This window comes from Phalacrocorax carbo, chromosome 4 (genome assembly GCF_963921805.1).
Source record: "Phalacrocorax carbo chromosome 4, bPhaCar2.1, whole genome shotgun sequence".
NCBI classification, from domain to species: Eukaryota; Metazoa; Chordata; class Aves; order Suliformes; family Phalacrocoracidae; genus Phalacrocorax; species Phalacrocorax carbo.
Genome location: NC_087516.1, coordinates 50,586,412 through 51,157,911, shown reverse-complemented (window position 1 = coordinate 51,157,911; position 571,500 = coordinate 50,586,412). Strand labels below are relative to the sequence as shown.

Below are 571,500 nucleotides of genomic sequence, written 5' to 3'. Positions count from 1 at the left end.
AGTTCCCCATGTTAATTGCACTTCAATTTGAGCACATCAATTACACTAATTAGAAAGTCAGCATGATGAGTCTTATTAACAAATAGAGCCATGTTTTTAAAATACAGCTTAGTAAATCATAATTAAAATAAAATATTGATCTGAGCCCCAGAAAACTTCACATATGGTAAAGTTAAATATGACTAGTAATGTTTAGCTGGAAGGATTTCCTGAGAGTGTAACAGTAGCAAATCATCTCTCTTTTGACCTGTCTAAAGATCCTGTAAACACCTGTCAGTAAAATCCTCAATGTACCCACTGCTGACCAAGCTTAAAATAATGGTCAGTGTTTCCTACACCCTTTGGGAAATTGGAACAAAAGAAACCCCACATTTGGACTAACTGTATAAGCGCAAGGCTGAAACAGAAGACGGCTGTATTGTGAGGAAACAATACAGAAAAAAAAAACACCTCGCTTTCGGAAGAGATTTGTTCTAGACTTGAATGAACCAAGAATAAAGCATGATCTATGAACAATATTATTTTTTTTGTTTTAATGAGAGACGCTTCTGTTCACTGCCTAGGGACACAAACAAGTCATATTGGAGAACTAAAGTCTCATCATGTAAATAAAAATAATCATAGATGAAGCTGTGAGGGCAGAGCCATGACTGTTCAGGAAATCTACATAGTAGTATAATTCCTATATGTACTGCTTAATTTTGCAAGTCCTGCATTATTTTAATGGCAGGTAGTGAACTCGATAGTCTATATAAAAGTAACAGAAAGCAAAATTATATTTAATTTCATAACTTGCAAGTCTTAAAGGCTCTACTGAAAAGCATTGAAAATAACCAGACACAAACGCACATGGTTTGACTGATCAGTAATCGGAGTATTGCATTTCAAAGAAGTATGACTGCAAAACAACCTCTGCTGAAAAACAGAGCTTTTTTTTGCAGATACACTGTCCTGTATTTCTGTTTACAATCTTGGTTTTTATAACTAATCGGAAACTATATTTTTTCCCACTATTGAAGAAGTCGAGAAAAATGGTTTATGTAAGATACCTTGATGATTAAAGGTGAGTGGGATGAACACTGTCCATGGTGAAGAGTGAATGTGCTAAGTGAATGGATGATCACAGGCTCAGGGAGACTCCAGGGAGCCAGGTGAAGGTCACCAGCACATGATAGCTTGTCTTGCGCTGTGGCATTTCTCTCAAGGTCTGCCTCCAAACGTTATAGAGCTTTAGTAGTTGAGGCCAATCATAAAGGAAAAAACAAAAACGAAACTCCTGCATGTAGTTCGTTCAGCAAGTTAATTCATTTAAACAGTTGATCATTAGACTCAGCAAAACAATATTGCCTCGCCTTCAAGGGTCAATGGGCACAAATTGAAACACAGGAAGTTCCACCTCAATATGAGAAAAAACTTCTTTCCTGTGAGGGTGATGGAGCAGTGGAACAGGCTGCCCAGGGAGGGTGTGGAGTCTCCTTCCCTGCAGACATTCAAAACCCACCTGGACGCATTGCTGTGCCCCCTGCTCTAGGCGTGCCTGCTCAAGCAGGGGGGTTGGATGAGATGATCTCCAGAGGTCCCTTCCAACCCCTGCCATTCTGTGACTCTGTGATTCTGTGCTCCCCTTATTTCAGCACAAGTTTGTAGGGTTACAACTAGCTGCAGTTATATTCATTAGTCATTTTGTACTATCCAGTACAAATATCTTGTATTTGTATTAAGACAGCACACAGGTCAGGTCCCTAAAACATGTAGGAGTTGGTCGTCCAATCTGACCACCTGCTGGGGTCCCCCTCTAATCAATGCCCTTCCCAGTTCTTGGTTTTCCTGATACTCAAGCTATGACTGAAATATCTGTGCACATCTACATCCCACCTCCTCCGGGAGAAGATACAGTGATTTCAGGCAGAAGCTGCAGCCTGTGATTTTCAGGTGGTTTGGCTGCTCGGTTGCCTGGTCTTGAGGCTGTTCATCATGAGCCTGACAGTTAAATGCCAGGTAACTCATTTTGCTCAGGCAGAGCTGAAAGCTCTCTCCTAGATAACTTGCTGTGTTCTTCATTGCGTTCTCGGGTTTTTTCATTTCACAGCTTTAGGAGTAATTGGGGTTTGCTCTCTTACTGCTGGAATACCAAGCAATGGAAAAGACATCTCAAAGCCAGAACAAAATACCTATTCAAGAGTGAGACTAGAAAGTCCCTTTTCTCTCTCTTTTCAGCTGTCTCCTAACAACAGCTCCTACTAGACAAAGTTTCAAGTGCAAAAGCACCAGGCCTGCACAAAAAGCAGTTATTCTGGAAAACACATGCATTTAAAAAGACTCTAATCTTAATGGAAGGAGAAACTGTCATTCATGCTATTTATACACCAATGACTTTCACTATTTTGCTGTTGCCAGGTCATTTACTCACAGCAGTTTTCTTTTGCAAACACTGAACGTACATTATTGCACGACTGTGCCATGGTGCGGCACGGGGCTTGGAGCTGGGACTGCAACCCTCCACTCGAGAAATAATGTTGCTGACAGAGGACAACTGATAGATTATCTGGCCTTAAAAAGTCTGCACAGACTACCAGAGGTAGGAAGACTCTATTGTCTGTGGCCTCAAACCTGCCTCACCTTTGGGCTAGCGCAAGTATTTGTGCAGTCAGGTGACAGGCAAGACTTGAGGAGCTGAAAAATAGCCTGGCCAAAACCAATAAAGAGGTTTATTTTTCAGCCTGCTCAATATCCCAGTATATTCACAGAAAAGCTTGTGGTACTACAAGGAAGGAGTGTGAAAACAAACAACTGGGGAGGAGGGCAGGACTGCCTCTTTCAGCAGGTGTGCTTGTTTAGGTAGGCTGAAAGTGTCCTTTGAAGTACAGCCAAAGGATAGTCATCCGAAAATGTTTGAGTCACTGCACAATCCAGCTTCATTCCCGCTCCTTTGGAAAATGCACCTTGGAGTGTTAATGCTGCCAGGGAATTTAAAATTTGGGGTTTCCCTGAACTAGATACTTACTTTGGGAGGAAACCTTGAGTAAAGTTTGTGGGAAAACAATCAAACTGGATGACACACCATCACTGAACACTTTTGGGTGTTTGAAAGGCTTTGGCAGCTTAACGCAAAGAGAAATGGGATGCTTGCAAGGCTCAGCTTTGCGAGCCAGTGCACCTGAAATGGGAGCAGGGTGAGACACACCATCTTTGCTTTTGCCAACTGACTCTTAAGTCCATGAAATGTTGACTCACTTCTCTTACCGGAGTATGTTAGGACAGGATTATAAGGAAGTTTCCTCGTTGCATGAGAAGGAACCGAGCCATAGCCACTGGGCTGCTCTGATGTCAAGCATTTTGTGAAGTATTTGCAAGACAGCTGTGACATTAACTGTGTTGTTAATATGGAGGTAATGTAAATATGAATGCATTGATGTCTATCTGCTAGAAATACTTTTATCTCAAATGTTCTGGTGGGATAAAAGGTTATAGCTGCCTTTAAATCAGCAGGTAATTTATCTTGCTTAGACCATAGAAGTGCATGCTTGCAGACAGCCCTTTAGAGAGTGTCACATTTAATGGGTGTCTGTTACCTCATCTGTCTGACCTGGGCGATTATCAACATGAAAGGAAAACCACACTGCTAGCAAGGTTTTACTTTATGACTTTGTGTCCAGAACCAAAGGTTTCTGCTGAAATTAATCTGTCTTATTTTGTAATAATTCCAGTATCAGCAATGAACCAAGCAAAAAATGACCAACATTAACTGGGGATTGCCTAATCTGGTGGTCAGCAAGATGCAGCAGACCACTGAAGAAAGATTGCCAGGGGTGTGGAGGATGTGAAAGAGCTGCCTGAAATACATCCAACTGCCACGGCAGCAGAAGCAGCACCAACAGCAGCAGCAGCTGAGCAAGCCACTGTAGTACAAGCACAGGCAAGGCCAGAGACAGGCTGTAGACATTCATAATGAATTAGTCTGGGATGAAGAGATAAAGAAGACCTTGTAAAAATCACTTAAGAAGTCAGAACAAACTGTTCAAAGGAAAGCATTATCTGCAAGGAGTGTAATCTTAGCAGGAAAAAAATCAAGATCATTCTAACTTTGCAGCAAAGGTGTACTTGTTTCAAGAAAGGCAGGAAAATCCTTTGTTTGTGAAGCATGTCAGGAAGGTTTTGACAAACTGTGAAAGTAAAAGGCTGTTTAATTTGAGCCAGTGAATAGGGACAGGACTTACGAGATCAATACTCATTAGCTACCACTATCAAAGGTAAAATATGATCAGAAGTGAGGGAGTTTCACAACTTATCACCCACCAGCTGAACTGTGGTAACTTATGTGGAGGCTGGTGGTCATCATGACTGATGGAAAACAGAGCCCGCATGAAGAAGATGAGCAAATAGGCAGAAGTATACATACACTGTTAAGACTAACCTTGAGCTGTATTCTTAGGAACCAACTAACCAAGGCTGATGTCTAATATTCTAGTCCAACAGTGATGACTTCTCCCTTACCTGGAGAATTTACATTTTGTTTGTCTGAATATAAAAAAGCATGCAAATCTGAAGATAAGGCAGGATTTAGCCTCAGGGCTTCTCCCCAAACATATGTTCTCTGTAAAACGCAGATGTTCAAACTAAATGTATGTTTCAGAGCCTGCTTTGACACCTAGCGTACAGATTCTTCCAGCATGTTCCAGTCATCAATCAAAATATGTGGCCTTCAGTCATCTTCAAAATGACATTTTTAGGAGCTCTACACAATTCCAAAGATAACATAAGTTTAAAAAAAAAAAATATATATGTTCAACTGCTGCTGGATGAAATGGTTGGTAGTGAAGAGAGAAAAGGGCTTCTTTTTCTTCCTTCTGGCCATCTGTGGGGAGGGTGTATTTTCATACACGGGGACTTTTCAAGGGCTTTCTACTTCACATACATGCATGACATCAAAGAAGCCAGAGAATTGCTGGGCTTGTGGATGTAGAACAAAAAAGAAACATCCCTCAGATGTGATATGTGCATAGCTCTGAACTCATACCTCATCTTTTTTTCCTGCTGGGTCAGTCACCATTAAGTACACCAGTTGCCTCACATATGTTCCGGCAAGCCCCTACCATGTCCTCACAGCTCTTTACAGTTTTGGGCTGCTCTTGCCTTAATCTGGAGTTCATTGAAAATATATTAGAAAAGGTGGTTTTTATCTGTCTGTGTACATAGAGAAATATATCCCTAGCAAGAGTGAGCCTGGTATCCAGAACAGGGCAACAGGATGTGCCTGAGGCACAGGCTGCAGAAGAGCAGCAGCATCCAACATCGCCCCTCACAGAAACTTCCCTTGATAGCGGCAAAGAGTTAGCCAAAGTTGCTAACTCACTACAGAAAGGATCAGAGCAGGCCAAGCTGGGAAAACTATAAAATGTGAAATCATACAAAATTGAATGTGATAGGTGTAAGTGTTAATTAAGAGCTCATCATCTTCTGTTAGCAACTGACTCACAGGTGTTCTGAGACTCACAAAAAGAGACAGGAATTCACAAGGTAGTGACAACAGCATTTTGACTTTATTGCAAAACCTACGTGGTACTTACTGCCTGTTGCGTTTAGTCTAGTGGTTTGATTCATGCACTTTTTTATTTTTTTGGAAAGGAGACCTAGGGAAAACAAAGTGTTGCTGCATTGAAGGGACACCACCAGTTCCACTTTGCATGCCATGAGTTCTGTGGCAGGTGGATGTGATCAGTCTAAGGTTACATAGAGAAATGCAAGTGTTTCCTGTTTGAATGCATGTATTTTCATGTAGACCAGAGGAGATTCCAGCACAGAAAGAGCGGTTGGGAAATTGGTAATGGGACCTTATTGATCTGGAGAGGACCCCCCCGTCACTTGATGTTACAGTTGTCCACGCCAAACCACTTTTTTTCCTATAGTGGTAGTAAGCTCCGGTTGAAGACAGTTCTGGTGGGTTATCTTCATGCTCCTGTTGGAAGACCATTCTGGAAGGTCAGTCCCATCACTGAACCCTCAAAATACCCGTGTGAGATGCATTTTTAACTGTATGGGACCTGTTTGTTTTGCTGCCAGTACAGTCCAGTATTTTAAACTGCGTTCTCCATTTGCAGTAGTTATCATTCCACAAGGTTCCTGAGGAAAATTCCTATCCTCTCCTAGCTTTCAATTTGTTAGGTAAGCAAGCTATGCTCTTTCAGTTTTTTCCTCATAGGTTGCCTGCAGACATGTAAAACATTAAGCAAAAATATGGGGAAAATACTGAAAAGAAAATCTCTGTGCAGACATAGAGGAGTGGAAGGGGTTATTTCAAAGGAAGTAAGAGCGGAGAAGAAAAGGAAACAAAAAATGTCTGTAGCCTGGGACAGAGTAGTATGAGGCAATGTGCAGCTGACAAATTCAGGTGAACCTTCTAAGCTCGATTTCTTTGCAATCTATAAAAAACCGAAAGGAATTCATTGATGTATAAACCATTCTTCATGCCATTGGTAGATGCAGAATTGTGAAGAATTGTTTCTTTTCCCCTTTGAAGGAGTGATCTCCTATTTCTGGGCCATTTCTGAGAAAAAAGAATTTCCAAATACTTGCTCAGAATACTGAACTGAGACAAAAAGGCATGGGTATAGCAAGAAATGCTTTCTGTTTCTGTGTAGAATACCACTGTCCTATGCTTCTCCAGCATTACCATACTCTCCGGCCGGCCACAAGTGCTAGAGGCAAACCTGTGGTAGCAGACCCTGCTGGAGCTGATAGTGTCTATTCTGATATGATACCTGATTCATTTTTCATCCATAGAGAACCAGAAGTGCTTTTCTGATTGCTTTCCATTATTTGGAACCAAGAAACAAAATAGCAAGCTCATTTAGTACCAGTGCTTGTTGCCCTCTTCATATTTGTACTACGACAGATCACTCCACAGTGAGATCCCTTGAGCTTTCTGCAGATGTAATTTTGTCTAAGTACATGAACTCGTGCATTTGGGCTACCAGGTCTGATAGTGATAAATGGCAGAACTCTCTATGACCCAAAATAAAAACAGACAGACTGGGGTACGGACTCGGATCTTCCTTAGTTTTCTCCATATCATGCTTCCGCAGTTCCTGGTAGGGTCTGGTGCTCAAGCTGTGCCCTATCATCACTGTGTTGTAGCTGGATCAACAGGAGGGAGTTACCTGGGGTGTTCAGTGTTGCTTGAAAAACAGGAGAGAATGCAGGAAATCTTAGGCATTTTCCCTATTTAGTGTACTTTGGTTAAGCAATAAAGGTTACAAAGGCTCTTCTAACCCTAAAACAAATGGCTGGGAAAAAAGCTTGTAAGCTTTTTTTTATTGAAAAAGCTTATTTTATTTAAAAAGCTTATTTTTTTATTAAAGCTTTTTTATGTATAAAAAAAACAAGAGGAGACTTTAATCTTTAGACAGAGACTAAAACTACCTAAAATGCTTGAGCCAGAGAAGAATAAGTAAATTAGCCCACCTTTGGATGTAAATGTATCATGTAGATAGATCAGTTCAACTAAGAGACTTAAATTTCTGTTTTTAACACAGAAGTTAACTACCTCTTAAATAAATTATGTGCCCAGGCAAAAGGTATGTCATAAATGTAAAACTAAAAAAGTGCAATTTACATTTTGAACTGATAAAAGGAAAGAAAAATTGCATTTCAATGGCTTACCCACCCTTTGTCAGATCTTTTGTAGCTCTTCAGACAGCATCAACTTAACACTGTTATTTCCTGTAAATGTGCTATTTTCCTCTGCAGCTATTACGCAGAGTTTACCAGAGAACTGCTAAATGATCTGAATATGCCTCTCGCAGCCGATGTTTTATTCTACCATGAAGCTGCTCGCTGGGTGTAGATGGAAAAGTGTGTATTTTGCACACCGTATATACTGAGTTTCTGTCATTTTCCAGGAAACTCAGCAACTCACTTTGTTTAACATACATTTAAATGCATGTCAAGCAGAGCAAAGAAAGCCATACCAACCATTTTGTTTTGAGGAACAATTACAAAAGCTTTGACCATCTGTAGACAGGGAGAGGATTCCTAACCTGAACTCTTGGTCGGAAGGAGATTGGCAATTTGGAGAAAACCAGGCAGATGTCAGCATGAATTTCACATTGATCTGCATTTACATTTTATTTCAGTTGTATTTGTCTGCTTATTCTCTTCATATACTAAAATTCAGTAATAATATTCTAATTGGTATTTATTTTAATAAAAAGGATAATAAAGCTTGCAGTAGGGGGATATTAGAAAGGATATTAGGAGATTATAGAATAACAATAAAGTAAAAATTGCTGCTGCTCAGGCAGATATTGATCATGCAAAGGAAATTAGAACAAAGTCTAGAGACTTTGAGACAGAAAAAAAAAGAAAAGAAGAAATGGTACAGGTATATAGAGAGAATGGGATTAAGTTCAGCGCAGTTTGCATCCGTTTTCAACGAAGATTGCAGAAGAGTCTACTCTGGCCTGTAGAAATAAAAAGTTAAGCATTGAAACTAGATAAAGAAGATGGTTCTAAAGATTAAAAAAAAAAACACAACACAGGGAAACAGGTCCTAAAGGCTAAAAAAGATGAGGGAAACAGGACATTCTCCATCCCAGAGCTCTGGCTCAAGGTTTTATTTTTATTTTTTATTTTAAATAAATACCAATTTGAGGTGCCATAAATACCATGACCATTGAATAACAAATTAATAATGTTTTTCTGAGAAAGATTTAAAAATGAGTTGTGCAAACACTGCATCCTGTCGTCTGACCTAGAATGCACAGAATTCTGAAACCTGACAGAGATAAATAGAAACATTGTGCGGTGGTAGATGGCAGAGGGAAGCAAACTAACCCCTCAATCCATGAGACAGATGATTATTTTTTTAAGACAAGGAAGTAGAATAGTTTTCATCTACTTACACTTAAGCACAGCATTTGACTTTGTACCACCAGAAAAAAAATTACTATTTAAACTGAGGGAGGCAAGATTTAATAGAAAAAATACAAAGCAAGTAAAAAGTTGCTCAAAGGGGATATAGCAGCGGGCAGCCAAGAGGCAGCTGGCTGGGGGAGGTAACAAGGAGCAGGTTTGGGGAGGATCACTGTGGGCCCTTGTGGTTGTGCAGATAAGCTTTCATCTCATGACCTAACAGTTATTACTAAGTATTTTATACTGCACCATACGGACTGTACATGCCTATTCCAGGTGCTCAGCATACACAGGGGCTCCTCTAGGAGATGGTGTGCATGACTGGCAAAGTTCTGCATCTACAGAAGCAGTGCCATGACTGGCCACATGCATGCTCTTCAGGGAACCCACACAGCTCAGTAGCACTTGCTGACCGAGTCCAGAGCAAATGTCATGGTAAATTGTAAATCACTTAAGAAACTCAGAGCTATTTTTTGAGCTCCATGGAGAAGCTGAGGAAGGTGAGCAGCCTCTGTCTCGAGGCAGGTGGGACAGAGGCGAGACTGAAAGAGCAGGCAAGCACTGTCATCAGAACATCAAGTTGGAGGTACTGAAGGGTCCAAAACTCAGCATTTAAAGAAGGCTCTGAGAGAGCTGCTCAGTTATTAGCATCTTAGTATCACTCCTGCCCTTAGCAAAATGAGGCACAGGTCTCTCCAGGCATCATCACTTTTTGACAGATTATGACAAAGCATGAGATTTCTACTAATCCCTCCGCTCGGCTGAACAAAGCTCTCCTAGTGAATGGCAAATAAACAGATAGAACATAACAAAGAAAAGACTTTGTAAAGCTATTACCACTAAGCTTGAATTTTAAGAAATGTAAAAATGAGAAAAGGCAGACTATTAATTCCATCTAAATGACTGGTCTTCTTTTTACTCTAATAATCTATTTTAACTCCATGTAATCACAATATTGCATTGATTAGCTCACTGAAATGTAATCTTATTAGTGGTTCACAAGGTTGCATTTAATCTATCTGATTATGCTACTGCATCTCTGAGTAGTTGGTTCTGTATTGTTGCAGTTCCTGATGAACAGTCTGTGCATTAAAATTCACCAAATAAAAGTTATTACCTAGTTTATTCTGCTTTTTTCTAGTGTTCTGCGCACATTAGTAATTTTTCCTTTATTTGAAGTCTTATGTAAACTTTCTGTTGCTAACAAGCCACCAAAATTTATAGCATAGATTTTCTGTATGCCAGCATCTACTTGTGGTCTTCATAATTAAAAAAACCAACCAACCAACCAACCAAATAGGTTTTCTTCCCATGAATACTAGTATAGCTTGTTTCTGCACTCTCACTCTGTTGATAACCTCCTTGGTGAAAAATGCCTGACTTGGTTAGTAGCTCCACAGCTCTATTTGCAGAAGGAAATTACACCTGCAAGACATGATTTGCAGTGCTTTCACTTTCTTTCAATACTGGATTAGTTCTTATATTAATCCCTATTAAGACAAGTAATTGTTTACAGAGAGCAGCTTTAATAGCAATGCTAAGGTTTTCACTCTGCTTTTGCCTGTGTATTGAAAGTCACTCAGCTGTGAAAGATTACACTTCCATCTGGGGACTTGTGCCAAGGGAAAAAGAAGGTCACCCCTTGCAAATGGACATCAAAAGCACTTTATGCAGCAATTGCTGGTTTGGTGCAGGAGTTAAAAGCCAGGACAACAGAGCACCGGCTGGTCAGGAAAAAGGAAACATGGAACAAAGGAACGATTTTAGCCTGGTTGTAAGGAGGTTGCAGCCTCTCTGAAGCCACTGTAATTACACCAGGGCTGAAGACATGCCGTCTTCAGAGAAACAAGCTTTTTCTAGGAAGAATAAAAAGTGTAAGTATTTGATATAGTCTTTTGAAAGTGCATTAGCTGAACAGTGACATCTTTAGCTGTCCCACTCTCCAGCACCTAATACCGCAGAAAGCTGGGAGAGTGCAATGTGTTCATCTTTCTGCTGTCCTCCTCACCGCTTGTCTATTTTACTTTCCCCTATCAAGGGAAAAAACCCTTGCCTCTACCCTGTCCAAAGAGGCTCAGCCTTGCAGGTCTCTGTAAGGGGGGATTAGTGTTGTAAATCTAAAGCTGTGCAGCAGAAATTAGGGGTGCTGGTATACATTTTCCAGATGTCCATTGCCTGGGTCTTTTAGGCTGCATTTGCTGTGGCAGTTCCTGGAGCTGTTCTACATATATCTGATGGGATGAAGAGTTTAAAAAGTTAAATGGCAGTTTGCAGTCAGTGGAAAGGGGGAAAGGGAAAGGACCTGGGGGAATGTACTTGTGTTCTGCCTCAGGGTTCACCTCCAGCTACCAGTATGAGATAGCCTAAACTGCTCCGCGTTTCCTCATGTCACAGGGGAATCTTGCTACTGAAACGCTGCTGGAGCACACTCTGGTCCCTTGCATTTCTTAGCAGCACTTAAACTGCCGAACTCTTGTGTGTCAACATATACCTACATTTGGCACCTCTTCGACTTGTGCTCCTGTACATAGTGGTTGTGTGGCATTAAAGTGCATTTCAAGTACTCAGACTTTTTTCCATCTACCAAGTTGAGCTTGACCATGAAGCCAAAGAGCCTCACAACTGTTGCTAAAATGATATAAACCTAGAAGTGGAACTAAAGGACATAAAACTACTTGAGTGCTCATAATTATCTTGTAGTTAAAACAGATGCCTTATACTAAAGTGTGAATAACAATTTCATAGGATCTGTGTGAGCCACCTTAGGCTATTTTTACTTCTAGCTTATAGCCACTATGGTGATGGAAATGAACAGCCAAACCTGGCTGCCATCTGTGGGCCACCTTTTTTGTCTCACCTGGAGCTGCAGGACAAGGTCACACCATGCACTTAAAGCATTTTTGAAATGGCAAGCATACAAAAATGTAACGAGGGTTTGTGTTGCAATGGTGATAAAGGTGTTTATATTACACATGGGAGAGAGATTCAGTTATGGGTATTTAATCCGCAATAGTAGAAAAGAATGCATGCTAAGAACATAATACCTATTTTTCCTCACTTGCTTTAAATGAAACATATTTGAGATGCTGTAATCAGGCTTCTTTAGCAGTTCTACTTAGTATAAATCTTTGCTTTTGGCTTTGTACAGATGCACAGTGAAAATACAGTGAAAATACTTTTCCTGTGAGTGAGGAGACTGTTAGATCAAATGCAGTGGTATGATATTAGCTATAAGATGCCTCTGAAGTCATGGTTTCATGGTAACTTTACTGACCCAGAGATTCTCCCTGCCTTAGGGGCAGCTTTGGATTTGAGTGGACAGCAGAGGTTAGAAGAAGGAGCTTCTTTCTGCTGTGCTGTTTACTGAGAAACAGCAAGTGGACGCAGTAATAGCAGTAATAATCTGGCTGAACAACAAATCGCAGAGTGACTGAGGCTGCAAGGGACATCTGGAGGTTATCTGGTCCAATCCCCCTCGCTCAGGCAGGGCCACCTAGAGCAGGCTGCCTAGGACCACAACCAGACAGCTTTTGAGTCTCTCCAACAATGGAGACGCCACAGCCTTTCTGGGCAACCTGTACCAGTGCTCAGTCACTGTCACAATAAAAAAGCTATCAAACTTAGCTTCTACATATTGGGTCAGATATTTAACTGGGGCCATCCTTGCAGTCGATATAGTCTGCAGTCCACACTTCCATTCTGGGCTGAAAAATAACCTTACTCTCCCATGTAATTCGGAGTCCTTTCAAGATCCTGAATCTGCCATTCCCCTTGGTCTTATGGGCTGCCTGTAGCTGACAAGATAAGTGGATGTTTTCAGAGTGGAAGAAAACTTCAGTGGTTTTTCCCCTTTTCCTACATGTTTTTGAAAAAAAGCCCTGAAAATCATGACCCAAACTCTGTGTGGCACACTGTGGTGCCACCGGGGGAAATCAGCTTACCTGACATTCAGCTTCATGCTGACTCCTAAGGGTGCCACCAGTAAGTCAAAAGGACAACAGTTCATGACCCTACTGCAGCTCCCACGCTCTCTTTCCAAGCACACTCTATAGGAAAGGGGAGCATAGGCAAGAATATAACTCTGTTTTGATTTATTGCCATATTACAGCCCCACCACTGAAGTGCTGTGCATTTGCACGGCAACTGGGGGAACGGAGGTGTGCCCGCACGTGTCTCCCTTCACCACGGCTTTCCACCACACTGCACAGTGCATCTCCAGACAAACAACTTCATAAAAGAACTAGAGAAAATCTGCTTGCAACAAGCGTACGGCTATGAACACATCTCTCCACTCTGATTAAACGCCTGCTTTTTATTCATAGCTCCTTCCATTCTGATAAACATCAGAAACAGTCTAATTACCTTTTTTTCACTACTCAACTTGTGTTCATTAATCTTATCTACACATATCTCCACATTACACCATAGAGACTCGGAGTCAGATTTTTCAAAGGCTTTTAAGCACCTTATGCACAATGATTTCTATCAACTATGACAAGGACGCTTTCTATAAATTCTTGTTTTCACCACTCAAGGTAAGGAAAGCTGGTAGCTTAGAAAAACATTACACAACTCACCTGAGTAGAAGTGAGGCAGAGAATGGAAAGTCTGGTTGGCTTTGGGTTTTCAGGTTTCCAAATTAAGTTTCATACTAAACAGAAAAATAACCCTGGAACAGAGTTGATTTAAACAGTCTGTATTCTGCTATACAATTGGAAATTGCTAAATAAAACACCTATAACTAAATTCTTATGAAATGTGGGCTATTATGGCAAATGGCATGTTACAGTATTGTCAGAATTCTTTTCCCTGTGTTGTCCTCTGAGACAATGTTTTGCCAAATCTGTACAATTTCACTAAGTTCAGTTTCAAGGAAGACACATTTTTTGAGGGAAATTAAGTTCTTTAATTACATCCCAGCCAGCCCTGCCTGAATTGATGTTCTGTATGAGCTGAGCGTGTCCATGGATTTTTCTGGGGTCCTAAAGAAAACATGACCTAAGTTATCCCTCTGTGATTATTTGAAAGTTTCAGCTCCAGCCCTGTAAATACATGTTTTTTGGAATACTCACTGTGTAGTAGGAACACATGTGCCCCTCCTTTCTTTCTGCAAAAACCTCATGTCTAGAAACACCCTGAATAAAGCAGGGAGAAATGACATGAGAGTTTCTTCAGTGGAGCAGCCATCAGGTTAAAGGTGCCCTTCAGTTCCATGCGGCTGTAATATCCTAGGGAATTCATGGTGCTTAAGGACTACATTGTCACTGTGTAGAGCAACACAGATGTGAGAGAGACACATCTAATGTCTTGCAGCTCATAGAGCCTATCTGGGCCTTTGAGGACAGCTGCAAGGTTTGGAACTGATGGGCTCAGAAGAGTCTGGATATGTTCAAGGGTAGAAAACCCCAAATTTTCCACTGAAGTCATGAAAGCCCTGCTTGGTCAGGTGTTTTCCGGGCCTTTACTAAAACATGGCAATTCTGACAAGCCTCAGTAGCAGAACTATTTCTGTTTGGCTGAAAGTTGCCTGGGCAGTTCAAGTATAATGCAAAAGTTGTTTACAGCTGTCACGATCCACTGTTGGGTTCCACAGTTTGGCGTAAGTTGAGCCCCCTTGCTTTCTAACCAGCCTCAGATAATCCTGGGTGGCTAGGGGCGGCTGGGCTTAACTTCTGAGTGATGTTCAATTCAATGTGTTATCGTGACCAGGTTCGCTGTATTCTCGGGAACAGAATTAAGGCTCAGAACGGAGTCACGTGCCAAGTCACTTTATTTGGCCGCCAACAAGTACGCAAGAGAAAAGGAGAGAAAGAATAAAAAAGGAAAAAAGAGAGAGTTACAATAGCTACCACCACGGATCTGCGGCGTCCCACCAGCCCAATGTATCTCCAGTCCGGTGGGGGAACGTCCCCACTGGTCTCCGCTGGTTCCGCCTTTTATACCGTTGTCCCGCTGCAGAGTCAATGAGCCCCACTCGGCAGTGGGGCGCATGCGCAGTATCGTCACTAGAGGGCGCTCCATGCTTCCAGAGGGTTCCAGGGGGCCCAAGCCCCCCCTCCCATATGTTGTAAGGTGACCCTGGGGCCAGGCGCATGTGCAGAGGGCTGGGCCTGTGTGCTCCGAGGCAAGAAGGTACAGCCTGTTGGGTAGAACTTCCTCCGTTGCCGTCGTGGTGAAGCCTTGGTAGTCAAGCCATCCTGCCGACAATGCTGAGACAAGTTTCTAGTCCCTTACAACAGCATGGGCAGAGAACAGCATGAATGTGCCCCTTGATAACAGGGTGACCAACAGAAACTGCATTTAGGTAAAAGAAAAAAATCCAGGCAGTATCTGGCCTTTTCTGGACTGTGAAAAGCACACATATAGAAGGAAGAGGGGAGGTGAAGATTCTGCAATATGCATCCTTTAAATATTGAGCAAATTAAATAGTTTACTATGTGAAATCAATTTCTAAAAACATTTTCAGTAAAACCTGAGTTACTTGATTAACCTACTATTCATCCATAAACAGCATATATACTTAAGAGTGCACCACCACCCTGAATGGTACAGAAGACTTGCACCTGCTGTATAACAGTATAACCCAGATGTCTTCGCTAAATGTGCGAAGGTATGAGAACACAGCTGGAGCCAGTGCTTGCAGAGAGGTGTCATGCAGGTTTCTGCATGGATTTTGTGTGCTGAACAGGTGGCTATTAGAAAATCCACAAGACAGTTTGCTCTGAAAAAGTACTGAAGTCAGAGGAATTACACTCCTAGGTCAGACCATCCATACTGTCTGGAAGTTCTGGGAATTTAAAAAAAAAAAAAAAGCCACTAGAAACACTAGAAATCATAGCAGCAAACAAGTATGGTGTTATTTTTCTCAACCTGTTCTCTAGTAGTCAGAAACATGTTGCAGGCAGAAACCAAAGGCTCTTATCCCTTGCCCAGTATGAACATGGGTATTGTTGAAATTTATGTGTGTTCTCAGCCTTTTCTGGAAGGTCTCAGTGAGGGGTAGAGATTTGCTCTGCCACCATGTGTAGCACGGAAAAGTACTTAATTTTATCAGTTTTTACGCAGCCCCTCTTATCACCTTTATTGGCTGTTATCTTGTTTTGGGGTTGTGGAATGAGGTAATGGAAGTTTTGTGTCAATTGTATTTTTGTATGTAATCATTAGGTCTCCTCTTCCTTGTCCCCTGCCTTCCACAACAAATTCCCAGGCTGTTTTTTTAATGTTTTCACACAAGGGCCTTTCTAGATCAGTGATGACTTGAGGATCTAGACACAGACAAGCTTGACCTTTCAAGCTTGATTCAATATCAGTGTCAGATGGTGCCATTCCAGCTGGAAGGACTTTGCATTGAGTTACATCAATGTCATCACACTACCCTCCATAATATTCTCTGTCGTCTTGTTTGCCAGGCTGCTTGTCTGCGTTGTTTTGTTTGTAGCTGTACATTGAACAACGGCCTTCCTCCAGCAGATTACAATCCCCCTTGTACTTTCTAAGCATCTGTAAGTGATTCTGTTTGACGAGCATATTCAGCGGGTAATCAAACGTTACCATATTTTAACTTCAGGAAATACAGGGCTTCTAGTGTAAAAAAAATGGTAGGCTTGTGAGTGGACTGAATAGCGAGGGTGGAATAATTACTTGGTAGGACATTTCTGAGGACTGTGAAGACAGTCTTCAGATTAATAAGATATTGTATAATTTCTAGAGCTAGAGAAAAGCAGCCATATAAAGTGTTTCACTTTGTCACATATTAGTGAAGGAGATACATCAGATGCTAGTGAAAACACTTTGCTTTAGAAGAAACCACTGCAGAGCAGCCACACCACTTCCTCCACAATAAAAATCAGCACAAGGGACCAGGGTGTGGTGCAGTTGCATGGCAGTTGGCACAGGAAGGGCGTCATCACCCTACCAGCTCAAAAGTTCCCTTCAATCGGTGGTCATCACCCTTGCACAACGTGCTTAGCTGTGATAACCACCAGCAGAAAGCCGTGTCCTCTGCACTCACCAGAATGGCCATGGCAACCCAGACAGAGCTCCCATGAAAACATGCAGCCATCCAGGTCTCATGCTGCAGGGCATGCCAGAGCCTTTCACCAGTAACTGATGGCTGTAGTGAGAACACTTGTGTGAGGTGTGACCAAGCAGATGATTTGCTCAACTTGGTGGTAGAGCTTTGAGAGGAAGTGGACAGGTTAGGGAGCACCAGGGGGTTTGAGAAAGAGAGAGACTGGTGGAACCATGCTCTGCCCTCCCTGAGACAGAAAAAGGAACATCCACGAGAAAAAACCACAAGATCGAGGGGATCTTGTACACTCCCTGTACCAGGCAGAAGGCAGTAACTTAAAGGAAAGGAGTGAATGGAGGTACGCCTTGCTCAGGGTGGCAAGCAAACCCCCTCCTTGCCTATCTCACCTTCCCAGATGCCTCTGTGTAAAAGGCTCTGGGTGTAGAAGGCCAGTCAATGGATGATGTGGATGACAGTCCTTCTACACCAGAGGTGTTGCCAAGGTCCGAAAGGCCTACACCCCATATCATGACCACTTCCATAAGGGAAAAAGGATGCATTGTAGTTGTAGGTGACTCCCTTCTGCAGGGAACAGAGGGTCCAGTACGCCGGACAGACCCTCCTCTGAGGGAAGTCTGCTGCCTCCCTGGGTCCTGGGTTAAGGACATGCCTAGGACACTTTCTAGCATAGTACGGCCCTCAGCCTATTACCCATTACTGCTCTTCCGTGTGGGTGGCAATGAATCTGCAACAGGTAGTCCAAGGGCAGTCAAAAGAGACTTCAGGGTCTTGGGATGGTTGGTAGGGGATCTGGGGCACAGGTAATTTTTTCCTCTATCCTTCTAGTTGCAGGAAGCAATATTGAAAGAAACAGACTCAATCTGTTAATACATGGCTCCGTGGCTGATGCCACCACCAGAATTTTGGGGTTTTCAGTAACTGGATGGTCTACATTGCACCAGGCAGCCTAGTGTCGGATGGGATTCATCTTTCTCAAAGGTGCAAGAGGGTCTTTGCTCATGATCTAGTGGGACTGACTGACAGAGCTTTAAGCTAGGCTTGAAGGGGGAAGGGGATAACATCAGGCTTACCCATGACAAGCTGTGGGATGACATGCCAGCGTTAGAGGGACAGGGTGCTAGTGAGGACCCTCAGCCTGTTACGCTGCAACATGCTGGGTACACTGCAGTACACTTGAAGTCTTACAGTGAGGACCCAGAGACTCCTGAAATAATAGGAGCCAACAGGGAAGCACCAGTGAAATACCTGAAGGGAATTAAGGTGTGTTCCTCTAAGAAGGTGACATGTCTGACAGCCCAGCTGAAGTGCCTCTACACCAATGCATGCAGCATGGGTAACAAACAGGATGAGTTGGAAGCCACTCTGCTGATAGAAAGCTATAACCTAGTTGCCATTACTGAAACTTGGTGGAACAAATCCCATGACTGGAGTGTGGCTATTTATGGCTACAGCCTGTCCAGAAGGGACAGGCGAAGAAGGAGGGGTGGAGGGGTTGCCCTCTGTGTCAAGAAATGGATAGACTGTGAAGAGCTGTCTCTGAAGAAGAGCCATGAATGATTTGAAAGCTTATGGGCAAGAATCAGATACTGAGGCAACAAAGTGAACCTTGCGGCTGGTGGCAACTACAGGCTGCCCGATCAAAGGGTGCCTATTGATGAAGCCGCCTTACTCCAGCTGCAGGAGGCATCACGCTCTCAGGCTTTCATCCTGGTCGGGGATTTCAACCACCCTGACACCTGCTGGAAAAGTAGCACAACGAGCTGTAGGCAATCCAGGAGACTCCTGGTGCATTAAAGATAACTTCTTAGACCAGATAATAACTCTACTAGAGGTGATGCAATACAGGACCTGTTGGTCACCAACACAAGTGGGGTAATCAGTGATGTTAAGATTGGAGGCAGCCTGGGTTGCAGTAATCATGCACTGGTGGAGTTCACAGTCCTGATGGATATGGGACAGGTGAAGAGTAAAGTCAGGACCCTGAATTTTAGGAAAGCAAAATTCCAGCTGTTCAAGGAATTAGTCAATGGGACGCACCGGGGGAACTGCCCTTAGGGACAAGGGGACAGAACAGAGCTGGCATATCTTTAAGGACACTTTACATACAGCGGAAGAGCTCTCAATCCCCAGTTGTAAGAAATCAGGAAAGGAAGGCAAGAGACCAGCATGGCTGAGTCAAGACCTGCTGCTCAAACTAAAGGCAAGAAGGAAATGCACTGGCAGCAGAAGCAGGGATCCAGTTACGTTGGGATAGGGTCAGGAAGGCCAAGGTGTGGCTGGAGCTGAACATGGCAAGGAATAATAATAAGGGCTTTTATAGGTATGTCAGCCAAAAACGTAAGGTCAAAGAAAGTGTACCCCCTGATGAACAGAACTGACAAACTGGTAACAAAAGATGATGAGAAGCCTGAGGTACTCAACAAGTTTTTTGCCTCAGCCTTCACTGAAAGTCCCTCTTCCCACACTTCTTGAGTGAATGGGCCTCAAGGCAGGGACTGGGGTGTTGCTGTACGCTTCTATGGGAGAACTTATCTTGGGCCGCATACCTCCGGGACACAGGGCTCTACCCACCCTGGGGACAGTGATGCACAGACATCAATATGATGGATACAAAATGTCCGTTTATTTAACTGCGTCACACGCTTATATAGCTCTTGCGCTTCCTGTTCCTGCCACTCCTATGGGGAGGAGTCTATCTTTCCGTCACATCCCGTGATCTTCCGGTCACCGATCCCTGTCTGTTCCCCTACACTGGGGGAACAAAGACCCTCCACTGTAAGAGATCAGGTTCAAGACCACCTAAGGAACCGGTATATACACAAGTTTATGGGACCTGACAAGATGAATCCCAGAGTCCTGAGAGAACTGGCTAATATAGTTGCCAAGTCACTCTCCAAGATATTTGAAAAGTCATGGCAGCCAGGTGAAGTCCCTGTGACTGCAAAAAGGGAAACACTGCACCTATTTTTAAAAAGGGTAGAAAGGAGGACCCTGGGAACTACCAACCTATCAGTCTCACCTCTGTGCCTTGGAAGATCATGGAACAGATCCTCCTAGAAGCTATGCTAAGGCATGTGGAGGATAGGGAGGTAATTTGAGACAGCCAGCATAACTTCAAGGGCAGATCTTGCCTGACCAACCTAGTAGTCTTCTATGATGGAGTGAATACATCAATTGACAGGGGAAGAACTACAGATGTCATCTGTCTGGACATCTGTAACACCTTTGACACAGTTCCCCACAACATCCTGCTCTCGGAGAGATGGGGATTTGATGGGTGTCATCCACATCATCCACATCATCCACATCATCCATTGGTTGTTCAGTGGATGAGGAATTGGCTAGTTGGTCACATCCAGAGGTCAACGGCTCAATGTCTAGATGGAGATCAGTGACGAGTGGTGTTCTTTAGTGGTCCATATGGGAACAGTGTTGTTTAATATCTTCATTAACGACATAGGCAGTGGTGTTGAGTGAACTCTCAGCAAGTTTGCAGGTGACACCAAGCTGAGTGGTGCAGCTGACATGCCTGAGGGATGGGATGCCATTCAGAAGGACCTGGACAAGCTCAAGAAATGGGGCCATGTGAACCTCGTGAGGTTCAACAAGGCCAAATGCAAGGTCCTGTACCTGGGTCAAGGAAACTCTCAGTATCAATACAAGCTGGGGGATGAAGGGATTGAGAGCAGCCCTGCAGAGAAGGTCTTGGAGGTACTGGTGGATGAAAAACTGGACATGAGCCAGCAATGTGTGCTCACAGCCCAGAAAGCCAACAGTATCCTGGGCTGCATCGAAAGAAGTGTGACAGCAGGCCAAAGGAGGTGATTCTGCCCCTCTGCTCTGGTGAGACCCCACCTGGAGTAGTGTCCAGCTCTGGAATCCTCAGTACAAGAAAGTCAAGGACCTGTTGGAATGGGTCCAGAGGAGGGCCACAAATATGATCAGAGGGATGGAACACCTCTGCTATGAGGACAGACTGAGAGAGTTGGGGTTGTTCAGCCTGGAGAAGAGAAGGCTTCCGGAAGACCTTATGGCGGCCTTTCAATATTTAAAGGGAGCCTATAAGAAAGATGGGGTAAGACTTTTTAGTAGTGCCTGTTGCGATAGGACCAGGGGTAATGGTTTTAAACTAACAGAGGGTAGATTTAGACCATATATAGGGAAGAAATTGTTTACGATGAGGGTGGTGAAACACTGGCTCAGGTTGCCCAGAGAGGTGGCAGATGCCCCATCCCTGGAAACATTCAAGGTCCAGTTGGACGGGGCTCTGAGCAACCTGATCTAGTTGAAGATGGCCCTGCTCACTGCAGGAATGTTGGACTAGATGACCTTTAAAGGTCCCTTCCAACCTAAACCATTCTATGATTCTACATGCTCTACAGACATGTGACTGAAAGAGAAACTATAGATCTCTCGAGTGTGCCTGTCAAGATGATTAATTTCCCCAGTTACAGAAATAAGGAAGATCATGAGGACAAGCTGCTGCAGTGTTCTTTTTCCAGCCAGGAGAGTTTTTTCCCGTGCTGTTATTAGGCAGTCTCATATTTGATGTTATGCTGGAAATCTGTACCATGGAGAGAAATTAGTGTCACCAAAAGATAATATTTACTAGTGTGGGGTACTGAAAATCCTGCTACCAGGTGGGAAAATAAATTAATATGTATTGTTTTTGAAGTAAAGTGAGACCTTCATGAACAGGGAACAGCCAATAGCATCTAATACCTCTAAAACACTGAATATGGCAGGAATTCTGAGAGTTGCCATTAACATTGTATCCCATGACCTGATAATAAATGTGATTGCTTTCACCTACTTGTAACAATTTTAGATTATTTTCTAACTTTTGAGACAGCTGCATGACTGACAACAGAGCTCCGTATTCAAAGTGACTTAATTTCTTTAGAACAACCATTGCTAACACTTAGGATGGGAATCCATACAGAAATTTAATTCCTGTGTAAAGATCACCATTTGATCTGTCTACAAGTATAACCACATGATGGAGCTGTTTAAAAATAGGACTGAGGAAAGTCTCATCCATGGTTGTGAGACATGCCTTGCTTTTGCCTGGTCAGTAATTCTGAGGTTTCGGGTACAGCATGAGGTTGTGAACTGACAGAAATGCTCTGGGCGGTGTTTATAGACCCGTTCAACGTAATAGGAATTTTCTGACTTAAGTAAAAGCAAGGATGGGTTTGCATTAGCATAGAAGCTTCTCCCAGTAGTGTGGATAAAGCATGGCCCAGGAATAGCTGCTATGAGAAAACCTACCATAGCATCATTCTCTCAAAGAATTTCAGAAATGCTATGGTCTATTGGAGGTGGACAGGAAAGAGGGAGATTGTCTCTTCTGAGATGCCCTTAACAACAAGAAACATATCCTGAAAGGAGTGATCCTGACAGAGTTTGATGGCTCTTATGTCACTTCTGCTGCAGAGATTTGAGTAGAGAAATCTCTGCCATTTCTATGATCTTGGATGCTAATGGGAGCATTCATTCAAATGGCAGCAGCATGTCAGAGCTTTGAAATGGCTGAGTGATGCTCAGCAGCTGAGGCAGAGAAGCAAGTTGTGCGTCTTACCTGGATTCCCTGGATTACTTTTTATAACTGCTGTGAGAAAGAAAAGAGGGAGATTTTAATGACTTTTCCGTCACCTTTAGCAATGTTGTTTATAAGCATATATGTTGCTTAAAACATATTCTCTGATTTCAATGATGTTCAGTTTTCCTGACCTGATTCACAGGGTTACAAGCTTGCTAGAAGACCAGTGGTACCCAACAGGAGTGAACCAGATGTAATGGATGCCTGTGTTAAAATGGCAGTAGCTGGACTGAGGCCCCTGAGAAACTCAAAGCCAAAATGGCTGAAATGCTACAAATTACCCATTACTACAGCTGAGGCTGTTTTGAAATAAGTGGTGGGTTTTTTTTATCAGGGCAGTGGATGTTTTTCTTTGGGATTTTATTTATTAATTTTTAAAAAGTTCTTAGGTCATGGTATCCAGCAAAAAAAACAGCTACCCCGTTTATAGCTATGCATATGCTTCAGTGGGGAGGCAAAATGTGTGCCTAATACTGAGTCACATTTTGATGATAATTACATAAAATTACATATACTGTAAGAGCAATTTCCTGAAAATTTGACACAGTGATAGATGTAAGTCTAAGACTTTCTCCCGTCTTTCCTCTGAAAACTTACATTTGAAAAACATGCATCTATAATCCTGCACATGGTGCTCTTATTAACTATGTGCAATGTTTATCAATTTCTGTTAACTGACAGTGTGGCATGTCACATCCACCACAGAGAACTGCCAGTGAAGAAGCACTGGGTTGGTAGTAGCCCAAATAAGCAGATACTTTACATAGAAATAGCTTTCTACAGCCCTTTAAGGTTACTTTCTCGAGACAGTGTCTTGACGACGCACTCCTGAGACAGAGATGTCTCCTAATGAAGTCCTAGCTTATTGGTTTTCTCTCTCCTAGGTCCCTACGTAGTATATTTCTTCATGTTTGAGCAATCCAGAGAGAAAACTGGCCTTTGTCAGAAAGCCAATAGACAACTTAATTTAAATGCACCCCAAGCAATATTGCAACCCTAACTTCTGTTTCATCTCAGAGCCATCTGCCCAAGCCTCTGTGTTTGGCAAGCTGTCGCGAGTGTCCAGATTCTCCAGGTAATTCTAGGCTGTGGTTGATGTGGTGCGACTGGGGAGAGGAACCCCACTACTGATTTTGTTCACTGACGGAAGCTGTGACCTCATACCCCACGCCTCAGTGCTGTAGGCTTTAAAAGATAAATTACATGTTCAAGTAATATCAGTGTTATTTATAATTAAATTGCCTTGTGCTGTGGCTTAGTCAGAAAGCAAGAAACACATGCACACAAAATTCAGAAGATCCTTACCATGCACAAAATATTGATACTATTGATGCCAGTAAGTTGGCAAGAGTGTGCATGCTGTTTAAGTTTAGCATTAAAACCAGATTCAGTACTAGATGTGGCAAAGCTGATGGACTTTGAAACATTTTTTTATCTCCAGGTTTAACACCCAAGACCCAGATTAAGAGAAGACATTGTGAGGATGCCAACAAGATACAGCTGAAGTCCCATGGAAGTTTGCTCCTGAGGTAGAGAATGGCGTGATGGGAAAATGAAGTACTGCAAGTCCTAGTTTCTTACCTTACAGAGCAACCTCAGTGACTGGACCGTGGTAAGTTCACAATTGTGTCTCCCATTGTACGCCCTTTACAGAGGTTCCCAGTAATGAAATTGTGGCAGAGATGTAAATTCAGCAGTGGAAAAGATGCTCTAACATTTGAGGAAGGCCCAATATAACCTTGAAAGTTGCTGGGTTAGTCAGGCAATTAATGATTAAAATGCCATGTATTTGGGCCAGTACAGTGTCCTGTGTCAGTGAAAAAGCTTGCACATTGTTAAATTGCTCTTCAGCTGAGCCTCCTGTCTTCAAAGAGGCCTCCTGGCGTGTCCACAACACTCACAGTGCCAAATTAGCACTGGAAAAAAGAAAAAAGGCAATGGAGTCACGTGGGATTTTGACCTGCAGGGAAAGAAGTCCATGAAAACCTCTAGAGTCTAATGAGGACTTGGTACTCGTTACTTGTTCATTTAGGGGTTTGCAGTGTTTTTCATAACCAACCTTGGATAAGCAGTTGGGGGTAGATTGCCACAACCGCGTACGAATTTTAAATTGTCTCTCCAGTGGGCAACAGCAGAGTTACAGAACTAGGACTGAGAGCAGGATTTAGTTCACGTAGCTTAGCAGGGAGCAAAGAGAAAGGAGGTGGAAATTAGATGAATGATGGTAAATAAAGCCTCTGGAGGAGGCTGATGAATGTGGATTGCACTGCCGTTGGCTCAGGACTAAGGCTATGAAATGGAATAATAGAAAACAAAATCCAGAGAGAAGTCAACCAGCCACGCCTAATTTTGCTTTATAAAATGAAATACCGTTTGGTCTATAGACATATCTTGATGAGAAGGAGGAAAGAAAATCTGTCTTAAAATGGCTTGTGAGAACGGACAGAACAGTTTGTTATTTTATACCAAGCTGTCTTTCTTCCTGATGTCTGTAAATACTAGTGCTTAGTTCTTTGAATTTCTATTTGTTTTGTTCTGGCATTATTATCTCTCCATCATTATCAACAAATGTGGAGCTAACCATCTGGAAAAAAATAAGTATATTCTAAATTATGTTCCTTTCTCTACTGCCATGATTATTAACTCGGATAAATGAATTTAAGCTATTCTTGGGTCCATTAGCAATCTTCTAGAGAATGACAGTAAATTACTCTCTACCTTTATTAAAAATGTTTTGAGATGTATGGAGTGAGAGCATCAAATAGTAATTCACCCTTCTGAGTGGTAATACCTGTTCTCACACATTTATCCATGAGTCACAACTACACCTTGCCATGGCTTTTCTCAATGATCTACAGGGAGAGGTGATTCAGGAAAAAATGCTTTTTAGTGATTATGAAATGGGTCATATTTTGTCTGTCAGCTCTTCAGAACTGGTATGAATTCCTTTCACGACCTGCCAAATTTATTTTACTGCTGACCACACATAGATATTAACTACAGCTGGCCCTCAGGTTGTTGCTCAGATGAAGCATAGCCTTCAATGAACTTCCAGAGATACAACTTTGAAAAGTAATTTTCTATGATTTAGCTGATAATTCTGGTAGACAAAATGAAAAGGATTGCATCTCACTCAGTTTTAGAAACAGGAACTCTGCACAGCTTGTAAACGTAGGGAAGTAATACTGTAGTCATCAGATATAAATATGTAACGTACATGCTAACTGAGAAAAACCTGTTTTGAGGCACTCGGGTCTTAGTTTAGATGAGTATTTGGGATGCCTTGTATTGTAGTGCAGAATTTTTGTTCATTTTTCTGATACTTCAGAGAGGTTATTGTTTAGTAACATCAGTATGTGTCTAGATTCCCTTATGAGCAATCGGCCAACAGTGCCTACACTGAATAGATTTCTTTCCCTGTTTATTTTCCTTCTGTTCCTTCTTTTGGAATGTATCTTTTCCATACATATTCTCAGTTTAGATGTACATGTATAGATGGTATATATAGAGAGACTATATATATTTTTTTTAAAAAAATAATATATATACATATATCTTGTGTATACACACATTTCCAGTGTAACGCTACAGTGACTTGGGAATTATACAAAATGGCCTATGGTTATATTCTTAGCAAAACTGTAAGATCTGAAAAGAAAGTACAAATTGTAAACCTAAGACATCACATTCCCATACCCATACCATGTCCTGACTTTTTCTGTATCTTAAAGGGCCCCCAGGGCACTGCACAATAAATTTTACATGGGTTCTGACAGGAATTTTTCTTCCAGGAGTCGCCAGCCTTGTAGCAATTTGTTCATTAGAGATCAAAGGAAGGGAAAATGCTCTGAGAGTTTTTCTATGGGCCCTACCTGCCTTCTCTCCATATATCTTGCCAAAAGCGCATCCATCGTTTAAGTTAATGCAGAAATAGATAATTTGGTATAAACTGCTAATTTTCAACACTATCAAAAATGACCATCATCTTTTGCAAAATTTGATCCATAGCCCCTGACTTTTTTTCTTTGTGGGGAGGAGAGGAGAGGGATGTTTTTTTCCTTAAAAGCTTATGTCTAACAACTTAAATGCTAACCAGCTGCTGGCCTAATAAAGCTATGTTCTTTGTTAGTGTAGAAAACCAGTTATGCTATTCCTTTACACCATACTCAGTCTTTAGGTGGATGTGTCCACAGGGCAAACTAGTTTCTGATCTTAATTTTGCAGCAATATCATGACAGCAACATTTAGTCTCCTCCTCCTGTCACAAAAAGCAAAGGTAAATAAAGAAATCAAAACCCCTCCCTAGGTAAAAGTGAAATTCCTAGTAAACTAGTAGAGAATGCTTAGGGAATACAAACCCACACATTTTTTAGTTGTGGCCGTGTCTACCATAGAAGTGCAGAGGGAAAAACAAACCAGGAATGAAATTGTTCCCTATAACTAAGTTATCAGGTCCTGGGTCCTCTGATGTCTAAATCAAGGACTAATCTAACAGGGCCTCTGCAGCCCAAGAGTGTCCTTCAGGCTGTCCTTTCTATTGAAAGAAGATGCAGCAGTATGCCTGCTTGCACAGGTGCCATTCCTACCTGCAGTTTGCATCTGTGTCTGGTGTGTGTCTCCAGCTTCCACGGTTCAGATTTCCTCCAGGTGCCCTGGAGGGGTTGGACCATCCAGCTGACAGCTCACATCCTAATTCTTTCACCTGCTTACAGGAACAGGCCCCAGATATGAGACTCCAAATCCCAAAAGCCGGATATTATTTTACTAGTGTAATTAAAGCCAGCTCCAAACTTTACTAAAGTTAGTGAAAGAGTCCTGTGGCTGTAGAGGCTTTGGATAAGCTTAGCATTTAAAGGCAGAAGTTGGCAACAGTCTTCAAATGAATGGGCTTGCTAGTGAGCATGTTTTATAGGACATTTCTTTTCTGTCCTAAATATAAACAGTGGACTGGACATACCGATTTCTTTTAGCTGCTGGCAAAAGGTCAATAGCTATTGTCTTTCATTTAATGGAAAGAAAGCATGAAGAAGCACTATGATTTAGCCCTTCTATCTCTGCACTAGATTAATTATAGCCAAAATGATCAAATCCTCAAGTTCACAGGCAGCATTCACTTCAAGGACAAATAATTCTCATTGCTTTTTGTATGCAGTTGTGCTAACCGATATTTTTAACAAAGCTTTTTTGACAACAGCAACATTTAATGGTGAGAAAACCAAGTGAAGCTGTGCCAATTCTCTACAAGATGAAAACCCAAGACTTTCACAGAGGAAATATTGAAAATGCAAATAGTTGTATCTAATGTAGTCCATCAGGTGCTGAACCTTCAAGATTTTCGGCAACTCCTGAAGATGCTGAATAGCACAGTTTTTTGTTTTTTGTTTTTTGGCTGGGGAGAGCAGGAATGACTTTGTAGTCCACTGGCCGCCGCATTCCTGTTGAGGTGGGATGAGAAGGACGTGTTCTGCAATTGGATTCCTTGTCGATGCAGAATTACTAAGAAACATGATTAATTCCTGGCACTGTAACTTGCTGTCACCATGTAATTCCTATGTCCTGCCTAATGCCTGAATATGGCAAATCTTTCTGTCCAATGACTGTGTAATTACCATATACAAAATGCAACACCAAAAGAAATTAAGACAATTCTGCTATAGGGTGCGATAGGGAAATATGCAGAGTGAAACTGCCTCAAGAAGGGGAAGGAGAGGGATTTGAGCTTCTGGCAGCCCAGACTATTAAGTCAGTAGCTGAAAGAGCAAGGTGTTGCAGGAGGATCATTGTATTGCCTTAATATAAAACTTACCTTGTCAGAATACGTGCCAGTTTGTACACTAAAGACTAGGGAGATGGGAATGAAATGCCTAGTTGTGGATTCAGGGCACTTCACTGCTCTGGACTTTGGAGTCTTTATTGCACTGTGATTTCGCTGGTGAAAACCCTGATCTGCAGAAATGTTACATACCTCCAGAAGGCATGTGGCAAACAAGCAGGAGAATGAAGAGTTAACTTTTCAACTTTACACTGGGCCTTTAGGCAGTACTAAAGTTTCTATACGTTTTTGTAGATATAGTCCTTCACTGAATGTTATTAGAGTATTATAAATGGTTTCTTATTCTTATTTGAATAATAGATACATTATTAGAATTGATTTAGGGAAGCTGCAGCCCTTAATCAAAATGCTGTCTTCCACTCTGTATGTAATGCCAAGGTCTTCAAATTGGTCCCTCACCTCTCCCTATCTTAGGAGGGTGTGAAAAATATTTCTTTAATTAGGTGTTTTTAAAAAAAGGTTCCAAAACAAGGAAAGTAAAGACATGTACTTCTGTAAAGAAATGAGTAAGGCAACCTCTATTTAATTAAAAAAAAAGTTCAAAGGAAAAGCTCACAAACAATAATTCTACCCTGGGAGAAAAGAGAGTCAGAGGTTAATTTGGCATTCTGTTGGTACATGCCTGTGTACATGAATCGAAGAGCAGTCATGTCCCATAATGAAAGTGGACAAAATTATGTATTTCTACATAGAGTAGACAGAAAGAAAATGTCCTTCTAATTCAACTAAATTTTCTATGGCAGTAAACTAGTACATTCCTAAATAATGTGCTAGTACTATTTTTTCATAAGCTATTTCATCTTCTTTTTTCTGTAATATTCATCCTTGCATATTTGCCTGTATATCAGGTGAATCTGTATATCAGGTTTGTCTGTATATTTTCTTATACAGATTTTGAGGAAAGAATCACATTTCTGAGCACTTCTGAAATAACTATCCAATCCTGTTGTAAATGGTATCACTTTCTTGGCCAAGATAAGATGGAAAAAATAAATTGTGTGTGTGAATTCTCCTTTTCTACGATTCTTACAGTTTTCTACTTTTCAAATAGCTATGAGCTGAATCTGAATATAGAGAGAAGGAGAAGATCATAGTGCAGGATATTTTATTACCCAAATGTGGGTCCTAAGTTTGCTGTGCCAGTAAGGAATAGGAGTTTTGTTCTGCACCAGGTCTTGCAGGACTCCTATGTCCCCTAGAGACACAGAGAATCTAGCCAGGTTGATATAAATTAATTGATTTTTTTAAACTGCACTGCACTGTTGTTTCAGAGTAAAAAAAAAAACAACAAGAATACATCTTTATTTCCATGGAACATGTCCACAGATCTCAAGACCAGGCAGTCACCTTCCTCTTCCAGCACCAGTTGCCTGCTAGGAATAGCAGTGTTTCTTTACCTGCTGAGCACAAAGTCAGGCTGTACAGAAACCAAGGTATGGATCTGACGCTTGTCCCTTAGAGTAAATACCATCCCTGTCAGGTAACATACTTCTTCAGTTCACATTTAACACTTGTTGTCATTCTTGTTGGTCTTTTCCAGCCCAGCATGAATTCAGTGTTGTGTTAATGAAATGTGAGGAAAACAGCTGAGTTAAATCTGCTCCAATTCTTTGCACCCGCTGCTCTTCTTTAAGCGGGCCATTCATAGTCACTGCTAACACAGAAAACAGGCTGACAGCCATGACGTATATTTTGAGTCAAGCATGCTTAGATTTTTACTATCTTTCCACTCCGTTTCCTTCCTGCCCAAGAAAACAAAAGAAAATATTTTCCTCTGTGTTGGTCTGCTTGAAGGAATTTTGTTTTCTGCAGTTCTCACGGAGTATTTCAAAACCTTTTCCCTCCAGACGATGGACCTGTAGGCTGCTGAGCGCTGGCTGCTCTGCAGCAAAACACAGGTCCAGATAAGTTTACGCACGCATTTAAGTGTTTTGCAGGCTCAGGGGTAGAGTTAGCAGCATTTTGCTGTACAAAGGATAACAAAGTCCCCAGTCCAGTGAAACAACATTGAAAATTAAGGTTTAGGACAGTCACTCAAGAGCAGTCAGAGGAATCAGATTTTAGTCAGATCACCGTACAACACACTAAGATGCAGAAGGTTGATCTGTGTTTAAGAAGCAGCCCTAGGTGTTTTTCCAGATAACAGGAGGGTTTTTTTTTCTGAGAGCTAATGGCAAAGAAAACCTTCCTTGAGTTTTGTACCTCTTTCTACAGCATTGCAGGTGTTCACGGCAGAGTGCAGTACTGAAGTCTTGGCTGCCTCAGATGAAACAGGAGCAGCTACTTACTGACATTTTTAATAGGCACAGGTTCTCCAAATGGGTGAGGACCCATTGAGACTACCAGAAAGAGAAGCATGAGCTTTCCATTCTCTTTCATGAAAGGATTTAAAACCTCTCAGAGCTCTTAAAAAACTCCACCCTATTCTCTTTCACCTTTTCTCCTTCTCTTGCTTTCAAACCCACCTGATGCTATCAATAAATAATTCTAATATGGGCACTTAAGGATGGCTGTCATCCACAATTTCTGGATTTCACATATTCCTTTAATGGATATTTCACTAACTCTTGTTAGAACAGGGGCTGAGATGGAAATAGATAATAAACTTTCTCTGACTACAGAAATTTCCTGGCACCCCATTGGCGAGTCTATAAATTCTTGTTGAACTGTAGGGATCAAAAGTAATTCGGGAATACAAAAGAGCTACTTATCTTATACCCCTGGAGTTTATTTGCTTGCTCCAAAGCCATGGTTAGGAACCAAGGCTGTCATTTCATGACACTGGAAGAACGAAATATATGGTGAAAATAATTAATTTTGAAATTTGTGACCTGAAGGGAATTGCATGGTGTATATACTCATATTTAGCATTCAGTTTTACATTCATCTTTCCAAGATGCTAATGCATGAAAATGATGGCTGACTTCTAATGCAGTAAGTCAAAAAAACCCAATCTAATAAATGATTTTAACATATACCCATCTGGGCTTCTAGGTGCCAACCTAAGTAATAATAATAATATTAATATTAATAATAACAAAAACAAAAAGAATAATATTACAGTAATAATAGCACTGAACTAAAAGGCAATCACCAAAAACCGTTGCCATTTCACAGGCTTATAAGAATACACTACTTAAGATAAGTTAAATGTAAATTGAATTAATCAAGAATTTTCTACTGTAGTATCTAGGAATGGCACATCATCAAAACTAAAACAAAATAAAATAATCTATCCATTTGTCCAGTAGTGCAGGAGTAAATGGAACAGAAGATTATATTAGATATCTACAGTATTTGGAGTGGCACGCTTTATGCACACTAACAGTGGAAGGGATCCCTGCACAGGAATTACAATAAAATCAGTATACATCTTTTTCATTCTCTCAGAAGCTGTCTGTTAACCTAAAATACTAGCCAGAACAAGTCAAAGGTAAAAATCTGTCTAGAGCAACCATTTTTTTGAAGTGTAGAAAACCAGCAACAATAATTTTCCATGTTCCTGTTATAGCAGTAGAATCGGGTGAAATACCAGGAGAGGTGAGAACTTTTGTTCCACTTATAAATATTATTTAAATATTGGGACAACACACTTTGGCTGCACATCGTCTCTTTTCCTGCAGGTTCGCATGTTCTTTCCAGGTCATGCGCACACCCTGTTGTTACCATCACACACAGCTGACAAGTGAGTGAAATTACTCCCCTAACCTATCGTCTTGGCATCCTTGTCATACTGAGTGCTGAGCAGTCCAGTGGCGGAACTCCAGTAGTCCAGATTTTACTGGAGCACGGTCAGAGGTCAGGTTGCAGAAGCTAATATTGGGCTAAATACCTGTGAATAATCACTGCCCAACCTGAGAAATGGTAAGCATGGAGATATTGATATTCTGGTCAATATCCTCTCGGGTTTTCCTAAATAAAGGCATTTAACGGGTGCTGGTATCACTTTCATAGACAGCTAGGATCTTGCTCATTCCATGATACATTATCTGATGGCCTAATATATGAATACTAATATACAAATACTAAAATACTAATGCTAATATATGTCTCTAATATACTTCCACAATTAAAACAGCGTTTGATGTCACTTGAAAAGATCACATATTCTGGAGATTCCTGCATCATTCTTAAAAGAGCTTCAAAAGCTTTTTAAAATGTCTTCCATCAAACATATATTTACTCAGCTCTACGTTTATCCAGTGTGGTCCAGCTGTCTTATGACTAAGAAACTTTCAAAATGCCTCACAGGAACAGTTTTGTAATCCTAAACTTAAAGCTTAACTACACCCATTTGAAAAATATGTTACATGAGTGCCTTCGAGCCAGGTCAGAGGCATACTCTATGATTAATTTTTGCAAAGGTGCTAGCAGCAGGTCTATGGGCTGAGCACTCAGAGGCACTATCGTAAAAATGTGTAAGCACCAGAGAGCAAAGCCTGGTGCCTTCCAGCCTAGTCTTTCCCACTGCTATTCTAGTTTTTTAATTCGCCATCACAAGGTCATCATCACCTCTTCTCTTTCCTATGAGAGTGATTACCAAGACGGTGCTCCTTACTAGGAATGGGAAACGAAGTATCTCTCATGTAAGAGTGTTTACTTTAGAGATAAAATAAGGAAGAACAGTAAAAAAATTGCAGTTTGAAATGCTGTGAATACCCTTAGACAGCCGGAAAGCAGCTGATATTAATGATGCTCCTTTTACAGCACCATTTCTCAGAGGCTCCAATCCCTAATTGACTTCAGAAAAGCGTGCATTTACACATATCAAGGAGAAGAGTACTGTGGTACAGCTTTATTTTCTTTTCCTGCATTGATCAGCCAGTTTGTCCTGACTTGCACGCCAAGCTGATTGAGAGTGAAAAAACCAAGGTTATGATTTAAAAAAAAAAACAACCTTTTTTTTTGTTTTTTGACTGCTTACAAAATTCTGTAAATAGGCAAAATAAAATCCCACCCAGTTCTTCAAAATCTGGGCTTAAATGTTTAAACACTAGTGTTCTGACTGTATAACATTACTGGTGGGAAACTACTATACAACATGCCAAAGCTCGTTATCTGAAAGGAGAAAAAAATAAAGAGTTAGGAAGAGCAAGAGGGAATTCTCTTAGGCCCTAATTGCTCAGTCAGCAGCGTTAGCTCAGCTTGGTCTGAGAATGGCTAAGTTAGGTAAGGAGACCTTCCTATAGTTACAGTAAAAGAAATGTAGAAAAATAAAAGAAACCTGTCCTATCATATGTCCATTATAGCTCATCCATTCCCATATCAAAACACTTACCACTCTAGGTCAGCCTTTTGGAAGGCTACACAGAGTTCTCCATATTCACTTAGGCCTCATTGACCAACTTTCCATGAAGGTCAACCACAAAATTAATAAAACTATTATTGGTGGTCAGAAGTATTAATAAAGCCTTCTCTGAGGGACAGAACAGAGCTGCTGTTCCACTCAGTCTCAACTACTCATCAGTGGGAAGAGGCATGTCATAACTGTGAAGAGAAACTATGATGGCTCAGCCACAGGTCTGGTAGACCCCCAACCACTGCAGTGCACGGTGAGCCGCATTCATCTTCTTACCAGAGCACCAGGTGAAGAAGATGCCTTTGGAGGTATCTCTGTGTGTGCTGTCAGTTAATCACCATCTACTGGTATGTGAAAATACTTGCCACATCTCAGGTACCAATATCCTGTACCATGCCTTCCACGTTATGTCTGTCTTTTGACCCATTAGGTCCATCTGACCTGGCAACCAACAAAAGCTGGGCTCCTGTGCTGGGTCTCAGGACCTGGCAGAGATCCCTAGTATCATCTTCTGCTTGCTAGAAGGTCAGACTTGACTCAGCAGCTCATAATTCAAAGTGTATGTAGAGGAGAAATCGTTAATGGTTTTGGGGTTTCCCTCCTGTTTAAAGACTTGGCTGTCAGACAAGAACTGCTGTATACAGAAGTGACAGGCACGCACTCAGAACAAAAGAGACAGCTTGGAAATGATCTGATAAAGTTTTAAATGTCTGAGAGAGAAGCAGTGATTTTCAGGAGCCCACAGGTGCCTGAAACCTGACTGCAGCCCATCCTTTGTTTTCAGAGATTACTCTGCAGCTAAGACGGCAGCATTTAGATTTCTTTCCAGATATCTGGATGCAGTGAAGCAGAGTCATTTAATCACAGGGAAAAGCTCTCTGCGCAGTGTTCTGTGCTAGCTATTCTCCCTGCTGCAAGCACAGAAGTCCATTCATGGGCCAACACTTTTCATTTCATGTAGTTAGATGCCTATAGCCAAAGAATATTCTTCACAGGAACACAGTGACACTCAGTGCCTTTGAAAATTAGGCCACAGTCCTCAAGTGCTTAATCAGAATTGTTTGAATGGACTCCCAGAACTTCCCTGAGGTTAGATAAAGATGGAAAACTAAAAACGGGGAGGAAATTCTCAGTATTTAAAGGTGCTGCAAGTGTCGCCATCTAACCCCTTGCAATTTTAGTGGGTTACCTCACTAGAGAATTGCTAGGATGGAAGGTCCACCAGTCCTCTTCCTTACAACAGCGCACAGGAGAAATGTGCACTGAATCCAGCATTTGCCTACCGTGGCTGCATTATTTTGGACATAGAGGAGATATGAAATTTTCACGAGATGCATAGAGGTTGGAGCCAAATGTCTATGGCTCATGCATAACTTTTACTTCATCTGCTGCTGTAATTGAATTCCCATGGAGAGATATCAGAGAGAGGAAGGCTTTCAATTCTGCCTTATGTGGCATTATCAGTAGCTGTCTAGGGAAAGTACCACAGAACACAAAAACTCTTTGGGAAACCTGGCATGGGGAAATATTTACCAGTGGATTCATCACTGAGGTGAAAGGCTGCACAGAGCAGAATTCTGCCAGGCTCTGTCTTACGTCTGGTTCTTGCTTGCATTTTCTGTAACAGGGACAATATGTATCATCTTTTCAAACAACACCAGTCTGGAAAGATTTGCAAATAGGGTTTAGAGGACCTCATTAGCTGGTCAAAATTATCTTGACAATTGGAGTAATCGCCTGGAAAAACAGGATGCTATTCAACAAAAAGAAGTGATTATTCCTACCTAAGCAGGAGTTACCACTAGTGTATAGCAGGAGAGCATTGGGTATAACTGGAGCACGGGGCCAGTTTTCATGGCAAGACAAACGCAAGGCAGAGTGACACAGGTATAGCTGTTCCTGACTTGAGGCTGGAGGTGGACTGGCTCTTTCAGCCCAGATTTTCTTTGCTTCCATGCCAACTATGAGCAGCCGGAGAAAGGGTATTGTAGCACATAGCTAGGAGAGGTCTGCCTGCATTTTCTCCCAAGGCAGCGAAGTGGGACTATAGCTGACACAGATACATGACTTTATCTCTGGGCTGAATTCCAGCTCATTAGCTCTCCTGAAGACTAAATTTCTGCCTAGGATACAGGCACAGTATTCCCATAGACATTAGTGAGAGCAGCACGAGCACACCCAAAGGCAAAAGATAGACCCACTGCTGTAATACCTCATGTAGTTTTTGTTACCCATAAGATTGCAAAGAACATGTTCATGTTAGAAGAAAAATAACAAATGGAATAAAGGTGATTTAATGGCTAAAACGTAAATGCTTGTAATCTTATCTCTTCATGGCACCTGCTGCCAACAGCAGTTACAGGAGCTGGAGCTAGGATTTAAAGTTATATGAGTCATTTAAGCCAGTTATGTACCAAAATTCCTATTACTAAAATATAACCCTAGGGATGTTTTAAAGGCAATGAATGCAAAAAAAAAAAAAAATCAGGTGTTTGGGGTTTGTTTTTTCTTTATAAACACCCCTGTTGACTGTAAGAAGCTAGGCTTTGAAGGGCGGACTACAAGATCCCGAACTGGATTGTTGGAGGGTATTTAGCCTCCAGAATGTGCATATCAGTAAGACAATAATATTTTCCAAAATGGCTAAGCAAGAGCAAGCTAGGAACCAGTCTGCTACTGCTTTTTACTAGCAACTGTGCTTGCGCATTGCTTTGTGAGCAGAAACAAAAAGCAAGAGCCATGTAGAAAAGAGAAGGCAGATATAAGAGAGGTGGTTATACAAAATGAGAAGGGAAATGCTTGAGTTCAGATCTGTGGCTGCTATCAACCCACACTTGCAATAGTCAGTTTTTGTGGACTGTGGCTTATAGTTCAGTCTTGCACGGCAGATCTGGGGCTACGAGTGGCAGCAGTACTATGGGACACATAATGTTGATTGTGGATAAATCAGATAATTTTGCTTGCAATGAGGGAATGAGGGAAGCTGATTTTTTTTTTTTCCTTCACACAGTGGCTTCCCATTGTACAGTGAGAATATAGTGAGGTAACAAGTGAAAAGTGATATTCCTGAGTGAGAGGTGTCTCAATTAGTGTCTAAGCTGACCCTCACAGCTAAAATATCTGTGATTGACATTCTTTAATACATTTATCCTCACAATGAACCTTTGAGACAGGAGACAATCTCCCTGTCTTATGGATATGTACTACAGCTAAGTTAAAGATACCTCTCACATTTACTAGACAGGAGCCTGCTGTGGATTTACAGTATTGTATTGTCATAATAGCTTGGTGGACTGGGTATACCCACCCTAATTAAAGCATTTGAACCTCCTTCTGCACAGAATTACTTAGGCAACCCCGAAAGATACAACTCCATGAACAATTATATCCCCATGGAGGCAGAAACAAATTGCTTTTTTACACCACTGAACTGTCACCACTCCACTACGCTTGGACAAAGTGACGCTTTGGTTTTGCAGACCAGGTATGTTATGCATTTCTCTCACAAATGGCAACATCATAGGAGGGGCAAAAATCGGTCTTATAACACCAACAGGTTGCTCTTCCTATGAGAACCGTGATCTCCAAATGCAATCCAAGCAGCAGTATTAAAATAGAGGATAGCTTCTAATCTAACATCCAAGGACAAATATTTTCACCTAAACCCTAGTTGTGTGCCTCGCCCTGCAAAGTCACTGGAACAGAATATGTTATGCTCAGATTTTCTATTTTACAGTGACACCTGCAGTGTTAGGAGGAAAGTGCCACTAGCAAGAGCAGTGCTGCTCAGCTGTTTCATGTTAGGACACATGCTGATTAGCTGTGAAGCAGCACAACACACTGTCAGCCTTGGAAGACACCTTCCAAAGAATGCAGGTCCACTGCAAGCACATCTTTAGGCTTCATGAAGATCAAGCACTAATTGCTTGGTGTTACTAAGCCAGCCAGGATTTCTTTTCTTCACTCCTCTGGTAGGGTGAAATTACACCTCCTTTTGAAGTAGTGGTAGCTTCCAAGCCTTCCTTGGATTTCAGCCTTCAGATCTTTAATTATAGTGACTATATATGATTCCTGTGTCTTTAAATAAGATGGTGTTTGAAAGCTAGTTGAGGAAAATAAGCAGCTGTTGAAAATCTACAGTGCAGTCAGTCTTGCGTGTTTGGGCATTTGAAGTCAGGGACTGACTTTGCTGCCTACATCCCAGGCATGAATTATCAGGAATTACATACACACTATTACTTTTATATCTCTGGTGATCTTTCTAAGAGTGTTAAAATTCTAAAAAATGGCAATTCAGTCTTCTTTCTGTTTTGGTTTGGGATTTTTCCTAAACAAATTTGGACCTGATGTCTAACATGCAGGTGGTGGCAGCTTTTATCATAAAGCAAAACCAGCATTAAGTTTGTTTCTGAGGATTATTGCTAAGTTTCTGACAAAATGTCCCTCTCCACAGACAGGTATCATTCAGAATATGTTTATATATTGTCCCCCAGATGTAACTCTGCCGTTCATGTTGAAACTGCTGAGCTGCTGTGTGTAATCTCATAAATACAACTACTGCCAAAAAAAGATGGTGCATGCTACACTCTCATTAATACTATATTTGGTTACATTCACCAGTTCTTTCTACAGGTTCAGCCATCAGTGTGACCACTAACAGACATACAACTCTTAAAAAGATTCAGGTGTATCCAATAGTAGCCAGACTTCAGTAAACCATAGATGTCTGAACATCCAGGCTGCCAATAGTAATGACCAGGTCCTCCAAGGAAAGGGAATGTTTCTTAGAAGAAGGTATGTGAACAAAACTTCTTGCATGTTCAAAGGAATGGGGCATTGAATGTAGCTTCCCGGAGGAGCTGATGGCTATAGTTCATGCTTGTTAAAATGCTTGCCTAAAGACATCTAATTTCACTGCTTACATATATGTCATAATGAGCTTTTTGTGCGTAGAAGTATATACTAGAACAGGAATGAGAGGTTTTGTTTTTGGTTTTTTTTTTTTACTTATACTGCTGATTTTTCTCCTGGAAGTAGAAGAATGAGGCAATGGTTAAAAGAAAAGGACTTGGAATTGAGGAAACCTAAGGTCAAACCTTACATAGCGACAATACACTAAAGAATTAAGCATAGGTTTGCAGACCTTCACTTGTTACTGCTTCCACATTCCTCTTTCTGATGGGAGGGCAGTCCATGGAACATGGATGTGTCTCAGGTGAAGCACTCTGCAGTTTGTGGACAGCAGAAGTTCTGCCCTCATCTCTGTGACTGCACTGAGGCCTTGGGAAAGTCGCAGATCTGTGTGTGGGCATAGATATTTCCAGGCATGCCAGCAGATTCTGAAACTACTATTTTATTTAAATTGCTTTAAGATTTCTTGCTTTCTGCCTTTTTTTCCTCTGATCACCTCTGACAGAAGGGATGTTTTCTTTTTACATTGCCTGTGCTGCTACTTCAAGCTTCTAATCTACCTCTTTAGAAAGTTCTGTTTGGCATAGTGATCCAGCCCTCTGTGTGCAGAGATGTTCAGGACAGGGGGGCCTTGCTGGTCCCAGCCGTCTGCAAAGGACCCACATGTCATACTACTTTTTCATCTGCCAGACAGATTACGTGAATACAAAGGTAACACAAGTAAAGAGAACAGCTACAAGGTGAGCATGTTAAAAGATATATACTCTTTACTGTAAAAGTTGGATTGCTTCAAACAAAAACTGGTGTTAGGGAAACTAAGCCTGCTCTTGTCTGTGGGAGTAAGTTCCAGCCCGTTTGTCTTTTGTCATTCCCCTACATGTTGTTAGTGTTCAGCTACAGTCCATAGAGGGAAGGGGATTTGGAGCAGCGACTGAGCAATAATTGGGGGTGAGTACATATGAATTATATTCTTCCACGTTATTTGATTTTATCAGCAGACCTACGTAAGAGGGAACATGGGTATGCTTCTACTAGAAGGCCACAGTCCAGTGCCTGAAGATAACTGAAATAGAGATATAAAAATCTGAAGGTCCTCTGGAGAGATCAAGACATGAAAACAGATGTTCCAGGCTAGAACTTGATTTACGTTATGCAGTTTCCCAAATGTCTCTCGGGGGACAGTCTTGTTCTGTAATCTTCACGTTGTTGCTGTGATCATTCCTTCCTACGATTTTCTTCCATGAGGCAAGTCACAAAGCAGGAAAGACTCTTTCATATAAGCCAAAGGAAGTTTGACTAAGGGGATAGGGTCATGGATGGGGAGTTGGGAAGCTCGGTCGCTGTTCCTGGCTTTACTGGTGTGCTGCTTTTGGCTGGGATAGAGGTAATTTTCTTCATAGGAGTTAGTATGGGGCTATGTTTTTTATTTCTGCTGGAAATAGCGTTGATAACACAGGGATGTTTTAGTTACTGCTGAGCAGGGCTCACACAGAGTCAAGGCCTTTTCTGCCTCTCACCCCACCCCACCAGTGAGGTTGGAGACGCACAAGAAACTGGGAGGGGTGATACAGCTGGGACAGCAGACCCCAACTGACCAAAGGGATATCCCACACCATATGATGTCATGCTCAGCTTATAAAGCTGGGGGAAAGAAGAAGGTGGGGAGGGACATTCAGAGTTATGGTGTTTTGTCTTCCCAAGTACCTGTTACATGTGATAGAGCCCTGCTTTCCTGGAGGTGGCTGAACACCTGCCTGCCCATGGGAAGTAGTGAGTGAATTCCTTGGTTTGCTTTGTTTGTGTGTCCATCTTTTGCTTTACATGTTAAACTCACTTTATCTCCAGCCACGAGTTTTCTCTCTTTTATTCTTTTGATTCTCTCTCCCATCCCACCAGCGGGGAATTGAATGAGCGCTGTGTGGCGCTTCGCTGCCAGCTGGGGCTAAACCATGACCACTGGCAATCCTTTTCATTGTACTGAGTAACGCTTTTTTCACTGCTGCTTGCCCCACCTTTTATCTTTACTGCCTGTTCAGCCTGAAAGCCCTGAAAGTCAACGATGTCTTGCATGTTTGTACAGGACTTAGCGTGTTGGAGCCTTTGTCTGAATCTGGGCTTCTAGATGCCAGCCTAAGTAATAATAATAATAATATAAAGGAAGTAATAATAATCTAAAAAAGAATAGGCAAATACAGCATATGTGACAACAGTCCTTGCATGGTATAGCATATGGAAGTTGTTGCAGTGGGAACACAAGGTTGGAAGGATTTCTGGGCTTGACTGGTGAATGTAAAAAGGTTAAGGAATGTGAAAGAGTTCATTCTTTGAGTCACACAGAAAACCGTAAAGTGCGAATCATCAGACAGCCCTAACTGCAGGACATAGAGACGCCACCCTACTTAGAGTACAGCTTTGAAAGACCTAACACTGATCAAAGTCTGGACAAGAATTACTACACTTTATTGGAGGAAAATCACAGGAATTCTTACAAACTGTTATTAAACCAGGCCCTTTAACACCTTGTAGAAGTATACATTTGCCCAAACTACTCTCAAAAAATATTTGCAGGTAAGCAATGAATACTATGGTAAGTACAGAATCACAGAACACAGTCTCACAAATGAAGCAATGGGTCATTTAGCACAGTATCTTGAGCCTAATCTTGCCTCAGGTATTAATTTGTCTGCCAAGTCCTCAGCTGAAGGAAGAAATTCCATAGGTAATTGCTTTTATGAAACTTTCTGGAAAACCACCAGCTGAAAAGAGGAACAATTTCCTCAGAGTCTTCTCCAGCCCAGGAAAGTGGCAGCTGCCACTGGAAACAGTGTGCTGCTGTACGCAGAGCTGGGGTGGAGCGCGGTCAGTCGGTCCCTGCTCCCCTGCATCGTGGCAGGAAGGGGCATGCCAAGCGAAGCTCTGAGCTTCATGGCAGGGTGGAGAGGAGAAAAAAGAAAGGTTATACCACTGCCTGCTGACACCCAGCTGTGTTAAGTGGTATCACCACCTGCTTCCTACCTCTATATCTGTAAATCCTCCCTCTTCCCCTCATTCCTCCCCCAACACACTGCAGTATCTGTTAAGCTCACCAGCCTAAAGGACACGTGTTACCCATACAGGCATCCTGGCCTGGACCTTAGCACTTGGATAAGTGCTGTACTGCCTTTTCTTAGCATACATTCCTGTGAGGTAAGAAAATATGTGGGACTCCAACACAGGAGGAAGCAAACACAATGTGATTTTTCTCAAAGGCTGTATCAGATGTGCTAGAGCTGGGCTTCTGCAAGCAAACTCCAGACCTGAGGCATAAGCTCTCTTCCCTCTACAAGCCCTACTCCTGTTATTTGTGTATGGTTCTGCTTACATGCTTTGAGACACCTAGCAAGTTAGCAACTGGCCAACTAAAATAGCATGGGTTTGATCTGACATGTGATCCTGATTACCAGTCTGCTAACTGCCATGTCTTTGGTCACAAAGTTTGTATTCCAGGGCTTGAGACTGGACTTTTTGCCCATTCTGTTCCCTTCTCTAGAAGGGAACCTGCTACTTCACCACATTTTAACTCTTGTTTTCCTACATACAGTCCCTCCATTCTATGTATTCCTCTTTCGTAGAACACAGGCTAACTTTTGATAAATAAATCATATACCAAAATGTGTATGTACATTATCCTTGTCTACTAATTTGTCTTTCAAGTCAGCAGTGCTGTTTCTTACCAGAAAGGATGTGGTATTTATGTGGACTGAACCTGCTTTACTAGTCTACTCTAGCAAACAAACACAACTGCATTTGGCTTGGGGAAGGAAGAAATAGCTACATCCAGATGAGCTCTATCATCTTTTTCAGGGTTTAATTCAGCTGAACACGTATAGACTATCTGTCCGTTGGCTCTGAAATGATAGTTTATACCTTAAAATATGCTCTGCTATGTTCTGCAGGTCTCAGGTATTACAGGATTAGAATAAAATGTGAGAGATTTGGTGCTTAAGCAGTGTTTCTAAGGTCATCACTTACTCCCTGAAATAATTATTTCCCTTCTCCTGTGGAGGCTGAGATGAGGAACTGGGCAGGTTGAGAGGACAAGGGTTTGTGCTGTTCATTGCAAAAAAAAAAAGTCATTCATTCTGAGTATATTGTGGAAGTCCCAGAAGGAAAGAAAATGCAGTGAAAGTTCATTTCCACCCTGCTTGCTGTATGCCCCTACACTCTCAGGACATGGATAAAAAGACAGACGGGAAGTCACTTCTGTAAGAGTTACTCAGCAAGTTAATGACAGTAAGAAACAGGTCTCAGCCCAGTGCCTAGAGCACATGGGCACAGTGGGGCTATCTGCCCCCTCGAGTACAAGCCTGTGAAACCCTGACCTCAGCTGCTGAATAACCAGGAGAAAATTAATTCATTCTGGATCTGAAAGATCGTCATTCTCTTTGAAACTGGCATGGAAGAGCCCTTTAGATTTGCTGTGAACTTGCTAACCAAACAGAGTGCAGCTGCCTCTCTTTGGTGCAATGACATGTAGCCTTAAAAAGTCCAGATAACCAACGATGGAGAAAAGGTAAAGCTGTTTCCTTCTTCCACAAATATCAAACAAGATAAGCTCTGAAGGATTTTGCCAACATCTTTCATTCCAGATTTTTTTTTAATAAGTGGAGGTGAGTGTTGACAAAATCCACCTGAACTATTCAGTTCAGGTTCAGCCATGTATTTGTTTCTATAACAGGAATGCTTGCCATTTGTTAAATAAAAATGCTATGGGTGATCCTTGGAGCAGATCAGCACAACTAGACTGAAGTTTCAGGAGTTCATGTCAGGAAAGAAAGGACTCTGTTTACTTGGGCCCCTCCCATAGCTATGATAGAGCTGTGGTTTCTAAATTATTGCACCACAGGAGACCAGACAACTCCTTTAAGCTGCTATTGTTAGCTTTTCTTGTGAAATCATAACCTACTTAATAATATTTCCCTTGATATTTCACTTCTGGAGACACCATGTCTGAAGGTCACCAACTAAACCAGCTGAAAAGCTAAACGTGAGGACAATTTTTCTATATTACCTTGGTGCTTTCATTTTCAGCATTTCAGCCTATAAGAGCAAATATTTTCAACACCAGGAGTCGAGAAGGTCTAAAAGTTCTGGTAATGCCCACATAAACTTACAGTAAGGACTATTTCAAGTGACAGATGATGCTTTAAACTCTTCCCTATTTTATCTGCACCAACTGTCCTCAGCCCACCATCAGCTAGAACTTGCAGCTGGTATCCTTTGATGACTTCTCAGAAAGCAGAGTAAAGCATACCAAGTGGCCTCTGAAACACATGCTAATTTAAAAGCACGGAAGTAAATTATGCTAATGGATTACATCTGTAGCAATAAGGCTTCATTTGGACTCTCTTTTCTTTTTTTTTTTTTTTTTTGGTACCTTAACTCCAAACCGTGCAAGGTGATGGCTCCAATAACAAATATTGCACTCTGATAGTCACTTGGTAACAGCCATCCTTTGCCAGAAGACTCTTTTTCTGGGAGCCACTCAGCAGTGCCCTGCAGGCTGATGTGGAGAAAATCAGGAGCAGAGGGCATCAAAGCTGGAGACAAGTCAAAAAGGAAGTAGGCTGTAGAAGTGTCATCTGATGATTTCAAACTTGTGAGAACCTGGGGAATTCCTGCATTTTCCCTATGAAAAATAGGACAGACTTCATTTTGTCTATTCATTTATGGTTCATCTCTCTGCTAGTCAGAATTGCATAGGCATTAGGATTCTTGAAGGAGCTGTAGAGGGCTGAGAGCACAGGGTTACTCTGGCAATGCAGAGGAAAGCCATGGGCAGGCCACCAACTTTGGATGGCTGTCAGTCAGAGGAGACGGACATGGGCCAGGACAGGCAGACCAGGCAGGACTTTGCTGAGGATGTCCAGCTGAGCTGACCAGTTCATGGGGTAGATGAAACCTGAGGTGCCGTTGAGCAGGAAAGGAATGAGGAAAAATTCTGCAGCAACAACATTTTTAAAGATTAAATAACCATTTTCAGGCAATAGCAGAATTCACCCACCATATATCCAGAGCCTCTGCTTGTAGGCTACAGCTCCCATTTCATGTTAATTAGCGTTAGTGTGGTCTGTAATTACCTCACACTAAAAACCATGAAGCCCCTCTCTGCCTGTAGTCACTGGTAGATGGAAATTACAGTGATGCTGTATATTACAAAGCAAAAAAGAGATTAAGCCCTTGCTTCATCTAGTAACAGATATCTCTGTCAGCAGCTGGCTGATATTTTGTTAGAGATGTGCCTTTGTTTCTGCAAATCAGACCTGGATGTAAACTGAAGCAGTAAAGAAAACCATGACTGGCACATTCAAACTGTGAAGGCAGCGCATGTTAAAGGCATTTGGTATAACTCATGCAAATGCACTTGGTGCTGCGCCTTGTTGCTGTGCTGGAGCAGGGCCACCAGACACAGGGGCTGCCAGAAGTGCTTTTGGCCCAGGAGCAGGGCTTGCTGCTCGGGTGCTTCAACAACACTGTGCAGCTTTGCCAGCCAGCTCTTTGGAGAGGCATAGGAAAATGCATATCAAATTCCTCTAGATGGCACAGCACCTCGACAAATCTGGGAATGAACACGGTCGGCAGACAGTGAGAGCCAGACAGCCTCCGTTTGTCTCCTGAGAATGCTTTTCCTGCTTAATTGTGGTTATTTGTTCTAATTCCACTGTTTTGCTGGAGCTCCTTCTTAAGGCAAGGTGGGCTTTCGTGTCCAAAGCCTTGCCTCACCCGTCAGCCTCCCAGGGCACGTGGACTTTGTGCTGTCTGCTCTGGGCAGTCACACAGGGATGGGGCACGTCCCGCTGGAGCTTGTGCATTGTGTAAGAGCGAAGAAGGAAAATGTGAGTGGTGCCTGATTCTTCTTATTCTGCAGTGTGCTGCGATTTTTGTTTTACTTTTTAAACAAGTAACAGTACGCTCAGCATTCAGCAGTGAGCTGCTATTCATTCAAGTCCTTACTCTCTAACACAGGCTATTTTTTTCATGAGAAAACAGCTTTCATGAAGCCACTAAGCGGCATTGCTGTCCTGTAACTGTAGCCCTGAGAGAGAGCCACAGGATGCTTCCTACAAAGCTACAAGCCAGGCTGCTCCTTCAGTTGTCACAGGAAAGCAGTCAGACCAATTGCATCCAGCTTTCAGTAATATGACCTCTCCAGCACCAGATTCACTTGCAGTGGTTTGCTCATCTGGTGAGTCCCACCTCTTTCTTCTGAAGCTTCTGTCTCATTTTTAAGAGTGGATCACAACTTGCTTCACATCTTACCTTCCTCATGAGGACAGAAGAGCTGTGGGGTTTTCAACCCCAGCTGAGAACAGATTCTGACACCAGGACTTCTCAGATTTATTTCTAACCCCTGATTGGCACCTCTGCCGCTCTACCCCGGTGAGCAAGTAACTCCTTTTATCTCCTAGAAAAGTCCTAGAGACTGGTCCTAATTAAACTGTTAGCAATTATATATTTGCCCCCAGCAAAATCGCCACCAGGCTCTCTGCCTCTGCAAATATTTTGTTTACAGTTAAAAACACAGTAATCTGGAGGGAAGGACCTAATCCATACAGTAAATGGACTACATTATACCCACACTGATACAGGGCACAGGAGATTTACAGAAGGCTGAGCAAATTGAGATATACACCAAAGGGGAAACTACATTTCCCTTGACCACGCAGTGCTCATCAAAAGATAATGAATATGCAAACGACTTTTGACATGCACGGAAAGTTGTGGGCCCAGATTGCACCAGCTGTACTCGAGCAAAATTTTCACCCAAAGTCACCTTGGCCACTTCACTAGGCTGGGAACGTGTATAAATACAAATGAGCGAACTGTTCTTCACCAAGGCCACTGCTGTTCTTTAATATATGAAATGCTATAGATCGTTTCTAGAACACCTTGTTTGAAGCACATGGGGGATCTTAACACAGTGTATTTTTAGATGTAATATTTCTCAAGGCACGATAGATCTGGGATCAAAAGCAAGCAGAGGTCATTAATTTGTGATAGTGCTGGCTTCCTTGTGAGTGGCAGCTTGTTAAGGTAGAGAGACTGTTTATGTGCAAGCTGAAGTGTGAACTAAAATCATCATGCTGATTGTTTCTAGTTTACACTGTTCACTTAATTTGCACGAGATGTGCTGCTATAAGAGCACAAAGAAAATAAAGAAATGCATGCTAGGCGGGAGGAGAGTGAATAACTGAAGAGTCTGTCTACTTTGAGCAGTTGCAGTGTTTGAAGACTCCCAAGTTTTACTGCACATAGTCCTCCCTTTGGATCAAAAGCATATTTCCATTTGTGCTTACAGCCTGTAACTTAAAGGAGAGTCATGCATTTTCCTGTGTGGTCCACTGCTGACTGTTTGTATGGAGCTGCATCTGCTGTAGCCTTTTTCCTTACACCACAGATAATGATGGTGTGAGTACTGTAATCAGAAAGCAGATATGGGCTGTGGTTCCAGGCACCACCTGTTTTAAATCTTGTATAGGGAGATTTTGTACAAAATGAGTCATTTAACTGCTCATCTTCTTTGTGCTCTGCGGCCATTTAAGTCTTTGATCATCTTTCCCAAGGTGGCTAAAAAGCCTGGAAGATCTCTGTACCAGGACTTCCAGCAAAACTGCATCAGCCTTAGCAACAGCAGAGAGGTTTTCAGGGAAAAGCATGTGTGTTTGCAAAGTTTAACAATGTCATCCTACTGTTGTGTATGCCCCTGCTTTCTGTGCACTACCCCAAGTAATTCTGAGAACCGAGGAACAGCGCGACTTCTCTTGCACGTTTTGTTTTGCATCCGTAATTTTCCAGGTTGCATGTACAAAGTCAGCCTATAGCTTTGGAGATCTCAGCCTGCTGCCTCTCTGGGTTATTAAAGGGACTCAGGGATTTAAAAACAACACTTCTGTCAGGAAGCTGTGCACCTGTTACTGCCATAAGTAACAGCTCACATCACCTGGGCAGGCCAGCATACGCTGGAGCAGCCATGTCATGGACTGAATCAGCCCATGTCAGGCTCTGGTGAGCAAACAGATGGTTTTCAAGCCTCATTTGCCCCCACTTGCTAGTCTTCCACCATGCACCGCTCAAACAGATCAGGCCGCCGGGGCTCGGTGGTTTTATTCAGAAAGGAGCTAAGCACAGTGACACAGCACTGTGTCCCCCCTCTGCCCCCGCAGTGAAGGCAGTGGGTGACAAGAGAGCTCTGTACCTGGCAGGGTTCAGTCATTAATGCTCTGTACCTGGCAGGGTTAAGTCATCAGAGTATGTAAATGCAGCAGCGGAAAGGAAAACAAGATGCACAGATGCTTGCTGCTCTGGCATAACTTTGACTAGAAAGGAAAGAAAGTGATGCTAAACTCTGCTGGAAAGGTGGCTCACTAGCAAAGTGGTTAGGGCAGGGAGTGTCTGTTTTGTATATTGCTTCATTCTTGCCTGGTCTTTAGCAGTACCGTAATAAAGCAGATGAATAATCATAACTCTGTCCCAATGCACATTTATAGTTTAAATCCTATGCTAATCCTAGCAGTACAGTCTATTGTATCTGAGAGGAAAGGGGGGGAAAAGCCCAACCCTGGCTCCAAGCTAAACAAGTCTTTCTCTGGAAAGGTAATTAACAGCTGGTCTCCATGGAGCCTTTATCACAAAATCAACAGCAGTCAGTTCTGATTTGCCTTGTTCTTCTTTACTTTGTGCTACTTTCACTGTCTATAAAAATGTTTGTGGGTCTGGCTGTTGGACTCTCATTGGAAAAATGAGGCTAAGAGGGTTGTGTCAACTGAGGTGCATGAAATCAGGTAAGTCTGCTTTGTATAGAGATTTTGGCAAACCTTCATTTCAGGATTTTACCCTACCTTCATTTTCTTGAGCTTCCTGTTGCAGGCTGACCATTTTATCTTGTGCCATCACAGAAGTCATATAAAAATTAGGACCTCCCATTGATTTTAACTTCTATAATACAACTTAAGACTTCTCTTTTTTCTTTTTTTTTTTTTTTTTTGAGACTACTGTGACAGCAGCTGCCCTAACCACAGGAAGATTTAGGGGTAAAACCAGTGGCAAAGTAGCAGATCGAAAAGTTCCTATAGCTGTCCGCACAGACCAGGGTCTCTCTAGAATCATCTGGAAAGACTTTGGAAACCTGGAGTGGATTCAGAGAATCACACATAATGAGACCTAGTAATCATGTAGCTAAATGTACACATTTTATCAAAAAGGGAAGGAGCAGATGGACATTTATTGAAATGAGGATATTCTTGCAAGAGACAAATTGCACAATAAAGTTGACAGATCAAATGGGTGTTTAAACCAGATCAGATGATCTTCTGGAAGCCTTATCATGGTTAATACAAAAGCTGTTGGGCCTGATACGGAGATCACTGAGTAAGTTTCTCTGGCCAGTGTTATGAAGGAGGTTAGACTGATGCACACAGTATTTTCTCCTGACCTTAATCACATGAGCATTTTAATCTTCTACCTGCCTGGTAGGGTCCGCATGGCTTGTAGCTCTCTTTTCATACAACTTCCAAGAAAATAGGACTCTTTCTCAGATAGCTTTCACTAAGTTCACAGAGGACTCAGAAATTAAGTCTGACTTCCAATGCCTTTCCAGATCAGGTAACCTCGTTACCTTTCTCTCTACCCTTTGCCTGGCTTTTCCAGTTCTTATTTTCCCTGACCTTCAGGGCTGTAATAAGAAGGGACTTGAAAGTGGAGTGTGTTCCTTTATCTGTTGGCTGCATTCCAAGAGAGCAGAGCTGCCAGGGAATGGAGATTTTATGGGGTACCAGTGTGTTAAATATTTATTATATAATGTGCAACCTACACACCATAAAGACCTTCTTTCCTTCCTGTCCTCCTTTCCATCTTTCTTTTCACCCCTAGTAAACTCAATAGGCTGCAAACAGGAAAACAAAGAACTCAAAGCAAACCCTGCTGCTCTTACCAACATTATTGACAGGGAACAAACTGTTACCAATAACGAAGCAGAAGGATATGAGGAGGACCTTTTTTCTCATATGCAGTTAACAGTGCTCTGGATCTTTTTCCTATGGATTCTGTATTGGTTTTTCCCCTTACTGTTTGTAACAAAATGGGGAAATGAGATTAAAAATTCAATACTGAATGCAAACAAACCATTTAGGTTATACTTTGTTCAGTAGTGCTTTGTGTTTACCTTACCGATATAACCTTTCCAGACATTGGCCACTTTTGGTGTGATAAATAAATATTATCTTTAAAATAGAAGCCTTACATCACTGCTTACGTAATAGATCTGAAAACACGGACACTCAATAATCACCATAAATAACAAATAGTCATTTGTAGGTACTAAGCTACCTGTCAAGCTGTGAGGTTTTATATGCACAGGAAGATGAAGAGTGAGAATGTGTTGACCCAAAACCACATCTGTAAGAGCACCATCTCCGTGGATGGTTAGGAAATGGAAGTTCTTTAAAGGAAATGTCAGGTTTTTCTCTGAAGTTCAGATACTTCTTGATCTTCTTTCTGCTCTCAAAATAAACAAAACATACTTCCAGAAACAATAGAGAAAGCAAACACACCTATATCTAGACATATTTTTAGTTTTCAGAGGAAAACATAGTAGCTAATCCAAACGGTATAAACAAGTATTTCTGAGTCAGGGTCTGACCTGCCACCGCACTGGAGAGCACTTGGGAATGGAAGCTGGGACTGAGCCTCGCTGGGACAAAGGAGCCATGTCATTTTACCACCTACCCTGGATTACAAGGGTTTTCATCCTGGCACTGTCAACCTGGGGTTTTACTTTTAAGAAATACAAAATATCAACAAATGAGACCCTGTCCCTTCTAAAGACAATAAAAAGATATTTAGGGAATTCAGTGCAGCGAAGTTATCACAACGCAAAAATGAGTTGAAAAAAACAGATTTCTCTTTCATCTCTGTAAACCATGGAGGTTTTTTACAAGTTCATCTCCAAGCACACAATTATGCAAGATCTGAAAGCTTTTCTATAATCCTGAATGATTCTTTAGCTGATAACAATGTGCAAGCACTTGTTAGAGCGTTACAGGCATAATGCTAGAACAGTCACAACCCTCTGTTTTGTGGTGCAAATATCTTGGCTAAGCAGGTGACTTCTAAAGGTCCTGAGCGTAGAGTGGATTTTTTAAATTTGCTGGCCAAACTGGCAAATTACTATTGAGATGGAAGAATATTAGCAAGAAATGTAACCTAACAGAAAGATTGAGGATAGCCATCTGCAGATCTCACAGACAGAGTAATATTTCTCTATATTTACTCTTACTTGGTATGATAAGGTAGCTACTCCCTATACATTAACTGTAGGAAGTAAAAAAATGACTTTTCATGTCACAGAAAGGGCATCTTATTTTCCTCTCTACTGAAATGATTCTCCCTACTCTTTTTCTAGTGCAAAACTTGTTTGCGTTCCATTTCACACCAAGCTCTATGAAGTAGATGCTCTTTTTGAAGAGACAGGTTCTTTATTCTTCCAACTGGGGATGACATGCAGAATGGGATTTCAGATTTTCATTGCGTAACTACTGGCTGATCAGTAATTCAGCACTCTTTGCTGTGTAGACCAGAATTTGTTCAGATATGAAATTTGTGCTTTGATCAATTCCATGCCTGGTTTTGGATCCTCTGGCCTTAACAACCAGGCATGAGATGAGGTTGAAGGTGGTAAAGGACAACATGCTATTGTAGTTACTATTTTCCTAGCAACAGCTAACTGAATTGTAAAAGGAATGTGAACAGCAGCAAAGAAAGGCAAGAGACACATTTCTGTTGACTCCCTCTCAAGATTTTCCAAGGACACCTTTAAAAGCAACCTTTTGTTTCTTCTTGTTTGAAGGGGCTGGTGTGGGGAGAGATTTGGGTTACTCAAGGTGTAAACCTAATTCATGCCTGAGGAGACTTTGTACTGCCTCTTACAGCTTTGTCACATCATGCAGCCCTAATTTCTCTGTGCTGTTAATATTTCTGTGTACTCCTCTCAGAGCTGCTGTAACTGCAGCTTTAATGGGGCAGATATTATTTGTTCCTTATTCAGGAAGTGAATTCATGTTGAAGTCCATGCGATGTTGCCCTGAAGAGGACCAAGGTAGTAGATTTGTTAGAGGCTGACTGAAGTGGCATTCAAATTAATGGGCACTCTTCAGTCGACTTCCAAGGGAGGAGTTGGGTGGTGCTTTAGATGGTGCTTAGCAAAGATGCAGGTAGTGTGGGACACATCTGCAGCTACTGCAACCTATGTCTCTGAAGATAACTAAAGGCAATGGAGCTGTGCCAGCTTGTGCCAATAAGCTCTTCTCTCTGTTTGGAGATACAGGAATAAAATGCCTTACACATGGAGAGAGCCTGTGAGGACACACAGGAAAATAATTGGAACTGTGGGAAGTCAGTAAATAATTTCATCAACATTTCACTGGGAAATAGAAAATAATACCCCAAGCTGATTATTTTTGAGCAATTGCATGATGGCCTGTGGAAAGATGGGATATTTCTCTTTGGAGTCCTGTGGTAGTGCTAACTATTACATCCACATACACTGCAAATATTACAGGAAATATCAGAAATAGTTGTTTAAAACTGGCTAACAAAGTATTTCTATAATCTCTAAGACATTTCTCCCTCTACCTGGAGCTAACATCTTTCCAAATTCAGATATTGATAACTAAATAAATAACTGTTTGACATCCTATCATTCCCACTAGGGAAAAGTCAAGTAACTTTGCATGAAAACTATCTGCTAAGTAATAATGTTCAGAAGAAAGCCCAGTCCATGTCTCACTCAAGGTAATATTTATTTGGAATATTCATGTTGGCTAATGATAGCCTAACACACCCACCCCAACCCAACCAGGGGCTGCGTGCTCATGGGACCCTTACCCAGGTAAGACACTTACTGAAGTCATGGCACTTCTTTATTTTTTTGAATAATACCAGTGAAAAAAACCAAACCAACCAAAACTGTATGGCTTTCTAGAAATCTGCAGGGCTTTCTAAGACCAGCTAAGAACTTGTCCCAGCAGCTACAAGAGGGCACATGCACAGACTTGCACAGTGGTGAGCAGGCAGTTTAGGATCACAAAGCCTGATCTAGGATGGCGGTGGCTGTCACTTTTCTGTCAGGGAAAGGGATGTTCTGTGCTTTTGCTAGCACTGCTAGTACTGAGTCTGTGGGAAGAATTACATCTTCTAACACGGCCGAATTAATAAACTGTTTAGTGGGATGGGTTCCTGAATGCCAGCAGGATGAAAAAAAGTGCATAAATGAAGTAGTCTAACACCTGCCTTGCAGCTCCTTGCATTAGCAAACCAGTGTAACTTGGGGTCAGAGGAGATTGCAGCAGGGAGACCCACAACAGCAGCAATGATTTCCACTCTTGCTCATGCAAACTACACAGGCACAGCTTGGTTCTGATCCTGGTTGCTGGCACGCTAGTCTAAATAGACCACATAAGGATTTCTTTAGCTTCCCAACTGTCACACATGAGTACCATCCAACAGTGAGGAGCTGGCAGAGGAAACTGAGGCAGATGGCTTCTCAGACCCTTCCTCATCCAAAGGGTTTCAAGTCCTTGTCGTTTCTCTGGAAATCTGTCTGCATTTCCATTCTCCAGCAGGGAATAAAGAGGAACCATGACATCTACCAGCTTATCCTCCCAGGCTGCATCCCATGACAGCTGAAGTCTAAGGGCAAAGCCCTTTCTTTCATCCCCTGCAAAAGGGAAATATGTGCTGAGGCCTCCTGCATCACCAGCGTGTCTTGTTTCCACCTTGCACCTTCCCACTCATTTTCCTCCAGCCTTTCCACTGCTTTTCCAGCTTTGTACAAACACTTCAAAACCTGTCTCATCTTCATACACCAAGTGCACAGCAATGCCAGGATTGGCCAGGGTTATCAGCAGGAAGTCTCGAATCCTGCACCAGATGGCTGAGAGAGTCTAGCAGCTCCTAACAGTGGGGGAGGCAGAGGAGTGACAGCCTGACATGGCTATAAGGAAATATTTTTTTGCTCCACAGCACACTTGTCTCACCATTTGCAGAGCTGCTAAGCCATATGGTACTCTGTCAGAAAAAACAAGCTCCAGGGAGGGAAGTGGGAAGCACCACTTCACATGATGGGCTGACTTCCTGCAGGAAATTTTTACTTCTCTTCCCATTGCCTTCCTTGCTTTAATGCTGACTGTTGCGGAATCCAGGGCTTAATGAAGGAACATTGCAGGTTCTTTCTATATGTTTCTGAGATAAAAAGAGTGCCAGAATTAGGTGACTGAAAAGGAACTCTGGGTTTTTGGTTTGGGGTGGGGGGTGTGTGTGTTTGTTTGCTTGTATTTACTTCTTATGGGCTACTTTGGGGTTGAGGCATTGTTCTGAGTGCTGGGAAAGGGACTTCCTGAGGACAGACATTTTTCACCTGCCATTATGACTGCTGCCAAAGGGGGTAACGACTTAAATGTTCTTTTCTTCAGCCTTCAAAGCCTTTAAACTGCTCCTTCTCTTGCTTGTGTTGATAAGACAAACTGTAGCCTGCCCACATTGCTTGAACCTGACCTCAAATAAACTAAAACAGACCATGACATTCTGGAGTAACTTGCTACCCACACCACAAAGTCACTGTATAACATAGGCCCTTTGTGATTCTGGGCTGCAGAAACATATGAAAGGTGTGTGCACTGCATAATGTATAGAAAAATGAGTTAGATTAGAACCTATCTGGCAACTAGTTGGCTGTAGGAACTAGCTGTTCTTCTGGCTGCACAGTGCCAAGCAGGGTGTGTGACTTGGCACTGTCTCAGTTGAGCTGCTTGACATTGCTTGTTCAGGACAACCCAGCTATTTCCCTCCGTGCTTTACTGCAACAATGCAGCATGGTGGTTCCTCTGGAGGTTGCTTCTAACTCCAAACGTTTAAAGTCACATCAGACAAAGAAGAGGGGAAGGGAAGTAGAATTTGCCCACTTCTGCAGGTGACCTGGCCGAGGTTGGCTGAAGATGTGTCTAGCTCTGCCTGCTGACGAGCTAGAAACAGAAACTCAGTCTCCCAAGTCCTGCCCAGTCTCTGCACTTGACCAGAAAGATGAAGAACATTGGGAATGTCAAAGTTTCACTTCACACAGCTGCTGGAAGAGACTGTGCTATAAAGAAACAGTCTCCCAGTAGATTCATAAGCAAATACTGCCATAAAATGAAAGTTATTCTTTCCTGCAGCAAAGCCTATCAATCTGACAATGCATGTATCCAGATTTAGTTTACACTTCCAAGTAAACTGGCATTTAGAGCAATTTGCATCTATTTCTTTTATTGGTTGTGCAACCCTAATATGGACCGAGCATAGATTCAGCAGCATTTCAAATAAACAGGCTCTCTGCCACAAGACAAATTCTCCAAAGTGACTGAGATCTCCGTAATTCAAACTGATATGCTAGGAGAACTGGAGATGTGTTTAGCTCAAGATGTACAGTGCTGTGGCAATAACATTAGCAGCACCAAGCTGAAAAGGTAAACAAAACGATGAAACACTGTGCGATGAGCATTAATCAAAACTGCAGGGAACCTGGGGCAGGTTCAGAGCAAGATCCATGCTCTGCATGTTAGACCTCTTCTGCCAACCTTGGCACTGCTCCCACATAGCCGTATCATGGTATTACAGGTCATCTGACAAGAGACCAATGTCAAACAAGCACAGCCAGGAAGAAAACTGTTCCCTCCCCAAAAGACCACACAATTCATGTTTTTCCTTTAAAGCTTGCCACTACATTCCCATGTTAGTGCCTTATTTAACATTGAGCCTCACCAGTTCAGGATTGATTTTGCAGCGTTTCAGGCCCCTCTTCTACCAGGACTTCTCAGTCTGCAAAATGTAGCTGTACTAAGATACCTATTCTGGCAGGGGAATGCCTTCAGTCCCTGACTGTATACTGCAAGCAGCCCGGGAGGCTCAGCATGGTGGATGAGCAAGCTTACTCTTGGCAAGAAAAAGACATGTACTCCTCCCTGGTAGAGCAGACAGGAAAAACCAAAGTCCTGGAGCTCCCCAGGAAATGTAGAAGCAGGCCCCCAAACCTCCCTGTCAGCTCTCCCATAGGTGAAAGAAGTCTCATTGGGATCACGACCCCTGCTCTGTTTTCTTTCTGTTCTCTAAATGTGTGGTTCAAAAACCTCTTTAAACCTTTTGGACACGCAGCGGTTTGCTTACATTATCTAACCAGGAGAAAGGATACTTGGCTACCTTGAAATCACTTTGTTTTGCTTTACCTTTCAGTGGCTTTGCCAGACAACCAGAAAACCTAAACAGCGTCATTTGATAGAGGGGATTGAATCACACCTTGCAAACACAGAACAGGTGGGGCAAATAGTACACATTCAAACTGTAAGCTGGCATAGGTTTACATCTGCATTTACAGCTGAAAACTCAGCAGTTGTCCCTAGACCATTCATGCACAGAAGAAAAAAAAATGCTATCAAATACAGTATTTTCTAGGAACCACTTATCCACATTTACTTTGAAAACAGTCTATAAGAATGGAAACACCTTAAGAATGTGAAATACAGGATATGGGGAGCTAATACTTATTTGATATTGAATGTGTAATTACTGTTATTTTTCTCTAAGTATTTATTACAGCTTTGAAAGAACTTGTTCGTTTCCTCTTACATCGTTGCAAAAACAAACAAGCAAAATTGTTACTACTCTTGCAGTTACAAATACAAACAAATAAAAATATCTCATCCCATATTAGTTAGCCAAATTAAGTTTGTGGCTAATTGCTTTTCTAATTACTTTGGACCTAAGGATGATCGTGTTGGTGGAAGGAAAGAAATTATACAATAGATGACTGCTGATTAAATTATTATAATGCTTGTGGGAGGGAAAAGAGCTTATCCTGTAATAAGTATACACAAAATATGCTGAGAAGGAAAAACACAACTCTGAATGAGCTTGTTCCTACTTCTGTTAGGGCTTGTGGTTGTGCCACACCAAGGTGAACTCAGGCCCTTTGCAAATGGTCCAGCTGTGTCCTGTTTTGAAAGCACAGGTGGAGGCATAGGGTCCTCCAGACCTGCCTGGGCATCATGGTGAGCTGATCTGTGAGCAAAGGTATTTCTCTGGGCATGCTGTAAAACCATCAGGAGCATGTCAATGACAGGGCATCTTCCAGTTCTCATCAAGCCCTGAGAGTAAACACAACAGAATCTGGGAGACTCGGGTCAGTTTTGCAGAGGAGGAACTATAGCCATATTATGCCACTGTCATTTTTTATTCCCTTTTCCAGGCCACCACCCTTTCCTAATGGTCTACTTTCCCGGACTATCTTGTATCAGGGTTCTTCTCTCTGACTGGGGTCATATCGAGCTATGGACTTAGGCCTTACTCTTTCTGAAGTGTGACTAACTGATTACTTGTGTCAGTTTGTATCATAGCACATGCAGCCCCCAACAGGAACCAAACCCCTTTTCTGCTGAGAGCTAAAGAAATGAAAATGTGCTCACTTTACCTGCATATTCTCTTTAAAATGACGATCTTTTTTTTGAGTGGAGTTGTATATTTTCTGTAACATGCAAAGAGCAAGAACAAACATTTTCAAACAAAAAAAATAAGCATACCGAGTCTTCACTGCTTTTTCTTGACTGGAGACTGGGGTTGGTGCATCTTAAGTGCTAAGGGGAAGGGAGATAGCAGAACTGCAGTGTGGGCAAACTGCAGTGTTTACAAACTGCTACATTTGCGTAGGTAGTCCCAAGCACTATGGGTATCTACACCCTTGTTTCGTACCGCACTTTGTGATGCACAGGGGTATTGTCTAACACATTTCCAAGATGATGAGAGGAGGACTGAGCTAGACCCAGGGATTGTCACTGCCAGAAGCAATAAGAACAAGACGGCCCTAAATTCTGCTGCTTGGCCCTAGTGCTCATGGTGGAAACAGTTATTTTGCTTTTTGGCCCCCTGCCCATCAAAACTAAACATGGAATTAATGTTAAAAGGAAAATGGGATCAAACCAAGACCTTCTCCTCTGTGAACCTTTAGACTGAAAGGTTTTTCCCCTTCTGTTCTAACAGACCCTGGTGCAAAGCCAGAATAATAACGGGCAGCTGGTGTGGAGCCAAAGTTTAAGCCTTATACCTGACAAGGCCGTTATATAAATAATATGCCCTTCTTTGTATCCTTTATCATGCCTACAGATGGGAGGGAGGGTGGCAACCGGGTGTTAGTTCATGGCATGTAAAGGCTGGAGCCCCTCTTGCAGAGATTGCATGTATGAAGTGTATATTTAACATCTGTTGCCTTATATTGATCTTCAGCATCATGTTTTAATGTATTGTTTGTCAGTGCCAGGGTTACGGAGCTACTGCAGGTGAATGCCACCAAGTGTTATGTATTTCAGCAGTGGTCTATTTTCACGTCAAAGTATGAAAAAGGCACACTGCCTGCTAGCTTTTGGGGGAAAAAAAACCGCCAATGAGATTAAATCTAATATGATTGGAAACATTCCACTGTTTCCTTTTAAAATTGCAATCAGACACATCATTGTTGTTTTGATTTCATTTGCCCACAGAGATGGACATCACAAAACTTTTTCACGCTCCTTGGGCTAAAGGAGGTGAAATACAATAGAAACAACACACATCACCCATTTCATTGCTTTATCCCATGTCCCTGAAAAACTATGTGTTGAAATTACATCTGGCCAAAGTCTGAATGTCTGGCTCTTCCTCAGCTGCACCAAAGGCAAGTGAATGGCTGGTGGGGGCTGCAGCCAACTTGTGCAGGTGTGCAGAGGGATGGGCATCCACACCTCTCCACCTGTCTGGTAATGTAGGCTCTGCTTGCTGCAGAGGGTGCACTCTGACTGTGCCTGTGCCTGTGCCTGCGCCTGCCTTGTGTTGATCTGCAACACAGCAAAGCTGGCCTAAAGAGTGCCTCTGTCCTGGAGCTGCCCCACAGTTCAATCTCCCTTGCTTATATCAGGTCAATTTTTTGTGCACCCCACCTATAAACCGGGTAGCAGCCAGCACAGGGTTGGTTGGGAGTGGGCAAGGGGATGGATGAGCTAAGAAAGACTATAGAGGGTCAAAATGAAGACCCAGATGCCCCATGATTTGCATAACCAGCTTTTCTGAGGTCCGCTTTACGCATGTTTGCTACATAGAAAAACCTATCATCGACCAACAGCCTGGTTAGGGCATAATTTTACTCATTTGGTTAAACTGTTGTGTCTGGCTATGGGACTATTTTGTTTTCAACTAGTTTGGCTGGAATGAATTAAGCCTAATTTTGAAGGAACTATCAATTTTAAATCAGATTTTAAAATGCCACAACCACATATAAAGTCTTCATCCAGCTTAAGTTCATTCAGCTGGTTTCTATTTGTACAGCTATGGCATCAAGGATCATACAACCACAGCCTAGGAATCAGTTCGAGTAAAAATGAAAAAAAAAAATTCACTTCAGGCCTTTTCCTCAAGGTTCTTTTGTAGGGTAACTGTGTCAAAGGCAAATTGCCAAACAAAACTCCAGTTCTGAAAACACGTAGGCAAACCTCAGCAGTGATATGGCACTAACTGCATAGCTAAAGCATGTAGATACATTTTGTTCTCCGAATCAATGCTCATGTGTTCTTTGCTAAAGATTTCCTACAGCAAATAGTAGAGGTAGTCAAAGAAGGCATATTATTTTCTTTTCATCTTTGTTTAAGCATTAAAATACTAACCATCTTTGTAGCCAGCTGAAGTGTTTTTAGCAAAAAAAAACTTTTGAAAACAATTTTGACAACAAATAGTATTGACATGCAATATTTTTACATTTTGACTAATCCTAGGAAGCCTCAAAAGGTTCTCAGTTTCATGAATGAATAAAGCCCTGCTCAAAAGCATGGAAATTTTGTGGTTTCCATTAAAAATTGTTATAAAGATTTAAGGAGTCAGAAATCCCATAAACATAGGGAAAGGGGAAATTGCAGCATATTGCATGCAGTTACAACTCTGAAGGCCATAAGGCTTACATTGGAAACAAAAATATTCTCAGGTTAGAAACCCATTCAAATTTTCTCTTCTAATGTTGTTCTTGACAGTGTAAGTGCATGAAATCATGACAGATTAGGCACCTAAAGCAAGCTTTTTACATGTCTAGGAGACAGGGATGCCTGGTTCCATCCACTTTAATAGACACTGGGAATCCCTGAGGCAGCTTTTATAGTTTTGCATTAGGCTTTTCTCCAGCTCTCCAAACAAAGACAGTGTGTGGCTGCCATTGCACGGGAAGATGAAGTAAATGACAAACACAGAGTGTCAGCATTGGTCAAAAGTTAAGATGACCTTGAAGCCCATTAATGCCTTGATAGGAGTAACCAAGCAAAGGGGGAATACTTGATGAAGTGGGACACTTGACGGAGGCAGTGAAGACTTGGAATGACTGCAGGTACACAGCACAGACTGGAGTGAAGAGCTTTGGCAGGTGGAAACACCCTGAGATAATCAGCCCAGAAAGGATAGCAAAGGACCTGGTGCTGGAGGGGAACACCATGGACAAGAAGCAGATGGGTCGTGCCTGGTGCCTGTATATCTAAAGGTTAAAAAAAGTTTACTGAGTCTTCAGACAGCAGCTGGGACTAAAGAAAAGCTGCGTTCCTTTAACAGAGGAAGGCAAAGAGTGGCAGCCTTGATCTTAGATAAAACAGTGGTGGTATTTACATCGCTCTTGAAGCAGCCAGACTCTGTCCAAATGTCCAGGCTGTCCCTCTGCTGCCTGCTGTGGCTTCTCTGCCACATCTCTGTGTGACAGAACCATTTGCCTTCTATGTCAGTGGGAGAATCTGGCTGTTAAAAATGATGCTCCTCAAAGCATACCCAAAGGCATTTATCCATGGGTATTAAAAAGTCGCTGCATTGCAAAATGTTCTGTGCTTCTACCACAAATTATATTTCTTAAGTAATTATAGGTCAGTATATTGTGGGGTTTTTTTGCTGATGATTTATACAGAGCTGTACAATCCAGAACTGGTAAAGTACCATATTTTTGCACTTTATGCTGTTAACTTGTAAGCCAAAGGGCGAATTATGAGGATCACATATATTTTGCCTTCTTAGGAATAAAACCAGTTAATGCTAATGGTTGTAAAATGGAAGCTAGTGCCCCTTTTACAAAATGACAGTTCAGTTTATACAAATGAAATATGAAGAAGGCAACAAACTTCGAGTAACATTTAAGAACTAAGCAAGAAAAAGAAATGTGTTGCTTGCACAGAAAGATTAATGAAATTGCCATTTCCATCCTCTGCATGGCACACAGACCTAGCACTAAGCAATTAACTTGATATCTTTGGATTAATCCCAAACTATATTTGACTTCATTGCACACCCACAGAGGAAAGACTGCTTCTGCTTTCACTGATACCAGGAGTGTGCCGTCAGATCCTACGCTGATCATGTAGATCACAGGCAGGGCTTCCTAGGATCTTTAATTGTTAGCATTTCCTAAAGTTATAAACTTCTCCTCACAAGTTACCTGCTTCATGGCTTAACCCACCTACAGTTCTCTCTTGGTTGGAAAGGAGGAGGTCAGCTTTGCTAGGAAACAAACCCTTCAGAAGAGCCGGTCCCATAGACTTCCCCGGCTATGGCCTATATATAGGGATTATATGACATATCAACACTGGAATATGTGTAGGAGTCTGGGAGACAAAAATTAAAGTTCTTCTGGAGCAATAACTTACTATACGAAAGGAAGAACTCCATCAGCAGTTACAGAGACAATACCCGCTGTCCCAAGATTAAAAAAACCCAGGTGGTTCAGTCGTCGCTGCTACCTGATGTGAATCAGGCAAGATAAGAGCGAGAAGTTCAGATGGCCTACATACCAGCAAGTGAGACAACCACAGGACACAGAGTCCATCTTGCTCATGATCAATGTGGTCAGTGAAGAGTTAGCTGACAGAGCATGACAGAGCTCCAGCTGAGGAGCAGTACAGGCCAACTACCAAGTAGCAAAGGAGATGAACAAACCTCAAGTCCTATTTTAATCTGATAGAGGAAAGGCTGGGCCTCTTGCACTATAGAGCACTCTCAGATTTGGGGCTCATTTGATTAAAGGGAAAGCTGTCTGTGCTTCTGCCCACTATTTCTACTGGCTTTGTTTTGTTCCAAAAAGTACTGTGTCTTTAAAAGTCCATAGTTTTGTTGCATGTGCAACAGCTAGGATTCCTGAAATCTTGATGTTTCATGAGACAAGAAAAATAGTTCATGCTGGAGGAACTTCTCACTGAAATAGGAAACAAAATTCTAAAAGCAGGAGAAAAATAAAGCTTGCTTAGACATAATTGCCGTGGGAAAAGCAGCCGACACTGGTACCCTGTGAGGAAAGCTGAGAATCTGATTTGAACGATTATCAGCAACCACAGTCCCACAGTATGGCTTAAAGTGCTTGCTTTGCTGAGAAGTTCTTTTCCATCTTCATGGAGAGGAATACTCAATTAAAGATGTGAGTCTGTTTCCCACTACGTTTAAATCAGAGGAAAACCTAATTATATTTGGACTCTCTCCTGAGCAAGATACACCCTGAATTAAATAAAGATGCCAGACCCCTGCCCAAGATGAGCCACAAAGTATGTGTCAGTGTACCGGCATATACTTCCAGGTCATTTAGTGTTGCTGTGTTTGCAGTCAGATCTCTGCTTCCTCTGTAAGTGAAAGAGTGAAGAGAGGGGTGCTAGGAACTGTGAGACTACCTACCAGGATACACAGTTGCCAGATATAACTATCTGGAACATTTCACATTTGTTTAAAAGCTTAAAGCACAATATTAATGAACAAAAGGGCTGAAATTTTGACCTCTCAGAAAATACAGGAATTGAGATTATCTGTGCAATCTTTATTTAGGTCCCCGTGTATGTCTCTTGTATTAAACCCCCAGCATTAAATAGGAAGTCTGCAACTGACTCATTTTCTAATGCTTTAAGCCCAGAAAAAAAAAAACAAAAAACAAACCACCAAACACCAAACTGTCTTTTCCTGCAGTTCTCTTCCTCATGCACTACCCACTCTGTGCACTCCATAAGCCAGCAACCTTCCAGGGCCACTAGTAAGAAAATAAAGATTGTGTTAATGTATTATTGGAAAGAAGGCATTTAGATATGTCACACAGAATGCTAACATTTACACCAGGGAAATAACTGGTAGAAAAGAAAAAAACAAAGCAATAGTCTTTGGCTTATGTAGACTACCTGCTAGGGGTTGATGTATATGTGATCCTGCCATTTTACAGACTCATGTCTAACCCCAGTGCACAATCTCCAGTCATCTGCAACAGGGTGCTGAGGCAGAGGTTGGAGGTGGTATGTTAAAGAACTAGGAGCATGGTTTCCTAACTATGCTTGGGGAGGTCATTTCAGGGCTGAAGAAAAAGAAAAAAAAAAAAAAAAAAAGCTTTAGATAGCAGTTTTACTTCAGTGGAGTAGTTCAGCAGTTATCTGGCTTCCTTATCCAGATCAGTTTGTCCAGCATTTGTGTTTATGGTTTAGCTCTGTAAGTTATCAGAGAAATTCTCATAAAAGAAGGCAGATGCTCACTGATGGCTGATACAAAATTCTTGAGAGAAGAGACCTTAGCTCTGAACAGTGTGTCTCTTAATGCAAGGAAGGACAGTGCCAACCAGGGCAACGGGTGCTGTGTGACAGGTTACACTGTGAATGAGAGATTTAGTGTCTCTTAGTCAGTTGCCTTATTGAAGAGGCCAAGTGAGTGTTTTATATATACCTTGGTGTATTGTTAGGACTGACTGTAAGGACATTGAAGCTATATTTATCTGTAAGCATTCTGGCAGATGGAAAAGGCAGCAGGAGGAATTTGAAGAAGGCCACTAAAGCAGGAAGGGTGGTATTACAGAGAAATGGTTGGGCACACCCCACCGACATTTCTGAACAACCTAGGAGGTAATGGATGGGGGAGTCAGTTGGGTCGGCAGTTCGGACATCACAAACACCACAGACTGAATCAGAGGAGCTAACCTGGGACACTCTGGTTTCACACAGAGGTAACAGGAAGAGCTTGGTCCCTGCCACATGGCTCAGAGAATGGTTCATGAGATGCCACCTCCCCTGCTCAGTGGGCAACCCATGTGGCATGTGTAAAGGGTAGCGCAGTGTCCTGCATGCAAGAGCTATCTGACAGGCAGTGTTAGAGACTGGCTTGCCCTACATTTGTGTATGAAATGTAGATATGTATGCACATATTTCAGTTAGGACTGCACATTAACATACCCCAAAATTACTTCCTCCTCCACACCATGTCCCTCATTTCTTTTAACCTATGAGCCCTTCAGGTCAGGAGTTGTCTCATACATTTGCCAGCTGGGGGTTATTGTAACACAGATTAGAATAACTACTCAGGTTTGTGCTGATGGATGCTGCTGATTCTTGAAATCTTGCCATGATGCCCGAAACAAGTTTTTATTTCCTTTCATCAAAAATACCACCGTTCTGAGAGCAAAGCAAGGCTAATCATTATTATCATCCTGTAATGGAGTGATAAAACCCAGTGACACACGCAAAGCAGCTGTCACAGCTTCTCTCAGCCAGCTCATCAGCCCTGTCTATTTCTTTACAACAGTTTTAATGACAGTGCTGTGCTGATGTCAGGGACGGGAAGGGCTGTAGGAGGGGCAGAGCGTCACGTAGTTTGTCCCGTTGCCCAAGGCGACTGAGTATGCACAGACCTTTGCAAGCTGCATGAGAAGACATTATTTTCATGGCCCTTGTCTTTCTTAATTATCACTTCAGCAAGATAATTTCATTTCTTTTTTTCCCCCATCCCTGCCTATTCTTAATAAAGATCTCTCTTGGAGTAGAAAAGGTCAACTATGGAAAAAGTCATAGAAGAAACCAATGCTGAATAAAGGTTAGGTGATTTGATTTGACTCCTCTGTAAACAGCAATTGTGTTTTCTTCTTTGTGATTTATTAATGAGGGAACTGACAGAAATGTCTGTACTTCGATTCCGTGAAAGATTTCGTTACAACAGGTTCTTGAAACTTCCTTGCTTGAATAAGCCTCATGCTTGACAGAAGGGCTGCCCCATGGCTGTAGAACACCTCTGCTTTACTTATGGACACCGATACAGCTTTCATCCACTTGAACAATACATCTGCCTAGCAAGGTACATGGTGCAGAGTCAAACAGGCCACCTCTTGAAGTCAGTAACCAAAATGTTAAGCCAGCCAAAGTGGTCAGCAACTTTTAAAGAGATGTAAGCTCTGCACTTGCTGGAAGAGGACATTAAAAATTGCTTTATCTCTGTTCTCTGTTATCTGACAAATGCAAATTTTTACAATGGACCATATGCTCCATTTGATTCCTAGGAAGTGACTGCAGCTACTCCAGACCTCAACTGACATGGCTTAGAAGGAATATACACGTAAGGAGCTAGACAGTAAAAATAAGAAGGAAAATTACTTGATGTACTGAAAGCACAGAGAGACACCCTGGAAAAAATAAGGCTGAAGTCTAGGTGCTGAGCCCTTTAGGCTTTCTGTTACTTGTTTTTTACCTAAAACACCTCCGTCTTCCAGCCACTCAGCATGTGAACTTGTAAGACTTAAGAGTCCTGTGCATCTCACTACATGTGTTTAATATGATACTTACACCGGCTGTCGTATCACCTTCCTTTTGGTCTGTTGAACTGAACAGTATGGAGCTCAGATGGTCTGTCTCTGCTCCAAAATGTCTGCAAGATAAAGCCTCTTGGATAAAGGTACTATACAATAATAACACAAACAAGAAGCACAGGGGTTTGGAGGGGAAAGACTTGTAGAAACAGTGTAGGGTTAAAGGGAGATTTACAGTATAAGACTGGAGGAGTAAGGCAGTATCATTTCAGTTGCAACAGGCTGAATATTGTTGATGAGTACCAGAAAGACAGACAGTTTTCACAACAGGCTTTTGCCTTTTCCTGTCCATTTGTATGCAACACATCACACATTCAAGCTTGTGGAGAAAGTGACCTTACACAAGGGAAAGGAAGAGTGAGCCCAACCACTGTGCTGCTCCAGGGCAGCCAATCCACAGCCGATGCCTTGTTGCTAAATTAAGCAACAGACCAGGGTCTGAAGCAGACATGGACTCAAGGCTTCATAAATCAAATTTCTCTGCAGCAATAGAAGCTTATAGGGAAAAAGCAAACTGTTCTTGCAAACCCATTCATACATTTCCAGACTGGGTCTTTTTTTTTTTTTTCCTCCATTTCTGAACAGTTCAGAGCTATTAGTAAATAAATGTTGCAACAGATTTTTAGTACATGATAATAGAGCACTTTTACTATTACTGAAATATTTACTGAAACTAAACAGTATTATGTGTGTAAAACCCAAATCTCATCTGCAGGAAAACTGAAACAGAAGCAGTATAAATGTTGGATTGTAATTATGCCTAATTGCAAAAGCTTTGAACTAAAAAAGAATTTAATCCTTCCACTTGCTGGGCTTGATTTAGCACTTCATTAGTCAGATTTTGCACCATTACAGAGCTGCTTTGGTATTCAGCTGGAGTAGCACAGCAGTGAATAATGGGCATGCTTTACAGACGTACTGCCTGTGGAACTGGAGATTTTAGGGCTTCTAAGGTTAAATTCTAGAGGGCTGCCAACCAGGCATCACCTGAAGTTCCTCTCAAGGGAAGAATCTGAAAGCTTTTACTTTTGTGAGTAAAATTTGAATGCTATGTTCAAGCTATCAAGTTGTCCTGCAGGGATGCTAGACCCACTTGAAGTTCTCAGCTGGAAAAGCTTTAGCAAATCCTGTAAAGACACTCCTTTCAGTGACAGTCCGAAGAAAAGTAGGCAGGGCCCTAGAGCCACCTGCCTGGTTTCTCCAGCAAACCTTCCTTCTTTGCCTGTTCAGCTGCTCTGTGACACATTGTGGAATTACCTACATGGCAACAGAGAATGAGGTTTCATTGGTAAAGCCTTGTGCAAATATAGAATAAGGAACATTGTATGCCAAATGAGTTTACAGTACCCATCACAAGTTATTCTCTTGTATGGGACCACTTGTCCTCTCTAGGACAATTTTTTTTTTCTAGGGTCACTGGTTTTCCTAAGTTCCCTGCTTCAACAGTAACAGCCATGTGGTGAAATCCACAAAGATATTTCTTTAATCTTTTGAACCTTGAAATATCCAGCTTTCCTTTTGAATTAAACATTGGAGTATGATGTCTCATTGTAAGAAGGGCATGTTTTTATTTATAGAAACTGAAAGGCTCACTTCTTGTTTCTGAAGCAGAACTGAGAAACAATTGGTTTTCTTATCAGCATTGAAAAGAGAAGTGGTAGAGAAGCACTGGGACCTTATCCATGACTTAGGTACAGTTCCACAACAGTTCAGGCCAAGTCTATGATCTGCGGGTTTTACTCCTCTTCCCAGCCTTCATCTGAGGTAGTGGGGGGTCCCTACACACTTGTGGTGAGATGGAGGGCTGGTATAGCTAAAATTAACAATTTGGGGAGTGATCGTTTATAGTTTTTGCCTGGATTAGCCCTCTGGTCCAGCTCACAGTGGAGGCAGGGGAGGGTTTATGCGGGTCTGAGGGGAGGCAGGAGAGTGCAGCTGCAGGGGAGGAGGCAGGCAGGACTGTGGCCAGTGCAAACTGCCCTGAAACTACACTCCCGCATGTCCTTCTGGCAGCCCCAAGCAAAGACTGTGTCTGTGACCCCTCTGCTGAAGGATGAGGCCCAGTATCATGGAGCAAACTCTGCCAAATTTTGTAAATCCTTGTATCCTCCACAACAGGATGACTGCATACAAAGTGTTGTTGGGCATGGACCTGGAGCATCCTACCTGCCAGCCAGACATGCACAGGAATTGCTTGGGAGGGCGCTAGCCAGCACTGATAAAAGTATGAAATACATGAAGGCACAATGTTCTAAAGGAGGTTCTGTCTAGCAGGTTAAATCAGCATGCCGCCTCAACACCCAAAGAGTTTGAACTTTGCTAGATCAACATTAGTTCTCCAGAAAAACCATAGTCCAGCTGAATGCCCTGTATTGTATGAGTCCTCTGGGTTGCAAAAGGATCAGAAAATCCATATAAAGGGGAAAAAAACATTTTAGGTAGCTGCCTTTTTTTTTCCTGTTGAATCCCCCCTGCACCTTTATTTTATGTGTCCAAAATGTCTGTCCTTGCTGCTGCATCATACATGCAGGGAGAAGTCCTGGAGGAGACTGGGCTAAGCCTGAGCTCAGTGGCCATGGAAAGCAAGCATATTGCTGTCCCCTGTGGAAACACGATTAAAACAAGTCAGTAAACAGCACGTGCAGCACAAGAAAAAAATCCACAGGCTGCTGACTTATACAGAAAAGCAACATGTTGATTACTCGACAGACACACTACATCTCTTTTGTGTGAGAGACTTGAAATTAACTCATGTGTCTCCGTCCACTTCACAACTTACTTTAACTTCTGAGGAGTCATCAAGGCTCAGCACGTGAGAGGCTATGTAACAGAACTGCCCGTGTAAATGTTTCCAACTTACTTTCACACATACAGATACAGCACTTTCTCAAAAGAAATAATTGGCTGTGTAGAGGACATCTCACTGGGAACATGTTGGAATGGTCAGTATTGTCCAGAAGATTAAACACGAAAACAGTATGTACTCTAATGTTGTTGTGAGACATTTCTAATGGATGGGGTTTTTTCAGAGAGTGGTGTACTGAGTTTTTTTACTAGGGACTCAGTTCTGTTCCTTCTGGAATATTTCAAAACTCCCAGTGAGTTTCAGAGAAGGAGCTGACTTTATCTTATGTCTCCCTAGCAAGGAATGCATATTCCTGCATCTTCTTTTCCCTTGAATATTCTTCCCTTACACAAGGCTAGCCTGTGCCAAGCACTTAAAAAAAACTTTAAAAAATTTTGAACTTCAACTTTGACCGATGTTTCAAAGGGTAGTATATCTAGCCTAATTCTATAAAAACTTGTTTATCTTGTAGGAGCATCCCTAATGTCAGAGACGTCTCAGTCTGTAGTGTTAAAGGTGCCAAACCCTTCACAGTCACTTTGACTGAGTTAGGTCATCTGTGCCATTTTCTCTGAAAAACAAGGTACAGTGTGACTCAAGGCACTGTGTGAAATGTCTAGCCCCTGGACCTGCTCCTGACCCTGCCTTCACCCAGTAAAAAAACAGGTCCAAATGTTATAAACCAGAAATGAGCAGAAGCATGTCCTCAGATCTGATATCTAGGAGTTAGAACGGCTGCAAAATGTGCTGGCCAGGTCACTGGGGTGCAGAGCTGTGGCACGCCCACCCCGATACTCTGCAGCAGGGGGAGCATTTTCACACCTGTACACAAGGTGCAGAGGTGCACCCAAGCCTGGAGGGACAGAAATAGCAGGACCACCCCAAACACACCTGCAGCCTGTGAGAGGCATGACCAAGCAGGGAGGAGGTGCCCAGGTTCTCAGTTTTGGAGAGCAGGATGCTGTTTCTGGGGTCTGTGTGCATCCTGAGGGAGAAGCCTCCCAAACTGAGTGAGAAACCAAGACTTTCTGAGAGACACTGGCTTTGCTGAGGAAGCCCAGATGGGGAAAACTGACTTGACCCAGTTGTACGTACCCAAGGGTAAAGAGTATGAATGTCGAAATCTTTGTCATCTAACAGAAGACCTGCTCAACACTGTGGTGCCCCTTGATGGAGGTCATACAGCAGCACGGGGCAAACAGGCAAGCACGTAGCGTGCAAACTCCTCTGTGCCCTGCCACTACAATGGCTCATATCATCATGTGGAGGGGACTGCCTCTGGACACAGCATGGTTAATCTGTGCAGTTGTGTAATAACAGTGAACACAGGACAGAATATTGCTTTCATTTCTCTAGCCTCTTCTCATCAATCTTGGTAAATAAATAGGTTTTTCTCTTCAGTCCACTTTTCTCTTAACTTAAGTAAATGAGACTAAAAAGAATCTGCCTCTGACTGTGCTCAGCTGAACCTGAGTCGCTTCTTAGCAATGCTACTGAGATCAGAGAAGCATTGCCAACTATTAAGCTAGAGTGAGAGCACAATGGGATCCAGCTTTGATTACAGTTTTTAATGAAAAGCCTCAAACTCTTTGATGGATTCTTCAATGCTACTGAGGTATTTTTTCTTCTATTTCTCACCCCTATTTCAAGAGAGCCATTCTGTGCATTGGTGATATCCAATTTATTCTTCTAGTTGTGAGTGATATCCTCTGTTAGCAGTATAAATTGCACCCGTTGCCCTTGGCAGAATTCTCAACAACTCTCCTGCTGCCTATTAAAGCAGTTTCATAAATAGACACACTTCATTAATATACACTTTTTAGAAGACTAATTGAATTTTTCCAATATATCCCTCAGCAGCTTTTGAATTATTTAGCTAGTGGTGGATGTGTGCAAGCTCACGGGCAATGATGCTAAAGAGTCACCAGTGGCTATGGGGAAGTACAGGACGTGCTCTGCTTATGTGTTGTTTGAGATGCTTCAGAAGGCCATGCTCCTGAGAAAGCAGGCAAAGTAGGAAGCTCTTGTCAGCATCATCCTGCTGTGACAATGATTCCTGCTTGTGAGTCAAAACACTTGTCAGAAACATCTGATGAGAATACATTGGCATAGAGAAAGATAAACGTAGGCTCAGAAAAGAAGGAACAGCAACGGACTCTATGTTCAAAACCTTGCATAGCATCCCGGGGAGAAGAAGGTTTTCTGCAAAAGGCATAGATTACACATGGACCTTTGATAGAAATCTTAACAACCTAAGACTTCCTTGGAAGTATTCTGCAATGATGATAAATTCACTATCCACTTCACAAACAGGTAATTAGCATAACTAGAAGTAAATACAGAGAATCAATGCAGGAGGAGAAAAGGGAACCAGGAAAGAGTGAGGAAAAACCCCAGTGCTCATGACAGGGACTGAATTCAAAGATAAGTAATGTGGTCACTCTTGCTACATTAAAACTAGCGTAGACAAATATGTGCCTAAGTCCGGGAAGAATGAATTAAGAAGTTCATGCTACAGACTTGTTATTGCTAACAGAGAAGAGCCACATTAACAATTGCACAAGGACTCTTAGCATGATCCAATGTGGAGTCCTGACAAATGTTATCAAGGAACTCATAAATGGTCTCTTGACATTTCCTGGTGCAGGTAAAGCAGGAATTAACCTCCCTAATTTCTTCTACCTCCCCATCTGTCTATTTCGTTCCTGTGCTTCAGGTTACTGTGTGCAGAATGAAGTCAACACAAAGAAATGTCTCCTTGAATCCCTGAGGCTGCAGAGATTTTTATTAAAATCACTATAAAGATGGCTTTAAGCGTTACATATCTTGCTCCCTCAGACCTAAGGATGGCAATTCCTGTCAGGAAGAACAGGGTCACAGGAAGAAGTAACTTTCAGTCTCTCAGTGAGGATCTCCAGGGCTGATTTAGAAAATCTCCCAGCAGTCTGCCATTTATGCTAGGGCAAAGGATTCAGCTCACTCAAAAAAAAAAAAAAAAAAAAAAGGGGGGGGATTAAGTCAGATGAACAGATTCAGAAGTAAGTTTTCTCTATGTGTGACTAGTTCATACTGCTCTTCAGCTAAGATCAACAGATTTTTAACATTTTTTTCTGACAGTATGAATTCTTTATATGTATATGTATAACAGGCAATTGTTAATGTGTGCAGGGAGAGAATCCTACTGCCATTAGTATCAACAGAAAACTCATTCATCTTTGTGGAAATTAATCCTGATAAAACTCACTTAAAACGAAGATTTGCCAATACTAACTGTCTTCAATAATTACTGAAGTTACTGTTTATCTTTGTCCGTGCTAAAGGTTGGTGCTGTGCTGAGCTCAAAAGAAGTTACACAGGGGCAGAGTTTCTTCCAGAGGCCCTGCAAAGGATGAGGCTTTATTACCGACTGTATTGTCAAAATTACTGTAGATCACCTGTTACAGGCTGCTGCCTTTGTGTCCATTAGCACAATCTACCTAAAGACTGATCACAACCAAATTTCCTACACCAAAGAGAGTTCACAGGCTGCTTTTCCAATGAGCAATATGAGCCTTTCTGAAGAAGAGCAGGAATAATGTGAAGTAACTGCATACTCTTACAAAACTGGGGACATCCCAGTGGAAAAAAAGGTCTGTGGTGACTCCTGAAACAGCGTATTGGCGTCCCCTGGGAACAGGGTACTTCTGCATATACATGCAGGTTAAAAGGAATTAGAACAAATCTGCAATGACTACAGCTGCAAATAACATTTTGCAAAACAAATCAATTTTTCAGCTATGCTGAAGATATTATCTCAGCAAAGAGTTCACTGCCTTAAAAGATTCTGTTTTGAATAGTAAGCCATTCTCTAGCAAATTTAAATGGCCACAAGCCTCTCAAACATCGTGATGTCCTGTGGAGAATATGGTTTGTATGGTAGTCATGTCAAAGTCAAGTGAACAATAGCAGAGCCTTATCCATCTTTTGCAATCTGGCAGTTAATATACTATAGATTTATGGAGATGACTATAGTTTGACTTACATCTCTCACATACATAATGCTACCTCACAGCTGAGTTTTTCTATATTAGTCCCTTAACTACAACAATGTTTCCCTGAGAGCAATGCAGTAAATCTTTTGGTTGGGAACTGAGTAGGTGATAAGAATGTCAAGTCATATTTATGCTTTTTTTCCCCTGTAACAGGTAAAAGTGATCTATACTTAGGTGAAGAGCTGATATAAAAAGACCCCTATAAATTTAAAATATTTGTTATCCCAGTGACGTGAAAGCACATGGTTTTGCAGGAAGTAAGAGACATGTTTCCTCTGTGAATTCAAAAGAGGCAACACCAAGACAGGGTTAAAATTTATCGTTGTGTCTGAAGGCTCAGAAATCTTTTCTTCTGGCTGGACTTCCATGTGTCTTCCTAAGATCCAGCCTGGTTCATGTCACTACCTCCCTCTCCTGCTCCTCACAGCTCTCAATACCCAGCAAAAGCAGGGGCAGATTCATGACTACTTGAAGTTGCAACCACCTCCTTCATCTCTCAGGGCTTTTTTTGCAGCAACCAGGGAGCTGCTGTATCTGGCAGTGCTGCCCTGTGAGTCCCCAGGACGCCCACTTAACCTGCAGCTTTCAGCTTCAGCCTGCTATGACAGCTTTATGACTGCTGAGGATTGCTGTGTCTTACCAGACCATTTAGATCAGCTTTAAGGCTTTCTCTGTTGCTAAAGGCAGATTCTTATCCACTATAAATTGCCAGAGATTCATTGATTTCAGTTTACTAATAATGAGTCCTTCTTACAGTATTATCAGTTGGCCTCACTTTAATCAAGATGCTGGCTCAGAGCAATCTGGCAGGAAAAATGGGTACAATTCTCTCATTTAAACCCAACATGGTTATATCTGGGGGGCTGAGCATTAAAAAAAAATGGTGAGATTCAGCTCCTTTGAAGCAAACAGAAACACAGCATTAGGCATGCAAAACCTTAGCCTAGAAGGTTATATACCTCTCTCTGCGTTTGTCTATATAACCACAGAAAACATTGGCCATAATGTTTGAGAGCGTTGCAGTTTTTCATCTATGATATGGAAGCAGTAGAGGAAAGAGGATTTTTATTTGCCTTATTCTCTCACTACTTTGGCATCCTGTTCAGTGACTGCATCCAGGATCTCATGCCAGCTGAATCTGATGATGAGCAGGAAGGCAGGACTAGTCCCAGGCCTCTGATTTTGGAGTCAACCCATCAGGATGCCATCACAGCAGAGAAAAAAGTGGCAGCTGACTCATGAACATTTAGCACAAATAGGGAAAAGATAAGAGGGTGAAAGGTGCCATCACGTGAGGGTTGAGGTCATTCCCAATGGGAGCATGGGGAAATGTGACCTGGTGGAGACTCATAAGGGTGAGATCTCTCTGTGTGTTTAATAGTGGGGTCAGAGTAAAGAGAGGATTTTGTGGTCATTCTAGAGGTAGGAGACTGGGAGGAATTGGCAACTGGTTTGGGGGAAAGCCACTGGGCTGCCCAGAGAGTTTTGCCAGCTGGGAAACGGTTTCCGTGCTATTTGCCAAGGGAACACAGTGTCAATATGTATCCCTCAGCAGCTGCTTCTTCAGAGCACAGCAGGAAAGATTTTGCCATGCTTGTTCTGCTGCCTGGGCAAACGGGTGATTTCCCTTTGCAAATCCCCAAGGCACAAGGCTGCCAACAGGGCTGCTGTTACGGGAATCTGAAAAAGATTTTCCCAATATAAAACCCAAAGCACGTCACTCTTGGAGTACTTTGCTTTTAACATTTCTACCTCCTGGGAGACATCAGAAATTAGCACCTTAGGACCATGTTCAGGGAAAGCTGGGTGAAAAAGCATCACAGGTAGGGAGATCGGTCAACCTTTCACAGGGAGGACAGGGTAAAGCAAGCTGCTCTGATGGGACAGAGATGCCCGAGGTCTATTTCCTGAGCTGGCTGCTTCTCCCACACGTACCTGGTGGGCAGCAATGTTAAAGCCTAAGAGCATCTGTCAAACCTTCCTGTTGATTGAAAAAGGTACCATTTTGTATATGAAGCAGGTTTCAGGTAGTTTCTATTCCCAAATATCGAACCTGCAAGTTTTGTAAACAGTTGACAGATGATATGGCTACCACTGATTTTTCTGCCTCTTGTTGTTTCACGCAATACTAGATCTGAAAAAGAAATCTTAGACTGAGTCCTCTCTGTCAGCTCTGATGATGACAGTACTTAGGTACATCTCACTCCACTGCAAGCTTGGCAAAGAAGGAAAAAATCTCTGAAACTTCAGCAGCCCTGTTTTATAGAAGCTATCTCCTTTGCTCCCAATAGCTCCCAATTCTGTCATTCTTGAGCACCTGCCCTGTGCTCAAGAATTCTTTTTGCAACTGTCCTGTAAAGTAAAGAGAACAAAGGCCCTGAGGGTTTGAGTAGCATCCTGAAGGAGGACAGATATAAAATACTGTCAGAATCCAGTGTCCCAACCACTGAACCATTTCTGTCTTTCTCATATTTGTTAAAAAAAAAAAAAAAATTCTTTCCCAAAGCACTTGAGCCAGCCTTAGTCATTTGTTAGCCTAAAAAATGTTCATACCCAAATGCACAATGAGACATTCAGAGTCCTCCAGCTCCAAAACACTCACATTTCTATGCCAATTGGGAATGTTCTAGTGACTAATTTGTAGGCTGTAGTGAGGCCCATGAGTGCATCTTTAACACGCTTTTTCTAAAATATTCGTCCTCTCAGATAGCCATCTAGGTAATTTGTTTCTATTTTACAGTTTTGATTTTTTGGAAGGCTTGGGAGGGCGGTTGGTTTTGATTTGGTTTTGCTTTTAATATGCTGGTGGTTCAGTGTTTTTGATGTTATTGGCAAGTGCTGTTTGATGCCTTTGGCTACACACGCAGCATTGATCTTAACACCCTTTAGCTACACATAGTAGTACTAAATACTCAACTAAGAAGAATGGCAAATGACTATAGTAAGGGAGTAAATGAAAGGCAGATCCAGGCTTGTGTATTCTAGACAGTGTATTCTTTAAAATACCATCTCTTTCTGGAATTTTGGGGTTTTTCACCACTATTAGTACCTAAGCACAATTTCAAGAATCATTTTTGACTAATCTCTGCAATGCTTCCTGAGATCAATATAATAAAATTCACACATGGTGGGGGTTTTTTGTCAGGGGTATCATAAGAATTAATATTTGTGCCTTACTGGTACAACATGGGCAAAAAAACTCAAGTCATTTGGTCAGATATAGTGCCCGACTTTGTTTCATGGAGCAAAGACTGAAATGCTTTTTCTTCTTGTGCCTGAAATATGCCTGAAATGCTCAACTGACCTTCAGCAAGAAAATTGTCTTACCTCTGCTATCTGAAGGAGAGAAATTTTATGATTCTTACAACAACTTTATCCGGTAAGGTACACTGTAACGTGCATTTGCATTCACTACCAGGTGAGAAGTTTAACATATGTTGAGAAAAACTTCAATACTGTCTTCAAAAGAAGAGGTTAGAACATCTTCCATAGCAGAAGATGCCTCATAGTCTACCAATTCTAGAGGAAAAGGACAGAGGAGGTGACTGGACCCAGGCAGGCAAATGGTGGGTTGGGACAGAATTGGAAGAGAAGAGGTTACCTGTGGTTGGCCTATGGAAGTGGGATGTTTTGTAATTTAGCCCTGACATGGGATAAAAAGGGGATGTTACTCTGAGCATCTCTTTTTGACTTGTCTTGAATGTTTTGACGTCTTGAATATTAGAGAGAAGTGCCTTGCTTTCTCTTCTTATGTTGTTCCTCCAATGTTGTCACAGCAGTATTTAAACTGAACTTTCACAAAAAGGAAAAATTCCACAGCACACATCAAATGTCACAGCTAACTTTTCACCTAGTATACGGGTAGTCCCAGTCCTAGGAAGTATAGGAAGGCACACTGCTGGATTGCAATCTAGCTTTTCAAATCGGCCCAAATGCACATTCATTCATTCATTCATTCATTCATTCATTCATTCATTCACTCATACCTGATGCTGCTTATCCAATAAATTCTTAGATAACAAAGATTGAAAGTCCCAAAGTGACACTGAGCATGAGGGCTCCTTGGCTCTGTGTAGAAATGTGAAGTCTAGCACATGCAGTCAAAGCCAAGGATGTGTGGTTGTGACTACTGGTGTTGTATACCTGTTGAGTATATTTTCTTGACAGTGAATTCTGGAGGAATATACTGACAAGAAGAAATAACAAGTCTTAGTGGTTTTTAAATTAACAGCCTTCTAGAGCTGAGCTAAAGTCACAGACCATCAGTTTCTGAGTTCAGAATGCTACTAATTAATCAAAGCTTCTGTCATAAAGCAATGTGACATTAAATTCCCATTAGATGTAGATGCAAAAATAACTTCTTTTTCATGCTGAACACCATTCAAATATGTTATCAGTAGGCAAGATAATATAAAATTATTAGAATTAGTTTCAGCTATTTCTCCCTGTGCCTTTTCCCTGGTTACCAGGAGTTTGAAGATTTTTTTAGCTTAAAGACAAGATCAAGCTCTTCAAAAGGACAGTAAAACATTTGTTCATCTGCCATCTGTGGCTTATTCTTTCGGTTTTTTTCCCTTGTCCACTGAAATCAGTAAGAAATCACCTAGAAACCTCAGTCTCAGTTATGTCAGTACAATTTTTGGTACTCATACATGTCATACATTTCCTTACACATGTCAGGAAATGACTTTTTGCTCTGCAACTGTGAGACAGGTATCTTCCAAATCTACCACTCCTAATGCTGTTCACCAACAGCCAAAATGGACATGGTTTTTGGTAGAATCCGCATGGGAAGCAGTGATACTGCAGAAAGCCCATCTCAAAATACTTTCCATAGGTTCACAGGTCATAAAAATGCTGAAATCATATAGAATGGTCCCTGTACATATCCCAGGCAGATCAGTTCAGTCCTGGCTTGAATGAGTCATGTCCTTGGCGTTAGTGACAGAGATTGGATGGTCCCTGTAGCAAGGAAGGGGCAGTAGCCAAGAAACAGTGAAAAATCAGCCTAGCAGAAAGAGTTACAAGGACAAAGAGGGAGGGAGAATCTCCTGGGCAAATCTTGTCCAACCAAAGGAAACTAAGCCACTGTGAGCTCTGTGGTGAACCCTGTTCTGGAGGAGCCCACAGGGAAGGTGCAGGACACCCATTTGGCCAGCCTGTAGATGAGGGTGCCCAGCGTGAATGGACTGAGCTGTTTACAGCATGTGTGAAAGCTTAAACGGAAAATAATCCTGAGAAACAGAAGACAGGGCCTGACCTACTTTAAATTGAGGAACTGTAAATTCAGGTGATTTGATCAAGTGGAGATAGTTACTTCTGCAGTACGAAAAGGAGCAAAAAAGGCAAAACAAGCTTTTTTAAAAGATCAAGCTCAGCTTCTGGAAACAGCTACACTGAGCACAACGGAGCTACAACTCATCGTTTTTAGCCAAAGATTTAATTTCTGTTTATTCAGGTAGAGCAGTTATTACCTGTTTCTGGTACCAGTAATATTATTAGACCCATGGCTGGGCAAGAGATGTAATAAATGCTTGAAAAGGCAAAAAAAAACTGGAAAGATTTTACTTCCTTATTTTAGATAAAACAACATAATAGATAGATGCCTGATAGTTAGATGATGATGAGAGCTACAACAACATGGAGAATGGCCAAGAGAAAGTAAATCAGATTTTTAATATCGAATTCAGGAATAATGGGTGCACAGGCAAATTTAAAGATGATAACCAGGAATGTTGCTTCACAATGTACAGTTGCATCACAGATGCTTGAGACCGTAATGTCAGTAGGATTCTGGTAAAAATTAGCGAATACATGCAGGAAACAGAAACACCTGGTTTTTTTATTTTATCAGCTGCCTGGAATGAACCTAAGGCTTTCTGTTCCAATGCAGTACTGATTTAGAGACCATATTGACACATTATTTCATTCCAGATTTTTTAAATCTTTTGGGGCATCTGGTTCTAGACTGACCTATAGTATATGTAGTTATTCTTGGTTTTATTATATTATTTATAGTTACTCAAGACCCTCTGCTCCTCCTCCTCAGTTCTTTTTTCTTCCCCACTCTCTACTGTCCGTGCTACTTGTTCTCCATGCTTACACCTATCCATCATTTATCTACTCACCTTGCAGCGCCTATTACATCTGCTTTGCATCTCTCCTGTTGTATGGATCAGCATAAAAATCGCTGTCATGGGGAAGGCAACTGTGAGCCATAAACAGCCTTGGTAGTGGTCCAGGGAATGATTCTTTTGGTAGTACGAGCAGAAGTTTCCATCCTGTGTGACAAAATGTGAAAGTATGAAAGTAGCTGTGGTAGCCCTGCCAGAGGATGTTGCCCTCTGGAATAACATTTTACACAGCCAAGGAAGTAGTCAGAACTAGCCTCACAATTGGAAGTTCTGAAACTCAGTGCAAATGTACATATCACAGAACTGTATCGGGAGAGTATTTTATTTACATTTACCTTCAGCACTCACAACCACTTCCTAAGAGAAACCCTGGCTTATTTTCTTTTTTCCTGAAATTCTAAAATATTTAAGACTTTTGATATATACAGTCAATATCATTTAAGTAAAGACAGGGCTCTGAATCCAGAGACCCCATGTGTCTGATACCGCATTAGCTTAATTTATTGTTCACAGTAGGCAGTGGTTTTCTGAGCAGATAGGTTTTCCAGTTGTACTATTTGACATCATTACAGTTGAATATGTACCAGAATACCATGTGGTGACTACGTAATAAATCAGCTCATTATGTCTATAATCATTATGATTATGTGTTGTTCCAGATCTCAGTTTTGTTGACATAAAAGGAGGTAAACAGTATAAATTACTGACTCATCAAATGGTTTGTTTTAATTTGTTGAGAAGGCAGAAGGTTATTTTTTTGTGTGGCTTGTTTCACATTTAGAATCACAGTAATGAATATAAAGAATATGTGTGACAAGGAAATAGCAGAATCTGAAATTAATCATACCCAAAGGTACTACATAGACACTAAGGGTGAAAATATGAGTGTCACAGCGCATTGACCAAAAGCTTCCCATCATACCAAAAGAATCACAGAATCACAGACTACTCAATGTTGGAAGGGATGTCTGGAGGTCGTCTGGTCCCACCCCCCTGCTCAAGCATGGCCACCTAAAGCAGGCTGCCTGGGACCACGTCCAGATGGCTTTTGAATACCTCCAAGGATGGGGACTCCACTGCCTCTCTGGGTAACTGTGCCACTACTTGGTCACCCTCACAGCAAAGCTGCCTTCCAGTTGGTCAGTCCCCAGCACGTACCAGCGCCTGGGGTTATTCCTCCCCAGGCACAGGGCATTGCACTTCCCCCTGCTGAAATTCTTGAGGTTCCTGTCATCCTACTTCTCCAGCCTGCCAATGTCGCTCTGAATGGCAGCACAACCCTCAGGTGTATCAGCCACTCCTCCCGGATTTGTGTCATCAGCAAAGCTGCTGAAGGTGCTCTCTGCCCCGTCATCCAGATCATGAATGAGGATGTTTAACAGTATTGACCCAGTCTTCACCCCTGGGGTATACCACTAGTGACTGGCCTACAACTAGACTTCGTGCCACTGATCACCACCCTCTGGACATGGCTGTTCAGCCACTTTTCAATCCACCTTGCTGTCTGCTCATCCAGCCCATATTTCATCAGCTTCTCTGTGAGGATCTTAAGGGAGTCAGTGTCAAAAGCCTCCCTGAAGTCTAGGTAGGAAATAACCACTTCTGTCTCGTCTACCAAGTCAGTCACTTTGCCATAGAAGTTTATCAAGTTGGTCAAGAATCACCTCCCCTTGGTGAAGCCATGTTGACCACTCCTGATGACTTTCTGATCCTTCATGTGCCTGGAAATGGCTTCCAGGTTTAGCTATTCCATCACTTTCCAAGGACTGAGGTGAGGCTGACTGGCCTGGGTCATTCTTCCTGCCCTTCTGGAAGATAGGAGTGACATATGTTTTCCTCCAGTCTTCAGGTACTTCTCCCAGTCGCCATGATCACTTGAAGATAATTGAGAGTGGCCTTGCAATGACATCAGCCAACTCCCCTAGCAGTTGTGGGTGCGTCTCGTCAGTGCCCATGGACTTGTGTATGCCTGGCTTGCTTAAGTATTCTCTAACCTGGTCCTCATCCACCAACATTATGTCTTCCTTGCTCCAGGCTTCCCCTGGTCTCTGGGACCTGGGGTTTCTGAAGGACAGGCTTGCTAGTAAAGGCTGAGGCGAAGGCAGCATTCTTACAGTCTTTTCTGCATCCTGTGTAACCAGGCCTCCCATCTTATTCAGCAATGGGACCACATTTTCCTTAGCCTTCCTTTCGTTACCTACGTACCCATAGAAGCCCTTCTTGTTGTCTTTGACATTCCTAGCCAGATTCAATTCCAGTTGGGCTCTAACTTCCTTTAACTTCACCCCCGGATGCTCTGACAATATATCTGTATCACTCTCAGGTTACCCATCCTTGCTTCCCCCCTCTGTATGCTTCCTTTTTGAGTCTGAGTTTGGCCAGGAGTTCCTTGTTCATCCATGCAGGCCTCCTGGCTTTTTGCCTGACTTCTTCCTCATTGGGATTGACTGCTCTTGAGTTTGGAGGAGGTGATCCTTGAATATTAACCAGCTTTCTTGGGCCCCTCTTCCCTCTAGGGCTTTATCCCATGAGAGTCTACCAACCAGATCATTGGTAGATGATACCAAGCACTGCTCTCCTGAAGTCCAGGGCTGTGAGCTTGCTTTTCACCCTCCTCCTTCCTTTCAGGATCCCAAACTCCACCGTCTCATGGTCACTGCAGCCAAGGCTGCCTTTCAACTTCACATCCACATCACCTTGTTGGTGAGTATGAGGTCCAGTGAGCACTCCTCCTCTTTGGCTCCTCTGTCACTTGGGTGAAGAAGTTGATGCACTCCGAGAACCTCCAGGATTGCCTATGCCCTCCTGTGTTGTCCTCCTGTATGTATTGGGGTGGTTGAAGTTCCCCATGAGGTGCCCCACAGCACAGTCAGAAGCAAGAAATGTCAAAAGGTGCATGGTGAGGGGCAATGGTGTTTTCACAATTGTCTGTAGAAATTCACATCCCTACACATTCTCAACTGAAATTTGACATAGCTTCTTGAGGTACAGAAGCCAACACATGGATTCATAGCATTTTAGAACCACTGTGAAACAGGAAAACACCCCAAATACTGAGTTCACTCACAAAGGCATATTATACATTCCATGCAGTTTTTCTTTATATTATTTCTTTTTTGTTGTTTATAAAGACCACAATGTTTAAAGGAAATGTTCTTAGAGGAAATATGACCAACAGAACCTATTTTTTCTAGCCATAAACTGTGTTATCAGTCCCGGTCTAATGATCCAGGAGTGTTATTACTGTGGCTGAACAATGCATCCATTTGTGAGATGCTCAGTACAGCCCATTAGGTATGTGAGAGGTAAAGGGAGAGTGAGATGCTGTGTAACATGTGGAATGAATATTTGCTCTGCTCTGTTGGTTATACAGAAAGTGCACGATCACAAAACACACGCATCACGTCACCTCGTGTATGGTTTTCTTCCTCGATACATTTGTCTCTAATGGTACAGCTGCTGACTGCAGCTATCATACCAGAGGACTCATACCTTTTTTGGCTCAGCTCCCAGTCCAAAATGAACATGTTCAGCCAGTCATTCACTTATTTTTCACATTAATTGGAAGCAAAGGTGTAAGTGCCTTCACAAAACTATAAATGTTAAGTGATTGCAGTCATGAGTTCGCTCTTCTTTGCTCTTGTCAGCTCCATCTTCAGCTGGAGTTCTGCCTGGTAAAAGTTTTGCTTTTATTTACTTTTGGAAGTATTAACTCCATTTCCTAAAGAAGACATGAAAGATGCTGCAGGAAAAAAGGCTTCTATGGAATTTAAATTTTGTATCAATGTAATCAAAACTGAAAATATATTGAGAAGTATGGTCAAAGCAGTGCAATAAACAACAGGCCTAATCCACACCAACATAAATTTATGTATCGCTACTGGAGTAAATAAAACTATACTGGTTTAGGCCAACTACACATCTTCTCAACATGTTATACCACTTCTTATTTTAAAAAGTCATCAGCCCTATTTTTTTCAGCTACAGTAAGAACTCTCTTTTAGCCAGATGGTGATAACAATTTAAAGACGAGATTTTAAAATACTCTCAAAGGCACTATAGAAGAGCAGTTTTCATTTCTGATGATTAATTGTATTCTGGCAGCTCCTAGAAAATCCAGGTTCCTGTTGCCCTGACTCTGGCCTAATACATATCAAAAGATAATCCCTCTACTGTTAAAGTTATGCTTTCACCCTGGTCAATACTAGCAAGCTTAAAAGGTTTAATTCTTTATTAGTCTCAATATTATTGAGACCTATGCACACATTTAATTTTAAGCATGTTCAGTTGACTTTAGTAAGTGCTAAGCATGGTGCTTAAAGCTAAGCATTTACTAGCTTATATTTACTAGCATAACATTAAGGCTATGTGCTGGCCTCAGTATGAATGCTTTCCTGCATTAAGACCTACAAAAAGTTGACATAAAACAAATGTATATATCTGGAGATTAAAGCAGACAAAAGGATGGGGAAAAATAGTAGTAAAATGGCTGTGACTCACGGGCAATTAAGCAAATGAGTTAAAAACTCAAATAAATAAACCAAAATAATCTAAATATCTGGTTTGCATTGATATGTTGACACACTGATATGTTGAGATATGATGACTTCTTTAGCCTATCAAGACAGCAGCTAGTGGAGGTCAGAGCTCATAACAGGGTTTAGAAAATGGTTTAGAGGTCTTTAATACCAATATTGGATGAGATACCAAATTAAACCATTCTATGGTAGCCTGTGGTTCAGGGGAAGGAAAAGGAGGTAGAGGAAAAAACATGTACATGAGAAGAGTTGATAAATAAAGTGACCATGTCCTGAGTGCAGGTATGCACTTCATCACCTTAACCAATTTCTACAATGATCTGAGTCTCTGATGCCTCTTCTCAGATTTCCTAGGTTATCATTGCATTTGGAAACAAAAGCATCCATGCACTACTGAGCGTGGGGAAGAGATTATTAGTTGAGCTGTATTTCAGTCATATTACTGTGTTCATTCCTCTTAGGTAGGTCTCCTTGTCCATCAGGCGATAATAAGTAGACTCAGTGCCCAGCCATGACTGCTGAGAGCAGCGTGCGGATTCTCAGTAATGTGGTACAGGCAGAAGGAAACATTTATCTGAACTTGGCAGGAAAATATTTGGGCACTAGTTTTGAAGGGCATGAGCATGGAGCAAGCAAAGCTCCCAACTCCCCTCTTTTTTGCCTCAGAATGACAGTTGCTTCTTTCTGGCAGGTGCTGGGACGGATCCTCCACATGCTCTGAAGGTGCTTCACAACCCTAGAATAGGAAGGGCACACAAGAGCCCATAGAAAACCTTCTCAGCCTTTTCAGCTGAATGTATGTGACTCTTATTGCTGTGATTTTCAAGGCAGGATCAACCGCCTCCCTTACATGTCTTTGAAAACCCTACCATTCCTCCACTTCAATTAATCTCAGAGTTGGTTTCCAAAGAAGAGGAAAGTACTAGCTATAATACCAAAACACCTGAAATTCCTAGCTTTGAAAATGGTTTCAGAGTCAAATAAGGGCTGCCTGGAGACAAGCCTGATTCCCTCCTTTCTGTGGCAGCTTATTTCTTCCTAGGAAGGGAAGGTTGCTGTCGAAGGGAATAGCATTAATATTTTTTGGTGACTTGGAAATGGGGAGAAAGACGCGGACAGGCAAAGATGCAGTGGGGTGTTAAAGCTACATTGAAGGACACAAGAAGCTTGGCTGGCTTGCTGAATTAATTGAGTTAATTTGTAAACTGAATGCCAAGACTGTAATTTTAATATTTCAGACTAAGAGGAGGGGAAGGTATTAGTAACAGAAAGGGTTTTTCTTAAGAATCCAGATAAGGAATCTTATGTTTTGGAAAGTTTAGGAAAACTACACTAATTGTAACTGTGTCTTGCTGAGCGACCCCTGAGTCCCATGAAGTCCTTGTAGCGGCAAGGTCTCAAATGCATACTGCCTATGGCTACCTCTTCATAAAAGTACAATTGCTGACAAAAGGAAATTGTGTCATCCAGCCTTTCTTCTTCTTTAACAAAAAAAGGGGAAGTTTCACTGTAGTAATATGTTAATGGAAGCAGGATTAATTGAAGGAAGTTTGGCAATGTTTCTTTAAAAATAGGTTGTTTAGCAGAATAATGAAGAGGAGTTGAGCACTGACTCTGTTTGCCAACCTGATCCTTGTATTCCTGAGTCAGACATGACTGGATGAGGACTGTGCTCTGTACAGCCCTCCAGAGCACCAAAAAAAGTAGCAAGATTGTAAAGACAATGAAGTAAAGAAGAGCTACCAGCAACCCCTGGCTGTACTAGTGCTGTAAATCTCTTCCTTTTCCCGATAAGGTTTGATGCTCTCTCTGCCCCCCCCCTCCAGTGAGGTTCCCTCATGTCTGGGAGTACTTAAGAGTACTGCTGATTCGATTTTGGCACATGTGAAAAAGTGGTTATTGTGGGTGAATATTGAAAATATCTCTTAAATTTTCCATGGTTAAATAACTGTCAGAAAGCCACATCCAGGAATGGCTATTACATAAATATGTGCTGATCTTAGTGGCCACTGTTGGGGAAGAAATTACATATGCCACGGTAGGAAATGTAAGACGTTTTTCATGATCACTTAACCCATGAGTCAAAGAGATTTAGGATCAATAACTGAGCCTGAGGGTGTTTTGCAAAGCAGTGAATAAAATGTGGGTCCATTCATATGGATCAAGGGAATATGATTCATTGATATTTATGATGGTTAGAGATAAAAAATATTTTTATTGGTCCTCTAGTCAACTGCACTTTTTTCCCCCCGAATCTTTTCCATATTGCAACAGAGTTCTCCTCACAGCTTATCCTATACTTTTGGAAATCCTGCTCCTATATATCCAAAAGGAAGGTAGAAGAGTTAAAATCTTCCCGGCTGAAAAATCTCAGGGCACTGCAGAGCCATTTCCTGCTATTGCAGCAGAGAGAGATAAAATTCCACACTGGTGGGAATAAACCGTATTTACATCAAAGATTTCCAGACAATTACGAGTTCTAACCCAAAATGTCTTTTGCTGCTAATATTTTTGCTTGGATTTTTTTTTTTTTTTCAGGCAAACAGGGCAGCGCTTCGTACAGGAAGCCAAATTTGCTTATCAACAAGAACTATCCAAACTGAAAGCGTGACAAGAGGTGATCCGCATTTGCATACACTGCAATTCCACATGCAAATTTGTACGACTCCGCAGGCAAACGGCTCATTAGGTGCCTCGATAGCTATCTGCAGGCACGCTTCCTCGGCTGACACATGCAGGACTAGCAAAGGTGGACGGAATTAGTGGATTCGGGACGTGCAGTTCTAGCTCTTCTGCCGTGAAGCAGCTTAGCGTGCAGTTTTTAGGAGCGGGAAGGAACCGGCTGGTAGAGGGGGGCAATGCAGCGCAAGCCCCGGCGCGCCGTCGGGGCCCTGGCACGGCTGCCGAGCTCTCCCGGGGGGCTGCGGAGAGGCCCGAGGCCCCCCTGCTCAGCCCCCTGTGCCTGACGAAGGACAGGAGCCTCCAGCTCCCGGGCTATAAAAGCCAGGGGAGGCCCCAGGCAGGCTTGGCTTGAGCTGGAAATGCCTCCCTGGAAGCAGGTACCTGCCGGCGCCCTCCGGACTCGGGGGGGGGGGGGCGGGAAGACTTGCGGCGGTGCAGGGGCTAAGCGTCCATGGGGGGATGGCACCGTGCCCTCCCCGCGGGCCGGGGTCCCCTGGGAGCCCCCCACGGGCGCTGCCCCACTGCCGGCGGCCGCGGCGGGGGCCTGGCCCCGCAGCCCGGGCGGCGGCGGAGACTGGCCGGGGCCGGTCTGCCCGAGCCTCCCGCTGCCGCTGCCTCCTCGCAGTCGGCGCGAATCGCCTCCTCGCCGCCCCCCGCGGCGGGGAGGGCCACCCCGGCGGAGCCCTCCTCCCTCCCTCCCACCCTCCGCCCGCCCTCCTCCCGCCGCTGCACACCCCGAGGAAGGGCTTGTTTTCCTGCCCGGATGATGAATTTCTCCGCAAGGTCATCCCTGCCCGCGGCTCCCCGGGCGCCGCCGCGGAGGTAAGGGGAGGGGGGAGCGGAGGGAGGGGGGGGACGGTGAGCACCTCCACACCCCCCCCCCACACCCCCCACCCCACCCCACCCAGCAAGTTCTGTCGACGCCGGAGAGGAGCGGGGTCGGTGGGAGGACAGGTGCCCGGGCGCGGCGAGGCGGGGGGCTGCCGCTCCCCGCCGGCCTTGCCCCGGCACGGGGGTGCTGGGAGGGCCGAGCCGTGCCCGGGGAGCGGGCCCCGGGGAGCCGTGCTCTCCTCCGCGGGGTGTGGGCTGTGGGGCGGCTGCGGCTCGCCGCCACGCCGAGCGGACACCCGCGGGGGGCGGGCGGGCGGCCGGCCGGGGGGATGCGCGGCGCGGTGGCCACGGCAGCGGCGCGGTCGCCACGGCAACCCGCCGGCGGCCCGCGGTGTCGCAGCGCGGAAGGTGTCCCGGCCCGCCGCCTCCCGCCGCGGGGCTCGCGGCCAAGGGGCGTCCCCGGGCCCGCCCCGCGCGCCCGCCCGCCGCCTCCCCAGGGGGCCCAGCCGCACCCGAAGAGGCTTGCGGGTGTACCCCGGGACGGGGGGCTCCGAAAGCCGGGGCTCCGCAAAGCCTGCTCTCGGGGGTCCGCCCGGGCTGCCAGCCGTGATGCTGCAGCCACACAACGCTGATCGCCCCGTTAGAGCCGCCCCGCCGGCTCGCGAAGGCGCGGTGAGCAGCCGGGCTTGGGGCGGTGGGGTGGGTCACAAGTCCCTGGCGGGCCTCTTCTTTCTCCTGCTGAAGTCGGTGACAGAACTGGATGATCTTGTCAGCTCCCGGTGCATGACTTGTCTTGTCTGCAGATCAACCTGCTTCTTGTGCCCCATGCAGGCCTTGGCTTCGTTAATACTTTTCTCCTTCATCCTTTTTCTCTCAGGAGAAGATAACAGTGCTGGTGGATTTATCAGAGTCATGAGGAGTTATTATGATCCCGTAGCCTAACCTCTTCCACAATATAAAGTACAGACTATTGCCCAGCGAGTCTGGGGTCTGGCCCACCGGGCCTTTCAAACAGTCTTGGCTTAATGACTTCAACAGTGGGGAGTTTACTACATCCCTGGATAATTGGCTCCAATTGTTAATCTCATTGTTAAACGTTTGCATCTTTTTTCCACTTTGAACTCTTCTGACTTCATCTTCTAGCTACTGGATCTGGTAATGTCTTTGTCAGATTAAACAGCTATCTAGTTTCAGATCATCTCTCTCTGCTCAAGTATTCAAGGGCAGTAATTAAATAGCCACTTAACATTGTCTCTGATGAGATAAATAGATCGAGCTCTTTTGGTGTCTCCCTGGAATGCAGATGCTCCTGAGGAGAAATGGCTCGGCCGCTCTTCTCCGAGCCCCCACTGTTGTCCTCACCGGCCACCGGCACTCCACACTGGATTCCAGGAAGGCTCTCGTTAGTGTCACATGCGGAGATAATAACCTCGTGCTCAGTATTCCCCTGTCTATTCACCCAATGGCACGAACTTTTCTTTCCCACGACTACACGGTGGGAACTTATGTTCCGTTAGTTAGGCGCAGCAATCCCCGCGCCTCTTTGTGAGCCAGGGTTTTCTCAGAAGCTGATTGCCTGTCCCGTAAGGGGCATTTAAATTAAATCTTCCTACATGCATAACTCTGAATATGCCTATATTAAATCGGTTTTTCCTTCCTCCTATCACTTCACTTCCAGTGAGTCTGCAGCTCGGGAATGACAATAGAGCTTTGGTGTTTCTCCCTCTGGAAGTCAGCTGAGTTTTTTCCTGGGACCTCTGTGCTAAAACAGTCTTTTTTTCCTGGTAGCATTTGTTCCAGATGACCTTAAAGTTATTTGAAGTTTACTGGGGGATAAGTTACACTAAGTAATACGCAAACTGAAAGTGCCCATTTCAGTGAACTGGTTTTGTAACTGCTTTTGTTCAGCTGTGCCTCCAAGTGTTGGTGAGAGAAAGATTTGCTTTCCTGTTTTAACAGAACTGTAAATCCCACTGCTGGGTGTGGTGTCTAGGCTGATACATATATTGTCATTATGTTGTGAATGTTTAACTTGAATGTTGTGGGTTTTACTTAATCTGAAGTGTGCTTAAGCCTGGATTTACAGCTCTCTTTAGAAAGCACAGTATCTGAGAGTATGGGTCACAGGTGTGTGTCTGTGACAGGATACTGTTTTCCAGTAGCATGTAGGAGCTCGAAATGGACTGACAGGATGAGATTGAGTAGTCTGAAGGCACCTGCTATGGGAGGTGGTACCAAACAATAAGGTTCTTTGAAGTGGGCTTTTTTGTTGGGTTTTTTGAGGGAGGAGTGAGGTGGGGGTGGTTTTTTGTAATCACCTTGACGTACCCTAAGAGCTTAATGTGCACTGAGGGAGGGTGATGTAAGAAAGGTCCAAAAATTGAAGACCTTACCTGTACATGCAGACCATCCCATGAAGTAAAGCGAGGCGATGATCTTCATGAGTAAGGTTTGTTTGCATGAATAAAGATAGCAGGTTGCAGCCTTTAGAATGACCTGTCTTCAAAGTGTTAAAACTAAGAAGTACGTGCTGATCATGTAATGACTTCAGTGTCAGGACAATGAGCTTTCTTGAAATTTCACACAGAATTTGTTGTTTTTTCTCTTCAGGTCCCTGAAAATGTCTATACAAAAGATTGTACTAAGTATAATATTTATACTTGTAAATGGATGAATGAGGTCTGAAAATTATTACTGAGCCCAGATATCACATCTGATTGAATAAAGTGGCCCAATGAGCTCTAGAATCATGGTGAATTTTTTACAGGCTGGTGTCAGCATCTTAGGAATTGTTTATTACACATATAATTGTATATTCCCCCATATAAAATTTTGAAATTTTATTACGTAGGAGGTAGCTTACCCCATCCATTCAAACTTAACTTCTCTCCCCCAAGCTAGGCTAATTTCTCTCTCTCTCTTTTTCCTTTTTTTTTTTTCCTCCCCCTCCTCCCCCAACATATGCTTTACCTTCTCAAGGTTGTGTCTTCTCTTCAACTCTTTCTGCAGTCAGAAGAGCAGAAGAGTGTGCATATCTCTCCATAGGGTGACTGGTCCCAAAACTTATCTATTCTTGAGTCATTATGCCCATCCTGAATCAGCCCAGCATTAAGAACAGTGGCTGGTGATTGATCCTACAAGACCAGGACAGACAGACAATAGCATTTTTACAAGTCTCAAACTTACAGTGTCAGCTGAAGCCTGTCCAACAAGTGCTAGGTTAGAGTTAGGCAGATTTCATAAGCAAAATATGTTGGCAGTAGTAAAATTTGTCAGATTTGGGTCCTACAACTGTTACTGCCACCTTTATTTTTAACAAGATAAACCCCCTCCATCAGATGCAGTTGAGGCTAAGGAGAACCTGATTATATTAAGAACAACATCCTGCCTCTGATTTGTTTGTGAAATCGTTGCTGATGTAGGAGTAAAAGCAAGCTGCTCGTAGTCTTACAGCTACAGACAGAGCAAAATTTTGTAACATGTAGGACTGTGCTTATAGCAGCACATCCTTTCTTAATTTAAAACCCCCACATTAAAGGGCAGAGGTGGGATATAGGCTGAATCTGTTGCCTTTGTGGATGTAAGAGCAATCCTGGATTAAGAGCTGATATTATCTAATGGCATGTAACACCTTCATAGCTGACCAAACTTTCATACCTGCCCTACAGGGTTATGAATTGGTTCCATTTGTGCAAAATTCTTTAAAATTAGTTGCATTATTACTGGCAGTACTTTGATATTATTATGGAAGACTAGAAACTTAGCAAAAGTAACTCAGGATTGTTTCTGTATTAACCTTGGATACAAATTGGGTGGCCCAGCTGTAAGACTAGGTGCGGTGTGACAAGATATCGAAACTGCTCCCATATTTGGTCTTACACATTGGATCATTTAGGTAAGCATAACATTTTTGAGAGTCAAAACAAAGATTGATAATATTTTCTGGGGGAAAACAAATTCTGGATATGTTCTGAATGAAATTAAATTACCTTGCAGTAGGAAAAGCTTTTGAAACAGTATCTGAGCACAGTTTACTTTTGCAAATAGTAAAAACAGAAGAGGGCTACATGTATCTGTTTTATTATATGCATGGACTTTGAACTCAGTAACAGTTCTATAGAAACAAAGAGTTGTATTGATTAAAAATTTAATTACAGATGATCAGTTACTTAATGTTGAGCGATTCATTTCTTGGAGTCCATGGCTAAGGGTTCGTGCTTGCAAATTGGCAGCAGACCCAAAAGGGCAGAGGTATCACCACGCTGCTGAGTAAGTCAGGGAAAAATGCAGCGCCAAGACTTGCAACTCTGTGTGTGCTGTTGGGGGAGAGAGGCAAAGGGAAAGGTGGAGACCAAAGGAGTAACAGCTAGGTACCAGCATAATATCACATTGCCCCAATTTGTCCCCCGTTAGCAGTGGATACATGTACTTGGGAAAAACAATTAAGTGGAGGGAAGAATGCCAACGTTCACAAATATGACAACGAATTGCTGTAAAAGCTTCTAGGGCGTTACAGTTGTGTCCACAGAGGACAGATTGAATTCTTCTTCCCCCCCTCACACGCCCCACCCCGCCCCGCTTCTCTAACTCCATGATCCTGTGTTACAAAAGTTAGTGACAGGTATGGGAGCTATTACCGCAGCTGATATCAACCAGACATCCAGGGAGATCCTGTTACTTTTTTGAATGATCCAGGAGCAAGAGTCTGTATCTCTTATGCAGTTGTTAGTGTTAGCAACACCCATTACTATTATGGTTCATTTTATTATATTTATTATACATTAGTAAAACGTGGTAACAACAATTGAGTTTGCTCTTCCTTGCCTGCTTTCCTCCCTCTGAAAGTAGTTCTCTTAGAAGGACAAGAAGGGGTTAGTTGAGGGAGACACAGACTGTCATTCATATTGTCTATGGATTGGTTGTAGTTACAAAGTAATAATGTACGTACTCTCATTTGTGTGCCTATACATTGGTGCGCGCGCACAGACACACAAATGCGGGGGGAAGAGCAGGGTTTCCTGAAGGGTTGGTACTCTAGCAAAGTCTGGCAAGAGCTAACAAAGCTGCCTCAGTGGTTCAGTTAGCTGCAACTATGCATCTGTTCAATTGAAGCATAGATTAGGACTGAAGTAACTAGTGTGGGAAAGGTTACTTGAAAAGAGCCTGCAATCAGAAGTAATGTATTCTTATTGTCTGAAAAAAACAATATACTGATCATAAGCTGAAAGGTCACACCTTTCTGCTTTGGAAAGGCAGATCTTGTTATTTACCCTTTTTTCTGACCTTTTTTTCTGCGAAGTGGACCAGGAAAAGTAATCAATATTTGCTTGAATTCTCTGTGACACCTGTATCTTGAGATTCTGCTGTAGCTCAGTGATGGTAATTAATATTGTCACCTCTTCACAATCATCATACAACTATCACCAGCTGGTGTTTTGTACCAAAGAGCAGGATGGCTTTCTATATGCATATGTGGTTTTCTTTTTCTTTGGAGAAAGCTGAATATTGGTTACTGTGATCAGGATCCCAGATTGCATTGTAGCAGTGAAAATCTCTTCCCCAGTGACGCTAATGTGCAAACAAAAAAAAAAAGCTCAGTTTTTAAAGGGAAGACAAAAAAAAAAAAGAAAGGACAAAATGAAACAAGGTGCTGTGCAATTATTTTTACTGCTCTTTATGCAAAAAACCCCAACAAATTCAAATGGGGGACATGAATGCTATGCTACATTATGACTAATCTTAAAAGGATACTATAAAAAGCAATGGCTTATCTCAAATGATGACAGTGAAGTCAGTGAAGTTTTAATTCAGAAATTTTCCAGTGGCTCCAGGCTCCCTTTTTACATGCAAGACTAGACCCGCTGCTCCATGGATAAATCACTAGAAATCTGAGAAAAATCAGTCAAGGTGTTATGGAAACAGAGGGAGTTTCCAATACAGGATAACAAAGGATCTGATGTTACCTTAACTTTGCATAAACAGGAGTCAACTCATTAACATTTGTGTGCAAAACAAATAAAAATAGCTATGCGGTTGGGCATAAGTTTCAGATGGATAGATTTTTCCTTTCCTGGGTGGAACAGAAAAGGAAAAGAACTGTAGACTGTTTACTAATCTGATTTTACACGGTTCGGGGAAGAGATGAGTATTCCTGTTGGTAGAGGGTAGAGCTGGAGCATGGTTTCTCTGGTACCAGGGAAACGTGGTGTCTGTCAGCTCAGGGGTGAGCAGAGTCCTTTAACCTAAAGCCAGACTGAGTGAAGGTGATTTTTCTACTCTTGAGCAGTCATTTAGCTGCAGTAAAGAAATTTTAACACACATTGAAGTCCCAGGACTGGTGCTTTACCTCTGGTGTGTTGCCAGTGGGATCTTAGTCCAAAAAGTAGTGTGGCTGCTGAGTGCTCAGGGGATGGTCCCTCCCCTTCCATAGGGCCCCAGGACTCTGACCATGGAGTATTTCCAAAAGCATTGTCAAACAGCAGAATAAATCTGGAAACTCAGTGTAATGGACTAGATAGGAAATCTAGCAAAGAAGGTGGTGTGGACAGGGCACTGTTACATTTTTGTAAGTCCCCCTTTTATTAGACTACAGGAGCAACAATTCAGAGCAGCTTTTAGGATGTCCTTTGGGCACTGAGGAATGAACTAGATATCACCAGGTCCCAACTTCAGAAAGCAGAGAGGTATAAAAGTCCTATAAATCTTCCTAGTTCAGCTCTCCTAGAAGCAGTCTGGCTGTTGGGGAGTTAGCTAGCCCTTAGGTTAGAAAATGCTGGAGGATAATCAGCCCTTAGTATTTAGTGAACTAAAGGGTCACTATCATTAATGTCACTGTTTCCTCTGAAGCATCAATCTCATGAAAAACTTCACACAATTGAAAGACTTAGCTTTAGAGATGAGTCATTAAGAAAATTATAAAATATAATAAGCATGATTGAGGGTTGTAGGGAGGGGTAGAAGTAATGTGATAAAATATTTGTCAGAAAGATGATACTCTGAGAAGAGCTGTATGGAAACAAGATGACAGATTTGTTCCACCCTGAAAGGCTGGTATTTCACAAGTGCTGAAAGTTTTGTAACACTTCAGCGCACCACAGCATCTCCATACTTATTAAAAGAAAAATGTCAATCCTCTCCTTGAGGTTAATAACTAGGGAGTATCTGTTAAAAGCCAGTAAACACACTATGAAGGCCTGCATAAGTTTATCAGAACCCAAATTTCTGCTCAAGCTAACCAGTAGCCTTACAGGATCTCCTATTTGAGCACTGTGAAAAAATAATGTAACTGTTTCCATCCAGTCTGTAGGGACAGGTATCCCAATTACAAATGCAGCTGTGATAACATTTGACAATTCTTAGTTGCAGCACCAGAGGTATTTTCACATAACGGGTAAGTGATATTTCTAAGGGTCACCCCAGTCCAGGGCACAGCATGATGAAGTGACCAGGCTTTTGGGCCCCTGCCTGCTGCCCAGTACTTCAAATAAACCTGTTCATGGCATAAGCATGAGCACTACTAATTGCAAATGTGCTTTCACCTACCCCAGCCAAGGGCTTAACAGACTTGGAAGACCCATACCTGCACATGGTGACTTCAGGTCAGGACTGTGCAGAATTTGTGCTGTTTGTTTCATGCATGAGAACATAGGGTTCATGGGGCTAAATTCAGCCCATAGTTTGGGCCACATGCAAATGATGCTAGAAATGCATGAGGATGCATTGCGAACAGTGACTGAGGAATAAAAGCTGTTCATTCATTTCTTGAAGTCAAGCAAGCTCCATCAGGCAATACAGAGGAAGGCTTTAACAAATGGGTGTTACAGAAGGATTACCTTCATTAATTTAGCTGCTTGTGCTTTTGGCACTTAGGAATTAATCCAGCCTTTATTGATTGTTTAAGTCTCGATTAGCTTGATGTCTAAGAAATGGAAGGGACAAGCAGTTTCCTCCTGCATATAGCAGGCATAGAAACGAACAGAGAGATGCTCCTCCCTTAGTTGAGGAAAGGGGTTCAACACATACCTCAACTTAAAGGGAACAATTCAAACCTCAAGTCATGGGCCCACTTTACACCATCCACAGTGCAATAAAAGCTGGTAACATCCTATCATAAGGCTGAGCCTTCCCTCGGAAATACTCCTGTATTGAATGGTCTACTTTGAGAGTTGCTTCCAGCTGGACTATGCTTGGCCATTGTCATAGAAACATGTGCAGTTGATATTGGGAAATAGCAGAACAGTATTTATCCAGTTCAAAAGATACTGTAATATGAATGGCCTGGGGGGAATATTGCTTGGAAAATGTATTTTTGTAATAAAATTACCTATTTTAGAATTAGTTTTCCATGCTGGAGGAGGCAGGAAGGTGGCAGGAGGCTTGCCAGAGAGATGGGCAAATAAGCACACTCACACATGTTCCCTAACAAGATGATGACTGGACTGAATGTATTAATACAAGATAGCATACAGGGTTTTTTCCAGCTAGGTTCCTGCATGCAGGCTATTTGTACTTGTCTGTTATATCTGAATGAACATTCCTGCAGGAATGTGAGTGGACGTTTCTATCGGCAGCCAACCCAAACATGCAAATGACAGGGAGAGCGCCCACACAATGTCTCTTTGAGCTGCTCCTCCAAAAGCCTTAGGAGAAAAAAATAAAGTAAAAGGAGGACAAAGCTAATAATAGCTTTGTTAAGTAGCTACCAAGAAAGCAAGCTTCAATTACATTACACTTCTAATACTATGAGCCCAAACAGTGTGCTGCATAACAAGTGGTATTTGCTGTTACTCATCAGTTCCATCTGCATGGATGCTGCAAGGCAACCCTTGTGTTATTGCTTCTCCAGTAGCAGAGCCTGCCTTCTAGTGACTAATGAATCCCACCTGCTCAGCCTCGGTTTGTCTCATCTTTTGCCTGTTGAAACCTCTCTTCTTTTTCAATGTGATTTATAACTTAACTTCAGCAATCAAATTGGTCTTTAACCACCACATAAGTTCAACTAGTTGGCAATCAAAGCCACACCTGTTAATGTAAAATCACATCGGAGTCAGTAACAGACATGCTGCTTAGAAAAAAACTTAGATGGGTAAAATTTGACCCTGCAATTAAAGGCTCTGATTCCTTTGATGCAAACTCCATCAAATGGAGCTGCCAGAGATAACCAACCAGAGATATTAAATTGATATGAAATTATTCCAAGCACCATAGTTGCCATTCTGACATAAATCCAAACAACGTCATCCTTTCAGTCATCCAGTCTTAGGCAGGTGAATCAGAATGAATTTGGGGCAGAGGGGATGGAGATGAATGGACAGAATATTTAGCAGTGGTACTTCAGCCAGCCAGTAGCATGCCCTTTGAAATCCTTGTCCTCTACGGTCTGTAGTGATGGTCCTGAAATACTCTGGGCTTGTACAGAACAATGTTGCCCCCTAAACAGCAGATAATGATGATGAACTCCCAAGAGTTGAAAGTTGGATTGTACCATGTGGCTTCTGCAAATCCGGAACACGTCTCCAATGTATTTTGCACGGGTGCAGTGTGCTGGGCTGAAGGTTTCAAGCCCAAAGTTTTCTATGCAATAGTTTGTTGCAAGAGCTTCCCATCATTGAATTTAGTCTTGGTTTGAAATTCTTCACTGATAACAGATGTAATGGTTAGTCAGTCATACACTTATGACTAATTCGGCCTCTCTTGAGAGAGGATTTCCTGTTTGTGACTGAAAAGAGGGCAGTCTTTGGGACAATGGGCTTTCCCCTTCTGCAGGTATGCATTTTTAGTGAAGTCTATTTGCTTTCCTTTTTGCTTCTTACATCCCTATACACAGAAAAATAGTAACTATATAGTGAGAGAACAGCTTTTTGAGTAGAGTAGTGTTTGCTGTTAGTCATCCATCCATTGAAAGAAAGAGACCTAACAGATTACCAAAAAAAAAATCAGGAAATGGAAAAAATACCCTTCAGATGCTTAGAAAGACACATCAATGCTTACAATGTTCAATCTGAGCATGCAACGTGAGGTAGCAAGAGGTATGAACATGGTCACCATCACAAATACTTAAGCAGTAGTAAAACTGTCTTTCAAAAGGATGCTATACCATGCTGCAAAACATGATTTTAAAATGTCCATTTCTTGTGAACGGTTTCCTGGCCTTGAGCTATATGAAGCTGTGAAATGGTCTGGCAAAGAGCACAGAGTAAGAGACAGATGGGGAATCAGTGCTGGAAGAGCATTCAAGCCTAGGTCCAGGAGGCAGAGGGCCAATGAATTTCTGTATCACATGGACCAGCCAACTTACTTGCTCCTGCATGTCCTCTTTTTTTCTGACAGAGCATCTCTCCCCTTTATCTCTTAACCCCTCCTGCCTTCTTGCTCAGCCAGAATTCACTCAGCAGGTGTAGAGATAGGTCAGCCTTATAAATGGAATAAAGTCACTGAGTCCACATGGGAGAAGGCTGGTGTTCCCAGGATCAGCATTTAGTCTCATTCTGCAGTTTTGTAGGAGAAACTTAGGACTGAGACACACTAACCTTGAAATTCAACAGCTGAGCAACTCGATTGAGTTGCTGCCCAGAGAAATCAGGGAGTTAATGAATTTCCAGGGGTTGCAGCTTTTCCCTTAAAATAAAGGGCACAGCACCCACACGCTAGGGGAAGAGAACATATTTTCTGTCCTCCTTAGAAAGGAAAAGGGTGAGAGTTTAGAAGTGGTGATGGGGGATTTTCCAGCCCATCTGCAGTGCTAATCAGACATCTGTCTCTCTCGAACTACCTCCTGTGACAGTCTGCGTTTGCAAAAAATGTTTTTCTCCTGTTGACTTGGAGTAGAACAAACCCAACTGTTTTCCTGTGGCTGCCCACACCTGTGGTTTAGAGTTGTTAATAAATAGATTAGGGAGCAGAGTGAACAGAGCTGAGGTAGTGGGGATCAAGCTATAGCAGTTACCTGGGCTGTGCTGAGCAGCAGCTGAGCAAAGATGGAGGGAAAGGTGCAAGCTTAGTCACCCTAGTGAGAGCCAAGTTTCTTAAGAGTGGGGCCTGAGTCTTTGGTAATATGGTTATGCAAGGAGTACCTGATAAATTGCTCTTAGGTTCCTAGCCTGGACTTGCTTGATCTTCTGACCCAATCTGCCTCTCTGTCCACATACTTCTTCCACTTGTTCTTGGTCTACTCTGTTCCCCCTTGCTCAAGCACACAGGCTACAGCTTTATAGGACGGGTTGTTCAGAACAAATTGCCAGCCTTGCGCTGTGCAAAAGCAGCAGCTCACCTGTAAGAAGAAAAGATAATCAAGTGGAGTTGCTTGCCCAGTATCTCATTTCCTGCTGCCCTGTTCACTCTGGATGTCTTCCTCTCTGTTGTCAAACATTTCATACCCCATCCAATCCCATGCCTTGCCTCAGCTTTCTGAAGAGCAAGAGCATTAACAGAGCCTTTTCAAAAAGCACTTACCTCCTTGTATGAACACTAACAGATCTGCAGTGGTTGCAAGTACTTTTCATGGGTGGTTGGCCTTCCTAGGTCAGTAACATCCCTTGCTTGTTCAGCAAAGAGTGGTGCTTTTTGGGTTTTGTGGGGTTTGGGTTTTTTCTTCACAAATGCTGGCAGCAGCATATTCTCTACACTTGTTTGGTTTTCAGGCTTGTGCTTCAACAGAGGTCCCAGCGTGCTTTGCCTCTTTATAGGTTCAGGACTTGCTGTATGGCAGTAATCCAGTGATGGAACACCCCTTTTTGGTGTTTTTTGGTAATGTGTCAAAGGTAGATCTTTAAAGCCAGATTCCTACGCTCATAATTGCAAAGAACTTTTAGTAGATGATGAGATGTAGGAGAAGGGTGTTCTGTAGTTAAATCACTGGTGTTAGATATCAACTGTTGCATAGTTTTCTTTGTGATCTTTGTGTTAGCCTCTAAAGAAGAGGCAGAAAAAGTACTGGTTCCTACCTCTGGTCTCTACCTTGCCTGCTTAAGCTATGAATGTCTAGTATCTCTGCTCACATATAGCATACAGGGAAACAACAGGATATGTTAGGGTCTTCTGGCATTTCTTGGATAAGAACAGGAACAAAAAGAATTGTATTTTCAAAAATATTGAGCAACTTTTGCCTCCCACTGGCTTTACTAGTATTTCTGATTATTCAGCACTTCTGAGAATGACTTTGACTTCAGCGCCTAGCTTTAATCACCCAGATTAGGCTGGATGACTATCTTTATGTTAGCATATGTCAAATTTTATGTGTATATGTATGTCTGCAATCACATATGTATACATAGTTTGTGGTAATAAAAATTGTATCCATAAATAGGATGTAAAAAAAAATGTGGCAGGAAGCCTACTGTGCATCCACAGGTGTCAGATGACTGGTTGAAGTATCTAGTGCTTATCTTCAAGAGGGTCCTGTGTGGAAATAAACAATCTTGTCTGGATATTCATACTGGCTCTAAGGTTGTCATGTGTTTTCTCGCTCCTTCAAGTATGCCTCCGTGCTTGAGGCATCCACGTTCAGTGCAAGTCCAGTAATTAAGCCCTCAGCTGTGAATGATCCTTTTTCACGCCATGCCAGCTTCCAGTCCAGCTGTCTTAGAAACAAGGACAAAGCTATCACACAGACCCGCTCGCTCACAGCTGTGCTCTAGCAAGGTACAGCCTGACCTCATCTCACTTCTAAGATTTGCAGGTTAAATATTCTGGCAACTTGAGCCAGGGCATCTAAACCTGCTCCAAAGAGGAGTAAAAAGGAACACAGCCTGATATAAGGAGCTGGGCATTAGGTGATAAACTCTGTAATTGCTTAGGGCTGCCACATCTCTCTCTCTCCCCCTCCTCCCCTCCCCCTATTTTTTTAATGCTTTGGGCATGTTTTCCTTTTGTACTGTGAAGCAGCTGCAGGTAGCTTGAGAAGCTTGTACCTTCACCATATGTGAAGGTGAGCTGGAGGAATCGCTGCCATGTTGAGTGCCGGTCACCCTGCCCATGGGGCTGTCTGGTTTGGGCTTGGCCAGGTGACCAAGTTAGCCAGCTTCAGTAAACCCAAGACTTTGTTAAGCCCAGATGTGATATATCTTGTTTCAGCCATTATTTTATTAAATGCTAATTATACTTATTAACCAATTTGGCAATCATCCTGAGGGATGGTAATTCAAGTCAAAGTTAATGTCTTTTACCAGTGCCTCCTCCATGGAGTGTGTTGCTTCAGTCACTTGATAAATGGAAATGTAAATATGCCTGGCTTAAATGCAGAAGATAGGAGGAGGAGAGGTAATGCCTAGTGTTAGGCTCAGTGTAAACCCTGAACTCTAGCTCTGGAAGATCCTAGCCCTTGACAGGAGTGGGGATGTCGCATTAGCAGCTGTAAGCAGTCATGGCCTTGTAGAGGCTCACGGTATGGGCCGTATATCTGGTATGGATAAGGCAGAGGTCCAGGGCATGGATATGGTTGTGCCATATCGCAACCAGCAAAGCTTTGGCTTATGATGAGTCCAGTAATTGACTCCCAATATTATTATTAGCTTTGAAAGGGTTTACAAAATAAGACACGCTGGGTCTCTGTTTCCAGCATGTTTTATGGAATTAGTTTCCATATTTTGCATTACTATCTCTAATATTTGCTGTCTTGAGGAAGTATTTCTGGTTTTAGTTTGGTTCTGACACAGATGGGGTTTCCCAAGTCTCAGAGACTAAATAAGGATTTGTCTTATGATCATTGTGATTTTCAAGAATTCAGAAGCAGAGAATGTAATTATTCTTAAGCCTGTGAAAATCCACATTTAAAACAGTATAAAAAATGTGCAGGCAACTGGATACCTTAGTCCCCCTTATTGGGGCTGGAAGGATAGAAGCATGTTGAATCTAAGAAAAAAAAATACATGTTTTGAATAAGCCATTGTTAGGAGACAGTTCTAATGGAAGGGAGGATGGTTCCTGTGATTATTAGTGCGAGAGATTTTTACACCCCTGGGCTGCCTGCAAGGGCAGTTCTGAAAAGCTATTACCATCAGACACCTGTGGGATAGACTGCAAATAATGAGTTGTTCCTAAAATAAGCAATCGTACAGTGCAGCTGTTGGTGTTTTTCTTTGCTGCAGGAAGGCGGAGGTGTTGAGAGAGTGACTTGGTGACCGAGTTGGCTTCTTCACCCAGGGAAAGCACTGCAGTCTCTTTGTTCAAGCACATCCACGTGGTGGGTGGAGAAGACTTGAGAGCCTCTTTTTGTCCTGAAGAGCTCTCTGGGTATATAGTTAAATTCAGGACTCAGAGTTAGTGAGGTAAGGTTTGTGGGTTGATTCTTACCAATGCTGAGTTGGTATCGGTGCCAGTACCTTCTTTTTCTCAAGCCAAAAGCCAGGACAATAAGTTTCTCTCAATTTTACCTGATCAGATCTGCCACAGTGGCAGTCACTGTCATCTGTGAGGTTTCTCAGATGTGTCTTTTCAATACCTTCTGTTAGCTCTGGGTGGAGACTGAAGAAGACATGGTGTATAGGTGTAATATTTTACCAACATGTTCCTATCTAGCATTTGCCTTCATTAGGGTCAAGTGGCTGGAAGCCTCACGTGGCAGCAGTGCTATGTATACAGTTAGGCTGTTCCGTCATTTCTGGATATAAAGAGCGATGGTGCCACTGATTATCTGCAGTATGTGACAAGTGTCATTTTTCCTGGCTCTGCAAGGTACCATTTAGGATGTGTCATCCTGTCCCTGCTTGGTTAGCACATCCTGCTTTCCCCATGTCCCACATGCAGTACCTTACCAGTTAAAAAAAAAAAAAAAACAAACCAAAAACAAATGAGATGCTGATCTCCAGTTTGGTCCAATTCTACCAGAATCAATGTTCAACAAAATTAATTGTACCTCAAGGTAAAAAAAAAGAAGAGTCTGAGGCTGAGAGGGCAGCTTTTCATGTAACGGTCCCACTGAAGTCATATCGTAAGCTCATGTGACTGATGTAAGCAGGTTAGAGTCCTTAGCTGGATGTACAGGTTTGAGTCATTGCCCTCAAAAGAGCATTTACTGGCATTGTTAAGATACCACTGAATTGCTCCGATTTTATCTCTGAACAGCGAAGGCTTCCAACCTGCAGCCATTTGGTTTCCTGCAGAGCCTCAATACATCAGACAAAAAGTGGCTCAGTACATGGCGCTTCGTCTCGTGTTTTTTTGAGAAGGTGTTTAGCAGGAGGCAGTTTACTAAGGAGATTATTTTGTTCTTTTTACTGCTCTTATTGTCAATGACAGGTAGCAGTGGAGCAAAGTGAGAATGTGAAGAAACAGGAAGCAACTGCTGAGGTGGCGGCAGGAAGAAGGCAAGATATTTTTAACTGTTCGGGTTTTTTTGGTTTTTTTTTTTTTTTTAAAAAAAGCCATGGTGATAGCTGTTTCAGCTGCCAGCCTCTTTGTTCACATTAGTTGTGTTTCTGATAGCCAGGGGGCAAGAGCAGACATGGTGAGATCATCATCGTGCCTTTCTTAGGTTAATCACACGCTACGGCAAATTTCTGTTACAGTAATGACTGGTTAGGCTCTGCATCCTTCTTCTCTAATTACATGCCATTTGGAGTAGTTGTTTTCCGTTAGGATAACGGTTGTAAATGACAATGGATATGTCCTTTGCCAGGTGCCTGTTTATATATTCCCTTCTCTAATACTGAGCCCAGCATCTTCATTCAAATAGTATGATATATGAGGAGAACTTACTTTTTCAGATGGTGTGTGAGAGTTAAATATTATTGTTGGGTTTTACCTTATGCAAAGGACACGCCTTGTGCTATCGGCTCTTCCAAGGCAAAATTTCTGTACTTCCAAGTTTGGTTAAAAAAAGCCCTGCTGCTACAATACGCTTCTCTGGGCACCAATAATATGGTTACTCAGCAGCTAATCAGGCCTAATTATCTAGGGTGCTACCACCACTACTGGGGCTGCTTCAGCCATGTGATGAGTGTTTGTATTTAGTATACTGGGGGAACGTTCTTAAAGAGAAGGTCCTCATGAAATTCAGGAAATTTGCTTTCAAGGATCTGTAAGCATGTTAGAAGTAGATAACATCCTTTGTCCCATAGAGCCACGCTTTCCAAGACACACCTACTCAGCAGCAGTTATGTTTTCCTGACCACACAAATCATTATTTTGGTCTTGGTCCAGATCCCAATAGATGGATATCCACGTAAACCTCACCATCCTGATTGCTGCTAGTTGACTGGGCGTCTTAGCAGAGAAAGCAAGAATTGCATGGGCACTAAGCCAACATTATGCTTTAACCCCTGAGGACTATCACTCTGCTTTATAATGAAGTCACGTTGGCATTGCTGTGTAGGAAAAAGGTATGTATTGTTCGCTATTGTTAAACTGCTCTCTTGAAAAACAGGGCTTTTCTTTTGTCAGCTGTCAACATTCAAATGCATTCAGCTGCATGAAATGCATTAATGAAGGGTTAGATTTCACCGTGCTTTTATTAGAGGAAGATAGTGGGATAGACAGGGAATGAAATTCCCACTTGGTTGTTGGAAAATTCTGTGTCTTTCAACATCGAACGTGAAAGTGGTGTTTGAGAGGTCCATACAACCCTCTTGTTCACACCCCTCAACCACCACTTCTCCACTTCTTGTTTTTACTCAATAATAAGCTGAAGAAAAACAATGTGTCAGTGAGTTATGTGAAATGGAGTCACCTGCCTGATGTGGACAGCAGGTTGCTAGTTTCCTCTCACATACACGTGTCAGGAGCACGCGTGCAAACATTCCTCCTGAAATGCAGCTTACTCTTGAAGTCAGGCTGCATTTCCTTGAAAGTCACTTCCAGTTTCAGATACTGAAATTAAAAAAAGTGCTGATAAATAATGAGGCTAAACATAACATGCAATTTAATAAAAATATATATATATATTCCTGGGGGGTTTATCCACACGTCACATCCCCTCTAGGGTGGCCAAGGATACGAGGTAGGAGTGCCACTGTAGCTATGCAACTGTTAGAGCGGCTGCCAGCCGGTGTAGTTGTTGTTTGATTTGGCTGTTTTCATAAAGCCATTTATCCTCCTCTTTCACCTTGGAGGAAGAAGACTGACAGGCTTTTGGCGGTATTCTGGCACAAGCCCGGTGTTCAGCAGCGACTTTCACATACTTACATGCCTCACCACAGAAAGCCTTTTTACCAGGTGGTGTAACCGTGGAAGGAGGTGTGCAAAGAGAGAGCCTGTCTTTGCAGCCCTGTGCTGTGGCCCAAGACCCCTCTCTGCCAGCAGGGAGGACGCTCAGGAGCATAGCAGAGCATGAGCTGAGTGGGAGAGTAGAAGGGCAGGATGGGTTGTGGGGCAGAGGAGGGGACAGTGTGGGGAGATGGGTGTGGAGGTGGTACATGTTTAGGCTGCCACTCAAGCCTCCCCCACTTCCTTCCCACACCACTCCCCTCTGACCACGCGTGGGGCTCTTTTGAGATGTTCTAGAGGCTGCGATTACTCGAGAATCTCAGCCTCCCCCAGAAAAGGCTTTTAAACTGTGAGAAGAGGTGAAGACCCAAGGGCAACAGATGATGTCACAGTTCTTAATTTAAATCAGGATTTTCAGCCTCCTTTCCAAATGTTGATTTCTAGCAATCTTCTTGAGACTATTTTCTACCACTTTTAAATATTGTTTTAAAGTGATGGAGCACAAAGCAACCCCATTTCCCTTCTGGAAACTGAAAGAGTTCTGCAAAACCTTCCTCCCACAAAAACAAGCTGCTTTTGCAGTACTTCCACAGCACATGCCAGCCTGCTGCCTTTGGCCATGGCCAGAGGACAGTGATCTCTTCAGCAGAGCCAGCCCAGCTTTGGTGCTGGGGAACCTCTGAGTGAAAGTCATTGGTGTGACTGCGGTAGCTGTATGCATCAGGGTACAGAAAAGGATAACCTGACCTCTTCTGATACAATGACTTGCTGACAGAGATTAAAAGCAAAATGCAACCAGGAGCGAAGTTTACATGCGTGCAGAAAATTTACATCATGGCACTGCTAACAGTGCATGGGCTCCCATCAGGGCTCTGTGAACAGGTGCCGGAGATGGACGTGGTGGTTGCTGCTTGTCTCCTGGCCAGGGCGAGATAGGAGCTGCCCACGGGGAACAGATGGGACACGGGCTAGAACATTTAATCTTAGAGCAGAGCTGCAGTTGTACTTCCTTTTAGATGGACATCTTTCTAATTGAAGGGTAACCAATTATTCTGCTGCAGCAGGACAGTAGAGATTAATTGGGCTTGGTCATCACACAGTTTTTATTCATCCATGGTTATTGGCCTGCCTATTTAAAGCTGGCTGCAGATATTCCCACACATCTGTCCCTGGGCGACTGCTGAGGTGCACACATGTCTCTGGACCATTTTGAAGTGTTGGGGCAAGGTTCTGTTCAAGCTCATGAGCCCAGACTCTTGAATGAGCTTGTCAGCACTGTCCTACACTCAGGAAGCCATGGGACTGTTCATACCCTTTGGCTTAAGTTGGAGCAGAGGTGTACCCCAAATCTGGTTCAGCCCTGCCTGGGTGTGCACTCTTTTTATACCAGTCTAAAGCTGCTGATGCTGGTACTGATTTTTCCAGCAATCCTGAGGTCATGCTAGGGATGGAGTGACCGATACTTGCTTCTAAACTGGGACAAACACTGCAGTACCAAAATTATAGATAGATGGTCCATTCTGCTCACTGCTAAGTACCCGAGAATACTTAAGAGAGATCCCATCTCTGTGAGCCTCTTCTGCAGTCTGCTGGACTCCCAGGAATTCAGCAAGAGTCTAGGGAGCACAGAGAGCAAGATTAAAGAGAAAACGTGCAAGAGCTACCTGCAGAAACAAAATCCAGCAATGCTGTCTGCATGCTGCAGTGAGAAAATATTGTAAATATTAGATTTTAACATGTATTTAAAATTAATCAGAGTTGCTTTGCATCTAGTTGAGTACACTATATCATTCGCAGTAAGGTTACTGTGGCCTCTTGGAAGGGTGTCCTTAAGGTTTGGTCAAAAGCTCAGTGAAATTGAGGGAGATGCAAAGCAGTTTGCTTTGCTTTGGATTAGGCCTAGAAGCCGCTGTGCCGTTTGGTAGGACTGACTTTGCCCGTTTTCTTGTCTGCAGGTTGTGGGCGTCAGGTTAAGCTGAGCTTTGTCCTTCGAAAGTGGAGCTCCCGTGCTCTGCACTTTGCAAAGTATAAGCCTGTACTTGGCAGAGGGATGCAAGATGAGAGGAGACAGCAACCAGAAAAATATATTTCTTCAGCTTGTACAAAATACTGCTTGACAAATTTTCAGTAGCTGTCGGGCTGTTTGGCAGCTATCCCTTTTTGGCAAAAAATGGCAGCGCATCTTGCCCTTGATTTTTCACCCAATTTTACTTGGTTTATTACCATTGCAAAGCAAGTGTGAGCAAAGCCTAACATTTTCTTAAGTACTTACCCTCTGTTTTTCCTATTGGACTCATTTCCCATTTTTTCCCCCACCTTTTCCATTTTTCAGCATCGTGTCTTGACATCTGTGCAAGCAGACCTGCTAGGTACTGCAGGCTGTGTCTCAGCATCCAGGAGGAAGAGCTGTGAGGCCTGGTGAGGAGCCAGGCTGCACCCCAAGAGCCCCGGCAGGAGCTGGGTTTCCCTGGGGGTTTTCTGTGCGGTTCAGTTGATAGTTTCAGCTGGTTTAGTATTGCAGTGTGTGTCGGAGGTGGTTTAAAAGTGCTTCTAGTACAAGTGCTGGGAAGGGTTTTAAGAGAGGCTGTGGGGTTTTGTTTGGTGGTATTTACTTTAATACTAAAATGAGTGGTCTAGACTTCCAGTGAGCAGGCTTGTACAAATAAAGGCCCTTTTCTCATGGGGCGTGCATGTGTCCATTGCTACAGCGTTTCATATAGGCCAAAGATACACAAGGGTTTCATAGAGTGGCATTCATTTCCAAAGGTGATTAAAGTATGTCCTTCAATTCAGAAAATCCTTAAACTCCTGATGGCTAACAGCAGGAAGGGTGTACAGAGGATCCATGTCCGTGTGTGCTAGGACTTCAGGCTGGCCAGAGCCTTCAAGTGGATCTGATGTTTTTCTAAAGCAAATGTCCCAACCCCAAAAAATAACAAGAATAACTGAAAAGATTTTCAAATAAACCCACCCGCACCTAGAGCTAAATGCTTACAAATGAGAAATATAATTTTTACTACAGTGAAAAATAAAAATAAACAAGTAAGCTAACAAGTCCTTGTAGGCAGGCCCTTGCTCCTAGGCAGGGTTGCAGCCAGCACAGGGGCTCCTGAGCTGCATGAGACTGCCTCGTCCTCGGGAAATTCCTCCTGTCGCCCTTGGTACCTGGCTGGATGCTCCCTACAGGGGCTGCCACATCCTGGCTCCTTCTCAGCTTCCTCTCCAGCATTTGTTCTGTGGCCCATCTTGCTGAGCTGTCTTCCCTTCCTTCTAGAGGGGTATGACTGACCCAACCAGCCGTTCAAGGGAATTTAGTGGATGCACAAACAAGACACATGCCATCTATCACATCGTGCCCTGTTTCTGTCCTCAGGGCAGTTGTGACAGAGCCAAACATCCAAGGCTGTGGATGGGAACTAGTATGACCTTCGTATGGTCATGCTATTGAGTGGGCCCATAACGGCTAGCCCTGAGCCTAGGTGCTGCAACAAAAGTGCTGATGTACCATGATGAGCGGAGTCGAGGTGAGTTGTAGTTTAAGGCAGCAGAAAAGCATCGAGAAGCAATAAGAAAAGGTGAGTAGCAAAAAAGGGCAGAAAAAGCCCTTACTGAACTGAAAGCAGTCTAGCAATAGGCTGCTGCCCATCTGGGCTGGGTAAAGTCATATCAGTTCACTGCATAGTGAGCGAGTAAATAGGTGTTTTGCAGTATCTGCTAAAGTGTTACAGCAGTTCTGCTAATTGAATCAGCAGAGGCCAGTCAAAAGCAAACCACTGCATACAGTCACCCACTTTGCATAATGTCTGCACAGAGGGTGCCGCAGCCCTGTAGCGTTGAACTTGTTGCTTCTGCCATCCGTCTCCCTGTCTGCCTCTGGCACGGGTTTCTGTGGTGTTTGCAGGTGTGGCCCGCAATATCATGCGCTGTCCCCCAGCGTAGGAGGGGAAGTGGGGCTTTGTGTACCTTCTTGAAATGCCAACACCATCTCTTGCAGGAACCGCATGTATGCAAGGTATCTGTGGGCATCCCCATCGCCTCTTGCTTCCCCGTGATTGTAGCATAAGAGTCTGTCTCGTATCAGCATCCCAAAGCACATTGGATGATGGAAGCTGTGGGCATCTTGTCTCTTACCTCTCTGGGCAACCTGGTTTGTATTTTAATGAATACGTCCTTGGTTTGCGCTGTCCTTCATTTGTGGTGCCAGTCTTCAGTCCCACAGATAATTAGGAGAAAATAACCCATGAAGCAAGTTTTTCACAAACAGAAAAACAAACACCCTTTGACACCGAAAAGAGAAAGTCACAGCATTTACAGAGGAAAACGAGGTGGGGAAAAAAACACTGGGTGCAGAATTAGAAGGATGCAAATGCATGGGTATGTTTAAAATTCAAAGAAATGTGCTTTGTGCTCTATATATTCAATCATCTAATATGAGTTAGAGCGTGCCATTTTCTTTTCCTCAGATCAGGAGACAAGAAAGGAGGCTGAACTGCTTCAGCAGATGTTTATCTGTGTCCTTAACCCATGCAGTTGTATGATGATTTTTGTGATGTTCTGAGAGATCACATTATGAGATTAGAACTCTCAAGAACAAATATTCAGTCTTCCGTTTGTAGAGACACGGCTGAAGAGAGTGCTCCAAGAGTGGGGGGCTCAAGGAATTGAAAGCTGATGAGAATCCAGAATTGGCGAGGGGGTCCTTGATTAGTTTGGGAGCTGCTTTTTGAATGTTTTTCATTAATTATTTTTAAATTCTTTTTAAAATTGAGGGTAGGTGGAGATGCTGGCAGTCTTATTTGTGCTTTTCCAGATTTTCATATTTTTCTAGAGGGAAGGGGGGCAGAATCTAATGCTGGAATTTCCTGGAAATTTCTTGGTTTGTTTTATTGGACATACAGACTTTCTGGTTTTGTTGACATTCTCATAAGCAGCAAGAGGGAAATTTGTAGTATTGTTTTATTGGGGGATGGGTGTTACTGAAATAAATAGGAGTTTCTTTACATTGTCAACACTGGGTTGCCTGGAAACTTTGTAAGGTTTGGGGTTTTTTGGTTTTTTTAAAGCATATAAAGACGACCTATTCAGTCACAAAAGTCCGTGAAGCCGTGGTCTGCTGGCCATGCAGGGACCCTCCCAGACCATATAAGCCAAACGTAAACTTTGTCAAAGTTAGAAACTTCTTGTTGCAAAAGGTCCAGAAAAATTCTGTCTTGCGATGAGATTGACACAATCAGGCAGACGAATTTGATCTGAAAGACTAAGGTGACAGATAATTGTGTTGGTGTAGAAAATCTCTTCTTGTTACTAAGAACTGATTTTCACCTTTGTGGACATACCAATTTCACCTCCTGATAAAAGAAAATTTTGGATGATTACTCCAGGTCAGGTATACAACACTTGAAAATTTCATCGGCGATCTTGATTTGTCTTGATGTGTGTTTTGACCTGCCACTGAGTTTTGTATTTCTATTTCTTCTAGGTATTTGCTTGCAGTCAGTGTTGCTTGTTGGTTTGCATCCTTACTGCCTTGGCAGTTGAATAGTGTTGCCCACGGGTCCCAGTGTTGTCCTTTACTCCTATATTATAGGACTTCAATAATAAAAATGAGACAATAATCATAAATAAGACTGCAATGATAAAAATGCCTTTCCAGTTTTTTAATTAGTTGGGCTTGCTTGTTTTTCTCTTGCATAAGACATATTTCATTCTAATTTTTATTACTTCTTAAGAAAGAGCATTTGCAAAAATTACAGCATGTATTTAGACAACTAGAGTGCCTTTGGCTCCTGTCATTAGGATGGCGTAGTGAAAAGTCTAACAAGAAAATAGCTCCCATGATTTTGACTGCAGAGTCTTTATAAAAACTGTATTCTCATAAACTAACTCCTTTCCAAGGTCATCCTAGGCAGTAGAATGATCCAGCCCCCCAACCCGTGTTTGAGGGCCAAGTGAAATGTCTGCATTATGCTCTGTTGTCCCAGACCAGAGAATAGATCTGCATGGGTTTTTGGAGGCTGAATTTCCTCTGTTGGCATAATAGGTTGAGGGCTCAGTAGCAGAATCGCATTTAATTGGCACATGTGGCAGTTGTTCAAATGTGTGTTTCTAGTGACGCTGGTGAAGGGCCACTAAACAGATGGGGGGAATTCATGTGGGGGTTCAGATCAGAACTCACTCACTTAACTGAAAAATTAGGAATAGTTCCCCCGTTGAGTGGGTATGAGTTAAAGACAGTGCTCTGGCATGCAGATTGCTTTTCCTGGTTTTTGTACAGTGAAAAGCCAAACAGATTTGCTCTGCCATCTTTATTTCTTCTAAAACTGTTCGCCAAGTAGTACGTCTCATCCTAAAAATGGGTTGGTTTTTTTTTCCCATTATTTGTTTAGTTGTTCTTAAATAGAATCTGGATCTAAAAAAAAAGGCATGTGACCTGCCCAATTGTATATACAGGTTTGGTTTGCATTGGTATTTGGAAAAGGAAAAAAGAGAGTAACAGAAGTTAGATAAACAGATGCCCAAAGCCATCTGCTCCTCTCCTCACGGTCATTAGATGTTCGGCTTGGAATAGCTCCCCTTTACTTCAGGACTACGCTGGCTGGCTTTAAAGTGAGCACAAAATGAAGCGGAGGCATCTTGTAGCCAGTCAAAACTTTCAGAGACTTGCAGTCTAGTTTACATAAACTCAGTTCTTCTCAAAAAGCTTCGCAATTGTTAGCCTTGCTGGAAAGCCATTTTGAAGTGATGCAGGGCTGCTATCGCAGATTGCAGCTAAGAAACTCAGGATCGTACAGGGGCAGGATCAGTTTCTCAGGGCTGGCTTAACCCAGCAGACCGTGTTTATCTGTGGTAGTACAGAGCCCAAAGAGGGAGTATAAAAATAATAAGTTATTAATATCTGGAAGTTATAAAGCTTAATGAATAAGTAATAAGTTGCAGCATTTTCCTTTTCTTAGGAGAGTAGGCTGGCTGTATTTGTTTTCATTTTCCTTTCATTGAGCTTTTTTCTCCTATTGCTTTAAGTACCCCAAGATGCTGAAATTTAGGATTAATTTTACAGAAACCAGGGAAGTTATACCACTGCTCTTCAGGCTGAGAGAGAGATGTTTTCTGGAAAGAGCTTTTTGCTGATTTTGCTAGCGGGTAGGGAGGGTCTGGAACAGCTGCGCGTTTGCACAGCTCCTTCCAGCAGCACCTCCCAAGTAATGCAGTGAAGGAGACCCCACTGTGTGCCTGCAGAGACATAGGCACACAGAGGTAAAGTAATTTTCCCAGCGTCATCCCTCTGGTTAACAAAAAACTAAATGTTCTGGGTGTCTCCCAGCTCTCATACCTGTGCTTTGCTGGCAGCGTAGGCTGGGGAAAGCCTTTTAAACAAGCATAGGTAGTCTGCAATTTAAAAGAATACTGGGGTGGGATTTCACCATTGGCCACCACCACTCTGCTGACACTGACAGGGATCCAGCCCTTGACCTCTAGCAGGTTCCGAGTTGGGCAGTGCTAAGTCCTTTTGAAAGCCTAGCCAACAGGCACATTTGGAGATGGCCTCCTCTTTGTAGTCACGGTTTCTCTGCAGTCCTGGCCCAATTTCAACCTGGATAACTCTGTTCCACCTGCTTAAAATCCCTCCCCAAAATTTCACTGGGTATGGCACGGGCCCCTCCTGTTCTGCAGTGCTGCAGTGTCCACCTTCCAGTTTCATACCACCTGCTCGTAGATTGATTTCTAGATCATCTGTGCCTCTGTTTATTAACTGAGCTGGCTTCCTTGTAATTATTTCATAGGATCTAAATGTGAAAGCAGTAAGTATATGCACAGCCCTGGTGCTGTATGGTGCAGTAGCTTCCCTTGGTGTTTATCTGCACCACCCAGCAGGTTGTCATCCCTCCATATTCCTGTTACCTGTGAAGTTTGGGTTCACCCATGTTAGTCTGAATTGACCCATTGTCCCCTGTGAGCACGTCCTTGTTGGTAGTGGAGTTAGAGAAGGGATCTCCATGAAAAGAAGGGGGAACTGGTGCTCAGCAAAGGTGTAGGATCCACTCAGGTCACAGGGTGGATCCAGGAGGAATCGGATCTGTTCGTCACATAGGCACAACAGGCAAGGTAGCACCTTTCCTTCCATGAGTGGCTTGCTAAAGGATTTTATCACAGTGAGTTTATTTTTTTACTTCAAACTTCCACACAAAGTCTGCCCTCCTTCCTATTCATCCCTGCTTTCACTTCATGTTTCTTATTTTTCTCCTCCTTCTTGGCATGTCATTATGTTTTCATTAATGTATCAATAACAGAGCAGCTGTTGTTGCTTTGTCCCTAGTATTGTCTTCTCCATCTGGCCCTTGGAAACGGGAGATCCCCCAATCTGGGGCTGGGGGGGGGAATATCAGTCCTTGAAATCTGTGGTTTTTATGTGACTTTTAGGCAGAATCAGGTGCTTCACTTTCCCCCTTGCCTGCAAGTATTTCTCTCCAAGCTGTAAAATCAATCTGTTCTGGATACTTGTTCTTAAATCTGGCTGCTGCTAACACTGTGTTTCTTTCATTAACAGAGTAGTTTTACTTGTCACCAACAACCTGCCCTGTTGTGTCCACCGCCTGGCTAGAAAACTCCGAGGAGAAGCTGAGGGCAAGCCACATCTCAGAGACAGTCCATGGGGACTGTACCAAATCCTCTGAGATCTGCCAAGAATTCCCTGGTCACAGCTTCTGCAGAGGAGGGCCACCTGGGAGACCTGCAGTCTGCTAAGCACCATCCACAACTACCCAGTGGAGAGAGGGCCAGCAATGGCTTCCCATGCACACCGTCCGGCTCTGCTGGAGTTTGCTTGTTCAACCTGAAATGCACAGCAGCTGCCAGCACACAGAGGTGTGAGCAGCGCTGTGAGGACGATGTTAGTCAGCAGGAAGCCTTCTCTCCCGGGCTTGCCAGCAAAGCTGCGGAGGGACATCCTGCAACCATAGAGCCTGCTGGTTGCTCCCAGGCAGCAGGCAGCCAGGGACCAGCAGCGCCAGCCCCTGCTCCAGCAGGAGCCCCCTTGGTGGGGCAGGGGCCAGAGATGATGCCAGCTCCCCAGAGCTCCCGGCAGTTTGTGCAAGGCAGCCAGGCAAAAACAAGCTCCCTGACACAAATGGATGAGACTGCCTTGAAACCTCAGGGGACTGGTGATCAGCCAGCACTTGAGGTGTTAAATTATTCTTCCCCAGGTGACCCTGTTAGGGCTAATGAGTCCTGCTGTACTTCTCAGGCAAACCTTCTGCAAAGAGGGGAAAACGACAGGGGAGTGGAAAAAACTGGTTCTGCTGCGTGTCAGACAGGCTCGCCAGTGAGGCAAACTGAAGCTGACCTGGGGAGAGACCCACAGACTGGTTTGGAGGCAAAGAGCAGGGCTGCAGACACTGCTCAGTTGCACCCCACAGATAAAACTGAAGCAGTGCAGAGTAGTGAGGAACTAGCCCAGTCTAGCCATGAGAATCTGCATCCCGTACACAACACAGATGCTGAGCTGGGAAGTCCAGGCCCCACCGAGCTCTCCAAATTCAGAGAAACGGGTACAATGACAGTTCAGTCGGAGAGCAGCTCTTCAACTCAGGAAGCAGTAAGCAGGACATGGCGAGATGCTGAAGTTCAGGCTGTGGCTACTGTGGAGAGCAAGTCGGCCTCCACCAGTCCCAGCATCCTTGCTGCCTTCTTAAAAGGGAACCTTCCTCCAGAGGAGAAGGAAGAACTGCACATCGTTTACCAAGGAGGTAAGGGGCTGAGCCAGTCTGCGCTTACTGACAGATTATCCTCACAACAAAAGTCCCCATGTTCTCCTGATATAACATCAAAATCGACTGTTGTTACAGCTGTGACTGCTTCAGCCCAGGCCCAGCCTGTCAAACTGCCTGGAGTCCCATCTGACATGGCGTCTCCCGCCTCAACAGATAATGCAAAACCTCCTCTCCCCTCCTCCCCTGCAGCCGTTACTTCCCAAGGGACATCTGTGGGTAATGCTGAAATGATCGTTGCAGCTCATGACGGCAAGGATGCTGCTCGGCTGCCAGTGGATGCTCCATTCCCACCAAAGCCCATCCTTGTTGAGCAGCTTGCAGTTGACTCCAGTAATCAAACTCCAGCATGGGCTGGGTCTGGCACTGGTGAACCAAGCACCACGTCTGCTGCCACTGCCCCAGGATCCAAGAACCATGTGCAAGATCTTGTCTGTGATGCAGGAAGCAGACAGTTACCTTTACCTGGTAACGCAGATGGTGAAGTCAAGCAGAAGGAGGTCCTGGGCAGCTCTGAGCAAAAGCCAGTACAATGTAAGGGTGTGAGTCAAGGGGGGGCCATTCCTAATCAATCTGTGGTAAAACCGAAGGAAGAAAACTCAGTGGTGCTTGATCCGAAAGGAGGGATGAATGTTAGCAGCCAACCTGCTGCTGTCCGCATAAAGGCATGCGTGGAGGATGCAGGTGAAAAGGAGGAGAGCAGAGGCCAGGGAGACCCTGGCCAGGCCCAGACAGACAGCAGCCAGAACCAGCAGGCAGGACTAACGCCTGAGTTGAGTGCAAGCTCTGCACATCTCACCCTTCCCTTGGAGGCATCAGCAGCTCCCCAGCAGCAAGGCCTCCAGGCCAAGGAGCCCAGTGAGCTTCACACAGCAGCTCTTCCTGCTTCAGCTCAGGCCTTGCCAAACTTGGGGGAAAACAAAAAGCAGCCCACCCCAGCCATGGAGGCAAAAGTGCAAGTGAAGCAGTCCAAGCATGTCAGGGATGTTGTTTGGGATGAGCAAGGCATGACGTGGGAGGTTTACGGTGCTTCCCTTGATCCAGAATCCCTGGGAATTGCCATCCAGAACCACTTACAGAGACAGATACGGGAACATGAGAAACTGATCCGGGCCCAGAACAGTCAGACCCGGAAATCCATTTCCTCGGATACATCCTCAAATAAAAAACTGAAAGGGAGGCAGCACAATGTGTTCCAGTCCATGCTGCAGAATTTTAGGCGTCCTAATTGCTGTGTCCGACCTGCTCCTTCTTCTGTGTTAGACTGATGTGGTTTGCAGGGGCGCATAGATGTCTGCAGTGGTAGAGAGAGTCCCCCCTGTCAAGTCTCAAGTCCTGCTGTTCAGTTGTGTTATTGGGGTTGTGACGCAGCAACAGTGGAAAGTTATTCCCCTTTGTTTTCTGAGTAGCCACGCGCTCCATCATGCTGTTATTACTGCCACAGCTGGTGTATTTCCACATTACACCCCCGTCCCAACTACTGTCAGATGAAAAGCTAGGCACTTAGCAAAAGCACAAATTTAAATTGCCACCTTGCTGCGGGGAGAGCAGCACCTTCTGATAAAGCAAGATGCAGAGAGATTGTCAGAATTATTATGGGAAGCTATTTGTGTGCATCATGAGGACTTATACAAAGGGGTGAGCTGAGGGAAGCTGAGTGAGGTGAAACTAAGGTCCAACAGCTGTAAAGACCTAATGCAAGACAGCTTTCCTGGTGCGTAAGTTAGTCACGCTGAGGCAAGTCCGTGAAAAGGCTAGACATTAATCACTGAGCAGTCTCTCTTCCGTTGATGCTGTGGGGCACCATTATCATGTGAGCCCCAGAGAACCAGGTCTTCCCCTCCCATTGAAACAGAGAACCAGACAGAGTGAGGATTAAGGCTGAAAGATTATCTCTTTGGGGGAAGTTAAATCAATGGGATTTTGATGGCTAGAAGGGAAGGTGAGAGAGGGATACATTCTATAGGCTTTTTCTGCCCTGCATCAGCCACGCTTAAGGTATAAGCAGGTGAGGCATGAGAGAGCATGTCAGTAGATGTACCCGCATCCGACAGGACAGTGCCCTCACTCGTGCTGTGGCGCTCCAGCCAAGTCTTTCAAAAGCAGGGAGCTGTTCTGGCTCCTCAGCGGGAGTGGGCAATGCCTGCTCCCAGCCTCCTGCAGCGCTGAGCACCTCCCCTCTGAATCGCTCTTTAAAGTGATGTGGATCTTTTTTCTCTCTCCAGAGATGCACAGTAACGTTTTCCCCTAGGAGCAGCCTATCCTGTGCATCTGGGTCCATAACCCTACACGTCTAGTGTGTTACACTGATTTTTTTTCTTTTAAGTCCTTAGCCAAATCTACTTCCCCCCCCCCCCCCCCCCCCCCAGTATTTTGGTGCTTTTCTTGCTGCCTCTCATAAACTGAATACCATTTATTTAGCCTGTGCGTATTTTGTTTTACCTAATGTTCTCTATATTATAAACCATTATATTGTTAACTTGACACATTTACTTTATAGAATTACTGAAATCTTGAGACAATCTTTGCTGTATTTCTAATGTTAGAAAAGTTGTAGAAACTGCTAATAAAAGGTAGCTTAGTGACTGTTTCTCCACAAGTGTGATATACGATAATGTCTCAACTGTATGTTGGTCACATTTCTCACCTTAATAATATTTTTCAACCTGGGAAATGTGTTTCCCACCAACTTTTTTATTCTGTCCACTAGAGTTCATGATGGGAGGCTGGGGAGCTTCTGCAGTTTGTAGAAAATTTAGTGTTCTTTCCTGCAAAGGATGGAATATTTGGATATTGTAATCCTGCAGAGTAGTAGCATTAAACAGGGGTTGTTTTTATTCCATTAAAGATTTTTCATGAATCATGATGATAAGTTATTTCTGTCTCTAGTACCACACACCAGACTTACTCTGTAGATCTTACTCTTACAACTTACTCTGTAAATCTTACAGGTTTACACAGTGTAAATGAATGCTAATATAATTTTTTATTTTCTTCTGTGAAACAGATGTGAGGTGGTCCCCTTTTATTTAGAAGGCCAGACTTTTTGGGTATATCAACTGCCAAGCCTTCAAAGCAGCTGTTTTGGGCATTTTTTCCCCAGCAGAGAGGTAAAATACTATAAGATACAATTTTTTAACCCAGTTCAATGAAAGTACTATGCCCCTAGGCATAGTACTAAATTGACTCCTAGTTTTCCTCTGGTATATATTTGACACATCCTTGTTCCATTTTTATATGTTATTTCAAGTCCTCCCACTTGATGCTGAATTGCTGATTGTGAAATACCACATTAGAGAGTGTCTTCCCACCTCTGTCTATCAGGAGGAAAGCCTCCTTCCTTTTTTCTGTTAGTGCTACTGTTTCCAGCCCCTTCTTAGCAGTGTCCAAGATGTGAGTAACGTGAAATTTTGTGTGGGATTAAAATTGGCAGTATCATTAGGTCAGGTTAGTTGACAAGTTCCATGTCTCTTCCTGCGTTTTGTCCGTGTCAGCCCTGAAGAGGTCCCCCGAGTTGCCTGCAGTGTTTGCTGTGTCCTGTCCAGGTCCAAGGCTTTGCACTGCTCCTTCTGCCTCCCTTCTGCCCCATCCCTCGCTAGCTGCTGCCCAGCCTGTCTTCCTGCAAAGCAGTGTCTCTTGGCTCAACTTGCACCCCTCTCTCCACTGTCCTGCTCGCTGTAGCATTGTGAGCCAGCTTACTCTGAACTGTCCCTTTAAGAATATGCTCAGTCTGAATATATAAATGGATTGTCATATTTTTTTCCAGAGGAGAATAAATGGCTATCACGCATTCACTGATTTCCATGAACTTTATCCTTTAGCTTAAGCTCTCCAAAATATTTCTAGCATGTGGGTATGAGTTGCTGTATTGAGACCAAGCTGGGCTTAGCAATGAATGAGCAGGGTGCTGGACCAGCACTGAAATTAACTCTTCTTCATGAGGAATGGGAGATCTCTCCTGGTTCCCTGCAGCTGCTTCCAGCTGTGAGTCTTCACCAGCCGGTTCACCCCCACCTCCCACCCTGACCAAACTTTCTTCCAGGAAAATATCACCAATACATACGTACCGCAAAACGCTGACGGGCAGGTTGCTAAGTGGATGCATCTGAACGACTGCATGGAAAAAATGTAGTGGTCAGCAGAGCACTGTGCTTTTGTATTCTGGGAAAATACGAGTGTAAAGATAAACTGCAAAATGTCGGTGAGGCTGCCTGGTGAGCACAGAAGCCCTGCAGGCGTTTGAAGCCAAGCAATAACGTGCCAAAAACCAACACACAAAAATGAGTCGATAATCACCAGCGCATCTCATGGAAAATATTTTTGGTTTTCACTTTGCCTTGGTAGGGCAGACTGTAGGCAACCTGATAGTTTTACACTGGTAATTTATGCTTTCTCCTCTGCACAATGTCTAGATGATGATGTGAATTCTTGTAGGATGCATCTTTCACCAGCAGCAAAACAGAACCATGTTTTGGGTAGCAATTAGCAAATATTATCCGTGTGAGTGGTCTTGTAGCGGCCAAGAAAGACTGTTCTTGGTGTCATGTCAGCATCAATAAATGAAAGCGTGCTTGGAGTAGCGGTATGGCAGAGGGTAGGGGGAGACGATCTGTGTGCCAGCACCCCTCTCTTTTTCTCTGCCCAGTGACTCAGAGTCACGTTGCTTTGGCTGAATAGTTAACAACCAAGGAAATCAGTTTAGGCTAATAAAAAGAGGGTTCAAAACAGAAAGCACTTTGTCATTTGCAAGAGTAAATGTGTACTGGGGGGGGAACGTGTTGCCGCCTAGCCAGTTGAAGTAACTCTTACATTCAGTTTGTTGCAAGATGAGAAGTTTTGGGAAACAAGCTAATTGTCAGGAAACCCTTCCCTGTTGGTGGCATCTTCTGTGAAGGTTGACATGGCCAGAACTATAAAAGCAGTGAATGAGAATGGGAGAGTTACTTCTAGTTTCACTTCAGGAGCTTTTCACTAGGAATAATGAGAATAAGCGTGTTTTAATGTTGCCAATACAAAGCATGAGTTAAAGAAGAACGTTGTGACATGCAATCTGCAATATAATCCTGGCTTTCGTGTAAGGCTGTGACATCCACCACTGCCCATGTGCGCTTGGTTGGTGTCTGCCAGCTTTGTGTTGCCTTGGGCACAAGTGCTGAAGTCCTGCCTCATTTCTGCTGTCTTGGTTTGGAAAAAACTGGGGAAAGAACTGGAGGGACAAGGAGGAGAATGTCTGTCTTCTCCATTTCAGAGGAAGAAAACCTCCTTTTGAACATACACGGATGAATTGCTGAGAAATATGGGGAGGGAGCAAAAGAAAAGTAAAACAAAGGTGATGTAGGTGCTTCAGGAGGAATTCCCATTCCTGTCTGTAAAGCCAATGTTTTGCTTAAGTTTTGCCCGTTTGTTCATTCTGAGCTCACATATTTTTCATATTGTTGGTGTCCTGTGGCTTTTAGGAAAATGAACGTTTCCAAAGGCTGTATATTTTGCTAGTATGTATAGATATATCCAAATACAATTCAACAAAACCACTAGGCAAACAACCTCAGTTTATTACCACTACTATCACGTAAAGGCCCGTAAAATGCAGTGTTTGGAGAAGTATTCAGAATTCAAAGGATTCAGAAAAAGTTAATATGTGTTCTAAAGATAACACTAGCTTTTATCTTAAATTTCATGACTGTTCTGAAGTTTTAAACTTAGAAGTGGAAATCCAAATGAAAATCAGTGTTGATGGAAAACTCAAGTTGCCTGCCACTGGTTTTCATTTTGGAAAGTTGATGGAATCTACCATACCAGTGTTTCATTACTTAGCTTGGTATATGCAAGGTTTGTATGAAAGTACACATTTTATTAGCTTATTAGCTCCATTGTCTTGTTGTTTCTATCCCTCTGCACCCCTTAAAAATGAATGCAGAAAGTTACTGAGGCAGAGTAAGCCTTTCACACCCAGCTTATGGAAATGGCTGCTCTGAATAACAAAAAACTGATCATCAGGCTCCATGGTCTTAGAAAGTTAAGGGCTATGGTCTGAAGGAAAGTCTCCCCTCTGGGATTTTTTTCCCCCCTGTTTTTGTAATGTCTCAACCTCTGCCGGTTTATTTTGTGGTGACTCTGTGATGCCTGTATGAGTGGTCAGTGTTCTCAGTCATCCCAAAGGTATGCTCATAGGTCCTTATCCAAATGCTGCACGCTACCAAATCTCTCTGGAGTCGCTGGATGCTGCGCTGGTCCATGGGCCTGAAGGTCAGGTCCTGTACACTGAAATGGCTGCAATGTTTTCCTAGGGGTGTAAGTTATCCCACTTGAGTCAGTGTAGATGTTTAAAAGAAAGAATGAGGTATTACAGCTGAGTAGCAGTACAGCTGAGTAAAGCTGAGCTGAACTGAAATTAATATCCTTTTTTAAAAAACTCTGAGATTTATTGGTTTTTCTCTGCTTTGTGCTTTTCTGAGCAGCTCTTCCTTCCCAGAGTTTATAATGTGGATTTTGCATCAAATCCTGGCAAGGAAGATTTTGCAAAGTGAAATGTATCTTTCATCATTTGAGCTTCTTTAAAGAAGAAAATGATGTTATTACTGAGCCCAATCACACAGAGGAAATATTTTTTCCTCTAGGAAAAGGTTTGCTGTGGGTAAGCTTATGGGTGCATGTGCGTGTTTAAAAGGGGTGTACATGTGTGCAAGTCTCATGCATTACTCATACTCTAAGATACTTTTTCCCTTTGTCCTTCTGATTGAATGCTGGAGGCTTAGCATTTTCCACAACTTTGAGGCAAGTTTAGATCACTCTGCAATACAGAAACAAGGATTTTCTCCTTATCTGGTCTCTAAAAACATTCCCACATCTAAAAAAACCACCACTTGGCCAACCTATGTGTCCAGACTGTCAACAGAAAGTGCAGTAGCTGGGGTGTACAGAGATGCACACTGGCTCCTGAGCTTTGTGGAAATCCACACTTGTATGTACAAACTGGTTTCCACAGAAAGACTATGGGTGATAGCAAGCATCTGAGCTCATTAGAAACAGAATCACGTCAACCGAGTCCCATTTGAAATAGTAGACCTCAAGTTTTTGTTAGCTTTCTGCTTAGGCTGACACTCTCTGGAGTAGAAATAAATGACAGTTCTGCCAGCAAAGTCTCCAGCAGTTGTCTGCTGCAGAATACGAGTCTCTCAGATGCTTCTCAGCGGCTCTGCTACCCTTCTGCTGGAGGGTTCTCCTGACAACACTTCCCGTAGCCCAGTTCATAATCAATAGTTTCAAGTACATCAAAAACAAGTTGAGACACTGCCCTGAGGAATTTCAGTAAAATGAAAGAGAAAGATCCATGTGTTCATGATACAGGAAAATCACATCTGAAGTCTGAAGTTAAGGTCTTCGTTGCACACTGAAAAGCATCAGGAGTTTCTACCCAGAGTTAAAGGGAGAGAGGGCGGGTGATCTTTGAGTTCCTGGCTGTTGCAAGCACCACAAAAATTATGGCCATGAATCAGACAGCAGCAGAAGAAAACCAACTTGGGGGCTTCTAACAACAACTAATATTATTGTGGCTTTATTATTTTTTATAGTTACACTGACTGAATGTGATGTACTGTATGAAGTAAAGCTAGTATTAGGCTTCCAGGTGTACTGTGCCATTCATTCCAGACATACCAACAGAAGTTTGCATGTGAAGAAGTCTTATAGTGATACTAAAGCAATGTTACCCACCTAGTCAAGTCCCTTAGGAATTTAATGTTTTGCTGTTTTACATCTCCTGGTTTCCATGCTGAGTACAATAAAATGAACGCTGTCTTAATTATTTTGGGTCTCTGTTTGTAGGCTGACATGGGAAAAGAAAGGATTTTTAAGTGTGGCCATTCTGACTAAATCTGTGAATGTCTGTAAGACAGAGCAGCTACAAAGGGCTTTCTGAATTCAGGCCTGAGATCTGGCACCTTGCAAAGCTCGGTGTGGTGGAAGCCACCACACGCTGTCTCTGCCAGAGAAGAGACCCATCTGCTTCCTTCTGTGTAAGTGCCACTGACTTTTCACAGCTGTTCATGAGCACAGGCTTTTCTGCTACTCTGCCGTTTCGCATGAATTCACTCAGCCTTTCAGGAGCCCGTTGCCACACAGCAACACATTAGTCATCCAGCTCAGCAACCCAGGAGCCAAGGTGGAAAGGGCGGCATTTTAACCCTGCGGTGTCACTGCTGTAGCAAGTTGTCACCACCATCGACTAGCACACCTGCACACCACACACACGGCCGGCAGCGTCAGCATCAGAGTAGCCTGAACCACTTTTCTCCCCAAAAAGAAATAAAGTTTTATCTACAAAAGAGCGTAAGGTAACAGATTATGGCAGTGAAGTATTTTGATCCGGAGGCATTACAGGTATGGTATTGCCATGTGCCTTTCTACTCCTAGAGGGCAAGAGGACCCTACCTCAGCGTACTCCTTCCTATGGCGAGGGGAGAGGAGCAGAACAGATCCTGAGACAATGTGGTTGCACAGCGCCTGTGCTACCAGGGACGTTCTGGCTACTCACCCCGAGCTGGAGCCCTCTTCCCCAAAACAGTTGTTTCCTTCACTGTGTTTCTGTAATTCTTGTGTCTTGTGGTTGGCTGCTAGGGTTCAGGCTACTTGAACTAACTGCCCAGTGCTTTGGGCAATTGGCCAGGGAGTTTTATTAACGAGCTTTGGTGGAGGTTCCTGCATGCCAGCAGCTCCCGAAGATTAGTCCCGAACCCAGACTGCCAGGGGTGGGGTGTTTCCTACAGTAGCTGGGTTTATTCAGCTGCAGTTGGCAAGCTCTTTTTGTAGGCAGGAAAACTGAGGTTTCCCTTTCCTACTTCATCCATGTAGTCTCGCTGCAGTAGGGAAAAAGCCTAGATATCCCCCGCCCCCAGGGAACTGACCCAGCAGAAAAGGGACCAGTGCAGAAAATAAGCCAGCAACCTATCAAACAAACACACACCAGTGTATGTTTTCCATCTGACACAGATTTTATGCCCTCTAACACAGCAGTTTCAGTGAGATAGTGCCTGCATATATAAAGAATGTCTGGCTTCTTCATGCATCAGTTGATTTCCTGAGGACGTGAGCTTTCCAACCAGCAGCACCACATCCCAGGGTATCTGCTTCACTGCTTTAACCAGCTAAAGAAACCGTCATGCCTTCAGGGATTCAAATGCAGTCAAAAACAGTCTGTGGCAGGTGGTGGTATTGTGAGTAGAAAACTTAAAATTTCCTCTTCAAATTTCACATTACTCCTTGGAGAACTATAAATTGCTAGTTTCGCTAGCCAGTGTTAAAAAGTAGGCATTTAAATCTGCAGCTGAGTATTTAGATGAATATGGCCTCAGTTGTGAGAAGTTGAGAGTGCTCTTACCTCCTCTGGAGGTCAGTTCATGGAGACATATGGATGCTTGATATCTCCACAAAGAAAGCCACCACTAATGAGACACCTATACCCAGTACAGTAGTAGGCAACTCTGAGTAGTACTGACAGTCTGCACGTTTGGACCAGCAGAAAGTTGTCAGTTAGGAAATGGTAATGTATGCCCCACTGCTACTCGTATTTCAGCAGTGTTTGTAGGCGTGAGGGTACCGCTGCTTGCATCACAGAGCACCCTGCTTCCTAAAGCGTTGTCCTTCACACTTCCAAGAGTCAAATTAAGTAGGATCAACAGCTCGGGAGTGCCGGTGCCAGCCTGCAGAGGAATTTGCCTTTGCTGTGCCATCTTTGTAATGAATTAACTTCTTAAAAAAAATGTTTTCTAATAGCCTGCTGTGGACTGCGGCACAAGGAAGGGATTTGGGTCATTCATGCTGAGGTTCTGCCTTAATTCCATAATTCTATTTATTTCTTTTCCTAATTAGAAACCTGCTCATGGCAGTGCTGTTTCTCTAAATCCACTTATATAACACCAGAAAGACATAAGCAAGCTGAGCGGTTAAGGACGTGTTTCTCACGGGCTGGTGAAAAATACCCCAGCAGCTGGAGCACAACCGCTTGGCACCCACCTTTTCCTCGGCGCCTGTTAGAAAATGGCTGGTGCATAGGAATGGCTGCTGGGTTCTGCAAAGCCTCCGCATCCACGCTGAGCCGGGGACCGCTGGGCTGCATCACCTTGGGCTGGGGAAGGAGGAGAGATGAGGTCCGCCCGGGAAACAGCAGAGGTGAGGCCAGCCATGAAGCCGCTCCTCCTGTGATTTGGGAGCACCTCACATTTCTTACCTCATATTTGTGTCTTCTTTTTTTAAGGACAGTTACTGAGCTATTAATTAATGAGACAAATTGCTTAGGTTTACTAAGTCTTAAGCTAAGGGAGAAGCCTCTGGGGAGATACTGGCGCCATGCATTGGGTTACTCAGTCTTCTGAAACGCATGGGCTCCCATTAGGTTTTGGATGCTTTGAGCTCCTGCTCTGTAGGCAGAGGCTGGTGGACAGGCTTCCCTGGAGTTTCCTGGCTCCAAAAGAGAAGGAATGGGGAATAAATAGGGCTGACACTTGCTCAGGTCATATCCCAGTGTTTCCCCCCACCCAATGGGACCATCATATTTTTACATGTACCAGTTATTTAAAGGATAAATGTTGGCTAAGAACACTGAGAGTTATACAGTAGTTTTAAACAAGACATGGTAATCAGATGAGTCCTACAAACTATCTGAGGCAACTGCAAATGCAGTATATGTTCCGATTTTGATTAATGATATGAAATATTCTTTATTACGGGTTTATCTCCTTGCCTTTATTGACATGGCTCTGCATGCTTATATTCTTCTCCGCTGAACAAGTTTTCCTGGTATTGACCCTAATTTCCCTGCTGCACAGCTTATGCTACAGCAGGCTATACCGCCTTCATCCACCCATCTTAAGCAGTGCTCTCTTTCCTCCCAAACTCACCCACCTTTCCAGCTTGGCTCAATTGATGCTCAAGGACTGTGTGGAAGAGTGAAGCGGTTGGTTGCTCACACTCATCTGCTCTTCACTTTTTGGGTGTTGCCATGAGTAATTCTAGCAACTGTCTTGCATTTCTTAACTGTTCCCGTGCTTTTGGGACATATCCTGAGATCATCAAACTGAATGCAAACAACATGGCTTCTGCTCCCTGGAGTGGGTGTGGGTGAGTAGCCTCTTCCCTGTCTGCCACTCATCTCTCACATCTCCCTCTGCCCTTGCAAAGGCAAAGCCAGGTTCTCTGGCCACTCCCCCGTGGCAGCGCAGGTGGAGCAGAAAGCAGTCATATTTTCTCCACTGGATATTTCCCTGAGATGGCACACTTCCCACAGGCACAGAGCTGCAGTAACCATCTCATAATGTCCACTCGTTTGCTTGCAGGGAGGAAATCTGTCCCATTTCTTTTGCGCATTTTCTTTCATGCATTTTCTTTCTAGCCTGGCTCACATACAGGCTGGAATTGCTACTGCAACTAATTGACGGCACTGCAGAGAGCGCCTACAAAATTGAGGGTAGTCCCTACACAGTCCTAATTTCTGCTGAAACAGAAGCTGGGGCTTTTGTAGAACCTGCCCCTGACAAAAAGAGAGCTATATAGTATAGCTTACAGCTTTTTTCATAGCTACATGTGTGGAGGTTGTGTCTAGCTCCAGCACAGCTTGTTCCTTCTGCCTCCAGTGCAGGTTTAAAAGGAAAAAGGAAAAACTACATTGAAAATTCCCTCTACTGGGGCACCCCTCTCTTATTCATCCAAGCACGTGTAGTGGCACAATGCACACATTGCTCTTTCCTGGCAGTCTGCTCTGGTCACACACTTTTCTACCATTGCAAGGCATCCAATACCAGCTCCGGAAGAGCTTTGATACTTCTTTAACTTGTGTGGCAAGTTTTGCTTGAATAAATTATTTGGCTCTTCCAGTGCTGTGGCTTATTTCCTTAAAAGGTCATATGCCTAATCAAAACCAAAAAAAGGAACTACATTTCCAGATGCTAGGAGGAAAAAGATGTTCTTGTTCAAGAATGCAGCATGTGCAACAAACAAGTGCGATTAGGAAGAACACCACAGCACAGAGCTTCGCTTTGATAGTAAAGAGAAAGATCTGTAGGGGAAGGGACAGGCTGGTTTAAATGCTCTTTTTCCTGGGATGCTCCACATCTTTCCAGGTGAATGAATTATATTTTGCAAAGGCATTTCAGCACTATTAAAACAGTTCAGTTTGGCTTAAAAAAATCAAGTGATTGACATGTTTTCCAAAGTGCTGCAATGTGGACGAAAATGAGCAATAGCTCATTAAAAGAAAAATACCCATTTGGATGAAAAATATCTGAGCAGCTTTCCTGTAGGACAGGTTTCTAACCAGTGGTTTTGGCAGGTTGGACCTTGCCCGGGAGGACAGTGAGAAAGGAGGCTCCCATCTCTCCCCACCTTTGCAAACACCAGGTGTATGGGTGGGGTGCCTTAAGCTCAGGAGACAGCAAAGGCCTTACAGTATGAGGTGAGAGCAGAAACACAAGTGCTCTTCATTACTTAAGCTCAGTGAGCAAGGGGAGGGGGGAGGCGGGAGGTAAGAGCCTAAAGACAGTTGATAAAGATGCAGTGAGTTGCAGCAGAGATCCAGGTATAAAAGTGGGAAAGGGTCCTTTTCAGGAGAGATGGGAAAGCCTTGGGTGATGGCTTGAGAAGGCTATTCATCCTGCAGGACAGTTGAGAGGACCAGGAGATCTGCAGGTAAGGTGCAATATTGAATTCTTGCCTAGGTGATGACCTAACTCAAGGCTGGTTCAAAGGGCTGTGAAACTTGACTCTGGTAAATGGAGAGGATGGAGGGCCTGGTTTGAGAGGAAGGACCCTGAGGTGGGGCATTGCACTATGTGGAACGCATACTGTTATTAATGCATAGCAAGGAAAAGGTGCAGCTTCTGGGAGGCTTTGATTCTCTGTGCAGAAATGGTCTGAGATGCTGGGCTGGAGTTATGGTTCTTGCTTTGTAAACTAAGAGTTAGCATGGGTAGAGTTAGATCCAGAGAAAAGAAAGACAAAAGATCTAAGGCTGCAGCGGGTGTTTCTGTGCTCCCACAGGCCAGCCCAGGGAGTGCAAAACGGTATGACTACCTGGTCTTATCAGAGGGGCACACAAAGCCCTGTAAGGCCAGGATTTCCCCCAGTGGTTTTCTTGTTTTCCTCTCTTTTTCTTGCTAAGAGACACATAACCACAAAAAAGAAATATGAAGTTCCTGGTAGATTGTCTACCTCAAGTTTGCACTGGTTTTAGTGGAAGAAAAATTATACATAAAAAAGGTAGATGTAGGTTGATTGGGCAACCTACCAGAGTACTAGAGAAATGTGACATGAAAGCCTTATATATATAAAAAGGTATTGTCAGCAGACTTTTAGCATTGCGACTCCAATAGAGGAAGGAAGATGTGCTAATGTGGATGTTCTTGACAAGTTAGATGGGATTACCACCTATCTTATTTAAGATCTCTTTTAAATAGAACTAAATTATTGGAGTCTTTTGTCTTGTAGCTCTCATCCTAGCTCTGCCTGCTTTGTTTACCAGGGACCACACGCTGCCTGCAGGTATACACAGCGCACATTGATGTTAACGTCACACCAACACACTGCATGCAAGCACCATAACAGTTCTTGTGAGCAGGACCAGCCATCGTGTCACATGGTTATTTAATTCTTTCTCACCCTGTGCCTTTGGCATGCAGGGCCTGAAGTGGATCTGGCCTTGCCGAGTTTCCTTTTCTATTTGGGCAGGGGGGGAGAACAAGAACAACAACAAAAAAAAAACCCACCCAACCCAAAACTGAGATTTAGCTCTCCAAGCTGCAAAGGTTACCTTGAAATTGTCCCTTCGGCATAATCAATGTAGCTGTATTCCTCAAACCTGCAGGTAGCTCTAAATCATTTCTTGCAGTGCAGATTAATATCTGACTGAAGAATCAATTTTAAAACCCAACAAGACTGTTGGCAATAACTGTGTGCAGAATTTGGTCCTCCCCTGCTGTTAGCTCTGGCATAGCTTAGAAAAGCTGGGAAGAGTGAAGGTCACTTTTTGTCCTTCTTTGTTTGAGCAGAAGGGTAAGACTCTTTGCTTTGCTTCTAAGTGAAGCAAATAAAATCTTTTCTCCTTAACTTTTAATGAGCTGTCAAGCCTTGATAGAAACCAAGAGGAAACGGCTGTTTTTGCAGGACTCTTACGGTGCACAGCTACTAGTCTCCTCTGGAAAGTGTGACCTTCCTTGTGTCTATACAGCTATGAGACACATGATGACCAAGTTTACGTCCTCCTTGATAAGCTGTTCAGCAAACTGCAGACTAAACTGTATTTCAAGTCCAGGAGAATTGAAAGTGTCACATAACGTGCTGCTTGTGACATGCAAGCACCCTGGTAAACATACTTGTTAGCAAAGGCAATGCCTTCACCCTTCTGAGTACCTGCTGGCATGGCTCAAGGCTTGCATGCTCGATATCTGAGCTCCCCTTCCTCCCGAGGTCACCTTTCTGAAGAATTTTGCAAATGGATCACTCTAACTTAAGGGAGCATCAACCAAGCATGAATTCTTATAGTGCTTGCATACAGCCTCTTGTTCACAAAAGCAATAACTTTGCAGTAAAGAGGGCAAATGTGTTGGCCCAGGGTTTAGTTCTCACACGGCTCACTAGTGAGTGACACCCTCCCAGGAGTGCTCTCTCTGCCTACTGAACCAGCAAGGGAATGATGAGTCGCAGGACCATAGTCTTTCCTCACTGTGTTACTTTATATAAATTGCCGTCAAAATGGCCAAGCTGGCAATTGTGATTCTTATGTACTTAGACACCACTTTTATTGTAGGCCATCCTAAAGCCATCAGGCAACAGGGAGTCTTGGGCACTGCTGCATTGGTAGGTTTCAACTGGTGATCTAGGCACCCTAGCACTGGGCTTCTAAGTTTTGGCCTTAATGTCTGACAGAGGCTCCTTAATCTTCTAATTATCTGCCATATCTAGAGAAAGTCTTTTTTTCCACGTCACTTGAAAAAATGCCTGCACCCTCTGTTACCTCCAGCCTGAGAGAACATTTTTCTCTAGGATGCGCTGCTAGCAGGGGAACCAGAAAATGCTACAGTCACACCACAGGAAATTTTGCAGCTTCTGTAGTAAGCCCAAGCATTTTAACCCAGTTGCGTTCAACATAGAAAGTGCGCAAGTATGGTTTTGTGGTCTGGGGTTTTTTGTGTTTTGTTTTTTTTTTTTCCTTAAAGCCACTCAGCTGTTGATCAGCTCATGGCCTGGATAGGGTGTGATGTATGGAGGCCACCGTGAGGCAATGCTGGCTGCAAGTATCGAATAGTGTCAGCGCCAGGGTCTAGGTATGTTGTCCAACTAAATCACTTGAGTGTTTCAGGCAAGACCAATAAGATCCAGCTCAGTCAGCTGGGTGCAGAAATTAGAAAACATCTGTCTCTGGCATATATTAGGCAGACAGTCTGTTCAGGTGACTAGTAGGGTGCCTTCTGGTGATAAAACCTGCAGAAGACCTGCTTTTCACTGGTGTTTTCTGTGTCTCAAAGGACATAACCTTGCAGAAAACAGTTCCTTCCAGAAGCTGAGCTCACTCACCTCCCACAGGCTCCAACAGGGAGCAAAGGCCTCTGGGCTGGGTACCCAGTAAGTGGAGGCAGACAGCCCTTGCATCCTTTTGCTCAGCAGCCAAAATAAGCAGGGAACCTCTGCTAATTTAATGCCTTAAATAATGCTGCTTCCTGGAAGAAGTTGTAAATCAATGCTTGCCTGTCAATCTACCCAAACATTGGCACCTTCCAGCCAAATCTGCAATAGCATCACTAACAGACCTGACACATCTCAGTGCTGCCTATGGCACCTTGCCATCTCTGATGTTGCTATGTAGGGACACTTTACAGCGTGCCCTCTGCAGAAGGGTGAATAAGTCACAGCGTCTGCACCACTTGCTCCATACTGCCAGGCTGCCCTCAAGCAGTACATGCTTTGGTTATTCTTCAATGCCATCTCCACAGTCCTGCGATTAGTACTGACAGCCTTACCTGGATCGCTAGGAAAGGAGGTGGCCACGGCTGTTCTCGAGGGAAGGCAAGATTGCAAGAAGCCTGCTGGAGCCAATCTCCTGTCACCTTCATGTTGAGCTTTGGGCCAAGCTGTCCTTGTGCAAGATGGAAGCAGCCTGGCTGCTGGTCACCAGCCAGCTTTGCCCGGGACTGTCACCTCACCCAAGAAGCCCCAGCTCCCTCCTGCCCAGGCCAGGTGGGATGTTACATTAGTGCTGTCCTTTTCCTAGGATCATAAGCAGGGGTTGTAGGGAATTGAGTTCCTTTCTACTTAATCCCACCTCTACTTTACCTCTTCAGTAAGACTCTCCTCTGGAAGTCTTATCACTCCTTCTGCTCCTTGACCCTAAGAGTTGGTCAGATTAAAGAAATTCCTGAGCTGTGGGAACTCTGGGAGGATCTCTGGCACCAGAGCACAGCAGCATTGCTCAGTGGGGAGATTCTTCCCAGGAAACAAAATGAAAAACTTTAATTTCCTTCTGAAAGCCAGAGGGAATCTGCATTCACCTATTCCCCAGCATCCTATTTGGCTTGTAGTTCAACCAGCCCCTGGACTGCAATCACCAGCACTCTGGGCATTGTAATCAACTCGGATGACTGCCCTGGAATGTAATGAGACTGCAGTGTATCAAGAATAATAATATACATCATACTCCTCAGCTGCACTGCATTGTTATATATAAGGGCAGGGACTCTGGTTTATGTAGCTTGCTCTAAAGACACATGTTTAGTCTGACTGTTAGATTTGAAAACAAACAAAAAAAAACCCCATAGCTGTTAAACATACATGGAAAAAGAATCTCTCTCTTCCTGGTCTAATCGACGGGCTGTCCACAAATGCATCTGCAACTCCTCATGTTGGTGTTTAGTTGATTAAAGATTTGTGTCTGAATCAAACCCCAAGGGCCAGATTATCAGATGGAGTTAATGAACATAGCGCTATCGACTGCAACAAAGCCATCAGTCACTTTATAGTGGCTGATGAATTGACTTTGATTCTGAATAACTCCATACACTACTGAACGTGACTTGCACAGCTGCTGTCCTGTAGATACTGAGGCTGAGCTTTGCATGTTTTGGGGGAGGTTAGACATACTATGCTGTTACATTTTGAGGCTTACCTTAACTAAGCCCTTGCCAAATATTCAGTGTTCAGGGTCAATGGAGCCCAGTTTATTGACTATATCTTCACCTCCTAGCCCTGAGTTCTTTTGTTTTGCTGTTCTGTTTCATTCCAGTCCTCAAAGTCTGGGATTGCAGACCCAGATGGGTAGGGAAACCACTCCCCCCCACCCCTGCCCCAGCTGTACAGTGCCTGGTGTAAAGTGGCTCTGCCTCCTGAATGACCTTCTTGCTGTTGCCTGAATGTGAAGACACTGAGTATTTGTGAGAAGCTGACAGGGCTGTTAGTGCTACCTGTAGGGGCATTCGGTCACTCCACTGAAGTGCCCTTCACTTAATTAGTTATACACTTGTCATAATGTTTCTATTCAGGAGCGGCTGTGGGAGTTTCTTGTTTGCTGTAGTTGTTTCCACATCTGGATGTGATCTTCACAACTGCAGCTGACAGAGCCAGAGCCTGGCCCCTGAGCTCCCTCTGATCCCTGAAGCCTCCTGGGGGTTCCTTTGCTGCCACATGCAAGATCCAGAATTGTTGCTGTGGCCACATGGCTGTGTCACACAGCCGTATTGCTTCCCCTCTGCTTTGGGAAAGGCTGCAGTTGTACCTGCTGGCCTGAATGCAGGTTTGTGCCTGGTTTACATGTGCACTTCTCTGTGTAAGCCCAGTCCAGTGCTGTGGTTTCTGCAGGGAAGCCACAGGAAAAATGTCATACCTACCATATGCTGGGTTGCTAACAACACTAAACAGAAGGTTTGGAGTGTTAATGATCACTGTCAAATGACCTTTTAATCCCATTCCCATGGATGTGTATTAGGTTAATTTTTCAACTGGCAGTGAGCACATTGCATCTCCAGCAGTGCTGTGAGGGCAGCTCCTTCTCTTCACCAGGTGTCATCAGGGGGTTTATGCATGCTGCTGTAGTGAAAGCCAAGGGTAACAGACATTTGACATCAGATCTTACAGGTTGGTTCAGGCAGGGATGGTTTGGGAGGCAGGGAATATCTGCAAATTCAAGCTTTTCTCTGAAGATGTGCTTGAGAGATAACAATGATCAGTAGCATAATAGCTAATAACAGCTTGAGGCAGCTGGGCTGATAAGAAACAGCCCAGTTGTGGAGGTGGAGCTGGTATAGCCTGTACAGTCATTTGAAACAGATGGGGAGTGGGAGAAATATTCAGTTTATGCCAGTGTGGCTTCTGTCTCTGTGAATGCAGCACAATCAGGAGATGCTGAAGCTCTGATCTCATCTCCTGGGTACTTTTTACACACAACTGGAGTGATAGGGAATAGCAGGCTCTAATGGCAGTCCTAAGCCCTGAGGGGACAAGAGCTCAAGGTCTCCATGTTTAAGTAGTCAGAGGACTTGTGCATGTGGAAGCCAGAGATAGTAAAGGACTCAATACCAGATGAAGTCACCCTTGTTGCAAGGGCAAGTGGAAGTTTGGCAGTTCTTTCAGTATCTTACTTTCTGTTTATAATTCACTGATTTCTAAAGCTTTCTGTCTTTTACTGTGGGTCTTCAGCTTGTTGCAGGGGTAGTGGTCATGTTCCATGATGGTCTGTGGAAGGGAGTGTTTTGTGACTCAATTATATTGCCACTCTGCAGATGTTACTTGATCATCACCGTCCATTTTTTGCAGCTTGCCTCTATGAGAAGGAAAAAGTACACAGCTGCCTTAGCTCTAAGCAATATCTTCAATACTCCTTAAATCTACTGGCTAACTGCTCCTCATACTACTCAGGGAAACACGTAGAAATAATTAGATGAGTGAACATATGTTGGTTTAAGACACTAATACCATACCTTTAACCCCTCAGATATATCCAAATTCAGGGAAAAATGATGGGAACAGCAGGAAATTCAGTGAGCCTTGAGAGGTCATTGTGATTTTTTTTTTTTTTTTTTTTAAATGGACGAGCAGAGACTGTCTGTTTAGTGTTATAACTGTTGGGTTTAAAGCATAAGCTATAAAGGTCTCCTCTGCACTATTCCCTATAGTGAATTAATGAAGTTATCCCAGTGCTTTAATACCTAGTCAGATTCTCATTTGCTGAATCTTTAGTACAGTTTCACTGCAAGACACTTATTTATAAAGTAGTGCATACTAACTGTAATTAGTTACTAAATACTAACTGTATTAAAGTAGTAAATTTAGGGAGGACTAAATGAACAGCAAGCCCGTAATTTTCACCAGGCAGTATTTCACTATGCTGAAACTGAGGGCTTGGACAACTGCATTTAGATTAATCTGTAATTCTGTTACTTCTGGTAGATGTCCCCATTTCTGGTCTTTCCAGGCCCCAAGGGAGATGACCCAAAGTTTTTTGTTAGTATTTTTATTTATACCCTCATATCACTGCAAAACCCTGGCCTTTTTGAAGTCACTGGCAAGACTTCCACTGATATCCAAGTTGTTTGTTTTGTTTTGGTGGGTTTCTCTTTTTTCCCCTTGGGGAGCATGTTGTCCTTCCCTCTAAATTTTCAGCAGAGACAAAGTCAGAAACAAGCTTGTGCCAACTTAATGCCTAGTTGAAAACCAGGATATCTTCTAAGTGGCTTCCTACAGGGACAGTCTTCAGGTGTCTGTCCGCTGTGACTGCACAATCAGCCTGTGGGCAGCAACAGATCATCTGCGTAACGCATTTCTCCAGCAGCAGGCTAGCCTGCAGGAAGCCTTGGGTACAAGTTCAGAACAACATTTGGGGTTCAGAGCAGAAAGCCATCACTGGGGTCCTTGAGGACCCCTCAGGCAGCTCCACATCCAGCACAGAGCTCAGAGTGGGGCAGCACGCCTGACTGATAACTAAGAGGTTATTCTGGTGGCTGAGCATGTTGCGAAGCACTCATCTTTAGATGTCATGCACGCATCCCCTCTTGCTTCTGGGACACCGGGGACATTGTTGACTCAGGAAGGCTCTCTGCTGTTCACTCTATCCTTCTTCACTGCAGTGCCCAGGAGAGCATGTGGCAAGTCCCTGGTGAATTTTCCCTCTTAGCGTTAATTTCTTAAAACATGTTTATAAACTGTTAGGTATATAGGTGCTACTTTTCATGTATTGCTTCTGACAAAACAAATGTGTGTCCCTGGCTAAAAACTGCATAGCTAAGCTAACTGGGACCAATATTTATGGCCCAGTCCTAACTTCAGTTTTGCCCCCCATGCCTTCCCAGGCAGACATGCCTGTATACATAATTTCAATGGGGAGAGCATCCTTCAGATTACACAGCCCTCCTTCCTGTTTGGATAAATCTTCTACAGAACAGTGAAAGAAGCTGTGCATAGGGGATATAAATAGACAACCTTTCTGAATGAAAACATGTCTGTCATCTTTAAAACAACAGCAGTGAGAAACAGCCCAGGGATGTGTGCGACAGATGCCCTGTAATAGATACCACAGGAGCCATCTAGCAGCACTGCCTGTCCACTGTTGTATCTGAACTGCCTTTGAAACTAGGCAAAATATTTTATTCTGATAAAGGAACCCAGAGCAAAATTAAAACTCTCTTATGATTCAAACCAGATACATTTTCTTTACAAATAGAGCTCAGACCTCAACACACGGTCACTAAATCTGACTCTTTTCTCCTTCCTGACAGCTTAGGCTGTTTTTTTATTGACACTCTTTTCTTAAACCTTCCCATCAGTTTCCAAGTCTGGGTCCAAGAAGGATTTTAAGACAGTATTTGGGTCTAATGCCAAGGTATGCAGGACTTAGAAGTCTGTTACTTCTATTTGAACTAGACCATATATGTCAGTAATAGCATCTCTTACATAAACCAGGTAGACAGAAGTCCCTTGGTCTCTTACTGGAAGAAGCACGATTTTACTACAGAATGCGAATGCCACAAAACCAGTGAGCCCAGGAAAATGATGAACAGCTAGTAAGTGTTTAAAAACTCTTCTTTCTAGCCGCTGGCAAATAAGTTACAGAAACAAGATATCAAGAAGTGCTAAAATTTTCTACAAGTGTACTTTTGTGGTGCTTCAATTTTGCTTCCACCCCTGGAAACAAGAGCTGTGCTATTCCAGCAGCATTTTGAGGCAACGTTTTCATTTCACTACAGCTACTTTTTGCATGCATATTCTAAGTGCTTTTATACTGAGCCTTTGCCTACTTACCCTGCCACAGGGGCACTGGCTGCAGTGGGCTGGGAGTGTAAACACCTTCATTTCTGGTTTTCAAACATTTGGCGTTTAAAATGTTGAAGTGATTGATGCAAAAGCTTTCCAAGGTTATTGAGGCTTTGCTCGCTTCCCATGCGTTGCCTGTTTTTTCAAATGACACCAATATCTGAGGGCAGCTGGGCCAGGTCAGTGTCATCCAAACCTGGTATTTTGGTTTGGCTGTGGAAGAGGCACAAACTACTGTGATTCATTGTTTGATGCACTTACAGGCAAAAATTGTAATAAAGCAGCACTGATAAGAAGAGATACAATAGCTGTGTAGAGATTAACTGCATGATTAAGTGGAAACTGTGTCCAATGGGTATATAAAGTAATAAGCTATTCCTATATTGTTTTCCATTTAATTACTTTGTGTCAGTACTGTCTACCCCAAACCTCTAAAATATCATCAGAAAATTATTACATCTTCATGACAATACATATAAACTATTTTATCTCTCTTAGAAATTTTACGTCTCTAGGATGTCTGCCCATAGCTAAGTCATCCAGAAACTTGTAATTGGGAAGTGGTAAAGTATTGTAGGTAACAGAAAAGTCACTTCAAACACTTCAAATACCATCAAATAATGGTACACATTCTGTGAAGGAGCAACATGCATACTCTGTTACACTTCTGTAAATCCTCCTTCATTCAGTGTTGCAAACTTTGGTCCTACTCTTATTTCTATAGAAATAACCAGCTGAAAAAGAAGTAAAAACTTTCTAAAACAAATTAACAAGGGGAAAAAACACTGACGTTCTTTGTACTGAGCAGAAATTTTGCTGGTTTCCTATTCTGAGCCTTGGTGCATTTGTGTAGTACTGGGCAGGTTACTCTGGTCAGACTGCTAACTCATGGCATTGCAGAGTTAGGAAACAGGTTTTATCTTTCTGTACTGACTCCACAGATGCCTACTACATTGAATCCAGGCTCTGTCTCGCCCTGCTCAGCTAAGATTCAGCCGCTGCTCCATGTTATTGGCAGAGTCAGACTACAATGCTTTTGGTTAATAAGCATGTTTGTGTGCTAACTGCAAGCATCATCCTAGCCCTTCCTTTTGCTCTGGTGTCTTTATATTGCTCTGAATGCAGAAGGGGGAAAAAAATTGTAGAAATTGTCCCTAATTTTCACTTATCTTTTGAACTAAGTGGAAAATGAGGGCGGTGCTCAGCAGTGTTCACAACGATAAATATCTTCTAAAATGAAGAGTGGCTTAAAACTATACCTCAGGTTTTGGCCTGTAAATTCCAGGGCCTGAGACAACCAAGTTTACTGACTTGCTTCCCAACAGTGCTTGAAGTTCCAAACAAGAAACCAGTGGTGCTGGTGCCAGCAGAGGGAGCATCCACACTGGCCAAATAAAATCTCCTTTGCTTTTTGTAGGATGGTTATCTACATGGTCTATAAGTGAGAGCTGCTGTTGCCAGCATATAGTTTCTGTGCTTGTACTATAGCAAAATCATGAGTAACTCTGCAATAAGTAGAGGTGGACCATCCCTGTGTCAGGTCCCAATGGGAAAACAAAGCTCAGTCTGAAGGCTGCTCATATGGTTACCTTGTGACTGGCCTTTCTGTACACCCATTAGCAACATTTCTTATTTTCCCTTTGCCTGCAAAAGATCCTAGTTTTGATTCTTACAGAGGTAAACGTGGGTTCAAGTCATTTATGGCTAACACAGGGTTTACCTCAACATTAGTTTGATGCCTTTGCTGTTGGGAAGGTTTGTGACAAACTTCAGTGCTCATGATAATAGCATATATGTGTACTTTATATACCATAGATGTTAGAATTAGGGACTGAACTGAGTAGGTATGACTGGCATATGGCTGAGATGAGTTTGAGGGTAGTCATTAAAATCTGTCAAATACTAATACGCAGTTCTTTTCCATAGCAACTTTCCTTGCTTTCTCTCCTGAGATTCTGGGAAGCTTCATCAGTTCAACACTTCCCCTGGATGGTGAGGGAGGCCAGCAAATCTCCTAGGCCTGCAGAAAGCTGGCAATTAGTAAGCCCTGGAGAACTTGGTCTTCGATTTACTAACAGAAACAATATTTCTAAGAGCATTTTGGGCTTCCCAGCATCTTGGTGCTAACATGACTCAGCCTACGCTAGAGAAACCATAAGTATTCCAGGAGTTTCACTGGCATTTCCTGCACATTTAAAGCGCATTTGCTGCTTTTTGTGGCAAGAGGAAACTATGGAGCAACCCTTAGTGCAGCTGGCAACAGAAAGGACTTTTGCACGAGAGCAGCTGTGCTTCTAAAGTGTTACTATAACCTTGCAGGCAGAAGGTAAAAAGAAACGAAACTGGATGCAACTGTTGTGCTAGGCTGTAACTTTCCCTTAGACATTTTAAACCTGAATTTTGTGTCCGAATCCAAAATAAAAATAGATACTGTCTGTTTAGATTGTAATGTAAATACTGCAGCACTGGCAGCTGTGGAGCAGACATAGTGAAGAAGACATAGCTTTGGAAAAAAACACCACTTGTGGGATAATTGGCTATTAGTGGCTTCAGTCTGAGTATATTGCAATGACCATTATTTCATGGCTGAAGCTGAATAAGTCAGTTATACTGCTATACTTTAAAAGCTATACTTTACCCACCAGGAAAGTAATATGAAAAAGCTTAATGTAAATCCGAATTTAGCATGGGATCTGTGGCAGCTTTTGTTGAGAACAGATGGTCTTAAGCATTCCTGGTCAAAACAATGATTTATCACAAAGTAAATATTCAAAGTCAATTTGCAATCCAAAGATTTATTTTAGGGTAAAAGACAGATCCCAACCAAAGCCAGCAAACAATACAAAACAGGGATGACAGAGTTTTCTGTCTTTTTTTTATGTGATTAGGAATTAACTTTAGAAATATTGGAAGCTGATGAAACTAGGCAGATATTTCCTTCACTTGAGTAAAGCTGCCCTTCACTTTTACAAATTGCTCAGTCAATCACAATCAAATACTTTCCCCAATTTTGTTGAAGAGCTTCCTGTTCATACTCAGTGAGAATATTTTTTCCCCTCTAGATGCAGTTCACACAATCATACACTGGTTGGGGCTGGATGGTGACTCTGGAGACTGTCTTAGTAAAACCCCTAAGCTCAAAGCAGAGCCAGCTAGAGCAGCTAGGCCATGTCCAGTCAGGTTTTGAGTATTTACAATGATGGCAACATCACAATCTCTCTGGGAAACCTGTGCCAGTGTTTGACCACCCCCACAGTTAGAATTAAACTTTTATTATTTTTAAATGGGATTTCTTATACTTCAATTTGTGCCTAGTGCTATCCAGTGACAGGACAAAAGGCAATAAGAGTTGGACTCCACCTTCTCTATCCTTTCCCCCTCATATCAGATATTTTTACATATTGATGAGATCCTCCCTCACCTGTTTCTTTTTAAGGCTGTACAGTCCCAGCTCTCCTGGTGTCTCATTGTATGATAGATGGTTCAGGCCCTTAGTCATGTTGTGACCCATTCTTTGGACTCACAAGTAAATCCATACCTTCCTTGTTTGGGGAGCCCAGGACTGGACGCAGCGCTCCATCTGTGTCTCACGAGTGCTGGAGGAAAGATCGCTTCCTTTGATCTGCTGGCAATGCTCCTCTTAATGTCCCACAAGAGGCTGGCGGTCTTCCTTGTCACAAGGGCGTGTTGTTGGCTTATGGTCAACTGGGTGTCCACCGGGACCCCTAGGTCCTTTTCTATAAAGCTGCTTCACAACAAGTCGGCCCCCAGCAGGTACTGGCGCATGGGGTTTTTCATCCTCAGGTACAGGCCTTTGCACTTCCCCTTGTTGAACTGCATGAGACTCCTGTCAGCCCATTTCTCCAGCCTGTCAAGGTCCCTCTGGATGGCAGTATGACCCTCTGGTGTACCAGTAACTTCTCCCAGTTTTGTGTCATCTACAGTCCTGCTGATGGTAGACTCTGCCCCATCATCCAGGTCATTAATGAAGATGTTTAACAGTATTGAGCCCAGTGTCCTCTCCTGGGGTACACTGCCTGTGACTGGCCGCCAGCTGGGCTTCATGCCACAGCTGGACTTCATGATCACAACTCTGAATCTGGCAGTTCAGTCAGTTTTCAATCAACTGTCCATTTATCTTATCTGTACTTCATCAGCTTGTCTATGAGGATGTTATGGGAAACAGAATTGCAAGCCGACTAAAGTCTACTTAACAAATAAACAACATCTGCTGCTCTCCCCTCATCCATGAAGCCAGTCATCTCATCATTAGCAGGTTGGTCAGGCATGCTTCATGCTTGTCCCTTCATAAATCCATGCTGACTACTCCCTCATCTTGTCCTTCATGTGTTTAGGAATGGTTTCCAGGTTTATTTCCTCCATCACTTTCCCAGGGAACCAAAGTGGTGAAGACCAGCTTATACTTCCCCAGATCCTCTTTCTTGCCCTTATCAAAGACAGAAGAGACATTTCCTTTCCTCCTGTCCTCAGGAACCTCCTCTGAGGACCACAACCTTCCAAAGATTAGCAAGAGTGGCCCCACAATACCACCTGCTAGCTCCCTCAGCACTTGTGGGTGCATCCCATCAGGGCACATGGACTTAATGTATGTCCAATTTGTTTAATTATTCCCGAACCTGATCCTCTTCTATTAAGGCTATATCTTCCTTGCCCCAGAGCTTCCCACTGGTCTCAGGGGCCTCAGATTGCTTTAGGCCAGTCTTATCAGTAAAGATTGAGACAAAGAAGACTTTGCATACCTTGGCCTTTTTTGTGGCCTTTCTCACCAGGTGCCCTACCCCTTGCTAAAAGATATTGCCAACTGATAACCCTCATGTAGGCTTATTTTTAAGAAAATGTGTAGAGTAACCCCATGAATATTACTCAAGCAATTTGTATTGTTTGTACAGCTGTTGGGCAGCAGTACAGCAAAGCACATGAATTATCCCTTTGCTGTCAATAGCATTACTCGTGGCTAAAGTTAAGCACATATTTAAAAGCTTTGGGAAATGGGCCTTTAATTTCCATCAATGTGAAATGCTTGAAACACAATCTGCTGCTATTTAAATCTTGCCTGAGACATCTACAGAGTACAAAACCATACACAGTCAAAGATCAATTTAAAGAATTGCTGCTAGCAAAGGAAAATGGTAGAAAATAAGAGAACACCTAAGAGTGGTGACTTTAAGGAGGACTAGGAGCTGAACCAGACTGACCTTCTCAAGCTTTGAATGCATTTTGCAAACCTGGATGCGTGTGTTTGGATGAATTTGGGAAAGGGATCTATAAATGAAACACTGATCTTAAAACACAGAAGACTTAAGAGACACAGAAAAACTCTTCTCAGCTCTGAGCACCTCTTTTTCCTTGGGTGATGAGCTGCCTTTCCTGTGTGCACTGACTCTCAGCTACAGAAATTCGAGTGTTGGTCATATGGGGCCTCGGATGTTTTCCTCTAAGCCCAGTAACACAAAGCACATTGTAGACTGTGACAGACCAGCACCCTTGGGGACACTTCTCTGTGTGTGTATCTTGACCTGTTCCTTCATTAGCCTCTCTGCTAGAATGCATGGTTCTTGATTATAATGACAGCTTTGTACAGGGTAGCAAAGGAATTTAGCTGGTTCCTGTAAATACGACCAGTCTGGGAGTCAGAAATTAGTATTTTCAACTTTGTGATATTGCTGATATAATTTCATTTCTCAAGGTGGAGGGTTGCCTTTGTAAACTGTTTCCCACAAGAGCTGTCTACTTGCACAGTCTCTGCCCCACTGGGAACCACAGGTTTTGCCTAATCTGCTACTTTGAGAGTAATAATAGGCAATTATTGTAGTGGGACCAAGATCACAAGTCCCTCTCCTGAAAAGCAGCAGAGTGGCTACCATGTGCCAACAGGGTAGTCAGTGCTGGCTTTTGAGAACAGCTCTTCCCAAGAGATTATAGAGACAACAGCCTGAGCTCAAGATTTTAAGGGCTGTCTTGTAAAACTGAGAGATTAGTGTCACTTAAATCAGCCCTGCCAGACTCCAACCTGGCTGTTTGCATCCCTCTTTCTAAAATTATCTTTGAAGTCTCATCAAGATTTGGTGTAACAAGGCTGCTTGCTACTTAGCATCAGTCTGCTATCTTCTTCTGTTTTCTTTCTGGCGTGCGTCTGGGGGGGCACACAGAAGAGCAGCTGTGCTGAGGCCGAACATGAGCTGACACAAAAATGCAGGTTTTTTCTTTTTCTAAGTACCTTGAGGTTCCTTGAGATGATAAATATGAGGAAAACATAAGCATTTAATACAGATAATCTAGGTATACCTTTACTTAATTAACATATATATTAATAGTGCTATCAATAGCACCATCTACTGTCTCCAGGACAGCAAGACACAAGCTCTGCATCATAGTAGCAGAGATGGCTAGTGAAAAGAGAAGAGGGTATCTAAAGATGTTGCTCTCCTCACCTCCTGGCACCAGTGGTGCTGGAGAGCCACTGCATCCACCTATGTTCACAATGCAGGAAATCTGCTGGGAGCTGGTATGGCAAATCTGTCAGTGGGTCACAGCCCTGTCTTCAAGCTATTGGGGCCCTCTTTTCAGATGCCTGTCACCAAAGCATCTCTTCAGTTGGTAGCAAATACCAGGAATATTATTTCTTCCAGAACTTTGCCTAGTCTTCTCCACTTGCCCTTGTGAGTCTTTAAGCCCATTTGGGGGCCAGCATCACCATCTCCTCACCGCCAACCTGCAGCATCTGCCTTTCTACAAGGCCATCACAATGTGACTTCCTTTCTCCCCTACCCAAGATACAAGCTGTGGATTCCCCTGAACCTTTGTTCAGGAGGCTAATTAAGCCAGGCAAGGGAATACAGATGAAGAGACATAGATATGGCTGACCCAAATGAAAATCATGAGCTGATATAAGCTATTGTGGGTTTTATTAACAATACAAAGTACACCTTTAAAAAGAAGAACATAACACAGCACAGTCTCAACATCTGCCTGAGCATCAGGGGATGACAAGGTCCCGGTCCTTTGCACAGGTCAAATTCATAGTGATCTGCATATGATGCAATCTTTTCCCCTCCCAGGATATCATAAGACTTTAGACCTCTTTGCTCTGCAGAGCTATAATCCCTTCTCTAGCCTGTCAAGAGGGAGCTTTATCCCAAAGTGAATGTTATACAGGTTCCTGGATGCTCCCGCCCCATCCCTGGAATTTGATTTTGGGAAGCGACCACCTTATTATTCACTCCAGATTTATTCTCGTCAAAAGGAATAAACTTTCTTGTTCTTTTGGCCTTTTTTTGTGTTGTTCCAGGACAGGATGTCTCACTTACAAATCTAATTTTTTAAGAGGAATTCAATTTCTCACACTGCTGCCAGTTGCTCTCCAGCATTCACAGAGCCACTGCTCTGCCCTGGGGAACTGGGCAGGGGGGGAGAGAATCAAAGGCAAGGGAACAGGATAATCAGAAGTGGCCAGCCTCAACATGGGAATGAGGAGTACTAGGAAAAAAGCAGCCATTTCTAGTACTGCAGAGCCAAGGACACCTGGAATATGGACATGGATTTTCAGGGGCAATCTCTGGCATCTGTAAAGGGGTGAGCCCACAGGCCTCCCATCCTGGCAGGCAGGCATGAAAAACACCTCTTTCCCCTTCCTCAGCTAACTGTAAGATCCTAGTGCCTCTGGGGCTCTTAATCATCTCCAGACTCTGGCAGAAATGAACTGGGTTCAGCAGTGACAGCTGTTAGTGGCAAGGGCTGGCATGGGATGCAGAGAGCTTGTCCCCTCACGCTCCTCTGGCTGAATCTTCTGCAGCAAATAAGCCAGCCTGATAGCCTGGCATAAGGCTTGGGGTCAGACACTCAGCAACAAAAATGAAAACACCCCTCATGTGGTAAATTACCATGGGTTTCTCAGGAGAAAAATAGTGTGTGATCATGTCATTAAGGCTGTATAATGATGCATCTGCCTTTGGGGTCAAGTTAAAGCTGTACAGACAGCCTCATTATAGCTCCTCCTCACTTCTGAGTGTTTGGCTATGCAGATTAAATAGTGTTCTTTTGCTGCAGGGTTTGGGAGTGTTGTATAAATTTATGCCATGAGGAAGACAATAAGTGACAGCAGCTTAAAGATCTGCTCAACAGAAAAGTAGAAAAGAAAAAACAAATCCAAGCCAAAAAAATAAAACTAATTGAAGAACACACAAGCCCTGTCTGGATTTGAAGATTAGATAACTTCATAGCTAACATCAAACAGGAGAAAGAAGAAAAAAAAAAGTAAGTGCTTACAAGACACTCAGGACCATGTCTGAATATTAATTATGAAGCTGACTTAAACTAAGCTGTTTCTATGGGCATGCTTCCATTGGCTTAATTGTAGCATAGCCTGACAGGGCAGCAGTGATGCTGTGAACAAGCACCTTAGTCCTTGGGAAGGTTAGGGATCCTACTTGCACTAGTCAATTAATTGGCTAATCTATGACTCAACGTTACTAAAACATTGACTGGTGCTTGTGGAGTATTTCAGCACTGCTAATCGCTGCCAAAGCACTTGGGCATTCACTGTGAGCAACAGGAGGCAATCTTACCATTGAGTAGTTCCTAGGCTTGGTGAGACCTCACCTGCCCTGCTTCCCCACGCTGCACCTCCCTTTCCTCCCCATCAGCATACACAGGGTATTTTTCGGTTCAGTGCCTTTCTCCAGCCCCCCTGCTGCTGTCTTGCCAGACCATTAATCACAAATGCATCTAATTGGAATTCTTCTGGGACCTGTTAGCCTTCATGCCATTAATGTGGCTGCTTATGAATCAGGGTGGCTTGAAAAAGGTGATTACCCCACTGTGGCACTGAGCTGGCAGGCAGAGCCCTGGTGCTCCTCTCCTCAGAAGAGTGTTTTCTGTCAGTGCCCTGATGGGTGCACATTTCTATCCATTGCCAACCTCTGTAAAAAAAGTAATTGACAGCAAAGATCCGCCTGGCTGCCAGAAGACAATCTCCAGGCCCCTTCTTTGTATTCCTGGACAGGTGAAAATGTGTTTAGCCCATCGACAACGACCTGTAAATTTTCTCTGAGACTTTCTCTGCTGATAGTGAGGAAGGATCTTTATTCTGCCTTGCTCTGACTAGTGGAAAAGGAAGAAGTTGCTTGGGTAGGGAGAGAATAGAGAGTGACCTCATGACCATGAGGTTGGATAGATGAGGACATGTACCATCATGTGCTGTGTTCTGAAATCCAGTGTGAAAATAATTATTAGCAAGTACACGTAGCAGGCAATGAGCCACGGAGACCCATGAAAATGACCTTGTTTCTGCTTTTTCCTCTTCTGAATCCTGACCTTGCTCTAAGGAGACTCATCAAGACAGGTCCCAAGAAGCTGAGTGCACAGTGTGGTCCTTCATTGAGTAATGCACATCGGTGCTCCATCCCTGTGCTGGTTATTGTATACCTCTCTGTGCTGTGTTGGGCTTTTTAGTGTTGGTTTAGCATTCACAGTGCTGGAGCTGTTATATTATATGCATCCATATATATATGCGTGCATAGGGTAATTGAATTCATACTTCTGGGAGCAGAATTCTTTGGAGAGTGTAAATATCCCTGCCATTCCACCACTGTCTGAAAATTGGTCTAATACCACCAGCAATGGTGTCTGAGCTGAGTCAAAATGTCAGAAGGACATCTGTGTTCCTGCCTCTGACTGCCCATGGTCTTGTGGTGTGCTGGGTGGGTGATAGGCAGCAGTAATTGCCCTCTGAGTAGCCAGAGCCGTGGGTGGCCATTGCTTTGGGAGTTCACAGGGCATGCTCTTTCCACCCTATTTTCTGTCTGAGTTCAAATGAAGTATATGGAGGCCTTGCTAGAAGGACACTGCAGGACCCATCTATACCTTCACTGTGAAATGGGGATTGTGTTCCTTTCCTGTCATGGTGAATACAACTAGTCAATGAAAGGGAAAGTGGACTTTATAATTGGGGTGCCCTAAGGTGAAAATTGTTTCATCTACATCTGAGCTAGACTGTTTTCATTGACCTTGTCTGATGCCTGTATGACCCTCAATACCCCTATGGGCTGTGAAACATAAACAGGATTATCTGTGCATGGAGACTTTCCTGTCTCCACTGGGGACAGGCACAGCAAGTGGCAGCAACCCCCACTGCTTTATGTTCCCTTTTATAGGCAAGGGTGCTGTGACTCCAAATCATTAGGCACTGTGTGGGAGAGATACTGTAAAAATGACCTTACAGCCTCTCTAAGCCAGCACAGGCACTAAATCAGTCAGCAGCTACAGCAGGAAAAGAAGACTGTGGGAAAAAAAAAACAAGGGTAAATCAGAGCAATCAATAACATCTGAGTCAGATCTGTGCACATCCTTTTTTGTTCAGCCAGGCTCTGACAAGCGGGAATACACTGGAGGAGAGCTGCTGCCTCCACTGCTTCTCACAAACTCCCCAGCATGGACAACCCTCTTCCTGCAGCAGGAAGCACACCGTGTGTGTATATATGCATACGGGCATGCCTTTTTTTGACTAGCTGACATTGCAAAGAAGCTGGGTTGCAACCCAAAATTATGGATCGTACTTGGAACAGCTCCTGAGCTGTGGGCAGTATGAGATTGTGAAAAGAATCTGAATTCTGTGGCTAAGCAACCCCTGCACATCTTGCTGATAACTAAGCTTTTAAAAAGCTGTGTGAAAGAGCTGAATGATATGCTAACTCAAGCTTGTTGAACTACATTTCCCAAGACACTTGTAGGTGGCAGAAATGTGGAAGACCTGTCAGAGGATGCATCTTCTCCAGGAAGAAAATTTGAATTCCAGATGCATAAGATATACAAAGCTTGGTGTGACTCACAGGATGAGTGAGCAGGCAAGTAGGAGAGAAGGGTTATGTTGCAGCTGATTAGAACTTCATTTCTTCTTAAACAGAACAATTTTGTAATGGAATCATTGAAGCACAGGCTCTTCAATCTTACTTTTCTCCTCTTGGAATAGGATTGCTTTTCAAATAATTACATGCTTTTTACTTAGCCTAGGTTTCTGAAATGCCTCCTGTTTGGTCTGACACAACCCTTGGCTGATTTATTGAAAACAATAATTTATTGTTATTTATTATTTTACCCTTTTATTCAGCTTTATTCCATTAAGATCTTGTGCCTTGCTGTTTCAGTTTTCTATGGTCAGGTTCATCATGTGGTTTTTACATCATTGCAGAACTCCTGCCTCTAGCCTGGCTGCTGTCCAAGTGTGTCAGGGTCCCTTGCGGCCCTCTCATCTCACAGACAGCCCATGGAAAGGAGAACTGGCAGAAGCTGGACAGACTCTCTGCTTCCCTCACCCGGCCATCCTTTGTCTGTCTCGCCAAGGGTCTTTGGCACTGGAGAAACAAGGAGACGAGGCTATTGCCCAAGGGGTTTACAGTCCACGCAGATGCTTGGGCTTCTTGAAAATTTCCAGATGAGCTACTTTTCAGTGGAAAACAGCCTCTTGACTAAACGAGCACATTTGTGGAACGTGTCTGCTTCCCATGGATACATCCCCATTTGCTGAAAAAGGGAAAGTCCCAAACTCAAAAAAATTTCAATTTGGAAACTTAGTTCCTGTAAAGCACTGTGACCTGGGGTTGCCTGTCATGTTTTTCCCTATCAAGCCTCCCCTTGGGCCATGGACAGGAAAAAATCTGCTGGGTCCCCAGCGCTGCTCCCTGCTGCAACAGCACCCCCATCTCATAATCTACCTTCAGACGGTTAGGTTTCTTGCCTTTATTCCTCCATCCAAAAAGCTACTCCAGAACTTCACTAGGTTTAAAATATTTTTATTATTTCCACCCTAAAATTATTTACTAGCCACATATGCCAGTTTGACTTTTTGCTAGTGTTGTTCCATACATTATAGCTGTCTCTTCTCTCTGGGGTTTACACCTACTACATTGTGGCAGTAAGCAATCATATTTGTTTTCAGTCCTCATTTTGCAACATCAAACTGAATTTTCTCCTCTCTGTTTCATCCTACTAGTTCTTTTCTGCACTTGTCTTCACTTAAATTAATCTTTCACGAAGCAGCACTGAACACAGTACTGCAGATGAGCTTATGCCTGTGCCTTAAGCAGCAGAACTGATATTTCTTTAGTTCAGCTAGAAACATATCACATCACAGATCCTAGGATTTTCACCAGGATTCGTTATCATCCTGCAGCCACAGCAGGTCTTGGACTTCCAGCTAAAGCCAAAGGATAGGAGCAGAAGTCATCTGGCCAGAATGTCAATGAGATGTGGTGGGGGAATTTCAGAGTTTAAGTAATTTATTTTCAGCCAAAATGGTGTGTGCTAACATTTTACAAAAAAAATTCAACATTTTCTTCTGAAGAAAACTCTTTTTCCCTGACCGACTCTGTTTTGCTCCAGATCTCTCCTTGGTAGTAGCTTTCAGGGCAGTGAACCAACCCAGTAAAGAAGTCTGTAAAACCTGAAAAAAATTAGATTTGCAAAACTTGCCTCTGGTGTGACTCTGACTTTTGCTTGGCTCCAGGATGCACATTTGCCAACCAGAACAGGTAATCAATGGTTTTGTTACGGTTGCTGTTTGAAGGCCATTTGAGTGGGCTTCAGCTGGGATGCTGACTTTTACAGTAAATCAACTTGTCAAACGCCATTCATTCTCAAAGTGCTCGCTTTACACACTTGGTAAATGCCTGATAAATTTAAAATGTAACTAAAAATAACTCATAGGGCAATGTCAGCCAACATAAGATCTTCCTTCTTATCCTCTGCAGAGCAGCTGGGTAGCCACAATAAGGCCTCAGAGCTTTACCGTGAAGGCTGACTTTTGCTCTCTTTATGGGCAATGACAAACTCCTGACAGACCAGAGATTTAGGCCCAGCCCATGCATTTCTCTCTTCTTGATCATGCTTCACTTCACCCTATAGTAAGGGATGTGTGATTTCTCTTATCTCTTTGGCTTGGCTCTATGATACACAGCCTGTCCTAAGGCAACAGCTGCTCATAACACACCTTCTGCAATGTTCAAAGCCAGTAAGAACGAAGTTTTCTGACAGGCTAATAGAAGCTTATAGCCGTGGTCCATGCTGGGTAAGACTTCACAATATTTTGAGTTGGGAGACATGTGCAAGTACTTTTTTCCCCAGTTACACTTGAAAGGGGGTGAATATCTCTGACTGTAATTTGCCAGATGGTGCCTCCTCTTTGAGGCCAAGTTCACTTGCAACAGTCAGGGCAAAGGCCTCTGTTTTGTGGCTATGTTTCCCTCATTGCAAAATCCTCAGCAAACAAACTGAAGAGTTTTGTTAGATTTTGAGGGGGTTTTGAGCACTAGTTTTGTCAGCAAAATCAGAGCAGTCTCCAGGGACTCTGGGGAGTAGCTTCTTTGAAGGGAGAGCCTGGGCTTTTACATCTGTAGTACAGAGAGGCAATGAAAAATGTAAGGTTACTGAAGAGCAGAAAATCCTGACTGCTGTGAGTAGCCAGCCCTGCTGCCTTGTGTTGCTTTCGCTGCCAGCCATCGCCTGGGCAGGTAGCAGTGGGGACACAGCTGCCAGCTTTGCCTGAGAAAGGGCTGTAAGATTAAGCTCATGCACATAACAAATCAAATTTCCAGGCAAAAAAATTATCCTGGTCTGCTGGTAGCTGGTCGCTGAAACCCATTTATTGCCCTCCCATTTTTCCTTCCTTTCCACCATTCATCTCCCTGGGGAATCCTGGAAACTCTTCCCTGCTTTCTGAAAGTTGCCTGGAGTGACTGTCACTCTCGAAACAGCAGCAGCCCAAACACATTGGGCTGTGTTGCAACTTTTTCAAAGTCCAGCCCAGGTTCAAAAGTTCAGATTGTCTTTTCAGTTGACTTAAGTCTAAACCTTCACTTCTGGCTAAGGCTGCCTCATTACCATGGGTTAGCTGAGCTGACACAACACTGCCCAGTTGTACTGGGCACAGAGGTGTAGCCAGACACAGAGGCTGGATTATGTTGGTTTTCTAGGTCAGGAAATAAAGGCTGAAATTTTTTGAGGGCTTTGGACTAGGGTAGACAACCTGTTAATATCCCCAGAAGTGCGTCTCAACAGCAGCACATTTTCCTACATTCATCTTGTCCCACGGGGATCCTACATATCTTTCAGCATGCTGTGGTCCTGCCAGCTGCTGCCTCGATCAGCCTGGTTTTAAAAGTGAGTGCAGGTTTCACCAAGCATTATTTTTTAGGACCGTGTAGCTCACTGTGGGATAGGGTAGCAATGCCATTCTTTCTCCTTGTAGAGCTGTTGATCTTTAGCAGTTTAATTGCTAAGGTCGACTCACAGCCTGAGGTGGGGGCTGAGATGGGGAGAGAAAGAGGGGGCAAACATTGCTTATCTCACTATTCTCACAGGGTTTTCAATGAAGTATTATTCTGCTGTAGGCTTGTTACATTTTTTTGGCACTCTGACCTTTCCATGCCTCCATATTTAAATTGTTTCCTTAGCTTCTGAGTTTATAAAATGTCCCAGCAGCAGATGTTGGGTAAAACACACAACTCTAATGTTTGGGACACAACACACTCTGCTTCCCTGCTCTGGGTCAGTGTGGCCACATACATCCCCCAGCATAAGCGCTAACCACTCTGAAATATGGCTGTCTCTTGGAGGCGAAACAATCCGTGCAGTGGGGATATTAAAATGTGTATGCTCAAAGTGAGACACCCACAACCAATGAGTGTATTGAGACTGCCACGGCAGCGGTGTGCCAATGGTTCTGCTGGCGATGCTCAGCTGGTTTCTTGGTCAGAGTTTTGTAGCCCCTCTAAGATTTTCCCTCCCAAACTGATAGGTATGTTTAAAGATCTGTCTGACAAATAAGACCTGCAAAAAACTAAAGGGAAAAAACTTTGGTAAAAGTACAAGTACCAAGGACAGAAAATACTTTCCTAAGGGCTAAGGACAAAAAAAAAGAAAAAAAAAAATGGGAATGGCCAAGTAGTCTACCTCCAAAATAATGCTGGATGCTTTTGATGTACTCTGCACTGTGAAAATGTAACATCATGTAATCATCAGTGTCAGTTCTCACTATAACCACTAGTAACTAGAAACTGGTTTAAGAGAGAGACAATTTGCACAGAAATTCCACAACACAGCTGTCTGTCCAGCCTGAGCATGCAAGCCCCAGTCAAGAAGGCTTTGCTATGCAAACATGGGGCTAGACTCTCAAGAAAGTGCCTTCTGGAAAAGCAGACCTATTCCCTGTTCTGATCTTCACAGCAGTCCACACCTCTTACCTCCTGGTTTACTTATAGCCCTGATTTAAAACTTACTACCAGTCTATGAAATTAATGGATTTAAGCTCAGGTCTCCCCTGCTGAGATGGGATTGAGAAGAGGATGTTGTTCCTAAAGTACATCAGGCAGATTTCCTAAACTACTCAGGCCAGTGCTGGAATGGAGACCCTTTCTACGTGAACCAAAAGAAAGTCTTTGGAATGCAATTTTAATGAGATTTTAGAAACAAGTACGTTACATTTTTTTTCTTTTGACCAAGACAGGATTTTTCTTTGGGCCCCTCTTATTGATGTGGCAGCAGAACTGGAGGCAGAGGACTCGCTGTGAGATTAGAAACTGCATGACAGCAGTTACCGAGGCAAGAGAACATGCCTTATGCGTCCCTGCTGGCTGGTTGGTTGCAGAAGTGTGGTTATGCTAAACCACAATCTATCTTCCTTTTACTGCCTTGCAACCATCCTCTTTTACCACAAGATGGGGATGTAAGCACGAGTTTAGGCCAGGTATGAAAAGGCTTCTTCCCCTGCAGGAATGAATTTCCATGATCCTTTCCACTCAGGGACCTTGTTCTGTTGCTATTGTTTGAAGCATGCATACCGGCAAGATACGTTAATTCATAAATAATAGCTGGTGGTCTGCTTTGCTGTTATTGAGGGATACTTGGGTCTGAAACAATTCTTTTTCTTATCTTTGTCGAAATTAAAACCTCTCTGTGATGTAGTTGGCCATAAACCATTTGAGCTCTTCGCAACTCCATGTCAAATTTTAAATCATTGTAGCAATAGCAAGGGGCAAACCTCTCTCTAAAAATACCTATGTGAATTGATGTCACTAAGTAAAGATTAGTGAGCTAATGATTAGTCAGCTAAAAGCTGACTATTGATCTAGTCAGCTAGATCAATTCTAAACTTATATAAGCTGCTCTGTTTTCTGTTTTCAGCTTCAGGAGTTGTCATATAATCTCAAGTATTGCTCCAAGTGGCCAAGGGAAGAAATCCAGGTTAAAATGTGGCTGGGGCAGGCCCTTGCCCTGCTGATCTGATGTTTAGCTAGCAGTGGTTGGCAGCTGGGCTGCAATGAGTAACAAGCTACATTTCATAACAGCAATGGGCAGCCCCTGGAAGGTTTTGGTACAAAACATTATGACATATATGTATTTAGTTTCTTTATATTGCTGTAATGAAGCCTCCCGTTCCTTCTGAGCTAAGGGCAAGTGTTTAGCATGCTCAGCCATTCACTTAGCCAGTATTTTCTTAGGCCTTGCACTTTGATGAAATTTGTGTTTACCATATGTGGGAGGGAAGGCAAGCAAAGGAAGAAAATGAAACTTCAGGTAGCATAAATGTTAAAAAATGCCCCCCCCTACTATATTAAAATATAGGTACTGGACTTTCTTCATTGTTTACCTACAATAAAAACTTATTTATAGATAATTTTCCTGTTTATCAGCAGTGATTATTTCTGTGCTGGCTTTTACAGTACTGTTTATATGACAAAGTACTTATTTTTCAAAGTATTCTACATTCAGAGAAATCACTTGTAGTAATGAGTGCCTCCAACAGATATTGATTTTTTTCCTGAAGGAAATTTTGTATAAATAAAGTGGGATGTCACAGGTAACAAGATAATGATGAGCGGCAGAATAACATTATTCAGGCTTGATTAAACTGTAAATTGTATCTCAAGAACAAGAATTCGTTTATTTTATGATCATAACTTTCGTATCAGATTTCTCCTTCTCCCTATATCCTCCCCTGCCTTGAAGGGCAAAGGTGCTGTGAAGGCATTCAAAATTCATCCTGCCATGTCTGTAGGATTTACATTGGAAAAGAGCCCCACAACAAAGCCCTGCCCCACCTTTCAGTGAAAGAGCTCTCAAAAATGCTGATTTTAATTTTCTGTCCTCCATGTTCCGCCCAGTGGCTTTCGGTGTTTCTCCATGCGGTCAATGCAACGAAGTGGAAATGAACTAGTTTCTAGTACCCTTCACTTTCTGGTTTTCATGCAGAAGTACAAGGTAGCCATGTATTTGTTCATAAAAGCAAACAAACAAACAAAAAAATCCTTTTATATTCGTTTTAGATATTTAAGACGCTTAATCTGTTTACAGGAACAACATCCTGGGTAAAGTGATCCTTCTTTTGACTCCAAAACCCAGTGTATTTTGGTTTAGTGTTACTGAAGGGCAGGCATTATCATTAAGAAGCAAAGGTATGCGGAAAGATGAACACATTGGAGCCATCTGGGGAGTAGGCAGCATTTTATCCAGCTGCTTGGAGAAGTTAGTTTATTTATTTATATTTCTTTTGTGTCCTTCAGTGCTGGCTCCCAGGCAAGCCAGATGGAGTACCCTGTCGCTAACCCTGACCACTGGCAGGCTGAGCCCAAGTGCTGGCACCATCGCCAGCCTCTATGCATCTTTCTTTGTGAAGCAGGCAGTAGGCTGTGTTACTGAGGAGTTAAATCCTCAGGAGCAGTTTGGCTGCAGGGCAGCTTCCACTACATTTGGGCATTTAGGCAGAAATTGCATAACACACTTCATGCTTTTAGTCTCCCTTTAACAAGTCTCCCTTCAACAACCACGGTGATTTTTAGTATGATTTCATGCAGGCATAGCGATTTGCCTGGACAAAAGTTAATTGCTGTCATATAGTTTTGGTTTGGGGAGGAGGGTGACACTCCTGCATTATGCTACAAGCCAGGAGCTGGGGTGGCAGCAGCAGCGCTACTACTCCTGGTACTCTGTTGCTATTCTAAAAAGCCAGCTTTCCCTGGATCATAACCTAAATTATCACACACTCCTGCAATGGTACTGTTTCCCTGCACAGCAAAATTACTCAGATCAGCAAACCTTCAAATGTCAGTCTTGCACGTATGTGTTTAACTTTGTAATTAGGTAAGCCTGAAGAAGCCTGGTATTATTTTAAATAACTTTGTAATTAGTATGACTGTCTCCTTCTCATTGATTCAGTAGGCTGATAACTCTGCTGCTTAAGTATACATTAATGTTGTACTCAGCTATTTGATAGCTATTTGGTTTTCTTTGATTCGTTATCCTTATAGTTGTATTTTACTATGCTGAACCAGTTCAATAATACTTCAATACTTCACATACATGTCTTGATTGAAGTGAATCACGTGCTTTTCATTGTTTTGTTTTGTTGTTTGGGTTTTTTTTTAGGAAAAGGTGTCTTGTTACTGCTTTTTGGGGGAGAAGTTCCAGTTAGTCACACATGGTAGAAGAACCTGTCAGCCAGATGCATTGTTCTGGCAATTTCCAGCTGCTCTTGCATGCTTCTTGATTTCTTGATTTGTCTCCTTCTCTCACCTGCAGCTGCCATGTCTTACACCATGCTGGTCACTGGACTATGCCCCATGTTTAGTTGGACTGGCCTTCTCAGGAGTGTCCTGGAACGTCACGGCAAACGTCCTGCAGCTGGCTACTTGGGCTAGCCAGGAGAAAACAGAGTAATGTCCAAGGATGGCAGAGCTGGCAATAGACACTTATTTCACAGCAGCCTGCTTTTATGCGGGCTGTTGTGAAATGAATGCTGAATTCTGATGTCAGAGTGGAAATGATGAATAATAGTCAGGTTAAAGCAACATATTGCATAGCAGAGATAAAATGATTATTCACAGAAGTGGCATGAGGATGTTCCTTTGAACTTCTAACACTACCCCAGTTTCTCCCCTGTGGGAATGTTGTTTCAACATCTGAGGTTAAATGCCTTATTTGTCCTTTGCAGTGTTTTTACATTAGCTTTTAGCTGCCACATGGAATTATAGATTAAACGATGGAGGTGTGTATCTCAGCCAAAGAATATATTCTGTTGCCCCCCTTAAAAGACAGGCATGTTAAAAAGTCATCGAGTAATTGCACACCGATGATAACAGTCCAGCTGAGAACTATAGGAAACAACTGTGTGACCAGAGGTAGGTAGGCATGGTATGTCATAAAAGCAAAGTGATACTCAACTTGAGGGTCTCATAGACTTTTTGTCAGTCTTTCACAAGGCGTTTGCTCTGATTTGAGCTCTCATGGCTGTAGACACATTTATGACAAGTTACATAAATATTCATCCCGCAGTTGTACTGCCCCTGTGGTATAAAATTCCTCAGGAGTAGAAAAGGTAAGAGCCAGTGCTTGACACAACACCTTAGCCAGAGACCATGAAATAGCATAAAGGGGAACTTATACAGAAGTGCGCTTTGTTGTTGTTGGGTTTGGGGAGTTTTTTGTTTCTCTGTGATAGGCATGACTGCTTCTGATTATTTGGTTTTTAGGGGTTTTTCTGAATTGCTTACAGGAAAACAATGAAGGTTTCCTGAGTAGGGTGCAACCTAGAGTCAAATAACCACAGCACATCTTGGCTGATTTCTGTGGTGCCAGAAGTACACACTGGTGTTCCCCATCAGTCACACTCTTCTTTTGAAGAGTCATCCTGAAGGGCGGTGGTTCAGTGAAGGGAGAGGAGGAAGATCAGGGTATATAGAAACACGTCTCTCTGGGAAGGGTGGAAGGTGCAGGAAGGAACCCACTTATTTCTTAGGCTGTGGTTAAGGAAAGTTCAAGTAAACCTTACTCTGCCCTGCACAGGAGAAGCTGGACCTGTGGGGTGCTGATGAGGAAAACTTAGGAAGAAGCAAAGGGATTGAGAAAGTTTCAGTCCGGTTTCCATTCTTCTGCCACACAGGAGACAAGCATGCTGGCCTTCAGCTCTATCAAGACTTTAAGCAAGTACAGAAGTGTCTTTATTAACCCAGAGAAAAGCTACCAGCATGTCACAGCCCCAAGCGCTCCAATGACTTAACAGAAGTGTGACTTCCCCAGCTCTGATAAATGGCTGTGGTAGAAAAATACTGTACTGCAGCCAGGGTACTGGCTCTGGGGCTGCTGCCGCTAGCGCTTGTCTTCTGATCTTGCTTTCTATAGAACGAGAATGTACCTGCTGCTTGTCACCATACGTTTATAAAAGCCTTAATGCCATAGCTGCTGCTCTCTATGGGTTCATGTCTGAACTCTTCACCCCCAAAGTCTCCAGGGAGTTGCAATTTCCCGTTGTTCACTCTCCAGATTACAGTTTGAAGCATACCATTGGGTTTTACTGTGAAGCTGCAGTTAGGACTAAGAAGAAGAAAGCTGTGCATGATTTATGTGAAAAGCACGTTAGAGGCTTACAGTAAAGAGGGGGATAGAGGAGGAGGAGGAAGATGTTACATCAGCTCACTTTGAGAGTCCCATAGTGGACTTAAAAGGAAGTGCTAATGCCACAGTCTAACTCTGGGAAGGTAGTTGGAGTTAGACTGGATCAGAGAGGAAAACAGAAACTGAGTATGAAGGATATTCTCATTGCACTACTTAATACAAAATAAATTGTGAATGAAAACTCAAATCTGCAGGTAGCATTTTCCCTCTGAGGGAGAGCTTGATAAAATGCTCTTCTTCCTCCCTTTTTCTCTACTTGGACAGACTTTCTTTTGTCCCTGTACCAGAGGCAGGTATTTCTGAGAGGCACTTTCCAAAGACCTTTGCTTCTACCCCGATGCCAAAGTCCTGCTGAGCAATCCTTGCATCTGAGCAGACACCAAAATAAACATGCGTGTACATGCTTTTCTTCCACAAGAAAGGGTGAAACATTTGAAACACCACAACTCCACAGTTCTGTTTTGCAATGTGCTTTAAATTTCTATGATAAGCTCTGCTTCCAGCCTGCGGTGACTGGGAGCAGGGAGCTGGGGGAATGAATTCCTCTTCCAGCCGCTGCCATGACGTGACTGCTAGCAGGCGCTACCTCCGAGGGGTGTACCCCCCGCCATCTCCTTTTCACTTTAACCTTTCTCTTGTTTCACCAACTTATCTCTCGATGGAAAATCACTGGGGGATTATGTCTATACTGCTTCATGCTTTCTAAATTCAGGCTAAATATTGCACTGCGTCCCACACTGCTAGGCCCTGGCACGTCAGGCCGTGCCGTCGGAGGCTTCCTTGGCACAGGGGATTGTTTTGCCTCGCTGACTTCACTCCAGGCCATGCTGGCCGGCTCTGTTAACCTTTGAGGGTGCGAGAGCAACACTCGCTTGCAATTTTCCCCGCAGCCCCGCTAATGTTACTTGGCTAAACGTGGGTTTCGTGGCGGCCGGGTTCTAACCGAGCCCAGACGCTCACACAGCCGCTCGGCAGCGAGCAGCAGCTGCCTAGCCGGGGGTCGCAGAGGTGCCGGGGCGGGGGGCGGGGGGGAGGGCTGCCCCTAGGCCGCCACGACCCGGGAAGCCTTGGTGAGGGAGAGCCCTCCCGGCAGAGCCCGCCGCGGGCGGAGCAGGCCCCGCTCCCCTCGCAGGCCGCGGGGGCGGGCCGGTGGGGCGGGCGGCACCGTGGGGCCCGGCCTCCCGCCTTGAGGGGGCCGCCGAGCCCGGGCGGAGGCGGGTGCCCAGGGCGGGCTGCGGGAGCCGGCCCAGCCGCCGGCCGGCATGGGGGCCGGGGCGCTGGCCATAGGCGTGAGTAGGGGCTGGGCGGCCGGGCCGGGGAGCGGGGCGGCGCTGGCGGGCCAGCGGCTGCGGAGCGCGGTGGGGAGCGGGGGGCGGCTAGTTGCGGGTTGCCGCCGCCGGGGTCCCTCGCCGGGCGGCGGGAAGAGGCCGGCCCGGGCCCGCCGCCGCCTCCTCGTCCCGCGCGCTCTCCTGCTCCCTCTTGGCAGCGGCCGCTCCCTCGGGAGAGGGGAATGCTGACTGATAAAGGCGATTCCATGCTTTTTGGTTTTTTTTGTTTTCTTCCCATTTTTAAAAAAATGCCAGCGAGCAACTGCGCTGCATCGTTCCCAGTGTTTAGGTTGTTGGATGAGCTGAAAAAGTGTGTCCTTGTGGCATATAAATAGCCTTTTCCCAACTCCAGTCGCGTTGTCTGGGCGGCACGTTGCGGCGGTATCCTGCAGAGATGAAGTAGTTGCTTTTTCCAGTCTTGGCGATCAGTAATAGTTGCATTAATATTTGGAGAAATATTCCCTGTGTAAAATCAGGCCTTCCATGTGTAAGATGATATAACATTGAACTCTTTGTTTCGATGATTTCATTTTGATTTTGGTTAGATGTGTATTTTGGAGAACTACATGTAATGTTTTGTTCCGTGTTAGCGCATCCTCTCCAAATCCTGAAACAAGCTCAAAAATTTTCTCTGCTGTTCCTGTGGACATGGGAAATGTATCTTGGTTTTCTTGCAAATTTAAATTATTAATTTCCCCAAGTAAATCCAGCTCCATGACTCAGGTTTTCAAATGCTGAAATGGAAACAGGCTGGAAACCTTGTAACTGAGCAAGACTGTGAGGCTGATTTGAGGCCTTAATTGGAAAAGCTCTCTGAATATCCCAGCTGCTCAGAAACTGCTCAAAGGATTTTTGCGGTCTTCTGAATGTAACCCAGGCTACATGATTTTTGCCTTGGCATGTGTCTGCCTGGAGTGAAAAAAATCATATATTATTCATTTAACCCTGAATGGGAACATCTCTCTTTAAGTCAGTCAAATTTCAGTTCAAACACTGACGCATGTAAAAGATGTATGTCTTGCTAAAGTCTGTCTTAATGCACCAAGACCTAGGCTAGAGTCTGAGCACTTCTTTATGTTACTGTACAATGTTCTCTATGTGTAAGTTTTTTCCTACCTGTTTGTTAATAAAACACAGTAGGAATAAGTTCAGTTTTAAGCATCACACTAGCAGTGGACTTCTTACACAGATTGAACTCCATGGTAGCAGTGACCCCTGGTTCCTGCAGCGTGATGTCTGAAACATGAGGACATTCATCAACAGAAAAACTTAGGGGTTTTTTTGAGTGAGGTTTGCTGAGTTGTACCGTGTTGTCTGTATTAATCAAATAATGCTTAGGTGTGCATGGAGATCACAACTGTGGTAGGTGATGCTGCTGCTCTGCCTTGAGCTGTCTTTCCAAATGTGCAATACTGTGTGCTGATTTATATTTCTGCCTATTACTGATTCTATACATTAATCCTATATTACGTTATTCCCTTGGGTTTTATTGGCTATGCTCTTATGTTTTCTCTGTCACTGCAACTCAAAACTTGTGAGAATATTGTGCCTCCAGAAGAATCTATGAGATATACGCAATTAAGAGTTTATTGTGGAGTGGTTTATCCACCCCCCTTATTATGTCTGATGAATTACACAGTCCCTTTCTAACCTTAAAAGCTCAGTAATTAAATTTCGGACTTAGCATATACTAAACATAGCATAAAATCTTTCATAAGGATCCATCTCCCCTAACAGTGGCCAAAATTAATCCCTAGGGAACAGCATCTGGAAGAAGGGTGCAGTGAACCTTCCCCAAGGTACTCTCCCAGACTCTGACAGACATCCTGTTAGATGATGGTGTATTGGAAGTTTTTGTGTTCATGTATGTCCAGTGGCTTTTGTAACCTGTGTGAACTGCATGAGTTACAACAGCGGTCTCCTGCGATTCCGAATTACTGGTTACTCTAGTAACAAGCTTGCATACAAAAGTGTGTCTTTCTCCCTTATCTTAACTACAGACTACTTAAACTCTTCTCCTGTTTGTTACTCTTCTAGTTTTTTCTCTGTTCATTTTTATTTTCCTATTTCACAGAGATTTTCCTGTGGATTAAAAGGAAGTAAGACCAAAACCTTATTCTGGAGCCAGTTTTGATGGATGTGTTTATGTTGTGCCTATGTAACCTGCAGCAAATGGGACTAATGCACCCTGTTTCCTCTGTTCTTTTAAGCAAGGCAAATCGGCTGTGAAATTGAAGGAGGACATGAAAAAGATAGCCGCTCTTCCACTGAACAAGCAGAGGGACACGACCTGTCCAAAGGTGTTTGGTGTGAGTCTGCTGGAGCTCCAGCAGCAGGGACTGAGCAAAAATGGCATCCCAATAGTTGTGTGGAATATAGTCGAGTACCTCACCCAGCATGGTAAGCTTAATGGAGTCACTTCTGCTTTGTAGCACTCTCTGTGTAAGACTCTTCAAAGGGAGGGATCCATCTATTTTTGCATTACAGGGGCTAAATAAGGTTGTGGGACTAACCGCAGGCAAAGAATATTACTATGTGTAGTTTGCTGCTTATTTTTTTTTCTGCCTTGATGCTGAACTTTCTTTTTCATAGGATGCTTATAAAGGTAAACTATGGTGTTATGAGGCAGCAAACTCTTATAAACAAGCTGCTCAGTTTATAAATTAAATGTATTTCATTTGTGAAGGTTTATATCATTTTCTAGTTGCAAAACATTTGTCTTTATCACTTTCTGAGAGTAAGAAGATATAAGAATCCATATAGAGATAATCAAGTGTACACACACGCCCCCATCAGAAAACATTACTGAATAGGAATACATGTTCTTACAGCTTTTCAGATAAACTCCAGTTATTATTAATCCCCTCAAGGAAGTAGGTGTCCAATTCTTAGCTTCTCTTTGCATTCATTTTAATATGACTTTAGTTCCTGTTGTTGAAATCTAGAGCATCATTGGTGCACAGATGTATTCTGTGGCAGTTATTCAGCAATGGAAAACATTTTATGGAGGTAATTTCATCTTCTAAGAAGCTCCATCTGATTTTACCCTGAGGTTATTCTTTTAGCTAATCAGTAATGATAATCCAATTGCAGAGCCTTAGATTCTATGTCTGTATCTTGATAGACCCTTAGAAGCTGATAGATTCTTCTTGTAGGGGACTTCAACTTACCACATGTCTGCTGGAAATACTACACAGCAGAGAGGGAACAGTCTAGGAAGGCTCCTGGAGTGTGTGGAAGATGATAACTTCCTGACACGGCTGGTGAAGGAGCCGACTAGGGCAAGCGCCCCGCTGGACCCGTTGTTCGCAAACAGAGAAGGACTTGTGGGGAGCGTGATGGCTGGAGGCCGTCTTGGGCACAGCAATCATGAAATGATGCAGTTGTTGATTCTTGGAGAAGTAAGGAAGGGGGGGCCAGCAGAACCGCCACCTTGGGCTTCCGGAGGGCAGACTTGGGCCTGCTTAGGGGCCTGGTTGACAGAGTCCCTCGGGAGGCAGGCCTGAAGGGCAAAGGGGGCCAGGAAGGCTGGACATTCTTCAAGGAGGAGCTCCAAAAGACACAGGAGCAGGCCGTCCCCGTGTGCTGAAAGACAAGCCGGCGAGGGAGAAGACCGGTCTGGTGGAACAGAGAGCTTTGGCTGGAACTCAGGAAAAAAACCCAGAGAGTTTATGTCCTTTGGCAGAAGGGGCAGGCCACTCAGGAGGACTACAAGGATGTTGTGAGGTTATGCAGGAGGAAAAGTAGAAGGGCCAAAGCCCAGCTACAACTTAATCTGGCTACTGCTGTAAAAGACAATAAAAATGAATTCTATAAATACATGAGCAACAAAAGGAGGGCCAAGGAGAACCTCCATCCTTTATTGGGTGCAGGAGGAAACAGAGTGACAAAGGATGAGGAAAAGGCTGAGGTACTTAATGCCTTCTTTGCCTCAGCCTTTAAGAGTAAGACAGGTGTTCTCTGGGTACCCAGCCCCCTGAGCTGGAAGGCAGGGATGGGGAGCAGAAGGAAGCCCCCATAATCCAAGGGGAAACGGTTAGCAGCCTGCTAGAGCACTTGGACACCAACAAATCTATGGGGCTGGATGGGACCCTCCTTAGGGGACCGAGGGAGCTGGTGAACGTGCTCACCAAGACACTCAAGACACTTTCCATCATTTATCAGCAGTCCTGGCTAACTGGGGAGGTCCCAGTTGACTGGAGGTTAGCAAACATGTCACCCAGCTACAAGAAGGGCCGGAAGGAGGATTTGGGGAACTACAGGCCTGTCAGCCCGACCTCGGTGCCAAGGGAGGTTATGGAGCAGATCATAGTGAGTGCTATCACGCAGCACGTACAGGACAACCAGGCGATGAGGCCCAGTCAGCAAGGGGCCATGAACGGCAGGTCCTGCTTGACTAATGTGGCCTCCTTCTATGACAAGGTGACCCACTTAGGAGATGAGGGAAAGGCCATGGATGTTGTCTACCTAGACTTTAGTAAAGCCTTTGGCACCATTTCCCACAGCATTCCTCTGCAGCGACTGGCTGCTCGTGGCATGGACAGGCATACTCTTCACTGGGTAAAAAAATGGCTGGATGGCTGGGCCCAAAGAGCTGTGGTGGATGGAGTTAAATCCAGTTGGCGGCCTATCATAAGTGCTGCTCCCCAGGCTCAGTAGCGGGGCCAGTTCTGTTTAGTATCTTTATCAATGATCTGGGCGGTAGGATCGAGTGCACCCTCAGGAAGTTTGCAGGTGACACCAAGTTGGGTGGGAGAGTTGACGTGCTCGAGGGTAGGAAGGCTGTGCAGAGGGACCTGGACAGGCTGGATCGATGGGCTGAGCCCAGTTGTATGAGGTTCAACAAGGCTCAGTGTCGGGTCCCGCGCTTGGGTTGCAACAATGCCATGCAACGCTCCAGGCTTGGGGAAGGGTGGCTGGAAAGCTGCCCGGCGGAAAAGGGCCTGGGGGTGCCGGTTGACAGCCAGCTGAATATGAGCCAGCAGTGTGCCCAGGTGGCCAAGAAGGCCAACATTGCCCTGGCTTGTAGCAGAATGAGCATGGCCAGCAGGAGTAGTGGTCGAGCCCCTGTACTCGGCACTGGTGAGGCCGCACCTGGAATACCGCATTGAGTTTCGGGCCCCTCACTGTAAGAAGGACATTGAGGTGCTGGAGCATGTCCAGAGAAGGGCAATGAAGCCGGTGAAGGGTCTAGAGCACAAGTCTTCTGTGGGGCGGCTGAGGGAACTGTGGCTGTTTAACCTGGAGAAGAGGAGTCTGAGGGGAGACCTTCTCGCTCTCTACAACTACCTGAAAGGAGGTTGTAGCGAGGTGGGTGTCGGTCTCTTCTCCCAAGTAACAAGCGATAGGGCAAGAGGAGATGGCCTCAAGTTGCACCAGTGGAGGTTTAGGTTGGATATTAGGAAAAATTTCTTTACTGAAAGAGGGGTCAGACATTGGAACAGGCTGTCCAGGGATGTGGTTGAGTCACCGTCCCTGGAGGTATTTAAAACCTATGTAGATATGGTGCTTAGGGATGTGGTTTAGTGGTGGACTTGGCAGTGTTTGGTTAACAGTTGGACTTGATTTTAAGTGTCTTTTCCAACCTAAGCAATTCTGTTGTTCTATTCTATGCAAACATGGCTTGAAAGTCAGCTTGGATTAAGGTACAGTGCAAATTTACAACATGATCCTACCTTTACACAGCAGCATCTTGCTTGATCTACTTCAACTTGTCTTGGAGTAGTCTGCCAGAACACTGAAAGAGCAAGGATGGAAGTTTTTGCATTATTTAGGGTTTAATCAAAACCAGAACCTTACAAACACTCTTGACTGCAAGATGTGGGTTTTGCTCTGTGTTCCATAAAAAGATCTGAATCCCACATGACTGTGTCCCAGATATGAACTAAACAAGCCAAGTCCTCTACTTTACAGCAAGATTAGCTGCGCTTCTGAATGCCAAGGTGATTTTTCAGCCCTGATAAAGATACAATCCATTCTCTTTCTCAAAAGTGCAAGCAAGATCTCAAAGATGCCCTCTTACGTGGAAAGGTCTTGAAATGGATGTCCTGTGCTTGCCTAAGATTTTTGTGAATTAATGGTGAAGTTAACTGTGAAGACATTTTTAACAGAGGCCAGGTATGAATTCAAACTGTTTGGAGGCAGAGTGTTCTGTGAATCATCATTACTGTTTGCTCAGTATTGTCTTACAGTTCCTGTTCTGCAAAGGTGTTCTAGTAGACATTGTAGGGCTTTTTAAAGCCAGACCATTTCAGAGTCTCTCTTCTAGCTTGTGAGGAGCTGACTACCCATTTGAAAAAGCTGAGCTGACTGTTGGGCAGCTACGTCCTTGAACTAAGTTTGCATTAAGCTGCCTATTTTAAAGTTTATAGGTGAAGCCACATTTTCCTATGCTGAATTTAGTAGTATCTGATTACTGTTACCAGAATGTTCTAGCCTCTCTTTATTTCCATAATGACTGAGGAAGAGGAAAGGGAGTTTTATTTGTGTGAAGACTGTGTCCTTTGCTCGCTTAGTGCTGTAGAAATTAAAATTATTGAGATGTGGTGCTTTGTGCTGCCCCCAAGATGGCAGTATAGCATGCCACATAAGAATGTGTTTTGTTGTGAATACAGGAGTAGATCTCTAAGCAGTATCTTAAATTAGTCAAGTGAAATGCTTAAGTGCTTGTCCATATTTTTTCCCTTACTAGATCAGTCTGTCTTCTGGTCCAATAAAAGAGATTATTTCTCTACAGACTCTGCTGCATCAATATTGATTTCTTGGACTGGAAGCATTCTGTCAGACTGCTATTTCATGATGTCTACTCTGAACTGATGAAAACCATATATATTTTGATCCTTTCAGTGTTATGCTTCTGAAGAAGAATAAGTAGGCCTATAGACACAGTATTAGAGAAGGCAGAATTTTTGTGGGAAAAATGTTCAAGAGAAAAATTTATTTGAGTTCAGTTTTAGGCACTTTACTGAAAGTTTTGAATCTCAGCATATGCCTAGAAAGTGGTGTCTGATACAGTATGATTCATCTGGCTTCCTCCGTGGAAACCTCTTTCTTTCTGCATCTCCTTCACTGGGTGTGGGGTCTCAGGCCTGAAGTGATTAATATCTCTTCTTTTTCATTGTGAAATACTTTGGGCTTCATGCTGTCCAAAATACACATTGCTCACTGAGATTTTCTGCTATTGTAAAGTTGCGGCGCTCATTATGGAGTTACTGCTGCAATCAGCACATATTCAGATGTTTTTGCTTCGTGATGGTCACTGTAAGAATCTGTTACCCTAAAACGTGAAGCTGGAAGTGGTCACATACGTGAATTTGGCAGAATCCCGCTCAAGGTAATGGGCTACTTGTGAAAGTGAAGCAACAGAACTGGTTTGTAGAATCTGGATTCTTTTCTGTTGAAGTATACCAATACAAAAAGCGGCTGTCTTGATTGATTTCTGCATGGTTTGAGGTTACAGCAATGTCACTCAATTTTGTGGGTTCTCAGAGAGTATCCGAGGCCTCAAGATCTGGTTGTTAGTATTTGTTAATCATCCTAATCCAATTACCTGACTAGAGGGGGCTTCTGGTGGGAAACCAGTATTTTTTTTTTAACTGTGCTGTATTAATTGCCCTCCTTTGTATTACTACAAGTGTATTCACACTAGAATATCTATTTCATCATATCACTGGGATGTCTTAGTTCAGATCAATCTCATATGCAATATGTAATTACAGGTATGACACAGGAAGGCCTCTTCAGGGTAAACGGCAGCATGAAAATGGTAGAACAGCTGCGTCTGCAGTACGAGCGTGGAGAAGAGGTGGAACTTGTTAAAGATGGTGATGTGTACTCAGCAGCCAGCCTGTTGAAATTATTTTTGAGAGAGTTGCCAGATGGGATTATCACCTCTGCCTTACATCCCAGGTTCATTCAGCTTTACCAGGGTAAGTAAGAGGTAAAACCTCCATCCTTCAGTGTGCGTTCTTTCTAGATAATTGGCTGTGCAGTGACCATAACCGATACTCTCTGTTTCTTAGTTTACCTACCTTGTTCTGCATTTCCTTTGACTTTAGCTCTCACCTGCTCCCAGTATGCTCACAGATGTGCAATTCTGTTACAAGAGCCAGAAAATTGCTTCTTATGTGTTTGGTGAAGTCTGGACTATTTATGATTTTCTAGTCCAGTTATATCTGCTGAATATAAACTGAAATGGTCAGCTGGTTTCTTTGAGCAAGCTTGTTAGACAATAGCTGCAGTCTTTTTAGGACACAGATTTGCTTCTGTTTTGCTAGGGTGGTTTCTGGCAACTTCTTTCTAATGGACTGAAAAGTTATAACAACTTCATCTGCTAATCAAATTGAATATCTATTGGGCCCAAAGCATATGTTGTGTAAATTTCTACTTCTCACTAAATAGTATGACTGCCCATCAAAAAATGAGCCAGTTTGCAAGTAACAGCAGACTTTACCTTTTATTCACCGTCATAGCACACAACATAGACAACCTCTGTTTTTTCTTTCTTTCCTCCCACCACTGCCGCCTTCAAGTGGTGGATCAACCATAAGAAAGCACATCAATTCTGCTTTAGAAAGTTGAAGCTTGCACAACTGTCTGTCGAATGATTTCTCAATCTAATTCAACTGTATCAGACAGTCCGTGTTGTTCTGTGGAACGGGTGGTAGTTGGCCCTGTTCCTTGACCATGTGGATCAGTGGCAGTTCTTTTCTCTTGGTGCAGGAGATCGATGCCTCTTCTTGCTGTCTTCCTAAGAAGCTGCAAAGTGAGTGTGTAAATGTTACTAGGGAACTTCTCTTACAGTAAAGGAGGCAAATGCGATGCATGATGCAAAGGAGGAACATGCACCCTGACATGCATCTCTAGTGAAAGACAGTGCAAAGTTCTCACACTCTTGTCCTGAGGTCTCCCTTCTGCTTTTCTTGCGGTGGAGACAAGGTTTAGTCATTGCCTGGAGGAAGGTGAACATGACCCTGTCTTTTCTTTTTTTCCTGTTTGGGACTGTACAAACTGTTGAGGGCGCACTGGAGAAGAGCTCTGTACCTTCCTTTGAGTGCAGCCATTTTAGCTGTAATCAGATTGTGTGGGGGCTGTGTGAAATACTTTCTTCGCTTAGTAAAGCTGTCTGGGGCCCAAGGACAGGGTCCTGGAAGTGTTGTGTAGGAAGGTCATTTGTTTTAGAAAGTCCCTTTTTTCTGGTCATACCTGTGCTTTCTTTTGGGTCTTTTAGATTTCACCAGGTCTGACTCATGAGCTGTATTTAATTATGTTCTTTCTCATAAATCACCACTTAAGTGGAAATTTTGTTTAAGTCACACCTTCACTGTTCTACATCCATGTCCCTACAAAGATCATATCGGTGTATTGCACCAGGAACTACTGATGTACTTTATGAACAGTGCTCTTCGTGGAAAGTTTCATTCATTCCTGCTTCTGACAGGAAATGCAAAATCCCCCCCGTACTTTTCTATGGAAATGAGAGAGATATCCTTACTTTGCAGATTTACCCACCAAGCTTTCTTCTTTCAAAAGTTACTGGTGTAACTTATGAACCCAGTTCTGCTAAAGTCAGTCCAACTGTGACGTGTCTTCATAGCTAAGTGTTCCTGTATTGCACAATAAGCTCTAGTTATAGTCCCGTTATAATTTTGATAAGGAAAAAAAAGTCTTATTTGAAAAATACCAGATTGGCTGTTGTGGCAAGGGGAAGGCTTTTGTAAAGCTTTGAAGAAAGCTGAGGGTTTTTTCATGCCCTAGAAAATACAGCATAAATGAGTTTCTGTGAAAGGCACCGATGACTTTCATCGGGTTCAGATTAGCTTAAGTGCTAGATGGGCCTTTGTTTACAGTTAAATCATCAACCAGCTATGCAGGATTGGAGACGTTATCTACTCACTTATCAAAGTATGTACAAGGGTATTAATTGCAAAATGGTACCAAGAGGGTGCGTGCATGGGTGTTCTTTTTGTAAACTATGAACAAAGTAGGTCAAGCTGTTTCTGAGCCAACAGGTTATTAAAAAATAACTGAATCTGGAGACACTTCACTGCTTGTCTAGAGTGAAGGCAATTACAAGCTCTGTTACAACCTCTGTATTCTTTCCTGTTGAAGCTTTGCATGGGAAATGGAGTTTTTGTGATTATGTTAGAGTTCCTTTGGAATATTTTCAGGGATTGGTATCAGTGTTTTTCTAAGACAGCTGGGATCTTGGCCGGAGAATACCACACAATTGCTTTACTTCCTATAAAAATGGTTAGGGAGTGATTCCTCTAGTTAAAAATAGCTGGACTGAAAATTACAAATTTTACCTGTAGCTGTAACACTTTTTAATTCCAGGTACAATCTTTGTTACCAAACCAAAGAGTAAATTATCTGCCCTTTTATGAAGAAGAGAGAACTTGATCAATTGGTTGTTCAGGAAGTCTGCACAGCTGGTTTGGCATGCTGTCTGCAGCCTGTGCAATGTCATGTGAAACAGAGCTCTGCACGCTGCCCCCAAATCCTGACACATTGCTGTTTATATAAATATTCAGCATAACACCAAGACTGTTCAGTTCCAGAAAACATCACATAGCGTATCCTAAAGGCTGTTTGGTGTGTCCTGATGTTCTCTCTCTGCCCTTGGAAGAGGCAGTGGCAGTGGGAGGTGAGAAAGGCTCCCTCTGTAAGTTGGATTTTGATTGGAGATATACGTAGCAAGCGCAGGCCAGGGACACAATGATAGTTATACTTGTGCTGGCCGGTCTCCTCAGAGTGCCTGACAAATAAGAAGGCGGCTGCTCCTTGCAGGGAGTCCTGGGGTAAAAAATGTCCATCACAATCTCTTTTATGGCTGAGGCTTCACTGCGGAGCAGAGCTGTGCCAGTCCGTGCAAAACAGGCTGTGCTTACAGAGCGGTAAAAGTTTCTTTCAGAAACCTCAGCTGTAAGAACTCAGCAGCTCCCATACAGCAATCCCTGCCTGAGCTTGTTTATTCCTTCTGGCTCTTCATTCTTTATCTTTTATACCATGATATAAACGGACTTTTAAGATACTTGTATGTACTAGGAACTGTATGCACAGCTCTTTCTCCCTTTCACAGGTTGTTTGCTTTCAGCAAGGCAGGTTGCTGTTGTGCTTTTACTTTTTAGCATACAGAAAACTTCTCCCTGACATGAATTTCTTTGTTGTTCTTGCATTCCCTCCTCCAGCGGGGGTACAGTGAAATGTGGGCTTCTGTCTTCCTTTGGTACTTCCAATGAAGTTGAATGCTATTTGATCACTCTGGCTTCTTGACATTGCTCCATCCTATAGAATTTATATTTTTCAGTGGGCAGCAGCTAGATATGAATTCTGTCTTACATACCTCCCCCTGCTCATAGCCTGTGACGGCTGGCAAGGTTTTGCCTGGTGCCCATGAACAGCCCTGCTAGTTTCAGGGAGAGGGGTGGCAGGTGGTAGAAGGGAAGGATCAGCTCCCTTCTGGATCAACAGGTCAAGTTAGGGAACACTTAGTAGCCAGCAGCTATTTGAGTTACATGAACAAGCAGAACCAAAAATATAGGTTGTGTTTGGGGATTTTAGAGGTCAAATTTCAACCTTAACAGTGACTGTGAAAATTAATAAATGAGTGTGAAAATGAGTAGATGAGAGCTGACCCCTTAACCGCAGTAACTGCAGCAGTGCAGCAGATCAGCTTCACTAGTTGTCTGTGGTTCTCCAGGATCTTGTGGCATGGTTTTAACCTTTTCTTTTGGCTTTTATATCATTGTGGTGTTATCAGGACTAGTTCCAAACTACAGAAATAACTCCTGTTTTCCACATGCTATGATGTTTGTTATGCTCTTGGAACTCTTGGAACTGGATTTCTTACACAGACGATGACACCCAGCAGAGCTGCAAAAGAAGAGCTCTGCTCCCAATATGTTGGAATGAAGCATAAATACAGCTCTGCAAAGTGCCTTAATGATGCAAAGTGAGGGGTCTCAAGCTGGATTGGGATGACAACCTTCTTATGATGAGGACTTCCAGCATTTCTGCTACTGATGGCAACAAGGCATGATTTTTTCTTTTTCCTCTGAGGCAGGATCGTGTTTGAAGCAGATTGCTTCTTGGCAGAGAGAGACTGGAGTCCTACTTTCCATAGATTGTGGAGGTGGAAAGAAATGCTTTGATTCCTCCAACAGCCTGGTGGGTGCAGTGGTACTGCAATGTACAACCTGCTGCCTATGTGCTGAAGATTAACTTCTTAGGGCACACTGACAGCTATAGACAGATGCAAGCTTTTCTGTCTGCTCTCCAAGCTGGTAGTATGCAAGGCAGCTGAAAGCTATGCAGACGTGGTAGTATGACACTGAGCCCTGGACTCTCTTCCTTGTCTCACGGCAGAGATAATTAACTAGGGCATGGCACCATGCTGATATGGTTTCAGTGCTTTCAGGATGGAGTTGTTTGGGGTCAGACCATTTGAGACATGAGCAAAGCAGTTACTCACACCTGTCTGCAAGCATCCATACCTTTAGTGATGTTTAGGCAGCATGCTCTGCAGGAGGAAGGAGTAGTGTGAAGAGGGATGAAATGGGATATTAGATCATGTCTGTTGCATGTCAGAGAAACTCAATAGGTTCAGAAATAGGATGATCCGTTGGAAAATATGTCCCTCTTGTTGTGATCCGTGGGTGTATACTGAAATTAAATGAGACTGAAAACACCCTTGCAAATGTGTCTGTGCCTCCTCCACTGTTGAGGCTCCTGTTTCTAGTTAATTAACATTTTTACAGAGTTGTCTCCTTGACTTGTCCCTCAGTAATTAGCAACTCCCTGGCTCAGTTCTGAGGTGCCACACTGCTCATGCTGGCTTCCTTGGCCCTCTGCCTGTCACGCTGTGTTCTGTGCCCTCTGCCTGCTAAGCCTAGTCATGGACTGAGGCTGCCGGTTTTGTTCCCTGCCTCAGCCCAGAAACCACCATCTCATCCCTGGTTTCAAGCTCTTCCTGGCTGCTCGTCTAGCTAGGCTTTTCTCGCAGACCTCTGCTGGGGTGCCATCTGCTTCACATGGCTTCTGGGAGGCTCCCAAAATAAAAGAGCAAATGCCTTTGATTCTGCCTTGAAAGTACCTTCCCCCAGCCTTCATTCTTCCTTTACTCCTTTCTCCTTCCCTCTGCTGTATTGGGCAAAATTTTCAAAAGACTTTCATGTACTGTGCTTGAAAATCATGAGTGTGTTGGTAGCTGGGCATATCTGGAAATATGGTTTAAATGTAGGTTCTGGAATTGCCTTTGAAAATCTGGGACTCTGCTTTGCCCATTATTGACGAGCTCGTTCATCTCATCTCAGGATGCTGCGGAGACTGGAGCGTATGCTTAGCTTCATGCCACCCTCTTTAATCTGACTGTACTTCGTAGTCTTGACTTCCACGGCACAGCTTGTACCTCACAAAATGAGGCATGTGCATAAGCTTAGGGCTTTGGTACGCTTGATGCTTGTCTGCATGGTAGCATAAACAGCTCAGGTGCTCTAATATTTCTCTGATGGTCAGTACCAGCTGAGTAAACCTTAGTGATTGACTTTGAAGCAAATAGAAAAATTGGCTAGCAGGTGGACAAAAGGAGGAGGAATGCTCCAAGCAAGTGGTTGTCATGACTAAAGACAGCAGCAGGAGAATTATGAAATTAGTTTTGATTTTTGGATTGTATTAGGAGAAAGGCTTTAGTTCCTTCCCTTGCTTTTTCACTGGAAAAGGAGGAGAGAGAGGAAAGCCATATTTTCTTTCTCCCATTTCACAAGGACAAGGAATTTCGTGGCCCAGTAAATGGGTTTTGCTGCTTCATGTTGTTCAGTGTCTCCGTGTCCTTCAATTAGGGTAATTTCTCAAGATCTTGTGATCTGATATCTGTCTCTGTTCTTGAAAGTACAGAAATGAACAAAGGTTTGGCTGTGCCCAGCGATAAGCATCTCTGATGTTGATTCTTACCACATAATAAATCGTGGTTAATGAACAGGGACATCCTACCCACCAAATACAACTGATACCACAAGGCCAATAGCCTTGTTTGTTGTCGGTGTGCAAACCTGTGTTCAGAATGTTTTGTGGAGGTTATTAGCATCTTTCTAGTTTGGAAGAGGTAGAAAATTCTTCAGTAAATGGAAAAGTACTTGTCAATCTAATGCCCGGGTGAGAGGCTCAAAGAGGCAATTAGTTCTCAAGGGCATTCACTCATTAGGTGGTGGGGTGATGGTGGTGGAAGAGGTGTGGTTTTTTCTGGGAGATGGCTTTGGCTTTCCTTATCATAACTGCAAGCAATTTATAGTAGAAAATACTCTGTGCTAGTTTTTTTGTTATCTAAAGAGAAGTGTGTTAGGAGGTGGATTTTAATGTTCTGGCTATGTGGAAATCAGTTGTGTTTTGTTTTTCTTTAAGCTTCATGAGAAGATAATTAGTAATCAAGTCAGAGACTGTCCAGTCCACTTTGATCAGTGCAAATAGAATTAAATTCCTTATTGTTATTCCATTTAACACAGTCTTCAGAAGCACCCTGAAATTTTGCTGCAGAAATAAAAATGATAAATCAGATTTCTTAGTGTCACCAAGCTGATTCATAGTAGTGAAGTCACATTGTTTTTATTCTGTATAGCTCTTCAAAATTTTGAAGGAAATAATTGAGATAAATAAATAAGATTTTTGCTCATCTGCTTCATGCACATTTGATATTTGACCTTTTGAAGGAGCTAATTTCTTAGAAGAAATTCTTCTTTCTTAGAAGAAAAGGATATAATTAATCAGTTGGTTGAAATGTTTTGTCCTGTAATTTGACTGGCATTGCAAACCCAAGATTTTGGTGAGTACTTTTGGAAAGTGCTTTTTGGGTGGAGGAGGGGAGCAAAGAATTTTGTGGGTTTTGAGCTAAATTCCAGAAGCAGAACACAGTAGAAGCTGTGTGAGAGGCCAAGCTTGAGTTCATAGCCTGGGTTGGTATAAACACAGTATCTGTGAAGTTCATGCAATTCTTGCTTAAAAAACCCACCACCACCAAGAACATGTATGAAAGAAAATTTACCTTAGTCATACTTTGATATTACTCAGTATGGGAACTTTTGTCTATACTTAAATTCTAGAAGACTGCATGGTATAACAAGGCTACTCTCTAGCCTACTCTCTCTAAGGCGGCCAAATTTTGGCTTGTTATGCAGTGTAACGCTGCTGTGGACAGCCTGTTTTCCTTATGCAGCGCCGCTCTCCTAAGACTCATACAGAGTTGTCACTCTGATACGAGATTGAGCTTTTCAAAAAATGTACCCACAGAAAACACTGTAGTACTGTTATTCTAACAACACCTGCGTTTCAGGAGCCTGTTTGTTTTACTGTTCTTGCTTTCTTCTTTTTGAAGGTTTTCACGAGAGGGGGAACTAAAACAGAGTATGAGATGGGGTTTGGGAGCAGAGATAACATCCAGAAGAAGCATGGGAGCAGGAAATCTGGTAGAGCTGGAGTCAAAGCAGATACAGCTGTGTACTGGGTGGGAATAAACATGCTCCAATGCTGTTAGCTGTGACCACTGCTGATTCTGCTCAGGAAAACAGTTACAACGTAAAGGTGAACATGAAACGGTGCCAGTGATAGCCAAGGTGAGCCTCAGGAGAGCAGTGCAGGTTCCCTGAGGAAAATTGAGCGTTTGGAGGATTCTGTGCTTCTGAACAGAAATAAGATTAAATTTTAGATCCCACTGCTTGCTCACCATTGGAAGTAAATTGGCAGCAATGCAGGAAACCATATACATATGTTTTTTCTTCTGTTGTTTTTCCTAGACACTAGAAACGACATGCAGAAGGAAAGTAACTTGAAAGAACTCCTTAAAGAACTGCCTGATGCTCATTACTGCCTGCTGAAGTATCTGTGCCAGTTCCTGATAAAGGTTGCTGAACATCATGTAGAGAACAGGATGAACCTTTGCAATCTTGCCACAGTGTTTGGACCAAACTGCTTTCAGTAAGTTGGGGCGCTCATTTTTCCACATATATTGACAGAGAGTGACATCTGGAGCAGATGGCCAGAAATGTAGCTCAGAACCCTAATTTGTCAGGGTGATCAAACAGAGGCAATGACTGGGGCTTTATGATATATTTTAGTGCTAAAACTAGTGTTTGAGCTGAATCAGAGTTGAGTTGCTCACCCATCTCCTCTTGCTATTTTGCTGAACGGTTGGTCAGTTTTCTATTGCTGCATTGACAACAGAGCAGGAGTATATCAATGAAAGGCCTTCAGACTGTAGAAGTGCAATGAGGCTTGTGCTCATACAGCTTTCTTCCTTTGCCATCAGGTAATATAAATGCTTTTCTGCAGATGGATTTGAGAAGGGATACGTGGGGAGAAGGACTCCTATGCAGCACCCGGGTGCTGTATAATTTCTGGAGATGGATATGGCATGCTCTCTGCAAATTTGGCCTTGTGATCTGGTGTCTGTCTTCAAGTTGCTGATGATTCTGGGCTCTTTATCCTTCTAGCATATTCAGAAACTGGTCTGGAGGTTATGGAGTGGAAGCCAGCGGAAGCCTCTTCAGACTTCTTACTGAACTCCCTAGTTTTACTAGTTTCTTTCACTGGGCGCAGTTCCTTGGCACTTGTGGTGAAGACAATACGTTGTACATGCTGGTGGAGCTTGCAGCGGTAGCAAGAAGAGTTATTTCCAGGTGCAAGAACACACCTGAGTGAGAATGTTTCTGTTGAGTCACTGCTGTGATGCAGTGCACCATTAGCATCTTCACTCTGGTCTTGTCTGTAATACACCCACTGGCTGGCATCCAAGATCTAAGACATGGGAGACATGTAGGGAGTTTAGTTCAGTCATTGGTCTTGAAAGATGCATGAGATCAGCGAAAAGAAACAAGTGGGTTCCTTATAGCAAATGTCAGATTTGTACTGATCCTTTTAAAATTTCACTCTGGAATAATACTGAGTTGCCTAATGAGTCTTAGATTAGATTAATTGCCTAATGAGACTGTCTCCCTAGGCTTCCTCTGTAGCCAGTGGAAAGAAGTAGACCACTTTAAAGAGAGAAAACAGAAATTAGGTTCCTTGTAATGTATTGAGCCAGTTCCACATACCTAGGCTAGATGCTGCCTACTCCCTTTTTAAAGAAGCATATCTTTTTTCCATTGGTTAGGGGAAGAACACGCAGAGGTGAGACATTTAAACCAAAGCTTGTCCTTGTGACTACACCACTGCCTCGTCTTAAGGTGTTGCTCGTGGATGATGAAGGTGAATATGTCAGGATTAAAGCATTCACTGTGTTAATACAAAAAGATAAAGCATATTTTGAAAATAATTGTCTTCCTCTCCAAAAGAAAGAAAACTCAAGACAGCAGTATGTGTGGGAATGCATGGATATGAGAGTTAGTGGAAGCAAAATACTGTAAACTTCTGACAAGGAAAAGCAAAAGAATTTTTGAAGATTACATTTGTATAGGCAGTTTGGGAATTTCTGTCTAAATGTATTAGTGGAGTTAAGAACAAACAAAATAAATTAGAAGAATCTGAGTCCAATGGCTAAATCTCTATGACTCAAACTCCCAAGTGGTTATTAGAATAATTTTTAGTTTACTCATCACTTTGTTCAGGAAAGTTTAAAAATTAGCTCTGAATACTATTGGTGTAGAATGCAAAAAGTTGCAGTTTGAAATTGCAGTTGGCATTCCTAAGATTAAACCAAACCGTACTTAAAAGCTGCATAGTTGTTTCTTCAACTGATCTGTGCTCCTAAGATGACAAAGAAGAGACTTAATAGTTTTTGTAACGTATAGGGCCTGTGTGTAAGAGGGGCAGAATCACATCATTCCATTGCAGAAGGCTGAGAAAGGCAGGGTTCACTGGAGATGAAAACACAAGGGCTCTTGTGGCTGTAGATGAACAGAGCCAGCCCTGCAGTTGTGACACACATTGAAATAAATGCCCATGTAGGAAAAGCAGCAATGAAAGCAAGGTTTTATACTTGACAAATTGATAATGTGTTTTTTAGAGGACTGAAATATGTCAGAATTATGGATGTAGATTTTTATTTAAACTAAGTTTCACCATCTAGTTATTCAGCTATGTGTTTCATCAGATCTTGATCTTTTCAAGGTAGTTCAGGATTGTGGTCCGGACACAAAGATTGTGAGCAACAGATCAAACACGTGTTAATGGATGCAGTCTTAAATTGCTGGAACTGTGACCATCTGTATCAACAAAGATTTGATAGGAGGAGGAAAAACCTTGCAGCACTGAACTTTAGGCATTGGACTTAGCCAGCTGGTTGGCCAAGCAGCCAGAGATCCTCAGAATGCAATTCAGAGCTCTGGAGTAAGGCTGTGTCTGAAGCCTGCTTGGCAAGGGCTGTGTTACTACTGGCTACAGGCAGCCCCTAGAGAGACTCGCTGCAGAAATTAAATACCAGCAGGTGGTTGAAGCGAATGCTTCTCGCTTTGCATCGTTTGTTCAGAGCAGTGTATGGGGTGTTTCTCTGGAACAAGGAAAGAAGGCTTAGCATCCAGCTTGTCAGCAATTACACTGCTGAAGCAGGAAGATCTGAGATTTTTCCGTCAGAAGTTCACACTCATGTCTAAAATCAGCATTGGAGTCTGTGTAGTTAATGCACGGTGTCAGAGAAGATAAAGCCCACCTGCTGATAGTGAAGGATTGCTTTCTGCAAGGTATTTTTAGTGACGTTTGAGCTATTTAAACATAGTGTCTCCTACTTCATAACTGAAGCTGTTTAACAATTGAATAACTCTCATGGTCGGGCCACTTTCCAGACATTTAGACTTCATTTTAATTCTCTTAATCTCATTCTATGTCATGTTCTCAGTAATTTATCTTATCTCCTAAACTTTCAACCCTTATTACTTTTATCTTAGCCACTACTTCCCCTGCTTCCTTACTTGCTGTTTGACAAACCGTACTGGTGCTTTTCTAATTAAAGGTTATCTTGTGCTTTCTGTATTTCCAATTAATAAGAGGGTAGAAAACGGCTGTTTGCATTCCTTATAATGAACTGTGATATGAGATATAGAAAAATGTAAAGGGCAAGTTCAGACAGCTCAGAAAAGGAAAATATGATGGTTGGAGATTAGTGCACTGTTTTCTTCCAACTTGGATTGTTCAGATTTATTGTGATGGAAGACAAAGGTCAAGTGTACAGAGGAATACAGCCCTTGAAGAACAAGGAGCACAAAGGTATAGGAACATAAATAGTTGTCATCTTATCTAGACAGACTGGAGGTCTGGGCAATCACCACCCGTATGAAGTTTAACAAAAGCAAGTGCTGGATTTTGTACCTGGGGCACGGCAACCCTGGATGTACACACAGACTGGGGAACGAGAGGCTAGAGAGCAGCTCTGCAGAGAGGGACCTGGGGATTCTGGTTGTGGCAAGTTGAACATGAGCCAACAGCGTGTCCTGGCAGCCAAGAGGGCCAACCATGTCCTGGGGTGCATCAAGCACTGTATTGTGCCTGTTGAGGGAGGGGATTGTCCCACTCTGCTCTACACTGGTGCGGCCTCACCTCGAGTGCTGTGTGCAGTTTTGGCACCACAGTACATTAAGGATATAAAGCTACTAGAGAGCGTCCAGAGAAGGGCCATAAAGTTGGTGAAGTGTTTAGAGGGGAAACCATATGAGGAACAGCTAAAGTCACTTGGTTTGTTCAGTCTGGAGAAGAGGAGGCTGAGAGGAGACCTCATCGCGGTCTACAGCTTCCTCACAAGGGGACAGGAGGGGCAGGCGCTGATCTTTTCTCTCTGGTGACCAATGATAGGACCCAAGGGAATGGCAGGAAGATGTGCCTGCAGAGGTTTAGGTTGGATATTGGGAAAAAGTTCTTCACCCAGAGGGTGGTGGAGCACTGGAACGGGCTCCCCAGGGAGGCAGTCACGGCGCCAAGCCTGATGCTATTAAAGAAGCACTTGGACAGTGTCCTCAGACACATGGTGTGAACTTCGGTGTTGTCCTGTGCAGGGACAGGAGTTGGAGTTGATGATCCTTGCAGGTCCCTTCTAACTCAGGACATTCTATGATTCTTTTCTGTCACTGGGCTAATTTGTGTGGAGTGTTAACACTTGCAGCATGGTAACTCTTGGAGGAAGCTATTGTCTGTTGACCTGAATTTCAGCTCCTGTAGAGCCATAGCCTTAGTTATGGCCTGCTGTGTGTCTCCGCTCAGCTCTCACAGCTCGTGCTGAAGAGGAAGGAGAGGACCAGCTGGGTTTTGTCTCTTCCTCTCTGCTCTCTTGGAGCTGGGTGTCAGAGGGGCTGCTGCATTCAACCTGTCCTTTGGTTGGGATGGTAAAAGATTTGAGGTCTGCCAGTCACAGTGTGAGCAGAGGATCCATTTGCACCCTTTTTCACAGCTCACTCTCAAAGAATGATCTGTGTGTGTGGTCTCCATCATTCAAGTCCTCGCTAATCTGACCGTGTTTCATTCCAACAGAGATTAATTATGTTGTGAGGGATTGCTCCATCCCCCCAAAAGCGGATGGGAAATGCAGGTACCCAGTTAAAATGCTAGAGATAGATGCAGTTATTTCTGTATGATGACTACATAACAGAAGTTACCTGAAGGGTTGTACAAGAAAGTGTTAGGTATGGAGAAAAGGTAGATCATCTTTAGGTATGGAGAAAATGTAGATCGTCTGTAGGGTAGCTGTAGGTACTTCAGAGATTCAAAAAGATTTCCAGTGTATTGCTGAATTTGTAAGAATTAAGATCTGATCTAAAGTTCTGCATGAATGTCTTGCCTTGGTTTCTAGCAGCCTTGAGCCCACACAGATGGGGTGTAAGAAGCTGAAGTGAAAGCAGAGGGTCTGAACTAGAACTCATCAGTGAGTAATATTGGCCTTTGAAACATTATGTGGAGGGACTATGTTTTCAGATAGTGCAGTCCCAATCCTGCATCAGTCTTAAAAACAAATGTGAGTCCAGGATTGGGGTCAAAGTGAGTACTGAAAATTGTTGTTCTAACATTCATGATTGCAAATTGGAGCATATGACATAACCTTTCCTTCAGGGTTTGTATGGATTTTAAATGCTACATTTGCCAGCAGGGTAAAGGAATTGTGTTTCGTAGGAATTCAGTATGCTACACACTATGATGCCAATTTAAAGCATCGAGCATAATACAAGAGGGCCATCAATATTCTCATCTGTAATCATACTAAATACTCATGAGTGCTCGCCTCCTCTTTGGGAAGTGCATAAGGGACTCTATTGCCAAGCCTTTCTGTGATATATTTTTATGGTTTTTCTCTCCTGTTTCTTTTCTGTTGTGTACTCAACTTTGTCATTTGGTGTCCATTGAATTGTCTGTATGTAAAATAAAAGGGAGATTGCTAAAGATGCATTGCTCTCTTCATAAGTGGAGGGTTGTTCTGGCCAAATTCCATCTCAAGTTTTCCATTCTCCTAGTGAACACCCACCCCTTAAAGTTTCAGTTGAGAAAGTTTCTCTTTTATGATCAGTGGCAGGTGTTATGATATTTCCCATTTCATCCCTTGAACAAAATAGTGATTATTTCAATAGGAAATTCTCTGTAGTTTGGTTTAGGGATTTTTCTTCTGTTTGTGCTGTGTTTTTTTGGTTGAAAAGCTCCATGAAAATAAGTTACTGCTCTGGGTTGAAAATGTTCTTTCTTTTGATCTCGATGGAGGACTGGCAATAAAGCATACACACAGAATTTAAGTGGAGGAGCAATTTCACAGGAAAAGCTACAATCACAGAATCATAGAGTATGCTGAGTTGGAAGAGGCCCATGAGGATCGAGTCCAACTCCCGTCTCTACACAGGGCAACCTAAAAGATAAACCACATATCTAAGAATGTTGTCCAAATGCTTACTGCACACCGACAGGCTTGGGACCACGACCGCTTCCTGGGGACCTTGTTCCAGTGCTCGGCCACCCTCTTAGTAAAGAACTTTTTTCTAATATGTGCAAAACAAAATGCTGTTTGAGCTCAGCAATACAGCTCAAATACAATCACAAGGAGCATTTTTGAAGAGCCTCTGTTTTGATATGTTTGGAGATGGGAGTGAAGTGCTTTGTGAATAGGTGATAGACTGTGTATTGCCCTTCGTCCCCCTTTGTGTAGATCACACTTTCAAAGATGCCTACTGTTGCTGCAGTTTCCTGATGAGAAATGGAGCTTCTGCTGGAGCAAAAGATTTTGCATGTAAATGAAGCCAGACAGTAAAGTCTTTGTGGCGGCATCACTCTAACTTTCCGTTACCTGCATTACCTAGCTTTGCGTTACCTGCATTCCCTGCATTTTGCATTATGCATCTACTGCAAATGGTGTAGACAGAGATGGAATTACTGAGTTGACTTAGGCTCCTAAATGTGATGTTACAGAAAATAATCTGGGACATATTTTAAAAGGTAGGCAGTTAGATGCCTTGGTGGATTCTCCAGTGCCTCAGAAGCTAAGACACTTCTGTAAAATTTCAGTGGTGACATATGTCCTTGCATTTGCTCCAAACGGGTGAGATGTAAGTCTGTAAATGATGCAGAGCATGTAAATGACTCACACACACTGAGATGAACACCTGCCTCAAGTCAGCGCTGCTGCATCTTTAGCTACCTGTTGGCCTCTGATCTTGCAGCAGAATCTGCAGACACAAAATGTGCCTGTTTTCAGCTGCACCAGTTTGTGGTCCAGTGTGTTAAGACAAATCACTTTCAGCAGCTGAGTTCTGGCCATCAGGTCACATCTGTTAAAGACACCATAATGTCTGTCTAGAGGGACAGAGCAGACTGCCTGAAGTTGTAACCTCTTAAGGTTACTGCAGCTCTGCTCTCAAAACCTTCAGTTGTGCTTGTTGAGGGGCTCATGGGTATCTGAGGCACTAATGAAAATGTTTTGCCAGTACTGGAGAAACAAAAAACCCATGTAGTGTTCCCTGTCCTTTGAGTCCCTTAATTTTTTGCAGGATCCCCTAGGAGAATGGTACGGTGACTTTGTGGTTCTCCTCTACAAAAGGTACTGAACAAACAGCAAAAGCAGCAGTCAGAGAAGACAGATCATATAGCCCTCAGTGGTTTGTAAATTAGGATTACAGTGCTGTCATTCCATGCAGGCTACTTCTGCAATGGCACTTAAGGAAATGGTAATGTGCGTTCTTCATCGCAGACAGGGTGGGGTCGAACAGAGTCAGGAATTCAGAATCAGACACGCCATTTCACATGGAAATCTCTGGTTCTCAGTTGTGACGGGAAGCTGTTAGCAGTTATTGCCTGGTGTAATCAATTCAGTGATCTCAGTCCAGCTCATTACAGGCAGATGACTACGTCAGAAGTCCTCCTGGCCCTCATTTCCATTTGCAGCAAGTTTCTCAGGTGTGGTGGATGGTGACAGAGCCTTGTAGTGATGCCTGTGTCCTTCCGGATGCAGTCATGTTTGGATGTATTACTGCACCACTCACAGTAGAGTCTGGAGATTCACTGTCTCCTAATCCCACTCTGCAGTTACCTGTTACAGCTTGTTTACAGGGATCCTGAGGTAAATTCACTTAACTAATGCATAAAATGTAAGTAATTCATTCAGAGTTAGTCTGACCTCAGGTCACTTCAGTTCTGAGTAAGAGTTGTGACACAGGGCTTTGATGTGGTTTAACCCGTTTGAAATCAGCTTTCTTGAGCATCCCCGTGGAAGCAGAGACCTCTTGGCTTAAATTGGTCTGGAGGAACCAAAAGCACAAGTGAGCACTGGATTGCATGGACATGAGTGGCATGGAGCTGCGGTGGGTGGGCCAGGCATGCTGGTAGGACATTGTGCAGAAGTGTGAAAAATTGCTGGGTGTCATATTTTGAAATGAAGGTCTAACAACTTGATCCTATTCCCAAGCAATGTTTTAACTTTGAGAACTACTGGTTTTTTCTGCTTTAAAGTGGCTTCACCAATAATTTCAACCTTTAACATCATGTAAAACTTGGGGTACTAGTGCACCTTTGCCCTCGGCCTTGCTTGCCTGAGTCAGGTGCTGTTAATGGTGGTGCCTCGTTTAGACAAAGCACATTTTTTCCAAGTACTTAATGTGGAGCTGCTGTGCTTTGTGCAGAGATCACTCTGAGCATCTCTCCGGGAAGGGCAGGGTGTCCGAGGAATCTAAAGCTTCTGTCACTGCCTATGCTGTGTGTCTGTTCGTGACTTTGCAAGCTACTGTGAGAAGTCAGAGTTTTCCAGCTCAAATCTCTAAGATAGAACTGAACCCATCAATATTTTTTTCTTCTAGAAATGACCACAGAAATTGCAGGTTTATGCCTCCCTTCTAGAAAATGTATTTCTGGTAGTGAAACTGATGTTCTGCTGCTGTTTCTAGTGCTGGTACTGAAGTAGTTCGTACATACATGGCTATAAGGGGATCAAGTCCTGCCATTGAGGATTTTGTAACTGGAGTAAGATGTGCATCTAACTCTAAAAGGAACAGTTATAGTGCCTAATTAACATGCAAATTAGACATAAAGGAACCATGACTATGAACACAGTTTTACTGTAATGTTTTAACAACATCTTAACAAAAAGAATATGAGAAATTTCCAAGGAGTAGGGTGTGGATCATGAACATGGTACTGTTAGAGAATACTTTGTCATAGGACTGAGTTTTTCTAGTGAGTTGAAGTGAAATTCATAGATATTACAACTTTTCAGACCAAGGAAAGCTGAAGTAAGATACTCTCTTTCTGCACCATTTTCAGAAAAGTCCAGTCAGACTGGTGGATCATGCAGTGCAGCAACAGATGGATTTTAAGTTGTATAAATATGCAGGGTGGTGCGTATTCATAATCTAAACTTCTTATATATGCTGAGCTGAAGCTTTATTGCAAGAAAAAGGTAACCATGGATAGCTCAAAAAGTATACTAGTCCTTGCCATGATGGAGGTCTAATAATAGCAATTAAAGGAAAAAATAAATGAACTTTGTAAAATATGCCTGTTTAAGTGGCAGAGAGAATGGATAAAGTATGTTACACTGCTATTAAAATGAAACAATTCACACTGCCCTCTGCTTGGTTACGTTCAGAGAAGGGTGATAAAAAAGGCTAAAGCCATGAGGTTTTGCTTTGTGTTCGACGTGCATGCAGGCAAAGTGTTCTGCATGAGCGTCTCACCATACACATGCAGAATTGTTCAGAATAAGATGTTGGACTTTTCTTAGATTTGATTTAATAAAGATTTACTTCAAAGTAATGTGGGGAAGGGAGGGCAAGAAGGCCGTTGAATTGTGCAGCCAATAAATAATGTTTGTGTGCTTTGTGGAAACTCTAGGGTGAGCTGTTTTTCAGCCAGGAAGGATTTTTTGATATTAGCTGTTACCACTAGGGAGTTGTTGGCTGTAGTGCCCAGCAAATGTGGCTTAAGTCAAGGTTCTGCTCTAAAACTCACTGAAGCTGTCTGGAGTCTTTATTTTGACTTGAACTCACTCTAGTACATTTACAGTCCATTTCCTAGGAATGAGGTTCATTGGGGTGCCAGGCTTGTTTAAGTGGTATCCTGTTTTGGAGAAACACATCAGGAAGGTAACAGTCAGGATTTGCCGGAATTATCAAGCAAGCTCTGGGCCGTGCCAACTCGTTTAGCCAACAATATTTAGCATGGGAAGAGGGTTTTCCTTAAATCAGGATGTTAGCATGGGCCTAATGCATACATACACTTTCTTTTATTCAGGCCAGTTACTATCTTTTAGTGAATATGAGACATTCTTTGAAGAGAATTGGTCCAAGTATACATACACATCCATCAATACAAGGTGTTCCATTTTTTTTAATTTAGTCTGAGGCCAGGTTCCACACTAATAAAATCAATGGAATTATTTAAGGCAGCTGAGACTGAGCCATTTTACAGTTGGCAATGTTCTGCAGTGAAAAGTAATCCAGTTCCTTTAAACTTCATGTCCTGTGAATCTAGCGTGTATTAAATGTTGAAATGACAGCAGTGAAAATTCTCCTCTGGAGTTTACAAAGATGCGTCCTGCTGCAGTGGGATCCTCTCCTTGTTGACATGTATATATACTGCAGAGGGTAAAATATTGAGAAGGATCAATGGCATGCAACCCCTACAAGAAGGCACTTTTTGGTGGCAAATTTCTGGGGCATCTGCTTTCAGAGCCTTCTTGTTGAAATGCATATCTGGCCCCTATAAACTATAGTTACAGTTTTACAGCAGATAGTTATTTGTAAATTTTGATTTGCTGGTTACAGTAAACTATGGTTTACTTTCAAGTTACATCCCTTTAAAATAGCTCAGATGGCCTTTGTTTAATTTTTGGAAGGTTGGGCTGTTTTTAACTCTCATTCAAATATAGTTGCCCTCAGCCAAAAAAATGCTAGAAACTTTTTTTTTTCTGGTTTTTGCTCCCCTGCTTCTTCTCTTTAAACCTTTCCTGTGTTTTCTGTACCTCCTGATCTGCAGTCTCTGCCACTTTGCAGGGTCTTTAGGAAATGCACATTCATGCAGCCACTTTTTGGATTACTGAGAGGAGAGTGCATCTGCTGGAAATGCTGTACAATGGCAGACGCTGGATGATCAGAGAAGTATTTTACAAGCTGAAGAAGATTCTTTAGAGATCATACTGTTGCATTAAAACAATTCAAATAAGTCTTGGGCACCAAAGCCCAATAAAACATGCAGAAAGCCTACATTCCAGGACATGATCACTAGATGCTTCAATTATTTGTGTGCTCAGTTGTGAGTAATATGTGGTTTTTACCACATGACAGGGTTGTGTGAAACACATAAGGAAGGCAAAGGAGCATAGACTGAAATACAGCGCTTCTTCCAAATCAGTGTCTTGCCTTTTCATTTGCATGTGCAGTTAAGGTATGCGGCAAGCAATTCCTGGCTGCACAGGGGCCTGTTTCAAGAGAGCAAGAAGTTGCTTTTTCTGCAGCCAAGTAGTTGGTTATTCTCCCAGAAAGCAGAGGTTAGAAACCTCTTTTTATGTGAGTCTTTTAGGCTGTTCTGCAGAAGGCAGCCTCCATCTCCATGGTTTAAAAAGCCCTGTGAGTTATGAGCCTACTTTCAAAAGAAATGGCAACTCAAAAATTAGATTAAGAAATCTGGTGTACAGCAGGGGGTCACCTGAAGCTGTGAAGAACTTGCTCAACTTTTAATGTTCTGCTCAGCATGTGGGTTTTCTTAATTTTTTGACTGATCCTTCTTGTATACCTTTAGGGTTATCACTGACCACTTTTTAGAGGAATCTGACTCTTTCCATTAACAGTTCAGAGCATTTAAATGCCTCGTGCTGTTTGTGTTGCAGTCGCAAACCCAACTTTGCTAAAAGTTGGTGGTATCTCATTTGGAGGTTTGGTTTGGAGGATCTCTACCTAGATTCTGTGGAGTAGATAGTTTGACCAACAGGTATGGTATTTAGTATCGGTAAGAAAAACTGCAAACAAACCATGATAGTTGTTACCACCGTAGACACAATCATCCTTTCCACAACAAAGTTTCCTGTGCCGGCTAGCCAGCCTGTATCCACAACTGAAATGTTACAGAAACTCTGTGCAAGAACTTTTGTATGCTGAGTACCTGTAACGCTCTGCTTTACGTTCTGTCCAATTTTAGTGTGCCCTCTGGATTTGAAGGTATAAAAGAACAGGAGATCTGCAACAAGATAATGACAAAAATGCTGGAAAATTACAATACCTTGTTTGAATTAGAAGGTTTGAAGAAGGATGAAGAAAAGCCTGCATGTGAAGAGCTAGCAAGAATTATTTTGGTAAAAGTGAGTATCTCTAATATTTCATTTTTCTTATAGCAAATCAATAATGCAGGCTTATTGCAGGCTCCAGTTCAGAAATCCTTTAGGTAAGTGGGAGACAGGCACTTTTGTAATAATGGTCTGTGTTATTGATTGATATACAGTTTACAAACTGATTCTGCTGATAGGCTGATTTTCATTACTAGTCTGGAAGATTCTATTAAATATCTTTATTCTTTGTTAGCTACCCACTGTTATTTATATAGGGGCTATATCTGCTAAAAATTAAATGTTTTTAAATGAGGAGGCAGAATAATTCTAGGAAGTATTCAAGTTTTCTGACACGGTGATCGTTTATGGTGTACATCAGCGATGATGAACTTTCATACTTTAGGACAGTACGAGGTCTCTAGCCTTTACCACTATGAAGTCTGCTTGTCTCACTTACCTGAATTTAAAAATCACATGTTCTGATTCAGAACAGCTATTTCTGAGCACACTTGAAAATAAGCATTAGCTAGTAGTTACTATTTGAAGGAAGTACATTGGAGCTGTTAAATAAAAGTGGTGTAAGTAAAGTATAATTAATATCTCTGGGGGGAAGAGGGCATGTGTGTAACATCAGAGGATTCTAAATTTCAGAACAAGTTGAGAAAAATAAGTAGTGCAGCCCAAAGTGCCGCCTTCTAGCTTGTGCCGTCTCTACAGGAAGCAACATGAAGTCTGTGCAGGAAATGGTCATGAGGATGGTTTGCAATCAGCTTATTTTCTTTTGTATGTTAGCTGTGCAAATAATTACTACCTTCCAAGGTGTGAGCTCTTGAGTTTGAAACAGTTGAACTACATGCCTTCCCTTGGTAGGGTTTTGCAAGCACCCACTGATAAAATCACCGTAACCTTCTCTGGCTCAAATGGAAACATCAGAAAGTTATAAAAATATAGTCTTTGACCTTGGCAGAACAAGAAGCTTGGTGTGAGCCCAAGTTCTGCCAGCCAAGTGAAATCAGCTGAAAACATCTCTTCCTTTGCAGTGTATCGCAGGAGGATCTGTTGAATCTGAACTGCAGGGCAATCTGTATGCGTCAGACCCAGCTCCCTTCAGAAGGGTTTGTTGTTTTCTTATGTGATGAATCAGTGAGGAAGTCTTTAACTGTTCAGTCTTTTAGCTGTTACTAACATTCACCTAAAATGCTTCTGTGGAAGGAGATAGAATGACTGATGACATGCCAGTGTCCTTCCTAATATATGGTACTGAAGTCACAGTAACTTCTGGGTAATCAAAATAATCTGCCTGGCAGATGAGATTGGTGTTTAGCAGCTGGTGGTCACTTCAGTAACAAAAACAGGTTAAGACCACCATAATTGTAAAAAGGCATGGTACTTTAAAGAGCCTGGAAGAAAGGCTTTGGATATGTCTCCATCTCCTTCAAGCCTCAGCCAGCTGCAAAAGCCAAGATAGTCTTTCACTTGTAAGGCCTTATTAGTAATTTGTAATGCACAAAGGTGGAGACCTGGGAGATTTCCCACAGCAGTTCAGAGATCTGAGCTGTCAAAATACATGGTGACAACCAGAATTACTCCAGCAAAATAGTCTGAAAGATATAGTTACTCAAGTGAGATGAATAATACTGCCCATCGCTTTGGCTCAGGAGACAGATGACTGCCTGAGAGGAATGAGCCATGACTGAAAACAAGGGCTTACATTGTGTTTGTGTCTTTGGATCTTGTTGATAGCTTCCAAATTCTGCTGGCAGTCAGCTGCAAAAATTTGACTGTGTTCCTTGTCTAATTTGGGTGGGAAGTTTTCTAGCTTAACCAAGACAAATACTCAAACACAAGAAATGCAAGCATCTAACTTCATGTAGCAATGCTACATAAGAAGTGCTTGTTGAGATTTGTCAGGTGGCTCTTTGAAAGGATGCTTTATACCATTCCCAAAGGTTACTTTTCTTGTATCCTAGCAGATATCCCCTATCGTAGCCAATTTGTACAATAAATTAGAGACAGTGCACTTGAAGAGAAATCCAAGTGGTAATAAATGAGATTCAGTAGAGAAAAATTATTTCATTTGCTAACGCGTGAACTGTTGCTGTGAACTAGCCAATCTGTGTCATAAAAGAACAAATGCATCGGAGAATTATTTGGCATGATCTGGGTCACAGTGTCTGGAAAATAGCAAGTCATTGTAAGCAAAGTTACTACTTCCTAAAAAGCCATTGATGAATTCAAATGTACAGGTAGCTGGAGAGAGTTTTGCCAAGTAATCCTGTTGGAAGGAATGAAAAATGTAGGATGCTCAGGACAATGCTCTCATAAACGGAGGCCCTGTTGATTTTTAAGGGTGTTGCACTCAAGCACGAACCATGGTGGAATGGGGGAGCAAACAGCAAGGAAGGGAAGAAATTAGGACCCGCCCTTTACCAAACTCAGCTGCATTTATGTAAATGTTAGTGGGTTGGGTTTTTTTTTGCTTTTACATAGTGAGCAGCAGGAGGATGAGGATGGGAGATTAGATGACCTCACCCGCTTCCTTCTGGGATATTTCTGTCATCCCTTCCCACAAATCACTCACTTTATTGCCAGCGTTTTACCCTGAGTCTCTACACTGCTACCTTTCCAATGATTGCCTTCCCTCTCTCTCCTTTCTCTCTTTTCCATGCTTACATTTTTCTCCTGCATTCCCCCAGCCCTGTCCCACTATTCTTCCTGTACTCAAATCTGATAGTCCTTCATTCCCACTCAGAGAAAAGGCTGGCAGTCTGTAGTGAAGTGCAAAAGCTGCAGCACTTTTGATACATGCCCTTCCACCACCTCCAGTCACTGTGCACACAGGCTGTAGCACAGTCCATATTTCTTTGCCATCCTTTTATGTTCTTGAATGTGGAGATAACTTTTCCTGTAGGTTAATATAGTGCTTGTGGTAACATGGCCTTCCTTATGTGTTCTCCTGGGTGTGTAGCGTGGGGCTAGGACTTATTGAGACACTTTTCCTAGACAGGCATTAATGCTTTCTTTTGGTTGGAAATGCTGCTGTTAACCTTACCCAAAGGTAAGGTTATCAAAATGGGGGTGGAGGTACTTACAGAAAGAAATTAGTTTTTACATTGTATTTAGAGATTAACCTTGTGACAGTCAAAGCCATTAGTACTGATCCAGGTGTTTCTTGATTAAGAGTTTGGAAAGAGCACCTATAAGCATGAAACTTCTTATACAGGGAGAAGAATGCCACAAATCTGCAGAAGGACTAACTTGAATCAAAATTTGAAACCCAATGACAGTTGTTTGAAAAAATAAGGAAAGGCATCCAAAAGTACAACATCAAACAATGCACTTCTCTCAGTGCTCCAATATGCCTCTCCAGCGTACTGCATTACAAAATTAGCCCCGCTTTTTCTTATCTCTTTTTCATGGCTTCAGGCTCTTACTTTGGTGCTGAAATCTCAACTGGAAAAACAGGAACTTACCTTTAGTTAGTGTCTAAAGGTATTGTGAGAATATTATATCTCCCTGCAGTCTTTGGTTGTTCTTGAGGTGGCTTAAGTGCCTGTTGCTTCACATCATCCACTCATAATAATCTTTTTTGAAGTCGACATCAACCCTAAACCATTAATTTTGAGCAAATACCCAGAAACAGGGGAGTAATGGCTTTTGTCATCCCATCCCAATATGGGAATGTACTCCCTCTCATGTGCTTGGTGATGTTTACCATGTTCCTGGACTTGCATGACTCCTGACACTTTGTGGTCTGGGTATCTTAGAGTTTCCCACACTTTTGCCATAAGATCAGTAGATTTTTAAAAGCAGGAAGTACTGCTCTTTTAAAATGGAAACAGGAATATGTGGATCACTCAGATAAAGTCTTGAAAGCACCAAGCTTCTTGAAGCAGTGTGTTGGAAGGGAAAAACAGCTTGAGTGGAGCAAGTTGCATCTTGTCTGTCATGTTGGTCATAGCTAGGAGAAATCCACAATGCTAGACTTCCAGAAGGAGTAAGAGCTTTTCAATCAGCTACAGATTGCAGCAGCTCAAAGGAAACCTGTTTTAAGGAAACCAAAAGTTAATGCATTTTAGAGATGGGAAAAAGAGACATTCTCTCTGTGACCAACAGTCTCAGGGCTGTTGGTAACTGAACTGTCATTCTTGCTATGTATGTGCACTGAGGAGGCACAGGAACACCTTCACCCCACTTATATTTCTTCTTTCAAAGATTGCTCAGTCATTGGGAAAGACAAGTTGTGCCAGGTAAAGGGATTTCTTAGCTTGCTTTCTCAGTGGATCATAATTTGGAGAGTAAGGGAGCCAGAAATCTCTGCAAGCTGCATTGCAGTCCCTGCTTTGTTCCCAGTACCGTAAAGCCTCCTCTTGCTCATTGCTCGGGCATGTGGTAGGATTATACTTAGAAATGGTGGGGAGTTTTTCTTTGGAAACCTCTATGTTAAAAAAGAAAAACTGCAATTTTGACAAAACAGAAAATTTATCTTAGAACAGTTTCTATTTCAATGGGAAATTAAACTGTCACATTCCTGATGCCTTGCCTGGAAGGACATTAGTTTCTCACTCCACCTGGTAGAATGAGACCTGTACGATCTTCCAGGCAGGTGGCCAGCAGATGGAAGTATAACATGCACTTGCTTCAGAAATATATATATATATTTGGAAATTCCTTCCAATAAAAAAAATTTGTGGTTTGATTGTGTTTTTTTTTTTAATTCCAGACTAAGCTGAGGTTTGTTAGGGTTTACAGGTCTCATTTGCAGTCTCAGTCAGTTGATCAATAGGCTCTGCTAGTTAGAGAGAAATGGGTAGGGAAATGGGTTGAGTGTCCTGATCAGCTCTCTGATCTGTGTTGTGTTTTTCAGATTTTCAGGATCATAAATAGCTGGTTTTTACTGGGCAGTGTTATGTGTGAACAATTAAGTCTCTGACAGTATATTTGCAGTGGTAGGGGCATTATAATAAAATGTTGTTTACATTTTGCTTATGTTTTGCTTTGGAACAGGATTCCTACTGTGTTTAGGTATGGTCCTGGTAGATTTTTGTGGCACTAAACTGAGTAGTAACTCATGTCATTAAAGAGTAGTCAGTCTTGAGTTGCGGTATCTCCAATTTTATCACCTTCTTCAATAAATAGGTATATGAAACCTACAGTAACAACAAAAATAATAATTTTCAATGAGGACCTTTCATTTCCAAAGATCTTAAAGTGCTGTTCAAACTACAGCTGCATATAGTCCTATGTTGTATAGCTAGCTAGTGTTGTATTCTTACATCTGTGATCAAATAGGGCCTTTGAATAATAGTGATAAGGCTTCTCTGATGATCAAAGATGGGCAGTAAAGAGGATTTTTATTTTATTCAAGTGGCTGGGGAAATCTGGGCAGGCAAACTACTATGAGACTCACTCTTGCAAGATTTCTGGAATTACCTCTTCCACTGGTTTCAGGTGAAACATGTCATCTTTAGTAGTATGATGGATTTTAGCTCAGTATTGTCTTCAAATAAAACATACAACCTGTTACCTAGTTATGCAGGGTTACAAGACTATATATTTTTCTTTCTTTGTCACCTTTTCCCTCTAATGCCTTCTTGATAGAGCACTTTCAGTTTTAAGAACCAGTCATCTCAGAGCACACGAATGTTTGCACTGAAACACAAGCACTGGCATGATGAGGGTGTAGTGCTGTGTCTGGCTTGATTACATATTTGGGACAAGAATGCAAAAGGTTTTTCCCTTTCTTTCCCTGCTAGGTAGTAGAATACATAGTCCTGTTCACCTGATGCAGAAGAAAAAGCAAGTCCATTTATAAAATTAAAATTATAACATTAAAAGTAAATTCAAATTTGAAGTTACGAAGTCAAGTTAAATTATAAAGGTGCAATTTCAACACTGCGAATATAATGTAGGTACATTCTGATAACGTCTTGAACAAGGAGATTTCACTCCCTGAAGAGCTACAGAAATTGGTCTTTTGCTGGTTTTTGCAAAAACTAATAGTTTCAAAAGAACGTTTTTATTTTGGATGGAATTAACTACTTGCATTTTTATCCTGTTTGTTTCCAGTCTTCTAACAAAAGGTGCCACTTCATTTGGGAGGATCAGCTGGCAAAATAGTACTTTAAATGGCTGCAAAAGTGCATTCACTGAGTTCTGTAAGCCTGCTGTTAGATTTCTAAGGAGCAAGCAACCCACCATGTGTAGCTGCATCTGTTGGTGCTTGGTGTGTGCTGCCCAACCCAGCCAGGCAAGCCCCTAAGTGCATTTTTTTTTTATGTCAAGAAGAGTGCTCCAGCTGGGTTTGGCGGCACTATTTTAAAGTGGAGTGCTTGCTTGCTCCTTCTGATTGAACACTCAGACCAGATCATTCAGCCCTTAGTAGGATTTGAGCCCTTCATCCCTGGGGGAAGGTAGGAAAGGTAAGATGGTCAAAAAGTTCTCCATCTTGGCTTGACTTTGCTCCCTTTGCAGTCCGTTGTAAAGCTTCATCTCCACGGAAAGCCACAGTGTTTCAGATTATTTCCCCAGGTGCGTAAAGCAAGATCTTCACTAATAAGTGTTTCTTTCCCTTCCTCAACTGTTTTCACTTAAATACCTTAACATTAGGATCTAATCCCTTGACAAGATCCAGGAGAAACTGCTGAAAACTCACCAACTCCACGGCTGAGTGGGCTCCCCGTAAATAAGTCACCCTTCCCTGCCACCTCAGTGCTGTGGCCCCATGGTTATACATTCAACAGATACAAGAGCAATCGCTCATTTAAGTCAGGAAAAAAGGCATCCGCTTCTAATCCATGTTACGCTGCCCTGTCTAAGCCTGCAGGGTCTAGATAGTTTCCTTTATTCTTCTCTCGTGTCTGGGACCATTTTAGCATCATGTCAGCTTTCAGTACTGGATTAATTGCTTCCCATCGGGAGGCAGCAGGAATTTATCTCCTTTGAAAATCCTTTCTGAAGGTCTTAACAGACATTTCCATTTCATTCAGTATCCCCTTATTTGGGCAAGTCATGCCGATTTTCACCAGGGAGCCCCCCAGGGTAGGAGGGGGTTCACATGGGAAGTGACAAGATGGGTGGAAAGTGCGTGAGGAGAAGGAGCACCTGTGGAAGTCTGTCTCTGGTTTTCTGTTTAGTATTTCTTCAGCTAGTACTCACTTTGCAGTTGTCCACCAGTGAGCAGATGGGCATGTTTATAGTAAGGGTATCTAGTGATTCAGCCAGAATGACATTTTAAGATATGAGCTGACAGGAAATGAGCAATATGAGATTTGTAGGGGAAAGTTTATAAACCTCCAGACCCTTCACCTCTAGCAGATTCAATCTGGAGTGAGGAGGATGGTTATGTTTAGGCTGTGATTCAGAAAGGCAAATGAAAAATCAGATGATTCCCAAACAATTCCATGTGTAGTTTTGAAATAGTTTTCCAGTGCTTTTGACAACTCTGCGTATGTAGTATTAAAAAAGAATGTTTCTGCTCTTGAAGTTCATTAAAGCATTCACAAGATTATAAATATGTCACTTGTGGTGTTACTAAATGCAATCCTGAATATTTACACAAATATATTAATGCTGAACTCTATAAAGTAGTAAATTATTTTGCTGCTATTTCTTTAGCTAGAGTTTCACCAACAATATTTTTGCTTTAAATGTGCTAAATCTTAATGTGTTAAAGGGAAAAGCAGCATATAATAAACATCTCTCCATCCTGCTGTCCATATTTCTACTATACTATAATTTTTTTTTTAACCCAGCTGGCCAATTTTGCAGTTGAAATGCTTAGGAACTTTGCTTTTACTCTCTCAAAATTTTTTGTTTAAACAAATACCCAGTGATATTTTCACTGCCCCATGATAATACCCCATAGCCAAAATATAGAGAAAATAAGATCCATACGTGTATGTGTGTCCTAGACTGCATTTGCACATGTTTTAACTTGAGATGGTTTTTATTCATTGTCTGTTGTTTTGTTGTGGGGTGGGTTGTTTGGTTTTTGGGTTTTTTTGGTTTTGGTTTTGTTTTGTTTTGTTTTGTTTTTGGTTGGTTTGTTTGTTTGTTTTGTTTTTGTTTTGGTTTTTTTTTTTTTTTTTGGGGGGGGGGGGGGGGGGGGATATGACATCATGATTTAGGACTTGGGAGCAGTCCCTCTCAGTCAGTACAGCAAGGGAAGCATCAAAGTCAGCACCAAGAAACAAAGTACAGTAAAATAAGCATGTGAGCCCCTGCTCTAGCCAGCTGTTTCTGAGCATTGTTGCTGACCCATGGAGAAAAAAGGTTGTTAGGAGGAGGATGAGAATTTTTCTCCTAAGACAGATCTCTCAGTTCCTCCTGTTCAGATTCCCCAATGTTTATTTGTTTCTCATTAATTAGTCGTTCAGTTAATCAGGTTACACAAAGTGCTCGGCATTGTTCCCACTGTATAAACTGGCAGTCAGTGCTGCTTTTGCAACAAGGACATATTGCTGGCAGTCAGAACTGATCCAAAGTGATGAGGTGTAAGACATTTTTCAGCCTGGGGGTGTTTAATTCTTGCTAACCTCTGCTATCAGCTTCACCTGTAGTACTTTCAGGGTGGGAGATTCAGCAGGGCTCAGTGCTGAATTAATTGTTTTCCCCATTATAAGAGAGTAGTGAAATGCTTGTTGACTTCAGTATAAATCCAATGCATTTTTGAAAAGCCCTCCTTTGATTACTTTGAAAATCAGTTTGTCCAGGAGAAGCTAGTTGGTACACCCTGGTGCGCCTGTAGCATCCACTGCTTTGCAGGATTTCTGGTGCCCCAAAACTTGCTGATAATGAACAGGGCTCAGGGCAGTCTAAAAGCACCAGGAGTATGTGATGCAAGGGACACAAGGGGCCAGACACTCTCTGTGTCTGAATATGTACACTCTTGAAAATCTGATCTATCCAGCAGATCCCAGCAGCATTTGACCTTAATTGCCAGCAGTGAACATCTCAGTTTCACTATTAAGAATGGGGTCTGTTCTCTGTATGCTGGAAATCTTACATGGGTAACTAGAACAATACAGAAACACTTAGGACTCCCTAATTTATTGCAACATCAGATACTCCTTTTAAAAGTAACATTGCTGAATTCCATATGCGAAAAAGCTTTTTCCTTGTGAGTATTTTTGATTTTTGGATCAGAAGCGCAATTTAGCTGTTCCAAGACTGAGTTTAAGCAACTGTAACATGAGATGCAGGTCTGGAGACCCTGGGTTTCTCCCATAGCTAGGTCATGTTTTCCTTTTAGATTGTACTTCTATTTATGAATAACATTACAGTAAATAGATAAATCAGACTCCAGTTTTCAAAACGCAAGGGAGAATAAAATGTTCCCGTGGAACTGATCTTAGTTCTGTTGTTATTGAACACACACACACACATTAGGTACACCCAGCAAGAGAGCAATGTTGTTGTCTCACTTAGTAAATGTTCAGTTTGATTTTTTAAATCTTAAATTCTGCTGCAGGCTCCTTATTTGTACTTCAGCCATGAGGAGCTGAGTTGTGGTCATTAACCTGTTGTATGACACCTTAACCTTGCCAGCTACTGTATGACGGGCACTTACAAATTGTGGGGGTGGCTGTGGAAGAGGAGTGCTTTCACTCAGTGAAGTCTTTGTAACCTCTTACAAGTTCTGGAATTATATTTCATCCCAGTATTACCAGTTTAACTTTTTGCAACATTCAGTAACCAGTCCTCCGGGATGGCTGGAGATGCATTTTTCTTTTCCTCCTAGAAAATACCGTGATATTCCACAGATGTAGTTGCCAGCATTGAGGTATATCATGAGATTATTACTATGTTGGTCATTTCCTTTTTGATATTGCAGTCCTCTCTAAAAACAATGGATTTCCACATCTCTCTCTTGCTTTCGTATCACAATTTGTGACCTTTGTACGTGTTTCAAGGCAATAATTGCAGTAGGTTAAGGTTGTACTGAAGCGAAACAGAGTAACCTTTAGCTGTTCATTAAGAGATATAGTCTCAGGTAAAAGGTCATATATATAAATAGGCTTAGGAGAACAAAAGGAAATGAAAGGGGAACTGAATAGGGTATTAGTTTCATATTGAAAAGCAGTGGTGCGTTTTTTGCAAACTGTGAGATTTTGCTTTTATTACTTCTGTCTGAAACAGCTCTGCTGAATTCTGGCTAATAAAGTATAGCATAAATGATAGCAAGGTAGAACAGCAGATAGATACCAAGTCAGCTTTACTCTTCCTCCTATATGCCAATGGCAACCAAGGCAAAAATCACATATATAAATACTAGCTGTTTCAGTCTTTGTTACATGGTTTGTTTAGATAAGAGACTGTCCAACAGCTTTGATAACATTGTTTCCCCTTCTAAAAAGGATGTTTCTGAGTACAAAATGGAAAGGATACCTAATACATTGTGAAGAGATTTTTTTTTTATTACTGTTCATGTTAAATCATTGTATTTTTCCTGAAGGTGTCTGTGCCACTGAATGATGACTGTGAACTGTATCTGAAAAAAAATCAGTTATTCCATCCAGTTAACATTCATTAAAATGCCTGTGAATACATGAATTAGAAAATGCCTTTGAAAATCCCCTTGCCATCGGTTACGCTATTTTAGTCTTAAAAACAGATCATTTGATGCTTTGCCTGTCTTACAGAACCTTAATCAGCCATGAGCTATTTTGCATGATCACAGAGGGAAAAAGATTCCGTATTTCCTCCTTCTTGTGAGTAGGAGGAAGAGTAGTTCTGTAATTACTGTGGCCCTTTTGCTTCTCTGTTGGCACCCTTGACAGTACTGCTGCATGTCATGTCTGCACTGCTGTGCTCCAGGGCACTTTGTGCAGGGGACAACATTGGTTTGGGTAATATTCACCGCTCCAACACGAAATGGAGGGAGAGCCAGGAACTCTGAAATTCACTGTTGCTTCTGCACTGCTGCATGGACAGCACTGCTGTGTACTTAGGTTGTACCCTAGGGAAGAATCGCAGGTATGACCCTGCTGACACCTACCTTTAGCAAAGGCTGCATTGCACTGTTACAGGGGATGCTGCTGAGAGAAACTTAATATTCCCTCCTCTGTGGGGTACAGCTGGTGACCCAGTAAAGAGTCAGCTGTTACAGGCGATCCCAGTGCAATCAGCTAATGCATCATTTGTGCAATCATTCACAGCATTGAATTCACTCAATAATCCTCTTAATGGTTGCTCATCCTACATAAGAGTGGCTGTACTGGCTCAGACTTGGGATCCATCTAGCATAGTGTCTTGCCTCCCACACTGGCCATAAGCAGATGTCCAGGGAGGAGTAAGAACAGGGCAGCAAGGTGTTTCCTTCAATTACTCTACCAATTCATGACTATTCTCAGAGGCTTTCCTGGTCTTGATGTGGTTTGTGTATTTAGTGATGTCCAAAGTAATTGTCTTGTGTACCCCTTGCACAAGTCTAAGCTTTTTGCTTCCGACATGTCATCTGGCAGAGTGCCACAAATTGTTTCCTCTCACGAGAAGAACTGACTCCTCTTGTTTGTTATAAACATAGCTCTTACTAGTGTAATTTGAAGGTCACCTGGCTCTCTTTTCTTTTTTCTCTTTTCTTTTTTCTCTTGTCTTTTTTTCTCTTGTCTTTTTTTCTCTTGTCTTTTTTTCTCTTGTCTTTTTTTCTCTTGTCTTTTTTTCTCTTGTCTTTTTTTCTCTTGTCTTTTTTTTCTTTTTTTCTCTTGTTTTTTTTTTCTTTTTTTCTCTTGTTTTTTTTCTTTTTTTTCTTTTTTAACTGAAGGAGGTAGTGAACAGTCCATCTTCTCTCCCCACCACCCATGGCTTTGTATATCTCTGCCAGGTCCTCCCTACAAGTTACTATGATTTTTTTTCTAATGAAAAATGAGTACTGACATTTGCAGCCTTAATCACTGCACTGACAACAACCGTTTTTTTTCTGTGAAAGCCCCTGCATAGAGTCAGCGGGCAAACAATAATGTGTAATAGCTCTCCTCTTTTGGGGCACAAGGCCAAATAGTTTGATGCAGTAAATTGGGTGACATTTTGGTGAAGTTCAGACTGCACCTTCTTTGATTCAGAAGGGAATCTGACTCCTTGTTTCTGTAAAAACACTAATCTGTGCCTTAGTTAAGAAAAAGCTTCACATTGATAAAGTTCAAGTTGGTCTTAATTAAGGTCATCCTGTAGGTATTAACAGCTAACAAAATAGACCTGATGCTTTCTAGCAGCATTTAAACCTTGAACTGAAAATCCCGCAGGCCAGTTTCCTCTGATTATGCCGTTTGTGAGGCCAAAAAGAGATTAGTTACTGAACCAAGTAGGAAAGAGAGGGTGAGCAAAGCAGTAATAATGAGATTGTTACAAAGATGTCTTGGAATACCCAATTATCAACAAATAAGTTTATCTCTATAATTAAATCAACAAATAAGTTTATCTCTATAAATAAAATAGAGCACGGTGTATAACCATTCCTTTTACTAACTCTTTTTTTCCTAATTCCTTGCTGGGGTAATGGTAGTCAGATGCATTTAAACTCTTGTGTTACAGTGTGGTAGTGTGCTGCAAATACAAAAGACTGTAAATTCACTGTGCAGTTCAGTACCTCTGGGACTACAGTTGACTGAGGCTGAAACTTAACAATTTTTATGCCTGTTCAACAAGTTGTTGAAACTGATAAAAGCAAGGGCAGTATTCTGTTCAGTTTGAACTTTGCATCCTAGCCAGATGACAGTGCAAGATACAAGTATGCTGTATGAATCCCTCTTACTTAGTAAGGGTAATGGATAAAGGAACCAGTATAGTTTATTCTGTTTGGGGAAAAGGTATAAAGAATAACTAAAGCCGAACTACTGTAGCAAGTGTTTTCTCGTTCCATTGAAATTTACCAAAAACTTGCCAGGGTTCTCATCTAACTACTCAGGATGTGGGGATCAGGTCTTTTTGTGCTAGGGTCTTTCTCAGTCTTTTCTGCTGATGTTAGTCATCTCCCTAACATTAATTCAAGTACATAATTCAAAATAAATAGGTAACTGAACACTCTCACCCTTCCACCAATAATCCCAGTTGGTCTGTCAGTCCAGAGATAAACATAAGGAGAAATAAGTTCAGGAAGAGTAACTGAGTAAGAGACGTTGCTAAGTATCTTATAACCTGCCTGTGATTTAGTCTGTCCTTTAAGGATGCCCTTGACCTATTGTGTTCCTTCATTCATGTGGGAGGAAGCTGGGAGCTGCAGTACTCAACCACCTGTCTTTATTAGCATCAGCACTTCTTGATGTAAAAGGATTATTCTCTTGAAGAATAAATAGGTCAAAGTGTGTCCTAGGGATGTTCTAATCTTTCCTAATCATTGAGGTCTCCACAGTTAATTGGTTTAAAGCTTTTATTGGGGTGGAATCTTATGCATTGTAAAAGCTGCATTTTGTATGACTTGCAAAGAACCTGCCAAAGAGAAAAAAATTTCTTTACCAACACAATAGCCTTCCTAGGGAAGAGGATCTGTTCCTTGGGCCAGTATAATTAATCTGATATAGTAGGTGTGAGAATGTTGGGCTGGGATTTGAATGAAGTGAGTTATTTTCTGTTTTGGGGGGTATGGACAAGTCAGCTGTGCTCTGTGGTGTTTGGTTTTTTTTTAATAATTATTAGCGTTTATTGTAGCAGAGTCTTACCTAAGGAATCTTCGAGGGTTCAGGAAGCACTGCTATGTTAACCCAGGGCTAAAAGATGGTCTCAGGCATGCCCGAGGCAGCTTACAGCCTTGTTGAGCTGTTTGAGCAACATGAAGTTTTTAGGAGTTTTGGTACGATGGTAATACATCTCATGAAAAATAATAGTCCATGATTTAGAATGGGCCAATGGAAGTTATGGTGTAAGTGTAAGGTTAGGAAGATCTAAAAGTGTCTAAATTTCCTACATATGCAGTTGTAGGAGATGACTAAAAGCTTTTCTTTACGCTGTCGTACTTCTGACTGGACTATTTGCCAATAAATATTGCCTCTCAAAGTTAGGAAATTAAATTAATGCCCTCTGGCTTTCCCCATGATCTTCTCAATTCTTGCTTAGAAATCATTAGACAATCCTCTTCCAAAACCTGGGTTTTGACAGTGTCCTGTACAGATGCTGGCTATTTACTTTGGCCTAAGTACTCTTGATAGTAGAAAATTTCCCTTAGTAACAGTAGTAGGACTTGATGCCATGATGAGCAGGTACTCTAGTTTGGGCAGGTTTTGGAGAGACTCTGCAGCATCATTCAGAGTTGATAGGTGGGAGGTGGCAGTTTTTCCAGGTGGGATTGTCTTTTGGGGGAGTGTGGGATCGAGAGCTGGTCACTGGCAGCTGTTGACAGTAAGCAGGACTCAGGTTAATTTTTCAGATGTAAACAGTTAGGTTACACTAATCGCTGAGCACACACAGTTGAGCAAAACAAAGCTTGAGCTTGTTTTGTATCCAGTATACTGTACTGGAGATTTTTTTTCTTCATATCAGAATAGAAAGTATGCAGTTGCTAATAAGGCTTATTACTCACAGCATTCTCTGGAGGTCCATAATGGTTTAGAAGAGTGATGCACAACCTGTACTTCTGCATGGGATTCATGCTAGTCATTTTATGGCTCCAAGTTGATTTACCCCAGCTGTATAGTAGCTGTGTCATTGGTTTTAAAGGAAATCAGGGTTTAAAGCACAACAGATTTCATCCCATAGTTTCACAAACTTCACAAGCAACACTAAAAATTAATAAATAGAAATCTCTAAGAATTCTCAAGCTTCAATAATTCAGAAATGCATACAGGTAACTACATAATAAAATTAATTTTTTATGCAAGTACAAAAGTTGGTGTAATTGCATAATCTTTCTTATCAGAAACACAGACAGACATCTGCTCTTTAAGTATTTGCAAACGTGACCTGACTAAATTTTGACATTGATTGTACTCCATGTGGAATGCAGGTGTCTGACTTTAACTAATCTCATTTGAAAATTACGACTTACATTTATTGTTTGAATCCCAATATCAGGCAGTGTTCTGAGAACACCAGGGTCAGATCTCTGAAGATGTACAGTTATTTAATCTCTGTTAGGAATCAGTATAACTATAGTAAAAAATATCTTAAATTACTTAATTTTTTGAGCTGTAAGTTCACAGGATGTTAAAAAACCAAAATGTATTCCAAAATATGCTCAGTCACATATTATTGGAAATGAGCACATGTTCTTTCTTCTTTCTGGATTTTAAAGGGTAACATCAAAGAGACTGCCAGACCTTCAGGAGCTAATATGTAAGAATAAAACATTGACAACAGTGGATTCTCAGCTTGAACCGTGTTTGAGGTTCTGGTTTTGTTTTGTTTGTTGTAAGTTTTCCAAGTAGCCTAGGAACGTAGGGAGCCTGAAAATGTGACTGCTAGGCTGCCTGGAACCTCCTACTAGCTTTTATCTTTCAACTTGCATCTTTTGTTTTAATGGTTGTAAGTTCTTCCCCTTGTCTTAATTAATGTAAAGTTATGCTGCAAAGTTAAAGAAAACAGCCAGTTTGTACGAGTGGTGTAATCTTGTGCTAATGATTGCCTTGTAAAAACCAGCATGGACTGGAGGACAATAGGGAGTGGACAGGAGATTTGCAAGTGTTGGAATAAACTGTGAATATGATCTTTTTTTAGAGAACCACAAAAATATACTTGTGTGCACTCTGCCCAGTGCAAATAAGATCTCTTGCCACAGCCTGTATTGAGCAGACTGGTGGAGGTTAATGTTTAATAGTTTCTTAGATAGAGCTGCTTGCTCTGTTCTCAGCATATGGATCTCCTGGTCCCCTGGAAGCATTATTTTGTGTAAAATAACTGCATTTTTATACTTAAACACATCAATCTTCATGTATTCTTAAAGAATCCCTGACGGAGCAGTTAATAGTGTGCTATCAAAGGGTTTTCTGCTTTTAGTTCACACACTTCTGTTCTCACTTTCCATCTCCATTCAACGTAATGAAAGCATTTGTTGTACTGCGTGATTCCTGCAATCAAGGACTGTTGCATGCTCATCTTAATAGTATTCAGTCAGCGGCAAGCCTGGTCCTACGCTAACTGCAGGAATGTTAATTTCTAACTTTTGCTAGCAAGTGACAGAAGAATCTGATCTAACACACCTACATGACTCACTTGAGTTATTTGTCTGCAATGACTTGTACTTAAAATTAGAGGTATGCTTATAATGAAGCTACAGTTCCATGAAAACGGGAGATGGAAAAGACCTATGAGATCACCTTGAAGATCATGTTATAGTATAGAACTTATTTTCTGATTCTTTTTCTAGTTCAGAGGTAAATGCTCCAAGAATAGGAAGTTTATGACCCTTTTTTGCTGGATTGTTACACCGTCTAGTGGAATTTCTAGTGGAGTCTCAGCTTATCTGTATTACCCATTATTGATTCAGAGGGCCCTAAAAAAATGTACTAGGTGAGCTTGGGCATGTGTAGTGCCAGTTTATTGGTATGCTTGAAAGTGCTGCTCCCACTCTCTTCAAAATCCTGAAGACCTGCATCTGCTTTTTTTATAGAGTTTGTAAACAGCATTCTTTGTTGCTGAGAATGAAAAGTGATTGAAGGGTGGGTAGCTGGAGTGAACCTTTGCGGTCGTCATTTCAATTCTTCAGGTTCCTTTGTTAATGAGTTGGCCATATGGCAGGGCAGGAGAAATACAGAGGTAAAACTAAATTATTTTCCTTGAAGGATCTGTCTGCACTTTATAGGATATCATACAGTTCAGGCCAGTGCTAACCTTGTCTTTTAGGCAGCAAATTCTTTCATTACTGTGTAATTCATTGTCATGCTGTGAACAGGAGCAGTACCATACATGGAGAAAGACAGGTTTCTCAGCAGCTTGTTTGATACTTACCAACCTACTTACATGGACTTCAGTGGAGCAGCTCAGAACTTTGGCACAGCTTCACACTTCTGTAACACAGAAATCCTTTGGCAAACACTTGTTTACACCTCAATCAGTTAGCCAACAGGAAGGATGGAGGAATGTGATGGGTGCTGTACTGACTTACCTCTGTTCCCTGGCTTTTGATGGTCTCATTAACATTTGCCCTTTAACAGCATAGCTGATATTTATAGAGCATTTGTTTTAAGATTCTTTCACTGGAGGTGGCATATTTGTTTTAAGAATATATTGAAATATCAAATGATGCCCTTTGCAACTACAGTAGCCTGCCATAATTTTTGTTGCTCTCACTATTGTTCTGAATGGGCAGCCGGATAGAGACATGAGCAGAAAGTTTGCCCCGTGGGAAACTAAAACCAGAAATCATCACCTTAGTCAGCCTTGTAAGTTCATTCCTACATCTCTCCTCTGACTGTGACCACCTGGCCATATTTGTGCTTCTTACTCTTGCTACATCTCTGTCCAAGCTAGGAGTGTCCAAAGAAACCAGGTGAAAGAAAGGCCAAAGTTATTCCCAGAGGAGCAGTGTCTCTGGTCTGGTGGAACTCCAATATTTGGATAGAGATACTTACGTTATCCTTGCTGTCTGTGGGGATGCTCTGACTCTACATACAGGAATGCGATCGAGGCTTGATTTTTATGTTTCTCAAGAGGCCATAAGCTTTGCTGTTGCACAGGGATACTCTGACTATGGGCTAGGTATGTCCACACAAGGAGTTGGTACAGACCAACTGCTCAGCAGTAATTGCTTGACCTGTAGTGCTGTCCCCACCTACACATGCTCAAAAGAGGATTAAGCTGATTTTGATGCTCATAGTGTCCAGTTGCCTTTGTCTGAGCCTGTGACAGAATTCCTGGTTGGTGCAAGGTGTCTGCTTATGAAGGCAATCTTTGGACTCATTACCAAAGCTTCACTTGGTAATTTGAGATAGCAGGATGCCTGATGTCTCACCAGCATCTCTGCTGTGCTTGATACTGCTTAAAAAGGACAGCCACCAGCCTGGAGCGAAGACCATAAGAAACATTGTTACTTGCTGTGGCCAGGCAATAGTAGATCCATCTTTCCAGTCTCCATACGTGAAAGAGAAATGCAAGGGAAAAGAAGGTAAATACCATTTACAGTTGGCTGGTTTTACCTATGAGGCTGGTTTTTACCTTCTCTATACTTGATGGTGATGTTCACACCTGCATAGACTCAATCCCAGAGCATAAGAGAAAACACAGCCAGCCTGATGTGTTAGCGCATTGCCTGGGAGTGCAGACGCAGGAGTTGAGAAGGTGGAGCTTGACATCCTTGGAGTTCAAAAGTGAATTTGTGAGTGACTTTGCAGGCTTACACATGGGGCAGATTTAGGCAACCAGCAGTTTGTACGCTGAAGTAATTACAAAAATTTAAAAGGGGAAACTGAAAAAAAAAAGATTACCAAAGGCTGGAGTCTTTCTGAGTGCATTAAGACCATCTGCAACACAAAGACAGTATGTACCAAACCATTAGCCAATGGAAATCTCTAGGAAGGAGTGCAAGAGAGGATTATTTCATATTGTCCTGGAAAACATACATATAAGGAATTTGGTGTCCTCCTCAAGAAGGAGGAGGTATTTTTTTATTATGTAATTTTTCCTGTATATTACTTAGAAACTAGGCAGTACATCTCCCTGATGTGAAGGCATACATGCTTGTTTTGCTTTTGAGGTTTTTTTTTCCTAGTCCATCAGGGAGTCTGTAACATACCTTTCACTGAGATTCCTCATTGATGGGTGCAGTTGCCAAGTCAGACTTAAACATTTAATTTCAATTTGCCGTGAACTGGCTATGCACTCAGCTGCGGGTGCTATCCTCTGCCGCACTTGGAGGCCCTTGGCTTGTGAGGTATATATCAATCCCACTTTTTCTTCTCCTATTGGAGAAAGTTCTCACCACCCCAATTCAGAACACTGCCCGTGCTAGGTTTCCTTCTGCAAACAGGTGCCACTCAGCAGTCTGAGATTGCTGGGAGTTTGTTGTATTTTCTGGCTTGAGGCCCGTACATCTTGTTGCTTTTTGGACTCCATCCCATGCATGCTGCACACTTGCAGTATTTTGACAAAGCTGCCTGTAGAGCTGCACAGGGTTGGAGGCTGAAGACATTCCCTTAGGCAAACGTACCTGGTCCCCTGCAGAAAAGGGGCCTTAAGGTGTTGGTGGTTCACTCTAACAACCCCCTGTTGTGTACCATGGAGAGTCCCAAGTTTGAAGATAATATTACTATTGGGTTGATTTCTTGAATTTGAACGTTTTTAGGATAGAATAGCTTTGGGTTCAAATTACATCTTTCTAGAGCATACAATTTTTATGTTTAGCCTTCAGGGAGGGTTGGAATTTGTTCACTGAATCTGCCCTAGCAGAGGTGTCTCCAGAATTACTTTTTCACTATTCATCCAGACCTTACCTGAGCACCGGAATGTCAGTTATTAATTGTTGAATAAGTAAAGCACTTAATCAATAGTTTTGATATTTGGAATTCCCAGTTGCACAGAGGAAACAGGCAAATTTTGTTTTCCTTAAATATTAATGAGTGTTGTGCCAGGTCATAATAAATGGCCACTTTGTTATCAAAGTACTTTGTATTGGATTCGTTTTTCTGACACATCATGCAGCAATGTATTTACAGTAAAATGCCTTTTCACTGGTGGCAAAATGATTCAATAAGTTATACCATATATGTTAGAGAATAGAGCTAATAGGGAAAGAATGGGGTTAGTACTAAAGCCTTTTAGGGAACTTCTACTTGTTGTTAAGTCTAGCCTCCTTAGTGTCATATATGGACAGTTCCAACCAAGATAGTGACTGCCTGAATAAATAAGTATGGAAACACAGGTAGCATGGGTAAACACTGGGAAATGAAGATACAGTGAACATATGCATAGGGCTTCTCCCTTCCTGTGCCTTTCTGTATTAGGGGATTCACTGAGTGGGCTGGTTAGACTTAGTGTTTGGGAAGTGAGCCTGGGAAGAAGATAAATTTAACCAAACATTTTCCAGTTAATGCAGCTGGAGGCCAGAGTAACAGTATGTGGTCCACAGGGTAGGTACCGCTACAGTCATGTTCATTGGTGCTTTAAATTTAGTGCAAGGATTTTAATTATGTAGCCAAGGAATGCAGATTCTGGGCTGCTCCATTTCTGTAGACTTGTTTAAATATGAGGGTAGCTGGAACTGATTCCTCTATGCACCTCCTTTTCATCTCGCTGGTACAGTGAGTAGCAAGCTCAAATACCCATTATAATTTAAACAGCCCTGAAAAACCACAGGTACAGTCAGTCTCTTAGAGTGGTTTCATGTGGCCTTAGACCAGAATCAGCCACCTTGTCCAGATTTTGTGTCTTCAGACTTTTCTATAAGCAACATTTCTAAAGGAATTTGATTTGGTAGAGAAGGAATTTCAAGGAATTTCTTTCGGTAGAGAAGTAACTGGGGAAAACTGTTACCATCTCAGTGAATCTCAGTATACATTCAGAATCCTTTCTATTAACTTTAATAAGTGAACTAAGTGTCTACTGCTCTTCATTTAGATTACCTCTGTGGATCTGGTGCAATGAGAGACAGTGAGTTTATTGTGATTTGGATACCTGCAACACCATTAGTGAGTAACTTGCTGTTACAGCATTAATTCAGTACAGCAGTTACAATCAAGAGAATTGTTGTAAGTCTGACAGAAGTAATTCCTGTACAATTTGAAGTCCATGGGCTTTGACCAGTCTATAGCAGATACATGTCTTTAACTTTGAAAAAGTTTACTGAAACAAAATTACAGATTCACAGCCAATGACAAGTGAACTAACTATGGAGCTAGATATGCGATATCTTCATAGATGTGCTTGAATTTCATAAGCTTTCTGAGAGCATTTGCTAGTTCCCTACCTCTGGAATCATGTAGTGTTAACAAAGTTTTTAAGTGTGTATTTGCTTTTAAACATTTGAGCAATTCTGCTGTTTGCAGTGGCTTCTGTCAAATATGGAGGCTGTGGTGATGTGGTTTAAAGGAAGATAATACTCAGCTCTTTGAATCCAAAGGATCTTGTCCTCATTAAGGCATGGGAATTTGCATAAAACATCAGAACTTGGTTGAACTTTAAAGCTTCTTGCACTTTAGGTTCACACCAAATTTATAACTTTGATATCTGAGTAGGGCGGAGTACACAGGAGGTGTTTAGTGATCTAATGCCTAAAAATACAAGTAGAGTAAGAGAAATCCAAATTTGGCAGTGGCAGCTGCACAGATTGTAAGGATGACTGCATTCATCGTGACTTCATGATTTCAGTGTGGCAGTTAATCAAGAAAGGATTTAGGGCTTGGATCTGAGTATGGAAGAGAGCTGGTAACTGAATTTTGCAAGTATGTGTTATTGCTTATGTTACCTATGCTGACTCTTGCTAAACCTGGTAAGAATTATAGAGCTATTGATCTTTGTCTCCCAGTGTCAGTAGTTTAGGATGATGATGCATTTTTTCTTTGAGAAGAACTTGTCAGCTGTAATATGTCTGTGTGGTTTTAAAAATCAATATTGTAGGTGGTAGGTGAGGTGATGAATCAAGGTGTTTTTAATTACTTTTTCATGTCTTACTACTTTCTAAACAGAATGTATGCTTCGGCAAGTATTTGAGCATAAGCCCCTTAGTAGCACTTACATCAGCCTTACTAAAGAAAACTGTTCTCTTGCTTTAAGTTCAGTCCACGTTTAAGGACTTAGAATCATAGAACGGTTTGGGTTGGAAGGAACCTTTAAAGGTCATCTAGTCCAAACCACCCCCTGCAGTGAGCAGGGACATCTTCAACTAGATCAGGTTGCTCAAAGCCCCGTCCAACCTGACTTTTGAATGTTTCCAGGGATGGGGCATCTACCACCTCTCTGGGCAGCCTGAGCCAGTGTTTCACCACCCTCATCATAAACAATTTCTTCCCTGTATATGGTCTAAATCTACCCTCTGTTAGTTTAAAACCATTACCCCTGGTCCTATCGCAACAGGCACTACTAAAAAGTCTTACCCCGTCTTTCTTATAGGTTCCCTTTAAATAGTGAAAGGCCGCCATAAGATCTTCCGGAAGCCTTCTCTTCTCCAGGCTGAACAACCCCAACTCTCTCAGTCTGTCCTCATAGCAGAGGTGTTCCATCCCTCTGATCATATTTGTGGCCCTCCTCCGGACCCATTCCAACAGGTCCTTGACTTTCTTGTACTGAGGATTCCAGAGCTGGACACTACTCCAGGTGGGGTCTCACCAGAGCAGAGGGGCAGAATCACCTCCTTTGGCCTGCTGGTCACACTTCTTTTGATGCAGCCCAGGATACTGTTGGCTTTCTGGACTGTGAGCACACATTGCTGGCTCATGTCCAGTTTTTCATCCACCAGTACCTCCAAGACCTTCTCTGCAGGGCTGCTCTCAATCCCTTCATCCCCCAGCTTGTATTGATACTGAGAGTTTCCTTGACCCAGGTACAGGACCTTGCATTTGGCCTTGTTGAACCTCACGAGGTTCACATGGCCCCACTTCTTGAGCTTGTCCAGGTCCCTCTGAATGGCATCCCATCCCTCAGGTATGTCAGCTGCACCACTCAGCTTGGTGTCACCTGCAAACTTGCTGAGTGCACTCAACACCACTGACTATGTTGATGATGAAGATATTAAACAGTGCTGGTCCCTTAGGGACCCCTGAGGGACCCCACTCGTCACTGATCTCCATCCGGGCATTGAGCCATTGACTACTACCCTCTGGATGTGACCCTCCAGCCAATTCCTCATCCACTGAACAGTCCACCCATCAAATCCCTCTCTCCAATTTAGAGAGCAGGGTGTTGTGGGGGGCCATGTCCAAGGTATTACAGATGTCCAGATAGATGACATCCATAGCTCTTCCCTTGCCTTAAGCTCTACTATTATGGAAAGAAATGCCAGCATAGTTCAGGTATGTTTAGAGGATGTTGTTCCACAGCCTCTCTGACATCTTTGTCCCTACCAGTGTAGTACACATAGCATTCAAACCACGATTTTGGCACTTGCTTCTTCACACACAGAAATTTTGTGCCGTGGCCAGTGACATAACGAATTGGGCATCCCTTTGGAGCATCGGAATAGAAAGTGAGAGAATAATATAAGAAGTGTAAGAGGAATGTAACTGAAAAAATCTCACTGCAGAATTATCCCTGCCTTTGAAAGCCCTTTGGGCCTGGAGGATATATGGTCCTCACAGCTGCAGGAGAATCATCCAATCCAGATTCATCCCAGAAGTCCCTGACAGCAATAAAATGGTGGTGAAACTGGTGTTGAGTGAGAGCTGGCTGTACAATGAAGCTTTAGAGAACAATGCAAGTACAGCTTAAATACTTGGTCTAGTCACTGAATGACTTGAAGGGCTTTGCTGTCTCAGCAGGAATTTCCACCTGATTCTCTGGGCCATCTTAGGATGACCTAAACCCTCCAGCAAAAGTCTGCATCTCCAAGCAAGGCCTGATATAATTCACTGTCACTGTTGTTACTGTTAAGCAACCTTGGTAGAGAGCTTACAGCTCTGTGTTCATGTGATTAGAAATCCCATTGAAATAGGTGGTGTTTTAAATGGAGTGAATATTTGTTTCAGGTATCAGTGGCCAAATACCAAGCCTGGGTAACTTTGGCAGGTAGCTCATTCCCTGGTTATTTGACTGGACAGAAGTGGTTGAATCAGGTTGGTTAGCTGTCAGGCAAGAGGTACATCTGGCTAATGGTCTCCCTTTCTCATTTGTGAAGCAGAGGTAATGCTTGATGAGTGGATAGATTGACATGTAAGATTTGTGCTGATGCTAGCCAAATTGAGACTAGGGTGAGAAAGAAAACATTCTAAATTTCCCTGCATCGCTCAGCTGTGCCTATGTTTTTGCAAAGAAACATGCCTTTTTCCATTCTGTAGAATCTTTGTATTGATACACACAACTAGTACGCTGAAAGGGCCCTAGGCTGACAAAATAGGAAGCCCTTCAAAAGGTAATATGGACCTCTTTGTTTTGGTGGACAACTCTAAGAGTACAATTTCTTTATTAAGGAAGTTTTTGAGTGAGGTTTCTCTCTTGTCTGGAAGAGTACTATGTTCATGAAGTAGTAAATAAAAGAATGTGCTGTATATGTTTTAAATAACTCCTGGGTTTTTTTGATTATAACCTTATGGAAACATCTTCATCGTCCTTTCAATTATGACATTTAAATATAAGCTCACAGCTAGCTTATTCCAAAAATTCTGCACTTAGACTTCATAATTGCTTACTCAAATGGGTGTGAATTGCCCTAATTATTTATGTGTTTATGTGTAGCTTAGGATATTGGAAGTTTTTCTTTTTCCTCCTTGAGGAGATGGGTGAGGTACTCAGAAAAGCAGGATGACCTGTGTTAAGGATTTGTATCTTTACTCCATGTTGATGCATATGCACAGAGCTCTCCAGGCTCATCCTGGTGTGGAGTAATCCCTGTTCTTCCAGAACAGAGAAAGATAAGAGTCACCACACCACATCAGATCTTTAGAACATATGGCATATTTGTCTTTGATCTCTGAATCCAGGAACTTCTGACACCTCACAGGGAGATGAAGCATTTCTATGATGCACCCAGTCAGTTATGAAGAATCTTGGCAGTGGTATGTGTGGGATGATGCCACCTTGACTGGTCAGCTTGTGCCTCTAGGGGGAAAGGTTTTCTTGCACTTTCTTCAACACCCATTGTGATGTATGATTACACTAGTCATAAAACTGACAAGTCTCTATAAAAACTGCAAACACAGTTCATTGCATCTGAACTTTCTGAGATGGCAAGACTTGAAAGCCAAATGTAGGATGTATGATGTAATAATTCCTTGTAGTTGTCTGCTCTTTGGTGTTTCGATTATCCTTTATTGAGATGGTCCCTTTGATCATCAGTAGCATCTGGTACTATTTTACTTGTATTTAGCTCAGAATGAACATGTATTTCAAATTACAGAGTAGCAGACTTCAGCATAGCCCATGCTTTCAGTGGCCACAGCCTGTAACTATACTGTAACAGCCTCCAACATACCTGGTTCAGGCTGAATCTGATCTTTGTCAAATGCAGTTTGAGGTTAAGCTTCACCAGATAAAAAACCTTCAGGAGACAAACATCAAATCATTTGCCCTTCAATGAAAACATCCCTATTCTTTGGGGTTGTCCTTGGATTTACTGATACTGTCTTCCAAAGTGAAGTTTTTTATGTATTTACAAAGATTTATAGGTTTCTCTTTGGCAACCTATATTGGTTAGATTTTGCCTGGGACACATGCCACACCACACTAGGCATCTCAGTATGCAGCAGTTCAGATGTTCAGTTCATTTGCTGGATAGATGAGAACGTCGAAAGGGAAATTACAAAATCACAGAGTGGTTGAGGTTGAAGGGACCTCTGAGGTTCATCTTGTCCAACCCTGCTGTTCAAGCAGGATCACTTAGAGCCAGCTGCACAGGACCATGTCCAGGTGGGTTTTGAAAATATCCACAGATGGAGACTCCAAAATCTCCATGGGCAGCCTGTGCCAGTGCTCAGTCACCCTCACAGTGCGAACATGTATCCTGATACTCAAAGGGAACCTCCTGTGTTTCAATTTGTGCCCATTGCCTCCTGTCCTGTCACTGGGCACCACTGAAAAGAGCCTAACTCCATCTTCTTTGGGTATTTGCTCACTTTGATAAGATCCCTCCTGAGCCTTCTCTTCTCCGGGCTGAACAGTCCCAGCTCTCTCAGCCTTTCCTGAGAGGAAAGATGCACCAGTGCCTTCATCTTCGTCATGGCCCTTCATTGGACTCTCTCCAGTATGTTAATGTCTCTCTTGCACAACACTGGGGAGCCCAGAACTGGTCCCAACACTCCAGGTGTGGCCTCATCAGTGCTGTGTAGAGGGGAAGGGTCACCTCCCTTGACCTGCTGGCAAAACTCCTAATGCAGCAGAGAACACTGTTGGCCTTCTCTCCAGCAAGGGCACATTGCTGGCTCATGGTCAACTTGTTGTCCACCAGGACTCCCGAGCCCTTCTCTGCCAAGTTGCTTTCCAGCTGGGTAGCCGCCAGCATGTACTGATTGTTCTTCCCCAGGTGCAGGAGTTTGCACTTCCCCATGTTGAACTGCACGAGCTTCTTGTCAGCCCATTTCTCCAGCCTTAAAAGGTCCCTCTGGATGGCAGCACTACCCTCTGGCATGTCAGTCACTGCTCCCAATTTGATGTCATTCACAAACTTGCTGATGGTACACTCTGTCCCATCATCCACATCATTAAGGTTAGGTACTTGCCTCCAACTAGACTTCGTACCAATGATCAAGCAGATAAGCAATGAAGTCAGGTTAAAGTTTGCTTGATGGTTGTTGTTAAATCTGGGTGGGGGTGACACACATGACACACCCTAAAAGCGGCATAAACCAAATGTGATGGGCTGTGAGCTAAAACACAAAGCATTATACTCTTTCCAGAAGTCTTCTTGAGAGAAGCAGAACGGTCTCTGTACAAGATGGTATTTTAACGAATAGGCAGTGACTTTCTTTTCTGTTTGTTAACACTTTTAAGAATATTATGAGCTGAAAACAGCCTCCTTGTTGTTAAGGGTAGTCCTTACCTGGGGAATGGGTGGGCTCTTCCACTCACGACCTTTATAAACCTTACTTGAATCTTTCTTTGTCATTCGTTGGATTGCCTGCTCTGTAGGCAAAATGCAAATGAAGGTGTGGTGCACAGGTAACTACAAATCTCCTACAGTGCTGGGTACAGAGCATAACAAGATACAGCCTGTAGAAACATGTTACAACATGCAACAAGTTTCATATGGGGGTTTTTTTTGTTTCCTTTTAAACTAATGTTTGAACTTCTTACATATTTCTTTTGTGCCTTTGTAATAGCCCTCCTGGCGTTTCACTGGCTATCCTCCACATCCCCCAGAGGGTAAGGTTGCACGTTAGGCTGATCACAAAAAGGGATGCGCTGGAGAAAATTAGAATATCCTTTATAAACTGTTCGTCTTTTTTTCTTCTCTCTTCTATCATTTAACAACAAAATACGTTTGTCTTCCCAGTATTGTCTTGATAATGAATGACCTATAGCATTGCTGTTTTGCAAGGTATTGTCTTTACTTTGTAAGGTATTGTTCTCCCGAACTTCATTGCATGAAACATATGCATATGCATGAAAAAAGAAACAGGCCAAAAATTTTTCTGTTGAGAGCTCCACCACCCAAAAAGTATTTCAGATGCCTCTGTCCATAGTTCTTTAATCTGCTTTGTGAGGAATTCAAATTACAGAAGTCTCTGTCTTCCCACGGGCACATCCTCATCTCAGTGGCAGCCCAGTGAAGTGCTGCTGTTACAATAGCTTTGCAGGTGGCTTTTTCACAGGGTCACTAAAAACTGTAGAATTAGTTCCTTCCTATTGTTAATAAGGATTAAAGACACATTACTTAAATGAAAGGGTTAACTTTTAATACATATGAGTTCAAGGAATATTTTTTTTCTACATATATTTTTATACTGATGCAGCTGGGAGCAATTTTGCACTGAGAGAAAGTAAATCTAAGTTTAATTCAGATATAAGTTGCCATTAGTTGTAGACTATATTGCTAAAGAAATAACTACAATGCTATGATATTGTGTTCCAAAGCTATCAAAATACTAGCTTGTAGATCATGTGGAACAGAGGATGGAGAAGACTGGTTCCTTCCACTTTTTAATGACTTTGAAGTGCCCTAAAAATGCAGTGGTAATCCTGAATTTGAATCTGATCTTTCAAACAGAGTTTTCCTGCAGAGCTTGTATGTGATTGGCGTGCCTTTTGTTGGAAGTGCATGCATCCAAGTGATCTTTTACTGCCAGAAAATGAGAAGAATTGAAGACTGTACCAAAACTTCTTTCTTTTTTAACTTTTAGTGTACCAGAATAATAAATAGTTTTTAAATAGAATTCTCCAGTATAAGGAGCTTCTGTAAATCAGTGTAAAGTTCATGAACAGTTTGCACAGAGGAAATCTGATACATGCTGTTCGGCAGATGTTGCCTGTTTCCTAGCACTTCTTGTTGGGCAAGGCAGATTCTACAACTGTAGTACGTGGTAGCAAAATTATTTACTTTTGTTAATTGTGTCCTTAAAATCAGGATGCACATGGCGTGGTAGGGGTGGAAAGGCTGGCTTCCTGCTGTTTTCCAAGCTTCGATTGTTGCTGGCATATATAGTACATCACAGAAGTTGCCTGTTTTGTGCACACATGTGTGCTTCGGTAAAGTACTAACCGGACAGTGTAGGCGCTGTTTTAGTTTAGAGGTTTGTGCATATGTATAGTCATCATTTCATGTTTCCCTGGTGGAGAGCTTTTCTGGTATGCATGGCATCAGCTCTAGCAGGTAGTAGTGAGGTAGCACCAAAAGGCCATGGTGAGAGGTGTCCCTGGGCAGGCACGACAGACAACAGTCACCTCCAGCTCTAGAAAAACTAAATATGTAACTGCAAGTTTTTAGTGGGGAGGAAAGGCTTCTCTCTTCTATCATTTAATTCAGCCATTCCAGAAGAATTCAGTGAGTTGGTACCTCCAGATCCCAGGCCTTGCTGCCTCCCATTGTGATTCCCTCCTGTAAAGTTGCCCATGTGTAGCTCCCTGCCTCCCCTCCTCCGCGCAGGCGTGGTCTTCCCTTTTTAAATCACAGTACAGCTGCCATTTGATAGCAGCTGAGAGCCATGGCCAGGTGTCCACATGCTGTGTGCCCAGTTCCCATGGTGTCAAGGCATTGACTGCTGCAGGCGATGGGCTAACAGGGTATCGCTGGAAGCCGGCGGTGGTCCAGAGGTGAGAACTTGATTCTGGGCAAAATGCCCATTGACACCAGCAAAGGCAGGTCTTGCTGAGACCATGTGGTCTAGAGGCTGAAACTAGGAAGCTCTCTCAACATATCTCTCTGGTTTCCCTTTGCCTCTAATATATGTATTATTTTTCAGTTTATTCTCTTCAGAGCTCAGTAAGAAGCAGCTTTCTGTCCCATGGAACTTTGCAACACACACAAAGCGTTAGAGAACAACTGTGAGCAAAACAAGCATTACAAAACAGAGGTAAACCCAATAATTTTACAAAAAATAAAAAAGTTAGGGTAAGCCAGGTATGAAAAGGGCTCAGGAGTGATCCAGAAAGACTGACTTTACTGTCCAAGAGGTTTGAAGAAACTATAGCAGGCAGATGAATTAGTAAACAAATGAATAATTAGAGATATTAGGAGGCACCAGCATTACTTTAGAGAAAAAATTGTCACAGAGGAGCCAGTGAGCGTGTGGATAGGTGCAGTCAATGTAGTGCACTTGAATTTTCAAAAGGTTTTGGTAGGATTATCAAAAGTTTTTAAAGAAACAAAGATGTCTTGTGATTAGAATGAAAGACACTTGATGGATTAATAATTAGAAAGAAATAAAAATATATGGTTGGTTTATCAGTGGAGAGAGGTTTCCTGTGAAGTCCCTCAGGGAACTTCGTTGGAGTCTGTGCTATTCAACTGCTTCAATAATGACCCAGAAAGAGACTGAATGTGCTGATAATAGGAAATTATTCAAGGTAGGAAAAACTGAATGCTGGCTACAGGGACTTAGAGAAGGCTCCTAATTTACTCTGTATTGGGTGAAAAAATGATTAGTTGAATTTCCATCACTGTATGCTAACTAATGTCCACAAAGCCCCACAAGTTATATAAACGTCTATACTGATGAGCTCCAGATTAGCTATTGTTTTCAGAAGAGATCTTGATACTGCAGAAATGTCACAAAGCTGTCAGCTCAGTAAGCAATCATGAAAGCAAATAAAAAGTTGGATTTTGATAAGAAGCCACCATTAAATCTCCCTACATATATAATGCTACCTGCAGTTCTGACTGAAGTTCAAAAAGGACTTAGTGGAAGGTGAAAAGGTGTAGATAAAAGCAGCAAAAAGGATCAAATGCATCAAAATGACTTCTGTAAAATGAGAGACTATATAAACTGGGATTTTTCTGGCTGATTAGAGACTACTGCTGGAGCAGTATGAAGTCAAGAATGGTATGGGGAAGGTGGGCACGGAACAATTATTTGCAAATTATCTTAATTCATAAACAAGGGAAAGATTATCTGTCACCATATCTAAAATAGAAGTACTTTTTTGCAGTTTAAATCAATGCGTAACAATGTTGTGAAACTCCCGGCCATAGGATCTTGCAAAGGATAAAGATAGAAGTGAACACAAAAGAAAATTGAATGTAATCACAAAGGTTAGGTTCAATGTTTGCTGTTAAACACAGTGAACCAGATGCAACCTCCAAGTCAAAAGCCCTGAACCACAGACTGCCAAAAGCTGGGGCGTTGCATGAGGGGCAGACCTCCAAACTTGCTCTCCTTCTACCCTAAGCATCCTTTACCTGCCACTGATACTGGACACCCATCTGACGCAGCACTGTCTTTTCTTATGTTCTGTACACTTCTGCCGAAGGTCAGAGCAAGAGCCCTGGCCTCCCTGTGGATGGGCTCAGTGATGCTTGGAAACTTTGTCTTGGATTGAGGGAGCCCAGCTTCCAACTCTGTGTCCTGGCTGCCTCGGCAAAGAACGCCAATCCAGAATGTTCATAGCCCTAGAAATTCCCTTCTAGGGCACATGTTGACATCAGTTGGCTTTGAAAGGATGGGAGGGGGGGTTGAGAAGAGGTATATAATGCTTTTACCATGTGTTTCTCCAGTTTTGTCACGAAGCAAATTCAATTGGAAGGTTTTTAGTCTGTCTTCTGTGATACAGAAAATTATTTTACTTACCTTCCTTTTTTAAATTTCACTCTTGCCCCTGTTCTTTCAATAGACACACCTTTATTTTTCTTTAAATAGTCTTTGTCAAGCAGAATGTTTGATTTATGTTTTATAGTATTATTTTGCACCTTGTCATATTCTTTGTTCACTGCTACAGAATGTCTTTTTTGTTACAGATTATCTGAAAAGGCTGCCCTGCCCTCTCTTGTTTTCATGTTTTGTTTTTCTCTCTTTGCTTCTGTAGATGACAAAGTCCACAATGGAAGGATCCAGCCAAACGTGCCTAATGCCACAACCAGAACTGTCAGATGGAATACCTCAGGTCAGCCTCCAATTAAGAGACAGTGGTTCATGTTGGAAAGGGATGGATTTAACAGATGAAATCTCCTTCATTAACAGTGATGCCTTTTTTTCCAGGTTAGTGCTCCTTTTTTTGTCTCTGTGCTTGTTTCCTTCTTTGTTCTGTACCTGCTCCTCCAGCTCTGAGAATTTTGAACACATTTTTTTCCATTGATGCTTACAAAGTCAGTATGCTGGGGTGTAAGGCAAATTAATGTGCATATCCCTATTCAAGCCACACATTCCAACAGATTCCTTACAACGCCAGCTCTGTGCTTTAGTTTGCCTTTCCAGTATAAATTTTCAAGCATATGAAGATGGCCTGCTTGGTGAGGGAGTGCAGATGGACAGGACTGATCTAAGATCAGGCACTAGAAATTACATTGAGCACAAGGTGCAACCAAAGTGTAAGGTATCTCCTCTGAGTAATTAAGCATATTTGATCTGCCCGGTGTAAGTCTTAACAGATGGCTGATGTTATTGCCATTCTCAATTCAAAAAGGAAGGGGCTTTTGAGGGGTTTTATCTTTCTGGCAGGAATGACGAATGTACTAGTGTTTTTCAGACAAGACAGAGAATAAAAGAGTATCTGTAGAGTGTCTATAAGAGTATCTACCTGAATTTATCTATGAGAGTCGGTCTGTCTAGAGCATCTGTAAGAGTATCTATCTAAAAGCGTATCATGAGTTTTGATTGCTGGCACTTTGTCCGTGAGGTGAACAGGTAACAGGCAATTTGGTTTCTTGTAAAGTTCTTCCCTGAACATCAGACTGAACCAGTATCTTTTTGTTGTTCTCAGGATATTGAATTGAGTCTGCCATTCCTTTTCTTCTTCTGTCCAGTGCAGCACACGAAGGATTCAGGTTACTGTGGGAAATTGCTCTATCCTACTGAAATATGGGGTTGGCCTAATGTGGGAAATAGTGCTATTTACATGTCATGAAACACGACACTGCAGTGTCTCTGCATACCAGGGCAGAACACAAAGCAGACGCAGTGCTGCCAGACACGTAACTGAGTGACTTCACTGTGTAAGCAGGAGACCGGTGCTATTCTCAGCACTAGTGCAGACAGACAGCACTCAGTTTATGAGACAAGTTAGCAAATTATGCACTAACACCAGATTTTGGTTCATAATAATGGTGGGACAAGTTAGGAGATTATGCACTAACACAAGATTTTGAATCATAATGATGGTGGTGAAGCATAGATGTCAAATCCAGTTTCTAGCCCTTGCAGGCACACTTGCTCTTTAACTGATAGGAGTGTCAGCTGTGTTGTTTACTGTCCCCAAGCCTGCCCCTAAAACTCCTACAGCCAGAAGACATCAGGTTTGTTTACACATCTTCATTAATCCCACTCCTTTTGAGTGAGATGAGTTAGGAAACAACTACTAAAGCAGGTCAGCTGGCAAAACTGAGAAGGCAATACAATTCTACCAGCTAGACAGGGCCAAGCAGGTGGGGCTGGGTCAGAAGTTACGGCTTCTTGCATTGGTATGCTGGAGCTTGGTAGACAGTGTGCTCCTGCCTGTACTCCGTGTTTTGTGGTGTAAAGGGAGTGCTCGAGAGTTGAAACAAAGGACAGCTGAGTCTTGTGTCTGGGAAGGTATGTGTGACTGACATACTTTATGAGATGCCCCAAAAAATTGTGATTATTTTAGGAGAACGTTTCCCAAAAGACGTAATTATTTGCTGTAGGAATTCATACTTTCCCAACAATGTGTAATTTCTTAGAAGAGTACTGTTGAAGTATGGGACAGTTGGGCCAATACTGGCACAGGACATTAAGCACCAAATGAGATGTGTTTGTAGTTAGGCAGAAGCCTAATCTCCATGTTCAGGCCTTGAGATGAAGATGCCTGCATCTCTAATTTTATCTGGGAAATTAATAATCTGTAGAAATTAGTTCTCTTGTAATGCCATTTTGTTCAAGAATGTCCTAGTTTTCTGTGCTGTATCACGCTTCTGTACATATTTACCTAATTGGGTTGAGTATCTGCACTGCTGTTAGCTTCCATACTTTTCTGTTGGTAATCTGCTGCTGCTGAAGCAGTTAGGTAGTGCTTGCTCTTTTCTACCCAGCTCCAGGATGGCAGGTTCCTGGGCAGGATGGAATGGAGAGGAGGCGCTGGACCACCCCTAAGAGAAAAGAGGGGAGAGACATCTTTAGCAGACCTAACATACTTGGGGGACAGCTGTCTGTGCAACAGTCAGAAACCCCGATTCCCTGGCATTAATGTAGTGCTCTGATATATCAGGAGTGGTTTTAAACATGCTTTTGGCAGCTTGTGTCACTCCTGAGTAATCTAAGCTCACAGTGAGGTATTACCTGGTATTATCTCAGTGCAAGGCCACATTAGGAGTTTGCACCTTTTTCAGCAAAAGGACTCTGGCATCTGACCTACACTATCAAGTGCTTTGCAAACACACTGCTATTCATATTGGTGGGTTTTGTGTCACAAGGTACTAACAGTTCTTAAATAAATGCTATCTTTAATTATATGTAATTATCAGATACGTTTTAGTGAAATGACTGTATCTGCTCAGCTATCATATGATCTTTGTTAGAAAAGAATAAAGGTTGTTCTTGGCAATGATTATCATGTGCTGTTTCATGAAACCGCCTGTGGTTTGTTGCCTTTCCATGCTCAGATACCATGATATGGGTGGATTAGAAGATGATGAAGGGCTCCACAGAACAGTAGATGTAGAACTCCACCTTTAGCAGGCTCACAAGTGTAACAGTGAAGAAATAATCCCACACACGTAGCCCATAAGGCCCCTGCCAACAAGGACTATAATAAATTTTCAATCAGTTTTATTCAACACTATAGCAGAGGTCTTCAGAGAGAAAATGAGAGACTTCTGGTTGATTAGTAATTTTTGATACTATTTAAAATCCCGCTTAGCATGTGTCTTTGTACAGTTGCCCTTAAAATGAAGATCCACATAGTAAGTAGCCGCTACAGTTGTGACTATGTCTTCTAGAATGGCTTACCAGTTCTTAAAATATTGAAAGACATGTTATGCCTCCCTACAGGTATGATGTTCCTCATTGCAGAAGTTTTTTTAAGGTTTTGCTGGCATTTGAAATACGTGAAATATCAGTTGCAGACAAAACATATTGCAGAACATAAAATCTGTATCACCTTCTGTTCACAACTGTTATCTTAAGAAAATGGTATTTGTAAAGTTGATACGTTCTCTTTTCTGACCAAAATGGGTCGATTAACTATATGTACCCATAATCCCCACTAACACATAATGTATATGTTCCCTTGAAAATTGCCTCATGATTATAACTGCATGCCAAGGGCAAACTGATAATTATGCAGTAGCAGAAAAACATATCTGTAGTGCAGTCTTCAAGTAAATCCCAAAACAGTGGAGAAAGAGAGAAAGGAAGGGGCAGTTCCTCTGAAAGAGGTCAGTCCTCTGCAAGAAGCATGAAAGTCTGGAGGCAATATGCAGACTGTTACATATATCTGTGAGGCTAGAGCTTCAGAGCAGGGCAGCCAAACATCCAGACCCTGGGAACCACACACAGAGCCACAAGACCCATGCCACAGACCTCAGGAGCCAGGTGAGGCAGCGACTTTGGGACTAGGGTGTAGGCAGGAGGGAACAGGGCTCCCCAGGGCCTTACCAGACCCTCATTGCGAGGGGGCTTGGGTGGGCTTGCATCTCTGTGAAGCTCAGAGTGCTTGTTTGGGTCCTGCTTTCTTTTTATTATCTAGAAGGAAAAAGTCCACTCAAAGCTCTGGTTCAGAAGGGGCATACATAACTGCAGTAGGAACTGGAGTGATTTTGGATGTGCCTAGAAGTGCAAAAACTTAGGTGCTTCCAATCACAGATTCAAATGGATTTTACTTCAGGGAATAGGATATATTAAGATTTAAGTGGGTACAAAGGTAGGAGGGTCTCTTGGCATGCAGTGCTCTTAGCCTTTCGTGCTAACCTTCATATATAAGCAAAGAAAAGGGATAGCCTTCAGGCAGTAGGGAAAACGCTTCCTGCAGCCAAAATGCGAGGCAGGGGATTGTTGATGGTGAGCAGAAATGTCTCTCCTGATGCTGGCTCAGAGGTGTATGCTGTCTGCAGATTTTGGTGTCACCATTCTGGATCTTTTGCCCAGGAAAGGGCGCTGAAATAGGCTTTGCTGTTGTATATGGCTGTTCTAGCACTTGCTGGACCTGCATCTCTTTGCAGTCCTCGTTCTGTTTTGAAGGAGGATCCCTCAGTGGGAGGGCACCCTGCTGTCTGTGGTGCTGTGAGGCTCAGTGCATGTTCCCTAGGTGGAAATATCGATCAAAGAAGTGCGATCTGGGTACCTTTCCTTGCTAGTAGTTGTCAGGTGCATGTATGGCAGCCAAACTTCATGAAAAACATTGTGCAGTTCCTCAGAGCTAAAGCTTTGAGCAGCCACGGCTGTCATACAGTAAACAAGTTGCCTTCTCCAGCACTTTCTAGCCGTGGCTTTGTGTGCCGAAGATCATAAGTCTTGTTTGTGGCTGCAGCCACAGCTGTAATGAGATTTGCCAGCACAGATACCCCATGCTGGCTTTCTAACATGTGCATGTTCTCAAAGAGAAGGTTTGTTTATATCAACCTTTTGTTCACAAAGATCCTTATATCTGGCCTATGTCCTGCAAATAAAGGGATCACATGCTGTAGTAGCCTCCCTAAAATAAGGGGTGCGTTAACATACCCTGCTGCACTCTCTTCTTAATGACACTGCATGTCCTCATTTTTAATTGTTGAGGTATGAAAGCACATGTATTTGTACACTGAGAAGTTTGTGCTTACTATAAACACTTTCCCTATTTGTTGGCTTTCCTTTTAGCAGCTGCGGTTTAAAACGAAGGCAAGCCAAAACTTACCATTATTCTTTGGCATGTGATAAGAACTTGGGTGCCTGTTGTTGCCAGAACAAATCAAACAGGGGGGCTGGTGTTATTTGCTTAGCTGACTATTTTTGTTTAGGTTTGGGGTTTTTTTGTTTTTGAAGACTGTCATGCCAGTACATTCAGTCCCTATGCAAAGTAATAATTTGCCTTATCACTCAGGAGCCTTGCTGCCAGGTTTACATAAGGGATTGCAGCCAGGCAGCCGGCAGGGCTGCCCTCCGACAGCCGTGGATTCTTCGAGAAAACTGCTCAGGAAAGGAGCAAAGGTCTGGAATGAGGTCGGTGGGGAGGTGGGGAGAGCGGTTGCCTTCCGCATCGTTCAGCAGCAGCCTCTGGTGGGCCCTGCTGTGAGTCCTCACAGAGGACCTTTTATGTAAGGTATTGTGGCTGTTTGTCACTTTCTCTCTTTAGGTTGTGTTGAGTTAGTTTTTCCAAGCTGACTCATTTAACTTTGAGAGTACATTTGTCTCCACCCTCCTATGCAATCAATTCCCTTCTTTCTTGCATTGTGAGATGCTGGCAGTAGGAACTGCCTTACATAATGAGTTAAGAAAAGCATTCAGTTTTCTAAAAACGCAGCCACAAAGACATGTGATTTATGTGTCTCTCCAAGGTAGGTGACTGTGAATGGCAAGTCAGGGTGTGGTCTCAGCTCTTCCTGGGTTCTTCTTCCCTGTCTATAGCCAAGATGTAATGACAGTCACAGAAACATGTAATTAGGTAGATTTTTTTTTCCATGCAAGTCACCGGGTGGATTTCAGTTTACTTTTCCAAGCATTTGCCCTCTCTCTTCCACCCTGCACAGGTTACTCCTTTAGATTAGACTTTGTCCATTACACTATTCTGACCTTCCTATTTACCTCTAGCCATCTTATCTTTGCCTCTCTATGCAGGATTTACCTGGTGACAAATTATGGTTTATGGGATGGAGAGCATTTTGAATCTGATGCCCTGACCTGTGCCCCAGGAGTGGGGGTTCATCTTGGAAGCAATGAGAATCATAAATGAAACAAAGATCTGATGACTGTTAGGTGTAGAAAGCAGCACTTTAATGAAATACCATGCATATGGAAACAAAAGTTCCTCTTTCAGTCCTTAAGCCAAGTGTATTAGCTTTTCCTGTTTCCTGGGAGAGCATCCAGCAGCCTTAGAAACCAGAAAGTGACTACAGTAAGTCCACAGCAATTGAGTAACAAAGCTGAAAAAAACCTGACTGCCTTTCTGTATCTCAGGCATTGCCCCGTCAGCTAGAAGGAGTCTTTATTTTGTCATCTCTTTTCATTTCTTTTGTATCTGCTTTTGCTGTGAGGAGAAAGTCCCCTCATCTCAAGAGGCCAGAGGCCAGTGGCTTCCTGATACCGACTGGGTCAGATAATAGTTTTTGCTGTGGGAAATAAGGTGCAAACATCTGTGACAATTCTGAAGTAATTTTCAAACAAAAGGATCGGTGACCTCTTATGGGAGAACACATGGTGGATATTAAGGAATTTAAGCTAGCCTTGGAAATCATTGTGCTTTTAATATTTGTGTTCACAAAAAACAAGATAACCATCACTAACCTTTCTTACTAACAAATAGGGAAGAGGCAGAGCCTCCACACTGTGACCTGACTTGTTTTTACTGCAGTAAGTGAGTAGTTCCCTCTCCTGTAGCTTCCTTAGCCTTTCTCCTGAAGCGCCTGGTGCATTGTTCAGCTGAGGAGGTTCAGCATAGCATGCCTTGTTTCCGGTAGCTTTGCAGAGCAAGCAGTTTTCTACCACCTGAAGCTGTGAGGTACTCCTTCCTGTGCGGCTTCCCAGAGGAGACCTGGGCCTGCGTCCTGCAGGCAGTCTGCAGGAAGATCAGCGGGCAGAGGTCACCGAGTTCTCAGCCAGGCTTGTTTGCTGCTGCAATTTCCCAGTTCAGCTGAAAGAACTGTGCATTTGGACATTGTGTTCAGCACGTTGCAGTGTAGGCTGATGGAGTTCAACTGTGACTTCCCATGACACACATGTATATTTTTAATCAAAGCATTCAGCTGGCTAATAAGAAAAGGCAGGGCAGGGTTGTCACTCACTGCTCTTGTCACTTTGCTTGCTTCTGTTTGTCTCTGAGCTGTTTCAGTGTTGTAAAATCCTCCTCTTTCGTGGTCAGTGGCCGCGAAAGATTTCCTCTCATTTTCTCTGTTGTAAGGAATGTGATCCCAAGCTGACTGCTTATCTACAAATTGCACTTTCTCACATTGGCTCAGTGCCTTCCTCTTGGCCTGAGACAGCTGCAGTTAGGAAGTGTGAAGATAGTTCCATTTCTGTACCAAAGCTTTCCTTTTTATTCTACACCTGCTGCAAGAAGTGTATTTGCACTAGGGATGACTGCAAAGAGAGGCAACTAGTTAATTGCAAAGCAATTACTAAAGGCTGCTTGGACGTTAATGACTTCCAGTTATTAAGCCTTTGACAGGACTCCTGGAAACAAGAGATTCCACCACCAATTCCTCAGGCCCTTTAACCAAGCTTTCTCCAAGCTCTCTGCATTCAGAAAGTTTGAGTCATGTAGGGAAGGATTAATATTTAATAAAATAACATTTTTATTGCCCTGCATTATGGTTAGGAACCACCTAACCACCATGCAATGATTACTCTCTTGGGAGCACTGCTAGCAGTGCACCATGTTTTATAAAATTTATATTTGTTTCCTTTAAAAAACCCCACCCCGAAACTCCAGAAAGTGTCAAACTGAAAAAAAAAAATCAAGTGAACACTGTTCTGAGAGGGCTACTGAGCATCACAGAAAATAAGTTTTCCTCTAAAGTCTCATTAGCTTTTTCTGGAGTTATGCCATTAAGCAGAAAATCTTGGATTTTTCCCAGGAGTGTGAAGGTGGGTTGGCAAGTTGCAAGCTTACAGACCTTTCTCTTGTTTTTCTGAATGTTCCTGATAACTAAACATAGGGTTATGCTGAACTTGTGTTGCCCTTCAGTATCCACTTGTGTCACTTCTAACATTGCTCAGACTGGCCTACAGCAGGATAGCAGCGTGGTTGCACAGCCTGGAAACATATAGAGTGGTTAGACTCAAAGCTGATGTTGCAAATGAGGGGCACAACAGTAAGCTGTGCTCATTGAGCCCAGCATCCTTGTATTTGGCTGCACATAAACAAGTGTTTCTTGACGTACACACAGCTGGGTGCAGAAAAAGCCCTGGGACTGGCCTGAGAGGGCTGTGTTCCAGTCAAATACAGTCAGGTTTTAATAGATGTGGTCAGAGTTGTCTTTCAGCCAGGATCTCCCTTGCTTCCATGGCAGATGCATCTTCCAGCTCTAGGCAGAGAGATGGAGTTATTCTCACCCAGCTCGCTCTTCTCATAGTGCCTCCCAGCCGGAGTTGCTCCCTCCCGCCAAGTCATCCTTTCCCACCACCTCTCCTGGGAGCCAGGCTGGCCGCCGGGGCACTTGTGCAAAGCGAGGACTCCTTTCAGTCACATCATTAGCTGAAGAAGAGGAGCTATTTCCAGAGGGTTTTTTCTGGAGGGTAGCTCTGCTAGACTGCTTCCCTTGCCAACACAGACAGCACTTTATCTTTCAGTGGAGTAACAAGCCGCGTGCACCAAGCGTGAATGGTGTGGTCTGCTCCTCTGCTTTGCTCAGCCCCTTCCGATAGGGTGGTTATTTTCATAAGGTTAAGGGTGCAATATAGGCATTTCACTTGAAGATGCTTTAGAAAGCAGGAAACATGGTGGGTGCAGAGGCATGGAGTTCAAAGGATAGTAATTTTCTAGAGGATTGGAAGGATGTTTTTTGGAAGGTGGAAAAGTGTGAAACCAGTGATATTTTTGGTAGAGAATATAAATAATGCAGGGAGTACCAAGGGCTCATTTAAAAATGTTTGGAATCTTTTTGCTGACAAATGAATGCTTTTTCTTCAGTGTTTTCTATGGCAAACATTTTCATCGGTCCAAAACAGCTGAATTTTTAAAGGGTCTTTGTGCAGACTGTTTTATAAAAATAACGGTTCAGAGGAGTGGGAGAAATTTGATTGGGCATTAATATTTAGGAATTTCATTAGATTAAGCAGAGCTTTGGAAAAAGCCCGCTTTGAAAACAACTTGGACACGACCGAACTCGTGCTTGTTTGCTTGCTCTCATGCTCTGTCACTTGAACTAACTGGTGCAAATGAAGAACCTAGTGACCTGTTGCACAGCATGCTTTACCCTGTTCCCACAGCAGATTAGCTGGCACAACCATTCATTACTTGATGCTTTCCCAGAAAACCCTTTAGGAACCTACTCCCAATCCTCCCCCTTCTCCAGGAGGGAGGCCAAGAAATAATTTCTGGGCTATCCCATGGGGCGAGAGTCCTTTGGAACAAGTTAAAGCGGCTGACAAGCGGGTGTGGCAGTGCTTGCAAAGGACGCTGCTGCTTAATGAAAAGCAGCCACAGCAGCTAATCCAGGTCTTCTGGGAGCTTGGGATGTCCCTCTCCACGGGAAATGTGCTTGCATGCGTATCTATTGGCTTAGATCAGGAACTCTTGAGATCCTGAAGCTCTGAGAAGCTTTCAGCTTGGTGTTTACTTTTCTCCTGTCCCAGCAAGTTTAAGGAACAATTCTGGAATATGTTTCCTCCTTAACAGATTTTAACTAGCTTTGTTTAAAAGGTAATTTGGCCTCCAAGTTGCAGGAAGGAACAGAAATGCTACAGTGCAAAAAAAGCAGTATCTTCCCCATGGATATGCCAATAAAACTTGTATTTCTATGCCAGTGCAAAAAATAAAAGGGGTAAAATGAAGTCAGCTGAGAGCAACCTCCTGCTTTTTTGGACAAAAGGAGTATTAGTTAAGAAGATGAGTAAGAGAATTCTGCAAATTACATCTGGGCAGTTTGTCTAAGACTTGGTGTTCCTGGACAGAGGCAACTCTAAGTTACAAGAACGTTAAAAATTCACCATCATCTTTGATGAATTGTGTCAGTAATTAGTTATCCTCACCATTTAAAAATTTCTGATTCCTAGTCATAATTTGTCTATCTTTGACTCCCAGTCATTGGATCTTATTCAGCTTGTGAGTACTAGGTGAAATATTAACATTTCCTGCATGCATAGGCTGTTTTCTTTGAAAAGCACTAAACGCATGGGGTTTAGTTCTTGCATTTTCTTCATGGGTTGTCTCTGAGAATGAGAATTCCTGAACTGATCAGAGTCTTCTGTAGCAACCACCCCAGGATGAATTACAGATGTAATACACCTTTTCCATGCAATGTCCATGTTGATGCCTCCAAGGATGATGTTAATTTCTTTAGCCACACAGTCACTCAGAGCTTGTCACACAGAAGTGCTGATCTGGCATGACATTGTAGCCCGCAGTAGGATCTTGCACATAGTTCCCAGATTTGACTCTTACGTGACTGTATGGAAACATCTAATGCTTGCTTGCGTACAACATGCAAAAAGAACCACCGGTATTATTTTACGTTTCCTTTCAGATCATTGATAAAAGCATTAAAGGATACAGCCTTGGAAAGTCGCTGTTAGCACTTATCCCCTTTCTGAGGATTCCCGTTTTACTCAATTATGTTTTTGACATATTAGTTGCTCTTTTGGACAGGGCTTATTTAATCATTTGTCTGCTTTGTTTGGATATGAAGGGCTACAGTTTCCAAGTGTGGTTTCTATTTGCATGTGACTTGCTTATTTCATGTGTGTACACAAATCTTCTGGCCTGGGGGAGATTTTCCAGGGTATTTATCATTTGTAATTGCAGATGTTTATATGCACAGATACTCTAAAGGGAAAAATGCATGTATCAATACCTGTATGTGTACATAAATAATGTCATCTTAAATTTTGTATTGGTGGCATCTTGGAAAGTACATTCTTTAATTTTCAGTCTGATGATTGCTTTGCTCTGCATTTCATGTTTCTGCCAGGGGAAAGTTATTGCATAACTTAGTTAACACTGTGGGAATACATGGAGGATATTGAGCAGAACTCCAGCACCTTAAAAACCCTCAGATTTTATCAGACCAGGAGGATCTCTTGGGTTTTTTTGTATTTCAAATAGTATTTAATTTGTGTATGACAGTGCAGTGAGGCAAGGGATAACTGCTTTTCAGGAGGCAGACACAGCCACATCCTCATAAAATCCATTATCTAGATCACTTGTATCTCATATCCTCTGGTGGTGTTCACAGATCCTCTTCTCTTGTTGCTTTATATGCTGAGAAAAATATTTGGTGTGCATCTAAGTATGAAAAGGAAAGAAAGAGGAGAAAGCACTTCTGTAATGATGATTGACAGGAGACTTCCTTTCTGAATGTGTGTTCATTCATTAAACACGGATGGTGGTGGAGAAAAGTGATTATTCATATTTAGTTCCAGGCAGTGTCTTTTTTTCATGTTTGAATCTCAGTAAGAAATTTGCAAATCACATAGTTCGAAGCCAGGTGTTGCCTTGGTGTAAGTGCTGAAGTGTGCCGATATGCGTTGGTATTCTGGGGGGGGGTGTATCATTTTTATTGTTATTTGCTGTCTATTTTCCTGAAGTATTCACAATACACTAAGGAGCATACTATTAGTGGAGAGGATGCTGTGCCTGTCCTCAGGGAGGGTTTTTTTCCCCATCCTTTGTATGTATGTTTGGTGGTACGATAAATAGCCGCTGTGGTGCATTGTTGCTGCCAACATATGAGTTTGGCCTTTCTGAGCAATAGGAATGCAATAGTTGTATGTATGAATGAATAATGAAACTTGCGGAAGACGTTTTGTTTTCCATGTTTAACATGGCAGAACAAATTCAACAAGTACAAACAAATCAAAAACAAAATGTTGTATAATCCCAGGTTTTATATGTGAAAACCCAGCTTGAATTATGCAAGTTAAAAAGGGTGTAAGAGGGCGGCAGGAGGGTAAGAATTCCTGCCTCTGTCAAGTAGCAAATTGGCTTTAATGTAAACATCTGTGAGAAGGAAGTGGAATTGTTTGGAGATAAGACTGCAGTTTTCTGGCAGCTTTTGTCTGCCTACTTTGTGTCACAAATATATCGCTTGGGGTTTGTACTTAAGAAGACGAGAGGTGAAGAATTAAGGAGTGCATGCTCATTTAGCAGAGTGAGAGATTCAAAGGGCCCGCTGAGGCAATGCAGACTGGAGTAAGGTGACGTGCACCATGGAGCGATTTCCCACTGTTCGAGTAGCAGGTATTACCGCTCTTACCAATGGCTGGCTACTGTGCCCCACAGTACTTTTAAAAATGTCTCTCTCTTTGACGTTTCTCCATGTTGAAATCTTTTATTGCAATATCTGCAGCTACTCCAGAAATAATTAAAACCTTGGGAAACCAGCAGTGCTAGCAGAAGTCCACCAGCTGCATTTTTTCATCTTCAGTCTCCTTTCTTTTAATGGATGCTGAAGTTGCACGGCAGTGGGTGTGCAGGGAAATGTGAGCTAGGGTGCCTCTTCTTAGCAGTGATGTTTTTGGCAGTGTTAAAGAGGCAGATGAGGAAGGAGAGGAGAAAACTGATACCCCACTGAGGGCACATGAAAAGAAGAGAACAGAAGTAGAAGGTGGATCCGCAGGTGCTGATGGCCCAGGGAGCCCTGCGCAACTTTAATGTTCTCCCAAGGCTGATATTAGCATGTTGCCATGAACTAACCTTCTTCACTGATGCTAATTCATAAATTAATCTTTCTGGTTATTACAGCAACTCTTTTTGTTAGTGGATTCTTTGTTGAGGATCTTAGTACTTTTAAGCTCATTTATACAGACAGGTCACATTAAGGTTATGACAAAATAGCTATTGTATAAATTCAGAGTACAGCAGCTATTTGAGTTATTCCACTTCTGTTTATTCAGCAAGCTGCTCTGGAGAACCCTGACTCCTTCCCCGTGTAGATGGATCCTTAGTTAAATGTGGGATTTTTTAATTTATTTTTTTTTGCATCCTGATGATAACACTCAGTTTATAGAAGTGTAATAAACTATGAATAATTGTGTGTGTATAAAAAAATACTGGCCAGGAAGAGGCAATTTGATTTATTGTCGAGTTGTGAAACAGTACAAGGTGCTTTTGTTTTATACTGAAGCAGCTTTATGTATCAGAGTAAAATCTTCCTCTCATGGTTTTAATTGCTTAAGAGCACATATGGCACATTTAATTTAACAGGAAGTCATCAAGGTATTAATTTAATTGCCACAGATAAGAGCAGCCCAGATCCATGATGGCAGAGTGCTTTATCAGCATTGCTGACTTTCCTAAAAAGGGGCCCTGTGCTGTGCCTGGTGTGACTGTGGCGCAGCAGAACAGGCTTGTGCTGAGGCGATGGACAGAAGCATTACTAATGCACTTCCAGTCAGCCTGCTGACAGGAGCAAATATTAAACAGCTCAGCATGCTGAAGCGGAGCCACTTCTTGATTGACCTCTGTGTCTCCACTCCACGCCATCGCTTTCTGAAGCTGCAGCTGCCCACTGCTCTTGATTTTAAGATAGAAAACGCCCCTGTCTCCTGCTGAGAAAGGCCAGGATCCCCAGCATCCCTGTGAAATGTCTGATAACCTTCTGCTAACCTGTCAGTGTCTGCTGCTTTTCCAGAAAGCTGATGTGGCTCATGTCTAATTCGCATGACCTACATCTGTATGGAAGTCTTAAAACATACAGCTACTAAGCTCTTTCCGTGGCTTTCTCCCAAGCCAGTGCCAGTCCTCACTGGGGTTGAAGATGACAGTGCTTTTAATATTGAGTTGGATTTTTGAAGATTGGCATGCCTGGCTGTGCCAGAATTAGCCATTAGGCTTTTACCAGCTAAAATGTTGAAAAGATCCATTCTCTTATGCCCCTTCACCTGTTCGAGGTTGTCCCCTTCCCCATCGCATAAAGTGTGTCATGTGGTAACTTGTTCACAGGTAGGGGAGCCGCAGAAGTGTTTCTGTCCAAGGTCAGGGGAAGCTGAAGGTGATTCCTTAGGTGTTCTGGGCAGAGGAGATGCAAAGGTAAAAAAAATAAAAATTTGGGTATGCTCCTTCAGCAGCCGTTGAACATTTCAATGCAAGACCTTCTAACAGGTTGTGTACTGCTCATTTTCCAAGGGTGGCTGTGTCCTGGAAAGTGGCACACCCGTTGTGTGGGGTGCTTCTGCTACTGTTCTTCCCAGCCCCCAATTTCCACCAAATAAAATGGTGTGATTCGTTGTTTTAGAGCAGTCTTTGGTCAGCAGCCACGGATGTAGAAGCAGGAGTGCTTGAGGGAAGCCCACTGGGAAAGTCAGTAAAAACAAGTTTTACTGCAACGCTTCTCTCTTCATTTCAAATGTTAAGGGGAGAGTTCTCATATGCTCCTCTTCACCGTGTGTCTGAATTGGTTGGCCAACTACTGCACAAGCCCTCTGAACCCCAGTAGCACCTACTTGTAACACAAAGGGATGCCAAGTCCCAGTGCCCAGTTGTCCCAGCCCCTGCGGACATGGTGAAGGCATGTGTATGCAGCAGCATAGGCTCGGTGCAGCTCGCAGAGGAGACCTAGCCGGGCGATGGTTTCATAGGGATGGAGAGGACCCAGCGTGGCCGTGGGGAGGGAGGTTGGGGTGACTACATTGCACCCTGGGTGACATTTAGGAAGAAGGGGGTGGTGGTGGTGGTGGTGTTATAGTTACTAAAAAAGGATACAAGGGACCTGTGGTAATTCGCCCTCAGCTTGTGGGATTTCTTTCAGGTCCGGGACCGCCCGGACATCCTAAACCTCTTTTGCTTAAGCCGTGCCTGCCAAGGCCCGTGGGCCGGGTGTCCGTCGCTGCCCGGCGGCAGCGAGAGGGGGCCGGGCCGCGGCCCTCGGCGGCGGGGCGGGCCGGGGCGGGCCGGGCGGCCGTCAGGCGCCAACCCGGTGCCGGCGGCCCCTTCGCCCCTCCCCGGGGCCGGGCCGCGCCGCCGGCTTCCCGCGGCGAGGCGGTGGCGGCGCTGGCGCTGCGGGCGCGGCGGCGAGAGGCGAGGCGAGGCGAGGCGAGGCGAGGCGAGGCGAGGCGAGGCGAGGCGAGGCGAGGCGAGCGGCGGCCCCATGGCCAGCATGGCTTGCGAAGTCATGCCCCTGCAGAGGTACGTGCCCGGCCGGGGTAGCCCCCGGCCCGAAGCGCGGCGCGGGGCTTGTGCTGGGCTGCCCGGCCCGGGGGGAGCCGGGGCTCCGGCCCTGCCGGAGGGGCAGCGCCGCTGCGGGCCGGCGCCCTGGCGCCGAGGCGGTGTAAACCAGCCGCTCCGTTAACGGGGCTGCGAGGCGGGGGGGCACCTCTGGCTTTCTCCTGGGCGGAGGGGGGGTGTCCATGTGGCGCCCCTAAATCCGCGCAGCCCTTTCCTTGGGGGGAGCCTGGCGCGGGGTAGGAGCAGCTCAGGGGTTGATAGGGGTTCAGGTGCTCCGGGGCCACCCCCTCCCGGCGAGCGGCGGGGGTCTGGCGGCTGCAGACCTCTCGCTCCCGCCCGTTCGCTGCAGCGGGGGCTGTGATGCGGTAAGGGAGCCCCGCCGAGCCCGGGCGGGCCGGCCCCTGTGCGCGCCCCGCCTAGAGCTGTCCGCCCGCAGCCCCACCGTGGTCTGCCGCCGCAGTGCCTGCACAGCGGGCCACAGGGTTAGTTTTCGGAGGAGGAGGGCTGTTTTGTTTCCAGGGAGTCCAGACACACCTCCCTTCAGCACCAGCTGTGAGCGCATACCTGTGCTGGCGTGTGCTCCTGCCACGGTACGGCGGGGGTGCCTGCAGTCAGGCTTCTGAAATGGCACTGCACAGACCCCCTGGGAGGGGCGAGAAGTGTACGCGGTCCTGTGTACGCAGTCATTCTTTTTTTTTTTTTTTTTTATTGTTCTTCCAATTCTCAACATTATGCGTTCTCTGTCTCCTTAGCCTTATTCTAGCGGGCTGAATATCAATCTTCATGCAATCTACAAAGCAGCGAATAAGTAATCTAGCATGGCGTTTCAGCACCGTGGTGGTGCTGTTTCAGCAGAGGCTGCGGAGTTACCACTTACTTGGACACGATAAAATAGTAACTGAAATTGCTGCCTAAACTGTTACTGTCGCAGTAAAGCGTGGGGTCCTCTGCAGATAGATGCGGAGGAAGTCTCTTTTGCAGTAACGCAGTTGCGGGGTTCCATGCTGATGACTGCAGAAAACCAGAAATGCAGTTTGAATGTCTTAAGGAAGTAGTCATAGTGCATCATTCCTATTTGAAGGACCAGTATCACGTAATATTTTTAACCTTTTTGTGTTTCCCAAGATCTGTGACTGGCCTAGAGGAGGTCGGAACAAGTGATTGTTATTGTGCTCTTGACTATTCACCCCAGGGGAAAATAGATTTCACTGGGAAACTCTAATTAGACTCTTTGTTTTTTTGTTGTTGCAAGGATTAACTCTCGATTACTTAGAAATGCACCCTGCACTTTAAAACTGAAGATTTTTCTGTAAGCTCCCATTAAACCTTGAGCATGGTACAGAATTGTTTGAGCTTTGCCGTTCAAAAATAAATAAAAAAACCCTCACAAAATTCTGGCTTCTTTTCCATTTCCTTGATCTATTTTTAGGATGTGCCTACTATACTTTTGGCACCTAATTGTCTTTGGACCTAGGGGCAGGCAAGCACAGACTCCCAGATCCCTTTACAGCACCATGCTCCAGGTTATACCTTTATTTTTCTGTTCTTCCCCTTGGAACATTGTCTCCTCCCCTTTTAGTGCAGAGTTTTGCCATGGAAGAGGGTCTTGCTGGCTTTGGGTGGGTTTTTTTCAGCTTCAGGAAAGGTGATTGCTGATTAATGGTTTGTACCAGCACAGGTAGCAGTATGCTTGTAGCTCCTGTGAGGTGGACAGGCTGATGCTGCTGTTCCAGCTGTGGACACGGACAACTTGCAGGGCACAATTCCTGTTGCTGGGTCTAAATCAGACTAGTGGCAACCTCCAGGTGCTGCTGCTCTGCGCACTTCCCAAACTGAGAGCATCCATCTTCCCCTCTCAAGAAAGGGAATGAGCTGCCAGCAGCGTTTGCTTCTGGTTCCCTTCCTGGGTGGATAAACTCCCTCCTGCCCATCTCCTGCAGGTGCCAGGCTCTGTCCTCTTGTTGGGCCACAAGCTGACTGAGCTGCGCCTGCCACAGGAGCCCTCCTGTGCTGAAGCGATATGAATGCGTCTCTGTGTGGTTGGTGTGTAAAACTTGGGAGAGGGAGAAAGGCTCTCTTTAAGAAGCTGTGACGGTTAAATAGCATGTGTCACTAGAGCGGCAAAATATTGTATCTACCAAGGTATCTGTAAGCTGTGAGCTTGTCTTCCTAAAAATTTTATAATGTGCTTGCATAGAACCATATGTACTGTATGGTGTCATTCTATATATAGATGTCTCTAGAATGGCACATGATGGGATATGGTGGCTCCCTGTGAGGGAGCGATAATGGGGACATCAGGGTTATGTTTCGTTGCATGGGAAGAGGTGGAAGGTCAAATGTGTTGAACCCTCCACTGCAATAGGTACTATATTGCCCAAGCACTGTAAAAAGCACCTGTGAATGTCACATGGGTTGCATTACTGACTTTACAACAACCTATCCACCAGTAATCGTCTCTTCTATTGCTAATAGGCTAACATGTTTTCTGAATAACATTAGCTTACTTTAATAACCTAGATTCCTAGTTAAAGCATTACTAATGCTGTTAATGTATATTTTAATTCATTTATTCTAGCTCAGTCTATTGAAGATTTAACAAAAACTGTGCAGAGCTGAAACCTGTGGCGGCTGCCTCTGCCAATCGCATCTGCCAGTTTCCGTAGGAGATAAGAAAGGCAGGTACACACTGCGGCCTTGTTTGTGATCGGTGGCCCCTCTCGCTTTGCACTTTGAAGGATGAAGCCATCACAAATATTTTTAGAAAGTGCATCTGATAGAAGTAGGGAGTGTGACTGATCTGTTTCTAACCTTCAGCAGTTGTCTTCATGGGCTGTCCCATTTGCGGCCATCATTGGGGTGGTTTGATTTACCTTACTGGTTTGTTTGCTTGGAGTCTTTCACAAGTACCCAGTATTTTAGCCTGAGAACACTGTTTGTATTCCACCGCACTTTCTTCTTTTTTTGGAATGATCGCTGTGTTCTCTTTAACAGATTAGCGAGTGTTTGTGTTTGTAAAGTTGTATCATAAATAAGTCTGATCCTTTGGACTTTGTTATCACTGCCTATCCAAGGTACTGGGAGTGCTTGACAAACCCTAGTGAAGTATGTCCTCGAATATGTATGTGAAGCAAAGTATGTTCTCTGAGAGTGGAGAGAGAACTTGTATCTGATGGGGTTTTTTTGGTTGGTTGGGTTGGTTTTGGGGTAGTTTTTTTTTCTGATGGAAGAATGCAGAGAAATTCAAACCTGTGGTTCTCATCTTCAAGTCATAGTCATAGCCCATTACAAAATGCAGTGTGAATTTTTGGCCTTCCGGGCTTACATTTGACCCACAGCTGGGTACCCTGTCTTGTCATAGCTGTAACGCGGTGGGTGTAGGAGCCTGTGGAAGCTCCTCCTGGGTGGGCGGTGGCGGGGGCTCTGACTGAAAGAGGAAGTTGATGTGGAAGTTTTCTGTGGTGTTTGCCTTGGGGGTGTCCACTTGATTAAGCAAGAAAATAATGAATATTTACCTAAAAACTGGACTCCTAGATACCTTTATTTGAAGCGTGCAAGCTTTTAACAAACAATCCTGAAATGGAAATCGCTGGTTACCTAGTAACAGTTCTTCACCATTATAATGCAACAGGTATGTGTGCATTGCGCAACTTCACACTGTTAAATTCTGAGAAGAGGTGAGACTTTGGCTTGTACATTCATTCCGCCTCTTTCTGACCCATTTTCTAGTTTTATCCTGGTGAGGACTATTGCCAAGCCACAAGTAGAAGAAAAGACACTGCCCTGTCTTTCATAATAAGCCCTAACTAGTTTAAGAAGTAAAACAACAAAAGCAAACTGTTTAACATTGACGTCATTTTATAAAAGATAAACATATTTGCAATCCAGGAGGATAGTGAGTAGAAAATAATTATACAAAATTATGCTGTCAAGAGTTCCCGTAGATTCAGATATGTTAATATAAACGGAAAATCAGCCTCTTGCTCACAGTGGCATGTAATCAGCAAGGAGTTCTGCTCATTTCAGCTTGCCATGGGATAGCCTGTACTTCCCTGCTGTTGCTTTGAAGTGGGAGGAGGTGTGCGAAAAGGCTTGGGTGTATTTCCCCCCCCCCATTCAGGCAACATGCCTCAATCTCAGTACCCCCACCCCCCCGGACAGCCTGCGCAGGTATGCCTGTGGATGATGCAGTCAGTATATTCCCAATGTGTATGGCTGTGCTGTGTGTTAGTGTTTCCTAGAAATAAAAGGCTCCTACTCTAAGCTTGGGTACTCATGCCTTAATCTTGGCTGTCAAAAACAGAACAAGAAATAGTACATGCTCCTCAGATGTGTGACAGAGTGATCCTTCGTATTCACCTCAGCTTGTCTCTGTGAAGTAGGAATATTGGTACTTTGAATGCCAGATAAAACAGGAGACAGAAGCTCATGCTTTAGGAAGCCTAAAAGGGAACTCGCCCCCACAGAGGTCCCTTCCTACAGCCCTGAAGTTACATTGCTGCCCACTGTGATCTCACAGGCTTCAGACATAATTTAGTTGAGAGACTTTTAGGAGAAACACTGCTGAAGAAACGGCTTTGGGGAAGATGGCGGGATCCTTTGGTGATTAATATTTAAACCAATACTAATCTGCCTCTGCCCGAGTTATTGGAGATATTTTGCGGAGTATGTGAGTTCAGTATAAAGAAGCCGGGCTGTCCACCTGGTATTTTGACACGTGGCTCATTTGGTGAGTGGTTTATCCAGGTATTTCAGCATGAACTCTAACTTGGTTTCACAGGTAAGCATGGTTAGGTGTAAGTATAACTATTGTGATGACTGCAGATAAATATCTGAAGTGACATGGTATGGTTTTGACTATAAAAGTTACTTTTCAGGGAAAATGCAAATGTTTGCATGGAAGTAACTCTCCCAGAAAGAGCTGTTAAACATTTCATTCTTAGACAGTTACTATATAGTGCATTCCTCCTCCCTCCCCCTCTGATTAAGGGTAGGGAGCAAGGGTGACATTGCTCAACAAGTGATGGTAAGTGCTGACTTTTAATAGTGACCATTGTATCACCACAGCGTTATCATGTTAGATTAAACTTGTGGTTACTCTTGCATCAAGGATGGTGGTATTCTTTCTTCTTTTGCATAACAGATGTCAATATTTATTTGAAGGAAATGTATTTTGAAGGCTTTATTTGAAGGAAGAAGATTATATTGCCTGCTGTTTCTCATTTGCAAAAATGGTACCTTTTACCCACTGCTGTGAAGCACAAACTATGAGTAAATCACTCTGCTGAGAAAATAAGTATGCAATAAATTTTCATGAGCAGTTTCAATCTTGCATTTGTCGGAAGCTTGAAATAACTTTTATGGGGAAGTGACTTGGGGAGGAAAAAAAGAAGTGCTGAAAAAATTGTAAAGCAAGACATTCAGCAAAAGGCACTACTGTGGCCTCAAAATTGAGGCTTCCTTGAACCTGTTTTTAGTGTTAATGTTGAATGTCAGAATAAGTAAATAAATACTACTGTTAAAATCCTCTGCAACTGCAAAAAATGGCATGTCGGTTAATCCGGGGTGGCACAGTGGTTCTAAATGGGTGAGAAGAAAATAAGAAGGAAATAACTTTGAACTATTAACAAGTCACCAAGCTTATCTTTTCCTCTCGTCCCTGCAAAAGCTGCATTAACTTTTGATATCATTAGTAATTTGATGCCACTGAATTTTGATTTGATGCCTTTTTGTTCGATTGCATTAAAATTAGAAGCAGCTATCTCATTGCCTGAAAAAAGTATTCTCACTAAAAATTAATTAATTTATTTTGAAGTCCAGAATATCTGTGGTGGAATAGAAAGTAAGCAATTTCTTTATCTAGCTTTTGAGGTCAGAACAAACAGTCTATGGCAAGGCATTAGGAAAGCATGACCTTGGCTGAGCAGCATGACCCTGCCAGTGTCTAGGCCCTTCATCTCTGGTGCAAAATGCACTTGAGTCAAAGTACATTTTCGTGATTGTTTAAAAAAAAAAAAAAAACAACACCCAAACATATTTTTTTAATATAATTGCCTAAATGTACCATTTAACTTTTCAATAGAGATATGGAGTAGGAAAGCAGCGGTAGCTTTACAATGGATGTTCCAGTGCCAGCAAACCTGGAGGAAGAACTGTTGATAATTAAATGCAAATAAAACAGGGGGAAGGGCCCTGAGCCACCCTCTGACCTGGGGTGAGAGCTCAGGCCAGTGATGGGACTGGGGCAGGGGTATCCCATATGCACATAAATAAATTGGGAACTCTCTGTCTAAACGGGTGTTGTACAGCTTCAGCTCTGCAACAGGCTCAGCAGCTCCCTTATCCTTTCTGAAGGGCAAGATGAGACATCGGGAAGAAAAAGAAAAGGGAAGAACCACCATTGCATATTTGAGAATGTGATGGGTGAACGGTTGCTTGTAGCATTCCTGTTGCAAAAGGTAACTGTGTTTCTGTAATGGAAATTTATCATTTAGCAGTTAGACTTCACCCAAGCTTTCCTAACTCCTTCTTTAGAAAGGATGCATTGCATAAATGCTGTAAAATACATATGCCTGAAAATCCTAAGATGTGCTAAACTAACGGGTGGATGATGCTGGCATTCCTTCCAGTCCGAGAAACTTTTTTGTTAGCTCAGTGGAGGTCACAAACATAACAATATTCCTTCTTTAGCCAGAAAATAAAGGTAACAAGTTTTTTCAGTTTGGCTGGTATTTGTTTTGTTTTTTAGCAGGAAGGAAATGATCAGATATTTAGGTGTCCTTTAGAAGAGTGAGAAATTGCTCTTCCAAGTATTGCATGAAAGAGCAATTGTTTAATTCATTGGCTATGGGGAGTTATGTATATGTTTGAGAAGAAAGAGACTGTGTATTTTGCACTTACCTGCTTGGCCAGGTAATCAGTATAGTTGAATAAAGAACTGAGATTTTTTTTTTTTTTTAAGTTATTTCATCCCTTTAGTGCCTTCTGGCCATAAAGCATGTGTAAAGCTGGACAAAACTTTGAGGGTATTTAAAAAAAAAAAAAAAAACAAAAACCACAACAAAAAAACCCACCTAATTTGCTACTAAACCTGCTTGCCTAATGGATAAATTCTTTGCTGGGCAAGGTAAAAATTCAGACTGTGTAAGAGATGCACATCAGAATGACTTGTCCCCTCCATACTGTCATGGCTGACTTGGGTCGCCAGGTCGCTGTGCGACGTATTAAGCTTTCCCTTCTTTCTCAAGGGTTGTGTATCCCTTTAACCGAAGAGGAATTATGTAGCCCAAGTACAGCACAGTTAAATGTTAAACATATCTTAATGACTTCTAGGATTTTCTTTTGAAAGGATACATGGTAGAAAGGGTTTCCTGGCAATACTAATAAACCCTTCAGTACAAGGTGTTTTAAAAACAAGTAAGCAGTTGTTTTTTAATCAGCTCAGTGTGTGTGATAGTGACGAAGAGTCCTGCGTGGAAGGTCTGTTTATTGTGTAATATCAACTGATGATCATTCATGATTCATGTCTTGTATGGTTTTGCTTGCTTGCTTGCCTGTCTCTTTTATATCCGAAACCATGTGATTAGGTATAATGGATTTAAAACCTTTCACAATTTTCACTTCTTTCATTAAACTAACCCATGCTTGTGTGTATAATATAAGCACATCAGTTTATTACCTTGCACACTAATAAGTCATTATTTCATAAAGTATCTTAAAACAGGATCCTTGTGTGCTAAGTGATTGCAGTAGGGCTTGGTAGTCTCACATCTAATTTGAGGGATTGTGAATTATGTGGCATAGCTGATTTAAATCTCTCATTTACACAGCTCATGTCTTCCAGCTTGCACAGATGAGTTGATTAAGTGCATGAAGTTAGGGAAAGATGTTTGGGATACGTTGTTTTTAATGATTATGGGGGAAAATGGATAATGTGCTTTACTCAGATGCAGATCTTTTTAAAGTTAAAAGATTTTTATGGTTTTCTCAGAAGTCTAGACTTCATACTAGTTAGCTTGGAGCTCATCGTCCCAGATGCGGCTACCGATCAGTGTAAACATGTAAAACTATAAAGCACTGTTGGATAAGAGAGGTTATGTACAGCTACAATTGTTACCAACCAGTTGAAATTTTGAAATATGATTATCTAGATGAAACTGGTACTTAGTTTCTGACTTCTCTAGAGCTTCCTTCTCCCCCCATTCCCAGCTAATGTTTTTAAAGTACGTTTCTCCTCAGTTACTTTGTATGAGTGGATAATGGTTTTTGTACAGATATAAAACTTTCTTGAATTTGTGGAGCAGCCATTGTACTTGCTGTGGAAGAAAAGGAAGGAAATATAAGAGGTTTTAGAGATCCTGCTGAATGCTACTTTTCCATCTGATCTGTTAAAGCAACTAGTGGGAGTATGAATATAAGAAAGTTATGGGCTTCTTCAGTATCATTGTGCTTCTGTGACTTGGAAGTTAATACAAACCCTGAGGTGAGGAAGGGTTTTTGTGATGAAAAAGAAAGCATGTTTGATGCAGCTTTGACAACTGCCACTTGTACGCAAAGCAGCATTTGCTGTTGTCATTTGAAGTTGCATTGATGCACAGAAATCTTGATGGCCCCGTGAACTTTTCTATACCCGAGAAAACATTTCTCATGTTTTGTGTCTGCTGCTGGGACTTATTTGCACTGAGATTACAACAAGTACAGCCATTAGCATAATGAACTGAACATCCAAAGCTGCTGGTAAAATGTCTTGCTGAGTTTAAAGTAGCTTTACACTTTAAAAAAAGTCTATTCCATAAATTCTAAATAAAGAGATAATTTATGCATGCAAGCTAGGAGACTGTGCATGCTGTCAGGGGAGGGAGCCTGTACCTGGCAAAGGTTCTTACCCATGCCTTTGTTGCAGGTGGTCTTCTGGGAGGAGCAATGATGGGCACTTCCATGTTTCTTCCAATTTTTCTAGGCAGTCTCAAACTTGTAGCGGTTTCTTGCAAAGGCCTTTCAGGTGATGTTTGCCTCAGTTCACACACAGGCAGCTGCGTTACCTACCTTGCTGCAGGCAGGTGCTGTCAGCCCATGTGCTGGCCAGGTCTCGGAGGGCAACAGCAGCTTTCAGTGTTCCCACAGCAGCAGCTGACTGCAACCTGCTTGAGCTGCTGAAAATGGCCTGTGGAGGTGGCAGCAAAGTTTCCAGTAGCAGCTGTGCTCCCAGTCTTCTTGGGGAGCTGCTGAAAATTGCCCAGTCACTGTTGCCTTACAGAGGTGATGAGAGTTTTGGCAGACTGCGCTGATTTTGGAAGCAGCTTCTCTTCCTTCCGGTCCATGGCATTTGGTGTTACCCTTGAATCAGTGTTTTGAGCTTCCTATGCAACGTGCTGGAAAGTCTTTTCTGTAGATGTCTGTAGTTGTCTCTTATGAATCTCTGCATACTGTAGTGGAGTGGTCAAAATAATGCAGAATTAAACCCTGTGAATTTTTTTTTTCCTGGCACGCTGGCTTGCTCGTCTGTCTGCCATCCTGGCCTTTCCGACTTCCTTGCAGCCTGTCTCCTCCCTCATGCTCTTGCCCCCCGGATGAATTTGGCATTCCTACTTGTGGATTTGTTAGAACATTGGCTGGGTTTAAAATGACCCGCAGTGAAATCTGCCTCTGGCTGTATTCAGTGTGAGAGCAGGGTGCTTACCTGGCTGCAGTCCAGTTTCAGCGCGTCTTGCTGAGGGAGCTTCCTGCTGGCTCCAGTGGAAGCTGCAAAAGGTACCTGTGCATATTTGATCAGCTAGCTACAAAACCCACAGAGACATTTTTTTACCCTTTATTCTGCGCTTACAGAAGCTTTTATAAACCGATAAATAAAATTCGTTAAAATTCAAGAGATTAATGGACTCAGACTGGCTTTTCAAAAATTGGTCCAGCTTGATCTACTTCAGATCCCTGTTGAAGTTGGTCAGGCTGTTGGGGTGATCAAAGCCCCCAAGTGACTTGAGTTTGAAGCTGAGCTCCCCTCACTTAGAGTGTTCTCCCATATTCTGTCATCCTCCGAACAAGCTCAGAAGTGATGGATGCCTTCACAGCGTGGCAGTGCCCCAGGACCTGTGGCTGAGTACCTATGGCAAATCGCTGAGTGCTGGTGCAGTCCCAGGCCGCTGGAAGAGCGGGGAAGCGGCAGGGAAGCGCTTCGTTTCCAGCGCCTGTGGGAGGTTATCCTTTCTGCTTTTGTTTAAACTAATTTTTGCAGCTTCCCGTCTTTTCTGCCTTTCTGCTGAACTTGCTGTGCTCTTCAGCAGACGCAATTAAAAGTCATTTGGGGATTAATTGACCTCCATGGCATTTCCTGCATGCTAGGAGGAAGGCAAGTGTCCTGCTCTGGAGAGTTACGAGGCTTAAATGCCCTGCAAGGCCAACCATATATCTGGTTGGAATGACTGGGTGAAATTTGTTTGAACCCCTTCTTATGGCAGCACAGGTTTAAATTGACTTAAACCGTCAGTCCACCACACCTTTAAGCTTCAGTGCCCCAGCAGCTCATTCATACCCTTGTTGCTAGCACAGGCAGAATAAGCTGCATCAGGGAACTGGTCGGCCACACACCGGGTAGTTTTGTTCGGGCCAGGTCGCTTGACCACTGAAACACCGTTTTGCTAGGGGAGCTCTTTGCCGGCCGATGGCAGCCCCTTATCTCAAGCCTAGGGAGATTTCAGCGTGGTCAAATCGGCTTTCCAAAGGAGCAGTAAAACTGGGGAATTCATAGCTTCATGCATATGCCCACGGCCATTTCTTTGGTCTCTGAAGATGTCATTTGTTTTTTTCTCAAATTTTGCTTTAATAGGCAGGTTGTCTAATTCTGGAACAGCAGATGGCAAAAGGCTCTGGTGTTTTGCTGGCAAAATGCTTTATTGTTGCTATGGGAATAGTCCTTGCACTGCTGCAGAGCCGGAGCGACTCCTGGCCGTCTAGCAGGAATTCTGTTACACCACATTTGTAGATACTGAGAAATGAGTTGGATTCTCAGGATTTAAGGAACGTAACTGAAAGCTTTCTTCCATGAGTACAACCAGAGGACAAAGTAGACATAAGTGTTACCTCTGCAACAGGTGTAGTTTCACTTTTGTTATCTCTGATTTTTGAGTAACCTGAACTGCAAACAAAAGACAGAGCTGCATACTAACTTTAAAATTTTTTTTTTGTTTTTTTTAGCTCCCAAGAAGATGAGCGGCCTATGTCACCCTTCTATGTGAGGTATTTACTCAATTGTTTTAATTTCTTTTTCTATGTGGGATTGACTTGTTATTAGAATTAAATGTGGGGAGCGATGCCAGAAATGCTGAACAGACTGTAATCAAACTGACAATTAAGTTGAATTCATAATCATTGCTCAGCTAGTGGGATGAATGCGTCTTTGGAGATAGACACTCTGTTGCAATTTTTTTTTTATTTAGAGACAAGGCTCAGGGTTTAATGCCAGTCTTGTAAATTCTTAACTAGAAGATGGACGTTCGTTTCCTCTTTTCTTCAGTTCATTATGTAGCTTAGATGCCTGTCATGAGTAGCTTATAATCTGTGGGCACAGGAGAGATTTTTGCCACAAGCTTTGAGGAACTGGCAGTGTATGCTGCTCAGAAAGAAACCAGGAACCAGATGGTGAGTCAGCAGCCCATACAGCAACTGCTCCGCTGCTGCAGCCCACAGCAGCAGGAGAGTGCCTGGGTCCCCCGCGTGCCTGCCTGCAGGGAATGGCACTCGCACCGCATTTGAACAAATTGCGTTTCTTGTTTTGCCAACTGGAGGGCAAAGTCACTGCTTGTAAAAGTGGCTTAATTCTGTTGACATCAGTGAAAGTTTGCTCTGCTGCGTTCAGTAGCAGGCTCAATTCCAGTGCTTTCATTTATATTTAGTGGAAGAGCGGGAGCCAGGGCAATTAACGGTGAAGGGCTGCAGAGGAGGAAGGGCCAGATATTATAATTGGGTTCTTTGATCTCTGCAGAGTTTAAACAAATAAAAAGAAATCCCCATGGTGCTTTCTGTGAGAGCAGTGATATTTGGAATTCTTACAGTGATCTCTTAAATTTGTTAATTCTCTTGCCTATATTTCTATTTACCTTTGTAGCTTGGGTTTCTTTCTCAGAGAATTTTTCTCACATGAACTACAGAAAGTGGGCGTTTCACGCATACTCTTAATATGGAGACTTGCGTTAAAACTGTGCAGAAATGTGGGTCAGTGAACTATTCATGTACCAGCCTGGCTGCATGGCCTTGTCTGCCTTCCTGTTGATTCACCATCACTCCCTGCAGTGTATTTGCGTAGATGTTGCCTAGTCTGTGCTGCAAAAGCTCCAAACTGTCCACGGAGGTTTTGCCTTTCCCTTTGGGAGATTATTCTGTAGCTGCGTACATTCCCCTCTAACAAGTTTTCCCCAGTTTAAATCCTTATCCTGTCTTTCCATTGAAAATATTCCGCCTCTTTCTTTCTGGCTAGATGTGACCTTCAAATGATTGTAGGCTTTCATTATATTTTCATCTGTCTTACTGCTGAAAACTGTCCTTCCGAGCCCGTTCCTGGATCACAGAAAAATGATCCAGGAACGAGATTCTCTTCAGCTGACCATGTCAGGATTGCTGAGGATATGAGAAGCAATGAGTGGACCTGAGGAAACTGGTATCAAAGCGGGACATTTCTGAGAGGGAGGAGGCAGGTTTGGAAATTTCAGAGATGTGGGAATGTTAGGATGGGAAACAAAGAATGAGTGTGTCCATTGGAATGAAGGGATGGCTTCCCGTGGGAATGTGTCTTGCAAATAGGAAGGGAACAGTCAGGAATAAACACGTAGTTGGAAAGTGAAGAAATGGATAGTAGGAGCAGAGAGCTGTACACCTTGCAGCATAAGGCTTCATGCCAAGCTTGCATCTTTTGTAACATTGAGACACAATTACTTGTAAATAAAGCTGACAGCTTGTAAGTCTTGCTGCTATTTATCACACATGAAAAATGTGTACTCCTGAGGTCAGTTGCCAAGTGCAGTTAATTTGGCAGGAGATCTGGTGCTGGCTGGGCAATTCATGGTGCTTCAGCTGAGGACTTGAGTGGGTGGCCAGTTTTTTCTGTGCAACTTTGAATGTTATAATTGTTGCCCCAGAGCTGTGCATGACATGTAGGAATTGCATTTCACAGCATGGAAAAGGAAGGGGAGACTGTCTGCTTTAGCCATCTGATGGTCAAATTTATTTATATTGCTACCAGTCACACTTACATAGTTTGAAATACTGTTCAAGTAATCCTTCAAGTAAATCATGAATGTGTATGTACAGAGCAGTCGCAGCTGCGGTTGTACAGTAGTTGCAGATAGATAATTACGCAACAAGTTAATTAAATGGGAACAAGAACTCTTTACCTTCCAAACACTGCATAATACTTGGCTTTTGCCAGACTGAAGGAGCATTGTGTTCCTCCGTAAACCAGTTTTGGTAGGATCAAACCAGAGACTTGGTTCTTCAGTGCTGTACCATGTCAGCTAGCAATGGAAATGTTTTCCTGTATGTTATTTTTAACAATCAGGCAAATGCTCTTAACTTTAAGTCGGAACTGTCAGAATGCCACGGATACGTTATTTCTTAAAATGGCACTGATTTAGGGTTGTGGATTTGTTTGTGCTTTTTTCTTTAGGCATTGGGAAAGTCATGACCAAGTATAGAATTAATCACCACTGCTGCTCTGTAAGGGAATAAGCAGTCAGTAATGGTACAAGAGTAAGTGGTAAATGAGGCAAAATGTGACATAGGTTTGCCAAGAGAGGTGATACCGGTACAACCAAATTATTTTTTTATATGACTTTGCAGAGAGAGGAAGAAAAGAAATATACCTAATCTGTCTGATGTTAGCAAAATGCTTTAAACCGTGTCATCTGTATGGAGAAAATGGGCATTAGTACTAGAGCTTAAAGATAGGTAGGGGTGAGACCTATAGGTATTGCTGGTAGGAGAGGAAGGAGATTGCTGGTGGAGCTTTTTAAGTGTCATGGACTTTTTTTTATTCTTTAATAGCCACTGGCATGATAAAATAGAATGACGCATATGAATTGGGTTTATACAGAAATTTAGGAGGGGTGAATGGGATAGGGGTGTCCTGTGGGAGAAAATATATGACAGTGAGATACGATACAGGATGACTGAGATAGATATATATCTAAGATAAGCATGAAATACAGGATGAAAAATAATAACATAGGTAATAAAGTCATACATGTCAGGACTAATAATGGAAATCCATGACACAGAAGGGGAGTTCATCACATTTGAAAATGCTGGGGAAGAAAAGGACATATGTAGAGGAAGTATGGATGCCCTTCTACAAGAGTCAGATGAGGCCTCATACAGTTTCAGTAACTCGTGTTCCAATGGCATTAGATTTTTGAAGATGATTGAAGAAGTGGGCAGACCCTTTTATACGATGGAGAAAAGAGTGGGTAAGGCTTATTTACCATAAGAAATGAACTAGAGTACACATATTCCCTCTGGGTTTTAGACAGAGTGAAGGATTGTTTATGTTAAGTCACAATACTAATGCAAAAGAAAATGTGTACAAGCAGGTTACAAATAGATTTGGGCAGATAATTAGAAATTTTATAGCTGGAGCCCTCTCTTGCTGGGCACTGCAAGGATGAGGTGAGCTTGACCTGTTTGTGAGGTCTGGGGATTGAATCCATTCATGTGCTGCTGACCAGGGTTATTATCTCCTCCTCTGGACTCCTTGGCAAGATAATCTGTTTGACTCAGCTATGCTCAATACCAGGCAAGGAGATTTCTGCACTGTTAAAAGAAGAGGGAAGCCTTGCTGGGTGGGGAGTTGTGCCTGAAGGGCATTTATCCTAAAACCTTACATCCTAAAACCTTTTGTAAGGAACCTTGTGGTAGAGGGAGTTGACTGTTAAAAAATGTGTAGCACTGCTCTTTGTATAATTCTGTAATAAAACTCAATGCCAGCTGTACTGAGTAATCACTACTGAGAGACAGTGTGTAGTTTCAGGTAATGAAGCAGCATCTGGCAACAACAATTCCCTGTAAGTACACTTCTATTAAAAGTGTGCAATGAGTTTCTAGAAGACATGGAATCTACAGGCAGACCTCATGCTGGCGTATGTGCTTTAGATTTGTCATTAGTCACGTAGATGGTTTCAGAGGAGTTTCCTGATGAGTACGTCCTGAGATAAACCAGAGTGATATTACAGGGCAAAAAAGCAAAAGCTTTGTAGTGTGGAGCTTCGTTGTTAACATGCAGAGCACTAAACTGAAATTGGGATGAGAGATGATACCACAAGCAATGCCAAAAAATGCATGAGTGCAGGGCAAGGCGTTGGACAGTTTTGCCTGTTTTAGTACGACTTTTCTCTTGAAGTACTAGTATCCTGTTGGCAGTATTCAGTACAGCTGACTGTTTCTCCTTCTAACAGTTGTTTTTTGAGACACCTCTTTTTATATAATGCAAGTCAAGTATTCTTAGCCTGTAGTATATTGGGTAAGATGTTTTACTCTGTTTGTTCTCAGGTCAATTTTCTGAAGAAACTGAAAAATCTCATTCTAGGTTTCACGCCTGCTCAGAAATATGCTTGGCTGCCTTCCCACTGGACACTTCCTCCTCAGTGGAAAGTGCCATAAGAGGTCCTAAAGCCCACAGGAGTGCTGGGCCCTGTTATAAATCATTATTACATTGTGCAATGCACGTTAATGTCCTGCATCACATCAGCGCTGGCTGAAAATAAACACCAGGCTGCTGGGTGCCTCTGCTTTCAGTGTCCAGCTACTGTGCGTGTCTGAGGCCACCAGAGGAGTATTTTCCCTCTCTGTAGAGGAACCTGCGCAGACACAGCCATCCAAATTCACCGAGCTAAATCCGGTGGTGTGTATTAATCCCCTTCAGGGTCGTCTCTGCTCCAAGCAGTAGGTGTCAGTGTGCACCCATCATAAAGGGGATCCCAGTGCAAGTGAAAAACAGCAGGAATCCTGAAGAAAACAAGACAGTTGCTTTTAGTAGGGTTAGTTTTCTGCATAGTAAGACAGTAGTGTCAAATATAATGTACCACGTTTAATGGAAGGAGAATTGGATCTGAGCTTGTGAAGTTGCTGAGAAGACATTGAGAATGTGTCCTCTGTGTGATGGGACATCCCAGTAACTAAGAGCACATCTTTTTATTTTTAAACTCATTATTTTCATGTTTTATATGCAGACACAATCCTTCTCTTTGGAGAATGTGTGTTAAATGAAGTAGTTGTCTTAAAATAGATTCCATGTGAGTCTGCAGTATTGCATGTTGCAGTGTGAAACATCTGTGGAGAGGGCCCAGTGTTTAGACTATATAAGTACCTATGACAATGGCATTTCCTAGGTTACAGGTTGGAATAGTATGTTTGGGAGGACTTCAGAAATTTCCCATCTGAAATGTCAGAGCCATTTAAACATCTTCTACCTTGCTGGAACGGCAAAGTTGTAAAAAGTTTTTGCATCTGTTGAGGCTTGCTTACTGTTGTGCTTGGCTTTTAAAAAAACAAAAACAGGAAAGAAAAAAAAAGCTTTGCTTCCTGAGTAAAGCAGATAGATTGTAAATAAATCTCAGCAATGAGTGGCCTTAGTTCCAGATTTTATGTATATCTTACAATTTAGGTCATTAAGTATAGTCAGGAGTTAATTCATTGACTTTATAAATGAAAACCCAATCTGGGAAAATGCTATGCAGTAAGCCTGTTTGCTCTGGTTGATGTTTTCACTTTGCTCTTTTAATACCTGGATGCTAATACATTTTGCTCGATAGTGCCTTGAATGACAAAAGCAGGAGAGAGGGTTTGATATCCAGCTCAGTTATCTGCCTGCTATCACATGATGCCCAGTGTAGACCAAACAGGGTGCGGGTATTGAATGAGGTAATTCTCGCTCTGGTGCATATCTTTTAAACCGAGACAATACTAGTTAGGAGGGGCAAGGGAGATTTAATGTGCTTAAAGGTGATGGAAAAATACCACCTTCCCATATTTGAGGTTGGAATGGAATGGGAGAAGTGGCCATGCAGTAAGAGTTCACCTTATGTGTGAAGCAAGACGTTATCCAGAGCTGATGAGGCACCTGTGAAAGTGAGCAAAAGACTTCAGTAAACAAGTTAGACATCACTGGGAAGTGCTGGAGGTCAGATTTCCGAAAAGGAAAAGTGTGAGGGTCATAAGAAGCCAGTTCAAAAGCTTATAGCACTTAGAGCAGCTGTGTGCTTTGATGCAGGTTTTGTGGCTGGTTCTCTGAAAGTAAAAGTCCCCAGTATTGGGAAACTCTCCTGCTGCTTTCTGTCACACATGGGAACCTTTAATTTCTATTGGAAGTCACTGTTTCTCAGTGTGCTCTGCAGCAGCTTTATAATTTAATAAAGATAATCTAGCTGTGGAGATAATTGACCGTACGTATCAGTGAAATGAAGCAGACGTGAGGAGAAAATAATTAACTGAAGCAGAACATGAGTTTCCATTGTCCAGATGATCTACTGAGCAAAGCAGCCCTTCAGAGGCAGCTGCCTGCACAGGTGGGCATGCCCAGAGGGCTCTTCTGGGCACAGCTTGCCTCACCTGCTCCATGAAGCATAAATGCAACTGTAGAGTGACTTTTGCCACCCAAGAAGTTTGGAAAACCCCATAGGATGCACCACACCTGCCTGGTTGCTTTTCTGGGCTGTGAAATCCTTACAGGACCATGCCTTTCCCCGAGTTTGCTAATGTGCTTGAGCACCCCCTTTAGGCTCTAATCCAAAAACCACAGTGTAACTCTCTCTCTTCTACCATCTGTTTTGGATGTGAACGTCCTCATTGTAAAAAAGGTTGGTGCAGAGTAAATCAAGCAATTTAGCAATGCATTTAAATTAAGCTTCACAATGCAATAGCAAGGAAAGTTACCAATTGTGGAATTAAAAGAAATTTAGCGTGTGTGGAAAAATTCTGATTTAAAATCTCCATCTTATTGAGAGGGGGCTAATAAAAGAGCATTAAAATATCACAGGCCTAAGAACAAAGTTATATTCAGTATACAAGGAAGCATAGTTAGAAGGGAAATGTGAAAAAAACAGAATGCCAGAGCTTCATTTTGTAGTCTTCCTCTCAGCTGGCAGGTAGCTGTATACATATTTCCTTATTTTGTTGGTAGTTTCAAAATCACCATACTACTGACTCTCCAACAGAATCTATATTGTCTGAGTACGGCTTTTGTAGGTACAACGCAAAGTAGTTGTTACACAGAGATGCATCATTATGAATTAGCAAGGTTAATGGACTTAAAATTGAATTGGTGTTAGTAAAGCGCACAGTTAATTGAGAATTAGACAACTACAGAACGTACTGGGGTGTTATGAAAATTTTTGGCATTGTACTTAGATATTTTTGCAGCTTTCTTTTGTTTCTTCTTTTTACTACTTTACACAAAAAGCTGGTATGTTTTCAGTAATGATGCCCGTGGTTTGCAGATAGTGACTGTTGGTCTTGAACACCGCAGACGGAGTTAACACCACGAAGTTTTACTCACATACAGTATCTAGCCTTTCATTAAGTTTATGTGAAACAGGAGTTTGCATTTTTGCACAGCATTAATCCTGTGGAAATAGCCGGAAGAGCTGTTTCCTGAGATCTTCTGTCTTGTTTGATGGGTCGGTATACCTACATCCTAGGGATATTTAAAAAAAAAAAAACAACCTGGAGTCCAAACAATCCTATCTCCCCCTCCGCTACCACTTTCCTGATGTGAAAACAGAGAAGAAAGGTTTGATGCGCAAGACGCCCACTCGGTATGGATTGCATGTAAATATTAACTTACTCCCACACACATAGGAGCAGTAGCCAGTGCATTAATTGTATCTTACATGTTTTAGCCTATCACACTAGCATCTTACCTGCTAATCCATCTCCCATGGGAGGCCAGGTCTTAAAAATAATTTCAGGCTGAGACGAGGCCAAATAGTTTAGGTAAGTGAACAGGAAAGCAAGTAGGGTGCTTGAAATGTGGCCTTCAAATTGCAAAGCCATCCAGTAGTTAATAGCCAAGATGTTACATGTGGGAAGAGATCTTGCAAAATTTTTTTTCCTATATGCAGATTACATGTCCATAGTAAGTACATCAATACTTGTTTCTGTCTTCTGTTCATGAAATCATCTGAATGACATAGATGCTCAGGTGCTGTGCAGGTGATGTGGGATATACTGGCAAATCCATGGCTGCTTTCATGCTGTGCCACGGCTCCAGGGACCTGTGCCTGGGCTGGAGATAAACACCAAATGAAGCTGGGACTGGAAGGGATGTGCGTGTGGTTAGGGTACTGAGGTCAACACACTGGCTCAGCTGAAGAAAGCTGAAGTGTACTGTGAGTCTGACTTGCATTGTCCATCTCCTGCCCGCTGCCATAAGTGACACCCAAACCTAGGAGAGCCACAGAGAGGTTATCGTCTGAGAGTGCTGCAGATTCTTAGCTAGCTCTAGATCTGTACAGTGAAATATTCGAGGGAAGCAGAGCGGAAACCTTTGGTTAAGCAAAGGGAAGTGGGCTGTTGTTGGTTCTTCTGCATTGAAACGGTTTGGGAGAAACTGGTAAATACTGAAAGCAATGAAGGGCTGTTCTAGCAAGAAACACGTCTTGCATCCAGCCTAGCTCATACCCTGGCCACGCAGTGCCATTTTATTGGGATATATCAGCTGGATGTACTGCTAATTCCTCTGCTGTTATGGGGATAAATCGAAATGAAATGCCTAGGCCTCTAACTTATTTGACTTAACAAAGATCACAGGGGAGATGAATAGGCAAAAAGTGTCACTTTATCTGCAGAGCCAAGTCAGCGTGGGGGAAGAGGTGACAGGATGGGACTCGGCTTGGCAGAGGGAGGAAGGCAGTGACAGCTGTGCGAGGTGGCACGTCAGCTTATTCAGAAGGGCTTTAAACAGCAAGCAATGACACCTACAGTCACGTCAGCTCTTCCTGAGCCTGAAAACAGACCAAGGGGAAAAAGGAAAGAAGAAAGCGTACATTGTATTTTTAAAAATGTGAAGCAAAGAACATGAATATCAGCGAGTGGCAGGAGAATAACTGTGCAAAACCTGTATTTTGCCTTTGCCCTCCATTAATATTTAAAGATTCTTAAATATTAAGTCATTTTTCACAGTGTATACATTTTCAGGTCAGCCTTGAAAGGCAAGGACTTTTGTAATGAGGCTAAAACAACCTGCAGCAGCAGAAACCTCAGAAAGCAAAAAAGTCTGCAGCGTGCTATGGTTGAAATACTTTCCGTTAGACCTTGGCCTGCTGCAAGGAAATGACAGGAAAATTAATTCTTGAGGATATTGGCATTGTCAAAATGTGCCACATCACCATTGGAGTGAAAAGTCCTTAAGGGGGAAACTTGTGGAATGCACAAGCAATTGTTTTTGAGACAGCTCAGACCTTTAAATCTTAGTGCTGCAAAGAATAAGAGTTTTTAAGACCTTATTGTGATAATTAGATCTAACTTTCTCCTCTTTTTTTTTTTTCTTTTACACAGTGCCCACGTATCACAAGTCAGTAGTAACATTCCTGCTACAGGAGAGTAAGTGTCTCTTTCACAGTTTTGTAGCTACCTTTTTTGTATAGTGGATGTTTTTAAAGTATTGCTGGTTATCCTTTGATTTCTCTTTAAGGGCTGTTCTTGCACAAACTAAAAAAGACAGTGTTTCCCAAACTAAAACATCTGCAATGATAATAAATCACTTCCTTCTGAAAAATTCTCAGGCCCTTTGTTCTTCCCTTGGTCTGTGCCTGCAATGTTTTGGTTCTGCAGGACTTGCGTATTTAGAGAAGCCGTTCACACTGCATCATCCTCTTGCTCTTCTTTGTGCCTTGTAGCATCCCAGCAGAGGATGGGGCTTGACCCCACTACCATAACTGGGAGCAGTAGAGCTAACGAGTTGGCTCCCCTGACAGATCTGGAAATTCCCAGTGGCTGATGGGTTTGCAGAACTGATTCCTGTCAATACATGAAACAGACATACTTGCCTAGTTAAACCTATTTTTTTGCAGTCGGTGAGATCTTCTGACTTTTTTGGGAACTGCAGTCTCGGCAGACTTACAACTATAGCAGCTTAGCAACAGCTTTTGTAAATTCTCTGGAGAAGTCAGCCCAGGCATAGGTTCCCGTACTCATAGCTACTCAGTTGAAAATTGACCAGTGAATCCTGCGAGAACTTTTTTTAATAATGGAAAAAGCACTAGAAGCTATATATGGACTTTGGAAAGGCGTGTTTGAAAAACTCGTTCTTCAGCAGACTACTTAAAGCATTGCAGGAAACAGGAATGGGGTGGGGATATTAAAAAACGTGTTTCTAAATGATCTTTTTGCAAAACAAAATATATATTTTGCCTGTAAAAACTTCTGATTAAAGGAAGGCAGGCAGGCAATATTACAAGAAAACGTCGGTACCAAAATGAGGGAGACTTGGTTATGTTGAAAGTTCAAGAAGACCCACATCTTTGATTGATGCAAATGCAGAGGCTTCCTTGCTGTAGCTTGTGTGGAAGCCCTCTTACTGTCAATGGGCGTGGTGGTGATCTCACACCAGAGTAAGTCAGGGGTGGCTGTGGGTTCATTCATGGCACAAGAATAGTGTGAAAACAGTAGGAACTCGGAACCAAATCTGTGCTTGGTCACTGAGTTAGGCGTACGAGGAGTTTGTAGTGAGGTGCTCTTTGCATGTTCTCATCCCCCTGTAAGACAGCAGTAAATCTCCTTCTTGCAGATGATCTGTTGCCCTTCTGAGCTCGGATTGCACAAGAGACTTGACCAGTGTCAGCAGGCTGGGTATCAAATACAGTTTTGTCAGGGCAAGTATTGTTAAAGTGGAGGAAGAAAGTTAAGCACCAACATCTATAGTTGCAGTAAGTAAAATTAGCTGTTTTACTGAAGGTTCAAACATCCCTAGAAACAAAAAAGAGCAAGATGAATTGGGAAGGCTCAGCTCTTCTGAGGGACATGAATATCAGGGTATCTGAAGATTTTGGTGTAGCTCTTTGCAGATGTTACAGCCCTAGGACATTTTGTACTGCCTTGCCATCATCATAAAACATAACCCTCAGATACCCTTGTTTTATTTATTGTTGTAGAGAGGGAGCTCCACAAAGTCTTTGAGCTCAATTGACCTTATTTTTCGGCTTGACAGGTATTTAGAGAAGACAATCCGCTCAGCCGTGGAGCAGCATCTCTTTGATGTTCATGGCTCAGGCGGCCAGAGTTCAGAGGACTCTGAATCGGGAACATCTTCAGCCTCTTCTAATGTGTCTGCCAGGCAGAGGAGGCGACACCACAAAGAGCAGGAGGAAGCCCGGAGAAACAGAGACATGTACGAGCCTGATTTCTTTGTTTTGGAAAGTATATTTGATTAAGCGTACCCTAGTCATGTCCTCTTATCAAGGCAATGCTTAGTTCTGTTACGAAACGCGCTGGCCCTTGCCCTGAGTTGAAAGTGCAAAGCAGACTAGTGCCTGTGCAGAGCTCCATTGCATCAGTTAGAGCTGGGAAAGGTAGAGTTTGTTAGAGGTCATGGAGTGGGGCAAAGTATGACAAGAATCCGTATTTTTTTATGCAGTATAGTAGAGGTTTTAACTATAGTACTTGGAATTGTGTATTTACAGTATTTGTTGTTTTAGTGGAAGTTTCCGAGCAGCTGGCCCGATTGCCTGTTACTTTCTTTAGATAAACACATTGGGTTTAGATGCTTTTCTGAATTCAGAAGGTCTTCAAAAATGAGATCAAGGTGCCCTTTTGCATGTCGCGGCACAGCTTACGTTTGGGTTTATTGAGGAGTCCTGGGAGTTTGTCTGAAAGTAGAAAAGTCTTCCTTTTGATTTATCAGAATTTAATAATTTTTGTCCACCAATATCCAAAGTTTAAACATGATTTAGTGGTGAATTTCATTAAATGTCTGTCAAAGAGCAAAAATAATACCTATTTTTCCTTTTATACTCCTCTATTTGTGGCATATATCATGTGGTACAAATGTATTGCCACCACAGCCTTAACAAACACTTGCCCAAGGCATAGTTATCTTTGAGGAACAGTAACTACAGACTTTGCAAGGCCACGGTCTAATCAGTGCTTACCTATATGTCTAGCTTTAACACAGCACTAATTCTCATAAAGAATGTGTATACTTGGCTGTAGTATTATATTATTAGGATTTCAAGTTAGATTTTGAAGTAAACATCTAATCTCTTCTTGTTTTTTCCTGGGTGCTGAATTCCCCAAATCTTACTGTATTTGCACCTTCCTGTAGGAAGCCACTTTTATACAGGTGCATAACCTTTTCAGTACCTCATGTTAATATTGCAGCCGTGCTATTTTCCCAAATGTGTCATTGCTACTGTTACAAAAAAAATCAATAGTTACAAAATAAAAAGCCATTTCCACAGCTAAGGAAAATACGCTGTGAAGATGAACTGGGAAATGAGCACTTGCAAGTCACCAAAGTATCTGGCAGCGGCTCTGAAGTAGTTTTTCTTGTTTAGTAGCCCTGCTGACAGGCTTCTCAGGTAAGTAGGTCAGAGACTGGCTAGTGTACGTGTTTGGAAGCATATAGTACTGCAGGGCTTTTTCAACACTGCGTTACAGAGCTGCCTTTAGACAGGGTTAACACAGTTGTTCATGTTCCATCTGTGAAGCTGGAGCCAAGGATTTAAAGCACATCGGAAGTTTTGAATGCTGGCTAGGGTTCAAATTGTTTTCCCTGGTTCCCTTAGGTCAGATTGCTGGAAGTCCTTTGGGTGAATTATCAAAATTGAGAATTCCCTTCAAAACGTCTTTCTGTTCTTGTTGTTTTCATTGTCAGTGACTTCATCTCTTTGCCTTGTGATGGATCACAAGAGGATTTGTAATGTCACAAGATGGGACTTCAGCTAGGAAGAGTGTTTATGGCAAAAACACATACGTGAACTCCCAGGCTTTGCAGACTAGATGGTCTACAGGCTGTGTGTATGTAATTGCCCTGCTCAGGGGGTTGTAAAAACTTCCACAGAGGCAAACATGTTATCTTAGAAGTTTAATCTTAGATTTATACTATCTGTTTGTATCTCTTCCACCAACAAAACCTAGAGATTTGTGATCTAGAAAATCAGCAAAACTTTCTGGGTTTGTTTTTGATCTGAATACTTTGTCATGCCAGCACTCTCTGGATGATACAAGTAACTGGTTTCTTGTTACACCAGTGCAAGTCTAGATAACTTCTCCCGCTGTTCATGAAAGCGGGCTTTGGAGTTGCACAGCACCGTATAAGGCAGCTGCACATACAACAGTTAGCGCACATTCCAATTTCAATGTTGAGTGTAAGCAGCCTGCCTTTAGCCTCTGGCAGGGTAGGATGGTGAAGAATGAGATGCATTGTGTTTCTCCTGTTCCCATAGTGTAGTGATGTGTTATGTGTGTGCGTCCTCATTATTGCACAAAGTAGAGGGAAGACTACTAAACAGGTTGTGAAAGGAAAACTGTGTGCTGAAGGACCCAGCAGGCTAATTGTGCAGGGCAAGATAAGCCATATGCCAGGCTTCTGGAAAACATGCACAAACCCTGTTATCCCAGAGAATCCGAGCTAGCACATCATGTGTTGACTTAAAGCTAGCTGTCCTGTTCATTTCCCACCATAGCAGAACACTCCTCTGTCCTAGCAGTTGTGTTGCACTTGCAGAGATGCATTCCCTTTTCTGTTTTGTGTAATTCCCAAACAGGAATCAAGCATTTGGCTAAAGCACCACAGTCCTGCTCTTGAATTTGAGAATATGAGTAAGAGGGCCGATTATGCGGTGTCATGCACCAAAGGAGATCCTTGGACCACAGCTGTGAATCACTTTTCTAAATTAAAAGCACGTGTCTCAAAGGAAAATATGCTGTGTATTCTCTATAAAAATACCACAGACAGCCAGGAGCTAGTCTAGCTTCCGTGTGAAGTCAAGGGATTCTCTGCATTGGCTTTAGTGGGAAGTGAATCAAGTCCCAAATGTTAATCCTCACAGCTTTCTCACCTGAGGTGTATACATCTGGCTTTCACTCCTCAATGGGATCTAGCATTGCACACTGCGTGGTGTTTGCTGCAGTAGGAAGAACCAGAGATACTGGTTTCGTAGGGTGTAGATGATGTTGCCGGAACTGTACCAGTCACCATGATGCATCTCTCTATTGCTACCATAAATGTAGCGGGAGAGTTTATTAAACAACCTCTTGTTGTAACGTCCCTTTTCTTTTTAGGGAAGTCATCAACAAAGAAAACATTCCCTCTGGATTCAGCAGTCTTGAAGACTGTATTCTAGCTGCTCAAGAAGTAGAAAAATTGCAAGAGAACAGCTCCGGATATCTTAGTGAAAGGAATAAACCAAAACGGCAGAAATCCAGCACGAAGCTTTCGGAGCTTAATGACAACCAGGACAGTCCTGTGGTAAGCCAGCATGCTGTACTATGTGACGCCTAGTACTAGGGTGGGAAAAAGTCTTTTTTTTTTTTTTTTTTTTTTTTTTTTTGTGCACATCTGGTTCCTTTGGGTAGCCATTTTTGCCTACAGTACAAGCATAAGTGGCTGTTTTGGACTATGGGGAATACTGGATCCCATACTTGTAACCTTTGTGGTGAGGCAATTGAGAAGCCATATTTCTACTATGATCCTTTTACTCCATCCATAGTCATTTTCTCTTTCCACAACTCTTTGCTTTTTTTCTTCTGAATTCATTGAAGCATTTTGCAAAGAAAAAAAGGAAGTAAGTCTTTTTCCCAGTCTTTTAGTAGTCTTGCAAGGAGGTTGGAACCTCAGATGTAGGTTCTCGTGTTTTGGTCAAGTTTATTTTTTTATTCCTGCTAAGTTCTGGAACCACAGATTGCAAGTAACTTCTTGATAATGAGATGAAAAAGGTGTTTTATGCCTTTTCCCTAAAGTCTGTGTGTTACTGTGGTGTTTGCAGTTTTCAAAACACTTTGAAGTGTGTTCCAAAAGATGACCCCTCTAGCTACCTTTTACTGAGGAGGTAAATGACACTGATATAATGTCCTAAAAATCTGGAATACTGTAGAATTTGCCCAGCATAGCCTTGCGTGACCATCACAGTAGAAGACAGTTTGCCAACTTTTACAAGCTGTAGAATAAAACTGATGCACCCTCTTTCCCTCTCAACTAAACCAGACACTGATTATAGTGTCAGCAGTTGAGAAACTGTACTGTGCATCAGCTCAGGGTCTGCTTACAGTGGCAGAAGTGCTATGCATCCTAGTGCCGGGCACCAGGCATGCACTACGGAGTTGCTAGTAACAGTGAAAGCTGTGTGAAAAGACTGTTGTTCCAAGCTATAGGGCATTTCCTTCAGTTGTAGTTAAGTTTTAGAGTCTGAGTTTTAGGTGACTGAGTTCCTTCTTAATGTGACATTGTGTTGGGACTCACTTTGTTTAGGTCACAAAATTGCAATGATCTGATGCTCTCACCCTGTGCAGATATTCTAGAGAGACATAGTTGGCTTCTCTTTGTGATAAAAAGAAAGCAAGACGCTAAAAACTGTACGCTGTGCTTAGATTTAGTGGTCAATATCAGTAAGCTACTCATGTGATACTTCCTGAAAGAGCACAGTGAGATAGACACATTCTCACTTTGTGACTTTGCTTGTAGCAATGGACTTTAAGGTAGGCAAAGGTCAAGTTCTTACACTCTTCTGCACCTCTCCTTTTTACCTGTGGAGTATAAAGCAGTTTAAATGTAAATGAGAATTCGACTCAGGTTTGGGGAAAGGAAAGACTGACAGAAGTGTCTGGTTTTGCTGTGGACCTGAAAAACATTCATGAAGTCTTAAAATGTGTCCAGCAGAAATGTCCTCAGACTTACCTGTGTCCACCGGACTTTGTCCAGCCCCTCATTTTTTGATATCTTGGGGCAAAGGCTGAAAGGAACATAAAATAGACTAACCTTGCCCAGAAAGCACTTTGACCAAGATGACCATCAGTGTGGTTCTTCCTTGCTTTGCTAGAGAGTGTGTCACAGTGGGATTGTCAGCTGGGAGTATTGTTATGAAACATCTTGCAGAGAGCATGGTGCTACTCTTTTTGAAGAGCAGAGGCTGCTTTTTAAGTTTTCATGAGTGCACTTACTTCATACTTGCATTTCAGAGGCTGCCAGCAGTAGTGTAGTGGTTTAGCTTTCTTTTGGTTGCATCTTTACACTTCTAATAATAACCCAAATTAGGCTACCTACTTGGATATCAAAGGGCATAACCTGCACCATGGCATTTACTAATAGGCCTTCGTCATGTAAACAAGTTTGTTGTATCTTCTTAGCCACTGTTTTCTGAGCCTTCCTGCTTTTCAAAGCCTGAAAGAGTATTTAGGAGAACGTGTGGAGGCTTTCCACTTAGCTGTCTAATTGCATCTGACTCAAAAGCATAAGTCAGCGGTGGAAAAACTGTCAGTTCCACTTACTCTCCCGAGCAAACCAACCACGAAGCATTAAAAGCTTGTAACTGCATTTTGGAGACATGGTAGCCAGGTACCAGTAGGACTTGAAGAGTCACATTAAGCAAGGCTGCAATGACTGAGCTGTGTCACTTTATGGGGCTTGAGGTGTAGCAGGTGAGAGAGGGCTGTGGCTGCTCCAAGAAGTCTGTGCGCGCAGTTCCTGGGGCCAGGGCAGGAACCTCACAATTTTACTGACTGACTTCCACCCGTTTAAGAGGGACTTGACCAAAAACCAGGGTAGAAAACCTCCTGGACATGTGTCCAAAGTGGCTACATAGCTTGTCTTCACAGTACTTTCTCAAGCTCTTAGAGGACAAAAGTGTTGATGTTCCTAATGGTAGCCAAGACAAAGTTCAGAACAAGTTGCCATAACCAGTTGAATTTCTTGCCCTGCATTCATATTAGCACAACTTAATATTATATCTGTGCATATAGCAGTCTCTTTGCATTCTTCTGCCTGTTTAAGTAGAAACTAGAGAAGGGTTTGGCTGAAAAGGGGAGTATTTTCTAAGTTGAGCATAAGGAGTAATGCTGGGAAGATGCTGTGGATTTTGGTACCTGCTTTTACAGGACTTTTACACACTACAGAATTGCTCTCAAGCTCAGTCTGTCTGTCAGACTGTAAAATGCGAACTGGTGGGGTACCATGAAGCATCATTCCTTTAGACATTTTGAGGTCGCCTGAAAGAGACAAAGCAGTGAGCAGTTGGGTTTTTTGCAGGTTATGGGCAATGAAGTGTGGGTTTAGTTTTGTTATAAATATGCAGCAGGCAGTATCTGACTGTCTTGTTTCTAGAAACCCTGTTGGATATTTCTATATTTGATTTGTTTAATGGCCTGCAGCTTGAATCTGTTTCTTTTCTGTATCTTACTGCTTTAACATTTACTGTATTACAGAGTATGGAAAGCTTTAGCTCATCCAGGCCTATAGACAGAACAGGACCTGATGACATGGAAATTTTATCTGAAGAAAGGTGACTTTTTTTGTTAATATATGTATGTTTTGTTTCCCCTGTGGTTGTAGTACAACCTAAGAAATCTTCCACCACAGACGTTTAGTTATGCTGCAGAACAGCGTTACCCACCATGTTAACTTCAAAGTAGAACTGTATGGAGGCACTGCATCTGTTGTGTGGGCTCTGCCCAGGAGCATATGCCACCAAGACTCTTCTCCCAACCTGTTAGGAATAGCACTGAAGATGCTGGTGGTGCAGACTTGAAAAGAAGTCAGGTGTGAAGCACCTGAACCTGCACACTCCACACAGGGGACTGCAGAGCCTGTCTCACGTGGCCTCTGGGTTGGGAATCCAGCCCTTTTCTTCATGCTTCGCTCTTCTGCAAGAGCTGTAGAGCCCACTCTGCTTGCCTGAGATGACAGTTTCTCCCCACAATTATGTTTGTTGTGAGAGTTGTATTGGTTTGGATTAAGGGCACTGGAATTAAATTACACTATATTTTTCACAAATATCTCCTGAGAGGAAGCAAAAATACATACTTTAGCAGCCTGAACTGCTGCAGCCCAGTGTGTCCCTTCATTTACTGAATGAATTAAGTGTGCAGCAGTAGCAAGACTCTAAAAACCTGTGTGTGCAGAAGTCCTGCTTCTTTTTGTTACAAGACAAGTCTGGTTTTGTATTTGTAATATGTTGGTTTGTTTTTGTGTTTGTTTTTTTTTGTAGCAAAGAAAGTGAAAACGATGAGGTTTTTTTCAGGCACTCTCAGGTTGGTATTTTTTTGGTTTTGTGTTTCAGTTTTGTGGTCTCTAAATGGGATTTTTATTGAGTAGAAACAAGAAGTTAGGCATATAGTTCTGTGAAATTTTATTTCTCCCAGAGAAATGGAGTTAGCATTTGCTTTTTCTTTCCCTTCCCTCTGCTTTTTATTTACATAATTCAGGGAGCCTCTCAACCATTGAGGATTCTGAAAGCATCTGCTTCAGTCCCTTCGATCCCTCCTTGCCAAAAAGTGAAGCGTCACTGAAGTCAGCACTTCGGTTTAAGTGACGCCAAGTTCCCTTATTAATCATTGCACACAGGGTGTGTGACTGGTTATCTCCCAGGGTAGTGAGATTAGCTTGTCTCTCTTGGTTTCTCTAAAATCATTATGTCTTTTATTTATGATTTCCCAATGTGTCCTGTTGCCTTTGAACATAGGTGTCTGCAATCCATTTGTCTTGGAAAACTGTATCATCTCCTGCTTCTCTCTAAGGTTTGGTGGTTGGGATGGATGTCAGGAGGGGAGATGTGATACTGATGGCAAAAGTTTTTTCCCTAATTTTCTGTTTCTGCTCAACACCCACCTCCTCCATTCGCTTTACGGTGTTTTTCATCTAACTGTTCAGCAAAGCAAAGATTGGGGTTGGGTTAGGTGAACACCTTTGTAGTAACTGGTTCATTTGGGTTTGTTCAAAACACCTATAGACAGCCAAGCATTTAAAATACTAGGGAGAGTTATCTGAGGCACCCCTCCCTCAGTTGCACACCCATTTTAGACGTGCACAGTAAAACAGCTGTAGTCAATGTCTGGTTTCTCTGGCCATGTGGAGTTAACTGAGGGCTGATAGTATTTTTAAACTAGCCTCTTGTGTTTTGTTTTAAGTTTGTTTTGTTTTTAAATAAAAGCTACTATGCATTTATTGCCTTTGAAAGACACTGTTTCTGGTAGGAATTATTTCCCTCTAGCAGGAAAGGTAAAAGAGATTATTTGCTAATAGCTGGACTCTGCCCAGCTGTGTTGTAAGCTAGAGAATTTCGTGGGACACTGAAAGATATAACCTCTGCAAGGGGTGTTCATTGCCTCCTTTGATCGCTGCTCTGACTGGGCTTAGAGGGATCTCTTCCTTTTCTCCCAGGGGGTCAGTAATCCCCAATGATCGTGCACTTGCTCATGAGCTGTTGTGTTTTTCTGGAGCGTGGATTTTGCAACACCTTGTTCTTCACGTACCAGCTTGCATGTGGAGAACGTGCTGTCACTGCCATGCCACACAACACTCCTATTAAGCTTTTAAATTAGTCTGGGAGAGGTATATTTGACGATGAAATCATAATCTTAAACTAAACTTCTCCTTAGGAAGAGTTTTAAAATTTAGAATATTAACTGCAGGAGCAGACATAGCCTTAACCCAGAGATTGTATTATATAGGAATTACAAGGTCAAGAAAATGTTACATTCCTGCAGGGTAGTTTTACATTCCTTGTCCCTTTATAAGCCGTTTGCTTAGGGCAGCTTAAAGACAAGCCTTTTGTAACAAACAACTAATTCAAGATGAGGAAGGGACAGGGACTTTCTTACTCTTTCCTCTTTCTCACCCTGTCTCCAGTCTGAAGATACTAGGAAAGATATTTTGAATTTGCCATAGTTACTCATTGTGCAGACTTGGGTCTCCATGAGGCAGTAAAAATACCTTGAAACACGTGTCCCAGATGAATTTTCAGTGCTCTTGTAGCCCTCATGATCTGCCCTTGGAAGTAGCTCAGCTCCAGGATATAGACTGTGATTTGAAAAATACAGGTTTCTAGTACTCGGGTTTCGATAAGGGAAGGTTGTTTAAGATTCATGCCAACATGGCAACAAGTATAGAGGGGGATTGGCATGACTTGGGAGTCAGGCAGCAGAATGGCTGCGTTCTTGCATCAGATTGTATTACCAAGAGGTGCTTAAGAATGCTTCCTGCTTGTGGTTGTAATGGATGATGAGATGTAGGGGAAGCAAGTCTTACAAATAAAATTTTTTTGAATCCACATGTAATCAAACGGAATACAACTTCCTGATCAGAATTCAAAGATCTTTCTATTGCCATTTATTTATAGCTGCTTGAGCTACTCTTTATGCTGAATCTCCTTTGGAGCAGGGAGAATGAAAGCACCTGATTTATCCCCAAGTTACTTAGATCTGTAGTTACAGGTACCAGAAGCAGCTTCTAAAAAGCAGAACTCAAGTGCCTAATTCGAAGATATTTTTTTTTTTTTTTGGTCATTTATGTAATATCCACAGTGACTGCCAGCTGCTACTGAGGTCATCAACTTGCTGCCCCTTTGGCTTGTAAAAAATTCAAACCTAAAGCACAATAGTTCTCCCTTACTTGATTTTTTTTGTTCTGGAGGTTAGCAACTGGTGGCATCAGGAAATCAAATAGGAAAATAAGTGCTGGGAATACTGAATTATCTACCACTCTATGGGTTTGGAGCGTTAATGCAAAGAAGGTTAAACATCTGCTTTCTTGAGTCTCCTGGGTTTGTACCACCATTGCTCTTCGTAGCACCTAATGATTTATTCATTGTATTAGAGGCTACATCAGTGAGCACGGAAAGGAGAGTAACTGGCTGCAGGCATGGCACAGGCCTGTTTCTAAACAGCTTTTATGTATTTCTAGCTGAAGTGACTTTAGAAGGAAGGAGACATTGATATGATCTTTCTAATATATCTGTACGGAAAAGTTTATCCATCTGGGAAGTGCTCTTATATCTGCTACAGATACCTTTTAAGAGTCTTAATAAGTCAAAAGATTATACGCTCTTCATAGAAAGACATTTAGCTCTGCAGCTACTATCACTGGGGGTGACGAGATGGTATTTTCAGGTTGCTCCTTTTGAAATTGTTAAAATCTAGTTAAGTTTCTTCACACTTCTTGATGTTATTAAAAATAGCGCTGATGTTGAAATGTATTGCTTTATTTCTTTCGGCCGTAAAATCCTGTGCTAGCAATTTTTAAATGCAGTTTATCAACTGGTACAATTTGTTCTTTAGTAAATGTGGAAGACTGCCTGTTTCTGGCCACTGACCAGTCTTTCTGTTTGTAATGTACACTGTTTAGATCCTGGCAAGAAACTTGTTACTTGACCTTAAAGAAATATTGAAGTCCTCCCAACCTGGAAGCAGCTTAAAAGATATTGAATGGTGAATTAGCATTTTTCCAAGTACAGCTCTCACAATAAACACGTCTGTAATCAGATTTAGAGTCAAACTGTATGAGTTATTAGTCCTTGGCAAACTGTCATCTAGTGTTTCCTTTTGTTATCATGTTTCAAAATGTTTCAAAAAGGTGATTGATTATACAAACACAATGCAGAACACTCTTTACAAGTACCAGGGTGTTCATCACCCAGGTTTTTAGAACCGTAGAACAGCCCAGGTTGGAAGGGACCTCAAAAGATGACCTGGTCCAAAGGGAGCCTAGATGAGGTTATCTAGCACCCTGGCCAGTTGTAGGGACTGATGGGATTTAATCCAGAAAAAACATCTATTCATACAATTTGTCTACTAGGCAGGTTTTTTTCTTCCCTACATGAAGCTTGCTTGTTTTTCTCTGATCAAGGGAGGGGGGGAGGAACCTCCAAACACATCATGAGCTTTATGCAGATGAAAAAAATTAAATGTGCCTTAGTGGCATGTACTAAGGATATTGATTTAGTACAGGTTGGCCATGCTTCTGGATTCACAAGTAAAATACGTCCAAATGTACCTTTTTTTTTCTTCAGGCCTGTTTTCTTCACATATCAGCAAACGCAGATTGCTAACTAGATTCCCAAAATACCTGGGTGAGGGGGGGGAAAATCTGCATGTTGACTACCTGCTAGACTATATTTGGAAGAATTATGCCTAAGCTGTTCTTAGAAAGATCAAATAGTTTATGTAGTAATGTAATGCTGTCTATTCGAATAGCTGTGTGCTTGTTGGTGGGTTTATACATATCACACTATATGTTTATGTACATGCTTTTACACTTCCTTTTCCCTACTGCCCTCTGTGAGACATTACAGCTAATAAGTTTTAGAGTGACAAAACTGCTCGTGTTATCAAGGACTATTACAGATACACACACTGTGTATTTGGATTGTGGGAATAGCAGTGATTTCTACATAAATGCACACGACGTGTGGTATGTGCAGGGGTGAATAGCGGTGAGACAAACAGCATTCACTTCTAGGTAGTGCTAAATGATGAATCATTTACTTGACAGCATTCTGCTTCCCCCCCCCCCCCCCCCCCCCCCCCCCAAGTCATTGGATGCTTGTGTGAATTTTTTGGCTTTTTCCCAGAGTCCACACTGCTTTCAGCTGAGATGCCAAACCCCACTGCCGTTTGGATTTGCGCAACACCGCTTTAATACCCAGAGCTCCTCCATAAATAGTTCTGCTCTCCCCACACCCAGCTAGAAAACAACCACAGGAAATCGGGGAATGTGCAGCCAGCACAGCTTAGCTGGCACTAATTGATCTGAGCCAGCACAGCCTGCATGAGAGCATTCATGTACGTAGCCTGCACTGCTTGCTGTCTGCGGCTGCTACCTCAGAGCTCCGGTGCCTGCTTTTTAGAAGACACCATATTGCTACAGCCTTTACAACCGCAGCAGCGTTTTTGTCATTGCTCCAAGGAGTTGCACTCCTGTAGGAAGTATACGCAGCCGCTCCCTCTCTCCCCCTTTCTCCCTGCCTTCCTCCTTCCCTTTTCATCAGAATCGATTACTGGAGGCTTTTTCAGCTGCATGCAGTTGTCAGGGCAGGCAGTCTCAGGAAGTTGCAGTGGCTTTCTAAAGAAGGAAAAATTCGAGGAAGGCAGATGGACGGATGTTTTTACTGGTGTGAGTGAGCAATTAGTATGTAGGGGTCACCAAGCAGGGGATTTGGATTTGGAGCTGGAAATGTCAGGGTCTGTTTGTTTGGATCTTTTTAGCTGAAGGTGTGAGGTTGCTGCTGTGACTGCAGGGGTTGGTTTTTTTCCCCTCCTCTGCCTCCTGAAACATTTTTTTTTCTTTCTTTCTTTCTCTCTCATTTCTGTGGGTGTATGGGAATGTAGCTGACTTCAAGTATGAAGATTCAAGAGCATCCAAGCATTCCTGAAAACAAGTTGCAAAGAAATCAAGATGCTGATGATCAGGAAAACAGCTTTGTGTCAGAAGTGCCTCAGCTGGATTTGACAGCACTGTGTGATGACAGCAACTGGGAAGGTAGGATTGTGTGATGGCTGGTCGTATGAGTGAAAGGAGAGGGAGGGAAACCTGAGTGGGCTGGGTGTATCTTTATGTGATCATGTTCCCTTTCCAAAAACAACAGGAAAGGAATTTTGTCCTGAATATGGGAGAAACTGGAAGAGAAATACCAGATGGGTACCAATTCTAATTGTCACTTAGAGGAAGAATATTAATTGTTTTATTCTTGAAGTTACTTTCATGTGCTGTTTAGTACTGTTAAGTCCCTGATTGTTTCAGGATAACTTATTTCTTGGTGGCTGGTCACTCAAGTATTAAGTTAGACTGCCCTACATGTCAAAGAAACTGTGTATTTCACAGCCTAAAATGAAATTCCTTCTTTCTCCCTTTTCTTCCACTTCAATCACTACTTGGAAATAATGATTTGGATCTGAAAAGCACAGCTGGAAAAAAGGCTTTCTGTCTGCTACTCTCTTTTGATGGCTCTTACAAACAACTTTTTTTATGTATGCCATGAAAAAATTCTGATCACCATCTCAAACGGCAGTGTTAAATTGCATGTGGTTTAAATTATTTTAGTACTGTTTCTTAGCACTCATCTCCAGAGTGCAACCAAGCATGCTTGGTTGTTTGTTTGCGCTGACTCACTTAGAGTGGGAAATCTGGGGGAGCTCTGTGGGTGCCATGAGCCTCATTTTCATTTGAAATTGAGATGAATTGAAGGTTTCCAGCACCTCTGGGATCAAACACTTTCCAATTACTAAGTATGTTTCTGTGTACAAGCAGGAATTCTTCTGTTAGTTTGTGCTTTAGGAGTGAAAGAGGGGCTTTGACAGGGAAGAAACAGGAAAATACAAGTACAGTATTTTAATAAAGCAAGAGGGTGGAAAATATGTAACTAATCTGTTGCTCTAAAAAAACTATCTCTGAGGCACACTGAGAAGTTAAGTTCCCTGCTCCTGCCTCCACAGTGCACGTCACCTAGTATATTTTGCCTTTCCCTCTAGGAGTGAAGTAGTTATAACACTTCAGGCATGAGTAAAGAAAACCCGCAGCCATGGCTGCCTTTGATTCAGCCAGGCAACTAGTCACTGTGGATAGGAGAGAATTTCTCCACTTGCTTGCTAGGCAGGGATTCCCTAGGTGATAACGCCACGCGTGCAGCATGGCTGATCAAAGCGCCATGGAAGGGTTCCCAGGAGGCCCTGGCCGCCTTATGTTTGCTGAGATGCTAATTAGCCGTGCCCCACAGGGTCTCAAGCCAGGGCGAGCACCTCTGTGTTCTCAGAGGCGATATGTGGCTTCAGCCATCATGTGAACCTTTGGAAATACTGACTCCTTTTTTCTTCCTGGGTTACTAATGGGAGTCATATGAATGCACGAAGGGGAGAACGCAGCTCTTTTCTGTCTGCCAGAGGCTTTCCCGTTGTATGAAATAAATAAGTTTCACCTTTGGTAGAACTCCCTCTTCGTAGGCATGCTCTTATGTTTGGATTCTAGCTTTCTTGTCCTGCAAATATGAAACAGGATTATGAGCACGTGTGACTGTGCTTGAAGAGTGCTTCTCTCTGATTCCTCCTTCCTCCGTTCTGTTCACATGTCTTTCACAAGAGGAGATGGGTAGTTGCAAAAGCATCAGCTTACTGGGGTGAGAGAGATGTCATCTAAAACACTTGCCTTCCAGAATCACCATTTTGTTGGCACAGATGAAAGAGCAGCAAAATGGTGCCTTCTGTGTGTCAGCAAGGAAAGACTGAGTCTTTCCTAGCTGTGTATGTGAAATCAAGCTCGCAGCATCCAGGAAGGGCTCTTAATGTCAACTCTCAGACTGCTTCTGCAGCTCACGGCAGTCTGTTGTTGACACTGGGTTTGCAAGGCAGGGTTGTACCGCTCATCCACAGCTCTAGAAGGCAGGGCATCCTCCCTCCCCCCCTTCCCCTGCCAGCCTGCGTCACTCAAACCTTCACGGGTCTCCTCAGGATCTGTGCTGCAGCTCTGGTTGTGTCCCCAGTGCAAAGGGAAAGGACTGTGCCTCCAAATGCAGTAACATTGATCTTATTTATTGCTTTGCTCTAGCAAATTTGTTAGGTCCATCTCTCAGGAAATTACTCGTTCCTCCAGGACATAGTTGGGCTGACTTTTGGGGGCAGGGTGCTATGTATCATACTGCAGGAGATACAGAGCATCTAGTGATCAGGGCAGCTGAGCCTTTCACAAATGGCTTGTGAGGACAATTACAGGTTGAGGGGTTGCCTTCAGCTGTAGCTGTCACTGCCTCCAGGCAAATGTTAGGAAAGGGCCTTGAAGAATGGGCACAAGATTATGCAAGGCAATGTTGTCTATTGACTAGCTTTTATTTGTCACTTAGGCAGACTCTTCATCATGTTAAGACCAGAACTGCTTTAAAAACCTTCATTCAGGGGCACAGAACTGTGATAACTGCTGCCAGGTGAGCTGGCAGGGCCCTCAGCCTTTTATGTATGTTATGCTAGAAGTCATTTTTATCAGGTTTGGGGTGGTTGGTTTTTTTTAAGGTTCACCGCATAGTCAAATCTGTACAAAAGAAGAGAGGTTTGCTATACTTCTCCAGGCTACGTTCCCTTTACCTAAAGCTGAGCAGAGAGAGGACCAAGAAATTTGCTTCCCGCTTTATCCAGTGCATAGGCTCACACCCTGCCATGTGCCTGCTTTCTGCATCCACCCGGCCTGCTATGTATAGGGGTATACGTGTAGTAATCATCAGGCTGTAGATATAGTACGCAGGGTGTGAGCAGTGCCCCAGCCAAATTCAAGTGCTGAACACTTAGCCTAGGTGCATTTCCCATGGCCCCAGAGAAGTATTTTACTAGTGTGCATTTGGCAGATGCAAATCAAATAGTTTTATTCTCAGTATGCGTGTGAACCGAGCTGTTTCTGTGAACGGGGATGTCTGACTGCTAGGCTTGCCTGCTAAGCTGGTCAGTTGGCACCAGCCGAAATGGCTTGCAAGCAAGCATTTTCAGAGCTACTACCATAGCAAAGGTTTTTAATTGTTGTGGATTACGTTCGAAATGAGTGCTGTGAGCGAAGAGGACAGAGTGTTCTCTCACAATCCAGCACTATTGTGCGGATTTCTTACCAAATGTTTCTAATTCAAGGCCAGAACTTGCTATCCTGCCCTTAAGGAAAATCTGGAAGTATGTAGCTCTCCGTAACAGCAGCTGGCCCTGTCAGCAGCCTGGAGCTGAACAGGCAGTTCAATAAATCGATACGGTGCATGTGATTGCTGCCTATGTCGCCCGATTCCTGACGTTTTAAAGGAAGTTCTATAGATGAGATTTCAAGCAGAGTTTGCAGTAACAAGCACTTGTGAAACAATTGACATTTTTCTGCAAACTTTCAAGCTTAAAAAAAAAAACCCAAAAGCAGAAGATTAAAACACAATTTGAGTTCTCAGTGTTGAGAACTCAAGTATTGCAGCACTGAGACCCTGAGGGTGAAGCTGAACTACAAATAGTTTTCACATTGACTTAATTGATACTTTCCTATGGGGAAAAAAGAAAACAAAACAGTAATGCAAAAAAATCCAAAGAGTATAGCAACAGGAAAGCTGGATTTAGATTTTTTTCAACACTGCTGATTTAGATACATCAATGTATTTGTATGTAACACTCTTTAGCATTTTTCTGTGTAGAAAATAATTGCATTGTTTACTAATTTTATTTTATAGCATCGGTATTTTAAAAATATTTTTTCATTGTGTATTATGATGCTATATTATAAACAAAATACAAAGGTGGCTTTCTAGCTGAGAGATGTGTCATCTCACTAACTGAAGAGGCATGGTAGTGCTTTATCTGGGCCATTCATTTTGATCTACTTAGGAAGAATACCTCCTGATGTATTCAAAGAGGGGTGTTTTCCAGAGTTATTTATAAGATGAGTAAAATAGGTTGTTACTGAGCTAGTGAATGTTTTGGGGGTTTAAATTGCTTTATTCATTTCATTATGAGAGGTCTTTCAAGTGGGATTTAATACTAGAACCTCAGGTGTTATAATTAGTTTAGGCTTTTTAATCCCTCTGGACCTACTTGGGTTTAAGGCAGCTAAGATTCGGCCTCCTTTGTTTGTCAAATTGGTGTGTGTAAAGGCAGTGTTAGCAGCATATATCAGCTGTGTGGCTGCAGGGAGGGAAATGGGAGATGCCCAGGCATTTTGCCAGCTGCACCTCAGGTGGGATGTGTGTATGGGCACCCTTCTGGCCCTGCAGTCCCCAGTAACCCTGTGGGAAATATACAATGTAATGGTAAAAAAAAGTCATTTTTTGTCAGCAAGATAGCTTGCAGCTCAGCAGTAATACACCAATTTGATACACTTAATCTTTCTTCCTTCTCGCGTGATACAGGTTTATTAATATCCCCAGCCCTCTATGCAGCAGGTTGGCAGAGAGGTGGTATTGCCATGGGCGTATGCGTGCCTACAGAGTTCTGCAGAGCAACACCTGGCAGATGGCTGACAGCTTTGTTAAAAGATTAGCTGGTTGTGGGATTTTGAGAGGGACTGCAGACTCAATACCAGTGTATTTCACTTCTCCTGTGCCAACTTAGAAAAGGGGTACCTAAAAGAAATGCATTGAGAGCCTGACCAAGACACAGAATATTTTTTCACCCATTCTCTGCACTGGTATAGACATGGGGGTTAAATATTCCCAAATACTTTTTTTCATGAAAGTTTCTTACTATGGTAAAAATAGTACATGGAAAAAATATGGAGATGAGTAGAAAACTGAGAGTTTTCTTTGAGCATGAGATCTGTTCAAGACAGAAGATGAGTAAGGGTAACTGTCAAGTCAATGGTAAAGGAAAGGTGAAACATTTACATTCTTTACTGAGATTTTCTTTTTCAATTAAAGAAAAAGGGAAAGGGTGACAACACCAATCCTGGTAGCAGATACTTCAAACCTAAACCATTAAGTCCAGTAATTTAGCAGCCTTCAGAAAAGGCTCAACATTTTGATTGGTATCTTGGACAAATGAGTTACAGAGGTTATTATGTATTCTGTTAAACAGGAATTGACTGATGGTGCACTGTCAGAAAAAGTGGCAGTTTACCCTTAGCGGGTTCCTGTGTACTTGTGCAGTCCACCAATTCCAGTGCTACCAGCTAAGGCACCTGGCCAGTACAAAAGAGAAGGCAGTTGGACCACAGCTCTGGTCCACTTTGTGATCTATGGTAGATAGAATCCGTAATTCTACATACCCAAATATGTTCCTCAGTTAATTGCTGTGTTACTTTCTAGGGGGTTAGCTAGTTTGTGTCCAGATGAGATTTTTTTAATTGTCTTCTAAATACTTAAGAGTCAGCAAGGGAAACAAGTTACCTATAGAGCCAGGCCATTTCTTCCGTCAAGTCTCAAATTTGACTTTTCCTTTCAGGACTTTTTTCCTTCTCCTTTTTAACACCTTCTCCTTAGGGATGTGAGTTTCTATTTTGGGACAGTATTTTGAAATCGACAAAATAGAAAGTACCCATACCTTGGTCTCTGCTAGCTTGCATAAAGTGCTTTGCTGTCTTTTGGGGGTTGATCAGAGGCTCTTTGAGCCATTGCAATTCCCTGAATGTCGCGTGCTATCTGGTCTATAAATCCACCTTGGGACTGAGTCACATGCATCATGCATGATTAATAATGGCTTTGTTAGCTGGTGTGGTAGGAGCTTAATTTGGTTACTGCTAAATATGCTGCTGATTTCTTCTAAGTTTATTCCATCTATGTAAATCCCATGGTGGTGTGATTTAACAATTTCCAAGAGAAAATTCTGTTTGGGGGTGAAGTGAGAGATGTCTGAAAGAATCGCATGCATTGCTTACATTTGACTAGCAGGAATGAGGTTATCAAATTTGTTCCTTTTGTGTTATTAGCCTTTATTTTGCTACAAGAGATCTCGTGAGGACCTTCCTGAAATCATGAGAGATTCAGGGAAGTGTGCAACACTAAAGTGTCGCAGTTTGGCCGAAGGATTTGCCCTTCGTATCACCTTCCTTCTTATCAGATTCCTTGAGCAAAATATTTCAGGTATTAGGAACTGCCAAGGTTGAATGCAGCTTGGAAAAAGCTCTTGTTCCAGAAATTAACTGAGAGAAGTGCAGGATGCGTGAGCTTTCCAATCGATGGCAAAACAGCCTATGTACACTTGGGACTTGCACACCTCATCGAGGTAGCCTCTGCAAACCGGGCTTGTATGTGCTTTGCTTATCACACACCTGTGAAAGGCTCTTATGCAAATCCTCCAGCCATCCCTTTCAGAGCAACATGCAGCACCAACCTCTAAGCAGAGGCGTGCCATTTATATTCATGTGCTAAAGAAGGGGGGAGGAGAGCATCGTTTGACATTTTGTACAGGCAAAATACCACTGAGCCTGTCATTACTGAATTGTGGATGATTTTGTGCTGTCCAAATTGTACATGGTGGGGAATATTAAACAGCGTAGAGTTTCTGTAAGGGAATCCTCATGCAGTCTGTTCTGAGCTATGAAAATGTTAACCTTGTTCAGCAAAAGGAAATGCTGCTTTTTGTTCAAAAATTGAGAACTTGAAAAGCCCCTTCTTTTTGTGGAAGAAGAGTAAATGGACTAGGCACAGGAAATACTGAGTCCATAGCTCTACAACTGGTCTGGGAGCTTTCTATAAGATTTCTCTTTTGTTACTTGACTCTAGAACTATTAGATTTATAAGTTCAAAGCCTGGCTCTTAAACTGTCTAATCCTGTGGTGCTAAGTAGGAGCATGCAAATCAGCTTAGTAAACTATCTGAACACAAAATGTTAGACTCCTTATGGCATCTGGAGGGAGTGATCACAAGATTTCCGTGGGCTGTGTTATGCTAATCAGCATACTAAGTTGGGTTTCCCTTTCTCTCCCACTCCACCATATCCCTGTAGAACGTTGCTTTTACGTCCAGCTAGTTAGATTGTCCAGGGGACTGAAGGTTTCCTCACTTCTCTACCATTCTGTTAAGCAGCAGGATTGCACGTGAAAGAGAAAAGGGTGAAACTCAGACCATATCACCGTCATTGTTAACTGATAGGCTAGGCACCCTGTGGAACCAGGTAGTCATGTGAGATACATTTTCCTTGCAGACTAGAAGAACCTATGCTTACTCCTAGTCTTTGAATTTCCAACAGCGGGTGGCAGGGTCGTACTGGAATGGTGGAGGCTACAGGAGGACAGTTAATATCCTATTCATTTACAGCATTTGTATATCCTGAAATGAAAAAAAAAAAAAATCCTGTAATCCAGTTGCCTCCTTTATAAGCCACGTGCCAATAATTCCCTCTTATCCAGCATAACTTTTCCTCAAAGGTGCTGGCTGGTGATAGCCTTGTTTGGTGTCAATCCGTGGTAATTACTAGCCAACTTTGGGTGCAACTCCTGTTGTGACTAGGAGATTATTTATGTTTGTGTAGAGTACCCACTGTGGCCAGGCAATGCTTTGCACGCTGGGCAGATGCAAGTAACGACCCAGAGAATGCCTGGTGACAAGGAATCATGGTCCAGTGTTCATTAGAAAACTTGTCTGGAATCTGTCATACATGTAAAACAAAAACGATAAAACCAGCCTTTGTCTTGCTGTTCCCAGAGCCCATCCCTGCTCTTTCCTCATGGCAGCGAGACGGCTTAGACTCAGATGAGGCTCGCCTTTCCCCGCAGGCCGGTCGCTTAATTCGTCAGCTTTTGGATGAGGACAGCGATCCTATGCTGTCCCCTCGCTTCTATGCCTATGGACAGAGCCAACAGTACCTGGATGATACAGAAGTGCCTCCTTCCCCTCCCAATTCTCATTCCTTCATGAGGTAGGTTGTGATTTGCCACAGTTGCAGCAAGCAACATCTCTTTGCATCGCATACGCCGGATAGCTATGCTGTGTTGGGTTTCTGTTCCTACTGACATTTGAAACTGATATTTTTAGAAAAGTTCTTAGTAACTAATTGTTTCTGGGTTCGTGAATTAATATCTAGGGAGTTGCTGTTGCTGAAAGAGGCTGTTACAACATCTTTCGCTATCTGTCATTACAGAGTATTAACACAGCTTTCTTACTTCTGTGGGATTTGCTTTTATTTATACAACGTTTAAGTGGCCTTCTCTGCATAAAGATGTACTGTGGCTGCTTGAATAAGCTCTTCCTGCAATCTTCTTCTGTTCTTGGTAGGAGGCGGAGTTCGTCTTTGGGATCTTATGAAGATGACCGAGAGGACCTTACCCCTGCACAGCTCACCCGGAGGATTCAGGGGCTGAAGAAGAAGATCAGGAGATTTGAGGACAAATTTGAAGAGGAGAGGAAATACAGAGTGAGTCTCTAGGAGTTAAGCATTTGTATGGAGAGGTATGCATTGGCAACAAAGGCAAGAGACATCAGGGAAGCCTGTTAAACATACAGAGGGGTCGAAAACTTTTATAAGGGGAAAAAAAAAAAAAGAAAATGTGCATCCATACCAAATAAATTACCTTTCCAGGCGTTATGTACTATGAGTACAGCACAAGAGAGAGCCTAATAAATTCATAGGATTTTGGTCACTGATTAAGACTCTGCCAAAAGCACACACTCAGTATTTAGGAATAGCTATTCTGTTTATTTATTCATCTTATGGGAAGCACAATTGCACATCTCATTTGCATGATGGTAATCCCAGGACACCAGTGCATTGCACAGGAGAGAGAGCAGCTGCCTTTACTCCTGGGCAAGGAACCACAGTCAAGTGCTGCTGAGCAGTAGCAGTGTACTGTACTCTAATTACTCCTGACATGCCCTTCCGATGCACAGAAAGCTTTTTAAGGAACTAAAGCTTTGCATGTGTGCATCTTTGGTAATATAAACCACAAAGGATCGTACTGAAAGGATCTTGCATGTGGTAGAAAAGGCTGGAAGAAGTGCTCAGAGCTTGCTGTAGCCTAACATTTGGGTCATTTCAGCATCTTTAGATGTGTTGGACATGAGGCAGCCTTTGGTGTGGATACATGCATCCTAACACTTCTCAAGCTGTTCATGCTAGGCCTTCTCTCTTTTGGAGGTGCCAATGCTCCGTGCTGGGTCCAAATTCTGTTGTACCTCTTTCTGTGACACATGCTTGTTTCACTGTGTCTCTCCCGATGGTTTAATGCAGATTCAGCATGACTGTTCTTTCCTCCCAGCCTTCCCACAGCGACAAAGCAGCCAACCCTGAAGTGCTCAAATGGACAAATGATTTGGCCAAATTCCGAAAGCAACTTAAAGGTGAGCAGCCACCACTGGTGCGCCTTCGTGGGGCAGCTGGACTCTGCCTCATTTAAATTTGATGTTAGGCAGCACATTTTTTAAAAAAAAAATCTTACCCCAAATGTCCCTGTTTAGAGACAAAACTAAAGATATCAGAGGAAGACCTTGGCCCTGTTGTGCGTCAGCGGAGCAACACGCTCCCCAAGAGCTTTGGCTCTCAGCTCGAAAAGGACGATGACAAGAAGCAAGACCTGTCAGATAAATCTGCCAAGCCTGCCGTGGAGGCGACACTTGATTCTATTCAGAAGAAGCTTCAAGAAAAACGAACAGAGGCAAACCGACCTGAAGATATTAAGGTACAATGTAGACAGAAGAGATTTAGGCCTTTAAGTACAAGTAGGTAATTTGTGGCTGCACAGTCACTTGTGAAAGCCCTGTGGTCTTCTACATTTTGTCACAAAGTCTACAAGCTTTACTCCTGGCTTTTTCTTGCTTTAGTTTCTCTCCCTCTGCCTTTAGTATCTGATTTTTTTTTTTTCCAGAGCTCAGTTTCTATTGAATGTCATTGTGTGTTCTTCTGATCCTTTATATTCCAAGTAACATTTCTGAATTATTGCAATATTTCCTGCCATGTGTTTGGCTATTTCTGTTATGTCCAGAGGCTTTTGGCAAATTGTTAGTCTTCTAGTGATTCTGGAGATTGGGTCATCTGGTTTTCTTCTAGTTCACCCCAAAGCTGAATGCTCTTCTCTCAGGGCATTTTATCACTGCTCTTCAGGGTTCACGTCGAGCTCCCTTAGCTGCTGTACTCTCTGAGGGTTATCAGCAGGGAGATCTTTGTGTCTGATATCGTTTGTTCCTGAGGTTTGGGCAGCCTTGTAAGTGAAGTCCTTGAGTCTGCTGACGTGTAAATTGTGCGGTGCTTTGTAAGAGAGGGGCAGACAGCAATATCTTTGTTTACTAGATCTGCTGAAGAAGATGATATACACAGTGTGTGTTTGGCTCTCTTCTGATGGTAGCAAGAATCCAGAGCCTGGCCGTTTAAAGAGGGCCTGTGATAGTATTTGGTGCTGTGATAGGGAGAGAAGGCTCGGTGTCAGACAAGTTCAGTAGGGGAACTCCAGCAAACTTAGTTAGGGAAGCCTTCTCCAACTGTCTGCCCTTTTTTTGGCTTGGTCCCTTCAGCCTGTCTGCCAGAGCTTTTCACTCCATAGCGGAATTGGCAGAAGCAGACGGTCTGACTGCACTTCGGTTCTTGGTAAAGCATGTTTGTGGCAGTCAAAGCAAAGATGGCAAGCTTTGCAAGAGGTACTGGAGCTTGTCTCAGATTTGGAGAAGAAGAAAGATCCTGTGCTTTGTTGTAGAATTTACACTTCAGATCTTAACTGAAAAAGAGCCACCATCATTAAAAGTTGCATACCATCGATTATCAGTGTGCTTTGAAAAACAATAAATCCCCCTTATGTATAAAGTACCTTCATATGTAAAGTTTATATGGTTTTAATCTGCCTGCATTGTGCATAGGGTGCCACTCACATGAACAGTCTCTTTGGCAATACAGCTGGGAAAAGAGGACTGGAAGGCACAGATGAGTCTTCAAAACATTAATGACAAAATGACGTGACTTTGGTTAGGCCACAAATCAGTATTGTTTGAGTCCAGGAATCTGACTTTTTTTTCTTCCTCCTCTCTCTCTGTGCCACTTTTCATAGGACATGACAAGAGATCAGATAGCAGCTGAAAAAGTGGCCCTTCAAAAAGCTTTGCTGTATTACGAAAGCATTCATGGCAGACCGGTATGTACAGCAGCATTTTTTTTTTTTTGAAGTACATCTTTATATGTCTTTGTGCTAAACGATCCCCCTGATGCTCATTTGATGTCACAATCACTAGAACTTGCTGTTCAAACCACACATGTATCTTCTAATCCACCTCCCTGATCCCTCAGTACCGCTGCTACTGAGGAGTTTGTTCTCAGCAAGGTGATGTCTGCATGCAGTGCTGGGCTTGGAAGATACCTGTAGGACCGAGCCTGCAGGCTTGAATGAGTCTGCGTGTGCATTATTTTGCCATCATGCTCACCAGGATTCACGGACATCCAGTTTGTAGCCCAGCAGACTCACTGGCTTTGCCAGGGATACAGTCTACACAGGAAGAGTTGTGTGTGGTCCCACATCCAACCAGGATTTTTGCTAGTATTAATGGCTAACTGGGAAGACAGGTGTGCATACATTGCTCCTTCTTACAGGAGCTACAGTATGTTTCTTCTGGCACCTCACTGTTTACAGGGAGGCACCTGCACCTTGCTATTTGCACAATCCTCTTGTGCCAAAAGATTCATGAAGCAGTTTGTCTCCTGAGCATCACAGCATAAGCTGTGAGGAGATTTCATTCTTCCCCTGAGAAATGGATGGTTTTTCCCATGTGCCAGTGGAAGCAAAGGGCGTGAAGTTTCTTGCACATTTGGTCTTAGCAAAGGAAAATTATTTATGATGACAGAGAATTAAGTATTTTGTCCCATTGATCTCTGCTGTGGCAGAAACATGATAGCTTCCAGGCCACCAAGTTGGCTTTCTATGAGTCCCTCTTCTTTCATTGATGCCACATTAATCTTTGCTACCAGCTGTATAGGTAAAGTAACTTAATTTCAGAGTGATGCTAATCCCTTGAGCAGTGGCTTGGGAGCAGCAAATTACTGCTTATAAGGAGTACCTCATCAGTGCAGCTGACAAATCTGTCATTCTGCTGCTGCATGGGATTCCTGATATCTTCCTTCCTTTTGCTCCTGAATTATTTCCTCTTTTGTCCATTGTTTTAAAAAAGTCTCACTAACTTATTTAAATGCCTTCGTGAAGTGCTGAAATTGTACAGTCACATATACCAGCAACTGAAAAGAGCGTGGTTTTACGAGAGGACATGCAGTTTTATTCTGGTGTAAAATGGCAAAAGGCCAGCACAAGGGAATCCGTTTAAGCTTCCCTGTCTTCTCCATGAGACTGGTCTGCTTTTACAGTGATACGAATCAACAGGTGGCATCTCGTTGAAGTGAACTCATTTAAATCTGTTTAAAAAGAGAACAAGCACAGAGCCTAGCTTGTCAGCATACCCTTTTTTTTTTTTTTTCCCCTTTCTGATGCTTTATTTATAAAACTGCTTTTTAGTTTGTTTGGTTTAAGTAAGCGGTCTATACCTAGCAATACTGAACTACACGGCAAGGAAGGCTGCAGCTGATCAGCTTTTGCTGTTCCCAGCTCCTGGCACTGCAGCAGTGGAAAAGTACTGAGAGCTTGAGGAGAATGGGGATAGTTCAGCCAAATATTTTTTTTTTCTTAAAGATATTTAACTAAAGAAAAACAATGCAGCTCGGATTTATTGTGCAGCTGGGTCTTTCTGCACCAGTGAGAGATGAAACCTGCAAAGGTGGAACTGAACTGTTTCAGTTAAGCCAAAAAGTCCATCCCTGCAGAAATTCTTAAGCTGCTGTAACAATGCAAGCAATGGTCTGTTCCACAGCTGCTGCTCTTTTGCCGTGTGGAGTGTGCCCCAGAGTTGTGTCAAAGGCTCCATTATTCCAACAGTCTTTTTGCATTTTGATGGTCTCCCAAAATATACTCAGGTTTTGCTGGTATTACTTATGTTTACCTAGTGAGACTGTTTGCCCATGTGCTAAACGTTTGCTTTGACTCTGCTTTCTGTTAAGTGTGCTGGTGTAAGTCTGCAGGGCTGACTTAGGCCCCATACACTTAACTTCCAATGCCTAAATTAATTGTCTATGTTCTTCCTCCATACTGATATTCAAACACTGAGGTGTGTAATGTATTTTTTCCATTCTTCAACCTACCTAAAGATTTTTTGCCCATTCCAAGGCTTATGTTTGTTTTTCTGTACAGAGCAGTGCTATTTATCGACTTTGAAATGTTGTTAATTGAAGGTTTGGTTCTTAGCCTCAGCATAGGCTTTTGTTTGTTTGTTTTAAAGTGACAAAGACTGTCTGAGCCAACAATAGTGCTGTGCCTGCTATTCTATTAACTGCTAACCTAGTAAAGCTAGGAATAATATTTTATTTTTATATATATATATATATACACACACACATATATAGGCTACCCAGTTTCTCCAGTTAGATGTGTGACTGGTTACAGAGAAACATCCGAAGTTGGAGGCAACTTGCTAGCCAGAGCAATTGAATGCAGACACATCAATACAAAACTCGATACAGAGAGGGCTGAGTGACTTGTTTGATGCTACTCACATCCCTCTAATCCACACGAGCTGCTTACTCAACAACAGGCAGTTTGAGGCTCTTCGGTATTGGAGCGCGGCTGTGTCTCAGTGGTGTGGGACATACAGGCGCTGGAGCTCAAACTGCCCATCTGTATCATCTGTATGCCCCTTGTCAGGCTTGGGGATGTTTGCATTGATCCCAGAAAGGAATAATAAGGTCTTCCTTCTTCCTCCCTATTCGTCTGCCCCAGCAGAGGAAGTAGGCTTGGTTACTAGGAGGAAGATGCTACCTCCAGATTCTTAAGGGTTCATCCCTGCCAGTCCCAGACCTGGCAATACTTGTATCTCTTCTGCCCTTTGCAAACCAACACCCTGTCCTGCTCTGGAGAGAGGATGTGAAAGCTCTGGAAAGCTTACTCCAGTGAAAGTCAACTGCAGACAAAATACAATTCTTAAAATTTCCTCCCTGTCTCGAGCTGTATTCCCTTTCCTTCTATTTCTGTTGTAGAAAGGGAGACTCTACAAACCTCACTAGGTGATGTTGATTTTTCTTTTTTTATATGGCAGCTGTTCGGATGCTCTGGTGATTAGCAGCAGTAAAAAGCCTTGAGGCAGATAGGCATGGCATCAGAATCAGTTAAAGCTTGCCCTCGTAAGAGCTTTATAATCTAAAGTTAGACAAAAGGTCTAATGGAAGGACAGTCATAGGATGTGGGTCAGACAGTGCTGAATACAAAGAAAGATGATGATCAGGTTGGTTCTGTTGAGTATTTTGTTTGTTTTCTAACCCTGCTGTAACAAAACATTGAAGAAATAAAACCCAGCTTCCTCACAGCTAGTACTTGGTTGGACAGACCTTTGCTTTCCCACGCTGGCTACTGTCTGTTAGGTCTTCCCTTCTCCTGCACTGTCAGTACTACTGAGATTTTTGGCTTAGCTTGGATCTGAAAGAAAAACAAAAATGAGCACTCGCAGTTTGCAACATTCTCAAACTGAGGAGGGAGTGTGACATGCAGCTAGGAGGAGTAGACTTAGGGACAGAGCAACGTGAGGAAGGCTTGGGGTGGGCATCACAGCACTATTCTGTCTTCTGTAGTCCACACAGCCCTGACATCTTCATTCTTTCTCAGCTCTGTGGTAACTTCTCCCAAGCAAGGCTGCTGGGAGGAGGGGTGGAGGGGAAGGTTAGGGGGTGTAAAAGATGAAGAACTCCTGGCTTGGGAAGGAAATTAGGAGGAGTAGCAAAGCCAGAAAGTCAGCTTTTGTGAAATCTGTAGTTTAACCTACCCTGGGAAAGTCTCCTTTCATTGCAGTATCCAGTGATTGCAGCTCCCTTTTCTTTTTCTGGGTCATAAACACTGCCTCTGAGGTCCCAGCCACAAGAATAAGGGTGGGAAACCTCATGCTTTGCCTTACAATGGTAGACATGATTACAAGCACAGGCTGCTGCCTCTGTGGGTCATATTGTGCTGTGGGTGTAGGATACCTGAGTTGGTCATTTAAAACACCTGTCTCATACAGCCATGTTACAAGACACTCCACAGCTTGGGTGCTGCTTCAGCTGGCACCCGGGACAGGAGATGTAATGATGTATGTGAGCGCTTGCATTACCAGTTTCAGGGCTAATGCTGCTAACCTGTCATCCTCATTAAATTCCCTGCAAGCCCCCTCTGACTAACAGCGGTCACAGGCACATGCATTATAGAGTGGAATATCTGCTGCAGGCTTCATGGGTCTCACTCCTTTTTCCTTTTCAGGTTACCAAAAATGAACGGCAGGTGATGAAACCATTGTATGACAGGTATCGCTTGGTCAAGCAGATCCTCTCCAGAGCCAACACCATCCCTATCATTGTGAGTAAAGCATTCTTTTAGGGGCTATTTCTTTGGTTTCGAGCTGAGGAAACTCAGCATACACTTTTGCATACAACACAATCACTAAGGCCAAGTCCCACCCTCCCTTATCGCTCAAAGACCAAGAAAATGAGTGAATCAGTGACACACCATATACTGAAGGTAGGCAAAGCTGGTCAAGGGAGTCTAGTGCCCACCCATGAGCCATGGGGCACATCTCACCTTGTGTTGGTTCTCTTCTTTCCATTGGGCTGCTGCTGTTACTTCATCATCTTGTGTTTGGCTACAGCCCCACTTCCCTTTCTTTACCAATCCACTCTGAGCTGTAGGTCTTCCAAGCTGCTTGGTTACACGGGATTGTATGTCAGGAACACAGACTCGCATGGGTCCCACAGGAGATACCAGTCTCTTTGGCTGAGAGAAAGGGCCAACAGTCTCCTGACACTTCATTTGTGTTAAAGAAATCCAGCAAGTGGTGGATATACCCTCATTTGAGTATACACCTCATTTGAGGTGGTGCTTTGGCAAGGAGGCATTGCCGCCAGCAAGGAATCCTGTGCACTCCCCTAGGGAGAAAATGCACTATCTCAAATTTTAGACAACTTGTGTAGGCCACTTTTTAAAAATTATTTGATCTTAAAAATATACGCAGAATACTTCTAGCCTGTCTGTGGAAAGAAAATTGTTTTGTGATGTTCCTGTTTACTCTGTCATGTATGATCCTTTACTTATTTTTGCTGTTCCCAAGCAGCGCTCATGTCCTGGCAGCTTTTCATATACCGCCAGTGACGTGAATGGACTGGCACAGCATTACTCAGTGCGGTCACACTGAAGTCGGGATTTTTTTTTTTCTGCAAATAGTGGGAGGTGGTCCTGCATTTAAAATAAAAATGCATTCCTCCTTGAAATTTGCAAAGCACTCCCCAAAATGTGTGCTGTGAAGATGGTGCTGGCAATCAGAAGGCAGAAACAGTTTAGCTGTGCATGGGCAGTTTAATGCAAAGCTCTCAAAAGAGAGCTCAGGTCCTGTTTAGACGCACAACTGAAATTGTACCGTGGCTAGGAGAGGAGTGACAAGACTGGCTTTCCTTAGCCCCTCTAGTGAGAACAGTGAGAGGTTCGTGCAGGGGCAGGATGCATTTGAAAATCCATCTCTACGTCATTAGGCATTGCAGTGGGAAATCAGGCTCCTGGAAAGCAAGCCTGGAGAGGCTAGCTGGACTTACACTGTAGCTCTGGAGAGCCAACCAAATGTTGTGTGTGCGTCTGGGCCTCGGGCTGGGGATTATTTTCTTGCAGCCTTTACTTTGTAGCTCCTGCCCAGCTAGTATTTAAGCATCTAAGCTTTTTTTTTCCTTTTTTTTCTTCTTAAAACTGTTTGGCAGTGATGTTCCTTGCTAAGCAACATCTGGAGAGAAAACAGCCCAATGTTCGGGGGTTTGCTGGGCATGTTTTTCTTTAAGAAGTAGATTTCTCCTGGTGATCCAGCAGTGAGCTGAGAGTGAATGTGTGGGTGAGAATGAGCTGAGAGCAGGTGGTGGAGGAGAAAGGGGTTCATAATGTAACGTACTTGTTAACACCTGTCACAGGGTTCCCCCTCCAGCAAGCGGAGAAGCCCTTTGCTGCAGCCAATTATCGAGGGCGAAACAGCTTCCTTCTTCAAGGAGATAAAGGTGAAGACCTCCAGCTGCTAACTAATTGCTCAGTTTGCATCAATTTTCCCCTTATACCAATGAAAGAAAATGATTGATATTTTCTCCATCAGTGTTGATTTTTTTGCAGTGTCCTCCTGAAAAATCAGTAGCTGCTTTAAGCCTCGCCAGTTCTGATCAAATTCTTCCCTTGTTGTAGATAAGACTACAGTATTTCCTTGGCTTTGCATTCTTTCCCATCCTTCTCCTTCCCCCTCCACCTGCACATAATATATTTTATTTTGCTTTCAAACAAAAAATCACTATTATCTTTGTATGTTGCTTTTTTTCTTTCTTTCCTCCTTTATTTTAATGACACTAACTTGTTTTGCGGTAGTTTGTCTCACTCCAAAGCTCTGTGGCTTGCACACAGCACTGTGGCAGGAATGAGCTCTCACAAAACTAACTCTCACACGTGGATCCAAACAGGGCACTTATGGGATCCATACCTACTCCCATTCACGTGCTTATTTTATCCAGGGCTCTTTGTCACCACCTTGTGAATGGTATTTCTAAGCAAGTCACATGAGGATGGAAGTAAGAACAACACAGTTCTGCTAGTTAACGCTTGGTCAGATTTGGATGCCAGGATCGTTGTGTTTCTTTCTTGTGCTGCTGTGGGGTAGTAGTTCTTGGTGGTGAAGACTGCTATGATATGGGGCTGCCTTCCCCTGAAAAGAGGGGAGTCCAACGGTTGACCAGGGCATGCAGCGTGGAGCTGGGCCCTGGCTTGCTTTTGTTAACCTCGCAACGTAACAGGGAAAAATGTGCTTCGGCATTCTTGGGTCACCTGTTATCCAGCCAGGGTTTGGTTAATGGAATAAATACTGCAAACCTAGACATCCAAGGTGGTTTGATTATTAGACAATTACAGTAGATTGTGTGTTATTGGAGTGTTCAAGGCACATATTCATTAAAACCAGATTGCAGACTGAACATGTTAATCTGCTGTTTGGAGGCTGGCTATTCATCATTGAGCTCTCAGTATTTTCTAGATAACAGCTGGATGAAATCTGCAGTATCAAATCTGGGTATTTTTGGTTTTTTTTTTTCTTTTAGTGTGACCTCTATTTTTCACCTATGTTTGCACCCAGAGTCAAAACTTACAGCTGTCAATTATGGTGATCTCTGACCAGCATGGCTGGTGCTGCACCAGGGCAGCATCACACCAGGTCAGCAGTGTCTTGCAGGGAATACAAACCTTGAGAGGTTTCTGACTGAAGATCAGGGTGACAGCCTTAAGCCCATTAACACTTACATGCCTATTAACACTTAAATGGGGCCCTGTGAAGCTGCTGTGGCCAAAAGGTCCCAAAACTCTCAGGTGATTTGATTTTTGGTTTGTTTTTTTGTGTTGTGTTTTGGGTTTTTTTTAAGAATTTGGGAGAGTATTGAAAGGTGATTTGAGCTGAAGCCTTACCAAACATTTGCGTACAATATCTTAAATATTGTCTGCATTGGAAAAAACCATTGGGAAGCTTGCATGCTGGGAGTGCTGATGATGGGATAGTCTGGAGATTTTATATTTGTAACTGTAGAAAATTTAAATGCTTCATGATTGCCTCCAAATCCAAGCAAGTGCAAGCCAAATCGATCTAGTCAATGAAGATCATTCTGGTCTGAGGTATAAATGCCAGTGCAGGTTTAAAATAAAATTCCCATGTGACACTTGCTTAAAGCAAAGGCTTTAGATGGCCATTTCCATTCAAGTTCTCGCCAAGAATCCTTTTAATTAGCCCCTTCATTTTAAACAGCAAAATGCTTTAAGAGGTCTTGTGACAGCCAGATGTAATGTTTTGGCACTGAGGTCTAAACAAGTGAAATTTCTACACTTTCTTTTCCTCCCATGGGCTTCCACTGGCAGGAGGCTTGCTCCTGAGCTCCGGGCCAGAGTAATCCTTGCTGGCGTGGGCAGCGTGCTGGTGCCCTGGAGTGAAGCAAGTGAGACAAAGCTCGTGGGTGTCAATGGGGGAGAGGCTGCTGCCAGATTTACAGATTCAAGTTGCACTCTGCATTCATCCTCGGCAGCAGTTTGTCACACTGCTTATGCAATTTGTCTCTACTTTCTCTCTAGAAGGAGAAATCAGAAGCAACTTGCTCTCCCAGGAAAGGGCACAGGAGCTCCTCCTTTGGTGCCAGAGAGATTCCCTTAAAATAAAGTGTACCATTTTTATTGTTTAGATTGACTTAGCAAATCCTCCTCCATGCTGCAGCAGGATTGGCGTTCTCCTGCTTCAGTCCTAGTTGCCCGTACCCGGCAGGGCAGGACAGCATGCTTGTGGGACTGGTAAATGGCAGTGAGTGATGGTCTCCCTTCCCCAGCACAGCCTGAAGTTGTTTGCAGGATTTAAGGACAATGCGCAACTGCTGTTTTATGACTTCTGTTTAAGCTATATAATTTATGTCTGGAGAAACAGTCTTACCTAAATATTGCTTTAACTTTTGTAAGTTCCCAGCAGATTTTCCTGAGGTGTTTTCAAACTTCTCTGTATCTTTTATCATCACTGTTACTCAAAGTTTCTCTCCAGTTAATCTTTTTTTCATCTTCAAGCCTCCATCTTGGTTATAATTCTCAGCCTGTGGCTTTGCATTGCATTTTCATGGCCTAGAGCTTTAACATAAAGAGAAGACTCTGGGTAAACTCTGATTTCATGTAAATCTATGCATTTATAAATCATTGACTTTGAGTATTTAATGGGACTATGCCAGGTCCTACTGTTATTTTCTCCCCTTTTGCTTGAAATGTGGGAGCAATCTCTTTGGAATAATTGAACTATTCACAAGGAATCACATGAATAAAAGTAAAGAAAATGGCTTATTTTGATCCCAGTGCAAAGATTTTTTTTTTTTTTTACATACACTTGAAGACTTCAGTGATATTAGCCCTCAAAAGCCTTTAAAGATATGCAAGTGCTTAGATCCTTCCTGGCTGAAGTTATGTGGTTGTAAAATAAATATATATCTATCCGTACATAAGAGACTTACTGACCATGCTGGCATTTATTACCTTCCTCTAATGCTCATGCATCATTCCTTATATTAAGGTTGAAAATTACCTTCTAGAAATGTCTCTGTAAGTAAGAGAAAACTGGGCTCTGTTCCCTGAAAATCCAAATGATTTCTGGACAGTGTCGCAGGACAAGCCCTACATTTGAGAACGCTATGAATTAGCAAGTACCAAGCGCAGCAGAGTCTTTCAAATCTTGTGCCTATAAATTTGCAAGAAATGTGAATGCAACCAGTTCATCTGTGTAGTTTGGGGAAATCGCATTCAGCAGAGTGTTTCCACTCCAATTTTTAGTGACTTCCAGCTAAATGGTACAGAGCTGATGTTGGGAACACGTTAGCAACAGCAGTCCTTTTACAGTCAGTCACATCCCACATTTGGGGCATTGAAAGACTGATCTGAGCTCATTGATATCGCTGTACGAGCATTTGAGGCCTTGAATTTAGCCATTAGAGAGAGCTGTTGAGCTGCATCTATTGAGAGAATATTTTGCATTTTAACCCGGCAATCGGTACGGTGCCGGGTGTGTTTGTAGAGCCTGGCATGTATGGTTTACACAGTGTGCATAATGGCTGTGTGTGGTTTTATTTACATCAGAATACATAAATGAAAGAAATCAACAGGTTGCAAAGAACCCTAGGTATTTTTTCAGACAGTGTTGTTTCCTTGGGTCTCGTGAACCAATCTGAGTTGGTGGTCACAGTTTCTCTGACATGCTTTGGGTATAGGGTGTGTTGCTGGTGGTCTTCTGGTGTCCTGTATTGCTTAGCAATTAAAGTGCTTGCTCTGCCTATCCACTCTTCATGTGTGTTCCCCAGTGCATGTGGTGAAAGGAGGTACCTGTTTCTGAGAAGGGAAGCAGTAACCTATTCTGTTATGGGGGTGCTCTGTCCCTCTCTGTAGGAGGAAGAGGAGGGGTCTGAGGAAGACAGCAACGTGAAGCCAGATTTCACAATTACCATGAAAACAGATTTCAACGTGCGTAGCTTCTTGGATCAACTAGAAGATGATGCCGATGGCTTTGTTTCCCCAGTGGATGATAAGATGCCATCTCGGAGCAATCAGGATATGGGGCTTTCAAATCTCCATGAAGCATCCATGTAAGTTGACTTCACAGGCAACTTCCAAAAGTAATTTCTTGCTAAGATAACATTTTATTTGTCAGAAAAGTGTCTAGATTTTTTTTTCCACTTATGATCTGAGTCAGAAGTTTTTGCGCTTTATTTTAAAATGCAATAGACCCTCATATAAAAGGTTTTGGGAAGAAACTACCTTGTCTTGATACTGTTATTTACCTTCTGCATCTTCGGATTCTAGCACTAAATAGTAGCTCACCTTCACCAGTGGCAAGCCTTTATCATAGAAACAACCCTGTACTCTACAAAGTTTCCAGGTTTTGGAGAGGTCAAGTTGAACTAGCTTTGCTAGTTTCAAGCACCCTGGTCTGATGCAAACACATGTAGGTCGTAGCCTTAAGTCACGACCATTGAATCTTGATCCTGTAAAAGTCACCAAAACCAGACCTATCTTTAGCAAGTAAGTTTCACAGAAGTGAGTGGTGAATTGTGAAATGCACACTTCACCTCCTTAGAGGCTTCTGCTTGAGTGTACGATCGTTGTGCTGAACTAAATTCAGAGGGGTTTTTGTTGCGAGTAACATCAGGTTGCCAGAGCTGCTTGCAGGAGCAGCTCCACTGCTTGGCTTATGTACAGCCATACATATGTTTCCTGTTATAATTGTGTACATACGTATAATATCTTTTTATATTTAAACCCAACAGCCCTGAACTCTTAGAGCAGCTCCAAGAAGTCAGGGAAGAGAAAAAGCGAATCAGAAAAAAATTGAGAGACTTTGAAGATAATTTTTTCCGACAAAATGGAAGGTAATAATTTCTCAGCTGTCTCTCTGTCCTTCAGCTACTTTTAATCTGTTCGGCATCTACAAAAACCTCCAAATATGGAAAGCTATCTGAATTCACTATTACATGTTTCTTCATCGTCATCAGTGTGTTTACCCATATCCATTACAGTTGCCCATTAAAATGAATTACTTCCACCCCTCCGAAAGAATTTCAGGGACCACAGTCTCTTTGAAAACTTTATCTTAGCACAAGCAGTGGGAACCAAAGTACAGATTGTAAAAATCCAGCTGCCTCTAGCGCAGCTGACAGGAATGATGGAAGTGTTTCTCTGTGATAGAATAATTGGGTTTTTTCCTCATGACAGAATTCAGACACCAGTTTAACAAGTGTTTCTGCTTTAGTGTAGCTGGGTTTATAGTTTTCAAAAAAGTTCCTCATTAATGAGCTGATAGAATGTTTTAATGTATTTATACTCTTAAATTATCTTGTTATTTTCTTGCCACCAGCCATCATCCTTAGAGGTTCCAGTAAAATCACTGAAAACTTTAAAGTTTCATGTAAACTAAGAGAAATCTGATCAGATATCATCTTCCTTTTCACAAGTGTGCCTGTTCATGTAAGCAATGTGGTGCCAAGCCGGGAGAAGCTGTATCTCATTTTGCCATGCCAGCAGGCTGACATTCAGATGGCTCCTGAAATGTTTTTCAACTCTTTTATAGAGGCTGGCAATTTCAGAGAAGCAGGGCATGCTTCAAATAAGGTTTTGCATTTGGATCCATGGGATTGTGTTCAGCCTCAATATACAAGTGTCCCACGCTTTGTTGGAGCAGTTTGTTTGCCCCTCTTTCCCCCCCACCCTCAAAGGATAAAAGTTTTGGTTTTGTTTCCTGACGGGGAGTGGAGAAGAGCTGCTTTGTAGGTCTTGTTGGGGGACAGAGGGAGGCTGCTGAGGGAAGACTTCCTGTTAGAAAAATCCTCATGATCTGCTTTCACTCCCACTAGGAACGTGCAGAAGGAAGACCGCACTCCCATGGCTGAAGAATACAATGAATACAAGCAGATTAAGGCCAAGCTGAGGCTGCTGGAGGTCCTGATCAGTAAAAGAGATATTAGCTCCAAGATCATGTAAAGGAGGAGATTGGTTTTGCCAGTAAACAAAAAGGAGAGAACACCAAATGGACAAATGCATGAAGTGGATGCAGCGGGAGCCTGGCTGAGGAGAGCTGAGGAGCTCCCTGGGAACTGAAGGGCCATTCCCAGAAGCAGGAGGGGGAGGAAAGGTGGCTTTCCATCACTCTACACTTGCTGTTGCCCCCTCTTTCTCCAGGCCTGATGCCCAAAATGGAGTTTGCCAGTGTAGGAGACGTGACACTGCACTCAGTGACCTCACTGAAGGGATCCTTCTGGTTTGATTTGCTTACAGATCCTGTAATATTTAAGAATATCAAAGCCAGCCATGCTATTCTTTTTTTCCCAGGATATCACAGCAAGAGGCAAAGTAGGATGGATAGTGATTAAATCATCAAATAGCTTCTCCTTTAGTTTAACAGACAGGTGCCCTGACTGATCTCACATGAAGGCACAGGTCAGATAGTGCCAAGACTGTTCTCTTGTAGCTACAGTAAAATTTGCTCAGACTTTTGACCTGACTGTGTGGAGTCCAGCATCTTCTGTTGCTCTAAATAAATGCTGTAAGAATCTCCCAGTTATCACCCAGAGCTGGTGTGAGTTGCAGTTTTGCCTAGGCTTGAGTTGGGTTTTCTTCCCACTTTTTGATGACCCGTTCAACTGAAGTAGAAGAAAGTGCTTGCGTCTGTCTGGGATAGCAAAGAAAATGAGCCGTGCAGCAAGGTTCTTGCCAGCTTGTTCCACTTCGAAGGTGATACTGTAATATTATGACCATGTTTAGGCAACTAGGAGGAAAAGAGGTTTTAAAAGCTTTAAATCAGAATCCCTTGGGATTTTGGTAGCTCATAGGTTAAACGTCTGGCATCGGGTATCTGGAAGACCCACCCCATGAGTACGTGTGCGTCATCATCTGGTACAGACCTAAGGGTCCAAGCTGAACAGTCTTTGCGTGTGTCATACATACTCCCAAGCCTAAATTTTGTTCTTTCTATATACACCATCAGTCACACTACATGGGCTGCAGCAATAACACTGTGATGGTGGCAGCAGAGGATGGTCTTTTCTTCCCGGTGTGCATTGGTGGTATATCAGCGGAGGGGATGCTGCAGTGAACTGAAAGCCTAGAGCCACACCCTGCCTCTAGAAAGGGCCCGTGCCTCAGGTGCAGGTTTTGACAATTCAACATTTTCAAATTTGCTTATGACTTTCAGAAAAAAAAGTCCTGAGACACCTGATTCACGTGCTTGTGTCAGGCAGATGCTGCCTGAAGGAGTGAAAGGCAGCGAGTTCAGAACGTACCAAGTAGCCGAGGGCTCACAGTTCTGCAGTCTTGGGCCACCTGGGCTCGCTCTCCCGCTCCAGAGGCTTGTGTGCACCAACTCGCTCTCCCTGAGCCAGGGCTTGACCCTGATGTCTCAGGGAGAGCATTTCTGTAATGCTTTCTTCTGCATTGATCCCCCAGGGAGCTCATGTGCAGAAGCCAAATGGCTGAGATAGAATGCAGTGCCAGTTATCGTAGCCGGGCCTCGCCCAAGTCACGCCGAAGGAGGCAAGAAGAGGACCCCCAGAACAACTTCTCTCCCTTCCTTCCTTCCTTATACGGGCAAGCGGGCTCACAGAGAGATGTATTTGGATTGCGGTACTTAGACTTAGCCCCTTCCACTTCCTGTATGTGCTATGTTAATTCTTGCCAAAACTGATGCTGAGGGTGTTTTGGTCTCTTCAGGATCCTATAAGCACTTCAAAAGGCAACCTTTTTCCAGTGGGTTTGCACATGCTGTTGCTACTTGGGATGGGTAAGGCAGTGATGTGCGTGCATTAGTGAAAGCACTTTGGAGGGGGACTCCCAGGTTGTTTGGTTTTGGATTGGTTTTTTATTACTGGTTGCAGAATTGCCTATCCCATATAAAATCAGTGAAGACTGAATTCCATATTGCCAAAGAGTCCAGAGGACTTGCGTGCTGACCTGAGTCTTGGCTTTTCAGAGATGCTGAGTTTCCATCACTTGAAAGATGTGGGGCTCTGCCTCTGCAAAACTGATCCTTGGAGCATGTTAACTGGCCTGAAAAAATGGGCTCAAAAACTGCTTTTGAAGATGTTTGACTGGAAGGGAGGCCTGACCAGGGTAAGCCCTTGTCTGAACACAGGGCAGCCCTGGAAAACAGAGCTGTGCCTTTGTCCTTCAGCCTGCGCCTATGGGCTCTTCCTCTCAGAGTCCATAGTGAGTTTTCCCTGATTATTTTAGATATTTTAGATACAGCAGCTGAGCCAAACTGGCTGCGGTGTCACTCTGCTGGTAGAAACGTCGGATGAGAAAGGTGTTGGGTTACGACAGTCCTTAGCGGTGGCTCAGTTTGGTATGGTTCAGGCCCAGTTCAGCAAAGCAAAAGCATGCACGGGGAGCACGTGCCTCAGGCTAGGTCTGCATTTGGGATTTTGCTGAATTACAATGGACTGAAGCTTCGGTGCGTTGCTGAATCTGGGCCTGGACATCTTTATTAGGGACAAGAGAAGCAGTTTCTGCCCTTTCTTCATAGTCATACATTTTCCCAGTGGGCCAAGGCTTCCCAGGAGTATGTTTTCTCTGCTTATTTTTAAAAGCCTGTTTGCACTGTGTACTGATAAATTACCTGTTTTGCTGGGTTCTGCCCCTGACAAATCTTGATTAAATGATACGTAGGGAACAGTTCATTTTATTTTTAAACTGATGAGATTGTAGCATTTTCTGATGCTTAGTTACTGCTGTTTACATGGTATATTGCTAGAATTTCAGATAGTTTATATGAAATGTAAGTACAATTATGCACTTTAGAGAGTTTATATTTTTGAACTTTGAAAGCTAAAAGTTACAAAACCTGTTAACTGAGATTGTACATTAAAAGAAAAAAAAAAAAATGCCTAGCCCTCTCTCTTTTTAAACTGTTCTTTTCAAGTCTTTCCCTGTGGCAAAAAAAAAAAAAAGGGAAAAAAAACCGCCAGCAAACCCATACAAACCATCATCCGCCTAGTTGCAAAGGGAACTGCTAGGAAAGACCGTCCTAGAGAAATGGATTTTAAAATTCCAGTCCTGGAAAGACACGTACAAATGCTCAGCTTTCTGTCCAGGGTTTGCAGATGCTGTGACTCGCCGCTCCCAAGCCTGCGCAGGAGCAGGGCTCCAAGACCTGAACAGTAAAATGTTGTCTTTGTATCTCCAACAGATGATCTGACTTCCCACTAACCACAAATAGCCAGAAGCGGTGTTTGTCCTGTCACACTCCTCTAAGTCAGTCCAAGCAACGCCTGTGTGTTTTGTTTGATGATTTGTCTCTGCCAACATCAATGGCTATTGACTGGAGAACATTAAATACAAGACCATGTTTTTAAAAGGTGTGAAGTACTGTACAAAAATCTACTTTATGTGATATAAATAACTTGTTAGTATCTAAGACGACCTGTTCCCATGTCACCAGAACAACCTCTCTGCTGGAGGATGGCAGTACGGTCTGTTGGGCTTCCCATCCACTGGGGCCATTTCAGACACGCATGTCTGTGTGTTACCACATTGTGGTATAATAAATCTTTGCGGTTTTTTTTTTTTTTCAATTATGACAATGAATGGGTTGTGGGCAAAATAAGATTGCAAGAGTTAAAGATAGAGGAAAAACTTGTCATTCTTACAAGTTGCATTTGAGTTTATTCTGTTTACTCCTGAGTAAACAGTCAAATAATGGATGTCTATGTTAAAGGCAGTGAAATTAAAGCATCTGATCTTTTAATCATTTTGCTAAGGCATCAGTTGTTATTCCTGGTATGTGCAAGTTTCAGAGGGCATGTGCTGTCAGACACTGGAGGTGCTTCCTGAGTCCTTTTTGGAGACATTTGCGAATTGGTGATTCACCGGCCCTTGAAATGAGCTGCCGAGGCAGGAGCCAGGCTGTAGGCCTGTGACTGTCCCCGTGCAGCCCGGAGGCGAAGCTCGCCCTGTTCCAAAGCTCTCCCTGCTCGTGGGGCTGTGCCAGCGGCGGGCCCGGTGCCCGGGCTGAAGCGCTGGCCGGTCAGCAGGGTCTGTCCCGGGGCCGCGCTGTGGCCCTTGCCGGCTGGTGGCAACTGCAAAGCACAGCTGCCAAAGGCAGCTGGATTTTGTCATGCGTGAGACCAGCTGGTGCTTGGTGTATGTACAGGGTGGGGAGTTGTACTTCAGCTTGTTTTTCAGCTTGCTCCAGCTTTGCTCTTTCTGTTTCCCATCTCCTGGGGAAGGGATCCACGGACTTCTGGCTGTTGGGGAGGGAATTTGGGTCCAGGCTTGTTCCTCTAAGCCAAGGCAGAGGAGGGGGCTTCGCTTGCTCATGTGCAGATGGGGAAGTTAATTTTACATTTGAAAACTGTAACAAGTGATGCATTCATTGACCCGCAAGTGTGAGATAATCTGGTGGAAACGGCTCGCTTCCTTCCTCTCTCTGGATGATGCCGTATACCTGAAGGGCCAAGGACCCTTATCCCAGTGGGTGGACTTAAAGTGTGCCTTCAGGGTTGTCGGAGGATGCCCATTCCAGCATTATCCCCTGCATGTGTTACAAAAAGTGCAGTGAGCACCAGGAGCATCAGCAGAACCAGAGCGAAACCTGGGCCCCGTGCCTGGCGCACGCCTTGGGGCTGGGCTGATTTCATGGTGGTGCGGTGGGGAGTGATGTTGTTCATTCGCCCTTGGGAAACAGGCCAGTGGTTCATGTGCGCGGACCGTGCTGGAGCCTGACCCTGTTGCAGCTGGGGTTAACAGCCATCTCCTTACTGACTGCAGCAGGGCAGCCCATGGTGTGAGGCGTGTACACGGTAGCCCAGGGCTCAGTTCTTCCAAACCCTTTGCTGTGTATTTTGTGATACTGGTCTGACTGCAAAATTCACATGTATGGAGAGAAATCTCTCCCTTCATCTGTGTCACCTAAATCCCTCTCTTGCTTCGCTGAAGAGTAGCTGGTTGTCTTATTTGCTGCCCCTGTGGTCCCTGTGTAGGGAGGGGTGAGGGGGGGTGAGCTGTATTAATGCTAAATGCAATGACATTCTGGTAAAGGGGGGGGGTGGGGGGGGGGTGGGGTGTTGGGGTTCAGAGGCAGAGAGCTGTTTCTGCAGAGTATTTCCCCTGCAAGCATTTACACAACACACAAACCAACTTTTTCAGCCATAAAATTTTAAATTGAGAGTGCAACTAGTGAAAAAGCGAGGGAGCTTACGCTGTGTAACTGCAGTGGGTGAAATCCTGGCCCTACTGAAAGCAAGCGTTGCTGTTTGTTCTGCAGTAATGCTCAACTGCATTTCAGCAATTTTTTTTAATTTTTTTTTTAAGAAAGGGGTAATGTAGTTACCCCAGCCTCAGCTGTCTGCAACAAACTCCTCCTCTTCCTTGACACTTGGGGGGGGTGGGAGGGACGGCTTGTCACAGACTGTCAAAAAATAAATTTTGCAATGATTTCACTACCTGGGAAAGTACAAAGTAGCTCATAGGCCATAGAGGGGGAGTAAGTGGGGCAGCGGGTGCCCAGGTAATTATACTAGCTTAATTAATTTTGCTAATGTTTGTAGCCTGCAGAAGTTAAATTCGAGAGCGCCAACAAGCAGAGAAGCAATATGAGAGCGAGCTGGGCTGGCAGCTCAGCAGGATTTCTTCCTGCTGCTTCTTCAGGGAGTTTCTAAGGTATCAAGAGTCTAGCCATGAACAGCCCACCTCCACCCCTGCGTGTCTGGGTGCTCCACATTAAGAACATTCATGTAAAACTGGTAAAAAGCTCTTGCCCTTGGGGCTGGAAGTGGCCTGACATCTGCAGCTAGTGAAGGGGCAGTTGGGTCTCACCAACCGGGATGGTCACAGGCGGCACAGGGTATTGTACACCTGTGGGACGTTGTATGTTCACAGTGATCCTTGTGCCTCCCTTTGGACACCTGCATGCAGTGATGAACCATTTCCTAGTATATGGCTATATGTGTACATCAAACAAGATATATTTATGCAAATAACTTGGTGTATGCCAACTGTTTGAGTTGGAGTGCAGAAGCCAGTGCGGGGGGGAAGGAGGGGGTTGTGCCTGACTGAAAAAAATTAATACTAATTACTTTTTTCTGACTGTATTAGCTGAGTAAAAGCAACTAGGTAACTCTGCCAGGCAGTGGATATATTCCACAGCTAATGAAACGTTAGCAAATATGGGCCTGGGCCTATGTTTACATGATTTATGTAAGCAAGTTTGATTTGAATCCACGGTGTCTTTTTTTAGTGTAAATGTATCAACAAACACTATGTGTACACGCTGCATTTTGTATAAAACAAGGAAATAAAACTATTTTGACAGCTGCTGTTTGGTGACAGGTTTTGTTACATGTGTGATGCTGCGAAGGGGGGGCTCAGCTCAGTACGCAAGTTTGGGGGGGTTGGGCAGCAGCCGTCACCCAGCCCTTGGCCCAGCAGCCCTGCACTGCCTCCCTTGTGCTTTGTCTTCCTGCCAAAAATGGGACAAGTGGGGCTGACTTTTAACTTCCCTCCCACCCCCATCTTGGGTTAAATATTACATTGGCCCAAAATGTGCTGTGTGCGCGCTGGTGGGCTGCTGTGCACAGGCCCCCGCCTGAGGGGTGCGCAGCCCTCAGCAGCCCCGGCCACTGCCGGCTCCTCTGTGTCCAACCATGGCTGGCATCTGCTAGTGGAAAACTGACATGTATATATGTGTGCATCATATATAAATATGTATATACACACAATTTGCATGTATATATTATATAAAATATATATACCCTTAGCTGTACATTGTGTGTAATAGCTACAGTAATACAACACATGCAGTACACTATGCGCCACACGCGCTAGGTACAAAACGGATGTTCTAGATCCACTGTTACACAATGCTATACAGAGCTTACACAGTTATACACTACAGATCACACAGTGACGTATATACATTATATTGTGCTTATAGCAAGAGTATACATAGGCTAAATGCATATACCTATATGTGCATAAGGCGCCAGCTATACACACACGTTCTTTTTCACATGCATGCGCGCACACACTCACTCTCATGCAGCAGTCCTGGTTAACGGGCGGTCCCAGATGACTGGAGGCTTGCAGATGCAACGCCCACCTACAAGACGGGCGGACGGAGGATCTGGGGACCTACAGGCCTGTCAGCCTGACCTCGGTACCAGGGAAGGTTATGGCGCAGTTCAGCCTGCGTGAGCTCACCAGGCATGTGCAGGACAGCCAGGGCTCAGGCCCAGCTAGCGTGGCTTCATGAAAGGCAGGTCCTGCCTGACCAACCTTATCGCCTACGACAGGGTGCTCTGCCTAGTGGATGAGGGCAGGGCTGTGGACATTGGTTACCTAGACTTTAGCAAAGCCTTTGATATCATCTGCCACAGTAGCTGCCTAGAGAAGCTGTTTTTAAAAAAAAACCACCCCCAAAAAAAACCCAAAAATGTGCTGGCTGGATGGCTGGGCCCAGAGAGTCATGGGGAACTGAGCTAAATCCAGTTGGTGGGCGGTCACGAGTGGGGTTCCCCAGGGCTCAGTGCTGGGACCAGTCTGTTTAAAATCTTTATCAATGATCTGGATGAGGGGATCAAGTGCACCCTCAGTAAGTTTGCAGGTGACACCAAGTTGGGTGGGAGTGTTGATCTGCTTGAGGGTAGGAAGGCTGTGCAGAGGGACCTGGACAGGCTGGATCGATGGGCTGAGCCCAGTTGTATGAGGTTCAACAAGGCTCAGTGTCGGGTCCCACGCTTGGGTCGCAACAATGCCATGCAATGCTCCAGGCTTGGGGAAGGGTGGCTGGAAAGCTGCCCGGCGGAAAAGGGCCTGGGGGTGCCGGTTGACAGCCAGCTGAATATGAGCCAGCAGTGTGCCCAGGTGGCCAAGAAGGCCACCAGCGTCCTGGCTTGTATCAGAACGAGTGTGGCCAGCAGGAGTAGAGGAGTGATCGAGCCCCTGTACTCGGCACTGGTGAGGCCGCACCTGGAATACCGCATTGAGTTTTGGGCCCTCTACACTACAAGAAAGACATTGAGGTGCTGGAGCGTGTCCAGAGAAGGGCAATGAAGCTGGTGAAGGGTCTAGTGCACAAGTCTTCTGTGGGGCGGCTGAGGGAACTGCGGCTGTTTAACCTGGAGAAGAGGAGTCTGAGGGGAGACCTTCTCGCTCTCTACAACTACCTGAAAGGAGGTTGTAGTGAGGTGGGTGTCGGTCTCTTTCTCCCAGGTCACTCGCAATAGGATGAGAGGAAATGGCTTCAAGCTGCGCCAGGGGAGGTTTAGGTTAGATATTAGGAAAAATTTTTCCACTTCAAGAATGGTCAGGCACTGGAACAGGCTGTCCAGAGAGGTGGTAGAGAGGCCATCCCTGCAGGTATTTAAAAGATGTGTAGACATAGCCATTCAGGTCATAGTTTAGGAGACACAGTAGTGCTGGGTTGATGGTTAGACTTGGTGATCCTAGAGGTCTCCTCCAACCTTAATGATTCTATAATTCTATACAAGTGTACAATACGTTTCTAACTACTATGCATTTATATTTTCCTTGGAGGCAGGGAAATATCTTACTTTTCTTTTTTTTAAAAAAAAAAAAATCCTTTCTGGTAGAAAACTCCTCTTCCTGTTTGGCAGAGGGTGGTGCTGCTCAAATGCCACCAAATGCTCACTAGAGCCACAACCGCCATTTCCCAGGCCACCTGACTGAGTTTTGGGCAAGCTGAAACAAGACCACAGGCCTTGATTCATCTTGCCCCCCTATAACACAGATAGTTTGAAAATTAAAAATGTTTGATAAGATTTATTTGTAGGTATAACAGATACAGTACCAGAAGTAAAATTACAGATTATATTGCAAACATATACATTTTTAATATATACATACACACACACATATATATGTGTGTACACGGTACCTCATTATTAATCCTACCTCAATTAATTAATTAATCCTACGTGCTCTACATTTACCTGCGCAGCTAGAGCAAAGAGAATAGCACCCTTCCTTCATACGCTCAGGAAAGTTAAAGCCTAAGTCCACATGATAGAAAGCCTGTGCTAAGCCAATAAATTAACTATATTTGCATACACTAATGATGTCCCACAGTTCTGGGCAGCCAGGCAAGCACCATGAGGCCATGTCATTGCTGGCTGCATCCCCAGGCTGCAGCTCACAAGCAGGTGCTGAGCACCCCCCTCCCTGGGCCCATTTTGGGGTGAGGTGGTAGGGGTTCCACAAGCAAACAGGACAACTGGCCCTGGCACCCAAGGGAGCACCTCAGCCACTAAACTGCACCCTGGCCCCAGACATGCACACACAACACAGATACAGACATACACGCTCACTCACTCTCCCTCTGCAAGTGTCTGTTGTGGCAGTTCCTCTGGTATTACTCCCACAGGCCCCTTGTAAATCAATTACTTGCCATTAATTAACAAACAGCTCTGAGGCTAGTATGATCTAGAGGTGTGCAGGGTACTGCAGGGCAGCCAGGCCCTCCAGCACCGAGGTTGCCCAGACCAGGGGGGAAGCTGCCCCAGGGGTCCTGCCTACAGCTGCAGGGCCAGGCAGGAGAAGCCATGGGTTGGAAAAGCCTCCCTAGCCTTCAGTGTCACAAGGAAAGGCACCACGGCATGCCCTGCTGCCTGCAAGATGCGAGGAAAGGAGAAGAAATGCCAGGGATGTGGGGATGAAGCAATAAGGATGGACAGACTCAGGTCTGGTCTCACTGCCCAGCTCTTCCGGCAGACCAGCCTGACTTCAGCTGAGCCAGGACAGGCAGATAAAACAGCTCCTGCTCTGTCCACAGAGACAGCAAGTGCCCTGGGGCTGGGGCTGTATCAGCACACCAGGCTAAATCCAGGTGAGGAAGGGGAAAGGCAGCATTTGATCAAAGCAAGCAGCAGGGCCAAGGGAGAGGTCAGAAGCACCCTTCTTCCAGATGCTCAGATGTGCAGTGAGACCAGGGGGAGAGGCAGTGCCTGTGTCTGGCACAGCCCCTCCTTTGCTTCCTGACACAAAGGCAGCCAACTCAGAATTAAACATCAAATTTATTGCATAATACTGTACTATGTACACACACATCGAAAATAAACATTTGATATAATTGTATATTTGTCTTTAATGCTGCATTAGAAAGAGGCTGGAGGGCTCTCAGTGTAGCCCACAGCTTGTGTTAAAAAAACCCAGAAGCCTAAAACTTTTTTTTTTAAAACGAGGTGCAAAGTTCAATACTGTGTATTGAACACGGTGCATAAATACTATGTCCTAATAACAAGTCAATGTCAAAACCACCCTAGGCTTAAAATGAGATTTACATCAAGAGCTGGAAAATTAGGGGGGATCATTCAAACTTCATTTAATGGTGGGGTCAGACTGGGGGGAAAGAGGACAAAGGCTCTCCAATCTTACAGGACAGATTTAGGTAACGATTTTGCCTACTTAAGTCCTAATGTACATTTTCAGTCTAATTTATACAGATTGTCCTTTAGGGCCCCCCAGCAAAACAGCTGTGAAGTGAAAGGGCTCCTCTCAAACAGCAAAATAAGGTAACTCTAGCTGCAAAAACAAAACCAATCTCCAAACAGAGGGTTATTGCTCAAATACGGGTCTTGTGTATTTCTTTTCTCTGACCTGATGAGGCTGGAGAGCTCATACACGCCTCATACATTCACACACCGCACACGCGTGCCTGTGCACATTCACACACACGTGACTCCTCAGGAGGAAGGCGGCAGTGGTGAAAGCAGCCACCTCACCTTGTATTGGAATAACAGGTCTGTTCAGATGGAACAACAGGGCTCAACGAAGCCCACCCGTCTAACTCATAGACTTGCCAAGATAGAAACACAACACTAGAGAGATGCAATTTGAGAAACCCGTTACTATAAGAAGGGTTTTTCCTTCCACAGGTCTGAACACAAACCCTGGTCCAGAGGAGTCTGAGGCTTCTTTAAGATGGCACTGCAAGACAAGTGCGGAAAACCAAGCCAACCCTCCTCCCCGCCCCCAAACCATCATATTTTCTAAGACATACTGGAGCAAAAAGACAGAGCATCACTAGTACATTGCCCTGGGGGTCATAAAATGACATCCCAGCCCAGTACCATCCACCAAGGACCAAAGGGCAGAGGGGACATTTCCATTCAAAGCAAGCAAGAACCAGCTTGCTTTTAAAAAGGGAAGAAAAAGGGGGATGGGGAGTGTGGAAATCACAGCCTTTCAAAAAGGAGATGGCTATTTCATCCTCAGCTTCCACCATAGCCTAAATGCAATGAACATCAAAATGTTTAAATTGCACTAAAAGGAGAGGTAAGTGTGTGTGGTGTGTGTACGGGCAATGAAAGCAAACTACAAGGTATTGCTGGGAGGGCAGTGGTGTCAAGCTGGAGGCAAAACAACAAAAATGCCCACTGAACTGCTTTTGTTCAGTAGATCAGAGCTTTCAAAGCAATAGCCTCTCCCTGCTGAAGCCTCACAAAATGCTGGCAGCATCAGGCTGAGACTGCGTTATCTCAATCTGTTATTACTATTAATTATATTTTCCCCCAAAGTGTTCTGATCCATTCCCTTACAAAAATAAAGCCAAGCCCATCAATTTCTTCCTCCGTACCCAAGTGTCTGTGCCTCTGCCCCATTGGTCAAGCTAAGCTAAAGCCCTCGTAGTGATCGATGGCTTGCACCAACCGGGCGCTGAGGATCTCCTTGCTGCTGTACTTGGGCAGGTCCAGGAGATTGTAGCAGGTATGTGCCACAGGCAGGTACTGCTCCCCGCTGGCAGTGGACTGGATGACGATGCGCAGGCTGGACATGCCGTAGATGGGAATGCGGTCACTGCCTGTCAGAAACACTAGGAGAAGCAGAGGGAAGGTTGGACAGTTCGGGCAGGTGACCTTGCGCTGAGAGCTGCACCTGAAGGCAAACTCCATCCCCACCCGCATGGCAGGACCCTGCCCAGAGGGTCTGAAATGCTGACTAAACTCCATGCAGGGCACGGCTGGCATCACAGGGAAGGTGCAGAAGAGCAGAGGCAAGAAGTAAGGCTGTTTGCTGGGTGCACAGATGAGTAAGTAAAGCAGCCTATGGCTCCCCCTTCCCTTAAAGGCTCCCTCTTACGGGGTAGTTACCCACAAAAGCCTCTGCTGTGAACTGGGACTCCCAGCACCCTCTCTACACAGCTGCTAACTTTAGTTGGAAAAATGGCTTGGCCAAAACTTGCATGCTCAAACATGTGGGACAACTAGCTGGCTGCTTATTCCTTGGTGGGGGGAACTTCACATAAAAACACTGGCCTTTGTTTCCAGCAGTCACAGAATCACAAAGTGGCTGATGTTGAAGGGGCTTCTGGAGGTCCTCTGGGCCAAACCCCCTGCCTGGATTGTGTCCAGCTTTTGAGTACCTCCACAGATGGAGACTCCACCACCTCTGGGCAACTGTGCCAGTGCTTGGTCACCCTCACAGGGCAAAACTCTTCCCTACCATTCAGGAGGAACCCGCTGTGTTTCAGTTTATGCCCATTGTCTCTGGGCACCACTGAAAAAAGTCTGGCTCCATCCTCTCTGCATCCTCCCTGCAAGTATTCATATACACTGAGGAAGTCCCCTATGAACCTTCTCTTCTCTGTGCTGAAGAGTGCCAGCTCTCACAGCCTTTCCTCATAGGAGACATGCTCCACTCCCCCAGTCATCTTAGCAGCCCTTTGCTGGTCTTTCTCCTGTATGTCGATGTCTCTGGTACACTGGGGAGTCCAGAACTAGGCACAGTACTCCAGGCAGAGCAGAAAGATCACCTGCCTCAACCTGCTGGCAACAGCCCTCATAATGGAGCTCAGGATACCATTCACCTTCTTTGCAGCAGGGGCACATTGCTGGCTCACGGTCAACTTGGTGTCCACCAGCACTCCCAGGGGAGTGAAAGTTGCTGACTGTAGCAACAAACTCAGAACCACCTACCCTTAAAACCATGTATTTCTCCTAGTCTCACCTTTTGTCCCCAAATAAAGTGACCCCCACAAAGCCGCTCAGATCTGTGGGTGGCTGGGACACTTGAAGCAGCACACACAGACATGCACTTCCCAAGGCCGCTTCTGCGGGGGATTATTTCTTCTCAGCACACCACCCACCATACTAGCAGGAGGAGACCACCATCAGGAGGAGAGGTATCTGCTACCAGTCACACCAATTCAGTCTCATTTTCCTGTCACATTATACACTAGCTTCTCCACTCAGCTGTCACCCTACCACTGCTCCGTTACCCTTAAAGAGAAGAGTGCTGCAATGCCTGAAGGCTCAGCCTGCAGAAGAATCACAGAATCCCAGATTAAGCGTGGGCACTAAGGACTGCTATGAATTTGCCTCCTGGCAATGAGAACCGATGGATACTGCACTCCCTTGTGAGAGACTGCATTGAATCTTGCACTGCAGATATCACCCAGTGATTTTGAGGGTAAAAATGAACAAAACGAAAAAACCAAGAGAGGGAGAAAATATACCATCTGACTAGCAGATAACTCAGGGGATAGCCATTCATGCAGGATCATCTTCTAGCACTTAATGCAATGTGCCATAACCCTGGAGCTCTGCAGACACTCCCACGGCTCAATTTCACAAGACACTCTGCACCACTGCAAGATACTTACAGAGAAATTTCTTCTTCTTTTCCAAGGGAAATGCATGAAAGGTTTCCCAAAACATTCTCACAGTTGGGTGTGTCGCAGTGTAGTCTCCCTTATAGACAGCGCTCTATTAAAAAACAAAAAGGCACATCATTTCATCTGGCACTAGAAAGCAAAGACTAAGCAGAAACCAGACCTGATCTCTTCTGGTGTCTGACATCAGATCGATGTCTGACAGTTATGAAATGGAGCACAGGATGGGTCATGGGCAACAGCACGGCTCAAAGACCCAGCAAAGGGTTCTCCCAGCAATACGTGGAAGGCAGGCATTAGGCTTCTAGCTAGTCGGCTAATTACACGTGTCACAAGGAATCCTGGAGTACCTGTTCACAGACTGTGCTCCTGAACAGGATCAAGTGTTCTGCACATTGCAAAGCCACTTTTACTGCTGAGGCTGAGACAGAGCCGCTTGCTGATCTATGCACTCTGAAAGGTTACAACTCCTAATTTGAGTCCAGATTCCCCTTTCAGCTCTTGGCTGTGTACTTTTGGCCGTTGTGCAATGAAGCAAGTTTTATGTGGGTGAGACCCTGACTTTGTCTCTTCCCTTCAGCCTTAGGTTTCATCCTTAATAAACAGAGATGGAGTCCTTCTCCCCAGCCTTTCGCACCCTGAATTTCCTCCTTAAGCTTTATCAGTCACAGGACAGCCCAGTAAGAAACTTTGTGTGAATGATGGCAAGGTGTACAAGGAGCATAAAAAAAAGACATCCATGGCTCATCGCATCTTATGTCCCAGGCTAGTGTCCACCTCATACAACTGCACAATCCTGGTACTTGTGGAAAAAGAAAAAAAAAGAAAAATATGACAAGAGGGAAGCTTTACCTCCTCCAGTTCCTCCCAGTTGTAGTTACTGTTTCCAACTATCATGGCCCTGAGTTCTGTGGGCTGGAAGAGTTCCAGGACTTTCCCACCACACACTTTCAGGAAGCCAGTGGAAAAGGCTGTGTACCACTCATGGATGGAGAGGTTGAAGACGTAATTTACGTAGGCTTCAACAAATTCTTCCCTAGTACATTGAGAGAGAGCAGGCAAAGGAAAGCACTTTTAATCATATGCCTGAGCAACAGCACTGCTAAGTTTTCCTGTTTCTGCCTGTAATACATCTGGCAAGCATGAGTCTCCAACAGGTTCAACCTACTGTCCTCCTCTCACTGAGTCACTGCAACTTGGGCAAAGTACTAGGCAGCAAGTACCACCATATGTCTTAGTCCTCGGCAGCAGCAGCACAGTGGGGTCCCCCAGCAGCCCAGGCTCTGCGCTACCAATAAACCCAGCCAGCGGCCTTGCATCCATTTGCCCACAGGGCCAGGATGACGCCGAGTGCTGGGGAGGTGTCAGGAACAAACCCCTCTTCCCCGGGGAATCCATGCGTGCACAGAGGCTGTGTTAAGCAAATACCAGGATTCAGTCACCAGAGGAATGAGTCCATCCCCGGGCCCAGCTCCTGCATCCCTACATTTAGCAAGCCCAGGAAATCACCTTCTCAGTCTGCAGGTGTCTCGAGTTACTCAGCACAGGGCTCTGTGCCCACCTGCAATGACCACAGTCTGCCAGGTTGCTGTGAGCACATGCTCTGCTGGGGAGAGGAAACCAAATCAGACAGACAGTGCCCAGAAGACTACCATTTCCAAAACCAAGAGCCTCACAGAGCCCTAGTTAGAAGCCCTGTGAATTTTCAGAGGCAGTTGCTGCTGACTCAGTCCCCAACAAGTATTGCCAGTGGTTCAGCACTTTTAAAGCCAAAGCCATAGCCTAGAAGCAGGCTGAGGAAATCCTGCTCTGAAAAGTCTTGATCTGACACTGTATGGCCAATTCCCTCCCTCCTGGCCCCAAAGAGAAAGCAACCGAAAGAAATCAAGAAACACCCCTCACTAGAGAGCAAGAAAACAGTCTTAAGAAGCCTCCTTCCTATTCAGCCTTCACACTCTGGTTAAATAAATACAGGACGTGTGCATTTGGAGTACGTGGCAAAGAGAATGACTCCTCTCAGAATGACAGCCCTGTTTTGCTTCAAGGCTTCCCAAGAACAGCATTAAAATAAAAACACCATTCTGTAGTCATTGGCAAGAAACTTGTGGCAGGCCCTGGCCAAACCCTGTCTCTGGATTTTGTTAGGAGGTTAAGCATCCTTATTCTACTCTCTTTCCTATTCTCAGAGCACCAGGATCTATGTGCAACACTAGAATTTTATTTGTGCAATGACTTAAATGTTACCCGACTTTTTAAAAAAAAAAACAAACCTGACAATAATGCACCAGCCAACATGGCAAACTGGGACAGGAAACTATTCTGTGGGTGGAGGTGTCGGGTCTGCCTGGCATTTAAGAACAGCTCACACCTGCACTCAGAGGATAAGCTGATCAGGGAACACCACAGAATCCGGTATCTCAATCTCTAGCTGAGGAGGTCACAATTGAAAGAAGTATTTTGACCTTTTGGTAGAGGAATTCTAAATGCATATGTTATGTAAAAGCAGTGAGGGATGGATGAGGAAGTAAAAAAAGAATAAGGAAGCAGACAGACAAATATGAGCAATTGGAATAAGAAATCATAGAGCAAAGGGAGAGTTATTTTCCAGTGCATTTGTTTTATTGTCATTTTCCTAATAGTCACCTGAGCATTAGGGAAATCCAAGCTGATTAAGCACTTAACTATTGCTAATACCTCTGTGGTTACTACAGTCATGAACCCTTTATCAAGAACATTTTATATTGTGATACCCAATATGAACTCCAAAGGAGAAAGGGAAAATGCAGGCATTTCCTACTTGGCATTTTTCAGCCAAAGCAGTCCTGTACATTCTGCAGTTCCCAGCGAACTTTGCTCAAGCAGGAAGGGCAGTGCCCAAAGACATGCACACAGTAAAACTATTCAGGCCAGGAGGGCAGTAAATTGGTCCCTGGCCTCTAAGTGTAGGGGTGGAGGAAGTCATTAAACACTAAGGTGGATGAATTGACAGTCATGTCTAGACTTGGATTTAGAGGTTAGCTTGAGTTCAAAACTCTGGTCAAGATGAAGCAAGTGCATTTTGGAATGTGTTAAGCCAGTGGAACTACGCACTAGCCTTTCTCCTTAAGGATTTTCTTCTCCTGTTGCCTATCCTGACTTAATAAACAGCGGCAGGAGCTAACCTGGGTGCTCGTCCCAAACATTTGCTCAGCTAAAAATTCTTGTTCCTCCCCCCAGGCCAGTACGGCACACAGTAGAAAAATGGTCTTTCTTCCTTTGAGTGTACATGCCCAGCCTAAAAACCTGAAGGGTACTATCACTGGCATTTTCATCTTTACTTCTCTATCACAAGTGTAGAATAAACTCTATTCTGTTTACCTGAAGCTCTCTTTGCAGGGGGACACTTACACTGCTCCATCTCCACGTGGGTTTTGCATGGAGGAAGCTATTTAGCTGTAAAATTGCACCCTTTTGGGCAGCAGTAAAGTAGGTAAGAAGGTAATACAGACAAAGCTTTTGTTACAGCAATGGCTTTAGACACAATCAGAACTCTTTAAATAATCAGATTAATAGGAAATGACTTCATCTCCAGGCTTGCCAGCAAGGTCTTCAGCAATCCTAGCACAAGCCCCTAACCATGCTCCTGATTAGTCACTGGATCACACTGTTTTGCCAGCAGAGAAATAATTTGAACACTGGTTTAAGTAATAAAGGCATTTGTAGAAATCCAATTACGAGAAGATTATGAGAAGAAAATAGTTTAGCAGCTGGAAGAAAAAAGTGGGGGAAATGGTAGCTGTGCTAGTAATAACTCTCAGGCGTTCAGTCAAACGGAAAGGAATCTGCATACAGTAGGGCCTTATGGCTCTAATCAGGGATGGTGGTCCTCTATCAGGCGTACTCAAGGGAAAGTGTTTCCGGCTCCAGAATGAATAGCATACACAAGTTTGCTAGGCTCAGTTTTGTCGGTCACTACAGTTTCTCTCTAAACCATCATGGAGATTCATCTTCAAGGGCCAAAATCATGTTGCAATCTCTATTTACCATGAGAAAACTGCCAAAGGTCTATATGAAGGCCTTTTACAGGGAAGACGTCCATCCAAAAAGGCGTGGGACATTTTCCAAACATTGGTGGAAAGATCATGAAAACTTACTTTTTATTCAAGTGCCACTGGCACCCAGTAACTGTTTGGTCTTACAATTTGTTTACAGTGACTTCTAATTTTATCCCACATTCCACTTCGGTCAAATTTTCTGTGACATTGCACCTGACTTCACCGCAAGTGTGAGTCCATCCCCACATATGCCTCACTTGCCTGTTGTCCTTCTGCACCAGAATTTTATCTCCATCTTCAATCAGGTTCTTCTGCTCTGTCACACCATAGCTTTCCCTGCAGATCTATAAAAAACCCAGAAAACTAATTTTACCAGAAGTACTTTTCAGGCCATATGCCTGCAGAAAGAAACAGAGTTCTCTTTCACAGTTGATGACAGGCATGTGAAGGGTAGGCCAGAGAAAAGGGTATATGCAGAACATTTTTCCTCTGCTCCAAATGCCCTGTATGCTTCACCACCTTCCAACATTTATATTTGCTGCAGGACTGCTATTAAGTCTAAATGCAAACCCAGAAAGGAAGAAGTTATTCTTTTAGGTAAATTTCTCGTGGAAAAAAAAAAACCTTAAGAGATTGATAACTAAAAAAGCTGTATTTAACTAAGCCCACATGCTCAGGCAATAAAAAGGACTCCTTTTTTATAATAGTTCAATAGGTTAATTCATCTGCTCTCACTACAAGATGGCACGACCACAGATGGCTTCCTGCTTTTGCCTAGCCTAGGATGGCACCAATAAACATATATTCTGTACACACAAAATTGTTCATGCAGAGAAAATGCAAAAGGGTGAATTTTCAAGTTGCCATACACAAAGGAGGCTCAGATTTTGTCATGCAAGATGGGTTAATGTCAAAGTTGGGGATACCAGTTATTTATTCATTTCAAAGTTTTAGCAGATGTATCTGTATGTCTTTATATACTATGCAGTATATCTTGCAAGAAAGTAAGAATGCCCTTTTTTGTGAAAATAGAATTTGGAGAAAGATTTATTGTTACTTCAAAGGTATTCTTTTTTACTAGTCTGCATCATCATCACTATGGCTTCATTGCCTCATCCTGAATTGCAGCTCTGACCTGCATGAGACAGCCAGACCCAGGTATGACTCACTCCAGAGGTAAGTTTGATCCAAGAGAGTTTGTGTTCTCATTAATGAAACAAGGAAATGGGCAACACTATCCTAGTCAGCAAGGACTTTCTTCACAGTGTGTAGCAGTGTTTTCTGGTACCTTGCTTTCACCCCAGGCAGGCCCTGAACAGAGCGCCAAGAACTCAGATCAAGCTCAGGATGAGCCCATCACTCGTAACCTGTTAGAGCATCAGGACTTTAAAGCAAAGACATTGAAACACAGAAGCCCTTAACCTGCCCAAGTCAGAGGAGAACATAGCTTGGGGAATAATGACACTGTATCTCTTTGTGAGGTTCTAGAGGTTCGCACATGATGAGGGACATACCTGATATTCCAATGTACATTGAAGATTGAGCCCTTAATATCACGGAATCTCCACTGTGTAATGGGAACTATCGCATCTAGGTTACTAACTAGAAAAAAAATACTTTTACTGCCACAGTAGCACAAGGAAGCTGACTACCTCAGCATGTCTCCTAGCAATAGTCTCCAGCGTTCTGTTTCTAAGTCAGTCTGACCAAGCACACTCAATACAAATTTAGGTTAAAAAAGTATTAATATTATTACAACAAGGAAAATTCTGAATTGTGTTAGCATTTCAAGAGTTGACCTAGTGATGTGAAAGCCTAACTTCCATTTTCAAGGAGGACTCAGGAATCTACTTCTCACTAATGTGAGAAGTTGGCCATTGGCATGTAAGTCACATGCCACAGTGAAAAGGCTATTTTGAAAACTGTTCTGCTTAATCTACTTACTAGCTTGGTTTTCATGACCATATACAAAAGAACAAAGGAGCTAACAGCAAAGAATTTTAACATTTTAACATTAACATGGGGCATGTGCTACAGGCATAGTTTGGAATCAACCACAATATACATGAATAAGTAGATGGGCTTCAACTCTACCATAGCAATCACAGAGCTGATATGTTAAGTGCATCTTACTGTAAAATTCAAGCAGAATGTCTCCTCTACATCTTCCCCAGGGTAATCTAAAAGTTGCTGAAGACTCCTACATGAGAGGTCGGGAAAGAAATAAGAAGCAAGAAAAAAAAAATCAGATATTCAAAAAGCCATACATCTTAAGGGGAAAAGAAATTCAGCAAACAAACAGCATCATACATCTGGGTAACAGGATTGCAAGAGAGAATCTCTGAGTCGCCTGAAAGGGTATGAAAGAAAGCACCTCTTATCTGAGGTGTATTTGTTAGAAGCAGGATAAATGCCAGTCCACACAAATTATCAATATAGTCCATGCCCATATAGTAGTTCATGGATTCCCTTTAATGATCCTGGCCTTAGAATCGAATTACATTCCTAATTCTTAGAGAGTGCTAGATATTTATGCCACCACTGCACGATGGTCCCAGGGAGTGGAGGAAGAAAGGGTGGTGGTGGATTATAACTGTATCCTCAATTATGTAGAAAATATTCTTCTCCTAACCCTCAAAATCCTGCTGCTATCTTCCTGGCATTTTATCTCGTTCTTACTAAATACAGCTGTCCCTTTGTGCAGATACATCAGACAGCAACTCAGAATAAAAGATGACAGCAGTCAGACAGTGCAATCTTAACCTCTCAGTGTCAGAGGGGACCAATATCCCCATGCAACTGGGCTGAAAAGATTCAATACATCATCTAGATGATGTCGTTCCTTCACTCCTTTCAACTCCCTTCTTCCTGGCACGGGAGCAGGCCAGAGTTACACTGTTTCAGGGATGGGACAGTTCACATTCTACACACAGTTCCCATCCTGGACTATACCATGAGACACGCAGCGGATCTGCCACTAACCCAGGCCTGGCTGGGGGAAAGGCTGAGGCTAGGATTCGATCATGCATGCAATCACACAGTAGAGGGACAGGCCCCCCCCCCCCCCCCGCTGTTTTCAAAGGAGTGCGGTAGGTATCTTTCAGCTGTGTTGATATCCAGTTTCTGGGGGTCAGAAAGGTGGGTACAGAGGTTACAGCCTAAGCAGATGGATCTGACAGCATGCAGGAGAGAAGTCTTACATGAAATTCACCCTGGCATATGTACTTTGCTAGGATGACAGTGCCCCTAATTAATCAGTCACTCAAAAGGATCAGGAGATGTTTTACTGAACAGCTTTTACCCAATTTGGCATTTCTTGTTCTCAGGTGGATGGTCTCCCTTCCCAGAAAGGCTGCAAATTTTGTTTTTCATACCTTCCTTCTGTAGGGGATAGCTCCTTCAAATCCTCTAGGCAGGGCTTCACATTCAAGAGTTTTTTGTACAGAGCCAAAGGAAAGTGAAGGTCTACCACTGTGAAGTTGTATATTGCAAGACCACATATGATGCCAATCAGGTGAAACCAGTTGTGTTCTACAAAACACTGCAAAACCACACAGAGAAGTCCTGATGAGAGAGACTGTCATGGGTGCGATGCACAGCACCCTTTCCCCCATGTGCAAAGAAGCCAGCCCCTGCCTCTCCAACTGGGACAGAATCAGAGCGCTCCAATCAGGTCCCAGTTTGGTTGTGAATTTCTTGCTGGAGTGTGGCACAGAAATGAAGATTCAGAAACCAAGCCCTATTGCTTTTGTAAGCCAGGATTAGCTGTGGAAACAGCAACAGCTGCTTTCCACCTTATCTGCCTTTTATTTCCTTTTTACATACCTCTGCATTTAGACATTAACAAAGCTTTGACATTTGCTGTCTATGTAGTGCAAGGAAATGTGTTAACAATTCTCTCCCTATCACCCATCCTGTTTTCTTTTAAAAGCTTATGTATAACCACAGTGCCACCCAGGAAAATATGCCAACATAGGTGTTGGTATACCAGCCTTCATTCCTTCGCATATTTACTCTCACACTAGTATGTCAGTCACAGACTGGCTGCCTATATTTGCTAAATGTTGTAAATACATGACTCTCATTCTCAGTGCTGAAATTACACTGTCATTATTCTTAGTGTCAAAAGACTTGTTAATGCTACAAAAACACGAGAAGGAATTGCTCTGTAATACTGTTTACAAGTTGCAAAAGGTGCCATGTGATTTTGTTCCTTGTAAAATGTAATTAATAAATGAAAAGAACTCCCACCAGGGCACCTACACCTTAAGGGAAGACTGACAACATTTTCCATCTTGCTGGCTAGGCAGGTGAAGAAACAAGGGATATAAACCACCACCTCCAGCACAATGCTATCTGACAGGTACAGAACTTGCACTCCACACCCTTCCAAAACCAACCAACTTTATTACAAACAGTGTTTCTTGCCATTTAAGACCTTCCTCACATAAAACATTAACAAGTTTAGACCTTGAAGGTGATAGCGATGCATGACTAAGTGGATTGGTTGCTATTACGTGAACAGCAAGGGAAGTACAGAATTCTAATGCCATTACGACCTAAACCTCTGGTTCTGTAAAACAGCACATGATTATCACATTTGTGATAAGAGTTCTATTAACTGTCATCTGATACTTAATGCAAGTCTTATTATGGGATAAGAATAAAGAGAAAGAGCCAACTCCTTAACAGGCACAATCACCACTGTTCTACTAAAGTTAATGGACCTATACTAATTTCTACTGACAGAAAATAGAGCTCACATTGTATCGTGTGTCGAAAAAAATGAGAGGAAGATCACTTCTTTCCCATAGTTTGCCACTGACTTTGATTTTAATGCAGCATATTATTTCAACCTGGACATATAAAGGGCAATGGCTTACCGTGTCTGAAAACCACAGCAGGTTTGACTCTGGGTAGTAAGTAAACATGCCATAGATGGGGTTGAGGAGTTCTTTTAATAACAGGAGGAAAAATTCCTTTGTCACTCCTCCAGCATCAACAGCTTCCTCACCATCAAAGATGACCTGCAGAAAAAGCAGGTCAGTAACAGGGATGCAGAGCCGAGACTGAGCAAACCACATCTTTCTAATTGGGAGCCACGCGGAGCCATTTGTCTAACATGCCCGAACCCACTACAACCCATGAGCCTGTTCCAGTGCTCTGCTTGCAGGGAGGGAAAGGGAACAGGGGGTGGCAAATGAGATATTTTGAAAATGTTTAACTCCTTACACAAGCCATAAATAACCACCTGTCCTCCCAATAAGAGAAGCAGCAACATGACAGCAGCTGCTGAATTTTGTAGCAACCTCTCAGATGTCCTGCAGAAGAGCAAAACAGACTGCATAATACCATAGAAATGTTTCCTCCCCCACCCCTTATACAGTAGACACACCAGGAAGAGAGAGTAAACCCCATCCTAGCCTTATTGTAAATTGTCCACTGCCAAAACACTCCAGGAGTCCGAGAGGAGAAAGACTCGACCCCTACATTGATTAGATCAAGTGTCCCTATATGCTATACCTACAGATAAGCCACTGTACACTGGTGAAGTGGTAACATGAAGGGCTGAAAGGCTGCAGAAGTGTCAGCTGGATAAGAAGGTGCTAAAAGGTGTGGGGAAAACTTACTTTAAGAGGCTTTTTCAAATCAATATCTGAATGGATGCTCAACTCCCTTAAAGCATCGCCGACTAAGTTACTCCTGCGAACATGAAGTACCAGGAAAGGGCTTCTGGCCAGTAAAGGCTCCAGGGTGAGAAGCATGAAGACATTCTGCAAATTTGCACCATTTATTGCAACCTATAAATAAGAGAGGGGTGAAAAACAGCTGTTGCTCAGCTCCTTTCTTCCTATGAAAGGAAAACAGTTAACAACTATGCACCTGGTGTTCCTTTCTTCCTTACTCTTTTAGTTTGGTTTCCCCAGGGTACAAGGATTATGTACTCACTCTGTACAAGTGTGTGCGCGTGTGTGCCTACCTGCCTGCCCCTCCGTTTCCCACACCAACACTTTGAGTCCACAGATCAATTCACCAAATTTGAGCAGAGAGATCAAATTCCTGAACAGTTTTTTCACATGAGGCAGGTGCGTGGGAAAGACACTTTACTGATGCTCTTATTGAGTCAAGAAACTCCATGTGAACACAACCCTGATAAGAGTCCACAAGGGAGAGCAGCGTTACTAACATACCAGGCGAGGAGTTAACCGCGTCTTGCAAGGCACCAGGGAACCCATCACATACCAAAGCTCCCATCTACATGGATTTTCTGGCATTGGGTAAGGCACGAAGTCCAGTCAAAGCTTTGACCACACATAGTATGTTCAATCTCATGCATCATCCACAGTAAGTGGCAAATCTACATTTGAAAATTCAGTTTAAAGTCAGTTGACCCTGTGACAGAAATCCACTTGGAACCAGGCTTCTTCCATTCCAGCACTCAGAAGTACTGGTTTCTTTGGCCTCTAAGTGGTTGTCTTCATAAAGATCCTATCTCTCAGAACAGCAAAACCTTGACCAGCCTGCTGTCCTGCCAAGACAGGGTAGATGCCCTCCTCAAGCAGTCCACTGCTCACAAACTGAGCAGCTGGAAATACACAGAAGAGGGTGGCAAAATGAAAGCAGAAGGTGACTCCAGCTTCTGAGTGTAGGCCAAGACTCTTCTGCCTTACTGCAGGCTATATGTTCAAGCTGCTACAGAAAAGCTAAGAGATGGGTATTACATGGAACCAGCACCATGGCCACGACTAACTGTGATGACAGTTTTCCACCCTGAAGGAACCTGAAAACCAAGGACCTCGGCAAACCTGTTTCACAGAGGATGGGACTAGTCCTAGACCCCAGCTGCACTGGATGAGGGACCAGTGCCCAAGGCTTTGCCCCTCCCAGGAGTCACTTGCATGAGCAGTGTCTGGCACTGGGAGGTTTACATTGGCACAGAGGCCAGCTGTCCTTGTCAGAGCCTGGCTGTGAGCTGGCTTGGCTGCCACCTGCAGGGTTAGGGTGCTGGAGCTGAACAGCTGCTGTGAACACACTCTTGGGAAGCCTCAGGTCTGCACTCCTCTCTGCAGATGGGTGGGTGAGCTGCTGACAACAGCTGCTGCTTGCAACCACAAGCAGTGTCAGGAGTCAGTCTTCAACCTTCACTTCTGACAACTACTCCTCCTGCACCAGGCAGAAACTTGAAAGAAGTGCCCACTTACCTGAAAGCTTATCTACATTTCCAGCCTCACAGGTCCTCTGACAGATACCTCACCCTACTTCTTGTCCTTGGACTAACTATCACAAATACACAAGCATTCCTTCCTTACACAGTTTAAATTTCCACCACATGCACATCTGGCAGTTCTGATGTTACCAAACACGTTGAAGTGAAAGACATCAAGCACTGCCTCTGCAATATCCAGGACAAGGAGGTTCTCCAGCTGCTGTGCTCTCCCGTATCATGGAAACAAAGCGCTGTACATACTAACTCCCAGTAAAGTCCTTTCCTTGCAGGCACCAATGCAAAAGGCAGGAAAAAAAAAAAGAAATAGGGCAGGAAAATTGGGAGACAGAAGGATTACCTGCATCTGTAGTTCTGCATCTGTCTGTAACATCTTGGTCTTAGCCTGAGCATCAAAGATGAAAGGATAAGAACAGAGTGTCACAGCATCCTGAAAGAAAGGCAAGTAGATTGGTTCCTAATTACAGCTTCCATAGCACTTATTTAAAGAAGTGTCATGAAAAACAATTTTCTTACCTGCATGATAGATGGTCTTACTTTCTGTGAAGGAAAAGAGAAATACAAAAGTCTTACTCTTTTGATTCTGTCTCTTGCATTTTTTTGGACAGACTAGTTCAAAGGTGACCCAAAGAAAATTTTTCTCCTGTGGCACAAACAACCCTGTTTTGTTCCTCTTAAAGAAAAGCATGGGGACTTCCTTCTCTACAAAACTCACAAGTCTAATTCAAAACTTGCATCAAACATTACAATGACGACTAACTGGCACAGAAGCCTGTGCTAGCCTGTCGTAAGTGAAACTTCTCTTATGAAGAAAACTACCCCCAAGGCAGAGACCATATGAAACAACAAGACAGACCGTGGGGCCACAACATGACAATGTAAGACCACTCCTGCAATGCAAATTACTCCTCTCATTAGCCATATTGGTACATTTTTAACTATCACTGTTAAATTAATTTGAGGCAATTATTGCTCTGCTCACTGAAAGTAAGCACAGTTAAGCACTATTTAAGTGATGGAAAGTGGGGGACAGGGGACACAGCACACAACATTTAGAAAGTCCAGAAACACACACAGAAATTCTTGCTACAGTCAGGTTTTACTCTTGCAGCATCCCCTGGCACATGTTTTTTGGTGTTTTCTCACACTTGGGATGCCTTTCCTTGCTACAATTAATCTCACTGGGTTCCTACAGAGAATATTCCAGCCCTCAGATTAGTTATCTCCTTTCTTACAGATGGGAAAGTGAGGCATAAAAGAGGTGAAGGGTCTTACCCAAGATCACCCAGCAGGTTACTGGAAGAGCCAGGAATAGAACCCACATCTCTTGAGTCTTGGTTCAGTCCCCTAGCCAGAACGCCACACTGACTCCTCTTACAGAGCAACATTTTAAGATCACTGGCTACATTATTCACAATACCTGCCTAAACAGCAGAAGTAAAGGGTAAAAATTATAATTTTAGAATATAGGATTTGGCTCCTGAGGTCTCAATTACATTAAAAGGATCCAGTGACTGAATTAATGCCCTTGTCCAAGGACTGAATGAGATTCACATGAATAATCACAGATAGTGTTGCAAGCATTAGGTAAATATTGTTAGCTCCAGCTCTGACAGCCTTATTTTAAGTCAACTTTGTCAAGCCACTGAGTGTCCAAATCTGAGAGACTTAACATATAGATGCTCCTATACTGAATACATTACACTCATTAATGATATTAAAAATGCAGATCTCTACAACCAGAGACACAAACATGGATAACTACTTCAATGAATATATATAAAACTTCTTACCATTCCAGCCTGATGCAAGAACCACATGAGATAATCCTCCTGAATGTCCACCAAGCTGGAAATCTCAGGGATATAAAACTTATCATATTCTATGTGTCTCACCTTCTGATTTACCTGGTGAAGAAAACTGATGTTTTTCAAAACATGGATACATTCAGCATTTTTCTTACAACACGCAAGTTTGCTTTCATAAAATCAATTATAGGAGCTTGCAACAATAGGCCCCAGAAAGTCTTGCAGAAACACATAGTCCCTTATATTCTACTACAGACCAAGAAGATTCGAGATAAGCGTCTAATTTATTTTAGTTCCCTCTTCTTCCTCATCCAGACTAACCACAGCACCAACACAGTGGGAGCAGAAAGCATCATGAGACAGGCATTTGTGATGCCACAGGGCGCACAGTCTGGTGGCTCAGCAGCAGCATTCTTTAGGGTAAGTTTTTCCTAGCATTTGAGACAGGACTAAACAACCTTCAGGTACCTTGAATTCAGGAAAACCACTAACATCTTCCCCACGTGGTGTCTTGGTGGACAATGACACAGCTCACAAGCCAGGGCCACGACCACTCTGGCCCTGCCAATTGGCAAAGGGCAGACAAGACTGAATCATCTTGAGCCAACGCACACCCAGGCTTTCCTCTTACCTTGTGGAGTTTCTCCAGAAGTCTGAGAGCAGCTGTAATGTAGCTACTGAACAGGACTGGGATCAACAGTGTCTTTCTTCCACTGAGGAGGTAAACAACTGCACCTTTATAGAGGTCCACTAGCCTGAGGAAGTATCTTGGGCACACTTGAGACCACCAGTTATCTGGAAAGCAGAGAAACATCAATATAAATCCTGAATTAAAGGCCAGAGTAACCCCTAAATAAGTGGTAACAGCTGCAAGTAGGGGAACACACCTACAGATTGTTTAAAAAAAAAAACCTTCCCTAACTGTGGCAACAGGAAAGTGAGCCCAGAGTCAGCTAGATACCAGAAATTGCAAAGCTCTTCCCTTTCCACTCTCACACAACCACCCCAGTCATTACCAACCCCCAATCCCTGATCAGCATGAGCACCTGAACTCAAGGTTTTTCAACCTTCAATTCAAGATACAGTTTCCAGTATCTTGTATTCGACATACTGTGACCTTGCAGGAAAACCATTGTCTCATGAACGATAAGAAAGCAGTTGCCTGGGCAATTCTCCATAGTACCACATACTTTAATAGGTGTCAGAGCGTGTCACCTGGCACATCTGCACTAAAGGTCTGAACTCCCCCTCTTTAGAAAGGTTGATTTCTTTCTTGCCAAGGACAGGTAACCCTCACCTCTCCTCCTAAGGGACCCTAACTATTGGCTTCTTTACTAGAACCAATCCACCTGACAAGTAGAACTTGAAGCCTGGGAAATCATCATGTCAACTGTTAGAAACAAACACCAGTTTATCCTCTCAAGCATCAGCACAATGGATCTGGTAGGCAAAACAATCACATGGGACTACATAGGCTGACTAGAAGAAGAAACTAGGTTCCAAAGCCTCTTTGAATTAAAAAAAAAAAAACCAAAATAAAATCACTAAACCTCAAAATAAATTTCACTGGAGCAATGCTCCTGGAGGTCTGAATGCATTACATAGCATTTTACATAATAGTATGAGATTTAGTATAAGATAACCTTAAGAAACAGAGTAAGATAACAAGTAATAGCTTAGCAAACATGAATAACAATCATTAAGCAGCATATGTTCTGCTCAGCTTAAAATGAGCCCATAGGAAGTAATACTAGCAGAAATTAGAAGATTCAGAAGTGGGAGAAGAGCTGGGGTGTTCAGCTTGGTCACAGACCAGCTATAGGTTTTTCTGCACCTTCTATAGGACAAGATAACTTTATATTATTATGTTTAGTATATTCTTTTATTTACCTTATACAGAAAGGATATTCTAATGTGGACAAACTTTAGAGTAAGATTCTTTAATCTTCAAGATATACAAAATCTATGTTCAGAGAGGCATCATAATTTATCTGAAATTGAGTCTCTGAATGTAGGTAAACTAGATAAGGTAAATCAGATTAAACATCCTAGTAAGTGTTCTTTGAAATTATATTTTATTTCTAAATTAATACAATTCTTAACCTGAATTTTTCTTTCTCATTTATTATCCACACCACCATGAATTTCATACATTTTATATTATTGTAACTAACTTCCCATATCCTACCTGTACAGCACATTCTTCATTTCCTCATTGTTCACATTTAAAATTCAAATTTTATGTTTATAATTCTTTTACATGGGAGCACAGGTTTTGGAGGGAAGACTCCTTGAATGCTTTTGGGTCCCAGCTGCTTTTTAGAGGTGACCACTTCAGAACAACACTATACCACAAATAATACCCATTATCATTGCAGGTGTTGCAACAGAAAAATTAAACCAACACAAAAACATGACTGAAAAACCTAAAGACAACACTTTGTGTCCCAGCTGGATACTGAGAGCAACATGCATCTTAAAGGCCAACCTCTTACCAAGAACTTTGCTGGGGTTGGTATCTAGGCGCAGAATAGCCATTGCCAGAGGAAGTGTTAATGTGATATAATACTTTGAGTCTTGAAAAGGTGGGAATTCAGGGAGAATCAGATAGATCCTCATTGCCTCGACATCTGGTGGTGAGCTAGACAGCTGAGGAATCAAAAAACTTTCAAAGCTCTTCAGTATCTAGAGGAAAACAAGACAAAAGAAAGCAACTAATCCCGGGTAACTGAGCACCTACGAGGTAGGTGTGTAAGAACTGATGAAATGAAGCACACTCAGCATGGGTAGACTTAACAGCTTTTGCTGAAGATCTCTTAAGAACACTCCATAGGATAGGACTAAACTGATTTTTTCTGAAACGCATAAACATTTGTTTTTCCCAGGGCTGGCCAGAGGTTAGTTAACCCTTCTTGTTAAGGTCACATCCCTGCTTTAAAAGTCAAACCCAGAGTTAAAAACCTATTAAAATTATAGATTTTAAAAGGGCAGGGGAATATACAATTTTATCTCACAGCTCTGCATTTGTGAGAGAAATCCTCTGAGTCAGGATAAATTATACAACCATGAAGTACTCAACTCCTGACAGGCAATAAATGAGCACAGTCATTATTTACAAGTATAACACACAGAATTAACTTCATCAGTTATTTCAAGTATTAAATGCCATGAGATAAAGCTTTTTTAAAAACAAGTCTTAGACACATTCTGAGAAGGTGAAAATCAGCCCACGTCAGTAGAAAAGTATCCACTGATACCATGAAGGATCTGGCCTGCAGATTTGCAGTATAACCCTTCCCCAAAAAAAGCTGTGTCACCTGCACATTAGAGAGCCAAACCTTTATTTCCCCTTCAGTATCCAAAACCCCAAAAGTGCAATACCTGGTCTAGAAGAATGGAGTGCTGAGAGTTCATCAGCTTCTCAAACAGCACTCTGGTGGAGTTCAGATCAATCCCTGGGATCTTCGGACTGGTTTTAAAATGTTCATCAATTCTTTAAAAAAAAAAATCCCAGACAGACAAGCTTAAGTTTAAGGAAAAGACACCGTTACCTGTGTATTGGCATGGCCTGAGAGCAATCAAAGGAGAAGTGACCTCTAGGGAATTAACCAGACTAGAAACAAAGCAGAAGTTAGAATCTTCTTGCTAAGGACAAGATGGACATCTCTCCCTTCTGAACTCCTCTGGGCCTTGGTTAGGGTTTGGAATCTTGCAGAGAAACACTTTATTGAAATCTTTTATTTCCCCAGGACTCCTTCATTAAGAGCCTGCCTAGACAGGCCAGACTGCTTAAAACCCTATAAAAATATGTATTTATCAGGGTCTTCTGCTGTCTTCATACACACTGCTTTTATAGCAAAATCTGTGTAATCACACCCAGTAAGAAAGGGAAGAGTAATGCATAAGACAACACTGACTGCTATATAGGGGAATATCAGATAAGGGCTTTTGAAAGAAAATGGGGGAAGATATTCGAAGTAGCTTTTTAGCAATTCCACTCAAATTCTCTAAAACTAAACAATGACCACAATCAAAACACTGCACAGCTAAGAACAGTCTTCATATGGTCTTTAGTTGCAAGAAACATGGGCAGTCCTTTCTGATGTGCTTGAAAGGCAGTAATTCACTTAGGCTACCTGCGTAAGAGGGATAATGAAGGCAAGCCGGCAGAGGACAATAGCCTAACAGCCAGATCTAGCAACACTCAATGTCCAGGCCAGCAGGTAAGTTACCTAGCTCAGTGTCTACAGCATGATCAGCATCTGAAGGAGAGGCCCTCAGCACCATTGTCTGCAGTCAAGATGCACATAAAACACTGCAGTTGCTAGTAAAGAAGGTCACTGCTACAATTCCATTGACATAAAGGATTTCCCAAGTCTGTCACTACTCCTCTGATACTGTGCTGTATTAGACGCTCTGAGGGAAAAGGCAGCTATTAAAGATGGGATGCATTGGTCAGTTTGCTGGTGTGGCTCTAACAATATGAGACGCTAAACATAGCCTACTGTAATAGAATGGCTATTTCCATAACAGCACCGGCACCAGGCTGGAAACAGTTCCTCAGGGTCACAACGCAGTACGGAGCACTTCAGGCTGCAATGTGCAGAAGTAGTATTGGAGCGTGCCCTGTCTCACAGCCATAGAAAAGCTGGTTTTCCATCTAACCCTGTGTACCACAACACTGTATTGCAAACAGGCCTATATGGCATTGGGATACTGGGTGGGTATTCTAGGATATTTCTTTCAAGTGCACTGTGACACAAGACTTCACATATAAAAGTACATGGTTAAATACAGTCTCGCTTCAGCGTCTGAGGGCTTCAAATTTTTTCATTCATTTGGTCAAATATTTTCTGTGAAGTTGAGTCCTACACTAGCCAAGACATCATTAAGTGGAATGAGAACTGCACTGGGACAATGAAGTCAAACTCCACCCATTTCCACATTCAAAGGAGACATGGAACTGTTTACAGTGACTCAACTTGGATAATCTCAATAAGTGTTTCAAACCAGCATGACAACTCTCCTGATGCAGTTACACACTGCCTTGTCATAACACTAAAGAAGAAACCATTGGACAAGTGGAAAAACGCAACAATAATGAGTAAATTGTTTTCTTTTTCAAGTTGCTCTTGGAAAACATTATTCAAAGATTACTCAGAGTAGCAAAGCTTTTCTTTACCTAGTTACAGGTCATTTACTCATCACATCACCATAAAAAAATTTCTCCTCCTCCTCATCTTATGCTGTTACCTCCCCAGCATTTACAGACACAGCCAACACAATCCTTTCCAACCCACAGCCTTTGACTCAGCTATGCATATTACAACCTTGTCACCACCTATTGTTGGTTGCACTCATTTAAAATTCCTGCTTTCGTAAGCAGGAGCACAAAACTTTCCACAACTGATGTCACCTAAAAGGAAGGTGCTTCCATACTACCCCAGAAGTACTTTTCAAGAGCAGCCTGTGTCGAAGTATACCTCCACATGCACCAGACCCCACCAGCTATCTCAGCTGGGTAAGAGACTATTCAGATACCTGGCATCACCCACTTCCTTTAATGTCATATCCCTATCCCTCTCTTTTAAAGATGTTGATATTAATTTCACAAGGAAAAATAACATTTGTGACAAGTCCAAGGAATCTCTGCCACTTACAGTACACTCACCACGTACTTTCTTAGACCATTTGCCTTCCTTACCCAGCTCTGACCACCCACCTCTTTAGTGGACACTCTCTGACCCCGTCTCCTGTCTGATCAGAAAAAAAAAAAAAAAAAAAATCAAATCCTACTGCAGCAGTGAGTGAAGTAAAAGGGATTTGAGCCTGCTTCAAGGGAAAGTCACACTTTTGGACTCTGTTTGCCACTTACTTCTTCTCCAGGAAGCTTCCGTTCCAGCAGGCAGCTGAGGACAGTATCTGAACAACATTACTGTTTGCAGCAGGAATACAAAAGAAAACAGAGATAGAGGTTATGAACAGATGTCCCAGTAAATCTCTTCAGCTCTCCTCTTTCTATGGGAAACAGTGTCAGGATCACCCCTTCGGAGGCACAGAGGGTAAGCTGTTCATTCACAATCATGTAACACCCCTCTTTGAAAGGAGGGATGTTAGCAGCACCTCCTTTCCACCTAGTCTGCCTTTCTTGCAGCAGGCACGCAGGGGAAGGAATTTAATCAGTCTGTTCACAAGTTCTTGCTGCTTTTTATTAACTCTAAGCACACAATGAAGGTCAGTTTTAAAAATCCATTTCCCACCCACCATTTGCAGTGTTCTGAGGCAGCCTCAAACTCCTTTGGTTTTGCTCGGAGGCTCTAATCTGGCAGCCTTGTGTCTGGCAACTGTCCTCCCCTTGGATATGAGCAAGAACCACACTTGAAAAGGCTGCTAAATTTCAAGTGAAAGCATGGCACGGAAGCCAACAAAATTATTTAAATAAAACTTTCAACAAAAGGCTTGTCCAGTGCCACAATACCTACTTGACAGAATTAGAACTGTTCTTTTCTAAAAGCTTTTGCCTCCAGACATCTATAGTTTCATCATTTATTAAACAGGTGTAACGCTTTTCATTTATGGTCCGGAAATCATCAGCAGGCAAGGAATTCTGTGAGAAGATACAGATTTCAGCAAAGACAAGGCTTGTAAAACAATTTCTTCTTATTCATAATCTGTTTTCTATACATAATTGATAGCTTCCTTAGTGTGGTCTCTGAACGGGTTTGGTTAGGAAGCTGTGGCATTACTAAGAAGTCCAGAAGGAAAGGTATGGAAAAAACACAAGATCATCACCAAATACACTGTTAAAAAGAAAAGAAAAAACCAGGATATAATTTCCTTGCCCTTTTAAATACCGCCACATATAACTACAGGCTTAGTACATTTATTCTAGACCTATTTCCATGTCTCAAGTGTATGTCAAACACTTCTTGAAAGAAGACAGAAGCAGAAAAACCAATTCAGTGTTCAGCCCTCCATCCCATGTATCTTGACAAGACCCTAGTGTATGTGGTCCATGGCCCTATATGCAGACCTCGGTGTCTCAGGAAGTAAACAGCCCCTTGGTTCCAATCTGCAAGAGAGACTGGACTGCCCTCCCTGCTGATCCAACTGAAATCAGTGTCTTCCTGACATGCCTCTAAAGGCATGCAGCTTTCAGCCACTCCTAAAAGGTTGTAAATCCTTGTAACAACTGTCATATTGGTAAGGCTTGTAAGGCAGAATGGACTCCAAAGTAACACTTCATTTTTGGGAGATATTACCAAAACAAAATATGCATTGTGAAGGCTGGGACAGGGGAGCAGACTTGAGAAGATACTTCATTTGTTTTACCTCATATTTGGAGCAAAGCACAAATGTTTGGTCTCCTCCAGAGAAGATATGTTTAACAATGTGATATTTGCAGGCATCTGTTGAAGAAACACACACAGTTGTGTTGGAAGTTGATTAATGCAAGTTCCTACTGTGCCTTTTCCCCCCACACTTGCACTGTCAGTGTCTCAGGCTTTACACTACAAAGAGCACCTGGGTCCCTTGAAGGCCAGGCTGAAATCATTTGGAACTCAAACACTGTAGCACTTTCTTGAGGTACACAGGGCCTGGCAGGAAAGAAAAGTTGTAACTTTTAAACTGCAATGAGGGTTTTAAAGGGAAACCAAAGTCCTCAGAAATCAGTATTAGTACAATTTCATGAAGGCTCAAGGTCACCAAATGTTGAGCTCTGCCATGAAAAAAGAAACGGAGAGGGCATACATTAACAGAGACAGCAAGAGGTGACACAGTAATTTCCATAGTGCATTTGGGACAGGAGCATGGATTTCTTTTCCAAGAACTTTAACAGAACAATGTTACTATGTCTTTAGGCAGACATGGGTGAAATGAAATTATGTCTATTTGTGACTCCAAATCACACATAGTACGTACCAGGTTTCCCTGAGAGTTGACCATTGTGAGCTGCCCAGTGACCCTTGACAGGAGAGGGACACTTAACATTGCAAGTGTGCCCCGTTCCCAGCTGGCCTCTTGTTCCACAGCCAAATGCATAGATCATTCCTGAAGAAGGCACAAAGGCTAAAGTGTGATGTCTGTAATAGAGAAGGGTACAAAGTTTGGGCCTTGTTTAACAGTTAAAAGGAAAAAAAACACCAAACCCAAAATACACAAAAACCAACCACACAGCCTAATTTTTTCTCGGTTCCCCTAGGCCAGAAGCTGGTGCAAAGCAGCATCTTCACACTAGCACCAATGCTCAGTTTTTGCCACCTGATGGCACCAGTTTACGGGACGGAGCTCTTTAGCTGGAAGTGACAAAGAGCAGTGCATGCCAGCATAGGGCTGATGGAATTAGCTCAGTCATTTGCTAAGCTTGTACATATCAAAAGGCAGCAACACAGCACCAGTGTTATTAGCTCTCTTTTCAAGAAAGACAGTTGGAAACTTGTGACCAGAGGGGCTGCTGCTCTAAAGCCCTGCTGAATTATTAAGATGGAAAGGTATCTTTTACCAGGTTACAGCTCTAGGGAATAACCCCAAATGAAAAACAAACTCCTTTACAGGGCCTTAAAATTCTCATGGGAAATAAAATTTAAACTAACTTAGCTTTGGCACATAGGATGCAGAAGCAAGACTATTCCCCTATTTACAAAGCTCAGTGTCAGCATTAACCTCCACGAAAGAAAATTCCTGACTGCACACAGGACTCACCTGCCACAAGCAATCTGGGATACTTCACTGCCCATTAGCTCAAGAACTCTTCGGGGGTTCACTTCATCATTCATGGAGTCATGTCCCAGTTGTCCACAGGAACCTGCACCGAACGTGAACACCCCTCCACTCTGTTAGCAAACCAAACAGCATATTCTCCATTTAGGGACCCATAACCCAGCAGTATCTCTCTGACTCCAGTTCCAGTACAAGCCCAAGCTTAGGCAGAGATTGTTGAGGATTTCCAAAGGATTCAGAAAGAAACTTGGGCTCTGCTAACACAGCTTCCAAATAGCTACCTTGCCACCCAGAGATTGACAGAATTATTTTCAGGTATGTCTAACACTAGCCTAGCTTCCCTGAACCATCACCAGACAAGTCTGAAATCCCAGCAGGTTTAAACACAGCTGACTAGCACCCATTTCCACAGTACTTCACACCCGTCTCTGTCAGCTGGTGATCAAAAGGACTGTGACCTTTTTCCTTTAAAAAGGAGCTTTTACATAACTAATCTTCTACAGTGTTTTTCCCACAGGAATCCCAATGTCAGCTGTTTTAATTCATTTTACAGTGGAGAACACTGAGGTACCAAAAAAGGAGGCAACACCTAGGCAGCAGCAGACACAAGGCAAGAACTGAGCAGTGATCTACCAAATCCTAGACCTGTCCTCTGTCCACTAAGCTATACACCACTTAAAAACAGCAGGTTTGGAATTGAAAACCTCTTGTAAATGCTGTGAGGGACCGCTAATGTTTCATTTGGACAGTCATTCATTTTGGGTTGCATTTTATTCTGAGGCACAATACCACTTACTTTTCATCTTCCAACAAAATGCTATTTCCATCCCTTTGGACGTATGTTCATTAGTTTTTTTACTCAAAGCTCATTTTTTTAGCGATTCACCTGAGTTCTACTATTCATTACCATGGATTACTTCAAAAGCAGCAACGGATCATGTCAGCAATGAATCTCAGAATAAATTATAAGACTATAGTTTCGTTTACTGGAGTCAGATGGAATATGGTAAGGCAATCTGTTCTTTTCTACCATTACCCAGGAAACTAATGTGAAACCATCAGGCAGGCAAATAGCAGCCAGGGTTCCGAGGTTAGCATCTTTACCTTTGTCAGAACTGCTGTGTGTTCTTCACCACAGCTGATGTAAACAACCTTCTGAGACCGCAGCAGCTTCACATGACAAGGGGATTCTCGGTCTGCATTGAAGAAGGAGAAAATAAAGGAGCTGTTTCATAAACACAAACCTAAATGTCCAAGAAAACCACTGGTAGTTTGATTTTCAGATGTGGTCTACATGCACAAAGGAAGCTTTAACAACTGTGGGGAAAAACCCCACGTCCTTGTGTACTTCACTGCTGCTTTCCTCCTCCAATTCTTAAGAGATCTCTCCTGGCTCAAAGAAAGTTGTCCAGCACAAGAATGCAAATACTGCAAATGTTGTATAAACTCAATGTCCACTTGCAGTCTGGGAGGTATGATGAGTGCAGCCTAGCTACACCCACCTTCAGCCTCATGCTCCATTCCAGACTCCTCACTGATGACTGTGAACATTTGTTTCCAAAACCCTGCTTAGACCTTTCTGTACAGAACAATCCTGACACGTGGGAGACACCAGTGCAACACACGACAAGCTGAATCCCAAGGTGTATTTAAATGCCTAGCCTTCCTTCTGTCATCCTTTAAGAAGATCCTCCTACTTGCAAAGGCTAATCTCTGCCAACCGTTAAATGATGCTTTTCTCCTTCACTCTGACATTTTAATCATTCTCCTGAGGATTAATACACTAAGCAAGATTACAAGTTTTACTGATGTAAAAATAAAAGCTAAGTATTTCAAGGAGCAGTAGGCACCCCAGAACAGTTAGATATTAAGGGGAGCAGCTGCTTACTTCATACCAACAAAAAAAAAAATCAGGTTCCTACCTATAGAAGTTGTCCATTTTTTAAGATTCTCACCCAAGGATTTAACAGATGCTTTTTTTCTGAGTAGTGAAAGGAAAATGGTCACATTTTCATGGACTCAGAAATAAGAGCAGATCTAATTTACTTTTTTCTGTACTTTAGCACTCTGATTTTTGTTTTGACAGGAATGACACTTTTTACCTCTACAGCATAATTGTTTAAATAACAGTGCTGCAGACAATTCATATTTGTAGACCTTGCTGTTCATGTTCACTAAGGATAATTCACACTGTCTTACCATGATTTACTTGCCATAAATATCAAGTATTTACTACAATGTCATGTACTGAGGGTAAGCAGAGTATGATCCCTGGCCCACACAGCCCCACAAGTAGATGTCCCTTACATGCTCATCTAAGATTAGCCCCATATCAAAGCAAGCCTCTCATATATAAGCTGCAGCTTTGTTGAAATTAGAAGCATTTACCTGCCAATCTACATGGAAAGAACATGGGTGCTCTTATATAAGATCAGGTCTAGCTTACATATAGTACAAGAGACTAGACCCGGAGCATTTTTGAGAGAACACAAGATATGCAACAAGTCTTACAGTTGTGTTTCATACTCCTGGAAGTGTAAAGCAAAATGAAATTATGTATACAACATTTGAGCATCCTTTGATAAGCTACTGGCTATTTTTGAGTAATTGCTTTCAATACATGTTTCAGTTGATAGGGTAGGTTGTTAAAATGCATCATTCCATTATAGGTACGCAAAATGTGAGGTAACACTCCTCTTGCAACATGCAGTATTTATATGCTACTACATTATACAACCTAACATTTACAGGTGTATACACCTCATGTATCACCCATGTAAAATAAATTATCCATGCATAGTAGGTACCATATCCACACTCAGTAACTCACCTAGATATTTAAGCGACCCAGCAACTATGCAGAAAACTATGCAGAGGTTGATTTAAAACTCTGAAGAAAAATCCTTTGCTAGCTTTTGCAGAAAAGTTAAGAGTATGTTAATATAAAAGCAGGGGAGACACAGGCTTTTCAGACTAGTGGTAATGTCATATTCACTCTTCAGCCTCATTTATAAACCTATGTCCAAGTCTATTCATGGCTAGGCTTCACTGAACATGGCCACCTGAAAAAATTACCATTGGCCCTGTGTGTCTGGAAAACCATGCCAACGATAAACTAGACAACATTTTACAACACTGAGCTACTCTCGGTTGCCATCATTTTGTAGCATACAGTTGCTCACCAGTCAGAAACACCTTGGCAAACAAGGGAATGGGTTCAGCCTGCTGTTATGCACGGAGAGCCTTTGCTCCACATAAATTTCAAACAAAGTATGGACAAAGCATTTTTGAAAGAGGAAGAAAGAACATGAGCACTTCCCTCGATGCCTGCATGTTCACACACATATTTGAAAGATCTTTCTTTTTGACCTTCCTCACTTCCACTAACATCCATAAGGGGAAAAAAGTGTTTCTGTCACTACTAAGTATAAAAGCCTGTAGAGTCCATCAGAGACACTTCCTCTGCTCTCTCCTCCCAAGGAGTTGCTGAGGTTTACATATCCACTCAGTAAAAACATACTGTCAATGCAAACAGAGACACTAGGCCAAAAAAAGTCCATCCGTCTTTCACCTAGGAGCATAATTTTAATACCTCGTTCATCACTTAGTCCCAGCTGTCCTGAGCTGTTCCTCCCCCAGCCAAACACAGCTCCTGAGAGAGAGAGGGCAAAGCTGTGGGCTCCGCCTGCAGCAACCTGAGCCAAAGGGATCCCATCAAGAGACTTGACACGTTGTGGACTGGCTTGGGAGGGACATTCTTTACCCAAGCCCAGCTGACCATAGCTGTTCTGCCCCCATGTGAAGAACTGGCCATCTGAAACAAGTAAAGAAAGGGAATGGTGAGTAAAAGCCAGTCAACAGAAAAGCAAGTTTGTCAAGATGAACCAGTGCTGGGGGCTTTGCTCCCACCCAGGCCTCATGATGCGGGGGGAGGCAGAAATCAAGCAAGACATTCTTTGTCAAAATAAAAGCACAGTCTGAAGCCACCAGGTAAACAGATGTGCAACTAAGTGCAAACTACAGTATCAGACTGCTGTAACTTAAACAGCGTAACAAAGAATGGTTCACATATTGCATACAGAATAATAGCCAAGGATAATTTCAACATAAAAATTACACACATTTTTGTACGTAAAGATAGAAAGCTTTGAAGTGTTCTTGCTACCATTCACCAGTGAGACGGTGGGTGGCCTGTTTGTAATGTTTTCTTTCTTGACAGCATTGGCAAAGCTCTTCAATATTCATACTACCTAATGCATTTTATAGCCTCCCATTTGGCCTGAAAGCAGTAAGGGCAGGGATGTCCTTGGTTTATTATGCAGAAATCTACAATCTTGGACACTGTCCAAAATAACAGCACAAATCTTGGTAATAAATAATGAATGTTACAATACCTGCTGCCAAAGCCATGCAATGCCAATTTCCACAGGAAACCTGCAGTATTGTCTGTTGGTTCAGCTTCTTTATCAACCTAAAGACGACAACACTATTTTAGAATAAGTGTCCACAAATACAGCATCACCTTAGGTCAAAATTACAATTTCCATTCAGATATTCATTCTACACATACACACCACCTATGGCTTTAAGACTGAGGAACAGTCTTGAAGGTGATGTAGAGTCATACATAACAGATGCAAACCTGTGAAGACCTTTAGACACTTGACTACTAACTCCAACTACATTTACTGCCATAACGCTGAATCCAGCCATCTAGAAATGGTGAAAATAATTGGTTCTTGGTGTGTCTCACTATCTTTTTCAGGTATCAAGATTTTTCATGTTGTCAAGGAACTAGCAGTTCTTATGAGTTACAGCACCAAAACCTCTTCAGTGTTTTGTACAGAGAACAGCATGTCAAAGGTTCAAGTTATTTCACAAAAACGTTATTTTCAAAATGGCAATATCGCATTGATATTGAGCCTGTACCTCTCTTATATTGGAGCCACCTGCAAGTTAAGGACTGTCTTCCCACAGAGCCCTTCAGCTCAAACATTAGTGTTTTGTGACTGAAATTCTTTTCCTCTAAATACTGTTCCAACAGTGACAGCCACCCTAGACAGATGTCTCAAGCTTCTGATCTGCACTGATCTGCAGTGGCAGACTGAATAAGAGACAGACTACATCTGTTAATGTAGCACAATACCACACCATTTAGCACAAAGAGATCGATTACCTTTATTGTGGTGATAAGCTGAGACCCATCAATCTGAACTACTCTGGAGAGTCTTGGTGTTTACCACTGGCCACTGCCACCATCTGCATGTCCTTGCACTTAACCCTATTAGTGCTCTGACACAGGTTAAGATACATTAAATAAGTAAATGAAGAAAACTGAGCACTACCCTAAAGTTTCTGAGCAACATTCACTATTCAGAATTGTAGTAGGCTGGCTTAGTAGCTTTGTTGCTAACAGGCAACACTGCAAAAGAGTTTCAGAGCTGAGTTGCCTGTTCTTGCAGCCATATTTTTTTTTCCTGTTCTTGAAGTGTTATCTCTTATCTCAGAGGACTTCCTAGGGACTGAAATAGAGATGGGTATCACACAACATTTCTATTTTTGGGTCCTCCCTCATGCACCTCCTTGCTCTGTATAAAACACAGTGGCATTTCTCATTGAGGAAGCCAAGCATGCTCTGATTTTCTTTTCCATGCCCCAAGCACCCATGGCAGAAGGCCTGACCTGCCCAAACCTCCTGAGGACTTGTCTGAATCCCAGGGGTACTCAGGGAGCACCAGTACAGGAAAGGAGGAATCATCACCCTTACATCCCTATGTGGGAAGTGCCCAATTACCCCCACTCTGAGAGAAAGTGCTCCCACTGACTCCAGGCTGGAAGGCAAGCAACCCTTGACGCATCACCCCCAAGGAGCTGCCTTAACGAAACCTGAACCTGTTAAAAGTCTACCTTGGTACCATCACCGCGTCTTCTATCGTGGTAATGCCCAACTGTCCATCGCTGCCGGCACCCCAGGAGAAGAGCTGGCCCTGGTCGCTGAGTGCCACGCTGTGAGACTCTCCACAGGCCACGTGCACGATGTGCTGCCCAGCCAGAGCTCCGATTTGCTCTGAGAAAAATAGAAAACCTCTCCAGTCACAGAATTCATCTCAGTGACATGCAGACATCAGGTCTAAGCAAATCTGTATGCAAAGCCATTCAGATGGGTGCATGGATCCCTCCCTAATTTCATTTTAAAAGACTTCCTACAAGAGGAAAGCACCAGGTTTTACTGAAAACATTTAGCTGCTGAGCTCTTTTGAAAGCCTAGTCTGCAAATAAGAGGAGAAAGGCAGGGACACGCCTCCAGGCACAATGATGGTCTACATACAGCCAGCCTCACAGGTACAGGGAAATCTGTTAGGTTATTTAGGAACAAGCAGACTTCCCAGATTTGGTTCTCACTCACTGTTGATGTGGGGATCAGCCAGGACCCAGAAGTTGGCAGACCCTGTAAAACGTGTTTGACCACCTACAGCTCTCGTGTCCAATGAAGACGAGTCAACCACAAAGCTAATCACTCATCCACCCCTTGCTTCATTGCTTGATGTGAGAAAGCATATATGTTACAACATCCCCTGTACTAAGCTTGGAATAGGTTTGAACCTATTAACCTATTACTACCACTGTCAGACACTCAAAAAAGTCCCATTAAAAAAGGAAGCAAAGCAAGAAGGCCTTACAAAATAAACAAGACAAAAAATACCACTCAGTCCTCTGGAAGATTACCCACAATTGACTTCTCATCATTACATCACGTTAGGCAACTGAGGTAGGTTTGACAACTACTTTTACAACATCAACAACCAAATCTTATCCATTATGCAGTTTTTACAAATGGACATGAAAAAGTCTTGTTTTGCAATAAAACATTAGAAATGCCACACGTCTGGTGGAAAAGCTCCCCACAAGTCAGACAGAAGCAGAATTGGTTTTCTTTTTTCTTCCCTAAGTACAAATGTTTCAGGCAGATGAAGAAAGATTTTACCCTGTAAGCTACAAGGCAATGATTAGTTTTATTAAAGTCCCACTTGCCTGTGACATAAAAAGGAAGGGTAGTTACATGTCATTCTATGAAAATGACACCCCACATTAAGGGCATTCAGAAATCATTAACATACTTAGCACCAAAACCTGCATACCAATCAATCTAAATGTCTTAAGTGAATTTAAAAGGAAGGCACCCCTAGGAGGGTTTACCCTCTAAGTCTGGGACCCAGAAAATGAGAATGAGAAGAATCCCTAATGAATATTATGGAAGAAAGAGGTGATAATTATTTAAATATGTATTCTAATAGTAAAATTCTACCTGAACTTGTCCTTCCTTTCACTTGAAATAATTAATGGCAATGGAGGTACAGTTTACAAGTAATAAGTACACAAACATATAAGGAGGGCTTAAAGACTGGGCCTGCCTGTTATCTGGCCATCCTTTAGCCCCACCATCTAATAACACCCTTTGCCCTGCAGCTCTTTCCAGCAGGGCCAATTTCACCCAGTCCCATTGCCAACCCTATGCAAAGACACAGAGAGGTTTTGAGTGTGGCAACTCAATTTACACATGCAATTTCCACACTTGGACCCATAAGCATTAAACTGTAGCACTGCTTGGTGGCCTGCTTTATGTTCATTTGCATATATAATTGAGGGATTTTTATCCATGATAAAAACAACCAGCAGCTGTACGGGCTGGTCAAGGTCAAATTACAAACAAGAGACAAGGTATCTTAACAGCACATGTGGTTATGGTCTCTTCCTCTGAGTCAGCCAGCAAGACAAAAAAAAAAAAAACAACCTGCTGCAACATGCGTGACACCCCACCTATATTCAGCCAAGTATGTTTCTGTACCGGGACCTGAAAGTCCTAAACTAAAGCTCTTGCTGGAGAGGATCCCACCATCAAAAGAAGAGAGGGATGAAGTCATCCTCATCTCCACAGGAAATCCCTTATGATTCACAAACCCTTCACTTTGCTATAAGCTTGCTGGCCAGGGTACGCTGAGACCGGCTGTTACCCAGAGAGCCTGAGCTCTTAAAACCAGCCACAAATTCACCAGCCTGCCCTTCTTCCAAAGCTGGTCCCTGCACACTGTTGAACACTCCAGGGGATGACACAAGCCTGACAAAACAACAAACGAGGGCAATATGGGAGTCTAGGGCATCCGTAACGGAGACTGTTTTGCTACCTGCAGGCACGACTGAGCCAATTTCTTCCCTGGTAAAGCAGTATTTGCCACAATAAATATACATATCATTTGTCATGGAAGGACTTCTGTGACCTGCCCCATAGCTATCAGAGCATCTTGGGGAGGTGACAAAACTCCAGTGACCAAAAGATCAGCATCAAGAGCTGGAGGAGAGAATTCTGACTGCAACAGTACTGCAGCTGGAAAAAAAAAAGTGCCCCGAGGTATCGGGAGGCTGTAGCAGGGACTATGTAGCAAGGGCTTCACAAACTGGGACACACAGAGGACATCCAACAGGTTTAGAAATCCAGAGTGGTTGCTTCAGTCCCCACAGACTCCAGCTTAAGTTTAATTTGGCAACACAAACCTGACCTTGCTCTGTGTGCCACCCCAGGGGACTAAAATACCATCTTGATTTGAAAGGCTGCCCTGTGCCACTGAAAGCCTTCAGTGACTGCACAGCTTACCCAAGAAGCAGAGTATAGCCTCACCCAGGCTTGCTGGATGACCACAGACAAAAAAAAAAAAACAAAAAGAAAAAACATGCCTCTCTTGGAGCTGAAGATCTTTGCCATTAGAAATGTACACATACGGCCCATCCCACCATAGTACATTCCTAAGACTGTCAATTGCAGCTTGCCTGCAAAGTCATGAAGAAGTGTAAACACCAAACAGTTCAGGCTTTATACGCTCACACACATGTCCTTCCAAAGATGGAAAAAAGCTAGCCTTTGCCTGGGGGCACAGACTGCCCAGGCAGTCCAAAAAGGGTCCCAGTTCACCGTCAGGCTTGCCAAGCCACCAAGTGTACTATCTCCCTGCCAACGTGGGTAGTATTATCAAAAACATCTGACAATTACTTCTTCGTTGACCTCCCGCCTCTTCCTCACATCAAAATAGGAGGTGTTTCACTGGCTGGTATGCATTTGTTTTAGCTTCCAGAGCATCACACCACCATTATTCACTCTTCAGAGAAGATGCACCACCGCAATGAGATGAAGGGTGCAAAGTGTGAAGTTTATTCTTAGTATTGTGTGTTCAGTAACTGATTATTAAAACCAGTCAAATGGAGCATAAAAGGCAAAATTATGCAAAGCGAAGCAGAACAAAACCCTGAAAGCAACAGGGAAGGGCTGAAGGAGTTATGCAACACAGTGTTTCAACATCATAAAACTTTCAGAAAAAAAAACCAAAAACCCAAGTTCCAAGAAGTACACACTGACCCAACCTTTTCTTCCTGAAGCCATCCTGTCTGAAAACAGCACCAATGCTTGGAATTCATTTATCAGTTCTTTGTATCTAGTGGAGTTTCAATTTTCATCTCTCTTCTGTCCACTTTAACTCAGAGATCTCAACATAAACAGACATAGCAAGGTTTGACTTCTTTTGGGCTTAACCTTGTTAGACCTCTTCATAAAATACAGATTGGACCAAAGAATGAGGCCTCGGCAAAATGCCTTCAGGACAGCCCTTCTCTGAATGGGACAGCCCTGGTTCCCAGGGCTGCTCTTTTGTTTTCTTGCCTGTCTGTGGTTTGCAGGGACACTCCAGCAGCAGTTGAGGACAGGTGCTATATGTTCTGTAACTCAGCTTTCTGACAGTCAGCACATTTAGCTTGAAGATTTGGAAATGGCAGTAAAGCTGGGCCAAGAATTAAAACCCCTGAAAAGCCCGCCTTTAGTCCATAGCTTCGCTATTAATAACACAGGGCTTATACTTTGTCCCCAGTGTTGGAAAGCTATACAAGATCTTCAGCATCTGCAACTGCTGGAAGCACAAAGCACTCAGTTATACTGCACTGATTAGAATGCAAAGGCAGAGGATGATTAATTAGCTCTCCTACTCCTAGCAAGTTTATCGGAGAGTTGGTACACCTCTTCTGTGTATAGCTTCCAGCTGCTTGCAAGACAGGCTTTTGCTAGAGGACATGTCAGAATCCTTCAGCCATATGCGTACTGGGATGTACACAAACAGCACCAGATGGCTTCTACCATCTGAAAACAGTGTAGAGAAATTGTCAACTTTGATATACCTTCAGTGGCAAAATCTGGATTCCTTTGCTGGTGAGAAGCAGCTGTGGCTTGGAAGAGTTTCAAGTTACTTCAGTCTGCTTGGACACCTGGCCAAAACTCCTCATTGCCTCCCCAGCTTGACAATTAATCAACTCAGAGCATTTGCTCATCTCGGTTGTTGCTGTCTGCCAGGTAAATGCTCACAGCCTCTCCAAGATAGCCATCTTACCAGCTTGCCTGGATAAGAAAGAGATGGTGGTAGAAACACAGGGAAAGGAGAAACAACTGCTTGCAAGAAATTCCGGTGGGTTAAATGCTATCAGCTGGCAAGTCTGAGGACAGATGAGCCATTTTCTTTGCATTTCCACGCATATTATATAGTCTACACCCACACTGAGGATGCCTGAGCATTGTGCAACCAAGATCTAGAAATCAGAAGTGAGATACAACATTTTAATGCACAAGGCAGCTGCATATTTAATCAGGCACCAGTAGCAACCTAAACTTCACCCATAGGGTCTTGCTGTTCTCTGAGTACAGAAAAGCCTTAATTTTTACAGGAAAGGAGCAGAGTTCTCTCCTTTTGGAGATCAATTACACCAACACAGTGTCACCTTCTTAGATGGTTTAATAACAGCATTAGCACTTATGGAAGCCTGATCCCACAGCCAAAAACTCTATGAAACACCTGCTACTCCTTCAACAGGTACTACAAGAAAATTAGAAACACACATTATGGCCCATACTTATCATTCACCAGCACTTCCCACTATAAAAAGCAAGTAAACAGTGGATCAAACTCCCTGACAAGACTTTTATACATTAAGTAGCTAACTGCTGATCCTCCATCTCCACCAGCACATCCCAGAGATGTTTCTGCATATGGACATCCTGGCTATGTTTCTAGGCAGAGATGAACTTCACTATTTCGGTCTTAAAGTCAGCTGCGCATTAAAACATGTCTAAGTGTTTTAAAGAAACTGGAAAGAAGGTAAAAGTGCAGCAACTGAAATGCTTGCAATCCAACATGCACTAAGGGAAGTATACACAAGATTTCTCTCTCCCCTTATGAAGGTTCTTATTTTGTCATCATAATGTCAACATCATCTTGGCTACCGAATGCTTTTGCGAGTATTAGCAGCACAAGTACCCTCACCAACTTTTCCAGGAAATATCATCCCCAGTGGAAGTGTGATTCTGCCACTTGGAAACTGATAATGGTCATGCTGTTTGTCAGGGCCTTTTTGCCTCTTCCTCTCTCCTTTAAAGCCCTCAAGAATGAGCCTCTGAATTCCCTCTGCACACTTTGATCTCTGACCACCTAGGCATCTTGCACCTACAGCTACCACAGACAACACCTGGAGTCTGGGCCTGGGAAGGAGAAATCAGACTTTATAAACCACTTAAGCAAAATACAGATTTCCAAAGCTATCAGGTGCTTTTGAAAACATTGTCTAACTCAGCCAGCTAAAGCTACTCCTCTCACCACCTCTGCAGGCTGCAGTTTGTCAGCAGTTACACTAGAAGGCTCACAGGGAGGAAGCAAGGGCTGAAGGATGGTTTCAGGAATACACCTTCATGACTGCAGACAGTGTCTGGCATGGCCAGGCGTATGACATGTACAGCAGGTAGGCAGCTGGAACCGCCCTGCCCAACATCAGCCCCACAATTTCACCACTGCTACCTTCCTCCTCCTTGCCGAGCCTCTCTGAGAAAACATTTCATGCTTGTCATGTCTTGCATTCAGACTTTGTGAGACCACTGCATGCAAGGGTGTGGGAAACATTGTACTCTACACCTGCACAGCACAAGACTATGAGAGCAAACCCCATGGGGAGACCACATCCTGCTGTACGGGTGACAGCTACCCTCACTTTCTGCCTGCTCAAACTTCTCTTAGTATAGGGCAAAAGCTTTGAAGTATGCAGCAAGCAAATGTTTATATCAGCATGTAACCTCCTCCAACTTTCGACACCGAAGTTCACTATATCCATCGAAGAGGCTGGATTTTACAAGTCCAACTCACAAATCTTGAGGTGTTCCTTTCATGAACTTTGTGAACTGCTCCTACACTTGGAGCAGAAAGCAGAGCAGTACCAAGAGCAGCCCGATTAGACACCAATAGCAGCAGCACTGAAGCTGATACGGCTCTGATAATTTGGTTAAAGGAGGAAATGTAAACATAGAGTAGACTCAGTGAACAGAAAAGAGCGGGGAGAAGACAGTAAAGGACAGAGGCCAGACCAAAGCAGGTGACGTTCCCAGGAACACTGCTGGTTGCAGCAGTTGGAACACTGTCAATAGGTCAAGGCTGAGAAGCTCCAAGTAACCAAGACAACAATTCTGCAGTCCTCTTTCATCCACAGACACCAATGATACTTAGAGATGACTGCTGCCCTGCACAACATGTACAGTACTGCTCAGTAATTTCTTTAGCATGGCTACTTACAGGCTTAAATCAGAGAGGCTGGTTTAGTTATTAGTACTTTATAAAGCTGGCTGTGGTCATGTCAAGGCAGGAATCCAAGAGCAAGAAGTGAGAGGCCACCATGACACCCCAGGGTGCCACTTCGCATAGGCTTGGCCAGCTCCTCTCACAACCGTGAAAGCAGACACCTGCCCTGGGAAAGCAAACCCCCTCCTCAGACATAGCCACAGAAAGCCTTTTTACTTCCCCACATCACTGCCTTTTGTCTAAGGGACATCGCCTCCCTGAGCACCTCTCTGAGGAGCTATAGGCAGACTGGCACCGGCACAGCCAGCCGGAGAAGGCTCTTGGAAAGGGCTGAGCAGGCAAAGAAGGCTTCAGTCTGACAAGCATCAGCTGGCAGAGGGAAGAATCCACCTTCAGACCCTGGAGATAAACAAGTAAGGGCAGCTCTTTCAAAAGAGGGAAAGCACCAAGACTTGTGAAAGAAACAGGAAAAAAATGCATGTTCAGGAAACCCAGAGAGGGCCTGTTTTCCTTTTCAGGTTGCTGCAGAGAGCTCTACAGGTGGTCACTTGGCCAGGCTTGCTGGCCACTGACAGGACAGAAGCTGTAGCTGGGCTGTGACTGCTGAGAAACCCCCAAGGTCCACCACGCGCACCCCGCAAATGCCACAGCTCCAGGGCAGTAACTCCAGTGTGGGCAGAATGTGCTAGACCTCAGGGTGACATGCTGAGGATGGACATCAGAGGTAGATGGAGGAATAACGGAGACAGATGCTTAGATACTGGATTTGATGTGCTGGTACTACACAGTTCAAAGCTGTTATTTCTGCCTAACAAATCCCAAGCAAAGCCACAGCAATCTTGAGAGCTATGACAAATGTTGATGGCAGTAAGCAGGGACAGCAGACCAGGGAAAAGGAAGAATAAGCCCTTCACTACAGTCCGTCATAGCCACACGGAGGAGTTAACATAGTCCTTTAGCAACTATTGAGCCAACCTTATAAATGCAAAATAAAAGGGAACTAGCATAAAATGGACAACTCTGCTTAAAAACCAGCACTTTCACCTCCTGGCACTGCAAGGAAGAGAGATCTGGTTTTTTCTTCCCTGCAGTGCTTCCCCAAACACAGCACCGCTTCCTTCCCGGCTGCCTTAACACAGCCCCTTCCAGCATACATGCTGGCAAACCACAACAGATTTAAGGCTCAAAGACCCAGGAACATCTACCACTTGTCCTTGGGGCTCAGTCAGTTGCTTCAGGCAGCGAATCAGTGCCCCAGAAGGTAAGATAACAGTTTACTATTATCCATCTGCTGTGCTCAGTCCTGCAGACCACTGCTGTACAAGTGTCTCTCCACAGCAGGTGATCAAGTCTGAGCAGAGGGCTCAGAGTGAAACACCTCCAAGACAGAGAGCATCGCTGTATACATACACACTGTAAGCAAGCCACAAGGGCTTTGATCCACTTTTTGCCTCTGGACAGGTGCTATTTTTGCCATCTTTTCACATTATTGGAGCAGTTTTGTGCAACAGGAAGCATTTAGCCTTCACATGGGCATTCTATATTTTCTTGTAGAAGGGAAGCTACATTTTCTAAGTAGCTGCACTTGGCAGAGTCTCATTTGTGGCAGCCCTAGGCTTTGATGAAAGCAGCATGCGATTTTCAAAAGCACACTGCATGTGCTCCTCTCTCTGTTCCCATCTATTTCAATCCTGCAGTGGTCTGCATGGGAGCAGGACAAAACCACATGTTCCTGAAAAGCCACACCTACACAGTGCAGACTCAGTACAGCACCCTTGCCCTTGCTTTCAAGGACATCCCCATCATGTTCACAAATACTGCTTGAAAATACATTACTGTAAAGAAGCATGGTGAATGGGAAAGGGAGGTAATCAATGTGATTCGATTTAATAAATAACTTTTGTAAATCTTTATTTTCTCTACCGTAATATTTGAAGGGCATTCTGAGAAAAGGGGATATGAGCATCTGTACATTCCTTTTTGGTGAGTTTATATAGGCAGGCAGCTGTTTAAAAGGCAAGTCAGGTGTTAAGAGAGTGAGCATTTCTTCACAGCTCTGCTGTAGGAACAGCTGTTTTCTGCTAGCAGCCTTAAGTGTCAAAAATATATTATATATGAGAAATTTCACTAAGATCTTTGAGATAAATAATTCTTTCCAACATAGCTTAAGGAGGAGTATCATGCTGTTCAATGTTGACTGAATCAAACTTAAAATCATCACAGACCTAGTTATGCATCTGCTGGAAGATTTGTAGACAGAGCAAGCAACAAGCATACATCCTGAGCCAGAACCAAACTCAGTCTTTCCATAGAATAGTTACACACTGAAGAACAAACCAACCCCTTTTCATCCTGAAGACCACACACTCCTGTGAGCCTTCAAGATTAAATCATACAGAATGCTATACCTTAACCTTTATCAGACTCAGGCTCTATTACTTCAAAACACATACCTGCGTGTTTTCATGCAAAGGAAACATAGGATATTAAGGCAAATAAAAAAAACTAAAAACATCTATACTGAGGAAAGGCACCTGGGCTGCTTTATTGGGAGCAAGAACAGAGTTCTGGAGTTGGTAGGAAGAGATTTCTTGTTTCAGATGTCTATTCATAGACACACACCCCCACCTGTAGAAAAGCTGCCCAATAACTGCCTATCATCATCTGTGGTTTGTCATACAACACGTCTTAAAGACAAGAACAATGAACTTCCAGCATCAGCCACCAAACTACTGAAGCCTCTCCTAGAAGCTGGGACTCTCAGCCCTACTAATGCATTCAGCTTCAAGTCTCACTTTTGTCCAGCATGGACAATTATGAGTACAAAAACGTTGGGGCATTCAGAAAACTTGCTTTTATCACCTCCAGCTTCTTTCCTGCCCTTTCCCTTTCCCTCACCACACACAGCTACCCACCCATTTTATCCTGAGCCCATCTTTCAGCTTCAGCATGGTTGCAGGAAAGGGGTTAGTCATTAGTGCCACACACCATGCCAACGCCAGGGTTTCACACTCCTTCCCAGGCAGGTGCGCAGACAGGTTTTATTTCTGTTGCACTTTCAGAAAGCCTCTAAATAGTACACATGAACAAGAATAACAAAGATGACCAAGGTAGGTATAACAGCCCTACAAATCCCAATTACAGAGCAAAGCTGGCCATTCCTATTGCAGCTCTACCTTTTGAAACAAGAGACATTAAAATGGTCCCTTCATGTCCTCAGTAAAATAGGCTGTACTGATTCTAAAAAAAAGAAGCACCACACCAAACACAGAATCTTGCTTCCCTGGTCTCGCTCTTGTTTTCACCCCCCCCAAAAGTGAAATCAAGATATAAATCTGGTCATTGTAATAATACATGTATTTTTAGAGACAGCACCTCAGGGTTACATCTGAGAACACATTACAGCCATTTCAGGCTCAGACTATGTTTTTTCACTGAGAAGAAACTGGATTTCTGCTGGTTAAGGCTCTCCTAAAGTGCCTTCTTGCTCCTCAGTTTAGGCTCTCCCAGTCCTGCAGTCTCAGAGAGTATCAGTAGAAGTCAGTTCTCATGATCCTGGCAACACAAATTTTAAAACAGCCTGCTATAAATATCTGTCATCTTCTGAGCCCTCAACCAAACAATTCAACACAATGCATGGATATTTAAGATATATCTAAGGGGGAAGCACTTCATTTGATTTTGTTTCTTATTCAACCACATACAAATTGTTTCTCAATGAAGTAATTTTTAAATCCAGCCTTCTAATTTTGAAACGTAAAATCATCCCAAAGCCCAAATTGCACCAATTCAGCTGAGATGAACACACAGTAACTCAAGTTCATGTTGCTGGATGTTGCTGCAGTCACTAATGAAGGCATAATAACCTTAAATAGCTTGGTCAGATCCTGTGAACAATCAAAGCAGGGAAAGGGATGAGTACAAATTAACATACCCGACTCTGCAAGGGGTGGCCAGTTTAATAATCTGATTCTTTTTATAAATAACATTTAAAATAGGTGCTGAAACATAAAACTGTATCCTAGTCCTTCCTTTATTATTTTTCTGGTTTAAAGTCAACTGCTGCAGGCCAGCACTGAAGGCCTGACTCCACAAGGGCTGCTGTCCCCCAGACAGCTCCATCCCTCCCCACAGATCCCTCAGCATGCTTCCAGGCACGTCCTCCCAGGCTTTGGCAGGACCAACACGTACAAGCAAGGCTGCCATGCCTCTACTACATCTTTTACAGCATGCAGCTTTGCTTTGGGGGTGTAGACAAAATGTAATGAATGAGAAGCAGGACTCTCCCAGACTCCGCAAGGGTTGCAATAGCTGTGTGCTGAGCCTCAGCTCCATGCCCAAACAGGGGGACAAAACTGTCTCAGATCCTCTGTGGTAAGGCTGCTTAGTGGAACCCCCTGGAGTTACTGGTGTGTAAGCTTTTTCTTCTTGTTTCACTCCTCATGCAAAGATGAAGAAGGCAGGAGGAACTAGTCATTCTCCTGTCACTGTCATCCCACCTGTGAGCAGCTCTCAACCTTCCCTATTCAATGCGGCGGCCATACCTCTTGTCTGCACCCTGCTCACTTCCACGGCTGCTTCCAACACACACAAGCCCTGCCACCTCTCCTCCTCCTCAGCAACCAGGGCCTCCTGGCTGACTTCTCACCCACCAGGAAGAGGCTAAAAGAGGAAGATCCATACAGACTGTCCTTCCAAGCAGGTCGCACATCTGAATTCTCAGCTGTTACAGGATTTATGATTAACAGGCATGCCACAGTGAGCACCAAGGTGTCTGGTCACTGTAACCCTGTGCTGAAGTTCAGGACATGTAGATTTATGTTTTTAAAAAGGCCACCGAGTTCAGAGAAATACAGGAAATCTGGATCATGTAGGGGTTTTGTTTGTTTGTTTGTTTTGGTGGGGTCTTTTCCTGCTTTTTGAAAGAGATTGAAGGGAATGATGATACCTCTAGCCCTGCAGCTATGAGCAGACAGGTTCCACAATGCTCACAGAAGCAATGCTACCCTGCACATTTGCATCCAGACAGGAAACTTGGTAAAAGAATGTGGTTTTGGCTGCTGTATGTTACCAGAGGAAAGATTCAAGGCAAATTTGGCACCAGATATTTTCCTGTAACTCTTGAGACCCTAATTACTAAAGTACAGGTTTTCTCACTAGCAGAAGTCAAATGAAGTCCAAATGACTTGCAGAGAACCAGTCTCGAGACCAGAAAACAAGTTCCACATCTCAGACTCATGCATGTTTTTAAAGATTTACAAATGGCTAACAACCAGCCAGTTATTTCACACTCCTCTAATTCAGCCAAATCCGAAAAGAGCCTTTTACCTCAGGTACCTGGGCCTGTCTTTTGTCCCCTAGCATACATATGTACATTCAGATAAAACACACTTACGTAAGAATCATCACATAGAGTCAAGACATCATAAATATATCTAAATTTCTACTTCTTCAGCCCTGTAATATCACTTGGATTAATTCTTCTTCAAGTCTGACATGGAAAATAAATTTCTTGTTTCCTAAAACTACTGCAGGACAAAACTAATACTTCTCACTAGCGACATAATATATGTTAACAGCTGATGACACTCAGGAAATTAATGCAAACTCAGACCGATTTTGCAGAACAGTGGCTCAATACTTCAGAATTAAGATTGCCAAGTTGCTTCTCTTAAGGCATTGTCAGAGACTCTGGGGACTCCAAGTGTGTAACAACACAAGTAAAAATTAGGACAGGTCAGGCAGAAGCTTTAACTATGGTCATAGTGAGAGAACACTGGGACAGCATTTCCCCCTCTGCATCCCTGCCAAGTCATTGCAGAGATACAAACTATAGACTGGTGGGGGGTGGGGAAGGTGAAGAAAAACAATCATTTCAGTATTAGCAAAGCCGGTTATCTCCTCAAAGACTCCTAAAGTAGCTTGCTAACCACCATGATTCAGAGGAGGAATTAAACAATACATAGCATGACAAAGTTGAGAGATGGCTCTTGGTGGAGCTCACAGGAGTGGCAAACCCAGTATTTACCTGGCTCAGAAGTAGGGAGTTGGAAACAATCACAGGCTGTTAGCTTTTAGTCGAAAGGAACCTTCTTTTAGTTAGGACAAACTTTTTTAATATCTTAAATATTTAATTTTTACCACCACAACGTAGAAGCCAAGGAAAGGGCATTTCTAGAAAATAAACCTCTATTGACTCATACTCTTTCAGTGGCATGCACTTCCCCAGTAATTTCTGTTCCCTGTAGCAGAGAAGCACAAGAATCACTTTGCCAGCTGCTATACTAATGTGTATTACATCCACAAGCTCAGCTGATGTGACAGTAAACACAGCTTTTTAATTAACAAGTGTCTTTAATTTCAAAAGGTGCCCTCTAAAGGACTCCTCTAAGAGAAGTTGCTGAAACAATTCTGTGCCACTGTTGGACATTTTTGAGAGCAGCATGAATGAAAAGCAAAATTGAATCCTCCTACTATAGATACATGTAAATGGGCAGCAGAACAAGAGAAAAAAATAATTATTTTGAATACGTAGTAAGTGAAGAAAGGGAGGCAAAGTCTTCAAAAGCACTCGCTGCAAATGTAACAACTCTTCTCCCACTGGAAGTCGTTAGTAAAACCTGGAAGCTTTGCAAGGCAAACAGGGTTAGATGCATGTTCAGTGCACTGTAAAGTCCTGGAATTTTATTCACAATCAGACATCATCCTGGGAAATAATAATCTCTGAGTAAGCAACATGATCATATATTCTGAAAACACTAATTGAGGCTTTTAGCATGCTGGCACACACACAAAGTGTGAAAGATAAAAGGGAGTTTCCTCTTACGAGCACAGACCTGGGCAGCAGGAAGATCACTCCACCTCTCTGAAGTCATCTAGCCTTCAAAAGGTTCAAGACTCCCTGCGTATTTTCATGTCTTTATATTACTCTCAAAACACAACAAAGCCATTCCGTAGGCCATGGTAAGCATTTCTGAAGTCCAGAGAGGGGTCTCCAGGGGCTGCCTGGAAGGGACAGTCAGTAGCGTCATAGCCTCCCACAGCAGAAGATGCAGCTCGCTTCCAGACCTGGGCAGGTCAGCTACTTCTAGCTGCCCTCACAGGCTAGGCAGAATCAAGCCATGAGGCAGTAAAACCAAGAGGCCCAGCCCATACTGCCCTGGTCTGGCAGAGCCTAGAGAGATGCACCTGCAAGAGTCCCACTTCCAGGCATTTCTCCTGTCCTCTACCTCAGACACCTCCTGACAGTCTTCTCTCTTTCTGCTTCGTCAGCTCAGGACCCTATGCCCCACACATACATATTCATTTCACTATTAGACATGGCTTCATTCATAGGTCCATGGCTAATGGACAATAAGAACAATGATCTCTGACATGCCTTTCTCTACAAGAGGTGTAAGGTGGTCTTTATCCCATGCAGGGGAGGCAGGGATGAAAGAGGGGGCCTTGATTTTTCTTGTTCCTATTTGCAAAGGAGAACTAAGAAATTCAGTTCCCATTGCCACACGCCAAAGCAGACCCACACAATGCAGTGCGTAGGACAGGACTCTCCCCCAATTTATTTTTGGTAAAGACTGCTATGACTGTTCACCATGAGCTAAAAGGAAGATGTTCCTTGCTTTACAGAACATCCCTCCCACCAGCCCCAGTCAGCAGAAACCCCATTGCAGGCACAGCTGGTAGTGCTGTGTCAGGAGAGAAACACTGGATGGTCACAGGCTCCTCAGAGCAGCAGTGCAGAACCTTTTTCAGAATCAGCAAAACCTGCAGGTGTGTCATCTTAGTGACAATCCCTTAATTTAATGGGTGGAGGGTGGCACTTGAGATCAAACCCAAAACACTTTTTATTTCTATTTCCAAATCTCAGACTGCCCCTCTTCTACAGCCCTAGCTGAAGGCAGGATTACCTAGTTGCTAGAGGTCTACACAAAGCATTCAGGATTCACGAGATCCATTTCCAACTCTGATCTTCTACTCACTGTGAAGCCTTCGTTTTCATTATCATCTTATGTTTGCTTTATTTTATGGGTAAGTGGCAGGCTAGCCCAGAGATGCTTCTCAGAGTACGCATGTTTACAGCGCTCAGAACAGCACTGAATTTCTGGGGCCTCTGCACTAGAGTCTTGCAGCTAGTTACGTGATTTACCGGATGAAGTATACTCATCAGGTTTGGTGGAATATTCACCAGGCTTGGTTTCCTTTTACTAAGCATCTCATTTATTGCAGGGTCTAAATTCACAAGTCCTGAGAAGATCAACAGTGGTTGTGCACAAAGAGGACTTTAGCTCTCCTGATAATCCCAACCTCTTTCAATAATAGTCTGGAAACCACTTGTAGGAAAAGCAAGAGAGGCCAGATTCAAGGTCAACTCCTCTAATCCAGCACCACAGACATCCAGCATCTACCACCCCATTTTGAGAGAAAAAGAGGCACACTGACAGGAAAAAAAAAAAGGAGCAGTGGAATCAGTCAGGCCAAATTTGCACACACTGCATGGGGATCTGTAGCTATCTGTGTACACATCTCATCTCTATTGTGCAATAATCGGGTATCCTACAGAAGCCTCAAGCCCTACAGAGGGTAGTCTGCAGTTTGGGGAAAGATAATGTCTTATTGCTTTAATTACCCACAGAGGGATTTTTATTATATTATGCAAACAGAAATACCTGTATCTTTACCACACGACAAAACAAAGAAGTTAATAGAAGGTGAATTGGAAGGCCAACACTTGAAAGAAAGTCCATGAGAAAGGCTTCAGGGTTTCTCAAAAATAACAATACACAATTAAACCACTCCTTCACCCTGGGAAGGAGAGGCATGACCTGCCTGTGGCTCTGCACACACAGGTTCTGCCCACTGGAACACAATGAAGAAAATGCATTTTGAATCTGGGGAACACAGGTTACAATGACCTTCTTCTAGACTAAGAAAGCATGAAGGGGTGAAGGCACAAGTCAGCAAGAGATTTCCAAGAAGGGAAAACAAAATTTATAAGTCCTCTTGGCCAAAACCAAGTTTGTTCTCCACAACTATACCCACAGATCTCTTCTTTGATGTAAATGACAAAGTTCCCAACAATAACTGAACAAAAGCAGGCATAAGGACGCAGTGAAACTGGAAAGACAGAACAGGAGACACTTGTGACTCATGGCTCTCCCTTTTTATAAAAAGGATACATAATGCCAAACAACAAAATCTGCTCTGAAACCATCTGCACTCACCTTTACTTGACACATTTCCCAGACAAACTGAGCCAACTTGTCTCCCCACCCATGATGATCAGCTTTAGCTTTCTAGAGCCAGCAAATATTATTCAGCATTATTACTGTGTTACTATACATGATCTTCAGCTCTGTTAGCTGCTCCAGAGCAATCAACACAAAGCAGCTTCTATAATCTTCTCAGCCCACCAGCCTCAAGACAGTTTAAAGCGCATATATAGAAGTGGACTTACCTGGCTTGCTTCCTTCACAGTCATGCCCCAGTTGGCCTTTAGTGTTCAAGCCACAAGTATACACTTCCCCATCTTCCAACAGGAACACAGAGTGGTTTCCTCCACATGCCACCTCCTTGACATTTCTGTCATGAATGAATCCATACACCTGTGGTTCAGGAATAATGACCTGGAGGTTGCTACCTATCCCAGGTTGTCCAAAAGCCGAGTATCCCCAGCATAGCATTTTTTCAGCAAGTCATGTATCCTTCCTGGTCAAGGGAAACAGAGGAACGAGTGTGAATGAAGCAAGTACTCAACAAGTGATCCTACAGTGATAAGCTGCTCAGGGCAGGAGGTGGAAACAACCAAAAAAGGCATTTCCTGCATGTCTGCCAGGCTTGTGGACTGCCAGTGAAAAGGTATTTGCACCATTACACAAAGAGGAATCGAGACAGCTCAGCTCAGGTACTGAGTCAACACCTTCATGCCCTGACCATCTCCATCTGTAAGGAAGTAGAAGTGTTCCAAAACCCAGCAGACCTGAGCTTTTATTTCAGCAAAATCTCGCTGCTTCAAAAACCAAAAATCAACCAACCCTCCAAACCAACTGTAATGATTTTTAGACTAACAGGTCCAAACCTGAACTTTTAGATTTATAGTATCATATTTGAGAGCACTATTTAAAGAAATCTTTAAAGAAATTCTTTTTAAAAATTCTCAAAGGTGGTCAAACTAGTCCTGAACAGACCAACATAAGTATTTGTGGTATACTGGCCAACGCAGAACTGTGTTATTTCTGATAAATCCAGATCAAGAAGTACTTCGCTCAGCTGAACACATTCATGCAACCCAAATATGTGCATCTACACCCCACCCCCCCACACAAACTGCAGCAATAGTTTTCCCAGAAGCGGCAGATCACACGGAGCAGCACACAAACAGCTTAGCCGGGACAGCAACAGACAGATAACGTTGATGCAACTTGCCAGCAGTCAGGTGTTATCTTTTGTGCTGCGCTCAGTGAAAGTCTGGGATTTCAGAGAGTGAGGTAACATGGGAAGGGAAAAAACATAGCAATATAAAAGGCCCAAGGAACTTCTCAGCCTGAACTTGATAACAACAACAGGATGCTAATGCATAAAAGCTGAGGGGGGGGAAACGGCTCTCATTCCAGAAGAAGCATGTGAAATATTTTACTAACACTCCCATGTCACTCCTAATCTCAGTAGATTTGGGTTATTTGTTAAACATGCTATATTAATACGACATTGAGAACTCTTCTGCTTGAGCCAGGAACTGATTAAAGCTTTTTTTTGTAAAGGAAAAAAGAAAGAAGATAAGAAAACCAATGATCCAAGACATCAAGTCTTATGACTCACCATACCGAGTTTTAAACTAAGGCAATTTACAGCAGCAGCATTTACTATCTCAGAAGAGGATCAAAAAGAAAAAGGTAACCCTTGAAGTGCCAAAGACTCCTCAAGGAAGCAAGATCCATTCTCCCACTCTGAGCAGATAGGAAACACACACGTTCAGTTTGCTTCCAAACGCTGGTGCTAATTCAAGCGCTAGGTATTAGCAATAAAGCCTTTCCTAATCCAAGCCCTAAGCAATGGGTGTTCATCTCTTACCCAGCTATCCTTGCCTGTCAGCTGTGCTCACGCAGGCAGGTGTGGTCCCTTCCACTGAGGCAGGACCGAGCTGGACAGGGGAGGGAGAGGATTGGATTTTCCAGTTGTCCTACATCAGTGGTGCAATTTCCTACCACAAGCCACTTACTAGGATCTCTTAGGAGGTGCTTTAAAGCATGCTATGAATCCCACTTACCTCAACAGCCCTTGCTCCTGTATAGCATAATTCAGTTCATTCACATCTACACGTGTGCCAATCACTGGCCAGCTCCAAAGCATCCAGAGGAAAAAGCAGGAGGTTACAAGGCTCTGTCTTGTTAAATCAGTCATCGTGTACGTGTACACTCTGTACTTGGTTGCCCTCAGCACAAAAGCCCAATGGAAGATACCCCCTATGCTGACTACACTACTTCCTACGCTAAGAATAGGAATGCCGTGGGACACAGTAAAATTGAAGTGCGTGCGTGTGCTTTAAATGACACAACTGCTATATTTATAGTGAACTTTATGTTCCAGCTCAAAAAAAAAAAAAAAAAAAACAAACAGCACAAGCAACACCCTGAAAGTGGCAACATTAAGGCAGGGAATCATTTCAAAATCGACATCTGAAACAGCAGAAATCTGGGACTGCCATTTCTCTCAGCCTGGGGAATTACCTTCTTATAAAGAAATGAGCAGCACAATAGCAGCAAACCTGAAGATCCAAAGATCCCATTCTCCACTAGTAGAAGTGGATGTTGCCTCTGAGCTGAAAAGATTTAACCACTATACAACTTGAACTAAAATGACACTGTACAGCATGAGCTAAATACTAATCTGGGATACCTTTCTGAAAGGGTTCCTGAACAGTCTGCTCCCCGTAGGCTACAGTCATCTTTCCTAGTGCTAATTTCATTTAAAATGCTAAAAATACTTTAATTACTTTCCATGTGTTCATATTCCACACAATAAGTTGCTGCAATGGGCAGGGCGGTGTGACATGATTGGTAAGAGATAGTGTCTTTACCTGGAGGAAAAACTATTCAAAACAGGAAGAGTTCAAACTCCCAATAATTTATATGAACACTAGGCTGATATTTCAGAGGAGTTCAACCCTCATTCATGCTAGCAACCAGATTTTCTGAAGCACCCTGAAGTTTAACAATCCCTAAGGCAGATGATGAAGCATGCCAGACCCTTTAGAAAATCTCATCTTAACTACATTTTTGGTTATTTTTTTTTTTAATTATCTCCACTGAATCCCACCCCCCATCCTCCAAACATTTTGCTGATAAATCCCTGTGCAGCTCTATTCCAAGAGGACAGAGCAGCATTCTCCTCTCGAGAGTGAAAAATCAACATAGCCACTTTCTGTTTGAATGTATGGGTACAGCTAAATATTTTCCAGTGGCCTGGTGAGCCACGTTTTTAATTTACTTATTTTGAAGACATAGCACACTTAAACCCACAACTGTTTTAGTGTTTGGCTTTTTCTCCCTCCAGAAAAGCTGCTGCAGGTCTTAATACATCATGTGTTCAAGCAGGAGCTGTGTCCTGAAACACAACAAGGCTTCAAATGACAATTTCACACTCCATTTCCAGTCTGGTTAAAGCAGTTACTCTTCTTTGACATTAGTGGAGGAAGTAGAAATGCATGTTATGCTGCAAACTACCTCTACTGCAAACTACCTCTACTGCATACCCTCCTTACACTAAAACAATTATGTAAAAAGTTTCTCACATGGGCAGGCACTAATGCAGTAGTGTCTGCACATACACACACATATATAAATATAGGTAAGGTTTATATTCACTTATCTGAAATTTTAGCAGTGACTAATTATTCCTAGCAATGAGCTCGTACACCTTAAAAAAAGCTGAATTTTTACCTTCAGAGGACAAGCCCTCAGTGAAGGTAGTTTTTAGATGCATCAGTTAGGGCATTAAAGTCCCCAGTCCCTTTTAAAAATTGAATTGCAAAAAGCACAAGAGCTGCAGTACCCAACCACATCACCTATTCCTGTTCTTCACAGATCACAACACAGCCAGCTTGGCATTCATGTTTCAGAGGTAAGAACAGATGCAATGCAGCAAAGCTGGTCATTTGCAGAGACAACCCATATATAATTAAAAATAAAGGGGGGGAGGTATAACTCAACATCCTCAAAGCCTGACATTCTAGGAATAATTCACTATCAAAACAGTGAAGGATATACACAGCACAGCTAGAGATATTCCCTCACACTGTGGGGAATATTTTGAGGAAATCTATTGTGGGTGGAAGATCCACCCTCTGATATAATAAGGCTCAGCTGACATACCCAGTATATATCCTTTGGTGAAAAAACAATCCAGGTGGTTTGGTAAAATAATAATGCCGCATACAAGATTATGACAGGATGCTTTTCTTTTGCCTTCCTTTTCTTTCTTTTTAATAGCTATCATGGCATACGCAGTCTCTTCACACAACCTACAAACATGTTCTAAAGCCATAGCTACAACTGCAACTGCACCCTTTCTGGGAAAGTTAGTTAGGCAAATCCTGTACCTGCAACAAGCAACGCTCAAGGCTGAACGCTCTCTAAACAAGGAGATCTGCCAACTGGCAGGGCATGGATAAACAAGTTTTTCCCTCCCTGTTGTTTGAGATTTCAGCTAGCAAACGTGCTCCTTTTATCAGCATTGCCCAACAACGAAGGAATTTACTGCTTCTTTTTGCCACTAAGCCTCCAAAGCCCACTTTCTTCCTCCTTTTGCCTTCGTTTTACTCTCCTCAATGCCCACCGCAGTCCAGGCTACAGAGCAAGGGAACGCGAGGTGCGAGGGCGAGCGAGTCAGAGCAGACGCGGCGCGCTCCCGTAGCGCAGCCACACGCCCTCAGCCGGAGCTGTCCCCATAGAAAACAGTGACAAAATGGGTAAATAAAACAAAACAAGATCCACACCGTCTCCGCGTTGTGATCCCGGTAGGAACATCTCCCTACCTTCCCTCACCCCAGGCTTCTCGGCCTCCCCGCTCACTGCTACCGCCTCCCCCGCCCAGACCGGCCTTTCCAGCGAGCTCTGCGGGGCCCGGCGGCTGCACCGGCCCCAGGGAGCGGCAGCGGCGGCCTCGGACACCCGCTATCCCGCCCCCCGGGCGCCGGTACCCCGCGGCAGCAACCCCTGCCCGCCCCGCGGCCGGGGGACGGGGATGGCGGCGGCGGCACCGGCAGCGCCCGCCGGCCCCTACCGCAACGCCGCCACCCCCGGCCCCTCGCACCGGCCCGGGGAGGCCCCGCCCGGGGACGCGCGTCCTGCTCCAGGGAGGGCGGCCGGCAGCGGGGGCCGCGGGGCTCTGCCATACCGCCCCCTTCTAGCCCCGTCCCACACACACACACACACCGTTTCGGTACCCCGAGCAGGGCGCCCTGGGCGGGCAGACAAGCGGCCGCCGCCGCGGCCCCGCTCCCCACCTACCGCCGGCCGCGCCACTGCCGCCGCCACGGCAACGAGGAAGTCCGGCCTTCCCGTCACCGCCGCCGCCGGCGAGAGTGACGGCGCAGGACGGCCAATGGAAAGCGCGGGGACGGCCCCGGATCACCAATCGGCGGCGGGCGCCGCGCCTCGCTCCGCCCTCCCGGGGAGGGCGAAGCGCTCTGTCAGTCGGTGGGTCCCCGCCGGCCGTCGGTGGCGGCGGCTGTCGCTGTCCTTCCCCCCCCCCCGCCTGCCCCGGGCCCCTGGAGAGCCTGTAGGACCGGGCGCTGTGGATAACCGGCTCAGGCCGCAAACTGCGGCCCAGGTTTGCGCCTGCAGAGGTTTAGCAAGCCGTACGGGCTCCGCAGGTCAGAAACCACCGGGCTAGGTTAGGCATGTGTAAATAATCTAGAATTTAAGCTATTCTAAATGCAGGTCTCAAGGGAAAGCCAGCTTTCCACCGTTTAAAATTACTCTCTTGGTTTCGTTAATATCACAGTCAGCAACAATAGTCAATTTCTTTCCCCTCCTTTCTTTTCCACCTTGCATTTTAAACGGTCTGTAGGCACCTGACAGGCTTGTTTGTTCCGGAACTCACACATTTTATACAAAGTTTCAACCTTAGGAAAATATTTGCGGTCAAAGTATAAACCTCCGTTGGGAGAAAGAGGGGAGGGGGGGGAAAAGAGGCCAGTGAGCAAGGAATTACGTAACTCCCAAGTACTCATTTTCTGATTTTAATGCCATCCATTAGAAAAAAGACTCAAGAGCAACGCGCAGGCTGGATCCCGCTCAGACCATCAAAATGAGAGTCAATATTTGAGCAAACCACACAGGGATGTTTGCAAGGGCTTGGCACAGGGGAAAGAGGTCCCTAAAGCAAGTCCACTGCCCACAGCATTCATCTCCCTTACGCTACATCTCCGGCAGTCTGCAGCGTTTGCCTACTTAGCGTGCAAAGTGTCACATATCGAATAAAAATTCATGTGTATTTGCACGGATTGTGCATGTTTACCGTAAAAAGAGCTACTCTCTAGTGTAAAATTACTCCTGTGACGTAATAGCTTTTACTTAACCAGTGTTAACAAGCAGCTTCTAGAATAACTGAAAGCTTAGAGGAAAAAGTATTTCCTTTGTTTTATTTATTTTGTCATCTGGTGACCTTTGCAAAATAGTCAGTGTTTCCCTTTACACTCGTTTTCCTCTGTTTGTTTCTGATTGAGTAATCAAGGAGGGGAAGATACAAAAAAGAGTGGGGGGAAAAAAAACCCAGTAGATGAGCAAGCAAAGCCTGCAATTTGTCCTAGGGAGCCAGGAATCTCTTGCTTAAACCAGTTTCTAACTGGCTGCACTTTAGGTTCGTGGACAACTTTCAAGGCAATTCCTCATAAATGGATAAAATTAAATGAAGACACCAAAATAAACCCATGTTGTTTGTGTCCCTGCACTCCACTGTGCACAGCTCCCCCTGGAGGCCGATGGCACTGCTGATTTCTTCATTGAGAGCCCAGGTTTCATCACACCATGGGTCTCCCTTGCTGGTGAGGGGCCATGGGCCACCACCAACCCATGGTCCACTGGAGTCCACATCTCCCTGCTAGGTAAGGGCTGCCCTAGGAGGGCCCATGGCGAGGCTGGACCTTCACCAAAAGAACATGTACCTTACCATTTCCTGATGAGGTACGGTTAACCATTCCTCTGGATGGGTTGCATCATCCAGAGACCAGGTCTGAGGATCTAGAGATGCCAAAATCTGCAGCTCATCCTGATTTCCAAAGCACCTCTCTTCTCCCCCAAGCAGCTGAAGAGCAGACCAGTGTCAAGATGCACACAGGCAAGCATGTGGTGAGGTCTCCTGAATGTTGTGGTAATATGAATTATTATTCACTAGAGTTATCTCCACAAAGGAAGACAGGGTGGCAGCTTTCACCTGCCCTGTGAACCCTCTTCCAGTAGGTGTTTTCCTCCAGAGTCCATCCCTAGGTGCCATTGGTAGCCTTCTGCTACAATGGGCCCTGGCACAGGCCTTTTAACGGGGCTGTGGAAAGGCAGTAGTGCTTTATGCCTAGTCAGTCCTGCCTGTGGTCAGAGCTTTTCAGCAACATGGCAGCCTGAGGAGGGCAGGACAGCTAGCTGCAGGGAAACTGCAGCATAGACCACAAGTCTATGCCCCAGGCGTCTGGGCCAGAAAGTTGTTGTGGGTAGGAAAAATCCTTCTATGTGGCCATTGATGTCTCTGTATTGCTCTGGAAGCAATGAACTCCTCTGTATTTTTCAATCTTTGTCCCTTCCCATGTCAGGGAAGAGCTTTTCAGAGGGGCTCAGCTGGAGATTAGCCAGCTAAGGCAAAGTCCCACTACCTCCCATGGAAGCAGTATTTCTGCATGGTGTCCTCTCTGCAGCAAATCCAGCATGAAGCTCACCCCTAACGCGCTTCACCAGGCTACCTCCTTCATTTCTCATGGATTACAATCTGCTGGCGTGTTCTGGTTGCTCCAGATCCACCCTGGTTACATCAGCTGCTCTGCCAGGCTCTTGCGCTTCTCTACAGGTGACGAGTGGTCAGACCAGATGAGTGGTCTTAAAAAAATTCTTGCTGCAGGTACAATATACTCTTGCGGCCCGTATTCCCCTGCATACTGTATAATGAGCACTGCTTGAGAAAACATAGGCACAGCTTGGTCCTCAAACTCATTTCAGAAAATAACGGAGGAGCGCTTTACTCTGCTCCCTCTGAAGGTGGTGGGTTTTTTAATAAAAGCAAGGCTTATTTGAGGACAAATTAAAAATAGCCTTGAAAGTTATTCTGGGCTTTAATCTCCCATGTGATGTTGCATCATACATGATGAGAAGGGAATTCCTTCAGGCTCTGAATAAACCTATTATCATTTAATCTCTAATGGTTATTTTGAAATCTGTACAGAATACATGTTCTGTACACTTGCACAGCACAGAAGATGATTCTGGGTTTCCAAGCCCTATCAGAGGCTTAGAAAAACTTAAGAAAGGAAACAAGCAGCCAGGAGCAGGCTGGAAAAGAGCAGCAGGCTAAGCTGCCATGACAGACAGCTGTGATCATGCAGCAGCATCAGCCAGGCGTGGAATGGGGACCCCCTGGCTCCCTGGGGACAACAGCTTGGGTTTCTGCCACTTCCCTCTTTCCACAAAAAATACACCTGCAGCAAGGTGGTGCCTTTCCCAGAGGATGCAAGCATCCCTGTGGTGTCCTGTCTGCCCCAGGCGGGCGAGGGGCCAGGGGCTAGCTCTGCACAGGCCATGTGTCCCTGTGCTCCCCTTGGCTGGCAGCTGGCATCCTCCGAGGCAATAGTTCCCCTCTTTCTGTTGCCAGTGCAGTGCCACCTGCTCTCCTGTACCACCCCAGTGCTTGAGGTGAGCACTTGAAGTTTTTCTTTACTAATAACTACACTGTAACTGAAAAGGAGGCTTTCTTTTTCTTAACAATGTAACAATGTCCTTTTTACTGAGCTGGAAATTCATAAATAATACCTATGTCTTTCCTAGGAAACATTTACTTTCCTAAAGAAAAAAAAAACCACTGGCCTACCAGTCACTTCTGAAAAAGGTTTATGTAATTTACTGGCATTTCAAAAAGATGGCCTCCCTGGTCCAAGAGGGTGTGATACCCAACACAAGTCAAGACAGAACAGCTGTTAAGAATTGCTCTCTTCTTGCTCTCAGTTTTTACATTCACCTAAAGCATATTCCACACCAAACATGAAAGACCTTGACTTGTTCAGCCTATGCAATGCATTTATTTGAAATGCACTTACATCAGCCTTTGACTCCTCTTGTGAATGGCTTCCCCTGTGTATCAACGAAGACAGAAAACACTGATATGCTGTCATGCACTAGCAGCTGCGTAACAAAGGAAGAACACAACTACAGGTGTGCAAATTTAATCAATTGTTATTTAATTCAACACAGTAAAAGTCTTTGTATGCCCACTGACACATTTAACATACCAAAGGGAAGAGGACTGCTGAAAAATCATTATTGTTGTCTCTCTCTTTCTCTCGACATGTATTTTTACACAAAACAAAATATACAGAAAAATAAATACACATCCTGCTTGACATTGTCAATACCCTGACACTACTATGCACTGTTTTGACAACGAGCCTCCAGCAGCCCCACAAGCCTCATGTCCACAGGGTTCTGTAGGCAGAGCTGTTCTGCAAGCCTAATATTTTGATTGCCAAACATCTCCTTAGAATATATAAAGAAACATGACAAATATCACAGTGTTATCACACTAAATAATTAAGTCCATTAATGCTTTACAAATACAGCTTTGACAAAGCCTAAGAATGACCAGATCCTCATCCTAAGAGCTTCTCTGAGATAAATCGAAGACCATATCCACGTGAGCACAGACTGCTCTTCCAATTCACAGTTTGCAGGAACGTGTCTCCTTAGCATTTGCTGCTCCCCAAGAGAATCCTTAACTAATACAGATGAAAACTTTACCCTAGCATCCTCTTGCAACGACTACTTAGCATATACTGGCTGTATGTTTGGCAGAATTCAAACCACAGAATCCCTGCTGCTGAAAGCTCACCAACTAAACACGACCAGCACAGTGCAGACATGATGCACATATATGTAAATATACGTGGTTATCAGCTTGCTTCTTGAAGGCATGTTAAATAGGATTCTTCTTTCCTAACTTCATAATCCAGCAATCAGGTACTTGGTCTAAGCTGCTTTTCATAATCAACATAAAATCTCAGTGAATACACACGCTCAAGTGTTTATAAAGTGCAGTAAAAATAAGGCAGGGTAGAAACCATTAAATTGGAGTTGTTAAAAGAAAAATATGACAAGTGAAACAAAGACTTGTTTCCTTATTTTTGCTTTAAAGTGTGCCTGACCAAGAATTAGCACAAGCCAAAATGTTCGTTATGCTCTGTGACATAGAGCAACTTTTTCTTGAGTATTCTTTTACTGCTGTATCTGGAGAGGAACAAAACGTGGTTGCAGGTATTGGCAGAAGGGTAGAGCTCATCTGGATTTTCTGCTTGAGGATCTATAATAGAAAATTTTAAAAGTTCCACTCCATAGCCAGGCATTTGATCAGACCCTGACACAAAAGCTGAAGGAAAGGGAAAAATAAAAACAAAAACAAGTTAGCAAATTAAAAAAAAAAAAGTTATCGGAGGACGAAAATCATGAGGGAAAATTAGTGTAAAAATATGGCTATTTCCATAAGGTGATTATTTTGCTTTGTTGAATTCGTACCTGAATATAATAAAGTCTCTTGCTGATTCATTATTATAAGTGCTTTTTTACTTTTACTTATATAGATTTTGTGGATCAGAAAGGCCAGGCTAGGTTTGACGTTCTACATTTAAAAAGGATGAGCTAGCTTCTGTGATCCTTTGAGAAAGCCAAACTGCTTACATCAGCATAGTCCGCTCACACAAGTCGAGGCCTCTGACCAACAACTGATAACCACAAAAGTAAAGTATAAAGTAATTGCAACGTTCAAGGTGGTCAGATGCACTCGGGCAAGCCTCAGGGGATGTGAGGCAGGTCAGAACTGTGTCTGTGCAATTCTTTGCATCACTTCTTTGTGGCTTTCACTAGAAAATGTGGCAGGCAGGGAAACATGTCGAAAAGCAGTTTGGAACTATAGGTTTTTTTCATCCGCAAGCACCTAAAATGCATGTTGTGAGGGAGAGAAAAAGGCTATGAAAAGTTTAAAATGCCTGATACATTACCAAGAAACATTTTCTTCTTTTCTTCTGGGAGTTTGTGAAACACTGTCCAAAAATTCCAGATGGTTCGATCTAACTTTTATACCGGTGGTATGTTACATTCTGTTGAAGAGATAAAAATAAAACAGGCCAGTTAATCCTCACTGTTTCCATTTTTGTTTAACAATTTATCCAATACATTTTATAATCCTGTTCATAGATATTCAGATCCTCTTAACCTCTGGAATCTGCTTGTTCATTTGTTTTTCACAGACTCATATGACAATCCTTGAGCTTGATTCTTATCCGCTTTATTCTTGTACCTGACTTAGACTAGGAACAGAGTCAAAGCAGAGACACAGATCAAGAAAAGAGAAGGTCCCCTGAGCTTCTGTTCTACTGTCCATGACCCAGGCACTCAACAAAAGAACAGGTCAGAAAGAGTTTATGCTCAGCAGATATAGCAGAAGTAAGCTGCACTTGTATTCAATACCTTTTCCAGCAGATGCCAGCCAAATTTTGTGTGTCCCTGGAGAACAATCTGGAGCTTTATAGGGAGAAACATCTTCCACTTTCTAGCTGGGCAGCCTCTTAAAAACCCTTGCATGAAGTCCTCAAACGGCTTCCGTACCAACTCGTTGAACACCGAATTCACATACAAGTCAACAAATTCCTTCCTGCAAAGATATTTTGAATCAAACAAGCAATGCAATAGGTGCTTTTTCAAAAGGAGAATTATAGAGAACTTTATTCCTTATTCCTTTATTCCACATGACCTGCTCTACTGTAAAGACTCAGTCTTTACTGAGAGCAGTCATCACTGGCAATTATTTATTCACTGAATAAGCTGGGAGGATCATCACAAATAAAAGAGAATGCTGGCCAACATGGATTCATTTTGATAATACTCCTTGTACTTCATGTGAACTCTCCAGTGAAATCCTATCAGACGCTTCACTAGTAAGATGGAACCTAGCAGACCCAGACAGTGTAAAATCAGCAAAACTCCCACTGAATGCCCAAGAATTACCCTGAAATCAAAATAAATATTTGCACAGCTGCTAATCAGTACAGTTTCACTCTTCCCCCTATTTGTGATGAGCATTTGCTGAGTGACGTTGTACTTGTACAACCAAACCCATGTAAACGCTATAATTTGAGCTTCTTAAACAGCCCTTCCCTGTATCCCTACGGGTCCACAGCTCATCTGCGTAACTCAGGCCACACGATTTCTCTCTGTCCCCTGTGCTGTGGTTAATATTGATGCAATACCTTATCAACAGATTGTTCCTCCTCTGTTTTATACTTACTGGACCGAGACTAACAGCACAATGCTGATGTTTAATATTTTCTAAGAGTATATGGGGACGGGTATAGAGATGGTATTTAATACGCTCCAAACCAGAGGATAAGAAAAAGAAAACTGACCTGTTATGCTTAGTGACAGGAATGTTGGCACCATTTCTTTTAAGTTCAACAACCACCATCTCCTTCTTCCATTATCTATGCAAATAAATGAAAACATTGGATGCTATATCTATATATGACAGATATATATGTGCTGTCTCTATCGTTCTGCCTTTCTGTAGGGCCTGACACAGCACTCTTACTAGTTTGAGTTTACAGACAAGTTGTATCATTTGCAGTGGGACATTGTCTTGCCTGAGTACATGCATGGCACGTCTGAGTGGCAGAATAATGTCTTACCGTGAAGTCCCTGCCCAGGCTCTCAAGGACATGATCACATTCTTCATCCAAAATTCCCTTAAGACTCCTTTTGAAAAACAAAGGGGAAAAAGAGAGAAGAAACATGACCATTCAATGCACTTTTCAAATTCTGCTGAAAACCATCCTTTGACAAGCAGTATTTAACTGCATATATATACAGAACACCTATATTCACACAGAACCTTCATATATGGCCCTAAACTGATCTGTGCACTTATATCACTGCTGCCATGAGCCAAGGGCAGATGCCTTCACCGTGAAGGATTCCAGGCAAGACCATCCCCACGCCCTTGTGGGGATAACTTTACACAAAGTTCTGTGGCAAATGGGCTTGGACCACAGCCCTCTTCTTCCAAATATCATCTAGAGAGGAATTACCTGTGGACCAGCGGGATGATCTTTTTTGAATTGTTTTGGGGTGCAGCATCTCTCAAAGTATTGCAGGCAAACTGACATTTCAGCCCACCTCAACGGTCACTGGCTCATGGGAAGGGGTTCTCATCTTCTTGGCTGTTCATAGCTCTTGCAAGGAAAGCTGGGCTTCAGGGTCCTAGAAGCTTTATGTTGGTGGCAGCAGTACCTGTCCTGGCTACATCTGCCTGAAATCTCCTCTCCCAGCATGCGGAAACCCCTCATATTTGGCACAGCCGCAGCATACGGTAATACTGTGCTTGTGCATAACATCATTGTGGAAACTGATAATAAATCATTAAAAAAACCAACCACAATTAGTAACTGGGTGCTTAGTTCTTCCAAGTCCAAACTACAGCCCAAAGTAGCTTTGAACAATATAGTCACAGTGTGGACTTAAGCTCACATAGAGCAGAAATCTGACCCCTTCTAAGCCATGGGGCTTGGCTTTTTCTTTTGGTGATGCCAGCATCTGTTCAAGAGCAACATCCGTGCCCTGGACAAGGACCACCTCCAAAATCTGTGGCTTTTAGCAACTCCACAATGGCAAATGTAGCTGCCACAGGTACCCCAAATATGGCCTTGGGAGACCTCTGTGCACATCGTCAAGCTAGGAGGCCTGCCTTGGCCGCAGCTTCCCAGCAAAAGCTCGGGGCCTGCCTGGCTCGTACCAGCCTGCGGCTGGCAAGAGCTCCTCGAGGTCCTCCAGGGCAGGCTCCAGGCCCAGCAGCTTTTTGTAGAGAGCCCTGGTGCAGGGGAAGGGTGCCGTGCACCTCTTCTACAGCGCCATGCCACACAGTGTCCCGATATGGAAAAAGGTGTTGTCACAGCTCGAGGCCTGGTGAAAAACAAGTGCATATTTTAAAAAGCGCCGCTTCCTGGGCGCAGCCCCCCCCCTCCCCGGGAGCAGGACCCTCACCTGGCTGGGGAACCACACCAGGCCGGAAGCGACGTGGCGGAAGGCCCCGGTGCTGGGCTGGCAGAGGGTCCTGGCGGCGACGCTGAAAAGCTCCTGGGATAGGCCGCCTTGGTCCAGTCCCGCTTCGCCCACGAACGACACCTGCAAGCCCCGAGACACCCATAGCGCCGGGGAGAGCGGCACGGCCACCCGCGGGGGACAGGCGGAACCGCTGTGCGCGCCCCGCAGCGCAGCCCGGGGCGGGTAGGCGGCGCACCGGAAGCGGGCCGGGGGAGCGGCCATGCTGGGCGCGGCGGTGCTGAGGCGGGTGGCTGTGGTGGGCGGCCGCGCAGCTAGCGGCGGCGGGCAGAGCCGGGACCCGGGCCAGGGCCAGGGCCAGGGCCCGGGCCCGGGCTCAGGCTCAGGCCGGCCGCAGCCGCTGGAGCCGTCGCTGCTACGCTTCCTGGTGTGCCCGCTCTCCAAGCGGCCGCTGAGGTGAGGGTCGGGGACCGGGACCTCCACAGCGGGAGGGCAGCTCTCGCAGCCCGCCCTTGGCCTGCTGCCGCTCCGAGGCGAGCGAGAGGAGCTGTCAGAGGGCAAACCTAGCTTATTCACTCCTCCTTTTGTTTTCGTTTGGTTTTTTACCACCACCACCACCACCACCCCCCCCCCCCGACTCGCCTGGCCAGGTACGAAGAAGCGACCAACGAGCTCATTAACGAGGAGCTGGGCATCGCCTACCCCATCATCGACGGCATCCCGAACATGATCCCAGAGGCTGCCAGGATGATTCAGAAGAAGCCCCCAGCTGAGGGCTCGAAGCAGCCCTGAGGACCCACCAGCCACAGCTGTGAACAGATTGTGAACTGATGGCGAGAGGAGGCATGCTCCCCTCCCTGCCCACCCTGACGGTGCTTGTTCCCCTCCTGTCCCTAGCAGGCTTGTTTTACTCAGCCAGCGTAGATGAAACCTTCCCACAGGGCTGCACCAGCACAGCTAGCTTATGTTTCTACAGTCTCCTCCTTCCTGTTACGATACCGGTTTATGTATTCTTCCACCTATGGACCTGGATGGGGATTAAGCTTTTTAGGCACAACTAGTGTGATGCATATGCTAACCCCTGGCCTTCTCTAAAGCAGTGGAGTTTATTTAATGTCATCGGATATTGCAGCTGATTTTGAGAGGGTTCCCTTCTGGCACTAGTGGCTGTCATAATTGTCCTAGTAGTATCTGGAACTGTATGAAGTCTCCCACAGCAGCCTATTACTTAATTATTGCTAAGGCAGATAAAGAGGAGGAATAACAAGAAGCACTAATTCCTTCTAGTGTATCTCTTCAAGAGTGTTGTGCGTTTGTAGTGGCACTAATGAAAATCTTCTAGATGGTGATTGTTTTTATGAGGAACTGTACCTTGACTGAAATAACTGATCATAAATAATAAGCAATGACAACATGCAGTGTTATGAATTTCTCTTTGAATTGTGAGCTTTGGTTTTGTTTTGAACTGGTGTGTGTATTGAAATGGATTTGTCTCACTGTCAGAAGGACATGAAATAAGTTCAGCTGATGTTTAATAACAAAACTTTAGTTAAATCAGGAAATTTACTTGGATGATACCCATGTCTGTATGTCAGTAGCTGCTTGCCTTTTTCTTTTTCTTTTTTTTTTTTTTAAGAAAAAGAAGGGGAAATGACAGTGCTGCAGAAAAGATGTACTTGTGCATTTGGGGGTTTTGTTAGAACAGCCTCCAACATACTCCAATGTCTGCTTAGGAGATCTGTGTCCCTCTACTGTTTGTTAAATGTGTTGGAGTGCCCACCTTTGGTAGCCAGGCTGGGACATCTCTGTTAAAGAGACATCTCCAGAGAGGTTAGGGGAAAACTCCAACAAATTAGCCCAGGATTTGGTAGCCAAGTCAGCAGTTATAAATGCTATTTAAGTACGTGGAGTATCTTTCCTCTTAGTGCTATCCTCAGTAGACAGGGAACAGAAGATACTTCTGCTAATTACTTCAACCTTCCCTGTTTTCATTTATAGCAGCACTGGAGAAGAGTGACAGGCCACTATGAGGGTGTGAGGTGCAAAGAACTCTGTTCTTGGTACTGTCTGACAAAATGTCTTCAAGGACACAGCTACAAAGGCGACAGGTTAACACTATGATAATCTATTACAAGGGCTTCTTTTTGATGTTTTGTTCCTGGGTGGTTTACGTCTGCAACACAGCCACATGAATGTCCTTTAGCTGCTGAAAAATTCAGAAATGCAGCACCAAGTTACAAATACTGCAGACCTTGGTGCCTTTTGGTGGGATACTAATAATGCAGTCAAATTGACCAGGCTGCTGCTGGGCAAGTAACGCTGTGATGCACAGTGTAAAAGGCAGAGCCTGCAAGAGGTGCACTCGAAGGCCAACTAGCTGAGTGCAGCTGTTTGTTGGGGCTTCTTGCACAATCAGTGGAGAGAGACTCTAGTTCTAGAGAACAGTACAAAGCACAAGCCTTATTGCCTCTGTAAATAAATGCCTCTTTCAGCTGATGTAGTGAGGAAGGGGGAAGGAAAAGTAGATCTAGGAGCCACCATGAATCTTCTCCTAAATGTACAGGAAGGAAAAGCTTTGACAGCTCTGGTTCGCAAGAAGGCTCACTTGGACAGAACTAGAACTGGGTGATGGGGCGCTGAGGTCAATAGTTCCTGCTGGACCAGTGTGGTGCCAGACTCCAACAGCCCTTCTGTTAGCAACTGATATGGCATATGGATCCTAAGCTGAGCTCTGCTCTGGCCAAGTGCCCTGTTCCCACGTCAGCCATCTAACGGCTTTTGCAGGACAGGGCTAGCATTGTGATACCTGAAGCAAATACAGCTGCCACAACCTTAAGGTTTGTGTGGAAACCACAGGCTAAAGCCACACAGAGACAGCAGCATTATAATCACCTTTTCATCTCTTGCTGGGACTATCCTTCCTTTCCCTTCAGGCAGCACCTCCATGAGGGAAATGGCTTTTGTGGCTGTGTCACTTGCTGGCCTCTAATGCTGGCTCCCCAGCCACCAGGTTTTTCACATACAGCAAACTAGCCTAGAGTCTTTAAAGTCAGTCTAGCAGTAATAGTCATGGACCTTGCTCAGGAAACTGATAACTGGCAATCCTATTACGTTACCCCAAAGCAACCTCACAACAAATAGCACTGCCACTCACATTTAAGTTATGCCAACAAAGCTTCATGGCTACCTGGAATAAAAATGTAAGTTACTGCCCCACAGATTTACTCTACACCCCCTGTGGAACATGTAATAATTTGATGAGTAGTTGGGTTTTTTTGTATGCTCAGTGAATACTGAAACTCTTCTACCAATACTGCAGTAACACCAAAAACCAAAGAACACTGCAGCAAATATATTCAGAGCTAACAACACAATTTGGTATCTTACCGTTAAGATCTCCCTGAATTGCTGGCATGGTGCATTGTTTAAATGGGTCCATTTAAACATTCTGGTCTTGCAGAAGGCACTGTCTTCTGACTGGAAAAAGCCAATGTTTCTGGCGTATCGGTATTAAGTATGTCTGAAGATTGAAGTAGCAGTGTGTTAGTGTCTTCTTCAATCTCTTCTAAATGGTTAAAAAAAAAATTGGCCACACTTACATAAGTAAAGAGGCTGGACAGGGCATTGCATTCTGTGTTATGAATTACAATCTTGTCTTGCATGTCAAAGATACATGGATATTCAGTCAGCTTCCATAAGGCCTTCAGAAATGACAAGGAAGAAAGAAAAAGATGTGTTGATTTTCTGTTGCAAAATCAGAGTTCAGGGGTACGTGTGCAGACTGAAGTGTCACTCTGTACCCTGGCAAACTCCTGTATCTCTGAAGCAAGCCCGTGTTGCGTGTGTGAACGCTGCACCAACAGCGGCACACTTTCTAAAAGCAGCTTCTAAACACTTCTGTGAGTGGGAAACCCTGGCAGAGAGACATCTGAACTGTCTGTGCAGGCAGACGCTTGTGTTACAGTGCCCCAAGAATAAACCAGAGACATAGTGATTCTAATAGCATCTTCCATAATTCAGCTAAATGAAAACACATAGTAAAAATGTCCTGGATACCCAGGTTATGGTATGTTGTTGTTAAAAACTGTTGGGTTTATTATCTGTAATACCAAAGGTAGATATTGGTATACAAAATAACCTAATTTGAAGTGTTACACCTCCAGTGTGATAAGGCAGCAACTTCAGGTAATATCCTTTTTGGCTTTTGATTCTATACTGTTTCTCAAACCTCCTCTTCCACTCTGGTTAATTGGTACAAAATTGGTAGATTAGGAAATGAAAGCTTATGAAAGAATTAGGCAGTTTCCCTGCGAATTCCAGCCAAGTTTCCTGAAAACCACATTTTTTGCCAAAGGAAGCCCCTGCAATCCACGTTTCCTCTTCATGCTGCTTCCTGTGACACCAATTGCGTTTGGTAGCTAATTTTCACTCCTTCATGTCATCAAGAATCAAACCATTTCACAGATTATTTTTTATTACCACAGCTTTGTTTTTAGATGTAAGTAAATTGAAATGCTCAATAGGGCAGTATTGGATAGTAAAAATACTATAATACTAGTATAAATCATAGTATTTACTACATAAAAGTTTAAAGAGACCTCACAATGTTTCTATTAAACATAGTAAAATCTAGAGTAACAAGAAGTATAGCAACCATCCCTCATGGTGCTATTTCACACTGATCACTGGTTCAAAGCAAATGGAGCTGCTTAAGATGCTGGAGGACGGCTCTGACTCTCAGAACCAGGGGTCGTCTCAGGAGAGGCACTGTTGTAGCTGCTAAAATACTGGGATGGTAACTGGCTTGCCTAATTTAGAACAGCTGAGGACTAGGGAAAATGCACTGTCTTTGAGATGTACTGGACTAGAGTCTAGAGTCGGCTTTCACATATGATCGACTCATTTAAATAAAATGGGAAAAAAACCCATTTTGCACTGCTGGTAAGATTTTATACTTACTTCTACATTAAAGAAACAAAATAATCTGATAATCTCTTTCACTTGAGGCACATAGAAGTTGTTATCTTGTACTCTGAAACCAGTTCTGGAGTTCACCTGCATTGATAAATGCAATATGAAACGGGGTGTCAGCAGATCTAGCGAGCTATGTGTCTGTATGGCAGGACAGGACTAAGGAGTAACAGGGCTCTCTGCGGAAAGAGCTCTGAGACTCTGCGCAGAAGTAGAAGGACAGAAGTGCTACAATTAGTACAGCACTCAGCAGCGAGAAGTCTCAGAAAGCCATGTATAAACTAGCAGGAAAGCAAATTTTCATTTGCAATGAAGACCCCTTAACAGGATTCCATCAGGAAAGGCGTGTTTTTCTTTGAGTGTCTTTCATGTTGTAGGACTATCTGAAGTTCCCTATTCATGTTCATACTTATTTCCTGGCAGAGATATTGTTTTTGGGGGGACAGCAAACATGTAAAGCTCCAAATGATGTAACTGCTTACGGAAGAGTAGGCCTGCTGCGCTTTTGAGTTTATTTATCTGGATAAATACAGATTCGAGTGTCTAAACTTCGAGGCCCAAAACTGCATTCTCAGCCAAAAGGATATTCAATTCTGAACAAAATTGAACAACTCTCTCTGATTCGTACTAAGTGCATGCTTGAGCTCCTGACTTTCCTAAACTTTGAACCTCTCAGCAGGAGAAAGGATGGTTGTCAAGAAGAATACAGTTATTGCCCCTTTTCTTCCCCTTGTTCATATGCAGCTAAAGATACTCTAATTCTGTTGTCCCAGAAAGTTTCTCGGGTAACAGGCTCTTAATAGTGTCAGGCAGTGTTACTGTAGCAGCCATGATGTGCGAAGCAGGTGGGTTGTCTTTTAAATCCTGTGAGGAGTCGCTGGGGTGAGGGATCTCACCAGCAGAAAGGGGAATGGGCACACTACATAACGGACAGCACATCCATAGCTCCATACGCATCAATGCATGCATTCCTCACACCACTGAAAGCATCCTGCCCCCTGCCACGGCCCAGAACGTCCTTCAGCTCTTCATTTCTATAGAGGGTCAGCCAGGCACAAGTCAAGAGCAGGACTCCTTCAACGCTATGCTGGTGCAGAGCCAAAGAGATTCCTGAAGCAATGTCAACTGATGAGGCCCCATGTTCCTTTGTAAGAAGGAAACCCAGAGAATGCAACAAGTAAAAAGGGTTAAAATATCTAACTCGGACCAATATGTCTTATCGAATCAGGATCCACTTTCTCACCTGGTAAAGAATCTGCAGTATTGACAGAGTGTCTGTTTCACATGGGTGCATGTTGCAGGGGATTCTTTTCCAACCTTTCATGAATTGAGACAGGTTTTTTCTGGGAAACCCTCTGATACAGAACACCAGCTCCTTGGAAAAGGGTATTCCTAGATTTGACCACAGGCATTCTGTAAACAAAACAGCTCATGAAGTATCCATCACAGGTAATATGCTAATAACTGTAATTTCTGGATGAAGCTACATTTTCTTTTTTTATCAAATGAATGAAACAAAAAAACTTGATTTTGCACTACAAAAATTAGTAAACCTGAGAGTTATTTTTTTTCTTGTGTCTTGCTGTGTAGTTCCCATGTTTCTACTTCTACCAAAAGCACTTCTTCCAGGCTGAACTCTGGAACAAATGACCTTGGCGATACTAACTCTTGCTCCACAGTCAAAAATGACCAAGCATTTAAATCGTTCAGTTCTATCATCATAAAATCCTACCAAGAGTTTGCAGGTCCTTCGGCTGTAGCTTCTGGATGGCTTGTGCTAGCAGCCCGAGGGAATGGGAAGAACTGTCATCTTCTCCCTGCAGAAGGACAGGCAAGATCAAGTAGACTCTGAAATTTTCAGGTGAGATGGGAGAGGAAGACAATGATGGCAGTAACTTCTCAATCTCGTTTTGCACCTTCAGAGGAAAAAAAAAAAAAAAAGAGACAAGGTTAGAAATACAATTATGGTTTGCCAGAATCATCTATGAATTAGGTTGGCGTAGAATTCCCAAGTTTTATGCACTAATCCAGAGGTCCTCAGTATCTGTGTAGTGAGAATCCTTATACCGAATTCTTACCTCCTGGAAGACTTTTGGCTTCTTGCTGATCTTCTTATAAAAACGTTGCACTTCTGACATGTCTACACCTGAGACTTCTTTGGAAGTTTTGAAATGTTTGCCTCTATCACCAAGGAAATAAAGAACACCAAATGATGTGAGAAGCTGGTTTTTGTTACTGACTGGAGAGTGAAGCATCCTAACATCAGAACATACTTGAAAGCTCAGCCCCAGCTCCAGTGGGTACGATTTCATCTGTTCTAAGAGGATATTCTCACTGTGGTGTAATCTGAATAATATTCTGTCGGTCCTGTCTTGTGTAGCTGTGCACTGTTAATGGTAGGCTTCCTTCACCCTAAAACAAAGTTGCACTTCAGTGCCAGGAGGAGCTATTACGGATCCTTTGGGAGCCGTAATATTGCCTAAAGGGCTTGGCATGGAATCATAGAATTGTTTAGTTTGGAAAAGACCTTTAAGATCATCGAGCCCAACCATAAACCTAAGACTGCCAAGTCTACCACTAAACCATATCCCTAAGTGCCATATCTACACATCTTTTAAATACCTCCAGGGATGGTGACTCAACCCTTATCATCATCTGTCAAACATCACTATGGGATAATCTGCAAGAATGTGAGCTTCTACAGCAAATTTCAATAGGACTGGGGGGATAAAAAATTTAATTTTAGCCCAGGCTTTGAAAAATACAGACTTGCTTCTTGCAAATTCAGATACGACTAATATTCTCTACATATAAGGCCTAAAATAATGCTTTCTGGTCAGTTTACATGCAGCCAATATATTCTGTTATGTCTAAGTTGGTGCACGCTGCCTTTTCTCCAGGAAGCTTCCATTGATGCAAGCCTCAGATGAAAAGATCAGTCTGATATTCCTGATAGTAAAAAACAAACCAAAGTTAATCCTTTCAGCACAAGTAGCAACTTCAGGTTTTTAATTCTGAAAGAACAAAAAAACGTGTACGAGTGTGTCTGCACTTGACCACATGAAACTCTTCCTAGCACCACTTTATCGACAGTGTTGCAGAAGATGTTGTATTCGAGGGGTTAGTGATCCTCGGCAAGCCACCTCTGCTCTCCTGGGCCTTGTGAGGGAACCTGGTCAAGTGCCCCGTGACAGCATGTGTTGCATGCTGGTGGGTGTCATGGAGATATCTTCTTCTGACAGGTTGAGACATTATCTTGTTTTGTTTATTATGCAAAATAAAAGGCACTGTGGCATGGGAGTGGGGAGGAACCCCTCCACGGACAGGATCTTTGTAGCGTGCTGAGGGAAAATCCATCAGAGTATCCCTTTCCTGCTGCACAAAAGCTGGGTTCCCAGCATCTAAAGGGATGTTAGACTTACTCACTACCTGTATTCCTGGTTCTATTCTTATTAAATTAGCTACTTTATCAAGCAATTTGCTGTCAGGCCCTTGCTATCAAGATCTGGAAAGAACCCACTCTCACCCTCTCAACAACCACTTTCCATATGATACAAACCGTACTTTTGGTCAGGGAAAAATTTAGATCCAAATTAGCCAAGATTTTTAAATGCTCAAAATCAGCAGCTGGAGCCAGACTGACCCAAAGAAAATAACCTCCCACATAAGATCTGAAAAAAGACTACGTAATCATAGTCCTCAGCTGAAAATGTAATGCTTCCCACAGTAATATATATATACTTACTGCTTTTGACAATGGGTAACTAAAGAATGGATCACTAATTTTTAAATGCTGACACACACAAAACATTCCAGTTTGGGTACTCTGGATTACGATTTTTGCACAAGGCCTCGGTCCACAGACCAAATGTTTCACTGATTTAACTTGTAGGCTCTTCATCAGTTTAACAACCATTGTATGCAAGAAGAGGAGGACAGGCATCTGAAGCAAAAGAGTTATCAAAGGGCTGTTACTTATCAACACCCCTTTTTCCTGTGCAAAAATTGGGTAAGAAGTTGGGGTACAAGGTTCTGTCTCAGCAAAATTCTTGAACATTGGTTCCTACAGTAGTCTCCAAAGAATAATAACTTTTAGGGATTTTTGGAGAAAATCATGTATTGGGAGGGGGAAAGCAGCAGGTTTCTGACTGACTTTTTTATACTCTCCCAATGTTGCGAACTGGAATTAGAAATCCAGGTGTCCACTTCCTTATCCTTCAGAGTGGCAATTCCATTCAAATAGGAATTCTGTGTGAAATGCATGAAAATATTGGCAAGATTACAGGTCTAGCAGATGGGATCCTTTGTTTCAAGCCAATCATTACAAGAAGACTTCAGCCTATGTGTGAACAAATTAATGGTCATCCAGCATGAGCCAGATGTGTTAACCACAGAAGAGTTACATAATTGTAATGCAAGTTCCTTTCTGCATAAGCATGGGGAGAACTGCAAGAGACATAAACAAACTTGGAGCGCTAAAAGCAGCATGGAAAATCTAAATCTAAATGTTTCCAGCAGTAATGTGAACAATGGTAAAATTAGAAGCCATGGTCAAATATGCACGTACCTTGTTCTTCTTGTAAAGGACAATACTTCGGTTTCCTACTGCAATAATTTGAATCACCTTTCATGACCAGTTCTTTTCTGTGAAAGAATAAAAGTATTTTCAAAGGAATATTTGAAGAGGTGGTCATTATCTTCAAAGAGTTCAGTGCACAGATGTGGAACAGTAAAAAAATCCCTCAGATAGTAGCTGTCTATCAAAGCGTGGCTATTACCCATGATGATAAATCAAGCAGCAAATGGAATTTCCATTGTAGAATCTGTTGGGATGACCAAGTAAGCCTGAGACATGTTAGCCTCTTCGTGTAAACATGAAATCAAGAAAGCAAACATCTCTCTGGAAGAAAGCAATACAGACTGTACACATCTGCAATGGTCATTACTCTGAGAGGATTTTCCAGTATTCGCTGATGAATTGATGGGAAGTGGTATCAACTGATCAGGCTTTCTCTCATCTCCCAGCTGTCCTTCCTCAGCAGAACCAAACAAATAGACTTTGTCCAAGGAGGGGGCGTAGACCAGGGTGTGCTGTCTGTTCAGAAAAAGATAAATAGTCATAATAAGCTAATACCACTGGGCTAGTAAAAAAAATTTACAGATACATTTTCAGAGTGGATAGCTGAGGCTTGTATTTAAAAGTCCTGACAGCCCAGCAGTAGAATCCCTGTGACCACAGTCTTAGGACCCTTCCTTGTATAAACATTCAGCAATAAAGAAACATATGGACTGAAATTTCCTATACTATCCCCTAATGTTTGTGATTTACCCTGGTTCCACATACAAAAATATAGTGTTACGCCTTGCTAGCTTCAGGCCCTTCCATTTTTTAACATCCAACTTCAATGCTGCCGAGCCTCATACAAAGCCTAGGAGAGTCACAGAATCACACAGAATCACAGGTTGGAAGGGACCTCAGGGTCAACAGGAGACCTTTTCTGGCCCAGTTCCAGAAAGGCAGAATGAAATTGGATAATTATCACCACTCTTCGGTGCTTTCTAAGGGCCCACCGCTTTGTCAAAGTGGACGTGAATTCAGTGACTTTCCCGACACAGGCTTTTGATGGTCTTTTGCCCTTTGGAACTCTGTTCAGCCCTCATTTCTTAAAAGAGCAAAACCCCAAGGACTTCTGGCGTTTTTTTGCAGCCCTCTTCCTCTGCTCGGCATGGGCTGAGGGTTCTGCTTTCACTGAGGCTGTGACAGGAGGGTGGCTTACACTTGAAGAGTGGATGATATTCTGACAGTGCTGACCTACTGGAATACAGGGGTTTGAACATCTTGGTGAACCCCCTCCCTACTGTTCTTCAGTGATTCCCCTAAGACCTTGACCTTAGAAGGCATGTTGTTTGTACTTTCCCACCTGCCACAGGAAACCTGCGAAACTCTTGCTCCCCACAGCTCGGCCACCAAACGAGGCATGAGTTCATTCCGGGTGGAGTTGTGACCAAGCTGGCCAGCCCCTCCTGCTCCAAAGGTGCACACCAACCCCTCCTTGAAGATGAAGAAACAAACAACAGGATCACTGCATTATTAGTGGCATTCAAATGGTCACCACCGAGAGTGAGAGCCAGCAAGACAAAATATGTTATATGGGACTTGATTCAAAACATCCCTGATCCAAACACAGGTAGAGTTCACTTCGCATCAAGCCTAATCTTACACTGACCAATGTCCACATCATTTAACACCTGAGAAAAGCAATTTAACCCCTGAGAATAACTCCCTGTTGCTTAAGAATTTTACTTGTATGAGTAAGCCCTAGTGAATTAGCGCTTGTTCACATTTTCTGAAGTCCCCAATATGCTATAAAAAAGAAAATATTTTCAAAAAGTACTGAGAGTTGAACTGCTCCTCTTCGCCCCAGGATTCACATTCGTCATCTCCCCGCAAAAGTTTGCATGCAGGTGTCGGGAATCTGAGAAAAGGACAGTGTTCCCAATAGCTTAGTTAGCATCCCTTGGGAATAGTCTTCAGACTCAGACGGGTGCAGGCATTGCCATCCCAATTTTTCAATTTTAGCAGTCTACCTTTCTTCGCAGGGTGAGGTCTCAGATGCTGACTTCCCATTTCAGACTCACCTTGGAGAGAACTGCAGTATGATCTGCCCCACATGAGATAAATACATTCTTCCAGTGCTCTAACGCTCCAACATATGAAGGGCAGGCCCTGCCTGGAAAGAAGATGGCACTGCTAAAGTGACAGAGTACTGGGGGCATCTCACACAAAGAAAGATTTAGAAAATCGGGGGGTTTAGCACTTTTCAGTCCTCTCTTAGAGCAATTAATGTATTTACAACCTGGTTTTGAGCTGTTTTCTACCTTCCACTATAAAACACTCTTTCTCATAATATTCTGTCTTTTTTGTAGTATTTTCTTCTCATTTACATTCAATCTGAAACAAAATGCAGCACTTTCACATCTGCTCGCCAAAAGGTACTTGGCTCCAAAATATCTGACTCTCAAGTGTGTGGACTCATTCAGATCCCACTGACTTCAGGTTCTGTCTGGCTAGGGCAACTCTGCTCTCGCCTTCTAGGTTTGAAGACAACGTGTAATTTTAATTCTTCTCTCACCTTGTGTTTACAGAGAATTAAAGAAGGCAAAGAGGTACAAAATTATTTTCCTTCATGGAAGGCTGCCTGGAGAGAGAATGGGAGTGGAAAGGGACCTCTGAGACATATAGTTTTAAGAACCCATGCTATCCAGTAGGCCACATAAAATGACTGGAAGTTCTCTGTAGAAATACAACCCCTACGTCCCTTGTCCCTGCATTCCTTTTCTGGTCAGGAAACAAAGAACTTATCCAGATATGCTTTCTTCGAAACACTTTACTGTCCGCTGATGCTCCAAAGGGGCTTGAATCATCTGAGGAGCCACTCCTGAGCCGGCAGTAAGCCCGCTGACGAGGAAAACACCTTCCTACTGCTGTCCTTCCTTACCTTCTGTGTCTCCAAGTCCCAGCTGTCCAAAATCGTTCTTTCCCCAGGAGTACACAGCTCCAGAGAGTGACACGGCAGCACTGTGAGCTCCCCCGGCAGCAATGTGAGCAAGTGAGAGGCCCTTTAGTCTTTGCACCATCTGTGGCTGGGGGATGAGCATGGCTTGGATCCCCACTCCAAGCTGGCCGTGGGCGTTCTGGCCCCAGGTGAAAAGTTCACCTCCTTCACACACAGAACAAAAGAAAACAGCTCAGCCCCACTGCTTCTCTTGAGTCTTTGCACTTTGGGAGTGGGAGCAAGAATCAGTGCGGTTTTCAGGGATCTAGCCACAAGGTGAGACCATCAGCATCAACCAAATCTCCCTTTTTGCTTCTGTCCCCTTTGGGGCAGTCCCATGCTGCCCGTGTGACACAACACAGCAAGAATAAAGGCAGGGTGTTTCCACCTCTAAAGCCATACTTGGAGAAGTTCCCAGCCAGGGAGGTGCTCCAACTTAAGAACGATCACGTCTGGTGACTGCAGAGTGGGGTGGCCTCGTCTGCTCTCCACAACACACCGTTGTGGAGAGGCAGTGCTCAGGAACTGGAGAGAGACAGAGCTGCAGGTCCCTGCGTGCTGGGAGGAAAGGGCAGCGCTGATAGCCAGCGCACTTTGTGTCCCCACCCATTGCTCATTACTCTCTAATGGTGTCACCAACTACTGGAAGGAGTTAAAACACGCCCTTCTGAAAGCAAGCCTGCCATAATGTGACTCCATTTGGAGGAGAAGTGTGCTTGAAAGAGGCTACCTCTGGACAGCGCCATGGCATGCTGGTCCCCGCATGCTATTTGAACAATAACTTGGTTTCCTAGTTCTTTCACCAGCCTACAAAATAAGAAAAAAAATTCAAAATATATAGATTCTGTACCATGAGCCAAAATAAAAGATGATCCTCTGCTCACCAAGTCCTAGCATGTTCAGAGGGAATTAGGTGGAAAAAATATAGGTCACCTGTAAGTTGATTCACCCTGCTCTTATGGTAGCCTACTGCAGCTGCACTAACTGATTTGATTGTGGTTTGCACCACAGGGAGCTGGAAGAGAATCAGGCTCAGCCCTGGACATGTTAATAGAAAATCCCACAGCAAACTGCTGTGCCATTTTCAAACGATGGTTACCCTCACAGCTTAATCAGAAGGTGGCAAGATTCAGATGTGCTTGGGTCCTTCACGTGCAGCTTTCCCAAGCCACATGTGGTTTGCAAGTCATCTGTGTTACTCTGGTATATGCTACTGATCCTTACTAAGTTTGAGAGAAGGCTGTGTCATGTGCATCTCAAGCAGCTCATATCTTGGTATTATCCCAAAAATCACTGCACTTCTTGCTGGGTAGCAAAAGAAGATAAATTTTGGGGTACTAGGAAAGAATATGTTCCAGAATATGTTCCAGTTCCCTCTCTACAACACACCTCAGTCTCTGGGGTGTTACCGTTAGGAAAAGTGGGTGACCTTCTCTGGCCACCACCATCCATACCTCCACCCTGTGAAAGCTTCTTACCTTGTCTTAGAGCAGACAGCTGAAACTGTAGCCCACTGCTCGGAAAGCTTCCCATCAGGGGAGAGAACAAGCATATGTGTCGCATCATGGTTTGAACACTGCACCTTCTCATTCCTCTGTGACTGTGTGAGTTCTGCAGAACAAATATGGGCAGACACGATGGTCACGCTAAGGCAGCGGACATCTTAACCATCTAGGCTGCCTCCCCAAGATCTCTGTGTGCTACTGCTTTCACCAACAGCTTCTGCTCCTCAGGAAGAAGTAAGACAAGTGTGTAGGACTTATTTTCTCAGGCCCCTTGGGGTTTCAGTGTCCTACCCACTGCTTGGTTTCATGCCAGACAACTCTCCTGGCAATCACTAGAAGACATTTCTCTATCTCTTAGACTGCTGTGCCACTGGGTCCCAAGATGATCACCAAAACATCAGCAGAAGCACACTCTGTTACTTTTGCACAGGTGTACAGTGTGTTCTGGGGAGATAAAGCACTTCCTGAGGTACCTGACCGCCCCAGATTTGTCACAAGACACTGGAGAAGCAATGACATAAAATTCATGCCTATTTCCCGCAGAAGAAGGTCCCTTCCTGTCTGCAGCTGATGGGCTGTGTGTGCTTTCCTGACCCTGGGTCACCAGATCTACTCAGTTACTCGCGTGCAGCCCTACTGCAGCACAAGCGCCTGAGAGCCAGGATGCCCAAGGGTGAAAGGCAGCCAACAGCAAAGCCTTCCCTGATTTACCCAGCACCCCTGGAGACTCGCTGCCCACCCTTCTCACACCTCCCCAGCTTAATCACAACACGTAACCAGAGAGGAAAATTCACGTCTATCCCCCAGCATGGTCTGCCTCCTTCCAGCCTCCCCCAACTACTGTGCAATGTGACATGGTTAAGTGAAGTGCCTCCTGCAGCAGCTTGCTCTCCCCGTGTCGTGGTCTAGCCCCAGTCAGAAACTAAGCCCCACACAGCCACTCGCTCAATCCCTACCCCAGTGGGACAGGGGAGATAGTCAGAAGGGCAAAAGTAAGAAAACTCGTGGGTCGAGATAAGAACAGTTTAATAATTAAAGTAAAATAGTAATAGTAATAATGCCAATTATGGTGATAATAAGGAAAATACCGAGAGAGAGAGAGAGAGAGAGAGGTGAAACCTGGGGAAAAAAACCCCAAGAGCTGCAACTGCTCACCACCCACCAACCAACGCTGCCAGTCCCCAAGCCACAATTGCTGCTCCCCCTGGCGAACTCCCCACAGTTAATATACTGAGCATGATGTCGTATGATACAGAATATCCCTTCGGCCAGTTTGGATCAGCTGTCCTGGCTGTGCCCCCTCCCCTCCCAGCTTCTTGTGCCCCTGGCAGAGCATGGGAAGCTGGAAAAGTCCTTGCCTAATGTAAGCGCTGCTCAGCAACAACTAACACATCTCCGCATTATCACCACTGCATTTAGCACAAATCCAACGCACAGCCCCATAGCAGCTACTATGAAAAAACTTAACTCTATCCCAGCCAAGACCAGGACACCCCAAGCGGCAGCACAGCAGATTTTCGCACCTTGAGCGGTTTCACCCCCACGGACCCGTCCGTCCTCGCTCACGCACGGATCCGTCCCGGCGGGTCCCGCCGCCGCTCCCACCCCGGGCAGGGCGCTCGCCGCCCCTCCCGCCGCGCCGCGCCGCGCCGCTCCCGCCGCCCGGTACCTCCCGCCCGGCTCCCCCGGCCCCGCCGCCGCCGCCGCCGCTGGCGCCGCCGGTGCCGCCGTCCCGCCGCCACCGCCCGCTCCCCGACGGCCGGGCCGGGCGGCGCCGCGAGCAGCGCCGGGAACGCCCCGTCCCGGCGGGGAAGCGGGAACCCAAACTCGGCAGGTGCCGCGGCAGCGGGAGGAGGAGCGGGTCCCGGGCCGGGCTCCCGGGGCTCTGGGGCCAGCTCTGACCCCCCGCCCTGCAACGGAGGAGAGCGGAAACCGGGAGGCGGCGGGTGGAAGGATGCTGGGGTTTTCCGTGTGGAAAAGGCACCCGTTCGGCTCCATCATTCACCGCGGAGGGCGACGCGCCTGCGCCCAGCCCTCGCAGGCTTCTGTACGCTGAGAGACCTCCTCTGCTGTCCCCGTGTCCCTCTGCCGCTCGCGGGATGCTGAGCAAAAGCCCGTGCAAATTCGGGGCGGGGACACTCGGCTGCCTGCAGACAAGCAGCGAGTGAAATGTCTGGTTTAGAAACATATCAACATCTAAAATCCGTCTGCTTCCATTCTCACGTAGTTTCTCCTATCGTCTGCTAAATCTTCCCCTGCCTGCACAGACACCGGGAGCTTCCGGGGCCCCCCCCTCCAAAAAAGGCCACCCAGCCTGCGCCCCCCCGCCCCCCCGTTTCCCACTGGAGGGATGCGCACAGGGCCATCCGGCTGCTGAAACAAGGGATACCCATGTGAATGATGAAATGGATCAAAACGCCTTAGAGCGTTTTCATTGTATTCCTAATAGCTTCCACTGATTAATTAAATTTAATCTGCTTAAGAAAATTTTATGCTGCTGAATACTAAGCACAGATTTTGGTGGGGCACTCCACAAAAGTCCCAAGAAGCACAACATGAATCTACAGCTTCATATAGATTCTGCATATCTATCTACATATATATCTACATATTCATGTAGATTTATACTGGCGTTCACTGAATTGCAGTGGAAAATTCATTGCTGAGACACCAGAAGCATTTATTGGAATATATTTGAATGCAGCATCCTGTGGCATAGAGAAAGGCACACAGAGGCCCCGGGGGTGAAGAAAAAAGGATGTGGAGGAGCCGCAGAAGCAAAGCAAGGTGAACCTGGGGCACACAGTAATTGACTTCTCCCCAGGGAGGAGCCGCCCAGCCTGTCTTTCACAGCCACTTCTCTGCACACCCTGTGGGACCTTACCTCCTTCCACAGTCCATAGGAAGGTCGTGAGATCAAGAAACACCGAGCTAGAGCTAGGAGGCCAAAGCGTGAGCTACAAAAGGACGCTAGAGGTCCTTCTGCACCAAAGTATGAACCAACGCCCCCTCCTTGGGAGGAAAAACCATGCTCCAAGCAGAGGCAAGGGCACTCGCCTCCCGTTTGGCACTGAAATGAAGAGACTCGAGGTGAGGAAAGGAAACGCCTTAATGTCCTTCTTCCCTTCGGAGCTCCATTTGTCCTCCCACCAAGTGGACTGCTGAGAGTGATTTCATGTCAGCAAGGCTTGCTCTGGTAAGCTACTGCACGCTCCATGAATGCCCTGCGGTTCTCTGCCCCGGAGGGGTCAGGGCTTGTGACAGTCTGACCAAAAGGAACCGGGGGGCACCTGAGGGAGTCGTCTGGCGACTGGCGGGAGACAGAGGAAAGAGGTGAACTCTGCAAAACGGTTTTCATAGCTAGAATTGGGTTTGACACATGTCCGTCTGTATTTTGGCCATTTCACCCTTTTTCATCACTTTTATAGTGACTTACCCATACAAAAAAAAAAAAAAAACCAAAAAAAAAAAAAAAAGCCCCAAACACATCACACACCTCGAGTTGGGCATAGTGCTTACAAGGGCACCCCTTCTCCCAGGAGAACAGCACAGAGTACTTCCAGGGTGAGGGGAATGGAGAAATGAAAGGAAACGTATGCAGATGCTGTGATGTCCCACGAGGAATGTCTCATGGTGGGCTCCAGGAAGCATGTGCCAGAAGCCCATTCCCACAGTGTCAGCAGCTGAACGGGTATGAGTGGGTCAATCCCTCCGGAGCAGGTTTGGGAGCATGGGGAACTTGCAGCCCCTCTCAGCCGGCCTGCCTGACTCCTGGCCGCCAGCTGCTCTACATGGGAAGGAAGACGGTGACCCAGGGGCCACCCAGCAGGGCTCAGCCGCTCGGTGGAAGGATGCTGCGGTCCTTCCAGCATCCCCCAGCGGCAGTGCCGCATCCCCCCGTTTCACAGCGAGGGACACCGACTGCCTCCGTCCTTCTCCACTCCAGAGTACCAAGGCAGCGCCTGCCGCGCAGGGCCCGGCAGCGCCAGGGCCGAGCATCGGCCCGGGCGGCCCTGCAGGAGATGAACCCCCCGCGGCAGATGAAGCCCCTGCAAGCACAGCCAGGCCCGAGGGGAGGGAACGAGGGCAAGGGCAGAGAAGAGCACTCTGTGCCACCCCGCCGCCCTCCGCCCGAGGGCCTTGGCAGCACCGCAAAGCTTTGGGGCGCCGCACTTTCAGGGCCCGACAGGCTCAAGCGGCATCGCCCAGCGCTGCCGGAGGAACATTCCCAGTTTCTGCCGGTGGCAACGGCCCCCCGCCTGAGCTCCCCCTCAGCCCCTCGGGAACCCCTCAGGAGCCATCCCGGGGCAGGTGCCACAAGCCAAGGTGAAAGAAGGCAGCGGGCAACGACTTCGTCCCAAGTACGCGCACAAGAACCTGACGGCTCTCCTTTGCTCTCCCGTGGCCGCTCCCGCAGGAACCGGCCCGTCCCTCGGGCTCACCGGGGCCTCCGCAGCCCCTCGCGGCTCATGGCGGTGAGCCGAGCCCGGGGGGCTGGCAAGGGGAGGGGGGCCCGCCGTGGTGCCACAGCCGCGGGGCAGCCGGGACAGCACCCCGAGGGGCCGCAGCCGCCGGGGGCCGAGCCCGCCGGGGGCCGGCGCCGCCGGGGAGGGGTTTCCCCCGCCGCGGCTTAAGCGCCTGCCGGGGGCGGGCGGCGCCGTGCCGTGCCGTGCCGTGCCGTGCCGTGCCGTGCCGTGCCGTGCCGTGCCGCCATGCCGCCCTCTGCGATGCTGCTGCCGCTGCTCCTGCTGCTGCTGCCGCCGCCGCCGGGGCTGGCGGCGCTGGCCGTGCCCGCCGCGGGGGCGGCGGGGGGCTGCGGGCCCTGCGAGGCGGCGCGGTGCCCGGCCCTGCCGCCGCGGGGCTGCCCGCTGGGCCGGGTGCGGGACGCCTGCGGCTGCTGCTGGCAGTGCGGCCGCGGCGAGGGCGAGGCGTGCGGTGGCGGCGGGGCGGCGGGGGGCCGCTGCGCCCCCGGCCTCGAGTGCGTGAAGAGCCGCCAGCGCCGCAAGGCCAAGGGCGGCCCGGCCCCGGGACACCCCCCCGCCGCCGGTGGCCCGCCCGGCGTGTGCCTCTGCAAGAGCCGGTACCCGGTGTGCGGCAGCGACGGGCTGACCTACGGCAGCGGCTGCCAGCTCCGCGCCGCCAGCCTGCGGGCCCAGAGCCGCGGCGAGCCCGCCATCAGCCAGCGCAGCAAGGGAGCCTGCGAGCAAGGTGCGGGGCGGCGGCGGGGGGGGCTGCGGGGCCGGGGCCGGGGCCGGGGCGGTGCGGGGAGGTGGGTGTCCGGCCGCGCTGGCTGACTGCACGGTGAGAAACCTGGTCCCCAGTGCTCCTCCCGCTGCTTTATCCCATCGGCATGCTTGTTTGTAAAGTCAAGGTGATTTCAAAACCACCTTAAATGGGCTTGAGAGTCCCAGTCCGATGGTGCTGCCTAAACTTGGAGTAAGACTTTAGACCAGCCCCGGAGGAACTTAGCCACTCTCTCCTGGCTTCCAGCTGTGCTGGAGCTACCCTGCCCCGCTTTCCATACTTTGCCTGCAGCTTGCAATTTGGGATGCAGTGACATGGGGAAAAAAAGGGCTGAGCCATCCAGGGGAGGGTCCGGCAGAGGAAGGCTGTAAACAGTGAGAAAAGGAAATGATTAAATGGATATGAAAACCACAGAAATTCAGAGCCAACGTTCACTGGCTTGCTTTGGTTCAAAATGAAAACAAGCAGTGACTTTCCTGTGAGCTGAACGTAGTGGTTTGCACTTGCAGCATTTCCAACCACGAGCTCGATTCTTCCCCAGCTTTTGCTGAGGGATGGTGCTCAGGGAACAAATTGTTCTGCTGCGGAGCCTCTGCTAGAAATCCTGGCTTCGGAGCTCGCTGGAGGCGAGCAGTCAGGAGAGCCGGTTTCGCTGGGAGGGAGGGAGGCAGGGAGGGGTGGGACATAGCACACACAAGCCGTTTGCTGAACGTCTCAAGGACAATATTGCAGCGCCAATACATTTTGGTGGAGGAGTCTTTTCATAAACACAGTATGTGTAAGGTCACAACCTCCACCTCCTCCTCCTCTTTCTTCCCATAGCTGAGGCCAAGTATGTCTTGCAAAACAGTGTTTCTGAAACTCCCAAGAAAAGCGTGAAAGGCTGGGTAAGGACTGGGTTATGCACTTTGATGTTGCCCATTAAATGCCCTGCATGGCTTTTCACAAACCTTGTGTAAAACACCAGGCTTATATATTAGCCAGAACCGCTGTGGTACAGAGTGTTAACTCCTGGAGGGAAGGAGCTTCAGCTCTCAGGGTAATGTGCGGTGAGCCGAGAACAGCCTCTGTCCAGACCTTCGTCTAGCATTTGGAAGGAGCCTTTCTTGTTCAGCAGACTGGGGAGACAGTCATAGAAGTCCTAAAAATGCATGCTGCTTCTTGGCCCTGCCAGCCCAGACCGAGTCAGCAGATGTGTTTGAAAGGGGTCTGAGGTCACGCTTCTGGTGTGTTCTTGAGAAGAGGGCTGTGTTCTCACCCGTCTTGTCCAAAGTCAACCAGGAGTTTGTGGCAAAACAGGTGTATTTATACTCGTAAGCTACCACCCCAACACTTGGCTGCAATTTCTTGTGTCCACACCAGACTGGCCGCTGGCTTGGCCTGCTGGGGCTTTGACCCAGACTACAGAGACAGAGTTTGAGGAGGTCAATGCAAACACGAGCCGCTAGGCAGAATGGTGTGAGGTCACTCACCCGCCAGCCTCAAAACAGCTCCTGTGAGACTTTCTCTGTCCTCTGGTCATCACAGTGGCAGCAACTCTGAAGAGGGCTGCTGTGTGGGACAGCCACTCCATGCACAAACTGCACCCCTTCCTTGGAAAAGGTCCCTTCGGGTGTGCAGATGTGCAGCAAGGCACCTTTGCAGGCTGTTACCTGTTGTTTAAGAACTTTGCTGGAGCATGTGGTGCCAAGCCACTGGCAAAATGTCCTCTCATCTGTCACTCTGGGGAGCCACTGTTCTTTTGGTTCCTGCTGCTGAGAGAGCTCTGACCCAGCATCTTGGGGACGGGAGCAGGAGGGACGTGGGCTGCTCAGCAGTGGCATTGCAACTGACTCTTCTGAGACTTCCCTCGGCTGCATGAACCTTCATCATGCTGTGGACCTTCTTCTGGTGATAAGCATCTCTCTGTAGCTTGCAGCTGAGGCAGGGACTTAGCCCACACACGTGGTAGACATCTGGAAGTATTTCTGTAGCCCTCAGGGCCCTCCTGGCAGTTAGGACTGCAGGGTGGGGAGGGGAGTTGTAATCTCCACACTGATTTTGAAACAATGGCAGGAGAGGACATCCATCCCATCAGCCCTGCAGGTTAGAGCCTCTTTCAGTATCTTCCCAGGTAGGAGAGAGCACTTTTCTGGGTTTCTCAAAGACCCTAATTGCTGTAGGTCAATTAGTCAAAGAGTGGAAGCTCTGGCTTTTGCCGTTTCCCACCACAAATGGACGTGATCTCCTTAAGGCACTGTCTAGGGCGGGATCCTGCACAGGGAGACCACAGACAGGCAGGATCCCGCCTGCATCAGTCATTTGTGTGACAGCTTTTGCACAGAAAGAAGTCCTTGGGGGACAGGGGACTTGGGCTTCCTGCTCATGGCAGATGGGCTCTGAGGTGTCTGCATGCGCTCGTTGGAGTATCAGGATCGTGTCTGAGAAGATCAAGGAAGTCTGAGAAGAAGTCTAGAAAATCATGTTTCCAGCAGCCGATCCTGACTATGTCTGAGTGCTCTTTTTTCTTTCTAAGTGGAGCTGGAGAGGGAGGGCTTGTTTTGCACATCCTATTTGAAAGGAGGAGGAAATGCAGAGCTGCCACTGCTGTTGGCCTTTGCTGTTGTCAGCAGGAGGGGCAGCAGCTGGAGATGGGGCATCCAGTGGAAGAAGGGAACGTGTCTGGGAGCGACTTATTGGTAGATGATCCTCCTCACCCAGCCTAGCGTTACGACCTACTGGGGGTGCCAGGGCAGGAGTCAGGACCCAGACAGGTGCAAACGGGGCAAACGCTGCTGGGTTATCCATTTCTTGATTCCTGACACTGTTTGCTCAAACCTCACCTCCTAGGCAAGGTGGGAATGACTCTTGCTGCAGCTATCTCCTCGTCTTCTGTCTTAAAATACATGCTTGAGACACAGGGATCGGCCACAAGCAATTAAAAGACTTGGGCTCCTATTCCTTGGTTAACTGGGGGTGCCTTTCATACCCTCTCTCTCACCTTGTCTCCCTCTCTGTCCCATATGTACCAGGTGTTCAAAGGGTCTGAAGGAGGTATACCTGCTGGGAGGGGCAGTCCTACTGATTTGTTATAGGCAACACCATGTGGGCATGAGTAAAGAAGCCTGGAAACAAAGCACTCAGCTACATAAAGCTAAATATGCAGAATACTCCTTGAGACACACATCTTTTTCCACCATAGATGTATTTCCAAGGGGATGAAAGTTCATTAAATTTGTATTTGAGAAAGCTGACCAAATGCATGTTCAGCTGAGCTTTCCATATTCATCACGGTGCCTATTGCAGGGTTTTCTGTGCGATGCTTGGCAGTTTTTGCTTGCTAAGAGGTACTGCCCACCAGGGAACAACTGGGATGTTTCTTTGTTATTAAATAGCAATAGGAAGGAGCCAGTTCTTGGCCCTACATAATTTGCCTTGACCTTGTCCTTGGGATTCTCTTTCTGTTGCTTGTTTCCCAGACCTCTGGGTCTGATGCCTGTGTTCTTTGTACAAAAATAGTGAAGCCATGCAGAAAAAAGTATTTCCGTTGCAGCCAAAACTTCCTGCTGGAGGACAAAGGAAGACATAGTTGAGAAGAGTTTGAGAGAATGGAAATAACCCTTGCTAATAACCCACACCTGGCAGGTGCAGGGATCCAGCCAGATCCTGGAGTGAGTTGCACAAGGGAAGGACCATTGGGAACAGCTGGAAGAAGATGCCCTACTTGATTCCCAACTCCTTGAGGCTGCCTGGCTGCTGTTGGTGCTGTGTCAGCAGGGCCTGGTGAAGCTGTGTGTGTGCTCTGGGGGAGCAGGCAGCGATGCCCTGGTGCTCCCTCCCGGCTGGGCTTGTGCTGTGCCCTCACAGTTGCACCCACAGCTGGCTCAGGGTTTGTCCCGCTCCCTGCCAGGGAGCCGCTACCCGCGCCCCATCTTTACCCTCACACCCCAGCAGCCTCTTTGTAGCTAATCCCAATGCCGAGGCCACGCAGGAGATGGATGCTGTAAAGTTTTCCAGCTGCTTTCCAGCATTGCCTTTAAATGGATTGGCCCTTTGGTCTCTGCCTATGAATATGCATAGCTCTGCTCGGGTCCACTGCCAGCGCTTGCAGGCAGGGCAGGTCCGGACACAAAGCAGAAGCCTGCTGGCGGGCAGGTACAGGGATTCAGGGGTGTCCCCTCTGGTGGTCCCCTCGGCAGGAGGGGAGGCCGCCGTAACAGCTGGGAGCTGCCCTCTGCCGCTGCTGTCACCTGGCTGTGCACTGATTTTCAGAAGAGCCTCTTCTGGAGTTGGTGGCTTCAGTAATTTAGGCTGAAATTCGTTTTGCAGTGCACGCACTGAGGCTGTTCACAGCCAGCTAGGACCTGGGGCAGGAGGACCATGGTACCCACTGCCACGCAAAGCCAGCTGGCATAAAGAATTAGGGTTGTGTGGCTCAGCTCAAGCCAGGCAGAAAAACAACCTCAAAGCACCAACCCCCAACAAAAAGCTAACAGGATTTTTGGCATGATGATCTGTCTGAGCTGAAGAATACCAGGCATGGACTTGTTGCCTAACCAGCGCAAGAAGGGACAGATACCCCTGATTCTCTCTTATCGTTAGCTGCCAGCAAATACCTGCTTCGAGGGACATGTTGTAACTGCTGGAAATACTGCCAGAGTGGCCTCATTACAGCCCAAAGGCCTTATGGTTTGAAGTCCCTGATACTTGTTCCAGCAGGTTGGGGTCTCCAGGTTGTTTTGCCATTGTCAGTCAAGGCTTTGTCTGTATTTTACCCTCAATCCTCTCTTGGTGGAAGCCAAGTGCCTGTTCTTGCCCAAATGCAGTGTATCACAAAGCAGCTCTTGGTGGTCATCAGAGGGCAGCGTTACTCGCCAGGGAACTGGTGCTGCTTTGTACCTACCTACAAAGACCTCCTGGAGGTAGAAACTCAGGGCCTCTGTGGGTGAAGGGTAGATTTGCTGGCTCACCAAGCAGCTTGCTTTATTTCTGTTGATCTGAACATGGCTTGGATTGCCGTGGCTCCTTGAAATGCATTTCTAGGCTTTAGGAACATGCAGGGGCTTGCCCTGCGGGGACGAAAGCCCACCAACTTGCAGGATCCACCCCACAGGTTACAGAGCTTTGGAACAGCACGACCAGGAGAGAGGTTCTTTTAAAGCTGACTGTAACCAGCACTAAACTTACCTAAATCTCTTTTTCACTAGCAACAAGATCCCAGTCACCAGAGCGGAGCTGCCCCCGGAGGGGTATAATTTTGGCTTGCCAGAAGCCCAGACAGCATCCCTCCTAGAAAGGTTTTTTTTGCTAAGGTGTCACCCACCAGCTCCGGGGCTCAGGAAGAGGTGGGTGCAAGGCTTCTTGGCAGTCCACAGGGCTTAAAAAATGGGCTGATGGACATAGGATCATGGCTGCCAGGTTCTCATGAAGACTGACAGCCCCAGGGGCAAGTACACCTTGCCAAATTCCTGCCATTTTACACCAGCAGTGGTTTTGCTTTGCCGGAGCCTCCTTGTCCCATAAAGCTACATCTGTGCTTCAAAGAAGTGCTGAGTTCCCACAGGTCAATTTTAAAACAAGAAACATAAATCACATCTCTTGGCTCATTCCATCCAAATTCAGCTGTTGAGGTTTTGCCAGAAATATTTTAGTTTTGAGGGTGGTTTGTTTTTTCTTTTAATCCACTGCCAAGATAGAGCCGAAATGGGGGCTGGGGGGAGAACCTTCTGGCAGATGGCAGATTGCTGTTATCACTGACATTGCCTCGTCTTTACCTGATACAGCTGCCTTAAATTCAAAGGCTCCCAACTCTTTTAGACACCAGAGAGCATAGTTCCTATCTGGTCACATTTTGCAAGACACTTTTCTGGATTTGTGCTTTTTAGTTAGCAAGTGGCTTAGATTGCTTTAGTTCTTTCCTCCTGTTCTTCCTTTCCTGGATTTTAAGAGACTTAAAAGAATATCCACATTTTGTGCTTGCTTTCTTCTTTGCTGGGGAAGGAGAGATTTAGACAAGTTTTTGCTGAGTCACCTGTGGTTGGAAATGAACCGAATTCCCTAATTCTCCTGGGAAGCTGGGCTGGGTTTCTGCATCAGCTGGGAGTGGGGGTCTTGCAGCAGTGGCTGGCTACCTGCTTTCTCCCACTGCAAGGGAAAGCATTGCATTTGCAGGTCGATCTTGCCAGCATTTTTGTGGTGTGTCCAGAGAATCTGTGGCAGAGCGGAGCTGTGCAGGTGCGTGGTGGGGTTACACCTTTTGTTTTGTACCTCCGGTCCTTTCAGCTGGAGCGTGGTGTGGGGATGTGATGTGGTTCAGTGTGGTGCTTGCTCTTCCAGCATGTGGTACATTGGGATTTTGAGACAGAGTTTCTAGGGCTGAAGCTTTATGCCTGTGTTTTTAAAATTAATGTGTAAGTTTGGACTTTTCCATTGTTGTAGGATAGGCCATAAATTCCTCCTTAAAAGGCATTTAGTTATTTGAAAATGTTTTGGTTCATTGGAGCTTGAGTTTTTATGGCTACTGTGCTAAAATCTTGTTAGGGAAGCTGTTTAATATATTACTTGGTAGCTCAGGGTCTCGGAGAGCACCAGTATGCCAGGGACTATGCAAACACCTCCACTGTCCAAGAGAATCCCATATTTCACCTGTGTCTTCATTCTCAATCACCATAGCATATCCAGAATCACTAGGAAGGAATGATGACAGATCAGCAAATTCCTCCCCCATGTTTGTTTTTTCTGTTGCTGGAAAGGCATGCTGTGTTTAAAAAATGCATTTAATCCTTTGTTGGGCTGAGGTTGACTGAGGTTCATACTAAATAGGAGATTACCACGTAACGAGTCTAATCAGGGTGGACTTTTGAAAGCCGTACTTGCTTTTCCATGCATAAACGCTGCCATGCCTTGTTTCTGTGTCTCCCACTGCAAGCTTTTCACATTCTTTCCAGGCTTTAGCTCGTGGTCCTCCTTGTGCCATAATGACAGTTTTCTTAGCACAACTGAGTCAAGGTCACATGAAGAGAAGAGCGGAGGTGATGGCTGGGAGGAGAGAAGTTTCTTGATAGAGCTTGTCCGGGAGGTCCGGAACAAAAAAAACTGAATACACGTCCAGATATGGCTGAGAAGCAGCAGGAGTGTTTGCAGAAAGCTACTGCCTGTTTGATCCCAGAGACAGCATGATTCAGAGACTGGCAAAAGGAGGGGGAGGTGGGAAAAAAGGGCAGGATGGGGGAAGAGGCAGGAGAGAGGTTGGCTGGTGGCAAGCTGCTAGCAAGGGCAGCGTCGTCTCCGCTCAGAAGGCTTGCCTTTTCCCCATTTGGCTGTTTCCAGGGGCAAGCGTGGTTGTAAGCTTGCAGTTGAGCTTCAGAGCAGCCTCAGCCACAACGGCCTCTCTATTACCCCAGCTTCGATATTCGGATTGCATTGAGGACGCTGCTGGATGCAGCAGAGCACTGAGCTAGGCACGAGGCGTGCAGGGGCGCAGCCGTTTCTCTGGGCACAACGCCGGGGCCAGCGCAGACCCATCCTGCATGCCAGTTAAGGGAGAAAGGGCTTGGGGTTCTGTTCTTTGCAGTGCCACCCTCTTCTCCCTCCCACCTATATGTAAAGGAGGACCAGTAAGCAGCCATATAAAGGGCATGCACAAGGTCACTGAAGGCAGTGTTCCTGAAACATGGTAAAACAGCAGGGGTGGGGTTTCCAGCTGTACCAGTCTGCTCTGTGCTGAGCCTGGTGGGCTGGGAAGCAGGAGGAAATCCATGACAGACAGATGGTGGACCAGGGCCCTGCCTCACGCTGACTCACTCTCAAGTCTCCAGGGCTTGGGGTGAAGCCACGTTCATGTTTGCAGCCTTTCTGGGGTCACTGGGCTGCTGAAGTCTGAGTGGGGCCGTCGGGCTTAGCATCCAGCATCTCCTTTGGTCTTGGAGTTTCCTTCTGTAACTCCTTAGTCTCTTCAAGGCCAGCTTAAAGGAGGGGGAGAAATGCCTTCGGAAAGAGGTAAAGAAGGATGCTTGTAAATCTGTCAGAAAGCAGCAGGCAGCTTTGGGAGCAGGGAAGGACAGAAGCTGCTTGCACTTCCCCTCTGCCTCTGTCTCTCGCAGAACACTGACCTCGGAGGGGGGAGCAGCTGACACCATGCCAGCTAGAATGAGTAGATGCTGCTCATGGAAGGTTTCCCCTTCTCCATATAAAGTAGTTTTGAAGGGAAAGTACTTTCCCAGCAACTTAGGAGACGGGAGTGGGTCTATTTTCAGACTTGGAAGAGCTTGTGTGAGTGAACCATGTCTAGCTTTTGCTTTGATTTGCTGTCACATGGGGAGTGTTCCCAGTCTGTTTCACCCGGGGCTGTGGCAGGGCGATGCAGCACTTGGGAGGGCTGGCTGGGAACCAGGTTGGCACCCACGTGGGCTTCAGCGTGCGGTACACATGTTCTTGTGTTCATGGTCAGGACTTTACACCCACATCCAAGTGGCAGGGCATACCCCACAGTGCTTAATGTCGAGCTTATTTTTGCCTTTAGTGACGCACCTGTAGCCCCCTGCTTGCTGGGGTGTGATTTATTCGTATGCATGCGTGGACACCAAAGGAGGATCAGGGAGGACCAGCTAACCCTGAGCTGTGACAGACCATCCTGGTACCAGCGAGGGGCAGGTGGGTGGGCTGGGAGGTGCCAGATCTCTGCATGCTGTGGCTGAGCAGAGAAGAGGTGCCTGGTGCAGGGGGGGTGTCAGGAACAGGTGCCAAATGATAGCCTCATCGAGGAAATTACAGGCTCTGCTGCATGCTGTTGTGGCAGAAAAACAACTGCATAACAGCAGTGGAAACTCCTCTCCAGCTGCTGCTTTTGACATAACGCAGGCTGTCAGCTCCCTGTGATCTGCAGAAAAAACAACCCCACGCTTTCAGCCTCTGCTCATGGGGTGAATGAGCTCACTGGCTCTGTAAATAAGCCCCTTCCCAGGCCAGGGAGAGCTATTTGTCTTATGAACAATGGGCAGAGCGTGGAGGAAATTCCTGAAGTGCCTGCGAAGAGCAGCTGATCTCCATCAACAGTCTGTGTTGTCCTCTTGGCCAAGGAGCTCCTGCGCAGTCAGGGCAAGCACCGTCAGGAAGCATCCCGTACATCCCCAGTGCCCTGGCTCGGTCCCTGGTGGGCAGCAGAGACCGTTCAGCCACACTGATGGTGACCATTTTCATCAGCAGGTGCAACCCACAAGTCCCCAGCCCGAAGGAAGAGGATGGAGAAACATTCCCCTTTGTGGGCAGCGCTGCAAGTAGAACAGCAAGGCCTCTAAGATGCAGGCTGTAGGATGAGGGCCAGGGGGCTTCTTGCTGTCAGGAATGAAGTTATCTGCTCTGTACAAGGTAGGCTTGTTTCCAGTCCTGCTGAGCAAATGGTGGCCTTGCTTCCTTCACAAGGACCCCTGAAGCAAGAGGGGTGACTTGCAGAAGGGAATGTCCTCACATCCTCTGAAGTCCCTGTAAGGCTCAGACATCCCCTGCCTCTCCTGTTGTGGCAGGTTGCGGTGTCCCCTGTCCATCTCTGGCTGCTTCGGCGGACTGTGGGAGAGAGCATGAGTGGCACCAAAACAGGCAGTAAGCAGGGTGGCTTCCATACACCTGGGTGTTAGCTCGCTGTGGTGGGAGTATAGCTACTGCTGTGGACTTAAATCTGATGACTTCTTGGCCTTTCTCATATATTTTTAGTGGAGGAAGAAGCCCAGCTCTGGAGTTTCGGCTGTCTGGATTTAAGTCAAATATCCCGAGAGACCATGCTGACTCTTCCCATGACACTGTTGCATCTTTCAGGATGTGTAGTCCCTCCCGGCCTCAGGGCTGCTGGTTAGAGGCAGAGGCCTGTGAATGCTCCAAGTTCATTTTGCAGCCAAAGGCAGAATCTCATGTTCCTCCTGGTTAGATCAGGATGTACATCCTGAGCTTGAGCTGGGGGCTGCCTCATAACAGCCAGGATCTCGCTGTGCTGTGGCTGCTGTGCCAAGCCAGCTGGAGCTTCGCTGTGAAGCTGTGCGGGCAATTCCCCTTTCCAGGGAAGATGAATAATTTCTCCTCACCCGAGCAGTGGGTAGAAACTGCCTTTCTCTTTTCGCCTCCCAGCAGTTGCTGCAGAAGAATCCTGGTGTGACCTGCTCCTGGCAGGGCGAGCAGATGTCCATGTGCAGAGGGTGTCTGGGCCCTTGACACAAGGGGAAACTCAGTGGCAGCCGAGAGTGAGACACCTCAGGCAGTGGATTTAGTGGTGCGTTGAATGCTGCCAATTTCCAACCAGGGAGGAATTGAGCCAGATCCTGGAAGCATAATGATGCCTTAAAATCCACCTGGCTTTTAACATAAGAGTCAGGATCTCTCCTTTTCTGCGGTGGGAGATGGTGGTCATTTGGGGGCAGCTGTGTTTCTCCTGCCTCATGGAGAACCCCAGTGACCAGTGATAAAAATGACATTGTCATACAGGGGCAAAGGTGGCCCTGCCTCTCAGGGACAGGCCCCAAGCTCTGTACCTAGGAAGGGCACCTTGCATGTGGAGGGTTTTGCGTAGCCAGAGCAGAAGGCGACAGTGGCAGCTGGCTACACTGGGTACACATCTGCTGGAGGCCCTTGCAGAGCATGGGGTGAGCTAAGCTGCCTGGGGACATCCGGGTCCCACTGGAGCTGCCAAGCGCTCTATTGTCCCTATTGTTCAAGGTACACCAGAAAAAGAACAGCAGGGCTGCACAGGAAACGGCCACGCTGGGGAAGGGGAGCAGAGTGCGTGACCTGAGGTGGCCCCATCATGGGGGTGGCAATACCCTGGGCTGGCCACAGCCCTGCTGCTGCGCAGGGGCCAGGCAGTGCTTCAGGCAGGAGTGGGCTGGGGGTGCTAGCTCCATGCATCACCCCACCGTACTACGCTTCAGTTGTACTCTGGGGAACAACCTCCAGCAAGGTGTTGCTGAGTGCGCACAGCTGGGCACAGTCTGGAGGTACGGATCTGCTCTGGGCCACCTGGAGCAAGGATGACCCCAGCACCCTTCCATATGGGAAAGGGCGCTGTGACTCCAACACGCCCCTCTCCTAGCCAGTGCACGGGAATCAATTCATGCAGCAGCACAACCAACAACAGGGTAAAGTGATGTAATGAAATGCTCCTTAAAACTTTTTCTCAGCTGAGACACTCAGTTCTGCGCAGATGAGGAGCACCTAGATTGTGGTGTCTGCCAGGAAACCAGCATGTACTGAGCATTAGGTGTGGTTTTAACCATCCATCAGGACTGTGCATAAAATTCCCTGGTTCTACACAGCTCCCTCTTGTTTAAACCAGGACTGGGAAACCTCTATTTGGAAAATTTGGATTGCAGCCATCCCTCGTCTCTTAGCAGCTTCCCACCAGCAGGCCATGTACAGTCATTCCTGGGCAGGGAAGTCTTGGAAGAGAAGAGCAAACTCTTCTCTGGGATCACACCATCGGCTTTGAAGTGGGGAGCCACCTTGGCACCCCCTGTGCTAAGACAGAGGAATGGCTGATGTCCTCAGGCTGGTGATACCAGTATGGATCTGCCCCCAGATCCTGTGGAGGAAAAAAGACTCCAGCTTTCTGCTGGAATATGTTGGTGCAGCAGGATGCACCTGAAACCTGCTCCCCACTGCCTGCAAGAGGGCTGGCCAGGCAGAGTGCATGTGCAGGGCTGACGTCAGTGCATGTTCAGGACCCCAGAAGGAGCATCAGGACCCAAATCTGCCCCTCTTTTATGGGGCTGGGAATGAGCCATGGCCTGTGAGCCAGCATACGCAGGGGCTTCAGTCAGGCTGGCTCTGGAGTACTTGTTCACGTAGGAGATGCCTTCTCCTCATGGAGCCTAATGGGAGCTTCAGTTTCCTGTTACTGCCTGCATCTTCAGAGCAGAAGGGGAAAATCTGCTGTGCGCTTAGTGCTATAAGTGGAAATAAACACTATGTGCTCCTTTGGTCTGCACTTTCTACTGTGGGGAATTAATAGCTGCATTTTGTAAAACAGCACCACTAAAGAGGGATTGAACAGAAAAGGCCATTCTTCCCTTCCTGGGATATGGGTAATGTCTCCAATATTTCCCAGCCTGAGGGGTAAACATCTCCAGCCAGATCTGCAAAACAGCTCTGTTCCTGTCTGGCTTTGGAAACAACTCCCTGTTTAACCAGGGATTGGCAGTCTTCGGGGGAAATGGAGCTCTGCATTCACCTGGTCCCTTCCCAGGTCCCCCAGGAGAGAGCTCTGCCACACTCCAGCCAGTCTCCTTTGGCTGAATGTTGCACGCAGGTAAAACAGGAGCAGCATAACACTGAATTCTGCTAGCCAGGTGCCACAGGCTTTGCTGCAGATTAAAATCATGCTGGGAAAAAGGATGTTGGAAAGCTGGACAAGCTCTCTGTGGCATGGGAATGTGAGCAGGACCCACCCTGCCTGCTGGGTGTCCTCTCCTCCGTGCCAGCTGAGTGTCAGCAATGCACTCGGTGGCTGCGTGGTGAGCAAAGGCAGCAGTTTGTAAAGGTCTGCTCAGCCCCTGAGAGAAGAGAATACAAACACTATCTTACCTCTAAGCTCAGTCTTGCAAGTAGATGGGCTGATCACCTGAACTGCTCAACACTTGACTTTCCATGTGGGGCAAGTGCCCATCAGCCTGAACAGCTTAAGGTCGGATAGATGTGTAGCTTTGGAGAGGGAGGTGCTGTGATGCGGGATCAGTCCAGCAAGCTTTGCTCCTAGCAGGGCTCCCCTTCACCTTGGCCTCAAAACCCATCAGAAGTGACTGGCCCAATTTAAAAGGCTACCAAGGAGACAGGCTTGCAGTTACCCGGTGCTTAAAAGCATTTCTCCCTTTTTGCAGGCCCCTCCATCGTGACCCCTCCTAAGGACATCTGGAATGTGACAGGAGCACAGATCTACCTGAGCTGTGAAGTCATGGGCATCCCAACTCCTGTCCTCACCTGGAACAAGGTAAAGACCCTGCTAGGAGCCCTGAGGGCACAGCAAACCTGAGGCAGCTGAAACTGCCTGGTAAGCCTAAAGACCGTAGCAGCTCCCTCTTCAGAAACACACACCTTTGATGAGGTCTCCTATCTGTGCAGTTCTGTCCACCCCCAAAACATCTGGCTTTGCTTAATCTTTTTCTGAACTGTTGTTGATCGCAAGGCAGAACAGGACTTGTGATGCTCTTGGTAGCACCTGGTGTTCAGAGCGTGCAGGGAATGTCCCTTGACCTGATGTCACCCTGCTGGCTGCAGTGACTCTAAGGTGGGTGGACACGGCTGGTCCATGTCAGGCACAGGAACCACATGGGGCGGTTATATCCGTTCGCCGGCAGCGTGCTGATTTTGGCAGTGCATTGGTAACACCTGGCTTAGGGCAGGGGCCAGTCTTGAGCAGGGAGAATCCCAGCCATAGGCCTGAGAGCCACTGCATGGCCCCTGTAGCCTCTTCAAATGCTGCAGGTTCGCAGATGCTTAGGAGGGGTCTTAAAATTGAGCTGAAACAACACTAGATTAAGAGTAGTACAGAGGAAAAAAACTAGACTGGCCCAGAGATTGCGCTGTTCTGAGACAGCAAACTCTCTGTTCACAGGGGTCCTAGAGCAGACTGTCAGGTGAGCATAGAATTAGGCATGTTGACCAGGCAGCGTTTTCTGCTTGTTTACAAGCAGATGCCATGTTTGCACTGCCTGTTAGTGCTGCTTTGCTTTTCGTGCCTCTTCCTCATGGCTGGGAGGCTGCTTGACCTGGTGATAACAAGGGCTGAGCACCACTTACCCCATGCTGTGCTCTGGGTCTGGATACACCGCACTGAGGCATGACTGTACTGCTGCTCTCTCATCGATGCTGTGCCCACCAGGAGGAACTGCCTGGTTTGCTGCAGCAGAAACCTACAGGGCTGTCCCTGGCCTCTTGGGAAGAGGGTGGTTCATGCAGGGAGAGCCCATTCCAGGAGCAACATTCAGGCACTCAGTTCTCTGCTACTGCCATGCCAAAAAGCCTGATCATCAGCAAAGTTGCAGAAGAGGCTCTCCAAACAAGCACAACAGTCAGCTCCTGCTGTCCCCCCAGTCCCAAGACAGAAGGCAGCTGCTCCAGCCTGCTGAACTGGATCGAGGTATGGCTACCAGCAGCTGCAGGCAGCCAAATCCTCCTTGTTCAGCACAGGCATTGTTTGATGGGCTAAAAACAGCCTTGGGAACATGCACACGAGTTCTGAGACCGTCGGTGCAGGGCATGTTTGCACACCCCACTGCCCAGCAGAATCCACACCAGAAAGCTGCACTGCTCTATCCGTTTCTGCTGAGGCAGGGAGAATGCAGCCCTGGTGCCGGCGCTGAGGCACTGGGGTAGCGGGGCTGCAGGACACAGAGGATAAGGTGAAATGCTGGCACTAGAAAAAACACTGCTCCTGCACAAGACACATTCATGTAGAACTAGTGTTGATCTTGTCTGCGTACAGCTCTGGTCCTAACAGTTCTAGCAGAAATAAGCCTCAAAATTCTCACACCTTTCTGTCCTTCTGTTTAGATAATTCAGGGACAGTATGGTGTCCAGAGGATGGAGCTTCTGCCTGGGGACCGGGAAAACTTGGCTATCCAGACCCGAGGGGGCCCTGAGAAACACGAAGTGACTGGCTGGGTGCTTGTAAGTACTTTGTGTACATACAGAGCTGCACAATCAGTACAGTGCAGTTTGCAAACGACTCATCAACAAAGAGTAGTCCAGAAGATGCACAGCAACAGACAGGGCTTTTAGCGGAAAAGTGAATTAGACTTGAACGGTAAAGGGTGGCTGCTGGCTCCAGTCTCACCTGTTAGTTTTTCACCTCTGTCTACCATACAGTAGAAGCATGCATTCTATGATCAGAGAAGGCAAGACTTACATACAAGATCCCCTTTCTGCACGTCATTACTTTCCTGCTGCCATTAGCGGGAAGGAGACCCTCTCCCTGTCTAGGAAGGAATCAGTACAGAGGCAGGGCATCCCTAAGACAGACCTACAGCTGAGGAGCTCTTACAGATCTGGCAGAACCGTCCTTTCCTCAGCAACGCCCATCACCTGCCTGAGAACAGCACAGCAGTTATCAGCACTCACTCACCAGGCCTCCTGAGCCACAGGAGTACCGGCAGGCCAGCCACACATCGGAGGGAAGCAGCAGGGTGGCCAGAGGGAGCTGCTGCGCATCCCAGCAAAGGAATCACAAGGAGGACGGCTCCCAGCTGCAGAGGCACTGGCAGCAGGGGAGCACAGCTCGGGGTGTCAGTTCCTGCACCACTTGCAAAAGTGGAGGTAGAAACAAGGAGAGGGAAAGGTTTGAGCCGATGGTTTTGCTGAACTGACTGACTGGATGCAGCATGTTGTAGGAAGGCTTTTTCTTCGGGGCTCCCTCCCCTTACCAAGCATGCAGTAGTCCGACACATCTCCAAACTAAGTAAACAATAAAAGAAAAGGAGGGAGCATTACAGCACACGTAATGTGGGCTAGCAGAGGAGAAATAAGCTAGGCTGATCCAGAGGAGTGGCTGCTTGTCCCAAACCTTAATGGAGGGAGCCACAGTGACCTGAACCAGACTGTTCAGAGCAGGCAGACGAAATCCTGCGGTCAGCATAGGCCCTAAGGGTTAACTGCTACTTCACGCACTCTGTTCACCTCATTACATCTCAAGCAATTAACAAGTTCTATAAAGGTACCTTAGAACAGGATCACCTCCGTCTACGCACATGATACTTACTGGGGGATGGGGGTGCGTTTCTTCCCTTAGATATCTCCTCTGAGCAAAGAGGATGCTGGAGAATATGAGTGTCATGCATCAAATGCCAAAGGAGAGGCAACAGCTTCTGCAAAAATCCATGTTGTGGAAACTCTGCATGAAATAGCCCTGACCAAAGGTAGGTAGTGTGGTTGAACACTCAGCAGCTCTTTCCCCTAACATTTCACTCAGTTGTTTGATACCAAAGGACCACCTCTGTTTAACACTTTCGGGGGCGGGGGGGGGAAAGAACCCTAGAAATATCAGTTTAACACACAGCTTTTACTGGATTGGCAAAACATTCCCAGCAAATCTCAGGTGCTAGAGTCCTCAGGGGACCGTTAAATAGCCCCCAAGTGCAGTGAAGTACTGGAGATTAAGATACCAAATCAAAAGCACCTCTGGGGTTTTTTTACAAAGCAACTTTCAGTCATTTTCCAGCCCTAAATTTGTATCCTCCTTTCACTGTTCTCAGGACACTTCCAAACCTGCCCATCTCTCCTGGGGGCAGTATTGGCACAACCAGCCCCAGAACAGAGGGGGAACTTCAGGCACTTAAATTCCTGCCAAGTCCCTGGAATCATCCCAGTCCCTGCCACTCTCTCTGCATGCTGGAGTGTCAAACCTGTGAGGGGACAGATAACACCACAGCAGGCTTTTAGGCAAGATCTGAAGCCTTCACCCTCCAGCCCTCAGCCAATTTTCAAACCCAGCTCCTCTATGCCAGGCTGTGTGCAAAGCTGATGGCAAACCAGCCGTCCTCATTCCAGATGCAGAGGATGGCTTAGTACCAAGGCCACACGTGCTTTGGAAGAAACCTGGAAAGCTGGAACAGTAATTGTAACAGTGCTAAGGGCAGAGGCACTGGGAAAAAAGCATCCAGCTAGAGAATACTGTGCTGCCCAAATCCACTTGTGGACATAATCTTTAGTTTTAATCCCAGTAGCTTTATCCAAATTATATAGTCTTGGCTTTGTGTATCCTTATATTCCTGATTAGCTGAAAGACTTCCTTTAGAGGAGTATTAGCAGCACCTGGCATTGAAATAAGAGCATAAAATTAATCCCGGTATCAGGCATAGGAACTTTGCTACAGGTTTTAGCTAGTCTCTAATCCCCTTTCAAAAGGGTTATTTATGGATGTGAATGAAACTGAGTTTTACTGAGTTGTGCCAGCAGCAGCAAGCTTATACCCCAGAACAGATGACGTTCACTCCCCCCTCACAGTAACTCTGCTGCGAGGTTGTGGTGCTGCATATATTGCCTCATGGTTTATTTCTTATGTGCACACCACATGTCACAGCTGTTTCTTTTCAGCTGTAGGAAAGCTCTCAAGTAAGCATACTGCAGCTAAGCAGTGTGCTGGCCGTCCACGTTTACTTAAAGGAAATTGATAATGTTAATGGAATAAACTGGCAGGTGTCATAGCTGCATGCTCCATGTTTAGGGAGTCTGTGTCCCACATGCAGGTGACCTCTGCACAGCCAAACACCTCCCCTGGCAGTAGGGAAGGAAGGAAGGAAAGAAAGAAGGAAGGAGGGGGTCAGGACTGAGCTGTCAGGTCTCGCCCTCCGCTAAGCCATCAGCCAACTCACTCACTGTGCTACTGCCCGAGTTGTGATATTATGCCCTGGAACAGTACAGCGAGTAACATGTTTCTGTTTTTCCACAGATGATGGTGCAGAGCTGTGATGTGAGGACTTTCACTTACGCACAGTTTTAAATTAGTATTTTGGAAAGCTACAACCTGTGTCTTTTTCTAGCTCACTAATCATTCCCTCTTAAATCACTTATGCTTGGATTACCAATTTGCTTGCACGCTTCTTTCACAGATACACAAATAAAGAGATTCACAAGTTTAGTTATAAATTTTAATTCTATTTACAGGAAATAAACATACTTCTGAACAGCACATAGCTGATGAGTAAAACTATTTTAAATGCAACCTACACAAAGTGAAACAAAACCTGAGCACTGCAGTCTCATCATTTAAAAAAAACCCAACCCACCCTTTTAAAGACTAAACACTCATCATACGAGGTGCAATACTCATAGACATCAGTTCTTGGAAGAGGAGTTTGCAGGCATAGGGCATCCGAACCAGAGAGATCTGGAAAGAGATTTCAAAAGGCTCATGATAAGCACTGCTAAAGCATCAACTTCCACCGCCCTCTACACAAATAACTTGTTAAGTTTTTGGCTCAAAAGTGAACCTGAAGTTATGCATGAAAGCATTTAACAAGGATTGCTCACAGACAGTAACAAAGCAAGAGGGAAGCTGAGACTGTCGAGTCTCCTCAGCAGCTATCCAGAACACATTTTTAATGATAAACGCAACCAAGGGATCTGATCTTAAGTAAGAGCCATTTAACAAGGAAACACATGCACAGCAAAGCGTGCCTGATGTGCAGTAAAGGCAGTTAAGATTTCCAGCACACATCTCTTCAGCAAGCCCAATGTCATTGTTAAGCATTGCAGCAGTCAGTCCCTAGCATGAGAACAAGCCTGTTTAAGGCACTTATTTTTATCTCTGCTGCTGCTCTCCTTTGACATAGTTCTGTAACCGAGCACACACTACAGAGCTTTTTTTATTAAAAAAAAAGGCACAACACAAAAGACCTCCCATGGGGACCTGGCCCTGCAAGCATAAACATCTTCATGGGGACAGTCACAAGGGCGATGGCTCTGAATTCCTGTGATTCTGAGTTTTACTTCTAAAAATAAGCTCTCAAGCATTTACTTTTGCACTGCAAAATACTCAAACAGCATTTCCTGCCAAGGGACAAGCCAACACTGTAACATTAATAAGGGAACATCCAAATTAACTAGGACACTATAAACACTGGTGAAACTAAAATAGCAATTGTTCTGGTGCTTCTTTAAATATTTACTTCCCTATCCTCCTGTTCACCCGAGTGGCATTTCCTCTGACCCACAAAGAGACGCACCGGCTGATGAAAACCACATGTACCTGAGTTTTATTACGGCATCCCCGACATTCATAGGTGTGAGTCCTTGTGTTTGCGATCGCCATGATTCCACAGAGGTTGCAGACATGGACTTGGTATGGGTCTGAAGCTTCAAACAACCTCTCTCTCAAGAACTGGGCTGCTCCATGAGCAATCTGGCAATCTCGTTCCATTTCTCCAAAACGAAGGCCACCATCACTGAAAAGAGGAAAAGAAAAAAAAAAACCAACCCAAACCCTCAGCTTGAGTTCATTGGCAAAATACATCAGTTCTTGGTGGTGGAACAAGTAACTTATCAGAAACGCAACAGCAGTATTACTAGGCAGAGGTAAAGCTGTGCATTCATTTTCCCCTAACACCTCAGAATAAAACTGCTGGGAAGAATGCGAACGCAGTAGTTTGTAACTGCTGCCGAGCATTTCTAAAGCAGATGTCAGACAGCCAACAGCCACAGCACAACTGTATAGCAAAATGAATAAGGTAAACAAATCATTCTCTAATTGTCTGTGATGGGTTTAACCTTGGCTGGCTGCCCACCAAGCAGCGCTCTCACTCCCCCATGTCGACAGGACAGGAGAAAAAAAGAAAGATGGAGAAGCTCGTGGGTCAAGATAAAAATGGGGAGATCACTTACCAATTACCATGGCAGGCAAAACAGACTCAGCATGGGGAAAACCAGTTTAATTTACTGCCCATTAAAAATGGAGTAGCATGGTGAGAAACAAAGACAAAACTAAAAACACCGCCCCTACCTTCTTCCCAGGCTCAAATTCACTCCTTCATTCTCAACTCCTTCTTCCCCTCCCCATGGTCACAGGGGGAATGGGGGTTGCAGTCAGTGCATAACAGTTCCGTCTGCCTCTCCTTACACTTTTCCCAGCTCCAGCATGGGGTCCCTCCCATGGGACACTCCTTCACAGACTGCTCCAGCATGGACCCTTCCCACTGGGTACAATCCTTCAGGAATGGATTGCTGCAGCATGGGTCCCCCATGAACCACAGCTCCTGCCAGGAGCCTGCTCCAGCCTGCATAAATGCTCCGCCATGGTCCTCCCCAGGCTGCAGTGGGACAACCTGCTTCACCAGTCTCTCCATGGGCTGCAGGGGGATCTCTGCTCCAGTGCCTGGAGCTCCTCCTCCCCCTCCTCCTTCTCTGACCTAGATGTCTCCGGGGCCGTTCCTCTCATGTTTTCCCACTCCTCTTTTTACCCTTTCTTAAATACGTTACCACATAGGTGCCACCAGCATCGCTGACGGGCTCAGCTTTGGCCAGCAGCGGGTCTGCTGGAGCCAGCTCTGAGTTGCTGTGTCCAGGCACAGGGCAACCCTGGTCCCTTCTCAGAGAGGTCACCGCAACAGCACCTCCTGCTACGAAAACCTTGACACCTGCACCCAACACATCATCTTAAGCCAAACACGTGAAAATAGATGGCTGAGGTAAGCTAATTAGGTTCTAGCAGCAAAGTCGAGGAAGCTAAGTTTAGGGCTAAAAACTTCAGAGGAAAAAGAGAACACTGTACAGAACTAATAAACATCCTTACCGAGATCTACCTTCCATGGGCTGCCTGTTAAGTATCTGGATTGGCCCTCTTGCACGAGAATGGATTTTGTCATCTACCATGTGCTTCAATCGCTGATAATATGTAGGACCAATGAAGATCTGTGATGTGATTTTTCGACCCGTGAAGCCATTGTAGAGGACCTGAAGTAGTCAATGCAATTGCTGAATCATAAGCCTTACTATCCATCAAATGTATGTTAAAAAAATTACAGTGAATTGGTATTTTGATTATACCTCATTTCCTCTTAGATGATAGCCATAATCTGATAACAGGTTGGAAATCTTCTGCACATTGACAGCATCATTAAAAGGTGTAGCATCACCAATTTCTCCCTTGTTTGCAGACACCTGCAGAGAAGAGATTTGCAAAAGCTTGTCAGATTTCTGAAGGACTGGTCAGACAACATTAAGCTGTTTCAAACAGTTTTAACTCTTAATGCCAGAACGTGAGATTCCATGGCCATGACAGTACCCTATCTTGCTTTGTTTACCAGCTACACAATTTATAGTGAGATTTTAAAAAAATACACAGCATCAACAATGTTGCTACTCCTTTATCTAGGTCACAGAAAACACTTGGAATAAAAGCAACAAATGGGAGACTATGCTGTAGTCCGACTTGCCAAACAAAATTTACAGGACTGTAGGTCTTCCCCAAGAAACCTGCTTTTGCTATCAAGTAACTGGAGAACAATCTATATTTTTTAGAGGATTAACAACCTACCAGGTGTTAATACCTATTAAAAAAATCCCCAAACTATTTGCATCAAAAAGGGCAGCACCAGCAGAGATAAAGAAGTCATCATCCCGCTCTACTCAGCACTTGTCAGGCCACACCTGGACTGCTGTGTACGGTTCTGATCCCCTCTATACAAAAAGGATGTGGACAGGCTGGAAGGGGCCACCCAAAAGGACTGGGAAGCCTGCAATATGAGGATAGGCTGGGAGAACTGGGTTTGTTCAGCCTTCGGAAAAGGAGGCTCAGAGGGGATCTCATCACCGTGTACCAGTACTTAAGGGGTAGCTACAAAGAAGATGGAGACTCCCTTTTTACACGGAGTCACATGGAGAGGACAAGGGGGAACGGACACAAGTTGCTCTTGGGGAGATGCTGATTGGACACCAGAGGAAAATTTTTCACAGTGAGGACAGTCACCCATTGGAATAATCTCCCCAGGGAAGGGGTTGACTTGGCCACTTTGGACAGCTCTAAGAGTTGCCTGGACAGGGTGCTGGGCCATCTTGTCTAGACTGCACTCTTCCCAGAAAGGTTGGACTATATGATCCCTGAGGTCCCTTCCAACCTGGGATTCTGTGATTTTAATTCCTATTGCTCAGACATGCAGCATAGAAGACTCTTCTTACCTTCCCCTGAAGACACTCAATCAAGTGACCAATGGTCATGCGGGAAGGGATGGCATGGGGGTTGATAATTATATCAGGTGTGATGCCTTCACAGGTGAAGGGCATATCCTAGAGCAGGGAAACAGGCAGTCAGTACTTCCCAGAACATCAAGTTTAAGAAAAAGCAGAGGTGTGAATTAAAATTAAATCTTTTAAAGCATTTCAAAGACACTGAAGTAGCATGTAAGAAGCAGCTGTGCCCCTTTCTAAACATACTTCAGCTAAATTTAAGCCACTATATTGCACCTGAGTAGATATTCCACAGACAACTCGTTAAGGCCATTCCAATGCTAAGAAGATCAGAGATAAAATGTTAAGAAGGAGAGGGGGTGGAAATCACTACCTCTTGCCTGTACTGGATACCACAGGTTCCTTTCTGACCATGTCTGCTGGCAAATTTATCTCCAATTTGTGGGATTCTTACAGAGCGTACCTGAAAGCCATAGGAAAACGTTCAGTTGGTAACTTAAATACAGAACAAAAATTATTAAAAGCAGAAAGCGCAGGTGTCGGTGCTCACCCTGATCTTGCAGAACTTGTATCCTTCCTGGTTGAGGGTTACCATGACCTGATCTACAATACCAGTCTCACTAGTTCGCAGAAAAGTGCTACAGTCTCTCTTTGTGAAACGTCTGTTAGTGCTTTCCAGTTCGTCTTCATTTTCTGGCAGTGTTACTGTTTTGCCAATAATGACGTCATCCCCAGACACACGTACCCCAGGTGCTATCAAACCATCGTCATCAAGTTTGTCATAGATTGCATGTCTCATACCTTGGGAAATAAAGAAAAAAAAGTAGACTTCCAAATTTTTCAACATATTGACTTTGATGTTCTGTAGAAATTTAACAAGTCTGCTTGCAACTTCAGACTACTGCTAAAATGTCTAAAGATAATTTTACGCAAGTATCTCAACTGATGTTGATGCTATTAATCCAGACATTTCTGCTATTTTATGTCCCAAAATAAAGCCTGAATCAGTTCAACAACATTAACTCACCCACAAAAATTTAATTTAACGACTCAGCCTTCATACACTCCTGTATCTTACCTTGACAAGTTTCACGTGTAGGCTTTTCAAAAACTTCCTCTTGGTCATACCCTTTTTTAGACTCTTGCTCTTTGTAGGAGCGATAGAACACAGATCTGAAACAAAGTTACAAAGCCTTCTCCAGTGAAACCAGCATCATTTTTCCCCATCTGTACATCTCAGTTCCACTATAATCACCCTTTTATCACATATTATGGCTACTGTTACTAATGACAATCAAACCAAATACAGTTCATATGCCACACAACCTTTCCTCTAAAGTCTTGCTAATCTGACCATCACTGAGGAGGGGAAAACAAAGGCAAAACCAACAACACCCCACGAAACAAACAAAACCCAGTTTCAGATGGCATTTTGATGGTCGCTTTTCAGATATTGCCAAAGTACCTATAGATAACATGTTAATTTTTGATGAACTGCAGAGACCTTCGGTCTGCTTGACATCTCAAATGTAGTTACTATTCCTAAAGATTATTTGCATCTTTATCATATCATTCTCATATTACTTTTCTCCTTAAACCTGCCATTTTGCAAGCATTTTTAGGCTTCTACTGCTACCTTGCAGTACAACTCAGTACAACTGAGCTGCCATGGAAAACTTTCAATTTATATAGGCTGCTTCCCAGGGCTTTAGGGCCTTTTGGTTGCTGCCTCAGTTGCCATCACACCAAAGCCACAGCCTTATAGATACATATTATTTGCTTTAATTGCTCCCATGCACACAGGAGGCTCTATAAAAGCTTCACGTGAGCCACAGAAGTCTAATAGTCTCATACTTGTTCTACATTCGAAGGCAGCAGATCCAAGATACCAAGCACACACTTCTTGGGCTCAACTTGGACAAAAGAAAACAAACATAACTAGAAATCCATTGACCAGCTACGTAGCTAACCACAGCCATCTAAAAATTATAAGGACAGGAACATGCCAATCCTCACTGGCAGTAACTGTCATGCTACTACAGACAGGACTATACTACAAAGCTGCAATATTGCCATTAAGGAGTTCATATAACTAGAGTTGCATGAAAATATAACAGCATAACAGCAAGGAGGCCAAAGATTTTTTCATGTAAGCATTGTACAGAAAACAGTAAACATAGTAAAGACCAAGACAGAAAAACTGGGAAGACAAAGTGGGAAGTCAGGTTACACAAAGGATGAACCATTCCTCGCTGTGTTTTGCTGAGGTACACATTCACCATTTTCATTGTGCTGCTCCCTCTCCCCCACCCGCCATTTAAAAAAAAAAATTCAAAAGCTTCTCAGGTTGGAAAGATTTGGAGTATGGTGGCTTCTAGCGCAAGAACAACTTTTCTTGAGATTCTGGAAAACTTAGTATACTCTTTTTTCCTTTTTTTTCTTCCAAGCAGTTAAATTTACGAAGTCTTACCGGAAAAAGCCTCTGTCAACAGCAGAACGATTCATGATGACAGAGTCTTCCTGGTTATAGCCTGTGTACGACGCAATGGCTACAATCGAGTTGATACCTATAATAGGCAGAGCAAATACTTTGAAAGCACGCACACATACCAAACAGGCATTACTTGTAACTCAAAATACGCTGTATTGTCTACAGTGAAGCTGTTCTACCCTTTCCAAGATAAAATCTCCATGTCCCAAACACAAAAACCACGTAGTGTCAGCAAACACAGCTTTGGTTAGAAAAGAGAGTCAGGAGTGACCCCTTGTGAAGAACCTAGCAAATACCAATACAAAAAACCCGCATTTTTCCAGTTAGATTTTGGCAGACTGTATGGATGAAGTAGTTTCAGCTGCAACACAGCAATGTATTTTGCAGTCTAGGTGTCCAGCTACAAGTTAACATTGAACCTATAATTAATTTTGAAATTGCACACATTTCGTAAATATTCAAGTACTCTACCCACAACATTTTGACATAGTTTAAACACAGTAGTATCAAACACGAACTGACAACATACCTGCTGGTAACTCTCTAAATCGCAAGTATTCCATGGAGCGTGTTGTTACAAGGGGCTTCTGAGGATAATACAACACATGTGCCAGCGTATCCATACGAACATGGAAGTTAGTAATGTAAACTCCCATAGCCTGTTTACCCATAGCAGACTGGTATGTGTTCCTGGGAGACTAGGCAGACAAGGGAAGACCAGAATATATGTACATAAAGCTCTTTACACATACACCTGTGGCTTTTCTATCAACTTTAAAAGCAGGATGTCAGAAGTGATGCACTGACCTGGTTGTGATCAGGGAAAGGGATAATAGATGCACATACTCCCAGGATCATAGATGGGTGAATCTCACAGTGTGTATATGTTGAACAATATGCCACACCTTTCTCTTGCAAGTCGTCCGGAGTCATTGCCAGCATCACAGTCTCTTCTTCCAGTGTATCAATGTACTCCACTACACCACTGGCCACGAGATCCTGCCAACTGAATAACCGAGGTCTGAAATACTCAACTAACATAACAAATGGGTCTCTTCAGCAGTAACAAGAACAAGAACTTCCCTGACCTATTATTACTACCACTGCCTCAGCATGATTAAAAAAAATGAATTAAGCTACCAGGCAGAGAAAGCATCTTTGTGCTGCACAAAGCTTTGAACATTTTTCTCTCCAAGCTGGAAGCTGCAAGTTCCTCCAAGATGGAAAATTAGACATTCAGTTGAATTTCAGGAACGTATCTCACCTGTAATTGTTATACTCTCGTTCCTTCAGTTGGTCAATATGCCTTTTCTTTAACAGCAACTTCTGTTTTTCCACAATTAAAAGGGGTCGGCAAATTCTGCCTGCATCAGTATAGATGCGGATTTCTCGTTCACGAATATCCCTAATCATTGAGACCTGTACAAGAAAACAGCACCACATGAGTGCAAAAAGTCTCAGACTGGAATCAAAACTATGGAACACAAAATAGGATAACCAAGTTCCCTAAAGCAAAGGCCTTACAGGTGCTATCAGCACCACAGTACAAACATTAACACCCCTACAAACAGAAGCATTTCATGAGAATTTTTTTCAACTGGATCCTCAAAACACAAAACAAACACCAAACATCCCCAAACAAAAAAAGAAACAACATAAATAAACAAAAAACAAGAGAGAATCAAAACAGAAACAAAACCACAAAAAGCCGAACCAAAACAAAACCACACCAACACAAAAACCAAAACAACAAAAACCAGCCCCACAACCAAACAACAAACCACACACAACATCAAACAAAACCCCCAAAAAACACCAAACCCCCAAAAACTCCCAAAACAGAAAAATCCCGAGCAATGTGAAGTACGTTCAGAAAGAGACCTGCAAATAATGGTATCTGGAGCTTTCAAAGTAGTATCATGACATTATCTTCTCTCATCTAAAAAGAAGCCATAACTCTAGAGGTAAAATTTATACCTCTGACACAATGATGTCCATCTGACGACGGAGCTTCCTCAGGGTATTCATGAGCTGCTCTGGATCTTTGTGTATTCCTACCCAGCAGCCGTTGACAAAGATCTTGGTAGCACTAAAAAGAGGGAAAACCAAACAAATAATAATAAAAAAAAGCCAAAAAAACCAAACCCTTGAAGTGTCGTGCAGCATAAAAACCTTAAATTTGTTTAAACAGTTTCACTTGCACATACTCAGCGATTGCTGCTGGAGATATTTCTTCCAGGTTTTCCATACTCCACTCTTCCAAGAATTCCAAAATTGGGGATGGCTGAGACCCCACAGAAATGTAAGCCATCAGGGCTAAGTTCTTCACAAGTCCTACTGCATGACCCTAGTAGAAACACAAAGTTAACCTGCATTTCCAGATCAAGAGATTCCCCTGAGAAGATCCAAGAACTTTGAGTCCTCAACGAACTGGACACACCAGCATTTTAAAAAAAAAGTGCAAGTAATCATCACAAATGCCATGACTATAAAATGACTAGCAGATAAAAGCAGTTGGGCATGAGTAAGTACTGACATAAATATTACTTCCGTTACCTCAGGAGTCTCAGCAGGGCAAACCATGCCCCACAGTGTATTGTGCAGCTGTCTGGGCTTTGCCAGTTTACCATCTCTACCAATTGGAGAATTCAGGCGTCTCAGATGGGAGAGCGTAGATGCAAAAGTCAGGCGGTTTAACACCTGCACATAGTAAAGAATTCAGTTAGTCAAAGCTGCTTAAGTGTGTTGACAGGCATCATGATACATTAGAGCAAAGGATCAATGCCCTCTAGAAATTCTGTACTTCAGAAGAACTAAAATAGCTCTGATTTTTGTTAGCTACACTTTTTAGTTCACTTACATTAATCTTAGACTAAGTTTACCCTGAAAATCTGTTCCTTGTGGTATAGCTTAGTCTCATCAGGTAACTAGAATGAGTGATACTCGTAAAAATACTTTTTAAGCTGCATTTCCACCAGGAGGGTTTGGCAGTACAATGACACAGAGATCTTTTCAAACTTAGTTTGAAAAACTAAGATGACTTAGTTATTACAAGCAAATCAGCATTTACATTTTTTTTCAGAGTCTGCTCAAGGCCTCTCAAAAGTTTAAGAAAATTTATTTTTACAGCATGAAATGTGAGAGTTTATTTAAAAAGCAAACAAGCCCCTCATACACATACACCAACAACATACCATCCAAGGACAGCTACCACCTTCGCCCCTTTCCTAACTTTGCTTTCCCCAAATTATTACCTCACCAGGGCTCCAGACAACAAAATATGCTGGCATTTAAAAACTCTCACCTTTTTCCTGTTTCCACCTTTATGAGAAACAGGCTCAACTAAGCACTGCTCTGGGCTAATAAGGTCAGTGCTCCTTATCATTAGCTGTGGAATACATAACTGTTGTATTACAAGGTGTCACTCCAGTTTCTTTAACCACCTGTGAAGCACTGGAAGTAATTAAAGGAAAGAAATCCATCCTCCCTAAAGATTCCCTGGGACTAGGACTTGACGAGACACAAGCATATGCCCTAACACACCAACTTTTTACAAGAGTTTACACCAACTGTTCAGCAGTGAACACAATAGCTAAATCCAAACCCAAACAACAAAACACGACCCAAACCCCACACCAGACTCAACTGTTTGGATCTTCATCTGTTTCAGCGATGTATGTTTCCTTTCAGACATGGTTCTATTTAACATACAACATGCATGGCTGCCAAGCAATGTTAAACTCTTCCATGATATAGTTTTATGTAAACCTGACAAACGCTACTATGCCTTACTCAGCTATTGTACCTGAGATACTCCTGCTCTGGCCTGATGGGCTTTCTTCTGGTCACCCCAGTTTCCAGTTGCCAATGAATACTTCAAACCATCTGAAATAATTCTTGTTTTAATTGCCAGTTCCAAGTTGAAGTCTTTCCCTCTGTCAATAAACTTTTGTGCATAAATTCTCACTTCCTTCAGCAAATTCTTAAACATTCTGAAGAAGAAGATGCCAAGAAACATGATTAAACAGTACTGTAGCAATTCAGCCTACCCTGCACTCTTTGGAAAAAAGATCACTGGCCTTCTGAACAGAAGCAAGTAATTTGTAACTAGAGGAGGAAGGGGGGGAAAAAACAAAACAAATTAACCTAGTTGTGAACATACACAAAATATGCTTCAAAACAAGCTAATGATAGCCACTTACCCACTCCATTAAAAAGTCACAATCAGATACTGGCTGTATTGCCCAAGACAGATACCAGGCACAACAGAATAGTCTGACTGATTTAGAAGCACAGAGCTGGCAATGTGTCTACCACTAATGCTCTCCAAAGAAAATGTATCTATTATAGTTACCCTCTGAACAGGAAAGCTAACAGCGGCCCAGCAAGATCCAGTCTTTTGTTGCCATAATGATCTCTGTCATCAAGCTCCCTTCTTCCCAGTGCTGCCAGCAGCAATCTATGAACCATATACCTAAGCAAATAAGATAGTTTATGTTTTAAACTGACAGCAGACATTCACGACAAAGATCACATGCTTTCATAGATAAAATCAGTGAACCGTTTCCTAAAGACTGTCCATTCTAGATCTTTAGGATATTGCTGTTGTAAAACATACCTCTTCAGCACGTACACCGTAGAGGTGCATGATCCACTGAAAGTTCAGATAACTAGAGAAAAGTTAATATTTACATCATGACAGCACCGCGTCTTCTGCTACACCATTGTGTACTGTAATATGGGTGATGTTTAAGCACATGGAATCAGGCAAAAATCTCGAAGTCTTCTGATGCTATGATTCATCTGCATACCAATAAGCAGTGATCAAGAGGATGTGCTAGTAGTTCTTTTAAAGAGTGGGTTTACATTACAAACAGCTTCTCAGTAGTTATCTACACATTAGTTATCAACCTCTAAATGTTGTCCATGCAACATGATGCCAAAAGAGTAATTTACCATTATCACCACGTCTAACTTAATATCCAGAATGCACTGGAAGCTTGTTTTGTTTCAAATTTTTTCCTATTTTATCAGCACTTGCATTTTCTCAGGTAGGAAAATATACCAGTGCCCTAAAGTTTATCCCTGAATATCCAGAAGACTGAGGTTAAAAACAAACTCCCATTCAGGGAGTTCTTCCAATCTTAATACATATACGTGAATAAAATTCATATTTAGTGTCCATTTGCAATGTGTGACAGAAAATATTGACATACCCTAGAAAATAGGCCTTTTTGGTTTCACAGAAGTCACTGACACCAACATGCGGGAGCATTTCTTTCTGCAAGACTTCTTTAGCATACTTGATTCTCTTTTCTTTGGTGACACCTGGCTTTGCACCTCTTGATCCAATGAAATTTAGAGCAACATTTTGCTCCTGAATGACAAACGCTTCATCCAGAGAAGGTTTGACCTAATGCACAAGACACAGAAAAATCCTGTACCATCCAGTGCCTGTTGGGATTGGAGGAAACTACGCAGTAGTTTGCTGATGATTCTTTTCAGAAACTGCTAATTACTGATCCAGTTCTCTCTGGCTTTACTGTAGTAGCTCTTTCTAGAGCAGCAGAAAACAGTCATGTAGCATGCAGGGAGCACACAAAAAAACAGTTTAGACTTCAGAAAATAGTTCTCATTCAAGTACCTTCTAGACCTGTTGCTGCTTCAGGTATAAATCGGGATTTTACAATTAAAGTCAATGGCAGCAGGATAAGACATTACCAACCCAAATACCTATTAACTCTTTAAAATTTCCATTGCATTTTGTTCACTTCAAATACTCATTAGGATACATTTAGGCAGAGAACTTCTGACATTTCTATTATTTTTGTGGGTTGTCTATTAAAGTAATAAATTACAATTGGAAAACAAACAATGCTTTGAATGATTATTAGCCACACCTAAGCATTACCAAATGTCAAGCCAGCAAATAATTTATTTAACATATATCACCATTTCCATCATTTCCGGATCTTCAAAATCATATATGATGTGCTCTAAAATGTCCCTGTCAGACACAAAGCCTAGTGCACGAAAGACAATTATGATGGGGACTTCTTGTTTGATATACGGCAAAGTTGCTACAATGCGCTGACCAATAGCACTCTTCTTCGCACCCTGAAAAGATGCGGAAAAACATACATTAGTCTTAAATGATTTTGCCTTTAAATAAAAATATCTCTCTGGACTTCGATGATAAAGCATAAGTGTATCTATTCAAGCACTATAGGAAAATATGACTACTCAGCAGGCCAGCTAAGGAGCTATTCTGAAACCTTACTCCAGCAGTGACTTCTATTCTAAAAACATTTCTAACTTTAGAACTAGTCTGCAAAAATTTGGAAGGTTTTTGCTGATGCAAAGGAATTTAAATACTATTCATTCACCCATATGCATCCTTTCTCTCCCTTTGTGTATTTGCAAAGAACAATCCCATTCACCTTCAGCTTTCTTTCTGTCAGCTTAAGCCCAGCTTTTCTAATCCACAGTGTAAGACTCTCCATCCTTGTGATTATTCAAGTAGCTGCTCCCCCCTCCCAGAAAGAAACAAACACTGTGGGATTCAGAGGGACAACCACTCAAGGGCACCCCAGCCATCAAGAGCGAGAGTGATGTAAGGCTTCTATTAAAGTTGCTCTTTGAACATGTTTGGGATTTTCCAAATATCAATGCAATGGTAAATGAGTACTGACACTTTCTGCTTTTGAAGTTATGAATAGCCCTTATTTCCCCACACACATAGCACAACTAAATGTTAAATATGAATTAATATGTGGTATGCAAAACACATCTAAACCTTGGCCGTCAGCAGAGACAGGGTCCCTGTTCCTATTCTTGTCCTTTGACAAAAAAGAGGAAGCAGCTTGTTTGGATTTTCTAAAAACTCATCTGTAGTAATCCTAAAACTATTTTTAGCCTTGCCCTACAACCTGCTGCAGATTGAGTCTTCCTCAAATTGTTTGTCAGAGACAGGCATGATCTATGACAAACAGAATACACTTTCATTTAATTTTACCTTCTTTATAACTTATCATCAGAAGAAATTTCTTCTCAAAATCACTGAAATAAATGACATGAAGAGACAGGACAGTAATAAATGTCCTAAAATCTAGTCTTTAATGTAAGCCCCAGGGGCGGGATTATCACTGTTTAGGCGTACCTGCCCACCTCTGGCCAGCATGCTAACCCATATAGTACTTGTTGGTCGAGAGGAATTTTCCAGACAAGATCTACACTCTCCTGTGTAGGCATATTTTGAATCCTTCTTTGCAAACACATATACTGTGTTTGTAGCCATTTTCTCTTGAGCAATCAGAACCTGTGTTAGAAACAAGAACACTAGTAAATAACTGACAGAAGGGCATGCTGAAAATAACAAGCACCAGGTATTTCTACTATTCCTTCAGGTGCCTTAACTTTAAGAGCACTGCACAGCACAAAGTCAATTTGCCAACTCAGCTGGAATACACTCTGCGTTCTAAAAATAAAGTATTTGGCAAAACATACACCTACTTAAGACAGAATAACCAAAACAAAAGACACTGAGAACACTGTGCTCTCTGATGTACTTACTGCATCTGCTAGTCATGCTGAGACATCTGCATTAGCTTTAGGCATAACATTGATAAGAAAGCATTTCGCTATCTGTTTCCAGGGCCAACGCACTACACAGGCATTTAAATTTAAATGCTAATTCCAACGGTCAAAGCCAGAATTTTTTCCCCCAAGAAGAAAAACTAGAATTCTATTTCTTTTGCTGCCTAACAACATCCAGGTGTCCGTTACTTAAAAACTGGCAGTTTCATTAGTGAGGCACAAGCATGTAGAGGATATGATTTGCTAAAGCTGAATCCACAGCAATGGAGGGAAGAACCTATTTTTATAATAAAATGCATCTATACAACTGTGAACAAACTGGAGGAGACTCCAAGTGAAGTACCTCATTTTAGAGGGCATGCTGCTCTGCAATATTGAAAATGAAAAGGAAAATATCTAGAGTACTTAATGGCATTCAGTGCAGAACAGTTTATGAAACTGAAGGGAAACGTGCCTCAGAGAGGAAGACAAGGTGACTTGAGAAAGTCCTAACAGAGGACTAAAAGCCCCTCTTCCCACAAGATTACAAGTGCCTGCAGTAACTGTGATACACTGGAATAACAGTGCTGGCAAAACATATGGAACAAGTAACAGAACTTCCACTGTCTGTAAAGATGACTGTGGGTACAATCCCTTACCTTTTCTGATCCATTAATGATAAAGTAGCCACCAGGATCAAGCGGGCATTCATTCAGTTCACAAAGATCACGGTCAGTTAAGCCATTTAACAAACAGTATGTTGAACGCAACATAATAGGAATTTTTCCTATAAAAGTTTTCTGATGCTGTGTCTGTAACTGATCCTCCCCTTCTTTAATAACTGTTTTAGTTATGTCCACATACAAGGGGGCTGAATACCTACAGAATAAAAACACCACTGCGTTATCTGTCAGTTATTACTCCACGTCCTACAGAAGGATAACAAATGCAGTTATTCAAGCCTCACTGGTAATAGTAAGCATTACTAGCAAATCACCCTCTGGATTTAAAAAAATAGACATTGAAATTTAAATAGAGCAGTAATTATTACATTTTCAAGGCTCTACTAAATTGAAAAAGACTATCAATTAATAACGCAGAGCCAGTCCTTCTTTGTGTTTATCCACTACAGAGCTCATTCTTACGTAAGGTTTCTCAGTCTGGCTTCATTGGGCATCATAGGTGAAGGTGCTCCATCTCTTTCCCAGTGCGTAGGTTTGGAGAGATAGATTTGCTCAAACTTCAACAGATACCGGGGCTGGAAAACAAGACGACATTTACCTGTAATGGAAGAAACATCCATTTTGCTTGTTCAAAAGAGGCCCTAGAGCTTAATACCCAATGCTGCTGCATGTCCTCAGCTCAAGGTATGGAAACAGTCCTGCTTCAGATGGCTAGATCAAAAAAGCACCCAAGAACTTTCAAGGCTTTCTAAACACCTCATTAATTTAAAAAAAAAATAATAAATCAGAGGAAACTGAAGGGTGAAAACCATTGATAAGAGAAGAATAAAGTACCCAAATAGGTCTTCTTCCTATAAAATAGTTAACAAACTCAAAGTGTGCCAAGTCAGTGAATATAGTAACAAACAGAATATGCCTTACACATGCCTACTTAGAGAATTATCATTTATTTAACTTTAGATAAAACTGCTAGTTTTATGATGCAAAAAGGTGAATCTGCTTCAACACATACAATGAGGTAACTGATGTAGAAAACAAGAATTCCATGCAGGCATTTTATCACATCTGGGCCATAAGAACTCTGCTGTAGCATGCCACCAAAGCAACACTTGCTCTAGCAGAGCAAGCTCCAATGCAAAGAAAAAAAAGCCAGCTTATGGTTTGTGTCACAAGTTGTTTTAGCCTTTCTAACATATATTTTCAAAGACCTCATATTCAGCCCATTCTCTGGACTCACCATTAAAAGCAAAGGTGCATATTACCTATCCCATACGTTTTGTCTTACAGCCACAGAAACCACCTTTTTAACATCTGCACTAGGTGGTTGTGCTTCCTCTAGAGATTAAACGGATTATTGTATCAGTTTGTCAAAAAAACACAGCTTTCAGACACACCGAAGTGTCACTGCTGCTCTATCCACAAGACACAGAAGGCTAATTGTTAGTGTATTCCAGATATTCTCTCTTTCTTATTAATAACCAGAACTGCTACTGGAGAAGGATAACCATTATCAGTAACTGAAAGCACAGCAAGTTGAGTAACACCAGTTCCTAGGATGATTCTGTAGAATCAGTAAACAAAGACTTGAATTATTGGAAAAGACCTGCAAACAATCTTGTTTTAAAAAGGCACAAAGGCTACCTACAATGAGACTTGTTGGCAAACATTTTGTAAGCCAAAAAAGTTGCCTCAATTCTTACCCAAAGAAACACCTTTTCCCTGGATTTGAAGCAGCAGCCCTGTATAGTACCACGTTTCTCAAGTTCTCATGCAAGAAAAAACATCTACCGTAACTCCTATCTGTGAGCATGGTTGTTAAACCTTCTTATGTACTTCAAATTGCCCAAATTGCCTTCAAAATTTGAGACTGAGAAGTGGAGGGAGGAAGAAACAAAAAGTCAGATTAGCCTAATACACTCAGTCTCCTTAAATTAAACCAGTATCTTCAAATGAGGCAAGAGTTTGCCTGCAAGTGGCTCTGAAGGAAAAAGCAACTTTCCTTTTACTCATATCTAGACCAATTGCTAAAAACTTTGATTTGATAAATAAGGATAAGAAACTAACCTCTCTGATTTGAGAAAGTAAAATACTGGCTTTTGGGAAAAAAAAAAGCCAGACACGTATCATGCTTGTGATCCAAACCTTAACCACAAACAGTGCATATAGCAACTGCAGAACTGCACAGCTAGAGAATTCTGCAATAATATACATAGAATAACAGAAGAAACATTAAGGAGAATTACACTGAAATAAATTCTTATGAACTGTTTGTCTAACAAAGAAGCTAAAAGAAACCTCAGTTTTTCTTTCTACAGGATAGTTGTTTGCTTGCAAAAAAAATGCAAAGGAACAGTCAAACCATGCAACAATTCAGTGCTCAGGTGTCCTGAAGTTCCTTTAAATCTCTACAGGGAAGCAGCAAGGTAGTGACTGATAGCAGGGGAACAGATCACTTATGGAACAGGGATCACACCACATGAAGGACAAGGATGAAAGTATGACAGCCATTGCAAAAGGTGCACACTCATTGCAGAAGAGCCATCACACAGCGCAGACCTTAGACAATTTGTTCTCCTTTGGAACATGGTGCCAATGGGAGATGATGGGCAATGGCAGCCTTTGAAAACCCAGACCTAACTACATCTGAAGAAAGCTAACTGAGAACTTTTCAGCCATAAACGCTTCTTGCCATGGTAAAGCTACTGAAAATCAAAATCCCAGCAAAACATGGTTTGCTTCTCGCTACCTGACTTGTTCTACTACACCCCTGCCAGTGCAGTTTCGTACAGTAACTGACAACATGAGCTGCAGCAGCCAATTGTTCTTGATCATTTCTCAATTCAACCAACAATTTAACCAGCAGGAGAGAGAAACTCCATAGAAGAGGGAAGTTTGATTCCATGGAGAACAAAGCTGTTGAATGTGTTTCTCTGCCACATACCCAACTATCTGGAGACTTGGTCACATACCTCATAGATTCCAAAGAGTTCATACTTCTGTCCTATTGACTGTATGAGCAGTGCCATAACTCAGACATATTTCTGTCTCTTGAGATGGAGGCTGAATAAAACCCACGTAAAATCATTTTGCACTGTAAAAACACGGCACCTCTGCTGGGGATCTCCACTCACCGGCTCTTCCACTTCTCCTGTGGCATGCTGGGCTTCAGCTTGTAAATCAATTGGTGGAGCATCTTCAACAATTCTCTGCACAGACATCTGAATAAACTCATCAAAAGAATCCAACTGTTGCCTGACTAAACCCTTTTCATCAAAGTAGGAGCTAAAAAAAAGTAAAATAAGAGATCTTAATGTCATTCATGTACTTCATACATCAAGAAGCTTAAGATGTATTTATTACAAAACCTTCAAAAGCCATGAAATATAGTACAAATCAAACACATTCACTTTTCCCAAGTTATGAGTTTCAAACACAGATGTTCAAAAATGCTAAACTACTCTCTCTGTGCTTGAAGGCACAGATGCTACAAACTGAGAGACTTGCTGCCACCTGTTGGCTGAGCTGTGACAGTGCGCACAGCCTATCTTAGAAGGGAAACAGAATGACTGAAATCTCAGTAAAAGTGGCTTCAGCTAAAGTTTTCAACTATATATGTAAATTACTTTGCTTTAACTAATTTTCCAAGCTGCAGTAAACTGAGCACATACACTTAAGTCAAGGTAACAGTTCTCAGAACTTTTCTTAGCTTGGATCTCCTCTGTTCCAGCCACACAGAGGCTCCCAGCTTCACTTCTCCAGATTTCCCCCAGCCTTTGCATCACCCAGCTTCAACCCAGCACAACCTAACTGTAAGAATCGAAGCCCCACATGCTAATTTTTAACGGGGTAACCTAAACACATCTGCTGTATGAGCTCCTGCCTGCAAGCTCCTCTAACTCACATTCCTGAAGCCAGCCAGGGTTCACTACCTCAGCTTCTGCCCCATTGCTAGAAAGATCTCTAGAGAAAACTGGTAAGAACTACCCCCCTACCAACAGCCTCAGGCTTCCCAAAGAAGGGGAACGTACCCTTGGCTATTGTGCTGTTGCCACAGTGAACCTTGCCAGCACCGTCTGTTATTGCACAAGGGGAAGGAGGAAGGGAAAGGGCAACCTGTGTCACAGAATTGTTGAGGTTGGAAAGGACCTCTGGTGGTCACCTTGTTCTATCACCCGACTCAAGTATGGTCACCCAGAGCTGACTCTCCAAGACCATGTCCAGACAGCTTTTGAATACCACCAAGGATGGAGACTCCATCACCTCTCTGGGCAACCCGTGCCAGTGCTCAGTCATCCTTGCAGTAGTGTTTCCTCATACGGACTGAGGTGCAGCCTCAGCTGAAGGACTTGCCTCAGTTACCTCCCACCTGACTGAAAGCAAAGGTAGCACTCTTCACTGGGCTGGAAGAGTAAGGACCTCCTCCAGCCTCCAAAGTTCCTCATCTCTGCTGTCCACCCAGTCTGCCTACAGGACCACCCCACAGATCTACTGTTCTGTTTGCCCTAAGACACCAGTCATATACATATTACAAATGATGCAGTTAGCAAGAGAAACACTTCTTACTCAGTTCCATGCAGCATTCTGCTCCGTAACTACCACAAGAAGCTGCAGGTCCTGGATGTTCATGTCTTGCTAGGAAAACACTAAGCTAAGTACTGATTTCCTAATGCCAGCATCAGCTGCAAGGGTAGTGGGCAAAATCACGTGCTTGATATGGAATTGAAATAACTTCTTATTTCATACAAAACAGGGCACCCCACTGGGGGTCAGTAGGGCTCCTTAATCCCTAATGACAAACCCGCTGTTTCTGCTTAAAGCTGTTCTGCTCTGAAAGTGCTGAACCACACAATTCAGTGTAAGCAAGCCTGCAGCTTCCATGACTTTCTGCTAGCGAGCTGGATGTTACCCGTGGGACCAAGTGCTCATATGCTGAAGCGTTAAGAACAGCAGCGCTTTAAAACCTCACCTAATAACAATCCAGCAGGCTTCCTGCCACAAGTCGGGGGTGATTTCATCATCGTCTTCATCATACTGCATATCTGTCGAGGAAGCACAACGTTTATGTCAGGCTCCGCTCACCTCACTGTCTCTCCTCGCCTCGGAGGGGGAAGGAGGGAGCATGGGGGGGAGGGGGAAGGCGGGCACACGGCGGGCTGAGGGACCCTCCAGCACCCCAGGAGGCTGTAGGAGACCCCACCGCCCCCCTCCGCCTTCGGCCGGCCCCGCGCGCGCCCAACGGCTCCCCTGCCCACCGCGCCTGGAGCAACCGGAGACAAGGCCCGGCGGGGAAACATCCTGCGGCGGCCGCGGCGCCCTTACCTTCGTCCGCGTCGTACATGGTGGCAGCGGGAGGAGCCGCAGGCAGCGGCGGCAGCAGAGACGGAGAGAGGAGCAAGGGGAGCGGCGGGACTTGGGGCTCGGCGCCTCAGGGCCCAGGAAAGGAGAGGCGACGGCAGCAAAACGGCGCCTGCGCACGCTGAGGGCGTCACGCGCCGGGCGGGGCGGGGCGGCTGCGCGCGCCGGCTCCCTGGGGTAGCGCGCATGCGCTGCTGTTAAGCCCCGCCCTCCTACTTCCCGCCCGCGCCGGTGGCGGTGGTACCGGCCCTGCTATGCAGCGCCTGGCCCTGCCGCTCCTGGCCCGCCTGGTCCGCGCCCGGCCCTGGGTCCCGCTGCGGCGGCGCGGGGCGGCGGCAGCCGACGATGAGGATGAGCCCTTTGTTTTTCCCGAGTATGAGCCGGAGCTGAGCGAGGCGGCGGCGGCGGCGGCGGCAGGAGCAGAGGCAGCAGTAACGGCGGCAGCGGTGGCGGTAGCAGCGCCTCGGCGGCAGTGGGAGCCGCGCCGGGAGTGGGTCCCGCCGGGTCAGTCCGACCCCTCGGTGCCGCCGAGCGGCGTGAGCTGCTCGGGCTGTGGGGCCGAGCTGCACTGTCGCGACAGCGCGGCGCCGGGCTTTATTCCGGCGGAGAAGTACCAGAGCCTGTCAGAGGGCGTGGACGGCGCGGCGGGGCTGGGGGGTGCCGTGTGCCAGCGCTGCTGGCTGTTGGCCCACCACGGCCGGGCCCTGCGGCTGCAGCTGCCGCCCGAGCAGCACCGCCAGGTGTTGAGCGCCGCCCTGCGCCGCCCGCCCCGCCACGGCCGCGGCCCGCTCCTCCTCTACATCCTCGACGTGCTGGAGCTACCCGATCCGGTGCTGCCCCAGCTGCCAGCACTGCTGGCCCCCGACGTCCCCATCGCCGGCCTACTGGTGGTGGGCAACAAGGTGGACCTGCTGCCCGCCGACTCCTCCGGGCACCTGGGGCGGCTGCGGCAGCGGGTGGCGGCAGCCTGCACCCAGGCGGGCCTGCACGGAGCCCCGCTGGTGGATGTCCGCCTGGTGAGCGCCAAGACGGGCTTTGGCCTGGAGGGACTGGTCAACAGGCTGCAGCACTCCTGGAAGTGCGCTGGCGATGTCTATCTGCTGGGTGCCACCAACTCCGGCAAGTCGACGCTCTTCAATGCCCTGCTGTACTCCGACTACTGCAAGTCCCGTGCCCCTGACGTCGTCGATAGGGCCACCGTCTCCCCCTGGCCAGGTCAGGGGTGCTGTTCTTCCTGCAGTGGTGTTGGGCACTTGGAGGCCAACTAGTTACAGGCCTCCTGTGAGGCCACCCTCGGCCACCCCTGGGGTGGGGGGACCCATCACCGAACAGGTGCCCAAAGCAGTGCCATTGTGGGCAGTGAGCTCCAGTGCTGCACCCTCCTTTGAATCATCACCTTACTGAGGGCGGCAAGGGTGGGAGGTGTGCACTGAGGGTGCTGTGCGTCTTGGAGCGCTAAGGGGGGGACGGTAAACCAGAGCCAGCCCATGTCCTCCCCTGCCAGTGGGAACAACACCTGACCTGCGTGCCTTGCAGTCTCCCTCTCAATGAGGGGTGTCCTCCAGTCTAGAGATGGACCGGGAGGTGGACCGGTTTGCACCTGTCAAACAATTGTAGGACAAACTAAGCTGCCTGGAGATGGGACTTGCCTGGGGTGTATTAAGTCAGTCTTGGCACTGCTTGGCTTTGAGACCCATTTCATCAAACCATGGGGGAGAGTAAATCTGAAGTGGATGCGTGCCTCATTTCCACCACCCTGGCTGAGGAGGCTAGTACTTCACGGGAGCAGCTATAGTTCCATCTCCAACTTCGTGTTACTGGGTTTCACCCAAAAGTTGGAGAGACTTTTTTTTTCTTGTTCCTCAGAGCTTAAATGTGCCGTGTTGTCAGAAGCCCAAACATGCCTTCTGTTTTTTCCAGGAACAACACTGAACCTGTTGAAATTTCCAGTTATTAACCCTACGTGTGACAGGATATTCCGAAGGCAGGAGAGGCTGAAAGAGGAGGCAGCAAAAACAGAAGATCAGTTAAGCAGTGAAGAAAAAAAGCACCTTAATCGCCTTAAAAAGCAGGGTTACTTAGTGGGTGAGTATTGCCTGAGTAAAGGTATTGCCCCTCTGAAAATACTGCATTACACAAAGGACTGTTAACCCCTTAATTTGCTGTAGAATCCAGCTGGTTTTGGCACGTAATTTCTTCCTACTCTAAAAGAACTAATTTACATTTAATTATGGGGCAAACTTGCTATCTGTAGTAGTAATAAAAAATTGCCAAACTCATATTTGAGTTATTTTGGCCTGGTTTTGTTCCCTGAGCAATGGGTGCAAGAACTCTAGCTCCTCTGTAAGTAGCATCATTAGTATTTCTCTCGAGTACTTATTTTTCAGCTCTTGTAGTAGGATCATAGATGTTTCCTCTGTGCAGTGCACCGTGTTCAGGTAACTTAGTAGTTTCCACTGATGTTGCAATGTAGGCCATCTCTTATTCCCAAAGGAAGAAACAAGTTTTGTTTTTAAATAATCCCATTTTGGCTGCAGGCCACAGTGGTTGTGTGTCACTTTAGTACATATCCACAAGAGGGGGGTGCCAGAAGACAGCTCTGATTTTCAAATAGTTCTGTGTTTGACAGCCTAAGGCACTGAAAAAAGAAGGCAGCCTGCTTTTCTCTAAAATGAGAATAATGGGGTATCTGTGATCTGGTCCCTGCTAAGGTTTTTGGGCTTGAGGAGAGCAAGAATTGTAGAAGGAATTTCTTGGTATCTTGGCTTTTGAACATACAAATTTCTAGCCACACAGCATCTTTATCACTTTTATATTACCAACATGCATCTCTTAAGCAAGCGAAGGGACAGATGTCCAACTGAAGAAAAGGCAAGTTAATAAAATTACCAGGAAACCTTTCATTTTAATCCAGGAAGAGTGGGAAGAACATTTCAACGGCAGAAGTCTAACCCTGTGGTTGAGTTTGACCCCGACCTGCTCTCGTACAGCATAGATGAAGATCCCAAGCATTCCCCTAGGAAGCATGAGGAAAGGGAAGAGTTCACCTACAACGAAGTGAAGGATGCTCGCTGGTGTTATGACACTCCAGGGATTATAAAGGAAGACTGTGTAGGTATTCTGTGGTGCTGTGTTTTGGGAGGTCAGGGCTTGGGAGGACTGTTCTGCCTTAGCTGTGCCTGTGGGAGAGTACTTCTGCTGCAGTCCTGGGGTTAGGATTCTTTTGGTTTGGGCAATTGTGTTAAAATATGGTTTGTATTTACGTGGGAAGGGTTCATTGTGTTAACGCTGTTGCATTTCTGAATAGTGCATACTGCAAACTTTGCAAAGGAAGGAACTGTGAGACTCTGTCAGCAAACTTTCTTGACATCTTAATGAAGGGAAGTAAGCAATAGTGCTATAAGCAAGGTCATACCAGCATCACCCAAAGAAGTCTGCACTTTTTTAGCTCTGCCAGCCTACTGAAAAAGGTAGATCTTAGGAAGATAATCAGTGTTGTGTGACTGAACCAAATCTTTGAGAAAGCATTCTCCTGAAGCTAACAGGGTTTGCAGTGTTCCTGTTAATAGCTCCAATACGTCAGGCCTGCTTCAATGTTTCAGTAGAGCAATGGCTCTGAAGCCAGTGCTGGTGTAGTGCACGCATCCAAAAAAGTCATGTTTTGATTTTTCATCGCTTCGATATCCGTGCAGAGAGGTCACCTCTTTGGCAAGGTGAAAAAGTACAAGGAGATAGGAAAGTTCTGAAGGAAGTGCAAGAACTGTACTGAGACTGCACAGCTCAAGTGCAGATGCTGCTTTCATGAACACTAGAACACTACTGGTTTTCTAGTAGATATGTTTGCCGGATTGTAACCCATTGTACTGTGGCACTTTGCTCTCTAGTAGCTGGTTAGTGTCCAGTGTCAAGACAGTTATTGGCTTAGAGACCTGGTTTGGTAACTGGAGGTCAGATATGTTCTTCCACTCTTTTGGAGCCAGATAAGTGTGGAAAACAAGCGGGCTTTCCTGCATCCGGAAATGCTTGCTGCCATTTCTGATTTTGATTATCCTTGCTGTGCCTTTGGAGAGCTACGTGCCAAGTTTCAGCTCACATTTTGTTTCTGTAGTCAGTGTTTGTCCTGGCTGGAGGACAAGTAGGTGGTCTATGTGGCAGATTTTGTCAGGGGAGATTTCTCGTTATGAGCAGATTTGGGTTTTGTTTTATATTTTGGAAGAAGAGGGAGGGAAGGTGACTGCTAGCATATGATGGAATTACATTTCTGTCCTTACTCCTTAGAGGTTTGTTTTTAGCTGTTTCCTCATTACTCCTTCCAAAGCCAAACTTCTGGAAAGCATGGAAAAGGGATAACTGATGACTCTCAAATCTTGGTTTAAGCATTGCCAAACACATCAGACAACCTGTGGCTGGCAGGCCAAAGCCTCCTGGTCTTTTAGAATCAGTGTTGAAGGCTGACCTGACTCTCAAGCTATAGATTGTCTGCTTGTGAATATAGGAAGAGCATTTGGGGTTCTGGCTGCACCACAATCCTTGTTAGTGTGGTCTCTTAATGCCTACTGAAGTTAATCATAGAATGTCCTGAGTTGGAAGGGACCCACAAGGATCCTTGAGTTCAACTCCTGTCCCTGCACAGGACCACCCCAAAATTCACATCATGTGTCTGAGGGCATTGTCCAAGTGTTTCTTGAATATTGTCAGGCTTAGCACCGTGACTGCCTCCCTGGGGAGCCTGTTCCAGTGCTCCACCACCCTCTGGGTGAAGAACCTTTTCCTAATATCCAACCTAAACCTCCCCTGGCACATCTTCCTGCCATTCTCTTGGGTCCTAGGGATTAATTAATGATTAATTCTCATGGCCAGACTGCTACAAGCTTGTATTTGCAGGACTGTGGCACTCAAGGGGTGCACAGCTGAAAGCATTTCTGCTGTCAGTTTCCTGTGTTTAAGAAAGAGACACCATCAACCTGGAGACTAGTTGTTTCCTTCAAGGCACTGCTTCCTGAATTTCTGTGCCTGGACACTGTTTCATAGCTGGGTTTAAACTGTGCTTCTTTAGGAAGCTGTCAGACCGCTGTGGCTGCAGCACTGCTGGTTAAGTTGCTGCCTTTTCAGTAGACTTTGGAGTGGATCATTTAGCTGAAACAAGTTAGCACCTGAACAGATGAGCCAGTCAAGCCAGGAGATGGAAGGGAAGAGGGAGGAGAAAAATACAAGCAGCAGGAGCATTTGGGAGCCCTCACAGATGGGAGAGCTTCTTTCATGGTGCCCAGGGTAGGGATCCACACTGTGTGGCAGGCTGGTCATCCTGCAGATTTAGTTGTTTCACAGCCTGATCCTGCACTTGCCTCTGAGCGAGATATTTGAGGCTAGCTTTGCTGCTAGTATTGATCCGGCACTTTGCACCACTACCTAAGTGGAGTAACTCCAACGTCACAGCCAAAGGTGGTCTCCGGTTCTGCCCGTGGCTGCACGCATGCTAAAGCACAGTAAATCTCATGTGACCTTGTTCCAGCCAGACCCAGGACTTCCAAATCCGTGGTCCAACAGGCTGCTGGTAGCTGTTCTACTTTGCTATGGACCCTGCACTGCCATGAGATAGGTGACATTCCTACCTCCTTCTGTTTCTCAGTTACTGGGTGGACAAGAATTGAACTATCTGCTCTATCACACTGCTTTACTTGATCTTTTTCCGTTAGCAACATAATACGAATATTAATTTCATTGTCCCCATTGAAACATCTGGAATGGATTATGTCAGTGCCATTTATTTTGCAGGTTTTAAATGTCCTGACAGAGAAAGAAGTAAAGCTGGTTTTGCCAACACATGCCATCATTCCACGGACCTTCATTCTCAAGCCAGGCATGGTCTTGTTTTTAGCAGCCTTGGGACGTGTGGACTACTTACAGGTAAGGGAAAAAAGGATTTTGTGAGCAGCTGCTTCACCTCTTGTTATAGTACCAGATGATAAAAGGTCTTCTGGTTAGCTTTCTTGGACCCTTTTCTTTGCTGCTTTTGAGATGATGAATCTGTTAATAAAGCACTGCATAAAGTCAAAATGCCTTGGGATGGGGAATTGCAGCTGAAGGGTTTGACACTTGTTACCAGTGTGTAATATTTTATATTTTATAATGGTAACTGCTTTTGAATGATGACAGACACCCTCGGGTTGATGCGATTCCCATAACATACTACGGCACACGGCAGGGAGAGAGGGAAGGAAGAGAGTGTCAGAATTAACTGGGAAAGTAGGTGGGTTTCCTCATTTGTGTTTCATGAAAGCTGTCTGCCAAGAGAGAAAAGCATGGGTATATTTCTTTCCTGAGATAGACCTCTCTGAAGAATTTGCCCAAGGAAGCAATTAAATGTGCATGTATTTTAGTTTCTGTAAAAATATTTTTCAAAAGCGCTGTGTGCCCCCACCCTTTCAGTTTCTTCTATGTATTAGAAATCTCATGCCATACACCTTTATGGAGTTGTTTGGAGCTGACTTCCTATTATGCTTCCTCTGGAATGGGTGGTTTCTTCCAGGTATGGGTCTTGCACTCACGATAATGCCTTTCTCAGTAGTTTCCCCCATTTTGGGAAGGGTGCATGTGTATGGCTATTACTTTGCTTCAGTCAGCTTTCCAGGGTCACTATAGAAACATTGAATTGGTACTTTGAGGACACTGTTGACCTGCTGGAAGAAAACCAGAAAGGTGAAGGGAACAGGATTCTGTAAGTGATAGTGTACCAATGTCGCAGGAGAGCTCCATCATAGTTAAGAATAGTTAAGTGAGAATGCAGAGCCCCAGCCCAAAAAACAGCTTGGCAGTACAGAAAAAAAGGCTGGCTGTGAGGAGAGCAGCCCAGCAGAGAGAGAGAAGAAAAAAAAAACAAACCAAAAAACCCACCTGTCTTTATTCATACTGTCTTGGGCAAAGCTGTCAGAAAAGAACTAGGGGTGTTGGTTGGGCTCTATCAGGGACTTGAGAAAGCACCTGGATTTGTATCCCTGGCAAAGTAGGACAGCGATACAGGTGGTGACATCTTGCTGGCAGTAAACACGCTCTGCAGAAACACTGCGAGATCAGGGCAGCCTGCGAGCATGGATGAGGCCTCTCACATGATGAAGAGGATAGGGCAGGCAGTCCAGCCTCCGGGCTGCCGAGGGGTGGTTTTGTCTTCAGGGATGAGTTTTGCTCTTGGGAGTTGTGGAGAATGCGGCTGGTGTTGGCAGCCTGGGGAACCTGAGGTCAGGGTAAAGAAGTGTCACACCACCACCTGATGAGAGAGGATCAGGCTCAGAGGCACATGCTGGGCAGTAGGGCTGGTAGTTAGGCTTCGTGCTGTAAGCCTGTTCTCCATCTAATGGTGCTCCTAGCAAGCTCAGCTGTGCATATTTAGGGCTGCAGAGACTCTTGGTATCTGTCTCAGCCCATGGCTGCATCAGTCTTGTGCATGTATGTCCTCCAGAGACCTTGAAGGAAGACAGTTGTGCTCAGACCATGATAGAGAAGCCCCTGCCTCAGATTAGATCTGTGAGGAACTTGGACGAATTGCTGCATTTGGGTTTCCTTATTTCAGGCTGCTAGCAGTGTTTGCAGAGGTCTTTCCGCTCTGTAACCTTGTTTGCTTTAAGGGCAAAAGTTATGAGAGTGCCTGCTGAAATTGCTCCACGTTCAGTCTTTGCATAGCTTGGGAGCAGCTTGGAACCAAGTATGGTTCAATGAGAGATACATGTTAGAAATGGAAAGTGATAGGAGAAGCACCACCAGACAGATGTCCATCACATCTCGTGCTAAATAACCACGCTGAGTTTGATCTTGGGAATTAAACTTGAGCAGAGATCTCTCTTGGATGATTTGCTTGAGCTGGGCAGATGTGATGGCAGGGGATATGGTATTGGGGGTTCTTTGAGGCAGGATGGTGAAGCCATGGGTGCTTCTCTCCTGGAAGCTCAGCTCCCCTGTTTTATATAAACCCTGGCTGCTCTGCAGTGACAGAGGCAAGGACCCCTCCTTGGACAAAGAGGGGACATCAGTCAAACAGGTTTTCAACATGCAGGAAAGAAACGGAGCGGGAGAACAATTCAGGGCTGCTTTTCTGTTATCACAAGTTACATCCTTCTCTTGTTATTTATTTCAGGGACAAAAGCCTGCCTGGTTTTCTGTTGTGGCTTCTAACCTGTTGCCAGTCCACATTTCTACCCTGAGTAATGCAGACAACATCTACAAGAAGCATGCTGGTAAAGAGTTACTAAAGGTACGAGGAGGTGCTGTCATGAGCTCTTGGTTGCAGATAGGCAGGCTGTCCTGGCTGGGGCACGATTGACAGGGAAAACCAGCATATATCGGGAGAGGCACCTGAGATGATGCATTTCAGCAGAGCTTCTGTTTCTAGCATTTAGGCTGATAAGATTTGCGGTGCTCTGCTCTCTGATGCTGGGCTTTTCTTGAACAGCCTTAAAGTGGAGGCAGCAATGGGGATATTTTTCCATGGTGAACTTCAGACTGGGGTTTCAGAACAAATTGTAGTTGAATAATGTACCTCTCTTATTCTTCCTCTGCTGGATCCTCTGCACATCCCTGCATATTTTGGTGGTCTGACTTTCTCCTTGGTATTGTCACATACTGTGTAGCCCATGTGGATTGATGGGGACAGGGTTAGCTGTCCCTGTCCTGGCAGCTCCCTTCCTGCACACATTGAGAACAAGTGCTGTCACTTGCATCAAGGCAGCTGGCTTGAGCCACCAGCTGGGTCCTGCCGTGGACACTCCGTCTTTGCTCACCTCTGAGCTCCCACTGGGTTGCTCTGGATGTGATCCTGGTTCTGTTCTTGGCAAACCTCCTGTAGGGTATTCAAGTGAGCGTTTACTTGGATAACAATGGCCTAATATCTTTATTCCCCCTTGTGCCTTGCTTGCCAGTTTAAGGTAGGAGTGCTGAAGCATCTCTTGGCTGTTAAATATTTTCTTTATGTTTTGATGTTAGGTTCCCATGGGTGGGGAAGAGCGAATGAAAGAGTTCCCCCCCCTTGTCCCTCAGGACATTACACTGAAGGGAATTGGTACTACTGAGGCAGTCGCAGATATCAAGCTTTCCTCTGCAGGTAATTTAATATTTCTTCATTAGTTTGCTTTTCAGAGTCTGCATTCTAGAAACATTGATGGGAAGAGGCCTCTGAAGGGATGACACCCTGTTTCCTGCTCAGAGCAGGACTGTCACCAAGACAAACTCAGGGCAGCCATGACTTTGTCCAGCTGAGGCTTGGCAACCTCCAAGAAAGGAGATTGGCCACCATGCTTGTACAAGCTGGCCACACTGGAATACTTTATGTGCTGGCTGCTGTACAAGTTCCACAGCATCAAGAATGGCTATGGCACTGCCCAGGTGAGAGGGAAAGGGCCATGGACTGGAAAACTTTATTATTGTGTTTTTGGTATTTCCCACCATCCCCTTTAAATTCACCAGGAAAGAGCTGTGTCTGGGGAGAGTAAGATGTGGCTTTAAATGCTGCCTTCTGTTTTGGAAGCACTGGATATTCCCCTTGAGCTTGATTTCTCAAAGAAATCACACCTGCGTGGCTCAGGTTCTTAGCCAACACAGGAGGCACTGAGTTTGCTTTAAAATCCTCGTTCTGATATTAGTCACTCATCTCGCTGACTGACTGTATTTTTTTGGCTCTGCAGGCTGGGTGGCAGTGACAGCTCATGCGGAAGAGAAACTGCTGCTCCGAGCCTATACACCCAGGGGCACCGCATTGGTGGTACGGGAGCCTCCCCTTCTGCCGTACATCAGTACCGTCAGAGGGGCCCGGATTGCAGGCAGTGCTGCTTATAGGACCAAAAAGCCTCCTTCCCTGGTGGAAAACCTGAAAACCACAGGGAGGAAATAGCACTTCTCATCATCTGAGCAAGGTAGAAGACGGAGCAGCCTCTGGGGAACCTCATTGCTTATTGATATTCAGGAGAGCTTGGACTTCTTTTTAAAGGTAGACCTGCACATTTTTTGAAAGCAGGCCTAGTGGGGAGTAAAGTGCCTGATTCAGGACTCCACAAGTCCATGCCTGATCCAGCTACCGAACTGCAGCCATTTTGAAAGGCTGGTACCTCCCTGTGCAAGGTGAAACATCTCCCTGGGACCTGCCAGTATCTATGAGCAAATCCCTTTACCTGTCCCTTCTTGGAATACAGGGTGGAAACTAACCTGCCTGCCCTGGGCTGGCTTTGCTGCTCATAGGGTAGGTCTTCTCTTGCAGGCACGCTTCCACAGGTCAAAAACCGTCACCCTGTTCTGGGAGGCTTTATGGTGTTTCTAGAGGTGGAGGGGGTGGGGAGGAGCGAGGAATGCTCCAGCATGAGTATGACCCCCTCCTAGTGGCTGATAGTAATTTAGCAATATTGACCAAAAATCAGGTCCTTTCGGTCCTTCAATATCTGGGGGAGATGAGGGAGTGCAACGCCCTGCTTTTGGACACAGGAAAGGTAAATTAATAAGTCAGCTGCTCATATGCCTGAAGAAGAAACTTTTGCAACTCGCTGCTTTGGTTTGGTTTCTGTCTGTGTAAAAGTTTCTGAAACTGAGGGTGTAGAATAAAACTTTTCAAAGACACTTATTTCTTTGTATCCTTTTCAAATCATTGATGAAGCACTCTTGTGTGGGCATAAGCATCCTGCTAACTACAGAAAAGCTCCAGCAAGAAGGTCAGTGTTAGAGGAAAGTGTATCATGCCAGATCTGACAGCCAAAGCGGTGATGCTGCTCCGGCTCCACCCTGCCAGGTCCAGCCACAAGTGAGGCTGAAGGTGCATTCCCAGTTGGCACAGAGCACACATACACACTGCATACGTACATGTCTGGCTGTGCAGATCACAGGTGGAGACACAACACTTAATATGAACATTACAGCTGTTGGTACTCCTAGAGCCATCCAGTTACTCTGACACCCTGAGCTGGCCCTGAGAGAGCCCCACACCCCTTTTCTCCCAGGGCACTTCACCTGTTCTGCAGCTAGTCCAGCTTGATCTTCACTAGCAATGGCACCTCCCTCCCCACATCAGTTGCGGCACCATGGACACACAGCTCTAACCCTTAGTCAGACTCCGGTTGCTGCCCTCGCATCCCAGTGTGCACACATGGGCACAGAATACAAAGCCCTGACCTAAGAAAGTTGAAAGGAATTTAGTAAGGACACAAGACAGATTGTGCCGTGCAGGTGCAGGGCATGGCCAGACAAGTGTACCCACTAGCCAGCTATTTAGACCCAAGTAGCCCTCTTTATCCCCTTACCCCTTTTTTCCCACTCTTGTTCCCCAAATCACCTAAGTCCCTCCCTTTTCCCACCTTTGATTCCTCCCCTGACATCCATAGTAAATCCTGTGCAATCCTGAAATGTTATTCCCCTGCACCACTAGACAGCAATCCCTCCTTAGCCCAAACGGTGACCTGGAGAGCTCTGTGACACACAGACTCAGCATGGTTGAGGATGAAGGGACCTCTGGAGGTCCTCTGGTCCAACCCCCCTGCTCAAGCAGGGCAATCCAGAGTAGGCTGCCCAGGACTGCGTCTAGGTGGTTTTTTTTTAAGATCTGTAAGGATGGTGACTCCACAACTGCCCTGTGCAACAACTGTGCCAGTGCTTGGTCACCTTTACAGTAAAAAAGTGTTTCCTGATGCTGAGGGAACCTCCTGTGTTTCAGTTTGTGCCCATCACCTCTGGTCCTGTCACTGGACACCACTGAAAAGGGCCTGGCTCCATCCTCTTTGCACCCTCCTTTCAGGTGTTTGTAAACATTAATGAGAACCCCCCCAAAACAAAGACTTGAAATGATGGGTTTTGCTCCTGGACAGAGGGGCTGCCGGTGCTGCAAACACAGCTCTGAAAGGAACCAGCCAGGGTGTTCATTCCTCAGGAGTCCTTCGGCTGGGTTCTTGTCTGCCATTGTGTCCCTGTGCAGCTCTAGGCTTGTGCAGATGGGCCTTTGATGGGCTGATGGCCCCAATGATGGGCATGGGAGTAGCCTGGCAGGGCATTATTTGGGCTCCCCCTCCCACCACTGCCTCTGTGTGCTCCTCTGTGGGTCTACAGCCTGGGCTGGAGAAGCTACTTTAGATGATGCTTAAAGCTGCCTCTTCACTGGCCAGCATTGCAGCTACGTTTAGACAGTCCAGCAGAGCCAACTTGCAGAAACCCAGCTGCATCTTGCTGCCTACAGTGACATTTCCAGCCAGAGCTTACCACAGGCATCAGTTTTTGCTCATGCTGTCACACAGATACACAATGTTTTGTGCCTTCAGGAGAACCTGTCTTGTGTCAGTAACATACTTAACAGGGTGTGTGGGAGAAGACAGTGGAAAGCACCTCTTCGGCTTGCACCACCTCATTTGGGGGGGTTATGCAGAGCAGCCCTGGGAAAGCAGGCATGGAAAAAGGCACAGTGCTCTCAGCTAAAGTGGGAGGCAGGAAAAAGGTCTGGCTGCAGTCTGTTCAAACTAGCATTCCTCTGCCATGGTAAGTCTGGGAAAGACACAACATGAAAGGCAAACAGCTCTGCATGCAGAAAGACCTGCCTCTGTTACAGCAGTGGTCCTCACTCAGTCCAGGGGCTGGACGTGAAAAATTGCAGCCACTGCAAGTGATTGGTGTAGCCAAACCCCTGGTATTTAAATAATAATTTTAAAAAAGCATTTTCACAAGGATGGGTGGGCTGAGGGTGGATTCAGGGGGTGCCAGAGGCACACCCCAGAGAAAAGGCTTGCTGCCAACATGGAGATATGTGGGGAGGGGGTGGGCATGATTCCTGTGAGCCCAGCATCCTTTTGTGTCCAACCCAGATGGGCAAGCAGAGCGCTGGGGCAGTGTGGGGGCTTGAGTTGTGCAGATGTTGAAGGGCTTTTGCAAAAGCTTCCGTGCCATGACAGCAGCAGCAGCAGCCAGCTAGCAACAGCCCCAGCTGGGAACAAAAATGTGTGCTCCTGACAGATGCTAAACCTCAGCATGCAGGAGGTTGTAATGTGGAAGCAATTAGTGCTTCAATGAAAGCATAGACATGCCTTTTATGAGCTCCCAGGGCTGAATTACACCGGAGCTGAAAACCTGCTCTGAAACACTTCTGAAAGGGAAGATTCATGTCTGGTTTATGCCAGACAGCCTGAAAGGTAAGACAATTTTTACCATGCCTGTGGACAATAGCTAATTTCATCTTAGCACAGGAGCCAAAAGCAAAGGTGGTTTGAGTCTGTGCACAAAAACGAGGCAGAGGGAGAGGGCTGGGAAGTCCAACCCCCTGTGAAGGTCTGCTTTTCATCAGTATCCCAATATGGACTAGTGGGGTGCAATCATTTATAGCTGCTCCAGAGAGTGTATTCAGCAGAACCACTCAGTTTGCTGGAGAGCGGCACAAAAAAACAGCTCACAGCTTAGGCAGGGGTGGTTAAAATACAGGTAAAATCCTACAGAAGGACAGATTTGAATGTATAACAGCTAGTGCTGGCTGGGGAGTTGCAGCACCCAGGGGTGTTTGTGTACCTGGACAGGGGTGCTCCCCAACTTCCTGGCAAAGTGCAGAGCTGGGCTGGAGCCGGGAAATGCAGGGTGCAGAACTGGGCCAAGCAAGGGAGGGCTGCACCTCCCAGCCACCCTGAAAGCACGGACATGCTGCCGTGGCTGGGAGCTGGTGGGTTGGTTTTCTTTGGTACTCATCTGATGTGGCACCAGCTCACCCCCCCACCAAAAAAGAAAAAAAAGGGGGCTTACTTTCCCTGCCCAGCAGCTATTCAGTTTTCAGAGCTGCTCATGGCAGGGGGCTCCCAGCGTAGGAAAACGACCGCTGATTTTCATGGTAAGAGCAGAACAAGTCCCATGCGAAGTTTGGAATTCTGCCCACTGTTAATGCTCCCAAAATAGACTGTAATGTGGGGAGAGGTGCATTGGGCTGGGAGCCTAATGGACAAAAAGTTTTGAGCATCTGCTTCCTGCTGATTTTCCTGTGATTCACAGCCTGTCATTGCCTATAAATTTGCCCCTCACCAGCAAGTGCCTTCACTGATCTTGTAGCTAAACTGCTAGGGGTTTCCCAACACGACTGGTGCTGGAGCAGAAACTTGACAGTGGTTCCATGCCCTGATGGTGCATTGACCCATCCTGGTGGTTCCTCCAGTGGCAGAGGAGAGTTGTGTCCCTGCAGGTCAGCTAGCAACATCCTGAAACATCAGGGGGAATTCTTGACCAGCTGCTGTTGAGGATGAGTTGGTGGTAATGTCCCATGCCACATACTGGGTGCCACAGTGTGGCTGTGACCATGTCTTTGAATTATTCAGTGCTGCAGGTTCCCAGTCCAGCCTCACTGGGTAGCACTGAATCAAGAAAGAGGAGAAAAATGAAAAAAAAAAGCCCTCAAACCATCAGGGTTATTCTGGCCAGCTCTGAGCAGGCCCAGAGCTTAGTGCCTTTTGGAAGGACTAGAGCAGCATAAAACCAAGACCCCCAGCATGTGATGGGAAAGGGCCTCAGCCTTCCTTTTGCTTTTCCTCCATGACTGCAGGGCGCAGGGGTGCTGAAAAAACAGTGCAAACAGCCAGACCAGATCAGAGGGCAGGTGAACATGTGCTATGCTGTCCGTGTGTTAGCTGGAGAGCGCGTGCTGTGCTGCAAGCGTGAGGTGCATGCCTGTGATGCTGCAGCTGTGTGTTGGGTGCATTGCGCCCATGTGTGCTATGCTGTAAGCGTGTGCTCCTGAAATCTCCACGTAAGAATTACTGCCCCTTGGCAGTTTCACCTCCTGAGCCCCTCCTTAGGGCAGCACGCACCTAAGCCAGCACTTGGGAGGTGGTCCTGCCTCTTTGTAATCACCCTGTCCCCTACATGCCCACCACCTCCTCACTCAACTTTTTGCTGCAACTCTCCTTTATCCATTGTGATGGAAACAAACCCAGCCACAAACCAGACAGTAGTGTGAGTGCTCTGACCTATACAGGGCTAAAGGAGACCAAGAATGGCTCCCTCAACGAGCCCGTGGGTAAGGGACAAGTTCAGCTGCCTGGCTTGAGCCCAAGGCTGTCAGAGCACTACAACAGCGTTGCCTTGCTGCAGGTCTGGTGCTTCCAGCAATTGAGGGAGATTCAGGGAATTTAATTTCTCAAGCTTAAAAATACAGCCTGGCCAGGGAAAGGGTGTTACCCTTCTAGAATTAGCTTTTCCTATGTATTGGTTATACTGTATACAAACAAGGTAAAGCCACTTGTGCCAGCATCCCTAAGCTTGAAAAACAAACAAACAAACAAAAGCCAACCACCAAACCAAAATCAGGAACCCAGCGTTTTGGCTCCTTCAGAGCATCAGCACAGCCTAAGGCAGATTAATTAAGGCATGAGCTTGCTCTGTCCCCATACAAGCCAGCAGGAAGCTAAGCCATCCCGCACTTGAGCTAATTCACCTTTTGGGTATCTCAGCGTGTAGGCAGGGGCTCACGCTGGCCTGCAAGGTACCACACAGCCATGCACTTGTGCTCAGCTATGCAGTTCTGTAAAACAGCCACTTAGCATAAAGCAGCTTCTAAGCATGTTTTCATCCTAGCAGGTTTTACCCCAGTTTTCTACTGGGAAAAAACCTAGGAGGTTTTTCTACCAAGGTGCAAGGAGCTAGTCAAAGATAAGGGTGACCCAGCTGCAGTTTTAAGGGAAAATGGTTTCTGGGGTTGCCAACCCACTTGTGTTTTCTCATTTCAGCTAGCTTGTCCCCAGAACACCTTGCTGGGGGTGGGGGGTGGCACTAGCTGGTGGTACAAAGGTCAGGGCCTCCTCTTTCGATCCAGTTTGAAATTAACTCACGCAGCACAGGCAAAGAGGCACACAAGTACCCAGACCCTGCCGTCTCTATGCCATGCTTTCAGAGCATCTTCCTTGCAGCCCATGCGCAGGCTCGGGTACCACTCCTGTTCCATGTCCTTGCACTGGCTTTAGCATGAACTGCTCACAGGCTGTCTACAAGGCTTTGAGGGGAGCAAACCAAAACCTGTCCCCTTACGCAGGTGATGACAGCCCTTGCCACCCTGCAGCCCTCTAAGGCTATGCCCCGTGGTAGTGGTGCGCCCTGCTCTTTACTGCTTGATTGCTAACTGCATGGCTCAGAAACGCAAATTCTCGTTGACAAAGGCCATTCTGTGGTGGGGGCGTTGCTTATGAGAAAAGATTTAATCAGAACAGACAAAAGCTCACTTCTTACGCTTCCAGAGCATCCCAAATTGTTCAAAGCTGCAGCAGCTGCCTATAAAACTATCCCATGAGTTCATCAGATGCTGTTTGCCTTGATCCCCTGGCAAATAAGAATTGTTCTGCGTTAGTAGGAGGTAAGAATGACCAAGCCCTAGAAGGCAGATTAGCATCATGGGCTTATCCATGTCACGTTTTCAAAACAGGCCAGGGTGGCAGAGAGATGAAGTCACCCTCACAGGCTATACGGGGCCTCACAGCTATCAAGCCATTTTCAATATCTATATAGACAATATTGTGGCCATAGCGATGATGGGTGACCTCATTTTTATAAATCTACTGTTAATTCCCCAAATGAGACAGCACCAGACACCCTTTTGGAATGCAGAAGGAATTGTCACCTGCATGACCTCTGAAACACAAAATTTAAAAGCTGCAGCATCCCTCAAGTTGTATTTCTTCTCACTTGCCAGGCAGGGAATATGCATGTCATGCCCATTGGACCTGTCTTGCCAAGTCACAAACAGGTCCAGCATTAAGTTTGAACTCATCCATATGCAGGCACCTCCCACCTTGTGCCCTGCCCTCACTGAATCGGGCAGGAGAAGTTGGATACATGGAAATGGAAAAAGAACCTATTTCTGGAGCTGTTGTCCCTGTCTGCAGTCAAGTCTGCATGCGCACGCACATGGCATCTATGTACTGGCTCCCCCAGAGACTGTGCTGGCTTGAGGTCTTGAAGACCTCTGTCAACAATGCTTGCCCTGCTCCTGCCTTTAGTCACAAACGGCTTTTGTAGGCATTAATAAGTGGGAAAAAGAAGCTGCAAGTTCCTTAATAAAGTTTATTTAATCATAACTATGCTTAGGAAAATACACTTGCAAGGGTTAATATAATGCAATTTAGTTTAACTTTATACTACATTTTGGACAAAAGAATTTTCTTATACATGTTTTAGGTAAAAACAGGATGTATGATCTGGCTTGTTTTACATCTATTACAAACGTAGAAAAGACTGTCATGCACTACAGTAGAAAGAGCATGAAAAAAAATTACCTTTGGTTTAATTCAGAGAATACAAGTATTGCACTGTAAAAGCATCAAACATGGTGCAACTAAACATCATAAACATGTTTTCATGCCAGCTTACAAAAGTCTGTTAGCTAGTGTAATTTTAGAAGGGGAAAATATATGTACACATAAAACAATTCCATCAGCTATCTGGATTCTGTTAATATTGTATGCATGCCACATATCTACACAACTGACATTCAAGAAAACTCTTGAATTTGATTTAATACTTTTCAGCTACATTAAATCCATTGAAATCAATTAAATCTGTTGAAATCAATGACATTACCATATCTTAACTGGCCTGTCAGTTGTTAAACATTATTCTTCTTTAAACAACTAAAGTTCCAGCCTAGATCATCAAAATCCAGAAACAGCAATTACAACACCATGTATTATTATTAATGCCTAGCTACCCTCTTCTAGATCGTTTCTCAGGGCAGTTACTTTGAGTGTATAGATTCATACAGCAAAGTCCCAATACCGCATTGCTCAACCGAGGTCTGGCAGCATAGGGTATCAGCGTGCTAATCCTTCCAACCACATATTGGAGGTTGAACACTCACATAGGTATTGTTGCAAGGAGACACAAAAATGCTAGCATTGGCAAAACCAAGAGAAAATAATTTAAGAATATTGAAAAAGACCAAAGAAAAAAGGGGCATTGTTTAAAGGGAGATACAACAATGTAAGACCACCGTACACCGTGGGTTACCTGACCTGCTCCCCCCCTCAAATACACAATATTAGCAACGTCTAACATTTTAGTTACACATAATGCATTACATCCTTGCTGCTTTACCATAACATACTCCCAAACCTTGGGCTAAACGAAGCAGAGAATTTCAACACAGTTCTGGCACCAACATTAGGTATTTCAGGACATTGTTGATGTGTCTCAGATAGAAAGAAACAACTTTTCTTCCTCTTAATATGGTAATAATTTAATTTCAGCTTCTAATCTTGTGGTAAGAAACACTGCCGAACAGGAGCCGACTGTCATCTTCAAAGACTTCTTGTCAGATCAAGCATTGAAACCTTGACTGCTTCACAGAAATGTGCAGCCAAGTATCTCAGAGAACCACATCTTTGTTTCTATCTCATAGAGAGAGATTTAAAGTCTGTCAACACCATTATTTTCATTTACAAACAAACCAGAAAAATTATCTGGCCAGTCCACAAGTTTATTTGAACATAGCTAAAGGCCTTGAAGTCTCTCACAAGATGGCAAAGATTCTTTGCAAGGATATGAAGGGAGCTAGAAAACCTCTACACAGTACTGGAATTCCCAGCATCTGCTCACATTGCTCACAAATGGTGGCAACATTTATATATAAAGGAAACACTATTATGAAGAAAAAAATACATCTAAAACTACTACAACTGGTTGTTTAGGAAAACAATTAAACTAGGTTTATTTTCTTAATATTTAACATAAATATAGTTGCAACTTGTTCTTCAGTTGACAATGATTGTCCCAGCCAAGGTAAGGATTGAACACTATCTAAGCAAACAAAAACTCACTGTACATTATACAATTTATTTCTGCCACGAGGGATGCCTTCCCTCTCAAATCTTTGGCCTCCTATTACCAATCTCTCCCAAAAGTAGAAGCAATGTAGCATTGTTGCTCTCTATTCATTCAAGGCCGTGGGTTTGTTTGGAGGGAAGATGCTGTGGGGACATGCAGAGAAGAATCGGGTTTATTCCAGAGATGACATTGAGAGTATTTGCCATCAAGTGCTCTGACAAATACTTTCTGAACTCCTCAACTCCACTCTCCAAATTTGCTTCTTTGGAGCTGACAACCAGAGAAGCTTCCCCCAACTGCTCCCACTGGAAAGGTGGCTAACGACAGTCAGAAGAGTGCACAGATGGGATTGGAGGGTTTTGCCTTTTCCCTGCTGGTTTGGATTTTATGTTTTGCCACTGGTTGGCTACAAGCAGCAAGGATGCAATCTCTCCTGTGCCTGTGTGTACCAGAAATTAAATCTGTTTAGAACCAAAAACTCCTGGTATGACATTCCTTGCATGTAGACCTGAGAGGACGGTCTGATCACTTACACGTTTCTCTCTGCATGGAAGCAGGATAATGTTATTAAATGCAGCTTGAATGAATAAGGAGCAGGAATTCCTACAGTTTTTAATGCCAGGTTTGTTGCTTACCAGTTGATTTATCTTTATCTGTATTTTTGGTGTGTGACATGTTAGATTTTGATGAAGCATACTTATATCACTGTTACTATTTTACTTTTTTTGAAGCTCATGAAGTTTGACTGCTGTCCACCACAGATATGATATGGGGACGGGAAAAAAAAATAATAATCATCTGGACTTGCAGAATCTGCAGACCATTTCCTTTGAGAGTGAGTATTTTCCTGTCTGGTGATCCCAAATTATAAATAAGATTTTTTTTTACTCTGTATGTGTATTCAAAATACCAGAAGTGGCATTTTCATAATAAAACAAATCCTATAAAATAGTGTTTTGAAATTGCATTGATATCCTTTTGCTCAAGAACTACACAATTTTAAAGCCAGTCAGAAATATATAGCCAAGCACTTAATAATTTCAGCAACTTCATGCACAACTATTAATACCCCAGGAAAACAAGAAAAAAAAATCTGCAGTAAAGAGCATCACAGAAAACTGTTCCATGGTAAGCAACGAATCTGAACCTTTCCAAATAGTAATAATAATAATAATAATACTAAAAAAACCATACACAAACAAAACCAAACATGCATATATAAAGTGTACATGTACTGCACAAGCGCTATTCCTAACGGATTAAACTGCATAGGTAAAAATCAAAAACAATGTGCAATATTTTAAGCCCTTAAAGCACAATAAAAAAAGCAGAAATTAAAAATAACAAACTTGCTCCCCACAACAAAGCCAATTACATATCATAGTCATTAAGATATTAATTAAGACAGAGGTTCTCCAATCAAAAGTTGGGAGGACTACTCCCAAATCCTGGCTCACCATTTATGTTTGGGGATCTGAAATGTATGTTCACAATTACAATTATCTTAAACAGTTATGTTCATCACTAGCCAACTTTGATTTCTTTTACAAAGTGCTCTTTTATGTAATAGAAGCTATTGTCCTGGTAGAAAAACCATCAAGTAGTTTAACACATTGAACATCTCGATACATTGAGAAGAACTGAAAAAAAAAAGGGGGGGAAGGGAAGAGGGGGGAGAGAGGAGGAGTTGGCTGCTAGAACAAAAAGCAACTAATGCCAATGGCTCTATAAACATCCAACTTGGGTATTGTTAGCTACAGTCTTGTTCCTAAAACTCAATTTATAAGAGAACTGCATAAGCTAATAGACTAGAAGCTTACACTGACTTTAGATGACACAGCCTCATACACCCTACCTGCCTTCTCTAATGAAGAAATCCAATAGTTAATGAGTTCACCATTACACAAAAAGTTGTCAAAAATATTTTCAACTTAAAAACAAAACAAAACCAAAAAACAAACCAATGCAAATACTAAAGCAAACTGTGCTTAAAGAAAAAAAAAATAAATCTACAATATCTGTACATAAGCTGTATAAGATCTTACAAAAGAAGATTCCCCCAACCACAGCTATTTCTACTCCTGCCCTTTTGTGGCCTTCTCAAGATAATACACATTGACTAAGTGGCGATTGAGGTGCTTGCTGTATTCACCTTCCTTTTCAAATGAGCGGTCACAAAAAATGCACACATAGTTCTCCCTGGCCACCGTGGTGTCTGCAGCTCCTTGTGATGTCTTTGGACTTGTTTCCTCTTGTACAGAGCGAGCACCATTTAACCCCGAGTCATCGCTTCCTTCTGATATGTTGTCACTTATGTCGCTGCCTTCGTGACTGTGGATGCCCTCGTCCTCATCCATTTCCTGAGATTCATTCACTGCTGTGTTATCTGGAGACGATAAGGCCAGAGCAACTTTAGGGCTTTGCGTACACCCTTCTGGGGGGACAGGTGCCGGCACGGCATCTCCTGTTGTCTCTGTCGCTGGCAGGCACATCTTAGTCAGGTCCAGTGGGTCTGAGTCACTCAGAGTTTCTGCCATGGGGGTTTCCTCTGGCTCCTTCTCAGGCGCCAGATCTTGTACTGCACCCATGGGTACATCGAAGCTTTTTTCAGAAGACACTGCATGGGAAGATTCCTCAGGGCAAGTGTCTTGCCCTCTGTCTGCCTTTCTCTCTTCCTCTTTTTCACCAACAGTGTCTTCACTCTCTCCTGCTGCAGCAGGCATTTCTTGGTCATCTACCTCATCTTCTGTGTTTGCATCCTGAGCTGGCAGACAAAGCTGCCCTGGGTCTGGTATGCAGCTTCCTTTGGGATCGGCGCTCTCCCCCTTGAGAGCATGGCCACCATTGTCGTCCAATGCCGCTGCGACGGTGGGATCTTGTTCCTTCTGGTCGCTGCCCTCAGTGTCAGGCTTCACACATACATCCTCTTCTGTGACAGGACACTCATCTGGCATCTCCTCATCCTCGATCTTCTCCTGATCGAATTTACTGCTTTTCTTACTGTGCTTATTTTTCAGAGCTTTCTTTTTCCTGTTTTTCTTGAGGCAAGAATTTTGCTTTTTAGGCTCCTCCTCTGGTACAATGTCACTTTTTTGACCTTCCTGGCAGTCTCTGGGTTTCGTTTCCACTTTCTTTTTCTTTTTTGTTACTGCTGAGGTATCATTTGCAGGCTCTTGCTTTGAGGAAGTTACTTCAACCTCTGCCTTTCTTTTGATCTTCTTTGTTTTACATGTTTTCTCAGTATTTTTCTCAGTTTTAATATCCACCTCCTTGTTTTCTGAAGCAGATTTCCGACTTCGGGTTGTCACTTGGCCTGAAGAAACATTGCTCGTTGGCTTCTTTTCCTTTGCCAAATTATCTTTTTTCTCCACTTTCACAATTTTCTCAGTTTTCTTTCCAGCTGAATCCCCTTTTGTTTGCTCCTTATCCGCTTTGTCATTAATGCTCTCAGAAAAGTCAGCTTCACTTTTTTTAGTCCGTAGCTTCACCTTTGAAACATCCATGGTGATGTCAGAACAATCGGGATGCCTGGATTTGATGTGATACTGCAGGTTACATTTTTTAGATGCTGCGTAATCACAAACAGGACAGAGAAACTGGCGCGGATTGACGTGGAGCTCAACGTGCTTTTTGAAATTGCTGCGGTCAGCTGTTTTGTAGTCACAGTGTGGGCAAGTCAGAGGCTTCGGCCCATTGTGAACCTGCCTTGCGTGACGAGTTACTTCATGCTGGTTTGAGGCCACATAGCTGCACTGATCACATTTGAATGGCTTCTCACCTAAGGAAAGAAGGGCGGAAGGGAATGATGGTGATTATTAAGCATAGGAGGTGATGGTGGGGAATCACTTCCCACTAATACAGATACAGAAATATGAAACTCAAAAAGAAAAAGAAAATTATCCATGCGCCTTTAAAATTAAGTAAAGTCAACATAAGAAATCCACAAGTCACAAACACATTCACAAGACACCAAAAACAAAATACAAAAAAGAGAGAAGGGGCAAGGGTTGGGAGGAAGGGGATCCAAAACCAAACAAGCAGTAACAACGTCACAGGTTCTGGCTACGCATACATACCGGCAGAGATCTCTCTACAGTAATATTAGCAAATGGAATCCATACCCAACTGGTCCATTGAATGCATTGTAGAAAAATGGAAATGTAACATTTGATGAATAGTAGTTTCACACAAACGTTTCAAAAAAGTCCAACTTTACACAGATTTAGCATACTTCATGTTTGCATTGAAAAGGAAACAATGGAAAAGAAGCTAGCAAAACCCAAAGGATGTGAAAGGGACACCTGCTCAGATGATCTTTACCTTTGATAATTCAGTTCACTGTTACGGTGTCTCAAAACATGTACTGGCTGCAGGCTGCTCTTGGCAAGCCAACCACATGCAGTCCAAAGCCATCATGTTACTACTGAAATCTGGATTTACAGTGTTGCAATGACTCTTGCAGGAGCGTTCCTCAAATGGTCTGCTTAGGGCATGCCTCTGCAGCGGAAGTGGCTTTCCATTCACACATCAAAGTAAATAGGAAAAACACTTCTAGCACAACAACTCAAGTCCAGAAATACTTTGAGAACACCTGTGCACGTGCAAATTCAGCTGAGGAATTTGGGATGCTCCTGAGCTCTGTACCAGCATCTCAAAACTGATCCACAGAACTAATGCATGCCACTTCCTAAGTACATTGAAAATCCACACCAGCCCCTTCTGCTCATGGTACAATAGTACTTCTCCCACCCCTGCAACCCACTACCCTGACACTGCCCACGCTCATGCTGCTCCCTCTGCAGCACGGCTCAGGAGGCCAGAGCAGCAGTGACTGTGGTGTCTGTGTGTTAGCCACATGGCTGATCTGCAACGCCTGCACAAACTCTATAAAAGGCCGTGCTGCCTCCCTGGCAGGAAGGATGGGGACACTTGTTAAAGGATCTAGATCATTTCATGTCTGCCTGCAGCACCTCTTCATTATTTAAAGAAGGGTTACTTTGATTCCCTATCATCTTCAGCCTATCTTCTTTCCTTCCTTCCTTTTCCCCCTACTTCCTGGTGACATTTTCCACAAGTTTAAGCTTGATGTGCTTCACTGCTCGTCCTTCTCAGAAGCATGGACCTCTGTTGCCTACACTACAAGGAACAGTTCCATGTTACACAGAGTGAGGACAAGAACAGCCTCTCTGTTATATACACACGAACAAGCTGTTCCAGCTGCACAGAGTGCTTAGAGGTAGCTGCCACAGGGTAACTCAAAGGCTGTATGTGAAGAGTTTGTGTCCATCACGTCTACTAAATCCAGGGGGTTTGCTGCACAAGTAGAAAGGACCTGTACCAAGAAGGCTAAGAACACAGCTGTGAAGTAGGCTTTAAACCACTGTCTTTCACTGACAGCTGAAGAAAGCCCCAGCACCAGATCACCTTAAAAGGCCAGCCTATGAACTGCTGTCCAGAAATTGCCACAGAAAAGGTTCAGCTGCTTAGGCAATGTGGCAAGACGTGCACTAGAAGTTATGAGAGCTATTAATAAAACATGCCTGATAGCAGGAGTCCCATGTGCGCTCCCACTTCTGTCAGCACAGCTCACGCCCTCCCTCCCAGACCTTTGAGTCAAGGGCCAAGGGCAGATCCCACTCCTCACCTCCTTCCGATTTGAGACTTCTTTGCACAGACAAAGGCAGAATATGTTAATGAAATCATTTCCAGGTTGAGTATTGACCAAACCATTTGCAAATTCACATTTAGCCCAGAGGTTCAGACAAAAATTACTTTTGTTTCTGGAAGCATAATACCTCATTCACAAAATTCTCAAATGAAAATACTGGCATGTCATTTTAAAGTTGTTTTTTTTTTAATGCGTCCAAACCCCCTGTCCACAACAGTTAAAATTGCCTGCTTTTTGGTTTCATTTAAAAGCCTCATCTATTGAAATTGAAACAATTACTGTTCAGGAGACTGTCACTACTGTTTGCTAGGATTAGGAATTCACCTAGGTCTGGTCAATTCAGATACTGGCAAACCAAAAGCACAGGCTGAGGTCTACCTGAACTCCCCTAGGAGGGTCACACAAAGGACAACTGTGCTTGTGTCTAGCGTGCCCATGCAGTTCTAACTCACAAAAATGCTATTAATTCCTTCAAAAAAGAGATCACAAGACAGCATGAGCAGATGTTTCTAACACCACAGCTTATGACCAGTAATGGGAAATAAGGGGTAGTGAAAATTGCTATTTTGGCTTTTAGTGACACAAGACCGACTCACTTGTGAACACGCTCTGAGTTTGCTTTTTTCTTCTGTATGCTGCCTTGCCATACACAGATGCTATTTCACACCTTTCTGTAATACTAAGCAAAAGCTGAGGGTTCCCTCAGAACCCCTGGATGAGATTAAATCAGAGACATCACAGAAGAGACTCCCAGCTGCTCAAAATTTTCCCAGCTTCATTGATTTGAACTAAGTTACAGCAGCAGACAGATGATAAGAATCTGCTCCTGTATCATCACAGTGTTCTATTTGCTACTAGATTACTAGGACTACCGGAGTAAAGCAGCCCTATGAACCTCAGAAAATACCTTGGAAAGTAAAAAGGAATGAAGAAGATATACTGCCCCATTATCACTTTGATTAATGACACTTAGCATTTCCTTAGCAGGTAAAGACAACCTTCCCTGTTAATACAGGAGCTACAGCTCAAGCCATACTGAATGACATCTCATACAGAACTGGGCAGCCTGCTCTGGGTAGTCCTGCTTGACCAGGGGGGCTGAAACGGATGGCGTCCAGAGGTCCCTTCCAACTTCAACCATGCTGTGATTCTGCAAACCACCCGCTTTTCCTGAGTCATGCTGCTGCCGCCCCTTACCAACCTGAATGGGTGCGCATGTGCCTGGTTAAATGGGTCTTCTGAGAGCTGGAATAAGGACACATAGCACATTGATAGGGTCGCTCTCCTGCAAAAACAAAACAGCAAATTAGTTACTGAAACACAACTAATTTCCAAACTTAGTTACCAAGCCATACACGTGAGGCTGTCACAGATCCCCAAGTTGCATTTGAGGGCACATCATCTCTCAGCAAAGGGCCACAGTGAGAAGCATATGCCCAAGCTGGACCAGTGCAACATGTCATGCCTTATGAATGAGGGTAGTGAAGGAGCAGAATATGAGAGGCAGATCCCTTATGTCTTTCTGGGGTCAGACAGTAACCTCAGGCAAAAGGTGATAAGGACAGCCACCTTTAGGAAGCCCTAAGCCACCAAAGCTGACTTCCCTACAGTATTTTCTCCCAGCACTCAGAAGTTGCACAGAAGGTACAGACCCTGTAAGAAAGGAGGTATGTTCTTGCTTCACCTAACACCTTACCTGAAACCTCCGTGTTTAATTTTTATTAAGACAGGGAGCAACCACCCACTCAGTCCAGACCTGCACTTCCCAGAACACTAGTGCAGATAGAGACTGGGTCTCTACTTCCAAAGTTTTATTGGCAGAGTGAAATTAGCTTGGAGCGTGGAAAAGCATAATGCCCTGATCAATGAAACTGTGCTGCTAGCAAAAGCTCAAGTGTAGCAGCAACATTTATTTTGAAGACTCAAATCCCTTTGCCTGCAGAGTTATTGTTTCAGGAGAACTAATGGAAACTAACCTGTCATAAATTAGGTCTCCACAAGGGACGGTTAGCTTGTGTAACTATCGGCACAATGATTCTTGAAAATCCTTTTCAAGTGAAGACAAGCCCCAAATAAAGGCAGACAGTTTTAGACTTAACATCTGTTAGGCAGATCCAGATAAATACCAGGGGCATTTGGCCCAAGCTGCTAGCACAGACCAATAGATCTAGGCTGCCTTGTCCCCACTACAAGTTGTAAAAACACTTTTTAGTCTAGGGTGGATACCCCCAACAGAAGCAATATTTATTACTTAGCTTTACTATATATTCAAGTCATGGTCAGAATTACATTACAACATTTTGCTGCATCAGTTGAAGCATACAACCATCATGCTCTCCAAACCACTGAGACCTGGACATCAGTAAAAGCCTCCCATACAGGCTATTTGTTCACTTTCCAAGGCATAGCTCTATCTGTAGCAGCAAATACCTTCATCTGCCAGTATGTGCTGTGAGGCTCCACTGCAGGCCTTTGCCAAAATAGCAGTAGAAGCTGTCTTTGTAATGCAGACTAATCCCATATTTCTTCCTCCCATCAAATATTTAGACTATCGTTCTTGATTAGATCAGCAGTTTAAATGCAAATTCACCCTAACAACCATACACACCCCCCCTTTCCAGTTAAAAGGAGGTAGGACATTGGTGCAATACACACAATAAGACTAAGTCATGTACAAGGGAGGGGTAGGCCTTTTGTTATAAAGAAATGGTTTTGTTTTTAAATGACTCCCTACAATCTGAAAATATGTGGCCAAAGGTCCTGGAATGTTCACTCACAGTCTTCTTCCTTGCTACCTGAAATTTTGTATCTTTAGAGTTACCTACAAGTCAGGAATGTGTAAAAGGCTTCTTTCAGGTATTTTATATAGGGCACAGCAACAAAACATACTAGATCTAAACTACGATGAACGCAACTAATTTAAAATGTGTTATTGCCACTTGAGAATTAAATGCCTGGCTACATTGTAAGGGCTGTTTTGTAAAATGCTATTCCCCAAAGGATTTTTATTGTAATTTTACAGGCTCATTCATTATATGCAAACAAGCCACCAAAAAAACCTCTCCAAAAGACACTTAAAGCATAAGCACCGACCTAGCAAAAGCTTAAGCAGGCACTTAACTCTATGCAAATGAACAGGCAGATCAACACGAGGTTTGAAATCATCTCTTTATAAAGCTTTTCTCATAATGCTGTTTTAAGTTCGTCTGCTTGAAACAAAACTGCTTCCATCTAACTTCCAACACAGTGGCAAGCAAGAAAGATCCCCAATGATGACCAAAATAATAAATAATTAAAAAAAAAGGTGACAGCCCAAAGCTAGGCACTGAACTCTGGGACTTCCTGAGATGGATGTCTTATTTATATATCCCTGCAGATGATTTTCAGTTAAGTTCTCTAGAAGTTGCTTCTATCAAGTAAAATGGAAATAAATGAGAACAATGCTGCACTGTCTTGCAGGTAGTACAGTCCCAGGATCAGCAGTGTGGATAGTTGACGGCATAAATCAAGTCAAAACTTGGTCTAACATGTCTAATGAGCACGAACGAGTCCAGGTACCTGACACAAAGGGTCCTTTCTGCCCCATCAGGGAAGGGACAGCCCTGAACATCTCCAGCCACGCCCTCCTGGGCAGCAGACAGGCTCTTCCAGATGTAGCTCTCCCAGCTGACAAGCTTAGGACCATCTGCAGGGTCCTTAAACCACCCCCTCTGCCCAAGGTTCCCCATATTTGTCATGTCAGTAGCCTGCCACACAAGCACTGTTACTAGCTGCAAGGTATCTTCCAGTATAGGGTGGGTTCATGGACACCTGCTTTCCAACTGCAAGGTATCTTCCAGTATAGGGCGGGTTCATGGACACCTGCTTTCCAACTGCAAGGTATCTTCCAGTATAGGGCGGGTTCATGGACACCTGCTTTCCAACATGGATGCAAGCAACAGGCAAGCAGACAACTTCTGCCAGCCTTCCCGTGGTACCTAAACATGCCAAGGACAGGTACTTCTCCCACCCTGCTCCTGGCCATGTGCTCTGGCATTTGTATGTGTCCTTAGTAAGTCGATTCAGTTCTCTAACCAGCAGAAAACCAACCTGGGGAAGAGGAAAGGAATAGTCTACTGCCATTTTAGTGAGCTGAATCAACCAGTCCCAGGATAGGGGGAGAAAACTGAGAATGCCTTTCTCCAGCAGCAGAGAATTTGATCCTGTGAAACTGCATGCTGCCCAGAGCCAGTGTTTCAGAAAACTGGATGGCTCAAACACAGCAGAATCCAATTATCTGCAAGGAGGCATTTTCCCACACAGAAAAAGCAGGTGAAGTACAAAAAATAGTAGAGAGAAAAAAGTATCTATCAACAATTATTTAACCTATTAGCAATCAGGAAAGTAAAGAAACAAACAATGCCGACTTTCTTCTTAATATTCTGAACCCATAAAATAGGAAGAAAATGCAGTATGTATGTACCCCTCTCATCTTTTTTCCAACAAATATTCTTCTTAAATTTTAAATGAAAACTATAATCCAGAGATATTTTAGTATTATTGAGACAGTTTTTATTAAAATCAGTACTGTTAACAGTCTGCAAATACTTTTGACTATAAAATGTCTGTGGGTGGCTTTTTTTCTGTTTTTGGGGGGCTGTTTGTTTGGGTTTTTTTTCTGTGTTGTGGTTTTGGTTTTGTGTTTGGCGTTTTTTTACAGGAATTGATTACACATTAATACCAGCAGAAACTTTTGGCCTGGTGTATAAATATATCTGCCAGCACCTTATTCATTCTTCTAATGCTCTTCCTTTAGCTTTAATATTCACCCCCACAAAAATCAATGTTACTGGAAACAAGGCACGTTGCTAAATCAGTCTAACATATTTGAAAGATTTTTATCACGTAAGAACTGGCTGAAAGATTTTAACCTTTAGGTAAGAACTAACAAAGAAACAACTACCAGGGCGGACTAAGAACTGCTGAAATCATAATCACTCATTTCAGCTTAATTAAAATAATGAAAAGACACGGCAAACCACAGAACCAGAAACTTTGATCGCACCACTACGTTAAAGGATAAAAGAGGAACTGGATAATATCCTACATAGTTTAACATGCCTGGGTTTCTTTTAAATTTTAATACAGTTCACTGGTAAATTGGTCAAATGCAGTGATAACAGAGGGCTTCCTCAGCAAACATGCTTTCATGGTTAGTTCCTGTAAAACTCACCAAGAGCTCTCAGAGATCAGAGGGAGGACCTAATGTCGTGCACAAACAGAAGCAGGGATGAATTTAAAGTGCAGATAAACGTAAAACAGACAGGCACCACAGCATGGGCTCACATCTGGCCATGAGTTCCCCGGATGATTTATTTCATTTTCTCCTATTATTTTGTCATATTTACCTGGTCTCTTTCCTGTAATCTCCCACACTACACACAAAGAAAACAATCTGGAGGATAAACCACACAATTTTCCTAACACCTCTCACAATAATCTTTGTTTACTTGTTTAGGAAAAAATATTTAGACAGGACTGATTTTTAAACTGGTGGTATCCTCTAAACAACAGCACGTGGCTATTGTTAAGAGAACACGTCTTAACGTACTAAAAATCCCAGCAGAACCCCCAACCCCGTCTAAGCAGATACTAAAGCATGCTGACAAACAAACTTCTGCACACTTGAGCTCAAACCCAGCCCCGAGGCCGCCCGAGTCCAGCCCTCCCCTTCCAGACAGCTGCAGACAACCGAACTGAAGCCTCCAAACCACTCATGTCACTGCTGTGACAAAACATGACTTCAAAGGAGCAATTCCCCAGTGTTGTGCTCAGCTGGCACAGCCCACAATAAAGGGGAACCGAGTCAGGTCAATACACTAGAAGATGGTTAGCAAGTCTGCCCTCTCCTCGGAAAGCCTCGACAAGGTGGAAATAAAAGCTTCTGAGAAGCTGTGAGTAAGGTCTGAAGTGCTCTCCCACTTCCACAAAAGGGATCAGGAGGCAAAGCAACTCTACCTCACTGCCCAAAGAAGTGAGATGGCTACGACGCCCCCTCCTAGAAAGGCGTCTCAAGTTTGGGGACGCTTCAGAACTCCCCATCTGAGAGGCTGGCCAGGCTCTCTGATACAAAGCAAAGTATTGCCTAAATCACCGACAGCCCCAGCTCACGGGACAGCAGCAACGCTAAAGGTCCTCCGGTACCACTTGGTATAAACCTGAGTAGAACGGGGCCTCAGCTTTGCCTTGAGATTACAAACCCATGTTAGAGAAGACAGGAAATCAGGCCGAAGACTCCCTCGAGGGCTTCCTATAGGCCAGCAGAAGGATGTGTCTACTTCTGGCTACTGTAGTGATGCAGACCTTAGAAAAAATAAGGCCCCTGTACATTAAGAGGAATTCATTCACTGGGAAGACTACTCAACTCTTTTTCTGACTCTGGAGGTGCTGGAGGGCTCCTTTGCATGTGTATATCAGCTCTTTCTTCTTGTTAATTACAGCTTAGTCAAGTTTCAAGCTCTGTCTGAATGTACCATTTTCACAACTACCTATGTGATTTAGGCACCTTTTGTCAACCTGCTTGTTTTACTTTTACCATATTCGTGTTGTAGACCCTGACAATCATCACAGGCATACTTTGTCATGCCCTCTTCAAAAAATCTGGCTTAAAATTACTAAACAAGATGCTCTTCCTCTCCTCTTGGGTCCCTGACTTCAAGAAATTTTTCTCAGTCCTCTAAGACTGCAGACTGGAGCTGAAACTAAATCCATGCTTCCACAAGGCTATAACCTGCTAGCACCAAGAGGAGAGAGAGCAGAGCTTTATCAGGGTGGAACAAACTTTGCAAATAGAAGGCTCTTGGCTTGCTTCATCCATCACAGTTTCTCAGTACTCTTACCACACTTAAATCAGAAAAGATGAAAGGCTTACCTGTGTGAGTTCGAATATGTTGAATATAATTGTTCTTCCTGTCTGAAAAATAGGAGCATTGTGAGCAGGTATACACTTTCCTGGGAAAATGATTTCTTAGGTGTTTCTTCCAGTGATATTCACTGACGGTAGTATAAGTGCATATGGTACACTTGTAGACTCTCTCGTTTTCCCCTGCTTTGTTGTGGTGCTTCAAGTGAGCCAGATAGTGATCGTATCTGTTAGTGTTGTAGCCACAACGATCACAACGGATTGGGCCCTTAGAGAAATCCACCTCTTCTGCAGTGCAAGAATCAGACTCCTTCACCTGGGCTTGCTTTTCTGCGTTTTCTTCCACAAAGAATTTCTTAGCACTGTGAACCCTGATATGATGCACAAACTCCTCTTCAGACTCTGCCTCGTACTGGCATGGCTTGCAACGAAACGGCTTGCTCTTCAAGTTCTTACATTTGTCCTCCGTGCTTTCTGGAGTACCTGGTGCTTCCAATGAGCCATCTTTGTCCACGCTGGGAGTCTTTGGAGGGGGGCAAGCAGCGGGACCTTGGGTTTCCACACTTGGAACTTCAAGAGAGCTTAATTCCACATTTTCAGGCGCCTCACGGTCACTCTCCGCAGCCTGGGTATCTTCCATACCTTCTCCATCGCTGTCTGAGAAGTTGCTGTCCCCTACCGTTGTCAGTTCTGCCATCTGTCTCTCTTCTCCAACCAGGTAATCGCAGCAGTTGCCATTGACTTCTCCCGTCAAGGCAACATTTGCCAACATAATGAGCTGAGGAGCTGCCAGCTCAGCTTTAGAAAGGTCGTGTAAGTCATACATGTCATTGGACAATGCCATACCGATATTAGCACTGCCAGGAAAGAGGCTGTTCCCACCAGACTGTCCCAGCACTTGGGTTGCCATGGCAGTAGTTCTGTTGGAAGAGACAAGGAACACCTGTAAGCACCCGAGTTACGGAAAAGCCTCCTCTTTGGCTTTTGCACGGTCCAAGCAGCCCTCCAGGTAACACCAGAAAATTAAGCCTCTTCACAGGGAGAGCAGAAGGCAGAACCCGGGGTGAGGGGCACCCCCGCTGCCAGAGACCACGCTCGGCCTCCGGGGGCGGGCGGGGGGTCCTGTTCCTCTCCCGAAAGGGCTGTTCGGTTCCGCCCTACGTGTGGTGCAGGGTGCCACCGGCTAGAGGCCGGCCGGGGAAGGGGAGGTCAGACACACTGACAGCGGGGACCTGCATCCCCGGCCCCGCGGGGGCAGGCAGGGCTCCGGCCCGCAGCGCTGCCCGCTCCCACGGGGGCGGCCGGGATCCACCAGCTCCGCCGAGGCCCGCCATCTCGGACACCGGGGGAGGCACAGGGGCCCGCGGGTGGGTGCTGAGGCCGCCGAGCCCCGCCGAGGGCCCCCGGCCGGGGGGACCCCGCCGGGGGACCCCGCCGGGACCCAGGCCGACAACAAAAGGGGGCGGCCCGGCCGCCCTGCCGCCGCGGCCCGCGCACATCCGCCGCGGGAGGCGGGGAGGGCGGCCGGGGGAGCCGGGCCGGGCCGGGCCGGGCCGTGCCCCCGCCGCCGCCCTCCCTCCCTGCCAGGCATGCGGCCATTTTCTGCCTGCCCACACAAAGCGGCCCTCCCCGCGCCGCCCGCCGCCGCCCCCGGCCCGCCCGCCGCCGCCGCCGCCGCCGGGGGGCCCGGCCTGGCCCGGCCGCCCCGCCGCTCCCCCTGCCGCCGGCCCGCGGGGACGGGACGGGAGGCGAGGTCTCGGTTTCCTCTTCCCCCTCCGCCCCGCGCGGGCAGGGCAAGGCAGGGCAGGGCAGCAGCCCCGGTGCGGGGGCGCGGGGTGGGGGGGGAAGCAGCTCGGTACCGGCAAGGTCACGGCGGCCGCGCCCACCCGGTGCCCGGCGGCGGCGGGAGGGAGGACGAGCGGCACACCGGGCCTCCTCCCGAGTCCGCGGCCTGGGGCTGTGCCCGGCCCGGCCCGGCCGGCGGCAGCGGCGGCGGCATCGCCTTCCGGCGGCGGCGAGGCCCGGCTAGCGCCCCCGCGGCCGGGGCGGCGCAGACGACGGCCGCGGCTCCTTAGCCGTGGTGCTGATCGCCCCGCGGCGCGGCGCGGCCCGGCCCGCCCCGCCGGGCCCGGCCGCCCCCGCCCGCCCGCCGGCCGCAGATCAGCCCTGGACAGCGCCTCTCGCCCGGCCCGGCCCGGCCCGGCCCGGCTCCCGGCCCGGCTGCCCTCCCGCCGTCGGCCGTCCCCCCTCCCCGGGCCCCGCACGGTCCCGCCGCACTCACCGGCGGCGCGAGGCCGCCCGGCCGCCCGGCTGCTGCGGGGCGCGGGGCGGTGCGCGCGGGGCCAGGCGCGCGCGAGGCGGGGAGGCGCTGCTGGCGGCGGCGGCGGCGCGGCGGGAGGCGCCGCGCATTCCAGCACACAGCGCGCAGCGGCGGCCCCGCCCCGCCCCGCCCCGCCCCGGCCGGCGCCGGGGGAGGGGGTGGGGGGACCCGGGGAGGGGCCGGGGGCGGCGGGGCGACCCGGGAGCAACGCGGGGGGTGGCGGGGGAAGCGGGGCCGCGACAGCGGTAGAGCGTGCCCCGCGCGGGGGAGGGGGCCCGGCGGGGCGGAGCCCCCCCCCCCCCCGGCCGTGGCTCCCGCGGCCTCCGCCCGAGGAGGAGGCTCGTCCCCCGCAGCAGAACCCGCGGCAGCCGGAGGGTTGGCCCGTCCCGGCTTCGCCGCCGCCCTCGCCTTTGTCCCGGTCGAGGAAGATCGAGCATAAGTGACCCCCGCGCCACGGCGTCGCCCACGGCGTCGCCTTCACCCGCGCTCCGCCGCGGCACGGGCCGGTCGACTCCGCCTTAACCAGGTTGCCCTTAAACTGTGAAGCGCCTCAAGGAATCGGAATCGAAGCACCACAAACCTCCATAGTGATGTCTCTTTGTTCCAAAACTAGGAAAAACCACCCAACCGGTTGCTGCGGCAGAGCCCGCCGTGCGCTCGCTTGCCGTGGCAGGTCCCTGCAACCGGGAGCGCAAGAACAGCGGCCAGTCCTGGCTGGGCTGACCATAAATTCCACTCCCAAATGAAAAGCCCACCCTTCCTCGTGGTACTTCCTTCTCTTGGGCACTCATGTGGCTCTTCGACGTGAATCTCTGAAAAGTCACCGTGGGCCTGAAATCCTTCAGGTTGAGCGGATTTGTAAATGGCAAACCTTTGAGCGGGAGCCAAGCACCTAATGGGGTGACATCAATGGGCTGGCATCACCGGGAGGCTGCAAAAACCCCTCTCCTTGCTCCGTCTGGCCAACCTCAACGCCGCTTTGGGGCACCCCTGGGCGCGGAGCTGGGGGCAGCCTCCCCGGCTTGCAAAGCGGGAGCTTCCCCGAAAACAGGGAAAGCAAATGGGGTTTTTCCTAGGTACAAAAATAATCACATAACTAAAACTACATCAGAGATGGTTGAAGGAGCATCAAGATATTTTGTCAGCTATTTTGTCAATGGGGTATCTAACGGGCATCCCTGATCCGTTCCTTTTTAGCCTGTATCCCAGCAGGAATTTCAGCTCAGCCGAGCCCGGCTGGTGCCAATACTCCCAGGCTGCATTTCAAGTTGTGGGAAGTTCTGAAGCTTCTCCCCCAGGTGGCTGAGGCATTTCATATGGCGTTGTCTTCCCTGGGTTTTGAAATTTGTGTTTTCTTTCTAGCCGTGGTCAGCAGAGGCTCTGACCGGGCCGGTCCCCCCAGGGCTTGAAAGCAGGGTAGAGGAGCTCAGCTTCCAAGCAGCTCCACGGTATTTAATTTACTGGAATGGTACAGGTGCTGGGGTCAGGCTGCCCCTACCAGACGGTGAGATGCAGACCACAGCCCGACAGCTCCTCCAGAGGTGCTTGCGTCTGTGTTTTTCAGAATCCACACCCACATAATTATTTAAATTGTTATTTAGACAAACACCGAGATTTTGGGACTTGCCACCCTCCTCCCTAACGGGCCTGTGACAGGCACGTGCCGTGACCCTTCGGTTTAAAACACTGCCGCAGTTTGGTCACGAGTCAGCTCTTGGAATCTTTTTTTCAGTGTCTGATGAAGACCCGTGGCGCTTTGGGGTTTATGCTGGAGGGGGTTTTTTCGGGAAAATATAAAAGTGGGCCCTTCCACCACTTCAGTGCTTTTTTTTAACTGTGACATTGCACTTCTAGCTTTCAGAAAGCTTCTGAGTAAAACTTAGCAAAGCACATAAATAACCTAAGAACCTAACTGTCTTTCTATAAGGCCTCATTTTCTAAGTCATTTTGAAGGAGTTTTGATGTTTCCCACCTCTTTTGAAGAATTCTTAAACACCTTTTGCAATTTACATTTCTAGAAGAGTTTCTTCATGGTATAATTTTTTTCAAGACTTGTTCGTTAGCAGTTACAGAAATGCCAACCACACCTGTAAATCTTTCCAGCTGCCCCTACTGCTACTTACGTGTTTCTGGTTCCCAAGGGCAAGCTCCTCTCTCCAACCCCCATGCCTGCTTGCCTGTCATTTCCTTCATCCAGAAGAGGAACTCTGTAATACAGGTATGTTATGTTATGGATTTATATATTAGGATTTCCATATTTTATATATGTATATGTATGGATTTATACATATTATGGATTTATTTGAAAGAGGTTGCCCTCAGATCTTAGCCTTAGGTCCCTTGCCAAAGCATCATGCTCTTGCAACCTCCACGTGTCCTTTCTCCTGCTCTGAGGGCAATTTTCCCCAGTTTGGAGTGGGGTGCTGGACTGCAGCCGCACTCTGGTATTGGCTCAGGCTAGAGCTCTGAGCTGCTCTTCAGGCAGAGAAACTTGAGTGCATGGGAGGCCAGACTCACATCAAAGCTTTGCCTTTCCAAAAGATACAGATGTGACTAGCTCAGACTATTTGGCTCCGAAAAATCTCATCCAGCTTTTAGTCCAGCTTCCGTAAGTGGTTTTGACATCGCCGTTGCCATTGCCTGCCCCTCTTCCTGAAGAACTTGCCTTATTCGCAAGCAGCTCTTTGCTCAGTGCTCTCCTTACCCCAGCCTATCCCAAAAGATGTGTTCCCCAGTGAAAAGCTCCTTTGAGCTTTAAGTTGAACATTGCTCCTAAGTCAAGTCTGAGCCATTCACCAACCCCCTTAACTCTAGTGGCTGCCCCATCAGGTTTAGAAGTTAAACCTCAAGTTACGCTACTCCTTAGCTGCACCAGCAGTCAAGTGCTGTTGGTTCTCCAGTGCTTTCCAAAAAATCCCACATGTGCACCCCAAGAAATCTTAGTGGCACACGGAAGTGGCTACAGCAATTATTTTGTGGTTGGGATGCTTTCGAGCAGCTTGAATGTAGATAATTCTGCAGTGAATATGTCTCCTGAAAGAAACGATCCACATCAAAGTCTGTAATGTCTGCAAAAAAATGCAATAGTAAATAAAAACTTCTGCCAAACAAGAAACTTGACGTTAACGCGAAGATGGATTGTTTCCATTCTGGATCAGCTGGGGAGCAGGGAGTTGAAACTGGGTTTGTAATAGAAAGCATACTTCGATATTAACATCCATCTGTTATAAAAATAAAGGCGCTGCATTTATAGCTGTTAAAGCATTTTAGATGACTCGAGGTTCCTAAGGGAACTTAGGTTCTTTCCTTTGTGTATAATTTCACAATTGGATTTGACATAAGTGCCCTTTTAGGTTCATTCCCTGGAAGTGGGATTTTTTTGCACCGTCTGGTTTTCCTCAATTATTTTTTTTTCTGAGCTGACCAGATTGCTTAGGCTTCTCTGAAAGCACCGCTATTAATGTTATCTTAATAGTATTTTAATGTTTATCACTTCAACAGAGATCTCTTTTCCCCTTCCAGAAACCAGTCTGACCAGATTTCTCAACTTTTGTACTCTGCAAGTACGCCAATTTGCTGTAACTGTCTATGTTAATGTTGTAAAAATGTCTTTACAGTTGCAGTGTTCTAAATAACTTAAATATTCATTGCTTCACTGCCAGGAAAATAGACCCTACAAGCACTTGCTTTAAAAATACAATGCAGGCTCTACTGAATTTCTAAATAGCTATTCAGAGCATCCCAGGATATACACACTTCGCAGTATTGTGCTCTCAGAGGACTCTCTTTTGGTGCTGGTGGAGAAAAAGCATTGCTGCCTGGGTTAAAAAAGGTCTCCGTTTGTTTTGTTTTGCATCATTTGCTACTTATAACACATCTCGTTTTTGAAGGCCAGAATAGGACAGAATTTCATCACTTGTGTGTCAGAAATTCTGGCTTTAATTAAAAAGCTCTTTCTACAGCTTTCAGAATATGCAGCCCTCATGATAGCAGGAATCTAATCAGTTATTTGTTTTCAAAGAATCACTACAATTTTCCAACTTGTAGCCATCCCACCATAGTGGCACCGCCTCCCACCTTCCAGCGTGATGGTTTCTGCATCCATGTGGTGAACAGGATCGGTAAAACAACACATATTAAAACGACCTCTCCAAAAAGCTCCTCTTTGGTCAGCAGTGCCGGCTTATCCCACCTTGTGGGGTCAGTGGAAATGCCACCTTAGCTCTTCTCCCTAAAGATGAACGTAATGCAGGGGCGGTTTGTGGGAATGCCAGTTTACAGATGGCTATCTGGACTTAGTTGCTCATTCTTAGCTCTTTCAGAAAAGCACAGGGAATAGATGCATTAGTTATGGTTTTGCTACTTGCTTGGGTAGCAATGAGTCCTGCGAAGGGGCGAACTTCAGCAAAGCTGTAATGTCATACAGTACAAAATACCGTGCTCAAATAAGGCAAAGACTCTTCAGATAAGTACTTACAGAAAGTATTTTTTTTCACTCACTGGACATTTCTCTACAGGCAATCAGGTTTAAGATTTCTACCTATATTTACACAGCCTTTTCAAACTATCTTTTGGCTCCTAGTGTACGCCCGCGACCAACCGCTGCGGCCATGATTTTACCAAGTGGTAAATCCAGCGTTCAGGCTGTCACGGCCAGACCTTACCCACCACAGCCACCTGACTCAAAGCACCAATATGGCACAAACACATCCTGTTGAGACCCACTTGTCTCAGAATGCTCAGAACGGTCAATTTTGTGCCGTCGGACTTTATGCAGCTCCCATTTATGTGGCTGGGTTTCCAAATGATTTCAGGCCACGGAAGGGAGAGGCGGTACGTAGCGAGTGCTGTGGGAAACCTGCTCTCAAGTTTGCAGCTGGAAGTTGTGCAGTCGGGAGTCAGGGCTGGGCACATAGCACCTCATCCTCTGCAGCAATTCCTGGCTTCTAAACCAGACAAATTAAAGTTGCCCAAGTAACTCGAGGGGAGGGCAATGCCGTCCTCGGAGTTACAGTGCCACAGCTTCAAGAGAGGTGCAACTGCCACACATAAAACTGTTTTTGGGAGCAGAGGAGTTTGCACTGGTGTAATCGGATTTGGAGCAGTACATCTTTTGTCTTGGGCGATGGCGGGGTAGGGAACGGTGTGGCTGGTGTTGACAACAGCTCTCTGGGTGAGAGTTGTTTCTTAAGCAACAGCTCCCTGCTCTTTGCCACTGGCTAATTGTCAGCGACAGGGATTATGTGGGGAGGAGAGAGGACGTAATGGGCAATTACTGGGTAAGAGGAAGAATAAGGGAGGAGGAAGGCCCTCTTTAGAAAGAATGTGTGGTTGTACTGTGGAGCTCAGCTGACCACAGGTCCTCTACCTCGGTTTCCCCTTCATTCCCAGCAAGTCCGACTCCACGCTGCACGCCTGCTCTCAATAACTCTCTTGCGGGGCAGAGTCTGGCTTATTCACCTCAGGTCCAGAAATTCCATCTAACTTTGCTAAACATCTCTGGGCTTAACCCACAATCCTCTTGCTCCTGCTTCTCACCAGGTGCCTGGTGCTGGCTGGCTTGGAAGTGTCACTCAGCCAAACCCATTTTGGGATGTTTATCCCATCTTTAATTGAGTGCTTTCTTCCTCCGTTGCCGCCTTCACCAAGTCTTTGCTGTACCTTCCCCAGCACAGGAGCTGCTGTCTGTTCTCGCACCAGCTGCAGCAAAAAATCGTCCTCTGCCAACCAGGCAATATTTAACCAGGAGCTCTGGAAGAGCTGTATCTTTCCAGTACCAGGGACAAAAAAGAGTCAGAGATTAGACAGTAGTCAGTACCCACCGTTAGATGTAGAGATGCAGTAAAAGCACCTTTGCCACTTGTTTCAGTGCACAGGTTTGTGGTTTTTTTTCCCAGACGGCATGAGGATCCAACCTCATTCTATCAAGTCACTGTTCAGTCCAGCTTACCAACCTTTGCTGTTTGCAAAGCGCAACTATACTGGGGGGGGGGGGGGGGGGGGGGGGGCGGGACGGACGGGACGGGAATGAAAACATAGCCTAAAACATAAACTACGTGTTCTTTCCACTTCGCCTCCAGTAATTGTTCAGTCAACAGAAACATCGTTTCACCAGCCTGAAATAATCCCTAAAAATCAGCGAGGTGTATGAGCACACTCTCTGCACGCTTCCCTGGAGTTTCACAGGCTTTTCCAAAGGCTAAGCTCGGGGTGATGCCGAGGCTGCCAGCGGTGGGAGAGGCGCCCGGAGCAGGACACCCATTTACCGGCTGGACAAAGCCCCCGAGGGTGGTTTTTGCCCTTCTGGCCCCGGGGTAAGCTGTGGGGTTGCAGCACAGTTTCAAGAGAGGTTTCACTGATGCAGACACCAGTACAATAGTGGCTAATGCCCAGATAATAAGTGAGGCCTAACATTTCTTTTAAAATATGGAGAATTCAGTGCTCTGTGCAGAGAAAATGTATTTTCTATTGTCTTTTTTTTTTTTTTTTTAAATAGGAAGCCAGACAAAAAAAGCCCCAAACTGATAGCTCTCAGTAACAGCTGCTTCTTCACCGATTGACCGAGATGGGCAGTTCAGTCTCAAACCCCAGTTACGAATGTCTCCCTTTTCACTCTTTTCTTTCGAGTATCTCTGCAGTTCATCTCGGACTAACAAAACCCTGCCCACCAAGGTAAGAAAGGAACCGGAAAAACCGCATCTCACCCATCCCTGCAGGGGGGTGATCCCTGCCCCAGCCTTTTGTCTGGGGGCTCAGCAGGACGGGGATTGTGTCTTAATGGGGAGGGAGGGTGCAGCGCCCAGTACGATCCGTTTCCTCTCCCAGTCTGGGCTGGGGCCCTGAGGCACTACTGCAGGGTAGGAGAATCGTGCCAGTCCTGTTAACTCTCCCCTTGCCAGCCAGCCAGCCCGCTCGGAGACCTCCTCTGGGACAGATGCAGGTGTCACCTGAACACAGTGGGCTTCAGTAGCAAGGCAAGCTGTTAGGGAAAAATAAGCTGGAAAAGCTTATTGAAGAAAAACAGTGAAGAAAAAGCAAAATGGGAGCTCTGTTGCCTGCTAATAAAAGATATTTCTTCTCGCTACAGTTCTCAGCTATCTTATAAAAGTAGACTGCTATGGCTAGAAGAAGCTCCTGCAACACCCCTGCTTGGGCAGAAATGCGAACTAGTGCCTTGAGACTTTATTTGATAAGATCTATGAGATATTAAGATTTATCTTCTGCAGATCTTGTGTTACATGACCACTGTAATATAGCACACACAACTACAGCTCCAGCTGTTGAAATGCAAACGAAGTATTTAAAAATTGGCTTTTTGTTTATTTAAGATGTTAATTAAAAATGGCATAGTTGTCCAAAATGCTGACTATGCCTTTTGTCCTGATTTCAGTGGGAAATCAGGCCACTTACTAAGCTGAAAGAATGTGGGTTTTATTTCATCATAAAAAACTTAACATGAATGTTACATGCACAAACTTTCCTGGAAGACAGATAATAATGTTACCTGCCCTCATCTGGCACTTTGAAAATTAACACTTGTTTAGCAGTCTTGTCTGCAAAGTGTGAAGGTGTCTGAATACAATAAAGGTAATGTGTTATTCAAATAATCAGACTAACAGAAATGCTGAATAAAGGGATGCCAACTATTGTAACTTTATTATTAAGTTTGGTTTACATCTGAAATTTCTGGCAAGGACATATATTGGGACAGGAATACAAAATACCTGTGCTCTTCTCTCCTTCCACCTATGCCAGCAAAGCTCTAGTGCAGTCCCAGGTATGCCATTTGCAGAATGCCAGTAAACTGACTGGGAAAAGCATTTTTCAGCTAGCAATACCTTTCTGTACAAGGAGGCTGTGCCAGGAGACTCGTCCTAGTAGGCAAGGATGTAAAACCTGTCATACTGCCTCAGAGGAAAGCTCTGTCCACCCCAGTACCCGGACTCTGACAGAGGCCATTAACAACTTCTGCTTCTGGAATTCAAGATCTAGGGACTTCTGAACCAGGAGTCACATAATGGCTCAGTCACCGATGTGTTTAGTTTCTGAGAAATCACCTAATCCTTTCCATCTTGTGTTGGGTTTTGGCCCTTACAATGTCCTGCAGTAAGGAGTTTCATAAACCAAACAGAGGGCCTGTATTTTCAGGTGCACATATCTCTCTGCTGGCAAGATTGTGAAAACGTATGGTTAGGCCACATGTTTGGGAGGAGAGGAAAAGAACGGCAGGATGGCCTGACTCAGCAGCTGAGTGTATACGATGTCCTCATAAGCTACGTGCAGTCGGGGGGGGATGCAGCTCCTTTAGCATGCACAGAGCACAAGGACACCCTCTGGTATGTCGACTGGCTTCACCAGAGAATCCTACATCATTTTTCAAAGCTCCCTGGGTGCTGACCAGCCCTTGCCTTTGCTTCATTTGTCATTTCAAGGCATGAAACATTCCTATAGCTCAGCTGTCTTCCTGGGCCTCTCCTGACATGCTGTTCAAAGGTCATCAAATACAATCTTCACTTACCCACAGCCTCTTGGCTTGGAGGTCCGCCAAGCTGAGGATAAGTGGTAGCACTCGTTGCTCCACGAGGCCTCTCAGGTGCTTGAGCAAACAAAGACTGGAGAGGAACAGATGCCTCTGCAGCACATTCACACTACAAACACTCACTGGTTCCTGTCTGGGACTCCTTGCTCTCCCCTGCTCTTCTCAGGTCAAACGCTGTTTGGAGATGGTTCACGCTGTGTTTCTCTCTCAGCTACTGCAGAAAGTTCTGTTTCTCAGTTATGCCCAAAGCAGCTTTGCAACGTAAAATCCCCCCAAACATCCAAACGCTAATTTGTCTTTAGCAGCCACATCAGCTGAGCTAAAGGGAATGTGTTAGAATCTTGGGTAAAACTGGATTACTCAACTGAAGTGTGGTCTTCCTCTCATCATGTTTACACTGTTCCAGCTCTATACATGTTCACCAAGTTACAGCCTAATCCCCAGCTCCTTATTAAAGGCAAGTAGGTCTTTCCACCTGGTATGAAGGAGAGCATGCAGCATTAACCAGCCAAGCTTGCCAAGAGAGAATCAAACTGTGCTGTGACCCAGGGGGGCTGGTTGGTTTTCTCATAGTCATGATGAGGACATGGGATTTGCCTACTCCAACAAAATAGCACTTCACTGCAGACAGTAGGTGTCAGCAGCACATGACAAGTGGTGCTGAACAGGCTCTCCTTGACAGGAAGAACCTTCTGAGCTGTTTCAGCCTACTTTGAGCTTGATTTTGACCTCAATTTCAGCAACAGCACAGATCAGCTTGTTTCTGCCTATGCTGCAACCATATGAACTTCTGCACTGATTTAACTTCACTTGTTACTGCTACCAGCTCTTTGCAAGCTGTGTATCAAACTACAAAGAGCCCTTAACAGGTCTGACTTTATTGAACACCAAACCTGTTACAGTCCTAAGTCTCCAACTCTTGCTGGAGTGGTGCGGGAAGCACTAGTGGTATTATTCAAATTCACAGCAATAATAAAGTCCTCCTCCTCCTCCTGCTGGAAGAAGAATGCTGGTAGAGTATTCCCAGCATGAAGGTCAGCTCTGCAAAGTTGTTCCACCTCAACATTATATCTACATTCATTATACTTTTTAATCTTTTTTCCCCCTCAACCATAATTGTTTTCTGTCCATTAAAGCAGATGTGATACATTTACAGCTGCTAAATAGCATGAAAATGACTACAGGAGTCCACTGAGAGATTAATAAGTCTTGCTACTCAGCAGCAGCAAAAGGTATTTTGGATTGCTGGTAATTCCAGTGCTGCCTCAACAAATACATTCCCACATGCTGATTACAAGGGCACAGGAGGCCTACAGAAGATAACTAGGAGGGGCCATGATCTAAAGGCAAACCCTCTGAGGAACCTGCACAATGACATCCAAATACAGCTGTAGAGCAAAGACTGCACAAAAGTCTCAGTGCCAGGGAAGTCAAGGCAAATCCAGTAAACAAGCAAAAACTCCCTGTGCAGTAACTCAGAGAACCTGGTCTTTAAGCAGGTGGTGATTTGTCTCCACTGAACTTCTCAGTGGATAGTTTGAAGACAGAATTGGGCTATTGCTGAGATGGTCCTCAGAGCAAAAGATGTCAATACATACCACTGATAATTGCCCTAAGGACTTCTTTACCCTTTCCATTTCTGGCCACCTCCATTCATTCTGAGACACACCACAGCGGGAAAGAAGGGGACTTGGCCCTGCATCCACGTTTACTTGTGCTCGGGACTAGCACAGCGGCATTTTCAGAAGCATCTGATATCTTTAAACATACATCTACAGCATTTGCAATTGCATGTCTGGAGTGGCTGAGCTAGCATATCCTAGGCCAGCTTCCTGGTTATACTAGTAAAAGTCTCTGTCATTCCTACGGTAGGGTGGAAAGGACGATTTTAGGTCTTCCCCACGCTGCTAGTTCACCAGTCCTTAATCTGCTCCCATCACCAGCTGCCAAGACTGTACCCTCAACAAAATTCCTTCTCTGTCAGATGGCTGAAAAAAGTTATTTTCACAGATACAGTGCCTACAAAGGTCAATTCACAGCCTGACAGCTTGCACCCTTGACTTCATCTCACTCTACTCCAGCCATTCCCAGCAAAATGTACTTTTCGCAAGTGCTTGCCACTTTCTTACTGAAGAAACATTGACAGTCAGCAGGAACAGAGACTACAAGATAGAAGACAGTGAGAGATAAGAAGTACACGCCACAAAGGAAGTCTGATGATTATTTTCATTAGCAGTGGCAAGACACAGCTGCAATAGAAAAGATGTCAGAAAATGAAAACTATTGTAGTCGGACACGATATTGGGAAAGCAAGAGAGTGGGCACCAGAGGAAGGTTTCAGCAAAACACACTGACGGATACGGAGCCTCTCCCAAGCAGCACTTAACCCTGAACTGCCCCAGTAGGGATGGAAGGAGAACAAGGGACCTCACAATATGTTCCACTGCACACGAGACAACAGCATTGTCTGTTAGTACAGACCACATCGCTGTGAGAAATTTTTTTTTGTGGTTTTGCTCATATACTTTAGTTTGCAGGCAGCTGGGCTATTTCTCTACCAGAACCACTGGTTGGTACATACTCTGAAAACATTAAGAATTAATACTAATTTACTAAAGAAGGAAAAATACAACACTTGTAATTGGTGCTGAGTGGACAACAGTCTGCATACAAATACTGCAATTTCAGCTTTTAGATGGCTGTGCAGGCGGGCATCGCTTGCTACTTTATTCCAGCAATTTCTCTGTGCAACAACTCCTAGTGCTGGAAGTTGTGCTACCCAGCTTAATTTCCCTTTTGTAACTTAGTGATATAAAGTAATGACCATGGAATATTATTTTTTATAAAAAAACCCCAACATACTATCTTGCCACAGATAAGCCTAGCACACATCTTGCACCCAAGAAAAGCTCAAGGTGCATAGCATGACAGTCTGCAGAAAAAGCCCAGATCTGACCTGGGAGTTGAGTCACAAGACAGAGTGGCACAGGGAAAGCTTATCTCTGTGCATCTCTTTTTCTTTTATCACATACTTCAGGGGAAGTCAGCTGTAAAACCAGGAGTTTCATTCCTGTAATGAGGTTGAGCTTTGTGTGAGGAGGTAAGCCATGTCAGAGTATGAGCAGAGCTAGTCCCAGGCGCCAAGTAGAACTGCAATTATCCTACAACAGCATTTAACAGATTAAGCATTTACATATGCCTTGCAACTATGAAGTTGCTGTGAGGATGCTGCCAAAACCCTGTCCAGAGTAGCAGAAAGACTATGACCTTCTAGATCAGGCGTTCATGAAGGAAGCTCAAGGGGTCTCAAAAGCATTAGCTCTAAGCTGCCTTGCCCAAGTTCTTTTCATTCGGGAGCCTCACCAACATCCTTGATCTTTGGTCAAGGAAACTTTGATATCAAAGTTTGCAGGCCTCTATTGAACCATACATTACTGCTGCCAAGTTGAACTGCCTCCATATGTAGGCTGTGCCCCTGTTCAGCAGTGACACACTCTCAGTATAAGAAGCAGATGTCCCAGCTGCTATCCCAGGGTAGAGTTCTGCTACATCCACAACCAGGAACTGCAGCAGTGATCGTAACTTCTTTTGAAAGGTTCAGCTAATCACCTTGTAAAACCAGGAACTCACCAACATAATGGAGCTTTTCTGCAGACTCAGACACAGAACCTTGATATACAAGATATCCTTAATTTCTTTACATGGTTCAGTATTTTATTACTGAAAATCCAATCAATAAAGTAACTTTATTTTCAGTATTGCTTTACTTTGTTGAAACAAAATACAGAGCTTACCAGCTCTGCATCTGGGGGTAAAGGCTGTTATTACACCAGCTGGGAAGCTGATGAAACACAGCCAACCCTGAAAAAATAGACGGTGTCACACCCCTAGTGTGTTTAGATAGTTTAGATAGTGTTCTAAAGACAAAAGTACTCCTTTTACACTTATTTAATCACTTTATCAAGGGGAAGGGCAAAAATATCCTACAAACAGATTCAGAAACTATGGTAATCTGTCAGGTTTGTGCATCAAAACACATTTTAGGCAGAAGCTATAAATATAAATGAAAACATTGTCTAAAACATAACACATCATAATCGAGAGCAAACTTCAGCTTCAAACTACCTGAACAGTTAGCAAAAGTAATTTCACTGTTATGTAATTAATTGGCAAACAGTACTGACAGTGACAAATTTCAGCCTCAATACACTTAAGTAAGTAAAAACTCCTCATTTAAAATACATTATTTTGCTGTATTTTGTCAGAAAGATAAGGATTTATCATACACTTTTCCTCGTAAAAGGTAAAACTTTCTAATAGGCCAACAGCAAGGTCTTTGCCATTTCCATGCTTTCTAGGTTGACAGAGCAGGCTGTTAATGGAGATATCTTCCCCTAATCCTCAAGCAGCTCTGAGAAGCAGACCACTATTTTATCCTCAAATTATAATTTTTATAATAATTCCCATGTTTTCAGCAAATATCTACACATTTTTGTAGCTTCTGTTCACTTCTTGAAGATTTCTAGGTGGGGTTTTTTTTGTTTTATTTTGTTGCTTAAGCCAGACATTGAACTTGGGCATTATAATTTGAGCCAATTATTTTTTGTACTCACAAATGCACATAGTTACTTTCTGGTGAGTGCCACTGAAGTCACTTTCCTAGACCAACCATACCTACTAAATGTCCTTGTGGAGATGCAGCCTGTATCAGTAAAACAGTGCTTTGCTTTTACTGTAATAGTTTACATCCATTCCCAGACACAGTATTTTCACAAGGATGAAAACTATGCTTCTCGGACTGCTGCCAGCATAGAAAAGCCGGGCACGCGCACACACACTTCTAAGCTGTATTAGGATGGCCTCTAGAGAAGACCTGGACGTCAAGCAGTCCATTTTCCAGTCTTCCCCGTCCCTCCCAATCCTGAGAAATTTCTCTGGGTTTTTTGCAATGTCTCTCCTAGAGCACAAGAACTGTATGACACTTCTCAGAGCCGCAAAATATTGTTACAGAACAAAGCAAGGCCTCTCTGCTTCCCACTCTTTGGCAGCACTATGTTCTTAAAAAGTACATCTGGGAAAGTTTACATCCCACTAGACATTGAATTTCCTGCCTCTGCCTAGTCTCAAGGCCTGCTATGTTCTAGAGGTACCACCAGCCTTGGATTAAGAGTGCTCCCTTCCCTTTGCAATGAGCACCTTTGGTTTACTGTGTCCTGGACAGGCCATCTAGTGGGACAGACAGGGGCTGAGATATGAGCCAGTTCACATCAGAAGTTTTCTTAGCATTGCTAACATCCACCATAAAAAAAAAGAGAACTCTGGAGCCTCAATGTGAGCTAAGTGCCTGTAGCTACCTGAATTTACATGACCTCAGTCTTCCAGAAAAAGCTCCAAATTAGAGTAGGACCATCTTGTCTCATTTCAGGTTATTTATTTATTTAGTTTCCCCCCACAATTTATACACAATTTATACACAAAACCTCCCAGGTTTGCACAGCCACTTGGATAAACCCTAAAACATGGAGTGTCCTCGACTGCAAGTTTTGGCTCCAACGGTCACATAGCATAGATACAAACATTACAATGTTAGTCAGTCTTTCTAGTTTTGCTCTTTCCACTAAGGAAAAACTCCCAACAAGCATCTGAGCAGCTGATTGCAATTACAGTAATATTCACATGAATTTTAAAAGACAAACAGAAGTAGGTAGCTTCAAAGAGCAGCACCCCTCAGGTATCAGGTGGATTACACACTAGGCCTTTCAGATGCTGAACCACCAAGAAAATTTCATTTAATCCAGAATTTCTGAGTTTAACTCCAGAACATGCTTTGGAAATCTGGTAAGGCTACTGTTCCGTTGCCATAACCGCTCAGGTGTAGACAGGTATATAGACACTGTAGCATTCTTCTTAACTTGGATGAATTTATTTTGAAAATTATTATGAGAAGCTGCTGTTGTGAAACAGTAGATGTTCCAGCACCTGTAACACCCTAAACAAAGGGAGAATCCACATTTCTTCAGGGAAAGAAAGGAATTTTTTGCCTAGTCCTTCACACCTCACGTCCACTTCAGAAGCCTATTACTACTAAGAAAAGTGCTATCACACAGGAAGATTTAGTTCAATCACTCAAATGTAATAACATCAAGGATTTCATCTTCGTTTTGTGCCCCCAAAGCCTGTAAAGAAAAAAAAAAAGTGTCAGCTCCACCACAGCCTTTCCACTGGGCTCTCCCCAGTTCTAAGAGCTAAAGGTGATAAGTAAGATGAGTTAAACATATACACGTAAAGTAGAACGGCAAGCAACTGTTGAGCTGACTGGCCTGAAAGACATCCTATTCCTGCAGATTAGACAACCTTTCGACAAGGAACTCATGTTTGTACATGTTTGCTAGAGAAGGGTATGTGAGTGCACGCCAAAGGGCAAAGCCTTAAACTACTGCACCTTGCAGATGAAGACAAACCCTGTGGTGGCAGTACCATGCCCACTGTAGGCCTGTGGGTTGTTTCATGCCCCACAAGGCTGCCCTACTTCCACAGGAAACAGGAATAAGGGACAACTGTTACACGCCTACCTGTACCAATTGGCAAAATAAAACAAAGAATGCTTGCTGAACCTCAACTAACTTCTGTGTATTTTTGATAGGTCAAAGCCCCTCAAGCTTCAGGAGGTTAAAATGTCTTTTGTCTTACCAGAAGCAGTTCTTGTTCCTGAACTGCTGCCTTGTGTGGAATTGCTTGGCTGCCCATTCATTGGAGGTACAGCTGTGGGATCTGTCCACGTACTGTAATATGGGGAATGTGGCTGTGCTCTGATGAGAAACAGAGTAGAAGGAAGGCTTCGTTAGTACCCTTATGAAAAATTAAGGAATTACCATTCCAAACAAGGGACTGCACCTCTGAGGGAAATCTCTAAGCTGGCAGTTGTTTCAAAGCTGTAAATCTCCCTGTTTAATATATTTATAATATATGTTCATAGCAAGGATATCCAGTGTTGTCACAATAAAACCTGTAGACTTCCAAAAGGAAGTTAAACCTCATTCATCAGGATAAGTAATTCTAACACTGCAAATAAGGAAATCTTTCCCTCTGGAATTGTCAGACAAGAAAGTAGATTTGACATTGGAAGCTTGAATGCATTTTGGCAACACCTACATCCCAGCCATGTGAGACAAAAGAAAATATCCCACAGTTAACTATCTTGAAAAGGTTGTACCAATAAGACTAACACATCACGACCTTTGACTCACTGATTTAAATTCCTTGCTTCTACAGAAAAGGAATTTACTGCTGTTGAAATTTACAAACAGCTATCTCACACCAGCATTTTCAGGCACATAATTTCAGATGACTGAAAAAAAAAAATAGTGGACCAAAGACTGTTTTAAAAGAAAAGAAGCCCAAGTTAGGAAGTTTCTTCATGTATTTGGACTTAAATATTCAGTTAGGCCCCTAATCTTGAACAATAAGAGGTGGCTACTGAAAGGGGGGCGCAGAGCAGGGCAGGGTGTGGAAATCAAGGAATGAACCTATATGTAGATAGTACATAAATACACTGCTTAAACACAAGGGTCATGTATTTAAGACTTGATATTTAAGTCAATAAAACGTTTAGCATATTATACCTTTTATGAATTCTTACCAGGGTTAATATAATAGAACAAGATATGACCTTTCAACCTCTAAAGCTGTACTCAAAGTGAATTTATAGACGATTTCTACTGTCAATGGCATCACTGTCCCTGTCTCACCTTACTTGACCCTATGATATCAAGACTGCATATTGGACATTTTAGAAATTCTCTTATGGCCCAAGTTTATACTTCCTTAATAAACAGGCAATCCTGATAATGCTTTGGGAATTGCCAAAAAACTTTACAGTAGAAGAAGATGCTTTAACACACTCCTGTCTACATGATCTCTTACTCCCAAACTTTCAATATATAAAAACATACATGGCTATATTTCATCTGTTATATTACTGCATTCCTACAGCATTAGACTTGATACACATACAGCTATTTGATACAGGAAACTGCTTGGGCTCTAAAGATTTCCTGCAGGAAATCTTTTCTCTAGTGAAGCCTAAAATGGCAGCAATTGCTCCCTTTAAACAGTTTATCTAGAAATGTTGCATTTTAAATCTTTAAAGTGTTTAGCAAATATGACCAGCAGATGCTTACTCCAGCACCAAAATTCCTTTTGAATGCTGTCTGCGTTATGTTTTTCCAAAATGCAGCTTACATACAACCTACAAACCTTTGGAAAACCACACTTCTTGGATTTCCATCCATGGGAGACTGTCCACTAAAGGCTGTTTAATCTGACCACACCTAATATCACAGAACAGCAGCTGCCACCCAGACTGACTTTAGGAAAGGTGACACTTATACAAGATCTACAGATGGTTTTATGCTTCCCGTTATCTCCTGTGTTTTACAGCAGTGGGCAAGATGGACTTTTAAATGTTCATTTTAAATTTCCAGGCCATCATGCCAGGTCAGAGTAATCAGCTAAAGCAGAATGAAGTACCTCAGTCCTCCCAATTCTTCTTCCCCAGAAACAAGTTTAAAATGTCTCTGCTGCTGGAGCTATAGATTGCTCCTCAAAATTGTTCTAGAGGTAGGATTTTAGCTTGGATGATACAGGCCTGAAAGCTTAGAAACAATGTAAATGTAGTATACGGCATACCCCCTGAAAGCTTAAATAGTTAAAATCTGATAGCACGCATATTTTACCTGTGACTGCCAGCCAAGTAGCCTAGCAAGCCTCCTGCTCCTAATCCAGTCCAAAATCCTGGTCCTGAATTGGGTCCATGACTGGAACGAGTCCCAAAGCTGTTGTCTTCTTAAAGAAAATGAAAACAGAAAACATTACTTAGTGGCACCTAATCCTCAGGCCAGCTGTTGCAACAAGACTCTCTGTTAAAGATAATGGAAAATTACACCGTAAACGCCTCCCGATTTCAGGAGACTCTTGATCAAACCTAACTTGAAAGGCCTCACAGTTCAGAAAGCAGGAAAAAACATAGAAACAAACACTAAAAGTATTTTATGTTAAAATTAGCTTCCACTTCATCTCACATCCCTGATGTTCGCAAAACATGGCAAAGAGTCCCTGTCTGCAGATTCATAAACAGACAAGTTAGATTAAAAATAGAAAAGGAAAATGAAGAAAAAGTAATCTGCTCAAGGTCACTCAACAGGCCAGAAGCAGGAACAGAAGTCACATACATAAAACCAAAGAGTGAACTAACCACTAGGACACGCTACTTCTAGTATCACTCAAAACAGCTGCATGCTTTGAGTAACAGTGGCTCAGTCTAATGGCTGACATTACTTTATATTGTTCTGGTAATTCTAGTTGGGTATCTGTTATCAAAAGACACACTAACTGCAATCACATTGCAATGTTTTTTTTTTTTATTATGCATAAGTCACCAAGCTTGACAAATACCTTGATGAAACTGCAAGCATATCAAGTGGGCTGGGGGGGGGGGGAGGGGGGGGAGGAGAGTCACAGAATTTTCACATGACCTGCATAACATGAGGTTCTGACTCAGAACCAAATGTCGTCCATTTAGAAATAAAAAGAAAAGATGCAAAACTGAAGTAGAATAATTTCCTGGTCTAGAAAAAAAAAAACGAACAAGGATGCAAAAATAAGCTCAACCACAGGTTTAACACATAAGGAAGTGTAAAGGAAAGGACTGAAGATTACAGTCTCCCTGAAATACGCCCACCTAAAGAAGTGGGGCAGATCTTGTGTGTAAAAGTTATACTGGGCCTGGTTTGTCTTCAAGCTGGTGTAGGTTGTCTGAAGTCAGGAAGATTAAAAAAATTAAATAATTTAAGTCTACATTGGATTTGATATTGAATTTCATTTTGAATGCATTGGGAGAAAGACAAACTCCTATTGGGATGATACACCTGTTAAACTATGCCGATTTGGAACAAAAGAAAATAGTTTACTGTAAAAACAATGTTAATCAGGGAGATGAACTAACTCGTTTGTTCAAAAGCACCATGGCTGAACAGTGACTCAGAAAACTGAGTCACTTTTTGCTGAAATATCTAGAGTAAACATTAAGGATCGTGTCAAACCACTAACAGAGAAAAAGCAGAATTTAATTAAGACAGGCTAGCCAAACAAGTTTCACAGGACACATTCTGCATGTGAAGGGTATTTTAAGTGAGGGAAATTAAATATTAACAACAATAAGTGAAAGACATTGCTTTTCACTACCATGCAGATTTTCAAAGACTAATACATTCCCAGATTGCATGGACACACACAGAGATGTGCTTTTGCTCTGCTATAAAAATTTATATGCACAAAGTAGCATAACACTAAACATTTTTCTGCTGGCTCCATAATCAAGAGGTTTCCTCCTTACACTGTTTGAAATCTGAGCAGAAATCATTGTCACTCGTTATTAAAAATACTGTTAAGTTAAGCCTTATATGGCTCCCAATATTCATTTTAAGTGTCTCCATTTTCGGTATTGATCAAGAGAACATTTTCAAGGCCCTGCCCTTGCTAGATTTCAGACTCCTGCAATGAAAAAAATGTATTGCTGCAATTAACTGACAAGGAACAGGAGAGGGGGAAAAAAGCTACCCTTCACTCTGTTTTGGCTGTGCCCAGTGTGACAGAACCCTGGCCTTATGACCAGGGCTCTCAGTATCTACCACGGTATGCCAGTGGCAAGTGGCATGCACGCACAAAGTTGCTGATGCACATGCAGCATAGACAGACTGAAGTGTGAAATAACTACACGGAAACCAATTTGCAAAGCCACTAGTAATACAGAAGCAGAACCCCTTTAATTTTCTACTGCAGGTACATCTGAAAATTTCTGCTGCCCATGCCCTGCACAAGGGTATTCAAAAGAGTTATACTGGCACCCTCTATTGGCTGAGTGGCTTGAGCAAACCTAGAAGAAAGCGTTAGCCAGCATTACTAAAATATAAGCTTTTGACTAAGCGAACCTAATCCTTGCTGTTTATTTACTTGATAGAGAAGGGGTACTATCTCACAAAAAAAAAAAAAAAGATGGAGATTATGCAACTTGTCAGAATTTAATTGGAGTTCCACTGCTGCGAGCACTTCACATGTACACATGGTTTAATGAGTTAGTCAGACACCAGATGAGTAATGTTTATTTCCCTTAGACACTGCAACCATCTAAGGCAGCCCATTTATTAACTAACAAAAATCATCGGTTTTCTGGGAAAAGAAAAAGTGTATCTTTTCCCAGCAGCAGCCTTGTCACTGTTTATATTATTTCCGACTTCAGGTGAAAGGCACAACATGAGATTCAGGTGCTGCACCGCCAATGGTAGTTCAGACACAGTTCTCTGCCCTGGGAACCAAACCTTTCAACCACTGGGACTACACTGAAGCACCTGTTAAACTGAGGACTGGTACAGGATACTCAACTGTTCTGTGAATGAAGTCAGGGGCCAGCAGCCCAAATGCTGAAAGACCCTTCTGTAAAGTTTCCAAACGCTTCTTTGGCACAAGTTTGATCTGTTTGCGTGAGGCTATCCCCTTTTCCAGATTACTTATGAAAAATTGTTCTTCCCTGTCACAATCCTCATATTTCACAGAGTATGAACAGAACTTTTGTAGAACATGGGGAGAAAAGATTTTTCAAGGGTCCAAAGGGCAGCTTGCTGCACAGTCTGCCCTGAAAGCCTGCGGGAAGCCAAGTTCTTATTTTCACTTTTGAACAAAGAACAAAATGCAAAGCTGGCTGCAAAGCCTGCAGCCAACTCGAAGTCGACTGCTGATGTATTGTTTTAAGCCTATCCCACCTGTGCTCACTGCAGATAGAACAGTACAATCCCACTTGCTCTTCTGGGTACCATAAATGGATCTGAGCCCTACCTGTGAAGCCAGGCTTAAAACCAGGAGGCGGAGGTGCCTGCTGACTCTGCCAGGAAGGTCCAGTGAATCCACCACTGTCACCAAAACTCTGCTGAGGCTGCTGGTTACCAAGGAAGAGCTTGTATACTCCAAAAGCAAGAACCAGAAGAACAATTACAACAATCGCTCCAGCGCCAGAATCAGGAGAATCCTTCCTTGACTGATAATAGCCAGAACCAAAGCTTCCAGAGTTCTTGACTTTCCTTTCGCCTTCCTCAGTCAACTCTAGCCTGAACAGCAAACTACAAGAGCCTCTTAAGATGTAGGGATCATCTGGATAATCGTAGCCTTCACAGCTCACTTCGATCTGTCCAAAACGGTAGGCATTTTCCAAGTCTGCTTTGCACTGCCACTGAAAAAATAAGCACAATACAAAATAAAGCCTCCTGCTCCAGAGATGAAAATACCTGCCTGCTTCCCTAAATATGCTCTGAAATAAAGCTGCAATTGCTAACAAAGCATCTAAAAGGGGACAGGGTAAGAAATTTCTAAGCACTGCTGTTTTGAAAAGGACTAAGAATTTGAAATTAACTAAGAATATTTTTTTAAATCCTAAAAGTTAAAAAAATCTCTTTCAGAACACAGAGGTGTTACAGCTCTGGAAGATTTTGGTTTTCTTCACTGAAGAGGTTTTTCAACTATCCCTTCTTCAGGCATAGGAATACTTCTAAAAATTACCTGTACCCTGTGCAACAGTTACTTAAGTGCCTGCCCCATGTAAACTGGATGGCAACTACAAAAATATAATATGGAAGGCTGAAATCCAGTGCACCTGATTTCATTTATGTCCAGACAGAAATCAAAAGAGATTAGAACAGACATCATTAGATATCCGTATGCAACACTTAACAATCATAGTGCAGTTCTGTTGTTGAATATATGCAGATTCCTCACCTTCACATTTCCTTGAAGTATCTGAACTTAGGAATCACCTCTAACTGCAAGTAACACTTTTTTTTTTTTTTGGGAGGGGTGGGGAAGTAGTTTCTAAGTTAATAATTCAGGACAGCAATACCAACCACCAATTCAAATTTGCCTGTACTTTTACAATACTGCTCCGGTTTTAATTATCTTCAGCCTCAAAACCTGGTCAACCTATTGGCAAAAGCTTAAATAACAGATAACAAAACAGAAATACATGACTACTTACTGACTAGTACTGACATACTAAGATGCAAGAGAAAGTCACATAAGTCTGAAGTCTAGTTTTTAAAAGGTAGAGCTGAAGTGATGCAAATATTTATAAACCTTTCTGCTCTAAAAACTGGAAATCCATGCAGCAATAACAAAGCAAGAGTATCCTTACAGGTTCACAAGAGTTTGGTTTTATCAAGTTGAGCAACATTTTAATTAAAAAAATTAAATTTAAAAAATAAAGTTAAATCCAACGAACATTTGCTGTGCAGTGTTTTTACATTACAGCCTTCAGGAATATTTCAAAGACATACCTACAGTAGTTCTAGAATATCCACACCCAAAAAGTATTTAGGTTAAGCTTTAGTTTTCGAAGGCTCTCCAACAAAAAAAAAATCAAACTGAACTGACACCCTAGCCTGTTACTCTTTTCTCCTTCAGAAGTTACTAAGTCCGCGGGAAGATGATTTCGTTACACGTTTGACAACTTTTAAACGGTTACCTGCACATCATAGCCATCCCAACCTTTGTTGTAACACTGAACAACCTCGGGGACGCGGGAACACCCGGCAGAGCCTCCCGTGCACTGTAGCTGAGGGACTGCAGCTGTCCGCCGGGCTGTGGTGTACTGACCTCTGCGGAGGGTGAGCGCCTGCACCTCCCGCAGCAGGATCCTCCCTGAAACAGGCAGCACAAGGGTCAACCTTTGCCCAGACGCGCCCGCTTAGCCGCGGGGGCCTCCCTTCGCGAAGGGGCTGACAGGACGCAGGAGCGGGCGGCTTCGAGAGGCGAAGCTCCGGGCAGCGCCAGTCGCGTCAAGTGGGGCACGGAAATGGCCCCCCATTTCCCGGGGCGGGGGCTCTGGATTGTTCCTCTCAGGGGACGTCACACCGCCGGCCGCGCCACGGGGCCGATACTGCGACACCACCCGATGTCAAGGGAACCCAGACTAAAGGGCTGCCCGGCGCAAGGTCCCCACCCCCCGCCCCCGCGGGCCGCCCCAGCGAGAGGAGAGACGGCGAAGGTGACCGGCGAATGGGACCGCCGCAGGTCTCACCCGGCTGGTCCCAGCATCGCCCGGGGCCGGCAACAACGCAGAGCAGGAGCAACAGGGTCGCGGGCACCATCGCTGCCGCCATGACAGCCCTCCCGTAAGTTAACCGTCTTCTCCGGGCGCGGCGCCACTCATTGGCCGAGCCCACCGGAAGGGGCACGGTCTGAAGACGCCACACGAAGCCCCGCCCTAAAGCCGTCAGGGCCAATGGGCGACGGGGAACGGCGCGCAGCGGGCGGGCTCCTCGCTTTGAGTGACGGCGCGGCAGCTTCCCGGGCTCTGGGGATGGGGTAGGGGGGTTGGGGGTGGAGCCAGTGCCGCGGGCATGTCACGCGCTCATCACGTCACGCGCGTCATGCCGCCGGAGCGGGCGAAGAAAGCGGGCGGGGCGCCCTCCCGTCCCGGAAGCGGCTGCGGAAGGCCTTAGTTCCGCTTCCCGGCGCGCGGCCCTACGCCGGTGCGGCTCGCGGGACGGGCGGCGCCATGGCTGGTATCAAAGGTGCGCGGGGGGGTGGGGTGGGGCGGAGCGGTTGCTCTGGCCAACGGCGGGCTCTGGCCCGGTGGGCCCCGCCGCATGGCGGAGGCCCTCCGGCGGGCGCGGAGGGGAGGAGCGGGTAGGGCGGCGGGAGAGGAGCTGGGCTTCCCGGGGCTGGGGCGGGCGGGTCTGCCGCGCCGCCGTCGCGCTTATGTGAAGGTTTGGGGTCGGTGTTTTTTTGCGGCGCGTCGAACCCGTCATCTGTTGCCGATCTGTGTTCTCGTTGTAGCCCTGATCAGCCTGTCCTTCGGGGGAGCGGTCGGACTGATGTTCCTGATGCTCGGGTGTGCCCTCCCCCAGTACAAGTAACGTGCGCTCTTCTCTTGCCCGTTTGCGTGTCGGTAACGCCAGGGCAGCCTGGTTTTCGTCACCGCGGACCGATAAGTGTGCGGGAGGGGGTTTGGGTGGGGTTTGTTTTGGCTTCAGAAGATCGGGGCGGGAAAAAAGACCGTCCAGGAGTTAATTCACCGTAAAACTGGAAGCAACAAAAGTTAAATCACCGGCCCTGGCTGCAGACAGTTAAAGAATGCGCCGCGCTAAGGCGGCTCCAGCGTTGTGCCCCCGTGGCTGAGAAGCAGAGCATCTCCCCGAGCAGACAGCAAGTGTGCATTGTCAGGAAAGCATTTGCGTTTTGTCTTGGCTGCGTAGCGGTAGCCGGGCTGCCGGTGCCGGTCAGGCGGACCCTCGGCTGTGTGACACACCTGGTAATGCAGCGCCCGGAATCATTGCAGCTGCTGTCTGTACTTTCAGTCTATCGAGTCCTATATCTTAGTTTCCAGGAGGTACGAAGTAGTAGACCGAAAGTTCAGAAAGTGAGGCTTATGGCTTTGACCCTTTGCAATTGAATGCTGGCTTTATAGGAAACCTTTTAAACCAACTTATTTAATGTTAAATAAATATCAAATATCCTGTTGATAGTCCTGCTAGTGGTTGCGAATTGCAGTTCTCTATATATATGACTGGCTTTCTTATGCCAGCTTTCTTTTACTATAAAACCAGGGCTGGTGACACAAGCCCTTAGGAAGAAGATATTTTTGCAGCCATCCTTCAAACTACAGTAACGTTTTGTTGAAATAATGTGCAGTTGCACATTAGAAATCTAGTCTGCCGACCCGCAAGCAGTAAAAGAAAATGTTGCCCAATATGACAGTGTAATTTTTGTAGTTTTTTGTTGGTTGCATTCAGATTTTAAAAAACCAAACAAAAGTCTTGGTGCCCCACGGCAGCTGAATATTAGCAGAGGACAATACTCTGTTCCATGTACGTGCGCTGAAAGCTTACTGGCAAAATGACGTGAGGGCTCTACAAAGGTCTCTCTGCAATTCTTAAGTAAAGCTGACAGGTTAAACTTAAGAGTTAAGCTCATCTTGTGAGGTGGCGTTAGATTTAGGCTCGCTTAGTGAAATCTTGCTTTATGAATATCCCGTTAGTGAGCTCTCTGCTGCTGCTGTTGAGGTCAGCTGAAGCTGCTCACAAACACGGTCTGTTGGATTAATGTCAGCTTGTTCCAAAGCGAAGGATTTGCTTTCTCTGGGCTTGTGTCTGTCTGTCCCAAATGTGGATGCTGGATGGGGAAAATGCCTTGCACTGATTTTAGGAAGAACAGGAAGTAAATCAAATTAACTTTAACTTCTCCTTTCTTTTTCAGCCAGTACTGGCCACTGTTTGTTCTGTTTTTTTACATCCTTTCTCCTATCCCGTACTGCATAGCAAGAAGATTAGTAGATGACACAGATGCTACAAGTAATGCCTGCAAGGAGCTAGCAATATTTCTTACAACAGGCATTGTTGTCTCAGCATTTGGGCTACCGATAGTGTTTGCAAGAGCAGAATTGGTTAGTAATATCTCAATCTATGATTTTTTTTCCTATAAAACTTTGTTCTTTATGTTTTTTTTTACTGAAGGTAAAGCTCTTATGTGCTAAGCAACTCTTATAAATATGTACTTAAGATGCTTGCAGGGTAAATGGAATAACAGTTCTTTGGCAAAAAACCCTAATACTAGAAACGGAAGCATGGCAGACTGTTGTGATTGCCAGTTGCTTCACGTGGTCATGGAATAAACTCTGACAGCCTCTATGCAATGCACAGAAAATGAGGTAGAAAATAGTGTGAAAACTTAACAGGCAAGTAACCAAATATAAAAGTGTGTAGAATACTTCGAAGGCAATTTGTGGAATAAGTTGGGCTAAAGAAGCTTGAATAAACAATGCATTTTTGCACTCATTGTAACCAATACATGGAGGTATTTTTTAAATTTCCGAGTTGTCATTACATCTTTCCCAGCATATGGCTTTTCACTAAAATCCTTTAAAAGATGACCCCCTTTGTGTGAATTTCAGAGAGCGCTACTAAATCAAAAGACATGGAGTGCATTTTCATAAAATCTCTTCAGGCAAGAACAGCTCAGACGGTTGGTTGGAACGCCTCACACCCTTTGAGTAATCCACTGACTCCTTGGGAAACATTCACTTCCTTTTTTGTTACCAGGGTATCTGCTGGCATTTTGAAGACCTGCATCCTTAAATGTCTGTTTAAAAAAGCCTTATAGCATGGTTAGCAAGTATAGCTGGGCTGCAGGTGTGTTTGATGCTGTCGCCTAGCCTTACTTTACTATTTTTAGGTGTTGCAGCAAGACACCTGCTAGCCAGCGCTTTGAACACAGCTAGAAGAAACTTGCAGGTCTGCTTGGCTCACTGTGAATTGGTCGAGTCATTCTGGGTAAACCCAGCCTTCTTGGCATAATCACAGATAACGAGACGCCACCTTCTTGCATCATGGACCTGTTGCTCAACTTTGTCTAGAATGTGACGTTAAGAGTTACCTTTTGTCTTGCCAGTATTCAGTGCAAAATGTGTCTAACTAAATTCCCCTTGTTCACAGATTTACTGGGGCGCATGTGCACTTGTGCTAACGGGGAATACAGTCATCTTTGCCACGATCCTAGGATTTTTCTTGGTCTTTGGCAGCAATGACGACTTCAGCTGGCAGCAGTGGTGAAAGGAAGATCAGAGAACTATCACAGGCATCTTGTCATGCAGTGGCCATCCATACAAATGAGAGAATGGGCAATAAAGAGAAGTAGCATAGCAAGCCTCTTGAGTATTCTAGATGCTCCTTTTCACCTTGTTCGTTCTGAGTGTACTACTGTTGCTGGCAGGGTTTCTACGTTTTTATGAAGTGGAGAGATGACTGATTTAATTTTTACCTATGGTATGTTTTTAGGTGCTTTATTGGTTTAAAATTGTCATCCTTCTGTCCAGTGTTTATGTGAAGCTTTAAATCTGGAACAAAAACATTTAAACATGGTTTCAAAGAAGGTTTAAAGTTGGGGGTTCAGGTGGGGTGTTTTTTTTCTTAATAATTGTGTTTCAAAATAACTTTTTTTTGTATAGCGATTAAATGAGGTGAGAGATTTTGTGCCACCATTGTCAATTACCAGATGAATAGATTGTTGCTATTAGCTGCTATAGCAGAGGCAAGGCGGGGCAGGGAGTACCAGCTGCAGATTTTTCTTCTGCCCATACCTCAGACTGGGTGATGAGTGTTGATAGCCTTCACTTCAGGAGGCTGAGGAGCAGGTAGAGTTATTTGGGAGAAGTCCTAAACTGTAACACCGCTAGCACTTTTACCTGCTTTGTTATCAATTCTTGTGTGGATGTGACATTCAAATACTCTGTAAATGTATCGATGCTATGACATACAGAACTAAAGTGTATTGTAGGGGAAGGGAAAATGATGTTTAAATTCAATTTTTTTTAAAAAAAGTATCTTTTGAACTCTTTCTATTTATAAGTGTTGTATGGTTTTGAACCTTTATGTCAACTTTTTACCACAAAGATGGTAAAATGTTCATTTACGGAACTACTGGTGTGTGTTAATTTGTAGCATATACAAAGCTATTTCCTCCTTCCCCTTTTTAATTTATTTTATACATAGTATACGTAAAATAAAACAGATTTTCAAATGTCAATTAAAACTTTGTGTTAAACTTGCCTAAGAATGATTTCCGCCCTCTCCGCCCTTCACACAATATAGTCGAGGCATGACTTTTTTGGAAGTCACTGGCCGAACTGATTTCACTGACTGTTTTTAAGTTCTTATGCACTATTGGTTAATAAGATTTAATGTTATGTCTGTAACTGTAGCTTGTGTTCTGTAAGATTGCACATGTAGTTTCAAATATTTAAGACAAGTTTTCTGCATACCTCTCAATCATCTGGATTTTTCATTTAAAGAAATCTGCTGTTAGACATTCCATCAGGAGATAGTTGATGAGTGCCAGTTAACCAGGTTTGATTGTACCACACATAGCGATAATCTTGACCCAACATACTTCTAAACTATATTTTTATTCAATTTAAAAAAAAAAAGTCTAGGAAACTTACTGTGCCTAATTAAAACCTGCCAATTGCTTAGGTTTTCCTTAATGGTGGAGCAGCATGAAAAGGCACAGAATTGCAGGTCTTAGCTGTAGTATTTGTGTGCATATGTAAACAAAGTATAAAGCTTGAATATTTGAAGTCTGATAGTGATGGTAGTTACTTACACGATATGTCCAGGAACTTACACCAGCAGGTAGGGGCAGCAGGGGTGTAGCTACCTACACACGCTGCTTTGTTAATGTTGTCCTGTGTATAAATAAGAGCTCAATTTTAACCATGCTGGTAGAGATAGGTGTCAATCCCCTAGTGCAGAAGCTAGTCTACAGCAGATGGTCTTTTGGCCATAAGCGAGCCCTTCACCAGACCTCCTGCGATGGTGACGTTTGCAGGTGTGCAAGGGCTGTAGAATCACTCATTTCAGCACCTTTTTCAGTGAGACTTCTGCACCCCTGACTGCAGCACGACAGATGCTTTGGAAGGTCTTCAAACCAGTGGCTAAATTTGCAGACCTTCGCAGTCCTTGCGAAGGAGGAACGCTACAAATCTGAACCTGTTACTGACTCAATTTTTTTGTGGTCAAGAACTGTGTTTTCTTTTTCATTCTTGTGCTGCTAAGCCTACTTCTCAACTTGATGCTATTCTCTGGATCGCTGGGCCATAGAACTGACTGTGTATGTGTTGGCAGTGCATTTTTTGTATGTCAGTTGCATTACAGCATTACCATCTTTTGCTTGCACACCGGGTATGCGCAGTATTGCTCTGGTTTATGAGCTAGACACCTGAGAGGTACGATCTTTCTGCAGAACATGCACTGAGATAGAGTTACCGTCCTTCTAGAGGGAAAAACTTTGAATGATAAAAATTCTAAATAGCAATCTTGATTTCTGTATGTTTAATCCAAAATACTCTAATAAAAAGAGTATTTTGTTTGAAGTACTGATTGTTTTTTTCTTTCTTTAATGTGGTTCTCATTCCTGTTGAGATGTCACCAGATTACTCAGTAGTCCTTCAGAGTGAGTATTTGTGTCATCTACCTTGGACTACTCCATAAAAAGAGGCTCGATCGTCCTGTACACAACAGCACTGTACTAGTTGCACTGAGCTGGCTTTGCTGGTCATATCTCATAGCTGCAGTTTATCTTCAGTGTGTGTTTGAAGTCCAGATGCTGATAGGCTGGTAGTATTACACAGAGTGATAGCCACCTACACCCTGTAACATCTCTGTAACTTCGTAATTGTTATTAAAAAAACCCCCAATCTTTGTAATATTCACAATCATTCATGGTATTTCTGAAGTGTGAAAACTGGTGACTGATGGCAGCCTTTTAGCAGAAGAAAGTAATGGGAATTGGTGGAAAATCCTTTTTTTGGGGGGAGGGCGATGGCCCCTTCACCCTCCCCACAAGCACTTGCTTTGGTTGTACCTGTTGATTGATTTGTTTTTGTTTGTTTGTTTTAGTTTATTCTGAGGGGGGAAACAAGTTAGTTAAAATATTAACAAAAACCAAGTTCTTCAGTTAAAACATCATAAGAGAAACGGAGCTGGGTAATTTGGCAGTAACCCAGGTGCTACTGCCATACACAATTTTTTAATGAAATCCAACTAAATTCACAATGTTCCGTGTCCAAATAAAAAGTTTGAGCATAACAAAGAAAATTTCACTGCATCAGCTCAGCAGGTGCCCCCCATCCTGTGTCTGCTCAGGCTTTTTTTAGATAGAAGGGTAGATGATGGCGGTGTGAGGGTGATACCAACTTCAAAGGAGCATATAGTCCCCTTCTAATTGGAGCAACAGAGCTAAGTCTGAAATACTTGGATTACTTTGCCAACAGATAGTCTTAGAATTTGCTAAATGTGATTAGAGAGAAGGGAGTCTGGAGGCCCTGTATCCTGGAGTAGAATAATCAAGGAAGATGTGCTATAATGAGCTAGTTTTCTATCAGTAAGAATTGTGTAACCAAGCCAAAAGCAAACTGAGCACCCTCAAAGACTGGGTTCAACCAGTGGACACGGTGAGGAAGACTGTCAATGACCACCGGAGAACCCTGGAAGACCACCAATGGACACGAATGTGCATGCATAAAGGACAATTGCTTATATTAATGAATTCCGCAAAATAGTCTGCACACGATGATAATTTCCTAGAAAACCAATGAATATGTGTATTTTGATTGCATATAACCCCTGAGTAGAGCAACTTGGCGCGCACACCAGGTGGAGCGATCCCCTGTGCGCCCAGTGGCACAATAAAGAATGCCTGCTTTCTGAAACTACGCACTGAGTTTTAGCGGGTTCTTATTTTTGCCAACTTGCGGTATCAGTTTTGGTGACCCAGATGGGAAAAAGCTCTTCAGCCTTGATGGTTCCTGGGATCATGGGACCTCAGCTGGCATCGAGGGATTCTCAGGGAGGGCCTTGATCCCCAGACTGAAAAGCCCCTGAACGAAGACCACTCTTTTGTAAGTATTAAGGCATTCTTTTGGGAAATTTGGTTACCTGCCTGTAAGATGCAGCGAACGCTTCTCTGGGTTGGGTTTAGGACCCATGCTGGTGTTAGAGTCCCCACTTAAGATAAACGTTGAACATAACTGTAGTAATTATTGCTATAAGTGTTTGTTTGTTATAGTATTTGGTTGTTTGTATTGCTGTTCTACAGAGGACTCACCCGTATGTGTTATTCCTTGTATTTAAAATGGGCGCTGGATCATCTATGGGTGGGGGAGTTTTAAAGAAATCACCTTTGGGCTGTATTCTGAGTCATTGGAAACAAATTGCTGGACCCCCTGGCAGGGTAGCAAAAAGAGATCATTTAAGTATGTAATAAATGGTGGCTGCTATATAAATTGTAAGATAAAGAAAATTGGCCACTGTATGGTACTTTAAATTATAATACCTTGTTACAATTAATGATGTTTTTAAGGAGGGAAGGAAAATGTGATGAGGTATTGTATGCTGATATGTTCCTTACATTAAGGCAGTATCCTGAGTGGCAAAAGAAATGTGGAATCAGTTTGGCCCAACCGATCCTCTGGTGTTGGTATTAGAAAAGGATAGGTGAGAGAGAGATAAAGGGAAAATGTTAAAGAGGTGTTGACCCAGAATGAGCAGGACGAGGATGCAGAGATGTTAGTGGCTCCAAGATTGAGACAGAGACCTCAGAATCATGGGTCTGAGCCCTCTGGGGCAGAGGGATTGGATGATGCGTCCAAGAGAGGTGTTTTAAGAACAACTCTGGTGGTGGAGAGAACTTGCAGCCGGCAGGGAGTTGCATTGCAAGCCCCGCTGAGACAAGCAGTTGGAAATGATGGTCCAGTTGTGATGAGAGTGCCTTTTTCGATCACAGACTTAAATAACTGGAAAACAGCTGCTGGTAGCTATAGGGATGATCCTGATCGGGTGGCTAGTGCTTTTGAAATTGTGGTCAAAACTCAGGATCCAGATTGGAGAGATATTGAAGCTATCATGCAAGTACTGTTTGATAGTATGGAAAGGGAGGTAATTCGTAAAGCTGCAAGAACTCAGGTTGAGGCTCAGGTAGCAGCAGGGGTATTGCAAGGGCAGTTAAAGCACCACTTTCTCTCAGTAGATCCTGGTTGGGACCCTATTGACAATGGAGATAAATTGTTGTTAATGCAATATCAGAAGTGGGTTTTGTTCGGTGTAAGAAATACTATACTGAAAGTGACAGATTGGTCAAAAGTATATGAAATCAAGCCAGATAGAAAAGAATCTCCAACTGATTTCTTAAATAAATTGAAGGAAGCTGCCTGGAAGTATACAGCCCTTGATCCCGAGTCAGAAGAAGGGAAGAACCAGTTAGCGACTTTGTTTACCAGGCAGTCTGCCGATGATATTCGGAGAAAGTTGTAAAAGCTACAGGGAGCAGATGCCAGAGATTTGGGAAAATTGTTGGATATGGCTTAGGTGGTCTATAGGAACAGGGATCAGCAGAAAGAAAAGAGGAATGCCAGACTGATCACTGCGCTATGAGGGAACTATGGCCCTCGAGGAGGAACCAGGGGTGGATTTAGAGGTGGTTATTGAGGAAGAGGACGTGGCAGAGGATTCAAAAAATCCCTAATAGGAGAGAGTCAGTGTGCTTATTGCAAAAACGAGGGGCACTGGAAGTGAGAAGCCCCATCTTTGCAGAAACTTGGGGAACCAGGCACTCCTGTGTTAGCTATAGAAGCTAAGGACTGAGGGAGGCTGGAAGAATCTCCCCCAGCAGAGCCTCTGGTTAAAATTAAGCTGGGGGAAGATGAAACAGAGATAGAATGTTTAGTTGATACAGGGGCAACCTATTTCATTTTAAATTCAAAGAGACATGAATTAGGATATGATAGTGTAAGAATCGTTGGTGCGACAGGAAAGGCAGAGACACAGCCCTTCTTTAAACGTATGAGATTTAAAATTGGAAAGCAACGGGTAATGCATCAGTTTTTGTATCTGTCAGGTGTGCCCAAACCTCTAATAGGCCAAGATTTATTGGAAAAATTAGAAGCTGAGATAAAGTTTAAAAATGGGGAAGTGGAAGTAATAATGCCTGGCTCTAAATTTGTCCAAGCTATGATATTGTTATTGCAGGAAATCGAGCAGGTGGAAAAGAAAATCCCCGCTGGAGTCGAGGATGCAGTGATTCCCATTGCCTGGGCAGGAGATGTACCAGGGAAATCAGAGAGAGCTAAACCCATAAGGGTAGACCTTAAACCAGGATCGGCACTGGTAAAATTGAAACAATATCCCCCAAAAGTGAGAAGCCAAAATTGGGTTAGTACATATTATACAGAAATTTTAAAAGTATGGATTGTTGAAAGAATGTAAATCTAAGTATAATACTCTGATTTTACCTGTTAGGAAAGCTGACAGGAAATCTTACAGGTTCGTTCAGAATCTGAGAGCAGTGAATCAAATTGTCCAAGATCTCCACCCTGTGGTAGCAAACCCATATACACTGTTAACTGCTCTTAACTGAAGAATAGGGGTGGTTTACAGTCCTAGATTTAAAAGATGCCTTTTTCTGCATCCGGCTTGATTCTGAAAGTTAGGAATGATTTGCCTTTGAGTGGGAAAATCCTGAAATCGGAAGGAAGTCCCAATATATTTGGACAGTATTACCGCAAGGATTCAAAAACTGTCCAACAATTTTTGGATATCAGTTAGCAAAAGATTTAGAACTGTTGAGACAAAACAATAAGAATGGGATAATGCTACAGTATGTTGACAATATACTGTTAGCTGGAAACTCCTGGGCAGAATGCCTGGAACTGACAGTTTATTAAATTTCCTTGGACTAAGTGGTTATTGAGTATCAAAGGAAAAGGCTCAAATTGCATGAGAAACTGTAACATATTTGGGTTTTGAAATCCTGGAAGGACAGAGACAGTTAAGTAATGAGAAGAAAGAAGCTATTTGCCAGCTTCCAGAATCTTGAAATGTCCATGAGCTGAGAATGTTTTTAGGAATGGTGAGATGGTGTTGCTTATGGACTGATAGTGAAATCTTTGTATGAATTACTGAAATCATCAAAAGGTTCCATGCAATGGACAGATGAAAATTGGAATGCATACACTCAACTTAAAAGGGCCTTGATGAAAGCTTCAGCTTTTGGGCTGCCTAATTTAGAAAAGCCTTTTGAACTGTTCACCTATGAAAGGCAGACCGTAACCCTCAGTGTTTTGACCCAACACTTGGGAGGATATAAATGAGCAGTGACATATTTTTCTAAGCAATTGGATCCAGTAAGTCAGGGATGGCCTGCATTTTTAAGAGCAGTAGCTACAACAATATTATTAATACAAGAGGCTTGGAAGCTCACCATGGGACAGGAGATAACTATGTTCCACACATGGTAACTACAGTGTTGGACCAGAAGGGCAGACATTGGCTGTCCCCTAGCAGAATGCTAAAATATCAAGTGGTACTAAGAGAACCAGATGATGTGACCCTAAAGACTACTGCTGTGGTTAACCCTGCTATGTTCCTCTCAGCTCGACAGGAAGAAGGCAAACCTGAACACGACTACCTGCAGACCGTTGCAGAATTTATTCAAGCAGGCCTGACTTAAAGGATGTTCCCTTGCAGAATCTGGATTGGGAACTGTATCTGGACGGCAGTACCTTTATGAAAGAAGGAAAGCAAGTATCAGAATATGCAGTTACCACTGTCAATGCAGTGGTAGAAGCACAAGCACTGCCCACCAAAAACATTGGCCCAAAAGGCTGAACTGATTGCTCTCACTCGAGCTTTGCAGTTAAGTAAAGGCAAACGTGTAAGTATTTGGACTGATTCAAAATATGCCTTTGGAGAAGTGCATGTACATGGAGCCATTTGGAAAGAAAGAGGACTACGGTTTGCACAAGGGATGGACAGAAAGGATAAAGAAGAAATTTTGAGTTTACTTGAGAGTATAAAGGCTCCTGTTGCTGTAGCTATTATGCATTGTAAAGCTCACCAATCGGGATGAACCACTCAAGAAAGAGGAAATAAGCTAGCTGATTTGGCTGCAAAGCAGTCTGCAGAAAAAGGCTTAGAGAAGGAATTATTAGCTATAGTACCAGAAAAGAAAATCTCCCTCCAGAAAAATCCTATTTATGATATGCAGGATTTAAAATTAATTGAGACTTTAAAGGCAGAGAAAGGGGAAAATGGATGGGCAGTTACACCCTCAGGCCTGGTGGTATTACCCTATTCCCTTATGAATAGTCTAGTGAAGGAAGAACGTAATGCTGTGCATTGGGGAACAGAAAATTCGTTAAAGCATTTGCAGAAGTCAGTTATTAGCAGGAACATCGTAGAAACCACTAGATCAGTCACAGAAAGATGTGAAATATGTTGTAGGAACAATCCAAAAACACAGAATAAAATTCAGTTTAGAAAAATTGCTGAGGGACAGGCACCTGGAGAATATTGGCAGATAGACTTTACTGAATTGCCAAGAAAAGGAGGGCTAAACTATTTGTTGGTCCTTGTGGACACATATACAAGTTGGCCTGAGACCCTTCCATGTTGCATTAACAAAGCAAGAGACGTGGTAAAAATATTGTTGAAGGAAATAAGTCCAAGATTTGGAATACCTTTAGGAATGTCACTGGACAGAGGTCCCTATTTTATAGCCAAAGAAGTTACTGAAATAAGTAGATTGTTAGGTACTAGTTGGGATTTGCATACCCCTTATAGACCCCAGTCTAGTGGTGAAGTAGAAAGAATGAATTGTACCCTTAAAACTCAGTTAAGCAAATGATGTCAAGAAACCTCAATGAACTGGACACAGGCTCTACCTTTAGCTTTGTTGAGAATCAGGGTCCAACCTTGAGGTAGCCAACATCTCAGGCTGTACAAGCTGATGTACAGACGACCATATCAAACACCTGGACTATGAGGAGAGATGCGAATACAAGGGGAGAGTGATATGAGAAATTACATCATTGCTCTGAGAAGAGTTTTGCAGGAACTGAATAAATATGTAGTCTTGAATAAATCTTTAAGTCTTGATTCCCCAGCACATCCATTCCAGCCTGGAGACTGGGTGTACGTCAAATCCTGGACTTCTGAACCACTACAGGAGAAGTGGAAAGGACCATGTCAGGTTTTGTTAACTACATCCACAGCAGTCAAGCCAGAAGGAAAAGTACCATGGATCCACTATTCTCGAGTTAAGAAAGCACCGAAACCATGGACCTCCTAAGAAATAGCCCCTTTAAAGCTTACACTAAAGCAATAATAGCTGTAGTGTACGCATTGACTGAAATTTTGGGAAGTACAGGACAAGGATTAGAGGCCCTGTGGAAAGAAAATGTCCATGTACAATTGGTAACAAGAATTGCTTCTGCAATTAATGCAAGCAACTGTTGGGTCTGTTCTAAGTTCCCAGGACATGGTGCTATGGCAAGTGTTACTATAATAGGCCTTCTGATTCCTTTTAAAACTGCTTGGGATAATCATTGGGGCAGACCAGATGTTTGTTTTAAGAACTACAGTGTAAATGCTCAAATCTGAGATATTAAGACCCCCAAATAACAAGAGAAAGTAAAATGTATCACAGATTATAAATTGACTAATCTTGGGAATTTCTCCGTAGGAAATTATTCACAGTGTGATTGGTATATGCAATTACAATGGCAAAGAGGACAAAAGTACTGGCGAAAATACTGGGAGGTACTTAACGGAACAGGGTAGTATTAGTTATGTGGAAATAAGGCTCGTAAAGCCTGCCCCCTTGGTGGACAGGTTCTTTACATTAGGAGTAATATTTCCTAGAAATAAGATAAAGGCTGAGCTCAGAGGGATGGGATGGTTGAGGTCTCCCATAGGAAGAAAGAAGAGAGAAGCACCTAATAGTAACAAGCCTAATCCATTAATAATTCGGCTTACAGCCTTTCATTTGTTTGCTAGGTGGTTTATTACATGGCTAGCTGTTAGCAAATTAGAGAAAGCCATAGTGAAATTATCAGCAATTATTGGAATTGGGATTGGAATTGGGCTGGCTACAAACCCTCAGAAGAAAAGGAGGGATTGATACTGACTTCAAAGGAGCATATAGTCCCCTTCTAATTGGAGCAACAGAGCTAAGTCTGAAATACTTGGATTACTTTGCCAACAGATAGTCTTAGAATTTGCTAAATGTGATTAGAGAGAAGGGAGTCTGGAGGCCCTGTATCCTGGAGTAGAATAATCAAGGAAGATGTGCTATAATGAGCTAGTTTTCTATCAGTAAGAATTGTGTAACCAAGCCAAAAGCAAACTGAGCACCCTCAAAGACTGGGTTCAACCAGTGGACACGGTGAGGAAGACTGTCAATGACCACCGGAGAACCCTGGAAGACCACCAATGGACACGAATGTGCATGCATAAAGGACAATTGCTTATATTAATGAATTCCGCAAAATAGTCTGCACACGATGATAATTTCCTAGAAAACCAATGAATACGTGTATTTTGATTGCATATAACCCCTGAGTAGAGCAACTTGGCGCGCACACCAGGTGGAGCGATCCCCTGTGCGCCCAGTGGCACAATAAAGAATGCCTGCTTTCTGAAACTACGCACTGAGTTTTAGCGGGTTCTTATTTTTACCGACTTACAGTATCGAGGGTGGGGTCGCGGTGCTGCGGGGGCGGTTGGGGGGGTCGGGCAGAGCTAGACGGGCCGGCGGAAGGCGGAGCCCCGCCCGGCCCTTGGCGACGTGGCGGCCGGCGCGCGCGGCCCTTCCGCTTCCGGGCCAGCCGCCGGCCCCGCCCTTCCCCGGCTCGTTTCTCCTCCCGGTTCCAAGATGGCGGCGGCCGCGGCGGGTGGCGCGGGGGTGGCGGCGGCGGCGTTGTGGAGCGAGGTGAACCGCTGCGGCCAGAACGGCGACTTCGCCCGCGCGCTCAAGTCCGTTAACAAGAGTGAGTGAGTGAATCCGCGGTGCCGCCGGCGGCGCCATTTGGGACGGCGTCGCTCCCGGTGTCCGTGTGTGTCCCGGTCCCGTGTCCTCCCCCCCCCCGCCGGCGCCTCTCCTGGCCGGCGTCGCTTCCCGGCGGAGCAGGGCCCTGTGCAGGGGCGCTGCGGCGGGGATTCCGACTGCGGGAGCCGGGCTGCAGACTGAGGGCGCCCGGCGGACGCCGGGCACGGGTCGGGGGGCTTTGCGGTGCCGGGGGGAGGCGAGGGGGCAGCGCCTGGGGCCCGCTCCAGCGCCGGGACCGCCGGCTGCTTCTGGTGCGTCACGGAGCCCCTGCTGCGGGCCAGGCCCTCAGAGTTACCGTGGGCTTCCCTTCAGCTGTGGTCGTGGGAGGAAGGAGGGCTTTTCCACCCGGGAGCTGCGGGAGTGGTGCTATGCGCATGGACCGACCGACCTGGGAGCAGTAACTTGCTCGGGGGCGTGAGTCCACGCTGAGATGTGTTGTTTTGATAGTTTCCAGTGTCACTGAAAGGTTTGTCCAGGGGCGTACAGCTGCTTCGGTGCAGCTCTGTTCCAGGCATGTTAGCACAGCGGTCACTTCGGGTAGGTCCAGCACTTATATTGGATTCTCTTATCCTGACAGGATTTGTTTCATGATCTAAGCCAAAGCAAGCCATGCTAGGACCCTTTTATATTGTCGCAACTGGTCTCTGTGATGGGTTTCTGTAACTGACAATACATGGCTCTTACAAAGCCTTAATGTGTCTGATAATGAGTTATATCATTACGTTGAAACTGATATCTCCTCCAGTACTGCAGATCAGCAAAGATGATGTGACTGCGCTTCAGTGTAAAGTAGTGTGTCTTATCCAGAATGGGAACTTCAAGGAAGCCCTCAGCGTAATCAACACTCACACTAAAGTGTTAACCAGGTGAGTTGTGTCTTGCTATGCTCTGCAAAACATGAAACAGTAAGTCCTTGAGAAGCTGCTGCAGCTTCAGTGGAGGGGACTAACAGGCAGCAGAATAAAGAGCAGGATGTGCTCAGAGCCATTGGGATTGGGCTTTTCAGTGAAACACTGACTTGTTCTGCATGTGAGAGGTGGTCTGGGTGAGTTTGAGACAGTCTAATATCTTGCTGTTACTGTTGAAGGGATTGTCCCTAGTCTAGTTTTCAGCTACCTTCATGAGCTGATTCTGCTTGTTGATGTGGTTGAGCACCACAGCTGGTGCAAGGGAAGAGGACAGATCTTGTGGGGAGTGAAGAGAGGGAGAAGCCATTGCCAGTGGCAGCAAGCTGTTAGCTTTGCTTGGCTGTCTCATCATGCTGCTCCTTGGGGTCCCTTTCTTTGCCAGCCTGAAGGTACTGCTTCAGCTTTTGGGGTGGTGCAAGCCCTTTGTGCCTGTTCTCAAAATCAGGACCTTGGAAGCAGCTTGTGTTTAAGAACAAGTCAAGCTTCCCATTTGTGTCAGAGACAGACTCTAATTTTTTTCCTAATAAAGATGCTCTTTGTGCAACAATTAGGATCTAAATTGTTACCAAAGAACTGCCTGGCAGCAAAATTTTTGTTTTTCAGATACTGCTTTTGCTAAGGAACTTCCCAGGAAAGTGTTTTATAGCTTCAGTGTGATGAAATGTACGTTCCTATATGTTCACATCTGAATAAAACATAATTACCTTATTCACAAACTCCTGGGATGGAAGGGGTTTAAGTTTTTTAGCTTTTTTGTAGTATATGATGAATTTGTCTAAATTCAGCTGGCTTCAGAGTTCTCCCTATAACTTCTTTAGCTTGACTCTACTGTGTGTCTTCCTCTGTATCCTGCAGAGCAGGGAAAGGGGTGGTTCTTGCTCTGCCTTGAAGTTGTCCTGTCCTGCACTGAGGCTGGTCTGCTGCTTTGCTTTAATTCTTAATGCCATTCATTTGTTTTCAGGCTCCCCTAGTACTCAGCTGTACTGAGATAATTTTAAATAGACAGAGAAATAGCTGGTGACAAGTGGCACCAGTGACAAACTAAAGGAATCACTGATTCATTTTCCTTTGGCTTAAGTGGTAATTCAGGGGGTAGGTGGAACACAGCATTCAAGGCTCTACTTGTTTAATAATGCTTCCCTGCTGGTGTGAGCTTGCTTTGAAGCCAATTTTGTGTGAACATCAGCAAGCCCTATTGCTGCAGTTCTGCTGCGCTGATATTTCAAAATAGGTTAATGCTACTGTTCGCTTAGTATCAGACTATGAGAGGGACTGGGTTTCATACCGTTTCCTTTCTCTCTCTGGTGAGTTGATTGTCTTTCCAAGTTTGCAGTAACTATCTTTTGCTGTAATGATGCCTTCTCCTTAAGAAGGAGTCATATAATAAGTTCAATATTGTTTTACCTTTAAGCATGTGATTCGCATAATCAGTAGGAGGCGAGGCAGGGGGCACAGATGAATTTGAAATGCCATGTGTCTGGCAACATCAGAAAAAGAGGAACCTCTTAGGTGAAGTTTTTATATTCCTTTTCTGTTGAACACAAAGTAGGTTTAAGATATTTTCAGCACTCAACAGATACATAATTCAGTAATCTGGGATCACGTGCTCACCTCTGGCGTTTGGCTATTTGGGAATGCAGCAATCTGTTACTAGTTATGGCTACTTAAGTAAGTGTGTTCAGGTGGGTGAATGTTGTTGAATGAAGTCTACAGTGCCTGCTCTCAGCCTTTGACTTGTCCTTGCAGTGACGTTATTGCCTTTGAGAAGGCCTACTGTGAGTACAGGTTGAATCGTATTGAAAATGCTCTCAAGACCATTCAGAGTGCCAGCCAGCAGACAGACAAACTGAAGGAGCTTTATGGACAAGTGGTAATTATAAGCTTTTCTTCTTGGTGGGAGTTTCATATGCTGGGTTCCTGTCCCTCCTCTAATGTGGGGCAAGTATGGGGACAGAATTTCCTTCTCTGCCGTGAAGGTAAGGAGAGGTACAGCTCCCAGCTGCTCCAGCTTCTGCAGAGCTTCAGTTACCTGTTGCTGGAGGCAGAGTTGTCATCCTATTGCCACTGAACAAGAGCAATACATTTGTGACGCCCTCTCCCTTCCTGGGTCTGGCCTGATAATAGCCATCTAGCTGAGGGGATGGAGGATAGAAGAGAGCTGATGAGATTTATCTGTGGTTGAGCCATCTGCTTGCATTGGATACCTGTCCAGGAATGGTTTGCGGGACCTGACATCTCAGGCACTAGAAGTGAAGCAGAAAAGAAGTTGTTTTTCTTCTGTGGTTTCTCCCTGGTTGATCAGAACAGTATTGTGAAGAATTGGCTGTCTCCTCTCAGCTATATGAAAGACCATTCGTTTAATCTGTCATAGAGAGGTGATCTAGTCTGGAAAAAGGCTGTCTGAAGACAAAACTGTAAATTGCTACTTTTAAAGAAGCTGTTTGAGTAATAAGAACTGTGCTGCTTTTGTGCAGTATCTGGTGTCATTGCTTGAGTCCTTGCAAATGTCACCTTTAGAGTTTGCCCTTAAAGGTAGATGAAAATGTTAGTAATGTTCAGCTTAAAACATATGATGCTGTGCTGCTGCCAGCCCATGGGGAGGGACGATGGAGGCTGTAGTTACGAGCATAAACAGGGAAATACTATATTGAAGACTAATCCCTCCCCCTTCTCAGTTGTACAGGTTGGAGCGTTATGATGATTGTCTGGCTGCATACAGAGATCTCATCCGCAATTCCCAGGATGAGTATGAGGAAGAGAGGAAAACCAACCTCTCTGCTGTTGTGGCAGCACAAAGCACGTGGGAGAAGGTGATGCCAGTAAGTAAGTGTGCATGTGTATAAGAGCAAGAGCTGAGGGATAAAGGATATGGAATTGTAGATATTTAACAGGATAGAAATGTGTTCTTGTCTTTTAATGGCTTCTGAGTATATCAAAGATCACCTAACGGTTTCTCCAGTATGGAGGAATAAATGCTGTTATTCTGAGGAATGAAGGGTTATACTTCATCTTTGATCTCTAGGAGACTTGTATTAGTAGATGTCACAGCAGAGTGGGAAGTACATCTCTTTCAGCCTGCATTAGGCAGAACACCTGTAGTGACTAGCATATCTTATTACCCTGTTGTCCAGGGTAAAACTAACTGCCTGGATCACCCAGCCATGCTTGGGAATGTTTTTGTTAATGAACGGTGCAGATTGTAATGTTCTCATTTTCTTCAGAAATCTTTGTCCTTGGAGGTGTGCACAGCATGCTCACCTTTCTGTTCAGCATTGTGGACCCACTTTCTAATTCTCTAGAGTAGCTGTTCTTACCTGCCCTCTTTCAGCAGCCTAAGTAGTCTCCAAGTTCAGGCTGGAGTTTCATTGCTGCCTTGTCAGTTGCCTCTGACTTTGTTGTGCAGTGTAAGGGAAGATCCTTTGCACTGTGATTTATTTGCCAGGTGTGTCCCCTTTTAGAATTGCCCCTAAATTTATTTTGCAAGGAATAGTTTGAATGTATGTGAAAACTACAGTTTGTATCCATTGCTTGTCAAATCTGGATAGATCATTTGGTGTTTATGCAGTGTTACATTTGCTTTTCATGCTAGGAGGATTTGGGCCTTCGAGAAGCTACCTACGAGCTGTGTTATAACAGTGCATGTGCATTGATTGGGCAAGGAAAGTTGAGTGAAGCAATGAAAAAACTACAGAAAGCAGAAGGTAAAAACATGGTGAGGTGAGAGGGAAGCTTTGTGTGATAGAAGTAGTTACTTGCTCTCTATAGACACACTTAATCAGAGGGAAAGAGGTTTTGGAAATTTAAAATATGACCAACTGCAGGTTTCATTTTAAGTTTCCAGATGTTTCCTGACGGAACTGGTGTTTCTGTAGAAGCATTCCTCTGCAGCTCTTTTGCAGAGCCATGCGGCATGTACCATCTCGTGGCTGTCATATAGCTCCCTGATTGGTGTTCAATGCCTTTGAGCATTTTTTTGAAGTAGGAAGTAGGCATGAGCATAATCTCTTCTCATAAGCATGAGATGTTTCATTTATTCTGACTCCTGGTTTTATTAGTATATATGTGTGTATATATATAAACGTATACCACAAAAAATAATAATACTTCATGGTCTGAATTAGGTATGAAATTAGTATAAGCCAATAAATGAGCTCTTCTTGTGAAGAGGATTTTTTTTTCTATGGGGTGGAAGGGGGATTTTGTGTGTGTTTAAAAAGAAAAAAAAGGCCAGGGATGGGAGAATTAGGAAGAATTAGTTTCTTTCTAATTGCTCTTGCAATTAAATAGGTCTGTCTTTTCCTGATTTTGATGATAGAATAGCAGCTCTCCCCTACACCTGATTTATTGAGCATGTGTAATTTGAACCAATGTACTGTGCGAGTAGTCCTTTGGAGAGCAAAACAAGTGATGTCCTGGTGAGGTGTATTAGAAGGTTAAGTGGTGACTGGTATCTGTACTGAAAATTAATGGAATTTCTGCCCCGAAAAGGGTGGTGTAATCTGAATATTGCAGACTCGCAGCAGTTAAAATAACTCTCAAGATGGTGAACAGTTGCGGCAGAGTGATCCCTGTGGAAAAGATCAGGAGCTAGTTTTAAGGAAATTTTTTCAGGAGAGAAAATGAGTGTGACTCTGCTCTCAGAAGGCAGCACTGGGAGGGGCAGTATCTCCTGTGCATTTGATATTTCTTCTGCATCATCTAGTCTTCTCCCTCATGCTCAGTCCCATCCATCATCAGACTTGTAGCCTGATGTCCCCATGTAATGTTGCAGAAGTTTTGGGGATACATGAAAAAAGCGTATGTTCCTCCGTGCATCTAGGCTGGTTTTTTTTCTCCTAAAGCCTTCTAAACTGTGTTCTTTGATTTGTTTTTCCTTCTAGAGCTGTGCCGCCAATCGCTATCGGAAGACTCTGTAAGTTCTTGATGTTGTTCTGGAAAGTGTTTGCTTTGCACCAGCACGAGCGAGGGTGTGGTCATGAAGCGTACTGCGGATAGCCAGAGGATAGCCAAAGCTGCTGTGCAGTATTACCCAGCAAGACTTGCCACCGCTGCGGCTACCTGCTTCTGAGGCTGGGGCAGCAATCATGGTGGTTGCAGAAGTGTAGCTAACACTGCAGACTGTTTGCTGCTGTGCTCCTTGCACAGTTGCCTCTGCTGGTGCAGGCAGGATGGGTACAGATTGTCTGATACCTCCCTGTGACCCACGCCTGCTATGGATGACATGCTGAGTGGGTGCTGGGAAACACAGGAAATTTGTAATCGCTGTTCTTGGCTCGAGCAGAGGGGCAAATTCAATGCACAAGTTAAGGGTATCTTCAGATTCTTGCAAGAGCAGGTGAAGCTTTCTTTGCTCCTGGTTTAACCCTGATAGCTTGTATTTGTTTTGTGGCTACAACCTTCACCTGTATTGGCTGGGGTACTTTGCTGCTAATACTTCTCAGGAGAGCTCATAGACGTTTGCCAGCAGAATGCTGAAGCCAGGGGAAGAGAAGTGAGATGGCAGCTTTTTTTTTTTGCCTTGATTTTCCTTCAGGATGTGACAGAGGAAGACATTGAGGCTGAACTGGCCATCATTCATGGTCAGATGGCTTATATCATGCAACTGCAGGGTCGTACAGAGGATGCTCTACAGCTCTACAATCAAATAATCAAGTTGAAGTAAGGGCTCTTCTAAAACAAATGCTCAGTCTTCCATCTCTAGAGAGACTACTGTTAAATAACAGTATGCTTTCTCCTTTTCTTATCTGCAGGCCAACAGATGTAGGACTGCTAGCTGTCATTGCAAATAACATCATCACAATTAACAAGGTACGGAATTACCTTGCTGCTTTCAGTGTGGCCCTTTCTGGTGGTTACTCAGCCTGCTTCTCTGCTTCAGTGGAGAGGGGGGTAATCAAGAAAGACTTTTTCCTAAACAGTAGTTAAATCGCAGACCCAGAGACTGTTTCTTCAAGGAATGTAGTGAAATCTTCATCATGATGAATGAATGAAATAAAATAATGATTTTTGATTTCTTCAGGACCAAAATGTCTTTGACTCAAAGAAAAAGGTGAAGCTGACCAATGCAGAAGGTGTTGAGCATAAACTCTCCAAGAAACAGCTTCAGGCAATTGAATTCAACAAAGCTTTGCTGGCAATGTACACTAACCAGGTAGGGGAAACTGACCTGCAGTAAGTAGCCAGTGCTTTAGCACTCTGCACAGGGGTTTGACTAGGCAAAAATGGGTATGCAGCTGTTCTGTGTCAGAAGGTAAGACCAACTGGTTTAGGCACATAAGTGAGGAGGAAAAAAAAAAGGTCGTCCCTAAAGTAACAGACAGCTGGTTGTGTAGTGACTTGAGTATTGCTGTAGGGAGGATGGTGTGGAGATGACCAGGAGACAGAGGGGTGTGTGGGGTTCTTAAATGCTTCTGAAGTGCTACTAAGAGGACGACTTCTTGGTTCTGTGTACACATTTCAGGGAAGCCATCACTAGCATCTCTTCTTAGATGTAACTGGTATGTTAAGCCCTGTGTTTAGGTGCTTGCAGAGGCTGAGAAAAGTGTATTGTCTCTCCTTACTCCCCAGGCAGATCAGTGCCGCAAGCTGTCAGCAAGCCTGCAGTCACAGAGCCCTGAGCATCTGCTCCCTGTGCTTATCCAGGCAGCCCAACTGTGTCGCGAGAAGCAGCATGCAAAGGCCGTAGGGCTTCTGCAGGTAGGTTAAGAGAAAGTTCTCCTTTGGCCAAGCTTCATTTAAATTTGTGCTTTTTCTTGTGTGCTGTTTACCTTAGCTTGTTTTGTCAGGCTTAAATTTCCAGGGGTCTCTGACTGTGCTTATTATGGTTTGGTTTAATGCTGCTGGAAAGCATTTACACCCAACTGAATGATGCTGCTTTTAAAGGGAAATAGAAATCACAGGTGCAAGGGACTATGCTTAGGAAGCTGTAGCAGACTTCTAGGGTAAGCAGTGGGCTGTGGGGCTCTGCTTGCAAGCAGTTTGCAACAGCCTCCTTTTGGGGAGGGAGTGAGGGGTCTGGGACAGAAATCTGAGAGGGTGATGGGCCACTGGCTCAGTTTGGGGCCCTCCTCTGCTGTGTGCTGAAGCCTGCCTGTGCTGGAAAGCTTCCTTTGGCTCTTGCCAGCTTGCTGTGACTGAGCACGAGATATGAATCACCAGAGCAGCAGCCTGGTGCCCACACATATGTTGAATTGTTCTTTCCTCTGACTCTCAGGACTTCGCAGACCAGCACCCTGCCAATGCAGCTGAGATCAAGCTGACGATGGCCCAGCTAAAAATTGCTCAAGGTATCCAATGATCTCCTTTGTTGGGAAGTGTCTGCATATGGTAATAATACGAGGGGTGAGAAAAACAGGCTTTAGGGCAATCTTTGCTGCAGGTTGCTGTTGTGACAGTGCTGCAGAGCAGAGATGCTTTCAGTTGGGTGTTCTATATATACAGCTGTGGCAGGATAAATCTCGTAGCTTAATGTCTGCGTGTCCAGGCTCCACAGATTCCTGGTAGAGGTGCTGACAGTCTTTATGAATAATTGGGCTGAATCTGTTCTGGGGCAGTAGGGTCTTTGGAGCAGCATGGGGCTCCTTGATGCTATCATTCCTATATAGAGTCAGGCAGTGTGGAGTTGCTTGTGGAAGAGAAGACCCTGCTTGCAAAAGCTTGCTCCGGAACCCTTGCAGGATGTGGCATGGGCAGAAAGGTCTTTTGTGTGGAGGCCTGTCCTTTATTCCTGGAAATGGGGGAGATATTCCAAGAAGGAGATCCTTATGTCCCCATTGTTTACCTTTGCCTGGATATTCACAGGCAGGGTGAAGTGTTAACCATGCCACTCAGCATGTTCCTCCATGTCTCTTTTCTAGGCAGTGTAACCAAAGCCTGCATGATCCTGAGGAGCATAGAAGAACTGCAGCACAAGCCTGGTATGGTAAGCAACACTCAGTCTGAACTGTGTGAGGTTTTTCCCCTGTAGCACAGCTCTGTACTGCCTGCTCCCTGTTGTGTCTTCCCTGTGGTTTTCACTTGACCTGGGTGCCTGCAGGGAATTTGAGCCCATCTTCCTTGTCTTGCACAAAGGTGGGATTATAACTTCTCATCAGGTGGCCTGAACACAGAAGTACTCTGCCTGTCAGCAGAGATGCTCTCTGCCTATGTTCCCACTCTCTCGTAATCCCTCAGACCTGCGTGTTGCCTGGATTTACTTGCGTAACGTGATTGGAGCAGCTGCTTCCCTGGTATGTACTGTTGGGAAGTATTTGAAGCAGGTTTAGGACAACAGGCATGAGGGAGAAAGTGCCATATGTTCCCCACAGCATCACCCTGGTCTGCATGTGTCCACATCTGGTATTTGGAAAATATGACCTTGAAAACACTCAAGTGTACAGCGTAAATGTCTTGAGCAGCAGCTGACAGTTGTAGGTCTGTTCTAATTGCAAGTGCGCATTGTCAAGGTAATTTATGGGGGCAGTCAGCAATACCAGCTCCTTGCCCTGGGTCACCTCTAGTTGTGACTGGGGTGTAGACAAGCAGACGATGTCTGTATCATCTCTTCAGTGCTGGTTTTTTTTTTTTTTCATGGTTCTTGGGATAGAGAATGGGGGAAGAAAAAGGACTTCTAATGAAACTGTGTCCAGTGGCAAGGACACAAAGTGCCAAGACGAGAAGGTTCTTTCTGTGAATGCACCATTAAGCTTGTACTGTAGCAGAAAGACTGGTGGGAACATTTCTTTGGGAGGGACCCAGTCTTGCCTGGGTGTCCTGCCTGTTAACCACAGCTGGTTTTTCTGGACAGAGCAGAAAGCTCACACTGAGTCTGCTTTTAGGAAAACCCATCATTTACTGCTGACTGTCTGGCTATAGATGGCTTTTGTGAGGATCTGATATAAGCTGCTCTTGAATGGTTGCAGGTGTCTGCGTTGGTGACAATGTACAGTCATGAAGAGGACATTGACAGTGCAATCGAGGTCTTCACACAGGCTATCCAGTGGTATCAGCAGTTCCAGGCAAGTCAGACCAGAGGAGCTAACATGCAAGGCTTTGTCCCAGTCTTTCCTAGCTAGTTCAACCCAGCTTTTCCTGTTGATAACACAGCCCCAGCAGCTCATCCGATTGGGGTTTTGGAGACCTGCGAGCTCCTGTTTTAGTAAGCATTTGTTTTATCACTGTTTCATTATTTTAGACGTGTTGCAAACATGGAGCAACACCTCCTGTCAGATTAGGAGAGTGGAGGCAATGGGTGCCCAAATGTAGCAATCAGGCCTTCTCCCTGATTAGAAAACATTGTGGAGCAGCAAGCTGCCTTGTCCCATGCAGTTCTGCCTCACATCCTGGAGTGCAAAGGTGGTCTACTTTCTGCATGGCAGGGTGCTTAATCAGTTCTTCTTAGCTAGGTCTTAGCCAGGGCATTAAAGCCAGCTAGAGCTGGGATCTGTGCTACAGTAATCCATGATCTGTGGTGCTCTGTCTTTCAGCCAAAGTCTCCTGTCCATTTGTCGCTGATAAGGGAAGCTGCCAACTTCAAACTAAAGCATGGCAGGAAGAAGGAAGCAATCAGCGACTTGGAGGAGCTCTGGAAGTGAGTTGGGTGGTTGCTGAACAGGAGGTTTCCACCCAGAGACCTCTGCAAGCTGTCTGGTGCCAGACACTGACAATGTGGGTTGGCTGGTAGCCCTCCTTTGGAGCTGTTTTTGCATGGGGGCTCCAAGGCAAAGCCATACTTTGGAAGGGGAGGGGATCATTCATTTTATCTGTAGCTGAAGTTCACTTGAAAACCTGGTTGACTTGTCCCAGAGGCCTCCTGTGTGCAGTGAAGGTTGCTCTGGGGACTGGGATGTGTAATTTTTTCTGGTGCTGCATAAACCATGGATTTTTAGGTTTTAGTTTTTATTATGCGCTTGATAAGGTGTTCTGAGGGGACTGTTAACTTGCCTTTGCTACTGGGACCTGAGGGATTTTTCTTTCATTGCCTGCTTCATGATACTGTAGAGATGTCTGCACCTCCCTTTGTCCGCACCAGTGATGTGCTGTGGATGAGACCACAGACTGACGTGCCTGTCCCTACAGATAGCAGCTAAGCTGCAGCAGCAAGCACTGCATGGCAATACCAGTCTTTGGGATATGTGTGTACCTTGGTAACTTGGTCGTTTTCTTTTTTTTTTTTCTTCCCTGCAAAGGCAAAACCCAAAAGACGTGCATACTCTGGCACAGCTCATATCTGCCTACTCCCTGGTGGACCCTGAAAAAGCTAAAGTGTATCCTTTTGGTGGTGGCATCAGAGCAAAGGAAGAGGTTTTTGGGCATTGCTCCCTTGGATTTCAGCTGTGTGGGGAATTCAGGTCCACTCCTACCTGAAGAAAGGCAAGGAACATCTCTAGAGCAGCCACATATCCAGGCCAAGTTGTCTGGAGCTACATTATTTCCCTAATTGGTTTGATTACTGCAGGATCCCAGGACCCTTTTGTCTTTGGCCTGCTTCTGTTTGAGAATTGGTAATTTAAGACTAAGTGGTACCAAAAATAGGAGCTCCTCCATCTTTTCTCTTGGAATCTTAAATCTGTGGTAGTAATGCAGGATTGTGCCCGATAAAATATGGCTAAGCTCTCACTGACCCAAAACGTCACGTTCACATACTGCTTTTGCCACCCTGAACAACTTTCAGAGAAATTTGCTGCTTCTGTCCCCATATCAAAAGAAGGGAAAAATGAGGCAGATGACGATCAAGCAGCTCATCCCAGCTTGTGTAGGAACATGGTGGGAGAGCTGGAACTAGCCCCATAGGCCTGTCTGGTGTCTGTATTACTAACAGGCTGAATTTGTTCAAGCTGAAGTTGCCTGTTGGTGTCTGGACAAACCTGGGTGTTCATCTTTTTGCTTGCCGGTTTGTATCCCTGAACTCTTCCCTCACAGACTTAGCAAACACTTGCCTTCCTCGGACACCATGTCACTGAAAGTCGATGTTGATGCGCTGGAGAACTCCCATGGAGCAACCTATGTGCGGAAGAAAGCTGGGAAACTCACTGGAGATAACCAGCAGAAGGAGCAAGGGTAAAGTGGGCAGCTGTAGCTCTGGTGCAGTCATTCTTCGGGCAGTCTGGGGTGGCACGAGAACCACGGCTGATGTGGTGGGGGTATTGCTGTAGAAGGCAGGCTGGTGTAAGGCAGCCTGTTTAACTGCAAGGAGCTTCAGGTAGCAGCAGGCCAAGTTTTGAGGGAGATGGGAATGGTTTAGCTTCTTCCAGAGCTAATTTTTAGTTGACCTGTCTGCTGTGTCTGTGCTGTGTCACAGCAGCTATTTCCCTTCTTGCTTTTCAGACAAGGGGATGTGAAGAAGAAGAAGAAAAAAAAGAAGGGTAAGTTGCATTTCCAGAGAGCTTGCCAGATTGTTTCTTCAAATAGCCAGCCTTTGGCTCCCCAGGAGCTGGAGCCCTTTGCTGGGACTGTGTCCCTGTGAACCCATATCTTCATGATAGCTTGTTTGGATGGGGCATTTTTCCACAGAAGTGAGAGCAACGTCCTGATAGGATAATGTGGGTTGCTGGGCTGTTTGCGCTTCCTAGCTGCTGGCATCCCATGTGTATCGCTTGCTGATGCCTCTCTAGGGTATTAACCCCAATCTCATTTCCTGACGCTGGATTTTCTGCAGGAAAGCTGCCTAAGAACTACGACCCCAAGGTGACTCCTGACCCTGAGCGGTGGCTTCCAATGCGAGAGCGTTCCTACTATCGGGGACGGAAGAAGGGCAAGAAGAAGGATCAGGTTGGCAAGGGGACTCAGGGTTCAACCACAGCTGGCTCCTCTGAACTGTAAGTACCCATTTTGCAGGGCTTGGTGTGGGAAATCACTCCTGGGTGGCTGGGAGGGCTGGCTTTGTGCTGCTTTTCTGTGGCTCTGCCATCATGCCAACCGTGGGTAGCACAAGTGAAACTACTTCGCAACTTGAACTTTCTACCAGCTGCTCTTCCCGAAGATGCCTATAGGTTACTGAAACACAAAATGTACATACAATAGGCATGCGTGAAGGTGCCATGGTGCAAATAAAATTCCCATAGTCTTTTAATATGCTTTTCTTAGCTTTGATGAGACGAATTTTGCATATTTTATCTGGAGCCATTAGCTTTCAAGTCTTTTGGGGGCTGGAAAACCATTAGCCATGATTAGGAAAACACTATACTTCCTTTTAAGTTGACACTGATTATTTGAGCTGGAATCAGGGTTTACACTTGTGTACGAGGCCTGACAGCAAGATGATGACTTACTAGCAACCGAGAGAAGGAAGTGCTGCTAAAATAATAGCAACGAAGGGAATTGCCAGTGCTGTCTGATAGTTTCTCTTTACATGGCTGTCTCAAAACAGAAGCATGAAAAGTCTTTTGTGGTACTGTTGGTGAGAGCAGTGTTTGCGAGGAGAGCTGGCACAAAGATGCCTTTGTGGTTAAGGAGAGAGAAAGGATGTTGGTTTTGCACTGTCTAAGCCTGGGGCCCTGAAAGGCCTCTCCTGTGTTGCATGAACTGTCACATGTCTATTGAAAAGTTAGTGTAAGTCCTCAACAACAAAAGCAAGGCTATCTAGTGAACATTGGTTAGAAGGTGATTGCCTGCCCTGTGAGACGTGTCTATCATCTATTGGCCCTTCTATATATGTTGAAGCTTATTTAAGGTCTCCTTGTACGAGTACCCTCCCATACATAATGCTACCCGATGCTGTCTTATGGGGCAGCTGCTATATTTTGCTGTCAGCTTCCTGCAGTACTGCCACATTTTGCAGGTGGTTGTGAACCCACACGGTATCTCTTTCTCTATCTTCCCTGCAGGGATGCCAGTAGGACTGCCAGCAGCCCACCTACCTCCCCTCGGCCTGGCAGCGCTGCAGCTGTATCGGCTGCAAGTAATGTCATCCCTCCCAGGCACCAAAAACCTGCTGGTGCCCCGGCCACCAAGAAGAAACAGCAGCAGAAGAAGAAGAAAGGGGCTAAAGGAGGGTGGTAAAAAGCAGGATGTATAATCTTCCTCCCTCAGCAGGTGATGCTGGTTGCAGAATAAAGGTCAAAAGCAAGTGCTGGAGAAAGACTCTTGGCATCTGGATCTCTGTCCTGCCTGTCATTGCTCTGGGGGCAGATGGGCTGGTATAGGTTCTGTGATGCATCTGCTCACCAAGTTGCCTTCATAGAATCATAGAATTATTAAAGTTGGAAAAGACCTCTAGGATCATCAACCCAACACCCCCATGCCTCCCCTAAACCATGCCCTGAAGTGCCGTGTCTACATGTTTTTTGAACACCTCCAGGGACGGTGACTCTACCACCTCCCAGGGCAGCCTGTTCCAACGCCTGACCACTCTTTCAGTAAATAAATTTTTCCTAATATCCAATCTAAGCCTCCCCTGGTGCAGCTTGAGGCCATCTCTTCTCGTCCTAGACTTGCTTCCTCACACTTACCCCACTGTGAGTTCGGATGCTGCCATCAAACTCAAATGCAGCCCCTAAGAAGAAATCTGTCCACGTTACCAAACATTTAAAAGATGTGGAATAACCAAGAACTTCTTGAAATGTAGGTTTATGTTCCTCCTGCATATGTTAGTTAAGGCCTTTGACAGATGTATCTGACTATGTCTCTGACTATGCGTGATGCAAGCACTGTCTTCTATGTCTCATCCCGGTCAGTCATTGACCACCAAACAGCACAGGCACAAAGGGTCTTGGAAAACAGCATATGTGCTAGATTATACAGGAGAAGATAATCTGAAGGGGAAGAACAAGGCTGTTAAGAGAAAGCGTGGCAATGTGTGTGGCAGCTAAGTGTCCCCTTTTCTGCAAGCCAGATGCCTTAGTCTAGCGGGCTTGCCAGAACAAGAGTGAGCTAAAACAAAGTGGCTGGTTGTGGTGGTGGGCTGCATTGAGAGGTGCTGCACTTCTCACGTGGAAGCTGGCGATGAGGTGGAGGATGTGTCTGCTCTCCTAGCGCTCCACAGGTAGTCCCCAAGCATCTCTTGAAACTTCTGGTTTGGTCTGAATGTAGCAAAAACATTTTTTCATACGTGGACTTTCATGGCGTAGGAATAGCACCTCAGGCAGAGTTGTTAGGTGTCAGCCCAAAAGGGAAAGGCTCGTTTCTGAAAGAATTTAAAGCAAAGGCCTGAAGGGGGGGGGAGCAGGGGAAATGTTACTGTGGCTTAAACTTCCTGGCCTGAGTCCCCATGGAGTAAAAATCTAGTCTTTATCACCTTGGCTGTACACCAGGAGCATCTGGAAGGGCGCTGAACGTGTTGTGCTCTGGGTGAGAAGAAAGAACAGCGTAGAGAAAACAGCTTTATGAATGGCTGGCAGAGTCACTTCCTGCCAGCTGAGTGCAAGGATTGCTCTCAATGACTTGGTGCCTGGGTGATGTGCTGCGTCTTAGCCATGCACTACAGGAGGGGGCACAGTCCTGCAGCCATGCAGTTTCCGGAGGGTGATTTGGAGAGGGAAGATACTGGAGGAGAATGCAACTCTCTGTTCTCCAGGCGTCTCCTGGTCAAACCTGGCTGAATCGCTGACTTGTGCTGCTGCTGGGGGCCTGGGCAGCATCCCGACTGCTCCCCCAGGAGATGGGTGCCTGGATAGAGGCGAGCCGGGAGCAGATCCCGTTGTGTGGGGCAGAGGGCGGCGGCAGCAGCAGCGGTGGGGAAAGGCTGCCCTCCTCTAACAGCAAAAAGCCACCTGTGAAAGGCTCGCTCCTTATTTTACCGAAGGTGGGGGGCCCTCAGCCTGCCCCTCGGAGCGCGGCTGGTGGCGGGGGAGCCGCTGGTGGCGGGGGGAGCCGCCTGTGCGCGCCGGGCGGCAGGGGGAGCTCCGTGCGCCGTGCCGGCGGGGAGCGGGCGGCTCCGGGGCGGCCATGGCCACCCGCCCGCGGCCCGCCGCTATCGGGGCAGCGGCGCTGGCCCTGGCGGCCGCGGCGGCCTGCGCCTGGGCCTGGGCCCGCCTGCGGAACCGGACCGCGCCGACCGCCGGCCGCACCCCCCCCGCCAGCACCGCCGCCGCCGATCAGGTACCGGGGCCGGGTGGGGGCAGCGGGCGAGGCCGCTGGGTCGGGGAGCGCCGACGGGGCCGCCCATCTCGGTGCCACCGGGCCCCGCCGCTCCCCTGCGCTCGCCGGCAGCGCGGCGGGGCCTGGGCCGGGCCGGGCCGGGCGGCGGGACCCGGGGCCGCCTGCCTTAGCTGCCGGGTGTCCGGGCGGGCGGCCCCGCGCTTGTGCCGCAGGAGCCCAGCGGGCACCTTCTCCCCTGCACCCTGAAGCGGCTTTTGCTGTTCCCTCCACACCCCTTGTTAAGCCCCCTTTCTTCCCCCCAGCCCTGCCGAGCTTTGCGGTGCCCCGGCTGCCTGGCTAAGCGTGCTGCCCCTCGTTTTGCAGGGTAAAGGACACACCAAGCAGGTGCTGGTGCTGGGCCTGGATGGGGCTGGGAAAACCAGCATTCTCCACTCCCTGGCAACTAACCGTGTCAAGCGCAGCGTGGCTCCCACCGAAGGCTTCCATGCCATCTGCGTCAACACCGAGGAGTCCCAGCTGGAGTTCCTGGAGAGTGAGTGGACCTGTTTAGTACGGAACATAAAATAAGTTCCTATGCTGTGTCCCAGGGCTCAGGCCTGTATTTTAAAAACCTTCATATTCCCTTGTGCCTGCTCTAGTAACATGAAGTTGCAATTATTTTCTCCTTGGGGATTTTGCTTTCCCACCCCACTTCTTGAATGAGATGATATGCTGGTGTCCTCCAGGGAGTTCTGCTCCCAGAGAGAGAAGGGTAGCAAGAGTGATTGCATGAAGCAGGCCCAAAGCAGAGGTGTCCCCAGTTAGCCCTGTGTTGGGTCTGTAGCCGTTGTGTGTCATACAGCTCCTCCTTGGTGTTCGTGCCTGGCAAAGGGCAAGAGCAGATGAATAAATAATAAGCTGCAAGAAGAGAGGAGGAAGATAAAAGCTTTGTGTGCTTTTTGTTCAAAAGCCTCCGAGGTGGTGTTTTCTAGTCTTTAATGGCTTTTGAATGTCTGTAGGTATCTTAGGGAAATAATCTCTTCAGAGATGCTTGCAGTCCATGCTCCTCTCCTAGTAGGTATGAGACACCTGCCTCTCTTCCTGGGGGGTGCTTTGCATAGCTGAGCCCAGAATAACGTGCAGTATCTCTGCTCCTGTCCGGGGATGGCCTGGGCCCAGCGCTGCGCACCCCACTGCGGAACCTGTTGTTTCTGAGTCATCCTTCCCTCTCTGGTCCAGGTTGGTAGTGACTGAGATGTGATGGCTGCGATCTGACCCATGGGAAATGAAATGTCTCAGGCCAGTTTCAGCCAGGTAAATCCATGCATGGCTCTGTAATCTGGTTACTTATCCAGTCTGTACCATTGCCTAGCCCAGGGGTTAGCAGCCTGTGCTGTGATCATGTGGCACAAGGTGATCAGCAGACAGCAGGGTTTTTATTTTGCTGCCTTAGACAGATAGAAAGCCATTCTATCTTTTTTTATTTTTTTGTACCATCATATAGATAACTGGGTGGCATCTTACCTCCATAAGGGATAGGAGCTCCTGGCATCTGCTGAGTTCCTTCTGGTTTGGGGGAAAAAAAAAACGTTCTCTGTGAGGTTGCTGACCCCTGGGTTATGCTATGCATGAATGCACTTAACAGAGGGAATGGTGGTGACCCCCTAGAATGTCACTTTCCACAGTGGCGGACTTGCAGTTCTGCTTGCAGATGCACTGCGGCGCTTGAAGAAGAGTCAGGCACACCCTAGTGGGGAACGTTGCTTCCCTTTCTGTGTTCTTGAAGCTACTGAATCATTTTGAGCTAAGCAAAAGCAAAATTGCTTTGAAACAGAGCAAGGTCAATGAGGGCAGTAAAAGATGCCTGACTAGCATGTCAGTTTTGAAATGAGGTCCTGTGTAAGGCAGGAGACAATTACAGGGAACCCCAAATGTATTACTTTGAAAACTTGCTACATTTGGGTGACTCACCCGGGCCTTTTGAGCACCTCCGTACTCTTCAGCGAGTGGTTCTGCAGTTTCAGAGCTGAAAACACATCTGAAATGCTTAATATACTGTCTCTACCCCTGCAGCTATCAAACTCAGCAAACTACCAAACTTCTTGTCCCCAGATGGGAACAACGATCTCGGGCAACTTGCTGCATGTGGTTTCACTGCAGAATTGTACCTGGTTTTGAAGGTGGACAGCTTTCCTCTGTATCCAGCAGAGAAGAGGTCAGGGGTCTCCTGTGCAAAGATTACTCCCATCACCTAAGGATTGCCTAAAGAGTCTGCTGGGGCTTGATTTTTCTCTCTTCCTAAGCACCTCTGGTTATTGGTAGTATGAAAGCTGTGGGAGTTTTGAACTAGTCCCTCGTGTATTACAAATCTGATGAGAGCCCTCCCCATCTCAGAGTGAAATTTCTTCTTTGGAAATTGTAGGCCTGCTTTGTCTTAAGATGAGATGGGCATGTGGAGGTAGGTTATGTGGGGACATTCTCACATGGTGTTTATGGACACTGAACCTCTTTCAGCTCTCTCTACTAGCTTGAGAGCAAAAACCAACAAGGCAGAAAGCAACCATAAAGAAACTGAACCCAGAATCCTCTCAAAATAAGAGCTTAGAATGGGAAGAGATATATATTTTTTTTTTTTACCCCCAGAGCATATGTATATGCCTGCATGGGACTTGACTGGGGAAAATGAAGCTATTTGCAGTCTCATATAGAGTAGCCCAGATACTTTGAGTTTTTGTTAATGCTTTTGTTAACCTTGGGTTTTCAGCCCAGGGCCTGCTGTCCGCACCTCTGGGAGCAGCGCTGCTTGGATTACTTGGTGAATCTTGTGCTGCTGTTTTCTCTTCCAGTCGGGGGCAGTGAATCTCTGCGTTCATACTGGAAGATGTACCTGCCCAAAGTGCTGTTGCTAATCTACGTCGTGGACTCGGCTGATCACGCCCGACTGCCTGTGGCAAAACAGCTGCTTCATCAACTGATCCAGAACAACTCCACCCTGCCGGTGGTGGTTCTGGCCAACAAGCAGGTAAGAGTTCCCTGCTGCTAGCTGAGCGTGGGCTGGCAGCAGCTCTGAAAACAGCAACAAAGCCTTTCAAAGGAGGCTTCACGCCTTTAAGGCGGCCACATGGCTGGGAGCTGAGGGTCTTTCTGGGACACCTGTTGACCACAAAAGAAAATAATCTGAGGCTGAGTTTTGGATCCGCAAGGTGCGGGTCCTGTCCTTGGAGACGGTGCAGAGCTGTGGGTGGAAATAATGGTGAAAAGTGCTGTAGAGTTGCAAGTTTTGAGAGCTGCAATGGGAGACTACAGTTAGACCTGGAGTTAGGCTTCTCTTCTAAGTGTCTGTCTAGAAGTACCACTTTACTTAGCAGCTGCCACAAAGTGAAGGACTGTTGTTTGCCTTCAGATTGGTTGGTTGCTCCTATGGCCACTGCTGAAGCATGACAGAAGAGCAGCTTTCCTCACAAGGCAGTGCTTTCTCCTAAGATCTTTGTGAAAGTGTCAATGACTGGTGCTGTACCTGGAATAAAATTGTGCCTGTGGTACAGTCAGATGACGGAACAACGCAGAGTTTTTAAGCCCAGATTTTCTTTTCCCAGTCCATTTTAGGGCATGGGAACTTGATCTTGTAGCAGGTACGTAAGAAAGCTTTTTGTGGCAGAATTGAAACTCCAAAAGTGCATAGCTGTTGAGTCATAAATGGCAAGATCAGATAAAGAGAGGAAATCTGAGGCGTGAAGATTTTTTACAAAGTATACACAGAACAGGGCAAAGGTACAGCTGAACACTTTTTTGCAGTCCTATCATGCCACCAGCATCCTCATATTGCTAGAAAGTATTGCACAAACTGTTTGAGGATAATATGGCCTATTCACTGAAAACTACCAAGCACCATGCTGAAGGCCAGTGACCTGATGCCATTGAATACTAAGGGGGACTCTGGGTGCACCATGGAAAGGATGGATTTTTTTCATAGACTTTTTGCATGGTTGTTTACACCCACAAAAAGTGAATATAGGCCACTGCTATTCCAATTTAACAATGTTTTTCACTCATTCTACAAAGGCATAAATGACTTTGGGACATGGTTTAGGAGGCCTGGTGGTATTGGGTTGATGGTTGGACTTGATAATCTTAGAGGTCTTTTCCAGCCTTAATGATTCTATGATTTTGTGATTCTATAATGGTGCTCCAGAGCCTTTGAGACCCTTCCCCTCCCTGGACAAAGGCAGTGCCTCAAAGCAGGAATGGTGCTGCCACCTCATGCAACTAACAGGCTTGTTTTGGTTTTGCGTATCAGGACCTCGAAGGTGCATATAGCATCACCGATATCCACGATGCTCTGGCGCTGTCTGATATTGGGGATGAGAGGAAGATGTTCTTGATTGGTACCCACGTGGCAGAGGATGGCTCCAAGATCTCCTCCAGCATGAAGGATGCCAAGGAGCTGATAGCGCAGCTGGTTTTGGAAACACAGTGACAGCTCTTTTCCTATGATGTAATGTTTGCCACTGAGGGAGACAAGGTGTTAGTGTATGGTCAGTTTGCCCCATGGCAACTGAAACATACAGATATCTTTTCCTTGTGGGTGTGGAATTCCTATGAAAATGATGTCTAGTTGGTAAAAAAATCTAATTTATAGTGCTTTGAAAATACATTTGAAAAGCAATGTATTTTTTAGCATATTTGTAGGGGAAAATTAGTTTAATGAACAGCAGAGTTAAGGGCATATATAGCTTAGATGGGCTGAGATGGCTTCTCGCCAGGTGGGAATCAAGCATTGACTTTAGTGGAACAAAGTTGTATGCAGTGAATATAACCTGGCTCGATGTCTCAGGCTTAAATTGAAATATGTTTATTTCACGGTTTTTGCAGAACTGTGTTAACAGTGTTGTTCTGTTAAAAATGAGACCTTGCTTCTTGAGAGTGCCAGAAATATAAAGTGCTGTGACTAGTATTTTTGACAGTGATGACTTTTGTTGTCACTGTATTGGAGTCAGCTTTTAAGGGAGTGGCAAATTAGTAGTCTCTGGAAATTGGGTTGGTTACTGCTTCTTTAGTGAATAAAACCAAGAAAACGAGTGGTAAGACATTATGTGTTTCTTTGCCTACGGGGGAAAGACAGAACAGTGTAGTTCAAGATAGTGACTGAAACCATTTAAGTTAAATTGGCACCAAAGGTGGGAGACTCCTGCATCGGGCTGAGTGGCTTGGTTTGGTTTGGTCTGGGTTGCCCTCGAGCAAACCCTCTTGCATGTGAAAAACCTGTTGTTTTTTGAAAGTGATTTCTGTTAGCACAGCAGGTGAGGAAGATGAGTTGCTGACAAGTGTCAGTCTCCTAATCACTCCACGAACGTGATCCAGGGCAGTTCTGTAAAGGACCTGTTTTGCAACTGCATTTATTGTATGAGGGTTTTATGGTTTTGTGCTTTGGAACAGAGGCATAAAGCAGAAAATTTTACCCAAACTGGTGGTCTAGGCTTCATTTACTGGAAGAAGGAGCGCTACAGGAGGCCTTTCTTGGACAGCCACCTTTGAAACGGGCCTTTTCGCCCACCTGCAACGGGCAGGTGCTCAGGCCCTGCGGGCCCCTGCACGTGCTCCCTGGCCCACCGGCCTTGGCTTCCGTGGGCAGCGGGTCCTGCTTCCTTGGGCCCACCAGCAGCCAAGGGATTGGGTTGCCATGGTGGCGGCTGGGCCGGGGCACTGGGGCCCTTGGCAGGGGCAGCCTGTCCCACCATGGCAACGGCATCTCCCTGTGCCCCGGCCCCTGGCCCAGCTGGCATAGGGCTCCTGGGCACGCAGGGCCCCTGGTAGCATCGCTGAGAGCGGCTGCCGGGCAAAGCGATGCCAGCCCATTGTGTGGCCATTGCTGCTATCAGGGCACATGGCTCCCTGAAATCGGACCTGGTTTCCCCACAGTGCCCTTGCCACCACATCTCTGGTTTTCCTGTTGTCCTCCCTGACCCCCCCCCCCCTTAAAAACACAGCAGCTTGTTTTGTGCTGAGTCCCAGTTCAACTCCACCCCTACTCCCCCAAGGGTCTTGGAACTGACGGCAATAACAAGGGGTAGCTACACTGAGCCAGGTGAGAGCCTGCAGGTTAGCAGTGGCCGCTGGTGCTCCTCCTGGGAGGAGGATGCTGGTGAGGGGACGTGGTGCTGGGGGTGCTCTGTCCTGCAGTCCCAGGGTGCTGCCATCATTCCCCTGGTGAGGAGCAGCCCCCGGGAGGGAGCGTGCAAGTGCGTTGCTATGCAGCTGCACTGGGAAGGACTGGGGAAAACAATACAAACACCTGCCAAGCAATTGTATCCTAAGGAGATGCACAAGCCTCATCTGCCTTGTGATTATTTAACACTGAAGAGCAGGCAGCCCAGGCTGCAGTTGTTGCCAAGCTTGTAAATTCACCTCTTCTTGCCTTTGCACTTTCTTCTTGTCTGCACACTTACGCGACAGGTAAGAAACGCTCCCAGCCCTGGCCTCCTGGCTGGGTGTCCAGGCTGTGCCCCCACATCTCTCAGGGAGGGCTCAGCTGGAGATTTACACCGAGCAGCGAGTTGGTATATTGGCTGACACTGTGATAAACACACAGAGGAAATGGTGCCTAGTTTTGCCCTTCCTCCTGCTTCTTATGACAAACAACATCTGACTGTCCTGCCCCTTCAAAACGGAAGCTGTCACCCTTTGCTTTACAAGGAATTAATCTCAAAGGGAGTTGATCCCCCTTAAGCGATGAATCTGTGTGAGCTCAGGCAGCAGAGGGGAGGCGTTTCTGTGTCTGGCTGCGGCAGATGGACTCCTTTTCCCTACTTAGAAGCATGAGCATGACCAAAGGGAAAGGCTCCCCCAGGGCTGTCCCCTTTTCAATGAGGTGGCTTAACTCCTTCAAGTCGCAGAGCTGCTGCAGGTGTCCTGTGTGGGGATGCCCATCAGTCCAGACTTTTGCCATGATAAAAGAGTACAAAGTTATCTTTTTTTTTGTAATTGGAAAAAAACCCCAAACCCTTAACAATTGTCAAGTGAGTTGAGGGACCTGACTTGGACGTACATGTGATTCGTCCATTGGCTGGCTCATGATGCAAGCTTTGCACAGCAGTGTCCATGCCAGCAGTGTGGGGGACTAGGGCCATGTGTACTTCGTACTAGGTTTGGCTGTGGCTATGTGGTGGATCTGTGCCAGCAGTGGAGGAAAAGTGATGACCCTGCCTACAGAGGTAGTGCCAGCTCTGCAACGCAGCTAGGCTTAGGGGGGGACACCTCCATGTAGTTATCCTTCACCCCCTTGCACCTTTTGCAAGGAAAAGCCTCTGGGAAGCCACTGGGGAATGAACAGCTGAAACTGTTTTTTGGTTCCTGAAATGATGGCTGCATTCCAGAGCACGTCCTTTCTTGAACTGCTGGCAGGAGGCCAAAGTCCCGCAGGCAGTTCCCTCTGTGGGATCTCCGTGGGAGCCGTGTTTGCAGTGTTGTGACCAGCAGTTAGGCGTGACAGGGAGATAAATCAGCAGGTGTCTCTCAGGGAGCATGTGTCGAGGATGCTCTAACAGCAGCCTGCCATTGCCACGGTCTCTGCGGTTTTGAGCTCTCTGGCAAGCATTTGCTGGGGCTCGGTGTCTCACTAGAGGTATCGGCTCCATCAGAGAAACCACAGGTGTGTCCTCAAAACACAGACCATTTTCTGTCAGCAAACATCTCTGTTGGTGTCCCCACTCCTCTCTAGGGCTATGCTGCCTTGTTGACGGGTGATACTAAGCAGGGAAGCAATGCCCCAGGCTTTCACCTTCTGTGCTTTTTCCATGGTGGGGCACTTCCACAGCTGCCTTCATCATATGGTTGTTCCCCGGCTGGCTGGGGGCTAGCACCTGCAGCCCCAGTGGGTGGGTATGGGCTTGGTCTGTGAGTTCTGCAACACGCAGCACTGGCATCGTCTCGTCCTTCTCTTTGTAGCAAGGCTCACAAAGCACAAGCGCTTCACAGCCAGTGGGATTTCAGGCCTGGGACACCTGAGCAGTAGGAGCAGACAGCGATATCCGATCTTCCTGAAAGGTTTTGGTCTGATGAATATTGAGTAAAAACATTTTCAGTGCTGCTCCTAAGGCACAGACCATGTATGTTCCTGTGTCTCTATAGCATCTGAGACCTCTGTGCCAAATGGATTGAAATAACATGACAAATAATAAAATATGTCTTCACCTGTGCTTCTAAAACCATGTGGGAACAGTCCTGTCTCCATGGTGCCTTTTAGTAAAACACAAGAGTGTTGATAACAGGTGTTTCTGTTCATCTGAACTCCTGTAGGCTGGGAGATCAGCCATCTGGGTTTGCATGGCGTGTTATTAACCAGAAAAGTAACTTCCCCCTCTCTCTGCCATGTCCCAAAGGGACCCTGCCATGAGGGCAGAACTGCAGATCCGTTTCTCTGCAATCCAAGAGATAGCACAAAAATCCATGGCTGGTGAGTCCACCAGATTAAATGGATGGAAAGTTACTTGAGAGAGAGATCCCTTAAATGCACTCTCGCAAGGGATGGAGGCAAAGGCATGAGGGTTCAAGAGTGTATTATGCCTTTGAGGACAGCAAATGGCTTTGTTGGTTTAACTGTATGTTTAATGGCATATTTGTCCTTTTCTGCAATTTTGATAGGATACAAGAACTCACAGAACGCAAGAAAGTGGCTCTTGCAAACGATCCCAGCTAAGGAGGTGCCCAGAAGCCCTGGCTTGAGGACTGGGGCCTGCTGGGGCCTCATCTAGTGCAGACCCTTTGAATTTGTCTTGCTATTGCTCTCCCCTCAAGAGCAGAAGTGACTCCAAAAAAACAGACTGAAATGTTCAGTGCGTGAAGGGCTCTCTTCAAGTCGTTCGTTCTTGTTTTCAATCCAAAAACTGGGCCTGACCTGAGTCTTGCCTTTCCTGCTCCATCTGAGCTTCTCCGCTGAGATGTTTTAGAGTAGGTTGGTGCTGTGATGCAAGAGGACTGGACCTCATTGGAGCCACAGGCTGCTGTAAGCTGGAGGACACAGTCAAGCTTTAGGAACAGAGTTACTCTCTGCATTTTGGGGTCAATCTATGGCTTGACAAGCCAGGGCAGCAGTCTCTTGATAATGTCTCTTCTCCACTGTCTGGATGGGTGTCACTGTGCTTGAAAAAGGCTCCATCACCCTGCTGTTCCCTGTCCTGACAACCCTGGTACCCTCTCCCACCATGGCCTCTCTCTCAATGGGGGATGCGCAACTCAAAATTTGCCCTCAGCACAGGAGAGTAACCACTAACGTGCTGCAAAACCTCACCCACTTTCCATGGCACACCCTGACCATAAAATTATTATTATTTTTACTGTCATACCTGTGGTGTAGTTAGGTGGTAATGGTGAGGTGAGAAAAATGCAATAATGAAAGTCCCCCAGGTGTTTCAGAGGTGTAGTGAAACGACCCTTTCTGCACATCCACTGGGAACTATAAAACCAGACTCGTTACTTGAAGGCTCTTTTCCTTTTGATATGACAACCACCACCTGGACAGTGTTAGGAAATTCAGTGCCAGAGAAGGTAAGTGCTCAGGGGATGGCAGTGGCAATGTACAGCTGTGGGGAGCCGTAGGGACTCTGTGTGTGTGTCCCATCCCAGACAGGGAATGATAGCCCCAGCAAGCACATTTCACACTTGCGTGTGTTTCTAAAATGTCACACCTTTGCTGTTCTTGCTAGGCTCGCGTGGGGAAACCAAGAGACAATCTGGACCCTCTTGTGGGGTGCACTGATGGCTCAACCATCCCCAAGAACAGTGGCACTGGCCAAGCCCAAGCAAGATTTTGGCAAGCACCACTGCAGGTCAGTGATGTGGCAGCACATCCTGGGGAAGGGGGCAGCTCAGATGGTGCCCTCTAATCAGGGTGGATGTGCTGACTTCCAGGGGAAGGGGAGATGTCAGCAGCTGTGGAAGGCTGGATGAGCATGCACTAAGCAAGCCCGGGGAGATACCAAGAGGAAAGGACCTGCAAGGCCACAAGGTGCTATTAAGCCACTGCAGCAAAGAGGTTTCTAAATTGGCAGAGCTGAACAGAGATGCTGATAGGTTTGCGTTGTGGAGTGGCTTCTTGAAATGGTCCAGGGAAAGGCCTAGATTTTGAAAGTAACGCACTTAGGGTGCTTAAGAGAGGACTCTGCATACACAAACAGCATTTGCCTTTAAAGTCAGGAAATCTCAAGTGTAAATAGCTATTTGTTCATGGCTTTTCCATGTGCACCAGTGCCAACTTTTGTACATGCAGCAGCCATGGATGTTTAACCAGACTTAGGATACCATCTGCCAGGATCACATTCTCTGGCAGTTACCTTTTACTAACTCTTCTGTGCTGTTCCTCAAGATCCCTCTTCTTGTATAGCTGTGGACGGGAATCAACGATCTGGGAGCGTACCCCGGTAGTGGATTTTGGCTTCCCTTCTCATCGGCTGCTGAAGTTGTCTGAACCTAAAAAATGCCAGGCTGCTTACCTGCAGCAAAGGTGAGAGGCCAGAAAACCTGTAGGGTGTTATAGGTAGGCCCTTGGGTCTTGTAACATCAGCACAGCTTCGAAGTAATAAATACAGGAACAGAAGATGGGTACAACAGAGGGCAAAATGCGGAGCAGGGACTCTGCTGGGATTAGGACATCTGGACTCATGGCATGGGTGGTTTCTACATGGGAAATGGCCACAAGACAAAGCTGCCTTCTGCTGTGGCAGTCATGAGGCTTATACATCTCAGCTGCAGCCTGGTTTAACCAGTGTGGGGGAACATCTATGAGTGGCGGTGCCATGACTCTCTGCTTCCAGACCTCGCCAGTCCCCTGAGTGGCCTGTGTCGCCAGCTGCACTGAGCTATAAGGCCTCCCCGCGGATCCTGGAGCTTGCACGGCCAAAGGTGCTGCACCCAGAGTTCCTGCTGGCCAGAGAGGTGAGGAGGTGGTTGAGTGAGATTTGCAGGGGACAGTGATGCAGCAAACTGCCCTGAGCCTTTACACCCTCTGTCCTGCCCCTGGGTGTGTCCTGCTGAGAGACAGAAAACAGCCAGGTTGGAGCAGCCTAGAATAGCAGAAGAGCCAAGGGAGGAATCTGGGCTGCATCCCCCGATAAAGCAGCCTGGGAAAGTGGAGAAATCTGATGGGAACGGTCCGTTTAGCTCCTAGGGAGTACAGTCATGTTTGTAGTTGGGCAGCTGTGCTCCTGTCTATGTTTATAGCGGGGATGAGCCTGTGAACACTATATATATTTTAACAGTGTTTTACCAGAAGCTTAATTTAGAGATGTATTTCTGAAGTTGCTCCTTTTCGGTGGGTCATTGCTTTGGCAGGGGTGAAAGGGCTTGGGGCAATCTCAGATTACAGTTATTTCCATGGCAAAGGCTAAGTTTTCTGGCTGCAGTCTCTGGGCTAGGAAATAAGAGAGGCTGTGCTGGAGTGGGCCTTGGCACCAGTAACCCTGTGAAAAATGGGAAGAAGTCCCATGCTGGAGCAGTAATCACTTTTGCTGTAGGAATGCAGTTAACTGCACCAGTACTTTTACTCCAAAATCTGAGCGTCTCTCCTTAGCAAGGAAGTTATTTGATTCAGCCAAGAAGATGAAAATGAAAAATATTTTTTTACTCTGGAAGAATTTTCTCTGCATTTCTACCTGGCTACACAGGCTGTCATTACAGGCATTCCTCTCCTGACTATGAGTGAGCAACAGTTGGGGAAAAAAGTAATATTGGCTAAGATATACAAAACCTCATAACACCAAAATTACCTTGTAGTTTGAGTGAAATAAAAATAATAGGTACTGGGAAAATATGAATGCTCCTTCTTGTGACTGTGCCCATAGAGGAAGGGTGCTGTGTGCTCATCCCTTTGGAGAGGGAGCGTGTCCCTGTGCGCTGCGGTGGAGGAGCTCCGTGTCTGCACATCCCCCCCATTCTGAACCCATGTAGGTGCCAACACAGGTTACAAACGCTGCGGCCTTGGCCAGAGCATCCTTGCGGTTACAGCGCCTCGCAGAGCCCCGGGTCAGGAAGGTGACCTGCTGCTACGAGCACAGCTTTCTTGAATCTGTCATCCGTCCGGTAAGACAGCATCACCCAGGACCACGCATGGCAGGGACACTGGGCAGAGGGGAGGGCAATGGGTGCCCAGTGACTGGTGGGTCTCTTCATGGCAGCCCTGGATGTGCTGCTGTCTGTGAGGCTGATGTTGCTGCTTCCTGGGCTGGAGAGCAGGACTCGTCCTCCATCAAGAGCATGAACTGGATCCCAGCAGGCATCCACAGAGGAGGACAGACCTGTGCCTGGCCTGCAGTTGTGGGGATGGGGAGAGATGCACAAGTGTCTAATTGGGATCTCCACTGCTGGGAGATGGGTTGGAGAAAGGGCTATGAGTAAGAGGAGGTTGGAGGGCAGGTGGTGGGACTGGCCAGGCAGTGGCTTCTCCTTCCACAGCTTGTCTGGTGCCATACACAGCCATGGACAGGATCGTGTCCCATCTGTGTGTGGTCAGTGGCTGTGAACCTGGGTACTGTGAGTTGCAGGCTGGTCACCCTTGAATGCCTGGAGCACCTGTAAGGACCTTCCTCCTCATTCTTCCACAGGTTTCCAAGTCAGCTCAGGAGGCAATTGCGAGCCCTCGGACCCTGGAGCTGGCCTGGGCAAAAAGATTGCATCCTGACTATGTGCCCTTGCGGGATGCTGAGTGGCCAGTGACGAAGGCTGCAAAGCACGCAGTGGCCACACCACGACTCGTGGAACTAGCCCAGCCTTGCAAAAGGTAGGTGCTGCTTCTCTGCCATGGGGAAATGATCACCTGTCAGCCCGTTTTGAGCAGGCCATGGCACCTTCTTGGTTTGGGTTTGACCAGTGTGATTAAGCCACTGTTCTTCCACTTCCAAAATGCATGGATTTTGTGTGGCTGGATGTACTAATGCTACATGGATTGTAGTTTAAAAAGCATTCTTTTGAGGTGGAAGGAGAACCAAATGAGAAGAAATAGGAACTTTCTAATTCCAGTAGGAATTACTGGTTGAGACTTCTTAATTACTAACTAAAAAGCAACCAGCTGACACATGACAGTGTAGCACATTCACATTGCCCAGCATGATGCAGCCAGCCCCAACCTGGGCTGCAGGACATGCTGAGTGGGATGTTTCACACAGGGTGAGGGAATGCCTGCCTGTAGTGGCTGTGACAGCTTCAGTGGGAGATGGGACACCCCCCTCACTGGTGTCCTGGTGACAGCAGCGGATCCATAACTGCTTTTGTCATTCCTTGACAGGGGAGGGCAGGGCTTAGGTGGAGGTGTGTCAGCTGGCCGGCAGCTTTGAAAGCTGGCCCTGCTTCTGTTGGAATTGACTGGCTCTGTCCTTGCTCCCGCAGGCCTCCTATGGGCTCAGCTCAGTTCAACCCAGACGCGTTCACAGTGAAGGAGTCTGCTAAGAAGGCGACTTGTTCTGCTCGGATCCAAGAGCTGGCTCGTCCGATTAAGCACTAAGCCTCAGAAACACAGCCCGCTCCCTCCGCCAGCTGCCCCCACCACCCCTTGGAACATCACCCTCTTTGGGCTGTGCTGTGGCTGGAAGACCTGCTTGATCACGGTGCAGAGGCAGCACCCAGCAGGAACATTTTTCTTACGAGCAGCCACGTTTACTGGATTTATTGGGGGAGTTAAATAAAATGGTGATTCCTTAAGAACAAAATAGTCACCAGGGGAAGTGAGCAGAATTTGACCTAATATGGGGACCCTCTCTCCCTAGGACAGGTTACATCTGGAGTTTGTCACTCTACTTATTTTTTTGCTGTAATAGTTAAAGAAGTAATGAAACAACTGCTGGGGGAAGCCAGCACAGGAACTGTGGTTTCACATAAAGAAGTGTGGCAAACCAAAGCTGACAGCATGCTGTGGGTTGGTGCAACACAATTCCTGACCTTGGGTTTCAAAATTTTTGCTAAACTTTCAAGATCTTCTTAGTGACACTCAAAGTTTTGTGCTTGTGACAGAAGCAGAAACACAAAAGGCTGCAAAATTCCAGATCCAGGGCTGGATTTGATAAGGTGTAAAGCTTTAGTACAGGATTTGGAGATGCTGGGGTGGCTTACGCATTGAGTTGGCTTGGATTTGGGGCCTGTTTTCTCACATATGTGGAGAATGGGCAGATCCAGCCTCTTGCTTTGCATGCATTTTGATACAGGTTACACAGGTGGGTTAAATCTGTGCGGTTCAGATATTCAGTTGTGTGGCACTGGGCAAAATAATAGAGCCCTGCACTGGGATTCTTGGAGCCTAACTCAAAAAAGCAGAGTTGCCCTCAGTGTAAGGGAAAAGGCACGTTGCAAAGGCTAAGAAGAAAACAGATATCGGTGCCAGACTCTGCAGAACAAACTCTGAGCTCCAGTCAGGTCTGAGGGTGAGTCAGTTTGGCAGCTGGATTGCAGGGGAACAACACAGCCTGTGTAGGACATGGCACAGGGAGATTGTTTTTATCTGTTTCTTATGAGTTTGGTGTGCTTTGCACTGGCAGCCTAACCACCGGCGATGGGCTGGAGATAATGAGGCAAGAGAGATGCTCTCCAGCTAGGGACAAAAGCCATAAGTGAAGGCATGTGGCAGTTTCAGTGCCCAGTGTATCTTAATCTTCCCTGTGTTAAGCTGATTCTCCTTCCAAAGGGGTAGAGGCAGGTGACTGCAAACCAGAAGAGGATTAATCAGAGGATCCACTAATTGATCCGATAATCCCCTAAGCAGAGGATTTTTGAACCCTTTTGAACAAGGTAAGGTCACTGGGCAATGGTGCTGGTTATTTTTTAGCCCATGCATTGTCCTATACCAGGACAGATGAGAGTCTGGGCTTTGTGCAAGAGCCCCAGCACAGCTGCATCCATCAAGCTGCAGGCTTAAGAATGGCCTGAAGGAGGTTGGGGTCTGCCCCCACCCTGCAGGGCAACCTCAGCACCACCAGCCTCTGCCACCTCAGGGCTTGGTGTATGCATGGGGCTGCGTGGGCTAACTGGGATGGACCTGTGGATGTCCTAAATGAGGAGGTTGCCCATGTGTGCGGGCTATCCCTCTGGGAAGAGGGGAAACCCAAGGTGTGCACTGAGGCTGCCTTGGAGGAGTCTTGCCCTTCCAGATGAGTCTGCCTCCTGCCACTGGGGCAGGGAGCACAAGCAGGGACATAACACAGCCTCACTCATCAAAAAACTTTGGGTTTTTTATTAATGCGTTGGAAAAAACCCCACACCAGTTCTTTCCCTTTGGTGACCTTTAACAGAAATGTGAGAAATGCATTCAAGGGGGGCTTGGCTTAGTCTGATTATAGTGTAGGCACTCAGTTTGCCAATATCCAGAGCTGACTCAGGCATCTTGAGCTAACAAAGATGTGAAAAACACTTCTGGTTTTTCAAGTGCCCTCTTCTCTGCATGATCTGTAGATTAAAGCTAGCACACATACTTTGCCTCTGGGGATCACAAAGAAATCTTTTTTTCCCCCTTCTCTGTTTGAACTTTTCATGGCAGCTTTTCTGCAAGCCTGGGACAAGGGCATGAGACTGCTTTGCCGTGTGCAGCCTCTGTTAATGGATGGGAATCACTAGACAGGTTATGCAGCCATCAGCAGCTGTACACACACACATATATATAAAATAATATTTTTCCTGGTTATGTACACTTTAAATAAAAATTATGTTAAATAGCAGGATATTACTTTGTATCTCAAAACCTACTGCAGCAGAAGAATCCCGAGGAAACCCACTCTGAAGAGCTTAACCATCATTTACAGCAGGCATGGGGATCAGAGAAGCATCCTCTAGTCCCTGACAGACCCGCTTTCTGAGGGCAGCCCTTCAGACTTCCTCCACTCTGCCAGGCGCTGCTTGAACCATTTCTGGAGAAAAAAAAAAACAAACAACGAAACAGAGATTGAGTGTATTGGGCTGAGCGAACCCTCCAGATAACTTTGCTAAAGGTGCAGATGTGGTCAGCACGTGGGACCAGGTGAGGGAAAATCATGGCACTGCTGTCTTGTAGCAAGGCACTGCACTATTCCCTGGCAGTACAGGCAGCAGGACAGCTGCCCCTGACCAAATGGCCTTGTTACCTATGTGTGAGCCTCTTTCAAACCAAGTTTTCTTGCTCGCTTCAGACCTTGATAGCATGGGTGACTTCTTGTTTTATTGCTGCAAGTCCAGGTTTTTCTTGTAAACAGAGTAAAAGATTGGCTAAGGAGCTGCTCGATGGTGTCTGTTTAAATGGCTAGAGCTGTGAAACAATCACTGCAGGTCCAAAAATGACAGGAATCAAAAGTTGACCTGCTTCAGAAAGGGTGAGAGGGATAACACAGTGGCTTTCAGCAAATTTAAGAACAAATAGATTTAAAAAATGGAATAAAAATTGTCTTAGTCCTCAAGCAATATGCGTGGCTACATTATTCTGTAGAAACTTAGCATCTCTAAGCCAACTCCCAGAGCTGCTGATACCACTTCAACACAGCTGCAATTTCAAATGTTAGATAAAATGCAGCTGGATAAAGCCACACTACCTCTGCAAGAAAAGAGATGTAACTCATATGCTGGAAGTACAGCTCAGCCTTTTGTTTGGGAATAGGCCCATGATCTACTTTGTTGATGCTCATTTTGTTGCTATATTTGTTCAAGGCTGTTTTTGAAGCTATTGTGGTCCATAATGGTACAACCACGGAGCTCTCTACAAGTGGCTTTCGCACTAGCGCTCCCTTGGACCACATCCAGTTAGACGATTGCCTGCCTAGCCTCCTCCCAGAAATTTCACTTCCTATCCTAAATCTTAATCTCCTGTTGACTCAGTACCTCTTTGCATGTCATTTACTAAATTTTTTACTTAGCCAATAAAGCACTCCAGATGTCAGGAGCGATGATTCTCTATGTCATACGCAATGCAGGCACTTTGCAGCTCACCAACCCAGTCTTGATCCTGTCCCTAGTATGACCTTAATCTCTAGATCTCTAGAAGCACCCTGGATTCATGGAAAAGATGGCTCTCAGGGAAGATTTTAAGACATCTCCAGAGGTCTCCTGGGCATATATGGCCTGTATTTACAACTTGCTTTAGGAAAAAAAAAGTGAAGGAGTGCCATTTCTAAGGAGGAAAACGTATTTCAGGGTACTGCCTGCCTGCTGCCTCAAACAAGCAGTGCAATGTGGTGTTTTTCCAAAAGCGGATTTGTTCACCCTGTGTGCAAAATGCCAAAATACACACAGAGCGGAGGTATTGTATTCATTGCATATCTGCACAAAGATGGGTGCTAGGTGGTAACTCCACAAAGCTAGCACCCCGCACCAAGAAACTGCAAGGTATTTATACAGTCAAATGTGTCAGTAACAGCTAATATTCACGCTCCCCAGCTAATCTTTTGGTAGTTTTTCTCACTTCATCTTAAATATAGAGCTCCCTTCAAATTTGCCACACATGCTCAGATAGTAATGGGCTTATTTTGGTAGGGGGCTTTCTGACCTATCAGTGTGATTTTAGTATTATAGTGAGGATAGTTCACCTAAAGGACACTTAGTTTTAGTTCTTATCAACATGCATAAAACATCCTGATTAATTGTCCTTCTTGACTTCATACTTTTATCACTCATCTTTCGGCTTTACTTTATCACTCGGCATATTCTGAGGCAGGATGTTCCCTTTTATCAGCCCCTCAGTTCTTCTTCAAGGATATAGTAGAAAACCAAATGCTTCCCTATCTCTCAGTTCCCTCCTCTGACTTCCAAATTCTGTTCTGCAAAGCTCACATGGTCCATTGTTATTTATTAGTGGAAAATTTAATTTTCTGTGGGATATCAGTGGTACCTGCCTGCCACCAAAGCGCAGTAGAGGAAGGGTCTCCTTTTCCACTCCAGCCAAGGACTATGAGTGCAAGGGATGTTATACCAGCATTCTTCCCTGGGACAGGCTAAATGCTGGCATTGCCTGCTCAGCTTTCATATCCCTTTGGCTTTGCTCAGGGAAAACCAGGTTTAGCAGTTCTTTGCAAAATACTGCTAACTTCTCAGTGGGTTGGATTTCTTTTCTATACCTGTCAGTGCTGCTATGGGTCTAGTAGCTTATGAAAGATCTGCATCAAAAATAGCTGCACTGCAACCTGAAGGAATTGGGAAGGAGCCATTTGTTGCTGAAGCCCAGGGTAGGCTGCAGGTAGCCAGATGGAGCACAGGGCTCAGCGGAAGTCCCAGAGAGTGGCATTCTGTCCCTGTGGAGGGACATTTAGAGGCCTCTATGTCTCCTGGAGAGGCTAACAGACTTGCTTGGGGACGCTAAACTAGCTAATTGCAGTGAGGAGGAGCGTGCACAGCCTGAGCATGACCCACAGCACATCTGCAGGAGTTGCACCTCTCCTGTACCTGTTTTAAAATTGGTGCAGTTTCTTCAGACCATAAAGCCAGCAGTGGTTTGGGCACCCAAGACTGTCAGAAATTGGTTGGAAGGAAAGGACAACATGCATGGGTTGTATATTCAGGGCTCCGCAGCCAACAGCCCTCAGCATATGTCCTTGTTCTGGCTGCGGGAAGCACTAGCCTGGTCTCCAAGTGCAGGCTGGGGCTGGGGATCCCAGGCAGGGGGGGACAAGGATCCCAGTGGGGCACAAGGCTGCTATGGAGGAGGCCATGGCTGTGGGAAGAATGGGGTGCTATTACAGGGGAAGGGACTTTGGGGATGCAGGGGCAGGAACTTGTGGGTTGCAGGGAGAATGTGGGGCATAGGGAGGTGTGGTGGTACAGTAGAGCTCTGTGGGTGCAGTGTGGGGTTGGGGGTGCACTGGGGTTTGCAGAGGTCCAGAGGAGACTTGTGGATGCAGTGTGGGGTGCAGAGTGGTGCAGAGAGTGTAAGTAGGGAGTATATGGGATACAGAGGGGTGCAGGGGGTGCAGTAGGAAGCATGTGGGTGGACAAAAGGGAGTATGACAGAGCGCCGGGGGCAGGGCAGGCAGCAGATGCGGGGGGAATGTGTGGGGCACAAAAGCATGCAAGGGGAGCAGGGCAGGCGTGAGGGGTGCACACTCACCAGGGTTTGCTCCTCAGAGAGTCCGGTCTCAGCTGCGATGAGGCACAGCGTGGTGGGGTCAGGATGCTTGTTCACCTTGCAGAAGTTGTACTCCAGGATCTCCAGCTGCTCCTCAGTGGGAGTCACTGGCTTCTCGGTGGCCATCTCCTCCTGGGGCAGGGCTATGGGACCAGGCACTGTGGAGAGTCGCTGTCATCATTGCCCAAGCTGGGAGCGGCCAGTGGGGCCACACTTGCTGAGTCCCAGATTTGCCATCCCCGTCCCCACCAGCTCCCCCCTCCCCAGTGGCCACTGGCTGCAGCAGGGCACAACTCCCTTCCTAAAGGCAGGCTGGGGAGCTCAGCTGGGAGCCCTTGCCCCCCAGAAACTCCTGCCTCAGTTTCCCCACTGTGGCAGCCGCACGCTAACAGCACCCAGCTGAGCTGTCTCACCATCCTTAGCTGGCAGGAAACTGCAGCCTGTCCTCTGCTCAGCACTCCCCTCCTGCTGTATTTATAGCCAGTGTGACTCCCGTGGGGACGATTCCTGTTTACGGCCGTATTTAGGCCTGGGCGTCACTTGGGAGTGATGTCACAGCAATGGGCATGTTGGGGGGGTTAATTTAAATACATTAATTAAAAAACCGCTATTTTTCCTTTGTGTGAGGGGACAGTAGCTGCAATCCAGCCTAATGGTTTGGGTTTTTTTTTTCTTTTCCCCAGCCACCCAGCAAGTTTGTGCAGGGAAATCATAAACCAGAGGATGCAGGCTCTTTTGAGAGCATGGGCCTGGACCCAGAAATCACCCCATTTTCCCCCCTGATCAGTGTCCTGGTTCTCCGCCTAGCAGCATGGCCAGACATCACACAGAGCTGGCGATAAGCAGGTCAGTTGCTTTGTTTTTACTAATACTTAATGTTATCACACGCAGGCATAAACAGTCATGTTGTTCCTGAGCATAGCTGAACTGTGTGTTTGTTTTTTTGGTGTCTAAGTGAAGGGTCAGTCCTTGGAGAACTGTACCCCGCGTATCTCTGTTGCCCAAGCACTTACTGCCTTCAGCTGTGATCAGTGCTAGGTGCTCCTGGCAATGGCAGAAGCAAGGAACCCGCATTCTTCTCCAGAGTAACGTTTGTCCTACTTGTGCTTTGCACGAATCTCTGGCAGACTTGGCACAAAAGCACAAGCAAAACAAGTAAGTACACCTTGGGTAAGCCCCACACCTCTCTTCTGCAGGGCTCCAAGTTTGCTCCCATGTGGCAGAGGATGAAGCCTGCCAATTCGGTCAACTGAAACATGAGGCGTTGCCCCCACAAAGCATGCAGAAGTCCCTTGACACTGAATCATCTTGGTGTTTCCGAAACCAAGCTGTGGGGTGTTGGTGGGGGAGGAGCTAGATGCAAAAATGTGGCCTTTCTTGATATGCTCTCCTGGTGTCCGAGTTGCCTGGCCCATCTCTGCCAGGCTGGTGGGACAGCGTTGCTGGCTTTCCAGAGCTGCCAGGAACCCTTGGCCTGCCATGGGACTCCTCTGGGCCATCCGCTCCCCTCCTTAGCTGCAGACCTACTCTGCCTCCACCTTGCAGTCCCGCTTCTCCTTCCCTTTGGCTCTGGGGTGTAAGCCAGGCACCTCCACCACACTGTACCCCTACTGTGTCGCTTTAAACCCAGCTGCTTTCCCAGTTGATGGATAACTCACCTTAACCCACTTGGTACCCTGGGGTGTACTAAATGCCCCAGGGCTCTCACTTGCTGACAGCACTGCTGGGATCTCAGCTCCAAAACTGCCTTGCAGCTTGCAGAGAGACAGCTCTCCTAGTCACGAGAGGCTGGAGAGATCATCTTCTTTGAGCTTTACCTCAAAAAGCAAAGGCCCCACTGAGCCTTGTCTGCAGGATGTTGCTTTGACTAATAAAAGGAACCTTTGGCAATGGAGTAGGGGCTTATAAATAGACCAGGGCTGGTTGTGAAACAGCCCACTTTTCTTGAGTCACTTGGTAAATACTGAGTGTAACACAGTGATTGCGTAAGGTTGGAGCACCTCTGAGCGTGGAGTGTGCTGGAAGACAGCATCATCCACCACCCAATGGATGGACTGGGGAAAGACCATTTTTAACCCCAGGTGCTGCAAGCTGAGCTGGCCTTGACTGGAGAGTGTTGCAGCCGCAGGTGTGTGGCAGCATCTGCCTGGGCTTTCCTGGTGTCAGCTCAGTTCAGAGTTGTCCATATAGGAAGAGGGTGGACAAAGTTCAGTCCCTCATGTGTGTGACCTGGTGGGGTCCAGGTGAGTGCTGCTTACCTACCTTGGGCAGTTGGAGACCTCTGCAAATGGTGCAGGGGGAGAAGGAGATCCCCTGGACTTGAGGTACTGCTTTCCAGCACTGTGGCTGCCAGGGTCTCCGTGAGGTCAAAGTGCAGATGAGGCCAGGCTCAGGCAACCAGTCCTTCCTCCCCTCCTTGATTAGCACCCCATGTCAACTCTGAGCCACCTGCCCTTCCCCTATAAAGTCACCACAGGGCTCCTCATCACCTCTTGGATCATGCACCTCACCTGGGCCACCAGCAGCAACAGGTCCTGGCAGTTTATAAATCACTGTTTGCAGCCTGCTGCATTAATGCACATTGATGTGTGTGTATTGATTTGCATAGGAAACACATGCTTCACCTCTCATGTTTCATCTTCACAGCTGTTTCTATTTCTGATAATCTCCAGGTTCCTGAGGCGTTTCCCCGTAGGACACAGTATCTTCTACCTGCTGGCAGCTCAGGGTGCCCCAGCACACAGAACATGATGCCTGATGCTTTTTCCTTGTCTCTCCTCTATCCCTGCTCTGGAAGGAGAAGAGTTCCTACCTGTCAAGGCCATGAGTTGGCTTTCAGGGAAAGGTCAAAACTCTGGGGATCCTGGGGGGCTCTGCAGGTCTCCCCACATTGCTCCTCTGGGCCCTGGAGGTTTTCATGAGCTGTATGGCCCCGTGCCACATATGGCACCCAGCACTTGACACCTCTTGGGTGCTAAAAATTGGAGGTATATGACAGGACTTGAGGGCACCAGGAGTCCCTAAATGCCCTGATTGGCTGTATCTGGACCACTACTTACCTACTTCTTAGTTAAATGGAGCCATGTTTAAGCCCAGGCCTGGACCCTGGCTTTCAGGCTGCACAGGACCTCTCCCCTGTACAGGAGAGGTAATTTTCTTCCTTACATCTTTTTAAGCCTGGCAGAAATATGGACAATCACCAATATTATGCTCAGCTGCTGAAAAGCATTACTGCTCACTGCTTTTTTTCTGCCTACTTTTTTGCAGACTTTAGAAAAAATTGGCTTTTTCAGTACAAAGGATGTAAACTATCTATTTGGCTTTCAGAAAGGCTGCTGGGGTTCGGGGCGGGAGGCTATGGTCATCATTCAGCTCTGTGAGCTGTCCCATGCCCACTGCTGTCTCCCCAGGGCAGCACAGGGATGAGAGTTCAGAGGCAGGGTGTTACTCACCCGGGCAGAAATGACAATGTGAGATGCACTGTCATAGTGAAACCACAGCTCTGGTGACACCTGCTCTGTCCTTTGTGTCAAGCTAAAGTGCACCAGGGAGTTCACACTTGGTGCTGACTGTCTTGGTTTTAGGTGGAGCAATGTGAGAGCAGCCACTAGCTGAAGCTTGCGAGGGGTTGATCGGCTGCCTAAGCTGTGGGCGGCTCCAGCCAGCATTGCTGTGTACATGGAGGCTGTGCAAGCAGCGCCTGGTACCTTTAGTGTGGCTGATGGGACATTTAAATACACCTCCAGAGCCATTCTGGAGTGAGCAGACAAAAGATAATTGCTGATGGACACAAGTTGCAGCAAGAGAAAGTCTTGTTAGATATTGGGAAAAAAATCTTCATAGTGGAGGGGCAGTCCAACATGGGGACAGGGACCAGAGAGGTAGGGGCACCTCCGTCCTTGAGTGATCTCTAAAAATCAGCTGGACAAGGCCCTGAGTGACCTGAGCTATGTGTGAGGTAAGAGCAGTGCGGTGGAGAGAGACCTCACTCCGCAGTTATACTGCCTGTGTCCTGTGGTTGCACCCAGCTCCCCAGAGACAGCCTGTGGTTACCAGCAGGGCTCCCCGCTTTGGCCTGAGATGGGAGAGGACACCCCTCTGTCTCCCAGCATGCCTGCCCAGCACTGCGAGTGCAGTCAGCATTTACTATCCTGGCAGAAGGCAGCCACTTTTCCAGAAAAGACGTGAGCTCTGTTTGCTCAGCTTTGCTTTTTTGAACGGCAGACACAATAGCTGGCTGGCTGTGCAGCTTTCCAACCATTTACTGCACCCGAAGCCCCTGGAAAACTCTCTGAGCAGTAGCTCCTGCCCAGCTGATGGGGCCTCATAGCCCTTGCTGGGCTGCTTGACCCTTTCCCCAGTGCATTTCCCCACTGCAACGGCTGGGATGCAACTGGAAGCATCTGCATCTGGTTTTAGCTTGCAGCTATTTCCTGCCACTGCAGGGATCAAAATAGCAGTTCTCAATGCAAACGAGCCCTCCTGCCCTCCCTTGCTCTGCTGCAGAGCCATGTCCTGTCCTGAGCTTTGCTCAGCCTCCTGCTGTGGGGTGGCTGTGGATAACATCAGCCGGCATGGCGCACAGGATAAGGTGGGACGGAGGCTTTAAAAATAAACCAGACCCTGCCATAAATAAGGAAAAAACACCTGTCATGCATCCTGTAAACTACCCGTTCAGCCTTTTAGAAGATAATATCAGATGGGAACAAAGCAAACAAGAGCACAGCAGCTGCTGAAGCAGAGGCAGGTCCCCATGGTACCCCCAGCCTGGAGGTCTCTTCCTGCCTGTGTACCCCTCTCCCTGCCCCAGGCATGAAGCTTTCCCACCACAGCCCTGCTGGGTCCTGCTCCAACCTCCCCAGCATCAGTAAGCTCAGGTCAGCTCCTCCCTCCATCTCCCCCCGATCCCCAACTGCAAATCCACCCAGCACCCCCAGCTCAAAGCCTGCACTTACCTGGAGTTGGCAGGGACCAAAAGTGTGTAAAACAAGAACCCCGCAGGTCCTTGGGTGACTGCTTAAGTATCTGCGTGTGTGTGTGACAGGCAGGGACCTGAAAAACCTGCCGCAAATCACAGGAGCTGCCGGGATCCACAGCTACTCTCTGGGCTGGTAATTCAGGTTTGGCATCCACTCTCCTTGGCAGGGCTCAACGCATGGTTGTACGTGCTGCAGGGCTCTCCGGACGGGTGGCACGGGGAGCCGTCAGGGCTCATCCAGCCATGCTCCAGGCTGGGGGATGCCGTACTGCGGGCCCCGGGGATACCTGCAAGGGTACAGGAAGGGTGAAGGCAGGGTGCGGGAGAAATTGCACTCAGCCATTCATCGGTGTTTCAGCTGAGCCTGCCTGCCCCTCTGGGCGTCCTGGGCCCCCCACCACTGCCCCCTCAGCCAGGCTGCGACCAGCTCCCCTGCTGTGGGTAGCCCCGCTCCTGTCTACTGATGGAGCACGGTGGTGGTCACTGCTGTGCAAAGCGGGCTTCTCATCTCACTTTAGTCCCCTGCAAATTATTTTTCCAGGTTTAAGGTTTCTGACTCTGCTGTTGCTTTAGTCGGCCCTGTGACCCTGCCAGGCTGGGTATAGGGGCAGGACTGGGTCCTGGATCTGACCTGCTGCTGCAGCCCAAGTGCCCAAGGCAGAGGGCAGGAGCCTAGCTGGGGATGGGGAGGAGGGCAGGGCATTCTCTTTGGACAAAGACCTACACTTTCCTTGAGTAAAGTGCCTGGGAGCCTGCAGTCCCCAGTGGGGTAGTCTGGAAGCATTAGATAGCAGCTTAAAAAGAGGCATCGTGTGGGGTGGGGTGCAGTGGGGAGGAGCTGATTTTCTCTCAGCTCACAGACAGCTGGAAGGGCATGCTGGAAAATCAGAGGGGCTGGAGTAAGGGCTCATGAGAAACTGAGTATGGGTTGCAATGGCTGAGACTATCTGCCACAGCAAAAGGAAAATTGACACTGGATGCAAAAACTGTGGAGCTAGCTGGAGCCAGGGGCAGGGAGCCCTGCTCCTGGGGACAAGTGGTTGGACAAACCCAGGCAAGAAGCCTGCCATATGTTTAGCAATGAGACAAAACCACACTGAAGACTGAGTGGTTTTGTAATGTGGGGGGAGACACAGGCCAAGGCAAGGGGATTGTGAAGAGATTTGTGCCAAGGGCAGGCAGACTGCTGCTAATTTTCCTAGCTGGATAAGGTTGATCAAGCAAGAGTGCTTTGGCTACAGGGATAGCCTCACTGTCTGATAAACCAAGTGGTGCTGTTCAGTGGCTGCCAGAGGATGGTTTCAGGAGAAGACTTGATCCTGCATGCCTGGGGCAGGCACCCTGCCAAGGGGATATGCCCTGTTTATCAGTGGTGCTAAATGACAGGAGGATGGGTAGTGATGGGTGAGGGCAAGCAGGTTGGAAAACATGTCTAATGAGATGGCTCCAGCAGCTGTGGCTGGGGAGATTGGGGTGTGTTCAAGGGGGCTGGAGAAGACCCCTGCAGCAGGACACAGCCCTGGATTTTGAACCCAGTGTGGGAAGTCCAGGCAGAGGCCCTGAGTTGCATACTGCCACGTGCTTGTGGGAGCTTTGGTGGGTATTGCAAGTTACCTGCTCCATGTATATGCTCTGCCCTGGCACCTGCTTTTGGCTACCCTTGGAGACAGGACAGATGGGAAGATAGTCTGGCCCAGAAAGATTTTCTTGTGTTTGTATGCTGCCTTTTATTTTCTTCCATGCATGTGCCCTAAGCACTGCAAAATGTGAGTAACCTGGCCCGCGGGAACAGGATCGGCTCCTCTCTTCCCTTGTTTATTACTGTCAACAGAGGGAAAGTCTTTAATGTGGAAAAAACCCTTTTCCTTTAGCCTGTGAACCCAGCCCAGACTTGCACTGGGAGTGCTGGCAGTGACGTGTTTCAGGCTGAGACATGCCATTGAAATGGCTTCAGAGCTGCTGGGAGTCCAGCAGTGACAGTGCAAAAGTCACGGCACAAATCTGTCTGTGTCTGGCTGGCAAATGCTAATGTTATTCTGATCCTGAAATCTTTTAGGCCCCATTTATCTTCCTGGGAGAGGGCCGGAGTACTGCTGGAGTTTATGCTTCAGCTGGTATGAGGAGATCCTGTCCCCAGAGGTTGTCCCTTTGTCAGAAGAATTAAATTAAATTAAATAGAAACAAAATGCAGGGTGCATCCAGGCCCATCACAGAGTTTTCCACTACATGGGAAGAACTACAGCTGCTTTGATGTGCATTTGAAAATTTTGCATGATACTGTGGCATTGCAGCAAGGAGTTGGCAGCTACAGCCTGTGTTCAGCATCCCACTCCTCTGGACCCCTCTTGCAGAGGCTTGAATATCATCCAGTGCTTGCACTATGGTAACATGTTGTGGGGGACATTGGACACACAGTTCACGGCCATCTCAGCCTAAATGTTGTCCCTCTAATGCTGTGTGGAGGCAGTATGGGAAAAAGATGAAAAGGAGAGGGGGGGAGCAACTTGTCAAGCCACCAGGAGAGAATGGGATGTCATTCAGCTTTTCTGACTTGTTCATGGTGCCTCCTGTGCATGCATGTGACTCTCCTGAATTTTGCCATGTTTTTCTTCCTGAAAATGAGGCTTGGTACCATTACCAATGGTCAATGTCTGGGCATGAAGCAGAGAATTTTTTTTCTTTTTCTAAGCATGTGAGTTAAAAAATGTGTGCTTTCCAGAGACCCCCTCCAACCCAATTGTCAGAGAAAAAGCAAAACCTTCCCTTCTCCCCCTGAACACACCAATGCACAGGAAAACCACAAAAGCTATCTTCTGTTTTGTTTTCCAGTGTTTTTTTTTTCCTGATGTGCTGGGGTTTTCTGGCTACTAACCCCAAAAATGTGGCTGGAAACAAGGCTTTATAGAGTTTTTTAGCTTCCATTCAGTTAGAGAAGAGTTTCCTAACCAGCCAGTACTGACTCACAGGATCTCTCTCACAGCTAATCAGATGAGATTTCTACCTGCAAAACCCACTTGCCCCAGAATAGCATAAGAGATGGGTTGCTTTGCAGGGTGCAGCTAAAAATTGCCTTTGTTAGATACCCCAAAACACAAGAACCTGACTGAACCATTGACTTTTTGATCAGTTTTGCCCTGGGAGAGCAGCAACACTAGCTGCAGCCCAAGAGCCAGCAGCACACAGTGCTCAGATCATGCCTGGGGCAGGGGGAAAAGGAGGAGGTGGGCGCAGGCAGCTGCTTGCTGCCCTTGTTGCTGGCACAGGACTGCCCACTTCCTACCCAGGCTCAGCAACTGCCTCGGCTGCACTCTCCTTCATGCATTTTCCTTCTGTTTTGGTGGGCAGGGTTCAGCCTGTCTCTTCTCAGCATCAGAACTGATTCAGGCCAGACAGATACAGATCAGATGTGACTTCCAGTAAGATCCCTGCCTTTCATTTGTCCATGGGATACAGCCTTGTGGATGGAAACTGTGGTGTTTTATTGTTCCTCCTGTTGCTTGAATACTTCTCAGAGAAGAGTGTCATCTCATCGGTATTTCCAAGTGCAATCTCTGCCTGGGATACAGTCTTCTTTCCTCCTCTCCCTCTTACTAACCAGATTGTTTTGAAGTGACTAAACCAGGCACTGATACGTGCAGTTCCTTGCCAGGAGGTTTTTCAGCTGTGCTGCCATTGCTTGTAGGCAGAGCATGCCCTAGCATGTGGACAGAGCAGGCAGGGTATCACACGTGTGAGCCCACAAAAACAGGGACTCTGGCACTGGTGAGAGACAGGGAAGAGGCTAGAGGAGACACACAAATCCGCTCTCTACTCCCACAGTGCCAGAGAGATGTGAAGAGGAACGAGCTGCCCTTCCAGAGATTTGGATGGCTGCTCATTTTCTAGGGAGCAAGTCAGGGAGGCAGGAGGCTGGAAAATGCCTGCTAAAATCCATCCTGGTCTGAACCTCTATGCTGAAGCTGCCTGGTTTTGGAAGTCCTGACTCAAATACTTGTTTACAGGTCAATGAAAAGACGTTGAGCTCTGCCAGACCGCCAGCACGCGACCAGTGCAGCCCTTCCAGTTGCAGGCATGCTGTCCCGAAAGACTACCCCAAGGAGAGCAAAGGGCTGTAGCGGGGTGAGCACGGGTGCTCACAGCCTGTAGCTGTGCCATCAAGCCCAGCTGCTCTCCTCAACCTGCATTGTGAGGGACAAGGACCGCGTTTTCCCCTTTGCTGTCCTAGGCCAGGCAGCCCATGGGTGCTGCTCACTGAGAGGGGCAGGGATGGTGCCCCTGGCTGTGGGAGGTGCCTGGGCCCTGCACCCCCCTCACAGCACTGGCAACATGCAGCCAGCAATCGTCTCTGTGGATTCTGTTGAACAAATTTGGGTGGGTGGCACAGGGCCATCCATTGTGGGCACCCACTGAGAGGTGACCCTGGCACCACCAGCTGCTGGGGCCTCGCCGCAGGCCCTGGTGCTGTGAGCAGGATGGGGTGCCTCCCTGCGACACACGCCACATCCGCCAGGGCATCCGTGAGGCACTGGCACATGATCAAGATGACTTGCAGAGTGTCAGTGAACAGGGAAGGGACATAATGGAGGCTGGCCCTCTGCTCTGGCTGCCAGGTGTCAGTGAGCAGCTTCAGGGGCCCTGTGCAATTTGAAAAATGTTTCTCCATTTAGCAACCTGGATTTTGCTGCTCTTGTGAAACTGGCACTGATGAAGGCGTTGCAGTTACCTGGGCGCTAGCTGCCAACAGTCTTCTGTATGCAGCTGGCCATGGGGACAGCTGGGTGAGGGCAACAGAGGTGTTCACAGCTGGTTCCCTCATTGCTCTGACAGCCTCACAGGCCCAGGGAGCAGGTCAGGAGCAGAAGGACACCCCCTGCTCATGGGAGCTCCCCCCTGCTTCAGCTTTGGGGGCTGGGGCACTCTGCTGTCAGAGGGTGGGTTGTGTCCAGCATGTCTGGCAGAGAGGCTCCAGGCTGCAGGAGGATGCTCCTGGCCATCTCTCTCAGGATGCAGTGGCTGGGCTAGTGGAAGGGGGTGCTTTCCAGGGAGGAGCAGTGGGAGCAGGGTGCTGTGCTGCACAAGCAAGCAGCTGGAGAGTGCTCAACCAATGGGAGAGCCCAGCAGGCTCAAACAAGCACAAACACCCTAACAAACCTCAGCTAAAGAAGCTGTACCTGCACCACTGCTTAAAGAAGACACACTCTTGCCCACAGCATGTGTTTTTGCTCCTCACCCTGCTGGAGGGGAGTGGTTTGGGGACACAAGAGGCTGAGGGTGCCAGTTCCCATCAGCAATGGGGTCAGATCCTGGGGGCTCACTGCCAAGCTGAGGCTGTTTGAAGCAGGAGAGCTTCTGGTGCTTGTGTGGGATTGCCTTCATGTTGCTCTGAGTGTCTATATGTCCATCTCTTGGCTGGCTGGTACTACATACAGCCAGTATGTCTGTGTTCCCTGTGTGGGTTTTTCTCCCTTCTTCAAAGGCTGTTTCTTGGCTCAGGCCTATTCCTGGCTTGTAAAATCTTCTCCAGTGAGGGCTTGGTGTGGGCAGTGTCTCCTGTTACTTAAATCTAAGGCCTGGCCACAGGGAACCCTGCTCAGTGGGGTGGACACAGCAGGGCCGAAGCTGACAGAGTCCACTGGAGAGCTGTCTCCCCATCTCCACGCTGCTCCTGCTGTCCAGTGCTCTCCTGTCTGCATGGCAAGGGAGCACTGGACCAGGCTGTCAGGGCTTTCCAGAGCCTGTTTCTCTTGAAACACACTTCACTTAGCATATATTTTTTTTAGCAAGATACCCATTCTAGCTTCTGCTGCCCATTCAGCAATTCTGCACATAGATATGGCTTTGCCGACTTGTGAGGCTGAGCTGGCTTTAAGAGAGGGAAAGGTAGTGTTGAGTTCTCCTGACTTGATTTCTCCCAGCTTGATTTCTTCCCCCTCCTCCTCTGCTGTCACTGGGTGTGGCACTAGGAAACCTCTGCCAAAAGTGTAGAAGGCATAAACTTGCACCTGCCAGGGTGGCAGGATTTGTCCAGGGTATCTTACTGCTATGCTGCAGCATCACCTCTGTGCTACATCTCTGCATAGCTTCAAAAAAAACCAAACCAGTTCATGACAGTGCTGTAGACCACTTCCAGCTGCTCTGGACCTTCTCTGGCCTAGGGAAAAGCAGGGACAAAGGAGTTCCTTCTGGTGGAAAATGCCACTTTGCTGGCCCTCAGCTAGCAGGCTGGAAGGACCATGAAGTCCGGAAGAGAAGGGGCAGGTGACTAGAAGGGGCTGACATGTCCCAGAATCAGCCACCCTGGACAGCACTCTGCTTGTCCTTAACTTATCACTCCATGCTCCCTCCCTCAGTGCCAGGAAAGGAGGTCCCTGCAGCTTGTACATCTCACCCTGGTGCAGAGCTCAAAAGTGAGCTCTGGAGCTTGGCTGCAGTCGTCCTGGTGTTTACAGTGACATACTTCTGGACCTTCTTCAGACTCAGAAATGAATTACACAGAGCAACCCTGCACACCTGAGGAACAGCTGTGCCACATCATTACTCCCTGGGATGACCAGGGTCCTCCCAAGGTACCTTGTTCATTTGAGCACTGCTGATCTTTTCCCGATATGCAGCCTTGATATGTATAACTCCCCATTTTCAGGGGTGACTGCAGGTGCTCCCAGGGCACAGAGTGAAGCCCAAAACTTCATGCTCTGTCCTTACCCATCTGCTGCAGGCCTGGCTGAACTTGCTGAAGATGTGCATCACCATATTCCACGCTGAACAGCTCTGGACACTGGAGCTGAACTCTTCGCCTGCCAGGGGGAGATTGCAGGCATCATCCCTCCTGTTTGAAAGCCAAAGGGAAGCTGCATTCTCACCTATCTAGCCCTTATGGCTCTTGGAGAAACAACAAGGACACAGAAGAACACTTCACTGCTGGGATCACTGCTGTGCTTTATAACCAGGCTATAAACTGACAGAGCACAGGGACCTGCTTTCTCTGCTTTGCAAGCTCTCACTGGTTGCTCATCAACCACAGCCCTCACAATGCGCTGACACTTTCCTGGGTGCTCCCAGCTACTGCCCAGTCTGGCAGCAGTATTTTCTCTTGGCATAAACTCTCCTAGGAAAAGGAAGAAACAGGGAAATGTTTGTCTAGGTTAGACCCAAACCAGCAGTCCACTGGAACTGCCCTGCCAGATTCAGCCCTTAGGGGAAGTTTTTTTTCTGCATGTGCTGCCTCTTCATAAACCATCTCCCCTTGCCACTGCGGTCTCATTTGCTGAAAAAGTGTGCATTGAAGCAAAGTTCAAATTCCAGAAGGGATTTCTCAAAGATCCTGGGTTTTACATACAGGCAGGACAGAAAACTGGGGTCTTTGGATGAAGCAAGAGTCCCAGAGTAACTCCACTTCTACAGACAAAATTACTTTATTGGGTCTGAATGTTACAAAAGAGTAAGCTAAAGAAACAGGATGGGTACAAGTAGCTCATGTGTTTCTGCTCGTTACTGAGCTGAGAGTGTTATCCCTTTTTTGTTGTGATGTGTAATTGCCAAGTTAGATCACTAGCTCTGCAGTGGGGTGTCAGCTTGGCTGGGTTACCTACTCTTTGTAGTACGTTTTGGATGTACATAAACCAGCTCCTGCTTTCAGCCTGGCCACCCAACCACCTGACTGTGACCCACATTACTGACTGCCAGAATGGATCAGGGCTCCGAGTACATCTAAGGCCTGTCTGGGCTCAGCAGCATTCTCACAGCTCAGCTGGGTGAGCCGAAACACCGTTGTGCCTGATCATGGCAAGTATGAGCCATGGGGAAAATAAAGTACATGAGGAACCAGCTTTTCTCTCCATCCCCAGACTCCTGTTGCACTGCAAATCTGTGTGACCTGGGGGTGGGAAGACACAAGTGACTACGTACCCTCCCTGGAAAGACCTTGTGTGAGCCAGGGACTGCACACAACCTGCTGGTTTCTGTCAGCTTAGGTTCAGGCCTGCCATTTCTGAATTCTGGAGGCTTTCCTGAGCTTCTGAGATTGTGCTATCTCTTGTGGAGAAAGTCATCTTATCACTCCCTAATGGCTGACAGTTGAACCTAAGCACCCATTTTATGAAGTCTGCACTCAAGGAACTTGAATCCAAAAGATGAGAAATTAAGCATTCTCCTGGAGCAACTGGCTGCTCGTGGCACAGACGGGCAAACTCTTTGCTGGGTAAAAAAGTGGATGGATGGCTCTGCCCAAAGAGCTGTGGTTAATGGAGTTAAATCCAGTTGGCGGCCGATCATAAGTGCTGCTCCCCAGAGCTCAGTTTTGGGGCCAGTTCTATTTAATATCTTTATCAATGATCTGGACAGTAGGATCGAGTGCACCCTCAGGAAGTTTGCGGGCGATACCAAGTTGGGCAAGAGCTGATGCTGCTGTGGTGGCAGTGAGACCACCAAAGCTGAGGTGGGCGTTGGGGACGAAGGCTGGGGCCTGCCGGCTGGGTGATGCTGCTGTCATGGCAGTGAGCACAGAGGACAGGTCACAATGGGAGCTGTGCCCAGGGGCAGCACCAGGCAGCCCCTTCTGCTGTTGGACTTGGGCGATCGGTGAGTGCAGCATGCAGGGGGGAAGGCTGGGCTGGATGGGGGACAGGGCAGATGGCCAGTGGGTTTCTAACCCGGAGTGAGAGCCGAGCCCCTCGGGGCAGGGCACAGTAACATCCTCGGGGCAGGGGACAGAGGTGCCTGGGGCTCCCGGTGCTGGCAGGTGCCCAGGGAGGCTTTGGGGATGTGCCGAGTGCCCACATCTCCACAGGACACTTGCATGTCAGGGGTGGGGCCCCGGGAGACTCGACTCTGCTGTCCCTTCCCTTTCACGGGGCACAGCGCAGCCAGGGGCTGGCCATCAGGGCGGCTTGGGCTGGGTGGGAGTGTTGATCTGCTTGAGGGTAGGAAGGCTGTGCAGAGGGACCTGGACAGGCTGGATCGATGGGCTGAGCCCAGCTGTATGAGGTTCAACAAGGCTCAGTGTCGGGTCCCGCGCTTGGATCGCAAAAACGCCATGCAACGCTCCAGGCTTGGGGAAGGGTGGCTGGAAAGCTGCCCGGCGGAAAAGGGCCTGGGGGTGCCGGTTGACAGCCAGCTGAATATGAGCCAGCAGTGTGCCCAGGTGGCCAAGAAGGCCACCAGCGTCCTGGCTTGTATCAGAACGAGTGTGGCCAGCAGGAGTAGAGAAGTGATCGAGCCCCTGTACTCGGCACTGGTGAGGCCGCACCTGGAATACCGCATTGAGTTTTGGGCCCTCTACACTACAAGAAAGACACTGAGGTGCTGGAGTGTGTCCAGAGAAGGGCAATGAAGCCAGTGAAGGGTCTAGAGCACAAGTCTTCTGTGGGGCGGCTGAGGGAACTGTGGCTGTTTAACCTGGAGAAAAGGAGTCTGAGGGGAGACCTTCTCGCTCTCTACAACTACCTGAAAGGAGGTTGTAGTGAGGTGGGTGTCGGTCTCTTCTCCCAAGTAACAAGCGATAGGGCAAGAGGAGATGGCCTCAAGTTGCACCAGTGGAGGTTTAGGTTGGATATTTGGAAAAATTTTGTCACTGAAAGGGTTGTCAAGCACTGTAAGAGGCTGCCCAGGGACGTGGTTGAGTCACTGTCCCTGGAGGTATTTAAAAGACTTGTAGGTGTGGTGCTTAGAGAGATGGCTTAGTGGTGGACTTGGCAGTGTTTGGTTAAGGGTTGGACTTGATGATCTTAAGCGCCTTTTCCAACCTCAAGGATTTGATGATTGTATGTTCCTTCCACTTGAGCGCCTCCTGCCCCACTCCCTCAGGTCCTCACCACCTCGAAAAGAGAGACTAAACGCAGAACGGCACTTTGGGGCATGCTCCCACTTACTGACATGCCCTCCCTCTCTGTGCCTCCAGAAGGCTTTTCACAGGAGGCACATCGCGTGTATGGCTCTGCATGTGCCGAGCTAATGGAAACATGGCACCCACATCAGCCTTGGCACATACGCAGGAAGGCTAAAGAAAGATTTTGAGGTGTCTGGATCTCAAGGCATGCACTCACGCAGTACAGGCCACGTTTCTGGGAGGCATGATCCGCAGCGGAGCGCTCCAGCACGGTGTACAGGGCGCTCTCCTGAACAGGGGAAACGTCAGTGGAGCAGAGAGACAGGGGCCCTGGCACGGCCTCTTGTTGTGGTTTAGCCCCAGTCAGCAACCCAGCACCACGCAGTCACTCGCTCACTCCCCCCTGGTGGGATGGGGGAGAGAATCGGAAGAGTAAAAGTAAGCCAGCTCATGGGTTGAGATAAAGACAGTTTAATAGGTAAAGCAAAAGCTGCATGCGGAAGCAAAACAAAGCAAGGAATTCATTCACTGCTTCCCATGGGCAGGCAGGTGCTCAGCCATCTCCAGGGAAGCAGGGCTCCATCACGCGTAACGGTTACTTGGGAAGACAAACGCCATAACTCCGAATGTCCCCCCCCTTCCTAATTCTTCCCCAGCTTGATATACTGAGCATGATGTCATATGGTATAGGACATCCCGTTGGTCAGTTGGGGTCAGCCGTCCCGGCTGTGTCCCCTCCCAGCTTCTTGTACACCTGGCAGGGCATGGGGAGCGGAAAAAGTCCTTGACCAGTGTAAGCGCTGCTTAGCAACAACTAAAACACCTCCACATTATCACCCCTGTTTCACAGAATCACAGAATCACAGAATGGTAGGGGTTGGAAGGGACCTCTGGAGATCACCTTGTCCAACCCCCCTGCTTGAGCAGGCACACCTAGAGCAGGGGGCACAGCAACGCACCGAGGCGGGTTTTGAAAGTCTCCAGGGAAGGAGACTCCAACCTCCCTGGGCAGCCTGTTCCACTGCTCCATCACCCTCACAGTAAAGAAGATTTTTCTCATATTGAGGTGGAACATCATATGCTCCAACTTGAGCCCATTGCCCCTTGTCCTGTCATTGGGCACTATTGAAAAGAGCCCGGTCCCATCATCCTGACACCCACAAATCCAGCACAAACCCAAAACACAGCCCCATACTAGCTACTACAAAGAAAATTAACTCTATCCCAGCTGAAACCAGGACACCACTCCACCCCCTTGCTTGCCCTTGCCAGGGGCAAGTTGGTAGCCAGAGACAGGAGCCGCAGGATCTTTTCCACTTGCACCAGGGACGCGGTTTGCGTCTTGCTGGATCGTCAGGGCTTGCAGGGCTAGGTCCAAGAAGGAACCCAGGAGGAGAAAAGGGAGGAGGAGTTGTGTCCCTGCCCAAGGGCTCATAGCTCTTCTTTTCAAGACAACATACAGCTAGACCACCTGGCCCAGAAAACTTTGCACTTCCCTACGTAAGTCAGGGACATCCACCTACAGTCCCCGTTTTCATCTTAATTACGGTTGTGGGGGGGTGTCTGCCCGCTTTGTCAAGAGAGCCCCTGGGAGCTCGCTCCTGCTGGGCAGGTTTGTCCTTGGTGTGATGGCCAGGACCCACTGAGGTGGGCGTTGGGGACGAAGGCTGGGGCCTGCCGGCTGGGTGATGCTGCTGTCATGGCAGTGAGCACAGAGGACAGGTCACAATGGGAGCTGTGCCCAGGGGCAGCACCAGGCAGCCCCTTCTGCTGTTGGACTTGGGCGATCGGTGGGTGCAGCATGCAGGGGGGAAGGCTGGGCTGGATGGGGGACAGGGCAGATGGCCAGTGGGTTTCTAACCCGGAGTGAGAGCCGAGCCCCTCGGGGCAGGGCACGGTACCATCCTCGGGGCAGGGGACAGAGGTGCTCGGGGCTCGCGGTGCTGGCAGGTGCCCAGGGAGGCTTTGGGGATGTGCCGAGTGCCCACATCTCCACAGGACACTTGCATGTCAGGGGTGGGGCCCCGGGAGACTCGACTCTGCTGTCCCTTCCCTTTCACGGGGCACAGCGCAGCCAGGGGCTGGCCATCAGGGCGGCTTGGGCAGGGTGGGCCCCACGCTGTCTCCAGCCAGGGCCCGCGGCCCCTTCAAGCCTGTCGACACCAGTGCCCAAACGCTTTCCTGGCACAGCCCGTCGCGCCCATCCGTGCGGTGCTCAGAAGCGCTGCCCTTGCTCCCTCCCGCCTCCCTCACCCCCTCTCCCAGCTTCAGGTGCCTCATGCCCCGCTCCCCCAGCCCCGTCCTCCCTCCCAGCCAGCCCTGCTGAGCTCCCTGTTCTCCCACCTCCTCCAGGCCATGGCTGTGGCAATCGCCCTCGTTCTGTCTCTGCTGGCCATCCAGCATGGGCTGAAGCACAGTGACCAGACAGAAGTGGCCACGGCCAAGCGGATGCAGCAGCGTGAGGAGTATCTGCATCAGGAGATGACTCGGCTGCTGCGGGAGATTGAGCAGAGCAGGGGCACGGAGGAAGCCACGCTCCGTTCTGTGTTGCAGCACCGGCTGTTCCAGACTATTGTAGGAATCGCGTCCCTGTTGGCTGCGTTCCGCTGGCTGACCATGGAGATAGCGCTTGCCGTCAACAGATACAGTCAGGAGGACGGCTCCTGCAGTGACGAGGATGACGTGCAGGAGGAGGAAGCCCTCGATGGCGCACACGCTGTTGTCAGGCCTTTGGCTGTGTCCACCCCATGGGCAGCGCAGGGCCTGCCCGACACGTGCCAGGTGCTGAAGGAGCTGATGGGTGACCTCCTTGGTGTCTGCCAAGTGCTTGGCAAGAAGACTTTCATGCCACAGATGCAGCCAGCCATTGGGATGGACGACACCTACGAAGCCTGGAGCGTCCACGAGAACAGCATCGCCTACCACCTGCTTGTGTTCCTGCAGCCGCCCCCCGGGCATCGTTTCAGCCTGGAGCTGCACACCACAGGGCAGCTGCCAGCAAGGCACTCCAGCATCCGTGTGGCGCTGGAGTGCATCTGCTCGAGGGAGCAGCTGCTGGGGGATCCTTTGTGCTTTCTCCACCACGCTGACGACACGCTGCAGAGGGACCAGATCTCATGCCTCCTACGCACCCTCTGCACGGGCTCCTGCTTAGATGTGGAGAAAATCGCCTGCTGGGTCCAAGCGTTGGTGAGATCAGCCTGGCTGCTTTTGCCTCAGTCGCACCACTGCCAGCTGATGGTGCTGCCCTCCTCCCAGTCCTGCAAGTTCCAGCTGACAAGCGCCTCCAAGATAAACATCTTCGCTGAGATGACTTTTGCAGTGCAGCAAGGCACCTCAGGCGCCTACCTGAGACTTAAGTAGGCGGAGGCCAGCTTGACCAGCAGCACACCGCGGCCCGTGAACTGCGCTGTTGTCGAGATGCAGCTTTTCATGCTCGCGGCGAGGCACGCCCAGCAGGACAATTTCCACCTCAGTGGACTGCAGCTCGGCACCCATATCCTGGTGGTCACACACAGGCTTTTCCACCCATGCCTGTGACCCTGCGGACCTCTCCCTCTGGTGGGGCCCAGGTGACAATTTTGGACACTGGGACAGAGAATCTGCTCATCCCAGAGACTGCCTGGGGAGTTCTGTGCCGCAGAGCTGAGCAAACTAGGCATGGAGATGGCACCGCTCAAGAGGAGCTCGGCATAACCAGGGCTTGGGGAATCTCCTGCAGTCCAGCTGAAGATGGCATTGCAAGTGAGGCTCCTGTTACCACCTGTAACAGGATGGGGCTGCCCATCCTGTTGGAGAGAGCCGATCCCCTCTGGGACCCTTACGTGACGCAAAGATGACAATAAATCAGCTTGTTTTAACCAACCCTCTGCCTGTGAGTATCTGTGCAACACTTTGGTGGGGAACGTGGGCAGGTAGCAGGTTGCTACCTGCTCGGCTGCGGAAGAAGCGGGGTGGCTTTTTGAGATAAGTAGGTAGTACCAAAACAGAATGCCTCCCCTGACCCCTTTTTCTTTTCCAGTTTTCTGCTCTGCTTCCATTTTAAAGGGGAAGATGGCTCTGGGCAGGTCTACCTGATGGCAGGGAACAAGCGCAAGGGAGCCAAACATTTCTCAGTAGTGACAACAGGACAAGAACCAGTGGGCACAAATGAAGAAAGATGAAATTCTGTCTGAACACAGGAATGCACGTCCTTGCTCTGAGGGTGCTCTAACACTCACACAGGCTGCCCAGGGAGGGTGTGCAGTCTCCAACCTTCAGAAGCCATCTAGGCTCGGTCTTGGGCAGCCTGCTCTAGGTGGCTGTGCTTGAGCAGTTGGTGAGATCATCGCGGCTGCTTTTGTCTCAGTCGCACCACTGGTGTGAGGGGGCTCGCACCAGATCAACTTGCGGCAAATCCGCCTCTGGGAGCCGGACAGCATTGGCCCGGGGCGATCCCCTGCAGGGTGGACACCACGGTCTCCAAATGGTGATCTCTCTGCACAGGGAACAAGCACCACAAGCACAGAGTTAATTTGCTCTGCAGACCGTACAACCCTTGTTTTGGTTTTTTGGAATGATCCACCAACAGGGCCATATTTTCTCCCAAAATAGATTAATTCCTGCACTACCTCCCCCCACGTCCACACTTTCCTTCCCGACCGCTTATGTTATGGTCAGGGGTTATTATCCCTTCCAGAGTGGCTGCAGTTCTTTCTCCTTCGGAAGTATTTTGAATTTTCCCCTGTAATTGGATCCCAATGGGTTTCAGGGAGTCAGGGAGTCCCCGGATCAGGGGAGTCATCCTCTCTGGGCCTACGGGCATCATCATCGGGGAACTCTGGTTGGGCTTGAGCTCCCGATCATACATCATTTGGAGACAGGCCGCTTTCTGCATACTTTCCACTAATTGATCCACTGTACCTGTTATGGCAAGGGGATCTCCCCTCTCCAAAGGGTTCAGCCCTCTGGCCCAATACGCAGCCCTCTGGGTTAATGACCATGCGGCTTGGCGATTACCTGTAGTTAAGAACACACCCGGACCCCAATATCCTTCTGCTTCTTTCTCTGACAACAAAATTCCATCCCCCCTGACAGGGACACTCTCCACGCATATTCTGTCTCCGATTCCTTCGGAGTTCTTGCAAAGCCTTTTTTCAACTTTGCTAGTTCAGTTGCTGTAAATGGGACTTCTTTGGTGAGAACTTGAGGACGGTCATCGTTATTGTCCTCATACAAGTTCTCTGTTTTACCCAGTGGCTACATGTGAGGGAGCCTTTCTACAGTTGGCCTTGCCTTCTGCAAGCCTCCCTGAGGGTAAACTTGCTGTATCCCTTTCCCTGAAAGTTTCACCTCTACCTCCGCCAGTGTATCTGCTTCCCTCAGAAGTTGGTCCCTCAATTCTTCCTTCAGTATGGCATTTTGATTTCTCTCCTCCTGCAGCAATCGCTTGTTTTTTTCCAATTGTTCCTTCAGTTACTTTATGACCATCTGCAGTGAGTCTATTGTGACATTGGCTTGACAAAGCCTCTGCTTCCTATCTTCCACCACTGCTGCCAGACTCGCTCCAAGTACTGCGCAAATTGCAGCTTTTCCTTTCCCCGGTCTAACCCTAGCTTCCTTCTGCAGTACCCTTATCCTGTCTACTTCAGTCTGCGGTTGAAACCAATGTTTTTTCGCCCAATCTTGTCCCTGAGGTGAGGGGTGAGATCGGTGCGCCTCCAGAAGATCGTATAGCTTATCTATCCCTTCGGCCCTCTTCACCCTCAGGAGGTCACACCTTAATTGTGCACTTTCTGTTCTCCGAGAATCCTGTCCGTGACGCCAATTTAAAAAATGTCACGATCCACTGTTGGGTTCCACAGTTTGGCGTAAGTTGAGCCCCCTTGCTTTCTAACCAGCCTCAGATAATCCTGGGTGGCTAGGGGCGGCCGGGCTTAACTTCTGAGTGATGTTCAATTCAATGTGTTATCGTGACCAGGTTCGCTGTATTCTCGGGAACAGAATTAAGGCTCAGAACGGAGTCACGTGCCAAGTCACTTTATTTGGCCGCCAACAAGTACGCAAGAGAAAAGGAGAGAAAGAGTAAAAAAGGAAAAAGAGAGAGTTACAATAGCTACCACCACGGATCTGCGGCATCCCACCAGCCCAATGTATCTCCAGTCCGGTGGGGGAACGTCCCCACTGGTCTCTGCTGGTTCCGCCATTTGTAGCATTGTCCCGCTGCAGAGTCAATGAGCCCCACTCGGCAGTGGGGCGCATGTGCAGTATCGTCACTAGAGGGTGCTCCATGCTTCCAGAGGGTTCCAGGAAGCCCAAACCCCCTCCCCCTCTCCCTCCCCCTCCTCCCCCCCACCGTGTTGTAAGATGACCCTGGGGCCAGGCACATGTGCAGAGGACTGGGCCTGTGTGCTCAAAGGCAACAAGATATAAATATAGATATGTTCCTATTGGGTAGAACTTCCTCCGTTGCCGTCGTGGTGAAGCCTTGGTAGTCAAGCCATCCTGCCGACAATGCTGAGACAAGTTTCTAGTCCCTTACAGGGGTGGACACCACGGTCTCCCAGTGGTGAGCCCTCTGCACGGGGAACAAGCACCACAAGCGCAGAGTGGGGCTCTGGGCGCTCTGCTTGCTGCACCAGTGGGAGGCTTGGGCACGAGCTAATGCAGAGCAGCAGCTTGAGAGCTGGAGGCACGGCTAGGGCAGGCGCAGGAGGGAAGAGTGTCCTGCAGCACCAGGCACCTCCCCTCCTGCACCCCCTCATCACCATTTGGAAATAGAGCCTCTTTTGGAACACCGATCTCTCACCGGCACAGCAAGGACAGAGGCCCTGCCATGGAGAGGTCCCATCCTGCCACAGGGATATACACCATCACCCCCACGTCAGTGTCACAAAGGCACCAAGAGCACTGCCATGTCTACAGGCACAAAGGCCAGCACCAAGGGAGCCCATCCATCTTACAGCCTGGCAGAGCACCATTAGACCATTCACGGGCCACGTCACCTTCTCTCACACGTGCACGCTTTGAATCCCTTTGGGTGGCCTGCCTACAGTCACAGGCAGATAGGGCAAAGATAGGTCTAGGAAGGCTCCTGGAGTGTGTGGAAGATGATAACCTCCTGACACGGCTGGTGAGGGAGCCAACTGGGGAAGGCTCCCCGCTGGACACGTTGTTCACGAACAGAGAAGGGCTTGTGGGGGATGTGATGGCTGGATGCCGTCTTGGGCACAGCAATCATGAAATGATGCAGTTGTTGATTCTTGGAGAAGTAAGGAAGGGGGGGCCAGCAGAACTGCCACCTTGGGCTTCCGGAGGGCAGACTTGGGCCTGCTTAGGGGCCTGGTTGACAGAGTCCCTCGGGAGGCAGGCCTGAAGGGCAAAGGGGGCCAGGAAGGCTGGACATTCTTCAAGGAGGAGCTCCGAAAGGCACCGGAGCAGGCCGTCCCCGTGTGCCGAAAGACGAGCCGTCGAGGGAGAAGACCGGTCTGGTGGAACAGAGAGCTTTGGCTGGAACTCAGGAAAAAAGCCCAGAGTGTTTATGTCCTTTGGCAGAAGGGGCAGGCCACTCAGGAGGACTACAAGGATGTTGTGAGGTTATGCAGGAAGAAAAGTAGAAGGGCCAAAGCCCAGCTACAACTTAATCTGGCTACTGCTGTAAAAGACAATAAAAATGAATTCTATAAATACATGAGCAACAAAAGGAGGGCCAAGGAGAACCTCCATCCTTTATTGGATGCAGGAGGAAACAGAGTGACAAAGGATGAGGAAAAGGCTGAGGTACTTAATGCCTTCTTTGCCTCAGCCTTTAAGAGTAAGGCAGGTGTTCTCTGGGTACCCAGCCTCCTGAGCTGGAAGGCAGGGGTGGGGAGCAGAAGGAAGCCCCCATAATCCAAGGGGAAACGGTTAGCAGCCTGCTAGAGCACTTGGACACCAACAAATCTATGGGGCTGGATGGGACCCGCCCAAGGGGACCGAGGGAGCTGGTGAACGTGCTCACCAAGGCACTTTCCATCATTTATCAGCAGTCCTGGCTAACTGGGGAGGTCCCAGTTGACTGGAGGTTAGCAAACATGTCACCCAGCTACAAGAAGGGCCGGAAGGAGGATTTGGGGAACTACAGGCCTGTCAGCCCGACCTCGGTACCAGGGAAGGTTATGGAGCAGATCATAGTGAGTGTCATCACGCAGCACGTACAGGACAACCAGGCGATGAGGCCCAGTCAGCAAGGGGCCATGAACGGCAGGTCCTGCTTGACTAATGTGGCCTCCTTCTATGACAAGGTGACCCACTTAGGAGATGAGGGAAAGGCCGTGGATGTTGTCTACCTAGACTTTAGTAAAGCCTTTGGCACCATTTCCCACAGCATTCCTCTGCAGCAACTGGCTGCTCGTGGCATGGACAGGCGTACTCTTCACTGGGTAAAAAAATGGCTGGATGGCTGGGCCCAAAGAGCTGTGGTGGATGGAGTTAAATCCAGTTGGCGGCCGATCATAAGTGCTGCTCCCCAGGCTCAGTAGCGGGGCCAGTTCTGTTTAGTATCTTTATCAATGATCTGGGCGGTAGGATCGAGTGCACCCTCAGGAAGTTTGCAGGTGACACCAAGTTGGGTGGGAGAGTTGATCTGCTTGAGGGTAGGAAGGCTGTGCAGAGGGACCTGGACAGGCTGGATCGATGGGCCGAGCCCAGTTGTATGAGGTTCAACAAGGCTCAGTGTCGGGTCCCGCGCTTGGATCGCAACAACGCCATGCAACGCTCCAGGCTTGGGGAAGGGTGGCTGGAAAGCTGCCCGGCGGAAAAGGGCCTGGGGGTGCCGGTTGACAGCCAGCTGAATATGAGCCAGCAGTGTGCCCAGGTGGCCAAGAAGGCCACCAGCGTCCTGGCTTGTATCAGAACGAGTGTGGCCAGCAGGAGTAGAGAAGTGATCGAGCCCCTGTACTCGGCACTGGTGAGGCCGCACCTGGAATACCGCATTGAGTTTTGGGCCCTCTACACTACAAGAAAGACACTGAGGTGCTGGAGTGTGTCCAGAGAAGGGCAATGAAGCCAGTGAAGGGTCTAGAGCACAAGTCTTCTGTGGGGCGGCTGAGGGAACTGTGGCTGTTTAACCTGGAGAAAAGGAGTCTGAGGGGAGACCTTCTCGCTCTCTACAACTACCTGAAAGGAGGTTGTAGTGAGGTGGGTGTCGGTCTCTTCTCCCAAGTAACAAGCGATAGGGCAAGAGGAGATGGCCTCAAGTTGCACCAGTGGAGGTTTGGGTTGGATATTTGGAAAAATTTTGTCACTGAAAGGGTTGTCAAGCACTGTAAGAGACTGCCCAGGGACGTGGTTGAGTCACTGTCCCTGGAGGTATTTAAAAGACTTGTAGGTGTGGTGCTTAGAGAGATGGCTTAGTGGTGGACTTGGCAGTGTTTGGTTAAGGGTTGGACTTGATGATCTTAAGCGCCTTTTCCAACCTCAAGGATTTGATGATTCTATGTTCCTTCCCCTTGAGTGCCTACTGCCCCACTCCCTCAGGTCCTCACCACCTTGAAAAGAGAGACTAAACGCAGAACGGCACTTTGGGGCATGCTCCCACTTACTGACATGCCCTCCCTCTCTGTGCCTCCAGAAGGCTTTTCACAGGAGGCACATCGCGTGTATGGCTCTGCATGTGCCGAGCTAATGGAAACATGGCACCCGCATCAGCCTTGGCACATACGCAGGAAGGCTAAAGAAAGATTTTGGGGTGTCTGGATCTCAAGGCATGCACTCACGCAGTACAGGCCACGTTTCTGGGAGGCATGATCCGCAGCGGAGCGCTCCAGCACGGTGTACAGGGCGCTCTCCTGAACAGGGGAAACGTCAGTGGAGCAGAGAGACAGGGGCCCTGGCACGGCCTCTTGTCGTGGTTTAGCCCCAGCCAGCAACCCAGCACCACGCAGTCACTCGCTCACTCCCCCCTGGTGGGATGGGGGAGAGAATCGGAAGAGTAAAAGTAAGCCAGCTCATGGGCTGAGATAAAGACAGTTTAATAGGTAAAGCAAAAGCTGCATGCGGAAGCAAAACGAAGCAAGGAATTCATTCATTGCTTCCCATGGGCAGGCAGGTGCTCAGCCATCTCCAGGGAAGCAGGGCTCCATCACGCGTAACGGTTACTTGGGAAGACAAACGCCATAACTCCGAATGTCCCCCCCTTCCTCCTTCTTCCCCGAGCTTGATATACTGAGCATGATGTCATATGGTATAGAACATCCCGTTGGTCAGTTGGGGTCAGCCGTCCCGGCTGTGTCCCCTCCCAGCTTCTTGTACACCTGGCAGGGCATGGGGAGCGGAAAAAGTCCTTGACCAGTGTAAGCGCTGCTTAGCAACAACTAAAACACCTCCGCATTATCACCCCTGTTTCACAGAATCACAGAATCACAGAATGGTAGGGGTTGGAAGGGACCTCTGGAGATCACCTTGTCCAACCCCCCTGCTTGAGCAGGCACACCTAGAGCAGGGGGCACAGCAATGCACCGAGGCGGGTTTTGAAAGTCTCCAGGGAAGGAGACTCCAACCTCCCTGGGCAGCCTGTTCCACTGCTCCATCACCCTCACAGTAAAGAAGATTTTTCTCATATTGAGGTGGAACATCATATGCTCCAACTTGAGCCCATTGCCCCTTGTCCTGTCATTGAGCACTATTGAAAAGAGCCCGGTCCCATCATCCTGACACCCACAAATCCAGCACAAACCCAAAACACAGCCCCATACTAGCTACTACAAAGAAAATTAACTCTATCCCAGCTGAAACCAGGACACCACTCCACCCCCTTGCTTGCCCTTGCCAGGGGCAAGTTGGTAGCCAGAGACAGGAGCCGCAGGATCTTTTCCACTTGCACCAGGGACACGGTTTGCGTCTTGCTGGATCGTCAGGGCTTGCAGGGCTAGGTCCAAGAAGGAACCCAGGAGGAGAAGAGGGAGGAGGAGTTGTGTCCCTGCCCAAGGGCTCATAGCTCTTCTTTTCAAGACAACATACAGCTAGACCACCTGGCCCAGAAAACTTTGCACTTCCCTACGTAAGTCAGGGACATCCACCTACAGTCCCCGTTTTCATCTTAATTACGGTTGTGGGGGGGTGTCTGCCCGCTTTGTCAAGAGAGCCCCTGGGAGCTCGCTCCTGCTGGGCAGGTTTGTCCTTGGTGTGATGGCCAGGACCCACTGAGGTGGGCGTTGGGGACGAAGGCTGGGGCCTGCCGGCTGGGTGATGCTGCTGTCATGGCAGTGAGCACAGAGGACAGGTCACAATGGGAGCTGTGCCCAGGGGCAGCACCAGGCAGCCCCTTCTGCTGTTGGACTTGGGCGATCGGTGGGTGCAGCATGCAGGGGGGAAGGCTGGGCTGGATGGGGGACAGGGCAGATGGCCAGTGGGTTTCTAACCCGGAGTGAGAGCCGAGCCCCTCGGGGCAGGGCACGGTACCATCCTCGGGGCAGGGGACAGAGGTGCTCGGGGCTCGCGGTGCTGGCAGGTGCCCAGGGAGGCTTTGGGGATGTGCCGAGTGCCCACATCTCCACAGGACACTTGCATGTCAGGGGTGGGGCCCCGGGAGACTCGACTCTGCTGTCCCTTCCCTTTCACGGGGCACAGCGCAGCCAGGGGCTGGCCATCAGGGCGGCTTGGGCAGGGTGGGCCCCACGCTGTCTCCAGCCAGGGCCCGCAGCCCCTTCAAGCCTGTCGACACCAGTGCCCAAACGCTTTCCTGGCACAGCCCGTCGCGCCCATCCGTGCGGTGCTCAGAAGCGCTGCCCTTGCTCCCTCCCGCCTCCCTCACCCCCTCTCCCAGCTTCAGGTGCCTCATGCCCCGCTCCCCCAGCCCCGTCCTCCCTCCCAGCCAGCCCTGCTGAGCTCCCTGTTCTCCCACCTCCTCCAGGCCATGGCTGTGGCAATCGCCCTCGTTCTGTCTCTGCTGGCCATCCAGCATGGGCTGAAGCACAGTGACCAGACAGAAGTGGCCACGGCCAAGCGGATGCAGCAGCGTGAGGAGTATCTGCATCAGGAGATGACTCGGCTGCTGCGGGAGATTGAGCAGAGCAGGGGCACGGAGGAAGCCACGCTCCGTTCTGTGTTGCAGCACCGGCTGTTCCAGACTATTGTAGGAATCGCGTCCCTGTTGGCTGCGTTCCGCTGGCTGACCATGGAGATAGCGCTTGCCGTCAACAGATACAGTCAGGAGGACGGCTCCTGCAGTGACGAGGATGACGTGCAGGAGGAGGAAGCCCTCGATGGCGCACACGCTGTTGTCAGGCCTTTGGCTGTGTCCACCCCATGGGCAGCGCAGGGCCTGCCCGACACGTGCCAGGTGCTGAAGGAGCTGATGGGTGACCTCCTTGGTGTCTGCCAAGTGCTTGGCAAGAAGACTTTCATGCCACAGATGCAGCCAGCCATTGGGATGGACGACACCTACGAAGCCTGGAGCGTCCACGAGAACAGCATCGCCTACCACCTGCTTGTGTTCCTGCAGCCGCCCCCCGGGCATCGTTTCAGCCTGGAGCTGCACACCACAGGGCAGCTGCCAGCAAGGCACTCCAGCATCCGTGTGGCGCTGGAGTGCATCTGCTCGAGGGAGCAGCTGCTGGGGGATCCTTTGTGCTTTCTCCACCACGCTGACGACACGCTGCAGAGGGACCAGATCTCATGCCTCCTACGCACCCTCTGCACGGGCTCCTGCTTAGATGTGGAGAAAATCGCCTGCTGGGTCCAAGCGTTGGTGAGATCAGCCTGGCTGCTTTTGCCTCAGTCGCACCACTGCCAGCTGATGGTGCTGCCCTCCTCCCAGTCCTGCAAGTTCCAGCTGACAAGCGCCTCCAAGATAAACATCTTCGCTGAGATGACTTTTGCAGTGCAGCAAGGCACCTCAGGCGCCTACCTGAGACTTAAGTAGGCAGAGGCCAGCTTGACCAGCAGCACACCGCGGCCCGTGAACTGCGCTGTTGTCGAGATGCAGCTTTTCATGCTCGCGGCGAGGCACGCCCAGCAGGACAATTTCCACCTCAGTGGACTGCAGCTCGGCACCCATATCCTGGTGGTCACACACAGGCTTTTCCACCCATGCCTGTGACCCTGCGGACCTCTCCCTCTGGTGGGGCCCAGGTGACAATTTTGGACACTGGGACAGAGAATCTGCTCATCCCAGAGACTGCCTGGGGAGTTCTGTGCCGCAGAGCTGAGCAAACTAGGCATGGAGATGGCACCGCTCAAGAGGAGCTCAGCATAACCAGGGCTTGGGGAATCTCCTGCAGTCCAGCTGAAGATGGCATTGCAAGTGAGGCTCCTGTTACCACCTGTAACAGGATGGGGCCGCCCATCCTGTTGGAGAGAGCCGATCCCCTCTGGGACCCTTACGTGACGCAAAGATGACAATAAATCAGCTTGTTTTAACCAACCCTCTGCCTGTGAGTATCTGTGCAACACTTTGGTGGGGAACGTGGGCAGGTAGCAGGTTGCTACCTGCTCGGCTGCGGAAGAAGCGGGGTGGCTTTTTGAGATAAGTAGGTAGTACCAAAACAGAATGCCTCCCCTGACCCCTTTTTCTTTTCCAGTTTTCTGCTCTGCTTCCATTTTAAAGGGGAAGATGGCTCTGGGCAGGTCTACCTGATGGCAGGGAACAAGCGCAAGGGAGCCAAACATTTCTCAGTAGTGACAACAGGACAAGAACCAGTGGGCACAAATGAAGAAAGATGAAATTCTGTCTGAACACAGGAATGCACGTCCTTGCTCTGAGGGTGCTCTAACACTCACACAGGCTGCCCAGGGAGGGTGTGCAGTCTCCAACCTTCAGAAGCCATCTAGGCTCGGTCTTGGGCAGCCTGCTCTAGGTGGCTGTGCTTGAGCAGTTGGTGAGATCATCGCGGCTGCTTTTGTCTCAGTCGCACCACTGGTGTGAGGGGGCTCGCACCAGATCAACTTGCGGCAAATCCGCCTCTGGGAGCCGGACAGCATTGGCCCGGGGCGATCCCCTGCAGGGTGGACACCACGGTCTCCAAATGGTGATCTCTCTGCACAGGGAACAAGCACCACAAGCACAGAGTTAATTTGCTCTGCAGACCGTACAACCCTTGTTTTGGTTTTTTGGAATGATCCACCAACAGGGCCATATTTTCTCCCAAAATAGATTAATTCCTGCACTACCTCCCCCCACGTCCACACTTTCCTTCCCGACCGCTTATGTTATGGTCAGGGGTTATTATCCCTTCCAGAGTGGCTGCAGTTCTTTCTCCTTCGGAAGTATTTTGAATTTTCCCCTGTAATTGGATCCCAATGGGTTTCAGGGAGTCAGGGAGTCCCCGGATCAGGGGAGTCATCCTCTCTGGGTCTACGGGCATCATCATCGGGGAACTCTGGTTGGGCTTGAGCTCCCGATCATACATCATTTGGAGACAGGCCGCTTTCTGCACACTTTCCACTAATTGATCCACTGTACCTGTTATGGCAAGGGGATCTCCCCTCTCCAAAGGGTTCAGCCCTCTGGCCCAATACGCAGCCCTCTGGGTTAATGACCATGCGGCTTGGCGATTACCTGTAGTTAAGAACACACCCGGACCCCAATATCCTTCTGCTTCTTTCTCTGACAACAAAATTCCATCCCCCCTGACAGGGACACTCTCCACGCATATTCTGTCTCCGATTCCTTCGGAGTTCTTGCAAAGCCTTTTTTCAACTTTGCTAGTTCAGTTGCTGTAAATGGGACTTCTTTGGTGAGAACTTGAGGACGGTCATCGTTATTGTCCCCATACAAGTTCTCTGTTTTACCCAGTGGCTACATGTGAGGGAGCCTTTCTACAGTTGGCCTTGCCTTCTGCAAGCCTCCCTGAGGGTAAACTTGCTGTATCCCTTTCCCTGAAAGTTTCACCTCTACCTCCGCCAGTGTATCTGCTTCCCTCAGAAGTTGGTCCCTCAATTCTTCCTTCAGTATGGCATTTTGATTTCTCTCCTCCTGCAACAATCGCTTGTTTTTTTCCAATTGTTCCTTCAGTTACTTTATGACCATCTGCAGTGAGTCTATTGTGACATTGGCTTGACAAAGCCTCTGCTTCCTATCTTCCACCACTGCTGCCAGACTCGCTCCAAGTACTGCGCAAATTGCAGCTTTTCCTTTCCCCGGTCTAACCCTAGCTTCCTTCTGCAGTACCCTTATCCTGTCTACTACAGTCTGCGGTTGAAACCAATGTTTTTTCGCCCAATCTTGTCCCTGAGGTGAGGGGTGAGATCGGTGCGCCTCCAAAAGATCGTATAGCTTATCTATCCCTTCGGCCCTCTTCACCCTCAGGAGGTCACACCTTAATTGTGCACTTTCTGTTCTCCGAGAATCCTGTCCGTGACGCCAATTTAAAAAATGTCGCGATCCACTGTTGGGTTCCACAGTTTGGCGTAAGTTGAGCCCCCTTGCTTTCTAACCAGCCTCAGATAATCCTGGGTGGCTAGGGGCGGCTGGGCTTAACTTCTGAGTGATGTTCAATTCAATGTGTTATCGTGACCAGGTTCGCTGTATTCTCGGGAACAGAATTAAGGCTCAGAACGGAGTCACGTGCCAAGTCACTTTATTTGGCCGCCAACAAGTACGCAAGAGAAAAGGAGAGAAAGAGTAAAAAAGGAAAAAGAGAGAGTTACAATAGCTACCACCACGGATCTGCGGCATCCCACCAGCCCAATGTATCTCCAGTCCAGTGGGGGAACGTCCCCACTGGTCTCTGCTGGTTCCGCCATTTGTAGCATTGTCCCGCTGCAGAGTCAATGAGCCCCACTCGGCAGTGGGGCGCATGTGCAGTATCGTCACTAGAGGGTGCTCCATGCTTCCAGAGGGTTCCAGGAAGCCCAAACCCCCTCCCCCTCTCCCTCCCCCTCCTCCCCCCCACCGTGTTGTAAGATGACCCTGGGGCCAGGCACATGTGCAGAGGACTGGGCCTGTGTGCTCAAAGGCAACAAGATATAAATATAGATATGTTCCTATTGGGTAGAACTTCCTCCGTTGCCGTCGTGGTGAAGCCTTGGTAGTCAAGCCATCCTGCCGACAATGCTGAGACAAGTTTCTAGTCCCTTACAGGGGTGGACACCACGGTCTCCCAGTGGTGAGCCCTCTGCACAGGGAACAAGCACCACAAGCGCAGAGTGGGGCTCTGGGCGCTCTGCTTGCTGCACCAGTGGGAGGCTTGGGCACGAGCTAATGCAGAGCAGCAGCTTGAGAGCTGGAGGCACGGCTAGGGCAGGCGCAGGAGGGAAGAGTGTCCTGCAGCACCAGGCACCTCCCCTCCTGCACCCCCTCATCACCATTTGGAAATAGAGCCTCTTTTGGAACACCGATCTCTCACCGGCACAGCAAGGACAGAGGCCCTGCCATGGAGAGGTCCCATCCTGCCACAGGGATATACACCATCACCCCCACGTCAGTGTCACAAAGGCACCAAGAGCACTGCCATGTCTACAGGCACAAAGGCCAGCACCAAGGGAGCCCATCCATCTTACAGCCTGGCAGAGCACCATTAGACCATTCACGGGCCACGTCACCTTCTCTCACACGTGCACGCTTTGAATCCCTTTGGGTGGCCTGCCTACAGTCACAGGCAGATAGGGCAAAGATAGGTCTAGGAAGGTTCCTGGAGTGTGTGGAAGATGATAACCTCCTGACACGGCTGGTGAGGGAGCCAACTGGGGAAGGCTCCCCGCTGGACACGTTGTTCACGAACAGAGAAGGGCTTGTGGGGGATGTGATGGCTGGAGGCCGTCTTGGGCACAGCAATCATGAAATGATGCAGTTGTTGATTCTTGGAGAAGTAAGGAAGGGGGGGCCAGCAGAACCGCCACCTTGGGCTTCCGGAGGGCAGACTTGGGCCTGCTTAGGGGGCTGGTTGACAGAGTCCCTCGGGAGGCAGGCCTGAAGGGCAAAGAGGGCCAGGAAGGCTGGACATTCTTCAAGGAGGAGCTCCGAAAGGCACCGGAGCAGGCCGTCCCCATGTGCCGAAAGACGAGCCGGCGAGGGAGAAGACCGGTCTGGTGGAACAGAGAGCTTTGGCTGGAACTCAGGAAAAAAGCCCAGAGTGTTTATGTCCTTTGGCAGAAGGGGCAGGCCACTCAGGAGGACTACAAGGATGTTGTGAGGTTATGCAGGAAGAAAAGTAGAAGGGCCAAAGCCCAGCTACAACTTAATCTGGCTACTGCTGTAAAAGACAATAAAAATGAATTCTATAAATACATGAGCAACAAAAGGAGGGCCAAGGAGAACCTCCATCCTTTATTGGATGCAGGAGGAAACAGAGTGACAAAGGATGAGGAAAAGGCTGAGGTACTTAATGCCTTCTTTGCCTCAGCCTTTAAGAGTAAGGCAGGTGTTCTCTGGGTACCCAGCCCCCTGAGCTGGAAGGCAGGGGTGGGGAGCAGAAGGAAGCCCCCATAATCCAAGGGGAAACGGTTAGCAGCCTGCTAGAGCACTTGGACACCAACAAATCTATGGGGCTGGATGGGACCCGCCCAAGGAGACCGAGGGAGCTGGTGAACGTGCTCACCAAGGCACTTTCCATCATTTATCAGCAGTCCTGGCTAACTGGGGAGGTCCCAGTTGACTGGAGGTTAGCAAACATGTCACCCAGCTACAAGAAGGGCCGGAAGGAGGATTTGGGGAACTACAGGCCTGTCAGCCCGACCTCGGTACCAGGGAAGGTTATGGAGCAGATCATAGTGAGTGCCATCACGCAGCACGTACAGGACAACCAGGCGATGAGGCCCAGTCAGCAAGGGGCCATGAACGGCAGGTCCTGCTTGACTAATGTGGCCTCCTTCTATGACAAGGTGACCCACTTAGGAGATGAGGGAAAGGCCGTGGATGTTGTCTACCTAGACTTTAGTAAAGCCTTTGGCACCATTTCCCACAGCATTCCTCTGCAGCAACTGGCTGCTCGTGGCATGGACAGGCGTACTCTTCACTGGGTAAAAAAATGGCTGGATGGCTGGGCCCAAAGAGCTGTGGTGGATGGAGTTAAATCCAGTTGGCGGCCGATCATAAGTGCTGCTCCCCAGGCTCAGTAGCGGGGCCAGTTCTGTTTAGTATCTTTATCAATGATCTGGGCGGTAGGATCGAGTGCACCCTCAGGAAGTTTGCAGGTGACACCAAGCTGGGTGGGAGTGTTGATCTGCTTGAGGGTAGGAAGGCTGTGCAGAGGGACCTGGACAGGCTGGATCGATGGGCTGAGCCCAGCTGTATGAGGTTCAACAAGGCTCAGTGTCGGGTCCCGCGCTTGGATCGCAAAAACGCCATGCAACGCTCCAGGCTTGGGGAAGGGTGGCTGGAAAGCTGCCCGGCGGAAAAGGGCCTGGGGGTGCCGGTTGACAGCCAGCTGAATATGAGCCAGCAGTGTGCCCAGGTGGCCAAGAAGGCCACCAGCGTCCTGGCTTGTATCAGAACGAGTGTGGCCAGCAGGAGTAGAGGAGTGATCAACCCCTGTACTCGGCACTGGTGAGGCCGCACCTGGAATACCGCATTGAGTTTTGGGCCCTCTACACTACAAGAAAGACACTGAGGTGCTGGAGTGTGTCCAGAGAAGGGCAATGAAGCCAGTGAAGGGTCTAGAGCACAAGTCTTCTGTGGGGCGGCTGAGGGAACTGTGGCTGTTTAACCTGGAGAAAAGGAGTCTGAGGGGAGACCTTCTCGCTCTCTACAACTACCTGAAAGGAGGTTGTAGTGAGGTGGGTGTCGGTCTCTTCTCCCAAGTAACAAGCGATAGGGCAAGAGGAGATGGCCTCAAGTTGCACCAGTGGAGGTTTGGGTTGGATATTTGGAAAAATTTTGTCACTGAAAGGGTTGTCAAGCACTGTAAGAGACTGCCCAGGGACGTGGTTGAGTCACTGTCCCTGGAGGTATTTAAAAGACTTGTAGGTGTGGTGCTTAGAGAGATGGCTTAGTGGTGGACTTGGCAGTGTTTGGTTAAGGGTTGGACTTGATGATCTTAAGCGCCTTTTCCAACCTCAAGGATTTGATGATTCTATGTTCCTTCCACTTGAGTGCCTCCTGCCCCACTCCCTCAGGTCCTCACCACCTCGAAAAGAGAGACTAAACGCAGAACGGCACTTTGGGGCATGCTCCCACTTACTGACATGCCCTCCCTCTCTGTGCCTCCAGAAGGCTTTTCACAGGAGGCACATCACGTGTATGGCTCTGCATGTGCCGAGCTAATGGAAACATGGCACCCGCATCAGCCTTGGCACATACGCAGCAAGGCTAAAGAAAGATTTTGGGGTGTCTGGATCTCAAGGCATGCACTCACGCAGTACAGGCCACGTTTCTGGGAGGCATGATCCGCAGCGGAGCGCTCCAGCACGGTGTACAGGGCGCTCTCCTGAACAGGGGAAACGTCAGTGGAGCAGAGAGACAGGGGCCCTGGCACGGCCTCTTGTCGTGGTTTAGCCCCAGCCAGCAACCCAGCACCACGCAGTCACTCGCTCACTCCCCCCTGGTGGGATGGGGGAGAGAATCGGAAGAGTAAAAGTAAGCCAGCTCATGGGCTGAGATAAAGACAGTTTAATAGGTAAAGCAAAAGCTGCATGCGGAAGCAAAACGAAGCAAGGAATTCATTCATTGCTTCCCATGGGCAGGCAGGTGCTCAGCCATCTCCAGGGAAGCAGGGCTCCATCACGCGTAACGGTTACTTGGGAAGACAAACGCCATAACTCCGAATGTCCCCCCCTTCCTCCTTCTTCCCCGAGCTTGATATACTGAGCATGATGTCATATGGTATAGAACATCCCGTCGGTCAGTTGGGGTCAGCCGTCCCGGCTGTGTCCCCTCCCAGCTTCTTGTACACCTGGCAGGGCATGGGGAGCGGAAAAAGTCCTTGACCAGTGTAAGCGCTGCTTAGCAACAACTAAAACACCTCCGCATTATCACCCCTGTTTCACAGAATCACAGAATCACAGAATGGTAGGGGTTGGAAGGGACCTCTGGAGATCACCTTGTCCAACCCCCCTGCTTGAGCAGGCACACCTAGAGCAGGGGGCACAGCAACGCACCGAGGCGGGTTTTGAAAGTCTCCAGGGAAGGAGACTCCAACCTCCCTGGGCAGCCTGTTCCACTGCTCCATCACCCTCACAGTAAAGAAGATTTTTCTCATATTGAGGTGGAACATCATATGCTCCAACTTGAGCCCATTGCCCCTTGTCCTGTCATTGAGCACTATTGAAAAGAGCCCGGTCCCATCATCCTGACACCCACAAATCCAGCACAAACCCAAAACACAGCCCCATACTAGCTACTACAAAGAAAATTAACTCTATCCCAGCTGAAACCAGGACACCACTCCACCCCCTTGCTTGCCCTTGCCAGGGGCAAGTTGGTAGCCAGAGACAGGAGCCGCAGGATCTTTTCCACTTGCACCAGGGACACGGTTTGCGTCTTGCTGGATCGTCAGGGCTTGCAGGGCTAGGTCCAAGAAGGAACCCAGGAGGAGAAGAGGGAGGAGGAGTTGTGTCCCTGCCCAAGGGCTCATAGCTCTTCTTTTCAAGACAACATACAGCTAGACCACCTGGCCCAGAAAACTTTGCACTTCCCTACGTAAGTCAGGGACATCCACCTACAGTCCCCGTTTTCATCTTAATTACGGTTGTGGGGGGGTGTCTGCCCGCTTTGTCAAGAGAGCCCCTGGGAGCTCGCTCCTGCTGGGCAGGTTTGTCCTTGGTGTGATGGCCAGGACCCACTGAGGTGGGCGTTGGGGACGAAGGCTGGGGCCTGCCGGCTGGGTGATGCTGCTGTCATGGCAGTGAGCACAGAGGACAGGTCACAATGGGAGCTGTGCCCAGGGGCAGCACCAGGCAGCCCCTTCTGCTGTTGGACTTGGGCGATCGGTGGGTGCAGCATGCAGGGGGGAAGGCTGGGCTGGATGGGGGACAGGGCAGATGGCCAGTGGGTTTCTAACCCGGAGTGAGAGCCGAGCCCCTCGGGGCAGGGCACGGTACCATCCTCGGGGCAGGGGACAGAGGTGCTCGGGGCTCGCGGTGCTGGCAGGTGCCCAGGGAGGCTTTGGGGATGTGCCGAGTGCCCACATCTCCACAGGACACTTGCATGTCAGGGGTGGGGCCCCGGGAGACTCGACTCTGCTGTCCCTTCCCTTTCACGGGGCACAGCGCAGCCAGGGGCTGGCCATCAGGGCGGCTTGGGCAGGGTGGGCCCCACGCTGTCTCCAGCCAGGGCCCGCGGCCCCTTCAAGCCTGTCGACACCAGTGCCCAAACGCTTTCCTGGCACAGCCCGTCGCGCCCATCCGTGCGGTGCTCAGAAGCGCTGCCCTTGCTCCCTCCCGCCTCCCTCACCCCCTCTCCCAGCTTCAGGTGCCTCATGCCCCGCTCCCCCAGCCCCGTCCTCCCTCCCAGCCAGCCCTGCTGAGCTCCCTGTTCTCCCACCTCCTCCAGGCCATGGCTGTGGCAATCGCCCTCGTTCTGTCTCTGCTGGCCATCCAGCATGGGCTGAAGCACAGTGACCAGACAGAAGTGGCCACGGCCAAGCGGATGCAGCAGCGTGAGGAGTATCTGCATCAGGAGATGACTCGGCTGCTGCGGGAGATTGAGCAGAGCAGGGGCACGGAGGAAGCCACGCTCCGTTCTGTGTTGCAGCACCGGCTGTTCCAGACTATTGTAGGAATCGCGTCCCTGTTGGCTGCGTTCCGCTGGCTGACCATGGAGATAGCGCTTGCCGTCAACAGATACAGTCAGGAGGACGGCTCCTGCAGTGACGAGGATGACGTGCAGGAGGAGGAAGCCCTCGATGGCGCACACGCTGTTGTCAGGCCTTTGGCTGTGTCCACCCCATGGGCAGCGCAGGGCCTGCCCGACACGTGCCAGGTGCTGAAGGAGCTGATGGGTGACCTCCTTGGTGTCTGCCAAGTGCTTGGCAAGAAGACTTTCATGCCACAGATGCAGCCAGCCATTGGGATGGACGACACCTACGAAGCCTGGAGCGTCCACGAGAACAGCATCGCCTACCACCTGCTTGTGTTCCTGCAGCCGCCCCCCGGGCATCGTTTCAGCCTGGAGCTGCACACCACAGGGCAGCTGCCAGCAAGGCACTCCAGCATCCGTGTGGCGCTGGAGTGCATCTGCTCGAGGGAGCAGCTGCTGGGGGATCCTTTGTGCTTTCTCCACCACGCTGACGACACGCTGCAGAGGGACCAGATCTCGTGCCTCCTACGCACCCTCTGCACGGGCTCCTGCTTAGATGTGGAGAAAATCGCCTGCTGGGTCCAAGCGTTGGTGAGATCAGCCTGGCTGCTTTTGCCTCAGTCGCACCGCTGCCAGCTGATGGTGCTGCCCTCCTCCCAGTCCTGCAAGTTCCAGCTGACAAGCGCCTCCAAGATAAACATCTTCGCTGAGATGACTTTTGCAGTGCAGCAAGGCACCTCAGGCGCCTACCTGAGACTTAAGTAGGCGGAGGCCAGCTTGACCAGCAGCACACCGCGGCCCGTGAGCTGCGCTGTTGTCGAGATGCAGCTTTTCATGCTCGCGGCGAGGCACGCCCAGCAGGACAATTTCCACCTCAGTGGACTGCAGCTCGGCACCCATATCCTGGTGGTCACACACAGGCTTTTCCACCCATGCCTGTGACCCTGCGGACCTCTCCCTCTGGTGGGGCCCAGGTGACAATTTTGGACACTGGGACAGAGAATCTGCTCATCCCAGAGACTGCCTGGGGAGTTCTGTGCCGCAGAGCTGAGCAAACTAGGCATGGAGATGGCACCGCTCAAGAGGAGCTCAGCATAACCAGGGCCTGGGGAATCTCCCGCGGTCCAGCTGAAGATGGCATTGCAAGTGAGGCTCCTGTTACCACCTGTAACAGGATGGGGCCGCCCATCCTGTTGGAGAGAGCCGATCCCCTCTGGGACCCTTACGTGACGCAAAGATGACAATAAATCAGCTTGTTTTAACCAACCCTCTGCCTGTGAGTATCTGTGCAACACTTTGGTGGGGAACGTGGGCAGGTAGCAGGTTGCTACCTGCTCGGCTGCGGAAGAAGCGGGGTGGCTTTTTGAGATAAGTAGGTAGTACCAAAACAGAATGCCTCCCCTGACCCCTTTTTCTTTTCCAGTTTTCTGCTCTGCTTCCATTTTAAAGGGGAAGATGGCTCTGGGCAGGTCTACCTGATGGCAGGGAACAAGCGCAAGGGAGCCAAACATTTCTCAGTAGTGACAACAGGACAAGAACCAGTGGGCACAAATGAAGAAAGATGAAATTCTGTCTGAACACAGGAATGCACGTCCTTGCTCTGAGGGTGCTCTAACACTCACACAGGCTGCCCAGGGAGGGTGTGCAGTCTCCAACCTTCAGAAGCCATCTAGGCTCGGTCTTGGGCAGCCTGCTCTAGGTGGCTGTGCTTGAGCAGTTGGTGAGATCATCGCGGCTGCTTTTGTCTCAGTCGCACCACTGGTGTGAGGGGGCTCGCACCAGATCAACTTGCGGCAAATCCGCCTCTGGGAGCCGGACAGCATTGGCCCGGGGCGATCCCCTGCGGGGTGGACACCACGGTCTCCAAATGGTGATCTCTCTGCACAGGGAACAAGCACCACAAGCACAGAGTTAATTTGCTCTGCAGACCGTACAACCCTTGTTTTGGTTTTTTGGAATGATCCACCAACAGGGCCATATTTTCTCCCAAAATAGATTAATTCCTGCACTACCTCCCCCCACGTCCACACTTTCCTTCCCGACCGCTTATGTTATGGTCAGGGGTTATTATCCCTTCCAGAGTGGCTGCAGTTCTTTCTCCTTCGGAAGTATTTTGAATTTTCCCCTGTAATTGGATCCCAATGGGTTTCAGGGAGTCAGGGAGTCCCCGGATCAGGGGAGTCATCCTCTCTGGGTCTACGGGCATCATCATCGGGGAACTCTGGTTGGGCTTGAGCTCCCGATCATACATCATTTGGAGACAGGCCGCTTTCTGCACACTTTCCACTAATTGATCCACTGTACCTGTTATGGCAAGGGGATCTCCCCTCTCCAAAGGGTTCAGCCCTCTGGCCCAATACGCAGCCCTCTGGGTTAATGACCATGCGGCTTGGCGATTACCTGTAGTTAAGAACACACCCGGACCCCAATATCCTTCTGCTTCTTTCTCTGACAACAAAATTCCATCCCCCCTGACAGGGACACTCTCCACGCATATTCTGTCTCCGATTCCTTCGGAGTTCTTGCAAAGCCTTTTTTCAACTTTGCTAGTTCAGTTGCTGTAAATGGGACTTCTTTGGTGAGAACTTGAGGACGGTCATCGTTATTGTCCCCATACAAGTTCTCTGTTTTACCCAGTGGCTACATGTGAGGGAGCCTTTCTACAGTCGGCCTTGCCTTCTGCAAGCCTCCCTGAGGGTAAACTTGCTGTATCCCTTTCCCTGAAAGTTTCACCTCTACCTCCGCCAGTGTATCTGCTTCCCTCAGAAGCTGGTCCCTCAATTCTTCCTTCAGTATGGCATTTTGATTTCTCTCCTCCTGCAACAATCGCTTGTTTTTTTCCAATTGTTCCTTCAGTTACTTTATGACCATCTGCAGTGAGTCTATTGTGACATCGGCTTGACAAAGCCTCTGCTTCCTATCTTCCACCACTGCTGCCAGACTCGCTCCAAGTACTGCGCAAATTGCAGCTTTTCCTTTCCCCAGTCTAACCCTAGCTTCCTTCTGCAGTACCCTTATCCTGTCTACTTCAGTCTGCGGTTGAAACCAATGTTTTTTCGCCCAATCTTGTCCCTGAGGTGAGGGGTGAGATCGGTGCGCCTCCAAAAGATCGTATAGCTTATCTATCCCTTCGGCCCTCTTCACCCTCAGGAGGTCACACCTTAATTGTGCACTTTCTGTTCTCCGAGAATCCTGTCCGTGACACCAATTTAAAAAATGTCGCGATCCACTGTTGGGTTCCACAGTTTGGCGTAAGTTGAGCCCCCTTGCTTTCTAACCAGCCTCAGATAATCCTGGGTGGCTAGGGGCGGCTGGGCTTAACTTCTGAGTGATGTTCAATTCAATGTGTTATCGTGACCAGGTTCGCTGTATTCTCGGGAACAGAATTAAGGCTCAGAACGGAGTCACGTGCCAAGTCACTTTATTTGGCCGCCAACAAGTACGCAAGAGAAAAGGAGAGAAAGAGTAAAAAAGGAAAAAGAGAGAGTTACAATAGCTACCACCACGGATCTGCGGCATCCCACCAGCCCAATGTATCTCCAGTCCAGTGGGGGAACGTCCCCACTGGTCTCTGCTGGTTCCGCCATTTGTAGCATTGTCCCGCTGCAGAGTCAATGAGCCCCACTCGGCAGTGGGGCGCATGTGCAGTATCGTCACTAGAGGGTGCTCCATGCTTCCAGAGGGTTCCAGGAAGCCCAAACCCCCTCCCCCTCTCCCTCCCCCTCCTCCCCCCCACCGTGTTGTAAGATGACCCTGGGGCCAGGCACATGTGCAGAGGACTGGGCCTGTGTGCTCAAAGGCAACAAGATATAAATATAGATATGTTCCTATTGGGTAGAACTTCCTCCGTTGCCGTCGTGGTGAAGCCTTGGTAGTCAAGCCATCCTGCCGACAATGCTGAGACAAGTTTCTAGTCCCTTACAGGGGTGGACACCACGGTCTCCCAGTGGTGAGCCCTCTGCACAGGGAACAAGCACCACAAGCGCAGAGTGGGGCTCTGGGCGCTCTGCTTGCTGCACCAGTGGGAGGCTTGGGCACGAGCTAATGCAGAGCAGCAGCTTGAGAGCTGGAGGCACGGCTAGGGCAGGCGCAGGAGGGAAGAGTGTCCTGCAGCACCAGGCACCTCCCCTCCTGCACCCCCTCATCACCATTTGGAAATAGAGCCTCTTTTGGAACACCGATCTCTCACCGGCACAGCAAGGACAGAGGCCCTGCCATGGAGAGGTCCCATCCTGCCACAGGGATATACACCATCACCCCCACGTCAGTGTCACAAAGGCACCAAGAGCACTGCCATGTCTACAGGCACAAAGGCCAGCACCAAGGGAGCCCATCCATCTTACAGCCTGGCAGAGCACCATTAGACCATTCACGGGCCACGTCACCTTCTCTCACACGTGCACGCTTTGAATCCCTTTGGGTGGCCTGCCTACAGTCACAGGCAGATAGGGCAAAGATAGGTCTAGGAAGGTTCCTGGAGTGTGTGGAAGATGATAACCTCCTGACACGGCTGGTGAGGGAGCCAACTGGGGAAGGCTCCCCGCTGGACACGTTGTTCACGAACAGAGAAGGGCTTGTGGGGGATGTGATGGCTGGAGGCCGTCTTGGGCACAGCAATCATGAAATGATGCAGTTGTTGATTCTTGGAGAAGTAAGGAAGGGGGGGCCAGCAGAACCGCCACCTTGGGCTTCCGGAGGGCAGACTTGGGCCTGCTTAGGGGGCTGGTTGACAGAGTCCCTCGGGAGGCAGGCCTGAAGGGCAAAGGGGGCCAGGAAGGCTGGACATTCTTCAAGGAGGAGCTCCGAAAGGCACCGGAGCAGGCCGTCCCCATGTGCCGAAAGACGAGCCGGCGAGGGAGAAGACCGGTCTGGTGGAACAGAGAGCTTTGGCTGGAACTCAGGAAAAAAGCCCAGAGTGTTTATGTCCTTTGGCAGAAGGGGCAGGCCACTCAGGAGGACTACAAGGATGTTGTGAGGTTATGCAGGAAGAAAAGTAGAAGGGCCAAAGCCCAGCTACAACTTAATCTGGCTACTGCTGTAAAAGACAATAAAAATGAATTCTATAAATACATGAGCAACAAAAGGAGGGCCAAGGAGAACCTCCATCCTTTATTGGATGCAGGAGGAAACAGAGTGACAAAGGATGAGGAAAAGGCTGAGGTACTTAATGCCTTCTTTGCCTCAGCCTTTAAGAGTAAGGCAGGTGTTCTCTGGGTACCCAGCCCCCTGAGCTGGAAGGCAGGGGTGGGGAGCAGAAGGAAGCCCCCATAATCCAAGGGGAAACGGTTAGCAGCCTGCTAGAGCACTTGGACACCAACAAATCTATGGGGCTGGATGGGACCCGCCCAAGGAGACCGAGGGAGCTGGTGAACGTGCTCACCAAGGCACTTTCCATCATTTATCAGCAGTCCTGGCTAACTGGGGAGGTCCCAGTTGACTGGAGGTTAGCAAACATGTCACCCAGCTACAAGAAGGGCCGGAAGGAGGATTTGGGGAACTACAGGCCTGTCAGCCCGACCTCGGTACCAGGGAAGGTTATGGAGCAGATCATAGTGAGTGCCATCACGCAGCACGTACAGGACAACCAGGCGATGAGGCCCAGTCAGCAAGGGGCCATGAACGGCAGGTCCTGCTTGACTAATGTGGCCTCCTTCTATGACAAGGTGACCCACTTAGGAGATGAGGGAAAGGCCGTGGATGTTGTCTACCTAGACTTTAGTAAAGCCTTTGGCACCATTTCCCACAGCATTCCTCTGCAGCAACTGGCTGCTCGTGGCATGGACAGGCGTACTCTTCACTGGGTAAAAAAATGGCTGGATGGCTGGGCCCAAAGAGCTGTGGTGGATGGAGTTAAATCCAGTTGGCGGCCGATCATAAGTGCTGCTCCCCAGGCTCAGTAGCGGGGCCAGTTCTGTTTAGTATCTTTATCAATGATCTGGGCGGTAGGATCGAGTGCACCCTCAGGAAGTTTGCAGGTGACACCAAGCTGGGTGGGAGTGTTGATCTGCTTGAGGGTAGGAAGGCTGTGCAGAGGGACCTGGACAGGCTGGATCGATGGGCTGAGCCCAGCTGTATGAGGTTCAACAAGGCTCAGTGTCGGGTCCCGCGCTTGGATCGCAAAAACGCCATGCAACGCTCCAGGCTTGGGGAAGGGTGGCTGGAAAGCTGCCCGGCGGAAAAGGGCCTGGGGGTGCCGGTTGACAGCCAGCTGAATATGAGCCAGCAGTGTGCCCAGGTGGCCAAGAAGGCCACCAGCGTCCTGGCTTGTATCAGAACGAGTGTGGCCAGCAGGAGTAGAGGAGTGATCAACCCCTGTACTCGGCACTGGTGAGGCCGCACCTGGAATACCGCATTGAGTTTTGGGCCCTCTACACTACAAGAAAGACACTGAGGTGCTGGAGTGTGTCCAGAGAAGGGCAATGAAGCCAGTGAAGGGTCTAGAGCACAAGTCTTCTGTGGGGCGGCTGAGGGAACTGTGGCTGTTTAACCTGGAGAAAAGGAGTCTGAGGGGAGACCTTCTCGCTCTCTACAACTACCTGAAAGGAGGTTGTAGTGAGGTGGGTGTCGGTCTCTTCTCCCAAGTAACAAGCGATAGGGCAAGAGGAGATGGCCTCAAGTTGCACCAGTGGAGGTTTGGGTTGGATATTTGGAAAAATTTTGTCACTGAAAGGGTTGTCAAGCACTGTAAGAGACTGCCCAGGGACGTGGTTGAGTCACTGTCCCTGGAGGTATTTAAAAGACTTGTAGGTGTGGTGCTTAGAGAGATGGCTTAGTGGTGGACTTGGCAGTGTTTGGTTAAGGGTTGGACTTGATGATCTTAAGCGCCTTTTCCAACCTCAAGGATTTGATGATTCTATGTTCCTTCCACTTGAGTGCCTCCTGCCCCACTCCCTCAGGTCCTCACCACCTCGAAAAGAGAGACTAAACGCAGAACGGCACTTTGGGGCATGCTCCCACTTACTGACATGCCCTCCCTCTCTGTGCCTCCAGAAGGCTTTTCACAGGAGGCACATCACGTGTATGGCTCTGCATGTGCCGAGCTAATGGAAACATGGCACCCGCATCAGCCTTGGCACATACGCAGCAAGGCTAAAGAAAGATTTTGGGGTGTCTGGATCTCAAGGCATGCACTCACGCAGTACAGGCCACGTTTCTGGGAGGCATGATCCGCAGCGGAGCGCTCCAGCACGGTGTACAGGGCGCTCTCCTGAACAGGGGAAACGTCAGTGGAGCAGAGAGACAGGGGCCCTGGCACGGCCTCTTGTCGTGGTTTAGCCCCAGCCAGCAACCCAGCACCACGCAGTCACTCGCTCACTCCCCCCTGGTGGGATGGGGGAGAGAATCGGAAGAGTAAAAGTAAGCCAGCTCATGGGCTGAGATAAAGACAGTTTAATAGGTAAAGCAAAAGCTGCATGCGGAAGCAAAACGAAGCAAGGAATTCATTCATTGCTTCCCATGGGCAGGCAGGTGCTCAGCCATCTCCAGGGAAGCAGGGCTCCATCACGCGTAACGGTTACTTGGGAAGACAAACGCCATAACTCCGAATGTCCCCCCCTTCCTCCTTCTTCCCCGAGCTTGATATACTGAGCATGATGTCATATGGTATAGAACATCCCGTCGGTCAGTTGGGGTCAGCCGTCCCGGCTGTGTCCCCTCCCAGCTTCTTGTACACCTGGCAGGGCATGGGGAGCGGAAAAAGTCCTTGACCAGTGTAAGCACTGCTTAGCAACAACTAAAACACCTCCGCATTATCACCCCTGTTTCACAGAATCACAGAATCACAGAATGGTAGGGGTTGGAAGGGACCTCTGGAGATCACCTTGTCCAACCCCCCTGCTTGAGCAGGCACACCTAGAGCAGGGGGCACAGCAACGCACCGAGGCGGGTTTTGAAAGTCTCCAGGGAAGGAGACTCCAACCTCCCTGGGCAGCCTGTTCCACTGCTCCATCACCCTCACAGTAAAGAAGATTTTTCTCATATTGAGGTGGAACATCATATGCTCCAACTTGAGCCCATTGCCCCTTGTCCTGTCATTGAGCACTATTGAAAAGAGCCCGGTCCCATCATCCTGACACCCACAAATCCAGCACAAACCCAAAACACAGCCCCATACTAGCTACTACAAAGAAAATTAACTCTATCCCAGCTGAAACCAGGACACCACTCCACCCCCTTGCTTGCCCTTGCCAGGGGCAAGTTGGTAGCCAGAGACAGGAGCCGCAGGATCTTTTCCACTTGCACCAGGGACACGGTTTGCGTCTTGCTGGATCGTCAGGGCTTGCAGGGCTAGGTCCAAGAAGGAACCCAGGAGGAGAAGAGGGAGGAGGAGTTGTGTCCCTGCCCAAGGGCTCATAGCTCTTCTTTTCAAGACAACATACAGCTAGACCACCTGGCCCAGAAAACTTTGCACTTCCCTACGTAAGTCAGGGACATCCACCTACAGTCCCCGTTTTCATCTTAATTACGGTTGTGGGGGGGTGTCTGCCCGCTTTGTCAAGAGAGCCCCTGGGAGCTCGCTCCTGCTGGGCAGGTTTGTCCTTGGTGTGATGGCCAGGACCCACTGAGGTGGGCGTTGGGGACGAAGGCTGGGGCCTGCCGGCTGGGTGATGCTGCTGTCATGGCAGTGAGCACAGAGGACAGGTCACAATGGGAGCTGTGCCCAGGGGCAGCACCAGGCAGCCCCTTCTGCTGTTGGACTTGGGCGATCGGTGGGTGCAGCATGCAGGGGGGAAGGCTGGGCTGGATGGGGGACAGGGCAGATGGCCAGTGGGTTTCTAACCCGGAGTGAGAGCCGAGCCCCTCGGGGCAGGGCACGGTACCATCCTCGGGGCAGGGGACAGAGGTGCTCGGGGCTCGCGGTGCTGGCAGGTGCCCAGGGAGGCTTTGGGGATGTGCCGAGTGCCCACATCTCCACAGGACACTTGCATGTCAGGGGTGGGGCCCCGGGAGACTCGACTCTGCTGTCCCTTCCCTTTCACGGGGCACAGCGCAGCCAGGGGCTGGCCATCAGGGCGGCTTGGGCAGGGTGGGCCCCACGCTGTCTCCAGCCAGGGCCCGCGGCCCCTTCAAGCCTGTCGACACCAGTGCCCAAACGCTTTCCTGGCACAGCCCGTCGCGCCCATCCGTGCGGTGCTCAGAAGCGCTGCCCTTGCTCCCTCCCGCCTCCCTCACCCCCTCTCCCAGCTTCAGGTGCCTCATGCCCCGCTCCCCCAGCCCTGTCCTCCCTCCCAGCCAGCCCTGCTGAGCTCCCTGTTCTCCCACCTCCTCCAGGCCATGGCTGTGGCAATCGCCCTCGTTCTGTCTCTGCTGGCCATCCAGCATGGGCTGAAGCACAGTGACCAGACAGAAGTGGCCACGGCCAAGCGGATGCAGCAGCGTGAGGAGTATCTGCATCAGGAGATGACTCGGCTGCTGCGGGAGATTGAGCAGAGCAGGGGCACGGAGGAAGCCACGCTCCGTTCTGTGTTGCAGCACCGGCTGTTCCAGACTATTGTAGGAATCGCGTCCCTGTTGGCTGCGTTCCGCTGGCTGACCATGGAGATAGCGCTTGCCGTCAACAGATACAGTCAGGAGGACGGCTCCTGCAGTGACGAGGATGACGTGCAGGAGGAGGAAGCCCTCGATGGCGCACACGCTGTTGTCAGGCCTTTGGCTGTGTCCACCCCATGGGCAGCGCAGGGCCTGCCCGACACGTGCCAGGTGCTGAAGGAGCTGATGGGTGACCTCCTTGGTGTCTGCCAAGTGCTTGGCAAGAAGACTTTCATGCCACAGATGCAGCCAGCCATTGGGATGGACGACACCTACGAAGCCTGGAGCGTCCACGAGAACAGCATCGCCTACCACCTGCTTGTGTTCCTGCAGCCGCCCCCCGGGCATCGTTTCAGCCTGGAGCTGCACACCACAGGGCAGCTGCCAGCAAGGCACTCCAGCATCCGTGTGGCGCTGGAGTGCATCTGCTCGAGGGAGCAGCTGCTGGGGGATCCTTTGTGCTTTCTCCACCACGCTGACGACACGCTGCAGAGGGACCAGATCTCATGCCTCCTACGCACCCTCTGCACGGGCTCCTGCTTAGATGTGGAGAAAATCGCCTGCTGGGTCCAAGCGTTGGTGAGATCAGCCTGGCTGCTTTTGCCTCAGTCGCACCGCTGCCAGCTGATGGTGCTGCCCTCCTCCCAGTCCTGCAAGTTCCAGCTGACAAGCGCCTCCAAGATAAACATCTTCGCTGAGATGACTTTTGCAGTGCAGCAAGGCACCTCAGGCGCCTACCTGAGACTTAAGTAGGCAGAGGCCAGCTTGACCAGCAGCACACCGCGGCCCGTGAGCTGAGCTGTTGTCGAGATGCAGCTTTTCATGCTCGCGGCGAGGCACGCCCAGCAGGACAATTTCCACCTCAGTGGACTGCAGCTCGGCACCCATATCCTGGTGGTCACACACAGGCTTTTCCACCCATGCCTGTGACCCTGCGGACCTCTCCCTCTGGTGGGGCCCAGGTGACAATTTTGGACACTGGGACAGAGAATCTGCTCATCCCAGAGACTGCCTGGGGAGTTCTGTGCCGCAGAGCTGAGCAAACTAGGCATGGAGATGGCACCGCTCAAGAGGAGCTCAGCATAACCAGGGCTTGGGGAATCTCCTGCAGTCCAGCTGAAGATGGCATTGCAAGTGAGGCTCCTGTTACCACCTGTAACAGGATGGGGCCGCCCATCCTGTTGGAGAGAGCCGATCCCCTCTGGGACCCTTACGTGACGCAAAGATGACAATAAATCAGCTTGTTTTAACCAACCCTCTGCCTGTGAGTATCTGTGCAACACTTTGGTGGGGAACGTGGGCAGGTAGCAGGTTGCTACCTGCTCGGCTGCGGAAGAAGCGGGGTGGCTTTTTGAGATAAGTAGGTAGTACCAAAACAGAATGCCTCCCCTGACCCCTTTTTCTTTTCCAGTTTTCTGCTCTGCTTCCATTTTAAAGGGGAAGATGGCTCTGGGCAGGTCTACCTGATGGCAGGGAACAAGCGCAAGGGAGCCAAACATTTCTCAGTAGTGACAACAGGACAAGAACCAGTGGGCACAAATGAAGAAAGATGAAATTCTGTCTGAACACAGGAATGCACGTCCTTGCTCTGAGGGTGCTCTAACACTCACACAGGCTGCCCAGGGAGGGTGTGCAGTCTCCAACCTTCAGAAGCCATCTAGGCTCGGTCTTGGGCAGCCTGCTCTAGGTGGCTGTGCTTGAGCAGTTGGTGAGATCATCGCGGCTGCTTTTGTCTCAGTCGCACCACTGGTGTGAGGGGGCTCGCACCAGATCAACTTGCGGCAAATCCGCCTCTGGGAGCCGGACAGCATTGGCCCGGGGCGATCCCCGGGGTGGACACCACGGTCTCCAAATGGTGATCTCTCTGCACAGGGAACAAGCACCACAAGCACAGAGTTAATTTGCTCTGCAGACCGTACAACCCTTGTTTTGGTTTTTTGGAATGATCCACCAACAGGGCCATATTTTCTCCCAAAATAGATTAATTCCTGCACTACCTCCCCCCACGTCCACACTTTCCTTCCCGACCGCTTATGTTATGGTCAGGGGTTATTATCCCTTCCAGAGTGGCTGCAGTTCTTTCTCCTTCGGAAGTATTTTGAATTTTCCCCTGTAATTGGATCCCAATGGGTTTCAGGGAGTCAGGGAGTCCCCGGATCAGGGGAGTCATCCTCTCTGGGTCTACGGGCATCATCATCGGGGAACTCTGGTTGGGCTTGAGCTCCCGATCATACATCATTTGGAGACAGGCCGCTTTCTGCACACTTTCCACTAATTGATCCACTGTACCTGTTATGGCAAGGGGATCTCCCCTCTCCAAAGGGTTCAGCCCTCTGGCCCAATACGCAGCCCTCTGGGTTAATGACCATGCGGCTTGGCGATTACCTGTAGTTAAGAACACACCCGGACCCCAATATCCTTCTGCTTCTTTCTCTGACAACAAAATTCCATCCCCCCTGACAGGGACACTCTCCACGCATATTCTGTCTCCGATTCCTTCGGAGTTCTTGCAAAGCCTTTTTTCAACTTTGCTAGTTCAGTTGCTGTAAATGGGACTTCTTTGGTGAGAACTTGAGGACGGTCATCGTTATTGTCCCCATACAAGTTCTCTGTTTTACCCAGTGGCTACATGTGAGGGAGCCTTTCTACAGTTGGCCTTGCCTTCTGCAAGCCTCCCTGAGGGTAAACTTGCTGTATCCCTTTCCCTGAAAGTTTCACCTCTACCTCCGCCAGTGTATCTGCTTCCCTCAGAAGTTGGTCCCTCAATTCTTCCTTCAGTATGGCATTTTGATTTCTCTCCTCCTGCAACAATCGCTTGTTTTTTTCCAATTGTTCCTTCAGTTACTTTATGACCATCTGCAGTGAGTCTATTGTGACATTGGCTTGACAAAGCCTCTGCTTCCTATCTTCCACCACTGCTGCCAGACTCGCTCCAAGTACTGCGCAAATTGCAGCTTTTCCTTTCCCCAGTCTAACCCTAGCTTCCTTCTGCAGTACCCTTATCCTGTCTACTTCAGTCTGCGGTTGAAACCAATGTTTTTTCGCCCAATCTTGTCCCTGAGGTGAGGGGTGAGATCGGTGCGCCTCCAAAAGATCGTATAGCTTATCTATCCCTTCGGCCCTCTTCACCCTCAGGAGGTCACACCTTAATTGTGCACTTTCTGTTCTCCGAGAATCCTGTCCGTGACACCAATTTAAAAAATGTCGCGATCCACTGTTGGGTTCCACAGTTTGGCGTAAGTTGAGCCCCCTTGCTTTCTAACCAGCCTCAGATAATCCTGGGTGGCTAGGGGCGGCTGGGCTTAACTTCTGAGTGATGTTCAATTCAATGTGTTATCGTGACCAGGTTCGCTGTATTCTCGGGAACAGAATTAAGGCTCAGAACGGAGTCACGTGCCAAGTCACTTTATTTGGCCGCCAACAAGTACGCAAGAGAAAAGGAGAGAAAGAGTAAAAAAGGAAAAAGAGAGAGTTACAATAGCTACCACCACGGATCTGCGGCATCCCACCAGCCCAATGTATCTCCAGTCCAGTGGGGGAACGTCCCCACTGGTCTCTGCTGGTTCCGCCATTTGTAGCATTGTCCCGCTGCAGAGTCAATGAGCCCCACTCGGCAGTGGGGCGCATGTGCAGTATCGTCACTAGAGGGTGCTCCATGCTTCCAGAGGGTTCCAGGAAGCCCAAACCCCCTCCCCCTCTCCCTCCCCCTCCTCCCCCCCACCGTGTTGTAAGATGACCCTGGGGCCAGGCACATGTGCAGAGGACTGGGCCTGTGTGCTCAAAGGCAACAAGATATAAATATAGATATGTTCCTATTGGGTAGAACTTCCTCCGTTGCCGTCGTGGTGAAGCCTTGGTAGTCAAGCCATCCTGCCGACAATGCTGAGACAAGTTTCTAGTCCCTTACAGGGGTGGACACCACGGTCTCCCAGTGGTGAGCCCTCTGCACAGGGAACAAGCACCACAAGCGCAGAGTGGGGCTCTGGGCGCTCTGCTTGCTGCACCAGTGGG

The 571,500-nt window shown here is 45.2% G+C and overlaps 16 protein-coding genes across 44 annotated transcripts; 10 read left to right on the top strand and 6 right to left on the bottom strand.

Annotated features, from left to right (window-relative positions):
- The first annotated feature begins 85,447 nt into the window (after positions 1-85,447).
- GPRIN3 (GPRIN family member 3) lies at positions 85,448-117,036 on the top strand. Of its 3 annotated transcripts, none has more exons than XM_064449951.1 (2): positions 85,448-85,889; positions 112,028-117,036. In XM_064449951.1, exon 2 carries the CDS (start codon positions 112,130-112,132, stop codon positions 114,512-114,514), a length of 2,385 nt encoding a protein of 794 aa, XP_064306021.1. In that variant the 5' UTR covers positions 85,448-85,889; positions 112,028-112,129; the 3' UTR covers positions 114,515-117,036. The 3 variants fall into 3 exon arrangements, with proteins under 3 accessions (XP_064306021.1, XP_064306019.1, XP_064306020.1); XM_064449949.1 differs by lacking the exon at positions 85,448-85,889 and adding an exon at positions 86,220-86,334; XM_064449950.1 differs by lacking the exon at positions 85,448-85,889 and adding an exon at positions 102,485-102,659.
- Positions 117,037-156,156: 39,120 nt separating this feature from the next.
- Positions 156,157-293,817, top strand: FAM13A (family with sequence similarity 13 member A). Of its 16 annotated transcripts, XM_064449932.1 has the most exons (23): positions 156,162-156,277; positions 158,527-158,716; positions 164,035-164,244; positions 172,099-172,279; positions 183,884-184,043; positions 214,974-215,146; positions 241,263-241,304; positions 250,608-250,652; positions 252,259-252,438; positions 255,333-255,519; positions 258,468-258,544; positions 259,250-259,292; positions 264,366-264,516; positions 272,114-272,327; positions 272,684-272,822; positions 273,664-273,745; positions 273,863-274,083; positions 275,440-275,523; positions 279,709-279,804; positions 281,394-281,477; positions 285,406-285,602; positions 286,284-286,385; positions 287,367-293,817. In XM_064449932.1, the coding sequence occupies exons 1-23, from the start codon at positions 156,251-156,253 to the stop codon at positions 287,491-287,493; spliced, it is 3,012 nt and encodes a 1,003-aa protein (XP_064306002.1). In that variant the 5' UTR covers positions 156,162-156,250; the 3' UTR covers positions 287,494-293,817. The 16 variants fall into 16 exon arrangements, with proteins under 16 accessions (XP_064306007.1, XP_064306005.1, XP_064306004.1 ...); XM_064449935.1 differs by lacking the exon at positions 275,440-275,523 and having other exon boundaries at positions 156,159-156,277; XM_064449934.1 differs by lacking the exon at positions 281,394-281,477 and having other exon boundaries at positions 156,160-156,277.
- A 3,697-nt stretch (positions 293,818-297,514) lies between these two features.
- On the bottom strand, positions 297,515-350,155 carry HERC3 (HECT and RLD domain containing E3 ubiquitin protein ligase 3). Of its 5 annotated transcripts, XM_064449929.1 has the most exons (26): positions 350,072-350,155; positions 345,022-345,272; positions 328,825-328,984; positions 327,312-327,388; positions 326,681-326,731; positions 326,510-326,569; positions 324,022-324,113; positions 322,900-323,030; positions 322,120-322,280; positions 321,529-321,605; positions 320,679-320,803; positions 320,072-320,131; positions 317,578-317,689; positions 316,692-316,881; positions 314,828-314,991; positions 314,182-314,295; positions 312,905-312,928; positions 312,729-312,818; positions 310,794-310,964; positions 310,047-310,190; positions 308,538-308,704; positions 307,297-307,363; positions 305,425-305,507; positions 301,982-302,165; positions 301,121-301,223; positions 297,515-299,332 (listed from the first exon to the last, which is right to left on the bottom strand). In XM_064449929.1, exons 2-26 carry the CDS (start codon positions 345,245-345,247, stop codon positions 299,124-299,126), a joined length of 3,042 nt encoding a protein of 1,013 aa, XP_064305999.1. In that variant the 5' UTR covers positions 345,248-345,272; positions 350,072-350,155; the 3' UTR covers positions 297,515-299,123. The 5 variants fall into 5 exon arrangements, 4 of the variants coding, with proteins under 4 accessions (XP_064305999.1, XP_064305997.1, XP_064306000.1 ...); XM_064449927.1 differs by having other exon boundaries at positions 326,510-326,731; XR_010372697.1 differs by lacking the exon at positions 301,982-302,165 and having other exon boundaries at positions 299,151-299,332; positions 326,510-326,731.
- A 3,822-nt stretch (positions 350,156-353,977) lies between these two features.
- Positions 353,978-377,364, bottom strand: LOC104041404 (E3 ISG15--protein ligase HERC5). Its single transcript, XM_064450814.1, is given in 28 exon segments — positions 353,978-355,181; positions 355,810-355,884; positions 355,887-355,908; positions 356,279-356,462; positions 357,214-357,273; positions 357,275-357,288; positions 357,493-357,559; positions 358,596-358,762; positions 358,844-358,984; positions 362,249-362,311; positions 362,313-362,381; positions 362,461-362,562; positions 363,821-363,916; positions 365,076-365,245; positions 365,565-365,748; positions 365,911-366,013; positions 366,722-366,781; positions 367,986-368,080; positions 368,400-368,476; positions 368,779-368,927; positions 369,754-369,884; positions 370,472-370,563; positions 371,332-371,553; positions 372,119-372,195; positions 372,867-372,999; positions 374,417-374,803; positions 375,778-375,830; positions 377,336-377,364. Coding segments are annotated over 28 exon segments (3,237 nt in total). The 3' UTR covers positions 353,978-354,966.
- PYURF (PIGY upstream open reading frame) lies at positions 359,090-359,653 on the top strand. Its single transcript, XM_064449926.1, has 2 exons — positions 359,090-359,317; positions 359,512-359,653. Exons 1-2 carry the CDS (start codon positions 359,124-359,126, stop codon positions 359,651-359,653), a joined length of 336 nt encoding a protein of 111 aa, XP_064305996.1. The 5' UTR covers positions 359,090-359,123.
- Positions 359,692-360,275, top strand: PIGY (phosphatidylinositol glycan anchor biosynthesis class Y). Its single transcript, XM_009500667.2, has one exon. It carries the CDS (start codon positions 359,692-359,694, stop codon positions 359,920-359,922), a length of 231 nt encoding a protein of 76 aa, XP_009498962.1. The 3' UTR covers positions 359,923-360,275.
- Positions 377,365-377,577: 213 nt separating the features above from the next.
- On the top strand, positions 377,578-395,778 carry IGFBP7 (insulin like growth factor binding protein 7). Its single transcript, XM_064449925.1, has 5 exons — positions 377,578-378,101; positions 390,974-391,083; positions 392,646-392,762; positions 393,880-394,006; positions 395,539-395,778. The coding sequence occupies exons 1-5, from the start codon at positions 377,606-377,608 to the stop codon at positions 395,556-395,558; spliced, it is 870 nt and encodes a 289-aa protein (XP_064305995.1). The 5' UTR covers positions 377,578-377,605; the 3' UTR covers positions 395,559-395,778.
- On the bottom strand, positions 395,724-416,000 carry POLR2B (RNA polymerase II subunit B). Its single transcript, XM_064449923.1, has 25 exons — positions 415,839-416,000; positions 415,486-415,558; positions 413,651-413,801; positions 410,982-411,094; positions 410,496-410,715; positions 409,421-409,579; positions 408,214-408,378; positions 407,478-407,674; positions 406,616-406,735; positions 406,067-406,253; positions 404,818-404,961; positions 404,469-404,608; positions 404,239-404,350; positions 403,526-403,680; positions 403,069-403,267; positions 402,791-402,959; positions 402,241-402,337; positions 400,849-400,943; positions 400,321-400,571; positions 400,144-400,233; positions 399,762-399,869; positions 398,631-398,744; positions 398,377-398,537; positions 396,838-397,033; positions 395,724-395,976 (listed from the first exon to the last, which is right to left on the bottom strand). Exons 1-25 carry the CDS (start codon positions 415,855-415,857, stop codon positions 395,887-395,889), a joined length of 3,525 nt encoding a protein of 1,174 aa, XP_064305993.1. The 5' UTR covers positions 415,858-416,000; the 3' UTR covers positions 395,724-395,886.
- A 67-nt stretch (positions 416,001-416,067) lies between these two features.
- On the top strand, positions 416,068-426,471 carry NOA1 (nitric oxide associated 1). Its single transcript, XM_064449924.1, has 7 exons — positions 416,068-417,089; positions 417,795-417,959; positions 418,789-418,985; positions 421,650-421,781; positions 424,003-424,119; positions 424,848-424,965; positions 425,546-426,471. Exons 1-7 carry the CDS (start codon positions 416,129-416,131, stop codon positions 425,749-425,751), a joined length of 1,896 nt encoding a protein of 631 aa, XP_064305994.1. The 5' UTR covers positions 416,068-416,128; the 3' UTR covers positions 425,752-426,471.
- Positions 426,472-432,894: 6,423 nt separating this feature from the next.
- REST (RE1 silencing transcription factor) lies at positions 432,895-449,632 on the bottom strand. 2 transcript variants are annotated; one of them, XM_064449919.1, is made up of 4 exons: positions 449,517-449,632; positions 447,245-448,155; positions 441,536-441,619; positions 432,895-438,444 (listed from the first exon to the last, which is right to left on the bottom strand). In XM_064449919.1, exons 2-4 carry the CDS (start codon positions 448,143-448,145, stop codon positions 436,742-436,744), a joined length of 2,688 nt encoding a protein of 895 aa, XP_064305989.1. In that variant the 5' UTR covers positions 448,146-448,155; positions 449,517-449,632; the 3' UTR covers positions 432,895-436,741. The 2 variants fall into 2 exon arrangements, with proteins under 2 accessions (XP_064305989.1, XP_064305992.1); XM_064449922.1 differs by lacking the exon at positions 449,517-449,632 and adding an exon at positions 449,095-449,233.
- A 14,363-nt stretch (positions 449,633-463,995) lies between these two features.
- SARAF (store-operated calcium entry associated regulatory factor) lies at positions 463,996-472,369 on the bottom strand. 2 transcript variants are annotated; one of them, XM_064449909.1, is made up of 6 exons: positions 472,214-472,369; positions 471,659-471,834; positions 469,984-470,374; positions 466,830-466,935; positions 464,785-464,903; positions 463,996-464,270 (listed from the first exon to the last, which is right to left on the bottom strand). In XM_064449909.1, exons 1-6 carry the CDS (start codon positions 472,293-472,295, stop codon positions 464,245-464,247), a joined length of 900 nt encoding a protein of 299 aa, XP_064305979.1. In that variant the 5' UTR covers positions 472,296-472,369; the 3' UTR covers positions 463,996-464,244. The 2 variants fall into 2 exon arrangements, with proteins under 2 accessions (XP_064305979.1, XP_064305978.1); XM_064449908.1 differs by having other exon boundaries at positions 466,830-466,938; positions 472,214-472,368.
- A 174-nt stretch (positions 472,370-472,543) lies between these two features.
- Positions 472,544-478,066, top strand: LEPROTL1 (leptin receptor overlapping transcript like 1). The gene is made up of 4 exons (XM_064449916.1): positions 472,544-472,709; positions 472,975-473,050; positions 474,394-474,580; positions 475,629-478,066. Exons 1-4 carry the CDS (start codon positions 472,694-472,696, stop codon positions 475,743-475,745), a joined length of 396 nt encoding a protein of 131 aa, XP_064305986.1. The 5' UTR covers positions 472,544-472,693; the 3' UTR covers positions 475,746-478,066.
- Positions 478,067-486,354: 8,288 nt separating this feature from the next.
- Positions 486,355-500,540, top strand: SRP72 (signal recognition particle 72). The gene is made up of 19 exons (XM_064449906.1): positions 486,355-486,514; positions 487,319-487,439; positions 489,228-489,351; positions 490,157-490,300; positions 491,071-491,182; positions 492,362-492,393; positions 493,015-493,139; positions 493,232-493,289; positions 493,501-493,632; positions 494,049-494,177; positions 494,695-494,767; positions 495,338-495,402; positions 496,382-496,477; positions 496,946-497,049; positions 497,648-497,725; positions 498,381-498,518; positions 498,786-498,823; positions 499,117-499,276; positions 500,285-500,540. Exons 1-19 carry the CDS (start codon positions 486,400-486,402, stop codon positions 500,457-500,459), a joined length of 2,019 nt encoding a protein of 672 aa, XP_064305976.1. The 5' UTR covers positions 486,355-486,399; the 3' UTR covers positions 500,460-500,540.
- Positions 500,541-502,288: 1,748 nt separating this feature from the next.
- On the top strand, positions 502,289-507,564 carry ARL9 (ADP ribosylation factor like GTPase 9). 2 transcript variants are annotated; one of them, XM_064449914.1, is made up of 4 exons: positions 502,289-502,496; positions 502,860-503,028; positions 505,322-505,497; positions 506,773-507,564. In XM_064449914.1, exons 1-4 carry the CDS (start codon positions 502,344-502,346, stop codon positions 506,950-506,952), a joined length of 678 nt encoding a protein of 225 aa, XP_064305984.1. In that variant the 5' UTR covers positions 502,289-502,343; the 3' UTR covers positions 506,953-507,564. The 2 variants fall into 2 exon arrangements, with proteins under 2 accessions (XP_064305984.1, XP_064305985.1); XM_064449915.1 differs by lacking the exon at positions 502,289-502,496 and adding an exon at positions 503,715-503,789 and having other exon boundaries at positions 502,894-503,028.
- Positions 507,565-508,057: 493 nt separating this feature from the next.
- SPMAP2L (sperm microtubule associated protein 2 like) lies at positions 508,058-517,674 on the top strand. Of its 4 annotated transcripts, none has more exons than XM_064449913.1 (6): positions 508,058-512,299; positions 512,854-512,973; positions 513,284-513,404; positions 514,416-514,547; positions 515,069-515,244; positions 515,850-517,674. In XM_064449913.1, exons 1-6 carry the CDS (start codon positions 512,229-512,231, stop codon positions 515,962-515,964), a joined length of 735 nt encoding a protein of 244 aa, XP_064305983.1. In that variant the 5' UTR covers positions 508,058-512,228; the 3' UTR covers positions 515,965-517,674. The 4 variants fall into 4 exon arrangements, with proteins under 4 accessions (XP_064305983.1, XP_064305982.1, XP_064305981.1 ...); XM_064449912.1 differs by having other exon boundaries at positions 512,836-512,973; XM_064449911.1 differs by having other exon boundaries at positions 512,382-512,973.
- Positions 517,675-518,226: 552 nt separating this feature from the next.
- HOPX (HOP homeobox) lies at positions 518,227-523,392 on the bottom strand. Of its 2 annotated transcripts, none has more exons than XM_064449918.1 (3): positions 523,188-523,392; positions 521,512-521,687; positions 518,227-518,353 (listed from the first exon to the last, which is right to left on the bottom strand). In XM_064449918.1, exons 2-3 carry the CDS (start codon positions 521,653-521,655, stop codon positions 518,276-518,278), a joined length of 222 nt encoding a protein of 73 aa, XP_064305988.1. In that variant the 5' UTR covers positions 521,656-521,687; positions 523,188-523,392; the 3' UTR covers positions 518,227-518,275. The 2 variants fall into 2 exon arrangements, with proteins under 2 accessions (XP_064305988.1, XP_064305987.1); XM_064449917.1 differs by lacking the exon at positions 523,188-523,392 and adding an exon at positions 521,943-521,981.
- Positions 523,393-571,500: the final 48,108 nt, after the last annotated feature.

Excerpts from the sequence above, each read along its gene's own strand:
- REST (XM_064449919.1), bottom strand. The coding sequence starts at position 448,145 with ATGGCAACCCAAGTGCTGGGACAGTCTGGTGGGAACAGCCTCTTTCCT. Across the intron at positions 441,620-447,244 it reads ACATATTCGAACTCACACAG|GAGAGCGACCCTATCAATGT; the intron begins GTAAGCCTTTCA and ends TTGTTTTTGCAG. Across the intron at positions 438,445-441,535 it reads GCACATGCGCACCCATTCAG|GTGAGAAGCCATTCAAATGT; the intron begins GTTGGTAAGGGG and ends TTCTTTCCTTAG.
- NOA1 (XM_064449924.1), top strand. The coding sequence starts at position 416,129 with ATGCAGCGCCTGGCCCTGCCGCTCCTGGCCCGCCTGGTCCGCGCCCGG. Across the intron at positions 417,090-417,794 it reads CACCGTCTCCCCCTGGCCAG|GAACAACACTGAACCTGTTG; the intron begins GTCAGGGGTGCT and ends TGTTTTTTCCAG. Across the intron at positions 424,120-424,847 it reads CTGGTAAAGAGTTACTAAAG|GTTCCCATGGGTGGGGAAGA; the intron begins GTACGAGGAGGT and ends TTTTGATGTTAG.
- HERC3 (XM_064449927.1), bottom strand. The coding sequence starts at position 345,247 with ATGCTATGCTGGGGATACTCGGCTTTTGGACAACCTGGGATAGGTAGC. Across the intron at positions 320,804-321,528 it reads TGCTTTGCTCCAAATATGAG|AATTCCTTGCCTGCTGATGA; the intron begins GTAAAACAAATG and ends ATCTTCTCACAG. Across the intron at positions 316,882-317,577 it reads ACTCCATTCTTCTAGACCAG|ATACTGAAGAGCTTTGAAAG; the intron begins GTATTGCACTTT and ends GTTTTCCTCTAG.
- HOPX (XM_064449918.1), bottom strand. The coding sequence starts at position 521,655 with ATGGCCACCGAGAAGCCAGTGACTCCCACTGAGGAGCAGCTGGAGATC. Across the intron at positions 518,354-521,511 it reads TCTCTGAGGAGCAAACCCTG|AAATGGTTCAAGCAGCGCCT; the intron begins GTGAGTGTGCAC and ends TTTTTTCTCCAG.
- FAM13A (XM_064449932.1), top strand. The coding sequence starts at position 156,251 with ATGGGGGCCGGGGCGCTGGCCATAGGC. Across the intron at positions 172,280-183,883 it reads TTTGGACCAAACTGCTTTCA|TGTGCCCTCTGGATTTGAAG; the intron begins GTAAGTTGGGGC and ends GTCCAATTTTAG. Across the intron at positions 264,517-272,113 it reads TGATGACAGCAACTGGGAAG|AGCCCATCCCTGCTCTTTCC; the intron begins GTAGGATTGTGT and ends TGCTGTTCCCAG.
- SARAF (XM_064449908.1), bottom strand. The coding sequence starts at position 472,295 with ATGGCGGCAGCGATGGTGCCCGCGACCCTGTTGCTCCTGCTCTGCGTT. Across the intron at positions 470,375-471,658 it reads GGGATGGCTATGATGTGCAG|TGGCAGTGCAAAGCAGACTT; the intron begins GTAACCGTTTAA and ends TTATTTTTTCAG. Across the intron at positions 464,271-464,784 it reads AGGAACAAGAACTGCTTCTG|GCTTTGGGGGCACAAAACGA; the intron begins GTAAGACAAAAG and ends TTTTCTTTACAG.
- ARL9 (XM_064449914.1), top strand. The coding sequence starts at position 502,344 with ATGGCCACCCGCCCGCGGCCCGCCGCTATCGGGGCAGCGGCGCTGGCC. Across the intron at positions 503,029-505,321 it reads CCAGCTGGAGTTCCTGGAGA|TCGGGGGCAGTGAATCTCTG; the intron begins GTGAGTGGACCT and ends TTTCTCTTCCAG. Across the intron at positions 505,498-506,772 it reads TGGTTCTGGCCAACAAGCAG|GACCTCGAAGGTGCATATAG; the intron begins GTAAGAGTTCCC and ends TTTGCGTATCAG.
- POLR2B (XM_064449923.1), bottom strand. Across the intron at positions 400,572-400,848 it reads TACACGTGAAACTTGTCAAG|GTATGAGACATGCAATCTAT; the intron begins GTAAGATACAGG and ends TTATTTCCCAAG. Across the intron at positions 397,034-398,376 it reads CCCATGGAAGGTAGATCTCG|TGATGGTGGCCTTCGTTTTG; the intron begins GTAAGGATGTTT and ends TCCTCTTTTCAG.
- SRP72 (XM_064449906.1), top strand. The coding sequence starts at position 486,400 with ATGGCGGCGGCCGCGGCGGGTGGCGCGGGGGTGGCGGCGGCGGCGTTG. Across the intron at positions 486,515-487,318 it reads GCTCAAGTCCGTTAACAAGA|TACTGCAGATCAGCAAAGAT; the intron begins GTGAGTGAGTGA and ends TATCTCCTCCAG. Across the intron at positions 489,352-490,156 it reads AGGAGCTTTATGGACAAGTG|TTGTACAGGTTGGAGCGTTA; the intron begins GTAATTATAAGC and ends CCCCCTTCTCAG.
- PYURF (XM_064449926.1), top strand. The coding sequence starts at position 359,124 with ATGCTGGGCGCGGCGGTGCTGAGGCGGGTGGCTGTGGTGGGCGGCCGC. Across the intron at positions 359,318-359,511 it reads CTCTCCAAGCGGCCGCTGAG|GTACGAAGAAGCGACCAACG; the intron begins GTGAGGGTCGGG and ends TCGCCTGGCCAG.
- PIGY (XM_009500667.2), top strand. The coding sequence starts at position 359,692 with ATGGCGAGAGGAGGCATGCTCCCCTCCCTGCCCACCCTGACGGTGCTT.
- SPMAP2L (XM_064449911.1), top strand. The coding sequence starts at position 512,708 with ATGTGCACCAGTGCCAACTTTTGTACATGCAGCAGCCATGGATGTTTA. Across the intron at positions 512,974-513,283 it reads GCTGCTTACCTGCAGCAAAG|ACCTCGCCAGTCCCCTGAGT; the intron begins GTGAGAGGCCAG and ends CTCTGCTTCCAG. Across the intron at positions 514,548-515,068 it reads TTGAATCTGTCATCCGTCCG|GTTTCCAAGTCAGCTCAGGA; the intron begins GTAAGACAGCAT and ends ATTCTTCCACAG.
- IGFBP7 (XM_064449925.1), top strand. The coding sequence starts at position 377,606 with ATGCCGCCCTCTGCGATGCTGCTGCCGCTGCTCCTGCTGCTGCTGCCG. Across the intron at positions 378,102-390,973 it reads CAAGGGAGCCTGCGAGCAAG|GCCCCTCCATCGTGACCCCT; the intron begins GTGCGGGGCGGC and ends CCCTTTTTGCAG. Across the intron at positions 394,007-395,538 it reads TGAAATAGCCCTGACCAAAG|ATGATGGTGCAGAGCTGTGA; the intron begins GTAGGTAGTGTG and ends GTTTTTCCACAG.
- LEPROTL1 (XM_064449916.1), top strand. Across the intron at positions 473,051-474,393 it reads TGTGCCCTCCCCCAGTACAA|CCAGTACTGGCCACTGTTTG; the intron begins GTAACGTGCGCT and ends TTTCTTTTTCAG. Across the intron at positions 474,581-475,628 it reads TGTTTGCAAGAGCAGAATTG|ATTTACTGGGGCGCATGTGC; the intron begins GTTAGTAATATC and ends CCTTGTTCACAG.
- GPRIN3 (XM_064449951.1), top strand. The coding sequence starts at position 112,130 with ATGGGGACTGTACCAAATCCTCTGAGATCTGCCAAGAATTCCCTGGTC.